This window comes from Lissotriton helveticus, chromosome 10, assembly GCF_964261635.1.
Source record: "Lissotriton helveticus chromosome 10, aLisHel1.1, whole genome shotgun sequence".
NCBI classification, from domain to species: domain Eukaryota; kingdom Metazoa; phylum Chordata; class Amphibia; order Caudata; family Salamandridae; genus Lissotriton; species Lissotriton helveticus.
This window is the reverse complement of record NC_136071.1, coordinates 200,305,143-200,770,261: the sequence shown is the minus strand read 5'-3', so window position 1 is coordinate 200,770,261 and position 465,119 is coordinate 200,305,143. Positions and strand designations below refer to the sequence as shown.

General features: G+C 46.2%; 2 protein-coding genes across 4 annotated transcripts; one reads left to right on the top strand and one right to left on the bottom strand.

The window, feature by feature from the left end:
• Nucleotides 1-109,202: 109,202 nt before the first annotated feature.
• On the bottom strand, nucleotides 109,203-274,887 carry LOC144786143 (transmembrane protein 180-like). Of its 3 annotated transcripts, none has more exons than XM_078665127.1 (8): nucleotides 274,183-274,306; nucleotides 229,133-229,264; nucleotides 228,787-228,961; nucleotides 207,964-208,701; nucleotides 182,693-182,847; nucleotides 171,820-171,903; nucleotides 139,693-139,836; nucleotides 109,203-110,886 (listed from the first exon to the last, which is right to left on the bottom strand). In XM_078665127.1, exons 3-8 carry the CDS (start codon nucleotides 228,934-228,936, stop codon nucleotides 110,757-110,759), a joined length of 1,401 nt encoding a protein of 466 aa, XP_078521253.1. In that variant the 5' UTR covers nucleotides 228,937-228,961; nucleotides 229,133-229,264; nucleotides 274,183-274,306; the 3' UTR covers nucleotides 109,203-110,756. The 3 variants fall into 3 exon arrangements, with proteins under 3 accessions (XP_078521253.1, XP_078521254.1, XP_078521252.1); XM_078665128.1 differs by lacking the exon at nucleotides 274,183-274,306 and adding an exon at nucleotides 274,738-274,887 and having other exon boundaries at nucleotides 109,458-110,886; XM_078665126.1 differs by having other exon boundaries at nucleotides 109,458-110,886; nucleotides 274,162-274,258.
• A 104-nt stretch (nucleotides 274,888-274,991) lies between these two features.
• CDR2 (cerebellar degeneration related protein 2) lies at nucleotides 274,992-408,637 on the top strand. Its single transcript, XM_078665129.1, has 5 exons — nucleotides 274,992-275,297; nucleotides 294,169-294,281; nucleotides 347,083-347,231; nucleotides 377,876-378,040; nucleotides 405,946-408,637. Exons 1-5 carry the CDS (start codon nucleotides 275,207-275,209, stop codon nucleotides 406,805-406,807), a joined length of 1,380 nt encoding a protein of 459 aa, XP_078521255.1. The 5' UTR covers nucleotides 274,992-275,206; the 3' UTR covers nucleotides 406,808-408,637.
• The last annotated feature ends 56,482 nt before the right edge of the window (nucleotides 408,638-465,119 follow it).

The window sequence follows — 465,119 nt, the reverse complement described above, 5'->3', positions numbered from 1 at the left end:
TAAAAAACAGAGGGACATTACATTACATAGTAGGCCGGCTGTAAGGAAGCAAACCAAAGAAAAAAATACAGCATGAGAAATATATATGCAGTGCAGCGGAAGGGGAGAGAACAATAAAAAGAAAAAGGTGAGAATGACATATTCCGGTCACCCACTATCCTTAAATGTCCAGAGAGAGAGGGGACAACTCGGATATAGAAGTCTAGGTTAGTTGACGTTGGTCAGGAAAGTATTTGTTTAGGAGATGGAGTTTCAGGTCCCTTTTGAAACAGGAGAAGGAGGGATTGCATCTGAGGACTCCAGGGAGAGCGTTCCATATCCTGGGAGCGTTGCCAGAAAACGATCGGTATTGGGTGGTTTTCTTTTTCAGTTTCGGAGGAATAAGAAGGAGTGTGTTGTAAATAAGTAATAAGCAAGTTATTATATATTAAAAGCTATAATTTATTGGAGCATAAACAGCAGTCTACCTAACGCTTGCTGGCTAGGCACAAACTGACTCTAGCAGGATTCCAGATGAGTCAGAGCCATCTAAATTCTATAATACACATTAGGAGCGTAGATAACAAGAACCATAGAGTTCAATAAAATAAAGTAAGTCATTTACAACACATCTTCCCTCATTAATACAGAAAAGAAAACGTAAGAATAATAAAGTCATTAGACAAAGAAACAACAAATTAATCACAACAATAATCATTCAATTACAAAGGTGGTCTACGGTACCTTGAATGTCTGACATCACCAGGATTGGGCACAGTATTAGAAGTGGAAAAATTGGAAGTAATGTTAGAAGAACTACAACATTGGGAGTCTGTAGCATCACCACCTCCATTACTCTGCCCGAGAGCTGGAAATGAATGAGAAACAGTGGAATCTTCCATTGAAGCAAACATATAACCACTATTCCTACCATTGATAACATTTTTTCCAAAAGACAAATTAGAAGAAGAATCGTTATCTTTCTTTTTTTTCTGATACAAAGCCACTCTCCTTAAATTCCACTTTTCGCCATTAGTTAAAGTAACATAATGAGGAAAAACATTTTTTACAGTGAAGGGGCCTCTAAATTTGGATAAACCTCTAGTGAATCTACCTGGTCTCACCTTCACTAGGTCACCCTCTTCAATTTTTGAAGAACAAAACTGTGGGCTGGTAATACCATTAAAATGCTCATCATTAAATAACATACCTTTCAGCCACGAGGGTGTTCATTTGGTACTTGGAACTCTGCCACGCATGATTTCAAAAGGGGATTTGCATTTAAAACCATGAGTCGAGGTACGATATGCGTATACCATTTCTTGTACCAAATCATTAACTGGAGTACCTTGAGTGATGGCCATTTGAATAGTGCCTTTCACAAGTCTGTTTAAGCGCTCACAAAGGCCATTTCCCTGTGCATTATAGAGAGAGGTTCTATGATGTGTAATACCAAAATTATTCAAAAAAGAACACATAGAATGAGAAACCAACTGTGTGCCATTGTCAGTGACAATAACACTAGGAGAACCCTCTTGTTGGAACAATGACTTTAAATGCTTAATAGTAGTTTCAGTGGTAATATCTCTCAAAAATTCTACAGAAAGCCATTTGCTAAATAAATCAATGGAGACTATGGCAAATCGATGAGACAGCGGCAATTCCTCCATAGGGCCAATGAAGTCAATACATAAGGTGTGCCAAGGTAAGTCAGGATGAAGTAATTTCCCCAAGCTAGAACCAACGGCAACCTTCAACCTTTTCTCGCTCTCTTTACAATATGAACAAGACTCAACCCAAGAGGAAACCTGAGAGTCCAAACCAGGTGTCATGCCCCAACGTCCCTCCAACACTGTAGCTTTAAAAGGAGAATATATAAGACGCGCAGAACAACAGAACGCCGCTTTACGTTCTTGCGTCTAGCTCCTTCCGTTTTTGGGTTCCGTCCCAACTTGCCTTGCCTGACTTCCGGTTTCTACGATCCTGGTTAACGTCTGTTTGGTATCCTGCCTTCCTTGTGAAGGGTTTTGCTCACGGCTTTCATCTGTGCCGTACTGGCTGCATCAGCATTTGAAGCAACGTCTTTTCATCCTGACGTCCTCTGTCCTGTGTGTGGCCGTATTCCGAACTATTGTCCCACTGTCCCCCTGTCCTTGTACTCCGCCCGGCGGCCGGGACTTTTCTCCGCCTTCCGGCTGGGTACAGCCTCCCATTCTTCTTTGCAGTTCCCAAGTGCCCGCCCGGTGGCCTGGTCTACTCTCCGTCATCCGGCTGGGCGCCTTCTTGACCCCCTTAGAGAGACAGAATCCTTACCCCCCCCCCCATTTCTCTGTTGCTTCGCCCGGCGGCCGGGATACTCTCCGCCATCCGGCTGGGCACTGCCCATTAGTGTTTTATTGTATTCCTCACTTAGTGCTGGCTTCATTTGTGCACTTCTTCATTCTTCTTTTTCCCCTGGACCATATTTACGTTATTTTTTGGGGCTCTTGCGTGGATCATAGGCTGGTGTATATTCAGACCTCCTCTACACAGAATCACAGTAATAGCGCTGTGTGCTGCCTTTCATTATTATTTGGTGGTTACTTTGTGTGCATACCTGATTGTATTTATTGTCTAACAGATATTGATGCAAGGTACATGGTAGTGGCTCTACGACTCGTATCCATATATACAGAAGAAGTGGAGGTTCTCCCAGTGTACTCCGAAGATATACAGAGTGAGGATTACACCTTAAACGCTAGCATTTACCAGTATAGATTGGGAAAGAGTTATTTACTACCTTTTGTTTTCTTTGTAATAGAAAAACGTGAACATCACTCTGCCCTTCTTATATGTTCCACAGTCCAGACAAACAGAGGTGCCTACCTGAGGTCAAGCATTAGGTAGTGGTCTTATATGTATCATAGACGTGGTACACATATATGTTATGGTTAGCAGCAATAGATTATAACACATTCCTTCTTTTTCAGCCTACCTGATGTCAAGCCTCCAGTCTGAAGTTCACAGCCAAGCTCTATTGTCTTCCCCCAACCTTTCCTTGTTTTGTTTCCCTGTTTTCCCCTGGCGAGCCATTCGATACTCTAGTGTTTGATAGAGTTGGAAGGCCGTAGGGGAAGGCTGAGGACTACTCTCCGGATTCCTGACACTCCTGCAGAACCTGCTTGGAAATCATTACAGAACGTAAAGCCCACGTGGTGTGTTCTGCCCGAGCGTCATGGATCTGGAAGCGGTCTCCCTAGCAGACATAGCTAGTATGTTGGGGAATTTGCAGGTAGAAACACAAGCTTTGATTTCCAGGGTAGATACCTTGCAGTGACAGCAAACCGCAGGGGCTACGGGTGGAGGGCCATCAGTTGTACAGGTCACTACCCCTACCTCCATTCCCCTAGCACCCCCTGAAAGGTATGCTGGAGACGCAGCTCGATGCGCCGCCTTCCTTAGCCAGTGCCAGTTACATTTTTCTTGTAAAGCTAATTGCTTTCCATCTGATCAGGCTAAAGTAGCATTTGTTATATCGTATTTAAGTGGTTCAGCTGCTGATTAGGCCATACCTTTGGTAGACAGAGACGACCCACTATTGCATAGTTACACAGCATTTAAGAGGGAATTCCATAAACTGTTTGACAGGCATATGTATACCCATTCCTCTAATACCTAGTTGTTAAGCCTTAAACAGGGGAATCAAGATCTCGTTGCTTATATAACATCATTCCGCAGATTGGTGGTTGAATCCAACTGGCCTGAAGAGAAACGCAGCACATTATTCTACAGGGGTTTGAGAGACGATCTAAAAGATGCCCTCTCACATATAGTTGCCCTACCTACATCCTGTACACACCTTATTGATTTAGTAGTTAAAATAGAACACCGGATACAAGAAAGGAAAAAAGAGAAAGGCAAGTTCGAAGCCAGATTTGTCCCTATGAAGGAGAAAAAGAGTACAGCAGAGAAGACTAGCGATGATAGTGAGCTCATGCAGATAGGCATAGTAAGAGGTCCGCTGACGCCCGAAGAGCGACAGAGAAGAAGAACGCTTAGACTCTGCGTGTATTGCGGTAAAGCAGGACACTTTCTAAAGGAATGTCCAATCAAACCCACACAATCAAAGTACTCGGGGAAACTAGGAAGCCTGGGATCTTGTGAGACGAGGATCCCAGGTAGGTCTGGCCTTACAGTCTCTTCCTCAGATTATACCACCACCCCCCGCTAATCATTTATATGTGTCTGCATACCTGACTCATGAAAAAACCGGACTTCACGTATTAGTAATGATAGATTCTGGTGCCTCTGGGAACTATATGGATGTGGAGTGGGAAAAAGAAAATATGATACCCTGTGAAAAGAAAGAGATAGTTAGTAAGGTTACCACAATAGACGGCAGCTCTCTTATCTCTGGACCTATGACACATCGCACCATACAAATGCACATGAAGATAGAACCCGACCATCAGGAAGATATAACGTTTGATTTAATCTGTTCTCCTCAATTTCCGGTGCTCCTGGGTATTCCTTGGTTGAGGTCCCATAACCCTGACATAAATTGGGAGACATCTACTATAACGTTTCCCCCTGTTAATCGTCCACAGCCCTTAGGGGCAGCAGTTGATGAGGTACCCATCTGCATTGAAAAAAGTGATATCAGCTCAGACTTGCCATCTTGTTATTATGATTTGCAGTCCGTTTTTGATGCTAAAGAAGCCGAAGTCCTTCCACCCCATAGGGTCTACAACTGCCGTATTGATCTTGAGACAGGGGCAAGGATAACATGTAGTAGAGTCTATGCTCTTACAGAAAAAGAGAATGTGTATCTGAGAGACTATCTAGATCTCATGCTTGAGAAAGGCTTTATTCAGCCTTCTCGCTCCCCTGCTTCTTCATCTCTGTTTTTCATACCAAAAAGAGAAGGAGGACTCCGCTGTTGCATCGACTACAGAAAGCTAAACGATGTCACTATAAAAAACCGTTATCCTCTGCCTCTTATCGCCTCCCTCCTTGACAGAGTACGCAATGCCCAATTCTTCACCAAGTTGGACTTGCGGGGGGCCTATCATCTTGTGCGTGTCAAGGAGGGAGACGAGTGGAAAACTGCTTTCTGTACCAAGTTTGGACTTTTTGAGTACCTTGTAATGCCCTTTGGGCTTTGTAATGCCCCTGCGGCGTTTCAGTTTTTTATAAACGAAGTGCTAAAGGACATGCTTGACGTATATGTGATAGCATATATAGACGATCTACTGATTTTTTCCCCTTCAATGACAGAACATATACATCATGTACGTAACGTGTTGGAAAGTTTCCTGGAGAACCGCTTGTATTGCAAACTAGATAAGTGCACGTTCCATACTCAAGAGGTCCCCTTTTTGGGTTATGTTGTATCTCCTTGGGGCCTCCGCATGGATCCCTCTAAGGTGGATGCCGTTCTCTCTTGGCCTGCTCCTCGAAACGTAAAAGAAATCCAGAGTTTCCTAGGTCTGGCCAATTTTTACAGGCGATTTATTCAGAACTTCTCAGCCCTGGTGGCGCCCATTACGGCCTTGTTAAATAAGGGGGTCCTGTTCTCTTGGTCTACGGAGGCCGATTGTTCCTTTCGGCTGCTTCAAGAGGCCTTTACCAGTGCCCCCGTTTTGCATCATCCGGATCCAACCCTACCCTTTGTGGTGGAGGTGGACGCCTCCCAAGTGGCAGTGGGAGGTGTTCTGTCTCAGGCGAATCCTGTGTCAGGAGAGTATCACCCAGTAGCCTACTATTCACTTAAATTCACCCCTGCTGAATATAATTATGCCGTGGGAGATAAAGAGCTCCTAGCAATCAAAAAGGCATTTGAGGAGTGGAGGCAATACCTACTGGGCGCTAGATATCCTGCGGTAGTATATACAGACCACCGTAACCTACAATATATCAAGTCAGCTAAAGCTCTGTCCATGAGACAATTACGCTGGTCCCAATTCTTCAGCGAATTCGACTTTTCCGTCCAATACAGACCAGGGAAAAGAAACGGCAAGGCGGATGCCCTATCCCGACTGGGTTTCGAACACCCTACAGAACGCATAGAACAGACCTATATCATTCCCATAGCAAACATCATAGGGGGGATTCTAACTGAAGAGGATTTCGTGAATCAGGTTAAGAACAGTCAGGCCACGGTAGACATGCAATCTGTAGTAGGTTCCCAGGAAACCTCTATTAAAGAAGGTTATGTTTGTGTACAGGGGGGAGTGGTATTGCCCTCTCGTGAGTTGCAAGAACAGGTCATGAAGTGGTATCATACGCATCCCGTGGCAGGTCATCCAGGGATCAAGAAAACAACCAAAGCTGTACGTGACCGTTTCTGGTGGCCTACTATGCTAAAAGACATAGAATCGTTTGTCAAAACATGTCTTGTGTGTGCGCAGAGCAAAGTATCTCACCTAAACCCAGTGGGCTTACTCATGCGTTTAGCTTCCCCGCCAGGCCCTTGGCATACCGTATCTCTTGATTTTATAGTGGAGTTGCCACTCACTAAGCTGAAAAATAATACCCTGTTAGTAGTGGTAGACCTATTCACGAAAATGACTCACTTTGTGCCGTTGGGGGGTTTGCCTACAGCTGTTGATTTGGCATCTGTGTTCATGCAACAGATAGTCCGCCTCCATGGTTTCCCTTCCGTCTTGGTTTCCGATAGAGGGGCCCAATTTATATCGCGTTTCTGGAGATGTTTATGTTCTTTGCTCCAGATAGATGTTAGATTGTCCTCTAGTCACCACCCTCAGTCAGATGGGCAGACGGAGAGAGTCAATCAATGCTTTGAACAGTACATAAGGAATCAGGTTTTGCAGTCCCGAGTAGACTGGGACGAATTTGTGTGGTTAGCGGAGATATCATACAACAACAGCCCACACACCTCTATTGAGGCCACCCTTTTCTTTTGTTCTTATGGTTATCACCCTAAGTTGTTGCCTTCAGGAATCCCTACGGACAGTCCAACTCCTGCAGCAACAGATAGGGTAGAGAGACTACAGAGGGTACACAAGAATACATTAGACAGTCTAGAAATGGCGAAGGTGAGATACACGGAAGGGGCAAACTTACACAGGAGGTTAGAACCCATATACACACCAGGGGATGAAGTGTGGCTCTCCACGAGATACATTGCGCTAGGTGGTCCACGCAAGTTCAACCCCAAATATATAGGTCCCTATAAAGTGATAAAGATGATTAATCCAGTGGCCATGAAATTGGAATTGCCCCCTTCATTCAAAATTCACCCGGTATTCCATGTTTCACTGCTTAAGCCGGTTGAACCTGGTACTAGACTGCCTAAGAAACCCGCTCCTATAACCATTCAAGATACTGAGGAATATGAGGTTGAGGCTATACTGGACTCCCGTAGAGTGGGGAAGAACCTCCAGTACTTGATTCATTGGAAGGGTTATGGAGTTGAAGAGCGCACATGGGAACCAGCTACTAATGTTCATGCACCTCGGCTGGTATGTGTGTATCATCTGAAATATCCTGACAAGCCCAAACCCGGAGGGGTGCATTGTGGGGGGAGTGTGCTGTCATGCCCCAACGTCCCTCCAACTCTGTAGCTTTAAAAGGAGAATATTTAAGACGCGCAGAACAACAGAACGCCGCTTTACGTTCTTGCGTCTAGCTCCTTCCGTTTTTGGGTTCCGTCCCAACTTGCCTTGCCTGACTTCCGGTTTCTACGATCCTGGTTAACGTCTGTTTGGTATCCTGCCTTCCTTGTGAAGGGTTTTGCTCACGGCTTTCATCTCTGCCGTACTGGCTGCATCAGCATTTGAAGCGACGTCTTTTCATCCTGACGTCCTCTGTCCTGTGTGTGGCCGTATTCCGAACTATTGTCCCACTGTCCCCCTGTCCTTGTACTCCGCCCGGCGGCCGGGACTTTTCTCCGCCTTCCGGCTGGGTACAGCCTCCCATTCTTCTTTGCAGTTCCCAAGTGCCCGCCCGGTGGCCTGGTCTACTCTCCGTCATCCGGCTGGGCGCCTTCTTGACCCCCTTAGAGAGACAGAATCCTTACCCCCCCCCATTTCCCTGTTGCTTCGCCCGGCGGCCGAGATACTCTCCGCCATCCGGCTGGGCACTGCCCATTAGTGTTTTATTGTATTCCTCACTTAGTGCTGGCTTCATTTGTGCACTTCTTCATTCTTCTTTTTCCCCTGGACCATATTTACGTTATTTTTTTGAGGCTCTTGCGTGGATCATAGGCTGGTGTATTTTCAGACCTCCTCTACACAGAATCACGGTAACAGCGCTGTGCGCTGCCTGTCATTATTATTTGGTGGTTACTTTGTGTGCATACCTGATTGTATTTATTGTCTAACAGATATTGATGCAAGGTACATGGTAGTGGCTCTACGACTCGTATCCATATATACAGAAGAAGTGGAGGTTCTCCCAGTGTACTCCGAAGATATACAGAGTGAGGATTACACCTTAAACGCTAGCATTTACCAGTATAGATTGGGAAAGAGTTATTTACTACCTTTTGTTTTCTTTGTAATAGAAAAACGTGAACATCACTCTGCCCTTCTTATATGTTCCACCGTCCAGACAAACAGAGGTGCCTACCTGAGGTCAAGCATTAGGTCGTGGTCTTATATGTATCATAGACGTGGTACACATATATGTTATGGTTAGCAGCAATAGATTATAACACATTCCTTCTTTTTCAGCCTACCTGATGTCAAGCCTCCAGTCTGAAGTTCACAGCCAAGCTCTATTGTCTTCCCCCAACCTTTCCTTGTTTTGTTTCCCTGTTTTCCCCTGGCGAGCCATTCGATACTCTAGTGTTTGATAGAGTCGGAAGGCCGTAGGGGAAGGCTGAGGACTACTCTCCAGATTCCTGACGCTCCTGCAGAACCTGCTTGGAAATCATTACACCAGGCCACCAAAAATTGACCCTTAACCTCTGTTGCGTTAATGTTTGGCCCAAATGGCCTTCATGTGCCAAGCCTACTAACTTAGGTCTCAAGATTGAAGGTGGAATACATTTTTTCCACGCATCAAAACATTGTCATTACATAACGAAAGTTCATCAATTACTTTAAAAAATGGCCTAACATTAATGCTAACACAACTTTCACGCCTGGGACCAACCCTTATTAACTGAATAACTTCTTTTAACACACTATCATTAGACATGGCATTCATCCATTCATCCTTTGAAAAAGAACCTTCACCCGAATGAAGAATGTCATCAATCCAAGCAATATTACCATCGAGATTTTCTAAACAAAAACTCGTATTGTTAGTTTCCTGAGTATTAACAGAAAGCCTAGACAAACAATCTGCTTGAAAATTCCTCCAACCTTGTAAATGAGAAATCTCAAAATGATACTCCTGTAATTTAGCAGCTAATCTAGCAAGTCTAGGAGAACCACCAGTAGCACCACCGGGTGAGAAAATGCGGACAAATGGTTTGTGATCAGTCTTTAAATTGAATTTAGTACCCCACAGGTAAGTACGGAAGTAGTGCGTACCCCATGCTGCAGCCAAGGCCTCTTTTTCGATGACTGAATAATTTTTTTCTGATACAAACAAAGTGCGTGAGGCAAAGGCAATGGGGCGATCACCCTCCTTGTGCTTCTGAAGAAGAACAGCTCCTATACCAGTGGCACTAGCGTCGACCAACAATGTCGAAATTTTGCTAGTATCAAAAGGTGCAAGAATATTGGCATTACAGATGTCTTTTTTTATGTTGTTGAAGCAATTCTCATGTTCCATACACCAATTAAATTTACAACCTTTTTTCAGTAGCTCTCTCATGGGTATAGTTTTTTCTGAAAATTTCTCTACAAATCTTGAATAGTATTCAATCAAACCCTATACGTTTTGTCTCCAGGACTAGGAGCAAAACGTATAGCTTCCAAAAGATCCCTTTTTGGTTTAACACCGTCAGCTGATATTTCGTGACCCAAATATTCTATATTCTGCACAAGAAAAGAACACTTTTCTTTACGTAAAGTGAGTCCAGTGTCCCAGACCCTGTGCAAAACATCCTTGAGTACACTATTGTGACTAGCGACAGTGTCACCAAAAAGTAAGATGTCGTTTTGAAAGAAGACTACGTTATGTATACCTCTAAAAATCTCACTTACCATCCTTTGAAACAAACTGGCTGCCGAAATTCGTCCGAAGGGAAGCCGTGTGAATTGAAATATTCCCTCAGTGGTCACAAAAGCAGTGAGTTCCTTAAAAGCTTCATGCAGTCTTACCTGGTGATACACACTCTTCAGGTCAAGCTTAGAAAAGAACTTAGCCCCCTGAAGAGTAGATACCATTTCACCAATGTTGGGCAAAGGAAAAGTGTCCGCAATCACACACTTGTTCAAAGACCTGAGGTCAACACAAAACCTCAATTTGCCATCAGATTTCTTCGAAATCACTACCGGAGAAACCCACGCAGAGGCTTCTACCGGCTCAATCACACCACTCTGCAACATTTCGTTTATCAATGTTTTTACCTTATCCCTAATGGACAAAGGAATCCTCCTTAATTTGTGTTGAACGGGGACACTATTCTTTCTCAATTTGATGAAGTGAGAATACCCTTTTAGTTCACCTAGTTCATTTTTAAACACAGACTTGAACTCCTCAAGGATATTATCAACACTCTCATCCTCAATTACCATAACTTGGTTTTTTGCTCTGGGATTGATAATGATATACAGATCGTATTGATGTACCCAACCCAAGAAGTGGAGAAGTGTGGCTCACTGGTTAGAGGAGGCAGACCTGGAAGCAGAGGTCAGCCCGGGACCAGGGTTCAATTCCCGGCTCGGCGGGGTCTTGAGTCCTAAAATGTCCATGGACTTGACAATTCTCGCTCCGGTGCCTACTCAATTCACGGGTTCACACTCTGCGACTCTGGTCAATAGCTTGCTTAATCTCCACAACGGCCCCTCGCGGCGGGATGCCTGGCTTTCACCTTGCGGATACCCTGCCGGGGTTATCTCACAGGGGAATACCAGGACGGGTTCCCTAAGCAAGCGCTTAGAAACCGCTTGGTGATTTGCGCTATATAAATTCCTGTACATTTACATTTACATTTACAAAATGGGTGGGCCATCCACTGAAACATAAACGCGACCAAAAGTAGACCTCTTCTCAAAGACAATATCAGAGTCAAAATAGCCAATAATGTCAATTTTTTCTTCTTGGAAACCAGTAGGAGAGATGTCGGTATGAGCAAGTTCTTTGTCCTTCCATATACTACTAAACAAATCTTGTGGTATGATAGTATATCGAGATCCAGTGTCTACCATCAAGTACACCTCATGTCTATCGATATAGAAAAGAGTCTGTTCTGACGTCTCTCTTCTCCTACAATGCCAACATCATTGACGACCAAGAGTTTGTCTCTTTCTCTACTATTTTCACATATATGGTCTTCCACAACAGCCACTCTTTGTTTGTTTTTAGCTCTGCACATCTTTGAGAAATGACCTACACGGCCACATTTGAGACACTCTTTGTTTGCAGCAAAACAAAACCTTGCTTCAGAGGAGTGACTATAGCTCCCACATCTTGAACATTGTTTGCTGCTAGGAATGTTCCTTCTTTGCAAAAATGTTGTTTTATTCTTAACAACAGCAATGGATTCTTCCTCACAATGCTCACACTCCGGATTCTTTTTTTTTCTGAAACTTCAGAGACATCTTGTGATGAGTTTTTCCTATGAGAGTCAATAACCCTCATGCAATTTTCAGATTCCTCTATTACTTTTGCCAAGTCGATAGCCGCTTTCAACGAAGGATTCTTGGCCGCCCACAGCCTCTCTTGTATCTTTTTATAAGCACACGGTACCATAAGCTGATCTCTTATGAGCTCGTCATTCATGGCTTCAAATTTACATTTAATGGATAACTCCCTTAGGCGTGCTACAAAGTCATCTACAGATTCAGCTTCCCTTTGGTGTTGTGTGTAAAACTTGTAAAAGTTCATTACAAGATTCTCCTCCTTTGAGAATCTTACCTCGAGTCTGGCAATGGCTTCTTTATACTCATCGGGCATAGCTTGCCCATTTGCTTGTAGAGCTATAGGCAAGAATCTAAAAACTCTCTGACCTTCTTTGCCAAGAGAGCTGAGAAGGATAGCTTTTTTTCCGCTTAGCGGAACATTCTTACCCATCTAAAGCCTCCAGGTAGTTATCAAATATAATGAGTCAATCCTCCCATGGTATTTGTGGATTACCAACTTCAGTTAGAAATGGGGGTGGTAAAATCACATTGACTGGAACATTGACTTGTTGAGCCATAATAACATGAAAATGTTATCACACACAAAATATAAATAGATGTATAGATGATGATGCAAAAATAACAGTTCTTATGTGACAAAATCTGAACAGAATGTAATGTAAATGTAAATGTATGTATACTTGTAAAGCGCACTATCACCTTTCAGGCATCCTGGCGCTGTATACTGCTGTGGAACCCTTCCTGGCTTTCCCTGTGAGATGCCCCCTAACTGGGCACCCACAATGTGAAGCCAGGCATCCTAGCGCTTTCAAGGCCGTTGTGGAGATTAAGCAAGCTATTGCCCAGAGTTGCAGAGTGGGACCCATGATTAGAGTAGGCACCGAGGCGAGAATTATCGAATCCGTGGACATTGAGCCCAAGACCCTGCCCAAGAATTGCCTTGCACAACAGCTTGCTTTTCCTTTTTTTTTTTTTCCAAAAAAGCTGCAAGAATGTTTTATCTTAATCAAAAGTTACATACCTCATAGAAAGGAAATAAATCGGAGTCTCAGGATTGGCTTCTTAAATAATGAAGCCAAATACGAAGCTTTGAGGAAATTCAGGCAAAACGAACTGTGTTATTGATTTAAAATGGCCGCAACTCAAAACGAGGCTTGGTGGGCTGAAACTGAGGCTTGGAACGCACCACATCGCGTAACTATGACGCGCGACTCCGTTGAATGCGCAGCATTGAAGAAAGCCTCTCGCGCTGAACCACACAGAGCAGGGATGAGCGCACACAGAATGCGAGGCTGGATTTAAAAGCCGCGGGCTACTCACAGTCCGTTGAAAGCATAGCGATGCAATTTAGGTGCCAAGCAATTTCCTCCGTATTGAAGAAATGACTTCTTCACCTTCTAAGACATCCAAAATCCTTTTGCACGTAGTGGGATCTCTAGCGAAGGTAACTGCTGCTTGTCACGAGAAATCTTCGTTCAAAGATCCTTCTCCGCTCCCTGGACTCAGCGCGTCCTGTAATACCTTCTGGCCAGCAGGTATTGTCGCCAAATTGTTGTAAATAAGTAATAAGCAAGTTATTATATATTAAAAGCTATAATTTATTGGAGCACAAACAGCAGTCTACCTATATTGGAGCACAAACAGCAGTCTACCTAACACTTGCTGGCCAGGCACAAACTGACTCTAGCAGGATTCCAGATGAGTCAGAGCCATCTAAATTCTAAAATACACATTAGGAGCATAGATAACAAGAACCATAGAGTTCAATAAAATAAAGTAAGTCATTTACAACAGAGTGAATTGGAGCTTCTCAGCGTTCTGGATTGACCTGCTCTTACCAGTTTGTTATTTAGGTAGTTTGGGGCAGGAGAGTGAAGGGTTTTGTGTATGATGCAGGCCAGCTTATAGATACATCTCCCTTCCATGGGAAGCCAATTGAAGCAGTTGAGAGCTGGAGTGATGTGTTCAAATCTTTTAACTGCAGATACGAGTTGAGCGGACATGTTCAGCACTGCCCTTAGAGGGGCTAGGTGATCTTTTGGAGTCCCTGTAAGGATGGCGTTCCCGTAGTCGATTTGAGAGAGAACTAGGGATTGGACTACTGTCTTGAGGTCATCGTGGGGTAGTAAAGGTTTCAATTTCTTGAGGTGTTTTAGAGAGAAAAGAGCACTTTTTGCAGAGTTTTTGATGTGGGCCTCCATTGCTAAGTTCTTGTCAAGGGTGATGCCTAGAGACTTAACTGAGTTGGATAGGGTAAGGGGGCAGTTTAGGGCAACCAGATTCTTGAGCCACTCTTGGATTGGACGATGGTTACTTTTTGGAGAGAATAGGATTAGTTCAGTTTTTGGGTTGAGCTTTAAGTGGTTAACGTAGAACCAAGTTTGGATCTCGGTTAGGGTGGTATTGAGGAGTTGGATGTCGCTGGGAGACTAGATTCTGAAATAGATTTGGGTGTCGTCCGCGTAAAGGTGGTAATTCACTCCAGCTTTTTTCAATATGATTGTGAGGGGCTCCATGAAGAGATTGAAGAAGGACAGGGAGATGATCGAGCCTTGTGGGACCCCAAGTGTGACTTTTGTTGGCTTTGAGAGACAGGAGTTGATTTAAATTTGTTTTGAGCGGTGTTGAAGGAAGGAGGTGAACCATTTTAGTACTGTGCCAATAATGCCGGAACGCTTCGACAGGGTCTCCAGAAGGGCTGGATGGTTTACTGTGTCAAATGCCGCAGATAGGTCAATAAGGATGAGTAGGTAGGCATCACCTTCGTCTAGGGCCTAGTGAATGTCGTCAGAGACGTTGAGCATAGCTGTTTCCGTGCGACAGCCTTTTCTAAATCCAGATTGAAAGGCTTTGAGGAGGTTGAACTCATCAATCTGTTTATTGAGTTGGTGGAGAACACATTCCTCCAATGTTTTTGCAAGGAATGGGAGGTTAGAGATAGGTCTGAGGTTGTTAAGATCATTAGGGAAAGCCCCAGGTTTCTTGAGAATGAGCGTGATTTATCCTAGTTGAAGGGAGTCTGGGACACAGCCTGAGGTGAGAGAGGCGTTGATGATTTTTGTCCAGAAAGGGGAAATGGTGTGGTTGAGTTCTTTTATAATTGTGGATGGGAGGGGGTCCATAGTGTGGGAGGAAGGTTTTAGATTAGAAATTATATTGAAGACCTCGCTTACCGACATTAGCTCAAAGTCGGACCAATGCACATTGTTTTTTAGCTGGAGGTAGGTCTGATTGTCCTTGTTAAGAACTCTTTCCGAGTGATCAAGGGTGGTAGAAGGGGGGCAGGTTAAGTGGGGAAGGAGGGTTAGCAGTTTGTAAGAAGGATTGATCAATTTTAGAGACTTTATTAGTGAAGAAGGTGGCAATTTCTTCACATCGCTCATTGGTGGCTTCGATTTCTTGAGAGGGAAAACTATGGGCGTGACACAATGTCACTATATTCCATGAATAATGAAAGAAGCACAAGCATGTAAAACAGTATAACGTGTATCTACATATTGAATAAATATACTCCATCAACATATTGTATGAATCGAGGTAGGATAATCTCCTCCACCTTGTCTTAGAATTGAGAATTCTTGTTTTGATAGAAAGCACGTTTTATTCTGTGTCTGTACCGAAGACTCAGATTATGCTTGTTCAAAGCTTATCCAACACCACTGATGTCACATTAACAATGGGTTTATAATAAAAGTGCTTAAACATTGAAACTGAAGAAGGTGTAAGCTTTTAATACCATGGCTGCCCTGGCAGAAGGTACTGCAAAGACCTGATCATCAATACCAGCGTCTCCCATCACCCATATGACCCATCTAGCCAGGGTCACTGATTAAATTAGTGTATAAGCTTTTAGCAATGCAATTAATAATTGGCCATTGAGATCAGAATACTACAGACATATGCAGACATACTACATTCTTTGTACTCCTTCAAGTTCTGCCAACACATAATTTATTATTATGTGGAAATGCAACGTGTTCTATGCATCTTGAAAAAGCCTTTCTTCATCTATTAATAGAAAATTACACCCCTTCTGGAGAATATACTCTAACTGCTAGATTCAAAGTCTTGAATAACTGTTTCCGCAATAATTTATGATTATCTGACCAACGCTCAAACAATCTCAGCACCACATTCACATCCCATAGATTTCCATATTTGGGTTTAGGCAGATTTGACACTCTCATCCCTTTAAGCAACTTACTAACAAGAGCACACATTCAGGCCAGACAATTATTTATCAGCATACGCCTACCCTGTCAAAATTGTAAGTGGAAAATTATTTACCAATCTGTAAGGTAGTCCTTATGCCTTCTGGGATAAGAAATTGAATACCAATCAAACAATCAATCAGGATGTATAAAGCGCAGCTAATTACCAATAGGGTATCCAGGCGTTTGCAGGTTCGGAGACTTATTTGAACAGACAGTCTTGAGGGCCATTAGGAGTTCCGGAAGTGAGGTGATGGTCCAGAGTGACGTGAGCAGGCTTTTACAGGTCTTGGCAGCGATGTGGGAGAAGAAGCATCCTCCACTTCTGCTTCGTTGATGCGTGGAGGATGGGCAAGTGAGAGGGAGGCAGAGTGTAGTCTTCTTGACGGTTAGTCAAAGTTCAGGCAGTGGTTAATGTAGGCAGGTCATTGGTTGTGTAGAGCCTTGTGTGCTTGGGTCAGCAGCTTGAATTGGCATCTCAGTGGTGTTGCCTAAGGAGGGATGTGATGTGGATTAATCTGGGATGGCCAAGGATGAGTCTGGCTACAGCGTCCTCTATGGTTTGAAGTCTCTGTAGGATGTGTGTGGCTATTCCTAGGTAACAAACAGGGGAGACTGCTCTGATCTGTGATTTCATGGTGAGCTTGTCAATGATGATTCTGAGGTTTCTGGTATGGTTGGAGGGAGTGGGTACTGGTCGTATATCTGATGGCCACCAGGAGCCATTCCACATGTTGCTGCTGCTCTAAAATATCCGTACAACCATCTTGTATGTGTTCAGCTGCACACAGTTGTTCTTCATTTAGTCTGTGATGCTTGTCATGCATCTGTGGAAGTTGGCTCTGGTGGTGTGGGGGGCGTCGGTGAGTGCGAGGATGAGTTGGGTGTCGTGTAGGAAATTGCGTTGAGACCGTGGGATCTGATGACATTGACCAGTGGGGTAATAGAGGTATTGAAGAGCATCGGGTTGAGGGATGAGCCCTGGGGGACACCACTGTTGATTTCCTTGGGTTTGAAGGCGAAAGGTGGGAGGTGGATCCTCTGGGTTCTTCCGATGAGGAAGGAGGTGATCAATCTGAGCGCATCCCCTTGGATGCCTTTATAGCGGAGTCTTTTAATCAGTGTGTGATGGGATACAGTGTTGAAGGCTGCTGAGAGGTTGAGGAGGATCAGAACTGCTGTTTATCCTCAGTCGCAGGGGGCTCAGATGTCATCTGTAGCTGCGATCAGGGTGGTTTCGGTTCTGGGATTGCTGCGGAAGCCTCATTGGGAGGCTAGCTCTGCTCCACCTCCATATTGCTGTTAATGTGCCTCCATTGGATCCAGATCCTGTTCTAGGAATCAACACTCCAATGCTTTCCATACAGAAGTATATCACTTGGGTGTTGAAGGTGCCAAGGCTTACTTGATGTATCTTGCAGCGTATCCCAAAGTCCCTGGGATTTGCCATTGTTGCCGGAATATTTCCAGGCCTCAAGACTCAGCTACCCTGCATCACCACGGGGTGTAACTCATCCAGAGGACACTTCAGATTCTGCGGTAACTTGGTTGAAGTGATCAGAAAATCCCAAGTCATATCCAGGAAGACAGAAAATCATGGTTGTACCCTCCAAATCTGGGTGACTACTACTAGGTTCTCTAGCCAACTCCTCGCTTGTGCTGCCACTCGCAGTATCATCATAAGTGGGGGAAATGCATAGATTCAAATCTGTGGGCCAGTCCTGTAGAAAAGCATCCTTCCCCAATGCGTCCTAATTCCAGCTGAAGAATTCTTCCAGTTGCCTGTTCAGTCTGGATGCAAATAGGTTCATCCTGCAATGACCCAGAGTGCTATGGATTGAGAGAAACATCTACAGATGTAGTTCCAGTGACTGGTGTCCATCAGGAATCTGGAATTCTAATTTCCTATCATGTTGGTTTGCCCTGGAATGTATTCTGCAATCGTAAAGATCCTGTGGTTCAGGCAGAACTGGCAAACGTTTTTGGCTATCTCCGCTAACATCCTAGAATTGGTACTGCCCGATTTGTTTATCTATCTGACAACTGAAATATTGCAGGATACAACAGTTGAACTGTTGAACTAACAATTAAACTCTCGTAGATTCAAAACTAGTCTGTGCCCCCACCCCCTGCCCTTTTTCTGGATCAAGATAATGGTTCTGCAAAAGCCTCTGTGATGAAGAAAGGAGGGAGATATCGCCTAATTCTGCAAAAGCTTCTTGTATTTCTGTGTCCATAAAGCTTGCTTCTTGTTGGGAAAAAGACAGCTGGAACCCATCTTTGGAACGGGGTCTGGTCAAAATAAATCTGAATCGCTGAATGGTCTCTAACACCCAGGCATCCCAAGTCAAGTCCCTCCAATTGTGAACAAAGAAAACTCATTGTGTTCCCCAGAATTGCTTGTGACACCAGAAGCAGTCTTACCTGTATAACTGGTGTTCGAGGCTGGCAGGAAGTTCCCTCTATAGTCACCTCTAGCATATCTGCCTTGCTGGTACTGTCTTCTGGTGGGAAAGAAGGCTTTGCCTCTGGACCCTTCTTTGCAGCTATCTCTCTTGCGGAAGGTATATCCTTTGTGGGTGCCCTGATAGTGCAGACAGCTTGGCAAACGTCCTCGGTTTTGCCCAGGTTTTTAATTTTCATCAGTACCGATTTCTGTCTCACTGCTTAGATAGCACAATTAGCATTACCTCAGAGATACACAGAGGGCTCTGGAAGCACCTTGTCAGTATGTCTGGATCAACTGTCACTCTTGTCTCTTTGGTTTCCAGTGCCATCTCCAGAATCTTTGCCAGGGACCCAATATCCAGCAGTTTGTCTTGGAATGTGCGCAATGCCCGGTCTATTCCCTTATTCCTGTCCTTCTCATACTTGTTTTTACAAAAGTAATTCTGCTGGGATAAATGTTAGGGGTGTGGGCCACTTTGCCTGGCAAATCTAGCATGAGGAATTCTGCTCTCAGACTGTTACGCACCCCCTTATTGAACTTTTGCAACCAGGCTTGGGGGTATTCAGTTACAGCAGGGGCTGTTATCCAGTCTGTTCACCTTGAGGTCATTGTAGGAGAGTAGGGTCTGCTATCCTATGGTCACCCCAAATTTTTGCTTTTTGCTTCACTGGTTTATGACTTAATGTGGCTGTGGGCCTGCTAATCAGACCCACAGCCTGCTGTTCTCTCTCTAAATTGTTACCCATGTACTTTAGGTGCATAACGAAATTGGAACTGGTTCACCTTATTGGCCCCTGTAACAGTGTACCCAGGTACCCAGGGCATAGGTGCTTCCAAGGCCTACCAGGGGCTGCAGCATGTATTGTGCCACCCCTGGCCTGGCCTCCATATTTGACACAACTGGCTGATCACTCAGCTGGGGTAAGTCGGTGTAACCACCCCTTACTTAGGTGTAGTATGCCTATACCTAACCTAAAATGGACACATATGTTCCTATCAGCCACTCCTATGGAAGGCCTCATCAATCCTGGAGGCAGAGTGCTTGGAAATATGTGAGATGGTGCTCAGGCATGAGCTGAGCCTGTCTGCAGCTTTCGGAACCATGTCCTTTAGCTGTTTCATGATATTGCCATACCATATACTCTTAAGTGCATTATGAACCTCGCGGTTAAATGCTATCTTGGGTTTGGCTTTATCAAAACATGTCGAGTAAGGTGTCATACGAATTGGAATACTACCCCCTCGCCAGTTCTGGCGACGGGGGTAGCATTCCACCCTTCTAGAGGGGTACGACATGTACCTAGCCTGAACCCCTGTTAAAGTTAAACAGAGCCTTAGCATCCCAAAATGGATGCTGCCACCACAGACACAAGTCTGACCTCCTGCTGCTGGGAGTCCTTCCAGCGAGGGCAGCTTGGACAAAGGGTTTCCTGCCTGGGGAGGTGCTAGCACCACTCCAGACAGGATTTTGTGTATTGGGTAGGACAGGGCTGAATAGAATCAGACATGCCTGGGGCACACAAGGTGTCCCTGTGCATAGGCCAGTTCAAACCGGTGCTGGGGCCCCAGTCCTGGCACGAAACTGGACAAAGGAAAGGGGGTGTAACCACCCCCCTTCCTGGTTCCACCCAGAGGAGGGACCTAGTAGGTGATCCGGCCCCCCAGATTCGAATAAGAGTGGGAGCTGTGTCCTGAGACTTCAGATCATCCTGAATCAACTTGAAATACAGAAGAAGACTGGACTTCGACATTCTGCTGCACAGAAGACGGAAGAGAATCTCCCTTGTGGCCAAGGAGTGACCACCCTGTGAACACAGGCACCAACCAGCAACTCGACGTCTGCTTTGCCGCTGCCTCCCGCCGGAGCCCGAGCCCAGAGCCTGACAAGACCCAGACTCCCAGACTTCTCACCGCCCGATCCACAGTCCCTGCAAGGAAGGGACCCCTGGAGGCACCGAGAGACGTGGGACCGGACATCTTGGAAGACCCCCGAAATGCTGACTGCGCAGCATCAGAGGCACCCTCGACGCTGTGCTTTGGGGTTTGAGAAGCCCTAACCTCGAGCAGCCCTTGCACCAAAGATCAGCCCCCCAGCATCTCCACGATCTGCGTGGGGCCCTTTTGCACCGTGCCACTCGATGCGCCATCCCGGTCACTTGCCACGTGGCTAGCGGCCATCTTGGCGACAAAACCTACAACTTTTACTGCGGGTCTGGTTGCTCCAGACTTGCCCTTGCTCCTGTAAAAAGGAGTACCTGCTCTGACCTTGCTGGTCCGAGTAACAAGCCTTTTTCGATTCCTGCGTGGCTTGCACTAGCCAAGGCCTGTTTGCTCCAATCAAGTTGCCGACACCGCCAACAGCGAGAAGCCTGCGTGGGACAGCTCTTGACCGACTCCTGGACGTCTTCGACCCCTCGTGTCCACGTGGCTGAAGAGAGAAGCTACACGACATCACCTGTTTGCGCCCAACATTGCCTGGTTCCACTCTGGTTCCACGGTAGTCACTGGCTAGTGACTTTGAACATTGTCCCCTCTGCTTTCAGGTCTTCACCTCTTCAGATCCACCCTTGGATCCACCGGAACTCTTCACATCGAGTCGCCTGCAGCATCTTCAGCTCCAAGCACCATCGACCTGCGTGACGAAACCCGACACTACTTCGACCCTATGCACCCGCTTCCTGTGGGTGAGGTAACTCAGCTCCGCCAGTGTTCCCACACTGGTACACACCTCTAGTGTCTGTGTCTCAAGTTTCATCCTTCTAGGTCACTCGGAAGGTTCCTTTTTAACTAACTTTGTAACTTTTACGCACCATTGACATTGCATTGGTAAAGCGTGCACTTTCCGCACTGCACCCGAGTCCCGCGGGCCTTTCCCGACTTCTTCACTGCTAGTCCCGAACAGCTCCAGCGATTCCCCAGGCCTCTTCACTTTCCCCATAGTGGTTCTTATACCACTATTTTAGTATATGGTTTAGGTGGCCCCTAGGGCTCATCCATAATTGTGCAACTTTTGTGTATTTAAACTGTGTTTTGTTTTAACGCATTTGCTTCTGTGCTCATAAAGAGTATCAGGGATATTTGTAGTAATAAATCTATATATATTTTCAATATATATCTGTGTGGTGTCCTTTCATTTGGTATTCAAGGGATTGTGTATGGTAAAACAGCTTGCTTCACATGCCTTTACAGAGTTTAGCCTAAGACTGCTTAGTCCATGCTACCCCTAGGATAGCTTGTCTATAAGGTTGACTTTACAACCTGCACCATAAGGGTTGCTTGGCATGGTACAAGGTGATCACTAGAACTAGTGAGCATCATATACCAGGCCAACTTCTCACATTGGTGAGCAGCGGATTGGGATTTGAGCTTGCTGTTGTTTTACCATTACAATCTTTGAAAATATCATTTGAAAGATCATACAGGTACCTGATAGGTACACTAAAACAAGACTAGATATACTTAAGTTCTACTGAACTTAGTTGTTGTAGAGGATAGGGAGTAGCACACCCTGACTACAACTACTAGATAGGTTTTGTAGGAAAACACAAGTGTAGGTAGATTGCAACACATCCACCACACTAGAGCAATGTCTGGAGCAGAGGGATCCACTGGAACCACCTCTGTTGAGAGTGACCCTCCAAGGGCACCATCCAAATTTGCTATCTTTCCATTTAAGGAACTGAGGCAACTGTGTTCCATGAGAGGAATCAAAACAGGTCCTACTCCTACAGCAGGACACCTCAGAGAGCTATTAGACCAGTCTGAAGCTCTAAAGAACTCCAAGCCAGGCACCTCAGGGACTGGTGAGGAAGTTTCTCCTTCTGAAGATGATACCCCTGATGCCCCTGCCCCTGTCATCCAGATAGATGATGAAGACCAGACCCCTGGGAATTCTCAGCCTGAGGAAGAAAAGGGAGAGGAGGTAGAAGAAAGTGATTCTGATAATGATAGAGATAGCCAGGTGTTAGTCAGCAGGCTTAACCAGGCTAACTTAAGCTTATTTGGGACTGAAGGTGGGTCCAACCCATTCAGACCCCCAAATGGACTTAACCAGGAGCATAGGAGGAGGAGGAATCACTCAGGTGAGTCCAATACTTCCCATGTTTCTAAGGGTTCTCATGGTAACTCCAGAAGGGAGTTCACTAGCCCTCAGAGAAGGGAACATGAGGCCAAAATGAGAGAGGCTGAACTTAGGATCCAGAGACAAGAATTAGAAGTTGCCCTGGCCAAAGAGAAACTTGCTAGAGCAAGGCAGCCTAGGGAGAGTGGATTAGATTCCACTGGTGGCAGCACTATCCCTAAGGATAAAGACAGGTCCTATGACAATAGAAACCTGAGTAAGATTGTGCCCCCCTACAAAGTTGGGGATGATATCCACAAGTGGATGACTGCACTTGAGAGAGCTTGCAAAGTACAGCAGGTCCCTCAGGAGCAATGGGCAGCAATCTTGTGGCTCTCTTTTGAAGGTAGAGGCCGAGACAGACTCCTCACAGTTAGTGATGGGGATTCTAGAAACTACCTGGTCCTGAAGAGTGCTCTGATTGATGGGTTAGGCTTAACCACTGAACAGTACAGGTTAATGTTCAGAGACACCCAGAAGACACAGACTCAGGACTGGTCTGAATTTGTTGAATGTGCCACTAAGGCTCTGGAGGGCTGGTTGCTAGGAAGTAAGGTTACAGACTATGAAGGATTGTATAATTTGCTTATGAGAGAACAGATTGTAAATAACTGTCAGAACCAGCAGTTGCATCAACATTTGGTTGACTCAGATCTAACCTCTCCCCAAGAATTGGGAAAGAGGGCAGACAAATGGGTTAGAACCAGAGTTAAGCAAAAGAACCAGAACCAGAACCAGGGTGGTGACCAAAAGAAAACAGACCAGAAAGGTGGGGAGCAGAAAACTAAAGACCAGAAGTCTTCAACAGGGCCCCAAACTAATACTGAGGGTGGGTCCCAACCTTCCAAGAAGAAGAAGAAAGAAGGTCAAAGAAAACCCTGGTGTAGCTTTTGCAAAAACACCACTCACTGGACAAGTGATTGTAAAAAGGGTGGAGCCACCAACACAGCAGCCCCTAAGGCACCTGCACCCACTAGTACAGTTGGCAGTGTTGGACCACAGACTAAGGGGGTAGTGGGTATCACCTTGGGAACTGATGGAGATTCTGACCTAGTCAGAGTCCCCACACAGGCTGTTCTGATCTGTGATGGGGAGATTGATTTCTCCCCTACTGTCAGTCCCAATAATTTGGGCAAGTACAGACAGACACCTTTAATTAATGAAAAAGTGGCTCAAGCATACAGGGACACATGTGCCAGTGTCACTATGGTGACACCTAGCTTTGTGGACTCTGGACAATACATACCAGGTGATAATTACCTGGTGACCAATGCCAGCAATGTCACTACTACACATAGTGTGGCAATTGTTAACTTTTCCTGGGGAGGGGTAACTGGCCTAAAAAGAGTTGTGGTTAGTGCTGATCTCCCAGTAGAATGTTTGTTGGGCAATGACCTGGAGAGCTCTCTATGGTCAGAAGTTGAGTACAGGACTCATGCAGAGATGTTAGGGATATCATCACATGTCCTTGCTGTGACCAGGTCACAGGCCAAAAAGTGCCTCTCTGAACCTCAGGTCTTGGATCCTGGAACAATGGACCAAGTACCTCCCAAGACAAGGAACAGGAGGGCAAAGGCTATGCCTTCCCAAATGCCTACAAGTGAGGATCAGCCTTCACAGGAAGATGATTCTGAGACCCCTGAAGGAACTGTCCCTATAGAGCTTGAACCTGATCAGGTTGAGTTTCTGGGGACAGGGGGACCTTCTAGGGCAGACTTGGGGCAGGCTCAGTTATCCTGTCCTTCTCTGGAACCCCTCAGACAGCAGGCTGCTGCTGAGGCTGCTGGGAATGCTCAAGGTACCCATAAGGTTTATTGGATGATGGGCTCCTTTATTCAGAGGGTAGAGACCCCAAGCCTGGTACAACCAGGAGGTTAGTCATACCTCTGCAATTTAGGGGCTTCCTTCTTACCTTGGCACACGATATTCCCTTAGCAGGACACCTAGGCCAGAACAAAACATGGGACAGACTTGTCTGTCACTTTCACTGGCCTCACATGTCAGAAGATACAAAGGAGTTTTGTCGCTCCTGTGTAACCTGCCAAGCAAGTGGCAAAGCAGGTGGTACCACAAAGGCCCCCCTAATACCACTACCTGTGGTGGGGGTACCCTTTGAAAGAGTGGGGATTGACATTGTTGGTCCAATGGATCCCCCTACAGCATCTGGGCACAGATTCATACTGGTGGTGGTGGACCATGCCACCAGGTACCCAGAAGCAATTCCACTTAGGACCACAACAGCTCCTGTTGTGGCCAGGGCCTTACTTGGAGTTTTCTCCAGAGTGGGGTTTCCTAAGGAGGTAGTATCTGATAGAGGTGCAAACTTCATGTCAGGTTACTTGACAGCTATGTGGAAGGAGTGTGGTGTTAACTATAAGTTCACCACCCCCTATCATCCACAATGCAATGGGCTTGTTGAGAGATTCAACAAGACCCTCAAGGGCATGATCAAAGGATTACCTGAGAAGCTCAGGCGAAGATGGGATATCCTTCTGCCCTGCCTTCTGTTTGCTTACAGAGAGGTCCCACAAAAAGGAGTTGGCCTCAGCCCCTTTGAATTGTTGTTTGGACATCCTGTAAGAGGACCCCTATGTCTGGTGAGGGAAGGATGGGAGTTACCTCTCAAAAAGCCCAAGCAAGACATAGTGGACTATGTACTTGGTCTCCGCTCCAGGATGGCTGAGTATATGGAGAAGGCCTCCAAAAACCTTGAGGCTAGCCAGGCCTTACAGAAAGCCTGGCATGACCAAAAGGCTGTCCTGACTGAGTACCAGCCTGGACAGAAGGTATGGGTGTTGGAGCCAGTGGCCCCAGCAGCACTCCAAGACAGATGGTCTGGACCCCATACAATCATGGAGAAAAAGGGAGAGGTTACCTACTTGGTGGACCTTGGAACTCCCAGGAGCCCCCACAGGGTGCTCCATGTTAACAGGCTGAAAGCATATGTTGACAGGGCAGACATGGGCTTGCTCATGGCTACAGATGAGGGGCAGGAGGAAGAGAGTGACCCTCTCCCAGACCTGCTGACTCAGAACCCTGAGGATGGCTCAGTTGATGGTGTGGCCTTAGATGGCAGCCTCACTGAACATCAGCAACATGACTGTAGACAGGTTTTGCAGTCATATCGACATATGTTCTCCCTGACACCCAGTCAGACTAACTGGTGTACCCATGTGGTGGACACTGGTGATAGTCTTCCTGTAAAGAACAAAATTTACAGGCAGCCTGACCATGTCAGAGACTGTATCAAGGCTGAGGTGCAAAAGATGCTGGAGTTAGGTGTCATTGAGCCTTCAGAGAGCCCCTGGGCTAGCCCAGTGGTTCTGGTCCCCAAACCTCACACCAAAGAGGGAAAGAGAGAGATGAGGTTCTGTGTGGACTACAGAGGACTCAATGCTGTCACCAGGACAGATGCACACCCAATTCCAAGGGCAGATGAGCTCATAGACAAATTGGCTTCTGCCAAGTTTCTGAGCACATTTGACTTGACAGCTGGCTACTGGCAAATCAGGTTAGCTGAGGAGTCTAAAGCCAAGACAGCATTTTCTACCCCCAGTGGGCATTACCAGTTTGTGGTGATGCCCTTTGGTTTGAGAAATGCACCTGCCACCTTCCAAAGGTTGGTGAATCAAGTCCTTACTGGGTTGGATGACTTTTGTGCAGCATATCTGGATGATATTGCTGTCTTCAGCTCCACCTGGGAGGACCACCTGGTCCACCTGAAGGAAGTGCTAGAGGCTCTGCAAAAGGCAGGCCTCACTATCAAGGCAACCAAGTGCCAGATAGGGCAGAGTAAGGTTGTGTACTTGGGCCACCTTGTGGGTGGAGGCCAAGTTCAACCACTGGAGAGTAAGATTCAGACCATAAAGGACTGGACTCCTCCAACTACCCAGACTCAGGTCAGAGCTTTCTTGGGCCTGACTGGGTACTACAGGAAGTTTGTTAAGAACTATGGGTCCATTGTGACTCCTCTTAATGATCTGACATCCAAGAAGATGCCCAAAAAGGTTCAGTGGACAGAATACTGTCAAAAGGCATTTGATGACCTGAAGAAGGCCATGTGCTCTGCACCTATCCTGAAGAGTCCTGACTACTCAAGAGAGTTTATTGTCCAAACAGATGCTTCTGAGTTGGGAGTGGGAGCTGTGCTTTCACAACTTAATGTAGATGGTCAAGACCAGCCCATTGCTTTCATTAGCAGAAGGCTGACCCCCAGAGAGAAACGTTGGTCAGCCATTGAGAGGGAGGCCTTTGCTGTGGTGTGGGCCCTGAAGAAGTTGAGACCATACTTGTTTGGCACTCACTTCAAGATTCAGACTGACCATAAGCCCCTCTTATGGCTTAATCAGATGAAGGGTGAAAACCCCAAACTGCTCAGGTGGTCCATTTCCCTACAGGGGATGGACTTTACAGTGGAGCACCGCCCAGGGACTGACCATGGTAATGCAGATGGTCTCTCCAGGTACTTCCACTTAGAACATGAAGACACAACTGGTCAAGGTTAGTCTAATGTCCCTGCGTTTGGGGGGAGGTTGTGTAGGAGAGTAGGGTCTGCTATCCTATGGTCACCCCAGATTTTTGCTTTTTGCTTCACTGGTTTATGACTTAATGTGGCTGTGGGCCTGCTAATCAGACCCACAGCCTGCTGTTCTCTCTCTAAATTGTTACCCATGTACTTTAGGTGCATAACGAAATTGGAACTGGTTCACCTTATTGGCCCCTGTAACAGTGTACCCGGGTACCCAGGGCATAGGTGCTTCCAAGGCCTACCAGGGGCTGCAGCATGTATTGTGCCACCCCTGGTCTGGCCTCCATATTTGACACAACTGGCTGATCACTCAGCTGGGGTAAGTCGGTGTAACCACCCCTTACTTAGGTGTAGTATGCCTATACCTAACCTAAAATGGACACATATGTTCCTATCAGCCACTCCTATGGAAGGCCTCATCAATCCTGGAGGCAGAGTGCTTGGAAATATGTGAGATGGTGCTCTGGCATGAGCTGAGCCTGTCTGCAGCTTTCGGAACCATGTCCTTTAGCTGTTTCATGATATTGCCATACCATATACTCTTAAGTGCATTATGAACCTCGCGGTTAAATGCTATCTTGGGTTTGGCTTTATCAAAACATGTCGAGTAAGGTGTCATACGAATTGGAATACTACCCCCTCGCCAGTTTTGGCGACGGGGGTAGCATTCCACCCTTCTAGAGGGGCACGACATGTACCTAGCCTGAACCCCGGTTAAAGTTAAACAGAGCCTTAGCATCCCAAAATGGATGCTGCCACCACAGACACAAGTCTGACCTCCTGCTGCTGGGAGTCCTTCCAGCGAGGGCAGCTTGGACAAAGGGTTTCCTGCCTGGGGAGGTGCTAGCACCACTCCAGACAGGATTTTGTGTATTGGGTAGGACAGGGCTGAATAGAATCAGACATGCCTGGGGCACACAAGGTGTCCCTGTGCATAGGCCAGTTCAAACCGGTGCTGGGGCTTTCCAGCCCCAGTCCTGGCGCGAAACTGGACAAAGGAAAGGGGGTGTAACCACCCCCCTTCCTGGTTCCACCCAGAGGAGGGACCTAGTAGGTGATCCGGCCCCCCAGATTCGAATAAGAGTGGGAGCTGTGTCCTGAGACTTCAGATCATCCTGAATCAACTTGAAATACAGAAGAAGACTGGACTTCGACATTCTGCTGCACAGAAGACGGAAGAGAATCTCCCTTGTGGCCAAGGAGTGACCACCCTGTGAACACAGGCACCAACCAGCAACTCGACGTCTGCTTTGCTGCCGCCTCCCGCCGGAGCCCGAGCCCAGAGCCTGACAAGACCCAGACTCCCAGACTCCCAGACTTCTCACCGCCCGATCCACAGTCCCTGCAAGGAAGGGACCCGTGGAGGCACCGAGAGACGTGGGACCGGACATCTTGGAAGACCCCCGAAACGCTGACTGCGCAGCATCAGAGGCACCCTCGACGCTGTGCTTTGGGGTTTGAGAAGCCCTAACCTCGAGCAGCCCTTGCACCAAAGATCAGCCCCCCAGCATCTCCACGATCTGCGTGGGGCCCTTTTGCACCGTGCCACTTGACGCGCCATCCCGGTCACTTGCCACGTGGCTAGCGGCCATCTTGGCGACAAAACCTACAACTTTTACTGCGGGTCTGGTTGCTCAAGACTTGCCCTTGCTCCTGTAAAAAGGAGTACCTGCTCTGACCTTGCTGGTCCGAGTAACAAGCCTTTTTCGATTCCTGTGTGGCTTGCACTAGCCAAGGCCTGTTTGCTCCAATCAAGTTGCCGACACCGCCAACAGCGAGAAGCCTGCGTGGGACAGCTCGTGACCGACTCCTGGACGTCTTCGACCCCTCGTGTCCACGTGGCTGCAGAGAGAAGCTACACGACATCACCTGTTTGCGCCCGACATTGCCTGGTTCCACTCTGGTTCCACGGTAGTCACTGGCTAGTGACTTTGAACATTGTCCCCTCTGCTTTCAGGTCTTCACCTCTTCAGATCCACCCTTGGATCCACCGGAACTCTTCACATTGAGTCGCCTGCAGCATCTTCAGCTCCAAGCACCATCGACCTGCGTGACGAAACCCGACACTACTTCGACCCTATGCACCCGCTTCCTGTGGGTGAGGTAACTCAGCTCCGCCGGTGTTCCCACACTGGTACACACCTCTAGTGTCTGTGTCTCAAGTTTCATCCTTCTAGGTCACTCGGAAGGTTCCTTTTTAACTAACTTTGTAACTTTTAGCACCATTGACATTGCATTGGTAAAGCGTGCACTTTCCGCACTGCACCCGAGTTCCGCGGCCTTTCCCGACTTCTTCACTGCTAGTCCCGAACAGCTCCAGCGATTCCCCAGGCCCTAGGCCTCTTCACTTTCCCCATAGTGGTTCTTATACCACTATTTTAGTATATGGTTTAGGTGGCCCCTAGGGCTCATCCATAATTGTGCAACTTTTGTGTATTTAAACTGTGTTTTGTTTTAACGCATTTGCTTCTGTGCTCATAAAGAGTATCAGGGATATTTGTAGTAATAAATCTATATATATTTTCAATATATATCTGTGTGGTGTCCTTTCATTTGGTATTCAAGGGATTGTGTATGGTAAAACAGCTTGCTTCACATGCCTTTACAGAGTTTAGCCTAAGACTGCTTAGTCCATGCTACCCCTAGGATAGCTTGTCTATAAGGTTGACTTTACAACCTGCACCATAAGGGTTGCTTGGCATGGTACAAGGTGATCACTAGAACTAGTGAGCATCATATACCAGGCCAACTTCTCACATTGGTGAGCAGCGGATTGGGATTTGAGCTTGCTGTTGTTTTACCATTACAATCTTTGAAAATATCATTTGAAAGATCATACAGGTACCTGATAGGTACACTAAAACAAGACTAGATATACTTAAGTTCTACTGAACTTAGTTGTTGTAGAGGATAGGGAGTAGCACACCCTGACTACAACTACTAGATAAGTTTTGTAGGAAAACACAAGTGTAGGTAGATTGCAACACATCCACCACACTAGAGCAATGTCTGGAGCAGAGGGATCCACTGGAACCACCTCTGTTGAGAGTGACCCTCCAAGGGCACCATCCAAATTTGCTATCTTTCCATTTAAGGAACTGAGGCAACTGTGTTCCATGAGAGGAATCAAAACAGGTCCTACTCCTACAGCAGGACACCTCAGAGAGCTATTAGACCAGTCTGAAGCTCTAAAGAACTCCAAGCCAGGCACCTCAGGGACTGGTGAGGAAGTTTCTCCTTCTGAAGATGATACCCCTGATGCCCCTGCCCCTGTCATCCAGATAGATGAGGAAGACCAGACCCCTGGGAATTCTCAGCCTGAGGAAGAAGAGGGAGAGGAGGTAGAAGAAAGTGGTTCTGATAATGATAGAGATAGCCAGGTGTTAGTCAGCAGGCTTAACCAGGCTAACTTAAGCTTATTTGGGACTGAAGGTGGGTCCAACCCATTCAGACCCCCAAATGGACTTAACCAGGAGCATAGGAGGAGGAGGAATCACTCAGGTGAGTCCAATACTTCCCATGTTTCTAAGGGTTCTCATGGTAACTCCAGAAGGGAGTTCACTAGCCCTCAGAGAAGGGAACATGAGGCCAAAATGAGAGAGGCTGAACTTAGGATCCAGAGACAAGAATTAGAAGTTGCCCTGGCCAAAGAGAAACTTGCTAGAGAAAGGCAGCCTAGAGAGAGTGGATTAGATTCCACTGGTGGCAGCACTATCCCTAAGGATAAAGACAGGTCCTATGACAATAGAAACCTGAGTAAGATTGTGCCCCCCTACAAAGTTGGGGATGATATCCACAAGTGGATGACTTCACGTGAGAGAGCTTGCAAAGTACAGCAGGTCCCTCAGGGGCAATGGGCAGCAATCTTGTGGCTCTCCTTTGAAGGTAGAGGCCGAGACAGACTCCTCACAGTTAGTGATGGGGATTCTAGAAACTACCTGGTCCTGAAGAGTGCTCTGATTGATGGGTTAGGCTTAACCACTGAACAGTACAGGTTAATGTTCAGAGACACCCAGAAGACACAGACTCAGGACTGGTCTGAATTTGTTGAATGTGCCACTAAGGCTCTGGAGGGCTGGTTGCTGGGAAGTAAGGTTACAGACTATGAAGGATTGTATAATTTGCTTATGAGAGAACAGATTTTAAATAACTGTCAGAACCAGCAGTTGCATCAACATTTGGTTGACTCAGATCTAACCTCTCCCCAAGAATTGGGAAAGAGGGCAGACAAATGGGTTAGAACCAGAGTTAAGCAAAATAACCAGAACCAGAACCAGGGTGGTGACCAAAAGAAAACAGACCAGAAAGGTGGGGAGCAGAAAACTAAAGACCAGAAGTCTTCAACAGGGCCCCAAACTAATACTGAGGGTGGGTCCCAACCTTCCAAGAAGAAGAAGAAAGAAGGTCAAAGAAAACCCTGGTGTAGCTTTTGCAAACAAGCATTGGAAATGCAATAGGTCTCGCAGCATTAGAGTTAGTGCTTTTAGAATTGTTTATGGGTTTTTTGTTGTAAATCTTTAGCATTTTTATTTCTTGTAGCCAATGCTAAAGAATTACAAATCAAAAAAGCCATAAACAATTGTAAAAGCTTTAACTAAAAATCCTCTGAGACCTATTGCACTGTGTGAGGGTGAGGTGTTGAGGGTGAGTGAGGGTGAGGGTGAGTGAGGGGTTGAGGGTGAGTGAGGGGTTGAGGGTGAGTGAGAGTGAGTGAGGGTGAGGTGAGTGAGGGTGATTGTGAGTTAGGGTGAGGTGTTGAGGGTGGGTGAGGAATGGTTTCCCTTGACGTAAAGTAAGGATTAACCGCGCTTCTCAAGAAGCCCCTATCTACGCAGAAGACCAACATAGTTTGCGCTCTTGTATATTTTACTTTGTTAGCCTCTGCCTCTTTGCATGTAGATTTGGAAATAAGACAGGTGGTGGACGGTACTGAATGTCTGCTTCACAAGTTAAAAGGACAAGGCAAGATGGTGATGCTGAAAAAAACTGGAGGACGAAGTATCCACTATGGAGGGAAACATTAACTTTTCTCCCCGATCGTGCACTACTAATGATACATAAGAGGACTTCATGAGTGACATTAAAAACAAATCTTGTTCAGTGGAGTGCAGGTTGTTCTAATTTTACATGCAATATTGCTGTGACCAGCGAAACGTGTTGCAATCCTGAAACATCTACAGTGGTGGTTAAACCTGTGTGCGTCTGTGCTAGGGAAAGTTTGGGGGAGGGGGCGAAGGAAGTTGGGAGTGGTGGGTGATGAAAGACAAGCAGAAGTGCGACCTGCCAAGAGGAACGGGTAGGAGAAAGTGTAGAAAATGCAAAGTAAGCACCGTAAGGGTGGGCACATTTCACAGATCGCATGCATGAGTAGCTGCTTTCTGTATTTGACCCTCCTAAATGCAGTTACTTTCGACACGACACGTCTGATGATGCTTTTTATTTTGTATGGAAAAAATAAAAATGTTATTTTCTATACCTGTGGCACCCTTAATCTGAGGCCTGCCAGTCTGTCAAATTCCAAGCTGCGCCTGTGCTAAAGGGGACTTTGCTTAATGGCGTACGTTATCCAGTTTCACAGATCAGCCAGAATGGGGCCTTATTTAGAGGACTCAAACCTCAAAAAGGTAACAAGCTCTCGGCATTGCTGTGGGGGAGGCGGGGGAGCGGAGCGCATTCCTTTGAAGTGTGATGATATGGGGGGGGGGCAGGGGAGAGGAGCGGCCACATCAATGGAGAGCTGATGAAGTGCTAGGATTCCCCACGGCCAGACTGACTTTTGCGTGGCGCGCAGCGTACTTGGGAACACAGCGACATATAGCATGGGACAGAATAGCAGCGTGAGAGGGACAGAAATGCATATTTTTAGCGCACAGCATGGGCGGGGGCAGTATGTGACAGAGGCAGAGCGTGGGCAGAGTGGGACGCAGCAAGAATGTGGGGTCAGAGGGGCACATAGTATGGACGGGGGTGGGGGATCAGAGGCAATATGTGAAAGGAGCAGAGCGTGCCATGGGGCGGACAGAGTGGTGCACAGCATGGACGGTGTTGGGGGAACGGAGAAGGCAGCATGTGACTGAGAGGCAGAGCGTGGGCAGGAGACAGCGTGGCGCGCAGAGTACTTGGGTTGAGAGGGACACTTAGCATGGGGCAGACTATCAGTGCGAGAAGGGCAGAAATGTTGATTTTTAGCGCACAGCATGGGCGGGGGGCAGTATGTGACAGAGGCAGAGCGTGGAATGTTTTTAAGACAAACTTAAAGAGAGGGCTAAGCGTCCCAGCAGACCGCGCCCTAATTTAAGCTCGGACAATTTTATAGAAGCAGCCGAGGGCAAGAGACTGCCCGCTGGTAAAAAAAACAAGCCTTTCACCGTAACACGGCGGGCAGGGGAGGGGGCGGAGAGGGGAGAGGTGCGAGGTGCGACACGGCAGGCAGGCAGGGGAGGAGAGTAGGAGGAGGAGGGGGGAGGAGAGTAGGGGAGGCACGGCCTAGCGGCCGTGCAATCAAGTAGTGAGGGGGCGGAGCTGGGGGAGGCTGTGAGAGAGAGTAGGCAAGGCAGGCGGCTGGGGGCATGTGCACGCGCATTTAAGCTCAATGCGCATGCGCATTGAGCTTAAATTTCTCGTGCACTGCAAGGAATCGCCACGATTCCTTGCAGTGTGGATAAAGAGCGGATAAGTGCCAATACTCTCGCCTTGCTCGATGCGCATGCGCATCGACAGGCGAGACCTAAAACACCACTCACTGGACAAGTGATTGTAAAAAGGGTGGAGCCACCAACACTGCAGCCCCTAAGGCACCTGCACCCACTAGTACAGTTGGCAGTGTTGGACCACAGACTAAGGGGGTAGTGGGTATCACCTTGGGAACTGATGGAGATTCTGACCTAGTCAGAGTCCCCACACAGGCTGTTCTGATCTGTGATGGGGAGATTGATTTCTCCCCTACTGTCAGTCCCAATAATTTGGGCAAGTACAGACAGACACCTTTAATTAATGAAAAAGTGGCTCAAGCATACAGGGACACATGTGCCAGTGTCACTATGGTGACACCTAGCTTTGTGGACCCTGGACAATACATACCAGGTGATAATTACCTGGTGACCAATGCCAGCAATGTCACTACTACACATAGTGTGGCAATTGTTAACTTTTCCTGGGGAGGGGTAACTGGCCTAAAAAGAGTTGTGGTTAGTGCTGATCTCCCAGTAGAATGTTTGTTGGGCAATGACCTGGAGAGCTCTCTATGGTCAGAAGTTGAGTACAGGACTCATGCAGAGATGTTAGGGATATCATCACATGTCCTTGCTGTGACCAGGCCACAGGCCAAAAAGTGCCTCTCTGAACCTCAGGTCTTGGATCCTGGAACAATGGACCAAGTACCTCCCAAGACAAGGAACAGGAGGGCAAAGGCTATGCCTTCCCAAATGCCTACAAGTGAGGATCAGCCTTCACAGGAAGATGATTCTGAGACCCCTGAAGGAACTGTCCCTATAGAGCTTGAACCTGATCAGGTTGAGTTTCTGGGGACAGGGGGACCTTCTAGGGCAGACTTGGGGCAGGCTCAGTTATCCTGTCCTTCTCTGGAACCCCTCAGACAGCAGGCTGCTGCTGAGGCTGCTGGGAATGCTCAAGGTACCCATAAGGTTTATTGGGATGATGGGCTCCTTTATTCAGAGGGTAGAGACCCCAAGCCTGGTACAACCAGGAGGTTGGTCATACCTCTGCAATTTAGGGGCTTCCTTCTTACCTTGGCACACGATATTCCCTTAGCAGGACACCTAGGCCAGAACAAAACATGGGACAGACTTGTCTGTCACTTTCACTGGCCTCACATGTCAGAAGATACAAAGGAGTTTTGTCGCTCCTGTGTAACCTGCCAAGCAAGTGGCAAAGCAGGTGGTACCACAAAGGCCCCCCTAATACCACTACCTGTGGTGGGGGTACCCTTTGAAAGAGTGGGGATTGACATTGTTGGTCCAATGGATCCCCCTACAGCATCTGGGCACAGATTCATACTGGTGGTGGTGGACCATGCCACCAGGTACCCAGAAGCAATTCCACTTAGGACCACAACAGCTCCTGTTGTGGCCAGGGCCTTACTTGGAGTTTTCTCCAGAGTGGGGTTTCCTAAGGAGGTAGTATCTGATAGAGGTGCAAACTTCATGTCAGGTTACTTGACAGCTATGTGGAAGGAGTGTGGTGTTAACTATAAGTTCACCACCCCCTATCATCCACAATGCAATGGGCTTGTTGAGAGATTCAACAAGACCCTCAAGGGCATGATCAAAGGATTACCTGAGAAGCTCAGGCGAAGATGGGATATCCTTCTGCCCTGCCTTCTGTTTGCTTACAGAGAGGTCCCACAAAAAGGAGTTGGCTTCAGCCCCTTTGAATTGTTGTTTGGACATCCTGTAAGAGGACCCCTATGTCTGGTGAGGGAAGGATGGGAGTTACCTCTCAAAAAGCCCAAGCAAGACATAGTGGACTATGTACTTGGTCTCCGCTCCAGGATGGCTGAGTATATGGAGAAAGCCTCCAAAAACCTTGAGGCTAGCCAGGCCTTACAGAAAGCCTGGCATGACCAAAAGGCTGTCCTGACTGAGTACCAGCCTGGACAGAAGGTATGGGTGTTGGAGCCAGTGGCCCCAGCAGCACTCCAAGACAGATGGTCTAGACCCCATACAATCATGGAGAAAAAGGGAGAGGTTACCTACTTGGTGGACCTTGGAACTCCCAGGAGCCCCCACAGGGTGCTCCATGTTAACAGGCTGAAAGCATATGTTGACAGGGCAGACATGGGCTTGCTCATGGCTACAGATGAGGGGCAGGAGGAAGAGAGTGACCCTCTCCCAGACCTGCTGACTCAGAACCCTGAGGATGGCTCAGTTGATGGTGTGGCCTTAGATGGCAGCCTCACTGAACATCAGCAACATGACTGTAGACAGGTTTTGTAGTCATATCGACATATGTTCTCCCTGACACCCAGTCAGACTAACTGGTGTACCCATGTGGTGGACACTGGTGATAGTCTTCCTGTAAAGAACAACATTTACAGGCAGCCTGACCATGTCAGAGACTGTATCAAGGCTGAGGTGCAAAAGATGCTGGAGTTAGGTGTCATTGAGCCTTCAGAGAGCCCCTGGGCTAGCCCAGTGGTTCTGGTCCCCAAACCTCACACCAAAGATGGAAAGAGAGAGATGAGGTTCTGTGTGGACTACAGAGGACTCAATGCTGTCACCAGGACAGATGCACACCCAATTCCAAGGGCAGATGAGCTCATAGACAAATTGGCTTCTGCCAAGTTTCTGAGCTCATTTGACTTGACAGCTGGCTACTGGCAAATCAGGTTAGCTGAGGAGTCTAAAGCCAAGACAGCATTTTCTACCCCCAGTGGGCATTACCAGTTTGTGGTGATGCCCTTTGGTTTGAGAAATGCACCTGCCACCTTCCAAAGGTTGGTGAATCAAGTCCTTACTGGGTTGGATGACTTTTGTGCAGCATATCTGGATGATATTGCTGTCTTCAGCTCCACCTGGGAGGACCACCTGGTCCACCTGAAGGAAGTGCTAGAGGCTCTGCAAAAGGCAGGCCTCACTATCAAGGCAACCAAGTGCCAGATAGGGCAGAGTAAGGTTGTGTACTTGGGCCACCTTGTGGGTGGAGGCCAAGTTCAACCACTGGAGAGTAAGATTCAGACCATAAAGGACTGGACTCCTCCAACTACCCAGACTCAGGTCAGAGCTTTCTTGGGCCTGACTGGGTACTACAGGAAGTTTGTTAAGAACTATGGGTCCATTGTGACTCCTCTTAATGATCTGACATCCAAGAAGATGCCCAAAAAGGTTCAGTGGACAGAATACTGTCAAAAGGCATTTGATGACCTGAAGAAGGCCATGTGCTCTGCACCTATCCTGAAGAGTCCTGACTACTCAAGAGAGTTTATTGTCCAAACAGATGCTTCTGAGTTGGGAGTGGGAGCTGTGCTTTCACAACTTAATGTAGATGGTCAAGACCAGCCCATTGCTTTCATTAGCAGAAGGCTGACCCCCAGAGAGAAACGTTGGTCAGCCATTGAGAGGGAGGCCTTTGCTGTGGTGTGGGCCCTGAAGAAGTTGAGACCATACTTGTTTGGCACTCACTTCAAGATTCAGACCGACCATAAGCCCCTCTTATGGCTTAATCAGATGAAGGGTGAAAACCCCAAACTGCTCAGGTGGTCCATTTCCCTACAGGGGATGGACTTTACAGTGGAGCACCGCCCAGGGACTGACCATGGTAATGCAGATGGTCTCTCCAGGTACTTCCACTTAGAACATGAAGACACAACTGGTCAAGGTTAGTCTAATGTCCCTGCGTTTGGGGGGGGGGGTTGTGTAGGAGAGTAGGGTCTGCTATCCTATGGTCACCTCAAATTTTTGCTTTTTGCTTCACTGGTTTATGACTTAATGTGGCTGTGGGCCTGCTAATCAGACCCACAGCCTGCTGTTCTCTCTCTAAATTGTTACCCATGTACTTTAGGTGCATAACGAAATTGGAACTGGTTCACCTTATTGGCCCCTGTAACAGTGTACCCAGGTACCCAGGGCATAGGTGCTTCCAAGGCCTACCAGGGGCTGCAGCATGTATTGTGCCACCCCTGGCCTGGCCTCCATATTTGACACAACTGGCTGATCACTCAGCTGGGGTAAGTCGGTGTAACCACCCCTTACTTAGGTGTAGTATGCCTATACCTAACCTAAAATGGACACATATGTTCCTATCAGCCACTCCTATGGAAGGCCTCATCTGTCACGGACCAACGATTCCTCAGGATCGATGAGATGCTAGAAAGGGGTCCACCTCCAGCTGTCCCCGTGCTCCGACTCAACAGAGGTACAGAGCACCGTGGTCAGCAGGTGAGGGAAAAAATAAGAGAAGCCGGGGCGGGAACCGTCATGGAAAGGTAAATCTGCAAAAGCACAAGAGAACAAACATTAGAGGTGTTCTCGACCTTTTCCCCCACACTTCTCTACCACCCGTGAGACAGTTGCCCACCTGATACGTCTCAGATGCCGCTAGTCCCTTCTCTCTTCTATTCAAGGATATGAGATGACGTCTCTCACTTCTTGTGGATAGGTGTCTGCAATGATATAGACAACATAAACAACATTCCAAGAACTCCTCTGGGATAGCCCACAATGTAACTCCTGTCACTATGAAAACCACATACATACCCTATGTTCTCGCCCCGTAGCTGAAAGGAACTCCTAGGGTACCCACTTGGAAGAATCAGCAAGTAAACCCCTAAAGAAAACTAAATAAAGAAACCAAGGAAACCTCCGTTATGGCCACGGAGTTTCAGCAGATAATTCACTGTTATACAGATGCAGTTGTAAGTCTTACCAGCAACAGCAATGCCAGCCGCTACCTGGCGGGTGTTCCAACGTTCAAGCAACCCAGTGTGTCCTCCGGATAAGAGAGGGGGAAATCCAGCGTCTCTCTACCGGGGCTTAGGTGTGTGTGACTCGAGAGGGGGCAATCCAGCGTCTCTCCGAGTTCACAAGAAACAAAGGCGTTTGCACCGCGAGGGGGGGAAATCCAGCGTCCCTCGCAATACAAAAGGGTTTTACCCTATGCCAGCAGAAGCAGAGGAAACCCGCGTCTCCGCTCTGTGCAACCAGGCACCCAACAAAGTACTAACACAAACCTCCACTGCTGTTGAGCCGGCTCAGGACGAATACCGACTAGGCACAACAGCGAGGTGAACAGAAGTCTAAATCAGCGTTCAAAGAATGGCACCAAGGAACAGACTTCCACTGCTTCGCTCTACCAAACGAACAATAGACAAAATCACGTGCACCGCCCCCAGCGTCTCACACAGTTTTGTAGCCTCTCCCCTTTCCTGGCGCCCCTAAGGATTCTGGGAGATGTAGTCCTCAAATTGGGCAGGCACCCGTCAGACCCTGACATCATCAATCCTGGAGGCAGAGTGCTTGGAAATATGTGAGATGGTGCTCTGGCATGAGCTGAGCCTGTCTGCAGCTTTCGGAACCATGTCCTTTAGCTGTTTCATGATATTGCCATACCATATACTCTTAAGTGCATTATGAACCTCGCGGTTACATGCTATCTTGGGTTTGGCTTTATCAAAACATGTCGAGTAAGGTGTCATACGAATTGGAATACTACCCCCTCGCCAGTTTTGGCGACGGGGGTAGCATTCCACCCTTCTAGAGGGGCACGACATGTACCTAGCCTGAACCCCGGTTAAAGTTAAACAGAGCCTTAGCATCCCAAAATGGATGCTGCCACCACAGACACAAGTCTGACCTCCTGCTGCTGGGAGTCCTTCCAGCGAGGGCAGCTTGGACAAAGGGTTTCCTGCCTGGGGAGGTGCTAGCACCACTCCAGACAGGATTTTGTGTATTGGGTAGGACAGGGCTGAATAGAATCAGACATGCCTGGGGCACACAAGGTGTCCCTGTGCATAGGCCAGTTCAAACCGGTGCTGGGGCTTTCCAGCCCCAGTCCTGGCGCGAAACTGGACAAAGGAAAAGGGGTGTAACCACCCCCCTTCCTGGTTCCAACCAGAGGAGGGACCTAGTAGGTGATCCGGCCCCCCAGATTCGAATAAGAGTGGGAGCTGTGTCCTGAGACTTCAGATCATCCTGAATCAACTTGAAATACAGAAGAAGACTGGACTTCGACATTCTGCTGCACAGAAGACGGAAGAGAATCTCCCTTGTGGCCAAGGAGTGACCACCCTGTGAACACAGGCACCAACCAGCAACTCGACGTCTGCTTTGCCGCCGCCTCCCGCCGGAGCCCGAGCCCAGAGCCTGACAAGACCCAGACTCCCAGACTTCTCACCGCCCGATCCACAGTCCCTGCAAGGAAGGGACCCGTGGAGGCACCGAGAGACGTGGGACCGGACATCTTGGAAGACCCCCGAAACGCTGACTGCGCAGCATCAGAGGCACCCTCGACGCTGTGCTTTGGGGTTTGAGAAGCCCTAACCTCAAGCAGCCCTTGCACCAAAGATCAGCCCCCCAGCATCTCTACGATCTGCGTGGGGCCCTTTTGCACCGTGCCACTCGACGCGCCATCCCGGTCACTTGCCACGTGGCTAGCGGCCATCTTGGCGACAAAACCTACAACTTTTACTGCGGGTCTGATTGCTCCAGACTTGCCCTTGCTCCTGTAAAAAGGAGTACCTGCTCTGACCTTGCTGGTCCGAGTAACAAGCCTTTTTCGATTCCTGTGTGGCTTGCACTAGCCAAGGCCTGTTTGCTCCAATTAAGTTGCCGACACCGCCAACAGCGAGAAGCCTGCGTGAGACAGCTCGTGACCGACTCCTGGACGTCTTCGACCCCTCGTGTCCACGTGGCTGCAGAGAGAAGCTACACGACATCACCTGTTTGCGCCCGACATTGCCTGGTTCCACTCTGGTTCCACGGTAGTCACTGGCTAGTGACTTTGAACATTGTCCCCTCTGCTTTCAGGTCTTCACCTCTTCAGATCCACCCTTGGATCCACCGTAACTCTTCACATCGAGTCGCCTGCAGCATCTTCAGCTCCAAGCACCATCGACCTGCGTGACGAAACCCGACACTACTTCGACCCTATGCACCCGCTTCCTGTGGGTGAGGTAACTCAGCTCCGCCGGTGTTCCCACACTGGTACACACCTCTAGTGTCTGTGTCTCAAGTTTCATCCTTCTAGGTCACTCGGAAGGTTCCTTTTTAACTAACTTTGTAACTTTTACGCACCATTGACATTGCATTGGTAAAGCGTGCACTTTCCGCACTGCACCCGAGTCCCGCGGGCCTTTCCCGACTTCTTCACTGCTAGTCCCGAACAGCTCCAGCGATTCCCCAGGCCCTAGGCCTCTTCACTTTCCCCATAGTGGTTCTTATACCACTATTTTAGTATATGGTTTAGGTGGCCCCTAGGGCTCATCCATAATTGTGCAACTTTTGTGTATTTAAACTGTGTTTTGTTTTAACGCATTTGCTTCTGTGCTCATAAAGAGTATCAGGGATATTTGTAGTAATAAATCTATATATATTTTCAATATATATCTGTGTGGTGTCCTTTCATTTGGTATTCAAGGGATTGTGTATGGTAAAACAGCTTGCTTCACATGCCTTTACAGAGTTTAGCCTAAGACTGCTTAGTCCATGCTACCCCTAGGATAGCTTGTCTATAAGGTTGACTTTACAACCTGCACCATAAGGGTTGCTTGGCATGGTACAAGGTGATCACTAGAACTAGTGAGCATCATATACCAGGCCAACTTCTCACAGTCATCCATATCAAAAGATAGTGGGTTTGGTGGAAGTCAGTGGGATAAAATCAGAGGAACTGGAGCTGCTGGTCTCCTGCATTTCTGTCTATTGGCCTTGCCTTGAACAGAATGACTGAATTGATTAGTATCCATATCTGTGCCTATGGCAAATTGGGCAGGCTCAAGGCTTTCATGGGGATATTAGCAGCCACACAGTATCCATGGTCACCCAGGTAATCCTGGGAACGTCTTGTCAGTACATCCACATGAGGCCATGAATTTGACTTGGCTTCAGCCTTTTGATGCTTTCTCGATCTTGCTAGCCCAGAGTTAAAGCCAGAAGGCTAGTCATACCCTTGACATTTAACATATTGTTGTAGTTGCTTCTTGATGGATTTAAGCGCAGGGGCAAATATTTATTGACTGACTGCTGGACAGAGTGATCTAAAGTTTCTATTATGTCATCCTCCAAACAATATTCCTGCACATCATCAGGATGGCAGGGTTCATATTCAGCTGAGTCCAAAGACTCTTATTCAGTCATCTTGAACTCTTAAGCTGCAGGAGGGAAGCCAAGTTAACCCCAAAGTGGCAGTACAGGGGAGCTTCCCCAATAACCACTGTAAGTAGGAATGACTTCAGGGTAAGCCTGTAATTGAATTATTTCTGCCCCAACCCACACTGTAGGAGATGGTCATCAGCGGAGAGCTTTGTGATAGATTTGCAAGTGTGTATTCGGCTCAAAAACTGTCACAATGCGTCCTGTGGCAAGCTCTGTTTATTACAGCCTAGAGATGGCATGTCTGCCATCTTGTAGAGCAATCCTGCTATGTAAGGAGTGGGTGGGGCCTTGAAGGGGGTGGGGGTTCGTCCCGAGAAGTAACTAGGAGGCACTTTTGAACCCCACCCCCAAACCCCTCCTCCCCCAAAAAAAGCTTGCTGAGGCTGGTGCCAATGTCTTTGGGTGTTTGCACACCCCTTAATAGATGCTGGCAATTCAAAGCCCCAGAAAATGAGTTGGAAAACCACTATTTACAGTGATTTTCAACTCATTTTCCCTGCCACCGTGCGATATCGGCTCCTCACTGGGAGATTGTGTGATGGGAGCCGATATTGTGTGTCCCACGGTGGCACCATGTGACTTGGCAAGTATGAAATGGGCAGCAGCCTCCAGTGCATTTGAATTACGCAGCTGCTGAGCGCTTTATCCAAGCACTGGTGACATGAAGATATATAGAGGACTGTGCTTGTGATGCTCAATCAGGCTATGAGCACAGTTCTCACCCCATTCGAATCCTAGACCCTATTGTTAAAGCCAAGCAAGCTGCCCAGACGCAACGACGCCAGGAGACTCTGGGAGATGATCAGAGTCCCTGCAGCAACCACCTGAAAAAGGAATGAGATAAGAATAAGGAAAGGCGCATTTCCTACTCAAGCCCATATTCAGAGATGCCATTCATTGGGTGAACAAAGCAAAACCAAAGGGGATGATGGACGGAGTGTTGAACATTGCAAGCACTCACCCCCAGTCAACTGATCTGGGTTTAATCCATCATCATTCTTTAGCTCACTCCGCCACCCCAGTTCAGACATGGCCATATGCAAATCCGTCTGACCCAGCCATGTCTTCCCTGGACCGGAAACAAGCATCCTGGGACCGGTTTCTGGCTAATCAGCCGTCATCAGCCAGGCAGGATTGAATCCAGTGGCAAAGTGAGCAAGGGACCCATGTCTGGGCATACCCTGCCAAGACATGGCTTGGCAGTTCGGGCTGGACTGTTCCCATGAGGCACAGGGTCAGACTGATTTGCATATGACCATGTCTGAACTGGGGTGGCGGAGTGAGCTAAAGAATGATGATGGATTAAACCCAGATCAGTTGACTGGGGGTGAGTGCCTGCAATGTTAAACACTTTGTCCATCACCCCCTTTGGTTTTGCTTTGTTCGCTTTAAGTTGGCAGGGTATGCCCAGACGTGGGTCCCTTGATCACTTTGCCACTGGATTCAAGCTAGCCTGGCTGATGACGGCTGATTAGCCAGGAACCGGTCCCAGGATGTTGTTTCCTGTCCAGGGAAGACATGGCTTGGCAGTTCTGGCTGGACTGTTCCCATGAGGCACAGGGTCAGACTGATTTGCATATGGCCATGTCTGAACTGGGGTGGCGGAGTGAGCTAAAGAATGATGATGGATTAAACCCAGATCAGTTGACTGGGAGTGAGTGCTTGCAATGTTCAACACTCCGTCCATCATCCCTTTTGGTTTTGATTCATTGGGTGGCAGCACATCTGGCCTGATGGAAAAAACATTGTCTAACTGCTAAATAAGGGATTAAAACATACGTTTTAGTAAAAAACACCAGAATGACGCATCTCACAATAAAGCAGCACAGTTACAGAAAAAACATACACTAAATAGATTAATAAACATCAGCAATGTATTTAAAACTGGGAGCACTTATCTTGACTGCCAGGCAGCAAAGAAAGAGACAGGAAGATGGTGTCTCCCAAGTTTTGAGGATTTGGAAGGGCAGTGATTGGTGGGAAGGGAATAATGTGTTATTGATGCTCATGGGCTTTAAAAATTCTTTATTTGTAGTTCTCTATTGAACTTTTATTGCCTCCTGTTCATATCAGCAGAGAAAGAGAAGCCTAATCTGAGCCTCCGGTGCTGACATTATTAGTGTTGGGGTGAAACTTAGTGGCATTTGTTATTGTGACTGTTTTTCTTTGTACTTGAAAAGGGTTGTTTTGTAATGCTTGTACACCCAAAAGTTACTTTGTAATATGTGTTTGTTGCTTTTAGCTTTGGCAGTATTTTGCATGGAACAAAGGGCACCCTCAATCCCATACTGTTTGAGGAGCAGGGTGTCTCACTGTCTCTTTTTGCCTCCCAGCTCAAGCATTGCAGCAGACTGAAGCTGCCCTTAGGGAGGATGTACAGAAAGTAGGACCCCCTAACTTCTCTAGCTCCTGATTGCATGAAGATCCATCAGGTTGTTTATGTCTTAAATTTAGCATTTAGCACTGTCAGGGAGCGTGGCTGCAGCAGTGCACACATACACAACCAGAACCCATGACCCTGTTCCAGGGTAGGCCGCTCCCTATGCAGCACAGCACCACCTGTATGCTAGTGCCCCAGCCCGCCGCTGCTGTGAGTTCGCTGCTGCTGCTGACCTTATTGTGACTGCTTTTATCTGCTGCTGTATATTCTGTGCGCATTTTTTGTTGTGCCTGCATTTTTCATTGGCTGCTGTTTTCTATTTTTGCCTGTATTCTTACCATTTTTTGATTTCATTTCTTCCTCCTAACCTCTTACAGTACACTGTTTACTTTATCGTTGCAATCGTCTTCCCGCCGTTTTTTCCCCGCCCCCCTTCGTACCCATTCGCCGCCCCGCTCCAGCCTCCCAGCTGCTTCTCCCTCCCACCTCCCCTTATATGGCATCCACTGCGCGGCAGTGAGAGTGACCCTTGACCCTGTTCCAGGGTAGGCCGCTCCCTACGCCACACAGCACCACCTGTAAGCTCATGCCCCAGCCCGCCGCTGCTGTGAGTTTGCCGCCGCTGCTGATCTTGTTGTGACTGCTTTTATCTGCTGCTGTATATTGTGTGCCCATTTTCTGTTGTGTCTGCATTTTTCATTGGCTGCTGTTTTCTATTTCTGCCTGTATTCTCGCCATTTTTTGATTTTTTCCTCCTAACCCCTTTCACTGTTTACTTTTTCATTGCAATCGTCTTCCGGACGTTTTTCCCCCACCGCTGCCTCCCCTGCAGCCCCCCCTCCATGCCCATTCGCCGCCCTGCTCCCGCCTCCCAGCTGCTCCTCCCTCCCACCTCCCCTTATATGGCAGCCGCTGCGCGGCCACGCAGCTGGCGCGCTGAAGGCGCACCTAAGGCAAGCCTGTCTGCGCCCATCCGTGCCTGGACCGCGCCCAGCGCCAGAACCTCTGGCCCCCGCGAGCGCCACAACGCCCGACTCCGCTACGATGCCAGCACACCTGCTACCGGGCCACCCCGAAGCGCTCCCAAGGACCCTTCACCTGCCAGAACTGCAGCTTCACCAGCATCCGCTCCGCCAAACCACCGCCCAGCAAAGAACCAAACTACCTCAGATGCATCCATCTCAACACCCGCCCCGCCCGCAAACACGCTGTTGAACTCTGGGACCTACTCGACTCTACCTCCCCAGACGTCACCTTCCTGACGGAGATCTAGCTGAACCCCATCTCAGCACCCGACATCGCCATAGCCATCCTGGAAGGCTACAAGATCACCCGCAGGGATCGCACCAACGGAGTAGGAGGATGAATCGCCATCGTCCAAAGGAACACCCTCAGAGTCTCGACCAACACCGATGACACCCTCAGCAACGCCGAACACCTGCACTTCCAGATCCACACCGACCCCAACACCACCTTCAGAGGAACCCTCGTCTACAGACCCCCCCGGACCCCGATTACAGTTCAGCCACTCCTTCACCGACTTCGTCAGCACACACGCCCTCGCCTCCACGGACTACATCCTCCTCTGTGACCTGAACTTCCACCTCGAGAACAACAATGATACCAACTCCACCACCCTGATCGACAACCTTGCCAACCTCTGACTCAAACAACTCATCACAACACCCATCCACGCCGCCGGCCACACGCTCAACCCCATCTTCTCTGCAAGCCCCCACGTCTCCTTCAACCACACCACCAAACTCCACTGGACCGACCATCGCTGCATTCACTTCACCTTCAGGAAGCCCACCACGCACCACCGCACCCAACAGATGCCTCGCCGCTGCTGGAACAAAGTCATCGATGACCAGCTAACCAGTACCCTCGCCCAGAGCCCACCTGCCGACCCCGCTGCAGCCGCCCGCAACCTCAGACAATGGATCCACGACTGCGCCAACACCCCCACCCCGCTCAAGAAACCCCCAACAGTCACACCAGCAAGAAAGCCAGTTGGTTCACCGAAGACCTCCAGGCCTCCAAACGAGCATGCCAAAAACTGGAGAAGAACTGGCTCCGCGAACGAACACCGGACAGCTACTCAGCCCACAAGAACGCCACTTGCAGACACCATCACATCATCAGATCCGCCAAAAGGGCCTCATTCAAAGACTACCTAGACAACAACGCACACACCAGCAAAGAGCTCTTCAACATCGTGAAGGAACTCTCCAACCCCAGCTCCAACACCAACGACATCCCACCCTCGCAAGACCTGTGCGTCTCGCCGGCCACCTTCTTCCACCGCAAGATCGCCGACATCCACGACGGCTTCAACACCACGACCGCCCGACAACCACTAAGACCTCCACCGCCTCGACCACCACCCGCACCACCACCTGCTCTCCTGGACCAACACCAACGACGACGAAACCTGCAAGATCATGAACACCATCCACTCCAGATCACCGTCAGACCCATGTCCACAGCACATCTTCAACAAAGCCAGCACAGCCATCGCACCCCATCTTCAGAAAGTATTTGAAATCTCCTTTGAGACGGCATCCTTCCCGGAAAGCTGGAAGCACGCCGAGATCAACACCTTACTCAAGAAACCCAAGGTGGACCCCAAGGACCTCGAGAACTTCCAGCCCATCTCCCTGCTCCCTTTCCCGGCGAAGGTAATGGAGAAAACCGTCAACAAACAACTGATCCACTACCTCAAGGAGAACAGCTTCCTGGACCCGTCCCAGTCCAGGTTCCAAAGCAACCACAGCACCGAAACCGCCCTTATAGCCACCACCGATGACATCAGGACCCTGCTGGATAACAAAGAAACAGCGGCCCTAATCCTCCTGGACCTGTCAGCCGCCTTCAACACCGTCTGCCACCGCACACTATGAACACCCCTCCACGACCCCAGGATGCAAGAGAAGGCCCTGGACTGGACCACCTCCTTCCTCTCCAGCAGAACACAGAGCGTCTGCCTCCCCCCCTTCTGCTCCAAGGCCACCGAGATCATCTGCAGCGTACCCCAGGGTTCATCCCTCAGCCCAACTCTGTTTAACATCTACATGGCACCTCTCGCCCACGTCGTCAACATCATCTCCTAAGCCGATGACACCCAGCTGATCCTCTCCCTCACCAAAGACCCCGACATCGCCAAAACAAACCTACATGAAGGAATGAAGGACGTCGACGAATGGATGAGGAACAGCCGGCTGAAGCTGAACTCTGACAAAACGGAGGTCCTTATCCTCGGATCCGCCCCTTCGGCCTGGGACGACTCCTGGTGGCCGACCACACTGGGAACAGCCCCAACACCCACCGACCACGCACGCAACCTAGGGGTCATCCTCGACTCCACCCTCTCCATGACCAAGCTGGTCAACGCCGTCTCCTCCTCCTGCTTCAACACCCTCAGCATGCTCCGCAGGATCTGCAAGTGGATCCCCACCACAACGAGAAGAACGGTCACCCAGGCCCTTGTCAGCAGCAGGTTGGACTACGGAAATGCACTCTACGCAGGAGCCTCGGCCACACTCCTGAGACGGCTGCAACGCATCCAGAACGCCTCCGCACGTCTGATCCTCGACATCCCCCGCCGCAGCCACATCACACTCCACCTGAGAGACCTGCACTGGCTCCCCGTCAACAAGAGGATAATCTTCAAGCTCCTCACCCATGCACACAAAGCACTCCACAACACCGGACCAGCGTACCTCAACAGATGACTCAGTTTCTACACCCCCGCCTTAAGACCCTCACGGGTAAGTAGTGTGCTTTACAAATGCTATGATTGATTGATTGATTGATTGAACTGCGGCTGCTGGCTGCAGCGCAGCAGGCGTTTTTTCTCAATTGTTTAAATTGCATAAGGGGTGGGTGTAAAATGTGCTAGTGTCAGAGTTTTGGTGAGGCAAGGTTCTTGTGGGAGGCATGCGCTCTACCAGCAGTGCTGCTGATGGCTCTACCACATAAGTGTATAAAGAACGGGGATTGATTTTGTTAAGGGCACAAGAGGTTGGAATCTATAAACAATATTCATACAATGATACCTCTGTGACCATCAATTTGCATACTTTATATTGGGCCTAGGATTCACTTTATTGCCTAAGCCAGTTTTCAAAAGATCAACACGGTGCTTTACTTCATTTTACAACTATTGTAGACAGACATGAATTGCATTTCTATCTTTATGTAGCAATGGTCTACACAACACATGAAATCTTAGATTTGTACTTTTTCAAACTGTGCTTTACTTCATATCTTCCAGAATGATTAAAAAACAATTGTACTCATCATTACGCATTGCTTTTCTTGATTTCGTACAACTTGTCCTGTACATTCAATTCTAAAAAAATTGTCCATTAACAACAAACCAAAACCAGTGCAAAACATAAATCACAACTTTTTGTTTGACATGAACTCGTCGATTCAATAAGTCCCACTTAGTTTTACTATCTTATCGGGATAAGATGAAGTCCTATTATCCTCGAAAGTCTTTGATTGAGTGGTCCTAAAGTGTATGTGCTCAGAGTGATTTAACGCTCTTCTGTTGTTTAGACCATCTTTTGTTTGCTAAACATTCTATACATTTTCCTCTTTACACTTTTGAATATTAATCCTCTGAAACACGTGCAAAAAAACTGTGAGTAGTGTTGGTGGTGACGCGTTTCGACCTTCGTGCAGGGGACCGTGATGGTTTCAAGGAAGGTCTTCCTCAGGGCTGGGGCTGTGAGTGTAGGACTTGGTGATCTAATTGGATGGGATGGAGATGTCTTGTAGTCCTGTTCGTCACGGCAGGTCAGGAGTTGTCTCTTATATTGTTTTCATGTAACTTCTCGAATCTGACGGCAGGCACTAGGTTTTCGGAACACTCTTCGTGCAAGATGCACCTCCGGTCTTTTTTTTAAATATTCATCGGCCTAATATAAAGTATGCAAATTGATGGTCACAGAGGTATCATTGTATGAATAAAGATGGCTCTACCACAGCATGCCCTTTGCCCATGATTAAAAAAAAAAATTAGTAATCTATATTTGTATTCCACTTCAACAAAATACTCACCGGGGAGGTGAGCTGCGGGCTCCTCATGACTTGTCCCCATCAACCAGCCTACACCAAGAAGCAGTTTCTGTGGTCCATCAGCCAGGTGAAGGTTGTGCCTGAATCCCATTACAAAGTGTTGTAAAGAGCTGGTCTTCATTTTGCACTGCAGGGATTGCAGGATTTGGAGCAGAAATACCACTTCATGCAAACTTTGGAGGAACTTGATTCACACATCTGAGACACTCCCTAAAACAGGCACGCTGTTCTGTCATATCACACAGACACAAGACAATGAGAGGTTTCTTGCAATACGTCTAACCACTGGCAATCGCTTGGGGTAGCATTTTCAACACATCTTTCTTGTCCCCACCATGGAACCTCAGTTTTGGATCCAGCCATATGTAAACCAGCCATGAGCGTGCTCCAATAGGAACAATCCAATCCAAACTGCCTGGTCAGGTCCTCTCTGAACTGGAACACAAGCATCCCAAGGCCGGTTTCAGCCTGACTGAGGCTCATCAGTCAGTGTGGCTTCTTTTCAGTGGCACAGTGAGCACAGGCCCACATCTGGGCACACCTTTGCCACTTAGGTGGTAGATCAAACACACACAAAGTGAGGTGGTATGGTAAAAGAAAGATGGGATGGAATGCTACCTAGATCGATTGTCTGTGGTTAGACTTATTGCTAGCTTTCCTCCCATAACCCTGTGTGTATTTGCACCGTTCTGTTATAAGCAGTCTGGGCACACATGCTTTGCTGGGCATTACCAAAACAAGACATTTAACTAGTTTAGCTTCTGATATAGATGTTCCTGGAAGATAATGTGACCTGGATGTATCATGTCTGAATTATATTGTCCTACAGAACAAGTTTCATAGAAATCATAGTTTAATATTGTTAAACCTGAATCATCCAGGTGTTAAAATCCTCAGTGTTAAAGAGATTTTTCAAATTATTTCTATTGGTTTCTTGGCCATGTTCATCCTCACAATAGTACCAGCTGACACACACTCCCATGCATAAGTTTCTTCATGTAATCCTTCCAAAACGGTATCAGGTATCAGATCATTTTGTTGGGATTCGTTACACTTCCCAGACATGTTTAAGCACTGTTGTAACCACACCTGAAAAAAAGCTTAATTTTGTTAATCTTCTTAACTCTCTTCTATCCACTTCCACCCAACACAAGTAAGTTCTGTTTACCTACAGATTTATTTTGAAAACGTTATACTCTGCAACTTGCTGGTGCTAAAGTACATCATATGCTTAAGTGATGCAAAGTTTGCAAAGGATTTCCAGCCAAAATGGCACATTTTTGCCTATCCTACCAACTAGTCCTGCAATTCAATGAGCATGTCAGCTACAGTTCACATTCCTTAAGGTTTTTGGGGGTTATGGCCAAGATATATTTTTATGCCCCCCAATTTTGAGCACCTTTTGATTTATTACCCATTTTAGCTGATTCAAGCCATCATAATGCAAAGCAATACTGAATTTCAGAAATGGGGGAATGCAAAAACAGCTGAAATCTCCAGCTGCCTCGCATCTGCCTGCCAACCACATTGTAGCCGAAGAAACATTGAACAATCATTGATAAAGCTATTACCCCCCCCGCCCGTGGATCTTGATTTCTTTTGACGTCCAGCACCATGTGACTCGAGGTTCAGTGTTCAACCAGGCTGTCCCTCCCATTGCAGGTAGGACAGAGTAAGGATAACTAAGTGGGTGTATAGAGACTAGTGCATAATAATAAAGTCAGATATATGCGATAGCGCATAGAAAGTTTAGCCTTGGTTGCCAGATATTCATAGTCACATATAAATCACCTTCACTACTGGCATTTTTGCTGCAACAGTAAAAATCAAGGCACTGCTCAAAGGATTTTTACAATTCCATTGGGTGAAATTTGATTATTATCTCCTTATTTCTCTTTTCCCTGCCTTTTCCTTTATCCTTTTTCTATGTGTGTACTTATTTGGCTGGACAGTTACCTCAAGCTCTGCTGAGTAAGAAGAATAGGAGGGGATGGGACACAAGAGAAGAAGAGAGAGGTGAAGGCGAGATACGAGAAAGATAGAGATAGAAGTAATGTAGAGAGAAAGGTGAAATAGGTAGAGATGCAAGATTAAGAGAGAAAAGTGATGCAGAGAGAAGGAACGAAACAGAGAGGAAGGACGTGGTTGGTAGAGAAAGAGATCAGAGAGATTGTTAAGGTTTTAGCTTGAGAGAGCTAGAAAGAAGGGAATATAGACAGAGAAAGATGAGTGGCATATACCAAAGAATTAGGTAGAGAGAGGGAGGTAAGGTGGAAAGAGAGGTGTCTTTCGGGGGTGGGGAGGCAGAGACAGGTACAAGTGGACAGGTAAAAAGTCCTGAGGTGGTGAGAGACTTAGAGCCACAAGGTGGAGAGAGCTTTAGGAGAGAGGGGGCGAGAAGAGGTATAAAGACGGGTCAGGTAAATGGTAATGAAGAAAGAGGTGGATGGTATAAATAGATGAGGTAGAGTGCAAAAAGAGGAGAAGCAAAGAGACAGAGAAGAAGTAAAGAAAGAAAGCCCGCGTAGAGTAATCATGAGTCTGATGTATTTTTCTATTTTTACTAACGGATTGTTTTAATGAACTGGTAATTTTATTATATCATGTGAATTATACTTGTGCTTTCTATCCTGTACTGTGCTTTTATGGTTTTTACTGTATAAAAACCGGAATAAAGCAGTTTTTGATTTGATTTGATTTGCCTGATCGTATTCTTCATAATTTTTTTAATCCTAGGGTAACATCTACATAGTTTGCCTTTGTTAATATTGTCCTTCATAGACATTACATAAAAAAGCATAACTGTGCAAAAAAAGGAATAGTATCCTCCCAGTTGTTCTTGTCCTTAATATCTAAAACCATTGCTTTTACCATTAAAGCGACTTCCCTAACACTATATTGGAATAGGAACATTGTTTAAAGAGCTGAATAGCGGGTGGCATTTCATAGGCTGAAGCTTTTTCTAATGTGCCACCAAATGGTTGCCGTATATCTGACAAGCCTTTACAAAAACTGTAGGGAGAGCTAGGAGCTCAAATAATTCTACAGATCTCCTAAGAAAAATCAGACCTTGAACTGCCAAAAGAGCATCTGTTATATATCTTATTTTCTATTTATTGACATTTAATTCTTTGGACAACTAGTTTCTCTGATAAATCTATCCTATCTTGATAAATTTACTGAGCTTGGTTATATGCAATCTCAGATGAGTTTAGTAAAGCTTCAGCTTACGGTCATTACAGAAAGTTGGTAGGGTCCTCCGGCCCCTCCCCCCCATCCTTATTTACTGAATCTTAAAGATGTTACCTCAGGAAAGCCTATCTTTTGCCAATGAGATTGGAATTATTTGTGACCCCATACATGAAAGGGAAACATAAGTGCTTATCACGAGGAAAACATTATTTTGTGAGAACCATAGTCTTAATACTGTCTCTCACATACTCTTGCATGCCATGTATGTTTGTCTTTAAGGACAAAGATGGTCATTTAGACCCTGGTGGGGATCTCTTTGCCATCTGTACCTCTGTTGGTACGCAGTAGCACAGAAGGCAGAGCACTAGGCCAAGCAGGCGCCATGATGTTTTGGCCATGACGTATTTAGGTTTTTCCGCACACGGAGTCATTTTGTTGTTTCCTGTTGGGCAGCAACAGGATTTTCCTGCATCAGGTTAGGTATGTTCCACATGCTTCTTGCATGATTCTAAGACTTACCTCCATTGAGGCTTGGTATGCTTCTACTTCGTCATGAAGGGGCAAGATGTCCTTCTCCTGGGGTGCCGCTGTGCTGGTGGCCCAGACGCAATGACTGCTACGAGAGAAACCTATTTTTTTGCAGTAAAAGACCTGTTGTGATTTACTAATGAACAGGCAGATGCAGTAATTGGATTTGCCGTAGAGAAAGGTTTTGGATTCAATGCCTGTTCTGGGGGAATATTTTTGAAAGTTATCTCTGAAGACATCTGTGATAATCCTTTCATAAGGTGGATTAATATCGCCATGCAGTGATGAGCCTTAGGACCCTCCACATTCTCTTTTAATTATGAATGGTCTGAGTATACATGGATGACAGTTGTATCCAGGTTGCTCCTTCTTTATTCACTCACCCAGTTCTGAAGAACACCCGGTGGCCATTTCCTATGTGCCGGGTCGAAACGTCAACATTCCATAATTAATCCTGGATTGAATAGATGATTCCCATGGTGGCAATTGTTTCCCAATAACTGTGCCGTCATTAGATGAAATAGATTGAATTCATGTACTTATTTGTCAAACAGGCTTCCATATGAAGAAATATGGTTTAAGAAATGGGTCCATACCCCCTTCTTTTTCTTCACTCTAAATTTTCACAAGTACATCCGCTGAGCACCCATTCTATCACAAAATCTTTTTTTTAGAGCTGAGTTAATATTTGGATGAAAATTGTATGATTACTGTTATTACAAAAATGTAACTAAAAATGAATTGGAATGTAATACACAGGTGTGTCCAAATTTCTTTGATTTAAACTGTTTTTCTGCCTAGACCCAATATCTGGGGACTGATTCGAAGGGGTTTTTGCATACATTGTTTGAAGATATTAAATAATTTAGCCATCCTTGAGCATAGAAATCTTTTTGTTTTTTTTCTGATCGGACCACTGTTGTCTGTATGCCATGACTGTGGAATGTATAACGTTACAATGCATACCTTTACAACACAGTTTTTACATCGCAACATTCTTTACAACGCACTCCATTACATCGCATGACACTACATCGCATTTTTAGAAACTACCTTTACAACGCATTCCATTACATCGCATTATACCTTTACAACGCATACCTTTACAACGCATACCATTACAACGCATTCCATTACATTGCATTTAAGGTAAGTATTGAATAGTATAGGGGTAAAAATTACTATTCTAACTCCAGGGGGTGCAACAGTAGGGTAAGTGTTGGATAGTGTAGGGGTAAAAATTACTATTCTAACTCCAGGGTGTGCAACAGTAGGGTAAGTGTTGGATAGTGTAGGGGTAAAAATTACTATTCTAACTCCAGGGTGTGCAACAGTAGGGTAAGTGTTGGATAGTGTAGGGGTAAAAATTACTATTCTAACTCCAGGGTGTGCAACAGTAGGGTAAGTTTTGGCTAGTGTAGGGGTACTGTGTGTTGTAATGGTATGCATTGTAATGCCTGTGTTGTAGTGACATGCGATGTAGTGTCATGCGTTGTAATGGTATGCGTTGTAAGGCCTGCGTTGTAGTGACATGCGCTGTAAAGGATGTTGCGATGTAATGACTGCTTTGTAAGTGTAGTGCGATGTACTGGTTGCGTTGTAAAGGATGTTTTCCATGACTGTGTGGGAATACCCCCTGAGTTGGTGTAGCGATGTGCTGCAGTGAGATAGATACATGAACAGATGTGCCAGATGCTGGCACCTGTGGTGTGGGTCAGGCCTCTCCACTTCACTCCACTAGCGGTACAGGTGATTGCCTTCCAGAGTGACTACATGAGAAAAGGGAGTATGTGCAGATAGTGTCATGAAGGGGAGAGGAGGTTCATGTGTGTCCTGGGTTGCTGGAATCATGATCTGCGATGCGGGTCAGAAGACTTGTAGAATCTGTATCCAGAGAAAGTCCAGGTGAGAAGAAAAATAATGCAGAGTGGAATCTGCACTGCCAGCCTTATATGTGGCATTGTGTTTGAAGTCCATCACCATCATTTAGGGGCTGTGAAGGCTGCAGTGCTCCTCTGCTTTATTCTGCCTCTTTCAACTGATGAGAGCATGGCATGAAGGACGCAAGGATGTCCATAGGATAGCCATGAACCTTAGTGCTAGAAGGGGTATGTGGGTCAGGGCATTGCTCCATAGGTGATGCCCGAGGAGAATTAATGTGACAGCTTCAGTAATGGACACTGATGCTATATGGGGGAATGAAGACACACACAAAGGACCCACGTGGATGGAAGAAAATTGTGACTGGGCCTACAGGGAGACACAAAAAGGGCACACAGACACTGAAAATGAGATTGTGTGGCGAGGGCATTGCAACTTGCCAGGGGTCTATTCAATTGCTACTCCATACAGGCACTGTGGCACTCCACTGGTAGTTCACGCTTGGGTGTCCCCTTGAGGCTGTCGGGCTTTGCCAAGTTTATCGAATCGTCTCAGTACATTTCAACAGACAAAGAAGGGGCCCATGCATTGACCACATTGGAAATGTATGTGTTTCAGGGAATAATTGGTAGTAGTTGGGTGTAACAGCATTCAGGGTTGTTGTGTTTGCTATCCTTTCAGAATGGAATTTATGCCACATCAATTTCCATGTATCACGTGTGCACAATGTCTGTGTAAAACTCTGGGTATATCCAGTCTGCATGTGTACTCATGTTGGTAATCCACATATATCTCTCCCCTTTGTGTAGTACGTACATTTCCACACATATGACATAAATAGTTGCATATGTACACATATCGTGTGCATCTGTAAACGAGTTTTGCCCAAACACACACAGGGTCCCGATTTACAAATCAAGATGTGCAAATTGTACAACAACTGGTTTGCATACTGGGATGCAATATGCGATGTATACACTGATCGCATCAGAAATTGTGCATTCTTAAATGGTCTCAAAATGCCCTTCCCAATAAAATGAAACAGGCATGTCACTATTTGTGACACCCTATGATTGGGTGAGAATGTAGGAATGATGGTGTTGCAAGGGAAAATGACTGTTGATTAAAAACACGCTTAGCAGAAGTCTAGAAAGAGAAGGAAGAAATAAGATAGGGTAAAGGTTTGACAAAGAGGCTCATTTTAAAATATGCTGATAGTTGGGCCTTTCTAAATTAGTGAGAAAAAATGCAAAAAGAGAGAGAGGCAGATTATGGAAGGAATTTATAAAATGGTGCAGAAATAGATGAAAGAAAAGACTAAGGGATGAGGGAAAGGGTCAGAAGAGACAGCTGTAAGCTTTGCTTAGGCCAACAGCAAGTACAAGAAGCTGGATAAATAAGGAAAGGAGACCATAGAGGTAATCATTTTACTGAATTGACCAGCCCTACACCTTGTTGGCTTAATAGCATAAATTAGTTATTCAGATGTTTTGAGCTGTGGGACGCTGCTTTTAATGTAAATATCAGTGTGCTTGAGTCTCTGTTACACACTGTGTGCAAATGAATATGTCTTTGTGTTACATGTTTGACTGGTCTTAACCAGTTTTTCATTTATAGGCTTGTGCAACAATGTGTTGCATGATTTTCGATAAGTCTGTACTGTGCCAACAGCAGAGGGCGCTCCTTCTCACACCTGGCAGCCAAGGCTTGGAACAACCTCCCCCTGCACCTCAGGATCGTACGGTCACTCCAACAATTCAGAAGAGAACGAAAAACCTGTTTGTTTGAATAAACAACCTCGACGGAGCAGCGAACAGAATCTGTGCCTCAAGACACTCATGGGCGATTTGCCACCCTCTATTAATGACTGATTAATTGCTTGCTATAAGAAATACTGGGCCAGATGTACGACGCTGGCATTTTGCGACTCGCACATGACGTCGCTTTGCAACTCGCAATTTGCGACTCACAAAATACAATGTACAACAGTGTCAGAGACACTGTTAGCGATTCCCAATGGGGTTGCAAATTGCATGCCCCATCAATATTCATGAGGCAAGCGCAATTTGCGAACCCATTGGGAATGGCGAGCACTCACATGGATGGTGGCCTGCTGGGGTCAGCAGACCACCATGGTGGGACTGCTTTTTCAATAAAGCAGTGTTTTTTTTTCAAATGCAGCCCATTTAAAACAGGATGCAATTAAAAATGAAAAATGAAACTTTAGGGGAAGGGGTGCCCTGGGGACCCTTTCTCGTTTGCGAGTGGTTTACCACCTACTTGAATTAGGAGGTAAACTGAGTGTTTTGCTGCCGCAAATGTGGTAGCAAAACAATAGTACATGGCAGTGAGTCTCGCTATTAGGAAGGGACGCCCCTTCCTAATAGCAAGAGTCGCAAACGCTACTTTGCGAGTCAGTGACTTGCAAAATAGCGTTTGTACATACCATTATCCTTTTTTGCAGTCGTAAACGGGTCGATCTCCCATTTGAGAGCGTGAAAAAGGGTCGTACATCTTGCCCACTATCAGCTGTACATTTAAGGCCGGTATGGATTTTTTTCTTTCCTTGAAAGGATCACCTAATACACTGAACCTACTGGGCACAAGAAACTGAAGATATATGTCTAATTTCTTACATGTATACCTGAGCTTTCTGTATAATTTTACCTCAAAAATCAGTTATGTAAGAGACATTTTACTAACTGAAAGACAATTATTGTTTGCCTCACTACAGAACGTGTGTCCTTTTCAAAAGGTCATCATTGATGACCAGCATTTTAATATACCCGAAGTTTATCTTGGCAGTGGCATGCGAGATCTGAGCAGTAGATGCTAAGTTTCTGGGAATGGAGGCTGACATTTAGTAGCAGGACAACCCCTCCTTTTAACTTCTCTAGAATAAGACCTTTTGTAAAAGCAATATTTACTGTTAAGGACGTAGCTTCATATATTTCGCTAATTGTGCTAACAATTGTGAATACATTTTATACCTGCTTAAAGCACACTATAGCCTTAGCATTATTGTACATTTACACATTTTATAAATGCACTGCCACTTTTTGTTCTGTGTTGTAGACTGCACATTTAGTCTGTCTGTTCTTGTATTCGTAGCCTCGTTTCTACATATTTAATGAAGTCAGACTTTACTTAGCTTGTTGTATCGCTTCTTAAAGGTTTTCTTGAATTCTTCCCACCAGAAGAGCCTGGTACCTGCTCGTTAGATTCTAGCTGTAGTTTTAGTGTCATCATGTTTCCTTTCCTTCGTGGATTGCATTGAGAAAACGTGTATAAATGTAGAGCGAAATATATAGAATTTAGCATTACATGCTCCAACTGATCAAATGGTAGATGGAAATGCTGAATTGCACTTAAAATATTTGTGATGCTTGCTGGCTATTTTTGCATTAAACACTTGTGAAAATTCCCTGCAGTGTCTTATTTCTTTCACACCGTGTTGGTAGTAAGAGGATCAATGTTGTACATGTGTGTGGCAGTAACTCAAACGTTTGAACTATTTTCTTAACTAGTTTGAAATCTATACACATATTTTACATGTTATTAATACATTCGGTAGGATAGAAACAGTCTAGGTAGCTTCAACGTTTATGATGAAGAAGAGATATTTTCAAGCATAGAATTAGTTGGGTGACGTGCAAGTAATACTTCTTTCTCAGTTTGACTGTACAATGTAGTATGTCTTATTGGGAATGGTGGAGTCGATTTGCTGAGCTAGTGGTCTTGATTTCTACATCAGCTTTCCAAAATGTTGCCTGTTTGTAGTAGATTATGGCGCCCCCTTGTGAACAAGCACTCTATGTCTTTTTGGAGGAACAGTTTTTTTGGGGTGTTGTGGGCTAAGAGGTCTAATATTTTAATGAAATAATTGTTGTATTTTGTAAAGAACTGTGGACCAAAAGGTTTTTTAAAATTTGTATTTATATTTTTGTAACATTACAGCAGGAAGTCAAACCCATTGCATTGGTCACGTTCAGTCAAGTGCACAAACATCCATGAAATCTTTAACAGAGCGGTCAGGAATTAAGTCTGGTAACAGGTAATATATCTAGAGTCTTATTGTACTATACAGTTCTATATGAGGCCATTAAAAAGACAATGTATTGCACTACGTCACCGGATAAATTATCGACAAAGATTCGCTAGCAGCATTTGAACTTCCCTCTCTTGCTAACAGATATTGTCTCAAGGAATCCCAGATGTCTGAATGTAACAAACGTGACAGGTATCCCATCCACCGATTTACAATTCTACTATATCCTATGGACAGGATATCCGTCAGATTTGTGACAAAGTGACCCATCCGCCAAGATTGTAATCAGGCCCAGTGTGTTACACCAAACAAAATCATTCACCCAGTCCTCACTTCTGGGTGGTCTGGCTCTAGCCCAACAGATCACCACCCATCTTTTCACTCTCAGCAGCGCTAATGCCATGAACTTCCTATGTGTTTTACTAAAAGGGGTTTTGCTGTTTTTTCAATACCATCACAAATCTTCCAGAGAGGACATATATGATGTTTCTATACGTAAATTTCTTTCTTGTCATTTGCATTCATTCTCTTGAGGGTTTCATTGGTGGGCTATCACATTTCAGCATTGCATGGTCTATCACAGGAAAGCAGTTTTTTGGTGAGGAATGAAGCAAGGTGACAGCAGTGGTTCTTAACCTGTGGTCCAGGGACCCCTGAGGGTCCCAACGCCTACTCAGGTGGTCCGCGACTGCATGGAAAATTTAATAATATTAACAGATTAATGAGGAACATACTAATAAAGAAGCAAAATGTCAAATTGAAAATGTTAAACCTTTCTCTAAATGTGAAGGAATTTGAAATTAGTGGATAAAAATTAAGTTGATAGGATTAAATATTTTATTTAATTGGCAAACAAATATTACAAAACCCTTTTTAATTTTAATAGGAAGGTTGGAGCTTTTCTAAATTCAATTGAGTCTACCCATCACCCATGCTACAGCCTGTTTTATGCACTTGCACTTCTCCCACAAAAAGTCTCAGAATACCAACTTCTTTTTATAGTACAACTTCAAATTCTTTCACATTTATAGAACATTTGAAAAAATGTACTTTTTACATTTTGATTTTATATTGATATACACTTTATTAATCTGTTAACATTAATTTCTAAACAATTGAGGAACCTCTGGGTAGGCATCAAGGACCCCCTGGAGTCCCCGGGCGACAGGTTAAGAACCCCTGTTTTAGTTAATTAAAATTGTATGTTTCGAAAACACCCAGTATCTTATTATGATGAATTGACACATAAACCTAAATAATAATAATGTTTAAAAAAAATAGCTACATAATTGTGTACATTGGCTATAAATGAGTCAGTTTAAAATTTGCCAGATTTAAAAGGTTTCAGAAAACATTATCTTAAGAAAGTTGTGTCGCAAAAACGTCTGACATAACTTAGTGGACTTTGTCAAGTTCATTGAGGAGGCAGGTAAAGCCATGAATAAGGATTTGTTTACTACTGTCAGACCCCGTTAGGGGATGCACAGGGAACACAGGAAATACTGGGCCCTAACTCTGAGGATTGTGATCATTTGCCACCCGTGTCCTAAGGAACGTCCTACTATGGCTCTGCAAACTGTGTCAAGTACAACCCTTTCTGCACTTGGTCCTTGGGGTAGTGAGGGTGAACAGTCACAGACTTCTCAAGTATGTAGGGAGGGTGGCATGCAAATTCAACAGTAAGGCACTGCCCAGCCCACTGTTTGTCTTTATGGTAAAGAGAGTGCTTTTAAGCTAACAGCAGAAGTAAACTGTACAGTTCAATGAACACGACATACAAGGTTACAACCTGCCACATTGTATCATGAGGGGCTGCAACCTTTTCCCTTTCTGGTAATCTTCCTCTTTTCTTACTAGGGTTAAGATTCCCACTACTACCCTCTGGACCCTTCTACTCCTACTGCTACTTGGTGCAGGGTAAATTACTCAACTCAGTAGGTGTGAGCTGAGTACTTTTTAAGGAGCTTGTTTTTAAAAAACACAAACAAATAGCTAGTGGGTTTTATAATCTTTTTGTGCGGGGAATATCACCGCTGGGGGCACCAGGGGAAGTGAGGGTTTGGGCTGTGTGCGTGCTGCCGTACTCTAGTCTTTCTTGCCCGGCCTGCCTCAAATGGAGGTTGTGGGGCGGACGCGCCGCTGGCGCACCTAAGGCAAGCCCGTTTGCACCCGTCCGTGCCCATTGAGGACCAGGGGCCAGGGATGCTGCCCCTTGCTCTCAAGGTAGGATACAATACACCCTAAGCCGTGGAGAAGTGTGGCTCACTGGTTAGAGGAGGCAGACCTGGAAGCAGAGGTCAGCCCGTGAACAGGGTTCAATTCCCGGCTCGGCGGGGTCTTGAGTCCTAAAATGTCCATGGACTCGACAATTCTCGCTCCGGTGCCTACTCGATTCACGGGTTCACACTCTGCGACTCTGGGCAATAGCTTGCTTAATCTCCACAACGGCCCCTCGCGGCGGGATGCCTGGCTTTCACCTTGCGGATACCCTGCCGGGGTTATCTCACTGGGGAATACCAGGACGAGTTCCCTAAGCAAGCGCTTAGAAACCGCTTGGTGATTTGCGCTATATAAATTCCTGTACATTTACATTTACATCTACGTGCGCTCTGCAGCTCACCTGCACACACTGTGTGAACCCCAGTCAGGGACTCTGGGTGTGACCGAACTGCGGATGGTCCCTGCCGCTGGGCTATAACCAGGGGCACACTGACAGCTCTCCAACTCCGTCACGGGGTTGGTCTGGCCTGATTAAGTGTCGCTCTCAATTCATGCATAAATATGAGATTTTATATCTTCTCACTGCCTAGATGTGTTATTTCTCACCGAAACCTGGTTGTCAGAGGACTCTGGACCTGATGTTATCCAGGCGCTACCCACTGACTTACGTATTGCAAGGCTGGATAGCCAGGACAACAGCAGGGGGGTGGCTAGCAATTATCTATAGGGAGTCGCTGGACTGTCGCACTGCATTGTTAGAGATCGCTAACTGTGAGAGCATGTTCTTTTCACTAACACTACTGACCACCTTTTCCCACTCTGGAATTCTCATTTATAGGCCCCCAGGTCCTTTTATGCCTGTTCTTCAAGCTATGCCAGGGGTGGTGGCAGAGGTAGCTTTAGATAAAGCCATTTTCACTGTACTGGGTGATTTTAACCTACATGTAAATGATATAAAAGATAGTGCCTCTAAAACCCTCTTACAAGATATGGCCTCATTACAGCTTATACAGCTGGTGGACGGCCCCACACACGGCCATACCATTGATCTGGGTTCAGTAACATTAAGGCACTCCAGTTTCAGATCCCTCTCCCCCTAATCTGGTCAGACCACTTTACGATTCCCTTTAGGCTAACCAAATACCCCCCTCAATTCCATTTCTCAATCTAAATGAAGAAGGGTGGCAACAGGCCTTGGAAACCTTATCACCAGGCCTTTCACAGGAAGTTCAATCGATGGATCACTGACTCACTCGATAAAAGTTCTCCGAAGTAGATTGAGAAAAGTGGCAAATCGGACGCATACATCCCTTATGTTCAATGCCCACTTTCTGTTTCTGAAACAAGCATTTGTAATGCAATAGGTCACGCATTTGCGAGAGTTTGAGCTATTTGCATTGTAAATGACCACGCCTTTTTATTGATTTGTTTACCTGCAAGCGGGTCGAAAACATGCACTTTGTACTTTGCACTTTGCAGGTTTTCTTAACACATAAATAAAAGGTATTGTCATTTACAATGTCATATTGCATTGTAAATGCTTTTCACAATGTGGCTTATGCTATAAACTATCCTTTCTGTGCCTTCCCTCTCATGCCTTTTTCTATCATTCTCTCCTTTCCGCCATTCCTCCCTGAACCTCCCTTCCTGCATTACAGTTTAAACTGCGATGTAGTTAATGCAGCTATACATACTCTTCTTGGCATTTGGATCTTTCAAAGAAACAACAAGCTGCAGCTCGTGAATAAATAATTCATGGTCCTGGAAAGCACTTTTGAGTGTGACATCGCAAATATCGTCATGGATAATGGTTCTCATGACTGGCTAGGCTGAGGGAGTAATGCTCCTGGAAATACAGTAACGCTGGTGAAAATCACAAGTGGCTCTTCCTACGGGGAAATGAAAGAATAACTGGGACTAATACTGTTACATTCAAGTTGCAGGTGCCTGGTGCCAAGGCTGGACTGGCCGTGTCAGGCACCGGGCGTTTCCCCGGTGGGCCGCTAGAGTGGGGCATGGTTTTGGGCCACTGGGGGGCGTTTTTGTTAAATGGGGGTCGGCAATATCATCCCCTGTAACAAAATCGGACGAAACCGGCCCCATCAAACAGCTCAGGTGGCCTGGCCGAGCATTTTGCCAGGGCCGGTTTCGGTTCCTAGTCCGGCCCTGCCTGGTGCACAGAATGGCTGCTATTGTGAAGCACAGTAAAACTGTATGGTCGGGCGTCAGCACGAAATGCACTCTATTATGTCACCAATTTTCTTATTAACATAGTAGTCCTGACACCTCCATAGAAGAAAGTCTGCTGTGTATGGCGATAGCTTAGAGTTGTGTAGCAGCCACAAAGAGTGGGCATGGCGAATTGGTCCTGCAGGAAAAATAACCTCAGACCATGGAGGCTACGGACAGGTGTGGGGTTAGGGTTATGCGCATGGGATTGCAGTGTAAGGGGAAGAAAAAGATAAAGTGGACAGTGGGAGAAAATACAAGTTCAGAGGCAGTGACAATCGAGGGGTATTAGATTCATAACTAGATGAGGTTCTAACCGTGGGCTGCACTTGAGAACGTAAACTGAGGTTGGAGAGATAGCCAGTGACAGATATTGACATGCTAAGGAGGCCGGAAGGATGACCTATTAGAGGGACAGGGTGGCTAAGAGATGAAAAGATCTGAAGGAAGGTGGAACCTTGGTGCCATGATGCTTAAAAAGCAAGCGGTTGCAGGGCAGCATGTCCCCATGCTATAGGAGAAAGTGATTTAAGAAAGCAGTGCTCACAGACTATAAATAAAACACACTGAGGAACTACACATTTAACAGTGAGTGTCCTCATGGGAGGTAACAACTGAAGCGAGGGAGATACTAAGGAGAGACTAATAAGCCTATTAACCAATGAAAAGCCACCATCTACAAAGGACAGTGATAGGAGCCAATTACAAAGATGGGTGGAATATGGGTTAAGCTGCTAGTCCATGCCTGAATACAGCATGCCTCGTAGAGCAGCGCATGTGCTGCCCAGGCTCGACCTAAATAGAATGCAAACATATGGAGAGAAAATGGAGAAAGTCTTTTGATGATTCTAGTAAAGTGAACCATTGGAAAGTTATCAGGTTATACCACTAGGAAATTAAAAAGGCTCAAGCCATCTTTTTTTTACACCAAAATTGCTTACTCCTCTAACTCCCCCAAATAAATCTTTAGGATCCTAAAAGACATTACGATACGACCTACAGCATGTCCCAAGGAAAATGCCTTTGTCAAGCATAGTAATGATCTGGCTCACTACTTTCAGGGAAAAATAGTGGACATCTACTCCTCTTTCCCGGTGAAGACTGACTCCCTTTTCTCTGATAAGATCGACACAAGGGACCACTCTCTCAATATATCTCCACCTGTGTCGACAGTGGGCCAGCTCTCATTGGCCTAACGGCTTGGGCGCTCGACCTCGGACCTGGGGATCTGGGTTCGAGTATCGGTAACGTTGCCAAAAACATCCTGTGATTCTGGGCAAATTACTTAATCTCCCTGTGCCTAGCAAAAATGAATGTGTGTACTCATGTAACGTAACTGGTGCTATGTAAAGCGCTCTGATACCCAATTCGGGTCAAGTTCGCGCTGCATAAAACTCTTCCAAAAAAAAAAAACTTACAGGAGGACGTGGTTAGAGAGCTGTTAATTATGGTAAAACCAGGCTTCCTCTTGGACCCTGCCCCACATCATATCCTTCAAAAAGGAGCAGATTGCTTTGATCCTGTGCTGACAAAGCTGTTAACCTCTCTGTCTTAAATGGGCAGGTCCTGCAGCCTTGGACACATGCTATAGTTAGACCACCTTTGAAGAAGCCCTCCCTTGACACTGTCTGTCTGAACAACTGTAGGCCCATCTTTTTACTCCCAGGAGTGGTTGAGGTCTTGGAAAAACAGTTAATAAAATTCTCTCTGCCTTCCTGGAATCACAGTCAGTGCTCCACCCAACCCAGATGGGGTTCCAACCACAACACAGCACTGAGTGTGCTCTGTTGGCGGTGGTTGAAGAACTAAGAAACATTCTAGACCAGGGCAGCTCTCCAGCCATAATCCTTCTTGATCTAAGTGCCACCTTCGACACCGTTAACCATGTAATTCTCACTTAGTCTCCAAAGTAGATGTCAAGGGCAGAGCTCTGGAATGGCTCTCTTCCTTTCTGAAGGATAGAACCAATCAAGTTCTAGACTAATCATACTATTCTAATATTCTTCCCCTCAGTTCTGGAGTGCCTCAGGGTTCTTCCCTGAGTCCTACTCTGTTTAGCCTATATGTGCTCTCTCTTACCAATCTTGTGCAAATGTTTGGACTGTCATTGGTGCCCTATGCCGATGACACCTAGCTGGTCATGTCTATTTCACCAGACCAGACATCCAATCATCTATCCCTTACCTCGTGCCTCTAATCAGTAGCCAGTTGGATGTCCAGCTGTAAATTAAAACTCAATAAGGACAGGGCAGAAGTTATAGTGTTGGACAATAACCCTCGGGGCAGTCTCCCGAGGCCCATTCCAGATTGTCTAAGTAAGCTACCAACCCCCACAGGCCCAATAAAGCGCCTGGGTGTTTGGCTGGACCCCAAACATCTGATGGAACACCAGGCTAGAAAAACCTCTTGAAGCTGCTATAGCATCCTGAGATTACAGAGGAAAGTTCTTAAGCCCCTCCCTTTCTCAGCCAGGAGACCAATTGGCCAGGCTCTGGTACTAGTGCGTCTGGACTACGGCAATGCCTTATACATTGGCTCACCATCTTATGTGGTCAAAAGGTTGTAAACTGTGAGGAACGTGGCAGCTTGACTGCTCACAGACGCACCCAGATACCAAAACCCTCAAGGATATCCACCCGCTTCTGCTGGAGCGCAGGGTGCAGTTGAAATCCTCATGCATCATTCACAGGGCGATAAACAGCAGGGCCCCCCAACTGCTATGCTCATTGGCCTCTCCCTATGTACCCAATAGGCTTCTCAGATCAGTCTCTGCCCACTTACTCAAAGTCCCCAGGATTCGGAGATCATGCTGGGGTGGAAGCTCCACATGTTTCCTGGCATCCAAGCTCTGGAATTTTCTTCCCCTGCAGTTACGTCATCTGGACCAAGAACTCTTGTTCCGTAAAACCTTAAAGACAGGGCTATTCAAGGAATAGTGTCATCCCTGGGCCATTATATGGTAGCTGCGAAAGCGCTGGGAAGCCTACGGATAGCCACACGCTTTTAAAAAATACAGAATAGAATAAGTCTAGGCAGGATTAGGCTTGGGTGCAGTTAGTTGAAATATTCTCACTGGTTTCAATAAGCAGCTCAGTTCAATAGTTTATTTTTTCTTTATTACCAAAATAACAGTCCCTAGTATGGGAGGGTGGATCGATCCGCGGACCTTTGTATCTCAAGTCCCCATGGTTTACCTGCAAGAATTCGATCTAGTATCTGGTGTGTGGCGGATATGGCCGCACTGTCCCTCCTTCACAGCATTGATTCTTGGATATGGGACCACATTTGTGACCTATTCTGACAATCGCAAGATGGTCTCGGGAAGGAGGGTTTTTACGGCAGCACCCAGCTTAGAAGCTATGGCTCTCGAAGACGGCTACTGGCAGGGGCTCTGTGAGGGAAGTTGCGAGCTCTTTGACGAATTGTCTGATGGTGATACATTGGGCAGGAATGATCCCAATGGCGATCAGGCTCGCAACTTGGCAGTGATGCTGGTGTTCTCTCTTCATCAGAAGTCGCATCGCCAAGATGATTGAACCTGCAGATAGTTACTCGGTGATATTCATCTGGCAAAACCTTGGCACAGTGCACTCTAGGGACTGTGGAGAGACGTCAGGGGGACCTTTTATCAGCATTGGGTCTCTAATGGTACACTCTCTTGGGTTATTCACTTTCTCTGGGTTTTGCCTTCCTAGGAACACACACTGGCCTCTCCTATTAGACAGACTTTTCTCCTGTAGGTCCAGGCACACCCCTTCCTCCTCTCAGCCGGACGACAGGCTTCTAGTTTCTTCAGACAGACCATCAACTCCTACAAAAGAAAAGATTGATTTCAGGTGATGTCTAATCATCTGTGGGAGACTGGTTGGCAGGCAGTTACACAGCAACTACTCTATGGTGCACTCTCTGTCCTGCTCAAGAACTTAGGACTGGAACAAAATGCATCGGTTTGGATCCTATTTTGTACACATTTTCCAGACAGGTGATGTGAAGCCTCTGTCTCAAGCTTCTGAATTGGTTTGGGTAACTTGTCTTTCAAGTATCCTTTTCAGGCTGCTCTCGAAACACAGGCTTTGTGTAAAGTGATGCTTCTCACGGCAGGAAGTACTTGGGTTGGCTTTAAACAGGAGCACTCACAACATGGACACAATGAGCTAAGAGTTCCCTGCACCTAGCTATCATCCACCTTCATGAAGCAGTAATTAGAGACAGACGAAAAGGCAGGAATGGTCTTGAAACACCCTCACAGTGAACAACAGAAACTGCATTCCCACCCTTCACTACCGCCATCAACCATTGCTCAGCAACAACTAATCAACAGGCTCTTGCTAATAAAGTCTTTATGAAATTTCTATCTAAGGTAGCCCTGTCTCCATACTCCTCACTTCATTGTGTGAATCCCTGTCCTCCGGCAGCAAGAACGCAGGTAACATACTTCACCTATTTGAGAAAGCCATCCTCTGGGCTTCCAAAATGGACCCCACTGCCTTCAGTACTCAGACTCACACATGGGCAAAGTACTGTTACCACTCAGGTCTTAGGCTCACTGTACACTAGATGGCAGCACAGCCTTTTCGGTTTCATGTAACATTACAACTTTACGCGAGAGGAGTCAGTAGGCCACACACTCTCACAGGCACAGATAAAAAGTCTGGTTACACTAAAGGTTCGCAAAACACAGTAATGCTGCCACCACCGTTTTATGTTGCCACCCATGGCAGGGACAGTAGTTCTATGAGGACACGTTTGCTGCGCCCCTACAGGTCACAGGATTGGTTCTAGATCTTGAATTGTCAGAGACTGGCCTGAGAATCTGCATACAAGTTATATTTGCATGATGCTACAGCCAACATAAAAGTCGGGATACCAGGTTCACATGCAATCAGGAAAAAAAGAACAGGTACATGCATGTATACCAATACTGAGAACATTATTTCCCAAACAGCTAAACAACAAGACGAAAATACTGAGAGGATGATTCCAGGAAGTGGTAGTCTTTGAAGAGAAAGGTTGCACTCAGTACCTGCTGTGCGGCTAAATCAAATGATATGCCATATTTATTAATTGCAATTTTTATAGCAAGTTCCAGGCAGAAGACATGTTAGAGCACTTTACGGAGAGGTAAAAAGGCTTGAATCATCTGCAGATAACAAGCAAACATTAGATCAGCATTGTACATTAATGAGCTGTTGTTTCACTGCAGTTTTAACAAAATAGCAGTCTCAAGGCAGACATACAGACAAACCAGGAAGAGAATTGCGACCCGGCTCACTTGCTTTCATATAGGCAATCAGTCACTAGCGAAATCAAGACATTTGAACATAACAGCAATATTGTAGATTAATCAAGCCTTTTTAATGCCTCAAAGGAAGGCTTGGTATGGAACAAGAAAAATTGGAGTTCGACATTTTAGGAGCACTCCCTGCAAATGACTGAGCAAGGACATTTTTTATCATGAAAGCTGCCATTTCTATTCGAAACGAATCAGAGCCCCAACAGGAGTGTCTTCTAACCAGAAAGTCATTGCATGAGCAATGTATTTTGGGGCACCAAAGTGAACAAGTTTATGGGTATTTTCAAATTAGACTGTATTACCACAGTTCCCAAAGGAAGTGCTTTCAAGATCATGATGACTGGTGTGGTTGAAATGTCTGACGTCTAAGCCCAACATTGCTTCAACAAGAGAGTTATTTTAGAGAGAGGTGAATCTGGTGTATACTTGTAAGCAGACCATTTCTATTCTAGTTTTGGCAGAACCAGGGATTGCAACTCCATTTTGAAGTCTGAATTGAAGAAGCTGGGTTTTACTACTATAAAAAGTGTGAATTGATCACGCTTGGAGTTTATGTTGTTATGTTATGCTGATTTGTAGAGCGCACTATCGTTCAGGAGGGTATCCTAGTGCTGAAAAGGTGTGAGCCTATCCAAACCTAGGGCCTAGTGGAACTACTTGAAAAGCCATGTCTTCAACTTCTTGTGAAATTGAAGAAGTGAGAAGGAGGTACATATGTGTACCACGCTGTAGAAGCGATGTAGCAGAACGCTCGACTGCTGCATCTGGTTTTCCGTATACATGCAATGTGTGCAAGTATGAGTCCAGATGAACGAAGGTGCCTGGAAGGTTAGTGAGGGCAGATGCGATTGTTGCGGTATGGTGGGCCAGTATTATGTAGTGCCTCAAAATGGAGGGTGAGTCGTTTGAAATGTGCTTTTATGTGTATGGGTAGCTAGTGAAGCTCCTTCAGGTGTGTTGGGATGTGACCATGTAAGTGCCTATCTTGGATGAGCCTGAAGCCCAGCGATTTGCTGCTTTCAATAATGCAGTTTTTGCTGCAACACACTGAATGAGTCTGGTCATGACTGCACCATGATAGAGTTCCAAGGGCCGGCCGGGTGAGGAATCGGGAATAAGATGGAATTTGTTTTTTTGGGAGTTTAGTTTTAGATGATCAACTGATATCCAAATTTCAATTTCTATAAGAATCAGATGGATTTGGGAGATTGAACCCGTGGAGGAGACTTTGAGGCATATTCAAAAATTCGTAGCACGGAGCTGCGCCACACTCCGGCATTTTCAAAACGCAGGGATGCGCCGTATTCCCAAGAATACAGTGCACCGCTGTGTTTCCCCCTAGCACTGGTGCAAAAAAAGCTGCCTACAGCCAGAGCAGGCACCCTGCCGGCATGTTGCAAGGGTGCCAGCGCTGCAGGGACGATTGTTTATGTGCAGGAAGGGACACCGTCCTGCACATAAACAATCATTTGTTTATGATTGCGGTGGCGCAAACTTTATTTGCGCCACCAGAGTGTCAAAAAAGTGACGCTGTGGTGGCGCTGAGGGCTTGTAAATATGCTTTTTTGGCTTGAAGCTCAGTATCATCGCCATTAACACAATAAGAAAGGTATATGAAAAGTGGTCAACAAGTGGTGAACAAAGAGAGCTATAATAGAACCTTGAGCAATATAGAAAGCAGAGGAACTCTATTAGAGGGGAGTAGGCTCACATTCAAGTTTATAAATTGGTAGTAGTTGTCTAAGCAAAATGTTGATGATCTTATGGCAGTGTGATTTATTTCCATTCACTCCTTAAGGATTGTCAGAACCCCTGTCAGAGGGCCACAGGGCTCGCAGGGGGCTACTGGGAGAAACCGTGGGGGTTGAGGTATTTTACACCTGTTGTCCCGGGGCCCGGCTTACTATGGATTCTAAGTAACTGGTCCAAGTACCCCTTTTTGCTTTTGACTCCCAGGATTGCGTGGTCCAAGCAGTACAAGGCACCCTCCGGGGGGCATGTGTGGATACAGCATAGTGAACACAGCCTCACAACTCAAAATACACATAACAGGAGCAATACACCATTATCCAGCCCAAATACTCACTTTTGTTTTAGAAAACAGAAGTATTTTATTTTTTTACCACTAACCAACCCAAAGGAAAAGTATGACATTCAAAAATAACTAATCAATCCCCCTCGAGGTCGGGCTCTAGTGCTTCTATGGCGATTCCCTGTCTAACACCCTTCTACCGTTATCTATAGCGGTTATTTCCCATTCACTATTAGTAACACCCAGGGTATGACACACAAGCAGTCTGAGTCTAAAGAACTCACTTTGACTCTCAGTTAAATTAACCGTGTTCCAGCTCCTCAGCGCTACTAGCAGCAAGTTCTCCTGGGGTCGACAGAAGCGCTCAGAGTTCCTGCTTGCGCCACGTCTATGGGTGCTCTCAGCGGCAGCAACTGAGTTGGCCACAAGCAGCCCTGGTGGCAGCACTCAACAGGTGCAGAGTGGGTCCCCGGGGGACTTGGCGTGAGCCCCCCGGGAAAATTTGTGCGATGGAACAATCCACCTAGCGCGATTGGTCAGGGGGAGGGAAGGTGGAGGGCTTATGGGTGACGCGGGGAGTTGGGCGGGAATGACGCAGTATTCTGAAAAACAATGGTTCGGGATTGTACAGTATCTGGATTATCAATTGACAAGTTGTTGGAAAAGTTTTTGGTTTTAAAGTCATTTATGGGAAATGTTTGGGGAAATGTAACAATGTGTTTTCTTTCTGTAGCAATAAATGCAAAGAATTGGATATTCTGTTTTTGACTGTCTTAAATAAAAGTGACCTTTTTTTGCTAGTAAAAGATAAGTGTGGATTATTCTTATTGCGCGATCTGTTACTTGCAGTAACACTCCTGAAGCGACTGGAGGCTCTTTGTGGCTCCTCTTGCAGGGTAAGTATTCGGTTGGCCTCTTGATGGAGGGTGGCTTTGACGATCCTGTCTGGGGTCTCGCGTCTAGGTGATGGTGCGTAGGTGCTTCCACAGCCCTCTCACTTCTCCGGCGTGGGGAGAAAAAGTCCCAGTCCTTAGTGCTCCTGGTGACCCCCTGTGGCATACGTTGTAACCGCAGTCACAGTCCACGGGCTCCAGCCTGATCAACACTGTAGTATTTTCCACAGCGGCACCTTCTGGCATACTGAGTCACCGCTTCGCTACTGAACAAGGCTACAGCTCTTTCTGCACGACCGTCTTTTCCCTCAGCAGTCCCTGCTGGCATACGGGGCGCAGCCTCACAATTACACAGGGTTCTGGCTAGATCAGCACAGCACGGCACACAGCTAAATTCATAGCAGCCCTCTCCTGGCATACGGAGGTCGCCAACTTTGTCCTACACATGGACAACAGTTCGATCGGTGCCACAGCCGTTTCCTCACACAGTTCCTCATTGGACTTTGCTCACTCCAACACTCACCTCTACTACACAGGCACACTGGTATTGGCAAGCAGGTAGGCACTAGTGCTCCAAGCTCCAGGGCAGGTGGTCTTGGATCTCCTCGGTGACGTACCCTCACCCACCAGGGAGATTAGCAGGCATTCACCATCAGTCCTGGGCTCAGGCAGAAGTCTTGCAGAGCTATCCCACCTCACACAGCCAATCTGACTGCTTGGCAGATTACATTTTTGGGGGTCTCAAATCCCCTTTTTATAGTCCATTTATAGTTTTATAGTCTATTTCCAGACACCAAATGTGATATAGGGTCTGAGTCTGAAGTTTTATATTGGGGTTCTGCTTCTCTTGAAGTGTTCACTCCTCTGCTCCCTCTTCCTCTACAAAGCAGAAGTGTCTCCAAAACTGATAGCCACACATCACAGGCCATTGGAGTGACTAAAGTTCCAACCTGGATATTAGCCTCAGTGATATGTGCATTAAAAGGTTAACCCAGGGCCATGGGCTACACCTTCAGCCAACACTGATTTTTATCCAGTCATTCTTTACCAGTTATTACAGTAGGAGCTTCATAATCCCAAGTATTATTACGTAAATATCTGGGACTTTTTGATGAGTCACACATTAGGCCACAATTTACTTATTTCAGAAGTTTTGTAAAGCGCTGGTTTGTGTTGACAGCTATGTGACTGGGTGGTGCCCTTAGAGGTGGTGGCAGGTCCTGTTCTGTTAGGCTCTTCACTGTTGGCTTAGTTGGTATTGTATTTTTTCAGAGGAAGGCCATTTATCTAAGGCCCCATTGGGCAACGGCATATATCAGTAAGCTACCACGAGGGTAGGGTCTGCTATGGCCCCAACATACTCACAGATATAAATAAATTACCAATCAAGATGGAAGGAAATTGAACTGAAAGAATGAGTTCCATCATTGTACTGAAAGAAATCATGCCAGTGTGCTGAAAGAATGAGATTTTGCTGATTGCAAGAGTAATAAAAGATTTAGACTCCTGCAAGTCGAGTGTAAAGCAGACCTTTTTGGCATTGTCCCCTCCTTTTGGGAGGCCACACCCTGTACTCACTGCCAGTCATCACTCAACCAATTAGTGGATTTGTAAAGCACAACTAATCACCAAGGAGGGTATCCATGCGCAGAGGAAGAGTCAGCTGCAGAGAGGTCAGTTGAACATCCAGGTCTTGAATGCCTTCCTGAATTCCAGAAGTAGAGGTTCGAATGTACAGAGGGAGGCCGTTCCAGGATTTTGCCATGAGGTAGGAAAAGGAACGTCCTCCACTGTTGTTCTGGCAAATGCGAGAGGGGTGGGAGCGAGGGACAGGAATGTGGATCACAGGTGTCTGGAGGGCTGGTGAAAGTTCATGCAGCGGTTGATGTAGGCTGGACCATGGTTGTGCTCGGCCTTGTAGGTGTGGATCAACATCTTGAATTGGAATCTCTGTGTGGGGAGCTAGTTGATTTTCCTGAGTTGAGAGGTGATGAGGTTCCATTTGGGGAGGTTGAGGATGATGAGTCTGACCGTGGAGTTCTCTCTTCAGGAGGTGGATGGTGATTCCTGCTTAGAGTGTGTTGTCGTAATCCAGACCACTGGTGATTAGGGTCTGGCTGATGGTGTATCTGGTGTTGATGGGGAGCCACTTGAAGATCTTCCATAGCATGCGAAGTGTGAGGAAGCAGTTGTGAAAGACTGTTGATATGGGAAATAATGGTAGCTTGCTGTTGGTGGCTGCAATCAAGGCAGTTTCAATGCTGTGGTTGGAGCAGAATATTGACTGGGAGGTGCTGAGAAGATGGTTGTTCTCCAGATGTTGCATGAGTTGGTGATTGATGGCCTTTTCAAGGACTTTGATGGGAAAAGGGCGCAGGGAAATGGGTCTGTGGTTTTTGAAGCCACTGGGGTCGGCAGTAGATTTCTGGAGGAGTTTTACTTCTGCATGTTGCTATCCTTTGGGGAAAGTGGCCAAGATGAGAGAAGTGTTAAAGAGGGTAGTGAGCTCTCTGATGATGTTGCTTCTGAAGTTGAAGACGTGGTACGAACAGGGGTCCATGGGTGCTCTGGAGTAGACCGAGTTCATGATGGCTGTGGTGTCTTATGGGGTGAGCTGGTCCTAGTTGATGTGGAAGTGGTCTGGGGTAGCTTCTGTGGGTGCGTGGTGAATGGTGTGGGCTGAGGTTCGAAGTTTTTGTAGATAGTGGAAATCGTGTTGGGGAAGAACTCTGCCAGTTTGTCGCAAAGTTCTTGTGATGAGGTGATGCTGTTTTCAGAGGTGATGGGGTTGCAGGACTCTCTGACGATGTTGAAGAGTTTTTTGCTGTGGTTGGTGCTAGCTTCAATGTGGTCCACAAGGGCATTCTTTTTTAGTTTCTCTCAGTAGCCTGTGGTAGTGGTTGAGGGCCATCTTGAAGGTGGTTCTGTATGCAGTATCCTTGCTGGTGCGCCATTTCCTTTCAAGTTCCTTACAATTGCATTTTTATGGCTCTCAGATCTTTGTTGTACCATCTGGCCTGTTTGGTGGATCTCCTGTGTCTACTGGGCCTCACAGGGGAAACTTTGTTGGAGCAGTCTGTGATCCAGGTGGTGAAGTTTCTGACAGCCTGGTCCAGGTTGATAGCTGTTTCCGGGTGGAAAGTGTTGTGGGCATTGGAATCATTGGCTCTCTGATACTGTGCTCCAGTTGCAGTGGGGTGCACTGGGAAGCTTTGGGGCGGGGGCTGGGGATGCTGAAGTGGATGATTGAGTGCTCTGTCCAAATGAGCTTGAAGATGTGGCTGCAGTTGACTCTGTTCCTTGAAGTGAAGATAGGGTCAAGCATGTGTCCTGCGATGTGAGTTCGGCTGGTAACCAGTTGGGTGAGTGCGAAGTTGTTCATGCTTTCAAGAAGGTTGGTGGTGTTTGCGTCATTGAAGTTGTTGCATTAGAAGTTGAGGTCTCAGATAAAGATGTAGTCTGGAGTCTATGGCGAATGGGGCTAAGAAGCACGGGATAGTGTTAAAAAAGCTGGGGCGCGGGCCTGGATGTCTGTTTGTGAGGTATGCCTCTGATGGTGGATTTCTGTTTGGAGTTTGAAGTTGAGGTGTTCCATGATTGGGGTGGCGTTATCTTTGGTGGAGGTGCAGTGGGTGGCCTCTCAGTGCATGATTGCTATTAGGCCTCCATGTTTGGTGACCCAGTCCCAGCGATGTTGAGAGCAGATGCTGGGGTGAGCCAGATTTCGGGGAGGAAGATGACATCGGGGGCGAAGCTGGTGATGATTTTGGTGGTGTGTCGCAGAGTGATCATGTATTGAGGAGGAGGAGGCAGTCGAGTTGTCCCGGTGCGGGGGCACTGTTTGGTCGGCGGGGTGGTGGTCGCAATGACGGGAGATCTGCTGCTGCAGGAGTGTGGGCAGAAGAAAGGTCCTACAGTGGTACAAGGCTCTATGTGGCAGCAGATGTTGTTGCGAATTACAGTGTTCAGGGCTCAAAGTTCGGTGGAGGTGTAGCTGTGGGGGTTGCAGATCCAGGGTTCCTGGTACTGGACGTGCTCTAGGCGTGCAGAGGCGCAGACGGGTTTGCCTTTGGCATGCCAGCATCGTGTCTGCACTGCGGCCTACATTAAGTAGGTCCTGGGAGGAGAGAGGGATACTGGGTGGCATGGGGGTAGGGCTGGTGGGAGGCAGGAAGGCAAAGAAGAAAACCAAAGCAGAAAGCCAAAGTGAGGAGAAATAAGGTCAATAAAGTACTAAAAGTGGGCAGAAAACGGCAAACGAAGGCATATAAGGCAAAAGAAGGAATAAAGAAAGCAGGCAGAAAAAGAACACAGAGGTAAGTAAGGTAAAGAAAGGAATGAAGAAGGCTGGCAAAGAAAGGAATAAGGAAAGCAGACGGACAAAGGACACAGAAAGGAATAGGAGAGCTGGTAGAAAAGAGAACAGAAAGGTTAAAGAGAGTGAAGCAGAGTCAAGGTCCATAGAGGGTCATAGCAGAATCTTGGGAACCAAGGAAGGTCAGCTGCTTAGTGGTGGCGAGTGGAGCTGGTCAGGGACTGGTCATAAGACTCTGTGAGGAAGAGCATCTCTGGACGGAGTCTTTAATTTAGGTTTCTATGGTTTTGTATTTGTTGACCGGTAAGAGAGATTATCCTACAGAATGAGGAAAGATGACTGTACCACTGTAGCTGTAGCAGCCCCCCCCCCCTTCATAGAAAACTAGCGTAATTGTTCCAATTCATAAATTCACTTTTAGATACAACAGCAAAACGTATGGGACGGCATCTCTTATCCAGGCTGGAGGCCTGGGCACTGGATAAGGAAATACTAATGCAACCCCAATATGGGTTAAGGCGAGGCAAAGGTACAGTGGATCAGTGCGTTAACCTTTCACTGATTACGGATAAGTATGCCATGGCTAAGGGTGGGAAAATCTATCTTGCCTTTATGGATCTTTCAGCAGCATTTGACTGTGTTCCACATCCTAAGCTCTGGCATACTATGGAAGGGATGGGGATTGATCAGCCCCTAATTGATTTCATCCGGCAGCTTTATACTGACGCGTCTGCATCAGTCAAATATGGAAAAATGGGGAATGCACTCGACCATTTAAAATCTTGAGGGGGGTCAGACAGGGCTGTGTTCTTGCACCGTTCCTTTTTTCCATCCATTTTTTTTCCAGAGTTTTTATAGCGCGAACTTGACCCGAATCAGGTATCAGAGCGCCTTACATAGCACCAGTTGCATTACATGAGGACAAATCTATATGAATTGTGTGGAGAAGGCCCTGCTCAGTGCAACCCCAGACCTCCCCGTATCTGGTTCTACTCATCTGTCAATTTTGGCTAATGCCGACGATGCGGTTCTGATCGCAAGAACAGAAAGAGGGCTCCAACATCTCATCACTGCCTATGTGGCCTTCACGAGTACTTTAGACTTGAAGGTCAACCAGACTAAGTCATTTGTAATTATAGCGGGGGCTCGCGGTAAATCGCCTTATCTTTACATGGAAACAGGGAAAATAGAGGTGGTTGAGTCCTTACCTAGGGGTACTATTTGATAATAAACAAACATGGTTTCGGCTAAGTAAGGGGAGGGCCCTGGGAATGGAAAGGAGCCAAGCGGCAATAAAAGCATTCATATCTAGTATGGGTGGGAAACCATTAGCCGCTATCAAACATATTTACCACGCTGAAACCAAGTCCGCTGCCACTTTGGGGCTGGTGTCTGGGGCATGGCCCATGTAGATCGACTCCAATCTATTGAAAATACTTTTTAAAATCATTGTTGTCTCTTCCACAATCCTGCACAGATTACATACTACACATTGAGTTGGGCTTATCCTTTATCACAGACGCAATCAGACTAGCCACTATCTTGCTGTGGCATTCCATCTGGCGCAGGGACACAGTATCCTTAACCCAAAATGTAATAAGGGACTGCCTAAGACTAGAAAATTATAAAAAGATCAGATGGGTAAACTACGTCGAACTAGAACTGAACGCGATGGGGATGACAGATCTGTTCAAGGACCCAACAGTCTTTAGACTGACTTCACGACAAAGGCTAGTGGATACATTCATATTAAAGGCCAATATAACCGTAGGGAGAAGAACTACAGTAAAATGTCAGTCCTCACCTTTCAGTTAGTCCCTTCCATCTTAGAGGGAGGATACCTCTATCTAGAGGATGTTCCAATACTACAACATAAATTCATACTATTGCAATTTCGCCTAAATGTGATACCTTTGATGCTAGGGTTCCCAGCGAAAAGGTTTAAACATTCAGAGCTGTCCCTCTGATAGGAAAGTTTCTTCAAACCCACCTCCATTTAATATTATTCTGTGGATTTTACCAGAGAGAAAAGAAAGAATACATCATACCAATTCTAAAGCCCCACAATTTCAATCAATGACGGCTGGCATTGTATTTTTTAAAATCACTTCCCGACCCTCTAGTTTGTTTTGCTGTAGCGTCATTTTTATGGGCCTGTGTGAAAACAAGGAAGTCTCTGGGACTTTAACTGGCCTTGGTGTTTAACATTTTAGATTCTTTTTACTTTGTAACTATAATTTATTTTAACTTGGCATCTGTGAATGTACACATTGAATTCTATAATGAATGTATTATCTTTTTAATAATTTTTTGTATTCCTGGAACTAATGAAATGTCACAGCATACTGGTCATGGGTGTCACTCTAAGATTTTATCTGTTATTTCTTTGTACTTTTATGATCTTATTTGATAATGATCAAATAAAGTTTTCTGACTGTACCACTCTTGGGCATGCATTGTTCCTCGACTAAGGTTTACGGAGAGTATAGATGACTACCAAACACTTAAGTCTTCCTGTAAAGCAGGTCTGAGTTAAAATGTATCAACGCATGTGTGGATGATTCTGAGGTTAAACCTTGTAATTATTTACTAACCATGACTAATACAAACCGTGAGCATTGTTGCCAAAAGGGAGTTAACACAAGCGTACAATATTGTGTTTGATTTCAAGTGCAAGCACTCCTTGGATGAGTCACTGCATGAACCTTGTATTCCGAGGTGTACAACATGACCCTTAATTGCACCTAGCTCCCTGGAGTGCATGGTCTTGAGGGTATTTGGCACCCTAAGTGGATATATATGAGGTGTTGAGAAGTTCAGATCACTCATGTAGGTATGCACCCTGGAGAGAGTTTATAATTATATAAGGAATAAAGTACCCCCTGCTGTACATTATAAGGATATTGCAAGTCACTGAGGAGTTCCATTATAAGGTTTTGGAATGCCAAGGTGACATGCAATATCCTTATCATGTAAGCCAGGGGGTACTTTACCCCTTATAATACATGGTCACAACATCACATTTCCCACAAACCACTACAACCTTGGAGCGTAGCTCCTTCGTATGGAAGAGTGAGCATGTTTGCAAACATGAAGAATAAAAATAAAATGTCTAGAGCAAAATTAAACACATCGAAACTCTGTTATTTGTTGTAAACAGATATTAGAAACAGTTCAATACAAGTCAGTATTATTTTTTAGTTTTGTTTTAAAAAAAAAGCTGAACTAGTTTGGAATGTGTAGAAACATGCAGAAAGAGCCCAACTGTTCACTAACTATCTAAGGTGTGCAAAAGAATAAACATTTTTTTCTCTGTTGACAATGTAAGCTAAAAAATAGAGCAGAGGAAAGAAAATCAACGTTCCGTTTTCATTACTTTAAACAGCTACTTCAATTATGCTCCCTGAACTGACCTGCCTTTCACCTCGGCTGCTGGCTTACGGCATTGTGATGTCAGAACTCGAATGTAATATCTTATAACCGTCGAGTTCTGATGTCTTTTCTTTATAATCAGCAGCTGGGCGCATCATAAATCGCCAATCATAAAAGAATTAGAGACTGCATTTATACAGGGATTACAGAATCCCATGTATTATAATGGAAACTATGGGGCTTATTCTGATGTCGGTAACAGGCCCACCGGCATCTAGAGTAGCGGTCCGACCGCCGGATACTGATCCGACAGTCAGAGCCATTGGGCGGAGGGACCGTCCGCTGCTTTCCAGACAGGCTCAAGGAGTCCGTCCGTGCAGCAGTCGGACCGTAAACCCTACAATAGGGGCGGTGCCTACTCACCGCCGTAGGGATTACAATGCCCATTTCCCGCTGCCTTTTCATGGCGGTCCAATAGCCATGAAATGGCAGACAGAAAGTGACTTTGGGACCCCCTAGCTGTGCCCACGTCCCCCCGGGGCCTCAGCTTTGGGGCCTGGGGGGCACATGTGGTTGTCCGCTCCCCACACATCCATGCGCAGTGTGCCAGGCACCACGTGGTGCCGGACACAAGGTGCATGGATGTGTAAAATATGCCTTTTCCATTGCAGCTTGTGCTGCTGCCCTTTTTCAGGCCGTAACACAAGCTGCAATTGGAAAAGGCATATTTCCGACCGGCGTACTACTTGTCGCATTGCATTGCATTGTAACTGCCCACTACTAGTCCGGCGTTTCAACTTCCACTGCGATATCGGTCAGATGCTTGTCCAACCGGCATCGTAATGAGCCCCTATGTTTTGAGTAATGTATCCCGGATTTGCTGGCCTGTTTCCTCCCGTTGCTGCTGGGACTGCGTTGCCCATCTTCCTTTGCACCGGGAAAGTGCATTAAACACCGCCGGCAGCCCGAGGCGCGGGCCGCGCTCGGGCCGCGTCTGGGCAAAGCCCGGGCCATGGGCAGGCCTGTCCACGCCCGTCTGGAGCCTTGAGGAGGCTGGGCCACCCCTCTAGCGTCCAGCTCCAGAGAGATCTTCAGCCACTTGGACATCGTGAGAGGAGCGTTATAATTCCAAATGGGCAAGAGGAAGACAAGTGAACCTCGGGGGAGTGTTGTGAATACTCTTGATGCTTTTTTAGTAAGGACAGCAAGTGTCCCGTCACATGAACTTGAGCTCACAGAACGCAGACTATCACTAGAAGGAGCAAGAGGGCGCACCTCCTCAGCTCCCTCTCCTCCAGCAGCTGCGACTGTGTCTTTGTCTGGGTTAGAACTGCACAACATGACACCCTGTGGGCCTCAATCCCATGCAGATTAACTCTCACATTTTACTTTGGATGTACTAGCTAACTCACCTCCCATAGAAGAGTCTAATAGTGAAATGGCAGCTAAAAGGAAAAAATGTGGGAAGAAAACGAGTGTTCATCCACCCAAAAATGTACATCTGAGAAAAGCCTTGGGTAGGAATAAAGAAGCCTTTGGTTTGTCCCACCCTCTAGCTGCTAACTTGACCACAGTGACATTGAATGAGGAAGGGTGGAGTAGACTGGAGAACGTTGTCTTCCTCCTCTAACAGTCTCTATTACATATGCTCACTAAAATAGAGGAATACATAGGTCTGCTTGGTTCAATGGATACTTCAGGTGGCGGAACGACACCAACAACTCTCGGAATCCTAAAACTCCCAAAAGGCCCAACATCTGTAGGTGCGTCAACTAGTGGTCCCACCTGTATGGACTTAGAACAGCCACTTCCACCTGTGCCTATTCTTCCAGCTGTTATGGTCAAGCAGATCGCTCGAGGGAACACGGGGGATAAATCAGTCAGAGAGATTATCTCCCCTTACCTCCCATATGGCTGAGAGGGCCCCAGCTTATTGGGGGGGGGGGGGGGTCGAGCCAAATAAGGGAGATATAAGAACTAATAGAGCTCAGTCTCGGCAGCTCTACCCTTGACCTTGATTCTAGCAAATGTCCCAGGAGTGAGAGAGGATCAGACGGAATCTACGCAACAAGTAATGGATAAGTCACTTTATTGGCTGAACAAATATGGAGATTTGGGTCTAGAAACGCATGTGGGTCTAGCCAATACCATTATAATGACACGAAGAGTGGACTGGGTTGGCCCCACACGCAAAAGCTTAGCAGGAGACTGCGTTGTGGTGAACTTTAACAACTGCCAAACGGTGAGCCTTCTGAAACATCGATTATGTGTCACCCCAAGTTCTAGCACCCAGATTATAGTTCTACCTCGTGATTTCTTTTATGCACGACTTGCCCCAGGGGGACCCGACCAACGTACATCTGTATATGGGAATTATAGATTAGATCAAAGGACTTCCCTGCTAAATACATCTCACCAAATCAGATGGGGAACTTCCAACTGGGAAACAGAGAATAGATTCGCTCCCCTAGAGGGGCTTGCAAGTTGCGATTGACTGCCTATAATGAACCCATTAACCCAAACCCCAGAAGCCCCTGTGAATATAACCATCAAGGAGCTAGGTGGTGTAACAGTTATGGGAGGGATTAGGGTTGAGGCTGAAAAATGGTTAAAACTTGCCTCATGGAACGTTGCGGGTATTAAGGGGAAGGTGGGTAATATGCAGTGGTGCGATGCTTGACAAAAATATGACATAATATGTATGTAGGAGACCTGGGCTGTCGATCAGATTTGCATAGCTGGGTATCGCTTCTTTCAAGCAGAGGCAGTGCCTGCACCTGCACATCGAGCCAGGGGCAATTTGTTAACACTAATATCGAATACCCTGTCAATAACTTTAAAGGTATTTTTTAATGTAACCTCATTTTTTCACTTTTTGTTGTTTAAAGGTCCATGAGGTCAGGACTGGCTATTGATAAACCTTTATAATAATAACTTCGGACCGAATATGCACTAGGTGGTGACCCAACTGGAGCTTTAGCTTGATGAAGTGGGATGGGATTCAAAGAGAATTTCGCTATTGAGTGGATGGGTGATTTTAACGCACATTCATGTAAATATTCTACCTCCCCAGTTTGCGGCATGGAGGATATGGAAGGGCCCCCAGTAATTCATTTTGCACATAATGAATATGGCCAGACATTGAATAGGTTCCAGGCCATTAGAAACCTTGAGATAAGAAACAGACAGAATGAACATGATGGGGAGTTCGTAACAACCTTCATACGCAATGAACATGAGCCAACTATTGATTACATTGTGACTTCTGATATCCGAGATGGGAAACTGATTCAGGTAGAATCAGTTTTTACCTTTTAGTGATCATGCTATCCTTTCTTTTTCTGTAGCATTAGGCTCCTTTCGTGAGATATCAACTAAAATAATGAGGACACCGGCCCTAGAAAGAAAGAACGGTTACCAACTAAAATGGTCTACCGTAGACAAGGTAAGCGTAACCCAGGGAACAATAACAGAAAATCTGAACTGTGTACAAAATTGCTTGGATATAAACTTATCTGCAGAACATATCATCCAGGATTTCTCAAAATTATTAGAGGCTGCAAATAAGGCCTTATTCCGTAAAAGGTCTTCAAGCAAGTCATCGGTGGGGCATTGCTTTGATCATGCATGTTCCCAAGCCCTAAAAACCCTCCATGAATCCGTGAAAGAAGTACCCAGAAACCAAGAGAAAATAACATTCTTATGAAAGATACATAAAGATTCTAGGAAGCAGAGAAAAAAAGAATTAAGAGAAGAGGCCTGGGAACAACTTGAAAAGGCTGCCATAACCAACAATAGCAGGGATTTCTGGAGGGTGGTAAACAAACCTTATTTTAAGGATGCCACTGACCCAACCCTAGAATCCCATGAGGGTGAGGATGCCTGGGTGGCTCTTTTTGAGAAATCTTTTGGGTCAGGGATAACCCAGATGGTGGAACATCCCCCAGTCCCTCTTCCTCACACTGATTTTCTTGTATTTACCCTTGATGAAATAATTAAAGGGCTGGATAGGTGCAGCAGGGCGAAGGCACCAGGCTCTGACGGGATCCCCATAAACCTATTTCTTGAAGACCATGTCCCATGGGCACCCGTATTACAGAATGTCTTTAATGCCATTGCCAAAGATGGCCCTTTTGCATCATGGGGTACTAGTGTTATCGTTCCTATTTTTAGGTCTCGCCTGAGCCAGCACATGCGCTGCTCTGGCAAGACATTTAGTGAGTGGGCTTTTTCAAAGTGCTACTACTTTTGCTGGCCTCAAGCTTGCAGTTACGAGCGCGAGCATGCGCGAAGCCGCCATCTGGCTTTTCTCGCGGAACCCTTACTGCGCTCCTTGCTCTGCCCCTCCCCAACCACAAAGTGCGTCTCCATAATCACTTTCGCTTTTACAGCTGCGTTACTTTTTTTAAAAAGCACTATGCATTCAGAGGTGAACAGACCAGTGTTTTACAAGCAGAAAACGAAAATTACAAGTTTCATAAGACAAAGAGATCTTAAAAAATCTCAGGCATGGCTGAAAGTATCACATTTAACATGGGTTCTCTTATCAGCTTTGTGTCCAGCGAGTGCAAACCAAAGTTGGATTGTCTTCTCTGTGTCGTATGTGGCTGCACAAGAGGACATCTAAACACTACGTCCCCAATAACACTCCCTGCACCCTCCCAATGTCAGCTTTGTGGGTCCACAGGAAGCTTGCGGACAATCATGGTCACAATAACTGTCATGTGGCATCTGTCTCTCTGCTCATCGAACTCAGGACACAATACACACGACTCCAGCACTTCATCTTCACTACGGAGAGAGTCACCCCCTGTCCTCGCCTCAGCCTGATTGGAAATGTAGTCTCCATCTAACCTTTCCAGGCACTGGTAGCTATTGGCCGCAGTTGAAGTTGGTTGTTGAGACTTGAGATGAGCACTTAATAGACGATCATGGCAGCCATCTTGTAATGGTTAACTTTTTACTTATAATAGAAAAAACATACACATGATTTCTAAAGAAGCATGTCTAAATGCATTTTAAATATTAATTCTTGAAACTAGATATAGCAGGAAGACTGTCGTGTCAATCAGTGAACAATTTTACGTAAATCAAACATGCCTTTGCAGCCCCTCCATTCCGCCATTCAAGAGCATTTAGACGTGTCCTTTAGATGACAGACACACTTCTTAGACACCTTTGATCGCGATCAGTCTATATACTTATTCCAATTGCACTCCTCGACCTAAGCACCTCTTCCTCCTTATAGGGATAGAACAGGGACTCAAATTGCCCGACCATGACCTATATCCTATTTTGCCTCAAATGTTTTGTAATTGTTAGTGGCGTGGCGTAAAATGATATACCACCTCCCCCCTCTGAATGTCATGAGGGGCCACCTGATTCTCCCATATATCACAGATAGTTGCCTTGTGCTGGCAGTGTCTCCCCCACCCCACCCCAACCCAGGCTTGGGGGTCCCTGAAGTTTTTGTTCCGACCACCAACCTCCCCCCCCCCCGACCCCCACCCTGCATCGCAGGGTCTGGGTTACGCCCCTGCTGAAGTTGTGTAGTCTAATCGTAAAAGTCATCCATAGACCTCACCTGCTTTGAAAGATACTTTTTATTTTTTTTAAATCTTTGTAGTTTTATATAGCACGAACAGGACGCGACGGTAGTGGAGTATTTTTCATGAGCACCAGTTATTTTACACAAGGACACACTCACAGGCTTCGACACCACCAATACCGCTAATACCACCTCCACCAATATCACCACCACCAATAGCACCATCAATACCACAACCAATACCACCACCACAATACCACCACCACCAATTCAACCAATACCACCACCACCAGTTCAGCCAATACCACCACCAATAGCACCACCACCAACAATACCACCACTACCAATACCACCAATACCACCACCAACAATACCACCACTAATCCCACCACATCCACTCCCACATCACCACCAATACCCCACCACCAATCACAATACCACCAATATGGCCACCACCAATACCAGTACCACCACCTGTACCAGTACCACTACCAATACCAGTACCAGTACCAGTACCAGTACCACCACAACTGCCACCACCACAGCGCCTCTCGCTCACTAGTAATAGCAGGGACACTGTATGAGGCCAGAGCTACAGCTGAGACCATCCCTCTCTCCCTCCATGCCTGCCATAAAGCACAGCCCAACCTGCACCAGGAGGTTAAGCCAGGGCCTTACTACAGCAGGAGTGTTTTTATTAGGCCAGAGATAGCAATGGTATTACGCAATGCCACACTGCACACTGAAATCACAGAGAGGGCAGGAAATACCACCACCAATCCAATATCACCACCAATCCAATACCACCACCAATCCAATACCGCCACCACCAATCCAATCCAATACCACCAATACCACAACCACCTATTCCTCCAATGTCACCACTAATACCACCACCACCAATGCCACACCACCAATACCACCACTACCACCAATGCCACCACAAATACCACCACCAATACCACGCCAATACCACAACCACCAATGCCACCACTAATAATACCACCAATAATACCACCAATACCACCACCAAGACCACCACCATCAATCCACCACCCCCAATACCACCACCACCACCACTAATGCAACGACCACCAATACCAATACCACAACTAATACCACCACCACCAATATCACTACTGTTGTATAACTCCTATATATCCCTATATCGTGTTAAGTTAGCATAGGTACGTTTGAGATTTAAACGCCATTTTTCCTTTCTTGCAACTTCTGCACACGACCCTCATTTGTTGACTTAGCTTTCAACCTAGTAGTTTGCCGTGGTGAATGTGAGAATAATATGTTATTGCTCTGATATCTGCTTTGTTTAATAAAACATGTCTGCACGGAGAGTGCTGAAGTTTCAGGAGCAACACGATATGGAATTGTTATGAGGTCTGATCTCCACGCCTTCATAGTCATAACACAAGTGCAGCCTTTGCCAACTTGGGCTTGAGGCGGGATTGATATTGCTTTGCACGAGAATTGTTAACACACTTGATGCGGTGCACATGCAGAGAGAGCTGGTGTATGCTGATGTGATTCCTTCATGCTAGGACACTAAGGTATGGGCCCGCCCTAAAACAACCCAAAGAGACCTTCTTAGCTAATAATATAATATATGTGTTAGGGAGGGTGAGATATAAGTGTTGTTAACTCTTATTCATTACAGCATGTTAACATGCTGTCACCATTCGCTTTTTATGTCTTAGTAACTATGCTGATAATTTTGCTACTGATAATAAGTATACTTGTATTATCAAAGATACTGCGCCTGAGAAGACGGCATTAGTAAATAAACATTTCAAATGCACATGTGTCTTCTTTACTCCATGTTCTGGTTTGTAATGATAATATAACGAAAGAGTGTTCATGAGTCCCACGTACCCTGAGGTACTGTAAGTTCATGTTCTGGTTTGTCTAAACATTGGGTGTTTGATATGTCCAATGAGACACTGTAGCTAGCTCGGTAAGGGGTGAGTTGGTTGCTAAGGTAAGTTTTGGGACATCCTAATTTGCCGAGGTTCCACTCCTCTGTGCACAGTTCTGTGTGAGTACAGAAACCCTGCAACATGGCGCCCAACGGTTTCGGTGGTCTTATATCATGACACTCGAGTAGTTTATCGTTCATGCCTTAACCCCTTCACGTCCGTTTCCGGAAAACGGGGTGTCGGTGAAACCTACCTATTTTTTGAAATAGGTCTTTATTCAAGCTTGATTCTTACCTAAACGGTTTCTTTGAATTACTACCCAGTTGTGCTACAAAGTATTCTTTGTGTTTTCTTGTTTCCAATTCTGTAATGGCGGCAGCGGTGGCTATTGCGCAGCATAGTCGCGTAGCGGTACGCAATCATCTTCAGACGTACCAAGTCCCAGTAGATGGGATGGCTGTGATTTTCGTGGTAAGTGCAGATCCGGCGTTTCCTTACGAGTTGTTTTACTCTTGGGTTACGTTTCCGGCTGTGGACGCTAATTCTGGTTTGTACCACTCCTACACCGCCTCGGATGTCCCGGCTGAATATACGCCATACAGGGCATTGGAAATACCTATTGATCATTGGCAGCATCGAGTTTGGTTTGATGGCGCCCTCCCCCACTCTTTGTCCCGTGCGAGGTTAGGTCCACTCTCAATTCCAGGTACTAATTGGCCTGCGCTGGGTGGCTTTACCCCGCACCCGAATCACGGGGCTTGTACCCTGGCAGAAATTCGCAGGCTGCATGTAGTTTCCATTTCCGTGATTCGTGCTTTAGTGCAATACATCGGTCGGCATCTTCCTGGTGGTCCCCAGGGGGGTGCGGCCGCTCCCATGGAACGAGGCGGAATGCGTCTCAATCCTGTTATGGTAAATTCGGTTTTTGGTGCGCGTCCTGTTGACAACGATGACTTCCCATTCTGGCTAGCAGAGAAGTTTGATCAACTGGAAGCGGTTTTTCCGAATTCCACTCCTGCTGATAAACATAGAATGTTGACGATTACTCTCCCGAAGGATATTACTCCTGAACTTGCTGACTGTGACAGCTGGGGAAAAACATTTGCGGCAGTTTATACAAGGTGCTTCGGCACCCCGTCTATGACTGCCCTGCCTGAAATCGTTCGACGTGTTCAGAATGATCACGGTCCAGAGGCAGCGGTTGAATTGGGTATGCGCCTGTGTGGTTCTTTTGAGATTGTAAGTGATCTCATTCTCTCCAATGTGAAAGGAGATGCAGTTAACTTTCAGGTGTCGAATGCTTTGGCTGCTCTGCCCGATGCCGACAAACCCCGCCAGTTAGCAAAGATTGTGGTGGCCGCTTATAAAACGATTGGCCGCACAAGTAAAGGTCTGAAATATTTTCCAGTGAAGGAGAAAAAACAACCACAGGGGCAATCTGCAGTGACAGATGCCCAGCCAAAGTCCAAGAAACAAAATTGGCCTAAAAAACAGACACAGGGGAAGCAGACAATGCAGACTCAGGGTTCTTTTCCTGCAATACAAGCTCCTGCGCCACCCGAAAAAGTTTATGATTTGCGCGACCGCGCGATGATTAAATCACCTGATCGTTTTCAGGGTTCTGATCAACGCTCTCCTCGTTCCTTTCAGGACACATCGGCCCCGAAAACCGGTGGAGGAGGAGGGGGTGGACGTGGACGTGGTGGCCAACAAGGACGTGGTCAGTCCCACCAGACGGACGGCGCAGTGAAGCAGGAGGATTCTACGCCTAGGCGTCCGCAGTTTGCGAAAAAGAAAGTCGCAGCCTTAACAGCGCATCGATATGCCACAGATAGTGAGAACGCGGCTTCGGAATCTGACGTGGGCTCTGACCTTGCTGGACAGCGCGGCGGAGATAACCATAGTCAGAGAGGCGCTGCGTCCACTACTGAGGGTGACAGCGACTGATGTCTACGTTGTGATAGAAACAGCGGATACGAGACTTGCTCCCCCTGAAAGACTATATGAAATTGTCCTGTTAATTGAAGGTGACATACAGCGTACCGTTAAAGGTGTATTTTGGGAGAATCTGTCTTCTACATATGATATTTTACTTTCGGAGGCTGACTGGCCCCCACCTTTTGTGCTCGCGGCGCCGCGAGGGGAGGAGGTAATCCTACCCAGTTTCGCGAACACTGTCTCGAAAGAGCATGCGCAGCATTTTGCAGAAGAGTGGGCTCGGGCTCTCGCGCCGGCTCTGTACCGTAACCAATGTGGTTGGGATAAATTGTCGCCTTGCCACGAAATTCCGTTGCGGTCTCAGCCGCAGCCTCAACCTCAATATCCCATTCGGCGTGAAGCAAAATCTTCCGTCGCGGAAATCCTTGAACAATTGGAATATCAGGGAGTTATTGAAACGTGTGTGTCACCGATGAATAATCCCCTTTTTACTGTGAATAAACCTGACGGATCATATCGTTTGGTTTTGGATTACCGGCATTTGAACTCGCATTGCCGTAACTGTGCAGTACAGAATACCCACGGCTCTGCCCTAGTGGATAGTCTCGTGCGTAAGCGTTTCAAGACAACGCTTGACATATCCAATGGTTTTTATGCCCACAGATTGGACAGCTTTAGCTCCCAATGGACCAGTTTTACAAGCGCTGGAGTCCAAAAGCAATTCCGGCGTCTTCCAATGGGCTACAAGAATAGTCCTGGTGTATTTACCGCTCGAATTGTCTCTATTCTAGAGGCACTCGACCTTGATGCTTTTTCGTATGTGGATGACATATATCTCACAGACGACGATATTTGGGAGCATCTGTGTCGTGTAAATTCTCTTGTTTGCAACTTCGCAGACATGGGTTACAAATTCAACTTTGCAAAATCGCACATTGCTGAACATACAGTGTTGTTTTTGGGCTATGAGCTCAACAATGAAGGTAGAGGTTTGGCTCCTCACTTCTTAGAGAAGTGCGCACAATTACGCGCTCCAACAACACTGAAAAAATTACAGTCTTTACTGGGCTTTTTGAATTTCGGCAGAACTTACATTCCGGAATATGCCCAGCGTATCAAGCCTTTGTATGCTTTGATCCAACCAACTTTCTCAAAATCATGCTGGCTGCCTGAGCATTCAGCCATTTTGCAATCCTTGCAGGCTGATCTGCTCGCTTCTAAATATTTACTGACTCGTGATAACCACACCAACCTGGTAATAAGAATAATTCCTGGGACGGTGGGTTTCACTTACCTCACTTTTAATGAAGGTGACACAGTACCTATTGCTTACAAGTCACACTTGTACACCTCGGCTGAGATGCGGTTTCCCACCATAGAAAAGGTTTTAACTGCTGTACAGATGGCTATTCTAAAGGAACGAGCTCTGTCACAGGGGAAACGCATGCTAGTGGTAACACCCTGTCCTCATTTGGAGGCAGTCACGAAAGCCAGTGTACCAAATTCGAAAGCTTTGCACCCTCGGTGGATTCAGTGGGCTGCGTCATTGTCATCCTCGGATGTCATGTTTATTTTTGACGCTTCCTTACGGTCGCAGGAGTTCTTGCAGTATGAATTCGTTCACCCTGCTCCTCTGGCGATGCGGCCTTTGGAGGACTTCCATTGCATCATTTACACTGATGGGTCGGCGCAGGTTGCGCATGGCTCTAAACATGCCTACGTTTCCGCATGCGCCATTGTGGTCGGTGCTATGTTGAATGATGAGTTCATTTCCAGGGAGGTACACACGTTGCCCCTGGGCGATTGCACCGCACAATTGGCAGAGCTTCGTGCTCTCTTACTAGCTTTGGAGTACGCAGATCCAAGTGTTACTACTCTAATTGTAAGTGATTCTTACTACTGTGTCCAGTCTTACAATGAAAACTTGTTCTTTTGGATTCAAAATGATTTTCATGATTCCAAGGGTAGCACAATAAAACATAAAATGATCTGGGTTCGAGTGGCAGAGCTTAAGGCTATGTTGCCACTCGTTTATGTGATTCATACTCTCGGTCATCAGCGCGTGGGAGTTCACGCTTTTGGCAACTCGCTTGCTGATGAAGCAGCGAAATCAGCAGTATCTACATACTTAGTTGCAGCAGTTACTAGGTCTAAAACCATGATTGATAGCGACATCTTGGCAGCGATTGCTGCCTCTGAGAAGGGAAGTAAACATCCTTCGGGATTCCCTTCGAAGTATAAATACCACTTAAGTCCCGAAAAGGTTCCTTTTGTGACAATTCCTGATGTTGGGGAACGGCTGATTCCCAACTCGGATCGCAGAACAGACTTGATTACAGCGGCTCATGAAGGTGTGGCGTCTGCGCATGCGGGCGTCTCAGCCACTGTAACGCAACTACAACAACGTTTCTGGTGGCGGGGACTGTACAAACAGACGCGTGATTATGTCCTTCTTTGTGACATATGCCAGCAGATTAAGCCTTCAACTGCTACGCGTCCGCCACAGACTCAGTTGTACATTTCTAATAAACCGCTAGGCTGTGTTTATTTAGATCACTGCGGTCCATTTTCATCTGATACTGCGTATAAATACATCTTAGTAGCAGTTGACTCATGCACACGCTTTGTTTGGGTATGGCCACATCGCAGCGCTGATTCCCGGACTGTCATCAGAGATTTGCGTATCTTTATAGGGATTTTTGCCTGTGGTACCTTCCATTCGGATCAGGGTCCGGCTTTCGCCTCTAAGGCGTATAAGGATGCCATGACTTCGATGGGGGTCCAAGTCAAGTTTTCGTCACCCTACAGACCCGAGGGTAATAGTGTAGTTGAACGAATGAACCGTGATTTAAAGCAATCTTTGACAGCCCGAGTTATAGGCACTGGCAGAAATTGGCTGGCTCACCTCTATGGCGTGCAGCGTGCTCTTAATAATCTCCCTAGAAGGTCTCTGGGTGGGCGGACCCCATACGAAATGCTCTTTGGCATCAAGATGTTCGTCCCTGACCTTGACGGTCTAGACTCGGTGGTTCGCGCCACTTCCTTTGACGCAGATGAACATTGCAATGTTTTACAGAATCTACAAAAGACGAGAGACACTCTTGCAAAGGAACATTTGCCCTCCACATCGGATGATGCGTTGCAGATCCCGGTAGTTGGCTGGCTACCCCAAGTTGGAGAACTGGTTCGAGAGAAGATCGACAACAAGAAAGAGTTTGGTCCCTCCTATCGAGCTCCGGTCCCAGTGCTTGGAGTGAAGGGCACAAGAACAGTCATTTTACCACCACTTCCAGGTCGTAAGGAAAACAGGTTTATTTCTATTGACAATGTCAAGATACACAGAGTGGCCGATTCTTCTTAGCATGACACCGGCTGTTTCCTGTCCTTCCATTGTGAGACATTCAATTATGCCCACTGCTTCTAATAATGAACCTGAGGTGGCAATCGAATTACCTGCTGTTTCCAGTCCATTATTGAATAATTTACCAGGAACTAACCTTGATGAGACAGACTATACATACCCCACTGATTTGTCCATGCCTGACCTGCAAGCTCGTTTAGCCACGGAATCCAGATTTTCATTTGACTCTGCTTCCCTTGCCTCGAAAAAACCCTCTAAAATTGCATTATATGCTAGCCTGTTTAAAAAACATTTTTTGATACCTCCTTGGATATACATTTGGCTGGTCCTTTTTTCAGTTTACCTTTTTATGTCAATTGGTTTTGTCTTTTATTTTTTTCGGATTATGAATGGACACTATGTCGAGGAGAGAACTTGCATTACTCATTTGAATGGAACTTTGGCCCCACTTTCCTCTTCACATTCTACACACAGATTAAAAAGAGACTTGACTTTGGTTAACATCACAGCGTGGCCTGTTCTGGATGGAATCGCGTGGGATGCAGTTCGTTTTCAGATACATGGTCCAACGGAAGTCGTTAATGTACCTAATGTACTGAGAGTTAATATGGGGGATGTGGTGAAACAAAACATTCGTTCTGATGATTGGGATGTTAATGCTGTGGAAAGTTTGTTTTCTGATTTGAAATATTATGCTGCTTTTGATGCTGAGGATTTATATTTAGAATCTGCTAATTATGGTGAATTGTTCTGTTACCAACATTATGGCAATCACTTCTTACACAAGACATCTTCCCGAAGGGATGCGGTTAATTTTACTCAATGGGAACATTGCCCAGCACCAACACAAGGGAGTTCAGAAACGTTTCTTAAAAAGTATACTTATTTCACTGACTTTAATCAGTCCAATCCCGAGTCCTTTTATTTTAAATTTCACAAACAGCAACTGTCCAAGGTTCGACTTACAAATACAAAATTGTTATATTCAAAGGCCTTCCTGGATCAATTAGTTACTGGAGGGTATGAGTTATGGAAGGATACCATAGACCTTAAATCAGTTTGGGGCTCAAGGGCCTGGCAGGTACAAGGCACTGAGGCTTTGCACCGTGCATGTCTCATCCCAAATCATATGTGGTTTTTAAATGAAACCATTTCCCAGACCACATGCTTTGGATTGGCTACATCTAAAAGGTTGAACACCCCGTCTTTCCCGGAGTTGGAGGAATATGAGAATTGGAGTAATTTTACTAAATTGTCCATCAGAGAAATACAGGCTCTGCTTCTGAATTCCTCCTTTAACATTTCCAGTATGAATCCCAAAGGTTGGCTGCTTTGGCACCGTAGTGCTGATTCTTGCCAAAAAAGATTTTTAAATATAACTGACGGTTTTAAGACTGTTAGATCTGATCCCCGTTTTGATTTGAGTCATACTGTCACCTCTTACTCTGTTGGCAAGTTGTGTCAAGCTTGGCTGAAACATTCAACTTTACCTGCGGTTAAGTATCACCTTTCCAAACTGAATGCAGACGTGGATTTGAATGATTTCATTAAGGGCCCAGCTAGTGGCAGGTCGAAAAGGTGGTTATATGGTGTTTACAATGAAATTTGGAAACTCTCACAGATTGAGGCTGCTTCACGCCTTAGGGCTATTGATCAGGCGAATCTTGAGAAAGTGCTTGCAGTTGTTGACAATAGCATTAACGTGCTTTCCTCTAGAATTTACACATTAGATAATATTGTGTCGTCTGTTGTTGATATTGTACATGATGAAGTATCTGTATTATACCATGGTCAAAATCAATTACGTTCGATCATGCAGTTTGCATGGACACTTCAGACTCTGAAAATGGGTAAAGTTCCCTGGGGATACATGAACGTTTCTTCTTTATTTGCACCGTTTAATTTGACAGACAAACAACGCTTGCTTTCAATGCGTGATGCTTCCTTTTCTATGCTACATATTGAAAGGTTGGAATCTTTACCTTTTTCTGTGGCAGAATCCACTGCTGCTACGTGGCTTATCCACGGTTTAATAACACTGCCTTTTGCTTTATATAAGTTTTCAAATTGTATGAAATATGTGCCAATAGGTCGTTTTGAACCCTTAGGTAGCGGTTTTCTTCATGAGGTCTGGTCACTCCCATACACATACAGATGTTTCAAGGATGACCAAGAGGTTTATCTAACAGGGGATGAGTGTACTGAGACTCCAGATCATTCTTTAATGTGCAGACACATACAGTTACACGGTTCATGTAACAAGGACCGCCCGAATATGGCTTGCGTTTTACAGGGCACGCCAGTTCCTGCTATCATCCCCACGTTTAAATTGTTAGAGAATGGTAGTTATTTAATGCTCAATAATGAAAACTGTTGTGGTTTAATTAAAGGTATAGCTTTCATAGTAACAGTTAGTGAGCGAGTTATTTGCTGCAGAAATGTTCTTTATCCTCCCACACGTGAACATAGGGAGTCTTCCATTTGGCCACAGATACCGACCTTGGGAGCAGAATTCAGCGGCATGGCTAGAATAAGAGCTCTATTGTCCCAGAAAGAGGTGGCCTTGAGCTCGGCCCGTGAAACTTTCGTGCTTCACATTGCTAACACCCGCACGGAGGTTCAGGCTCTTTTAAACACTGATTTGCCCTTGCATTTCGGAGCCATGGTCCGTTCTATCTTTAACGCATCCTCCACAACGGGCCTAGCACATTTTTTTAAAGTTGTTAGCGGTGGTCTCGTGACTTCCTTTGAGAAGATTTTTGGAGTCATCCCTGCTTTCTTCCATTCTATTTTTTCATCCTTATTTGGAGGGTTCCCGTTTTTACTTGCTTTAGCGGCTGGCGCATTGGTGGTTTTCTGCCTTTTTAAATATGGATGCCCTTCCTGTGCAAGTCCACGCACAGCTACTACTGACGCGGTTTCGCAACCGCATGCTTGATTATTATGGCACACTGCCGTTGGCGACTCTAAGCACGGCTTTTGGATTATCTTTTCGGTTCTCCTATTTCACCTGTGTCCAGCCTGTATTTCGCTGCCTGACCTGTGATTTCCTTTGGGCCATTGATTTGTGTCTCTGCGGACCAATATCTGCTGACGTCGATTTTGATCAACTGATGAGTCCTATCATTGCTCACGAGTTGGTTTGTTCTGACGAAAGGATTATGGCCTTGGCGGTGGCACATGGACTAATGGGTCCCTGGGATGTGTTGTCGGCAGCGCAAAGTTTCTTGGAACGAAGTTTTCTTGAAAACCCACCGAGCTGTCCTCTGATGGTTATAGAGGATCCGGTGCTGGAAGATCACGTATGTTCCTTTCATCTTTTAAATTGGATGGCTGAACTGTTTTCGGATGAGGACAGTGACTTCCTCCTGGAGGCTGTTGCAGCTTACTTTTCATATACAGTCTTATCATAGACACTGCCTCAAATTGGCATGCTGATTGATAGCATTTCCTTGATTTTATTGACTTTTGGTCAAGACATTTTATATTTGCTTGCCTATTGGCTTGAGCCACATTATATTTGTGGGCTATTTTTTAGCATTAGTTTTTATTATTGAATTTTTATTCATGCTCGTTTATAAATGGATTCTGCTCTCATGTGATGGCACTTCTGTTACCTTATTTAGTCCGTTCTCGGATCATGGGGGGGTGTTGTATAACTCCTATATATCCCTATATCGTGTTAAGTTAGCATAGGTACGTTTGAGATTTAAACGCCATTTTTCCTTTCTTGCAACTTCTGCACACGACCCTCATTTGTTGACTTAGCTTTCAACCTAGTAGTTTGCCGTGGTGAATGTGAGAATAATATGTTATTGCTCTGATATCTGCTTTGTTTAATAAAACATGTCTGCACGGAGAGTGCTGAAGTTTCAGGAGCAACACGATATGGAATTGTTATGAGGTCTGATCTCCACGCCTTCATAGTCATAACACAAGTGCAGCCTTTGCCAACTTGGGCTTGAGGCGGGATTGATATTGCTTTGCACGAGAATTGTTAACACACTTGATGCGGTGCACATGCAGAGAGAGCTGGTGTATGCTGATGTGATTCCTTCATGCTAGGACACTAAGGTATGGGCCCGCCCTAAAACAACCCAAAGAGACCTTCTTAGCTAATAATATAATATATGTGTTAGGGAGGGTGAGATATAAGTGTTGTTAACTCTTATTCATTACAGCATGTTAACATGCTGTCACCATTCGCTTTTTATGTCTTAGTAACTATGCTGATAATTTTGCTACTGATAATAAGTATACTTGTATTATCAAAGATACTGCGCCTGAGAAGACGGCATTAGTAAATAAACATTTCAAATGCACATGTGTCTTCTTTACTCCATGTTCTGGTTTGTAATGATAATATAACGAAAGAGTGTTCATGAGTCCCACGTACCCTGAGGTACTGTAAGTTCATGTTCTGGTTTGTCTAAACATTGGGTGTTTGATATGTCCAATGAGACACTGTAGCTAGCTCGGTAAGGGGTGAGTTGGTTGCTAAGGTAAGTTTTGGGACATCCTAATTTGCCGAGGTTCCACTCCTCTGTGCACAGTTCTGTGTGAGTACAGAAACCCTGCAACACTACCACCAATATCACCACCACCACCAATATCAATACCACCACCACCAATACCACCCATACCAATACCACGTCAATACCACCAATACCACTGCCAATACCACCGCCAATACCACCACCACCACGAATACTACCACCACCACCAATAGCACCACCACTACCAACACCACCAATACCACCACCAGCAATATCACCACCACCACCAATACCAGAATCAATACCAGCACCACCAATACTAGTACCACCACCAATACCACAAGCAATCCAACACCAACGCCGATACCAATACCACCACCAATACCAATACAACCACCACCAATACCAATACATCCACCACCAATATCACCAGCACCATTACCAGCACCACCACCGCCAATACTAGTACCACCAATACCAATACTACCACCAATACCAACACCACCTATACCAGTACCACCAATACCAGTACTACCACCAATACCAGTACCACGAGCAATACCAGTACCACCACCACCACCACCACCAATAACTGTACCACCACCACCAATACCTGTACCACCACCACCAATACCAGTACCACTACCACCGCCACCACCAATACCGCCAATACCACCACCATCAATACCGCTAATACCACCACCGCCAATACCACCACCACCAATATCACCACCACCAATATCATCAATACCACAACCAATACCACCACCACCAATACCACCACCAATCCAATAACACCACCAATAACACCACCACCAATCCAATCCCACCACCACCAATTCAACCAATACCACCACCAGTTCCACCAGTTCCACCAATACCACCACCAATCCCACCACTACCAATCCCACCACCAATACCAATACCACCACCTCCAATACCACCACTAATCCCACCACCACCACTCCCACTACCATCGTCAATAACACCACCACCGCCAACACCACCACCAATTACAATACCACCAATACCAGTACCACCACAACTGCCACCACCACAGCGCCTCTCGCTCACTAGTAGTAGCAGGCACACTGTACGAGGCCAGAGCTACAGCAGAGACCTTCCCTCCATGCCTGCCATAAAGCACAGCCCATCCTGCACCAGGAGGTGAAGCCAGGGCCTTACTACAGCAGGAGTGTTTTTATTAGGCCAGAGATAGCAATGGTATTACGCAATGCCACACTGCAATCACGGAGAGGGCAGGAAATACCATCACAAATCCAATACCACCACCACCACTATCAATGCAATACCGCCACCACCAATACCACAACCACCTATTCCACCAATGTCACCACTAATACGACCACCATCACCACCAATACGACCACCACAAATACCACCACCAATACCACCACCAATGCCACCAACAATACCACCACGACCACCGCCACGAATACCACCAATACAACAATCACCAATTCCACCAATGCCACCACTACCACCACCATCAATACCACCAATACTACCACCAATACCACCACCACCACCAATCCACCACCCCAACACCACCATCAATACCACCACCACTAATGCAACCACCACCAATACCACCAATACAACAACTAATACCACCACCACTACCACCTATACCAATACCACCACCACCCATACCGCCACCAATAATACCACCACCAATACTACGTTAATACCACAAATACCACAGCCAATACCACCACCACCAATAGCACCACCACCACCAATACCAGCATCACCAATACTAGTACCACCACCACCAATACGAGCACCACCAATCCAACACCAACACCACCGCCAATACCAATACTACCGCCAATACCAATACAACCACCACCAATACCAATACAACCACCACCAATACCACCACCACCCATACCACCACCAATAATACCACCACCAATACTACGTTAATACCACCAATACCACAGCCAATACCACCACCAATACCACCACCACCAATACTACCACCACCACCAATAGCACCAACACCACCGCCAATACCACCACCAATACCACAACCAATACCACCGCCAATACCAATACAACCATCACCAATACCAATACAACCACCAATATCACCAGCACCATTACCAGCACCACCACCACCAATACTAGTACCACTAATACCAATACCACCTATACCAGTACCACCAATACCAATACTACCATCAATACCAACACCACCAATACCAGTACCACCACCACCACCAATAACTGTACCACCACCACCAATACCAGTACCACAACCACCACCAATACCACCACCAATATTACCACCACCTCAGCGCCTCTCTCTCACCTGTAATAGCAGGGGCACTGTACGAGGCCAGAGCAGCAGCACAGACCATCCCTCCCTCCATGCCTGCCATAAAGCACAAAGCGGTACAAAAGGGGGTGGTGATGGACGGAGCATCTGATCCAATCAAACACTCACACCCAGTCAAGAGATCTGGGTTTAATCCATCACCGTTCTTTAGCCCACTCTGCCACCCCAGTTCAGACATGGTCATATGCAAATCAGTCTGACCCTGTGCCTCATGGGAACAGTCCAGCCCGAACTGCCAAGCCATGCCTTCCCTGGACCGGAAACAAGCTTCCTAGGACCGGTTTCTGGCATTACAGCCGTCTTCAGCCAGGCTTGCTTGAATCCAGTGGCAAAGTGAGCAAGGTACTCACGACTGAGCATACCCTGCCAACTTATGGCAAACAAAGCGGTACAAAAGGGGGTGGTGATGGACGGAGCATCTGAACCAATCAAACACTCACACCCAGTTAAGAGATCTGGGTTTAATCCATCACCGTTCTTTAGCCCACTCTGCCACCCCAGTTCAGACATGGCCATATGCAAATCAGTCTGACCCTGTGCCTCATGGGAACAGTCCAGCCCGAACTGCCAAGCCATGCCTTCCCTGGACCGGAAACAAGCTTCCTAGGACCGGTTTCTGGCATTACAGCCGTCTTCAGCCAGGCTTGCTTGAATCCAGTGGCAAAGTGAGCAAGGGACTAACGTCTGAGCATACCCTGCCAACTTATGGCGAACAAAGCGGTACAAAAGGGGGTGGTGATGGACGGAGCATCTGAACAAATCAAACACTCACACCCAGTCAAGAGATCTGGGTTTAATCCATCACTGTTCTTTAGTCCACTCTGCCACCCCAGTTCAGACATGGCCATATGCAAATCAGTCTGACCCTGTGCCTCATGGGAACAGTCCAGCCCGAACTGCCAAGCCATGCCTTCCCTGGACCGGAAACAAGCTTCCTAGGACTGGTTTCTGGCATTACAGCCGTCTTCAGCCAGGCTTGCTTGAATCCAGTGGCAAAGTGAGCAAGGGACTCACGTCTGAGCATACCCTGCCAACTTATGGCGAACAAAGCGGTACAAAAGGGGGTGGTGATGGACGGAGCCTCTGAACCAATCAAACACTCACACCCAGTCAACAGATCTGGGTTTAATCCATCACCATTCTTTAGCCCACTCTGCCACCCCAGTTCAGACATTGCCATATGCAAATCAGTCTGACCCTGTGCCTCATGGGAACAGTCCAGCCCGAACTGCCAAGCCATGCCTTCCCTGGACCGGAAACAAGCTTCCTAGGACCCGTTTCTGGCATTACAGCTGTCTTCAGCCAGGCTTGCTTGAATCCAGTGGCAAAGTGAGCAAGGGACTAACGTCTGAGCATAGTTTGCCAACTTATGGCGAACAAAGCGGTGCAAAAGGGGGTGGTGATGGACGGAGCATCTGAACTAATGCTTGTTATAATTGTAGTTTAGTGTACCTAGAACTCTTGATACTGCAGCAGTTGTGTGACACATGGAGTCCATTCAGCATCACTGACGAGCAATACACATTGCTCAGTTACAGCAATAAGTCATCCTTTGTTTTGCATATCGTATCAGCAGCTTCCCCACCTTCAACCAAGCTATCATAACAGAATGAGGACCCTGACATCAGTTTTATGGTAGAAGCTAGTAAATTGTGGTCGTTCTTGAAAAACTACTGCTCAGATTGTCAACTTGCTGCTTTGTTTATCAATGATAGAAACATTTCACACTCAGCTGCCCGAATATGGGGCTTTTGTCATAGCTCTGTCCTATCACTTTTTAGAGTGACTACATGATCTCATAAACCAAAATGGAGACAAGTTCCTTTCCTATTCAGAAGATACTCTGATAATAGAAAATATTCAGAGTTCATTCATAGAGGCTCTGTAAGGGAGGAGAGGGGCAAGAAAAGGACAGAGCTTGTGGGGTAGTCAGTGAAAGGAGGATGAATGTGTGGATGGAGAAGCAAGAGTACTCTACTGTACCACCAGGAGCCTATGCAGGACCAATTAAAGAGGACTGGATGCAACCAGAAGATTACTATGGCCTTGAAGCCAAGCCCTAAGAAGGATAGCAGCTGAATGTTATTGTCAACTATGCTGAATAGAGGACAAAGGTAAAAAATTCTGATTGAAGAATGGTGATTGTGGCGAGGTATGCTGAAGAAGTAAAAGCTGTGTGTGTGGTCTCTTTAAAGCATCTCATGAGAAACCCTGATTGGATGGGACGGCAGAGAGTGGTGTGGTAGGGTGTAAGCATCCTAAATACAAAAAGACAGCTGAAGGCAGGAAATTATTTACTTAAAGTATAGAGCTCATCAGTCAATCCTTTTAAAGAGATTGATTCTATCCTTCACTCGTAAGAAAATATACTCCAAAATTCCTTACCTCTCATTTCAATAAAGTTGCAAGAATACACCTAACCATGTCTATGAAAAACTGCTATCCCCTAATATTTAACTTTCTCCCAAATATGCTTGCATTTGGCTAGGAAACAATAAAAAGTAAACGTATTAATTTAATTTTGTGACATTTTTATTTCAAATATAATGAATATAAATTCCCTTGTATTGAAAAAAGCAAATTACAAAAGCCCCGGCATTCTTTTTAAATTGCACCTTGTTACAATATGAAAACCACATGTGACATTTACATCTTTTTCCCCCTCTAATTTCTAATTCTAAAAACATGTGCAGTATTTGGAGATAGGTACACACACTCAAAAACATTTTCATATGTATACGAAAACAATGCACTCTGAGTAGAATTATCACATTGATCTAGTATCTTTGTGCACTTCAGTGCCATTTGTCAAGAATGAAAATCTGCAATGGTGATGCATTGAAGTCGGCTCAGATTTAATACAAATCTGTCACCCTATTTATACATAAAAAAAGTAAGAGCCAAGCCTTTTTACTTAATGAAATATTATTGTTCAAGTTATGCAGTATAAACCACTTCATTCTAAGATTCCTGTGGTTTACGGCAATATTTCTTACATTAAATAGATTCTTGTACTGTGGCACTTGTACGCCATGTAATAGCTTAGGTCCCTATTTAAAGATGAGAGGCCCATGGCTCAGGAACAGCATAGCAGTCAGGTTGTGGTGCAGTTTCTCTACTACTGCTTGTTGAGCATCTGATTTTTTGGAAAAGAGATAGTCTAGGGTAGGTCAATAGCGGGGTGAGCAAATAAGTGTGACTGAATATAAAATAAGAGCAGCTAGAGATAAATGAGTTATGCGCGGTACCTAACAGTAACCCATAAAATATCTGGCTGCAGTGATGTTATATCATGATATACAGCTTTCTAGAGAGCTCCCTCACCCGGGAGGATATGTGTCTAGCCACACCTAGAGCCTAGTAGGACTACTCGAAAAGCCAGGTATTAGCTTCTGGCAGAATTCAAGAAGTGAGAACGGGGCTCTTATTTGTAGTAGTGGGACATTACACGTTTTAGGAGTGATACAGGAGAAGGCCAGACCACCAGATCTGGTTTTCCGTATGAGTAGGATGTGTAAAAAGGAGGCCATAGGACCAGAGGTGTGTGGAAGGTTTGATGCAATTGTAGAGGTATGCTGGGCCAGGGTTATGTAGTGCCTTGAAAGTATGGGTAAGGAATTTGAATTGTGTTAGTTTGTAAATGGGGAGCCAGTGGAGCTGCTTTAGGTGTGACATGATGTGAGTGCAGCATGAGAGGCTGAGAATGATCCTGGCTGCCAAGTTCTGAAAGATTTGCAGCCTCCTGGTGAGTTTTTCATTCATCCTGGCATGGACGGTTTTCCTGAAGTCTAGCTTGCTTGCGGCTAAGGGGTGCGTTGCAAGTTTGCGGGAGCTGATTGGGAGCCATTTGAAAATCTTCCTCAGCACAGTCAGGTCTGGGCCAATGATAGGTTGAGACTGGTGGCTCGAGAGGTCTATTTGAGTAAATCTTTGAAGTGGCTATACTGAACTTAAGTGCTAGGAGTAGCAGACTAGACAGTAAAAGCTCAGTCAGCATTACTCAATGATATGTGGCCACAGAAGAAAAGAATGGTGTGAAATATCCCTTCCAATGTTTGGTTTGGGGAATAGATCGTTCTGTGAGGTGTCTATGGGGCTGATTTACATGTTATCGGAAACGGTACTCCATCACAATGGTGCTAGAGCACACTTTCTGCCAACCTAATGGCCCATTCAACCAATTTAAATGTGGGTGACCCTTTGGTATCATAATGGCGGACACCACTATGTCTCTGTCGTGGTTACACCCCTCAGACGGCCCAATGGAGTAAGGGCCATCAGAGATGGACCTTTATGTCCACCCACCTAATTGAGATGGGCAGTTTTCACAACTCCTTCCATCAAGGAAAGACCTGTGCAGTGAAAACTGGTAAATGCCTCCCTCACCATGAGAGATAACTCTCATTGCGAGGGGGCATTGTTATTTTTTTAATTTTATTTTTTTATTTTCCAGTTCAAAGTATTTAATTGAATACAAAAAGATACAATCAATTGACTTTGCGATACAAGTAAAAGATATGCTGTAATACAATCATTACAAACAGACAATATACAATTCCATATGGGTGTTATGAGATTTCCTACTTCTACAACTGTAGCGGTACAACGGAATACAAAAATATAAAAGAAAAAAGGGATATGAGACCACTAAGGGCCCAGGACTGCATTCAAGATGAATGTATGGATGAAATCTACACCATAGAGTAGGAAGTAGGATCAGATAAAAAGAGGGTTACACATACCATAGAGTGCCCACGCTGTAGGATGTGAGTTATGGAATGTGTGTATCATCATGAAGTATAGCCTACATTATAATGAGAGCCATTAGCGGGGAGCTATGAACCTGAAGCTGAGGGGAGGAAAGTGTGTGAGGGGAAGGGATGAGTGAGCTATTCAAGAGAGTACTGCAATAAACACGGGTTAACCCAAGAAGTCACTGGGACCTGGGCGGAAGGTTGATATAGACAAAATGGTCCCAGCTAAATACACAATTACCTCAACTATAACATCAATAAATTATATACACGAATATTCATAACAACATTGTTTTTAATCACAACGTGTATCGTAAATTCATTCATGAGAAAATACACAGAATATATAGAATATACAATGCCCCTGAAGGTAGAAAAAGGGAAGGGTAGTGTTGGGATGGTGAAAGTAAAGAAAATCACAGTGAGTCACTAAGACCTAAATACAACAAAAATATTGCTAAATTAACACAATGGAACAAGTAATTCGTCAATTAATTGGACAATCATGCCTCAGATAAAATCACAAATGATAATTCAGGGAAGAGGCTGAACACAAGAGGGAGTGTCGACGTTTCGACCCAAGTTGATGCAGGCGTGGTGTGGACCTTGCTAGAGGGTCTTCATCAGGACGGGGGTTGTAGAAAATGGGGCAGTGATTCTTAAGATGGTATTAGGATGCAGTAATTTGGATTTGATCGCAGAGTCTTTGGAGTGAGGGTATTTAAGTTTGTAAATATCGATGACAACACCTGTTCACAAGTCACTGTATAGCGTTGTGGTCATGTTCCGGAAAATCGTGGTTGGATACAGGATCTGCCAAACGCAGGAATCCAGCAGAAAAGGAGAATTCGGCTGTGAATGTTGATAAGTTAGTCACCGTTGGTTATAGAATCGTGGTAATCTGGATTCATTAGTAATACCAAATCTGGTGAGGGCAGGGTTACCACGCAGCGTGGAAACTAGAATATAACTGTGGATGAAAGACCAACGGCCGATGTATTGTTCTGCGGCTCGTAACGTGTTCTGGTCAGATACCGGAATCGTGTGAACCACCCGTGGGATCCTCAATGACGCTAAACATCCTATGTCCGATGTTTAGCGTCATTAAGGATCCCACGAGTGGTTCACACGATTCCGGTATCTGACCAGAACACGTTACGAGCCGCAGAACAATACATCGGCCGTTGGTCTTTCATCCACAGTTATATTCTAGTTTCCACGCTGCGTGGTAACACTGCCCTCACCAGATTTGGTATTACTAATGAATCCCGATTACCACGATTCTATAACCAACGGTGACTAACTTATCAACATTCACAGCCGAATTCTCCTTTTCTGCTGGATTCCTGCGTTTGGCAGATCCTGTATCCAACCACGATTTTCCGGAACATGACCACAACGCTATACCGTGACTTGTGAACAGGTGTTGTCATCGATATTTACGAACTTAAATACCCTCACTCCAAAGACTCTGCGATCAAATCCAAATGACTGCATCCTAATACCATCTTAAGAATCACTGCCCCATTTTCTACAACCCCCGTCCTGATGAAGACCCTCTAGCAAGGTCCACGCCTGCATCAACTTGGGTCGAAACGTCGACACTCCCTCTTGTGTTCAGCCTCTTCCCTGAATTATCATTTGTGATTTTATCGGAGGCATGATTGTCCAATTAATTGACGAATTACTTGTTCCATTGTGTTAATTTAGCAATATTTTTGTTGTATTTAGGTCTTAGTGACTCACTGTGATTTTCTTTACTTTCACCATCCCAACACTACCCTTCCCTTTTTCTACCTTCAGGGGAATTGTATATTCTATATATTCTGTGTATTTTCTCATGAATGAATTTACGATACACGTTGTGATTAAAAACAATGTTGTTATGAATATTCGTGTATATAATTTATTGATGTTATAGTTGAGTTAATTGTCTATTCAAGAGAGTAGACATGGGCCTAGCCTGACCCTTACGGGTGTAAATGAGGGCAAGTATTTCAACAGTAGTGTTCTTCCCAAAGAATCTATCTGAAGAGCGCCAGACTGCACTGGAGATTTGGTGGGAGGATTGCATAGAGTGTGCCCCTCTGAAATATGAAACCCATGCCCACCAAGTATGACATGGTTTAGTTTATAAAAATGTTTTAAAAAAATGTTTCAATGTAACTTAAAAAAACAACAGCAAAAAAACGTACTTAGTCGTACAGCTCCGTCATGTCTGACAGAGCCATACGTAGAAGTTACAATACACTGGCATGAACCCTCATCAAATACCCGCTAGCCTGAAGGACCTTTAAAAAAATGTGGTTGTTGGGACCTTTGCCAGGGCAAGTGAATAATTTACTCCATCGCCCTGGTGGAGGACGGCCCAACCACCTAGTTTTAAATATGATCCTAAGTCTCCAAATTGTGCAGAGGCAGCAATAAAGGTGTGTACTGTGTGGTGCTGGTGTGGAGTTCCCCCACGCTGGAGTGTCCAAACATACTTCCTCTCCTTTATATAAAGGAAACCCTTTAATTCTCTAACTGCCAATTTCAACATATCAGTGCTCTGTCCATACTGTCTGCTTTCTGCTCTCAGCCTTGAAGCTGTGGTTCAGAGCCCTCCTGGCTGAGGACCCCTCCTCTCTTCATTACTGCTGCCTGCATTCAACATCCAGTCCCGGCCTTCAGTTCAGCCAACTACAGTGTTCTTTGTTTAACACATTTAGATGCAATCCAGTAGGGTTCTTTTGGTTCCTTCCGTGACAGTTTTTTCTTGTACATCTCTCTACTGCACCTACCTAGGTTCATTCTGCATGAAATACAAACATATAAATATACATATATTTTGCATTTTATTTTCTACGATTCTGATTTCCTCAAGGCAGGAATACAGTGCCCACAGCTTTATCCCTGCAATGTCTGCCCATCCCAAGAGTTATCGATATTGGGTACATCACGGACTCTGAGTGGGTGAGTTACCGAGATAACAGATGAAACCCTTGGGAAACCCTGAGAAATAAAGTATGTTCCTGGGAACCAGTAATTCATTGTGCTGTTAAATCTCATCTCAATATTTAGCTTCTTTCAGCAGCCACAATTTCCAAGTGAAACACCAAAATCTGAACAGGGGTAAACTCCGAAATGGGAACCAATTAGGGAACATTTAACAATGAAAACGTACAAAAAGAAAACTGAATCTTTTATGTGCTTTTGGCGTATTATGGCAGGAATCAAATGCATGAATCTGCAATCATAGTGGAACAACTCCCCCTGATTCCGGGGTTACATATAGGGGACATTCTGGTGACTAATAAGTGTGAGATTGCCAGTTTTGGAGTCCAGCAAATAAATAGAAAAAAAAAAAAATTATATATATATATATATATATATATATATATATACACACACATAAATATATATATATATATATAATTTTTTTTTTCCTTTTCCTGTTAAGTATTATACCTTATTTACACTTTGCAGCTTCTAAGTCTTTTTTTCTGTTTACTCACTTCTGAAGTGTCATACTTGCAGCTGGGAAAGCTATAATTAAAATAGACATTCAATTAAAAAAAGTGTAGTCTTTATATAACAAATAAAGAACTCTGAGGGTTATCGCGCTATTAAAGACTAGGGGGCTGATTAGGATTTTGGTGGTGGAGCGGTGGAGTCCTGCATTCCAACCGCCGGATTACAACTAGGGCAGTCGGACCACCATTGTACCACCGCAACCGCCCGGGATCTGAGATCCCTGGTGGTGGTGCAACATTCTGAGGGCCGCAATATGCATGGTGGTGCTCTGAGGCACCGCCAAGCATATTGAGACTTTCCTCTCCACCAGCGGTCTCATGGAGGTTCTTCCTCAATGAAACTGCTGGCGGAGAGAAAAGAAAGAGCCCCCTCCTGCCTGTGTGGACGGGGTGCATGCAGGGGAGACATGTTATGCCCCCCTGTAGGTTTGCAGCTCCAGTTCCTGCAAGGCAAGGAATGCACGACATGGTGCATTCCATACTGTGCATGAACGTGTACTGGTGGTCCCGCAGTGGTGCAGTTTAAGGCTCACTGTCAGCCTTTCAGCTGCACTGCTGTGGGACCGCCACGCTGCCCGACAAACCACAAAAATACTTGTAATCTGGTGAACGGGCGGCTGTGAGTTTTGGCAGTTCTGGAGCATGGCAGTGGAGTGCCTCCCGCTCCCGCATCACCAAAACTCTTAATCAGGCCCTAGGTTTCGTTGTTTATTCATTTTACCTGTCATTCTTAATTAAAATAGGGACAACTAGGATTAAACATAAGGAGTTCCAGCCCTGGTGTTGGCAAGCGTTATCCTGAGTAAAAATAAGACTGGGTTTCTCCAGCCAAATCGAAAATATGTCATAAAGGGCTAGAGATGGTACCACCTGATATGAAAAGGTAAATTGGTTATTTCTTTAAATTAGTTCAAATGAACACGAGGGAGGTAAAATACTACACTCGTACATGGCAAAATTTAAGAAGAGTAAAGTGAGAGATAAAAAAATAATAATAAGGCGAATTAATTGCTCCCACGGACTCCAATTGAAAAAGAGGCAATTTCAGGTGGAAGACAGCCAAAATAAAGACATTTTTGGCTTAAAAAATCACGAGTCTCCCGTCTGAATTGGATCTATCGGTATGTATGCACACTTTAAAACCTTCTTAGTGTCATTAATGAAATTTCACATCAAATTGGAAAATCATAAATTGTGTTTCCAAGGCAAAATCGGTATAATGGGATGTATGAAACCATAAATTTAAGACCAGTGAACTGTACACAGGAGTGTGCTTTGAGCACGCATGCAAAAGCTTGGACAGATAGCTTGGTTGACCAGCTTAACACCCAAGGACGGAAGTAAATTTAAACTACGCAAGCTGCGTGTTAAGGGAACCCAAGCCAATAAACAATTTGCAATACTACGTTTCTATTACCCAAATATTTTTAAGCCCAATTGACTATTCCATATTATATAGGATATGCAGAGTTTGCAAACTCTAGCCATAGTACGCTTATGCAGCAAAGGTGGCTGAAATTTAGGCACATATTTACACACTTGTCTTAAATACGAGTGAAGGGTGTACTACCACTAAACAGCACGTTATATCACAAGGCAAAAATACTGCATCAAGTGATTCAACCTAACCACTACATTACAAGATATGTCTAGGTAAATAGATGTGGAGATGAGAACATTAATTATATGCTTACGTTGACAACATAGAGGTAGGCTTAGAAGAGGATGCAATATTACTCTAGGTCGATATTATTGACTTTGAATCAAACAACTGTTGGCAACAGTGACAAAGCAAAGGCGCCATGGTCCTAATGCAGGCAAGGTAAATGGGTCCTTCCCCCTGATTTGGTAGTATGTGGAGTGCAATGGGCCCACCACACCCCAGAGAGCCAGTGCCAGGGCATCTGCTTCATTACTGATAGCTATACCCCTGGGCGAAGTGAATGTATGCTGTAGCATTCTAACATGGAGCAGCATGGGTCTCTCGATTCACAATAACGGCAGTGTTTCTGACTTAGGCACTCAGCAGCACAATAAAAGTTTATAAAACACAGTATCAACATTACAATATAAAACAAGAAGACCCCAGACTGTATATTAAGCACCTAAAGCATAATCTAGAATAATGAACCACATAGGATAAATCGTTCTGACCTCCAAGAACCAGAGACACTTTGGCATCACTTACGTTGTCAAACTTGGGTTGTTCCTCGGTCATTAACTAGCATTCGATATGATTATGAAAAATTGTAGTCTTGAAATTGTAATTTTTTTCTTTATATTAACAATGTGCAAAGATCGCTTTAGAAATCAGTGGAGTTCTGTACATGGCAGGTAGGCATTGGGAAGAAATATACAATGGTATATGAATCAAGTGGAACTATCTAGAGGTTGTCCACAAGGATGGATGAGAAAGGAGACGGGAGTGAGGGAGGCCTTGGGTGTGTCCTAGGCACTAGCGGTTAGAATTTGTAGTATGCGCCCCATGTTGTGAGAACTGTAGGGTGCTAGCTGGATTGAGGGTTTTAGATGCTAATTGTGCTCCTTGAAGCAACGAGTTTTGAGCTCCTTCTTGGAAGGACACACCTCCTACTACCAGGTTCATCCACTCTGCAATTTATAAACACTGGGGATTAAAACAAGTTTTCAAGGGATTTCAGTAGTGTGAAGGTTGTTGCTTTGAACCAGTTTCTAGCAGTATCATAGTACCACTGCCACTTCTACTCTTAACTTTCCTCACAAAAGTTGCCAACAAACACAGTGGAATAACAAACATTGCAAATGTATCTTAAGCTTGATGAAAATTTGTTTCACATTTGGTTCAGTGAAAACTCCAATACTTTGATATTCCATAGCACAAAAATGTTAAATTCCATATTTGCAAAAAAACATAAAAAGATATTGCTGCAAAGATCTCTGGGTTAAGAGTTAAAGCTGCTCATAGTTTGGGGAGTACCATTATATGTAGCACGGAGAGATCTAAATCCAGACTTATAACGAAACCATTAATTAACAACCCAACTCCATCACAACACCCCCCTATACTGTCGCCTTCCACCCATAGCCCCATTCATTTCTACAAGTATTCAAATAAAAGAGTAAACTTAAAGCACATCGCACCAACTTATGTGTCAATTCTGCTGAGTACAATCATAAAAAGTGACAACAAAGGACACTGGGCCCATCTTGTCTGTCTGTCTATGATTTGTTTACAAAGATACATTGCACTGTAATATGCGGATGTGCGGACAAAGGACGCTCAAATTGAGCACAGGTGATTTAATTTAGTGTTACTTGTGCGCTCTAATTTTTATTGTGGAAAAAGACAGGGTGTTGTGACTAATCATGGACTTTAACATAAGAGCTGCTGTACTGCCCCACAGTTACATTTTACAAAGTCACACAATAAAGCTTGCATGTCCATTTTTGTCAACTCAATTTACTTTTGTTCTGTTTTAATAAAGTTTTGGAACAGCAAACATCCGTCACTTGTCTTTGGGAGGAAGCGTCAGCCTTGCGGATAAAGTCCTTGGCGACGAGGTTCTGCTTGTTTTTGAGAGTCAGTGGGTAGAAACAGTGTGGCTATCTCGAATGGAGTAAGGTGTCCATGTTATGATCTGCAGAACTGCAATGCACAAGGGGACCAGGCAAATCAGAGAGAACATGGCTCCATGGAGACCTAAAAACAAGCTGGAAAGATAAATTAACTTTAAATAAGGCTTGTAGCATTCAACAATGTATGGTATACAGTATAAGACACACTATATATGTGTGTATGATTTTATGTATATATTTTCGTTGCTTTATGCATATGAGACATGTATATATTGGTTTTTTTTCACCGAAAAATACAAAGATTAAAATGACATTATAGGTAGGTGAAAATGTCAGTTAAAAAAACATTTAACAAAATAAACACTGATATTAACTGGTAATAGCATACTGAGCTAACAATACCTTGCATCCTTGCCATGCCCTGATTATGAACTCACATATTACATCACCCATGACATGTTCAATTACATCATTGATAACCAATATCAAATGAGAGTCTTGATGAAATCAGTGATGCCATTATAGATTACATCATCCAATGCTTCGGACACAAAGTTCAAAGTTCAAAATTTTATTATGTTTTGGAACTCCGAAGAGGTCCACATAAAAAGATCATACTGTAAATTATACATACATAAACAAATAAAAACAGCAAATTATCAAGAAAAAACAGAATAATCAATACAACCCAATTAATAATATCCTCTAGTAAATATCTAAGAAACATTGAAGAAGTTAAAAATACAACAAACAAAACATTTCATTAGGAGGATTATGTAAGGCAATTAAAAAAGAGTTGACTGTGTGAATATTCAGTTTTAAACAAATATGTCTTAACCATTTACTACGAAAAGGGCAAAGTGCAGGACATATAAAAAGAACATGAATAAAGTCCTGAGTAGACACATTACAAAAATTACAAATTGATGAACATTGATACCACTTAGCCTTAAGTTTATTGAGCGGGAGTAAATCATACCTCAAAAGCAACCAAAAACGCCGTATAGCATGAGGGAGATTCCAAGATACATATGGTTGCTTACATTTTAATACATAAGTGTCAGTGAATGGAGATATTCCCTTTTTTGCAAGGATAGACTCTTTATCCAGCCTAAAACTAAGATCCCAAGAGGCCTGTTTCAGAAGTGATTTTAACTGTAAGGCAGACAGGGTAAAAAGAGTATTCTCCTCCAATTGTAGGAGCATAACAGCCCTTCTAAAATTCTTCACAATGGAGGAGAAATCTCCAAAAGTGCCCAACAATTCGGACTTCATTAGATGTCTTAAGGTCCCCACTTCCCCTCTAGCCAAATTTGCTACCCAACGCACTAACCCTGCCAGACCCTGCACCCAGCTACTCCGGATTCCATATTCAAGTCGTAGAGATGCCACTGTAAAGGAGGTATTAATAGAGGCCAGGAACCGAAGGATTTTCCCTTCTGTGGTGTGTAGAAAACCCCATTGACCTATATCTAATATCTCAATCCCATACAAAAGGGATGATGGGATTTTTGCCCTAAAGACCTCTAACATATGAGGAAAATGTCTTCTTCCTGTGGCTGTATACAAGGCACTCAAGCTTTTGCCTTGAGAAAGGGCCTTCCGAGAGTTATTATCAATATGGGCCTTGTCACGGAGATTAGCGGAGATTATTTTCCCAAGAAAGACATAGGACTTAACCACCTCAAGCCTCTGACCTCCTACAGACCAACCAAAATTCTCATATTTTGTTTTTTTCCTTCCGGAGATACACATAATTTGACTTTTAGCTATGTTTATCTTTAGATGGTGAATCTCAGAAAAAACATATAAAGCCTGCAGACGATTATTTAACCCATTCGGGGTTAAATCTACTATGAGAATATCTTCTGCATATAACAAACAGGAAATTGGGGATCCCCCCAATATAGGCGCAATACCAACACAAGCAGATAGAGATGCAGGAAGATCAGAGATATATAAAGAAAAAAGCAAGGGTGCCAACAGACATCCCTGCTTTAATCCATTAACGGAGGGAATAATACTGGAAAGCCCCCTTTCCCCCCCTAGAAGAACCTGGCACCATGTATCTAAATGAAGTGCCTTCACCAGATCTAATAGGAGGGGAGGCATTCCTAAAGCGGCTAATTTTCTCCACAGTAACGACCGATCAACTTTGTCAAATGCCGTGGAGAAATCTATGAAAGCCGCATAGACTCTTCCTCCACGGGTCCTTACATATTTATCAGAGATTATCTGTAGTGCAGTAAAGTTGTCCAAAGTGCCATGTTCTTTACGAAAACCTGTCTGATTTAAAGGCAAAATATGGTTCCTCTCAACCCAATCGTTAATGGAATGTAGGAGACATTTGGAGAAGACTTTTCCAATTGAATCAAGAAGGGCAATTTGCCGATAATTCTTAGGGTCTTTCCTATCACCCTTCTTGAACAATGGCACCAATATGCTCCCTTTCCAAGACGATGGGACAGATTTATTCAGGAAACAAAACTTAAATATAGAAAATAAGATTTTACTCCAGGAAACTGGATCCTGCTTCAGGACAGATATGGGAAGCTCATCTGGCCCCATCGCCCCTGATAGACGAAGATCTTTTATCGCTATTTCTATAGTTCTCTCAGATGGAAAATCTATTGAAAGATCGCTATCAGGATTGGATAGCAGAATCTCAGGCATTGGGTCATTGCTAGCGTATAAATTTAAAATGTAAGAAATCCAAATTTGCTCCGGTATAGGAATGGGACGGGAAGTGGCTCTGGTTCCACAACCTTCTCCAATTATTGACCAGAAGAGTCTGACATGCCCTTTTACGGCGGCCTCACGCAATTTAATCCAAAACAAATCTTCTCTCTCTTTTTTCATTTGTATCTTAGCCCTTCGTCTCCTTCTTTTCAAAAGAGTTATTTTCCGAGATCTTTCGGAAGATCCTGATAAATATTGTTCCCTCACCAGTCTGTTTATTTCCTTATTTAAAACGATAATTGATCTAGGGGGTAAGAACCTTTTTTTAATAGGGTTGGAATTTCTAGCGACTGACGTGACCTCCTTCAGGAAACCTTCAAAGGAGGACAACTCAGCCCCTGACCAATTAAGGAGATTTTTTTGAGTTCTCTCCAAGACCTGATCTAGACCCCTCATGGCCTTAGAATTCCAATGACACCTTCCAGTTTTAACATCAAAATTCACCTGATCACCATTAAAAGACCAGGGATTAGCAGGAGGCGGAGATATATCGAGGCTTAGAGAAAGAATCTTATGATCGCTATAAGCAGACTGAAAGACCACTAGATCCTTTAAGAGAGAAAAGATGCAATAGTCAACGATTATATAATCTATAATAGATTCACCATGAGTGGATATATGCGTGAAGGATGCAGGAGTATCAGAGGGAAGTCTTCCATTAACTACGATTCCCTCGGTTTCAGATAATTCCTGCAGGAGCAGTTTCCCTCTCTTATTAGTTCTGATTTTTCCTGGAAAGAGAGCTTGAGGGATCTGAAAGCTTTCTTCTTTAGGTTTATTTCTAAATAAATCCAAGCTTAGATTGGAAACTTTGCAGTTCAAATCGCCTAGTAAAATTACATGAGGGGACGGGATTTGATCCTTAATTTGCTTAATATAGGCACAAACTAGTTTTAACACTTCATTAAAGCAATCATCAGGGGGGATATAGGCATTTATTAATACCAGGGGGTGTTTCTTTTCCATATTATCGAAACCAAATAGTGTCACCGCCTGAAAAAGGTTACTTGGATCTAAGTGGTGTGCATAATTCCACTTAATTTGGTTAGATAATAAACATGCGATTCCACCTTTAGCATGACCCCTCTTGGTGGCCCAGCCCCTCCCTCTAGAACAATATAATCCCTCCCCACAGTTATGTCATTCACACACCATGTTTCTTGAATGCAAATCACATTAGCACCCAAGAAATGTAAATATTGCATTTTTTCCGGGCAATTATTGAAACCAGCAGCATTCCAAGAAATAATCTTTACACTATTGCTAATGATGAGAGAATAATTTAGGATTGTCCGAAGTTTTACCTGATAAAACGCCGGGTAACCAATTCCAATGCTGACTGTCTACTACTTTATCTCCAAAAGGTGATAAAGAGGAAGGGGTTATATGTGTTACTAGGCGTTTAGATTTAGAGAGGGAGATCTTTAAATCCTCAAAGGTAAATGGAAGACCAGCTTGTCTCGAGCCTAAACACCTCTGATCAAATGCATCGACTCTGCCGGGAGGAAAAAAGGGCATCACATCAATCCCTCGGCTCTGAAAACTCTCTGCCTGCTTCAGGATCAGGTTCACAACGAGTTTAGAGTAAAACCTTACCCTGGTATAGGAGGTTGTCTCAGCCTTCAAAATTAATACCAAATCGATATCACTGGTTTGGATTAGTTTCAAACTCTCCAACTCTTTGAAGCACTTGAGCAACCAAGATCTATTCATTATTAACTCAGAATCAAAGAGCGGGAAAAAATCCAACGACAGTGTATCAGTGATATCCTCCATTACGGATCCCGGGAATTTATTAAGGCATACTGCCTTATTTATTGATGTCAAAAAAGGAGGGGCAACTGGATTAAGAGTAGATATAGGTTCAGAAATATTTTTCACTATCTTCACCAACGGAAAAGTGATTGTGGACTTCCCTAGTCCGATAGAAGGGCTATCAAGGTTGTGTATCATGGGATTGGAAATGATATCTTCAGACTCAACAGATGAAGGAAGAACAACATCACTTAAAATATTAGAGCCCTGCTTACAATTATCAACATCAGTCCCGGCCGTAGCTGGAGAAGAAATATTATCGTCCTTCGTAACATATTGCTCTAAAACCTCATCAAAAATTATTTGTCTCTGTCTCTTTTTTTTGATTCGACGTAAAGGTTTCCTTTTTTTTCCTCTACATTTTTTTGGCTTTTTTTCTATTTCCTTTTCCCCATTATCATTATTCTCTTGGACGAAGATAGGAAAAAATTCTTTGACAGGATTGACAACGACTGCTTCGTCATTATCCTCAACAATTTCAAGAGCCTGATTCACAATACAGTTATGAGCAATGGAATTAGGGGCAAATTGAGTCCCAATCGATGTAACCTCGTTTCTGCTGATAGCAGACGGAGGATTCTTAACTAAGTTACAGGGTGAATCCATTAGCTCCAATCCTGATAACACATCTCTTTCAGATGTAGGCCCTAGCAGATCCTCCTGGGGAACTTTACCCGGCAGCTTTACCATGGAATTGTTTAATAGGGCCTTTAATATCTGGGTTACTGAGTCTAGAACACAATCATTACTGCCCACAAATTTACCCAAAAGCAGTAATATAGAGGATAACAAGTTTTCCAAAGCAATCAGGGACTCAGAAATAGTCAAGATTTTCTGGGCGATGGAAAATAGAAGGTTGGATACCAGATATATCCAACTCAGGGGTTTGTGAGATGTTATGTTGTGAGGACATGTCTTGGGAAGAAATTGAGGGAGAACTAGAATAAAGCCGAAGACCCGAAGGAGTAGCACCAAGCGGAGTTTTCGAGCCCTCAAATACTTTCAATAATCCATCCCTAGGGTAACGCACACCAAGTTCCAAATCAATATCCAATGGTTGGGAGTCTTCATTTACTGCCTCCCTATCCGAGTGTTCTCCTAATAATTCTTGAGACAGATTAGCCTCACGAATGATTAGAGTATTTAAATGTTGTACACTTTCGGTTTTAGGCGAGGGGCATTTTGTGTTAGGAGAAACTTTAAAGATTTTCACATTAGTTTCTGCACAGGGCTGCGAAATCATACCTAATTTATTTTCAATTAGTGAACCCTCCAGGACCTGCTTAGGGGCCCCTCCTGGAGAAATCACTCCTTCCATCTCATGGGGATTGATTTTATCTTTCGATTTCTCCCACAATTGGAATAACTGATTCTGACCCTTTAAGTGTAGATTTTGAATCTCCTTATTTCTTAGCGGATTAGACCTAGTTTTTGCACAGGATCTTCCGGTCAGAAGCCTACCTGAACGAAGTTTTTTAGCAGTCATAATGGAGATTATGAAAATAATAAAATATCGACTGTACTCAATAATACACAAATATTACAACAGATATAAGCAGATATATCCAAAATTCGAAGGCCCATATACGACGGACCGGGCTTACCAACAAATGAATATAGACATCAGTATAACAAATGAAAAAGAATGGGCCCAGCCCTGCCTACATCGGCCTCAGAGGGCCTAAGAGGGCCCGCCCTTTGCCCGGGCTTCATCCCGCTTACGCGGGAAATAAACTGATAATGTACGAAATTAGCTCAGGGCGTGTCACCAGGGAGAGCGGGCCAGGTGAAAACTATCGGCCTCGCAGGGACTCCTGGGTGACCGAGTCCCTGCCTGCACGCTCGCAGCCCTGGTGTAGACACTCACCCCCGCAGAGACAGACAATGAAGCGGGGACCCGCGAAGCGGGTCCGGCAAACTGTTAAAGTATGCTCCAGGCAAATCCAGGTAAGGAAATGTTCGGTACACAATGTTCTCAATATCACAAGTAGACAACGTGGAAACAGCCGCAGTCAAGGGGAGATAGAATAAATATGCAGTTATGTAAACAGAGGGCGTGTCACCAGGGAGAGCGGGCCAGGTGAAAACTATCGGCCTCGCAGGGACTCCTGGGTGACCGAGTCCCTGCCTGCACGCTCGCAGCCCTGGAGAAGACACTCACCCCCGCCGAGACAGCCAATGAACTGTTAAAGTATGCTCCAGGCAAATCCAAGTAAGGAAATGTTCGGTACACAATGCTCTCAATATCACAAGTAGACAACGTGTAGTGTTGAGCTCGCTCGCTCACTACACTCACGCGCCACGCTCGCTCGCAATATTGAACTGCCAGCGACTTTTACGCCCCACTTCTTTCAAATGTCACCAGCTGCCACTGGTGAGGGCTGTTGGAGGCTGTTGGAGGCTGATGCAGGCAGGGCAGGTAAGTATAAGTGAGGGCTGTTGAAGGCTGATGCAGGCGGCGGGTAGATATAGTCGGTCTCTTTGGGTCTTTTCGCTGAGGAATCACTGCTGCAGCAATCACAGCTGTCAGTCAGTCACAGCCACGGCAAAGGTAGGGCTGGGAGCCGAAAAAACTGTATAGATACTGCTCCCACTCCAAATTAGAATTACGGGAGAACAGGGAACCCACGGGGGGTAAGGGGGAGTGGGGGCGTTGGTAGTGGACACCTCCCCCAATGCAAGGAGGGCAGTGGCTCACCTCCGAACGCCCGACCAGCTCCAATTGCAGCCGCCGCCACCGGTGTTTGCTCTCTCCTCTCCTCTCTCCTACTCCATGGGCTCGTGTGACTCGTTTCCCGGCTGCCATTCTCCGCCGCACAAGCCTTTCCCTTTCCCTTGCTTGCGGCGGTGATGACGGTGGTACAGTTTACAATTGCGGCTGGGTAGTGGCGAGGAGAGATGTTCTCACTTGCTCCCTGCTTCCCACTCGCACTGCACCTCCGCTCCTCGACTCTCGTGACTCCTCCTCCTCCTTGACTCTCGCGACTCTCTCGTAAAAGGTGTTTAGTGAGCTACATCTAGAGCAAATTTGCCATAGTTTCTGTACTACTAATAAATATATGCATTTGCAACATGCTTGACCTCCTAATAGGACTTGTGATGTGGGCTTTTTGTGAAGAGTTGTGCACAGGACAAAAGCTGAGCTATCAATTTTTCCTGGGGCAGGCCTCAAAAATCATAGAAATGTTACTAGACCTGCAGGTCTAGTGACTTAAATAATCTACTCGACCTAATTATAATCCTTTTGACCCTTAAACTGGTTTCAAATGATGTGATTCTGGGCAAATATTTTATTCACTGAGCCACCATTTTCCTCTTTATCACATATGAAAGCACCTTCAAATACGCCAGTTCAGCATGTTTGCTGAACCAAAAACAATTTTGTTTGATTTAATAGACTACAATATTACTCCATATATGATAAAAATGAAGCCACATATAGGATACACTTGACCGCTGACTTGCCTCTTAGTTCATTAACTACATTGTAATCAGAACAGGGGCAGGAATGTTTGCCAAATCATATTTAAAAGCTATCACTTTTAATAAATACATACATAAAGCACATTATTTGCAATCAGCAGATGGTCCATTGAAACATTTCCCTCTGACATGTGGTTTTACTGATACAACTATATAGTGTACTAGCGGCCCGTCCCGACGTTGTCCGGGAAGAAAAAATAAAGCCAGCAATGCTTAGAATATGATAAATAAAATTTATTTCAGAACTCCATGGTATACCAAATTTCTTGTTTCATGAGAATCTGGAAGTAGAATATATTGATTATCGACATTGCCGGACCTAGAGAGTGCGACATATAACTGTCCATGAGTGAAGCAGTCCTCTCGTAAGTCTATTCCTATAACTTTGTATGTTTGACCTTGTGATTTGTTTATGGTGGAAGCAAAAGCAATGTTAATAGGGAATTGTAACCGCTTAAATTGAAATGGTGGATCAGTAGGGATCATGGGTATTTGGAGAATATGGTCTAACTGTCCAGCAGCAGGGCCTGTGAGAATAGTTGTCTCAATGAGATATGGTAAAAGAGTTTTAACTTGGAGGCGCGTACCATTGCAGAGATTAGGTGGATGTAGGTTTCTTAATAACATGATAGGAACACCGACTTTAATTTTGAGTGTATGAGGTGGCAGTCCGTAAGGGTTAAGTGAGTTGAGGAATTCCTGTGGATAATGCATGGCGTCTTGCGTATCTAATACAGTATAAATGGAATTATATATTTTGGTTTCACCCGGGAATAGTTGTAGGATGTGTTCATTGAAATGCTGTACAGCAGAGTTTCTGGGCGCAACTATAGACCTTTCGCAAATCCATGTGTAATCTTTGAATAGAAGATGCTGAATGTCTGGGTAAACATGTTGTATGAGTTCATGTAAGGTACAGAGAGGCTTACCCAAGTTAATAATGTTGATAATGCCATTTGTGTCATGTATTTCTCCATTACCCACTTGTAGTAGAAGATTGGCAAAAAGTGGATCACCACCTCCTAAATATGTCCTCATGTTAGTGTGTAAGGTTATAGATTGTACAGAGCTCCATAGGTGTGATGCTTTTAAGCATGCTTTAGTATATCTGCACGCATTCCTCTAGGCACCACAGGAAGAGTTTGGCGAAAGTCACCAGCAAAAACAAATGTAACACCTCCCATTATGTTTTTTCGAATATCTTTCAGAGTTCTGTCAACTGCCTCTATATGTGAGCGGTGTGTCATAGTACATTCGTCCCACATGATAAGAGACACATTTTGAAGCAGTGTCCCTAAAGGTCAGTTTTTTTTAATAGAAAATATAGAATCCTTCTCAAGGGAAACAGTTAAAGGTAGTTTAAAAGTCGAATGTGCGGTTTTACCAGCAGTTAGCAAAGTGGCAGCACTACCAGAAGAAGCAACAGCAAGAGCCATTTTCCCTGAAGACCTAACTTTGGCAAGTATGAGGTTTATTAGGTATGTTTTCCCTATCCCACCGGGGGCATCCATGAACAATAGTTTGCCTTGGTTCTTCTCAACACTCTCAACTATCGTGTTGTAGGCGAGTAGTTGATCGGGAACTAAGTTCGGCAAGTGTTGAGCAAGGTAGTCATGTAGGGCATGTATATTATGCCCCTTAGCTTTATTGTGGTATCCAGTTTTGTTCGTCCTGACCGCTGGCGGCAGGCTGAAATCTTGTAAGGACTTCTCGCTTAATAGATATAGTGCGTCTTCAATTTCTATTAGTCCCTGGTTAATGATTTCATTAGTGATTGGCATACAGTTATTATGAGAGTTTAGACGCATAGTGTGTAGTATATCTTCACATAGATCCTTTTTAAATTCTTCCCATAAAACCATAGGATCAGATGGTTGACAAAAGAGCAAAATAGTCACAAACAATTCCCTGAGTTTTGAGGGAGAATCTGAAAGTGTGGCATCAGCGAACGTATGCTTCCAATGTTCGTCATCTTCAATAAGACCTAGTTGTTTACAGGCCGCCTGATAGGTTGGCAATAGCTGCCCGTGAACAGTCAATAGACTCTGAAAATCAGTAGGCCCACGAACATGTTGTAAAAGAATCCTTAAATGGAAGGATTCAGATTGGTTTGGGTGAATACTGTACATCCTACCCAGAGCAGAGTCTTTCCTAACCCCAGGGTGACCTACTACCTCCTGGCTGCGCTTCCGACGTGTAAAGGTTGAATGAGCCCATGTGTAGTACTGTGGAACCTCGTGGTATAGCAAGGTTTGAGCACAAGTGTCATACCCACATAAGTGGAAGAACGCGGTAAGGGTTGTTGCAGGTGGTGTTTGTGCAATGTGCCTAATGTTAGCTTCATTAAAATATACTCGTTGTCCATTTGGTAGATGTACGGCCAAATGTGTGACAGTGGGATGCCTTTCATGAATGCGAAACTCAAGAAGCGTCCACACGGCCTCGGATGTGCTCTTTGGTTTAAATACGTTTAATTTCAGGCCATTCCGGATTGCAGGTGAAGGTGATAAACAAATCTGGTCTCCCATACTGCCTGACGTATGTCGTGGCATCCTGTGTCTTTTCATGCATGTACCTGGGTGAGCTAGTGAATGTAGATGGCAATATAACGTGTTGTCCAATATCTAGTGCACAGACGTGCTGATCTTGATTAATCGCATCCTTTAAATGGATGTAGTTATCTGCGCGTAGTTGTGTTTGATTACGACGAATAAGATACAGTCTTTCAGTAATCATTTTTGCCATCATATCCACAATGTATTGATTAAATAGATTGCGGAACCAATGCAATGTATTGAAAGTGCCGGATCTAACCAGGAGGGTATAGGCATAGTACTGCATGCATGTGACTGTTTTCTGAGTAAGCAAATTAATTTGGGGTATATTTAGACAATACCCATCCTCCCCTCTTGTGAATAGAATGGGGTATTGTAAAGGATCATAGGATCATGCAATTCAGAGACTCTACGTAAGAGTCCGTCCCGAGTATGTAATATGATGTCGCGTGGCCCTTTGTTCTCATTTACTAAAGGAACAGCAACCTCGTCCGTGGTCGGTGCATTATACCTCCCTTGATGTGTATTTGGTGGACGTAGATCTGCGTGGATAATGAGATGCAAGTCTTCCTTCTGCCTATCCATCTCATAGTTGTACATTAGGGACTGAATGTAAGTGTTATGTGTGTGTAATGTGTCCTGGAGTAGTTGAATAAGCTGTATGTTTAAATTTGGCAGCATGTGTGAGCGTGCATCTAGTTGATTTTGTTGAGATAGGAAATATATTTGCAGAAATTGTGTAGGTTTGCCTTGCTGCGGAAGTAGACTGCCAATTAAGTGGTAATACTGGCCATGGATCTTAAAGGTAGGTATATAATTTCCTTCCCTCACTTCATTACCCCCAAAGGATGTCAGTTGGAAGAGAGTATTGTAACGGCGTGATTTATTTAAGAAATGATTTGAAAGCGGGTGAGTCCCATTGAGTAGTTGTGTCATGAGTATTGGCGGATCATCAATGTTGCTTATATGTACTTTTCCTGTGGAGCAGCAAAGTCCTTGCGGTTCAGCCTTCCATTTAAGTGTGTTGCATTTCTTACAGATATTGTTCATGTTTCCTATGTTGATATCTGTATGGTTGATGTAGTCGCAAAGTGGGTTGTATTGGAATGCAGATCTTACTGTGTTCCAATGCTAGGGTGTTGTTTTACAGTGAATAGTTGTTGCTGTTGGTGACATTGTACTGGTGTCCCTGTAATACAGCTGATTACATTGATGTCTTGTGTGTTGTGCACGGCAAGCAAAGTTGCAGGTCTGTCTGTTAGCAGGTTGTGTGAGTGAGCCTCTGTTTCACTTGATGTTGGGATGCGTGCATTCCTGTTAGCAAGGCGGTGAGAACGGCGCAGAGTTTGTTCCCTGCAAACAGCAGACGTCGATGGTGCAGAAGTTAAATCTACCACTTGCTCATTGTGGGTTTGGCTTTTTTGTATGCGTTGTATCTTTTGTGCCCGTGCCTTCGAATTGTCCTGGATAGTTGTGATTTCCTCTTCACCATGTTTTGAATGTCCCCAGAGTAGTAGTGTAAAAGTGAACAATAATGTATGGCAGAGTGGTATTATGTCTTCGAAGTTGTGTGTAAGGGAGTGTAATGATTCAGAGGCGAGGCATGAAGTAGCACAATGGTCTTACATCTATGGTCACCTATTGTGTGTCCTTTGGTATAGTTACAGCACTTTCCTTGTGTTAGTTGTTCGGAGTAGCTGTGCGACACACATTAGATAGTCTAAATAGTCTCCCCCTTTGTGGGCAATCCAAACCTCTTGTAAGTGGGTTCCTGTGTGAATCTTGAATCCGAAGCTGGCTTGGAGTGACTGTGTACATACAACCCCGAAACCTTCATGAGGGCCCAAAATAAGTCAGTTTTAGCGGCTGCAATATCTAAGGCTTTTAATAATAATAATAATAATAATAATACAGCATTTTGTAAAGCGCGAACAGCTACCTCACAAGGAGGTGTCCCGGCGCTAGCAGAACACAGTTGACCTGAGGGTAAGAAGTGGGAAAGTTAGCGGGGTTGAGAGAAGAGCCAGGTCTTTAGCAACTTCTTAAAGCAAGGTTCGGAGGGGGCTTGCTGGATTGCTGGGGGTAGGGTGTTCCATAATGTTGTGACATTTGCCGAGAAAGTTCGACCTCCTAATCGAGCCCTTCTCGTTCGTGGGACAACCAGTTGAGCGCGGCCGTTGGAACGCAGCGCGCGGGCTTGGGAGTATCTCGGGAGACGAATTTTCAGGTACTCCGGGCAGGTACCAAACAGAGATCTGTAAGCCAGCGTGAGTGCCTTAAATTTGATTCTGCTGGCAACTGGAAGCCAGTGCAGTGATTGCAAGTGCGGAGAGACTGACTGCTTGAAAGGGATACGCAGCAGCAGTCTCGCAGCCGCATTTTGGACCCCCTGAAGTTTGTGAGTCAGGTATTTTGGTAGGCCCAGATATAGTCCGTTGGCGTAATCCAGCCTGGATGTAACAGTGGCATGGATTACAGTTTTCCGGCAACTCTCCGGGAGGAGCCTCAGGATCTTACGGAGGTTCCTCAGCTTACTCAGGCAACAACCGGCAACTTGTTGAATATGCGAGGTAAAGGACAGGCTATCGTCCCACCTCACTCCAAGATTTTTTGCCGAGCGGTTGGGTAAGGGGGCTTGGCCCATCTCGGTTGGCCACCACAGTTCTGATGGGGGAGGAGGGCCTTTACCAAAGAAGATCACTTCAGTCTTATTGGCATTTAATTTTAGTTTGTTCGTATTCATCCAACAGGCTATATCTTGGAGACATCCCCTAAAGTTCGAGAAAGATTCCTGCGATACCTCTGAATACGGAAATACCAACTGGGTGTCATCGGCATAAGAAATTGCCTTGACACCCCAGTTGGCAATCAACGTAAAGAGAGGAGCGAGGTAGATGTTGAACAAAAGAGGGCTGAGTGCCGACCCTTGCGGGACTCCACAGCCGAGGACTCTAGGTGCTGAAGAGACAGTCCCCAGTGCCACCTTCTGTGTTCTCTGGGACAGATACGAGCGTATCCACGCCATTGCTTTGTCACGGATGCCTATCTCGGTCAGTCGCATCAGTAGTCTGGTGTGGTCCACCGTGTCGAAGGCGGCCGATAGATCCAGGAGTACCAGCATCGCTGAGTCTCCTGCATCCATCGACCACCTTACTGACTCTGCTACCTCAATTAGCGCCGTCTCCGTGCTGAAGCCGGGGCGAAAGCCTGACTGTGTTTCATGAAGTATCTTATTTGCTTCAACGAATTGACTCAGCTGGCGCTGTATTACTTTCTCAAACATTTTTCCGGGAGCGGCTAACAGTGAGATTGGGCAAAGATTACTGAGGTCTTCTGGATCCCCATTAGGTTTCTTTTTCAGTGGAAGGAGAGTTGCATGTTTCCAGCTGTTCGGGAATACTCCCGAAGCTGTGGATGAGTTCCAGATTTGTTGTATTGTAGGGGCTACAAAGTCCGCTATGGAGCCCCATAGTTTGGCTGGACATGGGTCGTCCGGAGAGCCGGATTTGCATCTAGCAAGTTCTTGTCTCACCGTACTTAGGGGTATGGTCTTAAATTGAGTAAGGGTTTCACCCATCACATTTTTAATCGCTAGGTCCGATTTCACCGTTTTTATTTCTGGCCCAAAGGATTCGTAAACTTTTTTGATTTTTTGGTCGAAGAACTCAGAGATGTTTTCACATAAAGTAACTGACGGAGGGACCTCCCTCTCGATGCATTTGGGTTTAAAAAAGGACTGTACCACCTTAAAGATCTGTTTACTTGACTGTTCTGCCTTATAAATAGAGTCCGCATAAAATTGTTTTTTTGTTTTCCTGATAGCTTTCTGCAGTTTTTTGGCTGCTTCCTTGTATTTGGCTTTTACTGCCAGCCCGTAGTTTGCTCTCCATTGTCTTTCCAGCCTTTTACAGGCTGCTTTCTCTTTTTTGAGATCCTGCGAGAACCAGGGGGCGGAGGGGGAATCTCTCTTTGATAATGCACGTGAGGCCGGAGCAATGGAAGAAACCATATTCCCGACCCACTCATTAAGGAGTTGAGCGTCTGTATTCGCGTCGGCAGTGAGAGGTGGGGTGTTCTGAGCCAGAACAGGGCCCATTATATCGGGGATAAGTTTTTTCTATTGCCTCTTCAAGAAATAGCATTTACTTGGAGCCGGACTATCATATGCCAGGTTCATTGTGAATGGGACCAGTGAGTGGTCTGACCAAGTCAGTGGTAGTGGTGTCTCAGGCTGCACATCCTTAATATTAGAAAAGATGAGATCGAGCATGTGGCCCGCTGTATGTGTGGGGCCATCATTGATCAGCCTAAGCTTGGCCGTGTTTTATGTAGATCTGAGCAGCTCTGCAGCAGTACAATTTGTTTTGTCCATATGAATGTTAAAATCTCCTACCACAATAAATTGAGGGTGGAGGAGGGAGCACTGAACAATCGTATCCAGCAGAGCGAGTAAATTGGGATCCTCACCGCTTGGAGGGCGATAAATCACTAATCCTGCTAACGATAGCAGTGGGATCACCTGAAAACAGAAGTGAAGGACCTCAATTCCCTGAATTATGGTAGGGGCAGAGGATGTCAGTATTAGCTGCTCTTTAAAAATAATGGCTACACCACCACCTCTTTTTGCACCTGGGCGGTTGGCGAGACATATTTTAAATCCTAGAGGGACTGCTATCGCAATGGCGGTCATGTTATCCTCCTTGATCCAGGTTTCTGTTAAAAACAGAACGTCCCACTCCTGCTCTTCTAGTAGTAACCATACATCGTCTGCGTGTTTAACTAGGGATCTGCAGTTCAGCAGGCCCGCTCTGAGGCCTTTCTGAAATATTGGTTTGGGTTTGGGGCGCCTCACAGTGTCTCTAGGGCCAAGAGAGACCCCACAGGTCCTACAAGTATGGGGGGGCGCGAAGGTCTAAGGGTCTATCTCGTGAGTGCAACACTCAGATGTGGAATTTAAAGCCCTTAAGTCCTCACCTGACCACACAATCCTTCCTCTATGTACTCCTTTCTCAACAGCATGTCTGGTCCCGGTCGCGGTCTGGTCGCGGACGGGCGCAGACGGGCTTGCCTTAGGCGCGCCTTCGGCGTGCAAACGGCGCGCCCGCTGCGCTCGTCCGCTGCGCTTCCGGTGCATGCACATACTAAATAGGAGACAGAGAAAGGGGCGTGGCCTGACAGGTGGTGGGCGTGGCCTGCGTGACCCAGGGGGGGGGGCGTCAACACCAGGAAGTGTCCCGCGTCAGCGATCCCGCAGCTGCGCGGGAAAGCCCAGGGGAGAGAGGTAGGTTTGTTGGAAATCACAAATTACACTCAAATAGGTAAAAATTGTCTTTAAAAACACAGAGTTAAAAATTGTCTTTAAAAACACAGAGTTATACAATTTTAAAAATAGCGAGGATCGACTCTCCCGGCTTCCGCCTCAGGAGGTCAGCAAGTTCAGGGCTTTTGGGTTATTAGCTCGAACATCATGTATTTGTAGAGAAGAGTAACACGTTTAATTGAGCAAATGTCGAAATTTTTGTTTTCCTGTGTAGTGGATGCTTTTCCACACGCTAATGCTGGGTGCCCCTTGCCGCAGAACATGTTCGTCTGGTTCTCAAGGCAGTGTAAGGAATCGCCACAGCGAGCTTTGCGTGTGCATCCGCTGATGTCGGATGTCCGCTCCCCTGGACGCACAGTGTCCACAAACGGCACCGCGATGGTGTGCGTGTGGCAATGGCTAATGGCCCCCAGCCGCCGACGAAATTTCCGAAAACCCGCTTGTGTGCCTGCTCAGAGGAAGTTCCTCTCCAGTGCCGCAGAAGGTGAGCGTGTGATCAGCGTTTGTGCCAGAGAAGTTGAGCATGTGTTTGTCTGCTCCCAAACGTGTGAGTGTACTAACGCCCCGAGCAGACGCACCCGAGTCGCCTTGGCTTATTGAAGGTGAGCGTCTGTTTGTCTTCTCCAAAAGCAACAGAGCGTGTGTTTGTCTGCTCCCAAACGGAGAGTGTGCAAACGCCCCCTAGCCGTCCTGGCTTATCGGAGGGTGAGCGTCTGCCTGTCCTCTCCCAAAGAAACAGTGTGCAAATGCCCCAGAGCAGTTCAGGCTAATCCTAAAGTGAGCGTTCTCCCAACTCGACAGTGTGCAAACCCCCCAAAGCCGTCCTGGCTTATCGGAGGGTGAGTGTCTGCGTGTCCTCTCCCAAAGACACAGTGTGCAAATGCCCCAGAGCAGTTCAGGCTAATCCTAAAGTGAGCGTTCTCCCAACTCGACAGTGTGCAAACGCCCCAAAGCCGTCCTGGCTTGCACAAACCGGCCGTGCGCCTTGTTCGTTAGACGCACTCCCCAAACACGGCGTGGTGAACAGAGTCGCTACGGCGTCTCAGAATGCACACGCCCACAACAATGCTGAATGGCACGCACACCTCACAACGTGCTAGAATGCTATTCTCACAGTGATAAAAAGCTAATCTCTGGCTACCACAACGTGCTCGAACGCTATTCTCACGGTGATAAAGCGCTAATCTCTGGCTGCCACAACGTGCTCGAACGCTATTCTCACAGTGATAAAACGCTAATCTCTGGCTGCCACAACGTGCTCGAATGCTATTCTCAAGGTGATAAAATGCTAATCTCTGGCTACAGCCGTCTCCATGCAGGCTGCAGCCGTCTCTAGGCGTTACAATGCAGAATGCTCAACACACACGCCCACCCACACGCCCGTCTTCGCGGAACGCACACGCCCACCTCAGAGCTGGCGCTACTTTCAACTGACTACTTTGTCAAACAACGGGCTTTGTCCCTTCTAAAGTATATGTTGCACTTCGGTATAGCCTATGTCCATCAGCCTAGCCTGACCTTTCCAATGCTGTATGCAGTGTTCAGGTTGGCGCAGTGGATCCGGAGCTTACCCGCCTCAACGGTTTGGTCTCTCTCTTTATATTATTAGGATGGATGGATAATGTTTGGAAATAGAGTTTCTGCAAATATTTGCCATTTGCACATCACCAAGTAAAGTGTTCAGATTTGTTTTCCTCCTGTTTAAATCTTTATTTGCATCACACTTTCGAATACAAAAAAAATTATTTCGTAATTCTAATTTGTCTTGAAATTAATGTACTATTCATTTACAGGCTGTTAAAATGTTGTTTGCTAGAAAAAAACTGACATCTTACAGCCTTTTGTTTCACAATGTTTGTCAGACAACTCACTTAAAAACCTCTAACTGTACTAAGAGAAAGAAATGTAAACATAATTTTTCAGGATAAGAAACTATTAGTAAAAAAAGACAAACTGGAATTTAGTTGACCTCTGTAAGCAAATGTGCCAAGAAAGAAACAAGATTTAAAGGTGTCTTTATTACTCATCCACTTTCTGAATAAACAGAACACATGTTCTTTTCAGCTTAAGTTCACTCCATGGAGGAGTAGATGCTAAAAATATCTCAACCTGATAAAATCTGACTTGCCATGGTGAGTGGGGCAGTAGATTTGTCTAGGCCTTTAGGATCATGTTGTATACACTCCAGGAAACAGAGGGTTACTTTAAAAAAAAAAGGTTTTTGAGGGGTGCTATTTTTCATGCAGCCCCTCCACAACAATTTTGTAACACCCTGGTGGTGCCCCTGCCCAGATTAGGGGACCAAATCATAGAACAATATGCAAAGTAGCCAATAAAGGGCATTATGGGGCGCTCCCTACTAGCCAGCCAATCAAAACTTTTGATTTTTTAAAATTTCAGCCAACAGTTTTAATATCTATACATTTTTAACTTAATGTCTCAAAAATTACTAAACAGAATTGCTCCAAATCACAAAAAACAAATTTTGTAGGTAAAGCTGTAGCTTTCTTCCACATTTGGTGCAATGCTGTTCAGCTGTTTGAGCTGTAGCGCTGTTCAAAATTCCCTATGGAAATTGCCTCGGGAAAATGCGTGTTGAGACACCCCTTTTTTCTTCGCCCCGCATGATGGATCACCCTGAACCTTTCCAGGAAGGATTTGAGATGGATGAACTTTTGTACTGGAGAGTTTCATGAAGATTATTCAAATGTTGCCAAAGGTATTAGCAAAACAAAAAACACTCCTCCTATGGAAAATCTGTCATAACTATAACTACACAGCGGCGACCGCCAATTATAAAACATATGATTTTACACCAAATAAATCTAAAAATGTCAGGTTACTATTTAAAGGGCCAGGACCATGTCAAAAGTTGTGAAGAAATATTTGCTTCCAGTGTGTAAGTGAATTTATGATCTATTTTTACAGTGAATTATACCAGTGAGCAAGTTTGCTACACAAGAAGAGCAAGCACACTTTGAGCACCAAAACCCTCTTTTCATTTGCTGCTCCAAGCTGAAGCTAAACTGTTTACCTGAGCATCTCACAGTCCCACCTCAGCATGCAAATCTCAATTTTCATGCCAGTCACACTTTGCCGTGAAAATTACTATTTGCATAGCGAAGTGGCGCGGTTCTAAGAAGTGAACACAAAACAGCCCAACTCCAGCTTTAAGTAGCAAGCAAAATTTGGTTGATTTTGGTTCACAAAATATGCATTGCAATGTAGTGCAAAATGGATTGCAAATTCAATGAACAGGTGTACGTATTGCATGCGTTTTGGTCCCAAGTCTCAATCTTTTTAAAGATATATTATGAATTGTTAATTTGTTTAATTGTGTATGTTGTATAGCTTCGTTTAGTGGAAAGCATGAATTGGCAGAATAAATATATTTGATTGACTGGCCTCACTTCTCTTGTTAGTTACATGGACCTTTGCAAACTGGTTTGTTTAATTCGTGATTTATTTTAAGTAGTTACACCAGAATGCCAGTAGAGGGCAGCGTAACTACACCTTTGCTAAAACTGGAATAAAAATGTGGTTCGGTGAATTACATACTAGCTTCAAAATCACCGTCCATAAATGACTTCCGAGCTTATATACTCTGTTGCTTGTATAAACATAAATTGTCAACAGCAAGAAGACATAAAGGCATATATAGATCGCAAACATTTAACAATATGGAGCCCGAATCAAAGAAAAATGTTGAAAGTCTTATCGCTGGCTACCTCATGGAGTACGCATGAAAAGCGTGCAAATCGTAGATTTCTGCGGGTGGTGCCCCTCCTGTGCCATGAGCAGGTTTTAATCATTTATAGGTGTACTGGAGAAAGCCCCTGTCTTAACATCAGGACTTTCAAATGTCTCTGTTCAATGCCAGAGTATGTCATCTAGTTCAGAAATGTTCCTTTAATTCTATTTAATTTAGTCCTGGGGCCGTATTATGGAACGCGCCCCAGGGGTGCAACACACGTGTGACTACTTGGTGCCAAAACGCCCCGGGGACACTTTGGTATTACAGAAGGGGCCGCAGACACTTGTGTAATACAGATAGCGAAATTATAACTCCAACACTATCACCAGAGGGTGTTCCCTCATTTGAGGTAATCCCTTTGCCTCTGCTCGTGTGCCGTATTAAGGATGTGGGCGCAGAGACAAAGAAGCTGTCAGGTGGCGCACTGTACAGATGGGTGCCGCCTGCACAGTGAAACGCTGGAAGCCTCCCCATATTTCACTTGAAGGCTCTGCCTCCAGGGCAGTGCGAGTTCAGTTAATAGGGCCACGTTCCCTTTTAGCGCCTGGCACACCTGTTTTAATGTGTGCCGTGGCGCAAACAGGGAAAAAGCGCCCTATGTGTAATAGGGCCCCTGGTATTAGAACGGGTTAAACAGGACTGCAAATGCCAGCATGAAACTAAAATAAAAGAACCTGGATGCAGGGATGGCCTTTGCTCAGATAGCACCCTGGAAGAAACCCCGTCTGTGACCCCTCCCACTCGTCCTCTTTAATTGTCTATGCTTTGACAATTTAATGGTAATAGGAAGAAGGTGGTGAGGCAAGATTAAGGAGCTCCATTAAAAGAAAAAAAACATCAACAAGCAGAAAAGGACGCCAGCAGTCTTCAGAAAAAACGTGTAATCACTTTTCTAAAGACCTAAGTTGAAGGGAGACTGCTGTATGGAGCTCCCGCGCCCCTCTGGCGGTAGGCGCCCTGGGCGTGGGCCCAGCTTGCACATGCTTAAGGTTGCCTCTGACTGGGAGAGCTACTCAGGCATACAGCTGGTTCATTTGAGAGCTCTGCAACATTCCTGCTCATGAAATATGGGGTTTTCCTTTCCCCACTTGGAAACACACTTGCACTGTTCTTTTTGAGGAGTAGAGATGTGTATTTCTGAGAAGGAAATGGCCTTGCAAAATGTTACAAAATATGTACAACTGTTTAGACTTTGTGGGTTTTTCAAGTATGGCCACTGATAATCCCCACCATGGCGGAGGAGTGTCGCTCACACCTTCCAGCAGCTGAACAAATGAAAAATTAAATGATGATAAACTCGTTTATTATCGTTTTATTGTTCTCTCTGCACCGAGGCTTGGGGGCGGGGCCAGGGTGGTGACAGGCTGGAGGGAGAGTGTTGGGCACCGCCTTCAGTGCGCATGTGGCAAACCCACAAGCGCAGAGAAGCTCTCTCAGACCCCAGCTGCATTGCACAGGCCCCAGTCTGTGTGGGAGCCAGATCATCAGCGCTCAGGCCAATCCCGGCGCTGCTTTCAGCAGCATGAAAGCAGTGTCAGGACTGGCCGGTGTGCACTCTGGGAGCCTGTGCATGGACAAGCGATGAGGCGAGAAGGTAAGTGTTTTTTTTTTTTTAAGAAATGTGTCTCCCCCACCACCCCCGTTCCCCACCTTCCCCGGCCCCGCTACTCTGTCAACTCGCCGGCCGCTACCGCACTCAAGTTGATCCTAGGTGTGCAGAATGCCTTGTTATATGGGGGCAGCATAATTACTTTACACGCCAGATCTCCAAGTGAATTTAAAGCCTTTCTCTGTTCATATGGAGATCGGTGACTCTCACTGCAGTTTCAAGCTAAACTGGGGTCAGTGCAATGAGGCAAAAGGTGCCAATTATGGGCTGAGGCCGCACACCCTGCTGGTTATTCTCCCGTAGCTATTTTTTTGTGTCAGGGAAGCTTGCATTGCTGTTCACGTGTGCCCCTTGTCTCTGAGAAAGGAAACATGCTTCTGTCAATCCTGATGTGTCATTTGGACTATGCTGCACCCTCTATTGTAGGTTAGTGAGGGCTGGTGAACGCCTGCTCGGTATTAAACCCCAAAACAAATTGCAAATATTAATGGGGCATGCACTGCAGGATGAAAGGAGGGACCAACGCAGGGCACAAGAGAATACAGTGTAGGCTGCAAAGTGGCTCATGCAGTTAAAGTGAAACAGCACTGGGTTCAAGTGTGGGAGAAGCAAAGAGTCCAAAGCAGTGCAGCATGTCAGTGGGAGAAGAAGCGCCAAAGTGTCCAAAGCAGTGCAACATGTCAGTGGGAGAAGAAACGCCAAAGTGTCCAAAGCAGTGCAACATGTCAGTGGGAGAAGAAGCAATAAAAGTGTCCAAAGCAGTGCAGTGTCTCAGTGGGAGAAGAAGCAATAAAAGTGTCGAAAGCAGTGCAACATGTCAGTGGGAGAAGAAGCAATAAAACTGTCCAAAGCAGTGCAGTGTTTCAGTGGGAGAAGAAGCAATAGAAGTGTCCAAAGCAGTGCAACATGTCAGTGGGAGAAGAAGCGCCAAAGTGCCCTTAGCAGTGCTGCGTGTCAGTGGGAGGAGAAGCAATAAAAGTGTCCAAAGCAGTGCAACATGTCAGTGGGAGAAGAAGCGCCAAAGTGCCCTTAGCAGTGCTGCGTGTCAGTGGGAGGAGAAGCAATAAAAGTGTCCAAAGCAGTGTAACATGTCAGTGGGAGAAGAAGCGCCAAAGTGTCCAAAGCAGTGCAACATGTCAGTGGGAGAAGAAACGCCAAAGTGCCCTCAGCTGTGCTGCGTGTCAGAGGGAGAAGAAGCAATAAGTGTCCAAAGCAGTGCAACATGTCAGTGGGAGAAGAAGCGCCAAAGTGCCCTTAGCAGTGCTGCGTGTCAGTGGGAGAAGAAGCAATAAAAGTGTCCAAAGCAGTGCAACATGTCAGTGGGAGAAGAAGCGCCAAAATGTCCAAAGCAGTGCAACATGTCCATGGGAGAAGAAGCGCCAAAGTGTCCAAAGCAGTGCAACATGTCAGTGGGAGAAGAAGCAATAAGTGTCCAAAGCAGTGCAGTGTCTCAGTGGGAGAAGAAGCATGTATTCATTCTTCTAACTGTGAAAATAAAGGCAACGTAACTGAATTCAAGAACTATCAAGACTCCCGTCTACATATGTTTAATTAATGCCATGATTTAAAAGATTATATTGTACTTGACACTTGAATTGCTTTAGATATTATTGTGCCCCTTGATACTATCTTTACGATTAGAAGAGAAATTCTTTTTCTCTGAAATTTGACCGCTCAGTAGTTGGGTCAAGTGTGCGCACCTTTGTGCTATAATCAGATTTTGAGGCCTTATTTACTGGTGCAGCTCATATAGGCCACACTACTGTTCCGTTACCTTTTGGGCATATTAGAGGCTTTACAGACATAGGGCCATACGTAGAGTTTGGCGGACAGAGGCTCTGTCACAAACGTGGTGGCCATCCCGCCGCCCAAATGACAAGTGCCATTGGCTTTACTGCACTTATAATACAGCAGGCGGTACAACCACCACATGTGTCTTGTTCGCCAAACTCTAAACAATGCCCGTAGTCTGACTACAATATGAAATGGAATACAAGGGGTTTTACAATGTGCAAGTACATTCATATGATGGGGAGGAGCTACAATTATCCACTGTGCATCTGTGGAGTAAGCAACAATGTCCAATGTAACCCAAACTTTTACTGTTTTCTTGTAACAATTGTTGTATTGGTTCATGTACTCTCTGTAATTTAACTTTTCAATTTTACTGTTTTACATTGGTGTTATTTGCATAATTACTTTTCTATTCTGAACATTTCTAGTTGCTTGCATTTCTGTGGTTGGTTTTTCTTCAATAAAACTTATTTAACAAAAAAAATCAAGAACAGTTAAAAGGCACAAGCTACAGCTTAGTTATTTGTAGGTACAGGTGTGAGGGCAAGACAATGTAGTCCTTAAAGTACAGATTAGGTGGTGACTGATTACGTAGAACACAGCCTTCTTAAACAGATCAGTACACTTCCCTACAACGCAAATGTGGAAACAGATGCAGCATTTTTGAAGCTCCGGAGATGTGTGGCTGACCCTTCCTCCCTAATCTTTAGCCCCCCCCCCGCCCCACAAACGTCCCAAGGCAGTTCAAACCAGTCCATGCATGTACACACATGTACGTTTGCAATACAATTGTAGCAGTGAGAGTCACACTGCTAAATTACACCCTTCTTGGAAGATTTTATTAAAAATACTTGCATGTATTTATTTGGGCCAGATTAACTTTTGAAGGTGTAGCACAGTTGTGCTACAAGTTCAGTTGCTTTAATGTTAGGCAATGGGCAAATGTTTCAAGCAGTGTTATGGTAAGGATGTCTGAGGTCCCAAGCATGGCATATTTTGGGACTATTTGTTAGAGCAAATCGTAATTTGTTTTTTTTTACCGATTTTCTATTAATTGAGGCCCGAATGATTGCAATAATATTGAACTATACCATAAACTTTCAGAAACAGTGTCACGCAAAAACAGCTGTAATAGGTCTTGCCTGACACCCCAAAAACCGTTAGGATGACACTGGATAGAGAAAAGTCACAGGAAGAGAGGGAAACAGACAAAGGGGCCGATTATGATGGCGGACGGACCTGAGTCCGTCCGCCACCATAGAGAAGGAGGGACCGTCCGCAGGGGCAGCGGCGGTCCCTCCGTGCAAATTAGGATGTGACCGCCACCCTGGCGGTCACATCCTGTATTTTTATCATTGCGGCGGGTGCTGCTTGAAGCAGCACCCGCCGCAATGATAAAAAAGTAAGTTGTGCATTTGCATGCACAAAGCGGCAGGCACCTCGCGGTGTACCCATGTGCACCCCCCACCTCCCCCTTCACCCCTGGGGGCCCGCAACGGGCCCCCAAACACAAATCCGTATGCCTTTACACGGCGGAAATGCCGCCCTGTAAAGGCATCTTTCCGCAGACATCCTAATATGGCTGGCGGTGTCTGATAGACACCGCCAGCCATGTTAATGCTTTTCCGCCGCGGGCGGAATCCGCCCGCGGCGGAAAAGCGTCGGACAGATAGTAAGACCCACCAGCCATCCTAATATGGCGGTGGGTCTTTCAAGGCTCCCCGGCGGATTTCCCGCATCCTCCGGGCCGGCGGTGGCTTCCGCCGGCCCGGTGGATGCGGGAAATCCGCAATCGCAATAGGCCCCAAAGTGCGAGAGGAGCACATCACTCACCTTACGTAATGCTCTTCCTGGCGGGTACTCGGTCTATCTCACCTTAAGAATATCCCCAAGCGCCAGAATGGATCAGGAAGATTTAAACAGCATTGCTCCCTCCCTCCAATTGGTGGTCACCTGAGTTGACTTTGCACCATTCTGGAAGTGACGATGGAGCCGCATAAAGCCACCATGATCATCAATGTCAGTTTCTTTCTGAACTCTCTCCGCACCCTCGGAAACAGAGCCCAAAAATAATGAGGGGCAGGGAGTGGCGGCTGGTGACATTTGAAAATGGTGAGGCTAAAAAGTTGGGTATGTGTGTTGCCACAAGCGTGCAAAGCGCACAAGCCCAGGGAACAGAAAAGGTATCTGAGGGGGTTCTTCACCAGAGAAGATTTTGTAAAAAACAGTGGCAAATTGTACATTTCAATGTAAATTTGAGGAAGAGAGAAGGTTTATAAAGCAATTGCAATCGATTAGTGTTGACATATTTCAACACATCAAAAACATAAGTACACTGAAACTATGGAAATGTCACAGGTAGGTAATCTGAAGACTTGACAGCTATAAATAAACAGTAAGACTGTCAGATCACCACCATAGCGCAGACCCTCCGCCCTGTGGCAAACAACTAAAACACTCTAAGCTTGCCAGAATCAATCATCCACATTTAGGAGGGACAGATTAGATCTCGAGGAAAACACAAGGGTTAATGTATAGTATTAAAAGTGGCCTCGAATGGAGCAAGGTTAATTCCCATGCAGGCTGCGGGTACTGAAGAAATGCGATAGCTCTGAAAAATGAAACACTGATTAGGTGAAAGAAAGCAGCATGTACACCAGGAACCGAGGAGCAGCATATGACCGAAGCTCAGCAAGCTTTGCCTGTCATCATACCTGAGTGGGCAATGGCATGACAGCACACGAGGAGAACATCACATTACGGAGGGACTCGGGAGAAAGCTATTCAAGTCTCGGCGCCAGCTCTATTTGGCTAGCTGGTTAGCTGCCTGCAGCGCAACCTGAAGTCTTTGGTAATGGGGCCATTTCGGCGCCCTCAATATATTAGTGCCAACACACAGTGCAGTGCTCCGGCCAATTGTATACCAGGACTCGTGTACACATACAAGTAAACACACACATGCCCACACTCACACACACACAAACACACACACGTGACCACACCAAAGCATTTTTCACAGAGCACCGTCACCGATCGTGGAAAACAAAGTCCTTGCCTGGGTACGACCCGTTCCAGTTCCGTTTTATTTTGGTAATCCTCAAAGGAAATTGGAGAGAAGAGAACAATGTTCTCCATTTCCAGCGAATGATTGTAAGCAAACACTGGATGCAGCAAGACAGGCAAGGGCCTGGCGTCGCAAACTATATTGGTGTACAAAAGTATGTTTAACTCCTGTTGGCGCCAAACACTGTTTTTGTCTTTCTAATGAAAATTGCAGACAAAAAGTGTATTTCGCGCCGGTGAGTGTTAAACATACTTTTTTGGGCATATGCTCCCTGGAGATTAAACATTACATTTCCGTGGTTAGCTGTAGTCTTTAGCAATGGGGAATTCGATGAATATAGACGATAACGTGTGCTGAAGCTGAAAACATAGTATTATTTGCCACACGGGTCACCGTCACCAACACACTAATTTAATTTAACATACCTTTTGCGGGAAACTGAAATCAGCACTTTTCAAATGTGTGCGATGACGGTAGCATTATCAACCAATGCCTGCGACCTTTCTCTCTTCATGCTGCGCCTGCATCTGCTGGAAAAGGCCTCGTCGTGGCACAGGCACTAGCGCGCCAGGCGCAGTGACGTGCCAACAACAGTGTAGAGCAGTGAAATGCCCAATCCACTGTATGGCTTCGCATACGCATGGTGTGATTGGCCTTACAGTGCGGCACTGAGCAGCCACCACCACTCACCAGCGCCGGCACCATCTGTAGTCTGCACAGTGACTCTCAGCCAATCCTGGTGCAGCATTAGCAGTGCTAATGCGCCAGGATTGGCTAAGAGCAGGGTTATTGCCTGCCCATAATGAGACCCGGGGCCCGGGTCCCTGCCAGTCTCTGAGTCTCAAATTTACAGAGGACAGAAGTAGTACTGCGTGTGCGCATGCGCGGGCCAGTACTAAAAATGAATAGGCCTGAAATTGACATGCGCACACTGCTGTAGCTGCTGGCTATTTATGCATTCTGCTGCGCTGTCACTCACTGCCACAGCCCGCCCCCACACCCTTCCGTGGCGCGATGTCCGGTTCTGTCGGGCTTGTCCCGGCAGAGCTCTCTTTGAGAGGCGAGTCACGAGTTCGCTCTCAGAAATATTTAATTTTAAAATCAAATGCGAGTGTGTCTGAGCAGCATGACGGTCGTCCACATGGCTAGTGGGGCAACGCCCCAACGCCCCCAAATGGACGCACCGCCACTGGGGGCAGGCCTCTAATTTGGGACCTCTTTAGATGGAAAAATACATCATTGCACAGAACGGGAGGAAGAAGGGCGGGGAGGAACCAGCAGTTAAATAGAGTATCCACCAGAAAAAGTGTTACCGAAGGTAAGTAACTTGCTCTTCTAATGGATATTTCTAACTGCAGATTCGTAATCTTTCTAACGGATACCAGATCAGTAACTCCCAAAATGGTTGGCTCTGATCGGAGTCAGAACCAAAACGTTGTTGGAGCGCTGTGGTGCTGCTCCAAGGCAAAAGCATGATTCAGTCACACTCGGTTTGGAGTGAGACCAAGGCGTTGGTATGACTTCAGGACACAACCTCTGTTGGGCTTAGAGGTATTTGGCTCTGAATCAGAAAGGATTATTGGAAAGGGCCAGTACTAAAAATGCCCTCCAGCATCAGCGGCATCAGGCCGGCATCAATGTTAAAGGGACCAGAGTGGATTTTGGTGCTGGATTGGAAGTTGGCTCCGGCATCGGAGCAAATCCTAAGAGGGGCTTAGGATGCCCTGACAGCAGACCACCAGTGGTGACCCAACTGAATGCCTCTTTATAGGAATCAATCTGTTGTGATGTAACCAAAGGCCCCAGAAGCTCAGGGTGCACTGGAATCATTGGTGGATTTGTCTTCTCTATAATGGACCAGGAAAAAGACCGAGAGGCACCCCGATGTCCGTGAAACTTCTCAGGCTGAGAATGGCAGGACTAGGATGAATTCTGTTGAACCTTCTTGTGCTTCGACGTACCCAAACACTTTCACGGCGACCAAGACTTGGTGGTGTGAATGGCCTCGAAATCAGGGACAGACCTGCACCCTAGACTTCGAGCGTGACCATGAATTTAATGATTTCTTTTAGTGTTCAGCGACATACAACTTCGATAAACAATCGGAATTGCTTTTGGATTCATAAGGGCACATTCCTTGCATGACTTGGAGTTGTACCTCAAACATCAGAAAGACGCCTCTTGGGTGTCTGTCACAAACATCTATTTTCAACAATCCCAATGAGGCTTAAACCCTGCAGTGTTTGGAGGGGCAATATTGCACTTGGGGGAAAAAAGAGGACTTTGGCTCAAAAACTGAAGAGAAAAAATATAGGAGCAAGTTTCTGATCCACATATGAAGAGGCGGAAAGAAAGGAATTTACGTCAATGTATGGGGGGTACTTCGTCACTTCTGGGGCCAAGTGAAGTCGACGCTGAGCTACACAGCGCCACCTACCAGTGCACTGGAGTAATGCTGTATAAACCTTCCAGATCCAGGCTGACTCCTAGGCATAGTCTAAAGTTGAAGAATCTGCAGTTAGCAATCTCCATCAGCAAGAGAAATAGAGGTGAGATAAAGAGTATGATCACTATCCCAGAGGGTACTTGGTAGGTTAGGACCAATAACAACTGGCCACTTTGAAGCCTTAAAATGCACCTGGTTTAATTTAAAAAATACTGGTGGTGCAACTGCAAGTGATGCAGAAAAACAAAGAAAAGCATTACTAATGCAAAATTGAAGGAAACTGAAATGAATTAAACATGGCAGCTAGCATTAAAGTGTGACAAGTTTTAGTATTCAGGTAGAAACTCTTGCTGCACCCTTACCTTGGGTCGGGCTGGATACCGTTGGTGTTTAGATTGTCGTATCCAAATTGATTTAATATTGTGACAACAAGCATCGGGGCCAGAGACTGAGCTGGTTTGGTGAACAGAGCGTTGGTTCCAAAAACCATTGATGAGAGAGGGGACCTAAAAAAAGGTACAAAAGACATTGTTTTTTTACAAAGCAGATTCAAAGTATACTACAAGAAAAGAGCTTGGAAATGAAACCCCAAAATAATAATATTGAGCTACCTTTATACACCTGCTAGCTGACTCAAGGTATGCCGATGGACCTTTAATAACATTCTGGACCAATCTCCTGCTCCCAGCTGAAGCCATGATCCAAACACAAGGAGATGATGGACGGAGCGCTGAAACGTTTCAGACACTCACCCCCAGTCACAGATCTGGGTTGAATCAATCATCGTTCTTTAGCTCACTTTGCCACCCCAGTTCAGACCCAGCCATATGCAAATCAGTCTTGACCCTGTGCCTCATGGGAACTATCCGCGAACAAAGCGATACAAAAGGGGATGATGGACGGAGCGTTTGAGCAAATCAAACACTCACCCCCAGTCAACTGATCTGGGTTTAATCCATCACCATTCTTTAGCCCACTCAGCCACCCCATTTCAGACATGACCATATGCAAATCAGTCTGACCCTGTGCCTCATGGGAACAGTCCAGCCCGAACTGCCAAGCCATGTCTTCCATGGACCGGAAACAAGCATCCTGGGACCGGTTTCGGATTCATAATCCTCATCAGCCAGGCTATCTTGAATCCAGTGGCCAAGTGAGCAAGGGACTCACGTCTGAGCAAGACGGCTGGAATGCCAGAAACCGGTCCCCGGAAGCTTGTTTCCGGTCCAGGGAAGACATGGCTTGGCAGTTCGGGAACTGCCAATTAAACCCAGATCTTTTGACTGGGTGTGAGTGTTAGATTGATTCAGATGCTCCGTCCATCACCACCCCCTTTTGTACCGCTTTTGGCCGCCATAAGTGTGGCAGGGTATGCTCAGACGTGAGTCCCTTGCTCACTTTGCCACTGGATTCAAGCAAGCCGGGCTGAAGACGGCTGGAATGCCAGAAACCGGTCCCCGGAAGCTTGTTTCCGGTCCAGGGAAGACATGGCTTGGCAGTTCGGGCTGGACTGTTCCCACGAGGCACGGGGTCAGACTCATTTGCATATAGCCATGTCTGAACTGGGGTGGCAGAGTGGGCTAAAGAACGGTGATGGATTAAACCCAGATCTTTTGACTGGGTGCGAGTGTGTGATTGATTCAGATGCTCCGTCCATCACCACCCCCTTTTGTAACGCGTCATGGGAACTATCCAGCCCGAACTGCCAAGCCATGATCCAAAGCCGGCCCTCTTATACCAGCTATCTCACTCAACAGTACAAGTGGACCCTGTTTTTTACATTTAACAAAAAGCACAAAGTTTTGCTGCTATATAAAGCAAATAAACAAAATACTTCTCATGTAAAAATGCACTTTTCTGATTTAACCCCTTGGCAGCGTCAGTAATTCAACCGCGGCGCTGGGGGGGTGGGCTCACGCGGCGCTGCCATGCTTGTGACCGAAACACTCCGTCACGAGCCACGGCCGGGCTGTGCTTAGGACGGAGTGGTTCCGTCACGACTCCGCCCACTCACGAATTCGCCCGCACAGGCGGGTAATCAGTGCCGCGTGGGCGGAGCGGCCGGGGCATGACGGAACCACTCCGTCATGAGCACAAGCCACCCGTGGCTCGTGAAGGAGTGGTTCCGTCACAAGCATTGAAGGGGTTAATCTACATTTAGTTTTGTGTCTGAAATACCGATGAAGCTAGTATTTGTCAGCACGTTCTAATATGAGATATACAAGGCCTCCATGCGAATGCCCTAGGATTCTACCCACCAGGGGACAGCCTCACTTTTGTTCCTGAAATGGTTATTGGGTGTGCTGTTTCAATGGAGGGAATAGGCTCAGAGGACCGGGTGGCTTCAGAGGGTGCTTCATCGTTCCGTCAAGGACACCTCCGGCCTTGTGTCAGTTTCACCTTTAGGTCACCATCATTCACTGCCCTATCCATATCCCTGCACCTTCACTACCAGAACCACGAGGCTGGGGAGAATTCCAGACAGGGCAAAGAGACTGAACATGTTTTTTCGGGGTGGGGAGACAGGAGGAGCCGCAGAACTTTGGAAAAGGCTACTAACAAAGCATATCAAGAGCATGTGATCACCACAAAACGTGGTCTTCTTCACCTGCAAGCGGAATTCTACATGGTAACTTCGCCCCACGCTCCTCTCTCGGTTTTAGCCATACTGAGGGTACCAGCAACTCCAAAAGTGAGGTGTTACCTAGTTTCGAAGGTAGGACCATGAAATGGAAGTTAACACAAATAGTACCTAGACTTGATCCCAGTATTAGAGGTGGGTGTTGATAATGTAAAGATGCATTTATGGTGAATGCATAGAAATAACAGAATAACCGCCGTTCAATCAACACTGATGGAAAATATGTAACTGAAAAAGATCTTCTTTACTAAAGCTCTACCAAGTGGAATTCTCAACCTCATAAGAAAACATAATGTGTGCTGCCCTCCTTAATGTTCATTAAATGCACCTTCTTAGATACCTGACATCCACATCTGTCTGATGGCTCTGTATGTCTCTTTTCGTTTCCGCATCTTTGTTTGTTGTTTCACTACTTTATGCTATGGAATATTACGGTTTAATTGTGGAATGGGTACAAGTATAGGTAGCAGAAAATGAGTCCACATCAGAATGTATGGTTTGGCGCTGAATAACAAAGGCTGCTTTCAATCAACTAGTAGTTTTCTCATTCTGTCGCGTGGAAGTTACTTCACCAGCCATCCCTGCTGTGCCTCTGCAAACTTCCTGTCTCACTGCCAGTCGCCTAAAGACCCTTTTGAGTCAAAAGTCCTAGGCGAGCCACATCACTTCAAGTAAATACCTTGCATTTGTGGCATTCTCCAATCCAAGGCCTCACTTCTCTACCCCTGGTATGCACTGCCACCAATTCCATGTTGCTTCCACCACGAAAATATGTCCGCCCTGCGATCGTCCACCCCCTTACAAAATATGTGAGCCCAAGGAGCAGCACCCAGCCTGGGAGTTCAAGATGAGCCATCCATCCATCACTCACTCACTCACTCACTCACTCCTGTTAGTTGTACAGGAATTTATATAGCGCAAATCACCAAGCGGTTTCTAAGCGGTTTCTAACCGTTCCACCCTAAATAGACAGAGATTAGATTGCCCCACTGCAGACTGCAGAGTGGAGCATCCGTTTAAATGGCTACTTGCAACATTTCTTAACTAGGAAATTGTCAGACTTGATAGGCTTAGGGTGGTCTTCCCCTAACTGTTTTCCTGCCTCTCTCCATATTTCTGACCTTGGTTTGGTTGGCTTTGGGACTCTGCACACTTTTCTACTGCTAAACAGTGCTAAAGTGCTTGAGCTCTCTCCCCTAAATAAGGTAATATTGTTTCATCCCCAATTGACATATTTAATTTACTTATAAGTCCATAGTAAAGTGCACAACATGTTCCCTGGGGCTGTAAATTAAATGCAACTAGTGCGCCTGCAGCACCGACTGTGCCACCCACATAAGTAGCCCCTTAACAATGTCTCCAGCCTGTCCTTGCAGGGCCTGTGTGTGCAGTGTACTGCCGCTTGGATTTGGCATTTAAAACTACTTGCCAAGCCTGAAAACTCCCATTTTATTACACATAAGTTACCTCTAAGGTAGGCCCTAGGTAGCCCTAAAGACAGGGTGCTGTGATAGTAAAAGGTAGGACCTATACTTTTATGTTTTGCATGACCTGGTAGGGATAAACGGCTAAATTCGTTTTTCACTACTGTGAGGCCTACTCCTCTCCTAGGTTAACATGGGGAATTCCTAAATTTAAGCTGTGATTCCTGATCAGAAAGGAGTAGTTGCATCATGTTTTATATCTTTGGAATGGTTATGATAAACTCTCTTTACTCGTAAAGTTGGATTTAACATAATTTTAGAAAAACACTTTTTGAAAGTGGGCAGTTCCCTGCTTATAGCTCTGTGTTCCTTGCAGCCTGCCTCCAATACACACCTGGCGTGGGTGGCAGCTGCACTTTGTGCATTCCTTCTAAACAGCCACAAACACAGGAAGGCTAGGTGTGTCCGAGTACCCATCTACATACTTCTGCATTCTGATGGTCATCCTGGGTAGGAAGGGAGGGAAGGGCCGACAAAGACTTCAATAGGTAGTGACTTGACCCTACACAAAGGTCGGATGACCCCCTACTGATGGCATGGAGCCGGGGCTGGGAAGAAAGGACATGTGTACATTTCTCAGACCTTTCTTTGAAGTCTCCCCCATTTGAAAGGCACATCTGGGTAGTAGTACTGGGTTTCTGACCCTACCAAGGCAGTACACTTCTGGACCTGTGACAACTCCACCAGGAAGAAGAGTTGTGGTGGTGCTGCTACGCTGCCGGACCGCTGCTTTGCTGAACTCTGCCTTGCTGTGTTCTTGCCGTGTTGAGCCGCCCTGCTGCCTGCTGTTCGGGCAACTGGATGAGATGGACTGGACCCACATCATTTGAACCCAGACTGACTCTAAGCGCTTGCTGGCTTGCCACCTGTACCCCAAGTCTCAGGGATATCAAAGACTTGAAACACATGCATCTGGACTCTATAATCTGCATCTGATTTAGCACCACTCTGCTGAAGTGAGGGTCGGAACCAACGTACTCTTGCCGTTACGTGTAGTGGACTCGGCGCATTGCCGCAGCTACATAGAAGACCTCTAAGCATCTCCTCTACAGCGTGATCTACGTTGCCTCGTATCGAGGACATTGTCCAGATCAAAGGTACTTTTGTTCAGTGGACACAAGGAGGTCCCTACTGCCAGCCCGCGCTCCCTCACAGTAAGCCCGAACTCTTCATTTTGTCCTGGCCTAGTGTTTTTGGTCTTGTTTTATTTATAAAGTCATACTTTATTTTTCTAAAATGTTGTGGAGTTTTCACTGTTTTACTACTTATGTGTTGCACAAATACTTTACACATTGCCTCTTAAGTGAAGTCTGACTGCTCCGTGCCAAGCTACCAGAGGGTGAGCACAGGATAATTTAGTTTGCATAGTGACTTAGCCTGACTAGGATTGTGGGTCCTGCTAGGACTGGATGTATATTCTAGCAACCAGAACCCCCATTTCTAACAGAAATCCAATGCAGTCTGGGCTCTTCTAGGAACTTGTCAATACACACAGGAACAAGAAGACACATTTGTTGGTCAGCAGGAATAGGGCACAAGAAGATATCCATTTTTAAGATTTCCCTTTGGGCTTCACTTAGAACTAAAAGCAGTGAAATGTGATTCCCAGAAGGGATCCCTACAATTTGGAGATATGTACCAAGAATTCGGTTACAGAGGGAGGAAAGGATGTTGGCTATAACTACGCTGTGCTTCGACAAGCAACAATCATTGACAGAAACTGTCCTGGTGTGGGCCTGCCCTTGATGTGAGATCATGGAAGGAAGCAGAAGACTAGCTAGTGGTTAACCAAGTGGGAGTTCTGGAGAGTTCTAACAAAGGAAATAAACAAATAAACCATAGCTGCCAGGTTTTAAGACTGCTTATGTGTGACATACTCACAGTTTCAGTCTGGTTATGTGTGAAATTTGAATTCCTTAAGTGTGACACTTAGAGTGATACCAAATAGATAACTGGGACCCTAATAGAGAACAACAGTTACATCCTGCAATGGAAGCTCAGTCTTGAACAAGAAAAGGGCTTACACCTTCTCAAGAGGGCTTCAAGAGGCAGAATAGACTGTTTTGTTAGACATAAGATTGTGGGGCAGATTTGTGAATTTAAAAATCCGGACCATAATGGAGCAATCATAACGCTCTCCATTTAACATTTAGGGAGTGGCTGCTCAAAAATAGGGGTATGGTCCTGTACATCAATCTTCTATCAAATGTGATCTTGACTGGAGCTTCCATTACGGAGTCAAGGAGAGAGGCGGAATTTTTTTGCATCTGTAAAAAAGGTGACAGGAGCAACACTTCTAACTACAGGCCTATCAGTCTGCTGGACACCCTGCAGAAGGTGTTCTGTAGGCAGGTCTTGAGAAAGCTCCAGCAACGGAGTATTGAGGTTAAGATTCAATGGCCCTTCCAGGCTGGTTTTAATGCTAAATTTAGTATAATAGACCATGTTTTTAAACTGGCCCTTATCCTGTGGAAATATATAAAGTTAAATACAGAACATTTCCACATGGCTTTTGTAGACTTGAGGAACGCTTTTCATCATATCCCTAGGGAAAAACTTTGGGACTCCCTCAAGTTGATGGGGGTTCCCAACTGATTACTATATATTATAGCAAGGTTTCACGGGCATAACTTCACCCAAGTGAAATGGAACAAGTAGAGCAAGTTAACAGGCAGAATTTTCATTAAGCGAGGAGTACGTCAAAGTTGAGTCCACAATCCCACACTCTTTTTGTTAAATATTAATGATGCATTCAGCAATCTATCTGGTTGCACTTATGATGCTCCCAAACATAATGGTACACCTATCCCAGGGCTACTTTTCACAGATGATAAACTTGCCTGTGGCTTCAAAATCTGTTGAACAGGTTGCAAGCCTTCTGTGATACAAGGGGTTTGGAGATTAAAATCCAAAAGGTGAAGTTTATGGCAATTAGACCCCATAAGTCCTTTCACAGCAATATGAGATTTGGGGATATTGTTGTCGAAGAAGTCGATAATTTCGAATATCTGGGAAATAGGGTCGACAAAGCTCTAACCTCATCTCCACATATTGAGAAATGTAGTGCAAATATTATCCACAGAGCTTTAGCTATTTTGAAATTGTATAGAACTACAACAGCTAAATAAGTGTATCCAGCACTAGAGGTCTAAAGGGCAACAGCTCAATTGGCTGCCCTTTATTGGCGAAGAAATATGGTGCACGGGTAATACCCAAGAGCTCAATATTAGGGAAAATCACTGTTAGATCCCTACTAAATCTACCACAGAGGACTTCAGTCCTTCCATTCTAATGTATTTCTTAAACAAACAGGCAATCTAGCAACTCTTCGAACATTACTATATTGGGCCTGGTTTGGACAACATCAGAGTTGGAATTGTTTAGGAATGGACTAAAGGAGATCTTAACTAAGGTTAGTTTAGGATCACAAACTCCATTGGTTATGCCATATCAAGTCTTGGTTTGTGCTCTGGGGCTGGAAAGAATGTGGTCTGACTCTGCCTCCATAAATCAAGCAGCAAGACTTCCTAATAAAGTCTTACTGGCTCTATGCTATGGAAAAATTGCAAATGAATACACAAACTGGTATTCTAGCAGACACATTTTTGGATATAAAATAAGCTCCATCTTATGAAGCGTATTTAGATTAAATTGTTACTGACAGGGCTAAAACGCTATATATTAAGTTCTGATATGGAACATTACTTAACAGCTGAACTTGAAAGAGGGGCAGTAGAAAGGCTAGCAATGTACTGTGCAAGGCATGTGGTATTGAGAAGGAAAATATTGAACAGGTCTTGTTCTTCTGTCCTAGTTATTCAACTGAAAGAAGGAAATGGATACGCCCGCTTTGTTACAATGTGGGGTTTTGACACTATGAACTAGCCTTACGTGTGCTTCGGTCTGACACAAACACTAAGTTTTAATTTGTAAATTTTTATTTTCAGTGGGATACATCGGAAACTATTGGGGCAACCGTTTTAATTGATAAATTGTATTTTTATATAAAGCTGCTGATATACTGCATATTTTGCACACTGTACATAATTGTTACAGGAACCGGATGTTTTATGAATTGTATTTTTTAAATGTTTTATGGGGGAATTACGCCACAATAAACATTTTGAAACGAAAACTAATAGTAAAATACGTGTAGTGACATACATTTCACAAATTAGCCTGTATTGTGGTATAAAAACTGCCTCAACACTGCCCAGGGCTTCTAAAGTGCTTTTGCAAGGTCTGTAACTTGCATCAATTTGCTACCAGGACCACCTAGTAAACATATTTGGCACATTGATAACCAATTAATACATTTTTAGGGTCATTACTATAGTGCAATAAACTTCCATGTTATGCCAAGAAGATATTTCAGGTCAATTAAGCATAATTTTAAACCATAACACTCCTTTAAAGACAGTACGTGGTAACCTCGGACACCAAAAACAACAAACTGCAACAGGTTCCAAAGTAGTCAATGTTTTAACATGGAAAATAAACAAAAGAATAGGGCTACTCACTGGTTATCTCCCTCTGAATGCCTTTTGGGATTCAGCAGCTTTGGTATACAGACAAACAAAAACAACAGCCCTTCCTTCCCGCTTTCCACCTTCTCAGCTGCATGGTGTAGTTTCCACCCTCAGACAATGCCACCCGACTAGCCTCACACCTGACGGGATTGGATAAGCGGTACAAAAGGGGGTGGTGATGGACGGAGCATCTGAACCAATCAAACACTCACACCCAGTCAACAGATCCTGGGTTTAATCCATCACCGTTCTTTAGCCCACTCTGCCACCCCAGTTCAGACATGGCCATATGCAAATCAGTCTGACCCTGTGCCTCATGGGAACAGTCGAGCCCGAACTGCCAAGCCATGCCTTCCCTGGACCGGAAACAAGCTTCCTAGGACCGGTTTCTGGCATTTCAGCCGTCTTCAGCCAGGCTTTGCTTGAATCCAGTGGCAAAGTGAGCAAGGGACTCACGCCTGAGCATACCCTGCCAACTTATGGCGAACAAAGCGGTACAAAAGGGGGTGGTGATGGACGGAGCATGTGAACCAATCAAACACTCACACCCAGTCAAGATATCTGGGTATAATCCATCATCGTTCTTTAGCCCACTCTGGCACCCCAGTTCAGACATGGCCATATGCAAATCAGTCTGAATCCAGTGGCAAAGTGAGCAAGGGACTCACGCCTGAGCATACCCTGCCAACTTATGGCGAACAAAGCGGTTCAGGGAAGGCATGGCTTGGCAGTTCGGGCTCGACTGTTCCCATGAGGCACAGGGTCAGACTGATTTGCATATGGCCATGTCTGAACTGGGGTGGCAGAGTGGGCTAAAGAACGGTGATGGATTAAACCCAGATCTGTTGACTGGGTGTGAGTGTTTGAATGGGTCAGATGTTCCGTCCATCACCACCCCCTTTTGTACTGCTTTGTTCGCCATACACTGAATAAGGTGATTCAAATCGCCCATGACAAGGGACAGTTCGTGAAATTGGCCATCTTCACTTTTCTGAGAAGCTATCGTCAAACACCCCACACCACGACGGGCGTAGCCCCAGCACATCTTCTCATGTGCCGAGTAGTCACAGACTCGATACCTCACCACCCCCAGTGGCGGCCAGAGACACCCGATGAGAGTCAAATCGATGCCAGACGTAACAAGGCGCGTGCCCAAGTCAATCATCGGCAGAGAGCCGAAATTCCCCAGCTCATCCGAGGGGATGTAGTATTGCTCAAGAATCTCATCACCAGTGGCAAAGTTCGGCTGCCATATGAAAAGGACCCGTGGACGGTAGTCAGCGTCAAAGGAACCCGGGTTATTTTGCCACTCGAAGAAGAGAGACTGTAACCCGCAATGCGTCCCATTTCAAGAAGTATCAGTCCGAGGGATCTGCGTCATTCCCAACCCAGTTTGAGAATGGACCTAACTCCCCGTCACCGGAAGACGTCAACTCAAGTGGCTCAATGGACATGTTTTCCCCAGATGATGGTCGGGGATCACCTGACCCCGTATCAACTCAGTGTGAAGGTGCATTGGGTGGAGAGCTGGAGAGTAGTTGCAGTCACCCAGAGCCCAGGCCAGGCAAAACCACACCTGACGCCAGAGTCCAGGCGACCCAGAGCCAGGGCCTGTCGCACTACCGACTGCGGGGAAACCCAGCGCCATCCTGCCGACTGAGGGACCATTTCACGTAAGACTGTTCTTAAATGCGCCTGTCGAACATTGTGTTAAGTTAAAATTAATAAGCTAGGAGTTGAGCAGAGGCGCTACCTGCTAATGTTGCTTTGATGTTTGTTGGGGAGGAATGTTGTGTTCCGCCTAAGCCGTAACAGGCGTACAACGTAATGGTCACGTGACCTAAGTTTAATAAAAGGGTCCCAGACGCACGTACGCCAGAAGGGCTACGGCGGCGACACCAGTAGCAACGCAAACTGGCTCAGCGTGATTATTTAAGGCCCCCAAGTGTGTCCCTGATTGCCCCCGAGTGTGTCGGAGCTTGCCCTGGTCCGGGGCCGGCTCACGCCATAACAAGGGCTACAGAGGGCAAAGCCAGTTGAGTAGCGACCAAGTCATTGATCTTGGGCTGTAGCCTCTTTCTGGGGGACGATAGGTATTAAACCCATGACTGATCGTCAATGCCTAAACCAGGAAGCAGAAGGAACCCTTGTGGTCTTTTATCCACATGTGATCTGTTGAAGGTTGTGACTGTACCTCCATGATGTCTTAGGAGATTATGCTAATGGGCTAGAGGAGCCCTCAGTGTTCGCATAAATCTCTCCACTTGGCCATCTGGGTGTGATTCTGCAATGATGAATGCCGAGATTGCTCAAATAGGTGGCTAGCTCTTGCCCTTGAAAGGGAGGTCCGTTGTCAGTCCTCAGCTCACGTATGAGACCGCGAGCGGCCATGATTTTTTCAAGCTTGGGGATCACCTCCGTGGCACTTGGTGCTGATATGTTTTCCACCTCTGGATATTTGGAGTGATCATCAATGGCCACAAACGTGTGGCGGCCATCAGGAAGGCTGCCAAAATCCAGACTGACGCAGGACCACCGAGATTTCGGCCTTGGTTCCGTGATGATCGGAGCCGGTCGGGTGTTTCCCCCGTCACTTGGTAGGAAGGGCATGATCGGAGGGTGGCCTCAATCAGCTCGTCCATTAGCGGGAACCACACCTTGGTTCTAAGTCGTGACTTGGTCTTAACCATGCCTTAGTGTCCAACTTGAGCAAGCTGAACAACTTAAGCGGTTAATGACGTGGGGTTCACCAGCCGATGTCCTCTTAGCAGGCACCCCGTGGAATCTTCGGTGAACTCGTCTCTGACGTGGTATAGGCTGTCCATAATACGCTGCGCCTCGATGGTTAGGATCTTCTAGTCTTCTTTGGCATTGTGCCAGTTGCCACTTTGCAGAGTAGGCAGTTGTCATTACTCGTGGCTTCTTGCAGACTCCCATGGAGATGAACAGAGGGCATGAACGAGCGGTGATGCACCAGACATACTCTTCGGTATCGGCAGCCTCTTCCATCTCCTCGATTGTAGCTGCTCGGGGATGTCGCGACAGGTAGTCGGCGGGGTTCCGAGAGCCCGGCTGGTATTGTACTTTACAATTTTGGAGCTGCAACATCCATTTCTCAATCCGAGGCGGTGGCTTTGTGGAGGTCCCCGAGAACAGAGCGACAAGTGGCTTGTGATCAGTCGCCACCACGAAGGGCTTACCATAGACATACAGGTGAAAATGACGGCACCCCCAATGGATGGCAATGGCCTCTTTCTTGATTTGGGAGTATTTCTGCTCCGTCTCAGTGAGGGACCGGCTGGCACAAACGCCACGGGGGCCCAATCCTCATCTCGGTGTCGTCTTTGCAGCAGCACAGCCCCTAGTCCCATGAGACCAGCATCCACTGCCACCAATGTCAGCTTCCTTGGATCGAAGAAGGCAAGCGTGGTGGCCTCTGAGAGTGCCTCCTTCCATGAACGCTTTGTTTTGCTCAGGGCCCCATTTCCAGGGTGTGGAATCTTTGGTGAGCTCCCTCAATGGTAGGGTCAGGATGGCAAGATCACGGATGAACCTCCCATAGTAGTTCACCATACCGAGGAAGCTCCGGACTTTGGTGACGTTGGTGGGGGCGACAGCGTCTTTGATGTCTCTCGCTTTTTCAGGGTCAGGGTTGACTCCGTCGGTGGAGAACATGTATCCAAAGAACTGTAACTTCCGTTTTAAGAATTAGCATTTCTCCCGGTGAAGGGTGAGTCCCGCATCTCGCAGGTGCCGAAGCACTTGAGTTAGGCGATTGTTATGCTCTGGGATGGTCTTTACGTGTATCATAATGTCGTCGCTGACGTTGATCACGCCAGGGATGTCTGTGATGAGTTCCTGTATGATATTCTGGAATACTTCAGCCGCATTGGATACCCCAAAGCTCAGCCTAGTATATCTCCGGAGCCCCACATGCGTTGAGAAGGTTGTGATGTTGCGGGATGCTTCATCTAGCACAAGCTGGTGGTAGCCGGACGTAGATCTAACTTGGAAAACCAGCAAGCTTCGGCCATCTCCCCTATGAGGTCATCTATGGTGGGAGTGATGTGGCGCTCCCTCTTGATAGCGGTGTTGGGCAGCCGCATGTCCACACAGATCCTCACCGCGCCAGGCTGTTTGGGCTTCCGTGTGACCACAATTGGAGAGACCCAGGGAGTGGGACCGGTCGCTTATTCTATTATGCCAGCAGCCTCCAGCTTCTTGAGCTCCTCCTCAACCAGGAGCTGCAGGTGGAAAGCTATCCGCCGATGTCGCAGCGCCACCGGCTGGTCCGTGGGGCCAATATGGACATGGACCTCTTTGCCCCTAAAATTCCAGATTCCTTTGAAGACTTCCGAGAATTCTGTTGGAAGGTGCTGGATAGACTCCTGGTGTACCCCGAAGGCAAACTTCACCACGCCTAGATCTTCCGCGGCTCGGCACCCTAGCAGCATACCTTGTCCGTCTTTGGTGACAAAGACGTTAGTGGTGATGGACTGGGCACCATGAGATATGGACGTTCTGAACTTGCCTCGTATCTTCAGGGGTGTGATTTGACCGTAGGCGAACACGGTGATTGCTGATGGATAAAGCACAGGCGTTGGGTTCATGGTTTGGTGGAGGGCAGAGGCCATGATATTGATGGTAGCACCAGGGTCAACTACCGTCATGACGTCTTGGGGGCCCACACGAATGCTACGCTGGGGTAGGCGTCGCACCTTCTGAGTTGTGGTACCAATCATGTGCACTTTGTGCACTACCCGCTCTTCCTCCTCGTCATCGTCCATGTCGCTTTGCCCTCTGTCTCCTTCTGGCAGGGCATTGACCACTTTCCTGGGCTTGCGGTATTTCTTAGACCTGCAGACTTTCTCAAAGTGGTTAAATCATCCGCACCCCGAGCATCTCTTGCCTTTTGCGGGACACTCAGCCGCCTGATGGGGTGGCCCTCTGCAGTATCCACAGGCTTTAGGTTGTCCTGAGGTTGACGTTCCGGGACCCTTCTTGGCCCATCTCGTCGGAGGCTTTGTCGTTACGGCATTTACAGGCGCCTGGAGGGCTGCTTCCATGTGTGCGGCCGGTGCTTTTGACAGTTCTTTGGTGCTCCCCAGGGTCAGTATGTTGGCGAGGGACTTCCCAGACTCTTCAGACGCGCAGCCCTGAATCACTTGTCCCCTGATCTCCTCCGTTACGTCTGCAAATCCGCACATGGACGCCAGGTTCTTGAGACGGGCGTGATAGGTATCCAGCGATTCTTCGAGTAGTTGTCGCGCCTGCCTGAATATAAACCTTTCATAGTCTTGGTTGGCCATCGGTTCGAAATGACAATTGAGCTCATTTATCAGCGTATGGTGATTCTTAGGCGTAACCTCTACCAGAGTCTTAGCGATATTGTGGATGTCCTTGCCTCCCAGATGGAGTAACATGGCTCTTTTTTGGTCCTTGTGGACTTTTGTGGCCTCGAAGAATATGAGTAGGCGGTCCACCCAGTCTTTCCATTTTGATGCAAGTGATAAGGGCGACCCCTCCATTATAAAGGGCTCTATTGGGGGTATCGTGGACATGATTGGCGCCTTGATGGGTGTGTCTGCTATCTCTGAAAGCTCCACCGCCGCCCCGCTGACTATCCTTAATCACCGCCGCGCTAGGGTGTCAGCCGTCCAGGGGTTGGAGGTGATTGCTCCCTGCGGTGTATGTATAATGACTGTCCTCTCTGCCTCCGGTGTTGTATTGTCTGGGGTATTTATTATTTTTTTTTTTTAGAGCTTGTTGTCTGTATTGGCTGTGTCAGTGCTTGTTGACTGTCCAGGCTGTCGGGACTCGCAGTCCTCTGGCTGGCTGGTTGTTAGGGCCTTTGCACCTCTTGAAGGCACAGGGGGGATGATGCCTCTGAGGTGGATTTCTCCACTCACCCACTGTACTCCACCAGGCCTGTGATGTAGGCCTTCCTCTTCCTCCCCCACTCTCTGTGGTGAGGGCCTCTGACCCCAGCAGGAGACACTACCACTCCTGGCTGGGCCTGGGCAGGGGGGGGGGCGGCAGTAGGGTCTTCTCCAGCCTCGCCTCAGGCAGAGGCCAGCAAAGGGCACTCGCCCGCGCCTCCAGGGGTGTGGGGCCACGTGGCCTGCAGGCCGGGACCGGGCAGGTGGCAGGCCGCGGGGGCGGGGTGTCGTCGCGCGCCTCACCTCGCGGGCCCGCGATGAACCGGCAGGGACTCCGCAGCACTCCCGCCAATCTCCAGGTGCTCCGATTGAGCCGCCGCTGTCAGGGGGCACAGCACGCCGCACTCCGGGGCACGAGCTGCGCGAGCCGAAAGCAGTGCTCGCGGCCACCACACCGCAGCGCCACACACGGCGAGGGCACGCCCACCCTTGTCGCCAGATGTTATGTCGTGAGCCGGCCCCCGACCAGGGCAAGCTCCGACACACACTGGGGCAATCAGGGACACACCTGGGGGCCTTAAATAATCATGCTGAGCCAGTTTGCGTTACTACTGATCTCGCCGCCGTAGCCCTACAGGCGTACGTGCATGCAGGACCCTTTTTATTAAACTTAGGTCACTTGACCTTTACGTCGTACGCCTGTTACGGCACAGGCGGAACACAACAGCCCTGTCCCTGGCTGCAAGGTGATGCATATAGGGCAGACGTAGGCACCCACTTTCACAGTGATAATCACGATTTATGCAACAAAAGCTTTCTTTCAACAATCATTAATATGGTAGTTTATTTATTATTCTTAATATTTTCTTTACAGAGAGTTTGTTGTTGGTAACATGGGTTAGAGAATAGCCTATTATAGTATAAGAGCAGTACTTATGTAGAACGAATTTTATTACTGAAAAATGCACTATGTGAATAAGCCTCTACGAGCACATACCTTCACTTTTCTTACTTTGTGTGCCGTGCCGCACTAGTGTGATTCATGCCAGAAGTATGGATTACAATTTGCTTTGTATTCTCATTTCTTTCTTTTTGTTTTCCCTTATACGGTTTCTCATTTCTCTCATTCTTACTGATTGTTTTAACACACATTCAGCCTTAAAAAAAGCCCTACCTCCGACCTCCAGTATGCGAAACACATATTTGCAGTTTTTACGACTGTTTTTATCAAGAATAAAACCCAAGTTACTGACAACAATCTATCCCTAAAAAAATATTATGAATAATAAATGAACCAACATATAAATAATCGAGTGTTGAAAAAATACTTTGTTGAGCAAAATGTTGTGATTATCACTTTGAAAATCGATGCCCACAGGCTACCTCCTATGCATCAGTAGTTCTAGACGGGTTAGACGGTCTTAACCATGGTTTACAGAAGGCTTTAGGCACCAATGAATTAACCTTTTACAAACAGCTGATACAGAGTAGAACCTAAGAAATTGGGTCCCTCTACCTTCCTTGAATTCACTTACTCTCCACCTTTAATTTGACACAGATCTCATGTATTTATTATTGCTTTTCCTCTCATTATGTTTGACACATGGCAGAGTTTCTAAACAGTTGCGCAAATAGAGAGAACCAAGTACTACAGGTATTTCACACAGCTGGTCCTGGGACGTACGGTCCACGAAAATCTAACCCCTCTTCGTCAGAACCACATTTCAGTCAATAGAAAAACCACCCCAAAAATCTCCAAGTGACAGGAAGTTCCTACTCAGAAAAAATATTTTGAGGCCGGAGAATCCGACGAGCCAATATTCCATTTTACCCGCCTGTAGATACAAAAGACCCAGCAGAGAAATGCATTTAGAGAAGAAAAAAAAACATGATCTGACAGCTTATCGACTTTGCTGAAAGGAAATTTGGAAATTACAAAACAGGTTTGGATAAATTAACACAAAGAACTGAAGAAACCAACTGGGGTGATATGACCAAAAATAATTACAAGAAACCTAACATGGTCATTGACAAATTCAAGGAAGACATTATTAGACACAAAAAGCAGAAATTCTGGAGGGATCGGCTGGACTACCACCTAGGCCGATATCTACATTTTCTAAAAAAGCTAACAATCATTCTAAAACCATATCACAGGAACAATGTACAAACTCTTTACCATCTTTCTATCCCACCTTGCAATGCCATTGACCTTTTTTGAGCAACAATAAATGAATTGTAACTCTACACTAGTAGCTACAACAAAGAACAATTTAAGATCAAACAATGGATGAACTGAAACAGAAAATATGTAGTATATATTATAAAGTGTCCTTGCGAGTAGATATACACTCGAATACGATACATTCACCTAACATCAGAATTCAGAAACGGTATAGGAATACATATAAAGATCCCAGGATACCGCTTTTTGAACACTTTTCTAATCAACAAAAATGTCCACTTTTTTTTTGATCAGCAGACATCCAAACTCTCTAGCGGGGGCAACTGCGTATTGAAACTGCGTAAACGGGAAAGAGAATAGTCCTTACTCTTGGACTCAATGTGACACCATCTAAATAAAGAAGCTCAAAATACACTACTAGTTGTACTAATAACCCAACCCCGATTTCCTATCTACAGCATAAGACCCGTCACCCTTTTAGATCCCTGATTTGACATTGTAGTCCATACTACGACCGTCAACTCTTCTCCATGCCAGGATGCACACAATTACTACTGCAAAGCAAGGATGAGACTCATACCTTCTGGTATGTTGATGATCTTGTATTTGTAGGCACATCAAATTGGACCTTTACCTCGTGCTCACAATTCTATTGAAACAATAGTGTTATAGTATGTTTGCATGTCACATGCTATTGAATGTTTTCTGTATATGTCAGTTTGAAGTAAAACTGATGCCACCTCTGTAGTTTGAATCATCATGTTCAAATCTTCCTGTAACCAAGCACCAGTTATAACAGGATTGTAAGTACTGCAGGGAAAATATGACTTTCTAGGGCTCTTTAGTCATTATTATCTTACTTAAATTACCTGATTCCTTTTTCTAAGTCCTTAGGGTCTAATCTTCTTGCTTACTGGGTCCAGAGGGACGACACATACAGCATATATACTTATGTTCTCTCTTAACTAGTCCCTCAAGTCATGCCCACTTCTAACACCCTCTTACCAAGATGATGAAGTAACAAGACAAGCTTTTCTTGACTTCATACAATTAAGTAGAATGACATAGCCTTTTCGATAGGATGCACGTTGGCTGCGTTTCTATATATGTCTCTTGTTGGACTTGGCCCTTCTGGCAGGTTCACCCCTGAACTTTTTGCTTTTTGTATGTGACCTGGGGATGGTGATTCTTGGTTTCTGCGCACTTTCACTGTGTCCCAGTGGAAAGTGCGTGCGCACTCTGAGTGCGTGTGGTGAAATAGGCCTGCCCTCCCTTAGGAATGCATGGGGAATGTATGTGTCCCTGGTAGTTCCTGATGCGTGGGGTGTGCAGGCTCGAGTCTGGTATGTGCGGACTCGTGTGATTGAATGCTGCGCAATGATGCGTGCAGCGTGTTTGTGTCTAATAGTGGAGAAGTGTGGCTCACTGGTTAGAGGCGGCAGATCCGTAAGCAGAGAACGGCCCGGGACCAGGGTTCGATTCCCGACGCGGCAGGGTCGTGGACCAGGGTCAGCGGACTCGATAATTCTCGCCTCGGTGCCTACTCTAGTCAGAAACCACACTCGGCAACTCTGGGCATCAGCTTGCCTCATCTTCACAACGGCCCCCCCAGACTGCCGGGGATGCTTGGTCGCACCTTAGAGATACCCATCAGGGACCATCTCTCAGGGTGAGCCAGGACGGGTTCCCCAGCGGTCGAAGCGTGGAGATACTCCTCCGGGAGTTGATTCCTAGCGCTATATAAACCCACAATTAATTAATATAGAAGTGCCACTTCTAGAAGTGTGCCGGTCTGTGCAGTGAATGTGCTGGCTTGTGATTGGCTGGAGCTGGCTGGGGTGCCAGGCTCCCTGAGTCATGATGGGTCTGCCCCGGTGGTGAGTGTTGAGATTAGCATGTGTGATGTGAGGGAGTGGTGCACCTGGGACCTGAATAGGGCTGGGCTTTCCCCACACAATGCTGGCTCCGCCCCCTGTGGTGCGACTGATAACCATAGCCTAACTAGTGAATAGGAAGGGTGGCTGAGCACATCAAGAGTGCTCCAAAACCAGCTGCGACTGGTTTCTCTCCCACCCTGCACCCAGACAAAGGTTTTCACTGTATAAAAAGGGGCTGTGTCCCCCTCCTTGAATCCTTTCCAGAGAGGGGCTGCTGCTGCTGTGTGCCAGGAGGACCGCCACTGGGGATTGCCTCCCTGCCTAGGAGGACCCTGTGAGCTGGCTCTGGGCCCAGCCTTGCCCCCCCTCGTACTGAAGGACTTTGTGCTGGACTCTGGTGCCATTAGCGCTGGGGAGTGCTTTGCTTTTACTCCTTTTATCCCCTAGCGCTTGGGAGCGCTTTCTTGTTTCTCTAGCAGGAGCCCACCCTGCATTTGGCCTGTATTTTTATTATTTGTCGAGGCAGGTGCCCACCCTGCTTATATGTGGCCATTTTTGTTTATCTAGCAGGTGGCCAGGCCGCGGTAGATTTAAATTAAGGAGGGAGCCTACCCCTCGTTGTAGCCCCGAGATCCCCGCCGCCAGCCCGGAGAGCGATTAGGAGGCGCTGTCCCGCCTCCATACCCCAGGGCCACGCTGCGATTGGCCGCAGCCGCGACCTGGAAGTACTTGCTGCCCAAACCGGAAGTCAGATAAGCTGCGGTGGGACGTGGCCAGGCCAGCAACAACCAGGAAGCGGACGGGAGCCCACCCCGCGCTCCTGTGGCCGGAAGAAGTCTGCCGGATCCTGGCCGGGGCTCCCGAGGACGAGGGAGAGCCCCGGACCGCCTGCTTGTGAGGCAGGATTGAGAGGGAGCCTTGGAGGCTCCAAGGAGACCGCGAGGTAGGAGAGCCCCGAGGAGCGGGAGCTCTCCAGTCCCAGCCGCCGCGAGACCCGGTGAGTGGCTGCGAAGGAGAAGGGGGGCGTCGGGGCACATTGCCGGTGCCCGCCCCTCCCCTCCAGTGCGGGGGCATTTTTGTCTATTTCAAGCCTGTCAAGGCTCCACGATCTTGGGGGCATTTTGGTATTTAGAGTCCCCCGAGCGGGACTCCCAACGCAGAAGGCAGCATTTATCTTGAAAAGCCCGTGGGGGCCCGCGCAGTTTCCTTGTCCCCTAGAGCGGCCCCGGTTGACAGAGGGCCACTCCAACAACGAGTGGGGCATTGGTGCAGAGCCCACGAGGCTCTAGGGGGCATATTTGTTTTACGAGCCCTGAGAGGCTCGAGTGCCGCATTGATTTCCAGTCCCCAGAGGGGGGACTCCAACGACAACTCTTGTTGTTCAAGAGCCCACGAGGCTCGTGAGGGCCCACATTTGTTGCAGAGCCCCGAGGCTCCTGGGGGCATTGAGGTATTTGTCTTGAGCCTGAAAGGCTCCACAGTCACGGGGGCATATTTGTTTACAGGCTTCCTGCTACAACTGCCCAGCACTTAGTGGGCAGCTGCTCCGTTTAGGCCCCTGACATTTGGGACAGTCACTGGTTGTGGCCTAAGGTGATTTCTGCGCAATTGTGTTCTTTGCTGCACCTCTGAATGTGTTTTTAATGCGTCATGTGCTTTTCCTTACACCGCTGAATGTATGTTTATGCATCATGTGTCTTCTTCCCTACACCTCTGAATGTTGTGATGCATCATGTGTAATGTGTTCATGCCTATACCCCTAAATGTATAGTGATACTTAGGTGGTTGTTCCTTCTAGTATAGGTGTAATAGTGAGGTCCTGGTTCCCTGCGTGACATTCTCCTAAGGTGGTTAGGGTTGCGTAGGTGGTACTTACCTGTTACCAGTGGTTACTGGTTGTGTGCTTTATTTTCTATTTGGTTCTACAATTGTTCTATGTGTAAAGGGTTGTCCCTACAGAGTGCTAATCCTACCAAGTGCTAGTTCTAAAAGTGTTTCTTCCTGACAGTGGCACCCGTGGCCCTGTCCCATGCGCCTAATCCCCTGTAAATTCTGCCCGTGCCTATGGCACATTCTAAATTGTGTATTTATTATCTAATGTGTTTTGTACAATACAAAGGCTATTTTTTATAGAACCTTGTGTGGAGTTTCCTTTGTGGTGGGCCTTGGGTGTTGTTGCTGGGGGTGCGTGCGCAAACACTTAACTTACATTGCCTCCGAGTTTAGCCTTACTGCTCGTGTCACGTTACCAAGGGGGTGAGCAGGGGTTATCTTGGCGTGTAACTCCCTTGCCCTGACTTAGAGTGGTGGTCTCTGACTGACTTTGGCGCAAGCCTTGGCCAGCCAGAGATCCCATTTCTAACATCTCTTGACATGATGGTAATCATTACTATGACCAAAACACCCATGATCAGAATATCCTCCGTAATTACCGTTACGGATTAACTTTTACTACACAGATTGGAGACTCATACCATCTTTGCACCTGGTAGCTCATGATCCAAGAGCAGCCTTACTGCTTAATTCAACTCCTACCAACATGGCAGCACACTAAGCACATGATATAGGCGCAATGACCACGTAGTGTGCTCTCAAACAAAAACTGAATAAAGACGCCAGTCTCATTACAGTGTTTTCATACTACATGTTCATTTGCACTCTGGACAGCTTAGAGACGGACAACATACAGACCATTGGGTAAGCTACTCAGTCTGCAAAGGCTCTGTGCCTCTTCACATCATTCAAGGCAGATTCTTACTACAAGATTGTTTATTATTTAAGGAGATATCATAGCTGGCTGCTCTATTGAGTTGTATTAAGTACAACCCTCTGGACTTGTTCCTCCCATTCACTCCATTTTCCAAAGTACTTACCAGCATTGACTGGTAAGTATATACCAGCGGTATATACTGAATATATAACAGAAAGACTGTTATTGCCAATTATCTCCCAAACACAGAAGACAATTAAAACACAAACCACTGCCCTAGAATCCAACTTAAAGCTTGCAATCTATAATTCTTAAAAGTAGGCCGAGTCTGTAAATGGTTACTATGCCTTTTTGTTTTTATCCTTGAAAAAGCCCAAATCTTGAAAAAGCCACCAGCCTAACAGTGATGGCTTGCTGAAAAAATATTTGGTTGCATATATTCTTGTGATTATCACTTTGAAAGTAGGTGGCCACATTCGACCTTAAATCCATCAGTAGTTTCAGGCAGCACAGAGGGCTTTAACCGTGGTTGAAAGAATGTTTTAGGCACCACTTAATGTATCTTTTATAATTAAGTTAGCAAATAAGGTGTAGGAATTTGTTCAATTTGACTTTACTGATGTAACAGTGAAGTGATTTGGCAACATATCCAATGACAAATATCCTATCCTGAATTATGTTCCATTGTAAAATAATCACTGGTACCAAATTAGCCCTGAAAAGACAGTGTAGAGATATAGATGAGGGTTTACACATGGCCTTCTGGTGGGCTTGGAAGCCATGCCAGGCAGGCCAAGGAGAAGGGGCAGAATCAATGCTACTGAAAGATCAGTGGTAGACTGTGTCAGTATTGGCAAAAGTGCCCCCTTTGAGTGACAATCCTCTATAGTGATTCATGGGATGAAGGCACCTATCAAAGTTGTTGAACACCCACAAACCTCCAACTTTTTTTAGATCATCGCAAATCTTTGGCAGGCAGTTGCCAACCCTGAAAATGGTCAGAGATTTACTGATGTCAATGGCAGCAGTCAATATTTTTTCATGGTTGAAAAGGTGAAGGAACACTTCTGAATTTTGTATTAGTAGTAGAAGGGTTTTTTGGGAGAAAAATATGTGCACAGTTGAGAAACTAAAGGTTTTACCATGCAAATTCATTTTGTACAACATTTCTGCATGCTGACATTTCAGGTGTATATTTCTAGGAGTATCAACAATACTCACGGACTCGGTAGAATACTCCTGATTATGTTCAAAAGTTTAAAAAAGTCTAAAAGTCATTAACAAAAAGATTTTATTTTTATTTTTAAGAATTGGGCACTTTCTTATCAATTTCTAGAGGAAGATGGGGGAGTTATTCGCGCACCTAACAACTCCTTATCTACTCTAATAATTGCCAACACATAATCTGAATGCTCTTTTCAACAGGACTCCACTTGTACAGAGGCTGTACCACAATGTTTGGTACATGTAATGCATTTCAGCTAACCTACTAACAAGAGGAATAGGGTGGTTGTACAGAACGTGCCCTAAATTGTATTTTACAAGATCTTCGCCTTTCAAGCATTTTTACCATGATTTCATGTTGATTTGACAAAACAATTTCTCATCACCAATCATCACCCAATCTGTGTGCTGCGGTATCCCGGTGTGCCATCAAATCTACCCAGGGGTGTTGTGACCAGTTGCGCACCAAGCACACAGTTTGGAAACCACTGCGTTAGATAACTCACAAATGTCATGCATTCTGAGTGGTTCTGGAGTTTTGTTCAGGACATCCCCTTGTGGAGTTGGTTTGGCCTGATTTCGACATTCCTTTTGGATCGTTGCTTTTGATCTCAGCAATCGGGGACTAGAATCACCCAACGGCGCTACAGCAAACGGAACCTCTCATATATAGCTCCTTCAATTATCATCCCACCTTGCAGGGCCAGTGCTGTCTCTTTTGTACCAGGGGCCATGCGAGGACATCAGCCAGAGATATTTATTTATTTTGTAATGGAACCTGCCGGATCCCTTCTCTCGACAGCAAACGGTGTTTTGTCCCAAGTTGCTGGCTCATTATGCTGTAGCCTCCCTCAACCAGTTCCAAGATGGCGTCAGGGAGCCGCTGAGAGTGAGGAGGGGGAGAAGAAGTACAGCAAATAGGAGTAGTATGGAGCAGGGAAGTCTCCCCACCCCGGTGTAGGACAGTGCGCAGGCCGCCTTCGATGTATAAGTGCGTGTGATCCTGGCCCTCCTTTTCTTCCCAATGTCTGTGTTGGAGCTCACCCCCCATTCCCGGTGTGTGAACTGCCCCTCCCCTGTGTTACATCACTGACTCCCCCTGTATATGTGCACTCTGGCTGCCCCTTCCCTTGGATCTTCATTATTATGGTGCTAGCACGATGGGTGAGAAGCTAGAACTGAAGCTCAAGTTCCCAGTGGGAGCCTAGCCCTCGCTCTACCCCTATCCACTGCCAGTCTATGGGAGTACCAGCAGTAGTCAAGCGTGACTGTTGAGAGTTTGAGGGTGCAGCCTTTGGAGGGAGGGAGACACAAGAAGTGATATGATGAGCAACTTGAATCAGGAGGGGCGTGGCTAGCAGCCGATGAAGAAGGTCGCAGCCTAGCGAGGCTCCCGACCCTCTGCCCGGCGATCCGCAATTAATCCTTTCTAAGACCCGGGATCCCCACGCAAATCGGGCGGATCCCGAGTACTGCACCCGGGCCTGCTCCAGTGCGAAGCTCGAGCTGGTGGAGCTGCTGCAGCGGCCGCCGCGCGCTGCGGAGAGCCCGGGCCACCGTCACACAAGATGGCGGCTCCCAAATAGCCGGGCGCTGAGCGATCCCAGGGGCTCCTTCCCCGGCGCCTGACTGCACTGAGTGAGGCCGGCGGGCCCCTACTGCACGGACCGGAACCTTCAGGACAGCTGCCGACCCCCGCCTGCGGCGCGACTGGAGGAAAAGAGCTGCCAGCAGAGAGACCCGGCGAGACCCCGCCCCACCCGGAGCACCAAAATCCACGTCCCGGCTTTGGGGCCTGCGGTCCCGGCGGGGACGGCCCAGCCGAACACGGAGGGGGTCTCGGAGGAGGACGTGGTGACGGGAGGCGGCTGGCCATTGGAATCCCGCCGGCCCGACTGCTGGGACTGAGCGGGGACGGCAGAGCACCGCAACTGCAGGACGTGAGGATCGGAGCCCCGGCTACGGGTCTTGCCCTGTTGAGGCCTGCGGCCCCATCACCATCGCAGGCCGCTTCCTCGGGCGGCATTGACGGGGTCCGGACCGCGGGGAGGGACCAGCCGGCGCTCTGCTGATCCGCCGGGCCCGTCGCGGTGCCCTGGGTGGCGGCGACCCTGCGGGGGCCCAGCCCCATCGAGCACCTGAACCTGAGCTCCCCTGCATGACTCGAGGGGCGGCTGGGGCCCTGACTGCCAGCCTGGGAGGCGAGTTTCCCCTGTCACTGACCCTGGCTGAGAGGCGCAGTTCCCTGCGCGTTATACCGGACGCTGGGAGCTCGTCGACTACCGCCGCATGCTACTGGGCCTGTGCTGCGCCTGAGGCGGACATCGTGATACTGCCTTGTGCGGGGACGCACGGCGACCTTCACGGGAGTGCCGGGGGACCCAACTAGCCAGCTGACCTGCATGGGGCGCGCACCCCGAGGAGAGAGACCGGCTTGTGGGCGCGCCACTACTATCCACCAGGGCCCAGATTTAGGCGAGGAGCCCGGCTGCTCCCATTGCAGCGGTCCCGGAGTTGCAGTTGGGGCCCAGGAGGAAGTCTTTTCAGTCCCCCAGTTGACACACGGGGGTCAGTCCGGTGCGGGAGGAGATTACCACCGCTGCATATCCCTGAGACTCAGCTCGACGACGCAGGTGAGACATGGGAAAGCCCAGAGGCCCCAAAGGGGACGGGAGTCTTGCCTCAGAAACGCCCGAAGATCCCACGCAGCCTGCATCGGACCTACAACAAATGCAGGACAGGATCCTGGAGGCAATAGCCGCTACGAAAGATGCCTTGCACCACGACATTGCGCAGGTGTCGGCTGGGCTGGGGCTCCTGCGCGCTGACCACGCGAAACTAACGGACAGAGTCAAGGAAGCGGAGGCCACCCTAAAGGACGTTGTACCAGCACAGAAGTCGATGGATGGGAAGCTCACGGAGGCGCTGGACCGGATTCATACCCTGGAAAGGAGAGCCGAAGACGCTGAAAATCGCAGTCGGCGGAACAACGTGCGCCTCCCAGAAAAAAAAGAAGGAACGGACATGGTAAGCTACCTGCATGAATGGCTGCAATCAGTGGTGGCCCCGGAGGGCCTGTCCCCCTTCTTCACTCTGGAGCGGGCGCACCGAGTGCCGTCGAGACCTCCGAAGCCGGGACTCCCGCCTCGCCCAGTGGTCATAAAACTGCTACATTACAAGGACAGGGACTGGCTGTTGCAGCGAGCCAGGGAAGCGGGTCCGTTCCAGGTCGACAACAGTAAAGTGACGCTATTCCCGGACTACACGTTCGAAACTCAAAAACTACGCGCCTCCTTCCTCTCTATCAAAAAAGAGCTCCGCGCGGAAGGCATACAATACTCGCTGCTGTTCCCGGCCAGACTCCGAGTAGTAGTGGACGAGAACACCCTGTTCTTCCCGACGTCAGCAGAAGCATGGACCTGGTGGGACACCCACAAAGCCGGCACGGATGGGGCTCGGTTTCGGGCTGAAGAGGAGTGCCAGGAACATTCACTCAGGCGATCGAGACGACACCGAGGGCGCGGAAAGGGCCCCAATCGGCCGACGGACTTTCAAACAGCGGATGAACGTAGAGCAGCACTGCAGGCGGTGAAGGAGGTATCGGGGTCAGCACTGCCCCAATCGGAGAAGGACTCGGGCTCGGAGGGCCAGGGTACGGGCTCGGACACTGAACTTTCAGAGCTGGGAGGAGCCAGAGGCCCGAAGGTCACGCCACAGACATCGGGAGAAATCATCGAGAGCTGAACCTTCGATAAGGTACCTGGTTGAGTTGCGGGGGCTTACTGCAGCTACTGAGAACTTTGGAGCAGACCGCTGTAAGACTGAAGTGTTATGGGACTTGCGGTGTATTGTAGGGCGGGGGGTTAGGAGACAGCACCTACAGGCTCCAGGGCTAGCGTGCGCACCCCGAGGCCCATAAGGCCAACGTAGCATTGACTACGTATTAGAGAAGTTGTGAGCACGTTGCTCAATTGTTTGGATGGGTGCGACTCTTTTGAAGTTAAGTCCCGTTCTGGGGGAGGGGGGGCCTGGAGAGGTTGGGGAGACTCTAGGAGCAGCTTGGGGAGGGGGGGTCGGGGGACGATTGGGGAAGGGTGGGTTCGGGGTCCAATCTGTGGTCAGGATGCAAACCACTAGAGGTCCACTTTACCTCCAATGGGACAATGGCTAATGTGGGTCCGTTGAAATGTGTGTCCTGGAATGTGCGGGGCTTAAATACAATGGCGAGAAGACACAAAATCCACTCGTACCTGGTTCGCAGAGGGGTGCATATAGCATTCCATTTAACCAAAAAAGAGGGAATTGCGCTCCAGCGGAGGTGGAGGGGCCACTTATTCTATACTGCGTACTCTGCGTTTGCTAAGGGAGTGCTAATTTGGGTTAGAGCGGGAATCCCCCTCCAGGTGACTAGGCACACAGAGGACCCGGACGGGAGGTATGTGGCAGTTGAGGGACTACTTGGAGGTCGACACATAGTGCTCTGTAGCATTTACGCACCGAATGTGGAGCAAGCAACATACTTTACAAGACTCTCCAGGGTGCTAGCCAGCTACTTCACAGGTCCTGTGCTGATGGGAGGGGACTTCAACTCCATAGAGGATGTTACCCTAGATAGGTCGCACCCACCGCTTCGCACTTCCCCTGCACACCGGTTGGCGAAATGCAGGTCCGAATGGCAGAGTACATGGGACCTAACCGACTGCTGGCGCGCACAGCACCCCACTGAGCGGGATTACTCCTTCTACTCTAGTCTGCACGACTTACACGTGCGCCTAGATTCCTTTCTGTGCTCCCCTGCGGTACTTACTGCGGTGGCCCGGACCGAATACTTAGCACGTACGTTGTCTGACCACAATCCGCTCCTCCTGACGCTGGATTGGATGACTGAACCTCCTAAAATCCCATCATGGCGACTGCGGCCGTACACACTGGATGACCCGCCCTTCCGTGCCGAGCTGGGAGAACGGATCACCCAATATTTTGTGGAGAACGAGGGCACCGCCTCGTCCAGAGCTGCAGAGTGGGATGCATTTAAAATAGTAGTGAGAGGACATTGCATTGGGAAGTACGCGGGAGTACGCAAGACATTGGTAGAAGACCTAGAAAAGGCTGAGCGCACACTACGTGAAGCGGAACTGGACCGACCTAATCACCTGAATTACAGGAGACAGTAAGTGGGGCGCGGGAAGCGGTAGCAGTTGAGGTGGAGCGCCTTCGTAGCTTCGATTATAGGACATACTTAACGAAGACTCTTGCTGAAGGAGACAAAACTGGAACTCTCATGGCCTGGTTGGCAAACCCCAATAGGAATAGTCAACCGATTCTGGCCTTACAGGGAAGTGGGGGTCACACCCATACTGCACAATCCGCAATACTAGACTGTTACAGATCCTACTACGAGAGATTGTATAGGACTGAGCTCAGTGACCACACTGAAGCGCTGGACGCCTTTCTGAGCGACCTGCAGCTCCCGCACCTAGAGCAAGAACAAGCTGACGCCCTGGGAAGCCCAATAGACTTGGCCGAAATAAGGGGAGCAGTGAGGCGAATGGCGCGTAATAAAACACCGGGGATGGATGGGTTGCCCATTGAGTTCTACGGGAGATACTTAGACCAACTAGCCCCGAGACTCCAGGTGATTTATAACGAGGCCAAGGAGGTGGGCAGACTCCCCCGATCGATGAGCGAGGCCATAATGATCCCTTTATTGAAACCACGTAGAGAGAGCACAGACCCTGCATCCTATAGGCCATTATCTATGCTAACGACCGACTACAAAATATTGAGTACGGTGCTGGCCACCAGGCTCCTAACCCATATGCAAGATTTGGTCCATAAAGACCAATCTGGTTTTATTCCCACAAGAAACACTACACACAACATTCGTAGACTACTTAGGCTGGTGGACACTCCGCCCCCTGGGGCGAGATCCCCCTTGGTGTTGGCGGTCGACATAGAGAAGGCCTTTGACAGCCTAGAATGAAACTACCTATATAGAGTGATGCAAGGATTTGGCCTAGGAGAGGGATACATACGATGGACGAAGGTGCTCTACTCCTCAGCGAGGGCAAGGGTAAGGGTCGGAGCGTTAGTGTCGGACCAATACAAAGTGACTCGGGGAACCAGACAAGGGTGTGCACTTTCTCCCCTGCTATTTGCGCTTGCGGTGGAGCCTCTTGCGGCTAAGGCTAGGAAGGGAGATTATTACAACGGGCTTGTCCACAGAGGAGAACTCCATTACATCTCCTTATATGCGGATGACCTCCTCCTCTTTTTGGACAATGCGGAAGAGGCTGTGGAGGGTGCCGAGAGGCTACTAGAGCGCTTTGGCAATATATCGGGGCTGCGGGTTAATTGGTCAAAAACCTGTCTCTTCCCACTACGGAGGGGGGAGGAAAGCCCTTCACTCCGCCAGACCCTTCGCTGGGAACCCCATTGCCTGAGCTACCTAGGGGTGCACATCTACCACGAACCGGCGGACCTCCTAGACGGTAACGTAGGCCGCTGCATCCGTGCCTTGAGGAGTTGTATGTCCTTCTGGGCCACTCTGCCCCTTTCGACGGCTGGCCGAGTTGCACTTCTGAAAATGGTGGCTCTGCCGCGACCTTTAAACAATTGAAATCGATGCTGGCGTCCTTTTTATGGGGAACGGGCAGACGCAGGATAGCACTGGCGACGCTAACCCGCCCTAAAGATGAGGGGGGCCTAGCTGTCCCGGATTTTGAGCTCTACTACTTGGCAGCTCAGTTGCAATTCTTCACGCAGGAAGTAGCGAGAGTGTATCGCGGCCCGGAGCAGGGGAGGGAGAACGGCACGCCCCGCCATGTCCTGGCATATATCACTCTGCAACAAAAACTACTTCTACGGGGGCTCTCCCAGGAGGAACGGACCCTTCGGTTGTGCTGGAACCGCTCGCAAAAGCGAACCGGACCCGGTCACCCTTATGCTCCCGAGATCCCACTGGGCATGGTGACGGCGCTCCCGCATGGCGGCGACTGGTCGGGACTGCATCGCTGGGAGGAGGCAGGGTTGCAAATGATGGGCGACCTCTATGAGGACGGGGTGTTGTCCCCATACCAGGCCTTGCAAGAGCGGTACGATCTTCCGAGGGGGGACTACCTACTGCATGCGGCGGTGGTGAGAGCCATACAGGCACACTAGGGGGGGGGGCCCTGATAGAGCCTGTAACAGCGCTGGCGTGCCAATATACCATGATGGCGGCGGGAACATTTAAAGCCGTTACGTGCCTCTATCGCAGAATGCACACGGAAACCCTACTGCCACTTACACCACTTAAGAATAAATGGGAAGCGGACCTGCACTTAGACATCCCAGACACGACATGGTCACAGCTGGTGCGGAGAGCCAGAAAGAGCACTAGGAACGCGCGCTTTCAATTGATACACCTCTATATCCTCCACAGAGCTTACCTCACCCCGGGTAAAATCACAGCGTACTTTCACGTAGCAGACGCGGCATGCCCTAGATGCAATCACATAGGAGCTGACCTAGTCCATATGTTACGGGGTTGTCCCTGTTTGCAAGAATATTGGACGGAAATTGAAGAGACCCTGAACGCAGTCACAGAAAGGGAATTGCATTATGACAGCGCAGTCACTATTTTACATTGGTTCCCTCACACGAAGAAGAACAAACTGTCGAGTAAATTTATAGACATGGGCTTACTCATAGCGAAGAGAGAGCTGACCAGGGGGTGGAAATCAAAGATGGGGCCGACACATAGGAGGTGGCTGAATGAATTCCTGAAATGGGCGACTGCGGAGAGCACGATACGTTACCAAATGGCTCGCCGTAGTTCAGATGACAAGGCGCAAGAAGCAACGATGGCGTGGGAAATACTAGTGCAGGCACTAAGGGATAGCGCAATAGAAGAGGAAGGAGAGGGGGAGACCCAAGACGTGACAACCCCAGCAGTGCTTGTCACGTCCGCAGCGCTTCCACAGGACGCACACACGCAGTAACACGCATTAGCTCCGTAGTCCCACGATTTAGGCACACATGATTGCACCGAGCACAGACGCAGACACCGGGAGGGGAGGGGGGGGGGTCAATGTTAGGGGTTCCCACAGTAGACCAAGTGCATCTTTGTTGGACCATCAGTGCGACACAACACATTAAACGATTAAAAGCAGAGGGTAGAGAACCTTGAATGTTGACAGTGGTGACGGGCTCGGCCCGCAGAGAGTACTGTATTGCGAATTGATGCCGCCCTGCCTCCTGGATGAGGGCTGAATGGCTGTGTCCAACACAACTGGAAAGCACTCTATGAACGGTAACTCTGTACTGTATGATACTCAATATGGCACTGTATGTTATACATAACCCTGCAATAAAAATTGTTTTATTAAAAAAAAATTAGCAACTTGAATCAGCAAGTCCAGGTTTGTGGGTTGAGTGAAGGAAAAACGGTGCTGTTTGGGCAGGAGCGGCACGGACGAGGGAACTGGGAATTCTGGGTACTTTTCAAAGGGAGACTAGACTTCAGTTGCCTAGATTGCTGGAGTTTGAGGGATGCACTTTATGGGGAGTCGATTCATGATGAAAAGAGGTGCTTTGTTCACTGAGGCAGGAAGGGTCCTGGGAAGAGACTGAGGTGGGGGTAATATGGTGCATTTTTGTATAGCTTTATGGGGAGGCATTGTTGAGGTGGACAGCTGTAGTTTAGTTGGAAAGAGGGTGTAAATATGGGACTCCTGTTCTAGTGGGCTGACATTTCTTTTTAAAAGACTTGGACCACCACTGAATACTTACAGCTATGCTATTAAAAGTGCACATTTATTCAAAGCAAGCGGCACACTGCATCTGAAATTCAAATGTACGTTTTTTCCCTCCCCGGGGGTTGTCTGTTAGCTCTTCTAGCAGGGTGCTGGAGGCTGGAAGATGACAGTTGCTTGTTTGATTTTAAAGAAACAGCATCAGTTTGGCCGAGAGACAATTTAAAAAAAATGAAAATCGTTAAAACAAATTCCATATGCAGAACCCCAGTGCTGAAGAGTATTGTTTCTGACTTAACCAATTAAAATGTTTAATTAAACAACTTTAATATTTTTCTTTTGTTACATTTATGTTTATAATACCTTCATCGGCTTCATCTCAATTATTTTCAGGGAGGAAAATGGAAGTACTCCCAAGGCAGGGGTACATCCCCCGCACCCTGCAAAAAAAAGTAACATAATGGGGAGCCCCGGACAACAGCCAATAGGTCAAGGGAGCTGAGGGTCGAAAAAGTTTGGGAACCACTGATCTATCCCTTTATATGGGTTATTGTTCCTGGGATCCATTTGGGCACAAGTTACACTATAAAGTCACCAAAAGAAAAATCAGCTCAATTAAGTAAAAGGGAAGAGCAGTGTGAATGCACAATCATACCAAATCCACAACTGAAAGTATGCTACAAGTTTTTCTGAATAATATTACCAGTATCACCACTTAAACGTTTTACAACTTTGGTAAACATTTCAGAATGGGATCTCTGTAAGGTAAAAAAAATGTAAACAGGCTTTGCTTATCAAGAAGCAAATGTTGCCCTCTTTGATACCGCACAGTGGTCGGTTATCAATCTTTCACCTCATTGTACCATATTGTACAATTATCGAAATGCAAGCAACAAGTAAAAGATCAAGCACACATGGTAGCACCACATGGTCCAAGAATATCATCGGTAATTAAGAAGACAATTTTAAAAATGAACATTTGTAAACTATTCATTTTGATTGAATCTGTCAATTTTGTGTGTCCATTGGAGTAGATAATTCAATAAAGAAAGCATGGAAGTAGTGACCTAAAAACAAATACCAGGAACAGTTAACTTTTGGTTTACAATATGATGTGATCACTTAAATCATTAAAGCCCTGGAACAAAGGGCATCATTTTGCACAAGCAGCACATATATCCACCAATTCTCACATTAATGAAAGAAGTAAGAGACTGTACTGTACCTCCGTTTGTATTTTGCCAAATCAGCATCCACAATATCTGCCAGTGGGAGATTAAATAAACTGAAGGCAGCATGTACAATCACCCTAAAATAGAAATGCAGATCATTAAAACTTTTTTAAAATGTCTCTCTTTAAAGAAAACATGATAAACCTTAGCAAAGAAAGTCTGAACTTTGTTATCAGAATCAAGGTGTTTATTCATCGCTATAGAATCAGTTGTCATGTTAGTTTTCTGTGGAACATCATTTATGATAAACCACTTCAAAAAGGAAGAAAAAAAGCACAAATATATATACACTTGTCCATCAGAGGAGAATGGAGCAAACAGATTTCGAACTGAAGAAAATAATGATAAGAAGCAGTGTGTTTGGGTATTGAATATTTGTCGATCTGGACGAATGGCTGCATTGCAGAATTCTGTACCAGGAGACCATGGTTCAAATCCTGGCCAAACTGTGTGACTTTGGCAAACCACTTTATGTTCTTGTGCTTCAGGCCTCTTGTGAAGCTGCTAATTTCGTACATTGTCCTATTTTTCACATTAACATTTCTGCCGTGACCTTTTGCAATTATTTGCGTGCACAACAATGTTGGATTTGTTTCCTTGAAACTACTTTGTTTACACATCTAGCTTTGCACAACATTATCACAATGCCACGAACATAATGTACAAGGCCCTTCTACGCACTATGTACAAATGTAATTTCTATCTTCACCCACGGGGCAACAGGGCTATCTAGATATACATAACATCACTAATCCATACGCACATCGCAAGGCTGCTTTCTATTATAAATAAAGAGCATCCCATGAGATTAGCAGAAGAGGCACTTCAGCTAACACCAAGGGTCCCTGCATACTGAGACTTCACCATGCAGTAGTCTGACATCTCGTGAAGGATGTCCAGTTTGTGACCAAGCCCCATCCAGGTAATGGGGTTGGATTGTCCCTTGGGGAGAATCTTGGCTCTACACCGACACACACTCTAGGTACACTTACAGTAGGGTTTGCATAGTAGAAGTACGCCTGATTACTGCCTTGTTTGTATGCCTGCATATATACACGGTTCAAGCACCATGGTAGAGCTGTACCTACTATTTACTCTTATGGTGCTTGTAATCACTTTCATCTACTGATTATTGCAGCACATGTATTCTATACAAGAATAACGTTGGTTCAATAAATATATTGAAAACGTCCCACTGTGTATTCTGTGTATTTCTCTGAGCACTAGTGAGTGCGAGTGACTGAGCGAAAGGATCTGATCTGTTTTCACGATCGCTGAGGGATCAGGGTGGTCATGTTCAGTGGTTGCCAGGAGCCATTCACTCCCTGGTAAGGTTAGTGGGGCTTGTCGTGGCACAGTGAGCTAGCTGATCTCTAGGCCAACATATCCTGCGGGGGTGCTCCGAATCAGTCTAGGCACCTCACCCAAAGTTTATGTAGTCCAACAAACGCGCAGGTCCTATGGATTAGTGGGAACTACACGACAATATAATTCCTTTCTTTTTATTCAATCTACACGGAGCATTAGTCTCATCAGTAGATGGGGCTACATATTTCAGACTGCCACAGCCTTTAACTGATAAATATGCAATAGAAAGCTTGTGTTATCGTTTTCAAGCTATGAGAGTGTAAAATTAAATAGAGTGTATGGGCCATGATGGAGAACATACAGATTTACAGGAAAACATACTTATCATTCTACTCTAACTTCAAATAAGAACTCTAGACTCCTTAAAAGTAGGGGAGGGCAATTCACCAATGCTTCAGAGCCTTATATTGCAGGCTTTTGAATGATAAACACAAATACCACAACATCACATACTGGGTCACTGACAGAATGGAAGGAGGCTTCAGAGGTTTAGCATATCTTTACAAACTATACAACACAAGTACAAATCAATTATAATCATCACTAAGACAATGAAGTCTTCTTTCTAGATAGCTTACTTATTGGAAACCTGAAGAGAAGGTGGCTTAAAGAAGTCCATGTAACTTCAACTGATAGAATAAGCAGTAGCTTAGTCTCAATCTTTGTCTGGAAGTCCAAGTCATTGTTTAAAATACATAACATTGATACAGGTTGACAAGATATGAACCTTTACTTGTGCAAATACAAATTCAGTGAAATGCACATTTTCCACACAATTACAAAGCAGTATTTGGTCTACCGCATTATTTGATGCTTCATCCAAAAGATACTTAATGGATATGTACATATGTTCACTTTTCATAAGTAAATTATGTGCACATCCCAATTACAAATAGATGCACTCCTTGCTTTGTGTTCAGGCACTAAATAGCTGACATTCGGTCAAACAGGAAATGAAAAGCAGCCATGGAAAAGGTTATAATATCTGTCTGTGAGAAATTGGGTTTTTGGTTGAGTGGGTTGATAATCCTGCTCAGGCAAAGGAGAGAAGCCAGGCCAGGCAGCAAGATGGCCGCTCTATAGAAATGCTCTGCGGCCAAAAACAGAACCCGTCATTTATCCTCATCCAGTGAGTTCATCCAGGATACTTAAGCCCCTGTATTCCTGGCCCAGATCGCAGGAAACCTCTATGGGCCTACTGTGGGTCCTGGCGGGGCGGGAGGTGATGTCTAATCCAAATGTGGTCTGGAAGCATTTGAGTGCCGCGGGCTGCTGTGTCGGAAGTGGCTGCGAGCTTCCTAGGCCGTGCCGTGGAGGGTGCACAGCCGAGATTCATTGCTGCTGAGAGGAGGTGAGACCCTGGCAATGCCTACCCCCGAGACCCTCTGGTCTAAAGCACCGAGCTGGCGCAAAGTACGGAGACGGCGATGCCTGCCAACAGAAATGCGGGAGGAGCCGCTGCTGATCCTTGGCGGCAACAGCCGGGCCCAGTGTGATCGGAGTCGGCCCGGGGGCAAAGCCCCGGGGATGTGACCGTAACCTGACATTCTATTGACCTCATCGGAGGTGTAGACCAGGTCCCAGGGACCTACTGAACGGGTGACCAACTTTGACTTTCCCGCTGTCCGCGCCCACTTGTGGTTGCGGCAGGGGTGCCTTCTGCAGCGGCACTTATGCAGGAGCGCCAGCGGCATTCACAGAGGGACATTAAATTGACAGGCACAGCTTGCGTTTATGTCTTGTCTGCTCATCGTAAATGCCTGCTGGAGTGCCCTAGTGCAGACGCCTGACTGAATGTTACCTAGCCACAGACAGGGACATCTAACACATTGCGGTGGTAACTGCCTTCTTGATTTTGTATCCCCTGCTGGGCGGCGCCGCTGCTGTCCTGGAGGTGCTCACTGCACCGGTGCGGAGTCACTGGGCCCACACATGGTGCTACTTTGTGTAATCCCCGGAGGCCCGGGCTTTCCTAATGAGCTAGGCCCTAGCTGCTAGGGCCCTAACTAGCCCTTGTGTTATTGATTGGGGCAAAAATAGTGCTAGCGTCTGCCCGATACTCTCTGCGCTGAGGCCCGCCTGAGTTGCTGTAAATTGGTGGCTACCCCATGAGAGCTGTACAGTGTTGAGCTGCCTGCTTGTGCCCTCCAGCTTCGACTTTCCTCCGGGGAGAGGCAGGGCTATACTCATGGATTGCAAATGGATGTAGGGTTTTTAAACAGGAGGCTGTATTGCTGTGTTGCTGTATTAGGACCTTTGGACCAAATGAGGTCAGTTCATTATTTATTATTGATAAACATTTAGGAATCAGTCAATGCTTTATTAAAATGGTGAAAAATATCTATAAGTAACTGCTAATCTGTATGTACAAAAATCATTTTATTTCATACCCTATTAAGTTAGCATGAGGTGCCAGAGTTACTCACTCTTACTACCTTTATCAACTTATGCACTTTACAAATGGATCATCTTGTTAACACAATATGTTCAAGGTTCCTTTGGGTTGGGAGAAAACACTGTGGACCAATATATCGAGGAGTATTTTAACTTCTGCAATAACGATAATATGACTTATGCCCACTTACTTGATTTAATATCTAACTTTTTTTATGATGTTTGAGTTTGCCACTAATGTGGATGTCCTCATTTACGATGTAGCGAAGCATTCAGCTAATGAGCTTCTTCTTTCAAATAAATTGCTATATTTAAGGATTTAAACCACCCTTTCAGTAGGAAGTTTGCCTGGTCTAATTGACATGTTTTCTGTGGCTAAAGTAGGCTTGAAACTAGAAATCTTAAGTAAGATAGAATTGTAATATTTATCTAAGATTAATGCTATAAAACTCATTATTTACATTCAATATTATTTCATAGTGCTTCAGACGCAATAAAAAAGCAAGGCTTGGCAATGCAAAGGGGTTAGTTTTTAAAGTGATATAGCAAGGCACTGTAATGTTTTACAATTAGAGAGCAACAGAAGGTAAATGGTTATGCTGTTTTGAAGGCGTGGCTAGGCCCGATTAGGACCATGAGCCTCACTGTGACGGAAAGGTCGTTTGTGCGGTAGTATGAAACAAAGATACATGTAGCTGGATGGACTTATGTTGAAGACAGCAAATAAAAGTTGGCATCAGGGCTTCAAATTTAAGATGAATAATGACTAACTTCGGAACTGTAACTTGCTAACGTGGTCTTTATAAATCATAGCCCTGTAGTAGGTGTTATTACTGCCTTATTTGATGTGAATTGTTGTATCAGCCCCTTAAGGGCTACTGACTGGCTTGTCCAGGCTAGGATTGGATATATTCACATGTAGATTACAAATGGACCCCGTCAATAATTACCATTTTCGTAAGCCATATGAAAGGGAAAAACTGAGAGCGAAGAAGTGGTTTTGACGATTGATAGCTGCCTCTTTCGGCATCACTTACAAAAGCAGGAAGCACATTTTCAGCCCTCACCTGAAGTGACTGATGCATATGCGGAGTAGCAGTAGAGGTTGCGACTACAGGAGAGGGGAGTGAGGTAAGTGGTCATGCTTGAGGGGAAAAGACGTGCTGCTTTAACACAATGAACCAATTCCTGGGCTGAAGGCAGAATCAGTGGCCTTTGAATACTTTAGCTGAATGTTGCTTCACATGAACTGGGACTATTGACATAAATGACTGTCTCTAAAGCACAAGTTACTTACCTTTGGTAATGCATTATCTGGTGGAGACAGGATCTAGCTGCAGATTCCTTACTTTAGAAACCTTCCCAGACACGAGACTGGATCCATATTTTTTTCCCCATAGCACATCTGCACATTGGCAGAGGGATTCATGTGACTCCGTATCAACGTCATCCACCGGATATGATGTAGACGAGTCCATAAAACTCCCCCGCGGACGTGCCGACCGCAGTTTCTTCCATGACTGTTTTCTGCACCCAAAACATGTAGACACATCTAGAAACTGCCTATTGAAACAGAATGCTAAAATAAAAAAAAAACACTTGTGTCAAATAACCAATGAGTTCTTTTTTTCGGGGGGGGGGGGGCAGGGGGGGGGGGGGGGGAGGTGACTGACCAAAATAAAATCTTTGAGACATAAGATGACTCAGAGTGGGGAGGACGGGAGGGTCGTTAAGGAAACTGTGGCTAGATCCTGTCTCTACCAGATAATGCATAGAGATAATTACTGAAGGTAAGTAACTGTTCATCTGATAGAGATATTTAGCTGCAGATTCCTTAATTTAGAATTAAATGCCAAAGCCATACCATCCCCGGAAGAGGGTTTGCAAACTGAGACAATGAAAAGTCTTACTATAACAAACCCCGTCCAGAACAAAAGAAAAAGACCAGACATTTACAATAATGTTGGTGAGCAATAACATACTCTACCACATAAACACCAGCTGAAGGAACCACAGGTAAGTAAAGACACAATACATTTAAACCATTGGAATTAAATACCCAAGTTAGTATGACAAATCTAGGTCTGAAATCTGGGTCAGAAGCCAACCAACAATATGAGCATAAAACGATTCGCACCCCTAACGGGATCTGTACCATTATTCGCACCTCACTGTGGACAGTACCACACTAACAAAAGTTATACAAATATTAAAAGCATGGGGATAACATTACTCCTGATAATAAGACAATGTCCCGAAATGACCGTATGAACATAAACCCATTTGGTTATTTATTCAACCCTGAACCACGTGTTCGAACCTGTGGAACACAGAGCTGCAGGCCAAGCCACTGCCATATTAAGTCCCATTCAAGCCGGGACAGCCCTGCAAACCACACAGATAAAAATCCATCTCCCGTGGAGAAAACACAACAAATGTTCGTATCAAAAAGAAGTTGAAGACAACAAAAGCAGCTATAGGCATAGTAGCAGTCTCGCCATAGGAAAAATAATTGGAGATGATAGAAATACCTCTAAACTATCATAATAAATATATATATATATATATATATATATATATATATATATATATATATATATATATATATATATATATATGAAAACTCCAACTTGCCGCGATGGTGCTTCTCCGCACCAGCAGGTACTCAGACTACGAGAATAAGCCAGAGTCAGTCTTCCGTTGTAATTTTAAATATTTATTTCGGTGCAAGCCATCAGACGCGTTTCGGACTTCACGTCCTTGCTCACTGATGGGGAGTGTGAGAACTAACCGCCATTTAACCGGAGACCACATACAAATTACGCGCCCATTCTGTAAAAGGTAAGCATAAACAAAGGACTACATTTACTTCGATAGTCCCTGTTTGATACATTTCTGTGGGCGCCATTTTGGCACAGTGTTGTTATCATTGCAAATAAAGCATATATGTTCATTGACACATTATATATATGTAATTATAATATCCTAGTTACGTGGTACATTGATTAACCTCCATATAAGAAAATACATTTACTGTAAAATACATGTCAATCATTTTTGACTTTTTATCTGTACAAATACTCGACGGATACTTGATCTAATATATTGATAGGTTATCAATGTGACTAAACTGTGCATCCAGATCAAAGTGTTTTAGTGGCTCCTTAGCGGTGCTCTAACGAGAGTGTGTATGGCTAAAACAGGTATACACTGTAAAAATAATGAGTGTGCCTGAAATTAAGTGCTGAATCTATGAAAAACATAGATGTGAATAGTGCATAAGTGAATATAAACAATATAATCATGATAACATATTCTTAAATCTGCCATGCAATGAATGTTGCATAAATCATGTCAATCAAATCAATTCAACAGATATATCGCTACCAATACTTCAGTATAATTTGTAAACATCATTGACCATCATGGTATGATAACAGAGATTCCACCTAATCATGATAACAGTTATGGCACAAATAGAAAATCTAGTACTGTGACCGCTTTATACCCCTCATATATTCTTGAAACTAGACATTACTTATATCATGTAAACCCTATAGAAAGTTATGGAGATCTTCCCCCATATTCAAGCCTCCCGGGCTTTTACTGTTAAGGAGCACAATATATTTTGACTCAAGTTGTCTAAGACGTTTCTCATTGTCGCCTCCCCTTTTGTTTGGGATGACAGCATCAATGACAAAATATCTAATATGACTGGGGTTTTGGCTATGAACACTCTTGAAATGCCGACCTACGGGGTAACTAAGGTCGGCATTCACAATTGCTCTCAAATGTTGAAGTATACGTTGGTGAACGGGTAATTTGGTGCTACCTACATAGGTTAGTTCACATCTGCAAATGAGCACATAGACGGCCAGTTCTGTGCGACATGTGTAGTGACCTTTCAGGGTGATAGGATTAGTGTCGAATGGCGTAGGGTGAGTTTTAACATTCACCCCAAACTTGCAGGCTCGACAACTACTACAACGGTAAAACCCCCTGCGGGGGGATAACCAATTGTCTCCTTTGGTCAATTCTGGGCTATTGCTTACCAGATCATTGCGCATACTGTATGCTCGTCTGTAAGTAACTGTGGGTGTTCTAGGCATGATGTCTCTCAGTACATGATCTGTAAGAATGATGGGCCATTCTTTTTTGATCAAATGTGTGATTTGGCGGGCTTGTCGGCTGTAGCCTGTTATAAGCCGTATAGTGTTTCCATTTTTCTCATCCTTGGTTTTGGAGTTTTGTAGCCTATCTGGTTTGAGTAAATCTGACCTATCTAAGCGATTAGCTTTTGTCATACTCACTTCCAATTTTTTGGCACTGTAACCCCTTGCTAGCAATCTATCTTTGCAGTCTTGTTGGTGTTTGTCTCTCATTTCTAAGGAACTGCAGGACCGGTGAATGCGTAAGAATTCCCCATATGGAATAGCTGTGATCGTATGATGGGGATGGAAACTTTTAGCGTGCAGGATAGTGTTACCTGCTGTGCTTTTTCTGAACAGGCTTGTGTTAATTTTGTTATCTAAGATGTTTACCTGTACATCCAAAAAAGTTGCTTCACTCAGGCTGATATTGGCTGTAAACTTTAAATTCAGCTGGTTATTATTAATGTCCTCTACAAATTGCTCAGCTGCTTGTATGGAACCCCGCCAAATGATAAAAACATCGTCTATATATCTCCAATATTTTATGATGTTGTGTTCCCAATATATAGCATGATGGACCTTGAGCACATGTTCCTCCCACCACCCCACGTGGAGCCCCGCGTAGGTAGGGAAAAAACATGCGCCCATAGCCACCCCCTTAATTGCTTATAGATGACATTGTTAAATGAAAAGATATTGTTGTTAAGGCATTTATCAATCATACTAATAAGCATTTTGTTATGTTGGTAAGTTTCTATAGGGCGTTGATCTAGATAATGTTTAACGGCTCTTAATCCATCAACATGTGCAATGCTGGTGTAGAGCGTGGCTATGTCCATTGTCAAAAGTAGGAGATCATTTGTCCACACCATTTGATTTAGAAGGTGGAGGAATTCTGTTGTGTCCTTGATGTATGCTGGTAAAGAAACTGCTATATATATATTTTTTTTTTCTTCAGAAAATAAACAAAGGTTACAGGGACGTTATAGTTAGGAAATGGAATTAAAAAAAACTGCAGTATGTCTGAGGAAACAACTAATTTTGAATAACTGGATCTCTACTGAACACCAAACAAAAATGATCAGATATTTCTACTCACCTTAATGTACTGACTGACTTATAACCATTGTACAGTAAAAAGAGCCATAGTAATATGAAATGGTTCTGATTGTCATGCGTTTGCTTATTTATTTTGACCTGCTGAAGTAGCGTTTTACTACAGTTGATGTCCATTCTCCTACATTTGTACATGTGAGTGAATGGAATGATCGTTATGAATGTGCTTCATTGTTATGTATGAATGAATGTAGCCCAGTTTGGTCTATGTAATATTAGCAGATGCATACACTAGCACTTCTGTTTCTTTTTATAAGATCACTGCTACTTTTAAAATTACGGTTTAATAAATTATGGTAAGTTATTTGGGATATTAAATATTGTTTATTTGTGTAACATAGAATAAGTAATTTAAATGTTTTATCAATAATACTAAAGCAATGAATATATGAGATGAAGGCCTAGTCCAATTTATGGAGTAGTATAAGCCTGATTAAAGAATCGAGGACTTTCATCCAAATTACACATGAAAATAATCAGAAGAAAACCGAGGTGTTGGATTCCATCTTTCCTCAATGGGGAGCCAGAATATAGATTAGGAGCTACAAAAACGCCAGAAGCATCAAACTCTCCTCAAAATCAGACTTGTGTATGCACTCTCAAGGAATGCATAACGAAAGTTGGAATGCAACCTTAGGTACTGAAGTAAACAAATACAGTGTGCAAACGAGGATTTAAGGTACTCTGTAAAGTTGGCATAACTGGGTCCATCCAGCAGCCCACACCCCATTGTGGTCGGCCTGAACTTGTGACTTTGTCCCGGTCCGGTGCAACCAGATATCCACAGTTTGGCGGTATACGCCTTTTGGGGACATTTTCGCAAAAAATGTTAAAATTCAATATCTTCGTGGGAAAAATAAGTATAAGCAACATTTACTGTTTTTAGCTCTCACAATCGCCAAGCGAGATATCGCACAAATGTGGAAAGGGACATCTCCCCCGACACTAGGCAAATGGAAGACCGAACTGGACAGATGTATGGGGACGGAAATAGCAGTATTTCTAGCTTGTGGCTGCGCCATTAAACAAAGGTAAATTTGGACCTGATGGGCGACGTGGAACAGAGCTGCCCCCCCTGCCACCCTCGGACCCCATAGTCCCTATGCTCACAGACCGGGCTATCCTGCACTGTATGATAATGGCTCACCCTGTTCGTATGTCAATATTGTCTTGAGATCTAGTACTGTGTGCAGCTTATTTAAGTTGTACCACCTGCATGTTTGGCAGGTATTGGAAAATTATCAAAATGTCAGAAATTTAGCGATGTCCAGCACCCTTCACCCCCCCCCCCCCCTTTACAGGTCATTGTAGGGCTGTTGCCCAACTTTCAAGTGAATAACCAAATAAAATCTGTTGTTAAAAAAAATTTCAATATCTTCGGTTCTACTAATTGGATTTTTGTCATTTTGCTCTTGTTTTATTTATTAAAAGTCACTTTCTTTTTCTAATACTGTTGTGGGCTCCTTTTGTGGTGTGTTGACATTGTGTTACTGTTTTATGTGTTACACAAATATTACACATTGCCTCAGAGTTAAGCCTGACTGCTCTGTGCCAAGCTACCAGGAGGTAGGGCACAGGTTAATTTGGGGTTTGCTTGTGCCTTACACTGACAAGGATTGTGGTTGATGCGTGACCAGGGCTAACACCCCAGTCAACCAACAACCCAGTTTCTTACAGCCAGGAGTATGAAGTGCTATGTAAATGCAAATACAATACGAAATGTAATGCAGTACTTGACCAATAAGTATACATGTGCATAAATATAGAGTACATAGCCCTGTCTGAAATATTGTGATAGTTAAGACAGAATTAGTTAATAGCGAGCACATTTACTTACATGTTTGCTGTGAGGAACAGAGCCAGTAAGTAGCAGTGATGCGGCCCTAGAAAATACATGATGCAGGCAGCTATTGCCTCAATGTAAAAAGAGAACCGGATGACCTTGTAGTAACCAAACTTCCTTAGCAGGGAATGACTGCTAAGGACAAGCATCTGAGGAAGAAAACGAAATCAACACTACAGTAAGCACAGGCACGGACTATACACATGTTCATAGCACATACATAAAAATGCTGATCTTGTTAATACACTAAAACTACATCTCCATGTTGTTTCTGTAAACGATTTTTTTAGACTGGGCCTTACTAATCTACATTAGACCTTTTGAATCCTAAGTCAAAGTCAGAATAAAAATACAAACACATATATACACAGATACAACAACTAAAACCCACCACTCAGAAGAATTCCCTTGTTTTTGAGTGTCCTAAAAAAAACATCTCACACAACCTAGTTTTCAATTCTATCAAGCTAACTAACACTGAAACTACCATTCTGTGAGTTCCTTCTCTTAACTATGCTTCCTAAATATATTTTCATTTGGTTAAATCGCGTATTTTTTTATGCATTGTATTTGTTTAGAAATGCGTGATCTTAATTATTACTTTAGATAACACACCACAATTATCCCTTAAGTGTTACTTCAGGGAGCAGGGCCAAGGTACTTGACGTGCATATTTGAGGACCATATCTGACCTCTGCAATGGAACAGTGGCTTCTGCATACTTCAGGTACCTGTCACAGGTCAGCTTGGAGACGGGGCACTGTTACTCAATAGACAAGGCTTCTGGCCATGGCCTTAGCCTCTCCTTCCTAATCTCCTTTCTTTGCTCCCCCTCTCTTTAACCTTCAAGTGCATGGTCCAAGCCTTATTGCTTGAAGCAAGTCCTCAGCTTGAAATGAGAATCTTGCATACACTGCTTGCTGGTGGATAGAACTACTGAAGAAGAATCTCACTGTGGGTCTAGAATCCAAAGAGTCCTACTGCGGCCACTATCTGCCTCTCTAGGCATTAACACAACCAATAAGGATGATTTAAGTGAACCTCTGAAGCACGGTTTATTCTGAGCAGTGCTGGGAAGTTGTTATAAAATAAGAGCCATAGGGTTGTCCTTGTAACCCTCGGGTGAACGGAACTGTACTAGTAAATGAAATTATATGCAAGGAGCTAATTAATAAAATATTTGAATCTAAAGTTGCCTGCTTGCGGATACCGGTGCATCACTACCTGTCAATAGTTGAGTTGGCTCTAAAGAATAAATGTACAGCTGGGCCATATAATAAAAAAGATACATTGATCATTTGTCACAATTAATTATTACAAATGTCAAATACATAGTTTGCATGCCAAACTACTCATAAACCTAGAACATTGTCCTTGAGCTTTTTATGTAAATCATCGGTTAGCTTCATTGATACAGATATCAAAGTGGAGGCAAGTATAGTCTTTATGGCAGTCCATACCATTTACTGCAATATTTCTTTTTCAATGCAATTTCCTTGGGGTTTTGCATTTACTTAACAAACAGTCAGTGACACCCAAAAACATGTTGGCCCTTGTGTGCAGTTATGTAGACTTTCTCACAACAGAATAAGGACCTTAAGCATGCGCCGCTGCAAATGATATATATATCTGACTTGGTTCCCAAATTGTGGGAGAAATCTGACTTTAATGAAGTGATTTCTCTTGCAACCTGTCCAGGATTGGGTCAGGGAGTTCGTAGTAGCAACCAGCCCACTCAAACTGCATAAATATATCCATGAAATGTTATTTATATGGGGGGAGCTTCCTCTCAGTTCAATAAAGAGCCATTGTGTTAGTCATGGTTCAGGGGTTCATGTCTGAGAGACCGGAATGTAGAGAGGCCTCATGGCCAGTGCGGTAAAAGGAGACCATCAATTTAGTTTTAGGTCAAAGTGCATAGAAATAGAAGGTCACAACCCAGTGTTTGATCGTCATCTTTATTAGAACGCAAGAAAACCATGCTGACAAAGTTTCGACCCGGAGTAGGAAATGGATCAGAAATAGTTATAATCTGCTACAATCACCTCTGTTGGTTGAAACCACTTGCAAAGCAATATGCTCGTTGCTGTCACTGTGAATCTTGTAAAGGATCTCAAATTCATTATAATAATGATAAATTGATCATTTGTATACTTTAGTTACTTCTTTCAAATTATACATCTCTTTCACGTTATTCACAACATGACTAGAAATCTCATCTGCGCTCCTGCTCCTAGTGTTTGTAGCGCTTCCATTCCGTTTCCTAATTCCCACTAGAGTTGTGCTGTTATTTTGCCAATATCTGGCCTTATCTGGTAAGAGAAGCTTTCGTACGTTAAGACTTTTTCTTTAAGAGCTTGGATTAGAATTAGCTCTTGCACTGAATAGGTTAAAAAGTTGACTAGTACTCTCCTAGGAGATCTTCAAACTGGCTGGGATCCCTATGAATTCTCTGAATTTGCAACTCAAGAAAGATTGATATCATGTCTGTCCTGCAGGATTCCTCTCATTAGTAGTTCAATTATGAATCTCTTTAAGTCATTAGACTCCTCTCCTTCCGGAATATTAAAAAATCTCAAATTGTTTCGTCTTGAGTGATTTTTCAACCTTTTGACGTCTTTGTTAAGCAGTCTATTTTGTTGTTTTGCTTACCCAATCTTCTGAATGTTTAACTGTAGTCCTAGGTTGGCTATTTCAAAGTTCTCTTCCAACACTCGTGTTCGCTCTGCAAGATCATCTTGTTTACCCTCCAAAGTGTGACAAAAATCCCTGAATTTTCTTCTGATTATTTTCAGATGTGTTGAATTTTCTCATAATCTCAGCCTTGAGACCCAAATGAATATCCTCAAGGAGGCCTCAGACTTGTCAAACTTATTGGACTTATCAGACTTATTACTCACTCAAAGCCTCAGCATATACTCTTTCCAATAAGCAGGCCGAAATGTTTTGGAAATATCTAGGGCTATGTAATTAACAGAGAGAAAAACGGAGGTAATGTCATAGAGGAATTTGGAGATTATTCAGAACTCTAAGAAACAGATCACATATCTAACTATTGAAATAAAATGTAATCTAAAGGGCCTACCCACTAAAAACCTGAACAAGGGTAGAGGAGATGTTGAGAAGCTTTTGAGAAAATTAGATAATTTACCACTAAAGACTTACGGGAGGGTTAATCTGATAAAAATGATGATTCTGCATAATTTGACATTCCTTTTTAATAGCAAACCGTTAGCATTCCTGAAAAATCAAATCAGCAAGATACAAGGTAAAGTAAGTAGTTTTGTCAGGGCATACAAGGGCATTGGATTATCATGGAAAAAACACAGAAAGAAGCTTGCTGTGGGAGGTCTGGCGCTACTGGACTTTCCGATATACTGCTATGCATTACAGTTTAAGAATAATTGGATGTTAGCCACTAAGCCAGATAATTTGTCTATAGGGATATTATATGCAGCAATGTTGATGTTTAGGAAAGTACAATTACGCACCTGTACCTTGCCCGTAAGGACAAGGGGGCTATGGACACAATTATGATGTGGGGGCTCCTCCTCAATAATGTTGAAGATGAGGCTGAATCTAGATCGGGGGATGGCTCAGATGATGAGGTGTGATTGGCCCGCTATGCCTATGTAAAACTGATGAGACAGCCAAGTGAGATATCAATGCATTATTTAACCATTTACCTGGCTTGAGGACTTGGACCTGTTGTGATACTGTCCCCTTCCCAGACATTTCTCAGCTACTTCTGTTCTGCCATGTGTCCTACTGAACTGCCATAATACGGAACTATGGTATTCTTGCATATGTATGCTTTAGATCATGCACTGCTTGTTTTGTTGTACTTCTTTGCTAAAACCAATAAAACAATGTATTTGAGAAAATGAATATAAGATTAAAGATGCTAATGGCAGCTCTAAAAATGTAAGTTTACTTACTTACTACTCATATTTTGCTCCAATCTTGGACTCTTCCAAAATTCCAGAATGCTTGAAGGATCAACTTAACAGATCTCTTAGATAAGCAGCATTTAATAATTGGGATACTTAAGAGATGGAACAAGTTTGACAGACCGGGAGACAATTTCACCACTAACAAGTGGAGAACTGTCCAGATTTAAGTACCACCAGTTACAGTCATGGTGGTCCTCACTAAAATGGACTGGAGAGGACAATGGAGTATGTGAAGGTCTGATTAAAGTCAGGGTTAAGCCGAAGAAAGAAGTCACTCTTTGGTATTAGGAGATCCTTCAAATTGGAGATAACAAAAGTCCAGAATCATATCTAACCTGAGAAGATGACTTGCTAGAGATGGAGAGAAAGAAATGATGGCAAGTATGTTTGAATACGCTTTATTCTACAGTGAAATTGGCTGCAATAAAGTGGGATCACTCTTTTGCTCTCCATAGGGTTTATTGGACTCTACAGAAGCTATCCAAGTTTGTACATGAGGTACCGAGATGCCCGCAGTGTAAAGTACTAAGGGTGATGACAAAAGCATGGTAATAGACTTGCCGGAACTATTGCCATTCTGGAAGGATGCAAGTAAGATTATAAAAGAAGGTACTAGGCGTAAAATCAAGGTAAACCGGCATCTAGTATTATTTGGAAAGGACCCAAATATTAAGTATAGTGCACAATGATAGTCAGACAGTATTTTAAAGGTACTTCTGGTGAGAAGAGATGTATGTAGAAAATGGAGGTCATCAGATCTCCAATCTTTTGCAGAGTGGATCAAGTATGTTAATTACATCAGTCAATTGGATATAGCATGTGATCCAAATTGTTTAGAAAAAGTTTTAGGAAGGACAATGTTTAGTGGCAATCTGGTCTGATGAGTCCTATCATTACACCTCATTTACTGCACTAAGTGGTTGGTGCCAGAAAAATAATTAAGCCAGTTTCTTTTTGTAGAAGGAAATATGTAACGAGAAACTGATGGTGGAATGAGAACTAAAACAAGTTTAGAAATATAGATAGTGAAACATTTGTTAAAAATATCTAAAACTGACTGAGATCAGCATGATTCAGAGGAATACATTCTTTGCTGGTCCAAAGACTACTATGATCTTTTTGTTCGGTCATCTGGCTACCTCTGACATGAGAAGGGCTGTGGTTTCTTGGGAGGAATATTCGGATAGGTTGGATGATCCATACCAAACTTAAACCCTTCTAAAAACTGGTAATATCAGGCAATTCCTCTGCAGCCCCGTGCTTCTTGGTGCAGGTGATGTGTCTTTTCTGAGGAGCTCCGAAGCTGCAGTGCGAGGTCCTGCGTCATCGTCGAGGTTCCTGTCAACGAGAGGTTGGCAAAACAAGGGCCTGCGTCAGCGATGCATCGTGCAGCAATGGTGCAGATGAAGCTGCGAGGCTGCAAAGTGAAGTCCTTGTGGCAGGAAGTCCAGGCAGCAGAGGCGATGGATCGGTTCTGCTCTGGGTTGCGCCGCACAGCAGATGGGATGCGTCAATTCTGCTGGATCCACAGATGGGTAGGCAGAGCACATTCAGACCCACTTCCAAGGGTCCACTAATGGGGTGGTGCCACTTGGCAGGGTAGAACTCAGGATTGCAGGGTCCAGGTGCTGGATTCAAGGTTGGTAAAGCATTCTGTCCCTGAGGCTCTAGTCAGGAGGCAAGCTTTAGCTATTGTAGTCACTCTAGAATCCTGGGTTCAACAGATGTAGTTCCAATCGTTGTCACCCAGACAAGAAGCCAGCAGTTAGCAGTCCGCAGGTCAGCACAGCAGGGCAGCAGTCCTTCAGAGCACCAGTCCAGCAGTTTTTCTTTGTTCGCCCTAAGTTGGCAGGGTATGCTCAGACGTGAGTCCCTTGCTCACTTTGCCACTGGAGTCAAGCAAGCCCGGCTGAAGACGGCTGTAATGCCAGAAACAGGTCCTGGGAAGCTTGATTCCGGTCCAGGGAAGACATGGCTTGGCAGTCCGGGCTGGACTGTTCCCATGAGCCACAGGGTCAGACTGATTTGCATATGGCCATGTCTGAACTGGGGTGGCGGAGTGAGCTAAAGAATGGTGATGGATTAAACCCAGATCAGTTGACTGGGGGTGAGTGTTTGTATTGTCAACGCTACGTCCATCACCACCTTTGGTTTTTCTTTGCATGTCCAATAGCAGCATTTTATTTACAGACCCTGGGTACATGTAGTGCCACTTTACTAGGTACTTATTAGTAAATTAAATATGCCAGTTGGCTTTAAGCTAATTCCACCACGTTTCAGGAAGAGAGCACAAGCAATGTAACACTGGTTAGAAGTGGTAAAGTGGGCAGAGTCCTAACACCAACAAAAACAAGATCAGCAAAAATAGGAGTGGTGACATTCTCCAGGTGGGACTACGCAACTCCTCGCAACCAAGATTCAAGGTACACTTGCTCAGTGGGCTTAACTGGGTTCATCGTGGTCAGCCTGAAATTGTGACATTGCCCTAGGCTAGCGCGACCAGATATTCATAGTTTGAGATTTGTGCTTTTGTGCGCTATTTTTAACGTAAACCTTTAAAATTGCATATCTCCGGTTCTACTGTTTGGATCTTTTTTGTTTGGTCTTAAATTATCTATCAAAATGTAGTCTATGTTTCTAAATTGGTGTGGGAATTTTCTTCTGTTGTGTTTCACTTTGTTACTGTTAGAAGTCCTGCATAACAATTTCACACATTGCCTCGAAGTTAAGCCTGACTGCTCTATGCCTAGATACCAGGGAGTTGAGCACAGGTTAATTTGGGGTTTGCTTGTGACTTCACCCTGATCAGGACTGTCGTTTCTGCTTGCTTAGATTTCTACCCTTCCACCCCACCAGTAACCCAAATTCTTACATTGAGCATGTCCTCATTTACTAAACATGTGCTTTAAAGAGAGCAACTATTGATTATGCAGTGCACATTTTTGTCTGATTAGAAATATCTGTGTTTCTGGTATTCCATCGACAAGTTTTCTTTTGTTTATATAGAATTGGTTAAAAGCGGTCAGCAACAAAATAAACACATTTCAATCAGGTGGACGGTACTAAAATCTTGGCAGACACTAAAATTCTTTGCTCTTGAGATGTGATCCTCTGAGATGATTAAACTCCATAAAACGCTTAATTATCAAAGTAGCTGCACACATATATCAAATAAAGCTGCAAGGGTTACAGCGTGTTCATTATTCTTTTAACAAGAGATATAAGGCAAGTGATTGTTTAACTTCGCTGCACAAGGACAGACGTGACGTACTTTTATAGATTTTATTTTTTATACTTTAAGTTGTGTTTTTATAGGCACATCCCAATCAGTACCAATAGAATGTCACACTATCAGATGTGATTCATTAAATGAAGTTGCTGGTTCCTTGACTAGGAAATAGAATATGGTTTCTACCTGCCCTGTATTTCCAGATTTAATCTGTTTTGGCACGTTTTATACCCAGGGACTTGTTTGTTCATTTTATGCTATCATTATAAGACTCTCCAGGAACTCAATGTGCTCCAAAACAGAGCTCATGTGAGATGCTATCACTCCCAACTGACTCCTCCACTGAAGGGATCAGAAATATAGGCCTATTCTTAAAGAATGTCATTTATGCCATGGCCATGTTTGGTACTACATTATATAAATTAATTTTCATAATTTCAGCAACTGATTATTTTAAAGGAGGATGAAAGCGTGTTTGCAGTTTGGAACATGGCATCTCATACATATCCACTTTGTAATTCCATAATTCCAAAGTCTTTCATTTTTTGTGAGCTCTGGGACAACTCAGCTAAAGAAGATTGGATTGTAAGTGTCTGACCCTCCCCCCCCCCTCCCCAACCTCCATACGACCAGCAAATTAAAAAAACCAGCAGTGGTGCCTCGTAAACTCCCTTAATGGACCCCAATGCCATTTATAGGTCTCACTTAGGCAGCGCTTGCGCTGTCTCTCTGAGTCATGCTGTATTCAGAATATGGGCGTTAAGCTCCGCTCATCTTCCGTCCCCGTATTTAATTGGCTCCTATGACTATCTTTTGGAATGCTTCTTTTTTGTTGCTTAATTTCTTTAGTAGTCGCTCCTTTTCGACTGTTGTAACCTCCCATGATGACTGCCCATGTTACATGTGATCTTACTCTGTAGTTTTATCTTCAGTTTCTGAGCACTCTTTTGTTAATTACTTCTTCGTCGTAGCTGGCATTGCAGGCAAGACAGCTATGCACTTCCCTGATCGCACTTCCCTGACGTGTTCTTGTAATTTTAGTTGAGTTTTTTTTGTTTCGGTTGCATTATTGTGCGCTGCTCCATAAAAGAGAGTGCAAGGCAACATTCTATTTTTTTTTGCAGCGCAGCCTGCCATGCTTGATCTTTAACAATGGTGGCTACGTGTCTTAACTTTTGTTGCATGCGGCTCGCCCAACTCAATGCTTGTGGCTCTATGGCGACTAGCGTGAGCTCTGTATTGAATCACAGCACCAAATAATTCAATACTGCTGCACCATTCACCACAGTGAGAGGACATCAGCGTCCTGATGCAGGTTTGGAAGGAACATAGCAGCCAGGACACCACCAAAGTAAACACAACTGCCCATCTCCTGGCAAACCAGCCCCAGCTTGCGCATTAGACACCGAGCATTGGTGCACTGCTGTAGGTTGCTGTTCTATGGGCAAAATAAAAGTCTGGCCCGGCAGGGAGCAGGTAAGAGGCAGCCAGAGCACAGGAAACACTGGGGAAGTTCAAGGGCAGTACAGTAGAGGGAGGACAGGTTAACACTCATAGTAGCTGGCCGTGCACAGCCAATGCTTGTGGCTCTACGGTGCCTAGGGTGAGTTCTGTATTAAGTCAGAGCATCAAATTGTTCAAAACTGCTGCCCCCTTCACCACAGCAAAAGAACACCAGCGTCTCAGGGAGGCTACACACGCTGATATTGGGAAGGAACATAGTTCCAAAAGCATGCAATCCGGAGGCGGTTGCAAGAGCATAGTAGTGCTTTCCTCTTCAGAGAAGTGGCACATCCCAGTTGCACCCAAAGTCTAATATTACTTAATAGCTGTTATTCATTGTTTATGTTCAGTCGTATCAGTATCATAGGATTGCTTCCCCCACTCTTAAAAGTGTTTCAACTGATTTTCTTGATAATGAAAATAACATATTCCTGTATGCGTGCTCGGATGGTTCTCAGCGCAGGACGTTTCAGGAGTCGCTCCCAACACTTTGCAGACAGCTGAACTGTTACGCACTCCCTGCCCGTCCTCCTACCATCCCCCTTTTCCTCTCTCACCAGCTGCTTAAACTAATTGCCATTCAAGCAGGAGGAGCTGCAAGCATTCCTACCTCTTCTAAACGTTGTAAGTAGCTTTCCCACGCACTAGCAAACACGCTTTTATTAAATCAGCACTTGCTCCTGACTCCCATTCCTGCACAGCATTTCTACATTCACACGCTCGCAGTTGCAGCCCTTTCCCTTGCTTTATTTTTTATTTATTTTTTAACCCAGAGTACCTCCCGAATATCGTCAGTATATCAAGGAGGCTAATAAGCGATGCATTTGGGGAAGTAATGTAGAGAAGAATATCATCCGCGTATAGGGATATTTTATCCTCCCACCCCAACGACCACCTAGTTCCTCGAATGACTGGGACTTGCCCGATCCAGGCCGATAATGGCTCCATAGCTAACGCAAAGAGGAGTGGTGACAGAGGGCATCCCTGACGGGTGACCTGCTCAGTTGGAAATCTGGAGATGTGCGGTTGTTTACTACCACTCGGGCCCTCGGGTCGGAGTATAGGAGGCGAATCCATACCGTGAACTCTGGGCCAAGCCCTAGCTTGTCAAGGACCGCGAATAAGTAAGGCCATTCGACCATGTCGAACGCCATGGCAGTGTCTAATGATACCACCGCAGCAGGATCCAATATGGTGTGAGCCCTGCTGAGCACACCGTGCAACCGGCACAAATTAAGGGCGGTATTACGCCGGGGCATAAAGCCTGATTTGGTCAGGGTGCACTAAGGTGTTGCCAGCAATTTTGCCAGGACCTTGGGCTCTACGTTTAGGAGAGAGATTGGCCTGTAAGAGGCACAGTTGGTCCTAGGTTTGTCTTCTTTATGTATTACTACTATATTAGCCACCCTTTAATCATAGGGGAGCATTCCCTTCTCTCTACTGTCCAGTAACATTGCACGGAAATATGGGGCAAGTTTATTTGATCTCAATTTATATAGTTAAATTGGAATACCGTTGGGCCCTGTTGCCTTCCCTGAGTTCACACCCCTAATTGCCTGTGCCACCTCCTCGTCCATTACCGGGGATTCCAGGTATTTCCTGTTGTCGTCGGAGAGCTTGGCAAACCTAATATCTCCGAGTAGAACACTGTTCTCTCTTTCAGTGAATCTGCCAGTTGTGCTACATACTGTGTTGTATGGTCCGCAAACTTATCCGCTATTCCCTGTGGGTCAGTTATCAAATCGGAGTCACCTCCCAGTATTTCGGGCACTAATCGTGACGCCCACTCCCTCCTGTCCAGCCATGCTATTAGCTTCCCAGCCTGGTCTCTGTGCTCATACATTCTACTCTGGGCCTCTCTACTCTGCGGCTATTAAACTCGTCTTGTCTCAATTTGAGGATGTGTATCTTGTCGGGGGTTACTGCTTGGGCTAGCTCTCCTTCTGCCTTCACTACCTCTTCCTCCGCTTTTTCCAGATCTGCCTGCTTTTCCTTCTTCTTCCCTGCTATCAGTGAGAGGGCTTCTCCCCGGATGACTGTTTTGTAAGCCTCCCACAGGGTTCTGGGCAGAATCGACTGTGCCCTCATTGTGCAGAAAGTAATCATCAGAGGCCTTAACAAGTTTCTTACGAATGATTGGGTCTTTCAAGTACCATGAGTTGATCGGTGCTACCCGTCCCACACTCGTGTAATCAAGTACTAATTGCAGCTACACCGGGGAGTGATCCGATATGCCCCGCCCCAGATGACGTGCCTCCCGGATTGTATGAGCCTGTAACGCAGGGACGAGGATGTAGTCAATGCGAGAAAGGCTACCGTGGGAGCTTGAAACATGGGTGTATTGCGTTTTTGCTGGGTTGTAAGTCCGCCACCCATCTACCTACCCCATTGTTTCTGTGAAGTTCTGTAGCCATCTTTGCGCGGGTCTGATGTCCCGCGGTGGACATCGGTCCAGCTCCCCAGACAACATTGAGTTGAAGTCCCCACCTATTATCAGAGGGCCTATTGGGGATGAGAGAAAAATGGTGCCAATATCTTTGAATGTGTCCATCTGTAGGCCTGGCGGGACATAGATCGATACTAACGTAGCAGTCTTACCTTCCCACTGGCCCGAAGACCCCAATGTATCTACCTCGTGCATCAGCCCAAATGGCCTGTATTGTGAAGGGGAATGAATTTCTGAGCAATATGCCAACTCCTCACGTCCCCGTGGTGAATCTCGCGTGTGCTACCAGCTTATAAACTCCTCTATGCAAAGCCATACACTTATTCTCAACCAGGTGTGTTTTCTGTAGAAGAATGGCGTCTGGGACGTGTCGTCTAAGCAATTGGCTGACCGTGCCCCGCTTGATCTAGTCGCCCAGACCATTCACATTCCAACTGAGACTCCTATCTCTTGTCTAGGGCTCATCCCTATTTCTCCTGTGGAGTCGCTTTAGCTCTGGTTTACTCTTTGATGATGTCGAATAACTCAACTCTACATACAATACAAAACGCAAGCATATCTCTTTAGATCTCCCCCCCCCAACTCCCAACTCCCCCTGTCCTGCTACCCTGCCCCCTAGGCTTAGAACTGCCCAGTCTGAGCACGCAGAGTGCCTGTCGCCCCTATAAGTGAACTAAATGAAGAAAAAGAGGGGGAAAAATCAACTCTCCATCCCCCATCCCCGGCAGTTTACAGATTATGGATCTCGAACATGGAAATATCCCAGGCGCACTGCAGACATCGTACGTCGACTCCAACACTCTTGGCCCCCGTCCCCAATGAATTCTATTAGGGTCTGACAACCCCCCCCCCCCCCCCCCCCCCCCCCAGATCTCACCCTCGGTCCTGTGTGTCTGGATCACCTTCTCTTTCTCCGTCTCCGGCTTTATTTCTAGTTCGGCTATCTAGCCAGTCGGAAGCCACTTCTGGGTTATCAAAGAACCAGGCTCGACCCTCTGCCTCTACTCGGAGTCGGGCAGGAAACATCATCGCATACCGGAGTCCTTTTTCCCTGAGTCTCTTCTTAATGTTCAAGAAAGTTGGATGTTGCCTTTGGACCAGTTGGGTAAAGTCAGGAAAGAACGTGAGCTCTGCGTTTACATACCGGAGGGGGGTCGCGGTCCTGGCATGTTGGAGGATTGCATCTCTGTCCCGGAAGTTAAGGACTCGCGCTATCAGGGGGCGAGGAAGCGATCCAGGCCTGGCCCGTCCCCCCAGAACCCTGTGTGCTCTCTCGATAGTGAAGAACTTGCCTAGGCCCTTGGGTCGAACGTAAGTATGAGGTCTTCTACAAACAGATCAGGAGCCGACCCCTCCGCTTTTTCAGGCACCCCAAGAATGCAAATATTATTTCGCCGTGTGAGGCCTTCATAATCATCCAGTTTGCGCTTGGCCATTTCACGGAAGGACTTGAGAGCCTGCATCTCGTTCTGAAGTTGGGAAACATCATCCGTGAGACTGGCTGTCTTGATCCTCTCGCTTATTTTTGTGAGGTCTGTCCTGATTAGATTAACATCAATTGCAATGGTGCCCATTTTGTGTTCCAGGGACTCCTTGATCCCAGTAATGGCGGTCATGACGTCCTGAAGAGTCAGCTCTGTGGCGGCTCCCTCAAGGTCCTCTACAGGCTTTGGCGTGCTACTTGGGTTTGTCGGTGACCCTCTGGGTAGTGTGCATCGATCAAGCTTGTTGGATTGGGTAAGTTCAGCAGACTTGGGACCCCTGGCCGAAGCCCTCTCTGAGTCATGTCTCCCTGCCATCTTACAAGGCTCACACAGTGTGGTTGGCTCGATGGCCGCCGCGCCTGGTAGTGCAGATGAGGCAAGGTGTCAGTTGTCTGTTCGCACCTCACGGGGCCGCCGTACCGCACACTGAGGAAGGTGCTTGCCCTCGTCTAGGGAATCCTCCACCCCCTGAGAGGTGCTCTTAGCCTGCCGAGGAAATCAAGAAGCAGTCTACAGTATATGTCAGGGAGAGGGCCGAGACCACGGAAAACATACCACTCCTTTAACTGTTGCCACTACACAGCACTCCTCTCCCAATGTTGTCCCCTCAGCTAATGAAGCAGTGGAGTACAGTAGCTCAAGCCAGGTCAACAGTGCTCACAGTCCGTGTTTTATTTGCCAATACTGTATCTTGGGCAGGCAGAGTCACTCCCCCAGCTCCGCACCTTGTTGCTGCAGCTCCCCAAGAGTCTCGGCGAGATCTCTCCGCCCGATCCCGACAGCGGTATCTGAATGCAAGCTGCTGCGGGTGACACACGGGCCGATCCTAGCATGATGTCTCAAGGGCCCCAGGAGGTCACAGTACCCGGGCGCAGCTCTGCATGGCCCGCACTCACACCGCCAGCCACCGATGGGCCCGGGTCACGGAGGCTGCGACAAACCGCAGCGCGGTCTCCACTCACCGCCGGAGCCCGCCGCAAGCAATTACAGATGCGCCCTCACTCCTACACTTCTTTCGCCGACCGGCGATCTCCGGTCCGTGGCAACCGCCCCACCTGCTGACACAGTGCTGGCTCCGATGCCTACTACAGCTCCTGGCTTCCAGGGCGCGAGCAGGCCCAAATTGTCAGGACCCGTTTCTCGGGGTCAGAAGCAGCGCCGAAGTCCGGGAAACCACGGGCAAGTACCGCTTGCCCTCCGCATACGGAATCTCTCGTTAGAGAGCAGGACGACTGGCAGGAGAGGAGCCGGGGAAAGGGATATGACAGAGCTGTAGATTTACTCAGCCATCTTGCTCCGAAGCTAGGTCACGCCCCCTCCCCTTGCTTTATTTATCAGGGTTTAAAGCCAAATGGAGAAGGAGTTCCACCTCCGGCCCTTTTCTGTTGTGGCCACTGCTCAGTACCTGCCCTCCAGACCCGACCTTCAGCCTCTTGACAGACTGGGGTCATAACAGCGCAAAGAGGCTCTGCAAAGAGGCTCTGCCAACTCTAAACCAAAAACCATAACTAAAAAGCGTTCTCATTTGCAACATCAATAGCTCTATCTTTCCCCAACGTGAGACCGATTGCATTCCCCAACGTGAGACCGATTGCATTGCAAATGCTTGTTTGGGATTGCTAACATGTCCAAAAAGAAAGATATTTAGTGGTCCATCTAATTTCACAAAATTAGCATTTTTAGATGTGCTTCCCTTTCAATACGGAAAACATTGCAACAGGACTGCTTTGAATTATTGATTACATATGTAACTGTACTTATTTAAACTAAAATGTTTGTCATTTTTTTAAAAAACACATGACCCTCGAAGACATTACTGAGAGTGTGCCTAAAGCTTTCTTGGGCGTGGACGGACTAAGAAAGAAACCCTTCAACTTGTGATAACTATCAGTCGCCAGTATGTGAGGATTGCGGTTCGGAACAGAGCTGGGGAAGTAAATTTCGTGCAGTCATAAATTTGCTTCCTAAACCGGAAGTACCTGTTCAAGTCAGAAGGCTTGGGGCCAGAGAGGTGTACTGGTCTGATGCTTGACATTAAGTCGAACAGGAAACTCCTCTAATTCTTTGCTATTGAAAGGTGGGCCATTGTCAGAATTGAGAATAGCAGGGATGCCCCACGAGGCAAAGATTACATCAAACCGGTCAATGACTTTGTCATGGGTCGTTGATGGCACGTCTTCGACCACAGGAAAACGTGTACATTCATCAATGAAGATCAAGAGATGATGTCTATTTCTTACCGGCCCAAAGAAGCCAATTGCAACTTTCCCCCAGGTATGCGCAGGAAGGTCCGTCATTGTCAATGGATGCTGCATCACCATGGGGGATAAACAGTAACAAAGGCGGCACACTTTCAGCTCCTTCTCAACTCGTTCTTCAGGCGAGGGAGCCACACTTGGTCTCCTAGGGCTCTTTTGGTGGCTACAACGCCACAGTTTCATTCATGGGCAAGTTCAATGATTTGCTGTCACAGGCTCTCAGGTAAGAAGCATATCGAGCATCTCAGTACAATACCTTCTTGGGTGACGGATAGCTCATCTTGTACATTTAATTTTTGAAATTCAACACCATCAGCAAAGGGTCAAACACTTTTTTCCAAGATTGCTTTGTAATGATGTCTTTGAGGAGGATCATGTCCTTATCTGCGTTCACAGCAGCAATAATTTGTTCAATGAATAGGGCTGCTGGCGTGTTGGACATCACAATGAATTTGAGATACTCTTCAGCTGCTTCGGCCGGTGAAACGTGGCGATTCAGTGGCACTCGTGAAAAGTCGTCTGCAGGGTTTTGATCTTTTCCCAGCTTGTGTACAATCACATAGTCGTACTCTTGTAGTCGCTACTCGCGCCTCTCAATACAAGAGGGCATCTTAGCTTTCGGGTTTCCAGAGATAGTGAGCAAGCTTGGTGGTCTGTGATGATAGTAAAGCACTTCCCATATAAAAACAAATGTTTTGAGGCCCATACTACAGCCAGACTCTCCTTCTCCGGCTGAGAGTAGGCATGTTCTGTTTCAGACAGGCTTCTACTGCTATAGGATACAAAGTGTCTCTGGGCATTCGGATTAAAACGGTGATGAGCAAACACTGCCCCCCACCCCACCGGGCTCGCATCTACTGTGATCTCAGTATGAAACTTGGCGTCAAAATAGGCCATTTCAGTTGCATTCTCAATCGCATGTTTTATGTCTTTCAAACTTTGGTCGCATTAAGGAGACCACCGGAATGAGGCATTTTGCTTTCTTAAGTCTCTCAACGGGGCACTCACCATAGCAAAGTCATGAATGTATCTTGAGCAATAACTGGCCATGCCTAAGGAGGATCGTAGCATAGTTACATCTTGTGGGGGGCAAGTAGTTGACAATGCTTTCCACACTCTAAAATTACAGGTGTCCATACTTGAATTCATCTGCTGAAAAATCTGTCAATGGCATTGTGTAAAATTGGAACAATGAAAGGGTTGCAGAGTAAGCCGGATCCCGTTTCCCATTCTCCACTTGACTCCCAGCTAACGCAATGGAGAAGCACATTATACTCCATCAGCCACGCAACATCCTTTGTATTCTCCCTCCTACACTCCCCAGCCCCTCACCCGCACAAAACTCCTGCAGATATTTACCAACTGCTCTGAGGAGGTGGTAAATATCTGGGTTAAATACCACAGAATAGTGAATACTACGAGAATGCTGCCTCGTAATTACGGGTAACATGCAGTTAGTTACTCCTCACTGGGGTCGGAGCTAACCGGCTCGCAAGATAGCCGAGCAGTAAACGGAGCTCCTCTAAGCCACCAATACTATCTGTAATTATCCTGGCATCTTACCGACTGCTGAACCTTGAACTACACTGACTGTGTTGTGGAGGCGCTGCTGCATTGACACCTACCGCTGCTGGCCTGGAAAGCGGTGCTGAGACGCCATAATCCATGCAGAGAGGTAGGGAACTGCGCTGCCTGCCCTTGAGGGCTACTGCGGAATGAGGTGGGCTGCCCAGAGACAGCTCAGTAGCGGGGGCGCCCTAGGACCCCCGGCCGACGCTGGCCATCGGGTGGGAGACGCTGCTGAACGAGGCGCTGGTGTTGGTGCTGGCTGGGGCTTCCGTGGCCCGTGAGCGAATTGCGCTGGTCTCCTCATTGCCTGAGCTGGGATATGGCCATGACCAGTAGTAGAGGCGCGGTGAGTTGGCCAGACGTTGTGGAGAGGCCTGCTCTCGACCCAGCGCCTTTCCTGGCGGCGTGAGGCACAGACTGTCGGAGGGAGAGAGGGGATTGCCCCGGCCTGAGCTTCCCGTTAAGGCGATCCACTGTGGCTGGCGGGAGCGGCATGCAGTCGGGTGCTGCAATAAGAGAGACCTAGAAACCGCCTACAAGAGACAAGCTACTTTTTCATGGCACCGCATTTCACCTGTGTCACTGCTTACAATTAAGCCTGCATCCACGCTACTGATGGGCAGGACGGCACCTAAGTGAGCTCTGGCCATAAAGGTATGAGGCACCTCGCCTGCTACAGCTGAGCACCCTGGATAGGAGGCAGGTATTTTGTTAAGTCCTTGGGGGAAGCTCTTTTTTCTCACCCACCTCACAATGGCCTTCCGTGCTGGGAGACATTATTTTGGAGACTATTTCTGTTCCCTCACATTTGTAAAGTACGTTTTTTCCCCGAATATTATCCTGAGCGGAGAGATGCTGTTCCCATGACTGATTGAAGGGGGAGGTAGGTCCTAACATTTTTAGGACCATAGCTGGGTGCTGGCTGTCATAATGGCTACCTCCTGGCAAGCAGGTATGACGTTGAAGCACTTTTATCTACTATTCGCAGAGTGTAATGTTGATTTCTTTGAGGCATCTAACTTGCTAACCGATGTGTAAAAGAGATCCTGGGGGAGATTGTTATTGTGTGTCTCAAAAACCTGTATGCTTGATACTCAGAGACTAATAAGTAATTGTTATATGCGGGGTGGAATTCTGAAACCAGGTCTATGAACGAAGGTATGCTTAAAAGCTAAGATTCTCGATGGCTGTAATTCTCACTCAGCTATGGTGAAGTGAGTGTTGGTGGAGAGGCAACATCTGCCCCTGTGTGTGCTCCACCTGATGGCATTATGCCATTCTTGTTTGGGTATCTGAGGGGGGGTTATTTCGTTCACGCCCAGTTGGGGATGACGCAAAGTAGGGGGCGAGGGGGGGAGTTCACCTTGTTGTTTTTTTAACCACAGAGAGTGTATTGTCCATTAACTTGGTTATAGACACGATAAACTGTTGTCCAGGCTAGACGGGATCAAGACAGACATGTACACCTTTGATATTTGGATACCTAAAGGATGGCCCAGGGTGAATGTAACAAGGTGAGATACCGGACATGGAATGTCAGAGGACTTAATAATTACTGCATGGTGCGTAATGTTATTGCATATCCCAGACGGCATTCCATAGATATTGCTTTGGTACAGGAAGCACATTTTCCTGTAGATAGTAAGATCCTCACGCAGAGCGTGTTACAGGGACCCTTCCATGCAGCTGGCTTTTCGACGAACATCAGAGGGGTACTTACATGGATCAACCCGAAATCAAGAATTAAATTAGACCCGGTTATAGCAGACACAGAGGGGCGTTATACTATCTCTAGGTGTAGGGGGAAAGGCCTAGACTTGCTAGCGATTAATGTGTATGGGCCAAATTATGATAATCCACAGTTTTATCAAATTCTATTAACATGTCCCTGCATAGATACTGCACTACCGCTGATAGTGGGAGGTGAATTTAATTGTGTCCTAGACCCAACACTGGACTGTTCGGGAGGTCCTATTAGCGCACTTCGGCCTCAGCAAAATCCATCGCAGATGCAATGGTGCGTCTGGATTTGGTTGAAGTCTGGCGCACTTGTTCTCCGGGGCAGGGGTCGGGTTACACACATTACTCTGCTCCACATGAGCTCCACACGAGAATAGACTATTGGCTACTTGCAAGGGCGTTATACCCAGCGGTTAGGGAATACACGGTACACCCCCAAACCCTATCAGACCATGCACAAATACTACTAGTGCAACTCAGCTCACAGAAGAGACATGTCCCGTTCACATGGAGGTTATTCACTGCTCGATAGCGCATTTAAAACGGACATATCCGAAGCTATAGAAGACTTTTTTACAAACAATATTGGGTCAGCACCTAGGTTTTCCACAGTCTGGGAAACTTTCAAAGTTTATATAAGAGGCATTATAATTTCTAAATACTCGTGGGTGCTGCGCGCCATCAGAGGTGGACTTGATCGTCTGGAAAAATGCCGGATTGACCTAGAATTGGGATTGCAGCACGGAGGGGCAGCTAATAGTGTTTAAGAGTTAAAAAAAGACATTGGAGGAGAACCAGGAAGCGGCCGACAGTGAAGTTTAACTTATGGGTAAATATGCTGTGGCTAGAATCTATGGGAAGGGGGAGCGCCCGGGGGCTACGCTGACAGCACTGCTGCGCCATAGGAGAGAGTCCTCTGCAATCACTGCAATTCAGACGGATGAGGGGGAGTCGTTGATCGATCCCAAAAGTATAGCAAACCTTTTTGGCCAATATTATACGGAATTAAAACTGTCTCAGGCGAATATAGATGAAAGCAATGTTCTGGACTACCTTGAGCACATAAAGTTGCCTTGGCTCACGAATGAGCACCGTGAATATCTGATGAGACCGCTGGAGGCTTGGGAAATTCAAGAGGCCCTAAAAAGTATGCACTCGGTGGCTTTTTACAAAGAGTTCAGGGATTCATTAGTCCCTCATTTGGTAACACTATTTGAAGACATTAGCGAATCAGGAGAGTAGCCCCCATCAATTAGAGAGGCTCTGATAATTACTATTCTGAAACCTGGTAAGCCTCCGGACGAGTGCTCCTCGTTCAGCCCACTGTTGCTATTGAATGTAGATGCCAAAATATATGCTAAGATCCTAGCCAATTGCCTCACACCGCTAGTTCAGAAATTGGCCAACACGGAGCAGGCAGGATTTGTCCCGGGACATAATCTAACATACAATCTGCGCACTTTCTTCGGGGCAGTACAACATGTTCATCCGGAGATTAAAACTGCTGCAGTTTTCCTAGACGCAGAAAAATCGTTTGACTTTGTAGAAAGGGCGTGCATGGGTCACTGTTGAGGAGGATGCGTCTTGGCGAAATATTTATTAAACTGGTGGCTGTTTTGTATACCTCTCCTTCTGTAAGAATAAGGATTGGGATATGGTCACTGCTCCTGTCAAAATATCTAGAGGCACCAGGCAAGGTTGCCCACTATCTCCTCTCCTATATGCTGTAGTTGCGGAACCCCTTGCCTGTGCATTCAGGGAATACCATGGGACTGGGAGGAATCCGATTTCCTAATTACAATTTAATAATATCATCGTACGCGGATGACACTTTCTCTACATTAGAAATCCAGAGACTAATTTGTCTCATGTGCTTAGAGAAGTAGTCTGTTTTGGGGAGCTTTCTGGATTAAAAATAAATTGGAATAAGTCCATCATATTCCCATTGACCAAACGCACTTCTCCCTTTGAATTGGATTCCCCACTGACTTGGTCTACTGACCCGGTACGCTACTTGGTTATACAGATCCATACATACTCGGATTTAATATTCAGGGAAAACTATGGTAGGGCAGTCACTAAACCCGAGGAGGATGTGGACCGTTGGGCACGTCTTCCTATCTCTTTACTTGGGCGAATATCGCTGATGATGATGGTGGTCCTCCCAAGGTTCCTGTTTTAAAATATACCCTTGGTCCTTCCAGTACACTTTTTTAAATCTATTACCTCAATATTGACGAAACTGGCATCGATGGGAAAGCAGCTACGGGTTCAGTGGAAGGTCCTTACCCTTCCCTACAATCTAGGTGCACTGGGAGCCCCGGATATCGACCTTTATTATAGAGTAGCACAAAGCTTGCATGCATACCATTGGATACCTCAGCAATTTGACCCTCCTCATCTGCACATAGAGAGGATGGTTGTGGCCCTAGCTAATCTCCCCTCCTGCTTATTCAGTGCTCCTGATTGCCGAACTGGAGTCTTGGAATCAATTAATGCCACTGTGCATGCGTGGCATGATCTGATGAAGAGTCAGGCGAGCACTATATTATATTCTCCAATTACTCCAATGGAGTGGTGCGGTTGGCTGCCTCCGAGTGGGGACCGGGCAATGGTTAAGGCATTAAAGACTATCAATAGGATTAAAGTTGGTGACAATTCCTGGAGGGCAGTATGCATAAGTGGGCTGACATTGAGGTTGTAAGTCAGGAGGTCACACTATAAGTGCAAATTCAATTTCATAGGATGCAACACGCCATGCGAGAGCTCCTAGGAGACGATATGGCAGAGTCACTGGAAGTAGCTCCCTTCACATTGATGTTAAAATCGGGGTCCCCTTACAGGCTGCTACCTAGCACTTACAGAACAGTAAAAAACTATTCCAAAAACCTTTACACTAAGTCGCGGTTAGAGTGGCAAACTGACTTGGATATGATCATAGACGACGACACCTGGAGATATTGCTGTGAGGCGATGCAGCGGGTCTCCTTGGACGGACGTCATAGGCTAATCCACTTTAAATACTTACAAAGGGTCTATTACACACCATCCTGTTTGCATAGATATAGACTGTGTGAAACAGCGAAGTGTGACAGGTGTAGAGTGACTCCAGCAGATTTTTGACATGTGGCCTGGTTATGTCCAGTGGTTGCTAAATACTGGAGACTGATATTTCAGGAACTGAGTGATATTGTAGAAATATCAATTTCCCCAGACCCTCTGCTCGCCCTACTAGGCTATTCAAAGTAAATGAAGAAGGAGATTCGACGTCTGATAGAGATGGGATTACTGATTGAAAAGAGTAGCATCGCTGGGCGCGTGGTCCGCCTCCTACTCTAGTGGAGTGGTCCCGCGATATGCTCTATTGTAACACACAAATGGAATTGTATAGCGAACTGCTTCCTCCCCAGAGTCGTCCTAAGAATGTTTGGGGATTGTATCAAACGTATATAGCAGGGAAAGCCCTGCACACCTCTGAATAGATAGCTGACACTAATTGGAGAAACATGTGTAGGGAATACTGACGAGAAACTAAGCGTAGGTGAAAGAGCTGCTCACTGCGTACTATAAAGAATATGAATATCTTAGGAATGTAATGTATGCGTGACAATACCTCTTCCTTGTCTCACCTGTTTTTAGCATGCTCGCACCTTGCTGACCACAGAAGGGGGTTGGGACTGGGTTCTTCAGCTGACATTTCACTAGTATGGTGAATACTGACTTCTGGGTCAAGTCCTATGCCTGGAGACTAATAAAGTCAATAATTAGATACGGATGTCAATGTATGTGCAACACTTGGACATGTTTAATGTAAATATTCACGGACGCCGAAGCAGTTTTTTCTTTTATGATTATATTTTTCTTTCCTTATGCTATGCTTCTATAATATATATTAAGTTTTGTACTTCCTATGTTACAGAGCTGAAGAAGCATGTAATGTTTGTATAACATGTCAAAAACTTTAATAAATGCAATAAAAAAAGTTTGTTACTCCTCATTCCATAGGGTTTAATTTACAATTGCAGGAATCTGAAGGAGGAATTCTTGCCATTAACTGTAATCCCGGAGGTGAGGAAGCTCTGCATGGAATGCCGTAATACTCGTAACAGTGACCAATAGGAACTAGGCAAACAGCTAATATACAAACAAAGGGTCCAGTTGAAAAAATTATATGGATCTGTCTGATAGAGTAATGTATTGCATTAGGATTAGTCCTACATTTGTAACCGAATTCTTTGATAAAATGCCATCAATCTTGGTTCTGTAAATCAGAAATAGGAATTTACTTTCACAAAGAGAATTTTTCATCACACATAAGAAATATTAAAATCTACACTATGCTTCAGGAATCAGGGCCCGCTGAAGCATTGCCAGTTTGTATTTTGTTAAAAGAAGGGGAACAAAGAACTTAATTTATCGGTATTTACGAGTGTTCCTCAGAGTAATCGCTGCTTTTGAGAAATATAAAGAAAGGGCAATGAAGCGTGAAAAAGTAGATTAATGTGAGATTGCAAAATGGCTGCAGATCTAACAATAAGGGCTCTCACACATAAATGCATCAGACAGGAGACCTGTTCTAAGACCATTCTGAAAATTAGGCACTGCTAGAAGCGAGTCCTTTTTTGGACAAGAAGAAGATAGATTTAAACGCAACCAAGTTTAATAATTAATTAATATAAGTAACAAATATATGGAAAGTAACTTATGTTCTATCAGATAGTAAGAGGATAGTAGCCTGAACATTCTACATGTCCAATCTGAGGTCAGCAATCCCCATTTTGCAATGATCTCCACCCTTGCTTACCAGCTAAATGTCTTAAGTGAACCAAAACTGGGACCTCTAGGATTTTACCTAGTTATTGACTAGCTCCTTCATGTCGTTGCACGTTCTTTTCTCAAAATCTCTTTCCTTAACCACATCCTCCCGGTCTGAAACTCACTCAGATTTTTAACATGATCTCAACCGGAGTGGGTTCCGTGTTTGAGCAGGCGTGTACTCACTACATGCTATCTACATGTGGTGTCTCGGCAAAAACATGTAGCATATACCTTTCAATGAAAAACATTACTTGGAAAATGTATCTCAACGAAACAGATCCATCCTGTCCATATGGATTCTATGGATCAGAAACTTTACATCCCTCTTCATTCTCTCTCTATGGAGCCAACCTTCTGGCTAAACATTCTTCTGGAATAATGTACCAGAATGTTCTTTAATCTTGCCAAAAGAATAGAACAGATGGTTCATATATACTTACAGAGGGCTTCAAAGATAGTCTACAAAACTCACAGAATCTTGGCTTTGAGGAAGCTCACTCCCTCCTTTCGCAGCAGGAAATCTGGCCTCGGGGCAGATGTCAATGTCTCACAACTGCCATCTGAATTAGTCTGTGGAACTACCACGGATGTGCCCTAGGTCAGGATCGGTTAGTCTAGCCTCAGCCTCTGAATATTCATATTAGATTGTTAGATAAACATCTCTTTCAAACTAACAAGACAACTTGTTATGAAAGCTGTTAATAACAAACAAAGTTCAGGCCAAATACACAGTTGAGGTATGTTAACATTGTCACAAGACCAGGGGCTGTATTATGCAAAGTGCCCCGTGGGTGTAACGGGCGTTTGCACCCACTTTGCGCACCATGGGGCACTTTGGTATTACAGAAGGGGCAGCGGGCTTCTGGGGCAGTGCCCCATTCAAATGAGGGAATCCCTTTGACCCTGAGCCAGCGACATATTACAGACGTGGGCGCAGAGGCAAAGAACTCTCAGGAGGCGCAGTGACAGTGCGCTAATTTAAAGATGGTGTATTGTCAGTGCGCCCACTGATGGCAGCAATTCGGAGGGGGAAATGGGGTCCCATGGACCCACCAGACATCCCCTTGCAGGTGGGTGAAGTCACTGAATGCACCCGCTTGCAAGGTGATCTCTAATCCCCCTTCAAAGTGGAGGCGGGTTACCGCCTGCACTGTGAAAAGACAGAGCAGCTTCAAAGCAGCTGCTCAGTTTTTCGCATGAATGTGCTGCCCCCAGGGCAGCACAAGTTTGCGGCTGCCCTGGGGGATGCAAATTCATCATAATATGGCACATTCTCCATCATTGTGCTGGGCATACCATTTAAAAGGTGCGCCAAACGCAATGAAGGAAAATGCGCCACATTTATAATGCGGCCCCTGAAGGGCTCTGAAAATAGAGAAACATGTCTTGCAATACTCTTCTATGCTTAAGGGCCTGCAGACCCAGTGGTAGGAGGGAAAGCAAATGCCTAATCTGTAAGGCTCAAGGTCCTGAACTTGCAAAAAACATATGAATAAGTGTAAAGTATCTGCAATTGAGAACAACAGTCTTTTTTAAGAGTTTTCAGGTGGGTTAAATAAGCTGAAATATTTACAACGTGTGCATTATGGTATAGTGGCTAAACTGACAATGCATGCTACTTCAATGAAGTTGCATGTGATGTGTTTGTACACCCAGGTTCCAGAAGCACCGTTTCTGAACACATTAATAAACAGTACTAGACTGATCAGAGTAGTCATTGCTAGTCTCCACTGATAGGTGGCCACACAACTCCGGTTTGTTTACATGTCTGGGCCATGCCTGTAACCCGCTCACGCAAAAACAATCTAACAGTATGGAGACCATAAGCAAACATATGCACAACTGTTTATGATCATCACCCATGTGTTAACTCTGCCTCCCAAATGTGTTTTGGTTGTGCTGTTGCCCTTTCTAACTGAAAAGGGTATTTCAGTGCATTCTCTTTGGTTGGTGAAGGGTGGGTCTGCTTCTTTCCTTTCCATGCCCACCCTGCATCTAAGGGGTTAGACTGATGTTGGCCTTTGGTTCACTTTTTATGACCTACTGTTCATGATAACACTGTATTGCCAGGTCGCCTGTTTTTAGTGATATATCACTATGATAGTAACGTTTTTTGGGTTTAAGATTAATCTCTTGCTTTGCGCCTCTTATTGTCAATAGGCTCCCTGTTGTCAAACATGCATCAATTAATATTTATTCAAATTCTGAACTGTACACTGCAATATATAAATAAATTATGACTGGAAATGAAGCTAGCATACATACCTGAGGGCAGATAAAGCCAGCACCGTACATGAAACTTCTTACAAACGAGGGCAGGGCTTCCTTAGGGATGAGGTTATCTGCAAAGATCATCATGAAGTTGCTGCAGAATGTCAGATGGAAGACTTGGAAGAAGTTCATGATCACAAACAAAATAAAGTTTTTTTGGGTCAGGATTTGTTTCGTCAGGGACAACACTGAGGACCAGGAGGACTGGGAGTCCATAGAAGAACCTGAGTCTGTACTTTCGGTCAACTTTTCCCTTTGCTCGTATTGGCTAAATCCATACACTCCAGTGTAGCACATGCAGGCCGTCGATAGCACTGCGAGGCCAATGGTGAAGGTTTGGAAGTACAAAAAGTTTTCCATATTATTGGACACAAGTCCACAGAATAAGATACTGGTTGATCCAATTAATGATGCTACCTGGTTATAGGTAATCAGCTGCAGTCGGTTCTCATGCTTGGTTGAAATTTCTGCAAACAATGCGCACTGTGCCAGCAAAACAAACGTCAACATACCATCAAAGGCACATAGGGCAACGACAAGGTGAACACCACTCAGCCAATCGCCTTCTTGGTAGGTCTTCCATGGGAACCAGGGAAGCAGAAAGGCTAGCGCATAAAATGGAGCACCATATAAAATGGAGTATCGTCGTTTTGAGAAACATGGCACTTTGGAGTTGTCTTGAATATAGCCAAAAAGAGGGTCATTTAAGGCATTCCATATCATATAAATTACCTAGAACGAGAAACACGTGTCATGACAAAATGGATGGCAAATTGGGAAAGCTCAGGGACATTCACGAATTTAGTAAAAACAAGCATTAAACAATCGGAAAACAAGACTGTATGCATGCGCATATTCAGTGTAGAATGAACTAAGTTACATAAGAAATAGGAAATCTCACAAAGAATATTGGACCAACAAAGAGGTGCTCAGAGGAGTTGTGGTGGGCTTTGTGCAGTCACTCAAATTTAAGAGAACAAGTGAGTAAAGTGCGCCGAAAAACTGCCTCATGCAGTAAGCTGTAAGAGGGCTGAAGTAAAATTCAAATGACAAATTACCAGACCACAGCATGAAGTCCACTGACCAAAAGCCACTCTGTCTGTACATTATGTATGAGAGTTTTCAGAAAAACTATTGTCTGGCCGACAGCTAAAGTTCTCTCAAAGACCAGACCTAAAAGCAATGAATGGTCTTTTAGACACAATACTATAAAATATGTTCTGTAGAAATCATTGTTTAGCCTCCTTTCTAGGTATGGTGGAAACCCACATCTTTTTATTTTACTAAAATGATATGTACAATGTACTTACTTAGATGGACTTTGGCCAGCTCTCTGCATATATTGGCTTGGTCTGTTAATCACATTTTGATTCCAGCCACTATAGCCTACAGCATGGAGCAATGGGTCACATCACTTCAGCCATTGGCTGACCTCACTGTGAGCGAAGGGAATGTGCTGTTTCGTAAAGAGCATATTCATCAACAACATAGTTCCCTTCAGTACCACAGACTACTATGGCAATATGTGCTATTTGAGACAAAAAAAGTTGTGGCTTTTAGCCAATGTTGGTTTTAGACTTATGAGGGCTCAGCAGCTTTCCCAACAATAACGTTTTGGACAAACAAAACAAGACAAACATTGACAAGCCTAAAGGTGATCAGTCAATGCCAGAAAAATTGACTTTGCCAATGCTTGTTAAACTTACTTGGGGTAGACCACACTGAACCGAGTCCCAGGTGAAATTCCCATTATGCAGGCGTAGTCTCAAGTAATTCTGGTACGTTTTGCTTGATACACGAAATTCCCAATATTACGCTATTAACCCACATCATTTATAACAAACATTTAGCACAATCCCTAGGAACAACCCAAACGACCTGAACGTTAAAGGCAGATGTATGTGGCGTTTTGGTTTTTCCTTTTTTTTTGTTGTTTAAAATATTTTATTGTACAAAAGCAGAGGTAGTATTTAGCAAACAGTCATGAGTTACAATCTTGCCATAGAACATGTACATTACAGCAGTGCACCACAATCACGAGTACAAGGGGGGATTAGGTCTGGTCATTCCCATGTCTGCTGAGGGGGAAGTACACAGTTCGCCTCTATAAATATTCCATCGTCCCCATTTCTTATCCCAAACACCAGGACATCCCCATATCTTGTAGACCGTTTTCCCGGACAACATGCACACATCCATAGCGGCCACCCACTTAATCAGGAGCAGTTTAGATGGTGAGCCCCATTGCATAGCTATTTCACGTTTCAGTAAGAGAAAACCCAGAGCCGGCCATTGTTGTTCTATTGCAGTTAGGTCTGCGGGGTCCCATACATTGAGGAGTTCACATTTGGGGGTCAGATGGACAGGTTTTCCTATTTCATCAGTCATTTTCTGAGTGGCGCGTTTCCAGAGGTCTTGAATCACCGGGCATTCCCACAGAATGTGGTAGAAGGTACCAGTTTGACCACAGTTACGGAGACAGAGGTCAGATGAGCGTCTACCAATTCTGGCCAGAAGAGGAGCGGACATGTATGTTCTGTGCAATATCTTTAATTGTATAAGTCTGGATCTGTGATTGATAGCGGATTCGCGCGGGGACATCAATGCCGCCTGCCATTCGGCCTCATCTAAGATTCCGATGTCGTTCTGCCATTTATCTCGTAAAAGGTGGAAAGTGTTCGCCATGTTATTACATAATTTACGGTAGGTGTAGGATATCGCTTTGGCCTGAAGGGGTTCTGACAGGAGTCTGTCTTCGAGGGGCGAGGATTGTGGGAGAGAAGAAAGGTCCGGGACGTTGGCAAGTATGGCATGTTTAATTTGGAGGTATCGGAAAGCCTCAGAATGGGTCAAGTCATATGTCTTCTGGAGCTCTTCAAATGTCAGCAATTTGCCCTTGCGAAGCATGTCACCTATGGTGGATATGCCAATTGTGTCCCATTTATCGAAGCCTTGATAGTGACATAGGGTGCCGAGCTTATGTGAAGTCCAAAGTGGGGTGGACAATGTGAGGGTGTTAGTCCATCCGAGTCGCTTGTTCGCACGGTGCCAGATTGTTATTGTGTGGGACATCGGGCCTATATACCGGGCACGGGAGTGTTTGCCATATAGAGCCTCGAGGTAGCCCCCGCGGCCTGTCTGGCACCTCTCTAGGTGAAAAGCAGGGTTCGTGGGTGAACCATAAATCCATGAGTTAGTGGCAACCAATTGAGTAGCCCAGTAGTAAAGTCGAACATTGGGAAGGGCAATACCTCCATCCTACCATCCCTGTGTAAGTGAAATGTGAGCAATGCGGGGAGAACCGCTGTCCCATAGGAGGTGGCGAAGGTCTCTTTCGAGCGAGTTGAAATAGGAGTCGGCCATGGGAAATGGACAATTTTGTAGGGCATAGAGAAATCGAGGGAGTGCTAGCATTTTGAATAGGGCCGCTCTACCTGGGAGAGAGAGGGGGAGTGTTCTCCAATGAGAGATGTCGTTATGAAGTCTTTGAAGTGGGCCTTTTAGGTTGCGGTCATGAAATATTTTCGGGTCTGGAGTGATAAAAATTCCCAGATATTTAAATCCGTCCCGGGCGATTTCAATTGAGTAGCTTCGTGGGAGGGGAGGCCGTGTAAAACGTAAAGTATAGATTTGGACCAAATAATGGAGAAGCCCGAGTATTTGCCAAAGTTAGTGATACCATGTAGCAGGCTGTTAAGGGAACACTTGGGGGAGGAGACGTAGACGAGGATGTCGTCTGCGTATAGCGAGATCTTGTCGATCGTATCAGCATTCCATCGGAGGCCGCGGATGGAATTGTCAGTTCTGATCCAATGAGCCAGAGGTTCAAGGGTAAGTGCGAACAACAACGGGGACAGAGGGCACCCCTGTCTTGTACCTCTGTGTAGGGGAAATCGCCTGGATGTATGTCCATTGACATAAACTTGACCCCAGAGATCAGTGTATAGTAGTTGGATCCACTGAATGAATTTGGGACCAAATCCATATCGGAGTAGTACCTTGAAGAGGTACGACCATTCGATAGAATCAAAGGCAAGCGTAGCGTCAAGGGAGAGGATGGCTGCGTCTTCCTGAAGATGTGGTATCCTGTTCATAACGTTGTGAACCCGTCGGAGGTTAAGCGCTGTATTGCGGCCTGGCAAGAAGCCCGACTGATCCTCATGTATCAAGGCGGGGAGGACTGTCATAAGTCTGGTAGCAAGGAGTTTCGCTAGGACTTTCACTTTGGCGTTGATAAGAGAGATTGGTCGGTAGGAGCTGCAGTCATTAGCCGGTTTGTTGGGCTTACGAATGACCACAATTGATGCCAACCGCTGGTCCAACGGTAGGCATCCGGCATCGCGGCTCTCCTCAAACATTGCTTTGAGGTGTGGGAGGATCTCGCCCGCCATGCCCTTCAGGAACTCGACAGGGACACCGCTAGGGCCCATAGCTTTACCTGATTGGATGGAAAACAAGGCATTGCCAACCTCCTCCGCCGTGAGGTCTGCCTCCAATTTCTGTACTTCAGGCTCGGAGAGAATGGGAAGTCTCATCTCGGCCAGGAGTAGTTTATATTCTTTAGCGCTGTAGTGAGCTCTGGCTGTGTAGACACCTTCTAGGTGGGTGGCAAAGGCCTCGGCTATATCACCCGGATCCGTGACGGTAGAGTGGTCTGGCAGGGACAGCTCTGGGATCCAACGAGATCCCTGCTCACGTTTTTCGAGCCATGCCAGCATTTTACCTGCCCTGTCCCCCAGTTCGTAAACGCGATGACGTGTCTTCAAGAGCTTGGCTTGCGCCTTCTCAAGGGCCAATGCTTTGTATTCTAGTTGTTTCGCGCGGAGGCGAGTCGCCGATTCGTCTGTGGGGCTGGCATTGTGGAGGGATTCCAGGTTGGTCAGGTCTGTTTCTACCTGTAGTAGGTGTTCACTGTGTTTGTGGATGTAGCCAGTTTTTAGAGCTAGCGCCTTACCCTTAAGTACTGCCTTGTATGCCTCCCATATAGTTATGGCCGATGTCACAGAGCCCACATTTTCCGCGAAGTAGTATTCTATATGCTCTAGCAGGCAGTCTTTTATGTCAGGGATTTTTAAGAGCCAGGGCGTTATGATTATGGGGCCGCGTGCCCTCTGGCGGTAGTGTGTGAACTTCACAGTGAGTGGGGAGTGGTCGGAGATTCCTCTAGGGAGCCCTTCTGGGTGGCGAAAAAACTCAGTGGTAGGAGAGAACAGGTAGTCTATATGAGAGCTGCTGTTGTGGGCGTTGGAGTAGTGAGTAAAGTAAGAAGTAGTCGAGTGGGACAGGAGCCACAGGTCTTCGAGCCCCATTGTCTGTGTGAAGTCAAATAGGTCGGAGCCCGGCTTGTGTGAAGTACGCTGGGGGTGCCGATCTTGGGCATCATTCATCGTCATATTGAAATCACCCCCGATAAGCAAGGGTCCTTGTGGGAGGTCTAACATTATGCGCTGTAGGGCCTGCAGAGCAGCTGTGACTAAGGTCGGAGGGATGTAGACTGAAACGACATTCAACGGTTTGCCTTCCCAGGTGGCCAATAGTACAGCGAAGCGACCCATGGGGTCAGCCCACGTTTTCGTACATGTCAGCGCCACATTCCTCCGAACCAGGATTCTGGTCCCTCTGGAACCAGAGGTGAAGCCTGCGTGTACGAGCAGTTTATAGCCTCCCTGGTGTAGTGCTTGGCACGCGTTGCCCATTAAGTGCGTTTCTTGGAGGAGAACCAGGTCTGGAGTGTGGCGTTTGAGATATTGCATGACTATCCCTCTTTTTATTATGTTGCCTAGGCCGTTAACATTCCACGTCATGATGGAGAGGGACGTCGTCAGTGGGGGTGTCATGGTGGCTTAAAGAACAGAGATTGTGCACGGATCAATGGCTTTTGGGGCATCAAGTGTATCTTGTAGGAAATGACGGTCAAGGAGGGGCCTGTGGTGGAGTACCCGAGAGGCCTAGTATACCCAGACATTGAGCAATGGGTGTTCTGTAGAAGCATATGGTGTCGTGTAGCTGGGCTCGTGTCTGAGAAGTCGCAATAGATGTTATGCGAGGGTGTGTTTCGCTGTGTAACATGCTCCACGGTCAAGAATTCTCTGCAGTGTGTGAACAGAAACAAAAACAGAAACCATACCAGTTTCTTCGTCAACTCCCCAACAACTCCCGTCCCTCCCAAATTCTCCCCCCTTACCATTCCCCCCTCCCTGCCCCCCTGCCAGCGGACTTGAAACTATCCACTCCCCAACTAGGCAGAGGGCCTGTCGCCCTCCCGAACATGGATGAGGTGCGTGGAGAGCCGTGGGTGCCCCCGCTAGCTATTGACAGGATGATATCGTCTAATGCGGTTATAAACAACTTAAATCAGTGATAGCATTCACATAGTAGAAATTATTAACAAGTAGGCCCAGGTCGGCCCCACGCCGAGGGCCCCGTCTATATCAGTTCAGGCAAGGGACAGCGTCTTGAGGCGCCACACGGTGTACACAGACACTATGTGACAACTAACATGGGAAGGATGGTCAGAGTCTGTGGCATTTCTCACCCTCCTCGGGTATAACGTTCATCACCTCTTCATGTTTCGATGAGTAGCCTCTAGGGCCGAAATTCACCCCCCCCGTAAAGGTACTAGGTAAGTAAGTCTGTCATACCTCAGAGTAGTCTGCTAGAACAGTGTTGTTTACAGGTCATTTGAAGACAACAGTTAGAGCAACACGTACAAGTATAAAAACCCAGCAAAAGGATATATAGGAGTCTAGGCATGCTGCAGAGTATGAGGTGGACTGTTATCCGGAGTGGAAGGTCAGCGAGATGCAGGGTTTGGTTTATAGCGGTGATCCGGAGGAACATCCTGAAGGCCGAAGCAGCGAGGAGGTCACTTCCGTGGAGACAGGATATGGTGGCTGAGAGCTGCCCTGCCGAACTTGGATAGTCCCAGCAGCACAGGTGTCGTGACGGACCAATGAAAGGGCGGTTCCCCACTTAAGAGGCCAGCATGGAGCCCCATGGCGAGTAGGAGCAACATCACAAACGGTATGGAGTCAGTCGGTTCAAAGGAATAGTGCTCCAGTTGTTCGATCAGACTTAAACTTATGGGTCACTGCTCGCCTTGCGTAATGTCCGCGAACAGGTCTTGACTTTCAGGTGGCCCCACATCGTCAGAGCGATCTGCAGATTTCCTGCGCCGGTTTTGGGTGGTCGCCGACTGACGCCATCCTTCAAGCCAGTTCCACACTTCAGCAGGAGACTCAAAAAACCAGGTCTTGCCATCTGATTCAATGCGGAGCTTCACGGGAAACAGCATGGAGTTCTTAATGGATTGTGCACGGAGTGCCTTCTTCACTTCCAGGAAGCTGCGTCGACGAGCCTGTACTTTCATAGTGAAGTCCGGGACGATCGTGATCTGTGCATTGTCAATTCGTAAAGGCGGTCCCGTCCGTGCCTTCTGGAGGATGACATCTCGGTCACGGAAATTGAATACACGGGCAACGATAGGGCAGGGTGTAGCGCCCGGCTTCGGTCTGCCCCCTGGGACCCGATGAGCCCTTTCTATGGAGAAATAATTGGAGAGTTGCTTCGGTTGAAGGTGTTGCAGGACCAGTTTTTCCACAAAGAGATCAGCGGCCGGCTCCTCAAGGTGCTCCGGAACACCCAGGATGCGGAGATTGTTGCGTTGTGCGCGTCCTTCGTAATCATCAAGGAGCATCTTCATTTGGTGCTGTTTCTGAAGTTGAGTTACCTGTTGTTGCAGTGTGGAGGTATCGTCAACAAGTGCCAGGGTCTTGATTTCTATGTCTTTCACTTTGGAGTCCATTTTTTTTTTTTTTTTTTTTTTTTTCTTTTTTGTCCTCATCTCACCCTTGGCAAATACAATCGAACACTGGCAACCCTAATCCATCCTGGGCGCCCAGGGCTGAAGTTCTTGCTTTGTCTGGAGCCATCCCGGCTGCCCCTTTATTCCAGGGCCAGGTGTAATCATAGGACATTCTCAGGATTTTGAACCAGCCTCATTTCTACGCCCCAGTCTATCAGTCTATCAGGGGTTGCCAGACAATGCTATTGGTGTTATGTAGCATTCTAGATTCCAAATGTGCCATTCTTAATACAGCCCGGAGCCAATTTTCATATAGGGGGGGACTAGCATCTTTCCACAACTTGCAGATTTCTCTACGTGCAATGTGTATAAGAGTAAAGAATAGAGCAACCTGTGTCCCCCTAAATCTGCTAATGAGGTCCATGTCCAGACCAACCAAGACCCTTACAGCGTTCAGTCTCAATGTCACCTTAAAAATACTCTCCAAAGCCTTCTCCACAGTACCCCAGAAATTACACAGAATAGAACATTCATAAAAGACGTGGATATCATCCGCCTCTAACATACCACATCTGGGGCACAAGGGGGATGGGCTAACAAACTTTGCAATTTTCTTTGGCGTATAGTAAAGCCTATTTACAACATAGAAGTGATTCTTCTTAAGAGCGGCAGACCTAACATATTTATACAGATATTGGAGAGATGTATCATAAAGGGTGTCCGAGACAGCATCCAAACTAGACATGCTCCAAACAAGATGTAATGAGGGTGCCTGTAATTCATCTACCTCCATCAGTTTCCTGTACCATAGTCCCACTTCCCTTTTCCTAAAACCTGAGGATTGGAGAGCAAACTCAATGTCCCAGTTACCGCCAATGTTCTCTTTCTCAGCGGAAAACCAGGAACAGAGTTGGATATATTTAAACCTAGAAAAGGAGTCCCCGATTTTTGATCTCAAGACCTCCCAGGGTAGTACTCCCTCTGATGTTACCAGGTCTGACCAGGTTGTTATTCCTGCTCTCCTAACAGGAAGGGACAGAATATCCTGGAGACAAGATGGTGTGCCGGGGGAATCCCATATTGGGGCAAAATCTGAATAGTATTTTATACCCCAACTATCTTTTACTCTACTCCAAAGCAATAGGGCAGATTTTAAAACCTTGAGGCGTACCTTTTTGTAGAACCTCGGTGCGCCGAATTTATACAAAAACCCAGGCCCACCTCCCTCTTGGTCTACCATCGTATTGAGGATCTGTCCCCAATTGGAAACGTCAGGGGTAGTGAGGAGGCTTCGAATATTTTTTAGTTGGAAAGCAAAGGCGTACCATAGGATATCAGGAAGCGCAAGTCCCCCCTTTAACAGCCTTCTTTTCAATTTTTTCCATGATATCCTTGCATTCTTATTTGCCCAAATAAACCTGCCAATCTTTCCCTGAATTTTATCCAAGATTTTATTAGAAAAGGTCAGGGGTATCATATTAAACAGGTATGTCAACAGATTTACGCGTCCATATATTGTTAGCGGAAGCTTTTGCCATCTCAGAAAGAGCTGGTCAATGTCCTTAGTGACCCTTTTTATATTAATCTTCACTATGTTATTGAGATCGGCTGTTATTAATATACCCAAGTACTTAAACTGGCTGCTTCGTGCTCCCTCCCATTCATCGACTCCCCAGCACATTATCTCTGTCTTTGAGTTATTAATTAAATAGCCGGAGTGTCGACCAAATTTTGCCATGATCTCCTCCACTCTCGGGAATACCTCTATCGGGTTACTGGTGTAGACCATCAAGTCATCCGCATACAATGCCAACTGGCAGCTAAATTCCTCTATTCTGAAAGGTGTAATTTGTTCGTCTGTCCTCAGTGCCTGTGCCAACGGCTCCATATAGAGATCGAACAGGAGGGGCGAGATGGGACACCCCTGCCTGGTTCCCCTACCGATATTGAAGCGTGGTGTCAAAGAACCATTCGATAAAATCGCAGCCGAGGCACCCTCATAGCATCCTCTCAGTGCCTGGATAAAAATTGCTCCGAACCCCATCATGCTGAGAACATCCCAGAGAAATCGCCAATTGACACGGTCGAAGGCTTTCGCGGCGTCATATGCTGCCACCGCGAGCGGCTCCGACCGTGCCTCTGCAAGATCGATACTGCCAATAAGCTGTAGGGATAATTCTTGGATAAATCTACCAGGTATAAATCCCTTCTGGTCAGGGTTGATAAGTGATGGAGCCAACTTGGCCAGTCTCCCTGCCAAAACGCTGGTAAAGATCTTATAGTCAGCGTTTAGCAGGGAGATTGGCCGGTAAGAGATTTCTATGTCTTTCACTTTGGAGTCCATTTTACGAAGGTCTGCACGCAACAGTGTCACTTCTATGTTTACCGAGTCAATGCGGGTCTCTAATGAGGAGCGGACCCCCGCGATTGCTTCCATGACATCGTCCAAGGTGGGGGGGGGGCCTCGCCTGAGGAGGGGGAGTCGCTGTTTTGAGAGCAGCCTCTGGGGTAGTGTCTTTGGGTTCCCCCTTGGAGCCCCATGATAGCTTGTTGATTTGCCTTTGGTTGGAAGGCCGATTTCCCTTACTGGAGGCCATCATGAGGCGCAGGTCCTGCAGGGGGTCGTTAAGGCGCAAATCTGCAAGGCGCACTTGTCGGGAGGGGAAGTCTCTCGCTTATTATCTGGGGGGAAGCGTACCCAGTGTCTCCTGAGATCTCAGTTCCGGGAGAGGCCGTGAATCCACTGGGCCTGGGGGGGGGGCAAGAATAAGTAGCTGTCTACTGGTGAGGAACGGTGGTCGGGCAAAACCACTCACAGTTGTGCCGTCTTCACCATCAAAGCAGGATGCAGAATAGTAATCAGTTCACACCCGGGCAGTATTAATAGTCTTAATGGAATTAATCACCACAGCGTGGGGGCCTTTCTCCTGCTGGGCGTCTCCAGCAGTGAGGGTGGGCACGGGGAACAAGTGCACCAGATCAGAGCGCAGATGGAGAGGCAAGTGCTTTGCAATGCGCGCCTAGATGGGGCCCAGAGTGGTGGGTCATGGCGTCATTGCGAGTCCCAATGGTTCCATAGAGTCCCACACGTTTCAGCCAGTCGAAGCAGGTCGGGGGGAAAGGTGGGCCGGATGGCGAGGCCGTAGGCGCGGTCGCTCCGCATCAGGGGGAGAAACAGCATCAGCAGTTGCAGTACGGCGGTCCCCGGCGGTAGGCCCAAAGCCGGGGACTCGTCTAGGTGTTGGCGCAGAGCGGGTGGGGGAGGACGTTATTCACTGCACCGCGCCTCACCCGTGGGGGCTAACAAGGCGTGGGTGTGCAGCAAAGGTGGGGAATCGCCTCCCCGAGACTCGGCGGGGCAGTTCACTGAAGTTCAGGATCTTCCGGTGTGTGGGGCGGCCCCGGAGAGTAGCGCAAGCCGTGAGATGGTTGCGGCCGCCATCTTGGGCCGAGGAAGGTTCGATCGTCGGGATCTGGTTGCGGCAGTTAGTGCGACCCAGCGGGCATCAGGGACCAGGCGGGAGCACCCAGAGAGGCAGCGATGTATCCTTAGTCGACCCTGGGCATTATGGAGGCACTAGCGCAGGATCGAAGGCAGGTAAGCAGCGAGGGCCGAGGAGCCGCCTTAGAGTGCGACCATTCCCCTCGCTGCAAGCCACGCCCCCTCCTTTTTTTTTAACCGCATAATATGCCCTTGTGTCTAAAATGAACAACAGGACACATTTCGCACTAAGATATAGAGTCAAATGCTGGTGTGGTGAGGAGGCTGGTGTGGGGTGCCTCCATGGTGTCGCACTGACCTTGGGCCCTGGGACGTTGCCTACTCTGCCCATGTCTAGAACCGGCACTGTCTGATGGAGGTAATAGGCTATAGATGTGCCATGTCTGTGGATGAGGTACAAAAGGGGGTGGTGCAAAAGGGGGTGGATGAGGGCAGATTCTCTGGCTATATTGACTACTGAAAGAAGCTTGTGGGGTCGAAAATAGAGGCATGAGTCAGTGCCCGTCCACTTTCTGTTCATTACCATGGCTTTAAATTGAATTTGAATAAGTGTTTTTATGAGCTTTGATCTTAAACAGCACTTTGGATACATATCACATGCAGATATACCCAACTGTCACAGCTGGTACACATTTTATTAGTTAAATATTTACTAATGGATTGTACATTTGCTCTCTTTCTAACAAGCAGTACAACATGTTCTATGTAGACTAGAAGAACAAGTTACTAACCTTAGGAAACACTTTTTTTCTGGGGGATACTCTCATGGCAGATTATTCCCTTTGGAATACCCTTAGGTGTCAGACAGGATCCAGAGACATTTTCCAGCAGTACTCCCTCGCACCAGTAGGTTGCGCTATTTGCTGTATCTGCGTACCACCACCCCAGGAGTGACATAGTGGAGCAGACTATCAGTGCTACCCCTGTGTGCCATTTTCTTTAATCTTTCTCCTTCCATGACCTAGGATGCCTACGCAAATAGTCGTTGACAGTGTGCTGATCACTAACTCTGGACCTTCTGAAATGTGAAAAGTCCACTCCACAGAACCGGAAGGAGAGTGGGCAATGAGGAATCTGCGTTTAGATAGAGTATCCTCCAGAAAGAGTTTTAGAGAGGGCAAGTAACTTCTTGTTCTTATCGATACTTCTGATCACAGATTACACACCTTACAAATAGATACCATAGCAGTACCTCCCAAAGGTGGAGGGTCTGGGGAATGGACTCAAACCAGAAAGCCATGCAGGACCTAGCAGGGAAACTGGCTCGGACTGTCAAGGGAGTAGTGTTTTGTGAAGATGTGCACCGATAACCATGTTGCAGCCTAACCACACATCCTCAGCAGGTACCCCTCTTGCCAGTGCAGTCGAAGTGTCCTTGGTTCTAGTGTAATGAGGTTGCGGGCCCTCTGGGGTTCCTTTTTGGCAGTGTACAGCAGATTTTCACCTTGGCTGGGACCTTATCTGCACCACAATTCCTTTCTTTGCTTCAGAAAACCCTACATAGATCTAGTCATTCACACCATGGTCATTTATGTGGTCGATCTAAAAAATCAGAGCTCTTTTAGGGCTGAGCCAATTGAGCCTCGCCTTCACTTTTGATCGCTAAGGCAAAGAGAAAAAGATTGGCCGAGTGATGGACAAGGGAGTCACAACCTTTAGTAGAATGGCGCATGGGTCCTCAGCACTAATTTGTCCAGGAAGAATGTGGTGTCCAAGGGTGGTACTTAAAGCACATGCAGTTAACCGACGTGCCGACAATGAGGAAAAGAAGCAGCTGTGTAATGACTAGAAGGGTGTGCCAATGAGGAATATTAAAACTAAATTTAAATCCCATTGGAGCACAACAAATCGCTTTGGGGAAAACATACAAGTTAAACCTTTTATAAAACGGGTCACATCCAGCAATTTGAATATAGATTGTTGGTCAAGTAACACAAAAAGCCAATAGAACAGACAAAAAACCCTTTAATGTGCCCACCGTAAGTTCCTGCTGCGCCAATGAAAGAACAAACAAAAAACATATGAAACTTTGGCTGGCAGAGAATTGGTGAATCTGGTAACGCAATAGGCCATCGTTTCTCCCAGCGCCTTGCATACATGGACTTCCTGGAGGTGCGTCTATCTGCAAGGTTAACATAAACAACTTTGCAGGGATAAAAGTGGGATGCAAAAAGTGATGGGGGAGGGGTGTCTTTAAAAAGGCATGCTCACTGGCATTTTGTAAATCCAAATAAATACAAGCAAGTATAGTGTCGTGAGTGGAAAGTAAATGATCCCCCTCTTCGGCATCAGTGTCATGACGGACATTAGGTATGTGCTGAAATGCCTCAGAACCAGATCCGAAGGCAATCAATAAATAGCCTTTGGGAGGGCTGGTGTTGTGGAAAAGGCCTAGAAGTGGGGTCAATGCTGAATAATGATTGGTTGCACGTTTCTAATTTCATATTAACCCCTTCGGCGCGGCCGCGATTCTGCGCCTGTGCGGCACTTTTATTGAGTGCGCAGGTTCATGACGGCCCCCCAGCCATCATCAGCACACGAGCACCGTGATGCATGACGGCCAGGGGCCGTCATCAGCATGGAAGGGGTTAAGCCACAGGCCTGAAAAGCGATACAATTGTATCGCTTTGTTCACCCTAAATTGGCAGGGTATGCTCAGACGTGAGTCCCTTGCACTTAGCCACTGGATTCAAGCTAGCCTGGCTGATGACGGCTGAAATGCCAGAAACCAATCCCAGGATGCTTGTTTCCGGTCCAGGGAAGACATGGCTTTGGCAGTTCGGGCTGGACTGTTCCCATGAGGCACAGGGTCAGACTGATTTGCATATGGCCATGTCTGACCTGGGGTGGCGGAGTGAGCTAAAGAATGGTGATGGATTAAACCCAGATCAGTTGACTGGGGGTGAGTGTTTGTTTTGCTCAAACGCTCTGTCCATCATCCCCTTTTGTATCGCACAGGCCTGAAAAGGGCACAATTTAGCTTGGGGACAGAAACTGGCATCGGCAACAGATCGCGCCGGCTTCATGGGTATTGGAGGTGGCACGGGAGAGATGGCAAGGACCTTGGTGCCGGTGTAGAAATCTGGAAAGGCATTGGTATGAGTGATCAGAATACAAAGACGGGTGTACCCTAGAATAGCATTGGATAGGGAGCGTTTCCTTCAGAATAATAAGTATTTACATTACAAATGCAATCACGCCAGTAAGAATATTAGAGAACTGGAAGTTCTTGTTTGGCGACCTAGATAAATGCATTTGAGCTTGAAAGAGAACGTCAGAGAGCACGGGTTGTTTATCTCTCATGTGTGGCAAACTAATTAATAGGTGTCACAGAACAAGAATGTATTGTTTCCATGCGCACTTGTAGTCAGTGGATTTATATGGTATGCCTAATGCCTGGCTAATCTAATACGTCTAAAGCTTATTTCAATCCTTGACGGAATTCTTTGCTGTTATGAAAACATGTAAGTAGAAACCTGGGTAATTCCTGATATCAAGTCCCTGGGAAACGTTTTAGCAGGTCTCCTAACCTTAATTTGAAATATTTTAAAACTGACCAGATTAAAAACACTCTTTGACTACACAATTACTGATACGGACAGGGTGTGATTCAAGCAGTTAAACGCTCAGTTGGTCAAAAGTTGAAATTCCACGAGGGACGACTCATCTTCCATTATTCCGAGCCCATAAATCGGATTATTCATACAAATTGAGTGAATAGTACAGCTTCCATGCAAGGATAACCAACAACTGTGTCTGCGTTATGTTTGAGGTTATATATCAGCCCACTGGAGACAATGATAAGAAGGCCAAGTTATTTCCCAGTCATAATCTGGTAATTCTGCAGTGACTTGTGAATGAAAAAGATCGGATTAGATTTAGTATGTATAACTTTGTAAGGTCAGTAATTAACCAACAATTGTATCCAGAGGCATCCCAGTTCTTCCCCCTCGATCAGATAGGTTAACCCCCAAGCACATCTAGTGACTGATACTGGCATCAAGTTTAGAAACTGAGGAAGAAAATGCAAGAACACTGAGGCATGGCATTTAATGCAAGATATGAACAAAAGCGATATAGGATGATAGAAGGGGGACATTATATTATATGATGGAAACATTTTACACTGGAAGAAAGCATAACAAGCAGTAACTACAGGCATCAACCAGCAAGGGGGTGGGGACAAACAGAGTAAATACATTTTAAAAAAAAAGTCCTGGACAGACACAGGAGAAGAACAGTACTTAGAAAATAATATTATGCTGGAGCCAGTGTAGATTTTGTGTGGTAAATTTAGAGACAGCAAATGAGCAGACTAGATTGGCAGCACTGTCCTGATCTGCCTTAACATGTTACTGTTTCTATGAGGTACCTACAGGACAACATATAAAACCACCACCGTAAAATGATCCAATGATCAAATCTGTAACTAACAAATTACGCCAGCCCCCCCCCCTCTTGATGGTGTAGCATCACAAAGCAGCAAATGATTATCATTGACAAGCTGATTATCAAGGCTTGATCCGTTCCTGTATCAGACTGTGCAGAAGGCCAATTATTGGGCAAATAATCCAGCACTGTTCAGACAGGCATCAACATCCATAATTGTAAAATAATCAGGGAAATATACATTTAATGAATTCTAAAAACACCCTTTAAATTAAAAAGTAGAAGGTGTATGGATTCTTTTTACTTCTTAACGGAGGCTCACTTTTTGTGCCAGTGCTCACTTCCCTAGGAAATAAAGATTCTTTCTTACTGTGCATTTTCTCCCTCCACTAGCAGATTATTTCAGGTGCTATCACTAGCATCAGGATATATCTGCTTTATTTTGTTTGAGGAAAAAACACAATCTACCCACAAACAAATTTGCTGGTCATACAACGGCTTATTTAAAATTCTTCTGCAGAATCGAATAACACTGTTTAAGATGCTCACATTACATTATCTATCCGCATAATCATTTTCCCTGTCCAGAAGGTTTATCCTTCATTTACTTCAATTGTCTTATTTGGTGGTCCGGCTTGATATTGGGTGTTTTTAAACAATATAGACATCAAGTTTTCACTTGCGTTAACAACATTCCACAGATTCAAGATCTGCGATTAATATAATCTGCACTAAATAGGGCAGGTGTACCATATTTGTCACACCGTATCATGTCATTATGCCTTGACTTGATCGGCTATGGAAATTTCTTTGCTGACTTTGCTTACTTTCACGCTAATGCGGATTACTTGAAAAAATGTGTTTGTAAGGGAAGTAAACTCCTCGCATTTTACCTCTGGGTACAATTATTAGCAACACATTTACTCCTACTTATTTTTAGATGTTTTTGTCGTGAACCGTGATCCTTGCTCCCTATAGACACTACTCCTTCATGCAATTTCTTTGTAAAGGAGACACCCAGGAATAAGGACTTCTATTGCTTCAGTGCTTGGTTATGTTTTTTTCTCTTAAGCAAACATGCAGATGGAGTATGGAAAATGTGGAGCATGTGGCTAATAAAAAATACTGAATTTTACTGGAAAAAGCAAGTAAGGAACTAAGAATAGTGTTATTACGTCGCCTGACTGGACAGTTAACACCCATATAGTAGTATGCTTTTTTGAAGCACAATTTTCATGATTGTTTTTAGAGTTTCTTTCAACTACTTCCTACATGTGTGGGAATCTGTTGTCAAGAGGTAAACAAGTCTCTGCAAATCTCAAGCTAAGTGATGGACTCTAGGCTTGCTGGGTGACAAAAGAAGGAGCTCACATTGAGAACTCTGAGGGGATGAAACAAAGCAAAGGTGAAGAGAAACTAACTGCGGGAATAATCAAGTCTGAAACTTTTAGTGAGAGAACTTAGCAGAGAATTTAAAGCAATGCGTTCCTGAGGGTAGAATGCAGTGATACGGATTCTCAAAGCATGAAATGTCCCATTAGGCTGTGACATAAAAGAGAATGTAAACTTGAATCTAAAAAGGCCTCGATCATAGTGTTCATGAATATTCTAGGGGGTATAATCAAGACAGAATTGCCTGCCACAAAAGTAATTTATCTCACGCTGACATTCTGATTGGCTGGTGGAGAGAAACAGCATCTCTGGCTTCAAAGTTAAAGAAAGAAGGCCTTTACTGCCAGTTCCCATTTCCTCTCCCTCTCCCCAAAGCTGCAGTGGTTTCTTGTCTATACCAATTGTGCCCTTTGCCCATGCCACACCACTGGATGCCCAGTACAAAAGACAGATGACACCTGGCTCGTTTTTCTTTAGTCCACCAAGCCTTTACCTTCTGCCTTCATCTACCTAATCCTGAACTTCTACTATTCCCCTCCTGCATCCACAACCCCAAAAGACCTTTCTTCTTCTATCTGGTAACATAATTTATTAACAGCTCACCCCTATAGCTAATAATCAGATCTTTTTTCCTAACAATCTACTAAGCATACCCATTCCAATAAAAACTGTTCCACTATCCTCACAAGCAGCTCAACAAACCGTCCTCTGTGTCCTTCTCACATATTCTGCTGTAATACTGATAAGAGCAATTATCAGTTTCCACCTTTCCTTCTTGGAGTTCCCCCCTTCCTCGAAATCACATTTTCTGCTGTCATCCATACAAGAGGGACCATCAAGTTCTCTATTTCTTCTTGATGATGTGCCACACCTTCCTTTCTCCCATACAAAAAATTCTCCTGTATCAGGAAACGAGAAATCTTTAGACAAGAACAGATTTCAGATCCCTGACCTTGTATCGGACTCCCGCCCATACCTCATCATCAAGTAAACTTGGTTAGGACCTGATGCAGCACCCACATTACATGAAGCCATCCCTCTGGGAAACCGAACTCTTTTCAGAAATGGCCCAACCCAAAAGCTGAAGATGGATTAGTCGTCCTAATTAAGATCCCTGTCATGAACTATTCCACAAGTAGCTTGATCAAGAGTAAGTGCCTGCACAAGCCTGAAGGTGTCGTCTTGTAGCATTCATATCATCACTCCTGAAGCATATGCCAATTTCAGCATTATCCACACCCTCCCGCCCATTCGGTAGACCTGTTAGTGGACAAAGGCACAAAGTGTTGGACAATGAGCGACAGTAGCAACTACTTCAGGTGAGAAGGAGAACCTTGACAGCAAGACAGTTGTACACCATACCCTGTTTTCTAACGCAGATGATGGATTTAGCTATAGTATTGTGTTAAGCCTAACTGTAATGCTTGATAGCTACAGGATCTCTCCAGTCAGATCACAATGTAATGCATTAAGTATTCTGAATATGGTTAATACCATAAATCAAAGTAATGGAGCCTATGTATCAGACTCTAAATAAAAGTTGTATGTCTTTTACCTCATAGTATAGCACAGCTGGACAAGAGATTTGTTGTCTGCTAGGACATATGCTATCTGAAGTAGATATTCTGACCCATACCATCCTCAAAGAGGATGCCTTGACTATTCAGCTTCAAAGTTCAAAGCCTAAAGTGAGCTCCAGTAGTACCAGAGTCCTGTGTTCCATGGGCAGGGGCAAATGTGGTCACCCTAGGATTGGCTAACTATCCTGGAGTCGTCCAACCTCAAAGAACTGGACGGACAGAGAGAGGGGTGTGCGGAAAGACACATGGGCTGAGAAGGCTGGGAAATCTGGGTCAACAAAGCTCTGATACTGCAACACAGTGCATCTGTATGATGATGCAGAACAGGCAAAGAGATATGGGAAACACAACAAGATGATGGACGGAGTGCTGGAATGTATATTACGGGCACATTAAGGGACAGGTCACATCAAAAAGACGGCTTAAATGAAGCACGGCTACGAGGATCACGAAACAGGGGAAAAAGAGGTTGGGGAAACCAAGTCCTCTCTAAAATTGGGCTATTCTTACATATTAGAGAACAGAAGCAAATCTCTGATGAGCTGCCCGGAGAGCTAAAGCATCTGGTTCCCAGACAGAGAGTAAAGTGAGGACAGGTGAGACTCCATTCAAGAAAGTAGGGGACGAAACAGGAGTGAGTCATTACTAAAAGAACTATGTCCAAGACACCAAGACCCCAAACGCAATCAAACGATTTCCAATCAATGCACTGCATGTGCTCTGACACACAACCATCTATGCCATACAAGACTGCTCATCCAAACAGAGCATCCCTGAGGTTCCTAACGTATCAAACAACCATGCCACCGCTAACACAGTTTAGGTGGAGTGTGTTGCGACCCTCCAGATGCTCAGCTGTAAAGTCCTGCAGGGAAAATCCCAGGACATAGTTAACTCTCACACACATTGGTTAGATGCATGGTTCTAGGATTCTCCCCACGCTCCTTAAAATTCCGCCATAGAAAAATCTGTCATAATATAGTAAAATATTAAATAATATAATTTTACGAGATGTAACTATACAGGCATAGTGGGCAAATATATTCACTTATTCATGGTGTCGGAGAAAGCATCATAGCTGAGGCAGCAGCAGAGTCTGTGTGAAGATCAAACTTGGGAGGAAGGAAATGGATTATGGGAACTAGGTGCTGCTTCATACAAATAAGACAGCATTCTGGGATTAGCTGTTTGTTATTATTAAATAAAAATAATAACTCAAATCTATTTTATAGTTTCACAATAAGACGGCCCTAGTCTTTAAATATTTGAACTACCGAGCTAGACGACAACTGCAAAAGTCAAATCCTTCTTCACATTCTATTCAGTACCATGCCACTGTACACCAAGTTCAATCATGTCAGAACTCTTCCTATCAGGACTTCATGCCTGCTATCGCAAATAGTACCACAAACATGTCGTCCATGTTCCCGGACTGGAAGTCCTAGGTTATGCTGGATCCTAAAGCAAGCATTTTGCAGCCATCTACAGATCAATACAGTTGCAATGAAGCAGAGCCTTTGGTTGGGTGAAAAGACAATATGTCTGTCCAAAAGACACTTTCAATTTATCTTGGTGCATTAAACAGTAAAATGGAGAGTGCTTCCAAGTGGTGGTTTTCTTCAGATGATGGGACATGTGTATGAAACATAAACATAATTATGATAGCTCACTACTTAATATTGTTATTGCAGCTCACTATATAGGTCCTGATTACAAGTTGGCCGGAGGAGTAGGTGCTATTTTTTTTTATACTGAGCAAATCTGATGCCTCGAGATTCAAAATTTAGCTGGAACAATAAATAGCAGCTTTGGGGAAATATCAAGCGGGTTTTGGAGTGTACTGCATAAAAATCCACCGGCTAGGGCAACTACCATCCTGTTTTCCTCTGTTAAATTCCGTCCGGTTTGACCAGATGAAACTGAATTAAGGCTGAGGAATTGAATGCACCTGGTAATTGCCGGGTGTGGTACATACATCCCAACTGGAATTTCTGACCTCTGCACAACAGGTGTTTGCGCATGGGTCGGAAAGCACCAATTAATGTGGAATCAAGGCCTTAGATTGTACTTCGAATGTCATTAGGGTCCTGTAAGAGAGCCCTATTCCTGGATCAGTGGCATATTCTATGAAGAATTTAGTTAACACTCACCTGGGCTTGATGAAATGATCCTTCAGAAATCTTGTACTGATTTAAAAATAGCTTCACATAATAAAAATTGAAGACACTGTTCATCATTCCAGCGCCTAAGGTTGTCATGGAATAGGCCAGGGCATTATGATGGATTCCAAACGTCTTCATTTTTCAAAGGTTGGTTCTGTTCCTCCTAGTTTATAAAGAAGAAGGAAGTAAACTGAGTGCTTCTCATATGTGAATATTAATAGATGAAGAGAATACTGTGGTTGACAAATGAAAGAGATGCAGCTAATATCGGATACTACAAGTCACTGCTGAGTGGCAACCAGGCTCAGAACTACTTGCTTATTTACAAACTGACCTGTGAGATTGGAGAAATGGGACTAGTCAGAGAGAGTTATTTGTCAGAGAGAGTCATTTGTCAGAGAGAGTCATTTGTCAACGCAGCTGGCTTTACAAAGGTCTTGACAATTTGAAGGCTGGTCAAGTTTAGCTGAAACACATAAACCAAATGGAGAATTTAAAACAAATATAACAATAGTATTTATTCAGAAAACAGAATCCACAATGCCCTCTCATCAGGACACTTGAGCACGAAGGTAGGTCATGCGTGTCATTGCTTATGCATGTGTTATCAATTTCAGGTTTACTGTTGATGGCAAAGCTATTCAACGTCAAAATACATAAATAACATTAAATAAAACATCTCATTAAGCAACATACATAAAACCCGACACGTAAGTAAGAATATTACAACAGACAAAAGACAGACCAGGTAATGTCTTTATATGTAACTCATTTTCATGTTCGTAGGCGGCTTGGTTATATCGAATGATTTTTTTTTAACAGAATTTTATTAATTTTGATATCAACATCACAGTAAAGTTTCATCTTTTGGGTCGCAGCAGTCATTACTAGTTAGCTCATGTAGTTTTCATTTCCATTACATGAAAGTGGCCTGCTGCCATAGTTTCAGGAGTTGTGGCTGTAAGTTTAACTCCCACCCCACCCCCGCGAGTCAAAGTTGTACTAATGTATGTGTGGTTCACAAGAGTAGTATATAAATCAGCTAGGCTAGGTGTGCTTAAGGGGCAGCTGAGCAGTAAGGTATTGCCATAGCCCACTGACCCCGATTGTGGAGGGGGTGCGTGGGTGTCTACACAAATGTGAGTACTTTTCATATAGATGGAATGAATTCTGGGTCCTCAGGCGGAGGCTCCCTCTGGGGTCTCAGAAACAGGGTGTTTTACTTTGTGTAATGGGGCTTCCCAGGATCAAGCCATCTCTGTGCTTCTCAGTCCCCTATTAGCTTCTCTTAAGAGTATCTAAATTTACCTCAGGAACCTCAGCGGCATGTGCAAGATGTGGTTTGATGGCAGCCTCAGATATCCATATGTTTTTTGAGTGTCCCCGTATAACACCTTATTGGGAGGCCATAGGTAAGACTCTCACGGCATCATTAGGTACCCCAATTAGTATAGATTTACCATTAGCGATCTTTGGAGTTCTGAGGACAACTAAAAACATAGCTAGAAACCTGGTCTTCTACACGATCCTTTTAGCAAGAAGAGAGATCTGCAGGAGATGGAAGGATTCCATCCCCCCTTCCCACGGGGACTGGCTGACATCAACGCTACAGACTGCACGCATAGATCTAGCCAGATCAGGAAACCAATGCAAAAGGACCTTTTGGCATTCGATTGTATGGTCTCAATAAAGACCCAGGGTTTTTTTTTTTGTTTTTTTTTCCCCCGGGTCCAATGATTATACTACTATGGTGCCAACTCAATCGTATCCGGTCATATCCCGGCCATGGCCCAGCAGTAGGCCTCCCCACTGGTAGCCTAAAAGAATTTCAAGCTGAGACAGTTGCGGGATCTGTGGCTCTCCTCTCGAATGAAATGATTCCTTCCAGTTACTATACTGTGTAAACTTGTCTGATGCTTATTCTAAATGGCTTTCAAAAACCATGGTGGATATGAGGACTAAAAAAAAAAAAAAAAAAAAAAAAGGAGTATCCGTCCCTCACATTCTGCCCATTGGTTATATCGATTGATAAGGAATGCATGAACTTTTTCGGAATTTTGTACATAATGATTGTTTGCTGTATATGCAATTGCCTGTATATACATGTTCATCTCCAGAGCTCTTGTAATATTTTCACAACAAATTAAGAGTGAAAGAATTACAGACACATACATATATTTAGTTGGCAACATTAATAAATCATGTTGTCAATGAGATGTAACGGAGTCACATTTCCACTGTGAATTAATGCCTCTATTGTGACAAATTTCCATTGGTTTACAATTCATCCCTACCATTGACCTCATTTACGTTTGTTCCTGTCAGACCAGCCCGTCAGGCACTGCTGGCTGACATATAGGCCAGATCGACGCTGCCTGGTGCTAAACCTCGTTAATAGACATGTCTTGGAAGTTGGCGGTGGCACCACAGACTCTCTATCTGGACAAAAGAATTGTTAAAAAAGGCTGAGGCGGAGAAGCCAGTCCTATCCACACACCTTACACAGACAAAACAAGACCTACTGCCTTGGATGAGCTGCTTTTTGCATCGGAAGTACCCAGCTTCAGAATAGGACATCCAAATAATCAAAATAAGTAACCATCTGCAAATACTCATTACAATGCTTAGCCTCATAGAGACATGGTAGTTAGGGCGTACAATTAATATCTTGGTGTCCTCACTCCTGGTGCCTTTCCGTCTGTAGAGTACTTCAATGCAAAGCTCCAGAAGAGTTTTGCTGTAGGTCTCTGGACTATATGTATTACTTAGCATACTTGGTCTCCAGACCGTCGGCTTCCAGACCATCAGGATTCTTGGCACTTGGGGCTCAATAAGTAGATCTAGATCCACAGGAGGAATATCACCAGCCTTGGGACTAGCCAGGAAGCTGGCTTGCCTTGCTCTGCTCAGCTTGTTCTATTTAGAAAACATTAGCACAAGGAAAATGTTTGCTCCTTTACTTCATTCGGGCAGATCTTGCCCTTCCAAAACTCCTATAAGGTTCAGTAGGCCCTACTGGTGGGATGTTAAAGCCACCAAGGCTCCAGTTTAATCATTTCTTTAATGTGGCACACTTGAACTTTTACTAGAGTAACTCAGCCAAACTTTGAGAGATTTAGTTTCAGGTCTATAATGGCACATTCCTAGCTGCCTTATAGGAGGCACCGTCCTTAACTTCCTGTCAGGGGCTATTACAGCCCTCTAGTTCCCTCCCCTGCTACTTCTAAGCAAAGTCCATCTGGTGTGAGAAGCGCGAAAGTAAGCATTCATCATACTGTTTGATTATCGTACCACCTCCTAGATTAAATATAACTTAAGGGATCCTCAGTTTGACGTCTCAGTCACTAAAGAACAAGTTACTTACCTTCGGTAACGCTTTTTCTGGTAGATACAATATCTGCCTGTGGATTCCTCACCTTGTGAATATCCCCTTGCGTCAGCAACATTCGGAAATTCTTTTCGTAGCCTCGCGCCGACGTGGACTTGGACGTCATAGAGACACAGCATCGCACGCGACTCCGCTGACGTCACCGACACCTATAATAGGCCCACGCCGGCGTGATGACATCAGTTCCGCCCTTTTTTCCGTGCCATCGAGGCACACGGACGGACCAATGACAGTAGAAATGTACACAGTATACACAGTACACAATAGTCAAGGTAAAACACACAGTGTAAAGCAAATGCAGGAAAGCAATTGAAACATTACCTTGACAACAAAATAAATAAATATTACATTACAGTAACTCTGGTATAGAAGAGTGGACAACGGGGAGGCGGGTGGGTCAGTGAGGAATCCTCTGGCAGATATTGTATCTACCAGAAAAAGCGTTACCGAAGGTAAGTAACTTGTTCTTCTGATAGATACATCTGCCGTGTGGATTCCTCACCTTGTGAATAGAGTCCCACAGCAGTCCCCACTCCCGGAGGAGGGTGCCCACTCTTCTAAACCAGGAAATCCTGGAGGACAGAACGCGCGAAGTGGCCGTCCCTCCTCACCTCGGAATCCAAGCAGTAATGCTTCGCGAAAGTGTGGAGGGAAGACCAAGTCGCGGCTCTGCAAATATCCTCTACAGGAACACTTCTGGCCAATGCCGAGGTTGAAGACTTAGCTCTTGTAGAATGAGCCCTTATACCCTCTGGTGGTTCCTTATCGGCCAAAGAGTAGCAGATCTTTATACACAATACGATCCATCTTGACAAGGTTCTCTTGTGGACAGCTCTTCCTCTCTTGCAGCCAGCAAACCCAACGAAGAGCTGATCATCCAAACGACAGTCTTTAGTTCTGTCCAAGTAAAAAGACACCGCCCTCTTAGGGTCCAGACGGTGTAACCTCTCCTCTTCCTTGGAAGGGTGTTGGGGAGGATAAAAAGTAGGGAGGGTAATGGATTGACCAAGGTGGAAAGGAGTAACCACCTTAGGAAGAAAAGCAGCCCTGGTCCTAAGAACCATTCGATCAACATGAATGGTCAAGAAAGGGGGCTTGGAACTAAGAGCCTGAAGCTCACTTACCCTCCTTGCAGAGGTTATTGCAACGAGGAAGACTGTCTTAAGAGTCAAAAGCCTCAAAGGACATTTGTGAAGAGGCTCAAAGTGAGCACCCATCAGAAAGGTCAAGACAAGATTTAAGTCCCACTGAGGCACAATAAAAGGAGTAGGAGGGAACTTATTTGTGAGGCCCTTCAAAAACCTTAAAACTACAGGAGACTTGAAAAGAGAAGGTTGGTCAGGCAAACAGAGAAATGCCGACAACGCAGAAAGATAACCCTTAACTGTGGCAACAGCAAGCCCTTGCTGCGCCAGAGAAAGGGCAAACTGGAGAACATCAGACAAATGGGCACTCAAAGGGTCAATAGTATTCCCTCCACACCAAGTGACAAATTTCGACCATCTATAAGAATAGATGGACTTAGTGGAGTCACGCCTGGCCGACAAGATGACATCCACCACATCAGGCGCGAGAGAAAAGGAATTCAGGTTGCCCCGTTCAATCTCCAGGCATGAAGGTGCAATGTCTGGAGGTGGGGGTGTAGAACCTGCCCCTCCATCTGAGAGAGGAGGTCTGCCCTGAGAGGGAGACGGAGCGGCGGGTGAGAGGAGAGGTGGAGAAGATCTGTATACCACACCCTTCTTGGCCAGTTTGAGGCGACCAATATGACTTGGGCTTGGTCTTGGCGAATCTTCCTCAGAACCCGAGGAATCAAAGGTATGGGAGGAAACACGTAAAGGAGTTGATTTCCCCAACTCAACTGAAACGCGTCCCCCAAGGCTCCTTGCATCGGATACTGGAGACTGCAGAAAGACAGGCAGTGAGCATTCTCGCGAGTGGCGAACAGGTCCACCCGAGGAGTCCCCCACATCTGAAAGATGTCGTGAACAACCTCCGGGTGAAGCCTCCACTCGTGGTCGGCAGAGAACTGCCGACTGAGACTGTCTGCACGAACGTTCAGAACCCCGGCCAGATGATTTGCAATCAGACAAATCTGATGGTCCTGAACCCAGGACCAGAGACGCAGAGCTTCTCTGCAGAGACACTGCGACCCCACTCCTCCCTGTTTGTTGATGTACCACATCGCGGTCGTGTTGTCCGTCAGGACCTGGACCGACTGACCGCGAAGGGAAGAGAGGAAGGCCTTGAGCGCCAAACGAATCGCCCTCAATTCTAGAAGGTTGATGTGAAGCAACCTTTCCTCTGGAGACCAAAGACCCTTGACCTCCAGATCCCCCAGATGAGCACCCCACCCTAGAGTGGACGCATCCGTTATCACTGTGGCCACCGATGGAGGTAGTTGGAAAGGCTTCCCTTGAGACAGATTGCCTTCCACGCCCCACCAAGATAGATCCGCCGCAGCTTCTCTGGAGATCCTCACCGACTCCCTGAGATCTCCGTTGTGCTGATACCACTGCCTGCGGAGGCACCACTGGAGTGCCCTCATGTGCCAGCGTGCATGGTTGACCAACAGAATGCATGAAGCCATCAGACCAAGCAGGCGAAGGACCTTCAGGACTGGAACGACCGCTCCATTGCAAAATAAAGGAATCATTTCCTGTATGTCGCGAATCCTTTGAGGGAGTGGGAATGCACGACATACAGTTGTGTCCAGTACAGCACCTATGAACAGGTTGCGCTGGGAGGGCACCAGGTGAGACTTGGGTACATTTATCGAAAAACCCAACCTGTACAACAACTGGGTTGTCTCTCGCAGATGATGGAGCACTCTCTCTGACGACTCTGCTTTGATCAGCCAGTTGTCTAAATAAGGGAATACTGGAATCCCTGATCTTCTGAGATGCGCCGCCACCACTGCCATCACCTTGGTGAAGACTCGAGGCGCAGTAGTAAGTCCAAACAGAAGGACCGCAAACTGATAGTGCTGCGATCCCACCGTAAAACGGAGATACTTCCTGTGCGACTTCAGGATTGGGATGTGAAAGTACGCATCCTGCAAGTCGAGTGACACCATCCAGTCTTCTTCTAGCAGCGCTTGAAGAACCTGAGCAAGGGTGAGCATCTTGAATTTCTCCTGTTTCAGAAAGAGATTCAAGATCCTGAGATCCAGGATTGGACGAAGTCTGCCATCCTTCTTGGAAATCAGGAAATACCTGGAGTAGCATCCCTGACCCCTTTCCTGCTCTGGGACCACCTCTATCGCACCCTTTATTAACAGAGTCTGCACTTCCTCCTGTAGAAGCAACAGGTGTTCCTCGGTGCAAAAACCTTGGCAAGGCGGGTAATTGGGAGGGAATTCCCGAAAGGGAAGGGCAAACCCATTTTCTACAAGATTGAGAACCCAAAGATCTGATGTAACCGATTCCCAATCCTGTAGAAAATGGGTAAGCCGACCCCCCACCGGACCCACATGATCCTGAATGGCGGATCTAGGACTGCTTTTCTGGGGCAGGAGGGTTGGAGGAAGTGGAGGAGGAAGAGGCTTGACGCCCACGAGGACGTGCTCTCTGCTTTCCCCTGTAAGATCTGTACATGGAATTTTGCTGCTGCTGCTGTTGTTGCTGCTGCTGCTGACCTTGTCGGTAATTCCGAAAGGAAGAGCGATCAAAACCCCTGAATCTCTTGTTGGTCGAAGAGCCCCTTATCTGAAGACCTAAAGGCTTAGCAGTTGCCCTACTGTCCTTAAATCTCTCAAGGGCTGCATCAGCCTTCTTCCCAAAGAGGCCAGACCCATCAAAGGGAAGATCCAATAAAGTTGCCTGAACATCCGCCGAAAAGTCCGAGGATTTTAACCAAGCAGACCTTCTAGTAGCGACAGCAGTGCCCATGATGCGCGCCACAGAGTCCGCAGTGTCCAGACCACTTTGTATAACTTGGCAAGCTGCTGCCTGTGCGTCTGAGATCACCTCCTCAAAGTCCTTCCTGTTGGCATCAGGAACCTTAGGAGTAAGAACACGCAAAGAATCCATAAGGGCATGCACATATCTCCCCATCAGACAAGTGGCATTTGTTGACTTTAATGCCATACTTGCAGAGGAGAAGGTCTTTTTAGCAACCTGATCTTGTTTCTTTGCCTCCTTTTCACATGGAATCTGGGGAAAGGCACTTACATTCTTCTTAGAACATGCAGCTTGAATGACCAGGCTCTCCGGCGAAGGATGAGAGGTAAAAAAAGCAGGGTCCTCAGGAGCAACCCTGTACCTCCTGGCCACACTCTTAGAAACCGCAGGAGCTGACAATGGTTTCTTCCATACCTCCAAAATGGGCTCTGTCAAGGCATCATTAAATGGAAGTAAAGGTTCCACTACTGAATTTGGAGAATGTAAGACCTCAGTTAGAATATTGGACTTAAATTCCACAGTCGGCAAAGTTAATTGAAGGAGATCAGAAGCCTTCCTCAAAACTAAATGATAAGGTTGAACATCCTTAGAAGGCGTACCAGAGCCTGAGGGCAACTCCCACTCTGGAGAGAAATCCAGGCTTCCTGTGTCAGCCAACTCCTCAAAACAATCCTCATCCAATTCACCTTCCTCCATATCAGAATGTGAATCCAAGTACCTTCGTTCCTCCAAAAGGCGTTGAGCCTCCCTCCTGGATCTCTCCTTCACACGTTTTGCAACCGGATCCACCATCGGCTCCGACGGATTCGGGATCGACGTCGGTATTGAACCCGATGGTTCAGTGGGATGTACCCGAGGATGACTTGGAGCGGGGGACGTCGGAATCGGAATCGATGGTCTCGGCGGAGCCGGAAACTGCCAAGGCGGCGCCGGAGCCGGCATATAAGGCATAAACGGAGCCGGAGGATAGGAGTGAGGAACTCCTAAATTGAAAGCCAGAGGACCCATGGGACCCGAAGGTGCACCAGAGGGGTACCATGCCCTTGAGAAGACGCCATACATAGCGTTCAGAAACGCCGATGGGTCCTGGCCTGGTGTTGGAAAGGGCGGCTGAAAACCTTCAGGCTGATCTTGAGGAGTGTTCGGATTCGGCTCTTCGACAGGCGCGGAATCCACATCCTCCTGAACCTCTTCCTCTTCTCGGGCCGGGGACGGCGCCGGAGACGGATTCTGAGCCGGAGTCGGAGACTGCACCCGCGACTCCGAAGGTGAGGCCTCACCTTCAGGTTCAGAGATATCAAGAGTAACCACCTTAGAATGTACCTTCTTCGGTGATCTCGACCTCGACCCTGACTCCTTACCGGAACGACGTCGGGACTGTCTCCTCTTCCTACGCTTCTTCTTCGATTTCGGAGCATGATCTGAAATCGACCTCGAGGATGATCCTTCACGAGATCCAGACCTCGACTTCGTCCTCGACCTTCGAGAACGAGATCTCGACGATTTCTCTTTCCCAGCTTTCAGTCTTGCCACCAGGCGTTTTGCTTCTCTCTCCCTCAGGGCCTTCGGGTTCATCTTCCGACATGAAGAACAACCATCTACATCATGGTCAGAACTCAAACACCAGATGCAGTCATTGTGCGGGTCGGTAATAGACATCATTTTACCACACTCCCTGCAGGGTTTGAAGCCGGTCTTCTTCGAAGACATCGTCAAAGAAACTGGATACAGAGAAGTAGACAAAGGCAACAAAGTACCAGTTGGCTACTGAGATTCCCGATAACCGTTAGCGTCGACGACGCGGAAAAAAGGGAACTGATGTCATCACGCCGGCGTGGGCCTATTATAGGCGTCGGTGACGTCAGCGGAGTCGCGTGCGATGCCGTGTCTCTATGACGTCCAAGTCCACGTCAGCGCGAGGCTACGAAAAGAATTTCCGAATGTTGCTGACGCAAGGGGATATTCACAAGGTGAGGAATCCACACGGCAGATGTATCTATCAGAAATCCCAGGCATTGTAATCAATATGTAGACGTGCAGGTTCAGATCTACATTAAACTAGCATTTTTTGTAGCATCATTTAGAAACAAATTTTTATCAGACTAAATTTAAATTCATGAGTTTCATATACAATAACATTTTACCTTCAAATCTGATTTTGAATGTGTAGGACACTATATGTTTATCAAATTCTAAGGTTATCAGACACACTTCGATGTAGGAAGCTGGATGACCAAGTGATGCTGTGGCTCAAAATAATGACAGAAAAAGCACATGGAGAAAAATGAACAGTTCTCTTCTAGTCTTTTCTAAAATCAACAAAATGCACGAGGAACACCTATGTGTTTTAAATAAAACATGACCATCATGTAAAAAAGTCTGCCCCTTTTAACTTTTACCTTTGTGATTTGTTCTAGTTCCTTCACCCTTTCTTCCGTCTATCCTTTCATCTATTCACCCCTTCACTTTTCCATCCACACATTTAACCATACTTTCTTACATTCATTCATCTTTTCACCCTTTCATAAATCCAGCCACTCATCCTTCCACTCATCCATCTTTTCTGTAACTTTTATCTATTCTTCCATCCTTTCACCTATTCTTTGTTTCACCCTTCCTTATATCTTCTCATGGTATCTTTCACCTTTTATTCTTCCATCTATTCGCCTTTTTCGTCCTCCCAATCCTTCTTTTAACTTTTTCTACACATCTATTTTTCTCTCTCATCAGTACTCTTTTAGGTACTGCTACGGCCAATTTTAAGTGTATTGGAGATCTCATGTTACGAACACTTTAAAAATGTACATGTAAGAAGTAATACAGAGAGAATGGGGCTTACAACAGCCATTGCCTTTAATGTGCTTTTCATGGTTTGCCATTACTTGAATGGGCTCTCCAATAAGGCCATGGCATTTCAGGTACTGTTACATTGAACCATTTGTGTCCTCATTAGAGATGGTGCTCAAATAGTCCTTTTGTTGGCCCATAGAAGCAACATGATGTGTAGGTATGGTTTTTTGTTTAGTAAGCAAATCCTGCCTTTATGGTTGACGTGGAATATTCGTTAATAAGCCTTGCAAGTTCATTTTTTTTATTATGCGGTCTTGATAACATGTTATTGTTAGAAATGGGATTTCTGGTTGGCTAGGGCATGCGCCTAAGCCAGGCAGAAACCGCCACTCTAGTCAGGGCAAGGGAAGTACACGCTGAAGATAACCCCTTCTCACCCCCGTGGTAGCTTGGTACGAGCAGTCAGGCTTATCCCAGAGGCAATATGTAAAGTTTTCGCGCAACACACTCCCACAGCAACACCATACTAGGCACACCACAAAAGTAACTTACCACAAGGTTATATAAAAATAGCCTTTGTATTATGCATAAAACACATTAGTACGCAATCACATATATACACCTGGCACTAGGTATGACTGAACAGGGGATTATATACATTACAGGGCCAATCGGGCCACTATCATATCACAACTCACAGGTAGTGAAAACAAAACAACCAGTACCTTCTGGCTATAGGGCATTTAGTCAACCACATTAGGCATTAGCATCAGCATGTCACCATACCCCCATTCAGAGGGCACACATTACCACAATAGCATAAAATATTGTGCATACATATCAAGGCATGTCCGACAGTCCACTTCTGCAGCTATTCGCCATCTCCATTGGTTAAGGGTTGAAAGCAGGATCAAATTTAAAGCTCTTTGTATAGCCTATAAGGCCATTCACCGGATTGGACCGAAGTTTTTAAAAGAAGCTTTCCAGATGTACATTCCCAAAAAGAATCTAAGATCAGCGGCCAGCCATCTTTTGACTGTCCCCCGGACAAGAACGGCTACTTGGGGTGACAGACGATTTTTGGTAACAGTTCCCGTGCTTTGGAATTCTCTTCCTTTGCACATTAAAATTGCTCCCACCCTTATTAATTTCCGCAAATCACTGAAGACTTGGCTTTTCAATCAATGAGAACGTGCTTTGACTAGTGTTGTAATCCTGAGTATTTGCTGCGCCTAGACACCTCAGGGTATTAGTTGCGCACTAAAAGTCTCATAAATAAATAAATGACCTAGGGTAGCATTTTATGCAAACATCATAATTCCCTACGGCCCACCTTAGGCCTGAACGTCACTGTACCCTAGACAACAATATCTCCGAGAGCCTATTGTTATACCTCCTTACAGTAAAGATGATCAGTAACTACTGGTAAGATCACTTGCCGGCATAACGCATTGTGCCTGCACATAATCAGTAGTGCACCACTATAAGAATTTGCACTAGTATACACCTTAAAGAAATCACTATCACTGTGATCATCTCTGTGCTAAGCACATTACAGTCCTTCTCCGGTGATAGGTAATACCACTAATCAACAATCAAATGTGCAACCGCCCCCAGTGTTGCGGCGTCGCTACCGAGAACAAGACAGAGGGGCTCAGTCAGGGGGAGCAATTCATGCCCCCGTAACTCCTCTACTATCAGTCAGTCAGTCAAAAATACTTTATTCGGTTCATATCAAAAACCATAAAAGTATGCTACATAATTCATCAGAGTCAAGACATTAAATTTAAGAAAAAATACGAGACATTGATTTACAATCCATTCACAACGATTTCATATATGTATAAAAAAACATGCATTATAACTATTGATAAAAAGAGTAAAACCAGCACAAAGGACAATTTAAAAAGAAATGAAGCGCTTAGTCCTAGGTCCTAAGTATACCACTATGTACAATGCGACCAGTTAATTTTCCTCCTCAATCTCAGTGCTATTGTCAAAAAATTTGCAATGTTAAAAATCTCCCATGTACTTGACAACAGCTGTAAATATAAAAGGGCAGGTTTAACTTGTCTAAAGCCCTTATCTTTAATGAGGGGAAAAATTAACTTTTTACGGATAGGGCATAAATGCTTACAAAAAAAGATAAAGTGCATAGTGTCTTTGATAGAGAATCCGTCACAAGAACAAATCTCCAATTCCGACTCCTTAGTCCAACCTGGACGTTCTGTGAGGAGAAGGTGGAATTTGTTCAATCTAAACTTGGTCAATAAAAATCGATGATTCATATTGTTGACGATTCTCAAATAAGGTTCTATACCTCTGGTGGTTATTAACAATTGATGAGCCCTTACAGTTGGTTTACATCCTCTACTATCAAAACAATGTCCCCCAAAAGCTCTATAACGAGGACGTGGCCCACTGAAGTGGTTCCACTATTTGTCCGTGCCCTCCGTAGGCCCAAACTCACCAGGGCCTCTCTTCCAGCCAACTCACCACGGGACGGCCCTCAACACATGGTGCACTCCGGTCATCCGGTGCTCGTTGCCTTCCTGCCACCAAGGGGGTGAGCAGGGGTTATCTTCAGCGTGTAACTCCCTTACCCTGACTAGAGTGGTGGTTTCTTCCTGGCTTAGGAGCATACCCTAGCCAACCAGAAATCCCATTTCTAACAGTTATTGACTTACAGTGATTTTGAGTTCACAAAGAAAAAACATGCACCCACATGAGCTCTTTTACAGCAGTACCGAAAATACTGGCCTGTTCTTAAAATTGTCTTCTAAGCAATATTTGTCTAGCTACCTCATTTAAGTTCACCACTTACAATGACTCCTATTTCTAATACTCCTCTTTAAGGGTACATCTTAACTCTGTCAATGGAATTTGTTAAACAAAGGGATCCTACTCCTAGCTTCCACATTGTTGCCATCCAAGAAGTTGCCTACTATATTATTGCCTTTCATGTATTTATTTTACAGACATGACTATATCTTAATTACTGGACTATGGTGTTCTGCTTAGCAAGCACATCTTGTCTTTACGGCAAACTAAGGCTATTCACTAATCACACTTGCAAGTTCATTTGTTTTACTTTGCTGTCTTGATAATATGTTATTGGATCTACAGCTTTTTTGTTCATAACGTAAAGACATGCACTCACATAAGCTTTCTTACAGCTGCAACCATTGTCAAAAGTATCTACTAAGCAATATTTTGCAAGTTATTCCTTTTAGGTTCACCACTTATAATGCAAACGATATCTTTGGACTCCTTTTTAGAAAACTCCTCTTTAAGGGTGCAGCTTAACTCTGCTAATGGAATCGGTTCAACAAAGGAACCCTACACCCAGCTTCAATATTGATGTAGCTGAATAAGCTACGTCTTTGTAGTATTGTCTTCCTGAAAGCAAGCAACACACAAGGTCGTCTAACAATTACCAAACACTTCCTGTAACAGAAAGCCAGAGCTATTAGTCGTGCCATTGTCTGTTTAGCAAAATCAAGATCATGTATCTTTGCTAAAGCTAGTCGTTCTTAATAGGTCTGGGCGAAATTTTAATTACGCCGGAGTAATTTCAGTAATTGTGCGTTACTCTTGTGACTGAAAATTACACGATTATGCATGCTTGCATAATTCCGAGTAATCTGGGGCAAACATGCTTACTAATAAGAGCACAGGAACAGAACGCAAGCAGCTGCTGCTGTTCATGTTCTATTGCATTTAGTGCTGTTTTCTTAGCTCAGATGCACCCTGTGGTACATTTTGGACACGATCGTGCATTTTTTGCTTAGAAAATATCGCTAAATGCTGGGTTGTGCTCCTGTATTTCTGCATAATCTTGCGTTATTTTACTATCATTTTTGTGAGTTACACCCATCCTTAACTGTTCTTCATGCTTTCTTTCTCCATGTGTCCCTTCTGTATTTCCCCTCTAATTTCAGGGTCTTTTTTTCGGTTTCCTTTACCATGTTTGTCAGCCCACGGCTTGCACCCCTCGGTCTTGGCATTCTCCAAAGGTGTTTTCTATGAGCATTTTGTCCGCAGAACCGCATGCAGAAGAGGTCTAAAGACAACTAATTAACTATTTTTTATTTCAAAGAAATTTTATTGAGATTTTTGTATAATCCAAACATAAGAAAATACAAAAAAGTATAATTTGCACGAGCAACATAGGAGAACATGAGTGCGAAAGAAAATCGATAAGGTAGGATTGTGAGGAATCAAAAACATTGTAAGTAGCAAAGCGATGTCATTATACAGAATTAAGGCACTGCCAGTGAGATATACATTCAATATAGATATTTCAACCATGAAATCACTAAATATTTCAATGGGAAAATATTTGAAGATAATGGCTTATTTTTGGGGGGCGTATGTCAGCTCTTTGAGGATTCGCAAGAGAAATGATGGGTATGTGTGCACTTTGTGGAAAATACAGCAAAGGGCCACATTACGGATATTTGACGGACAAGCGGAGGCAGAGATAGGGTGAAAATGGGAGTGGGGTCTTATTGAGGTTTACTATTGGCGAAATAGGAGTCGAGAATTCCCCACAAACATCAAGATCTATGTTGTGGTGTCCATGGGGTAAATTGCAGTGCAATGTTGTCCACACCGCTCACATGCAGTCGAGCTCAACCATAACTTGAAGGAAGTGGGAGCAGTGTTTGTCCAATTGGTAAGACTGGACCTGAAGGCAGCCGTTAGTAGAAGATCTCGTAGTAAGGCATCATTGGGGGAGCTCAGTTGAGGATCTAAAAATCCCACAATGATGGAATAAAACTTGTGTTTAATCCCACGTCGTGAGAAATTTAAATATTCTGTCCCAAAATGCAGAAGCAGCACTGCAATGTAAGATCAGGTGAGGGAAGTCATCCTTTTCTTTATTACAGTTCAAGCAAATAGAGTCGTCTTTTAGGCGAGAGGGGGGTCCAAAAATTGTATGTAGGAGCCAAAATGTGGTCTGGGAGAGAGCTTGTATTATTTTGTGGGAAAGGACCGATTTCCATATCTATCTCCAGTACTCTTGTGATATGAATTTATGTTCGTCCCATTTGTTCAGTGTGGCTAGGGTTAGTCATGTGGAGAGCGGTTGTAAGAGTTTGGAGTATCTTGAGACCTGGTGTTCAGATCTGTTGGCCACGCTGATCACCCTAGGTAGGGAGGGGTCTTGGAAAGACAGTTTGGCTTTAGATATGCAGGCTTGAAGTTTAAGGAAATCTGAGAAATACAAATTTTCAAAATTGTATTGGTTTTGAAGATCTTTGAAAGTACGTGGGCAATTTTTGGGGCCTAATTGCATCCAAAAATGGATGCCTTTGGAGGACCAAGATTTCCAATGTAATGGGACACCAATCTTAAATATTGTGTTATTCCAAAGAGACATCAGGTTAGAGGACTTTACTGGGGACTAGAGGCGAATACCTAGTTTTAGTAGGCTCAGTTTAGTGTTTTGAAATATTTGTTTGGTTGGTAAGGATAGTTTAATTTTGGTGGATAAAAAAGCATGATGGGGTGAGACTCTTCCAAGATTTTTGTCTTTTACTAGTAGCCAGGCGAGGGTGTAATCAACATGCAAAAAGAACAGTTGATGGACAGAATGCAGAACAATGTCATACATTCACCCCAGTACAGAGATCTGGGCCTAAATCCAACGTTTGTTTTCTCACCATGCCATTCCAGTTGGAACCCAGCCATATGCAAATCAGTCTTGACCCTGTGCCTCATGGGAACAGTCCAGCCAAAACTGCCAAGCCAGGTCCTCCTTGGGCTGGAAACAAGCATCCTAGGACCGGTTTCGGGCTTCCAGCCATCAGCCAGGATAGCTAGACTCCAGTGGCATGGAGAGTACGGGATCCACGTCTAGGCATACCCGCCCCACTCGGGGTGAAAAATGCAAAAAGAACAGTTGATAGACAGATTGCAGAACAATGTCATACATTCACCCCAGTACAAAGATCTGGGCCTAAATCCATAGTTTATTTGCTCATCATTCCATTCCAGTTGGAACCCAGCCATATGCAAATCATTCTCGACTCTGTGCCTCATGGGGACAGTCCAGCTGAACCGGTAGGTCGAGTAACTTGAATAATCTAATCAACCTAACTGCAATGTACTTCACCCGCAAACTGGTCTCAAATTGTGCGATCTTTGGTAAATATGTTATTTTACAGATCCCCTTTTCTTCATTCTCGCATATGAGTGGACCTTCAAATATGTGAGTTCAGCATTTTTGCTGTTCAATACAAAACTCTTTTGTTTGATTAAATAGACTAAACGTTTGCTCAATGTGTAATAAGAATCTAGCCCACTTACAGGGTACACATAATCACTGACTTAGCGCTCAGTTGACTAATAACATTGCCATCAGGGTAGGGTTAGAGGAGTGTTTCTCAGTTAATGTTTAAACACTCACTTTTAATAAATATATTACTAAAGTAGGATGTGATAGTGCACTATCATTTACAGACCGTACTTTTCCAAGAAATAGCCAAAAACCTTCCCACTATCTTGCAGCTTCACCGATACAAGTATGTAGTGCATTAACAACAATCTGAAAATTGGGTTTCAGAAAACAGATCTATCATTTTTACATCACCAAGTAAAGTGTTCCGACTTGCTTTTCATCCAATTAAAATAATTTTTCTCATCACACAAAAGTGCAAAAATTGGCCTACACAACTACTGAAATATATTTTGAAATGTTTGTAAAGTTGACTTATTAGCTATTTAAATGTGTGTTAGGATAAACCCAATACCCTACAGCTTTTCATTTCACACTTCATACTGAGGGTCAGACAGTTCACTTTACAAAGTCCTGGAACTCTGCAGTCAGAGAAGGAAAGGTAATGTAAACTGACTTCTGACCTCTGACTCTTAACACAGAGCGAATGTGACAATATAATAACAAGATTCAAAGACATATTTTTTACTCCTTCACTTTCTGACTGGACAGAACACCCGTTCTTTGCCAACTGGTCAGAACGGGTGAATAGGTCCTAAATGTAGCTCGACCTGATAAAATCTGACTAGCCACAGCTGGAGGGCGAGTAGCTTTTTTTTAGGCCTGGATCAAGTAGTAAAGAGAACAACATGGGCCTTGCTTTGCCCACGATCACATCATTTGAAACCAGTTTATGGGTCAAGAGCATTACAAATAGTTCAAGTAGATTATTTAAGTCACTAGACCTGCACATCTAGTAACATTTTTATGATTTTTCGAGGCCTGAGAAAAAGGCATGTTCAGACAACAAGCTCTCAACAAGTTATGGTTGAGCATTTCGCTTGTGATACTAAAAGTAATTAAATTATCATAATAGGAGTATGCCTGATCAAGCTACAGCATGCCTGTTATTTATAAAATGCAAATGTAAAGAAGTAACAAAAAAGTGTTCTTGTGGATAATGTTGAAAGGGACAACCATCTGCCTAGAAACTAAACTCACTAGCAGTGACTAAGGATTTTGTGTGGAAATATTCGACCATGATTTATTTTCCTGGCACAATTATTAATTTACCACATAATCCACTTTCTGCTGCATAATTTCATATTCCAATAAAAGTGTGTTTTATCCGGTCACCATTTACCTTTCTACTGTACTTTGGCACTAAAGAAGTACCTTCGTGACATAACTGGTATAACTATAATGGTCATAAAAAGGTTTTGATTTGCCTCGGTTCACAGTGGTCTGGCGGGTACATGGAATGCAAGGGAGTGGTTCAGATATGCTGGTCCTGCGTTGTGGAGAGCTTTGTAGGCATGTGTGAGGAGCTTGAAGGGGATTCTCTTGTTTATTGAGAGCCAGTTGAGCAGTCAGAGGTGTTGTTTTGTGGCTAGGGCAGGGGATGTCGAGGACCAGTCTGGCAGTAGATTTTTGACGTTCTGTAGTTTCCGGAGCTGTTTCTGGGTGATGCTGGCATCAAGTGCATTGGCGTAGTCATGTCTGCTGGTGAGGAGTGTGTGAGTGACCGTCTGTCTGGATTCTGTGGGGGTTCGCAAAATAAAAGGGGTTCCATTTTAAAAGAAACGTGTATGTTTTTGTTCATATATATGTTTTATAAAGACTGTTTTAATCTGGAAGGTAGAGAGGACAGTACTACTGAAAGAGTTTTTTACTGCAATTAAATAGTGAATAATATTTTGAATAGTTTGACCCACTTATGTTGAATATATATAATTTTCTTTGTAAAGAAACGTCTTTATTTTATAAAGCACTGAGATAATTTTCCATAAATATATATGCATGTTGACAGTGCCACATTACCTAGACCTTATTTTCACATAATGTGCTGCATAATTACCTTTCAATCACATAATATGCAATATAATTTAATGTCCAACGAAGAGTGGAACTTGGTGTTCCTCTTTTTTTCCGTCGCTCTGTTATGCCTGCTTTAAAGCAGAAGTGAAGTTTGTCCTTTAAATGGTTTTCATTTTGAAGGGGTTTTCATTTTGAAGGGGCTGTCATTTCCAGACTGTGAGCTGGAGCTGGAAAGGAGCATGGCAGTAAATTTCATGGTAGACATGCTGCTGCTGATATACTTGAGTTGAATATGTTCCCTGCGAGATGTGGAGGAAATGCATGAGTGCAGTTACCATACATGTGTTTGAGAACATGTATATAGTGCACAATGTCAGTCTTCTAGAGAAGAATCTTTTTTTGTTTGTGAGATGGTGGATTACAAAAGGAATATGACACATCTATGGCCATAAGAAAAAATGGGATGTTTGTTTCTTCTGTTTCCCGTGACAAAACTAGCTTGAGGATGTAATTTATTTAGCTTGATTGCATTTTAGATATACTTCATGGAGAGTGGTAATATGTGGTTCTGATTTTATTTCCTTAATTGCAAAACAGTGTTGGAGCGGTTAGGATTCGGTTTTCTTCTGGACTGTCCCTGAGCTAGAGGACAGTTCTGTGAGCTAGCGGACAGTTCTGTGCAGATAAACGACTGCTGTAACATGAAGTGGATTGAGGGAGTTTTGTATACAAATGCAGGTGCATGGTTCTCTGAATGATTCATAGGAGGCCCTGTTGGTATGGAATGAGCGAGTGTACCCTGTCACAAAATGTAGTAGAAGGACCCCAGTTTTGGTATTGCAAAGGTGGGGCAGAGGAGGACCCACCCTTAAACAAAAGACAAAAGTGTTGTACACATGTGTCGGATGATGCAGAAATTGAGAAAAAGTAGTAACGCTTTTGCGTGCAGAAGCCTGGGAAGTACCCGTGGTGTGAGAAATTGAGGAAGGGTAGTACCCTGTTGCGTGAGGAAGCATGGGGGAGTACAGTGGTGTACGAAATTAGGGAAGTGTAGTAGCCTGTAGCATTAGGTTGCATGTGCAAGTACCCTATGGTGCACAAAAGTATGGGGGAGAAGAGTACCCTGTCATAAAAGGAAATGTGGAGAAGTTTAGTACCCCTTGTGTTGTGGCAAGAAGCCAAAAGTTCTGCTGGAATGTGCTCTGCAACTGGTTGTCACGTCAATTTTCAAAAGGTGTGTAGTACTGGAGGCAGAGTACATCAGTGTGAGTAATAATGTGTTGTTGCCTTTTTATTGTGTTTTTATTTCACCCTCATGTGGTTTGGGAGCACTTGTCATTTTGGGAAATGGGAGGATTTGACAAGTGTGTGATACTGGATACAGAGTACATTGGTGATTATCTTGTTGTTGCTTCTCTTTGCGTATCATGCGTATAGTTGGGAGCACCTGACTTGGTTTCAGGAATAAAGCTGTAGGATGAGAGTTCTTCCTTACCTTGGCATCTTAGGACGTTGGTCTTCTATATACATGTGCAGTGGTGTTTGAAGCAGATTGCTGGATGCACAGTTTTTTTTTTTATTGAGTCAATTTTCAGTGTATGGGTATTGGGCGCTGTCATCATTGTGTATTGGAAACGTGCTGTCTGATGTTTGTGCAGCTTCCACCGGACATGGTGTTGGGTGCAGATTTAGGTTGTTTCTTCCATGTGGCATGTAGTTGTGCTGGTTTGTCCAGCTAGTGTGACAGTGATGGGCATGGGGGAGTGCCCGTTTGTGTATGTTTGTGAGAGAGTGTGATGGATTGTGATTGTACTTGGTTTTCCTATGGAAGATGGAGATGATGTGAGAGTTTGCCTTGTGGTTTCTGCATGTTTGTTGCATTCATTTGACTTTTGACCGGTGTGTAAGCAAAGAGGATGTTGTAGTGAAGTGCTTGTCTGCTTTGTCCTGTGTGTAAGGACTGAAGGTAATAAAGTGAACGGATGTGTCTGTGAATGCCTGGGCAGCGTTGGTATGTTGTAGAATGTTGAGGGTGGATGCTGTGAAAATGTGATGATCGTGAAATGTGAGTGTCTGTGTACTGTATGAAGTGGGGTAATTAATAACAGTTGGAGGAAGAATGAAGCCTTAGCATGACCTACCTGCTGTGATTGATACCAAAGGGCCTGACATGGAATAAAGAGCTTAAATCATGACGGAAAAAGAACTCTGATGTTGAGCAAGGGATCAACATTGTTGAAGATCTTTCATCCAAGACAGAGAAATAATTCAAAACGTCCCAATCATCTATGAAAACCCTTCGCAAAGAGGTGTTGGACATAGAAGGCAGAAACCACAGAGGAAATGTGTGTATCTTTTGCATCCCGGAAGGAACAGAAGACTCTCCAGACTCATGCATCACCTTCTTGGAAAATTGGCTACCATAAGCCGCCGGCATATCCTTTGCCAAAGATTTTGAACGTCTGCAAATCTCTCTGCTTCCAACACACTGAGATGATCCTCAGATATATAAAAAACAGGTGTGAAAGACAGATCAGTGACTTATCTGTAGGCGGGCAGGGAATCTGGAATAAGTGGAGCAGAACAATCAAACACAAGTATGAGTCGCATATAGGACGGTTCAGAGAAATATATAAAACTCCAAATAAATAAATTAATTAATTAGTGTTTTCTTTTGTTAGAGTTGGAAAATTGGGCGTCCATTTCATGGTCTTGCTCGTCTATGACGGTTGTAAGGTCTTTAGCATCGAGGAAAATATGATGTTTGCCATCCACAAGAAATCTGAATCTTGCTGGACTGGCAAATGAGTATTGTACATTCAGGTTTTTCGGGGCCGAAGAGCTAAGAATCCTTTCCTAGTGTCAACTGTTGATATTAGGTAATCCTACAAAATATATATTGTAAGGCCATTCCACAGGATATGATTAAGCATATATTTGAGGATCAGCTCAGTGTGTTTGAAGCAGATAGGTTTGCAAACAATCAGCCTTGTTGTCGATTTATTCACAGGCTTGAACAAGGAATGGAATGCACAAGTTCAAAGTCTTTGGCAAAGGATATGCCAGTGGGTTATGGTAGCCTTTTTTTTAAAGAAGGTGATGCATGAGCCTGGAGAGTCTTCTGATCCCTCCGGGATGCAAAATATACACAAATTTCCTGAATGGTTTCTGCCTTCTAAGTCCAATACTTCTTTGCAAAGCGTTTTCATAGTGGATTGGAGCTTTTTAAATTATTTCGCTGTCTTGGATGAAAGATCTACCACAATGCTGATCCTTTGATCAGCATCAGGGTTCTTTTTCTGTGATAATGTAAGCTCTTTATTCCAGGTTAGGCCCTTAGGTTTCAATCACAGCAGGTAGGTCCTGCTAAGGCTTCATTCTCCCTCCAACTGTAATTAATTACCCCACTTCAAATAGTACACAGACACTCACATTTCACGATCATCAAATTTTCACAGCATCCACCCTCAACATTCTACGGCATGCCAACTCTGCCCAGGCATACACAGACACATCATGTCTCTTTATTATCTTCAATCCTTACACACAGGACAAAGCAGACATGCAGCTTCACTACATCATCCTCTTTGCTTACACACTAGTTTAAAAGTCCAACGAATGCAACAAACACGCAGAAACCACAAGACAAACTCTCACATCATCTCCATCTTCCACAGGCAAACCAAGGACATTACAATCCATCACACTCTCTCACAAACATACACAAAAGTGTACTCCACCATGTCCAACACATTCACACTAGCTGGCCAAACCAACACAACCACATGCCACATGCCACATTGAAGATAACCCCTAAATCTGCACCCAGCACCATGTCCGGTAGAAGCTGCACAAACATCAGACAGCACGTCTCCAATACACAATGATGACAGCCCCTAGTACCCATAGACTGAAAAGTATTGAGTCAATAAAAATAAAACTGTGGTCTCCAGCAATCTGCTCCAAATACCACTTCACATGGGTATAACAGACCATCGTCATAAGATGCCAAGGTAAGGAAGTGCTCACATCCTACAGCTGTATTCCTGAAACCAAGTCAGATACTCACAACTATACGCAACAATGAGGATACGCAAAGAGAAGCAACAACAAGACAATCATCAATGTATTCTGTATCCAGTACCACACACTTGTCAAATCTTCCAATTTGTACAAAATGACAAGTGCTCCCAAACCACATGCAAGTGAAACAAAAACACAATAAAAAGGCAACATCACATTATATCTCACACTGATGTACTCCACCTCAAGTACTACACACCTGTTAAAACTGACATGACACTGCGGTCACAGAGCTCACTCCAGAGGTACTTATGGCTTCTTGACACGACACAAGGGCTACTACACTTCTCCACATTTCCTCTTAAGACAGGGTACTGCTCTGCTCTACTTTTGTGCACCATAGGGTACTTTCACATGTAACCTAATGCGACAAGCTACTACACTTCCCTAATTTCGTACACCACTGTACTCCCCGAGGCTTCCTTGCGCAACAGGACACTACCCTTCCTCAATTTCTCACACCACAGGTACTTCCCAGGCTTCCGCACGCAAAAGGTTACTACTTTTTCTCAATTTCTGCATCATGCGACACATTTCTCTGGGGTACTTGTACTACATTTTGTGACAGGGTACACTCGCTCATTCCATACCAAGAGGGCCTCCTATGAATCATACAGAGAACCACGCACCTGCATTTGTATACAAAACTCCCTCAATCCACTTCGTGTTACAGCAGTCGTTTATCTGCACAGAACTGTCCTCTAGCTCAGGGACAGTCCAGAACAAAACAGACTCCTAACCCCTCCATCACAGTTTTGCAATTAAGGAAATAAAATCATAAGCACCATATCACCACTCTCCACATTTTTTCTTATGGTCCATAGATGTATCATATTCCTTTTGTAATCCACCATCACACAAAAAAGATTCTTCTCTAGAAAACTGACTTTGTGCACTATATACATGTTTTCAAACACATGTACGGTAAATGCACTCATGCATTTCCTCCGCATCTCGCAGAGAACATATTCAACTCGAGCATATCAGCAGTAGCATGTCTACCATAAAGTTTACCACCATGCGCCTTGCCAACACTAGCTCACCATATGGAAATGACAGCCCCTTCAAAACGAAAAACAATTTAAAGGACAAACATCACTTCTGCTTTAAAGCAGTCATAACAGAGCCACAGAAAAAAAGAGGAACCCCAAGTTCCATTCATCGTTGTACAATGAATGAATGATGCACCGGGAAAAAGCTAATTATATTAAATTATATTGCGTAGCATGTGCCTGAAAGGTAATTATGCAGCAAATTCTGTGAAAATAAGGTCTACTTAACGTGGCACTGTTAACATGCATATATATTTATGGAAAATGATCTCACTGCTTTATGAAATTAAGACTTTTTTTACAAAGAAGATAATATATACTGAACATACAGGAGTCAAACTATTCAAAATATCATTCACTATTTAATTGAAGTTAACAAAATGCTTTCAGTGGTACTGTCTTCTCTACCTTCCAGATTAAAACAGTCTTTTTAAAACATATATATGAACACAAACATACACGTTTCTTTTAAAATAGGACCCCTTTTATTCTGCGAACCCCCACGGAATACAGAAAGAAAGTCGCTCACGCACTCATGACCAGCAGACTTGACTACGGCAATGTATTCTACGCCACCATCACTCAGAAATCGCTCCAGAAACTACAGAACGTCCAATACACTGCAGCCAGAATGGTCCTAAACATCCCCTGCCGCAGCCACATAACACCTCTGACTACTCCACTGGCTCCCAATCAACAAGATAATCACCTTCAAGCTCCTCACACATGCCTACAAAGCTCTCCATGACGCAGAACCAGCATATCTGAACCACCGCCTTGCATTCCATGTACCCCCCAGACAACTTCGCTTCGCCCATCTTGCCATGGCCTCCATTCCACGGATCCACAAGACGAGAACCAGAAGAAGATCCTTCTCCTACATTGCTGCCAAGACCTGGAACACCCTGCCCCTCCACCTCATGCAATGCCCATTGATGACCCACTTCAGGATGGACCTCAAGACCGGACTCTTCGATTGAACCTCCACGCCTAGATGGGTCAGTATCGCCCCCATCCCCTCCTCAAACGCCTTAGGACCCTCACCGGTGAGTAGCCACATTTATTCTGTAGTCTCAAGGTAATGAAATCACTTCTATCCAACAAGAAATAATCCACGAAACAACCTATTACATTACATATTTATTATGTTGTTGTCTCATTGTGAGGCACTTTTAAAGTTTCAGGACACTGGTTCTTCCAAAATGTTTCATACTTGTGTTTGAGGATTACACCCTTGAAGTAACTATTACTTTGAAAACGCCTCCCCTCACAATCCCCTTTCACCACATACAAAGTATATGAAGGATAGGGTGTGATATAAACAGCAGTTTAAGCTAATGTTTCATACTCAGTATTCATCATGAGGAGGTTGCCAACTATGATAAGGCCAGCTTAAGCCACATTTCTCTTTCAGAACCGTTTTAAAACTCTTGGAATAATTGGCTGCATACAGGGCGCACTTTTCATTGATGAAACTAACCCATAATTCACACAAATCAGTCAATTTTCAAGTGAAAGGCTCAGTGTTTTAAAGCTGAAGTGCTTGTTTAGGGGTAGAGTTACTTTTAGTATCTCCAACTTGCCACTGTTAAATTTGACCTAATATTTCAAATTGTGTATCTATTTCCTGTAAGAGAAGGGACAGAAACTCTTTAGAATTGGACCGAGCAAGAAAAAAACATCCCTAAAGTGAATTACAGTATAGTCTCCCTTGGTGTAGGTACTCCCTTTGATATCTTCCTTGTGTCTAATTACTTGAGCAAGGCGAGAGTGCTAGCACGAACAGGAGAGGAGAGGATTTGGTTTCACTTTCAACGATAGTGATTCAAAATTGAACCCATCAACACTCACTCATATTCTAGGGCTGTCATACTGTGCTTCTACTGCTCTGAAGAAGTTGGAACCAAAGCTGTATCTTTGTAAGAACTCTGCTAACAGAGCTCACTAGGCCCGGTCATATTCTTTTTTCTGCATCTAGAAACTAGAATCGAGGCAGCTCTTGACCATTAATTAATATCAATTAGGTAAAAAACTCCCAAACACTGCCACCCTCTGTCTTCCCATTACAAATCCTGACTGGTCCAGATGTGTAAACTTAAGAAGATGTTGCTTGATGTATGGGGTCACAATTTTAGACTAAAGTTTTGCATTAATATTTCAACACATCTATTGTTGTATATCCCATACGTAGAGATAGGTTCTTAGACTCCAAAAGAGTGTGTTGCCCTTCCCTTCAACATGCAAAAATTGAATAACTCACAATGAAAGTTTATAAAGACTAGAAGAGTAGGCATTGGGTCAGCAGCTTTATTACACTTCAGTCCTTTCATTGCTCCTCTAAAGATTCTCCCTACCCAAACCAGACAACTTGGGCAATGCAATGTTTTTAGGTAAGATCCATCATCACCCAGAGGCACACCACCTTCCATGAGTAGTGTTTATATTAACATCTCTGGAATGCCTTGTTTTGTCATTCTCTTTGAACCTATGTTCACCCATATCTTTTTTAGTACCACGACTTTCAATTTAAACACAAGAAGTGTGTCTGTTTTTTTTGTTGTTAAAATGGTTGTTTGATCACAAGGAGTGAAAATTCTGAGTGGTTGACAAAATCGACTCCAGCTGACCGCCAGTGACTGAGTTTGTGATAGTCTTTCCTGAAGCTTGAGAGTTTGTATGCTCACTCCATCTTCTTTAGCTATGTTTCTAGCTTCCTCTAGGTTGCCATTCTTATCTGTTTTAGGTGGGTTTACTAATGATGGAATATCAAATGTGTTGCTATTTTGAGAGAAGTCCCTATTGACCATTTCCTCTTTGACTAATTTGTCAATCCGAAGAAATGAGAAATGACTGCTAAATTCGAGATCTTTGCTCCTTTATAACAAGAGCTACATCAAATATATTTGTGGCATGATCTGAGAAAGTTATAGGTCCTAACTCCACCATTTTGACCAGAGTTTTTGAATTTCCATCTGAAAAAACATAGTCTATCCTAATCTAATGTATGAAGCATGAGAATGGGAATACAATGTAAAGTCCTTGACCCTACAGTGCATCTCTATCCAGCAGTAAATTAGGACAGTTTCAGCTACAATCCTAGGAGGCCTCTTTCAAGAGCTATACCCATCAGTAAAGAAATATTCTAAATGTCATGTCTCAATAAAGAATTTAAACCTTCTAAACAAACAACCTTTCCCAGGGAAAAATATGCAATCTTAGGTAGCAAACCTTTGAGGAATCTTTTATGTCCTCTATTGGTGCTTTAAATTATACATATAATTCGAAAATCAGAGAAACCCTTCAGCATTAAGAACCTTCTCTCAGTGTCCATTACCTGACCTACATCAGTGGAGGGGAAATTCTCTCATAACAAAATCATTAACCCCCTCGCTTTTTAATTAACACATAAAGGAAACTGAATCAGGAGGCCTTAGATCGCAAACTCTGCGCAGCCACTTAGAATTAGTGTGTTTCTTGGATAAGAACTATATCAGCGTTTACGCCCTCGGCATATGTTTTAAAGTCAGACTCTTTTATCCAGGTTTAAAGGTGCCAATCCTTAGGTGAGAACTGATGTGTAACTATACTGTTGGGCTAATCCACACCTAAAAACTATTAATCCGCACCTAAAAACTATCAGCTTCAGAAATGAATTATAACTCTGCCTTAATCCCCACACTTCCTTCCTACATCCCCAATCCCAGTAAACACATAAACAAGAACAGATGCATTGCTCCGATACACTTCCACCGAAATCCACCTCCCGAAAACCAACATAAGCCTTATAAGCATCAACGGTAGAGAAGGTAAGCAGAAGATCTCAATAAAGATACTAGACACCCAGAAAACAATACTCTTCTTTTAATTACTCAAAAAATCATCTGGTGTTCACTGCGCCCTCTATCTGATGGCACCTTTCCTCCCTTTGTCTAAACCCGTTGTGTTGATTGCACACTTTCATACATTTGTTGGGCCCAGAAGTGGAGCAAAAACCATGTTTGAAATTACCAGAATCTTTTCCTTCATAGTACGCATTCTGTAGATTTTACTTTCCCAAGAGAAGAGAAGGACAAAGAGTAAGTCAATTTGTATCTGATGTACTTAGTAAATACTCTCATACAGGTTCTGTATTTTGGAGTCTGTGATGTGAATTACATGACTGACCTCCTGATAGATGTGAAGTGCTTGTTCCTTCAAAGTGATGAAGTACAAATCCCTAGCTGTGTTACATATATTTTCTTTCACCTGAAACAAATGGAACTTTATTTCAGTATCCCTAGAATCTACAGCTTTCCATGGTCTCCATGGGTCTGCTTTGCACTCTGCTTCTATGATTATGCCGTGAGCATATGCATTTGGTTTCAGATGGGCATAGCTGATGAACATATCTCCCAAGGCCTGGACCAAACATACCCTGAACCGCGTCAGTAATACATAATTTACTCCTAGCCGAATTTCTAAATCTTCGCACTTGTCAAGAGCGCTGGCAAGGACTTCCGTAAGCTGTTCAATGATACATTTATTGTGTAACACATCGAGGCATTGTGCTTGCACTGCCTCCTCCTTATCGTCCACTCTTTGACCTAGGGACATAAGCTCCATTTCAAGCTTTCTTGTGGCTTTGCCAATTTCAGAAGCCACAGATTGACTATCAGGGGATATCTTCACTTCTAATGCAATAACATTTTATGGCAGCACATCTGAAGAAGAAATATCACACATTGCATTATATCTGTAGATCTGCTCTGTATGGTGATATAAAAGAGCTCCGAAATACATAACAAAAAATCGAAAACTCAGCCTCTATAACACAACGGCAAATAAGAATTAGGGGTGCAGGAGGAGCGTGAGAATAAAGGTATGCGGGGAAAAACAAACGCAAAACAAAGCATATGTATCTCTTCTTTTTTTATCAATGGGTATTAGCATCATTAAGCAGGTAAACATAAGCCCTAATACAGACCAAGAGTCAGATCTCTCTGGGTCCATGGGAGCCTTCTCTAATTTTCCAGCTTCCAAAAAGTCTCGAGCTGCGCTCAGCTGAGTAAGGGAAAAAATATTTCTTTTGTAAGACACCCAAAGTTGTGCTTACAACAATGTCAACGCTTTGGTAGATAGGCAAAGATTTTTTAATTTTTTAACTACTTGTAATTCTGGTTTGTTATTAAGCGTAGATCCTCTGAGCTCCGGAAAGATCATGATTTTACATGATGTGACTTGGAAGTTAAATACAGAAGGAGATTTGTTGTTTAGTTTACCTTTGTATACATACAGTGGCAAGGGTGAGGATGATGAATGTGAGAAAGCAGTAGTGGCATTTAAGTATGTTTACTTTATTAACTGACTCGTTTAGAGCTCGTCTAAAACAAACAATACAGTATAGAAAAGATTAACAATACAGTAAGGAAAAAACAAATAAAACCTTATGCTGCATCAATACAAAATCTAAAATAAATTCAGAAAAATGTTAATTATTTAAATAACAGGCTTAATCATTTGGAGGAGACAGCATGAAATTAAACTTATTAAGTACATGTATCTATAGTTAAAAACAATGGACAAACATTTTCGTAGTACTGAGCTTAATGCTGGAGATACAAAGTGCATGGTTAGGGCCTTGAATACCTCTTTGACAAAATGGCAAGTACATTGTTTCTTCAAGGCCCTATTCGGGACTGATTTGTACAATTTTTAAATTGCACAGTAATCACCTTCCAGTAGAAAACGTAGAAGTGGGACTGACCTTTTTAAGGCAATGCACAATTGGACAAGACTGAAGCAAATGAAAAGAAAAACAGATTTCACAGCATGGTTAAATATTAGAACAAAGGCACCTTGATTATTAATAGTACCTACATTTCTTGCTTCAAAAACTCTTTTAATGATACTTGTTGTGCATGAATTGGGTGGTAAAACATTTGGATAACCATTGATAGCACCAAGACGTATATGCTTGATAGCCCAAATTCTGAGCATATTCTTGTACTGGAATGGGGTCAATGAAGCAAAACATATAAACGATCATACCTGTGCATTTATTACCAAAACACCAAGAGCTGTGGGCTGTGTTCTAACACATAGATTAATGTGGGCTTTATTTAGATTGCATATATTTCCAACAAATATTTAAACTGCAATGCAACCTACAGTGATAAAATAAAATAATATATGTTTTGTTTGAGCCATAGCCTTACCCCTATTGTTAACATATCTGTTGCTCAAGTCATAGGAAAAGACACTGTAAAGATAAGTTTTCTATCTCAAGGTCATCCTTTCCTAATACCCAGTAACACCTTACACATTTTCTTACCCAGAAAAACTTAGCTGAGTTAAATTTAGCTGTAAACCTATTTGGGTTGAATTGAAAAGGACAATATCAACTGCTTACAATAAGGCCTGGGCGGTAAATTCCGTTCTGCTTGCGGAATTTGGGTAATTTCGCGTTCCATGGAGAACGCGGGATTGCCAAAAATTCTGCGATCCACTGCTTTGCGGAATATTTTGCTTCCTCGCGCTTTCAAAATGCGTGTTCGCGCGATATTTCCCCCACGAGCACGCAAACAGGAAAAAAGCATCGCGAACGAGCAGAACAAGAAATTTTGCATGTTCGCGGAACTCTGCGTGCTCACTGATATATTTTATTGTTTCACGGAGCTCTTCGTAGCTCGACCGCAAATTCCGCCCACCTGTACTTACAATAACATATGTGATATATGAGAGTTTAGTTTTGGTGGAGACTATCATAATTCATAAATTCTTCTGGGAAAACATGTATGTACAAAGAAAACAGTAAAGGTGCAAGAGGCAACCTTCTTTTAGCTAGTTTGAGTTTTTATCAGTGTAAGACCTTTGCTTTTTCCCATCAATAATCTGTAACCACACAGAAGTAGGAAGTGCAACTTGGAGAAGGGACAATGCTGCCAGCTTTCTCCACAGCGTGGCCCCGTTAATGCGTCGAATGCTATGAAGAAGAATATATAAGCAGTTTAAATTGTGCGTCTCCTAAAGACTATGTATTGTTAATGATAGTTTGAAATGCAGCCATATTATCTGTTACAGAACAATTTTATCTGAAACCGAATTGCTCACAGGGAATGATTTAATTCTCAAAAGCCCAAATCTGCATGTGCTTTAATATACTAGTGGCAAAAATCCACCCTACACTTCCACCAACAGAGTTTACCCATAATTACTTGCGGTTTTCAACAGCCCTTCTTCTACATTGGCATACTAATGCTTCCTACCCATGAACCAGAGATAGAACAGGTTTCATAGCCATAAGAATGGCATCAAAGTACAGGTTTTTTTACGCTATCACTGGGCTCATTACCCCAAATATCTAGCAGTATTCATGTAACTAACAATATCATGAGGTGTCACGGGAGAAACTATCTTAGAAGACTGAAGTACATACAATGTGGTATGATGGCGATCAGAGATTACATTTGTATTCATTACATATAACTCACAGATGTTATCAAACCAGACCTTTGGTAGAATAGAGATTGCAGACGTGTTAACCTTTGACCCACATGTCAGGGCTATAATAAAACATCTTGTATTTCTTTCCTGAGCTGTTCGATTCAAATAATACCTGTATAAGTCCTCCTGCTTTTTTCCCCACATTGTTCGAGGTCTCATACACTCCTTTGAATGACCTGCTGAATTCTGTGTAAACCGCTTATTGTAAGGCAAGGTCCTTTTTTGCAGGTTCACTGTCACTTTTTCCCAGACCTTTTTCTAGACTTGGAACAGGTTTACTGACACACTGAGATCCAGCCCTCAGTGTATGTGCTCTGACTCCTAAAGTATACGTGCAATTGGCTAATACTTCTTTAGCAAATGTAACTTACCGCTAGGTGTCTAGTATATAGGTCTCTGTGTACCCAGGGCCTTTAAGTTTAATGGCACTAATGGACTGCAGTGATTGTGCCACCACTACAGGGAGAAAATGAAAACAAGACTCTAGGCCTGCCACTGCGGCCTAGTGAAAACGTTTCTAAGCATGCCACTGCAGCCTAGTGTAGCAGTTTTAAAACTGCAAGTTTGACCTGGCAAAATAACTCCTTTTCCAGACCTAAACCTTCCTTTCTAATAAATATAAGTCACCCCTAAGGTAAGCTCTTAGTGCATCATATGGCAGGATGCATGGAATTTTCAAAATTGGACCTGTGTGCTTACGTTTTACACGTACTGGCAGTGACAAATCTTCGTTTTTTCACTGTGGCTACGGCTGGCTCTGCCACAGAAAACTTTACGTCATAACACGTTATAATGTGTAACTTCAGCATGGGAATAGCTAGACCAAAGTTCAAGGACTCAAAATGTTTAAATGACTGTTCTGGAAATGCCACATTTAGAAAATTGGCATAATCCTGCCTATAGCCCTTTCTGATATAATCACTGCCACCTGGCAGACTGCTGGAAGGAGTAAACTGCTTTCAGAAAAAGAAACAAAAGGGCCTTGGCTGGGAAGAGGTGTGACCTCCTTCTGAAAGGATGGGCTGCAGGATGTGACAACCAACTGTACAAGCTTAAATCAGGAGTGGCCTTGTTACAAGTATCCTATGAGATTTCTATTTGAGCAGACGGGATAACCGTCACCATTGTGACGGAGTAACCCGTCTACCAAGATCTAAATCAAGCCCCAAGTCTGCAGGTAAAATTTTCACCTAGACGAACCTGGTTCCCTTATCCGACCCATGATCCATCATGGTCGGCCTTAACGTTTGACTTTGACTTGGTCTAGCATTACCCAATACCTGTGGTTGGTGCTTTGCACTTTTCGGAGCTAGAAACCTCTAAAACTAAAAACAAAAATCATATCTACTGTTCCCTTAATCCGATTTTTGTTGCCTTGGTGTCTATTAGTTTATTAGCATTTTTTTTAAAATAAATTACAGTGGGATTTTTATTGTGTTTTCAACGTATTAACTGTTTTGGTACTGGTAAATGCTTTACACTAGTTTCCTTTGAGTTAAGCCTCGCTGCTCTATGCCACAGCTACCCAGGGCCGAGCTACGGTTTAAATTAATCTAACTGGGCCCGATACAGAATAGTGACATTATTACAGAGAGAGGTCTCACAACCAAACCAGCTAATAAGCTGCTTTCTCACACTTATGAATAGGTTTATTCCAGCTGATATGTTTGAATCTTGGAAATCTTTTAAAGTTGTAATTTTTCCCTTTGGAGATTTACCGTTTTGTTCCATTGCCTTTACTTTTTTCTGAACACAAGATTCAAACTCAGGAACTAACATTTATGGCAGCAGAGGATGAGTTTGTACACACATTATAAATTTGCTAAAATAATCTTTTTAAGGGCGATCCAACATAATAGCCACATGATGTTTTGATGTCATCTTTAGAGATGCCAATACCTACAGTGCCATCTGGGATCCTCTGAAGTGAAAGATCTAAACTAACTTTCAACACCACATGACCCATAAGAGTTTAATTTAAATATGAACTTCAGTATACATGTCAAATGTCTCAGTGGTGGAAACTAAATAATTATATATGGAGCTTGTGTGTTTGGTTTTGATGGTCATATGAGCAGGTATATTAGGTTCCACACAACTGTTAATTACCAAGCCACCAATTGCCCTTAGGTTTTAAAGTATTAGCCCTTCACGTTTGTCTGCCCTATGATTATGAGGGAATCATGTTTCAGGAATATTTCAGGTATTATCTTCTAAGTCTAGGTTTCTATATTTCTATATATCTGTACAGCTAAATTAGAGAGCTTTGTATTAAATTCACCTACAATTAATACCCGCCGAACCTGCTCCTTCAAATGTATGTTATTTATGAAATAAATAACATAGTCATATTTTTAACCGGGAGGAATATAAACATTGAAAAGTCGGAGGGAGCTAATCTGGGCCTATATAGCTTCTAAAATAAAATTAAGTCCCAATACATTGCACGTCATTACAGGAGTGGGGAATAATGTCATAATTCCAATCATACTGTATAGAAACAAGTATTGTTATGCTTCCACTGGAATGACCTAGACGTTTGGCATAAGTATTAATAACATTAAAAAATTATTCCGAAGTTATCAATTTTCCAGGTTTTATGGAAGCAGATAATAGTTGCAATCAGCATTGTTAAGGAACACATTTTTGAATAGGTAATCATATTTGATTCCAAGAGAGGATAGAACATGTGTAGCTAAGTTATTGGTCTGATTTGGTTAGATATTTTATTTCTATTCAGAGTTCCAGACAGTCAAGACCAAGATTACTCTTTACTCTTAATAACAGAATAAAGTTCTGGCTACTGAAGGACATTAAGGGCCTGGTTACGATGTCTGTTGGAGTTGCCTCCGACTGACATTGCTGAGGTTTAGGAACCGACTGACCTCAGGTCCGCGGATCCAACCGCATTATTTTGATGTGACCGCACACGGAAAACACCTGCAGCACAAGCTTCCATTGAGAAATGGGAGTTTGTGAACATCCCTCCACCGTGCAGGGATGTTCATGGGGGCACCATAGTTGCCCATCAAGCACAGATGCGGAAGGCCGGGAGGGAAGGGGGACCTGCCAGGGGCCCCCAATGTTGCTTTCTGACAGCCTTTCCATGTCAGAAACCGACATCATAATCCCCAACGACTGAAACGCCATCCTTAAGGGACTATGAGGCCTTTCCGACTGACCAACGAGCTCCATGAGCCCGTCGGATTGTGTTGGTTGGTCCCTACGACCGCACGCATCGTAATGAGTCAGAGCTGGCGGTTGCGGTCCGAACCGCATCGTAGTCAGGCCCTAACTGTTATACCTTTAGCACTGACTTGCACCACTACTGACCGGTCATCATTCTGTGTTAATGTATAAAATGTATCAGAACATAAATTGTACCCAGCAGTTAGATGGAAGTTATTTTCTCTAAAAGATTATTTAATACAAATAGTGTGACATCCCTGCCAAGTTTATGAGGCCCATGCGTGATGTAATCTATTTTTTTTCCTACAAATTCTGGGACTTGTATCTTGTTTATGGCATTATAAAACATGACTAGAAGTCCCAGAATTTAAAGAAAAATATGGTTTGGAGCAGCACATCCGCATGGACCTGCCAAATGTGGCAGCTATTGTTAGCGTAGACCTCACATCACACATGTTTTATGAAAAAAAGAGCTTGTTTAGGATTATTGATTGGGGTCAACTTAAACCGAAATTCTGCTCTTACTCTAGACAAATCATATTCTATAAAAATAACCAGTTTAATATCTGCTGTAGACAAGGAATGAAATAACCAATGTATAGACAACAGATTGAGTATTCTATACATATTTACAGGCCAATCTTAATCTGGACAAAGATCTACAAAATCAATAGATAAGGAATAAGTATAGTATTATGATCATCTTGTGGCAACATTGAAAGTAGATCATGCACACCAATGTTACTGATGTCAGAGGACACAGTTTTTAATTGATCTGATAGAAAATGTTGACATTTAAATAGCTTTTTAGTTATTCTACGCTTCATTTTTCATTTTCTTGCTTTCAATATCACTTAATTATTGTATTTAACTCTCCTTTTCTCCTCCTCCAATTGGGCTAATGAATGTTGTCATGTCTTCTAAGATTGTATATAAAGCATCGAAAAGCAGAGGAGATGGTTTGGGTTCTAAAGGAAAATCCTCTAGCAGTACTTGACCATCTAGGTCTATCCTTCGTAAAGAATATATTTAGTCAACAGATTTTTCCTTTGTTTCCCATTTCTCTTGAATGTTGTTTTTTCTGCTGCAGATGCCACGTTCCTTCGAGTAATGTTTCCTTTGCTGTTAAATTCAATTCTGGAGTAATTAACCACAGGGACAGTCTGAGCACAATGTCTTTAGGTCACATCTGACTAATTAGGGGAACTAGTTAAGGATACTAATAATGCAAATTAAAACTTCAAAATATGGTCGGAACTAAAAGTCTTTTTTTTAAATGTAATACAAAACTCTATGCATTACTTGAAGCGTTTCTCAATATCGAATCTAGTCTCGTGTAAGATGGCTAGACACATCCAAACGAACTTCTGGAGCACTGGATGGGTCGTTTTCAAAACTATAACCATCACTCTATGTACCATTAAAAGGACCTAATGACTCTTTGCTATCTTTCAGAGTTACTAGAGATTCAAGTAAGTCTAAATAGATATCCAGTATTGTAAAATCCATGGAATTGAGGCTAGGGGATTTTTTGCCAGATATATTGGCTTATGTGGGTGAACTATCGGGAAGATGGTGCATAATTGCAGCTGTGCAGAGGCTTTAGTTGTTCCACTGTACAGGTATCAATATTATGCTCCTTTATACTAATGTGGAAACAGTAAGCTAACTTCTCAAAAGCACAAGACAAGTGTTTTTGTCATTGTCCGGGTTTTGTGGAGAGGATTGGACAAGGCAAAACCTACTGCATTTGAAAATACTTATCTTACTTAGATGTGGTTTGCTGTTTGGTGAACTTTGTAAAAATGTGCTTTTTACATACTGGCCTTGGGATATTTTACTTGCAAATAATGCGGTTGCCTATGGGATAGGAACACCTTGTTTGCTCTAGTATTTCAACAAAGTATTTCTAAAGCAAAGTTACTGATATCATTTATATTTAAACTTGTCTATTAATAAATGTACAAAGTCATACAGTGTAGCCCAGACCCTATCGTCAACGAAGTATCCAAGTCAGAAGCATAAGACAAATCACATAATTCAATGAAACCCATCAAAGAAGAATTGCTCACAGTCAAATTCACTGACGTGCTTGTAGAAACAAAGGGAGAAAAGAGGACGGCAGAGATGCAAGTGTTTCATAGGTGCTGCCACCCTCTCTCCCGGATTAGACCTCACCTGGGTATGCCATTTATGAAATTAGCATCTGTGTTCAACTAACTGCAGATGGATTGAAAGAAGTGTCAAACATGTTTAATACAGCCCAGCTCAGAGTTTAAGCCTGCCAGAGACACTCCAGCTTATTTTGAATGGGAAAGGTAATGTTTTCCTTAAACCTCCAGTCGAAGGTGGACAACTTTCCCTGGTCACTTCGCAGGACACATTGTGCATGTGGTGATCCCTTGCATGTGCAGTTACATTTAAAAACGTATGTTTTAGAACGGAGAGGATTATGAGCCATAGAGCACCTTTGAAGAGTCAAGTTTACAAAATAGATAAGACCTGAACCATCAATGGGAAACAGCTGTATTCACCATGGATACAGTCCAGAAACCACGTAGTATTTATACTAGATAGGTGGTCCTACAACCAGAGGAAACAGGGCACTACTAAGCAGTAGAAGAAAAAAGATTGTTCCTTTGAGTTCGAAGTTACAACCACAATCACTCACAGGTTCACTTAAAATCGTAACTCACCATACATCAGTTATACCTATGGAATGAGACCTCCCACCATGAACTTCTTTCTCCGTCCCTATTGTGTCCAAAACCTGGAGTATTCAGTGTTAGAAAATGTATGGTAAAAAACTGCATAGATATTATCTCAGGGCAGTATGGGTATACAATACATCCTCTCCTTGTCTATTCACTAAAATATCATATGTCTTGTAAAGTAATAGCCTTTGAAACAAGCAGTACTGTATTACCATCAGGTCTTCGCCTTCGTGAAATTGTTTGATCTTGTGCAAAATCATACTCGCCCTATGCCTTTGTCACTCAATCTAACCATGTGTGTGACCCGTGGAGAAAGCTTAACGAATGAAATAAGCACAAAATGCATGATTTTCATTCACACATTCAGGGGTGAATAACTGCAGATCTTCACATTCCCTATTAGAATCTCTAAAGGTGACTTGTCCCAGAAGCTGCATTGTACCGATCCGCTCATGTGCTCAAGCAACACTCTTTGCCCACAGACAGGCATCTCTCTCACAGCTCATTGACGGGTGAAAAAGTGAGATGTGGACAAGGCCAGGTAGCTCCAGGAGTTCTGTCAGGCATCTAGCTGTGAGCAGAAAAATGTTGGGCATTTTGTATCCCTCACCAACTGAGTCCAGGCAAAGGACAGGCCCCAAAACGTAGGACAAACCTGCAAAAATGAATATGACTGGCCATCCTACTTCGACCGGAGTCTTATGATTAACCCCATGGAGGCTATTATCCCAACATCTCATTTCTGATATACTTTAGAGATTTGTTCCTTGCCAATGTGCTCAAGTCAGGGAATACAACAGTAACCTCACATCGCCTGCCTCACATTACGCACAAGTTTTTTAATCACCTTACACAAGTCTGGTTCCTTAAGTCTTTAGTTTTGACCACTTCCCCGAGTGTCTTGTTGTGGCGAGTGTCTGCTTTTTGGCAATACAAAGGAAACATGGTTGTCTTTCTAATCAGTCTGTAATCAACCTCCTTTGGCAACCCAAACAGCACCTTCACACCCCTCCATTTTGTATATCAGATCTTCAGGCATGAACGCCACTGGGACTCGCAACGTTCTCAAACTCGGACTTCTATAGAAGAAGCCCAGATTATAAATTCTCTCCTCAAGCCGTACAAAACACTTAACCCACACTGTTGAAATGTGAACCCTTCTTGTATCCTTCTTTACGCATCATCCTCTTGAACCTCCAATGTCTGCACTGCATGATCTATAGCCTACATTGTTTGCTCCATTCCCCAAAATATGCCAAAAGTCATGGTCCACCACAGACAGGTCATAATCATCCAGGGTGCCCAACGACCTTTTGCCAGCATAGAACTCTTACTCCGTTTAATGGGCCAATCCTCCTGGGAGGGTGGCTCCAAGAAGCACCACATATTGTGGAGATCACATCACATGATGAAACACCCTTAGCACAACTCCAACTCGATCACCCACCCACAACTCAACTTCTAGCCCCAGGGGTTTTGGTCGTGGTGGTGATTTCATTGAGCCAGAGTGTGGGTATACCACATACAATCCTCCAATTGGGTCAGAAACATTGACAGATTGAGACCACCAGAATCTCAGATCTCCGTTTATAGCGAGATATGGCTCATATTGCAGGTCTTGGAGGAAGGGAGGGGGCCGCATGATGATCCATTGCTGTGGCTGGGAGACCGACTGTCATAATAGATACTCCAAGGTCCTATTCAAAGAGCATGGACTGAAGTGATCACTCAGCCATCAGGGCTCGAGCAGGTTCTCTCAACAACTGAGCCATCTTTAGACCTAGCCAGCCATGCCCCCTACTGCCATTATTTATTAGAGTAGAGTTCTGAATGGAAAATCTAACAATTCACTTTATTACATTGATGTTTGAATCATTCAAACTGAGTGCTGAGTAATCTACTGTTTGCACACCCACTGGGCATATTAGTTGCAGAAGAGCTGTTTATGTATGAAAATGTAAATAGAACTTCCCGTGATTCCCCATCTGTTCTTCAAAGTTTCAGACAGGTCAGGCCATTATAAAACGACTGATGGGCCACCGTCACTTTGTTTACGCCGGCCCGCCCCCGCTATTGCTGGCCCGTCCAAATATTGCTGGGACCATACAAGTCAGTATTGATGGAGTGAGGTTTGTAAAATTACACCCTCATGAAATGAGGTACCTCCATAATAATGTATTAACTGCATGGACTAACCAACCTTGAACACACACATGGGGCAAAAGCATTTTAACTAATATATTAAACCATGATGTCATGAGCATGTATTAACTGTTTATGCTGTGGAAAATCGTACTGGTGCATGTTTATGCTATGTTGTACATTGCACATTTTGCTTGTTGTGCATGAATAACAGAAAAGCTGCTTTGCATTATTAGCTTTCGCTAGGTAATAACTAATACAGGGTAATAGTATGGAGGGAGGTAAACATAATTGGTTTTATTTCATGAATTATTATTCTTGTGTGTCTATTTACTTTAGTACGAGATTGGGGCCCCATGAAAATGGCCACTTGTCCGAGCCTGCATGTGTACACATGAGTGGAGAGCTCTGCCTGCTCCCGAACTACCAGCTGATGTAATCTGTATGAAGGCCATGTTGACCTGTGTCCTATTGTTTATATGCCAAGATGCAATAGCGACTGTGGGAACTGCCACCGCTATGTGCAATTTGAATGTAAAGCGGATGTCGTAATATTAAAATGTTGCAGAATGTATTACAATTAATATTAGTAGTATATGAATGTGTTTATTCTTAAAACTTCTTTTGTTAAAACCAGTATGGGATGGATTTGCGATGAGAACCTGATGAGGAGACTAACATGACCTGTGTCAACCAATCACTGGCCGAGTTTCTGCTGACACTGCAACATTGTAAGATAGTGAGCTAGGAATTAAGGTATACTTGATATCCCAAATTGTGGGTGTGGCGGCAGATCATCGAGAGAGAGAGAGAGAGAGACTGAGACAGAGAGAGAGAGAGAGATATCGAGACCCAGAGATCTTGGGAAAGCGGACTAGCGCCACGTCAAAGAGCACCTTAGGTACGATAACGTTGTGGAGTGCTGGGGAGGAGACTGCATCTGAGGAGAACTAGATCAAAGGTAGATAGATTGGGGATTATTGTTTGCCAGTTATTTGCAAGACTTAAACTGCACCTGTCCTGTTAACTTTGTCCTCCGAGCCTATCTCTGGGGACCCCTGACACAACATCTGCCAAGGAAGTGGTTTCCTGATTCTTTGGTGGGTAACACCCTCCTTAAACGCTTAAACTCTGCAATATATTTCTGCAAAGTAATTTTGCTGAACGTTCTTTCCCTTACCCTTATTGTCGCTTTGATGTTGAGGCAAATGATTAATTTTGATTATATTGCTTGATACATTGTTTTCCTATAAGTGGTCTTGTGTGTGTACTGGTAATCTGAAATGAGCATTTAATTTAATAAGATAATATTTTTAACCGGATAAATGACCTTGTGGTTATTTAAATAAAGTATTAAACTGTTTAGTTAATCATAGTCACTATCAACTCGTCAACTAATGGTCCATCGACCAGAAGACAGTTGAAATTAAGAATAGTCAGGAATATTTTTAAAAACGTGTCATTAATGTGAAGTATAGAACTGTACATATACAACAACTGACAAAATAACCCCCCCCCCCCATTGTATACCAGACATGGGCATACCTTTTACTTTTGAAGAGTGATGTTCAACCACCCCTTTTTCTCTGGAAATGCCCCGTTTTTAGAGTGTTTATCCTGAGTCCTACACCCAGCTGGTAGAGGACTTAAAATGTCCTACTTTCTGCTCCTCATAGACGTCAAGCTTGAGATCCCATTGGGATTGGCCACATGGGAGGAACGCACAAAAGAGGATGTCATGCACACTGCGGCTTTATGAATAGGATTGTCCTGAAAAAGTGTAATAAGGAGGAAAGCGAGCACCTACAGCAAATGAGCTAAACCTCAGTAGACTGGTTCAAGGCTGTGTCCCAAAATATACATATAGGAATTTCACATAAGTTGATAACAAAATCCTGCCCAACTATTATCTGTAGTGCACTTATGGGCAAATTGCACACAGCGTGTTATTTACACATAGCAATGGGTGCATGTGCATTTGCAAATACGCCCAACTTGGAATACCATTTCAGATGCAATCAACAGTTGATATAGAATTAGCCCTGCTGTCGTAATTAGGTCAAAGTGTCGTATGAAGTGATAACAGCGTTCATCACACTACTTTGGAAGGTACGTTTTGCAGAGTGGACCTATCCAAATCAATGAAAATGAAACATTGTTAGGGGACAAGGAATATTTTCAAGTCAGTGATCTCACTGAAGTCTATGACAGGTATTTCACTTGTTCAGAGGATAAACAGAGGTTTAAAAAGTGTGACACTGAGGCCCGGCTGCAGGATTCTGGATTTGGGAGGGTCATGAAGAAGCACTGGTGGGCCATGAAGAAGAATAATGTTGCCCTGTATTTCCCAGGTACCAGAGTCCTGGCTCAGGGCCTAATTTGTATACTTTACTAATTTTACTCTGGATTTCTGGGAATTTGTACTTAATCAATCAATCAAGGTATTTGTAAAGCGCGCTACATACCCGTGAGGGTCTCAAGGCGCGGGGGGGGGGGGAGTAGGGGAGCTGCTACTGGTCGAAGCGCCAGGTCTTTTGAGAAGTCTTCTGAAGGCCAGTAGGTCTTGGGTCTGTCGTAGGTTGGTGGAGAGGGTGTTCCAGGTTTTGGCGGCGAGGTGGGAGAAGGATCTGCCGCCGCCGGCTGTTGTACAGATGCGGGGGGACTGTGGCGAGGGCGAGGCCGGCTGAGCGGAGGTTGCGGGTGGGGGTGTGGAAGCTGAGTCGTCTGTTCAGGTAGGCTGGGCCGGCGTTGTGGGAGGCTTTGTGTGCGTGGGTGAGGAGTTTGAAGGCTATCCTCTTCTTGACGGGGAGCCAGTGTAGGTCTCTCAGGTGGGGTGTGATGTGGCTGCGGCGGGGGATGTCGAGGATCAGCCGTGCCGTGGCATTCTGGATGCGTTGCAGCTGTCTCAGGAGCTTGGTTGTCATTCCTGCGTAGAGGGCATTTCCGTAGTCCAGTCTGCTGGTGACGAGGGACTGGGTGACAGTTTTTCTCGTTTCGGTGGGGATACACTTGATGATCCTGCGGAGCATTCGGAGGGTGTTGAAGCAGGATGAGGAGACAGCGTTGACCTGCTTGGTCATGGAGAGGGTGGAGTCGAGGAGGACCCCGAGGTTGCGTGCATGGTCAGTAGGTGTCGGGGCTGATCCCAGCGATGTTGGCCACCAGGAGTCATCCCAGTTTGAGGGGGTGGAGCAGAGGATGAGGATCTCCGTCTTGTCAGAGTTCAGCTTCAGCCTGCTGTCCTTCATCCATTTGGTGATGGCCTTCATTCCTCTGTGGAGGTTGGCTTTGGTGGTGAGAGGGTCTTTGGTGAGGGAGATGATCAGCTGGGTGTCGTCAATGTAGGAGATGATGTTGAGGTTGTGCTGTCGGGCGACGTGGGCAAGCGGTGCCATGTAGATATTGAACAACGTCGGGCTGAGTGAGGAGCCTTGTGTTACGCCGCAGATGATCTCGGTGGCCTTGGAGCGAAAGGGTGGGAGGCGGACGCTCTGGGTTCTCCCGGAGAGGAAGGGTGTGGTCCAGTCCAGTGCCTTCTCTTGGATTCCAGCGTCGCAAAGGCGTGCTCTTAGAGCAAGGTGGCAGATCGTGTTGAAGGCGGCTGACAGGTCCTGGAGGATGAGGGCTGCTGTTTCTCCGTTGTCCAGCAGGGTCCTGATGTTGTCGGTGGCAGTGATGAGGGCGGTTTCAGTGCGGTGGTTGTTGCGGAAACCGGACTGGGACGGGTCCAGGATGTTATTGTCCTCGAGGTAGCGGGTCAGTTATTTGTTGACAATTTTCTCTGTGACCTTCGCCGGGAACGGGAGCAGGGAGATAGGACGGAAGTTCTTGAGGTCCTTGGGTTTCTTAAGTAAGGCGTTGTTCTCGGCGTGCTTCCAGCTCTCCGGGAAGGTTGCTGTCTCGAAGGAGATGTTGATCGCTCTTCGGAGATGGGGAGCGATGACTGTGCTGGCTTTGTTGAAGACGTGGTGTGGGCATGGGTCGGACGGGCATTCGGAGTGGACGGAGTTCATGATCTTGATGGTGTCATCGTCGCTGACGTTGGACCAGGAGATCAGGCGGCTGGTGCGGGTGATGGTCGTGGTGGGAGACTGGGTGGTAGGCGGGGGGGGTCGAGGCGTTGAAGCTGTCATGGATGTCGGTGATCTTGGGGTTGAAGAAGGAGGCCAGCGAGTCGCATAGGCCCTGCGATGGGGGAATGTTGGTGGTGTTGGCGCTGGGGTTGGAGAGTTCCTTCACGATGCTGAAGAGCTCTTTGCTGTTGTGTGCGTTGTTGTCCTGGCGGTCCTTGAATGTGGTCCTCTTGGCGGTTCTGATGAGTTGATGGTGTCTGTGGGTGGCGTTCTTGTGGACTGTGTAGCTGTCTGGGGATCGTTCGAGGAGCCCGTTCTTCTCCAGTTTCCGGCATGTGCGCTTAAGGACTTCATTCCTTCTGCTTTCTACATCCCAGTCTCCTTTCTGTCTGCTTCAGCCTCCACATTATCTTGCTTTCCTCCCCACCTCACCCTCTGCTTCTTCCCGCCTCCCCCTCTTATTGCTTTACCTCAACCTCCTATCTCCACTTCATCCTCCTTAATCCCTCATTCTTCACACATTACACCCTCCATTTTTTCAGCAACCTCTTAATGTGTGTCAACCTCCTCTATCGCTTCACCTGACCTTTGTGTCTTCATTTCACACTTCTCTCTCCACCTCGCTGCCTGCCTCATTCCCTCGGTCTTTCTGACTTACCCTACTTCTTATTTTCACCTCATCACCCTCTATTCCTTTCTTCCATCCCTCTGCCTTACCCATCTCCCTCTCCAGGTAACTCTCCTCCCCATTATCAATCAACTTTCTTATGAAGCGCGACTACAAACCTGTGAGGGTCTCAGGGTGCTGAGTGGGAGGAAGGAGATGTGCGGTTTAGTAAAGAGCCAAGTATTGCTGTCCTTTCTAAAATTGCAGCACAGTGGTGATTGCCTGAGGTGCAGAGGCAGGGAGTTACAGGTCTTTTCAGCGAGGTAGAAGAGGGATCTTGCTCCAGCTGTGATCTTGCCGATCTGTGGGATGGTGGCCAGGGCCAGTTAGGCGGAGCAGAAACGTCCGCTCCCCTCTCTTCTATCTTTCCCTCTTGCCACCTCGCTCACTACCTCCCCAATGACTTGGTCCACCTCACCCTCTTCAGTCAGACTCACCTTCACTGCTGGTGAATATGTGGTAAAAAAATGTCTGTATGTAAAGGAAACTTGCATTTCTACCGCGCAAGTAGGTGTGTGTCCTGTGTGGGTGAGCAGTGGGGTGTAATCGGTCTGTGCAGCCCTGTGCCCTTTTCATGTTCTTCACTGGTAGTTGTCAACATTTTGAACAGTTTCAGCACCAAGCGACGGATTATAAGGAATGAGCTACAAAGGGACAGTTAGGCTCTAAGTAACCTTTATAAGTTGTGGGCAGTGCCTACTGCTTTACATGAACCCCAAGAGAGTGTAATAACAATTGGAAGAGAAAAAAATTTGGCAACCTGCGCAGAACTGACCAAAAATCAAATGTGGGCCTGTTCCACCCACACCTGCTCTCTGTATGAAGAGGACAGTTTCCAAGGTTGATACCTGGGATTCTCATTTTGTGGCTAGTTTCTCGACCAAAATGTGGCTGTCAGTTTCTTGAGCATAGTGTAGTTTAAGAGTAATCACTTGGGAAATGTATAGCTCATTTGAGTGCCTCAAAACTGAACTGTCTAGCTACCCTTGTAGCTGGCATGTTCCTACCTCTATCCCGGTGTCTTCCTCGCTCACTAGTCTCTCCTATCCCCATCACACTTGCTTTCTCCATCACTCTCGCTGCCCATCACTCGCCTCTCCGGTCTTCCTTTAGTAGTGCCCCTCACCTCCAGTCTGGTCTCCCTCCTTCTCTGGCCCCTCCCCATCACTTATCATGTACTCATATCACCGTTCTCTCCTACCGCCTCCCTTTCTCATCATTCACATTCACTCTTTCCTGGGCAAGATAATAAGTTAAACAATTCGACAGCAAACCCACGTGACTCATTGCCAAAAAGAACGTCTTAATACCACTGGAAGCAAAGTAAATTAAACTATTATCCTAATTATGTTCACATTGTAATTAATGTCCTTATAATTCATCAAACAGGCAAGAGCGTAACTGCTCAGTCAAATTATTTTTCAGGATAAGCAGCTGAGCAAAGGAGGGCGCTGATAATCAACAGTTACAGTATGCAGCAAAACAGTGCCAGAGGAGGCGTTGGAAATTATATCAGACGCGCTATACAAACAGCGTTTACATAAAAGGTGAGCAGAAGTGAGTGAAGCACAGCACGAACAAAAAGCGCGCAGCAGCAGAGAACATTCATAAGAAGCGGTACTTGTGCAATAGAGGGTCTCACTCTCGGCATCTCCAGCCTCCCATTCGCTGCATCCTGTTGACACCTGACAGGTGCCGGTCGAACCCGGTAGTGGGCGTGATCTGTTGCTATGAAACTGCCAGAGTGAAAGCAGTTAGAAGTAATCGGAGATCTGGAGTTACGGTAGCGGCCATGTTGGATGGAGAGTTTGCCAAAACACAGACTGGCCAATTTCACCAGCTAGGATGACGACATTGATTACATGATCAGTCTTGAGAATGGGGCGCTAGTCTAAGTAAAACCTACAGATTTAGTAATGTCAATATGGAATTTCCACCGGATCATGTTTATATATATACAATATAAAATAATACCTAGGAGAGAGGATGTGACGTTACAACCAGAGCGGCCGTCTTTGCAACTGAGAAACCGGGTTCTAATCTCGGCGTCAGTTTAACATCCGGTGATCCTGGGCAAATCACTTAATCTCTCCATAGTTTACCGTCCATGTGTAATGTAAATACTGCTCATTTAAAGCGCTCTAATACCTTCGGGTGCAGTGCGCGCTATATAAAATTGCAACAACAAAAAACACACCTTGTCAAACTTCTTGTGCGTTCACCGGTATTAGAATAGAGTAGACGTTTGTATGCCTTTCATCTCTACACAACGTGGACGGTATTCCCCTGCCTTTTCTGGCAGCTCGTAATTTGCTCCCAGCAGTTTTGGAATCTTGCGCTCACCTTTAAATCACTAGTTAACTACACCTAATATGGCTGCTATCCATATTATGCGGCCTAGTGTTTGCACAGGACGACGGAAGCTTTGCACGTGCATGATATGGGCGGCTTGCTCAGTTGTGGTTTGAATCCTCCTGTAGTAACTGCCACGTAGCGCGAGGAGCGGGGCTCGGGTATCTCCGGACGGGCTCGGCCGGCTTGGAGCGGCGCTGGGCGAGGCAGCAGCCTGGGATTGGCTGGCTAGGGAGCTGGCCGGGGTTAGGGAGTGCTGCTTGTGAGTGCCGCTGTCAGTGAGCCTGGGCTACCTCTCAAGACTGAGCGCACGGATGGCAGGAGTGCTCACCGGTACCGTGATGGAGTTGGAGTTTGACATGAGGGAGGACGAACCTTGGTACGACCAACGGGACCTGCATCAGGGTGAGTGTCAGCTTCAGCTCGCCGGGTGAGTGCAAGCTTCAGCTCTCCATGTGTGCGGACGTATGGGGAGGATGAGGTAAATGGGGTCTGAGTCATTTCCATGAAAGATGAAGAAAGAATCAGGACGCAGAGCCAGGGAGGGGTCTGAGGTCCCATTCCTTCTACCAGAGTGGGCTCGTTAAGACGAAATGTTCTCAGCTTTTAAAGAAATATGCATGGAATGCATAGTAACTGATCATGTATGTGTGGCAACACATTCACATTCTCCACGTGTGTATAGATCTTCCATACGAAAGCTAATGTTGAAAGGGAGGCAAGGGTTGACCAACATGTTAACATAAAAGTCGTGCTTACTATTAGCGAGTTGAGGTCCTTCGATTGCCTTGCGCCCTTATCCCTTGGAACTTTAGCCTCAACTCAAGCTGCTGTTATAACTTGATAAAGGTTGACATGCGATGGTAGAAATGGAAAATTGTTTGTAATTTATATGTATGCGCATGTATTTTTTTCCCCATCTAGCATACTAATGCCATTGGCGTGCCCTTGTGATGTTATGGATTCTCATGGATGTGCGCATAGTTATTGACGCCTGAATATTATGCTTGCAGGGGTGTTGCCTGAGGTCTGCTTATGTGAAACAGGACGGTATATACTTTCACAATATCAATGCTTGTCTCCTTGTCCCTCTACCTGTCTCCTTAACCCACTTTGTGTTGTCCCGGTGTCCTAACATTTTCCTCCTCCTGTCATTGGGCTTTTGTATATGTTTGAGAAAGTAATAGTTCTTGCCCTAGTGCTTTGGAATGCACGAATCAAATTTTGCCTATAAATATGTCAGCGTTTGGCAATATACTTTCAAATAGCCTCCTGTAAATCACAAATAGTTAGTTAAAATCATGATGTTTGCCAAACATTGGTGAAGGATTTCATATTTTTAAAAACCCATTTTATAAGTTTGTATTACTTTTTAGCATTGCTTCTCTATAGAACGTTCCAAATATGAAACGTAGCACAAGGCTTCTAGTTTTTCAAACAGCCTGGAGATTAAGTTTTAATTAGTGACGTCCTTTTTAAAAAAGAATTCTGAAGACATCGTCCATACTGGACAAAGTCATATCATACCATGCTGTTTTTGGCACTTGGATAATACAGTTTGAAAATATTTACTTCAAGATTATTTTCCCTGATTACTTGGAGCAGACACAGGGTTGAAGAGTGAATTGGGCAATGTTAACCGTGTGTGTTTCAGACTGAAACAGGCCAACAGCCACCTTAAATACATAGCTTGTAAGAGGTCTTGCCTTACTATCTCTAGTAAAGCAAACACGCATATTAACCCTTTTTAAGTTTAGCCCGAATCCAACAGCAAAATTATTCTTATGAAGTATACGCTCATGCTTACCATTGGACTCTGGCTTAATGGTGGTCCAAAGTTTAGAGAACTCTCAAATATGAACTGTGCACTTGTCTGAGGTATTTGATTTATGGCAGGTGTTGTGTCCAATTATTTAAAGATTTTCTTCTGTATTAATTTAGTTATGGAAATATTATTCTCATTAAATTCTTTCGATTACTTTGAGGTGTTGCACTTTTTTTTAAAGAATTGTTCAGTAATTAATTTGTCTCTTTTTTCTTTCCGTTGTAGTTAGTGATTCTTTGTAATGTTTGTATAGGATGGGCAGTCAGTCAGTTTTTAATTGTGCCTGTATGGTGTGTTTTTATATAAACCGAATAAAAGGATTTTGATTGACTGACTAGGCAGTCTAATAAACTGCTGTAAGCACACATATGGACTTTAAAAAAAAATGTCAGATATACGAGGCTCCAACGGCTCATTTGGATTAACTTGTGTTTTTAAAATGGCAAAACTAATTGAGACATTTTTCAAAAAGGATTTTAAATTAGTTCTGTATTTACGTATAACTCAAGTATGCACGGAATGTACAAGCTATTGCAAATGCTTTTTTTGGAAACTGTCCAGATAGGACAAGTAATGTGGTTAAACATGCTGCTGCTAGGAAATTCTAATTGGGTTATAGCTTGTTACATGTGTGATTTTTAAACAAAACTTTAAATGATTCTTTAATGCATTTAGGAAAAATGTTTTGTGAGTTCCCCATACACCCTTAATTCTAGTTGAAACTTTATTTTCCAATGTGTGTTCTTCTGCATTTTCACGAATAGTTAACGTTCTTCCCCTTATCCACGTTTAGTTGACTGCTGTAGAGGTTATGGTGTTCACTTACCATACAAATTTACCTTTGTTGTAAATTTGATGCCACTAATGTACAGTCATAGGTCTGATTGTACATTGGTTGTGACAAATACACAGTTGTTTGGGTTCAGTACATGCTTTCTGCCTACTGTGGTATAAAGTGTTGTGTAAGCCTGTCTGAGTTCAAGCTTATTTGACACGATGTAAATGTTCACAATAGGAGACAAGGTACAGTTCCAGACGTCAAGGGTTACGAAGTTTTGTTCTAAAAAGTACTGTGATATGTCAGTTTAAGTTGTTAAAAAAATGTGTTTCCCAGTGTGCCGCAACTCTCACGCTAATCCTTTTTGGTTAAAAAGTTTACTATTCCCCTGCCAAAAAAAGCTGCATTGATATTTCTCACTGCATGAAAATGAAGCCTGTGAGAAGGGGTTTATCTCTGCCATTATGTGGGATCTTTGTTTGGGTGCTATGTACCTTCCCCGCTTACCTGTCTTGCTGCTCAGCCAGTGTGGATAAAATGAAATGAAAATGCGTTTTGTAAAGCGCGAATAGCTGCCCGGAGGCGTCCAAGCGCTGTGACTAAAAAGGTGTTCTTACAGTTGGGCGGATGACACAGAGGTTGAAAGGGACCTATTTATTGAACAAAACATTTTTCAAGTGTTTCCTGAAGGAAGTTAGATCTGGATTGGACCTTAAGTGGAGGGGTAAAATATTCCACAGCCTGGCAACATTCAGGGTGAAGGAACGGCCTCACAATCTGGTCCGTTTAACCTTGGGCACGACAGCAAGAAACGCGTTGGCGGAACGTAGCTGTCTGCCGGGGAGGTAGTGGGTGATTAAAGGACGATTGATTTCTGGACCAATAGTGGAATGAATAGTGGAATGTTGGTATGTGTGATGTAATATAGAATGTGATGGATGCCTGGTGGACGGATGTCAGTTGAGAGATTGGGCTGAGCAGCAAGGGAGCTGCTCCTGGTGGGGCTTTCTATATTCCAGTACTTAAGACCTGATCCTTCTGTAATCCTGTACTGAAGATCTAATAAACCTACTTAATCATCATACCTTGGCTACATCTATAATTATTACACATTGTCAAAAGATCATGGACTTTAAAAGTATGGATGAGGTCGGCTTTTCAACTCTTGTTGTCAACCATGGTGTAACACAAGCCCTTCAGCCCTTGGGGGCCACCAACCCTTCAGGGTCCCCAAACACTTCAGGGGGGCCTCCATTCAGCCCAAAGTCAATGACTATCTAGGAGTCCCGGAGGGACTTTTTATTCAACGCCACAGTTTGACAGTTGCTTTTAAAGCACGTGTAAAAATATGATGCTTTTTTCAGTCTTGTGTACTTCGCGATAATATAGTAACGATGTATAGTGTAATTTCTTTTAATAGCCGACCTGAGGCATATTGCTTACTCGCAGAAGTTTGTCTTCCAACAACTACGCACTTAAATGTTTAGTTGTTGTTTTTAACTAAGAAGCTCTCCCGATTTTAAGAACTGAGGTGTAGTGAGCTTCGCTGATTTTGCCCAGGTTCAAACAATGAGGTCGATTCGGGCACCAGGGTTTGATTTTATAGGTCAGACAGCAGTCATCAATTTAGTCCCCTGACCAGATCACGTCCAAATTAGAAGTGTTTAACCAAACGACAATCACACTTCTCAACAGAATAAAACTTTTGAAAGCTCAGTAATGCTGGGAAAGAGCCATTATTCGGGCTTCATGCTTAACCCCTATTTTCCTTATAATTCAGGGACACCTCTTCAAAGAAATAAGAGCTGATGAAACGCTTATGAGTATGTTACTTATTATTCTTTTTTTAAATATCCTAGGGTTTGTTTAGTGCCAGTATGCACATTGTGCATAAAGTGTGCCTACTTTACAATTTGCTAATTCTATTGAAGCATTTAAAGCAGCGTTTTGTCTGCCAGTTTTGTTTATTCATTATACTGATAGAAGATGTTTAGCTAGTGTTCCAGCGGTTCCAATTTTGGCAGATACGCCAAAGTAAGGTAAAAGATTTGACCAGGATTCCACTTTATGGTTCAGTGGCACACTTGGGATTAGCATCAAGATAAGAGACCAGCTTTATTGAACTCCAGCAGGTCGCAGGCTTAAACCTCAGTGCATTTATCTCCATGGTTAATGCTTCTAGGGTCGATATCACATTTGGCAACCCAGTCACTAAATCACTTTCCTTCCCAGGCTAAGGATTGACCTACTAATTGTGAATACAGAAGAGTTCTTCAAGAGGTTGATACTTTTACAAGAATGACAGTGCAGGATAAAAGCCAGTGTGCCACATTTAATGTGCCAATTCTGTGTATTATCAAGTATTGTTTGTAGTTTTACCTACGGGAATGAACACTTGAGTTTTGCTCTTGAGTTTGAATTCAGGGGGCTATCGGAAGCACAAACCCAATCAATTGCATCTTTAATGACACGGTACAATGATATTTGATACAATTCGGAGTAATTTGGGGTAGAGCACCCAGGAACGTTTCAAGTTAACCTTTTCCACAACCCTTTCTATACTTGAAGTGAAGGGTGTGCAGAACCTCTCCCCTAAATATTCAATATAATAAAACAAGGCTTCCCGGATGTACCCCCATACTACACTCTCCGGCCAGAACTGCTAAGAATAACCAGGCCCATAATCCCATCTATTTCTCTCTCTAAATTAGTTTTCTTTATTTCGGAGTAATAAGTAGTTCTTGTGGTATTGATAACCTGACGGGCTGCTTGCAATTCTCTGATACTGGGCAGGCTGTATATTGCCCCCAACATTCAGATCGCTAAGTAGGGTTTGTGCAACCCGTTTAAAGTTCATGAAACAATAGCAAAAGTTTTCAACCTGGTTAGTTTTTTTGAAAGCTTAAACTAGTGACATTAGGATGAACTAGTATATTCGTAGTCACATCTAAGTCTTACAATGAGCATGTCCTGAATTTCCTGACGGGTGGAAGTAAGAGAAGCCAGGTCTCTCAATGTGGTTTGTAATGGCTCTCTGTGCTGTTGGGCCGTTTGCTTATTTTCTTCTAAGGCCAACTGCTGATTTCTCTGTCCTTTGGCTAATTGCTGTTTCATCAACTCAATAGTGAGCGGTAGAGACATAATGGAAGAGCAATTTCACTTCTGACATTGTTGCAGTTGTAGTCTGCATTGCTTCTTCATTCCCTAGTGCCATATGTTTTGACCATGTTCTCTCTTGTCTTCTCCTTTAAACCTCCTTCCTTAAGTCATTCCAGCGCAGCTTCTGGAGTCCGCTTCAGGCATCAGTTCCTGAAAATAGTATTGTTTTTTTCTTGCTCTTCTCACCACCCTTCTTCTTAGTTTGGGGAATCTGAGACTGCAGATTGAAGTGTGCTTCTACGGCTCTGTCGCTCTTTCCAGGGATTTACTCCAATTCAGTTTTTGTATATATTGTTTATGGGTAGAATATTCTATAAGGAATGCCATTTACCTGGGAAATTCCTCCGTGCTTTCTGTCCACACACTTGATGCATAAGACTCTCCAAAAGAAGTCTAATAACTTTGAGATGATCCTCATGGCCCCACTCTAGCTAAGGCAGTTTTTTTGCAAGATTTGATTCTGCCCTTCACCAATCAACTTTGTATTTGATATTGAAGCGCAATCAGTGATATCTATATGCTTCCAATACAATGAATACCTTCCATTTTGCACTAGCCGTAAGAGACTTGACTGCTGTGATATGGCTTCGTTTGGACTGCATTTGGCTGTTTCACATTGGCAGGTGTAACAAGCTACTCTTTTGGTTACTATTTTTATTACACACACATGGGTTTCAGTTACACCGTGGAGTTGGGGTGTAAGAATCTCTGTTAGACAGTAGTATTAATCTATCTGGTGATCTTTTTAACTTTACGCAAAAGAAAAGTAGAATGACAGAAGAAAAATGTTCCATATGTTCACTCTAAGAAGTTATATTAATAATCTTATACTATTCCCAGATAATTAAGTGCAATTGCATCTTCTAATTTTATATGGACATTTTGAAGCTTGTGTTAGGGCAAGTTTCATTGTGGTCTGTAGAGCATGCTCTGTGGGATGTGTTTAAACAGTCAAGCATCATGTGGGGGTATTCTAATGACCGCTATGAATAATGAATTTGCAACACATGATTGAAAATAACCTTTTTTTTAATTGAAACTTTTATTTTATTGTTTGCTGTTTTCTAAAAGGCACAGACAGATACAAGTTCCATCTATTCAGAAAATGCTTAATTGTGTGAAAACAAAGCCCACTTTATTTTTCTTTAAAATATTCTCCCAAGGCCTGCTTATCCTCCCATTTTTGTCAAGCAAGACATAATCTTGTGTGCTCAGAGATGAGGTTGTCACCCTTTTGAGCTCCCTTACATCTAATGCTTCTGTCTACTAGGAAAAAAACATTTTGCACAAAACAATTCTCAGTGGTGTTAGTGCCTTGTTTTGCTTTTATTCATTTATCTTCTAAAGGTGTAAGGGCAGCTAGCCAAATCGATTGACATAATAAGGACTTTTAACTTCTTCCGGATGGATTAACAGCTTTGTCTGCTTGCAAACACTACTCTGCTCAGCTCAAGAAAAATGAACACTGCATTTCCTCTGAATATAAGATCACTTGTCTTGGACACCACCTGTAAACGTAATTCTTCACTTGGAATCCCTCATTTCAATAATTCTAATACCTTGATGTGTGTAGACAACTTCTAAGCCTCTAGTAGGTAGTCCAAGCTCTGCATGTGCTCCCATTTCATATAAAAAGGAATTGGTCCCGCTGATGACTGTGATCTCACTTGTTCTCGGAGTGATGGGAAGACTGGGCTCTAAAAATTCACTACTTTAACATTTACCGCCTTACCATTGTCTTTCTGCCATGACATCTTTTTCTTTTTTTTGTGATAATTGTGAACTTCTAGGAATCTTTCCTTTGTAATATCTATGCCAGCGGCACCCTCACTCACTTTCTTAATCCTGATGGTAATACCTTGAGTTTCTTTCATATGTTCTCGAGCATAGATTCCCCCCTGTTGTCTATTGTAGGAACTTTTATCTTACACTTTTGAGAATGTTCTTGAGTTCCTTAAAAAGCATGAAGCAACATGAATTCCTTGTGCCCAAAAGTCTCCCTCTCTTTCAATTGCCAGTGTAATTATTTTAGTCCCTTTACTTCCATGCACGAGGTCGAAGGTGCTGACAAAAGTACTACCCTTTCAAGTGGAGTGTTTTTGATCATCATTCAGTGCAATGCACACATCGGGAATGATAAATGGTGTTGCACACTATTAAAATTTTCTTATTGAACTAAATAGAATTATACCTGCACAGACAAACTTGAATGACTTCAAAAGTCACGCAATGTACTATCAAGGCAAGTTACATTAATCCTTCCCAGTGGACTGCCGGCTCCCTCTCTCCTCGGGAGAATTCACATTCCTGGTAAATTCTGAACAGAAGGCATGCTTTAATAGCAGTCCAAAGAACTGACTGGGTTTCAGAGGTTGTCATGACCCCCTTATTTTATAAAGGTCAAGGTAGCATGCCAATGGATTTATTGACGATCTGAAAAGGTGGATGGCTCCTTGACAAACGCCACTAAATTCTAGGATTATTTTTTTATGGTCTGGCTTGATGACGTAGCTGTCGCCAGACAATTATGCAACAATCACTAGAGAGGGACGTTGGTTCCGCCTAAATGTTGGGAGCCAGGATTACATGTTTGCATTAAGCAGAAGTTTCATATTTTCACAGCTTTGATCGTTTTAGCTGCCTGAGCTTGAACTTTCAGGGTCAAGTGCATGACTTTGCAACACTATTAAAGTGTATTAGATAACTAGATAATGTATAGTTTTTTTCTCTGACAGTAGCACAGATGGAAGGAGGGCAGTTATTTCCCTAGAGGAATATTTAGGTTTGACTTGAATGTGCAAATGTCACCTTACCTTTTAACCTTAATCAATGTTATTCTACATTTAGGTGCTTCCACACACATACATATCCATTTATATGCTATTTACTCATAATGCTTCACATTACCATACACCATTCCTTTAAAGGCAGGCCTATTAGCATTGCCAGTGCTCGTCTTTCTTAGTTCCTTGCATAATTTACCAAAAATACTTTCTGGCTGATTGTAAATTAGTTTGCCAAGTTAAATTTTTGGAACCAGGTGTTTTTGGGTTGCATCTATGCTTCTAAAATCATTGTTGGTCTCCATTGAACCTGGTTATCATTTAATGTGGATGTGATTCAGGTTTGCCCTCTCTGAGGTATGGACACAGCAACAAATGATATGGTGTCTAACAGAGAGGAATAAAAAACAAATGCATATGACCAGCCGTTGTAGACTCCACACCTACATCGAAACCTACTGTGCATCTCTTTTTAAAAATTCACACCTTCCAGTCCCACCTGGCGGCCTGTCGGTGTCCGTCGAATCTATGTTTACCGGGGCTTTTGCAGTGTTCAACGGAATTAGTTTTAAATGGTCTTTCTAGGCAAAGACCTATTCAGAAGACACTGCCTGGAGCTCTGTGGCGACGGCCCATTTGGCCTATTCGCTTAGGAAAGCAAAATGCCTTGCACGAAGGAAGAGTTGTTGTTCTTCTCAAACCAGCTATTGCCCTCTTTTTACACTACTTTGTAAGGCCATAAATTATCCTTTGGGTGACTTTCAGAACCTCCAACTTCCATGGGCTGCCAATATGTAGTGCTAGCAGCAGGCACTTTTAAAGCAGTGACGTGTCTTTATCGGAGCACAACGCTGGAATCCTTACTCCCCCTGACTGTCCTGAAGCACAAATGGGAAACTGATATCAGGAAAGACATCCCAGATAAGGCGTGGGGGAAAACAGTGGAGAGAGCCTGGAAGAGCACAAGAAATACAAGGTTTCAGCTAGTATATTTCCATATCCTACATAGAGCTTATCTCACCCCAGCAAAACTACACGCATACTTCCCGGACCAATCGCCTGCCTGAGATGTAACGCAGATGGTGCGGATTTTAAACATATGTTATGGGGTTGCCCGTTTCTAGACAGTTACTGGGAGGAGATAGCGACCGTATTATCAGCCCTCACGGTCAGAGACCTAGATCCAACCATGGCTTATTGTATCTTGCAATGGTTTCCCCACACGTCCAAAAGCAAAATTACTAGTAAATGTATTGATCTGGGTCTGCTCTTGGCAAAACGAAACATTACCACCCATTGGAAGGCAAAGCAGGGCCCTAGCACGGCAAAGTGGAAGGCAGAATTCCTAAAGTTGGCGGAATGTGAGGGATCGGTTAGGTTACAAATAGCGAAGAGAACTGAGTAAAAAGGTCCTGGACCGGGCGAGTGCTTGGCAAGCGCTCGTAGTGACGCTTAAATCGCCAGACGAAGGGGATGACCACTTGTAGACAACCCTGAGGCAGATATGGACTAACACATAAGCAGCTCTAAGATTCCACTGATCTGAGGTCTCACGCATAGCAGAGGAGCACACCAAGCATGCTAGGAAACTCCCAGGGACCTTAGCCTCTCATACAACTTATTCGCTCCACGAGATATCGGATGCAATGGCTTATTACACCCTGCACTTAAATGACACACCTGGGGGGGTGGGAGGGGAGGGAAGGGAAGGGTGGAGGGCTAGTTAGAGTTGGGAACTGTTACTGGTTGTAAATAACTGACGTTATGTAGTGCCTTACTAGTTGATTTGGATATCTTACGGTATTAAGTGATGCCATACATAACCTGATGTGCACTGTGATTTTGCTACATGTCAGGGGTATGTTAACAAAACCCTTCTTTGATTGTTTGGAAAAGCAATAAAAAATAAATTAAAAAATCATAATAAATTATCCTTTGGTTAGTATGATACACAATATGCTAGTGCAAAAGACACGATCGGGTTTTCCTTGTATACTTGCTGCAGTTGCAAAACGCAGACATATCAGTTTACTGGCAATAACAGCCGTGATTACACATAGACACTGAATTCGACCTTTAAGCGCAGTTGCAACATAAGATCCGTTAATCTCGCTTCCTGCGGGCTATGGAAGCTTTTATGAACAGGTCCTCTTTTAACACAATTTGGTGCTAGTGACCGGTTTCATGATGGTAATACTTAGGAAATGTTACAATATAAACATAAATCTACTTTAGTACTTGGCACATCTCTACAAGTGATTAGAGTACGGATGGCCATAAGGCGCAATAAATGTGGCTTTGAGTTACTTACAATGCCCCTCCCACAATAATGATAATACATTGCATATAACACTACCCAAATGCGTATAGGGTGTATGCCAAGCTGCTTTGTTACTATGCAGCAGTTACAAAGGTATGTGACCATATCCTGGGCTTAAAGGGTTAAATCTGTGAAGTGAGGAAAAACAGACATTTATAAGGAGTGAGTGAAAGTGTGTTTATTAGCACGCTTGTTTCAAAGCAAATAACATGTTTTATTTGGCCTCGTGTGAATCATCTGCATGGCATCACAACTGATGCTTAATAAGTCTGCTCTGGAAAGATGCATTCCTTCGTCTGGCCTGCGGTCAGTAGAACCTCTGATCTGGAGGTTATAACCAGAAGTCTGCAGTAGATGCATTAATCACATGAGCTGCTCTAACAGCTCGTTTAGGGCGTTTTTGCCATTGCACCATCCGAAAGCTATTATTCCTTCATTACTTGACCTCGGGACTCCATCACTTGCGGCCTTATGTGCTTCTGGGTGGGTGCCCTGGTGCCCACCCGGAGCACCCACCAAACCCTACTTTGGGGGCGGTGGGAGGAGCCCTAGCCTGCTCCCTTCAAGCACCCATTCTGAGTACTGGGGGAGCCAGCATTGATCCTGCCAGACAGGAGCAATCTGAGTTTTCCTGCCTGCATGAGCGCGAACAGGGAAACAAAAGTCTATTCCCGCCAGATGATAGCAAACTTGCTTTCCTTACCTGTGTTTCTGTGGGCAGACAAACTATTGTGTCCCAACATTGGGCTCCCTGCCCCCCCGGGGGTTGGGTCCTCTGGGAACTCTTAAGGCAAAGGTGGGCAAGATTTCCTACCCTGCCCTCTTTATATCCGCTTTTTACATTTCACCTCGGGACAGGGGACTAAGAATGAACTCCAACTTGTTTAAAATGGATGTCTTCTCTCCCCTCACCCTTCCTCTGTCTGTCGCCGTGCACGTCTGTTCCGCAGAGCACAGTCACCCATTAAGAAATGTGCGTATTTGGTAAGTTCCACTAGATGGCTGCCGAGCCCAGGACCAAAAACGCAGCTGCCCCCCCTTGCAAAGACAGGTCAATTTGTAATGGATAATTTTGATGTCTCCACAATACGTTTTGAGCCCTTGACTATTGCAGGTACTTGGCACACCCACACAAGTGAGGTACCATTTTTATCGGGAGACCTGGGTGGTAATCCCACAATTTTCCCACACAGAAATGTGAGAGAATTTTTTTTCCCTAGCTAAATCTGAGGTTTGCAGGGGATTCTGGGCAGGAAAACGTTGGGGGGGATCCACTCAAGTCACACCTCCCTGGACTACCCCGGGTGTCTAGTTATCAGAAATATCTGCTATCGGTTGGTTTCCCTAGATGGCCGCCAAGCCCGGGACAAAAACGCAGGTGACTCCCTCGCAAAACAAGGTCTTGTAATCAATAATTATGTCTTCACAGTATGATTTAGGTCATTTCCTGCTGCAGGTACTAGGCCTACCCACACAAATGTAAGATAATGTGTTTAAGAAGAAGTCATTTTGAAACATGTCCTCTAGTTTACATGCTTGTAAGCGTACCCACAATTTGGGAGAGGTGCAATTAACCACTGATTCCTGACTCTATATTTTGTTCCCTTTCGGCAATATGTAAGATTCCTTGGTACCTATTTTTCACAGTCTATATTTTACCAAATGAATTGCTGTATACCCGGTACACAATGAAAAAACATTGCAAGACACAGCTCAGTTATTGTCTCTGGGTACCTCAGGGTCTTGGTGAACCTTCAAGACCTATACATGCCTGCAACCAGGAGGGTAACTGTATATTGCGTTGAAACATCTGCCATACTTTGAGAAAAAAAAACAACTTTCTTGTTCCATTTTGTTGTGAGGGGGGAAAAAAAATCAAAATTAGTTCGTAGGCACTTTAAATAGAATCTCAATGTTGTCGGGGTGAGAAGTCTTAGAATCAATAACATGGATAACCAAGAGGAGCGCATTATACCGTACATCATAGCGGCCAGTAAACATTGGGGTAAGCACTCGTTTTATCGATCGGCATTGCCCCCCCCCCCCCCTCTCCGACTTTCAATTTAGCTTCACTCCCGCTGGTTGCAGTATCACTCCGCTCAGTCCCTCCCTTCCCTGATACAAGAGCAGAGCTGCACAATTCTCTCCATTCTGTGAGGTCTGCCTGTAACCCCTCATGTTTGTGTTTTAATTTCACATGTGTTTCCTCAGCTAGTGCCCATTCCCCGACATCTCTAAGCCATGTTGCTATATCTGGCCTTCTCTGCCCCATCCAATTTATGGCTACTCTGCGTCTAGCCAGGACCAACATCAGCTGACCGGAGTTTATATGGTATTTTCCCATTTTTGTGGGTTTGCGTATGTAGGTAAGCCGCCATTGAAGTGGCTTATCTCTTTTAGGAAGACCTGTGGTTGTGTGCACCTTCCCAGCCACCATTGTCCAGAACTGTCTCCGCTCAGGGCACGCCCACGTAGGGTATAAAATCTACTATACTTAAAAGAAGTTACAGGTGAAAACGTTGGCACAAATGGCTGTACTTTCCAACTAAATTTCAATGTTTTTATTTCAATTGTTAGTTTCTATAGAAAAACCTTGAAGGATCTACAAATATGTCCCCTCGCGGAATTTAGAATTTTATCTACTTTTCAGAAATGTATAGTTCCTCGGGATCCACATATCCTGCATACCTTTTGAATCCTCAAGATGTTGGAGGAAAAGGACACATATTTGGCCTTGATTACCTTCGGTGGACAAAAAGTTACAGGGTTCCTAAGCACGAAGTACCTCCAATAGCTTTTAAAAAAAAAAGGGCCTAGCAGTGAAGGGGTTAAGCATAATAGAAAGGTGCGTCATTGCCCAACTCTGATTTGCTTATGGTTGCTCGTCTTCTTACTGGCACAGGTGAGCTAAGCGGCTATGCAAACGCTGCCCCACATGTTACCAATTCTTTAAAATATTTCCTCATGTATTTCCATCACATTTTTTTCCTCCATTTTTAAACTGTGACCAACACACGTCGCTTACTTTTGCTAAGGTTCTTAGACATGGTGCACGCAGAGATAGTATTCGTCAAGCACAAGGCATTAGGAAGCCTTTATTTACACCATAATTTTCTCTTGAATGTGGCAGCGGTGCCACTAGAGGAATGCGACGTGGGTGAGATTCTTATGTTAGTCATAGATGAACTCTGTTTGTATTGCTTCATTTATATCAATAGTCTTCAACATTTTTTTATAATAAGAGCTACTCATGCTCGGTGAAAGCCACCCGAGCTGCTGTTATTTTTAGAGTTTTAATACTGGCTACATCAATGAAGTGCCCATCACATGCAACTTTAACAGCAGTGTTTACCTCTGCGCATGAGGCACGGTTGGTAGCGGTAATGTAAAACATTTTTAAAAAGCCTGTTCAGTGTGGAATGCCACTTCATGGGTAATGCATAACTGCCATAGCTGCATCGCCCCTGGCACCAAGTTATTAGTAATACATCACCCCAAATACCACCTCATAAGTACTGAAAAAATACACATTTTCATCTTAAATCCACACTTCAATTTTTGTATGCATACATTTATTTAACCTAGCAAAAACTTCCAATTTATTAGGTAGGGCTGTACACAGGGATGGCTACTTACAGGTAGCTGGAGAGAGCTACCAATAGCTCAAAAGCTACTCGTTGAAGCCTGGTTAATATTTTGTTAACTCAAACAACATTTCATATTTAAATGCACTCCTAAAACTAAAAACAATCTAATGCTGCATGTAAGTCAAACATTTCCAGTGTCCTGGACTCTTTCCTTATACCACGCATATGGTATCCCACCCTTCCCGACCCATGATACCTCCCATATTTTTATCGTCCCGTAATAATGTTTGAGATCTGTGGCCAAGGGATATATTTTTGCCGAAGAGACAGTTCTCGAACTCCCTGCTTCAGTCCCTTAGATAGAAACACTTTCAGCACTGCAGATCTGTGAAAGGTATTGACATTTTGCACGGGAGTGCAGAAATAGCACATCACTTCCCAAATAGGTGACAGATTGGAGCATGCATCAATTTCCAACAGGCAATGTAATTCGCTGTTGGCACTATCGAAGACAAAAACAAACGTTGGCAATAACTTCGGCCTTAACTTTATATCTTATTTTCACCTGCAACTTTTAATTGAAAGCTATTGAGCTGGACATTAAATACTTATGAACATAATGGGAGTTTGAATAATCAAAGCATGCCTCACCCAACCCCCTGCCCCCACCCCACTCTGCCCACCAGATTTGCAAAAGGCACTCTGGTCATTTCAACTCTGTGGTTTTGGCAACAGGCACATTCAGTTTAATAAGTTCTAGGATGCCAGTTACTTGTTTCTGTGCACGTAACTGGAGAGTAGCATCCATCCTACTTTCTAAGAGTCTTGCTCGGTCGTGTAAGATGCTCATATTCACACTGCCAGATTACTACAAGACACTGCTCTTATGTTGATGCAGGTCTTGGTCTTATTTATGTTGATATTATCTTGACTTAGCTGACAGAAGAGTTACATGTCCTAAGAAATGTATGCATCATATAATTTGGTATTAAGAGGCCCAGTGTGACCTGTGACCAGAAATGTCTTGGCTGTGAATAACTCCATCACATTCGGAGAGTGTCACCCTCACCCCGACGGTCAATTCAGGTTCATTTATTTTAGTCTTGCTGTTGTGTAATACCATTGACATATAAGTTTGTACAGAATTCCATAACCATATATGGATTCTGTCTTTTGCTATACCTTTTCTCTGGTCCTTCACTTGGTCCTCTTAACTAGATACATTTCTCACTATTTATTGTTTCCCTCTGTCTAGCAGGAGTAAGTATTTTTACATTTCTTACAGACAATTGAAGTCTGATTCAGGGAGCATTCGCATCCATGTCTGTTAAGCTTCTGGATGCCCATCTAAATGCATTACCCGGTCTCCTATTTAGCGAATCTCATGCTTTCCCTGACTAACACCTTCCAGGAAGACATTGATATTGACTGGGTTAACAACAACGGCAGATCTTTTAAATCCCTGGAACCTTTCTTTGAGTTATGCAGTCTCCATCCACATTCCAAATGTTCACCCTCCACGGATAAAAAGCCTTTACCTCATCATTGCCAGCCCATTGCATGTTGAATGCTCACTATTGGTGGAAATCAATTAGTTCAACCACCTCCCAATTCCATTCCAACTCTGTATCCCTCAGTCATAAGCTCCAGCACGAAAAGTCTGAAAGTGCCCAGTTAAAAACCCATCGTATGCAGCTGTTGAAGAGCACCTCATGCTCCAATGTTTGCTCTGCACACCAAACAGCAGAAACATGCTTAACACAACAAGCAGAGCTGATACTGTTCTCACTCAAATTCAAAAGTTTTGATCCTGAACTTTGTAAGGAATGTTGAAGGAAAATCTGTTTAACAAGCGCCAACAAGCAAGTTGACAAAGCAGTATGGGTTTAATGCATTAAGAAAGCTGGAGAAATCTGCCATATCTAAAAGACACTGGAATCTGATGTCCCAAGTACAACTTAAAAAAAAAAAACGCCCCATCTGTACCCTAAAACCGCAACAGAAAAGGTTGCAAGTTCTTCATTTGCGTAAGCAGCAAACAAGATAACATCAGCAGATGTAGCATGAGGTACGTATGGACCTCACTTCGCATAAATGACAGGGAGTTTCTGTTCTTCGAATTTAAATGACATTAAAGATACATTTGTCTAACTGCACAGCACGTGCATTATATCTTGGTCAATGCTGATTGGGCCAAGCTTATCTGACCCTTTGCATGTGGTTTCTTTCGCCAAGCCATCTAGCCGTTTTAATGTGAAGTGTGGTTTTCAGCAGGAGCGGGCATGTGTGTCCTCCTATCCTGATGCAGGATGCACATCTAGTGTTCCATCCTGTGTTCGTGCTTAATCAAGAGGTATTTGTATGCTTGCAGCACATCTAGAAAGGAAACCGTCTCTAATGTTGTTGGCGCACCTCTGCTCGTCTTTCTAGCAGATGGGATGTTGATGACCTATTTCTGTAACATCTGTGCTAGTCACTGATTTTCTGTCCGGGGTCCTGAGTCTGCAGGAAGATATGATCTAATTTTTGTGCAGCAGGTCAACAAGCTAACCACAAGACATTTCCTCACCTTTAACATGCAATGTCACCTTTGTATTTATGCTGAACACATTGTTTTTCATCACATCGCTGCTGTGCACTGGTCTATCACTTATAGGGGCCTAAAACTATCTCTGTCCTTTAAGTCTGCATGGGGATCTCCGGCTTTAGATCTGTGTGGCTCTTTAAATAATGCATCTCATTCTTTCCTGTATCATTCCCCCCTCTAGTTGATTTTTCAACTGCCTTTCCTAACCTCCCGTCTTCTAGGGAGATTACCTCGTACTCACTACTCTGTATCCGGAACTAATGTTAAGATTCTTTTTTCGATCCTGATACTTCACTGCCCATGATACCTCATCTATATAGAATCTCAAAAGCAGTTAACTTCCACCTGCAGCCCCCAAAGAAAATGAAACCTGTTAGGACACCTTCAAATTCGGACATACTGCAGACTCACTGATAATATTGAGTCTGGACTTTGGCAATACACTCCTGTTGGGTGTCCCACAAGTCCTCCCTCAGTCCATTAAAACCCACCTTCTATGCCACTGCATAACATGTTTCCTCATTGAAACAGTACAGTCAACCATTCCGTCTCCGTTCCCCAGTCCTCTCTGTAGATTACATTGCCTTACTGCTGAGGCAAGAGCTATGTTCAAACTGGGAAGTATTACACTGCCCTACACCTTAAAAGACTCTCTTATCTCAAGCCCCTACCCAAACTCTTGTAGCAAAAATGGTTTATAAAGTAAGACTATCTCAAAAGACTTTGATTTAGAACCTCCCTTCCTTAACACCATTTTTTTCAGGGACAGCCACCACCTCCTGAAACTCTCTTCCAGGCAACCTCAAATAATTGAAACCCAGCTTGTTGCCCCCTCTGTCAACAGACTCTCCTATTCAGACTTTCCAACATGTACCCTTTTTCTATTGTACCAGCAGGTTTATTCTGCTGGTTTGTCTTATATTCTTAAATTAATGATTTCTTTGATGTTGCATGTCATAGCTTTTAATTTGTACAGATTGTACAGAATGTGAAGAGGTTGTAATGGACTGAACCAGTATATGGCATGGAACATTGCTGGGTATGTCCCACATCAAGAAAAAAAAAAATTCAAGCCAATGAGAACAGGGGTGTCTTAAGCAGCCCTGCAGATCATAAAGTAGAATTGCTTATGCCAGAATCTAAGGTTGTGCCAGCCTTTAAGACCTGACGATATTCACAGATTTGCGTTGCTATAATTTTAAATATTTTTGTTAACAGACGGCTGCCTGTTGCTAAGGAAAGGTAAAGAGCTAATATGTATTTTGCTCAAAGAAACCCTTATCGATAGATGCTACCAAATTTAAGCCTGAGTCTCCCACTTCAGATGTTTTTTTGTTCCAAAGAAGCATTTCAACCCCCAGTATACAAAAATAGCCTCCTTTAAAATACTATTGCTCAGTAGTGGTAGAGTACATTCAGTGGATTGTCTCCTTTGTAAACCGTGGAAGAAGGTAAAACTTGGAGGGAGGGGGTCATTTGTATTAAGAGGAGTAGCTCAGTTCTATGATCAAAGTGTCTGGCCTGCTATCCAATGTGCTGTAATCATAGCACTAAAATAAAAGTACTGCATGATGCATAGCCCCAACTACTGTGAGTGATGATTCGGTATTACCAGGCTTCTATTTTCAGTGCAGAATAATATGGAGTCTGCATCTGACTTGAGTAAATGTGTGACAGAAAGAGCAAAGCATACAAAAATTGCAAATGAATAAGTGCAGCAGTCTCGCAGTTGAGTGTTGGGGTGAAAAGCTCCAGGGATCTACCAAACTGACATGTCACCAGACCAAGCAGCTTCCATCTTCCGGTCAGCAGTGAGGCTCTGATCGTCTAGTCTACCATCCCACCACGCTGCCTTTTTGTACTTTTGGAAATGAGAAGAAAGAACAATAATTCCCACAGATTTGGTCACAGCATTTCCTGTGCTTGCCTTATTAGGGAAGCATGGGGCGCAAACTCGGTGTTAGTGTGTCTGCTAACTTTCCCATGTAGAATAGGTGGTGGAGCTTCAAATATGGCACTAGCCTGGCCTCCTCCTCTTGCTTGGTATTAAACCAGAAGAGTGACTCATGTAACAAGTGGAACTTCCTTTAAAAGAAAATATTTGTTAACAAATAGTGCTGCAGTCTATTATCACTGTTTGTATCATGATTTACTTTATTTCGTTGCTGTGTTTTATCGATGGTTGTAGGAGAATAGTCATGCATCATATCCTCAGTAGTACAACTTTCTTGCTTCAGATCTCCAGCTTGCTGCTGAGCTTGGGAAGACGTTGTTGGATCGGAACACTGAATTGGAAGAATCTCTTCAGCAGATGTTCAGTACTAACCAGGAACAGCTTCAGGAAATTGAGGTACAGCAAAATGTCTGTGTAGACTACCTGTCACTTGAGTTTTGTTTGTTTCGTTTTTGACTGTTACTTTGTTCTGCTCTCTCAATTTGGGCTACGACCGTCAGTGACTGTAGTAGTATGTGGCATGCAATTCAGGGCTGAAAGCTAGCTTCCAGTCTTGCCTCGGTCAACCTTCTCAACAAAGATTCAGGTCTCGATCTACCATGTTCTGTTGCATTGCTGACTTCTTGAAGGAGTGGACCTCTGCCTGGCTATTTAATAATAATCTCAGACTGATGATCTCAAATGCTGGATACAAATTGTAATCTCGAATGAGATTTATCATTAAGAAATCCATGTAATATTAACCCTAGTTACCGCAGCCACATAGCCATTTTTGAATGATGTACTTTTTTAGTGCATGCAATTAAATGGACAATTTGGTGACGAAATACACCACACTTGTCTCTGGGAACAACAGGTAATACACTTTGACATTGAAAGAGATGGTGTGAAAGATTGTGTAACCTTAAGTTTACACACTTGCCCTGGACGCCACACTCCAGCTGTCTGTTTTGATTTCTTTAGTGGGCAGCCTCATCCCCACAGCTGCATGTATAGTTTAGGTGCATAGGCAACATCTAAAAAACTTGGTCTTTGAGTGATCGGGCTCGAAGCAGTGGCAATATTTTATAGATTGATGGCTGGTCACTAGTTGCTGCTGCTTTGCTGCCTGTGGGCACTTGGCTTTCCTAAGATCTCAGTTGTTGTACCTGATAGGCGTACGCCAGAATCTTTGAAGAGGCTCAGAGTCCTGGCTGCACAGTAACTAAAAAGGAAGGACCACTGACCTGAGAAATTAACATATTTCTAAGCAGTCCTGTGCCTTAGAACAGTCTGATAAGACGATGAGTCATAAAAGTACATTCGTGCCTGGCTTGGCTTGTAATGATATCAGAAGCGTTGCTGACGTGTCATTCTGAACAGATTGTTAGCTATTTAAATCAAAACAGGCTTTTCTCTAATTCCATTTCTCAACTGTCCACATTAACTACAATTTCTCGTGTGTGGTCATGCTGATTTTCTTCCCACTTGAAAAACAGTAAGAGAAGCCCGGTGTGCATTGCCTAGATACCTATAAATATCTAATCTGGCTGAATACCGTTGTAGATCGGTTCTCATTTGGGGGCCAACAATAGACTAATGATCAAATAGCTAGCTGAAAATTTGGATTTGGAAGGGATTCCACTCCGATTGCTCCGCTATCTCACGATTTGTGAAAAACATGGTCCATGGGTGTCATTTAGGAGCGTGAGAAGAGCAGTACATCAGACCACACGTAACCAGTTTGAAGAGACCTAGAAAAAAACGATTCTTTCCAGTGTTTCTAATACAGACAAATAGACAACGGGTAGGTGTAGGTAGGTAGGTAGGTAAGCCATACTTAAGCAGTGAATGATGGCGGTGGCGATGATGATTGTGGTTCTGAACGTGCTCTTGCCAGTATAGCTTTACACTGCTGTAAGTTGCACTTATTTTCATATCGAGTCAAGGTTATTCTTTTTATTGTGTTCCAAAGAATGAAATGCTCAGTTGATTCACTTGGATGCAGCCTTTTACTTGTGATGTTTTTTTAAAATCTTGATATGTTAGTTTATTAATTGTGACGTTTGTTTTGTTGTGTAACTTATGGATGTTTGTCACATCCGAATAAAGTCATTGAACTGAACTGAACTGAAAGAAATGCTCAGTTGATTCACATGGGTGCAGCCCTTCACCTGGGAGTGGCACAGAGGTTTCTGAATTATTAGCATTAATTTGCTGGTAAGTCTACTCGTCCACAGGTATAAAAGCATGTCTATTGGTGCCTCCTGTAGCTTAGTTTGTTTCAGAAATCTTTCTCCAGTTTTTTAGTCATTGTTATTAGTTTTTAGATTTCAACAATTTAGATCTTGTGTACAAAATTCCCATGTTGATGTCAGCAGTGACAGTACGAGGCATATGACCACAGGATCCCTAAACATGCCCCTTGTAACTATATTTGGTACAGAGGCTTATACCAAAGTGTGTATACATATGTATATGTGTGTATATATATGTATGTGTATGTATATATGTATATATATATATATATATATATATATATATATATATATACATATACATATACATATACATATACATATACACTACGCTGAGCGAGCTTTATTCGTTTATAGCAGTGTAACACATCATTCTTTTTCAACAGTATGCAGTCTATTTCCAGCAATGGTTTGTTTACTGACGAATTTACAGTGGCACCTCATCATCCTTATTGGCCTTGAAAGGCTAGCCATTAGTTTGCCCCATTTTTTGGCTATTGGATACTTTCTCAAACCCCTGTTTTGTTCCCTGTGTAGTGTCATACCTTCACTTAAGACCACCCTTAAACCACTCTCCCTACGTTTGCACCATCTGTCCAGCAACAGGGCCTTCCTACGTAGAGTACCAGCTCTTGCCAAAAGCAGGTTTACTTTTAGGCATTTTGATACTGCAATACTTGTTTTTCAGCATTGAAATAATCCCAGTAAACATTACTGAGCGCTAAGAATGTCAGAATGATTTGTTATCTTTGAGGGCTCTCCAGTGACTCTTCTCCAGAACTTCCTAAAACTAGGGCATTCCCACATCCTGTCTACGAATGCCGCTTCACATCTCAAACCATCATAGACTGCCCCAGATATATTTTTACAATCTTATATGTGGTTATATATAGTACCTATGAATGAAGTTGAAGTAGACCTATTTGAATGTACTATTGCAGGATGCGTTATGTTGGTCATTTGGGGCCCTCTGCAATTCTTTTAGTTACATACCTCTTAAGCTTGTGTTTTTTTCGTATATCCAGTAAAGTTAGTGTGTTTATTTAAAATCATACAAGTTACATAAACACAAATGTCACAATAAGAACACTGTAATAAAAACCCTTAAAAATTCACGTTCCCTATGTGGTAACTTATTTTGCAGATGTGATTAAAAAGTTGTGCTGTATGAACCTGCTGCTTTGCACACACAGCACGCGCTGTGATTCTGATGACAATTATTCATGCGCACCTTGTGCCGGTGGGTTTGCCCACATAGTGCGCACTGCTTATATCCAAAGGACGTCAAGTGAACCGACCAAATGAGTACAACATCATTAAAGCAGGTTCTGAAATTAAGTATCCAACATTAGTTGTACATCTGGCCATATGCTCTAATATTTTGGGTGTCTGAAGACACGTCGAACTTTCGTATTTCAAATGTGATCTAATTGTGATGCATCGGGGGATTGGATTGTTTGAACTTATAAAGAATATCTGTTTCAAGTTGATAGAAAGTTCTATTCAATATCAGCTAGAACTTCCGTAAACCATCAGTCAAAATGTAGTCTTATCATAGTTAGGGCATTTGCTGTCTGTCTGTGCAGTTACAACCTTTCATCTACTTGTATAGTCGTACAAGCATATCAGTGGTGTTACTGATGTCACTGGTATTGTAAACATTAGTGTACAAATTGTTTGGCATCTGAGATGTCTCGAATTCATGGTTCATCCGCTAAAGTTAGATCTGTTTTTACACTCTTTTTGTTTGGGCAAAACTCTTCAAAGCTTGTCAGTGTACAATATTCATATGGTAGAGAGAGACTTCACTGTATTACTACATCTGTTACATACAAAATGAAGGCCATATGTTATGAACGTTTTTTGCAAAGAAATTTCTTTACTGATCCACTGCAGCGCGTAACTCTTTCCCACCTTGTTCTCCTTGAAGGAAGAGGAAGTGGCCTCATTGTGAAACAAAGCTTTTAGTACATAGCCTGGGAACAGGGGGGTATCTGTATCCTTGTTTATCTCAGAAAAGGGATTTAATTGATTGTTAGACAATTCCTGTTAATTCTGTAGAAAGTTACATTAAACGGTCAGCCCTTTACGTACGGTGAACATTGTGCAAAAACTCCCCAAAAAACTGGCATCAGTAGAAATATCCTTAGATTTGACAGACACTCTTTATTCTTCAAAAATTTTACTTTATCCGATAAAACGATGTAACTGATGAAAAGGCATGTTTACATCATTAAAGAAATCACACTGTATTGGGGATTTTTTTTTAATTTTGTAATAATTTAGGAATATTTGAAATGCAATAACCGTTTTTGTATTTGTGTTCTTCCCAAATTAATGCTGTTAAACCTACAGGCAGGAGACCCCACCCCCGAACTATAGAACCTATTATTTGGCTGTATTTAATACTATATAAGTAAGAATGTACTTTAATAACCCAGCAAAATGTAATTCTACCAAATTCAGTAGAATCAGCAACAGGGTTGTGATTCTAACTATGTTGCCTAGGCAAGTGTAGGGCATCCCTTCAACAGTCTAGGAGCTTCTCTACTGTGTACGGGACGTCTACGTCAGGCATAAGCGTAGACTAGGCCCAGGTGCAGTTCACTAGGTCTCTACTCATGAGGGGTATTTCATAGTTAAATTAAACAGTTTGTACTGAAGAGGATTATTTAGATAAGTCAATGGTCCCGCAGTAGTTCAGGGTTCTGCACGTGTAGCTAAGTTGTTCTTGTGTATGAAGCCCCCTTACCTGCTTAGGTTGTGCTTGTGTGACGCTACTGTGCATTCTCCAGGCTATGCTTTCTTCAGCAGCTCCATTGACACAGGACTGCAGCTACAGCTTTGCTCCTGACTCAACCCCCAGTGGTTCAGCAATACTGCAGGCATCTTCAGCAGGCACCTGTCCTGGCAGATGTGGCCTCTGGTTTGGGATCTGACCGGTGCCTATTTTGGGCAATTGTGACCTTTAGGACAGGATCAAAATGGGTGTTCGTTTAGCAGGTGCAGTCTCTGGCACGGATTGAGCATCTCATCAGCTGTGCCAGTACCGCCACTGGATTCAATTAAAGTTGTGCAGCACCATCAGGCCATTGAGGATTGCAAGGGTGCTGGCCAGCACCCATGCAACACCCTCAGACGTCTTTGTCAGGCTTGAATTCTATACGCAGTCCACTTTGTGGGGATATGATGGGAGAGACTGAGACCCCTCAGCACATGGGTCAGCTCCAGCTTTGCTTCCAAGAGCAGTCAGCATTTTTAGGTGTCCTGCACACCAGAAATACAGCTGGGTTCTCCTCCTGGACAGTCTCCTCCTGGAGGGCCAGGCACTTTCCATCCCTCTCTGAGACGGCAGGCAGCTTCTTGGCACTATGTAGACTTTCAGCTTTTCCTGAACACTTTGCAGACTTCAGATGATGTCCCATCAACGCTGGGAGTCTGTCTGTAATTCAGATAACAGCCATTGTCACACAGTAACTCTTCGGGTACCCTGTGGAGCACTCCCTTAAGGGAAGTTCAAGAAGAACTTGGGACTGGAACAAAGTGCAGTGGTGTGGGTCACACTTATATGCATGTTTTCCAGGGGAAGTAGATCCACTGTCTAAGGAGTTAGAATCGGTTTGTGTACCGATGTAATTATGTCATTTTTTGGGCTGTTCTAAAGACACCGCATTTGTGCAAGATGCTGGATCTCGCAGCAGGCAGTACAATGAAGGGCCCCGTTAATGGCTTTTATGAGGCTGCCCAAACCAGTATTTGGGGACAAGAAATGAACAGACCCTGCTTAGAAACGTTCTCATCTTGCACAGCCAAAATTACAGTCCTAGTCCTCACCCCAGCCTGTGCTCAGGAAGACCTAATTTGCAGCAGTTTGGTATAAAGGTCCTTATTGAATTTCTAAAGGTTGCCCTGTCTCAATTCTCACTTACTTCAGTGCCTGCATCCACCCTCCAGCCACAGGAATGCTGTCAATACACTTCCACTGATTGGGGAAGTTGCATCACCCTTCAACTTGTGGCATACTATACCAGCAGCCATCACAGAACGAATCTCACTGGTTCGATTGCTCACACCAGGACTTCCTCTGCCATACATGTACTACAATCTCACTGCACATACTTGCGCCTGACATGCATGTGGACTTTCCATGCAAGATTCAAGAGTTTGTATAAAAATGGAACATTACATGAGTGGGATTAGTAGACACTCCTCTCTCCCCTTAGCACAGAAAAAAGGTCTAGTCAAACTACTGACTCTCAAAAACTCCGTTTTCTGCCATGAAGGCTTTACATGATTCACTCAGGGCGTGGGCAGTAGTCCTGCACCCATTCTGAAGTCACGCTATATGCGCCACTCCAGTTCACAGAACCGGTTCTGGACCACCTATTACCAGGGACAGGCCTAGGTCTCTGTGCACACCCTAGATTCGTGAGATTCCAGGGGCAAATTAAAAAGTTGTGACATCGGTTCACATACAGTTGGATACTCGAAGCACGGAGACATACCCATTCACCATGAAAGGGACATTCTTAGCTCATGACAGTAGTCTCACCTGGTCCTCCCTCATGCTCGCTTTCCGCTATGAACAAACATTGGACAAGGCAATTGGTTTGGTCTTTGCTTTGATTGCAATGTTTTTTTGTAGAAATGGGCAATACACTTGTAATAAACGTGTAATAGTAAAATAAACAAGCATTGGAAATGCAATAGGTCTCGCAGCATTAGAGTTAGTGCATTTAGAATTGTTTATGGGTTTTTTGTTGTAAATCTTTTGCATTTTTATTTTTTTTTGCCAATGCTAAAGAATTACAAATCAAAAAAGCAATAAACAATTGTAAAAGCTGTAACTAAAAATCCTACGAGACCTATTGCACTGTGTGAGGGTGAGGTGTTGAGGGTGAGTGAGGGTGGGGATGAGTGAGGAGTTGAGGGTGAGTGAGGTGTTGAGGGTGAGTGAGGTGTTGAGGGTGAGTGAGAGTGAGAGTGAGTGAGGGTGAGGGTGAGGGAGGGTTATTGCGAGTTAGGATGAGGGGTTGAGGGTGGGTGATGGTGAGGGTGAGGTGTTGAGGGTGAGTGAGGATGAGTGAGGGTGAGTGAGGAGTTGAGGGTGAGTGAGTGAGGGTGAGTGAGGGTGAGTGAGGGTGACTGAGTGTAAGTGAGTGTAAGTGAGTGTGAGTGAGGGTGAGTGAGGGTGAGTGAGAGTGAGTGAGGGTGAGGTGTTGAGGGTGAGTTGTTGAGGTTGAGGTTTTGAAGGTGAGGTGTTGAGGGTGAGGTGTTGAGGGTGAGGTGTTGAGGGTGAGGTGTTGAGGGTGATTGAGTGTGAGTTAGTGAGGGTGAGGTGTTGAGTGTTAGTGATGGTGAGGTGTTGAGGGTGAGTGAGGGTGAGGGTGAGTGAGGGGGAGGGGGAGGCGTTGAGGATGAGTGACGTGTTTAGGGTGAAGTGTTGAGGGTGTGGGGGAGGAATTGAGGGTGAGGGAGGGTGAGTGTGGGTGAATTGTTGAGGGTGAGTGATTGAGGGTGAGGTGTTGAGGCTGATGTTTTGTGGGTGAGTGAGGGTGAGATGTTGATGGTGAGTGAAGGTGAGGTGTTGGGTGAGGCGTTGAGGGTCATTGAAGTTGAGGGTGGTTGAGTGAGGATGAGTGAGAATGAGGGTGAGTGAGGAGTTGAGGGTGAGTGAGGGTGAGGTGTTGAGGGTGAGTGAGGGTGAGTGAGTGTGTGATGTTGAGGGTGATTGAGGATGAGTGAGAGTGAGGGTGAGTGAGGATTTGAGGGTGAGGCGTTGAGGGTGAGGTGTTGCTGGTGAGTGAGGGTGAGAGTGATTGAGTGTGAGTGAGTGTCAGTGAGGGTGAGGTAGCGTCTTACTGATTGCCCGTGAAAAGCCCAATTATCTTCTTATATGTGAAAAAGAATGAAATGCGATAGGTACATTTTACAAAAAAAATTGTGAGCTTATGTGTTGTATTTATTGTTATAAAATAGCACTCGCTCGGTAGGGAGGCTACTTCAGAGCTGATAAAAACAGAATTATACATTTAATAAACTGTCATTTTTTGTCCTGTGTGTTTAAGCGTAGTTGAGACATTGACAGCACGAGTCTGAAATATAAATGAAAACAACGCAGCAGGACCCGGCGCCTTTTCATCCCTAAAAGTATTTACCATTTGAGGAAGGACAAGGCGCGAACCCGAAATGCATCGAGGGGTGTGATGTACAAGTTGCCTATCTAGAATGTGAACGATTGTCCGATAAAGTATTTCAATCAATCATGCAATAGAAGTATAGAAAATTATTTTCAGCAAAGAAAAGACAAATGCACCAGTTTACGTTGGGATGACTGAATGCCAGCCACGGATACAAGAAAATTTATCAGGGATTCCAGGCTGCAATCGCGTAGAGTGTTAGGGGGTGTGAGGGGGGGAGGATGAGTGAAGTTATTTGCGTAAGAGAGTGTGTGAGTGTGTTAGTGTGAGGGTGAGTAAGTGTGTGTGAGGCTGAAGGTGTGTGATGGTGTATGAGGGAGATGTTGTTTTAGCGTTACTGAGCGTGTGTGAAAGAGTGTGATAGTTTTGTTGTGTGAGGGTGATGTTAAGAGTGTGTGTATATGTTAATAATAATTAAGTAATGTGTTGTTTGTAACTAAAGGTGTCCCCTTTGTATTACTTCAGTCTTATGTGTATATTAGTATGTAATTTTAAATGTGTATGTATTGTACTAACTATGTGTATGTTTTGTAACATGTTTGTGTAGTCTCGTTTTTTTTTTTTTTTTAAAATGGCCGACGTATAGCGTCACGTCGACGTCTGCTATGTTTAGCGGTCTAGTTTATTTTTGAGTTGTGTGTGTTTTTTGTTTACGTATTTTTCTAGCCAATCGGAGCGCGACGTTTTTGACGTAGCGTTCCGATTTGCATACGTCAACCGTTGAATTCCCCATTGATCGAGAATGTTGGTGTGCGGAAGGCGTGTTCTTGTCCCGGTGGTGTTGCTGCGTCGTTTGACAGGTAAGAATGTATTCCTAAGTTTATTTTAATGTAATGTAATGTAGTATATATACTATGTAAAATTTAAATACTTGCTAAATTTATTTAATTCACTCGTAATATTTGTAAATGTTTGTAATGTAACATAAAGTAGTGTTTTTTATTGGCGATGTGTAATGCATATGTTTTGTTAAACTGTAATGTAATGTATTAATGTCCTTTTTTTGGTAATTTGACATACAAAAGGGGTTTGTTTCATTTCGAAGTGGTAAATGTGTTGTAATATATTGATGTAAGTTGTTTTTTTATTATTTTTTTGTGTGATGCTGAAGTAGTCGGATAATTTGTTATTGACGTACTTGAAGTATGAAATGAAACTTTGTGTCTTTGCTGACTGTAGTATTTTTAGCAATGTATGAACGACATGTACAGTGAACTAATGTATTTTTCGTTAGATTTTTGTGACTGACTCTTTCTATGTTCGTAATATGTTTTATTGTATTTGAACTAATTCCGTCTGGATAAATGCTATTGTGTTAAGCGTTTCTTTTTTTGTGTAAATCTCGACTATTGTATTCAATGCGTCCCATTTTCCGGATGAATCGTTCTTGTTTATTTCCCTCTGAAAAATTTGATTGTTTCTGAATTTTTGTTTATTTCGTCATATTTGCTTTATATTAGACGGAATTCCGTGAGAAGAAGTGCTATTGTTGTATGCGTCCGGTTTTTTGTGTAACTGTTGACTACTGTCTTTAAACCGTCCCATTCTCCGGATGAATAGTGCTTGTTTATTGCCCGGCGAAAAAGTTGCCTGTTTCACTTGTGTCTTTGTATCTCCTCGTCCTCGCTTCCTGCCACATATTTGTATTTGTTTCCTTTGTGTAATATTGTTGTAATATCGTACAAATTAAATTTACTTTTTGGCCCGAAGACTGATTAACATCCTTGCATCCTTTTAGGTCAATGATGTTAAGTTTTTTTTGTGTCTAACGTATCTGATGCTATACTCCGTCGACCCCCTTGTTTTCCGTCCTGAAATTTCTTTGTGTAAGAAAATGGCCTAACATTCCTCAAATTGCAGAGTGGGTGAATGCTGCAGAGTGGGTGAATGCTGCAGAGTGGGTGAATGCTGCAGAGTGGGTGTATGCTGCAGAGTGGGTGTATGCTGCAGAGTGGGTGTATGCTGCAGAGTGGGTGTATGCTGCAGAGTGGGTGAATGCTGCAGAGTGGGTGAATGCTGCAGAGTGGGTGAATGCTGCAGAGTGGGTGAATGCTGCAGAGTGGGTGAATGCTGCAGAGTGGGTGAATGCTGCAGAGTGGGTGAATGCTGCAGAGTGGGTGAATGCTGCAGAGTGGGTGAATGCTGCAGAGTGGGTGAATGCTGCAGAGTGGGTGAATGCTGCAGAGTGGGTGAATGCTGCAGAGTGGGTGAATGCTGCAGAGTGGGTGAATGCTGCAGAGTGGGTGAATGCTGCAGAGTGGGTGAATGCTGCAGAGTGGGTGAATGCTGCAGAGTGGGTGAATGCTGCAGAGTGGGTGAATGCTGCAGAGTGGGTGAATGCTGCAGAGTGGGTGAATGCTGCAGAGTGGGTGAATGCTGCAGAGTGGGTGAATGCTGCAGAGTGGGTGAATGCTGCAGAGTGGGTGAATGCTGCAGAGTGGGTGAATGCTGCAGATTGGGTGAATGCTGTCTATTGGGTGAATGCTGTCTATTGGGTGAATGCTGTCTATTGGGTGAATGCTGTCTATTGGGTGAATGCTGTCTATTGGGTGAATGCTGTAGATTGGGTGAATGCTGTAGATTGGGTGAATGATGGAGATTGGGTGAATGATGGAGATTGGGTGAATGATGGTGAGTGGGTGAATGATGCAGAGTTTCTGAAAGATGGATAGTGTGTGAATGATGCAGAGTTTCTGAAAGATGGATAGTGTGTGAATGATGCAGAGTTTCTGAAAGATGGATAGTGTGTGAATGATGGATAGAGTGTGAATGATGGAGAGGCAGAGTGCTGTTGCGTTTTTGAGTGTTAGTGTGTGTAACTGAGGGTGAGTCGTTGAGGGTGAGTGAGGGTGATGTTGAGTGAAGGTGAGGGTGAGGTGTTGAATGGTATTGAGGGTGAGGGTGAGGTGTTAAGGGTGAGTGAGTGTGACTTGTTGAGGATGAGTGAGGGTGAGTGAGGTGTTAAGAGTGAGGTGTTAAGGATGAGATGTTGAGGGTGAGTGATGGTGATGTTGAGTGTAGATGAGGGTGATGTGTTGAGTGTGAGTGAGGGTGAGTGATGGTGAGGGTGAGTGAGGGTGTGGAATTGTGGGTGAGGTGATAAGGGTGAAGTTAGTGAGGGTGAGGTGTTGAGGGTGAGGGTCTGAGGGTATGCTGTGCTGTACCTGCTCCGTGTGTGAGGGAAGCTTGCACTGTTGCCGCCTGTGCTGTACCTGATGTATGTGTGATGAAAGCTTGCACTGCTGCTGTCGGTGCTGTACCTGTTCCATGTGTAAGGGAAGCTTGCACTGCTGTTGGCTGTGCTGTACCTGCTCCGTGTTTGAGTGAAGCTTGCATTGCCGTTGCCTGTGCAGTACCTGCTCCGTGTGTGATGGAAGCTTGCACTGCAGCTGCCTGTGCTGTACCTGATGTATGTGTGAGGGAAGCTTGCACTGCTGCTGTCGGTGCTGTACCTGTTCCATGTGTAAGGGAAGCTTGCACTGCTGTTGCCTGTGCTGTACCTGCTCCGTGTTTGAGTGAAGCTTGCATTGCCGTTGCCTGTGCTATACCTGCTCCGTGTGTGATGGAAGCTTGCACTGCAGCTGCCTGTGCTGTACCTGATGTATGTGTGAGGGAAGCTTGCACTGCTGCTGTCGGTGCTGTACCTGTTCCATGTGTAAGGGAAGCTTGCACTGCTGTTGCCTGTGCTGTACCTGCTCCGTGTTTGAGTGAAGCTTGCATTGCCGTTGCCTGTGCTATACCTGCTCCGTGTGTGATGGAAGCTTGCACTGCTGCTGTCGGTGCTGTACCTGTTGCATGTGTAAGGGAAGCTTGCACTGCTGCCGCCTGTGCTGTACCTGATCTATGTGTGAGGGAAGCTTGCACTGCTGCTGCCTGTGCTGTACCTGCTCTGTGTGTGAGGGAAGCTTGTACTGCTGCCGCCTGTGCTGTACCTGATCTATGTGTGAGGGAAGCTTGCACTGCTGCTGTCGGTGCTGTACCTGTTCCATGTGTAAGGGAAGTTTGCACTGCTGTTGCCTGTGCTGTACCTGCTCCTTGTTTTCGAGTGAAGCTTGCACTGCTGCCGCCTGTGCTGTACCTGATCTATGTGTGAGGGAAGCTTGCACTGCTGCTGTCGGTGCTGTACCTGTTCCATGTGTAAGGGAAGCTTGCACTGCTGTTGGCTGTGCTGTACCTGCTCCGTGTTTGAGTGAAGCTTGCATTGCCGTTGCCTGTGCTATACCTGCTCCGTGTGTGATGGAAGCTTGCACTGCTGCTGTCAGTGCTGTACCTGTTGCATGTGTAAGAGAAGCTTGCACTGCTGCCGCCTGTGCTGTACCTGATCTATGTGTGAGGGAAGCTTGCACTGCTGCTGCCTGTGCTGTACCTGCTCTGTGTGTGAGGGAAGCTTGCACTGCTGCCGGCTGTGCTGTACCTGATGTATGTGTGAGGGAAGATTGCACTGCAGCTCTCGGTGCTGTACCTGTTCCATGTGTAAGGGAATGCTGTTGCCTGTGCTGTACCTGCTCCGTGTTTGAGTGAAGCTTGCATTGCCGTTGCCTGTGCTGGAGCAGCTCCGTGTGTGATGGAAGATTGTGAGATCTGGCATAACGGAAGGATTGGTAGTGCGTGCACAGTTTTTTTTTTTGTTTGTTTATTGTTGTAGTGAAAAGTTTTATGTATGCACTGTGTATGTTCTCTTTGTGTGTTTTCTTTTTTATATTTTCTTTATTTCAGGGAATGAGCTGCTACGATGGACAGGTAATGACAAATTAATTTGCATAATATTAAAGCGTGTCTTTGTGACTTTTATACTTTTGTTTATTGATTTGCTTATTGTAAAGCTAATGTAATTATTTTATTAGGTCTCTCTGCTCGCATGTACTTTCTGCCTGGCTTCTTGCATTTGATTTTTATTTTATCATTGGCTGCTATTTCGGTGTATTTGTTGCCATGGATTGTGTTCCGTTTTGCCGTACGTGTTTTTTGGTCGCACTTGGCTTGTGTATACGTTTCTAAAATTATGTAGTGTATGTAAATAAAAGTTTTTGTTTTTCTGTTCTAGTAAAGGGTATTACGCAATGTATTCCCTTTACGTTTGTTACGTAAGGGATGTTAGCGTTCTATTTTTTAATTGATGGTGATGTAATTATGAGCGTTACGTAATTTTTAGCCAATCGCAGCTCTACGTTGTGTGACGTAGCGTTGCATTTGACATGCGTCAACGGGGCTTTTTCCAAATTGATGTGAATGTTCGTGCGGTAAAGGTGTGTTATTCCTCCGTGTTTGTTGCTGCGTCGTCTGACTGGTAAGATGTACATTTATTAAAAGTGAGTACATGAATTTGAATGTATTAATACGTGTGTGTATATACGTATTATTAATAATGTTTTATTAGGATGTATGAGTGTTTTATTTGTATTGCGCCATGTGTATTATCGAGTTTTGAGTTACAATATTCCTTAGTACTGTTCTAAAAGATATATGTTTGAAAAATATAGTTTTTTCGAAATGTTACATAAAGCAATGTTTATGTTTGTATGTGTTATGTCTTTGAAATTGCGTCCCTTGTTATTTCTCGCTCACTTTCCTTGTGTTTTGAATTTTTCTTGATCTTTATGCGAATGTTGGCTCGTGTTTAAGTAGATTCTTTGGGATGCATTGAGTAATCTTTGCTAGTGTCTTCCTGGTATGTAGTTTCAGTAGTTCCGTTTCGCCTGAGGTGGCACTGTGATGTTTATTTTCCCTCTGACTTAGCTTTTGCTTGTGTCATTTGTACCGGTATGTGACTTGTTTCGCCGCTATTCATTTTTTTTGTTAGTTGCTTGTTGTAGTTAAAAGTATAATGTATGCACTGTGTATGTTCTCTTTGTTGTGTTTTTTTTTATATTTTCTACATTTCAGGGAATGAGCTGCTACGATCGACAGGTAATGACAATTTTATTTGCATATTATGAAAAAGTGCCTTTGTGAGTTCTTATACTTTTGTTTATGCCTTTCCTTTTATTGATGTTAATGTAATTATTGTATTTGGTTTTGCTTTGCTCGTACGTATTTTCTGTCTGGCTCCTCTCATTAGAGTGTGTTTAGTATTTTATCAATGGCTGCTATTTAGTTTTATTCTTTGGCATGGATTGAGTTTCGTTTTGGCGTACGTGTTTTTCGGTCGCACTTTCCTTGTGTGTAGTAATTTTCTCTTGCACGGCATCCCTTATGTCCATTTCTGCAGCAATAGCACATTATTAACATTCTGCAACCCCACACTACAATTGAGCGACATGAGATCATCACTCATTGCCAGTAGAGCCGTATTTAGAACTCCCCCAGTCTCATTTAGACATAGAACTGCAGTACTGTACAGCACCAAAGCATGCTTGTATAGCTGTAATTCTGTGTGCAACGTACAAAAAGTTGTTCTAAAGCGTGCACTTCAGGCTGGTGGTGTGTGTGACTGTTGAAAGCGTGGATTGATGGCTGTTTGTGTGGGTGTATGCATGGTGAAAGGATGCACTGATGACTGTTGTGTGTGTACGCCTTGTGAATGTGTCCATTGCTAGCTATTAGTGTGTGTGCCTGTTAAAAGCGCACATGTTTGGATTGTATGTCGTTTGTCTGCTGAGTAATGCTGTAGTGGTAATGATTGGTGCCGTGGGTGAGTGGCATTGCGTGGGTGAGTGGCGTTGCGTGGGTGAGTGGCGTTGCGTGGCTGAGTGGCGTTGCGTGGCTGAGTGGCGTTGCGTGGGTGAGTGGCGTTGCGTGGGTGAGTGGCGTTGCGTGGCTGAGTGGCGTTGCGTGGCTGAGTGGCGTTGCGTGGCTGAGTGGCGTTGCGTGGCAGAGTGGCAGTGAGTGGCTGAGTGGCGTTGCATGTGTGCGTGGCGTTGCGTGTGTGAGTGGCGTGCATGAGTGGCGTTGCGTGGGTGAGTGGCGTTGCGTGGGTGAGTGGCGTTGCGTGGCTGAGTGGCGTTGCGTGGGTGAGTGGCGTTGCGTGGCTGAGTGGCGTTGCGTGGCTGAGTGGCGTTGCGTGCGTGAGTGGCGTTGCGTGCCTGAGTGGCGTTGCGTGGCTGAGTGAAACAGGCAGAAACGTAAATGGAGAGGGGGGTGAGAGTTAAAAGAGAGAGTGAAACAGGCAGAAACGTGGAGAGTTAAAAAAAAAAAGCAAATGAATCTAAGCTGCGAGATGTGGCATAACAGAAGGATTGGTACTGCGTGCACCGCTGCTTGGGGTATCTGCGAGATTTGTGTAAGTAAATGGAGAGGGGGGTGAGAGTTGGAAGAGAGAGTGAAACAGGCAGAAACGTGGGGAGTTAAAAGAAAGAGGGAATGAATCTAAGCTGCGAGATGTGGCATAACAGAAGGATTGGTACTGCGTGCACCGCTGCTTGGGGTATCTGCGAGATATGTGTAAGTAAATGGAGAGGGGGGTGAGAGTTAAAAGAGAGAGTGAAACAGGAAGAAACGTGGAGAGTTAAAAGAAAGAGCGAATGAATCTAAGCTGCGAGATGTGGCATAACAGAAGGATTGGTACTGCGTGCACCGCTGCTTGGGGTATCTGCGAGATTTGTGTAAGTAAATGGAGAGGGGGGTGAGAGTTAAAAGAGAGAGTGAAACAGGCAGAAACGTGGAGAGTTAAAAGAAAGAGCGAAAGAATCTAAGCTGCGAGATGTGGCATAACAGAAGGATTGGTACTGCGTGCACCGCTGCTTGGGGTATCTGCGAGATTTGTGTAAGTAAATGGAGAGGGGGGTGAGAGTTGGAAGAGAGAGTGAAACAGGCAGAAACGTGAATCTAAGCTGCGAGACGGAGAGGGAGGGAGAGAGGAGGAAAAAGAGAGGGGGAGTGAGACAGAGGGAGGAACACAGTTAGAGTGAGACAGAGGAAGACAGGAGAGAGGGAGGGGGAGCTATAGATGTAGGGAGAGCGCGAGAGAAAGAGAGCGATAAAATTATGTGTATGCCGGGAGGGCTCAGTGCACGAAGCCTTCGGCTGCAGGGTCCTGTGATTAACTTCATGGTCAGTTTTATGTTGTTGCTGTCCCTCCAAGCGCAATGCCGCTGCCAGCAATACCAGCATCAAAGAAAACAAGACGGAGGGAAGAGAGGGGAGAGGGGAGAGGGGAGGGGGGAGGAGAAATGCGACACGGCGGGAAGGGGCAGGCAGGATGACTCAGGGGAGGGGGCGGAGCGGGGCAGAGCGGCATGTGGGTGTGAACAAGCCGGGCCTTTGAAGTGAAGCTAAGTTTCACTTCAAAGGTGTCGGAGGAATGCGGGCGGCTGTGCACGCGCTTTTAAGCTCAATGCACATGCGCATTGAGCTTAAAAGTCACGGGCACTGCAAGGAATCGCCACGATTCCTTGAAAGTTAGATAAAGTCTGGATGAGCCCCTATAGTCTCGCTTGCTCGATGCGCATGCGCATCGACAGGCGAGACCTAAAAAGCTACAATCTAAACGTGCAGTACATGGGTTTGATAACAAAAATGAACTGTAGCAAAAATAAATAAAAACACTGGAAATACAAGGAGAAATTAAATGAATAGACGTTCTATCCCTGGCACATAAGTGAACTACTGTTTAGACAGAGGTGCAGAAGCAATATGCATCAATAATACTCAAGAGAGCTAATGGCCGGATTTAGATATATGTTGTAAGATGTGGTGGTGGAAGCAAACTGTCAATGACACTTGAACACACTAGTGGATAAAGAGGAATGACCAACAGGTGTCTTATGAATTTTTGGGAAAAGATTAGGTTAATTTGGACAGGCCACACAAACAGAAAAACACGAATCCACATAAAATAAGGCAGCACTATGCTAGTCATAAAACATGTTAATTACAAACCAGCAATAATCGCCTGGGCACCGAAGTGCATCTATTTAGTTGAATGTGCACATATAAGCAGCCAAACCACCATCTCTCAGTAGAAGAAAGGCAGCTGCTGGACTCGCTGCCCCATGCTGAATGTCATGGGGAGTTGATGCAAAATGTCACTGTCCAGACCTTAAAGGAAAGCTATGAAAATGTAGAGCAAGGGTGACCGATTTAAGATAATAGGCAGATGGTATGCAAGGGAAACAAGCATTTGCAATGCAATAGGTCTCGCATTAGGAAAGTTTGAGCTATTGGTATTGTAAATGACAATTTTTCTATTAATGTGATGGTTTTGAAAATAGCGAAATTAATAGCTTTGGCATTTACAATGCCAATAGTTTTAACTTTCGCAAATGTGACACCTATAGCATTTGTAATGCAATATGTGTTGTATTTACGCAACTTAGATGTATTGATATTACAAATAACAATGGCTTTTAATTTTTTTAATCATTAATACTTAAAAGTTATTGTAATTTATAATGTCAATAGCTTTTGTAAATAACTTTTGTGAAGATTATGTACATTGTATTTTATTGTGACAAAAATCCAAGAACAGAAGTGAAATATTAACATCTTTTTGTGAGATTTGTAATAAAGCTTGAAACATTGAGAGAACATATTTGAACCAGGTGTTGTTGGATGGTTGACAGATTGATACTGTGGTGGCGCTGAGTGATGTGGTGGCTATGAGTAATGCTGTGGCGTTCAGTGATGCTGTGGTAGCATATAGTGATGTTGTGGTGCCCCTGAGCGATGCTGTGGTGGTGCTGAGTGATGCTGTGGAGATGCAATAGATAGATAGAGTGAGTGCGATAGATAGAGGGAGGGTGATAGATAGATAGACAGAGTGAGGGCGATCGATAGAGTGATGGCGATACAGTGAGTGCGATAGATAGAGTGATGGCGATAGATAGACAGAAAGTGTCTTTATGTTGCATTGAGTAGAGAGTAAGTATGTGGCATGTAATTATGTGGCACTGAGTGGTATTGTGTGGAGTGTGTGTTGCATTCAGAAAAGTGTAATTATGTGGTGTATAATTATGTGGCACTGTGGTATTATGTGGAGTGTATTTATGTTGCTTTGAGTAGAGTGTAATTATGTTGCGTGTAATTATGTGGCACTGAGTGGTATTATGAGGAGTGTATGTTGCATTGAGTACAGGGTAATGATGTAACATATAATTATGTGGCACTGAGTGGTATTGTGTGGAGTGTGTGTTGCATTCAGTAGAGTGTAATTATGTGGTGTGTAATTATGTGGCACTGAGTGGGATTTGGAGTGTATGTTCCATTGTAGAGTGTGTGAGGGTGCAGAGTGTGTGAGGGTGCAGAGTGTGTGTGAGGGTGCAGAGTGTGTGAGGGTGCAGAGTGTGTGAGGGTGCAGAGTGTGTGAGGGTGCAGAGTGTGAGGGTGCGGAGTGTGTGAGGGTGCGGAGTGTGAGGGTGCGGAGTGTGTGAGGGTGCGGAGTGTGTGAGGGTGCGGAGTGTGTGAGGGTGCGGAGTGTGTGAGGGTGCGGAGTGTGTGAGGGTGCGGTGTGTGTGAGGGTGCAGTGTGTGTGAGGGTGCAGAGTGTAGGTGGCTTCTAATTTTGCACAAAAAATATATTAAAAAAGCAGTGTTGTGGTAGGGGGGGCGTTAGCAACAATGTGCTCCAGACGAAGTGCCAACAAATGTTGCATACACCGGCCCTAGTGCACGAGTGCATGCTTAGACAGCCACTTGCGCCTGCCGCAGTACATCCTCTTACTCTTGGGATGATCAAAAACCTGCATTTCCTGAAATGTGCCCGTGAAATAAAAAAGCATTCGTTATTTCAGATTGTAAAAACATTGTTGTGCTTATACTTTCTTAGGCTGTTGATTGTAGGCTTATAACTGCATTGAATACTATATTATCACTTTTTAGAAATATTGTGTGTGTCCACTGTTTGCCAAATAACAACAAGCATTGGCAAATGATGAGGGACGTGTGCCTAGATTGAGTGACCACATGAGGAGGAGGAGGAAAGAGGGAGGAATAGGAGAAGAGGGAGCAGCGGCCGGATGTGGTGTAACAGCCAAAGCAGCTGACCATGAAGCTGGGGAACCATGTTCGAATCTCGGCGTTGGCTCAAGCATCCTGTGATTGTGTGTAAATCACTAAATCTCCCTGTACCTGAAAAAGGAATGTGTCCATCTGTAATGTAACTGGTGATCATATAAAGCGTTCTGATCCCTTCGGGTCGAGTTGGTGCTATATAACACTGCAAAGAAATATCATTTTAAATAAGCCGTGTGGTGAGCGGTATGAGGGGGTGGCTTGGTGGGGGTGGCACAGGGATATTAAGTGGCGGCAAAGGCACCAAAACAACTGTGTTGGCTGAGGGGTCAGCACGAGGATATTGTGGTGGCAGAAGCTTAATAAACACAGAAGCAAAGAGCATGGTAATTGAAACTGCAGCTGTAAGCCTTTCATGAAGCCAGTGCAGGAAGTAAACAGTCCACTGAGCAGCGGTCAGGCTTGGTATAATGGCCAGAGCAACCTACCTTTAAGATGGAGAACCAGGTTCGAGTATCGGCTCAGGCATCCTGTGATTGGTGCAAATCATTTAATCTCCCCATGCCTGAATATGTAATGTGTCCATCTGTAATACTGTTTATGTAAAGCGCTCTGATCACTTCGGGTCCAGTTTACGCTTTATAATTTTGCACAAAAAAATATCTACAAAAACAGTATTGTAGGAGCTGTCGGGGGGGCCACACGAGGAGATTAAGTGGCGACAAAGGTGTAACAAGCTGCCAGACGCCCATGTGCTAGGAGGGGGAGGGCTTTTAAATGAAGTGGGATAAAGCGCTCTGATCCCTTCAGGTCGAGTTGGTGCTATATAACACTGCAAAGAAATATAATTCTTTTAATAAGCAGTGTGGTGAGCGGTATGAGGGGGTGGCTCTTGTGGCATGCGTTTTTCAATGTGGGTATTTAATTGTGGCATGCGTTTTTCACTGTGGGTATTTCGGGCTGTTTTATAGTTTAATGTGGCTCTGTGGAGTGGTGGAAGAGACTTAAGGCATTTGTGGCGGTGGCGGCGCACAGGAAGGAAGACTCGTCAAAGATAAAGATCGAAATGCAGAGGCCCATGAAAGGAAGGGGGCGGAGAGGAGCCGGCTGGCGCACGAAGTGGCTCACTGATGCATGGTGGCAAATGGAAGCATGTGCACAACACAGACGAAAATGTCAAAAAAAGAAATACCATAGAACAAGGAGCCCTAATTGTAATGCCTCGGTCCAGGACACACATACACTATACACCAACCACATGTCAAAGTTATTGTGATGTCACATCCTGTGATGTAATTGTGTCAAGAAACATGTATATATCACCCTTATGACAAAGGGCCTGTAATGTCACAGCTGCCACCCCTAGATTTTGGTGAACTGACGTCCACGTTCATGTGTCAAGTGCGCAGGCTCCAAGGGCCTCTAATGGACTATGGTCTCACTATACTTTGGCATGTCAGACTCCTATACCTATAGTTAAAGGCTACTTTCTCAGTACTGGGTCTGGGTGGGCTTCCTGACCACATATGTAAAGCATTCGATGTGGATCAGTCTGACGTGTACTGCGTCTGTTCCAACGCTCGGATTTTGCCTCCAGCTCACATGTATTGTTATTGCTTCAAGTTTTTATTAAGCACCAAAATTCTGCTATATCCAACTAATACAAAAAGATGTGTTGTGCAGTGTGCTGTCTTCTCTCCCCACACATACATTTATGTAACAGAGTCCGCTGAGTCAGTGCACAATGACAAATTCATGTAACGGAACAGGGCGCTAAGGTGATTTGCCCAGATTCACAGGATGTTTGAGCAAAAAAACAAAACCGTTTGAAGCGCTAACATTCGGCTCTAAATGCAAGTGCAAGAACAAGTGTCTTGGTGTTTAGAAACGAGAGCCGGTTCGGCACACCGTCACAAATAAAGCACTGCTTGCTCCCCCGAAAGAGGCCCTCGGGTGCTTGGATCAGTGAGGCTTGTGCTATGAACTCTTTCGGTAGCAGGTGTGCTGCTTTCCGTCTGCCTTATGCGTGCACTGAGGAACAAGACGATCCGCACTGTGATCACCGCTTGACATCTGAGATGTCTCCTCCGTCTGTGGGATGCAAGGACTACTTCCGCACAGTGAGACCGACAACTACTGGCTGGGACGCCCAGGGGGTGTAAGGACCTTGTCAAACTGGCCAGGGCTGTCTGTGAGGTACGCAGGCCTCGACGGAGTGAAGGCAATGCCAGGGCCCGGCACTCAGTAGAGAGTGCTGATCAGACTAACATAAACTGGCCGTGGTTTGCACGCGGAAGCAGATATTGTCAACCACGGCGAAAACTGCCTGCAGATGGCAGAGTAGTAAAGGGATGGGGGAAGCATAAACAGGAGGGAGGGGGAAAAGCGAGACACGGCCTGGCGGCCGTGAGAAGTGTGAAGTAGGGGGCGGGGGAGTGGATGCCTGAAGTGAAGCTGCTGGCGGCACCACGCCGGGGAAGCAACAGATGGCTGGCTTTGATGTGGTGATGCAATGGAGAAGCCTGTGGGGAAATGCGCGTGCTTGTGTGCCTGTCTTCACGTGAACTGTTGGATATCGCCTGAAATTCTCCAATGGTTAGAAAACTTTTTGGGCCACTAGAATTCTCCCCTATTTCCATTCCTGCGGAATGTCATAGGCTCGACCTAAAAAGCAGCCTAGAATGGCATTGAGCAGATGGTGACCCAGCCAGAAGGAGCATGGAGGGCAAGTAGGAGAACTGAGCAGAACAATAAACGGGGGTTGCTGAGAAAGTGTACAAATAAAAGTGTAAGACCGTGATGCAGATAAGGTAAAGCACACAGAAGGGACAGGGTGAGCATGAGAGGAGGGATTGTTGGAGTGTTAAGATCTGAATATTCTAGGCATTCCCACAGTTTAACAATGAAGAAAAGGAGTACATGGTAGTAGCCATATGTGCATGGAGAAATGAAACTATTCAAATGAGTTTGACACTAAACCATTCCTTGATCATTATGCCATGACAACTTGCAAAAGGCAATATCCAACATCTTTTCTGGACTGTATACACGTTTTTGGGTAGGGCACATTAAGAACTAGGTTCAATTACTAAAAAAAACTAGACATGGGATATGAACATTATATATACATAGTGCATAGGAAAAAGTAGATCCAGTTTTGTGGTGTTGTCCAACACTTAAAGCAAAATATTTGTCTAACTGTTACCCTAATGTAGTGGGAAATGGGGTGATTAGGGGGCGCTGAATCTAAGAAGGTCAGTTTTCAGTTGTGAACATTTAGTGTAGCACTATTATAAGCTATGTGTGTTTGTAACAATGGATGTAAGCACACTCGCAGTTACTTGCACCTTAAAGAAAACCATTATTAATGTGAACAGGAAACATGCACTATATAACAGGGGAGGAGTTAAGGGTGTAAAATAAATTCTGTCCCTCCGAATTAATTTCAGAAAACCCGATAATAAATACTGAGCCCACATAATGCGCTTGGCAACGTGCAGGAATATCGTCAACCTTTTTACACGCTTTAGATTGCCCAACTCTAAATATGGAGTGTGTTTTGCAGTTATTTTTAAACGGTACAAGCTAGACCCGAAGGATCACATTGCATGAGAACCAGTGAAATTACACCAGGCCAGATTATTATTTTTTTAGACACGATGAGATTGAGTGAGTTGCTCAGAATCACAGGATATTTAGTCAACGTCGAGACTCAAACATGGATACCAAGTATTAATTTGCTTATGAGTGACATTTCCATGATTACTGTGAATTCACAAGTTACTTTTGTTTCTTGTGTGCGATACTTTGAGTGGCCCCTAATTACGATCTGCCTTTAACGAAATAGCCCTAGATATTTCAACCTACGAATCGCAAATGGAGGAACTATCCCCAGCAGTAGCAGGAATTACTCCAGCTGTAAAATTGTGCCCTTGCCCGGAATTAACCAGGTCATAATGAAGCCTTTCTCGGAACCAGGACTGCCAAACCTACAAATTCTACTGGCCCTTAGCAACACCCTGCATACATGACAACATTTTGAGATTTACATGGAGAATTATTTTAATATCATTTACTTGTGTTGGGTTATGGATGTTTAGGAGAGAAAAGCTAAAATACATGTTTTAACTTTAAAAAGAAACCAATCCGGTGCCTCCCACCACCACCAAAGGGGGATTTCAAGGTTTGCCTGTCTTACTCTCTTCACAGCTTCTGTGGTGCCCCATCCAGCCCTCCAGCAGTGCTCTCTCGTTCCTTGGACTTCCCCCTAAGCTCTGGCAGCTATTCCCGTACCCAGATTCCTTTAGTACTTCCTCACGCCAGTCGTACTGCTGAAGCACTCGTTCCCTTCACACCTGCAGTGCTCCCTACCTGTAGAAATACTCTCCCCCTCTCTGCCTCCTTTCAGATGCGTGCAGCACTCCCTCAAGGTTTCTGTAGTGAGTGCTTTCTCCTCTCAGGCTTGTACGCCACTTCCACCCTCTAGGCTCCAGCAGTTGTCCCTCAGACCAAGCTATTGCACACCCTCCAACTAAGCTACTCCGAGAGCTCAAGTTTCCCAGTTCCATGTGCGAGTAGCTCCTGACCAGGATTTGTCAATGTATTTTAGGATTTGTAGTTCTAGTAATACCATTATCAAATCAATCAGAGCTACAGATTTCAGAATAGAAAGGAAAAAAACCTGGGTTGAATGCGCTTCATGCCCTCGGATTTGGCAGTATTGCCAGAGAGCTCCATTTCTTTTGCACCAACTTGTGATAGTCCTGATGTTCTAGTTAACAAAATAAGAGTTTGCAGTTCCGGCATGCAAAGGAGTTGTCAGTTAAAAAGCCACATTGATTGAGGTGAGGTGCCAGCATATAAAATCACTCCGACTTTATAGAGTGCCCTCTAAGTGTTACAGTTGAGTGGGATGAGGACACCTTGCTCACTGACAGGGCTGCCGTTGACATGCACCCTTTGTAGAATACAAGCTGCGCCCATCAAAAGTGCGTCAGGTGGCTAGAAGCACATCTCTATTCTACTTAACTATTTTACACTGTACGCACCACTCTCACACCCCACCCCAAGAAGCTTCACTGGCTCCCAAATTCACAAGTGCATTCAATTCAAACTTCTCACGCACACATACAAAACCCTACACAACACACGGCCACATTTACTGAACAGTGGCATACACTTTCACCAACCTACCAGACACAGATGCTCTGCCTCACTTCCACACACTTTCCCTGAATCCGCAAAAAACAAAACTCCTACATCGCACCCAAGTCATAGAACGACCTTCCTCAACACATCAGAGCCACCTTCTCACTACTACAGTTCCGCAGGACGCTGAAGACCTGGTTCCTCATATAAGCTCCTTGGGGACCTCACACCTGCCCAAGTGCCTCAATGCCTTCCCAGGTGTATAGTGCACTATGCAAATAAACATAACATATCATCTACAGCTATCATTAACAGACAAACGTTAGAGTAACTTGTCATATCTGCGAATCAGACTCGTAAAGATAAATGAAGTTAAATTTGATATCCCTTAACAGTTGATTCCCTCAGCACTCATCTCCCTTAATGGCTGTTTTCAATAAATGGTGCTCCAGCTGAGCTGGAGTCAACAGATCATAATGCTGGGGTCAGATGATCCCCTGGCATTTCTGAGCTCCGTGTGATGGGACTCTAACTTGACGCACTGTCAGTTTAGCACTTTCCTGGTGGTCCCAACCCATCCCCTCTGCCTGACCATTGATGGACAGCCTAAAGAACTAACTGCAGCGTAGTCCCTTAAGCCCTACTCGTACCACTATCAGGCTGCCACTGCTTAGAGGGGAGTATTAACCGCATAAAAGTCCCTTATAAATCTGTAGGGAAAGGCACAATCATGTAGAACAAAGGAGGATGTGGGGCCGACCCAGCCATTGGATGCAGCCTTGCATCTATGACCACCACCTCTCTTCACCCTGGGCAGACTGTGAATTAGAGAGGTGTATCCTGTTTAGCACACTGTAGCGCTGGCAAATTATTTTACACACAGGCTGAGTGAACATAATGGAATGGTGTTGACTGACATAAGAGGAACTCTGAATAGCGTGACGTCCAGTTCTTGTGCGGGAATGCAGGTCAATTCGCTATTTGCATTAGTGTAACCCGAGATGAGTGCGGGTTGGCAGAGCTGCTTGAACCTGATTTCCTAGTTCCAAGGTAGGCTGCTCTAGCCGGAATGCCACATCCTCTCCCAAGAATATTGAATAGCAAAGGAAAGCAAGCAACGTAATATCTGATAGAGACTTCTAGCCACAGATTCGGTACCTTAGAATATTCCCCAAGCGTCTGACTGGATCCGAACATTTTTGGGCAGCTACTTGCGCGCTACTAGGGAGTGTAGATCGTCTCTGCAAGGCGTCGTCATGCAATACTCATAAAGGCGCCATTCTAGTGCATTGACCTCCGTTCCTAGATCCAGACTAGCTCCCCTCAGTCTTCTTTTTTTTTTCTTCTTACTTTTTCAACCGTTTTGTCTAATTCACCCAGTGTGCCTTTTTTTCACTGCCTTTGGAACAGGTCAGAAGAAACCAAATAGTTTCAGACCCTGTGTTGACTGCCACAGTCAAATGCCTGTGACAGATCCCCACTTGGTGCGACTGTGATCTCCGGAATGGGACCACGGCTCCAAGACCTACATGGATTGCACGAGAATGAGTTCGAAGGCCATCCGTGAAGCTTCTGGTCGCTGGTCATGCATCTCCAGCTCAAAGCTGGAGCGACCCACGCCCAATTTACAGAGTTTTGAGGCCACAAGCCTCATTATTGGGCAGCTGCAGCACTCTGGGTTTGGAGGGACTTCAACTGGGGCTCTGCCAGCTGGTCCGCCCTCTTGGCCAGTCGGGCCCTCAGGATCACTTGCTGCATCCAGCCGCGTCTTCGTAACCTCCTCCGAGGACTGTTCCAGTGGTGCTGTCTTGGTGTCAAACCCATTGTGATTCCTGACTCTCTGATATGGAGCTGGACCAGCATCGCACAATGTCTGTTCCGGCACCGACCAGGCCCACATGGCCTGAATTGGAGACTGAGCCCTATTTACCAGAAGGGCCCTCTGAGGATGACTATGGTTATTCCAACCTCTAGCAGAGTCCATTACCGACTACAACTGGTATGAGGACCAGGCTGCTGCCAGTGGTCTGGACACCTAACCAGTCCCGAGTCTCCTGTCTCCTCCTGCTGTGGCTGTGGAGGAAGGGGATTCCTTGCTATGATGGGCAGGGGAACAAATGAGGTCCTGGACCTTTACCTGTCAACTGTTGAGATAAAGATCAATGTCTTGAAAGGTGCTTTAATGAGGAGCGTCTACGGCTGAACCCTTGCTCCCCTTCAATTAAGCCCTCACTGATTTTCTGCTCGGGGCCTCGGCCACCAAGGCATGTACAAGCACTCCTTTGCATAAGACTATCTCCCGCCACCATCGCCCTGGTACCCAGCATCCCTCTCCTGTGAGTCTGATGGTCCAGGCTTCTACCTCTAAGATCAAACCCGGGGTGTTCCCTACCACACCACCAAATAGGGAATACAAGAGGCTGGATACCTTTGTGTTAGACCTGTCAGCCCTTTGGGTGGTCCCTCCTTATTTTTCTCCCTTTGTGCCTCTCATTTTTTTTTGTGTCCACTGTATTTTCTGTGTGTTAGCTTAAAAACTCTGGGCGCACCATCATTACTGATTAATGGTGAGGCGCAGGTGCTCCTTTTTAAAATGGGAGAAATACGGGTGCTCTCTCCCAAAATGTTGGCCTGTCCAGATTTACCTCACAGCCTTGGGCCATAGGGTAACATGAGGGGTTCCAGAACCTTCTGGTCCACTCTAGTCACTCTTTCCCCAGGCTATATAAGGCGGAATGTAGGACGGCCATTTTGTGTGGTAGTGACCAAGCGGGAGTTCAGGCTGTGGAGTGAGGAGGTTGGCGCACTGAGGGGGTTTGATTGCCTCCAGGGGCTGCTACCCCTTCTTGTTGATGCTTCCCCCGCCTCTTGACCTGACCCTGCGGGGACTCTTCATCTGAAACCAGTGTGGGGAGAAGTAACAGAACTCTTCCGCCCCTGTTTGACCATCGAGATCGCCAGGTTTCTGAGGGACCTCAGATTGCCTGTTTTAGAGGTGGTGAGTGGAATCCCCTGAAGATTCCTGCGCGGCTGCTTCCCCCATACTAAGAAGGGAAGTGGGTTAAAGGTGTTCTTAGGATCTCCGCAGTAATTGCCCCCACTTCACAAAAGGACTGTTAGTGGCAGACCCACGTGTGGAAACCTAATACGAAAACTTCCCCCCTGGGTCCTCGCCGTTGCTAAAGTGGAAAACCCTACAACGTAATCTCCACTGGAGGCTAAGTGCCCCTCGCGTTTTTTGCGCACTGCTCTTTCCCGCCATAAAGTGGAATAATTAGAAAGGAAAGACCTGCCTTTGTTCGGGCCCCCGAAACTGCCGCTGCTGTGCAGCTGCCCCATGTGATTTCCGCAGAGAACTGGTGAGGCTCTGGTCCAGCCTTCGGCGCTTCAGGGGGAGAAGTCAAGGGGCGGGCCCAGCATCCCCTGAGCTTCAACCCAGCTGGTTCCTGTCAGGCCGGCGTGGAGGAAAGGAGGCGGGGAAGTGTTGTGAGGTTGCTAGGCAGCCGCAGCCTCTCCCGTGTCAGCTGCGTAGTGAGTGCCGCGGCTACCCCGTCAGGAAGGAAAAAGGGAGCCCTGTGTCGGCTGGAGGGAGAGCGCCTGATACCCCGTTCACTTCCCGCAACCCATTTTAACCTTGAGTGGCCGGGGTAGGTGACAGCGGAATCACCGGCCACTCCTCACTCAATTAGCGGTAAGATCCCTGGAGTTGGGTGGGGCCTCAGGTGACAGGAGTGCCTCTACTGACTTCGTTACATAAGTGGGGCCAAAGTTTGATTAACGCTTGAGGCGGTCGGGCCTGCTGGAAGGAGCAATGAAGGTGCAGGGTGGGGAGGGGGAATTGCGACTGGCTGAGCCCAATTCAAGTGGAAAGAAATCCTACAAACGGTGTTGTTCCTCACAGAGCCCAGCAAGTGTGGAACTTGAAAGAGATGGGAAATAATTTGGCAGGAGGTGGAAGCTAATGACTTAGTCAAACCTTAAAGTTAAAAGCTATTTGTTGTAATACGACTGCCTGCCTAATCTTAATGCTTCTGGATGTTTACTTTAATGGAGCAATTGTCTGCCTAACCTTCTTTTAATAGAATTCACTGTTGTTGGTAAAATGATATGATTGCTCGCCTATATTTCATTTAATGAATTTTACTGCTCAACTTCTCTAAACTGCTAAGGGACTTCGTGATTTGAAATATGGAGTAGAATTTTTAAACTCATTACCATTGCTGAGAGATTTACCTTAACTGAATGGAATGTTATGCTCCTATTGGAACAAATAATCAAATGTGAAAGTGCTTACTGTGTTAAGTTACACACACTGCTGAAATATATAGCCAATTTAAGTACTTTGATAAAGTACTTCTATTTTTTATAAGACGGTGTGGTGTCATTTTTGGTGGAGGTGCATTGGGGTGCTGTGTTGAGTGTGGCGAAAGTACGACAAGATGGCTTGAAGTTAGGCCTTCCCACTTTGTGCCAGGCTACCCTACCAGGGCCGGTGATTCCGGGTCCAACATATTGGTGGCAGTGGTCGGATTAGGACTTGTGCTTGCGTTCACTTGACAGCGGCCCAGTGTGCACCACGCATCCTACACCTGATTTTTCGGAAAGAGGATTTTCTCTTCCACCAGGCTTGCACTGGGGTCAGTGAACACAGCATACTTATTGTACCTATATTCCTATACTATATGGATACAATTGCACAAGTTCTACCAGTGGTCTTGGATGAGGCCAGAGCCACACTCTCTCAAGCTGTTGCAGACAGGAGAGATGCAGCAAAGTTCACAATCTGACGTGGATTGGATACAACCATCTTGCTTGACTGAGTCATTGTTTCGACGGTGGCTCTTCATTGTCATGCCTTGCTGAGGACAGCTGGCTTTTCGGGGGATGTCCAGGCATCCCTATGGACATGACCTTTGACAGCACTCACCTTTTTGGTGATAAGGCAGATTCAGCTCTTCAACGCTTCAAGGATAGTATGGTCACCTCTAGGTCGTTGGGGCTCAACATGGGCCTGCGATAGCTGCAGTCTGCCTTCCGTGGCTATCAGTTGTGCCTCCTCCCAAGCCTCTACGGCTACCGGGCATCTCAGTCCTTTCATGGCTGCAGACGTGGCTCCTATATGCCTCGTGGGAACAAAGAGCAGAGGTCGATCCAGTCCACTGCACCACCACCAGCCTAAAAACCCCTGTAACCTGACCTCACTTCATCACAGGCACCCCGTTGGTGGCAGGGTTCGGTGCTAGCTGCTTCAATGTCGGGAAATCACTTTGGTAAACTGGGAGGGGCTACTTCCTACCTTTCTAACAGAACCCGCCGCCTTTGCCACCATCCCTGAACTGGCTGGTGGTGGTGGTTGGGGGGGGGGGGGCGGCAGCTTTTGCTGTTGCGACAGGAAGTACAGGCTCAAGGCTGAATGGAGGCATCATGAGTTTGCCGAGGGCAGAAGTAGGGTGTGGTTGCTATTCCAGCCACTTTCTGGTGCAGAACATGGATGTAGTCGTCTGTCCTATTGTAGACGTATGCCCTCTCCGCTACTTCCTGTTGAAAGGAAATTTCAAGATGCTATGGTAGTCTTCCCTCAAACCCGGAGCCTGGATGACAGCGCTAGACTTGCAAGACTTCTACTTCTCACTTGCCCACAAGGGTTACAGGCGGTTCACAGGAGGCCAATATTCTTATCAGTTCACTATGCTCCCCATTAGCCTTACCAGCGCCCCTCTGGTGTTTATTAAGGTGATGGCAGTGGTTGCAGCATACCTGCCGAGGTCAGGGGTACCAGCCTTACCCTATCTTGATGCCTGTTAATTGCAGGATCACAACGGCAGTCATCTCCTACCTCCAGACTAAGTCGTTCACTATCAATGTGCTGAAGTCCCACCTGACTTCCCCATAGACACTCTTTCATCAGAGCTGTCCTGGATTCAGTGCGGTTTCTGATAGATACATCTGCCAGTGGATTCCTCACCTTGTGAATATCCCCTTGCGTCAGCAATATTCGGAAATTCTTTTTGTAGCTTCGTGCCGTCGTGGACGTGGACGACGTCCTAGAGGCACGGCATCGCACGCGACTCCGCTGACGTCACCGACACTACAATAGGCCCACGCCGGCGTGATGACGTCAGTTCCCTTTTTACCGCGGCGTCGACGCTAACGGTTTCGGGGAATCTCTGTAGCCTCAGTAACTTTGTAGCTATTTTCTTCACTTTTCTGTTTCTTTGTGTCCTTCACGATGTCGACAAAAAAGACCGGTTTCAAGCCTTGCAGAGAGTGTGGGAAAATGATGTCAATTACGGACCGGCACGAAGATTGCATCTGGTGTCTAAGTTCAGATCATGATGTTGATGGACGTTCTTCATGTCGGAAGATGAACCCAAAGGCTCTGCGAGAGAGAGAGACCAAACTTCTGGTGGCGAAGCTGAGAGGGTAAAAGTCTTCGAGGTCTCGTTCGAGAAGGGCGAGGTCGAGATCGGCGTTGAGATCAAGACCTCGAGCGGAGTAGTCTTCGAAGTCATCATCAGATCATGCTTCGAAGTCAAGGAAGAAGCATAAGAAAGAAGACATGAGTCCCGACGTCACTCCGGTAGGGATTTGGACTCTAGGTCGAAGTCACCCAAGAAGGTACGTTCAAAGGTGGTTCCTCCGGAGGAAGACTTGGATCCGGAAGGTGAGGCGTCGCCTTCGGAGTCGCAGGTTCCGGCTCCGTCTCAATCTCCGGCGCCGTCCCCAGCCCGTGAGGATGAGGAAGAAGTTCCGGTGGGTGAGAATTCTGCGCCTGTGGAAGAGCCGAACTCGGAACCACCTCAAGGCCAGCCCGAGGGTCTTCAGCCACCATTTCCGGCCCCGGGCCAAGACCCATCAGCGTTTTTGAACGCTATGTGTGGTGTATTTTCAAGGGCTTGGTACCCCTCTGGTGCGCCTTCGGGTCCCATGGGTCCACTAGCCTTCAATTTAGGAGTTCCACACTAATTACTACAGGGTCTGAGAATCTGACTACTTAAGGCCCTGTCTGAGTACACACACAAGCCCGTACCAAGTCAGGTGATGCAACAGTGCTGACATGGTAAAGGTTCAACCTGAGGGCATTCATTCGCTCTTGTAATCTACAAAGCAGCGGTAAGACTGCGGATACGATGCGCTGAGACGTGCCGATAAATGTAGTGATTTGGCACTTCTAGAAAGAGTGCATTTCCATCTTCGGCCCCAAGTTCTCAATGAGTTCTGCCCAGAGGAGGGGATATCTCGTCTTCTATACTGCCAGTACCCTACTCCACAAGGATATGCCATGCACCTTGCCACCGTCAGGACCAACTATCCATTAGTCACTACAAGAACTCGGGCCACCTTTGTTAGCCCGCCCAAACCTACATTTCAACGATAGGCTCTCTAAGCACGGCGCAGTGCCAGTGTGACTCACACCCTGTCTGATGCACTACATTCAAGCAAAGATGGAGGTTTCATTGTACTTATGCTCTGTCTGTATTGAACATAGCGCACTGTAGCCCACCATGCTGAGAAACCCAAATGCTTGTAAGTTAAAACTCCACTGACTTTGGCAATCGGAAGTTAAAGCGGACAGCAGCTATAGCAGTGCCTGGGGGGTGGGGGGAATCACCAAGGGACTTCCTGTGTATTAGCCCGGCGCAAGAACGTACTTCACCGTCTGGTATGATAACCGATTGATAACTTCAGCTTTAAAAATACACCCCAATACACTCAGCGTGTTCTTGCTGCTTGCAGGGCTTACTTCGGTTTGAACCAAGGGACACCTATTTGCATCCTTTTTATCTTGCCATGGCAGCTATTTTAACTTACAGTACAATAATGTCTAGCGCACGGTCACTAGGATGGAATATTTAGATTGTTTTTAAATATGCTCCCAGTAGCATTTCCTCCACACACAAAGGCACACACATACGTGACATCCTTCATGTTTTATGCACAATGATGCTCCTTTAGCCTGAGAAAGGATGTCCGATAGGCACAGAGCAGCTTCCTAACTCGTGAATTTTAACACTTCAGCTCCATCCATTTGTGCAGACGAGAGAACACGGCAAGTCACTAGTGCCGGGTTAGATGGGATCTAAGGTTGCATTATTCACCTGGCTTTCTTTTATTCACAAAGAGTTTCCTCGGAGACAAGCTTTAAAAAGAAAAAACGCCTGTTTCGCAGCTTTCTAGAAATACAATTAGAAGCCGGATGTGGCAAAGAGAAGGCTGTAACAAGCCGCGAGTGGTGCGCGCGCGCGCTTGTGTGAGGGAGCAGGCCATCTGTTTTGCATTATGGCGCACGGGTCTGGGCACGGTAATGCAAAACAGATGTCTGCCGTGCGGGTAACAGACACCAATAGGCCGTGGGCGGAGCAAAGGCAGGACATGCGCCCGCCTTTGCCCAATTGCGTGCGGTCTTTGTTTGAAAGACGCACGCAACGCCCAATAGCCTGCAACAATAACAAAACCACCCGCAGGAGCGTGTGGTCAGCTTTCTGAATCCCCTACATGAGGTCTTGCGCTGCGCAACAGTGCTGCACACTGCAACGCTAGGTGCCAGATCTAAAAACTGGTCAGGTAGTCTCTATGGAGAACATGTCAAATGTCAACCATACTGAATTGGGCAATTTCATTAAAATGGAAATAGGAGTTGAGGTGCAGTTTCTTCCTTCAACACAAAGCACCACAAATTATGCTATCATGTGCACCAGCTTTATCCACAATTTTGCTGCATCACACAAATGCTCTAGAAGGCTTCTGTACAAAGTGATGGTGTTGTCACAGACCCTATGCAGCACTTAACAAAAATGCATTTATTTCCTCTGACCACCACAGCGAAAAAGGCAGCGAGATGAGAGAACCAACCGATAGCAGTCTGACGAGAAGCCAGGCACAAACAAAAAAGTAGGAACGCAAAGAAGCACTGGCAAACCCCAAAAATAATTTAAAAAGTTATTGAGCAAAGCACTGGAGTTGAAAGTAACTTTTTGGTGGTGGGGGGGAAGAGTATGCTCACAGGCAAAATGCTGTCTCTCAGTGAGGGATGTCAATAGCTGAAGTGGACAAATCCATTGCCCCAAGCTGAATGTGGTGGATGGAAGCAAAGAAGGAATGATAACCCTCTTCACCCATTTGTCTGTTCAGTTGACAGTAACCCCCTATTTGTATGTGTGTTTATGTTTTTTAAACAATACTCTGGTGGGACAACTTAAGCTGTCTGAAAGGCCAGACCTAAAAATGGGCAACTACAACAACCAACCTTATTTTTTTTTTTTTTTAATGCCCTCCCTTTTTTTAGGTCTCGCTGGCGTTGCAGCGCGAAGCGCTGCCGCCTACGAGACTTATAGCCGCCTTCCTCCCTGCCAAGGGAGTCAGAGCTGTGCACGAGCCGCTACAGACCTGGGCATTGCAAATGCTTGTTCTTATTTTCAGTTTCAGTTTTTCAAGTCATTGTAGTAGCCCTGGTGCTTTTTTTTGGGGGGGGGGGGGGGGGGGCGAAAGTTGGCAATCTCCTCTGTCTTCCGGTCATAAGCTTCAAATGCTGGCATGGTGAACTCGGTGTTGCATGCTAAATTGAAGCAACATTAACATCATTTGTTTGTTGAGTCCGAAACTGAAATATGAAATGGTGTTTAAAAACAATTAGTATAATCTTGGTCATTCATGTTGACACCAAAGTCGAAATGAAAGCTTTTTTTTAACTATGATTGGCTGAACATATCGAAGTGAGTGGGAATCAATATGAACTGAATTCCACTAATTTTAAACATTACTATCGTTCCATGACTGCTTACAGTGAATTTCATTAACAATATTTTTAAGCAGTTAAAGCATACCCTTTATTCTGCAGCTGTGCCTAATATTCGTGAAAATTATTATTTTACTTTTGTCTCTGATGAGCTGTGAAACATCTAAACTGCATACACTCTGTTGCCAATGCTTTTTTGTTACAATTTGACTACAGGAGATACGTGTTCTGATTATTTGTGATACAGATCCCTTCTCTGTCAATGGGCATACGCTGAGAATAGATTTACCCGGACAAACATACCTGTAAACAAAGCAGTCTCGAAAATGCAAAAATGTGAAAACGTTTAATTTTATCTTGCGGTAGAAGACAGGAAGGTGTGCAGCTAAATCGTACAGTTGCCAAGTGTACATATTGTGTAACCATTCTTAAAATACTAGTGTTTTTTTTGTTTAGGTCTGGCCTAGCGACATTTGAAACTTTTTTGCCAACATCATGCTCGCAAAAAATGTTTATTTAAAAATACATACCGGGCTGCCGGTCATTTTACTTCTGTCAACCGCAGTGTAAGGCATGGGGCAATGAATGGTTCAACCCACTTGAGTCATTGCCTGATCAAATGTGCATAGCTGCCTGAAATGAGGTACAAAAGCCCTGCACCGGGACTGCTGGGTCAATTCATTTCTATATTTTTTTTAATGTAATATTTGTTTACATATTGCATGTGTTTGTAATCTATAGGAAGCATTTCATGCTTGTCAAGGCCAGACATTTTGGCTTTATCAGTGCTTGTCTGAGTATGTTGTTAATTTTCCTTGCATATCTTTACACTTAGCTTAGAGGAGGCACCAGATACTTTTGGAAAAACTTGATGCTCTTTTGGAAATGGTGAACTATTGAGTTTTGCACCAATTTAATCCATAACACATTTGTTTAAGCAGTAGGTTTTTAAAAAACTATTCCGCCTTGTTCCACTCATTCTCTAAACAGCCTGGTTCTGTGGAGGTATTTAGGTCTCGCCTAGACAATCCATGTGCTGTCTCTTCGAGAACCTTTTGTTTTCCATCAGTGGATTTGGGTATACCCATTCTATGGCTTAACCTGTTCGATGCTCATGACAAGGTCAGCTCGTCATGCAGTACACTGGAGCTGTGCTTATGACGAGCTGACCTTGTCATGAACAATGTAAAATCGGAAGAGTCAGCACCCAGCGGGAATTCCCTTAGCACCCAAGGTGTTAATTGTCACTCATTTGCTTGTTTCTTATTCATCAACTGTCTTAGGCTTCCTTCCCCTTTGTGTGTGTGTCCCTTGTATGGTGCATGGATGCATTAATTCTCTCCTTCCACTGCTCATTTTTTAAGCAGTACTATTTTCTTTGGATTTAAGAACTCTGCAACAGTGTGCCCTTTTCATCTGGCTCCTTCGTGTACTTCTCCCCTGTCCCTGTTGCACTGCTCACAGTATGCTTGCCCCTATCTGCCCTCCCTCTCTCCCTCCTTCCGTTACCCATGTTGGCTTGCCCCTACTCCACGTGCCTCTTAACTTCTATTGTCTGTTATCCTACCCCTCCCTCTTTCTTTTGTTGGCCCCCCCACCCACCATAGGTCTCGCATTACTGAAAGTTTGAATTATTGGCATTGCATGATTTGAAACGCCAATAGCTCAAACATTTAGTAATGCGAGCGTTTGTTACACGTGGGCACAGTAGGTCTACTAAACCATACTGACCACCTTTCAAAGTTGTGCCGTACAGGTGAGGCATGTTAAAGAGGAAAACAGACAGAAATATTGGGCATTACCCATATCCCCTTCAGGCAAAAAGAGCGTGATCATTACGGCTGCTAGTCATAAGCATTGTCAAAGCCAGTAGATCAGGCTTGCATTTTGAGTCCTAATCTAAAAGCTTAAAGAAAAGTCTTCTGTAGCGATAAGGGGATTGCTTTCTGTACACAATACTCGCATTGGATAAAGACTATTATGCATGATAATGAAAAATTTCCTAGCTAACGTAACGGAAAGTTTCAATTCTATTAAGGACTCGGAGGCGAGGATCATGCTTCTGAAAATGGACAATGTCTTGGCAGTTCGTTACATGAACCATTTGGGGGGCACCAGGTCGAAATCTCTATCAGAATTGGCTTTGATTTTACAGGCTTTACCAGGGCAATTCCTCTGGTAATGTTTTACCTATCATTCGCAGGGTCCGACATTCACAAGCAGGACGCCTGAAGACATGGAATGGGCTGCCTTCGCACTCCAAAAGTGGAAGAGTGGAAACTAACAATGGACTATGTATTCGACTGAGATGCCCTGTTTGGTCACTGTCTCCCTTTCACTGATTGAATGTTATCATGTGTTGTTTTTCTTGACTACTTTCCCTTTGGTGCAATGGAAAGACTGCCGGATCCAGCTTCCATTGACTGAAATCTCTGAAGTGGTGTGATTGGAAGTCCGTTTCCAAGTTGTCTCGACCCGGTAGATACTCCGCAGTGACCGAGACATGGCTGTCTAGGCAATACTGCCGAAAACTTGCCGCCAAATCCGATAGAGCTTTCGACCTGGTGCGCCCCCCCCACCACATCCACCCCCACACCCCAAAATGGTTCACATAACAAACCGCCGAGACAGTACAGTTTTGTGTGCGCCTGAAAATGGACAATGAGTCTCTCGTCCAGCATAATCCTCGCCTCCGGTCCTGACATAGATTCCAGTGCCTCTTGAGATGTAAATTAGTCCCTCAGGTATTGCAGTGTGAGCACTCCATATGAGATGGAGTGATATAAAAGCTAGGATACAAAGACGCCTCTGCCCTTTCCACTCAGGTTAGTCCCCATGATTAATAAGCCAGGTTTAACAAAGTGTGCACAATTGTAGTAACTCAAACCCTCTGGTATCGGATTCCATACAGAGCCCTGGAATCCAGAACCTCTCGGATAAGAACCACTGATGGCTTTTCTTATCTAGATTTCTGCCCAAGAAAGTAAAAGCATAAGAACCTTGAATATAGAATATCTAAGATCAAGGTATAAAAGGCATTCTTGTTTCCGTGTTTGGGTCCATTCGAGGCAGAAAATCCTCGAGAAAAATTAAATTTTAAGTGTGCTCAGACTGTTTACAATGACAATCGATAAATGCATTCAATATAGGCAGTGGGTAAAGAATTGATCATTTTTCGACATATGATCGAAGGGTATTTTAAAACCATTGAGCACACTGAGCTATTTTATCATTTGTGGTTTTGCATTAAGATGGGTTTTACTACTTTCATTTTGATTGAGCCAGTGGCAGCTGAAACCGCTCTATGGACATCTCAAATACTAGCATGAATTTATTTTTTGACTGGAAAAAGATTAAGCCCTTTGCATTGGCAGTGTTTTGCACTGGAATCTATCTACCTTAGATCTCTGCGTTTTGCAGCATGATCGCCACTACTGCGGACTGCAGTATTTTTACCCCCTGCTGCACTGTAAAACAGACACTTTTAAATAGAATTTTCCTGAAATCCTACAGACATTTGCAAGGTGAAAATGGTCAGCTGGTGCCACTCATTGTGAGGATCTGGATGCAACCGTAAACCCACCAATGGCAGCTGCCCCAGCCCCCTCTCCGCTCCCCCAGAGCCAACAAGCAAAAAACAAACTAAAGCATTACATTGCTAGTTGTCTAGCCGAACATTGCGCTTGGAGGTCTGTGGCATTGAGATCCGATGAGCGGCACATTGTGATAGGAATGTGTATGTGCCGGAACCATGCAAGTGGTAAGCAGTTGCCGCCCGGACACTCCAAGCTGGGATGCCTGAGCCTCAGCCCTCGGTGCATCACAGCCAGCGAGAAGAACCATGCATGCAAGCTTAAATGCCGCATGCCACCCCAGAGATGAGAGTTAAAAAAAGAAAGGCGCGCAGCCGCCATGAATATCGAGCTCGGTGTGCTGCGCTGCATAAAAAATGTATATATAAAAAAAAAATGATTTGGACAAGCTGCGCTGTAAGAAAGCTGCAGCTCCGCCTTAGGTGCTGCATAAACAAATATAATTTTTAAAAAAACAAAAAGGATTTGTGCTAGTCACGCCATAAGAAAGTTGTGCAGCCGCGATTATGGAAGCTCCAACGAGGCATACCAGTGTGCTTTTAAAATGGAAAATAGTACTCACAAACGGTAAACAACAGATCCTGATTAACAACACATGTAACGGGGGCAGTCCTTATGGGAGGGTACAACAGAAGAAAAGGCGGTACTGAGGAGGGACTAGAAAAGAGATTAACCATAGAAACAAAAGCATTTGGAAAAGATAGTCAAAGGAGCCTATTAAAAAAATCTGCGGAGCTTAATGCCCATTTACTGAGTAAATCCTGTCTCAAAGAGACAGCGCATGCGCTGCCTAGGCGAGACTTAAAAAGAAAGAGCTGTAATGCATACACCACTGGCGGTGTCATAGCGTTGTTTCCCTCCAGTCCCTCTGTTGTCCGTGTGGCTTCCTAGAAGCACTGACTGCGTCATAGCACTTTTATTTATTTAACTTTCAGCTATGCTGCAGAACAACTGCACTGCTGTACACCATGCCTAAAGAAACCTTCACAAAGCCAATCCCTCGTATAGGCGAGATCTATTGCTTTTTAGAATTGGACAAGTGTGAGAGAATATGATATTCAAGTAAAATGAAAATTCCCTTATGCGCACAACAGTGAAAGCTGGTAAACCTTTCTGTTGCACTGATAGTAACTGCTGATATAGCAGGTATTCTTTTAAAGAAATGCATTTTGTAGACTTGTGACACAGGCTAGAAACTAAAGAGATACGGTTTATCTTCAGATAAAGTTGCTGACTGGTGTTTGAAATGTTCCACTGATAATGTTTTATTGTGCCAATATTTGCTTTCATGACTGAATAACAGATGTAAGGAACTCTGATTATACGAGTTTACCACGGGGTGATTAGCTGTAGATGTAATTTCAATCTCATGATACATTCTTGCTGTGTCTTGATTGAATAGGTTGTGCGCTGGCAAACTGTGGAAGTTGTCTCAAGGGCTGTATTACGGAAGGAAAAGCAGGAAGTGGTTATGAGGAAGCAAACAGCAGTGGTTTGCTTTCTGGAGAGTTTTTACTGTTTGCTTGTCTCAAGCTACTTTGGGGATAATAGAAAAGGGACAAAACAGTTGAAACCGCATAATTACCTGCATTGTGGTATTGGTAGACTTCGAGATAACAAGCATTGGCCATGCCAATTAGTCTCGCCATATTATTGTTTTATGAAAATATGATTGTAATAATACATAATCGTGATCTATTGTTTTAAGTAAACGACCGACTGCTTTAGTAATTAGCTGTAGCGTAAAACAAAAACATCTGGTTGCACAGGCACGTAGCAATGATAATGCGGTCCGACAAAGGCAAGGGGGCTGTAGGTAGAACGAAAACAAAAACATTGCCTCACAAGAAACGCAAAGTCGTTATTGCAGAGGCACGGAGTAATATTAATGTGGTGTGATAAGCGCGCGGAAGCTACAGCTAAAAAAAGTTGCCTCGAGCGAAATCCAAAAGTAAAGCAAGCTTCTCTTCAAGTCTGCTAGCTGGGTCCAAAACTGAAAATAATATTGGCAAACACACAGCAGTCTACAATAACTCCATTGGCACATAGTAAATGTAATCTGGAAAAAGATGGAAATACTGTAAGCAACTGCTAATAAAAACTTTAGAAGGCATACGATAAGCAGGGACTGCAACCTTGTACATTTTATAAATATGAAACGTTTAACTAAATATGTAGATCGAAAAAATGTGTAATCGGCAATAATATTTAAAAGCAAGTAGTATAAATTCTATATTTTAGAATGCCAATTAATGCCCTATCTGGTAAAGTGCGATTATGAAAATCTAGTCTTAGATATTACGCGTCCTCAAACACCATGATGCTATTTAAACAAGCAGCACATTTTCAACTGTCCCGAGTAATATGCAACTAACAGCTATTGACAAAGCCAATAGTCTTGGCTTGTTGTTGATGTAATGTTATTTGTTGTATTATATATGTTGTATTATATATGTGGATGTTATAACAGAAGCAGCAAAATACCAGTGGTGTGGCACAGTATGCTAGGCACAGATTTTTAGTTTACTTGTTTTAAGCCACGTCCTTTATTAGATTGACCACGCCCCTTTGAGAGACCTCCTCCCAGTTTCTTCATTTTACTTTAAGCCCTGTATATAAGTTTCGAGAGCTTTCTTTAACAACAGTATACTAGAATTAGAGCAGAAAGCAAATGTTGCAGAGAATTATATGCCTTTGCTGCTACAATTGAAAAACTTCTGTCCCCCAGACAAAAAGAAGATTTATAATTGGGTATTCATGTTTTTGCCATAGCTTTGTAGCTCACGCCAACGTTGTAAAAGGCATTTACTTGCATTCCTAAATCTACGGCTACACACACGGAACAATGATTAACATTGCAGCAATCTGACGACAAAAAAACACAGCATCAACATATTATTTCACAACAGAACCCACTCAACCAATCCGAAAGCAGAATCCGGTGTTTAATTGAATGCTTGAGATCAAGGTTTGAATTCATCCGCATATGACAAGGACCCACTAGGGCAATACAACGAAATGCAAATTTGTGCAACTTGCAATATTATACCACTTGTGTTTAGAATTACCAACTTTGTGTTTTCCACCTTTCCTACTGGTTGACAATAGTGCTTAGACCGGTCACTTAATGCCAAACAATTAAAAATTTGCAAACATTCGTGACAAGAATTTTCAATTCTATTAAGGACACGGAGGCGAGGATTATGCTTTCTCGATTTCTTTACTACAAACAGCAGCCAATAGGAACACAGTAAAGAAACGAAAAACTACAAATCCCATGAGCACTTAGGCAACCATAGAGAGCATATCCCTATATAAACAACCATAGAGGGCAAGACTTCCTCTTTCTTTGTCCAGGAAAAAATAAATCAATAAAGAGTCAATTCACGTGGAACCGAAGAACAGCCCGGAGGAAACATCCGAAGGGAGCAGGAGACGACCAGCACGAGACATCCCAAGGAACCAAGGAGCAGGAGACTGGAGCAGGCAAAACTCCACAGATCCAGAATCCGAAAGGCTGGAACCAAGGCAGGAGAGAATTGCAGAATCTCCCTTCTGGTCAGAACCTAAAAGAAAATCAGAGCCGTAATACGCCATCCCAATACCATGGAAGGTAAAATACAAAGGGAAGGGAAAATGTACAAGAAAACATGTCACAAAGCCATAGCAATGAGAATATACATGAAAAATGCATAAAAAATACATTTGGGTGGGATAATCCTCGCCTCCGTGTCCTTAATAGAATTGAAAATTCTTGTCACAAATGTTTGCAAATTTTTAATTCTATGGCAGGACAGGAGGCTCAGATTATGCTTGTTTAAAGCTGAGCCACCACAACAGAAGCAATGTCCACAATGGGTTTGAAATAAAACGTTTTAAACACAGTATCGGAAGACCAATCAGCGGCCTTCATAATGTCCGTCAAACTCACACCAACAGTAAAAGCCTTAGAGGCCATGGCACCCCGAGTGGAATGGGCTCTGAAAATGGAGATATCAATTCCAGCCTCAGACATAAGCCAACACACTCAACGGGCCAGGGTAGCCGGCGCCACAGGCTTAAAAGGCTTCTGCAAAGCAATCGGCAACTGACCAGACAAATCCTGACAAAAAGGAGCAGTACTTACCTCATAATCCTTTATGCATTGGACAACACATAACTGTGGATTCTAGGGAAAAGCCGGATATGTCACAGAAGACATATTACATTTGGTGCGCCGGGAAATTGTAAAAGTGACCCCGTCCGGAGAAAACGAACGCCCCACGAGTTCTAACGCTCGCACATCAGAAATGCGTTTACAAGACACCAAACAAAGTAACATCGTCAACTTTGCTGAAAGTTGCTTACGAGACAAGGAAGAGTTGGGAGGCCAAGCCTCCAGAAAACGCAACACAATGGAGACATCCCAAAGAGCAACATACTTTGGACAAGGCGGTTTAACCAGCCGAATGCCCCGAAGCAATTTTGAAATCAAGGGATGCTCCCCAACAGGCTTCCCGTCAACAAAATCGTGGCCCGCAGAAACAGCGGAACGAAAGGAATTGACTGTCCTATAAGCAGAACCAGAAGAAGCTATGGAAGCAAGAAAATTAACAACTAAAGTAACATCCGCTGAAGCGGGATCCAAGTTCCGTTCAGAACACCAACCACACCATCGACGCCAAGCTGATGCATAACGCTTGTGCGTGTTGGGGGCCCAAGCTTCCCCGATAAATCGTGTAGCGTCTCCAGATAAGCCAGGGACTTTCCAGCGTTCCCCGAAATGCGCCACGCAACCAGCCGGAGTTGACCGGATAGAATCAGAGGATGCGGGTTGAGCAGAGGATCCAACAACAAGTTCCACTTCCGTGAATGCAGGAACGGCGTCGAGCAACTCATCTCCAGAAGATCCGGAAACCACACCTGAGCCCTCCAAAGAGGAGCTATCAGAATGACCTCCAACTGGAAGTGCTTTGTTCGAGCCAAGACTCGCGGAACCATCGCGAACGGGGGAAACGCATAGCAAAGATGAGGGGGCCAAGTCTGTAGAAAGGCATCTCCGGATCCGGACGCCAGCTGTAAAATCTGGGCAACTGAGCATTGAGGCGAGAGGCGAAGAGATCGATCCAAGGCCGACCCCAGAGGCGAGACAGGTTCCGAAACACTCGGGGATTAAGCCGCCAATCGCTGAAATCCAGAAGATGGCGAGAGTTCCGATCGGCCACCTGATTCTGGCGACCCGGGAGATACTCTGCAATAAGAGTGATCTTCTTCTGAAGGCAGAAGTGCCAGAAGTCCTTCGCAATTTCTGCCAAGAGCTTCGACCTCGTCCCTCCTAGTTTGTTCACATACCGCACCGCAGAGATGTTGTCCATGCGGAGCAGTATGCAACAGCTGGTGGCCTGAGGAGCAAGACTGCGGATCGCAAATGATCCCGCCAGAAGCTCCAGACAATTGATGTGAAGACTCAATTCGTTTTTTGACCAACGGCCGCCCGTTGTCATCGACCCGCACCGGGCTCCCCAGCCCCAAAGACTCGCATCCGATTCCAGCACCACATCCGGAGTCGAGCCGAACAGGGCTTTCCCGTTCCAAGCCTCCATGTGGTCAAGCCACCACACCATCTCCGACTTCGCGTCTGGGGACAGAGGAACAAGATCGGAATAGCGAAGACCCTTCTGCAAGTGTCTGATCTTGAGACGTTGCAGGGCCCGATAGTGCAAGGGACCCGGAAAGATCGCCTGAATGGACGAAGCCAACAGTCCGAGCGATTGATCGTAAGGACACACTCTGTTTGGACAACAGTAACGTCAACTCCCTCCTGATAGACCTGATTTTCTGGGAGGGCAAGAGCAGTTGACAAGAGACCGAGTCGACTAGGAAACCCAGGAACTCGATCGACTGAGAGGGATGTAAAAGAGATTTTTGAGGATTCACTAGAAGTCCTAGAGACTGCAAGAGATCGACCGTCCACGCTAAGTGGGTCTGCAGTTGGACAGGACACTGAGCCATCAACAAAATGTCGTCTAGATACACGATCAGACGCACCCCGCGTGCCCTCAGCGATTCCATGACTGGTCTCAGAAGCTTCGTGAAGCACCACGGAGCGGACGAGAGACCGAACGGAAGAACCATGTACTCGAACCACGTCCCTAACCACTGGAATTGGAGGAAACGGCGATGAGGCGGAAAGATGGGGACGGACAAGTAAGCGTCCTTCAAATCCAGACGAACCATCCAGTCGCCTTTGTGAAGGAGATCCCTGAGAAGATGGATGGCCTCCATCTTGAAGTGGCGATAGACCACTCCGTTGTTGAACTCCTTGAGGTTGAACACCAGGCGAGAACCTCCCCCTTTCTTCTCCACCAGGAACACACCAGGAACACATTGCTGACGAACCCCTGAGGATGCAGAGAAGTCCGCACAATGGCTCCCTTCACCAGAAGGGACTCGATGTCTGTGGAGATGACGGCCTGATCTCGTTGGGAAAAAACAAGGGGAGAAGGGACGAGAGTTTGATGGGGAGGATGGTAAAACTCTATGTGATAACCTTGAACTGTCTGTAACACCCAAGCATCGCTGGAGATTGTACGCCAATTGGGAAGGAAAAATTGCACTCTGCCCCCCAGGACAACTGTATCGTAAGGAATTAGGCTCACCTGCGATTGCGAAATCCTGACGTCCTCCCTGTTGTCCGCCATAACCGCCTTTAGAGGCCTGCCCACGGCCTTTGCGGGAGGGGTAGAAATTGGATTTGGAACCGGAATAGGAAGAATGCTGACCTCCTCCTTCCTGGGACTGATTGCCGCGTTGCTGGCCTGAACCACGGCCGAACGAACGTCCCTGGGAGCGTCCGGCCCTGCCAAAAACCGGGCGGAACGCCCTGCGGAGAGAAGATTGCGCCTTATCCAGGCCACTGAACGTAGAGACGAACTTCGTCAGCTCCTTGAGGAACGGCTGACCAAAGAGAAGGCCCTGGGCAAGGGATCCTGACTCTGAAGAAGCCAGTTCCGTCAAACGTGGGTCCATTTTAAGAAGAATGGAACGGCGACGCTCCGTGGAAAGAGCACAATTCGCATTTCCCAACTGGCAAATAGCCCGCTGGGCCCAACCAATCAGCTCGTCCGGGTCGATGCCAGAAGCAGACCCCTGAGCCTGGTAACCTAAGTCCAGAATTTTAGTGAGCGGGCCAAGTAGATCCAACAATTTATCTTGGCACAGACGCCAGGATCTATCAATGCCCTTCTTGGGGTCTTTCGTGAATTTCTTAAGGTAGGTAAGGATAGTGGGATCTACTTCAGGAGTCTCAGAGTTTGTCTGCCAGATCCGGGCGAGGACACTCGGAGCGAAGACGAGAACGCACCTCCTGATCAAAAGAGTCCCGAATGTGGGCCTGGACGTAATCTGCGACCTCAGGAGCAGGGAGCCAGGACTTCGAATTCGGATGGACAATGTCCGCAGGCTCAAAGGTAAGCACCGGTGGATGCGCAGATGCGTCAACAAAATGCTCCTTCCTAGACTTCTTAGCAGGAGGACCAGAGGGACCAGAAGAGGAGGACGAGGAAGAGGTATCATCAGTATCCGGGGTAGAGGGTACAGCCTTCCTAGAACCACTGGAGCTAGACAAAGATTTAGCCAACTTCACAAAATCCGATTTGTGAGGATTCCCTGGGGATTTGGAAGAGAGCTTGGCAGACGTAGAAGAAGGAATCCAACCTTGTTGCTGCGCATAGTCAGTCAGATGACGCTTCAACGGCCCAATGGCACGGACCAGCGCGGAATTTACAGAGTGTTGCACCCCTTGGTCAAGTGCATCGACTAAATTATATTCAAAGGAGCCCTCAGGCTCCACGTCGTAACAGTAGTCGTCCTCCTCTTCATAACCAGCCATGGTAAATATATTGAGGCTGAAAGGAGAGGTAGACAAAGGCCCACACAGACAGAAGGAACCGGACACAGAAGTGACCCAGTCAGGGGGAGTGACAACCCCTCAGCAAGCCAAATATGGAGAGGCACACGCTCCCCAGAAGAACTGGTAAAATGTGGAGGGACAGGCTTGCACCAAAGCCACTCTAGGCAATGCCTCTATTTATTATACAACCCCAACCCTGAAGAGGAAAGGGTGTCAATCGGGAACACTCCGGCAGGCAGTGGGCACAGGCTGAGAAGAACGCCGCCTCTAGTGTGTCAGAAATCCGTGAGGCACACGGAAAGTAAACAAAGGGCCGTCGCGCATGCGCAGACGCCCGCCTGCAATACGGAAATAGAGCGACGCGCGACTGTAGCGAGCGACCGCTCGAGTCCCCAGTCCCACTCCACAGGCGACTCGGGCACAAAGCGCCCGAGCACAAAGCGCCCGAGCACAACGAGAGGCGAACCCGCGCTCTCACAGCACTGATGGTGAAACGAGAAGCCGAAATAAACACAGCGCAGCAGCGGCAAGGCAGACGCCGAAGGCGGCGAAATTAGAAAACGCTGCAAGCAGTCCAGCGCAAGGAGCGCGCACAAGGCAAGCACAAAGCAAGCAATATAAGAAGTACAATAGTCAAATACAATGAAGGAAAAATGACTTAACTGGCTGCGAAGCAGCAAAGAAAGAGGAAGTCTTGCCCTCTATGGTTGTTTATATAGGGATATGCTCTCTATGGTTGCCTAAGTGCTCATGGGATTTGTAGTTTTTCGTTTCTTTACTGTGTTCCTATTGGCTGCTGTTTGTAGTAAAGAAATCGAGAAAGCATAATCTGAGCCTCCTGTCCTGCCATAGAATTTCTCCCTCCATGGCTGTTTCCCTGTTGCAGAGATGGGCGAGCCTCATTAGAACACTTTCAAAGTTGGCTGCAGTGCGCACAGACCGCACACAGCAGAAATTGTTTACTTTTGACGTGGCTCGAATAAACACTGATCACAATAGCAAATAAAAATCCCATTAAAACACCTGTGTCCGCTACCAGTTTTCCAAACAACAAAGCCCGCCGATATCTATGTTTTGAACATTTTATTTGAAGTAGATTCGGGAAACCACTACTTTGATATATTAGTGAAAAGATGGTGGCACTTTTGAATAACTGATTTGACGCATCTTCTCACTCAAACTCCAGGCGGAACGAAATTAAGAATAACGGTGGACAGCTGTGCAAAATAAATGTTCTATTTTACCAAGCACAGTGCATGCTGTGCTGCGTGATAACTATAAAAAGGCTATTTATAAATACGCTGCTATTAACCTGGCTCAGCTGAGGTGGTGGTCATATCTTAGAGTCGATTGAAATTCGGTAGCAAATGAGAAAGAACTACTGAGGCTATTCTGTGCGCGACTCGCCTGATGGGATAACATGGTTTGATTAATGTTTATTTCTAGGAAGCAGACACACGGCAACTACAGACAGCAATAAAGTACAATGAAGCTGCTGTTTGCCTACCGTATAAAACTGACATTTTCGCAATAGCGCAAATGTACTTTTGTGCAGTCCTCCCTGGAGTTCCCAAACGTCAATCCATATAGTTTTGCTGCGTTTGCTCAGTGTGCCACCGCTGGTTTATCCACCTCTTGCTTGCAAGCCTCACTGCGACTGCTAGTGGGGAGAGAAAACATAAACCGCAATCATGGAGGCATAGCTGCCAAGGTTTGAGATTTCCATGTTTACATTCTCCCCAGCTCCTAAATGGGCATCTCTGGTCGTTATGCTACGTCTTCTCCCTGGTTTCTGAAAATGTGATCTCAAAAAATCTCCGCCCATACACGCACAACCGTGTACAACAGGCACTATTGTGTTTCTTTGCCACAGGTCCTGGTTGAGATGCCCCTGCTAACATCACATATTCACTGTAATGTATGCCTGTCTACCACTGCCCTTTAGTTTTCGTTGACTAGGGGCGGGAAAGGACAATAGAGAGGGCAATAATGGCATAGGAGTTGGCAGTAATGAGGCATCAGAGGGGGCATTAACAGGGAGATAGAGCAGGCAATAATGGCATAAGGCAGGAGAATAAATAGCACACGGAATAGCTTAATTACAGGGCAATAAATAAGGAAAAGATGCTACTTTAGAAAGTGTAATAATACTGCATCAGAGAGCATTAAGAGGGCATCGGGGAGGGGGTTAACATGGCATCAGAAAGGACAATGGTTGGGCCTCAGAGGTGTTAATAACAAAGCATTATGGGAAGGAATAACTGCAAATTAAATAAAACTATAACCGGGCATCCGAGAGAATAAAAGTGGTGCTTCAGATTGGGTAATAGGGCATCTGAAAGGGAAGAAGAGCGAATCGGAGGGGCTATAATGTGATGAGGGGAGAATAACAAGGCATCAAAAGAGGACAATGATAAGGCGTCAGCGAGGATAACTAGACACGACAATATGGCAGGGCAATAACCAGGTGCTGGATACAACAACGGGGCATTATAGAGGGAAATGAAGCCTCAAGACCTGAAATTTCATGATACCTACTTGGGACACAGCCTGGACGCAGATGTGCTTGTGTGCCCAGAGGCTGAAGACAGGTGGCGATTCTAGGCAGCAATTTACTCTGCCTGCTGGCTGTGGCACTGCAGGCAGGTTGAGCTCAGACGAGGCTCCAATTCCGGGACCATTAGCCACCCGGCCCGCAGTCTCCACACACACATGCTGTTGTGAAAGTTCAGTGCGGGCCGCCGAGTGATATTGTCCTGGCGGCCGCTTGGCGCTGAAATCCCTGGGTCAGTTCTCCGAATAGGTTGCATTCGGTACTAGGTAGGGATAAAAATAATAACACCGCTGTCTGAGTGTGGCGGTGCCAACTGCCTGCTGCAGCTCTGGGAGCTGCGCCATTACTGAATTTGTGGCGTAGCCCCAAACCACACATATCTAAGCCGGACGTATTTAAATCTTTGGGAAATCTCATACCATATCAAATAAAAACATAAGCTTTAGGCTCTTACTGCAATTGTGACTCCACTGTTGGGACACTGGTGTCTTGTGAGCTGCTTTGACGCCGTTCTCCCAGCCACATGCGGGACTCCCTGCTTCCGGGCTTCAGGCCACTCCCCCAACCATGCACAGCCGCCTGACTTCTGACTCTGGTTGCTGCAGTGTTTGCCACAAAGAAAGAATACTGTTTTTCTCCCTGCAGTTACATTTCAGCATTTTGAACTTTCTCCTCCTCTCCGCTATTGTTTTCTTTCCGCCAGCTGACTGCAAATAGTCTAACTAAACAAGGAGGGTCCACTTCATTGCCTCCTTCCAGCAAGGAGAACGAGGCAACAATGACGTAAACAGCACGGACAAAAAAAAAAGGGGGGCGGGAACAGCTACTGAATCCCTCCCCTCCAGGACTCCGTGACCTGCCTCGTGGTTGCCATAGCAACGTTTCTGGAAATCGGCTTGCGACACCAGAAGTCAGGTCACGGAGTCCTGAAAAGGAGGGAGTGTAGCAGACAAATGCTCAAAACAGGGGCGTTGTCCAATGGCAGGCCTCCGTTTCGCGAGGCCAGCCAATGGCAGAAGGGGCGTGGTTTCATGCCCCTTCTTGTTTACAAGAACTCTCGCCTGCAGCAGCGCATGTGCTGCAACGCAGGCTTCGACCTAAAAACGAGCTGTGGAACATGAAGTTGAAATCTGACTAAGGGTCCAAAACCAGTTTGGAATTTTAACCCGTGTATAGAGTTTAATGCTACTTAGCATTGTAAAGCCATGCAGCGGTATTTGCATGTGCGCCAGGTTTTAGCTTCCTATTTAGCCATTTGCTCCGAGATACAAGAATAATAGGCAGAGCCTATTTTTTAGGCCGCGTCTGAGCCAGCGTGCATGCGCCGCTCTGTGAGGCTTCTTTTAATCACTTTAAACTTCTATATGTGGGTCTGACTCCCCCCTATGCATTGGGTTGGCTGTTGCCTTTGTCAGTTTGTTATTGTAGTCTGCAAATGGCTAAAGGCGGGCGCATGTCACACCTTTTCTAAATGTTCACTCCCATGGCGTTTTGCTTTCAGGAGCGAGCAGTGGCGTGCAGGCTGGCAGCTGCATTCCTCCTGGGTCAGGTTACAAAGAACGCGTGCTTTTGCTTGTTTGTTTAATTGTGTTTAGAGCTGGCTCCCCTGTGACTTGTGCTCTGCAGCCCGTGGTGACCAGACGTGGGGCGCTCCTTGGTCAGTGATTAATCCCTAATTACCATGGTTTGAAGTGATAAATGAGCATGCGGCTCACCTGAGCGCACGTCGCTGCGCTCGCAGAGTTGAAATCGTGCGCCGCCGTCCCCTCTCCCAGACATGGGCCAGGCCCACAAAGTGCAGGTCACTCGGACAGGGCAGTGCATTAGCCAGCCTCCACTGTGAGGCTCCGCCACATCGTTGAGCTCGCAGAGTTGAAATCCCGCGCCGCTGTCCCCTCCCGCTCCCGCAGACACGGGCCAGGCCCAAAAAGTGCAGGTCACTCGGACGAGGCAGTGCATTAGTGGTCCTCCGCTGTAAGGCTCGCCAGCAAGTGTGAGCATTAAGACTTCAGCTGTCAGGCCTCTGGGAAATTAATAAGGCCTGACTGTTTTGGAGTGTAAGGTCACCGGCAGAGCTTGCTCCTGTATAACATTTCTGTTTTTTGTTGTATCTAACAAGGTTTTCAACAAAAGAAACGAGTCTTTTGTGCTGCTTTGAGATTCATCGCGGGCCAGGCAGCCGGAGCTGAGGACTGACTGTTGAATTTTTACAGAAGCAAACATTGCAGCAAGGAAACGCTTCCCAGCTGTAGGAAGGTTATTTACACAAGTTCTGCACTTGCGTTTTTACAGTTATTTGATCGCATTTGTAGTCTCTGCTTCTTTGGGGCATGCAGAGTAACAAAAGAACCGCCAGCCCCAAGCTTTAAAAGAGCATTCACAGGGGGCAGGAAATGAAATTGCCGATAGAAAACGTGTTAAAGTCTTATTCAAATTTGCTTTGCGTGCATTTTTTCAAGGCAGTCTCTGCAGACACCTGTGCAGAAATGCACACTATTGGTTTTCCTCTATAAATACACCTCGAGTCCTAGTCTAAATCATTAGATGTAGCTTGCCCTCCTGTTGAAGAGAAAACACTGCAGTAGATCTCGGGCCATCCTAATGTTTTACACAGCGATAAAGTCCGCGTATGTATTTTAGACTACAAGGACAAGCACTGACATGGGCTGTAGTTCATGAGTTCAAGGGTTTGCAAGAACCGTGCACATTGTGAACCGGACTTGTTCATTTCCAATCTTGACTTCCAGCTGTAGACCATGGGAGCTGTCGTGGAGGTGTGGTATGGGAAGGATTCACAGTTCCCTTCATGACGCCGAGGCATTAGGGTTATAGTCTGGCATCGGTTTTTACAAAACCATGCATTCCGGCGAGCCGTAGTCTCGATAAGCTGCAATTTATAACTTCAGTACGGCTAATAATAGCTGAGCTTCTACGTTTCTTAGGTCCGCGCGCATATAGCACATTGGCTCAAGATTTTTGCTTTACAAGCAAAAACCTAGACTTAATTAGCTACTCCTACCTGGGATTTATGTAATAATACATTTTAAAAGGTAAGGCCTGCACGATGCAAGTTGGTCCCTGGTGGTGTCACTAATAAGTTTTGTGATTTCACACAACAGGAGCTCTGGTAAAAGGGCGCTCATGCAACATTTTAGTGGAAAATGCAAGTTCAATCGATCCTCTGCAAAAAAACAGAACGTGTATTTAACATGGCCAAAGGTGTGTTGGGACAGAAGGAGAGATCACAAAAGGTTTGGATTTTCCCAGCCGGTCCAGCATGTGTGGTCTCGCTGTGCCTATCAGACGAAGCCTTCTGGTTGCACGAACATTGAAGCTCAGGCGTAGTTTGCTGAATGGTTTACCTGAGATTTCCCAACATAGAAAGCTGTACCTATGCATCAATCAGAGCCTAAGAACTTCTTGGAGTTTCCTGTTGTTCAAATGGGTATAATTTCAGAAATTTCTATATTTCCTTTGCCTTCATTGCTTGATTTTGCTTGTGACAGTGTCACTCTTAGTCATTGAAAATTCATTAATAATTACACTGGAATTATGAAAATGTCACGTATCAATCTGAAACCTTGGCTAGGTCCATTCCAATCACTAATTTACTGCAACAAGGCCCCTAACACCATACTGCAGCAGGTATACAATCCGCAAACGACACATCAAAACCTCGCTGCACTTCTGCCAGACCTCTCGTTCCGCATCAGAGCATCACTGCATGTTGCTGCACTTGACTGATGGTTCTTTCACTGCAATGCTGCCAGGGCGTGCTCACTATACAGATGTCCCTTTACACTGCAAAACATCCCCCAAAGGACAATTGAAACTGCTGTGTAAGCGGCCATGCATGAGTGCAAAAAGAGGTTTTTTTGGTCGACCCTGGGCAGCGCATGCGTTGGGCTGCTCTGCGAGACATGCTGTATTAGAGTATGGACTTGAAACCCTGCCCACATTTGTCACTGGCTGGTGTCATTGTCCTTTGTAAATGCTAGTTTTAGATGTATAAATAGGCCTGCTAGTCCCTCCTTAGTACCGCCTTGTCTTCATTTGTAACCTCGTATGTGGACTGGCCCTTTTACTTCTGTTACACAGTAGGTCTTATTTAGTCTGTGAGCACTATTTTCTTTAATGAGTTTCTCCTACTGCAGGCACCACATGCCCTCCTGCAACATTCAGTGTGCCATGCACGCTTTCACTTTCAAAGAAGCAGCCAGGGACAATGGCTGCTTCTTTGAAATGCAATAAGTCTCGCATTTACAAGAGTTTGAGCTGTTGGCATTGTAAATTGCAATTCCTTTAATTTATGTGTTATCAAGACCGGTCGATAAAATGCATTGCTGTTTGCAATGTCAATAGCTTAAACTCTAGCAAATGCGAGACCTATTGCATTGCAAATGCTTGTTTAACCTGCTAGTGCAACTGTTTTAATCACTACCGTGCAGCTAGTCGTAAATCCTGAAGTAAACATGCAAGCAGACTTTTCTTTCAGATAGCACTAGTTTTTTTGTGGTTTTTTTTGCATTTTTTCTTATTGCAATCATGTTGTACCTTGAGTGATATTTGAAGGAGGCCTTTTTGTCTTTTTTCTTAATTGTTAAAGCCTATGGGCGCAGGTTGTTGGGTTGCTGGACCGCTGTAACTCTGTATTAACATTTTACATTTAATCTGGTTGTAAAAGAACTGTCCTGAAGTAGGTAACTAGCATTCTTTAAACAATCAATTTTATATACACCCTTGAGATTCAGACATCACCTGTTTTCGTGATATATAAAAATAGCAGACAACTAAAAGTTCATGTTGCCCTGACTAATTCTTAGACTGCTAGGTGTGTCTCATTTTGTGATGAAAATTAGACTGATGCAACCGTGGAAACCATACCAATGTATATTTGGTTTTCTTTCCAATAGCTTTGCCTTACATGTTCAGTTATGTCTTTCACCTCACAGTACCTTGCAAAGCAGTTGGATCTCTTGCGTCAGTCGAATGATCAACATGCAAAAGTCTATGAGCAGCTGGATGTTACAGCAAGAGACCTGGAGGAAAATAATAAAAAGCTTGTTTCAGAGAACCGAGCAGGACAACAAAAGATCCGTAGGTAAGAATAGTTCACCTTGAGCGTTCTCTTTACCCCAGGAACAAATCCCTTTGACTGTTCTCATGCCTCTAAGACCTTGTGAAATGTTGGGAATGTATCAGCCTCCGCCACAAACTAGGTAGGGCCCGAGATGATAAATGCCTGCGAAACTGTGGTCCGAAGAGTACCTTCCTACATACATTGTGTGGGAATGCCCTAAACTTAAAGAACTCGCTGAAATGAACTGGGGAGGGGTTTATTAGGTTTAATCTGTTATTTGTAGCCTAGTCGGGATTTTACAAAACAAACTTCAAAACTAAATAAAAGCAAGTCACTAAAGTACACAGAAGTAAATGGCACTACCACCAGAGTTATAAAAGTAATGTGCAAAATTTATTTGTAGCCTCCCAAATGGGTTACATTCTAAAACATAATACAAAACGATTACAATACCACCTAGAGTGGTAGCACAGTATATAAAAACAGTCAAAATGTAAAAAAAGGTTGACGCGGCGTTTCGGTGCTAATCAATCTTGACACCTTCATCAGGACATTAAGGACATTTGACTCCGTATCTGTATCTTATGTTGATATAGCTTATCAATTGCTTTCCAACTCGATGTCCACTTCTCGAATAGTTATCACCGTTGTTTTTAAAGTTCTTGAAGATAGAACACAATGTTTTATATCTGCACGGAGGGGCCACCGTTGTCAATAGAAGTGACTTATTTTTTCGATAATTTTTTTCCTTTATTTGGGTAATTTCTCCTTGTGACCAATTTTATCTTAGTTAGGTCTATAGGTACGGTTGAGTTAATCATATCGGAACGAAGGAAACAGCACGGAGGAGCAGGGAGGCCGATTCTAAATCATAAGAGACCGAATTTCCTGTTCATGAGAAACAACTGCAGGGTCGGTGAAGATTGATTAACTCAACCGTACCTATAGACCTAACTAAGATAAAATTGGTCACAAGGAGAAATTACCCAAATAAAGGAAAAAAATTATGGAAAAAAGAAGTCACTTCTATTGACAACGGTGGCCCCTCCGTGCAGATATAAAACATTGGGTTCAGGACCATCAGATTTGTCTGGTGGCAAATCATCTGGCCGGAGTTCTGAACGTTCGTGCAGACAGTCTCAGTCGACAGTTCTCTGCCGACCACGAGTGGAGGCTTCACCCGGAGGTTGTTCACGACATCTTTCGGATGTGGGGGACTCCTCGGGTGGATCTATTCGCCACTCGCGAGAATGCTCACTGCCTTTCGTTCTGCAGTCTCCAGTATCCGATGCAAGGAGCATTGGGGGACGCGTTTCAGCTGAGTTGGGGAGATCAACTCCTTTACGCGTTTCCTCCCATACCTTTGATTCCTCGGGTTCTGAGGAAGATTCGTCAAGACCGGGCCCAAGTCATATTGGTCGCCCCGGATTGGCCAAGAAGGGTGTGGTACTCAGACCTTCTCCGCCTCTCCTCTCACCCGCCGCTCCGTCTCCCTCACAGGGCAGACCTCCTCTCTCAGATGGAGGGGCAGGTTTTACACCCCCACCTCCAAACATTACACCTTCATGCCTGGAGATTGAACGGGGCAACTTGAGTTCTTTTTCTCTCCCTCACGAGGTGGTGGATGTCATTCTTTCTGCCAGGCGTGACACCACTAAGTCCATTTACTCCTATAGGTGGTCAAAATTTGTTTCTTGGTGCAGGGAGAGAGATGTTGACCCTTTGAAGGCTCATTTGTCTAATATTTTACAATTTGCCCTTTATCTGGCGCAGCAAGGTTTGGCTGTGGCCACGGTCAAGGGGTATCTTTCTGCCTTATCGGCATTTCTATGTTTGCCGGATCAGCCATCTCTCTTTAAATCTCCGGTGGTTTTGAGATTCTTGAGGGGTCTCATAAATGTTCCCTCCTACTCCTTTTGTTGTTCCTCATTGGGATTTGAATCTTGTGCTGACCTTCTTAATGGGTTCTCCCTTCGAGCCCTTGCATAAGTGTCCATTGAGGCTTCTCTCTTTTAAAACGATCTTCCTCGTTGCAATCACCTCGGCAAGGAGGGTAAGTGAGCTTCAAGCTCTAAGTTCCAAACCCCCATTCCTGACCATTCATGCTGAAAGGATGGTTCTCAGGACCAGGGCTGCTTTTCTGCCTAAGGTGGTGACTCCTTTCCATCTTGGGCAGTCCATTACCCTTCCTACCTTCTATCCTCCCCCTCACCCGTCTAAGGAGGAAGAGAGACTGCACCGTCTGGACCCTAAGAGGGCGGTGTCGTTCTATCTGGACAGGACTAAAGACTTCCGGATGGATGACCAGCTGTTTGTTGGTTTTGCTGGCTGCAAGAAGGGCAGAACGGTGCACAAGCGCACACTTTCCAGGTGGATAATCCTGTGCATCAAGATCTGCTACTCTCTTGCTGGTAAGGACCCTCCTGAGGGTATTAGAGCACATTCTACTAGAGCAAAGTCTGCAACATCTGCTTTGTCTAGGGGTGTACCTGTTGAGGATATTTGCAAGGCCGCGACTTGGGCCTCCCTCCACACTTTCGCGAAGCATTACTGCTTGGATACCGAGGTGAGGAGGGATGGCCACTTCGCGCGCTCTGTCCTCCAAGACTTCCTGGTGTAGCAGAGTGGGCACCCTCCTCCGGGAGTGGGGACTGCTGTGGGAATCTATTCACAAGGTGAGGAATCCACACGGCAGATGTATCTATCAGAAGAACAAGTTACTTACCTTCGGTAACGCTTTTTCTGGTAGATACTATATCTGCCTATGGATTCCTCACTGACCCACCCGCCTCCCCGTTGTCCACTCTGCTATACCTGGTCTTTCTGTATATATGTTTATACTATTGATTTAGTTCTATGTGTACTGTGTACATTGTATATTTGCATATTTGCTGTCGTTGGTCCGTCCGTGTGCCTCGAAGGCACGGAAAAAAGGGCGGAACTGACGTCATCACGCCGGCGTGGGCCTGATATGGGGTCGGTGACGTCAGACGGAGTCGCGCGCGATGCCGTGCTCCTGTGACGTCGCCCACGTCGGCGTACTACAAAGAAAATTTCCGAACGTTGCTGGCGCAAGGGGGATATTCACAAGGTGAGGAATCCACAGGCAGATATAGTATCTACCAGAAAAAGCGTTACCGAAGGTAAGTAACTTGTTCATTACTTTTATAACTCTGGTGGTAGTGCCATTTACTTCTGTGTACTTTAGTGACTTGCTTTTATTTAGTTTTGAAGTTTGTTTTGTAAAATCCCGACTAGGCTACAAATAACATAGATTAAACCTAATAAACCCCTCCCCAGTTCATTTCAGCGATCCTAGTCTGCTACAATTACAACAGGGACTTCCACATTTTTGAGACTGAATATCCCCCTCCCTGATATATACGACCGGGGAACCTCCTTTTCTTTGAGGCTAAACTTAAAGAATACAGGGTAGAGGTGGTATAATAACTAGAGGACACAAAAGGAGTATTGAGGAGCAGTATTGATGTGAAAGTAATACTGGGAATATGGGGGACTCCGATGTAACGCCGCACAAGCAAACACGCATTAACCTTGGTCTTTTAATTGCAAAGAGGGAAATCTTCCAGAATTGGGGTAGTACAATGCACCCGCGAATACAAGACTGCATGAGGTGAATGGATATGTGTCTGGTAAAGGAAAAAATTATCTTCAAGGGAAGGGATGCCCAAAAATACTTGAAAAGGTAGGAGGATCGTCTATAGAAAACTAGAGGTGCTGATTAGTATTTTGGGGTAATACAAAGACACTGTCGGCTCATGTAGTAACAGTAATGATGAAAGTAGCAGCTACACCACTTATCTTTTATGGGTTCCAGAGTAGCACGCTACTCAACAAAATTTCACCGAAGGAGTGTATGACAAAGAAGGCATATGTTGCCTCCAAGGTACTGCATGGTGGTACCTTCCAGCCAGCACCTACTTTTGAATCTTGAATGGATCAGGCTGGAGGAATGTTTTAAATAGTGTCTAAATTGCAAATTCTCATGAACTGTGAGCCTGAACTCCTCGAGGTAAGAAGTCCATGAGGTAGTATTTCAGCTGTGCGCATTTAGGTGGTCTATGATTAAGGGGAAATTCGGGCGTGATGGGATTTATGAAAAAGAAACTGCTTTGGATTGCTGCACACTTACTAAATGCAGATTCTATCCTATTAAAATCTGCTAATGTGTGCACAATATATTCATGTTAATGGAGTTGAATCATGGACTCTGGCAAGAGATACTTGAGGTAAGTGGTGAAGTAGAGAGGTTCCAGGAACCTATCTCATATTTACTGGTTCCCTGCAACAGTTTAAAATTTCAGGATCAGAAGGAGCACACTGAAAAGAAAGAGAACTACCCCAGGAAATGTGACTACATTGCGTGGCATAGGGAACTACTTCTGTAATTATCTCTGATCATAGCACTCTTTCATATCTTAACACCACAACAGACATGCTGTTGGAAAGGGGACAAAAAAAAGTTAGACTAGTCTATACTATCATTCATTAATCAAGAAATACAGATGTACATTTTATACGGATAGAATCGAAAGTGCTAATAACTCCCACAAAGAAATGTCCACCATATTGAAGTCTCTCAAAACACACGAAGAGAGAAGTGACAAAACTGCTTCTGCAGAGAGCTATAATAAGGTGGCAGAATTGTTTGCCAACAAAGTGACAAAAATCTATGACACCTTCCCAGTAGAAGTGCGACAGGGTACTAGCTCAGCCTGTGGAATGTAAATGTATTGCGACTTATATAGCGCACGTATCACCCGAAGGTATCAAGGCGCTTGCTTAGGGAACCCGTCCTGGTATTCCCCTGTGAGATACCCCGGCAGGGTATCCACAAGGTGAAAGCCAGGCATCCCGCCACGAGGGGCCGTAGTGGAGATTAAGCAAGCTATTGCCCAGAGTCGCAGAGTGTGACCCCGTGAGTCGAGTAGGCACCGGAGAGAGAATTGTCGAGTCCGTGGAATTTTTGAGCCCGAGACCCGCCGAGGCGGGGAATCGAACCCTGGTCCACGGCCGATCTCAGCTTCCGGGTCTGCCGCCTCTAACCACTGAGCCACGCTTCTCCACAGAGGAAGTCGGACAAACTTTGCAGGAGTAACTCTGGATGAATCTAAGATCCAGGAAATGGAAGAACTCCAAGGCATAGCAAAAGGAATAAAATCTGGCTCCCCTTTAGGACTGTCACGACCAGAGATAGTAATGGAGGGAGCGGACTCGATTATGCCATATATTGCGGAGCTCATTTAATGTTCCATTCAGACTGGTATGGTCCCCACCAAATAGAAACCATTGTTGGAGCACACAGTATTAAAAAAGCTACGCCTTATTTCACTATTACAGTTTGTGGCCAAGATCGCAGAGTAAATAACTAATAAACAACTGGTAGACCACATCAATATGAATGATCTATTGCACCCATCTCAGTCAGGTTTTAGAATGGCACACTCCACGGAGTCGGCACTACTTATGGCCACTAAAACTCTGAGAAAATATGCAGACGAAGGACAAACGGCTGCACTGATCCTGCTGTATCTCGGTGCGGCGTTTGATACAGTTTCATATAAGTTGCTTCTCCTAAAACTAGAGGCGTGTGGCATCAGGCGAAGCGCTCGGAGGTGGATGACATTGTTGTGCAACTTGGAAGCTCCGTTCGGAGAGAAACAGACACATCTATCAGAGTATTCCCCTGCTCAATTCTGTGCCCCACTCTTTTTAACCTCTATGTGGGACCACTGGCTGAACGAGTGGAGAAACAGAAGGTGTTGATCGTTTCCTACGCGGATGATACACAGCTAGTTGTACTGCTGTGTCAAGATGAGGATCAGGCAGCAATCCGCTTCTCCAAATGTTTAGAAGCGGTGGCAGACTGGATGTCGAACCATTGCCTCAAGTTAAACTGGAATAAGACCGAGGTACTGGTTGTAGGCAAGGCGCTAACGATATGGTCGTCCGCGTGGTGGCCTGAATCACAGGACCAACTACCTACCCCAAAAGCAGAAGTGAAAAAATCTCGGAATCTGGTTTGAGTCAGAGTTCACATTTGACAATCCGATTCGAACGGTAGCAGGGAAATGCAATGGGTCCACTAAAATCCTGAGGAAAGTCCTTAACTTGTTGCCAGCTAATGCCAGGAAAACCATAGTACATGCGGTAATAACTTCCCAATTGGATTATGGGAATGTACTATATCTTGGAGCTACAAAAAAAGGACTATCCAAATTACAGAGGGTACAGAATGCGGCGGTTCGACTGGTACTTAGTCTTCCACGAAGAGCTAACATGAAGAAAGCCCTGGCAGTACTACACTGGCTGCCAGTGGAAAAGAGTCATGTTTAAGGCAATGTGCCATTGTCACCGCATTCTATTAACCCCTTGGGCGCGGCCGGAATTTCACCACGGTGTGGCAAAATTCCACGTGTGCGCAGATCGGATGGCTCCCGGCGGCGTGCATGCAAGGGGTTAATTACGGCCCAAGGTACCTGCTACCACTACTAACCCAATACATCCCAGGGCTGAGTTTAAGATCTATGGGGAAGGCAATGGTGACAGTACCGAGAATATTTAGAGCAAGAATGGGGGCACTCTCCTTCAGGTACCTTGCAGCAAAAATCTGGAACACCCTGCCAATTGCTCTAAGAACAGAGCCATGCGAAAGTAGATTTCATAGACCGCTAAAGACCTGGCTGTTCGCAAAAACTGAATAGGTGTAATTTGACTGGTCATTCAACGTGCAGTCGCATCTTTCAGAGCCTATGTCTTAGCGCGGGGACAAACTGATGGTGTAACCATGCGCTCTACAAATTAATAAATACATAAATACAGCTCCTGTGTAGCGACAAAACAATACCAGATCTCTCTGGTAGTACTTTTTGTGTGTTGGACTGCATGGGTGTTAACTTCTCCGGTGTAACATGCAGTAAGTACTCTGTGTTCCGCTTTAACATGGAGGTAGTTAGTGTTCTTCAGTTCAGATGCCTGCTGGAGTAAAGCACTTGCTTGAGCTCGCCTGTCTGTTTCCGCACACGTGGGTGCCTTTTGATGTCCTCTATGTGAGCTGTGTAGTGTACAAGATCAAACCTATACAAACTGAAATGCCAAGTAGGATATTCACCCATATTAAATCATGCCTTTTTTTGCGCAGAGGTATGTTAGATGAGCTGCATGCTACTCCTGTTTAAAACGTTTCTTTTCTTCACCAGGTAAACCATTGAGTATTTGACCCATCTTTCTTTTTGTTATAAATCTTTTTATTATTTTAAAACAAGGAAAAAGGAATAGACATATTCGGTGCCACACATACATACATTGATGATAGGGTGAACTGGTACGATAGCAGGATAGACGTGGAGCAACAGAAGAATCCCTGAGAGGCCCGTGCTATTGAGTACAAAATAAGATTTGCAACAGTACAATCGATAAACAGTTTAAATGCGGACCCTCGAAACCCTCCCACCCATAAAATAAAAACAGCAGGAGAATCATGGCAACCGGACACTAGAATTTGAGGAACAAAATCAGGATATTTCGTCAATATTGCTAATAAAGGAAAAACTAAAAAGGAATTGAAAAAACGTAGAAACCATATGAGCGATAACAGAAAGAAAACAATAAACCCATCCCCCCACCCTGCACCCCTGAAAACGGCTATTGCCTAACCCCCAGTAGCAGTGTGTCTGTCGCCCCAACTAACTAGGTTCTAAAAGTAGAAAAGAGAAACAGTGGGGGAGGGCATTTCCGTATGAGCTCCCAGTCCCCCCCCCCCCCCCCCCCCCCCCCCACCACCAGAGACTAGCACCCCCTAAGATGAAAAATCAATAATATCTAAAATCACAAAGAATAAAGTAGGGGGAGCCGTGATGCACCGCCCAACCTCCGGTGGGACCAACCGCCACTAATTTTACATCCATTGAGGGCGTAATACCAACTACAGTCAATCACTCTCAGCCCTGGCTTTTTCGAACCACTATGTGAACCTCTCCCGGTGGGACCCTTACTTCGACAGGAGAAGCAAAGTGAAAAAAGAGTCTGACTAAATGCAGTACAAAACAATTCAAAGTCAGCAAGTTCTCCAGGACTTCAACAGCACAGGAACACTCATTCATGGAAGGATAGTCCCAACGTAGTTTCCTCCAAGATTGTACAGTCACTGAAGAGGGAAAGGATGGGACAGAAGTCCAAGAATAAGCACCCACAGGATTCTCCGGGAGGGGTACGCAAACCGATTCTCTCAAAGTCCGCGATAATGGTGGATATGGCAATATGTTCAAAACGCTGGGTTCAGGATTTTCCAGGAGACCATCTGAGGGCTGCAGCTCCTCTTGTCGCACGGGGTCCTCGTTCAGAATCAAGATATTTGTCGTTGAAATCGTAGCTTGCGGCAATACCTGAGATGTAACAGGGTCCGGTTCCACGCAATCCATCTCCAATAAGCCCGTCATTATTTTGTTAATCAGGGCATCCACATGTGAATGGAATGCCCCGATGGCTGCCAATACCGTATTCAGCGACGGCTCACGCTCCGTCCGGTCCATTTCTCCACGCTCAACACCGATCACGTTCACTTCCCCCGGGGAGCCCGGTTTCTCCGGGGGGGAACAGGCAGGAGCGGAGCGGACGGCGTTGGAGGGCGACTGATCGGTTTCTGCGGCAACAATATGTATCTCGCTTCCGTGAGCGAAGACCCAGACCCACCGAACCCCGTCATGACCCCACCGGGACCGCGGGTCAGGGACCTCCACCCCCAGCCACAGTCGTGCCACGTCACTCCTCCCTCGGCGTTGATCAGGCTAGATGAGCGCCGTCGAGATCGGGCAAAGAAAAAACCTCCACTGCGGTAGACCGGACCCTGATTGGATCTCACGGCCGATGTTGTTCAACTATGACATGGCCAGATAAAAACTCGAGGCCCCAGCTCTCCTGCTGGATTAGGCCGCAAACTTCAACTCGACGCAACTCCGTCACCCAAGCAAATTAAGTTTTCAGAATTGCTCCATCTGAGTGCGCATCGGTTCATCCACACGGAGGTCGGGCGTTAAATCAGGATTATCGACAGGATCATCTGGCAGGATATGGAGGTCGGCGGAGCCGGGAGCCTAAACGGCCATCTTGGTTGCTAGCGTAGCTCCTCCCCCATTTGACCCATCTTTAATCTTGATCTTATATGCTTTGTGCATACGCTTGTTATTTTTTGTGATCTATCTGTCCTCAAGTGCTGGAAGTTGCATTGGCAAACAAGAAAATGGCATATTAAAATCCTTTCCATTCTTCATAATGGCTACGTAAGACCCCATATGTGATCACTATTAGGGTTGTGCAAAATTCAGGTAATTTGCATAGTTATGGGAAATTTTGGTAAAATGACACAATTATGCAAAAATCAAATATGGTATTTGGGCTATCTTTCGCAAGGAATGTGTTTTCACAATCTGAGGAAAGGGCGCATTTTGCTCGTAATGAATGGGACAGGTAACACAAGTGGTGTGAACAAAATCTGCTCAGTCGTTTGTGCATTATTCACAGTAAAATTATAGCGCGAAAGCACAGGAGCAAAGCATTTACCCAACGTGGCATGATAAAGTTATTTTCATGAATTTAAATAAGACATACCTTGAAATTTCTGAACTGATGCATGATTACACAGGCATAACCGAAATTTTACCCAGGCCTGATCACAATCCCTGCTCGGAAGGAGGTTTCCAAAATAATATATGGACAGACATGGTTATGAAGGCATGTCAGTAAGTCTGAGTAGACGTGTTCCAAGACACAACAACGATCGAGCAGTGCTGGAATCGAAAACAAAGAATACTGATCACATGGGTCTATGGTATTGATCCCCTGTGCATAATCTATAACCTGTAGTTGACTGCCGTCACATTCATTCATCCATCTATTCATTTTTTAAACCTCGGCACTCTCTAATGTGAGGTTAAGAAATGTGTAGTTGTACTTTTGTACAGCGAGATCTGTAATGATCAAAGTCTGTTTGTTGCTGTGCAGATGACAATGAAGAACTCCATGTAGGGCGTGAAGCTTCAAGTACAAATGCACACAATATAGAACACAATAAAGGCCTCTAAGGCAAAGTGACGTGTTGGTATCTTCATTAAATTCATAAATATCCCATTCTCCTCCCCAATAGAGTCATCAGATTGGGAGAAGGTCCTACTGCCAAGGTGAAGCATCCTGGGAATTCAGTGACTCTTTTGCATGAAATTGTCAATGCAGCGTTTATTTTAGCTCTTTTAAAAACGTATGATATTAAAAAAAAGACTGGAGGAGCAATGCAGGTTTCTCCTTTGTTGGTAGTTTTAATAAAGTTAACACATCAAAAACAGAGTAAAAAAAAAAAATGTTGCCTGTAGGTAGGCATTTTCTTTCTCGCTTTGGTCCTGAAGAAGCACCAGGGATCTCCTCCAGAGACCATCAAGTGCGGGAAACATGTCGGGGGCGTGGCTTGAAGCGAGATGAGAGAAGACGTGCACGGGTAGAGCTCCTGTCTGAGCTCCCCTCTCCCGGGCCGCTTCTCCGGAATAATTATCCCTATCGGCCGCAGGCTACTGGCGGACCTGCACAAGACCCTCGCCCACCCGCGGACCGGCTGCGGAGCGGATCGGATGCCGGGATCCGCGGCGGGACACACCGAGCGGCGGTAGCCGGCACTGACGCGGCACCCCCTGGGATCCCTCACTACGCAAGGCTGAGGCTCGGACGCCGGAACTAGGCCTGACCTCACGGCCTGTGTGCGACCAGACCGGACCTGGTGGAACCCGCAAGCGGTGACAGTGGGAGCACCTGTGCCGCTGCCTGGGCACCATCGCACCGCTGAGCCCTCCCTTCCAGCGCCCCCGCCAGCGGCTGAGGTGGGGAGCCGGGGGAGACTGAAGACCTGGGCGAGGCCGTCGCCTGAGGAGCTGAGCGCGGAGGCGCCGCATCGGGCGAAGAGCGACGCGGCCGCATCGGCGGCCCCCCTGGGGATAGTGCCTGGCTACACTGGGGTGATATTAAGACACTGCCGGTGAGTGCCGGAGAAGGGGCGAGATCCACACGTGAACGGCGCCCCCCCCCCCCTTTACGCAGCTAACACGGCCGAGCACATCCTGAAAGGGCCCACGCGACCTGGGGCCCGGGGCTGTGAGATTACCCCCCCCCCTTCCACCTCTGCTGAATCACATCTGCTGCAGTGCTTTCCTCCTGAGGCGCGGAGAGGGTGCTGGGCTTTAACCGCGATCACCACCAGGCTACAACGGTGACTTCCGGTGTGCCCTGACACGGGGGACTGCCCGTACCACGCAATCTATACGAGGCACTGCTGTGTACCCCCATCTTCAACACCAGAACCAGGCCAAAGCAGCCAGCAATTGATACGGTGGCCTGGGACACGAGAGGAACTGAGGCAGTCCAGGAGTTTCCTGCTAGAATTCCGCCATCACGAGATGACGTTGTGAGGGGCGGATGCCCTTGATGCCCCCACCCTTGCAAAGATACTGCGCCGAGAGGCGCCCGGAGGAGCGGATTTAGCGGCGGCCCAGTGGAAGCATCGGGAGGCGGCCTGGGGCCCCCCACCCCCAGAGGGTAGGCACTACTCTGCGATCTGAGGCCCTAACGCTGCCTGCAGCCCTGCGAATTGCTGCGACGATTCGGCTGCCACACGCTGGAACACCCGCCCACCACTGCCCGTGTCAGGGGGGTGCCCATTAACGACTGCTCTGCCTGGCTAAGCGCCCTATTGCTATCGGCTGCTGTTGAACCTGCTGCTTGGACCCTCTTGTGGCTACGCCGCGACACCCTCGCCGCCGGCCCCGCTCATCGGCCCGGCTACGGGTGCCTGCTGAGGCCTGGGAGGGCTACGCTACTGCGACGCTACACAAGCTTGGTAGTGATTACAACTGTCCCCCCTCCCGGGACTGTTGAGAACCGCTGGCTTCCAGGTAAATTGCACAATTACCTAACGAAGAGAAACCCGGGACAATCCCGCTGGCGTGCAGGCCCAGCACAATTGCCATACCTGGCCCATGTCTGGAGGAGTGAAGACACGGACCGGAACCGGAGGCACGATACCGAAGGGGAAACTCTCCAAAACGGCGTCCAAGATGGATGCGGAACTGGTGACCTCCAATCGATCATGTGCTGGCTGTTATGGAACGACTAGAGGAATCAATGCAGCAGACACGTACCTCCCTTGAGACAAAGATAGACAGCGTAGCGATCGACCTGACTCATCTCAAAGCCGACCACAAGAAACTTCAAGATCGCACTATGACATTGGAGGGGGCGATGGCGACGCTGGAACCCACAGTGACCCAAGCGGACAAGCACATCCGAGAGCTGCTCAATAGAGTGAAATTTTTAGAAGAACACGCGGAGGATGCGGAAGGGAGGGCACGGAGGAACAACATTCGACTTGTGGGCATCACGGAGAAATGGGAAGGGATGGACCCTACTCGGCGAGTAGAGGAGTGGTTACGCGAACTGCTGCCTGAGGACACACTGTCGCCTTACTTTGTGGTAGAACGTGCTCACCGGGTGCCCACAAGGCCCCTTCCCCCTGGCTCTAACCCCAGACCTCTCATCTTCCGTGTCCTGAACTACAGAGACCGCGACACGATCCTACGAGAAGCCAGGAAGCTCGGTGACATTCAAATAGACAACGCCACATTGATGTTTTTCCCGATTACACTATACAAGTACACTATACATTCCTTCCTGGCTGTGAAGAGAAGGCTGCGACAGGCGAATCTTAAATACTCATTACTCTTCCCTGCAAGACTGAGGGTGGTGGCGCAGGACAAAACACATTTTTTCACCAGCCCTGAAGAGGTGGAGGCCTGGCTGGATGGGGGAGTGTCTGAGACGCCTAGAAAGGCACATGGAACCACGACGTCCTCGCGCTTGCGTGGACCGAGACGACGACGCTGGCGCAGAACACCCACCCGTGCCCAGGACACGCCACACCGCTCCCCGCCCGCGAATCTGATCCTGCAGGAACAACAAGATGCGCTCCGCAGGGTTACAGAGATCAGCAGCTCTCCGGCTCCGTCCTCTGCTCCGAATACCAGCCCGACCGCTCTTCCAAGCGACGATTAGGCAATCTACGGCCTACCGGACTCCCAACACTCTGCAGGCATCCCTGATGTTACACCGCAAACAGTGGACCTTCTTGGCTGACGGGGCCCAGAAAAAACTTGCTCCCTCGTGATACGGGGCAGATATGCCTGCGCAACTATCCCCAGACTCCCCTCAGGTGAACGACCTGCAGAATATCTAACGCAGGGATCCCCCTGCCCTGAGGAGTCGAGACTTATCAGGACGCAGTGAGTAACATTTTCTTATATACACATGAACCTGTCTGCCACACTGATGGATTCGACCCCTAGGCTACCGCCATAGACCTACCAGCGGCCCCTGTGCTGGACTTGCCAGCGGCGAGGACCCTGTGAGAACTCTTCTCCACATTCTCTGGCACAGGAGGGCAGTACCTGGACTGCACTGGGCGGGCGAACTGAGGGGCCTGCCAGTCACACACGGCCGCTCCTTGCCGGCCCGGGAGAGGTGATACCTCTTTTCAACAATAAGACTGACACACGGACTTTTGTTGCATAAGCCACTTATCTCCCCATAGAACTGTATAGTTTACTATAGCTCACTTGAGCGTCTGGACGGCGACATGTTGTGCAGCCGACCTTTTGGTATTATTTACTGTGTTACTCTTATTTGGTTTATTCAGTTCCCCTCCTTTCCCACCATTTTATTTCGAGGGGAATTATGGCATAATGTATTAGCAGCTACGAATAACCTGAAGGCGGAGATGGAATTGAAAGACTGGCGGGGATCCGGGGCTGGGGGGATGGGCCCTAGCGCATAGGGGCAAGAAACTCATGGACAAAGATTATGGCTGAAATTCGGATATGTACCTGGAATGTTAGAGGCATGCACACACCGACTAGGCTATACCAGATATACTCATATTTAAAACGCCATAGGATACATGTAGCGCTGCTTCAAGAGACACACCTGAACAGAACAGAGGCACGAGCCCTACATCGCAGATGGCGCGGGCAGCTTTATGCCACAGATTAATCTTCATACGCGCGCGGCACGCTGATATGGGTTCGCCCTGGGACCCCTTGGAAAGCCACGGATACACACATAGACCCCGAGGGTAGATTTGTGGCGGCGCAGGACAGATTGGATGGGCAACAAGTGGTATTGACCTCCCTCTACTCACCCAACACTGACCAGGGCGTTTTCTTGGCGCGCCTCTCGTTGACAATGGCGACCTGGCATGCAGTCCCTTGGATACTGGGGGGCGACTACAATTGTGTATTGGACACGTCACTAGACCGCTCTCTCCCACCACCACCGGGTGCGCCAACACACGGAGCCATGAAGGCACTGACTGGATGGGCTACACAATGGGACCTACATGATGCATGGCAATCGCACAACCCTACAACACGAGTGTATTCTTATTACTCGGGTGCACATAACCTACACGTACGCTTGGACAGATTTATGGTGTCTGCAGAACTTCTCCCAATTGTTACGGACACAAGGTACATGGGGCGCACGCACTCAGACCACAACCCGCACTTCTTAGCTATAGCCTGGGAGCGCCCACACCCGCCCATCCCCACGTGGCGACTCCAACCGGCGCTGCTACTGGACGCGGCTTTTCGCGACTCCCTTCTCGCACAAACTGCCCAATACTTGAAGAGAACTCTGGCACAGCATCCTCTCCCCAGGTTGAATGGGATGCCTTCAAAGTTGTGATACGGGGCCATTGCTTAGGAACACAGGGGCACATGAGGCGTCAACTGGAGGGTGACGTAACGCGACTGGAGACGGATCTGCTTAACCAAGAACGGGAAGCGGTAGGTGGCACTGACGACCCGCTAACGGAGGCACGTGAGGAACATATGCGCCTCCTGGAGAGGCTGCGAAACCTCAACTACGCTGCACACTCGGCGCGAACGCATCACCTGAGCGACAGGCCCGGCAAACTATTGGCTTAGTTGATTTCACAAGAAGACCGAATTGCTCCAGCAGCGGCGTTGCATGTTGACGGGAAGGGACTGGTATACTCACAACGCCAAATCCATGAGGCGTTCGCATCCCACTATGATGCCCTTTATCGCTCCTGACTACGCGACCCCCGCCCCGATGTGCTGGAATACCTATCCCCCCTCTAGATGTCGCAACTTACTGTTGCTTAACAGGACGATCTGGGAGCCTTGCTCACGCCGGAGGAGCTACGTGATGCCATATTCAACCTATCTAACGGTAAATCCCCTGGCCCGGATGGCCTACCGGCCGATTTTTATAAGGCTGGCTCAGACATCCTCATTCCGGAACTTCTAAAAATTTACACCGCGGCTGCGGAAGACTCCTCCCTTCCTCCTACTCTAAACGAAGCCAATCTGATCTCCATCCCTAAACCCGGCAGAGATACCACACGAGTGGGCTCTTATCGCCCCCTAGCCCTTCTGAATACAGATTATAAAATACTGGCCTCCACTCTAGCACAAAGGCTGGCCCCTTTGGTTCCCCACCTGGTGCACCATGACCAGAATGGCTTTGTACCAGCGCGCCACACCTCATACAACATCCACCGACTGTTCCGGATGCAGGAATATGCGATCCAGCGTTGGCCACGAGCGGGGTGCCTGGTACTAGACCTTGAGAAGGCATTCGACTCGGTTGAGTGGCCATATCTGACGGCTGTGATGGAAAAGTACCACCTGGGTGATGTCTACGAAACTATGGTCAACTTGCTATACTGCGGACACACGGTCCGAGTCCGCACCGGTCAATTACTATCTGGCGCCATCCGTGTGCGGAGGGGTACCAGACAGGGTTGCCCCCTGTCACCCCTGCTGTTTTCGTTGGCCATGGAGCCCCTGGCCACAATCCTTAGGGACCGGGGACGGGAATGGGGTATCCCGATGGACTGCATGTAGTCTCGCTGTACGCGGACGACCTGCTATTATATGTCAAAGACCTGACTGCAGTACCGGACTCCCTTACGGACATTTTCCAAACCTTCGAAAGCATGTCGGGACTGCGGGTCAATTGGTCTAAATCGGGGCCTATTCTTTTAGTCCAGACACGCCTGAAAGTGACATCCACATCGGCGGAGAGAGGCTACAATGGTACCCCACCACGTTTCGGTATCTGGGAATTTATATTTACCGGGCCCCGGCAGACATCCTAGAGGGAAACTTGCTACGGGCGATTGCCTCCATCCGTGCCCAAATTGGTTTCTGGAAGTCCCTACCCCTGAATGTGCCTAGCCGAGTGGCGCTGACCAAGATGATTGTCCTGCCGAGACTCCTATATTACTTCGCCAACATCCCGACATATGTGCCTACCAAAATATTTCGGGAACTGGAGGTCCTGATCCGTGGCCTAATCTGGAATACAGGCCGACCCCGAGTGGCGCTGACCAAACTGTACATGACTACTGAATCGGGAGGCCTGGGGGTCCCCAACATAGAACTATACTACCTAGCAGTGCAACTGCAATGGGTATCAGGATGGCTCTGTGGCAAGAATCTGCGGGACACTGCCTCGGACACAACTATCTGCACCCAGACGCAAATGTACACACTCTTTCACCCCATGACTCGCACCCCCTGTCCTTCACAAATACATCTGGTGGTGGCCTGGCGGTGGCATGGCGATGCTATTTGCGTTGCCTACGGCTCACCCGCGCCACGAAGCCATATGCCCCGATACTCCAGCTCTTAGGCACTCCTGGAACGGCAGGGACGCTGACGGAGGCCCATTTGACTAGCTGGACACGCGCGGGGGTGGAAACACTGGGCGATCTCTATACAGATGGCGCACTGCTCTCTTTTGTGGATCTCGCCGCCAGCACGGATCTCCCCGCTGGGCAGTTTCTACTACACGCATCCCTTACCCACGCACTGACTGCCTCCTGGGGCGTTGTGTCGGAGGAATTGCTGATGCACCATTTCATGCAGTACTTGCATGTCATGGGCAACGGTTCCAACATTGGCTAACGCGGGCCCTACTATTGCACACGCAGCCCTCCACACAGCCACTCCGAGAGAAATGGGTGACCGACAGAGGAAGGATTGGACTGACAAAGAGTGGGCGATGATACTAGCTGGGCCGATTTAATATCCCACGCAACCCCCGTTTCAAACTTATCCAATTCTACATTTTACACCGGGCCTACCTCACCCCTGACAAGATAAACAGATTCTTCTGATAGATACATCTGCCGTGTGGATTCCTCACCTTGTGAATACCCCCTTGCGTCAGCAACATTCGGAAATTCTTTTTTCGTAGCCTCGCGCCGACGTGGACTCCTGACGTCATAGAGACACGACCTCGCTCGCGACTCCGCTGACGTCACCGACGCCTATAATAGGCCCACGCCGGCGTGATGACATCAGTTCCCTTTTTTCCGCGTCGTCGACGCTAACGGTTATCGGGAATCTCTGTAGCCAACAGATACTTTGTTGTCTTTATTATTAACATTTTCTGCGTCTCTGTATCCTGTCTCTTCGACAATGTCTTCAAAAAAGACCGGCTTCAAGCCCTGCAGAGAATGCGGCAAAATGATGTCCATTACCGACCCACACAGCGACTGCATCTGGTGCTTGAGCTCGGACCATGATGTGGAGGACTGCTCTTCGTGTAAGAAAATGAACCCGAAGGCCCTGAGAGAGAGAGAGGCGAAGCTCCTGGTGGCTAAAATGAAAGCTGGAAAAGGAAAATCGTCGAAGTCTCGTTCTCGAAGGGCGAGGTCGAAGTCGAGATCGAGGTCCAGGTCTAGATCTAGAGGAAGGTCGTCTTCGAAGTCGGCTTCGGACCATGTTTCGAAGAAGAGGAAACATAAGAAGAGGAGACATGAGTCCCGACGTCGTTCTGGTAAGGAGTCGGGGTCGAGGTCGAGGTCACCGAAGGTTCGTTCGAAGGTGGTGACCATTGAAGTTTCGGATCCAGAACCTGAAGGTGAGGCTTCCCCTTCTGAGTCACGGGCGCCGTCTCCGGCTCCGTCTCCGACTCCGAATCCGGCTCCGAATCCATCTCCGGCGCCGTCCCCGGTCCGAGATGAGGAGGAGCCTCATGAGGATGAGGGTTCCGAGCCCTTAAGTGAGCCGAATCCGAACGCTCCTCGAGACAGGCCTGAAGGTTTTCATCCACCATTTCCTGCCCCAGGCCAGGACCCTTCTGCGTTTCTCAACGCGATGTATGGAGTCTTTTCGAGGTCATGGTACCCCTCTGGTGCACCTTCGGGTCCCATGGGTCCTTTGGCGTTTAACTTAGGAGTCCCTCACTCCTACCCTCCGGCTCCGTTTATGCCTTACATGCCGGCTCCGACGCCGCCGTGGCATTTTCCGGCTCCACCGAAGCCGTCGACGCCGGTTCCGGCTTCGCCAGCTCCGGGTCGACCTAGAGCACATCCCTCTGAACCTGCGGATTCGATCCCGACGTCGATTCCGAATCCGTCGGAGCCGATGGTGGATCCGAGGGCAAAACGGGTCAAGATGAGATCCAGAAGAGAGGCTCAGCGCCTTCTGGAGGAAAGGAGGTTTTTGGACTCACAATCTGATCTCGAGGAGGGTGAGTTGGATGAAGATACTTTTGAAGATTTGGCAGAAGCAGGAAGCCTGGATTTCTCTCCAGAGTGGGAGTTACCATCAGGTTCTAGTACTCCTTCTAAGGACATTCAACCCTATCATTTGATTATGAGAAAGGCTGCCAGTCTGCTTAAGTTGACTTTGCCTACAGCAGAATTCAAATCTAATATTCTGACTGAAGTGTTCCATTCTCCGAGTTCAGTGGTGGAACCTCTTCTTCCTTTCAATGAGGCTCTAACAGAGCCCATTCTGGAGGTGTGGAAAAAACCTTTGTCTGCTCCAGCTGTCTCTAAAAGTGTAGCCAGAAGATACAGGGTTGCCCCTGATGATCCTGCCTTTTTAACCTCTCACCCTTCACCGGAGAGTTTGATCATTCAGGCTGCATGCTCCAAAAAGAACATTAGTGCTTTCCCTCAGGTTCCTTTTGAGAAGGAAGCAAAGAAGCAGGATCAGGTGGCAAAGAAGTCCTTCTCCTCTGCCAGTATGGCATTGAAGTCATCAAATGCCACTTGCTTGATGGGGAGATATTTACACGCTCTGATGGACTCTTTACATGTTCTGGTTCCAAAAGTTCCTGATGACAGCAGGAAGGATTTTGAGGAAGTCATCTCTGACGCTCAGGCAGCGGCTCGCCAGGTCATTCAGAGCGGTTTGGATACTGTAGACTCTGTGGCGCGCATTATGGGCACTGCTGTCGCTACTAGGAGGTCTGCCTGGTTGAAATCCTCTGACTTTTCGGCTGATGTTCAGGCGACATTATTAGATCTTCCTTTCGATGGTTCAGGCCTTTTTGGGAAGAAGGCTGATGCGGCCCTTGAGAGGTTTAAAGATTGCAAGGCGACTGCTAAATCCCTGGGTCTCCAAATGAGAGGTTCTTCAACTGGCAGAAGATTCAGAGGTTTTGGCTGTCCTGCCTTTCGGAATTCCCGGCAAGGCCAGCAGCAGCAGCAGCAACAACAGCAGCAGCAAAACTCCTTATACAGGTCCTACAGGGGAAAGCAAAGAGTGCGTCCTCGTGGACGTCAGATCTCTTCCTCCTCCACTTCCTCCAACCCTCCTGCCCCTGAGAAGCAGCCCTAGATCCGACATTCAGGATCATGTGGGTCCGGTTGGGGGCCGGCTTACCCATTTTCTACAGGATTGGGAATCGGTTACGTCAGATCTTTGGGTTCTCAATCTTGTAGAAAATGGGTATGCCCTTCCCTTTCGGGAATTCCCTCCCAATTTCCCTCCTTGCCAAGGGTATTGCTCCGAGGAGCATCTGTCTCTTCTGCAAGAGGAAGTTTTAACTCTGATAAGAAAGGGTGCGATAGAGGTGGTCCCAGAGCAGGAAAGGGGTCAGGGATGCTACTCCCGGTATTTCCTGATTCCGAAGAAGGATGGCAGGCTTCGTCCAATCCTGGATCTCAGGATCTTGAATCTCTATCTGAAACAGGAGAAATTCAAGATGCTCACCCTTGCTCAGGTTCTTCAAGCGCTGCAAGAAGAAGACTGGATGGTGTCACTCGACTTGCAGGATGCTTACTTTCACATCCCAATCCTGAAGTCGCACAGGAGGTATCTCCGTTTTACGGTGGGATCGCAGCACTACCAGTTTGCGGTCCTTCCGTTTGGACTTACTACTGCGCCTCGAGTCTTCACCAAGGTGATGGCAGTGGTGGCGGCACATCTCAGAAGGTCAGGGATTCCGGTATTCCCTTATTTAGACGACTGGCTGATCAAAGCGGAGTCGTCAGAGAGAGTGCTCCATCATTTGCGGGAGACAACCCAGTTGTTGTACAGGTTGGGTTTTTCAATAAATGTACCCAAGTCTCACCTGGTGCCCTCCCAGCGCAACCTGTTCATAGGTGCGGTACTGGACACAACCGTATGTCGTGCATTCCCTCCCCCTCAAAGGATTCGCGACATACGGGAGATGATTCCTTTGTTTTACAATGGAGCGGTCGTTCCAGTCCTGAAGGTCCTTCGCCTGCTCGGTCTGATGGCTTCATGCATTCTGTTGGTCAACCATGCACGCTGGCACATGAGGGCGCTCCAGTGGTGTCTCCGCAGGCAGTGGTATCAGCACAGCGGAGACCTCAGGGAGTCAGTGAGGATCTCCAGAGAAGCTGCAGCGGATCTGTCTTGGTGGGGCGTGGAAGGCAATCTGTCCCAAGGAAAGCCTTTTCAACTTCCCCCATCGGTGGCCACGGTGATAACGGATGCATCCACTCTCGGGTGGGGTGCTCATCTGGGGGATCTGGAGGTCAAAGGCCTTTGGTCTCCAGAGGAAAGGTTGCTTCACATCAACCTTCTAGAATTGCGGGCGATACGTTTGGCGCTCAAGGCCTTCCTCCCTTCCCTTCGCAGTCAGTCTGTTCAAGTCCTGACGGACAACACGACTGCGATGTGGTACATCAACAAGCAGGGAGGAGTAGGGTCGCAGTGTCTCTGCAGAGAGGCTCTGCGTCTCTGGTCCTGGGTTCAGGACCATCAGATTTGTCTGATGGCAAATCATCTGGCCGGTGTTCTGAACGTTCGTGCAGACAGTCTCAGTCGGCAGTTCTCTGCCGACCACGAGTGGAGGCTGCACCCGGAGGTGGTTCACGACATCTTTCAGATGTGGGGGACTCCTCGGGTGGACCTGTTTGCCACTCGCGAGAATGCGCACTGCCTGTCGTTCTGCAGTCTCCAGTATCCGATGCAAGGAGCCTTGGGGGACGCGTTTCAGTTGAGTTGGAAAGATCAACTCCTTTACGCGTTTCCCCCCATACCCTTGATTCCTCGGGTTCTGAGGAAGATTCGCCAAGACCGGGCCCAAGTCATATTGGTCGCTCCGGATTGGCCAAGAAGGGTGTGGTATACAGATCTACTCCACCTCTCCTCTCACCCGCCGCTCCGTCTCCCTCTCAGGGCAGACCTCCTCTCTCTGATGGAGGGGCAGGTTTTACACCCCCACCTCCAGACATTGCACCTTCATGCCTGGAGATTGAGCGGGGCAACCTGAATTCCTTTTCCCTCCCGCCTGACGTTGTGGATGTCATCTTGTCAGCCAGGCGTGACTCCACTAAGTCCATCTATTCTTATAGATGGGCGAAATTTGTCACGTGGTGTGGGGAAAGGTCTGTTGATCCTTTGAGGGCCCATTTGTCTAATGTTCTACAATTTGCTCTTTCTTTGGCGCGGCAGGGTCTGGCGGTTGCCACGGTAAAGGGTTACCTGTCGGCGCTGTCGGCTTTTCTCTGCTTGCCTGACCAGTCCTCTCTTTTTAAGTCTCCTGTGGTCTTAAGGTTTTTGAAGGGTCTTACTAATATGTTCCCTCCTTCACCTTTCATTGTGCCTCAGTGGGATTTAAATCTTGTATTGACCTTTTTGATGGGGGCTCCCTTTGAGCCTCTCCACAAATGTCCCATGAGGCTTCTTACCCTTAAGACAGTCTTCTTGGTGGCAATAACCTCGGCAAGGAGGGTTAGTGAGCTTCAAGCTCTTAGCTCCAAGCCCCCATTCCTGACCATTCATGTTGATAGAATGGTTCTTAGGACCAGGGCTGCTTTTCTGCCTAAGGTGGTAACTCCCTTCCATCTAGGACAGTCCATTACCCTACCTACCTTCTATCCTCCCCCTCACCCTTCCAAGGAGGAGGAGAGACTGCACCGTCTGGACCCTAAGAGGGCGGTGTCCTTTTACTTGGACAGATCCAAGGACTTTCGCTTGGAGGACCAGCTCTTCGTTGGATTTGCTGGCTGCAAGAAAGGAAGGGCGGTCCATAAAAGGACTTTATCGAGATGGATCGTCCTCTGCATAAAGATCTGCTACTCTTTGGCCGGTAAGGAACCACCAGAGGGTATAAGGGCTCATTCAACTAGAGCTAAGTCTTCAACCTCAGCATTGGCTAGAGGTGTGCCTGTGGAGGATATTTGTAGGGCGGCGACTTGGTCTTCCCTCCACACTTTCGCGAAGCATTACTGCTTGGATTCCGAAGTGAGGAGGGACGGCCATTTTGCGCGCTCTGTCCTTCAGGATTTCCTGGTTTAGAAGAGTGGACACCCTCCTCCGGGAGTGGGGACTGCTGTGGGACTCTATTCACAAGGTGAGGAATCCACACGGCAGATGTATCTATCAGAAGAACAAGTTACTTACCTTCGGTAACGCTTTTTCTGGTAGATACTATATCTGCCTGTGGATTCCTCACCGACCCACCCGCCTCCCCGTTGTCCACTCTTCTATGCCAGAGTTACTGTAGTGTAATATATATATATATGTTATTGTCAAGGAAATGTTTCAGTTGCTTTCCTGCTTTTGCTTAACACTGTGTGTTTTGCCTTGAGTACTGTGTACTGTGTATACTTGTATATTTCTACTGTCATTGGTCCGTCCGTGTGCCTCGATGGCACGGAAAAAAGGGCGGAACTGATGTCATCACGCCGGCGTGGGCCTATTATAGGCGTCGGTGACGTCAGCGGAGTCGCGAGCGAGGTCGTGTCTCTATGACGTCAGGAGTCCACGTCGGCGCGAGGCTACGAAAAAAGAATTTCCGAATGTTGCTGACGCAAGGGGGTATGTCTACGAAACTATGGTCAACTTGCTATACTGCGGACACACGGTCCGAGTCCGCACCGGTCAATTACTATCTGGCGCCATCCGTGTGCGGAGGGGTACCAGACAGGGTTGCCCCCTGTCACCCCTGCTGTTTTCGTTGGCCATGGAGCCCCTGGCCACAATCCTTAGGGACCGGGGACGGGAATGGGGTATCCCGATGGACTGCATGTAGTCTCGCTGTACGCGGACGACCTGCTATTATATGTCAAAGACCTGACTGCAGTACCGGACTCCCTTACGGACATTTTCCAAACCTTCGAAAGCATGTCGGGACTGCGGGTCAATTGGTCTAAATCGGGGCCTATTCTTTTAGTCCAGACACGCCTGAAAGTGACATCCACATCGGCGGAGAGAGGCTACAATGGTACCCCACCACGTTTCGGTATCTGGGAATTTATATTTACCGGGCCCCGGCAGACATCCTAGAGGGAAACTTGCTACGGGCGATTGCCTCCATCCGTGCCCAAATTGGTTTCTGGAAGTCCCTACCCCTGAATGTGCCTAGCCGAGTGGCGCTGACCAAGATGATTGTCCTGCCGAGACTCCTATATTACTTCGCCAACATCCCGACATATGTGCCTACCAAAATATTTCGGGAACTGGAGGTCCTGATCCGTGGCCTAATCTGGAATACAGGCCGACCCCGAGTGGCGCTGACCAAACTGTACATGACTACTGAATCGGGAGGCCTGGGGGTCCCCAACATAGAACTATACTACCTAGCAGTGCAACTGCAATGGGTATCAGGATGGCTCTGTGGCAAGAATCTGCGGGACACTGCCTCGGACACAACTATCTGCACCCAGACGCAAATGTACACACTCTTTCACCCCATGACTCGCACCCCCTGTCCTTCACAAATACATCTGGTGGTGGCCTGGCGGTGGCATGGCGATGCTATTTGCGTTGCCTACGGCTCACCCGCGCCACGAAGCCATATGCCCCGATACTCCAGCTCTTAGGCACTCCTGGAACGGCAGGGACGCTGACGGAGGCCCATTTGACTAGCTGGACACGCGCGGGGGTGGAAACACTGGGCGATCTCTATACAGATGGCGCACTGCTCTCTTTTGTGGATCTCGCCGCCAGCACGGATCTCCCCGCTGGGCAGTTTCTACTACACGCATCCCTTACCCACGCACTGACTGCCTCCTGGGGCGTTGTGTCGGAGGAATTGCTGATGCACCATTTCATGCAGTACTTGCATGTCATGGGCAACGGTTCCAACATTGGCTAACGCGGGCCCTACTATTGCACACGCAGCCCTCCACACAGCCACTCCGAGAGAAATGGGTGACCGACAGAGGAAGGATTGGACTGACAAAGAGTGGGCGATGATACTAGCTGGGCCGATTTAATATCCCACGCAACCCCCGTTTCAAACTTATCCAATTCTACATTTTACACCGGGCCTACCTCACCCCTGACAAGATAAACAGATTCTTCTCAACCACTGACACTGCCTGCCAAAGATGCTCTTTGATAGGGACGGATCTCCTGCACATGCTCTGGCACTGCCCTATCATACAGACATACTGGGATGAGGTCACGACACTACTCACGCGGTGCACTGATGAACAAATACCGAAGACGTGGGAAGCTTGTATTTTGGGGCTTTACAAGCGCACGAAGCTCAACAAGGTACAAACAAGATTCTGGGACATGGGCCTCATCACAGCTAAACGCTTACTCGCCAAACATTGGAAGGCCAGCGCCACCCCTCCCTCCCTCCCCCCCTCCACCCGACATTGGCACACATCCTTCATTAATTGGACACGGGCGGAGGGCACAGTGCTCCTCCGGGAGGAAACAGCTGGACTTCGAAAATTCCCCATCGCACAGCTCTGGGGCGATCTCCTTGCATCCTTCCAACAAGCCTGTCAGGAGCAGGGAATAACTTGAGCAACTCTATATAACACCACACTGTTTTCATGCAAACGTTCCCACCCGTTAGCGGTACACGACCCACTACAGTCGACAGACTGCCATGCCTGACACGCCACATGGTGCTTCCCACATGACTGTTCCAAACCATGTCTTTTTTTTTTTTTTTTTTTAGAGAACAATCCCTCAAAGCTATAAACTGGGGATATCACGCATACGCCTCCACCCGGACCTCCCCCGCGCTTCAGTAATCGCTCCGCCATGCCCCGCCCCAGGGTTGATGACCCTTCGCCGGATCTGCTACCACCCCCTTTCCTAACATGCCATAGGACATACGCACTCTTTCCCCTCCCTTCCCTATTTCTTTCATTGTTGCGTTGATGTTTGTTATTGCTTATTAACCGGTCACGTTTTCTGACCAAGTCCGATATTGTTACTGACGGAATTGGCTTACATACTGTGACACGTCGCAGAATGCTACATTTATATATATATATATATATATATATATATATATATATATATATATATATATATATATATATAGGCACATTACACCTTAGTTGCCACGGCAGGCTACAGCGCACCATGCACGTAGGATGCGGACCATGCTCGGAACGACTGCCATCCGACACAGAGTGAATTTATCCTCATACGAACCCCCACCTCTAGCATCCATATATGGACCATGAACACTAGAGGGCTCAACCCACCCTGGGCCAACAATCGCCTGGGACCCCACTGACACGGTCGCAACCTGATGTCGTCAACCACAAGTGCCTACTACCTTGCATTAGTGAGCTATACTACTGAACACCTGCCCACGACGAGATGGCATCGCACACACAAACACTTTAGGGCCTCTAATCTGAGCCCACACCCTACCTGGGAGCTGTTGTCACCTTTTTGATCGAATTATAATGTGGGCTTAACTTACAGCTCATATGATGCAGATGCTAATAATGCGATGATATGTTTCAGCTGAGAACCATAATAAACACACAAAAACTACAGGCCAGATAGCCATTATACAGCATGTTTAATGTTACATTCATGTTTTTCTTTCTTCTCTTGGGCTACGCCGCCGGACCCCAGGGTTGCCGGCTGAAAGGCTGTGTTAACTTATCAATGGCTTTCTTGAATATCATTTATTTTTCTTTTCAACTGCTGTTCCTGCAGATTGCAGGCGATGTGACATGTACGATTGTACTTCCGTATGCTTTAAACAATAAAGGTCTTAAAATATAAAAAAAAAAAAGGGAGCGGGAAACATGTCCACCTAAGTAATATAAAACTTTATGTACAGACATATATGTCATAGCTGCTTAGGGTCATTATAACCCTTCAGCAGCCACAACCGTTTTTTTTTTACTCCTGCCCGAGGACTTAATTCATTACATTGACATAGCACTGATATCCTCTAGTCATTTTTAGACTCAATCAAATCGAGCTTTATTCGACTAATAGTGAAATAATCATAAAAGCGTATACAGAAAAAATAAATAAATAAAAGAAACAAGCCCTATAAAAATACATTCACAACGAAAAACTAGATGTACATCAGCATATACTGATTAGTCATTCAATTCTCGGGTTTAAAACCACAATTTACTTGGTCATAGACTTTCTACAAGTGGAAACCATTTAAAACCTAACATATAAAGATACAAACACTGTAAACATTAGGTGGACTGCAGCATAAATTGACTTATCTTTGTTTCCAGGTTTAAAACCATGTATCACATGAGCATAGACTTTCTACAGGTGAAAACCGACTTTAGAAATGTAGATATAGATACAATTGGGAGTTCGTCCCCAAGCGATTGCATGACCAAAAAAGTAGGGCGGCATAATCGATGACCTCAGGATTTAAGAACCGGGAGAATCCATCTCTTTCTCTGAACTTGATAAAATTTACAAAAAATAGATGACTCTGCACTGCTTTAATTCAATAAAAATTGTTATAAAAAAAATAAAAATTTACAAAAAAATAAAACTTGCATGGTGGTCTGTGCTGAGGACTCATCGCATGGACATTTGATTAACACTCTGGGCCAGTCGTTTCTGGCTAGAAAGCTGAGAGATCTGTGGATAATGCCCAGGCTGAAGCAGGTAAGCAAGAATCTATCGTAATCCGAGGTGGCCAGTTTCAGATAGGGCTGCATCTTAGGAGTGATCAGGATATGTTGATGGGCAATGACAGAGATTTTGGATATCTCTGTATTAAATCTAAGATTTTCTAAATAGTGAAAACAACTTCGTTTAAATTCTTTCTTGTCTAAGTTGGCTAAAGTACAAGGGTCGTCAAAATATTCCTGATGGCCCATTCTGTGCAAAAAGTCTGACATATTTCAGCCTACCAATATGAGAAACTCCATCCAGCCCACAACAATCTGTAATAATTTGCCGGTTTAAGACAGTCTGCTCGGTAGTCCAGACTCGATACCAGAGAAGAATTGGTTGAGTACGGATTACCTCCGTTAAATACGGCAAACCACTCACTCGCCACTTCATGAGCACTACCCTGCACTCATCATACGGTGCATAATCAAAACATCTCAGTAAAAGTGCCCCTTCTGGGGACCCGTAGGGCATTGCAGCGCCAGCCCAACTACGAGCAATCGCCCTATGATGAAGCATGACATCCCTTGGGATGTGTGAGGGCAACAAGTAAAAGTCACTTTTACTTCCCTTCCTATTCCCTAGACCGATATCTTCTTTCAGCATTTAGGAACAGTGACCCTTTGTTTTGGTTTATACATTACTTGGGAGCAAGGACACTGGACCTTTTATTAACTCCTTGCCGTCCATTCCTCCCAAACCCCCCCCCCCCTTTCTTTAGAGTAAGAATCTGACCAGGTTAACCCACGCTGTGAGCACCAAGTCTGTCCCCAAAGCGTGGGTTGTGTATGTGTTATATATCCATACCGTGTTTTGGAGGCAACCCACGCTACTTCAAGTGGTGGGAAGGACACACTTCTTTGAAGGGATTGCAAGCAGCAGTGGCGACTTACTCACCAGGGGGGCATTTTGACAAAGGAAAGTAAACCCCCGAAACGCGTTAATGCCCATGGTGTTAATTGAAAATAAAGGATTGAACGGACCTCGAGTGCTGCCTCAAGTCTTCTTCCTGTGGGGGAGACGTCTGTGGAAACATATGGCGTGGTTAGCGACGCGACTTGAAGTGTTGCTGCGCGCTAAGGCTGGCACCCCCCGCAAGTGTTAAGGGGGTCGCTACATGGAAGATCCCCTGACTGCCCCGCACGAAATCTGGAGTGGACACGGCTGCGGATGCGCAGTCCATACTTTATGGGACTACACCCTTACTTTAACGGTGTTCTCGGCGCCACGACGGATGGAAGTGCATGGGAGGGGGAGAGGACCGTGATTGACTTTTTAAATGCCCCGAAAACTAGCTACACTCCCTGCCTGCTCACACAACCCATCGGTCACTCACCAAATAAACGCACCGATGGATGGGATCGCCGCCAGCCTGGGAATGATGTTGCATGCTGGGAAATGTGGTTCACCTGCGAACACAGAGGCGACTCCATACCGTGTTTTGGAGGCAACCCACGCTACTTCAAGTGGTGGGAAGGACACACTTCTTTGATGAAGGGATTGCAAGCAGCAGTGGCGACTTACTCACCAGGGGGGCATTTTGACAAAGGAAAGTAAACCCCCGAAACGCGTTAATGCCCATGGTGTTAATTGAAAATAAAGGATTGAACGGACCTCGAGTGCTGCCTCAAGTCTTCTTCCTGTGGGGGAGACGTCTGTGGAAACATATGGCGTGGTTAGCGACGCGACTTGGAGTGTTGCTGCGCGCTAAGGCTGGCACCCCCCGCAAGTGTTAAGGGGGTCGCTACATGGAAGATCCGCTGACTGCCCCGCACGAAATCTGGAGTGGACACGGCTGCGGATGCGCAGTCCATACTTTATGGGACTACACCCTTACTTTAACGGTGTTCTCGGCGCCACGACGGATGGAAGTGCATGGGAGGGGGAGAGGACCGTGATTGACTTTTTAAATGCCCCGAAAACTAGCTACACTCCCTGCCTGCTCACACAACCCATCGGTCACTCACCAAATAAACGCACCGATGGATGGGATCGCCGCCAGCCTGGGAATGATGTTGCATGCTGGGAAATGTGGTTCACCTGCGAACACAGAGGCGACTCCATACCGTGTTTTGGAGGCAACCCACGCTACTTCAAGTGGTGGGAAGGACACACTTCTTTGATGAAGGGATTGCAAGCAGCAGTGGCGACTTACTCACCAGGGGGGCATTTTGACAAAGGAAAGTAAACCCCCGAAACGCGTTAATGCCCATGGTGTTAATTGAAAATAAAGGATTGAACGGACCTCGAGTGCTGCCTCAAGTCTTCTTCCTGTGGGGGAGACGTCTGTGGAAATATATATATATATATATATTATATATATATTTTATTTATATATATATATATATATATATATATATATATATATATATATATATATATATATATATATATATACACTAGCAGCTCGTCCCAACGTTGTCTGGGAGCAATTAGGCTTCAGGCCCGACGTTGTCCGTGGATCCCCTGGAGCCTTCCTCCATATATTGCAGTATTATACCTCTGTTTACTTTGTATGCTTTTGTAACCTGCACACGTCACTTTTTTCTCCTGTAATGCACCGTTTGCTACGCTAATGCACCGTTTGCTAGCTCTTGCATTTTTTTGGCTCACGATTGTCATTGCCGCTCCTGCACACGTTGCTTTTTTCTCCTGTAATGCACCGTTTGCTACGCTAATGCACCGCTTGCTAGCTCTTGTATTTTTTATGGCTCACGATTGTCATTGCCGCTCCGCTCCTTCCAGCCTGTCCGCCGCTCCTCTTCCGCTCCTGCACGCCGCTCCTCCCCGCACTCCTGATGTCACCACGCAGGTCGCGGCCGGCGCTGCTTGCAAGGGACTACTTTTTTTTTATTGTCAAATTTTTTTAAATAACGTATATTTTTTTTATTTATATAGCCTATGTCCATCTGCACACCCTGAGGATTCCAACGATGTATCGGGTGTGTGGATTGGCGCTGTGGTTCCCGAGTTTACCAGCCTCAAAGTTCTTCCTTTATAATAGTAGTATAGATATATATGTCACACTTTTCTAACATTTTTATTTTTGAGTCCTATTTCTGGTCTGCCTGCAGCTGCAGTTAATTCCCACTTAATTGTGAAGGAGCCGCCTTGAAAGTAATGTTTTTTTATAGAATCATGCCTCTTGCCACTCTGTGAACCCTCTTTACATTGCACCCACCATGGGTGCCTAACATTATGGCTTATGTTTGGGATAATAATATGTAACTATATTCCCGTAAACAATGACTACTTCTATAAAAAAGCAAAATATTCGTACAATGTGTAGCTAATTGCTTTTCACAGTGATTCTGATTGATGGTGGGGCCTGATGAGCACAGCAGGGGGTATTGAAGAATGTGTTCCTATATAAGTGGAGACCAACGAATTATTATTCCTTAAGTTAATTATAACACATTTTTTTGTATTCTGACTTGTAATTTTTAGCCTCACAGAGATGATAGAAAGCTTACAAGCACAGGTAGAGGACCTTCAAAGGCAAGTGGAAGAACTAAAAAAAGTGGGACGAAAATGCAGGAGTCGTGAAAGATTTGAGCAGTCAAGATCATTGCACAGCATCTCGTGTTTGAAGGAGCTTTACGACCTTCGCCAGTAAGGAACTGAATTTCTCTGTGAATTTAATTGCAAATATGAATCTGACTTTATCAAACAGCATGTAGAGTTTACAACAGTAATGAAGTGCTGGAATCTGTGTTATCTTGTATTGCCATCACTGGAGAGTGTGTTATATGACTTTTTTCAAAGAAAAGAAAGCAGTTGTTTAGTACATTCTATTAATAGACAGTCATAACTATTTCAAACCCAATTCAAGGATTTATTTGATTGCCCAACATTGAACTACTAGATCACCTTTTATTTGTTTGACAGTACACCAGAGGTTTATTTGGAAAAGGCCTCACTTTAAGGCTAGATGGGGGTGTTCCTAAATATCAGAATTAGCAAACAGACTCCTTTCTCTGGGTTTTTGTTTCCATGCAGGCGGGTGAGGATAGGGGTTTCTTGTGTGATATCTGGATAATATTGTCTTGCAGTTAGGATGTGCCTCCGAGGTGGGGATTGCTCTGTTGGGTGTATCAAAATCACACCTCTCCCTGCCGTGTCTCTGCTGGTACTGGCCTCTCCTTCATGCTCCGTGGGGGTGGTGAAGCTTGGCCCAGGTGAGCGGCCCAGACACTCCACACCACTGGAATCAAGCTAGCCGGGCTGATGAGAGGTGTTACCTCGAAACCGGGCCGGTCCTCGGATGCTTGTTTCCGTTCTGGGAAGGACATGGCTTTTGTAGTTCGGACTGGACTGTTCCCATGGGGCAACAGGGTCAGCGCTGATTTGCATATCGCCATTGTCTAACCCAGGGTGCTGTGGAGTGGAAAAACGATGGATTTGGGCCCAGATCTTTTGACTGGGGTGAATGTGTGACATTGATCCACATTCTGTCCATCATTGTTGTGTTTGCAGTTACCGCTCTAAGTGTACTGGGGATGCTCAGACGTGAGTCCCAGACACTCCACACCACTGGAATCAAGCTAGCCGGGCTGATGAGAGGTGTTACCTCGAAACCGGGCCGGTCCTCGGATGCTTGTTTCCGTTCTGGGAAGGACATGGCTTTTGTAGTTCGGACTGGACTGTTCCCATGGGGCAACAGGGTCAGCGCTGATTTGCATATCGCCATTGTCTAACCCAGGGTGGTGTGGAGTGGAAAAACGATGGATTTGGGCCCAGATCTTTTGACTGGGGTGAATGTGTGACATTGATCCACATTCTGTCCATCATTGTTGTGTTTGCAGGTGAGCGGTGGCAGCATCGAGTTGCGGGGCCTAGGCGGGTAGCTCACCGCATTGCCAGTGTGTCAGCCAGGAGAGATTGCCATGTGCTGCAGATCTTTTGACTGGGTGTGAGTGTTTGATTGGTTCAGATGCTCCGTCCATCACCACCCCCTTTTATACCGCTTTGGCCGCCATAAGTGTGGCAGGGTATGCTCAGACGTGAGTCCCTTGCTCACTTAGTGGAGAAGTGTGGCTCAGGGGTTAGAGGCGGCAGACCCGGAAACTGAGATCGGTCCTGGACCAGGGTTCAATTCCCCGCCCCGGCGGGTCTTGGGCTAAAAATTCCACGGACTCGATAATTCTCGCCCCGGTGCCTCCTCGATTCACGGGTTCACACTCTGCGACTCTGGGCAACAGCTTGCTTAATCTCCACAACGGCCCCTCGCGGCGGGATGCCTGACTTTCACCTTGTGGATACCCTGCTATCTCACAGGGGAATATCAGGAAGGGTTCCCTAAGCAAGCGCCGGGAAACCCACTGCTGGTAGCTGTGCGCTATATAAGCTCAACTACAACTACATTGCCACTGGATTCAAGCAAGCCGGGCTGAAGACGGCTCGAATGCCAGAAACCGGTCCTCGGAAGCTTGTTTCCGGTCCAGGGAAGAAATGGCTTGGCAGTTCGGGCTGGACTGTTCCCATGAGGCACAGGGTCAGACTGATTTACATATAGCCAAGTCTGAACTGGGGTGGCAGAGTGGGCTAAAGAACGGTGATGGATTAAACCCAGATCTTTTGATTGGGTGTGAGTGTTTGATTGGTTCAGATGCTCCGTCCATTACCACCCCCTTTTGTACCGCTTTTGGCCACCATAAGTGTGGCAGGGTATGCTCAGACGTGAGTCCCTTGCTCACTTTGCCACTGGATTCAAGCAAGCCGGGCTGAAAACAGCTGCAATGCCAGAAACCGGTCCTCGGAAGCTTGTTTCCGGTCCAGGGAAGGCATGGCTTGGCAGTTCGGGCTGGACTGTTCCCATGAGGCACAGGGTCAGACTGATTTACATATAGCCAAGTCTGAACTGGCGTGGCAGAGTGGGCTAAAGAACGGTGATGGATTAAACCCAGATCTTTTGATTGGGTGTGAGTGTTTGATTGGTTCAGATGCTCCGTCCATTACCACCCCCTTTTGTACCGCTTTTGGCCACCATAAGTGTGGCAGGGTATGCTCAGACGTGAGTCCCTTGCTCACTTTGCCACTGGATTCAAGCAAGCCGGGCTGAAAACAGCTGCAATGCCAGAAACCGGTCCTCGGAAGCTTGTTTCCGGTCCAGGGAAGGCATGGCTTGGCAGTTCGGGCTGGACTGTTCCCATGAGGCACAGGGTCAGACTGATTTACATATAGCCAAGTCTGAACTGGGGTGGCAGAGTGGGCTAAAGAACGGTGATGGATTAAACCCAGATCTTTTGATTGGGTGTGAGTGTTTGATTGGTTCAGATGCTCCGTCCATTACCACCCCCTTTTGTACCGCTTTTGGCCACCATAAGTGTGGCAGGGTATGCTCAGACGTGAGTCCCTTGCTCACTTTGCCACTGGATTCAAGCAAGCCGGGCTGAAGACTGCTGCAATGCCAGAAACCGGTCCTCGGAAGCTTGTTTCCGGTCCAGGGAAATCATGGCTTGGCAGTTCGGGCTGGACTGTTCCGTGTCTGACATCAGATCAAAAATTCTGTCCGCTACCACAACGGCCAGAGACCTCGACATCATCACTAAAAAGGAATTTGAATACCTCAACAATCCACACCCTAGGACACCCGTCCTCTACGTCCTCCCGAAAATACACAAGGACACCGCTAATCCACCAGGACGCCCCATCGTGTCAGGGTGTGGGTCTATATTGGAACCACTTGCAAAATACATAGATGCCATCATTAAGGAATTTGTGCCCTCCACCGACACCTATATACGGGATACAATGGACCTCATCACCACCATTGAAGATAAGACCGTTGACATGTCCACCCAACTGATGGCTAGTATGGACATAGAATCACTTTACACCAACATCCCCCACCGCGAAGGCCTTGAAGTCATCAAAAACCTGCTTCTTTCCAGACCTCAACCTACCAAGATCCCTACTGACTTCATTATGGACTTACTACGTATTGCACTCCAAAACAATTACTTCCTGTACAGAGACACTTATTACCTACAGATCAAGGGTGTCTCCATGGGCGCTTGTTTTGCCCCCAATTTCGCCATCCTGTTTGTCCACGACATGGAAAAATCACTCATCCTCAACCCAATCAACCCTTACCGACCACAGATTGATCTGTGGCGTCGGTATATAGACGATATTCTCCTCATCTGGAACGGATCCATGGACTCTCTCCAACCTTTTGTCGAGCGGCTTAACAACGCACAGGAACATCTCAAATTCATGAGCGAGTGCAAGACCAATGATCTAACTTTCCTTGACGTGACGATCCACGCAGAAGATGGTACCCTGGGCACATCACTTTATCGTAAGCCCACGGAACGCAACACTTTGTTACACTACTCTAGCTACCACCCGAGGGGCCTGCGCGACGGACTACCCTATGGGCAATTCTTGCGGATGCGCCGCATCTGCAAATGGCGCAAAGACTATTTCAGGGAGGCTGACATATTGGTCAACAAGCTTATACACAGGGGATACCCACGACGCCTAGTGACAAAAGCCAAGAAACGCGCTTGGTATAACCACCGCAAACATCTTTTGACCCCCAACAACAGGAAGACGCTGACCAGGATCCCATTCGTATCTACTTTCAGCCCCGACAGCAACAGGATCAGTAGAATAATCAAGAAGAATTGGCCTCTTCTACGCTCCCAGGAACAGTTTCACGAACCTCCCTTGTTCTCCTATCAACGTGGAAGTAACATCGTCAACCATCTAGTTCACGCAATCACCTGGCCTAGCCAACCCCTGGACAAACACACCATAACAGCCGCCTGGGGCCTGGAACCTGTCATCGGCCACTACAAGTGCCAATCAAGCAGTGTATGTGACCTTACCACCAACACGAAAGAGTTCATCTATAACGGCCACACCCACAAACTAATCCATCATTCCAACTGCAAGACTCAAAATGTGATCTATGCCATCCGCTGCCCCTGTGACCTCATCTGCATCGGCCAGACCACCCAAAGGATAAAGCAACGGATCATCCAGCATAAAAGCAGAATTAACTGCAAAATCCTGATTGCCCCATTGGTAACACACTTCCTGGATAAACAACACCTTGATACAGACTTGAGGTGGACGGTCATTGAAAAACCTTCACTGCCAATCAGAGGCAGGAACATGGCCTCCTTGTTGAACAGAGCAGAATGCAAATGGATATCCCGCGTTGACTCTTGTCAACCATGGGCTCAACACACTCTATGAAAGGAACAGCACCATCACCGTTTAGCACTATGAACTTGCCTAGCCTATGCTATTCCTGAAACGTACAGCACTGTTTTTTTGGCGAACCACTGCCCTGGTATTGCTTAGACTCCGCCACACTAACTGTAACCCCGGACCATCTGTGGGATAACCTACAAATAGACCCCCTGCCTTTAACCCATTCGTATCCACAGATATCCATTCCATGCTCCCACTATTCTGTTTGAGTCTGTTCTATCTGTAAATTACCAGCCTGGTTTTTGCACCCCATTACCAATGCAGAATTGTTTTAACCTTATTAGTTGTCAATATTGTATTGCTCACTCTGCTGATACAGTACTAGCCGGGTCGGCCCATTCACTCGGTTTGATTAGGACTTACCTGAATATCAACTGCCTGTCTAAATTTTAGCTAGCAATGTACTTAATGTTGTCAACAATTGTACTGTTCACCCTTTTGATACAGCACTCGCCGGGTTAGCCCACTCACTCGATTGTACATTAACTGTCTGGTCTAATAATTGTTGCTAGCAATGTACGGAATGTTGTCAACAATGCACTGTTCTCCCTGTTAATACAACACTCGCCGGGTTGGCCCACTCACTCGATTCTAACTGCCATGTTTAATCTTGGCTAGCCTTGCACCATATGTTGTGTGGACATAGGACTTGCACTAGTTGCTCGTATTCTCTGTTTGTTCCCTGCCGAGCTCAGTCTTTTAACTTCTCTCAACAAAGTTTTTCACAATCATTTCCGTTGCCCCAGCAACGCATCGACACGACGCGCCCAGCCCGCTCCTGGCCCTCCCACATCCTCCCTGCTACGCTACCCCGCCTCCCCTGCAACCCAATCAGAGCTGATATACAACGCGGAACCCCTTCCGGGTCCACGGCACTGCTCTCCTTCACTGCGAGCCTGCTGACCATACCGAGCTTTCAGTGCTCGGAGCCGCTTTGATTCATTCAGGTACGTGCTCGCACCTAATCTCTTACGCTCGTTTGTTCATCTGTGTAGGCGGGCATCTGCTAACCTTGATGTCCGTTTCCTCCCCACAGGCGCTCTCCTGTCCAACCAGCCCCCGCCCTTGTTTCACTCGTTCCAGGTAATTCATTGAACATGTGTTCTTTCTGCAATTTCTTCACCCCCGGGGCATGACTTCGATTGTCTACCTTTTCCTTCAGAACCTGCATCTACTACCCCCACTTATGGACCCACGAGACCCACGGCTTGCCCCTAAGTATGTGGTGCTTTCTTGTTTACACACCGACCCGCCCCTGTTAACCTCCTCCTAATCACCTCTCGCTTTCCTTATAGCACGGATGGGACTCGCTGCAATCCGGGCCACCTCCTTGACTACCCAGCAGCCGCCCTATCGACTCCAGGTAATTCTCTCCCCCTAGTCACGGGGACACCCCAGCACCCATCCCCCCCTGCAACTCCCTTCCCACGGCTCACTTGCACTTACCTGCAGGCACGCCCTGATACCCTCTTTCCTGTATTGACCACAGGCCCACACTCTCTATCCTCCGTTTCAGTCCCCTACTTTCACGCTCGACCCATGATGCGCACACCTATCGGCGTAGTGACAGATCCCGCTGACACCCATCATGTGGACTCCTGTCCCCCCTGGTTCACACCTCCCTCCCCCACGTATGGCACCTTCTTAAGGCAACCTTATCTCCAGCATGGATGATTCCCTCCCCAGCCTCCTAGTCCAACCACCGCCCCAGCCTCCCCCCACACCACCCCCCTCTTCTCCCCTTTTGCCCTCCCTGACCTGATTCTTTCTCCCCGCAGCACTTCCCGAACCCGACATCCCTGTCCTGAAGACGATCCCGACTCACGGGGATCGAAACGCCGTCGACATCACAGCTCAACTCTATGGCGCATCTAAGGTTCTTGGCTCCTGAAAAATTTTGTAATCATGACTAAAGTGACTAAAACTAAGTCTTGTTGAGCCAACACTGTATATTTCTTTGTCACATTGCGCCGTTCACGCTGTTCACGATCAGCACTTGCATCCTCACCTTGCACCAATTGTATACATCACTACTCACCAAGTGCCCTCTGGTTGTCACATGATTTCCTCTGTACAGTGCTGCCTAACTGTATTCTCATGTGAAACGCCCTTTTTTGAACTGGTGAATTACAAGTTCTGAGACCATATGAGCCTCCTTGTTTCTTTCTTATGTAATGCTGGATGCATACGTCCCTGAACTGTCTTAAATTGATACCTGTTGGGAATTGTTTCTTATACACTGATTCTCCCAGGTCACAGCTGACCGGTAAAAGGTCAGGCTATGTAGGTTGTTACAGCTGGTGATTATAGTATTGCCAATCTTCTACTAAGGAGTGCCCCTTGCTGTCTGCCAATCAAAGCAAGCTGGCCTCTTTGCATAAGTGCTACAGTGTTTATGGCAACCTTAGCTTGTGGCGCTGTCCAAGTGGTCCTCTGTTGGCATTTTTCTTGACTAGGAATGTTTGTAATAGCGGTCAAAAGTGGGAGCAGGACTCGGGAGTGTTTGCTGCACAGGGGGTCCCGTGGCAGTGCGTTCCGACCAGCAGTTCCAATTCTCAGTGAGAGCAGGAACACACACATGCAGGGCTTACTCCCTCCTGAAGCTGACACCACATGGGGTCGAGGTGCAGGGGAGCGAAGAGCAGGATTACGGCAGCGGAATGCAACGAGTTACACTCCCACCATCTGGATGCACATCCACATTCACCCAGATGCAGTCTCAACCACGGAGCATGACAGGAGCTGTACGTGGTGGCCGTTTAGTTGATTCTTTGAACCTTTTCATGTTGTTTTTCTCCTACATTTTCATGAACAGTCGCAATATCTAACAATTTGTCCACCAGCATATAACCAGTATTGGATTTTGTGCATACTAGAACCCAGATTAAAGTGGATTAATTTATCAAAAGGTTTGTATTCTGTTGTGGTTGCTATTTTATTGCTTTGTGGTATTTGCAACATCTTATTTGAACATAGTGTAATGAATCACCCTTGCACATGAACTTCCCTTTTGCAGTGGGCAAATGATTGAATGCAACCTTCAGCAAAACTATCACCTGTATTTGCTCAATTGCCATTTCGCCATTGATGAAATTCACTCTTTTATCCATCAAGAGTTCTGCAGGGACATGTATATGAGTCTTGGTGACTGTTATGTTATGAAAAATTATACCGCGCACAGCTACTCAAGTGCCCCGGCTCTAGAGACGAATGGCAACAACTTATAAACCTAAACAGACTGTGTGAAAAGCCAGGTTTTAATGTCTTTTTAAAAGCAGGAAAGTCCCAAATTCGGCGCAGGTCCCTCAGGAGCTTGTTACAGTTGAACGGCCCCAGGTAAGAAAAGGATCTGCCGCCAGTTCTAAGCCGGCAGATACGAGGGACGTTTGCCAAATGTGCTGAAGATGAGCCCACTATGCGAGCAGAGATGTTGTCATAAATCTCTCTCCAAGGTAGCCCGCTCCTGAACCATGCAAGGCCTAATGCATTAAGGCCATGGACTTAAATTGTATCCTCTTTTTCACCACTGGGAGACAGTGCAGGGACATAAACTGAGCGGTCATGTGAGACCTCTGGTTGGGGGGGGGGGGGTGTATGGAGAGTGAGGGGGTGGAGAGTTTCAGTAGGAGCCTGGCTGCCGAATTCTGTACCACCTGAAGATGTTAAAAAAAAATAAAAAAAAAACTTTTAAAGCGCAACGTATACCCAGAGTTTTCTTGGCGCTAGTCAGAGTGCAGAGCAAGTGCATAAGGAGAAGCTACTGATTAAAAAGCCAGGTTTTTAGGCATTTCCTGAAGTGTAGAAGGGAGGGGGCTGATCTGATGTGCAAAGGGAGGAGATTTCATTGTTTGGATGCTTCTACCATGAAGCTGCTTCCTCAACATTTATATTTTTTATATCTGAAAGAGACACGTTAGTGATAGATTCCTTACCTTAGGATATTCCCCTGGCGTCCGTCTGGATCCGGAAAGTACCCCTGCGTGCCAGTAGGTGGCGTTGTGCGGCTCCCCGTCCGTCACTGGTGTCGTAAGCGCCGGGATGACGTCAAGGAGACTACTTGGGCACCACCCATGCACGCTGACGTCCGTTCTTTCTTTTTCCACGCCGAAACGTAGAACCGGATTGAGCACGTACCTCGGTCATTTTTTGACCACTTTTTTTTTTAGACTTTTGTCTCCTTCTCTTGTCTACTGGTGCAAGTAGGGATGCCTGGCTTTAAGTCTTGTGGGTCGTGCTGCCGAAATATGTCGGTGGTGGACCCCCACGATGTCTGCTCCTACTGCCTGGAGACCGACCTGGACTCCCGGGACTGCCGTGCCATGGCCCCGAAGGCCTTGCGGGAGTGGCGCCGGAAGTTGCTGGAGGTCCGGCACTCCTTTCACCGCCTCTCCGGGTCTAGGGGCCGTGCGCGGGACTGGAGCCGCCGCTCCTCGGGCTTTAAGTCTTCACCGTCCTATTCCGGTAAGCGACGCTTTAAGAAAAAGTCAAAGAAGCGTGTTCCCTCTCGAGGGGGACAGGGGCTCCACCCCTGCGGCTCCTCTGGAGCCTGGGATTCCCGCAGCCTACCCACTATACCAGGGTCCGTTGGCAACTCTCTTGCATTTGTTCGGCTTTCTTGCTGCCATGGACCGCCTGTTTAGGCCTCGGGCTCCCACCGATGTGCCTGCGGGCCCAGCCGTCCCGTGATCAGATCCGGTTGGCCCGGTGGCACCGCCTCTGGCGCCAGCCCCGGAGCCACTGGATCCAGCGCCCTCGGCTCCGGCCCCACAAGGTGCAGCGCTGCTGGCTCAGACCCCGGCGCTGCCCATGGCCCCGGCCCCAGCGCCGTCCCTGGCTCCGCCACAGGCGCCACACTGGGTGCCATTTATCCCGCCCCTGCCCCGGTTCTCGGACCATTTAGTTCCGACCTTGGATGCGCATTGATTCAGCTCCGGTTCGGCCGCGGCCGGCTCCCTCTACTCGGGAGCAGGATGAGGATTGGGACAGCTCCGAGGACCCCCTTGCGTGGCAGTGTAACTCTGAACAGGATTGGGTGGATGACCTTCAAGATGCGTGTGAATGTGATGTGTCTTCTGACCCGGGGTTTGCCTCCCCTCAGCCTACTAGGGAGGAAGGCGCTTCCTACACTATGGTGCTGCGTCGGGCTGGGAGGCTCTCCATCTCGCCCTCCCTACGGAGGCCCTTAAGATCAACCTCCTTACGGAGGTACTCCAGACGTCGTCTACGTCATGGGAACTGCTGCTCCCTTTCAATGAGGCCCTTACTGAAGTCCTCTTGGGCACTTGGTTGTGGCCGGCCTCGGGGGCACCGGTGGATAAGAACGTCGCTAGGCGTCATCGCCCGGTGCCTGGTGATCCTGCCTTCTTGACCACTCACCCCACGCCTGACAGCCTGGTCATTCAGGCCTTGACGTCAGAGTGCCTTTCCCACGGCTCCGCCTGATAAGGACTCTAAGAAGCTGGACCAATATGGCAAGAGGTTGTTCTCCTCTGCCAGCTTGGGGTTGCGGTCACTTAATACTGCCTGCTTATTGGGCCATTACTCCCACGCAGTGTGGGATTCGGTAGCAGAGGTCCTGCCTCAGTGTTCTGAGGGGGTCCAGGTTGTACTTTCCCAAGCAATAGCGGAGGGCAAGGATGCGGGGAAGCTTGCCATCAGGTGTGGTCTGGACACAGCTGATTCCTTGGGCAGGGCGATTTCCACGACTGTGGCATTGCGGCGCCATGCCTGGTTACGGTCTACCGGGTTCTCGCTTGATGTCCAGAGCTCGCTCATGGACATGCCCTTTGATGGCTCCCGCCTCTTTGGCGACAAGGCTGACAATGCCCTGGAGCGTTTTAAAGACTCGCGGGCCATGGCCAAGTCTTTGGGTTTTCCCACGAAGAGCCCTGCCACGCCTGGGTTTCGTTCCTTTCGTGGCCAGGATAAAGGTGCCCAGGCACGATCCTCCACGAAGCCTGTGCAGAACCAGCCTCAACGTGGTCGCGGACGTGACTTCCGCAGGGGCGGGTCTGGTAACCAGCGGGTGGGTCAGTCCACCTGCAACCCCGCTGCTTCCACCTCTAAGCCTTCCTAATCCGAGCTTCAGGGAGCACCCCACGCCGGTAGGGGGCACGGTCCGTCACCAGCTCCACCACTAGCGTGAAATCACATCGGACAAGTGGGTGCTGTAGATAATCTGCCAAGGTTACTCGCTTCCCTTTCTGTCCTCCCCTCCAGTAATGCCACCGTGGTACCACCGCATATCGGGGGATCATTTGGCTCTTCTCTGTCAGGAAGTCTCGGCCCTCTTGGCCAAAGGAGCCATCGAGTACATTCCCGATCAGGAAGTAGGGAGTGATTGTTATTCCCACTACTTTCTGGTCCCCAAGAAGGACAAAGGGGGCCTGCGCCCCATCTTGGACCTCCGGGACGTCAACCGCTTCCTCCGGAAGGAGAAGCTCAAGATGTTCATGTCCTGACTGCCCTGGACCCTGGAGACTGGATGGTAGCGTTGGACTTGCAGGACGCATATTTTCATATCCCTGTCCTGCCGGCCCACCTGCGTTACCTGCGGTTCGCGGTAGGCCACGAGCACTTTAAGTTTACCGTGCTCCCCTTCAGCCTTACCAGCGCACCTCGGGTGTTTACGAAAGTGATGGCGGTGGTCACAGCTCATCTTCGCAGGTCTTCGGTATCTGTCTTCCACTACCTTGTTGACTGCCTATTCATTCATTGATCCAAAAATAGGGTATTATTTATTTATTTACCACATAATGGCGCCCGAACAGGGACTTGCCCTTTCCCCACGCGTCGGTGAAGCCACGCCGACCCCCTGACCCTCTGCAGTCGTGACGGAACCATACCGTGCACCTGGCAGATATTTCTGCTTCAAGTATCCCTCAGGCCCACGGAGGAGACGGAGGAGGCGGTCCAGCATCCGAACGAGACGGTGGAGGAACGCGGCGAGTCCCGACCAGAGCCCAAGCCGAGAGTCCAAGGTCCGAGGTATCCGGAGGTCCACCCGTAACTGAAGTCCGAAGTCCGAAGTTCGTCGTCGTCGTCCAGTCCCGTCCGAGGCCTTCCGTTCCGTGCTGCCCGGTGAGTACCATTGCTGGGGTAGTGTCTAGACAGGGTCAGTCTAAATTGACTCTGGTCCGTGGGTTGGTGGTACCCAAGCCCACAAACGAAGTGTTCACCTAGGTGGATACGGGTCTTGATGTGTTCCTTTATGGGACCGGTATGTTCCGTACTGTTACAGCAGTGCATCCAGTAACTCTAGTCTGTTCCGTTCTCGAGAATTCTGTTCTGTTTCTGTTTTCAGTATTTTCAGGTAGTATTCTGTTCGAACTGTTATTTATAATGTTGTTTAATGTATTTCCAATGTCGTGGTATGCCTGAATTGTTTTCCCAATTGTTATTGTTTTTCGTGTATTGTATTGTGTTCCGATTCAAGTTTAGAATGCCGCTCTTTTCCAAGTTACGTCAGTTAAAAACTAGAAAGGGTCTGCTGGAAGCAGCAGTTCCTGTTCCGCCTAGGGACAGTCCAGGTCACTTTATGTATCAGAAACATGGCATAAGCGCCATATTGTATCTAGATTTATGGGTAGAGTATACCAAACAGTTAGAAGAAAAGTATAGATGGCCCGTATCGGGTACATGGGATGCCGAATGTATCATGCGAGTAGAAGAAGTATTATGGAAAAAGAAAGCCAGACAGTCACAGAAAGATGCCATCGAGTTATGGCGTAAGGAAGCGCATAGAAGAACGGAAAAGGAAGTCAGAAAGTCAGAGTTAAGTAGAGAATCCCAAGAACGAGCCCAAGAAAGAGAATTGATCGAGATAGGTGAACAAGTCAAAACCGAACAGTCAGACAGACAGAGGCATGCCCTTATTAAGGGTATGTATCCTCTCCTTGCCGAAGGCTTGCCAAAAGCGACCCCAGAGGCATCCAGTAATTTCCCGCCACCATTGGTTCCGACCAAGCTACGTCACAAACCGACCGCAGCTGATATTTTTATTTCGTCCTATTTGGACGACACAGTTCCAGAATATGCAAATCCTGTTCACGCTCCGCTAGTCCCTGTAAATCAGGCACTTCCCGTTCCTCCAGACACCGGAGTACCTGTTACGGTACCCCCGGGTCAGCCTGCCATACAAGTTCAGCCCACGTTACAATTACCGACCCTGCAAGCACGAAGAATGTCAGTCGACGATTCTAGTCTAGGGGCCGGAGGAGGAGGTCCTCCTCAAACCCCGCCGCCACACAAGCGTTTATCAGCACTCGAATTACATGCTCAAGCATCACAGCGTACTCCTAAAAGTAATAAGTCTGTTACAGAAATCAGGCAAGCCCTTGCCGAATGTGTTTATGACGCAGTCCCAGGCGAGTATAAGATGGTTTTATATTCCGTACGCGTAAGAAGGGTGACCGAGTATCTAGTCACCTTACCGAATATGAAAGAAGATCTAGACAGAATATATCGTTTCATCCGTACAGGGGATGATCCAGAAAGTATTGGCGAGATTATGTCTCAAAGGAAAGCCGAGATTCAGCTCATGATATTAAAGTTCCTGATCAATTGTTTAATAAGAGAACAAGATTACCCGTCTAAAGATCCCGCCGAAATGAGAATCCTGACAAGGTGGAGTGATAATATAGCCGAGGGTAAGCACAAGACCATTAGTGCCATGGAAAGTATGTACAAGAAAATTCGTAAAGAAATAATAAGGTTACACGAACAGCGTAAAGCAGCACAAGTAAGCGAGAAAGAAAGTATCTCTGATCCTGAAGAGGAAGACGAGAATCCCGCCAGAATAGCGTATGTAGGGAAATCCAGATTTCCAGATCGCCATTTACGTCCAGAACCCAAGTCTATTTTTCATCATCCAGCACCAGAACGAGAGCCTTGTTCTCTAGAACAAGTATTTCAAACTACCGATCACATTCTGAAATCACGAGTCGGTTATAGCGAGTTAAGCACCATGCATGAACAAGAACTAGCCCGATCAGCAGTCCGATGGATTACTGATTCTACCACTTTTCCAGACGAAATAGTGGCACAAGTGTTTCTGAAACTGCCCCCAGCCGAGCAACGACTGGTGGGTATGTATATGATCCAGCACCTCATTACTCTGTATGAGGGTCAACACTCTGATCCAGGCCCATTACACGATATCCTGAACGAGTTACTCCAGTATAGATGGAGAGGTCTAGGTACCGATTTAATTAGTGTTATTCTAGAACAGCGCCACAAGTATAGAACGTTCCTGAACCCGCATTTTGTTCATGTCTCACCCCCAGAACGTAAACCATTCTACATAGACAGACAGAATCCGCTACGAGAAGTCCACCCAGTCCAAGGGACGGGTGGCGAAATGCAACGAGTGTTTGTATACACTCCGATTTCAAAGATGGAACTCCTCGAAATGAAAAAGCTAATTCCCTGTCATGACAAAGATCCAGCAGGGTTCCATAGAGAATTAAAAGACATGCTCCGTATGGGAGAATACACGTACCCAGATATCATTAAAATGTTAAAGGTTCTGCTACCCGCAGGGGTGTATGAAAAGTTAAAGGAAAAAGAATGGGAGGTGGGAGAGAAAAAGATCGATTGGACAGCTCTAGAAGCTGAAGACAAGGCACGAGTACCAGGTACCGGTCTTGGAGATAAATGTAAAGAATTACCAGAATTATTGATTCAAGTTTTACCCAGATTATTGACAACTAGAAAAGAAGACTGGGATGCCATCTCAGCCTGTAAACAGAAACAAGATGAAGACATTAGTGATTTTTATTCTAGATTTGAGAAATGTTTCAGTATTAATAGTGGTCTCAAGACAAGTAGTGAGTCATACCCTCATCTTTTCGTTACCAAATTAGTCGAGAATTCAAGTCCACAAATTAAAAACCGAGTTTTGAAAGTCGAAAGCACCTGGCAAGCAAATACTCCGTCCCAGATGCTCCAGATGCTCCAGTATCACCAGAATAGAATCAGAGAAGAGCAAGAACACGAAAGAAAACGTATGAAAAACACGAAAATGAAAGTGCTAGTTGCACAATCTATTCCTCAAGACAGTCAGAAGAGAGGTCCGATTCAGGCCAGTCATCCTGCGGCTCCCGTTAAAGGGAACTGCAATTATTGTAAACAGCCAGGTCATTTTATAAACGAGTGTGCAGTTCTGAAACACAACATAGCTACTGGTAAGACTAAAGAAAGACCACGTCCGCCTAGACAAGAACTAGTTTCACAGACTCCTCAGCCACAGAATGCACAACAGACAGTTACAGTACCGCAGCCTATTGCTGCAACACAGCACGTTACATCGCAGATGTACCAGTATGCACAGTCCGAGTATCCAGAGTACCAGTCATATTCATGAAACAGCCTAGAGAGGGAGGTAGGCTTGCCTCTCATCGAGATACCTGTAGACCAAGAAGGTCCCTATGTTCATAGTCAAGTATTAGGGAAAGACAGAAAGTTTTTGATCGATACAGGGGCAAGTAGGACCACAATTAGTCACGCCGAAGTTCCAGGGGCTCCGCTCTCAGGCTCAAGAAATGTTTCCCTTGGATTTTCAGGAAAACCCATAGTTAATGAGATATCTAAGCCAGTTACTCTAGAAGTAGGTCCATTGTCCCGTACTACTGATCTGTTACTTACTAAGGCATGTCCAGAAAATCTGTTAGGTATTAAGACACTGAAAGAGTTAGGTGCAGTTATTTGTTGTTCCCCAGAGGGAATACGTCTGTTCCTACGTGACTTTAAGGGTCACTATGTATTACGAGATTTTGATTCAAGATTGTCTAATGTTCCGCAGCATTTATGGGCGCAAGGTCCAACTGATGTAGGTTACATGCAAATCACACCCTATCGTGTGACTCTCAAACCAGGTGTAGTGTTACCACGAATCAGACAGTACAGATTGCCATCTGAGGCTGTAGCAGCCTTATCCAAAATTATTGACGAGCTCATGGCTCAAGGAGTAGTTGTAGAAACTGACTCCAATGTATGCAATTCTCCGATCATTCCAGTCATGAAACGTACTGATCCAAATGCACCCCCAGTATATCGATTAGTGATTGATTTACGAGAGCTTAACAAATGTATAATTCCTCAGTACCCAGTTGTTCCAGACATTTCTTCCCTGTTAACAGCCATTGATTCCGAAGCCATGTTTTTCACTGTTATTGACCTCAAGAATGCATTTTTTAGTGTTCCAATTCATCCAGACAGCCAGTTTCTTTTCGGATTTTGTTTAAATGGAAGGAGCTATATGTTTACACGCGCTCCTCAAGGTTTCACAGAAAGCCCTAGTATTTACAGTCAAGCACTCAAGAGACAACTAGACAACATTCACATGCCAGCTGACACTGCCCTGCTCCAGTATGTCGATGATCTACTGATCACAGCCCGTTCTGAACGTGACTGCGAGCGTGCATCCCTTACAGTCCTGTATTTTCTAGCCGAGATGGGGCACAAGGTGTCACCTTCAAAGCTTCAATTCTGTGTCCAGCAAGTGGTATACTTAGGACACTTGCTGTCCAAGAGGGGTAGGCAGTTGACACCCGACCGTATCCAGTTAATAGCGAGTCTTCCCCAGCCCAGAACCCAGAAGGAGGTACGTGCCTTTATCGGCCTTACTTCTTATTGTAGACAATGGATTCCCCAGTATGCATTTCTAGCCAAGCCACTGATACAGTTAACGACACAGGAGGCAGCCGTATCGACTGTCCTCCCTTGGACATCTGACCATACACTTAGTTTCAACGAGTTAAAGAAAGCCCTATGTCAAGCTCCAGTTCTAGCTACACCGAACTACAGTAAGCCTTTTACACTTTTCGTTACAGAACGCGAAGGTACAGCATTATCTGTTCTCACACAAGATCAAGCAGGTCAATACAAGCCCTGTGCTTATTTTTCGAGCACATTAGATCCAGTCGCCCAGGCGTTGCCTGTGTGCCTCAAGTCAGTTGCAGCCACAGCACTAGCTATCAGACAAAGTGATTCCATAGTTTTAGGACATTCCCTGACAGTACAAGTTCCACATTCAGTAGAAGTTCTTTTAAACCGAACACAAACCCAGCACTTGACCATTGCACGTTTAACAGGTTATGAACTGACACTGTTCCAGCCACACATAGAAATTAGACGCTGCAACGTCCTGAATCCTGCTACACTGTTACCATCAGTTAGTTCAAATCCAGACACACATGATTGTGTGGAAGTAGTTAACATTACGACAAAGCCAAGACAAGACCTGACAGACATTCCGTTACCAGATCCTGACCTGACACTTTATGTGGATGGTTCATGTATGAGAACTAGTACAGGAGAACTAGTCGCCGCGTATGCAGTGACTACTGACACTGAAGTTATTGAAACACATCGTATTGATACTCTGTCCGCTCGAGCAGCAGAGCTAGTCGCTCTGACACAAGCCTGTATACATGCCAAAAACCTGAAAGTTAATGTTTACACAGATTCACGTTACGCATTCGGAGTTGTACACGACTTCGGAGTGCTCTGGCAGGAGAGAGGTTTTATGACTTCTCATGGAACCAAGATTCAGCATGGTCTCCTTATTCAAGCTCTGTTAGATGCCATACATTTACCGACATCTATTGCTATCATGAAGTGCAAAGCACATACGAAAGTTACTGACATTATTTCCCAAGGTAATGATCTAGCAGACCGCACAGCCAAGCTTACAGCACAGACTCCAGACATTCCAGTAAACAAAACACATATTCCAGATCTGATTACATGCATGACAGTTAAGGACCCTACTCAAGATGTCATAGATATTCAGTTACATGCTACTCCCGATGAAATCAAGAAATGGTCTGTACAAGGAGGGGTCCAGACAGATCAAGGATGGTTAACGAAGGGTAGAGCCACATGGTTTCTCCCCGATTCTATGGTTCAAGTTATTATCAATACCGCACATAGTCCAGCACATTTAGGAGAAAAAGCTATGTTAGACAGTATCCAGAACATTTGGTTCAACAAGCATTTACGAGCTGCAGCCAAGCAGAAAGTCCGTACCTGTATGATATGTTGTCAGTTTAATCCAGGTAAAAGTGTCCCGGTGGAACAAGGTGGTTTCCAGCCCCCTGACCACCCTTTTGAGGTCCTCCAGATGGATTATATTCAAATGGAGCGATGTCGAGGTTTCAAGTATGTCCTTGTAGTTGTATGCGCTTTGTCCAGGTGGACAGAAGCATATCCAGTCCCAGATTACACAGCCGCGACCACTGCCAAGCAGCTGGTTCGTGAATTTTTCCCTAGATACGGACTCCCTAGAGTCGTATATTCTGATAACGGTCAGCCATTCTCATCCGAACTCATGAGACACGTTTCCCTGTTGTTAGGGTACCAGTGGAAGTTCCATTGTGTACGCCATCCAGAAGCAGCTGGACTAGTCGAAAGACATAATCAGACTCTGAAAATCCGTATAGCAAAAGTCTGTAAAGACAAGGGTGTAGACTGGTTAGTAGCTTTGCCAGTCGCTCTGTTTTACATGCGTATGGTCGCACATTCCAGATCAGGTCTGTCCCCGTATGAGGTCGTTTTCGGCCGCCCCCCTAACATGTGGGGTACTCCTAGACCCCGAAGTATTACCGATGTTTCATGTAATATGCTGACAGATTACCTAGCTTCCTTGATGTCTGCCCTCAACTCATGTCGTTCACAGGTTGCCGCCGCATTTCCAGACAATACCGAGGTGGCACCGCACGAGATCGTTCCAGGATCCTTGGTGATGGTCCGCAATTTTGACAGATCAAGTCCGCTGGAACCACGTTGGAAAGAGCCACGTCAGGTCCTCTTGACCACCCGAACTGCCGTCAAGCTAGAAGGCAGGAAGGGGTGGGTTCACCTCTCTCATGTAAAACTTTTCAAAGGACCAAAGCCAGACTTCAAAGACATTGCCAAGAACATTTCCCAGGATTCGAAGGATTGCCAGAACATTGTTTTAAAGGACTGTCCCGCACCAGACTTTATTACAACCCCTCCCTTGTTAGAGAAAACTCCGCAACAGGAGTATAAGTTAAAGCTCAGGTCTAATAAGTCAGCCAGTTTGATTGTATAAGTCCTCCCCTAGGTGAAACGGTTAGACTGTTTCTGACATGTATAAAATAGACCCCCATAGTGAGAGAGTCAGTCGAAGTTCACTACAATGTATCGTTTTTCTGAGTTTCATATTATTCATCAGCATAATGATTTCCTGCACCAGTTATGCTTTCTATCTGTGTTTTCCAGTTCCTCATGTAAATATGTCTGCTCATGCTACAGTAGAGCACACGTTTAGTGATCTGCCTCCTCACGAATATTCATACCGCCTCGCCATGCGTAATAACACATTCATCCGTATGTTACATTATTCACACCAGACCAGCAATGCCACTAATTGTTGGGTGTGTGGTCGACTCCCCCCTTTCCAGACACCGAAGGGAGTTCTGCCACTGTTTCCTTATCCATTTTCACACAATGGTTCGTGTGGAGCATGGTCCACGCTAACGTCATCCTCAACAGATATGTCTTTTCTTAACAGTACATGTTTCCCAGACAAGCAAGGTTTCCCCCACAGAACAGGTTTAGATCTAGAAAATGAAGTATATAATTTAGGAAATTATTCGTCGAATTTCATGGTTCTGAATGTTCAGTCTGATACTACTCCAGACTCACCCGCTATTTCAGTACTACCAGTCAAAGGCGAATTATGTGTCCGTAGTTATGGTTCTGTACATATAGGTCATAGTGAATGTACTACTGTTATCCAGTATAGTGACAGTAGGAAATCTATTTTTATAGCTTCACGTCATTCTTATTTTGTTTGTGGTCAAACTGCATATGTCCGTCTGCCCCTCGATTGGGAGGGAACCTGTTACATTGCCTTCCTACTGCCACCTGTTTTTCTAGCCCCACCTGATTATCATAGGAATTCTTTCTTAGTACACACTAGACACAAGAGAAATCTCCCGATTGTCGATTATACTGAAACCGCCGCAGAGCAATTCATTGATATAGATAAAGGTGTTTTCCCTTATTTAGGTACAGTTGTAAATAGTAAGCTTATTCGTAGGTTAACAAGAACCCTTGAAGCTGTAGTAGATGAGACTGCCTCCGCTCTAGGTAACTTAACTGAAGAACAATCCTTTATGAGAATTGTCGTTTTACAGAATCGTCTCGTCCTTGACGTCATACTGGCCGATAGGGGCGGGGCCTGTAGAATTCTCGGATCCAGTTGTTGTATTTTCATTCCAAATAACGCGCCGTCTGTTTATTCAGCTATAACCAGACTCCATAAAATTGCCCATCTGTTACATCAAGATCCAGGCACCTGGACATGGTCCGGTTGGTTCTGGAACATAATTTCCGCATGGGGATGGAAAGTCCTGTCCTTCCTAGGTATTGCAGTAGCGATCATATTTAGCTGCTGCCTCTGTATACAATGTGGCCCTGCGATTTGCAGCATGTGTGCTACCTCTTGTATTCCTAGTCCCAAGCCCCGTTCTAAATCCCGTTCCAAGACAATTCGAGACGAGCAAATGGTACTGTATGAAATGATAGACGGTATCATGAATATTGATGTTTCCTGATGGAAACGTAGTGACAAGGAGGGAATGTGGAAAAGTAAATTTTGCCATGTTCTGTGTCCCTACGCCTCATCCATCATATGTTATGTATGCATGACCAATATGCATATGTTATTCCCCATTTCTGATTGAAGACGCAATTACAGTTGTGTCCACCTCTGATATGCTATTTCCCAGTCCTCGTGAATACTACGAATATCAGGCCTATGTAAAGTAATGTTGCCACGTTTCTCAGTGTGCACGTTATTCAATTATAAAGTCCCCGTTTCTAGGCCTCAAAAAGGGCCCGGACCACAGATTCAGCTCCTGTCTCCTGAAAGCCTCGCTGAGGAGCGATACAGCCCCCACCTGTATCCTCGACCTTTCACTTACTTCCTGCCTCGCAGTGCCCGGTGCAGCCCGGCTCTGCCTCTGAGTCTGCCAAAAGTATGTTATAGTTCCAGCTATCAGTTCAGTCCTCCTCCTCTGCATTCCTAAGCTACTGAACTGCATCAATAGTTTCCGTCATTGTCTAGCCTTCTCGGCTCCACGTTAGAGAAATACTGTATTTAATGGTCATTTAATATCCTTCACGCACTACATGTAGAATAATGCATGGTCCAGTCTTAGAATCAGGTTAGCCTCTCCCCTCATGACTTCTAGTTCATATCAACATGTTCCCTAAACATTAGATACCAGATAGGGTTTAGGTACATGTCGCTCCGACCCTCCAGACTTCAGTCTCTGCTCCTAGCACAGAGTTCGTAGCCCCCAGCTTCTCCTAGTAATACGTCATTGCTAGTTTTCGCGCACCATTAGGTTAGAGGTCCCGGCTCCTTAGGTAGCCCCCTCCTATGTGTCCGCCCATCCATGACATATTCTGTTACGTTTTGCATCACATGTCTAAGTAAACTCCCAGTTACACCTCTTTTTACTGTTATCTCTCGCGACTGCTACACGTCACGCCTTCTACTCCACCCACTGTTACGCCTACTGCAATGTAATGCTATGTGTTTGCGCTATGTATATATGCCTGTGTTATGTTATTAAATGTTAGCGCGCTCATCCCAGACCTAGCCCCGGCAGCTGCCGGGCCTCTTTTCCCCTGCTGGGCCCCAGTTGTCTTGCTGGGCCCTATTGTCCTATTCCTATGCAGGTTGTCCTGATCCTGTCCTTATGCTGTAATAAACCTGCAGAAACTCCTACTACCTCGAATCTTGACTCTTATTTATTGAGCTATCTGTTATGCTATAAGTCTAGTCAAAAATAGGGTATTATTTATTTATTTACCACACCAGGCAGTAGTCACCCACCTCCAGACTACGGCCGACCTCCTCCATTTGCTGGGGCTCTCCATCAACGTGACGAAGTCGCATCGGAGTCCCTCTCTGAAGCTCCCTTTCATGGGAGAGGTTCTGGATTCGATGCTGTTTCAGATTTATCCTCCCTGAGCAGCGAGTCCGGGATACTCCGGCTATGATTCCGCTCTTTCAGCCTCTATCCCGGGTTTGTCAGGATGGCCCTCCAGCTTCGGGGCCTGATGGCCTCCTGCATCTTGCTGGTGACACATGCCAGATGGCATATGCGGGCTCTGCAGTGGGACCTGAAGTTCCAGTGGGCACAGCATAAGGGCAACCTGTCCAATCACGTCCACATCTAGGAGGGTGCTGCACGACAGTTGCAGTGGTGGCGCACGAATCGCGATTGGGTCAGTGGCAGATCCCTCTCCCTTCCCCAACTGGAGCACACAGTGGTGATGGATGCGTCCCTCCTGGGATGGTGAGGCCACATGGGAGAGGCGGAGATCGGAGGCCTCTGGTCTCCGGCGGAGTCCCGGCTCCTTATCAACCTTCTGGAGCTGTGGGCGATCCGGCTTGCACTGAAGGCATTCCTTCCCTCTGTTCGGGGAAGTGTAGTGCAGGTGTTCACGGACAACACCACCGCCATGTGGTATTGCAACAAACAGGGCGGGGTGGGGTCTTGTGCCCTATGTCAGGAGGCTCTGCGCCTCTGGACATGGCTGGAACATCAGGGCATTACCTTGGTGGTTCAACACTTGGCAGGTTCTCTGAACGCCAGGGCGGACAAACCCAGCCGCCGGTGCATGGTGGATCATGAGTGGCGTCTGAACTCGGACGTGACGCAAGGTCTTTTTCTGTGATGGGGAGAGCCTTGGTTAGATCTATTTGCCACCAAAGAGAACGCGCAATGTCATCGGTTCTGCATGTTGGAATTTCCAAGGCAGCACTCGCTCGGAGACCCTTTTCGTCTCGAGTGGAGCTGCGGTCTATTGTACGCTTTTCCGCCTATACAACTTCTGCCCAGAGTGCTGAAGATCAGGCGCGACTGGGCCTAACTTATTCTTGTGGCTCCGGACTGGGCTAGAAGAGTATGATATCCCAAGGTACTCAGTATGAGCATCGATCCTCCGATCCGTCTGCCTCTTCGGGAGAATCTTCTGTCGCAGCAGCAGGGGACGGTCCTCCACTCAAACCTGTCCAACCTCCACCTCCATGCGTAGAGATTGAGCGGCGACAGTTGACTGCTTTCGACCTTCCTCCCGAACTCTGTAATGTCATTCTGGCAGCCAGGCGTCCCTCCACTAAAATGGTATACACCTGTCGATGGAACAAACTTGTGGCGTGGTGCACGGCAAAGGCTGTGGATCCCCTTTCGGACCCTCTTTCTGAGGTTCTTCTGTTTCTATTTTCTTTGGCCCAGCAGGGCTCTGCTCTGGGCACTATCAAAGGCTATCTTTCTGCCATTTCTGCCTTCCTGAGGCTCCCTGATCAGCCTTCGCTTTTTAAGTCCCCGGTTGTTAACCGCTTTCTCAAAGGCATTACGCACATATTTCCTTCCGTGCCTTTCATAATGCCTCAATGGGACTTAAATCTTGTCTTGACTTTTCTGATGTGCGCTCCCTTTGAGCCTCTTCATAACTGTCCTTTACGTCTTCTTACTCTAAAGACTACTTTCCTGGTTTCTATCACCTCTGCCAGAAGAGTGAGTGACCTCCAGGCCCTTTCTTCCAAACCTCCTTTCGTTTCTGTTCATCCGGACAAGGTGGTTATAAGGACCCGTCCTTCTTTTCTGCCAAAGGTTGTCACGCCCTTCTACATCGGGCAGACCATCACTTTGCCTACCTTCTTTCCGCCTCCGCATCCTTCAAGGGAAGAGGAGAGGCTCCACCATCTGAACCCAAAACGTGCGCTAGCATTCTATCGGCAGCGTACACAGCAGTTCCGGGTGGATGATCAGCTTTTTTTTGGCTACGTGGGCGCCAAAAAAGGTCGGGCTGTGCCCAATGGACCATCTCCAAGTCGGTCGTTTTGTGCATCAAAGCATGTTACTCCTTGGCCAAGAAGGATCCTCCTGTGGGGCTGTGTGCCCATTCAACCAGGGCAACGGCAGCCACCACTGCCTTGGGACGTGGCGTTCCCCTGCAGGAAATTTGTCAGGCAGCTACGTGGGCCTCGCTGCACACGTTTACCAAGCACTACTGCCTTGACAGTTAGGTCCGGAGAGACTTCTTCTTTGGCCGTTCTGTGCTCCGTGACTTTCTGGTTTAATCTTGTTCGCAGACCCACCACCGGGGTTGGTATTGCTGGGGTATCTGTTCTAAGGTAAGGAATCTTTCACTAACGTGTCTCTTTCAGATGCACAAGTTACTACTTGTGTAACGATATATCTGTAAGAGACATTAGTTAGTGATAGATTCCTTACCGCCCCACCCATCCTCCCTGTTCTGCGAGCTGATTGCTAGGGTTAAGGTCATCCCCTTTTATGCACCAATGGTCAGTATCTTGCATGGGTCTGCGTTTCGTCGCGGAAAGTTTGTGTACAGAAGGGACGTCAGCGCGCATGGGTGGTGCCTTAGTAGTCTCCGTGACGTCATCCCGGTGCTTACGATGCCACCTACTGGCGAGCAGGGGAACTGCTAAGCAGAAAACTTTCCAGATCCAGACTGACGCCTGGGGAATATTCTAAGGTAAGGAATCTATCCCTAACTAATGTCTCTTACAGATACATCCTTACGCAAGTAGTACCTTATGCATCTAACGGTGTTTATTTTGAAGGATCCCAATGATCTTATGTGCAGATTAACACAAGCATTTCACGCTATTTCTGCAGAGCTGCAGGCTTCAGAACTGAGCTGTGCGACTGCTGTTGGATATCCGTCCTGGTTTGCTTCAAAGCACTGTGCAGCGTATGACCGGCGTACCTAAGCGCACTGTTTGTTTCCTAAGTTCCTGTTTTACTTTGCTCCTGCCCCCTTCCCGCTGTGTTCACTATGCTCCCGCCCCCTTCCTGCCGTGTTCACCATGCGCATGCCCCCTCCCGTTGTATTTTCAGTTGCAGTTTTCTACTTTGCTCCTGCCCTCCTTCCCGTCGTGTTCACTATGCTCCTGCCCCCTTCCCGCCGTGTTCACCAAGCTCCCACCCTCCTCCCATTGTCTGCATTTCCTTTGCTCTATCAGCCACCCCACACCGTGACTCTGATCGCTATTTCTGCAGGGCGGCAGAGCACCCAGGATAATATGCTGCATGACTAAATACTTATAAGGTCCCAAAGGCGAGACCTATTAGCTATGCAAATGCTTGTTTTAGTAGCACATCCACCTCATTTCAAACAACCCAAACTTCACCCACTGAGGCAGACGTGCTGTGCTCCCTACTCGACCTACAGGCCACCACAGCTCCGATTTCATAGCACCAGGGTGAAGGAATGTATTGTATTGTATACTGGGGAGGAGAGGGTCCCCTTTGAATCTGAATCTGAAAAATACCAATGCTGGAGGAGAGGAGCTATAGGAATGCAAATTATTGTCCATCGTATGTTGTTGCATAGATCCACAAGTTTGTATCGGAATACCAAGCAGCTTATTTTATTTCAAAGTTAGCAGGAAGCAGGCTCGTCTTTCATTAAACCAGTTGCATAGGGCTGCTTGCACCATTACAGTCATGTGCCCAGACATTAGTGTTTGGTGAATGTGTGTCTGCTAATCCACATAGCTTTTCAGCAGATGTCTGAAAGTGGCACTTCTGCATCAAATGCAGCTGTCTCCAGCATGTCTTGGGTGGAATGTTCCTTCATTCTACATCGAAGGGGCCCTTTGCATTTTTGTGGCAAAACGTAATGCAGGCCTAGAGCTAGAGGGCAATATCCTTCTTGTATAGAAGACTACCACTGACCGAACAGGCAAGGGAGATGAATAGTTTGTTAGATGGATGTCTTTGGTTCTGTACGTTTAAAATGCAATGCACCTGCATACTTGCAGCAATTCTCGGGTCCTCTCTGATGTTGTAGGGTTTGGGAAGAAAGATCAATGAATAAACATTCGTTCAAATGACAAAGGGCACATGAAGTTTGTGAATCGGTGGAATTCAGACCCATTTGACAGTTAAATCTATCCACGTTTTGGTTGTATGAATGCTTCCATCTGATGATCTCTTGTTCCTACATTCCCCATTTTTTGGTTTTATATTTCTCACTGCTATGGCATCCAAGGGGGAATCCCTCTCAAAGCATGAAGAGGCACGGTTATTAACCGCAAAAAAATCACCATTGACTCTTGAGAGACTGAGCTCTATTAAATCTGTGTAGTACTACCATATTTGTTACTTCCCAAGTACCGTGCACTCATTACTTTCTGCTGGCATTGGAATGATGCCCAGAATGGGACCCAATTATGGCTGTTCTTGCCCAGCAGTGCAAGAGTGGAATTCAACTACAGCCACTATGGCACCAAGCGGGTTGATTTTCTGTTTATTTATACTGAAAAGTTTGATGTAGCGCGAACATGACACTCGCGGGTATCAGAGCGCTTTACAAATGATAAAGAGCAGACACATATAGAACCAATAATGTCATAATCTAGAACCATACAGGATAAATCAACACCCCAGATGAGTACGGTGAACCTCAATGTTAAGACGAATAGTTTTTTTTTTAAATCGCTTAACTGGCAAGTAGTAGTAATAATGTTATAATCTAGATCAGTACAAGATCGGGCAACGCCCCAGATGAGGACGGTCTCACCTCGGTATTAAAACAGATAGATCAAAAAGACAATAGCATAACAAGCGAGCAGTAGTTGTGAATATAGTTGACAAGTCATCATATGCTCGGAGAGAGGAGATACTTGGCCCTAGGACACAAATGTGTTTATAAATAATAGTTTAACTTCTTTCTTGAACGATGTAGTTGAAGGATTCAGTTTTATTTCGGGGGAGGGAGTTCCAAATTCTCGGTGCAATGCCAGAGAAGGCTCTGTTGTAGGTTTTCTTTTTGAAGTCTCTGTGGTTTCAGCAGTAAAGTCCTGGAGCTTCTAGAGGATCTGAAGCCTCCAAAAGGTTCAAGCTTCTGATCGAGATAGCTTGGGGTACTGAAGGGTAGAGCTTTGTGAGTTATGGATAAAAATTTTTAGTTCAATTCTTGCTTCGTAGGGGAGCCAACTGAGGAATTTCTAATGGGGGGAGGGGAGGTTTAAGGGCTTGGTGCAATAAGCCCACAATATATTGACTGCATTGAGGGGGTGGCCTTTTTTAGAAAGATATTGCTGGAAGGGAGATGAAAGTAGAAGAGCTACATTAGAACTATCCGTACACGTTTGTACCGCAGCAGATGTGTTGTTTTTATCCTGTTCAGTGTGCCATAGAATTACTGTGTACATATATATGTGGACATGAGGGTTAATGAAGACCCATTTGTGCTTCCATTATATCACAAATGTTGATTCATATGATTAGGTCAACTCGCATTTATGATCTATTTCGAATAGATGTGGTCTGCCCTTTTGTCCATAAATGTACAAAAAGCCATCCTAGGGCAGGTCGAGCTGGGTACAAGCAGAGCTGTAACCGCTGCAGTGGTCATGTCACTAGTGGATGGGTGGGCTGCAAGGGAATAATGCGAGCTGTCTGAAAACCGGGGTACTGCCTCATTATGCCCCATTTCCACAACAATCTTCTGCTGCACTTGAGAAACACCAACAATGGTTCCAAGCTCTACTCTCTTGGAGTGCCTGGTCTGTCCTGGCCCTCTCCAGCACTGGTAGGTGCTAAACCCAATCAGTGCCTGAAAGGGAATTCTAGAGTAGATGTCTACTTTGGTTAGGTTGTTGTTTATAATCTGTTTGGCTAGAAACCTGGCATTGGCCTGTGTTACCCACTGTGGCAGATGCTGTGTTCCCACCAAGTGGAGAGATGTGGAAGAAACGTGGCGTGCATAGCGGATCTACACATATAATTCATAAGTTGGTCTACATAGCCAAAGCTCTTCCTCCGCTCTCCGTTTCAGGTCTGAAGTTTTCTCTGGAACAGTGGCAGACTGAAAGGGCATTGGTAAGGTGTGCTGTATGGTACATGGTCATCTCACTGCTAAAGTTGTATGCATATGTTTGTCCTCTTGTCATTCACCCAAGGGTTGGTAATGATGAACTCCAAGAAATTTGGGTTTACCCTAGTAACTAGGAGTTACGCCTTTCGTTTTTTTGCGTCAATATTGTTGCATACCTAACTAGAATTCAGTCTAAAGTGCTCTAGGGACAAATAGTAAATTGTCTTTATTGTGATAGTACCTGACAGAAAAAAATGTTAACAAGTATAGATTTTTATTTTATAATGGTAAAAAACGTTTTTTCTACTTTGAACAGCATTTTATTTACACGTTTTAAACAAATGGTACACATATAATCACAATATTCACATGCGGTTTCTTTATTTCCGTAGGTATTTTGTTTACGATCATGTATTTGCAGAAAAAATTACTTCACTTCCAAGTCAGCCAAGCCCTTTGGAAGATGAAAATGATAACCTGAAAAAGACGTTAAAGCAGTTGAAGACTCAACTGGGCCTGGAAAGAAAAAAGAGGGAAACTATTGAAGAGGAGTACAATCTCATGATTGGAGAAAACTCAGAACTTGAGCAAAGGCTTTGTGACTCTGAATTATACAGAGCTCGAGCAAGGGAGCTTGAATCCGAAGTGGCAGAAATGAGGCAGATCTGCAAATCGGAGAACATGTTCATGAGTGCCATCGAGGAAATGGTTCCCGAATCCTTTGTTTCGTTTAGGGAACCTTCAGAAAATGAGGACAACCTATTGACTTCAGAGGAGTTGGGTATAACCGAGCTGGATAAAGAGATTATAAGAAGTGAGCAGTTTATTGGCAGCATCACAGCAGAAGAAATTGTGAATGATCATGAAGAGACCTGTGCTAGGAGGGCTGAGGCTGTGAAACAGAGGGGAATATCACTGCTCAATGAAGTGGATGCTCAGTATAGTGCGCTCAAGGTTAAATATGAGGAGCTCCTTCAAAGGCGTCACATCTGTGAAGATTCCTTAAGCCACAAAGCTGTGCAGACTTCCAGGTGGACTACCAAAGACAGCATTGCGGGCGCCCCCCAGCCCGATGATCTTACAACGAGCAGTCATGAGTCAAAGTCTGTGCTAGTTGGGTCACCCTTCAGCACACAACCCGAATACAAAGCTCTCTTTCAACAAATTTTCAACGGCATCAACAAAACAAAGGAAGAAATCCGAGAACAGAGAAAAAAATTCAAATATTTTTCTCCCCAACCTTCTGTCCCCTGAAGTAATTAGATACTCGCACAAATCAACTTTTCTTTTCAGATTAAGTGTTTTCTGTTGCCAGCTTAAAAAAAAGTGGGTAGTGTGTTGTTGAAGTATCATTGACATGGTCCCATGATGTGACATAAAGGACAAAATGTTATGTATATGTGTTCTGCCTCAAATGTGCAATATCTGCTTTACTGTTTGGCAAGTAAGTCTTTGGGTAAGAATTCACTGCTACAACGGCCAGCAAATAACATTCGTATATTTGACAGATTGAAATGAACAACTTCAATATGAAACTGGATTTTCACTGTGGAGCATCATTGTAACTTAAAAAAAAAAAAACCTAAAAAAGAAGAGGACATCTGCATCCAGTAGGGATGTTTGCGGGATTATGCGGTGTCCATCTACAATTCTCTTAATTCATACAAGAAACTAAGATGGTGCGTACTTTTTCAGCATTGTACTCTTTGCCCATTTTATGCTTAGTTGGCCAAATGGACATGGGGAAAATGTACCTAATCGGCAATAAATAATACATTTCCATAGCATAGGCCGCTGTTAAGAAGATATAATACGATGCATCTTTCCAGTTTTCGCTTCATGATTTGGCACACTGTTAATCTTACTTCATCCGTTTTGTTAAATTACTGAAGATGGACTGTGTTCAGCCACCCTTTGTAATTCGTGCATTTTGATGTTAGCCAACAATGGTTGCCTAATTTTTCACAGGCGGTTTGATATTTCATTGCCTGTCGTGAAAACCTTGCTAAATAGGAACAGAAGGTGGTGCATTATTTTAGAATTTGTCAAAGATTTTTTTTTATAAGCATTGTTCCCTTTCGAGTGAGAAGCGCACCATGGTTGGAACATTTTGGTTTCTTTGTTTTATACCTGCTGTATTGGAAATGGCACTACTACCTCACTTGGATGTAATTCATGCTTGTGTAGACGTTTCATCAATGGAAAGATTAGTTCACTAACACACGTTATCTAGCAGTAGCTGGGTTTAAAGATACCACTCGGGTTCAAGACCTTTTCACTGTAATGTAGGGTGACTGAGAGCACACAAAACTTGAGTAGGCACTAGGAAAATGGGATTTTACGCATAGAAGTGTAATACTTTCTGAAAAAAGGTTTTCATTTGAAATGTGATTGCAACCAGTTCTGTAAATATGGAGTGCACTTTAATGAAGAAAGGTTTACACGTCAGTCCCTTAGCAAGATTACATCACTGTACTAGACAAAGGTACTGAACAAATTAGGAACTAAATCTGAGACGTTTAGCTGTACCAGGGTTGTGTAACTTCAGAGGTAAGGAGTGCCTTTGTATGTATGAAAAGTGCAAGTGAGCTACCGAGATGAGGTGCCCATATCAACTGTGGAAGATACTTTACTGATATAATGGACTATAGTGCATTGTTGAAGATTTATTTACTAATCTAATGGACTTTAGTGCATGCACTCATTTTATGGGTTGCTCTGCGCGTTATGCTAGGCACCTTAGTAAATAGTACCTGCCTGCATTTTTGTTAGGTAGAAGACAATTTATAGCGGTCGTTTTGGTTTCTCATGAGCAGTATTGATAGGGAATCCAAAGGACACATGTAGATAGACTAAATCTATTTAGAAATAATTCCTTTATTATTTAAAGAGATCAAATTACTTTAAATATTATGAGAGTTTATATATGTAAATATACATAGCGGTTGTGCTATGTGAAGCACAAGGTTTGTCAGAAAACAGCACATTTGCTTCTGCATAGTCAAATATGTACATTCTGGTAACATTTTCTTGTAACTGTTCGAGAAATGTTTTCTTACTGTAAAAATATATTTTCTCCACTTGCCTTTGTCTTGCAGTACATTTTCTGTTGTGTGCATGGTATCGTGAACATTGTAAATCAGTATGTAATATGTAATATGTAATATGCATTCATATTTTATTATTTATCTGTATCTGGTAGTAATTCTGCTTTGCAGAACACACATTCATACTTCCGTGCTATCAGCCTGATTAGCTGAGATAATTTAATTGGCTTCTCCTGTGTTATTTACAAATTCCTGTATTGTTTGGGAAGGTGGCTAGCATGAGATCAGGTTCATGGCACCTTGCTTTACAGCATTAGTACCCAATGCTCACGCTTCTCCCTTTTAATAGAGCTTTATCCATGTTAATTGCCTGCTACTTAGTTACAGCCCTGAACTAATGATGGTGACCCGTAATCCATGGGAAGAGCTATTAACACCAGTTAATGCCTGACCGCCTACACCCAAAAGGCTATTGGCTCTCACCCATCGAACAAAAATGTGTGTTTTCCACACAGGGTTCTAATTCGGATGAAAATCTTTAATAGTGAGGCGTGGCATTATGCCTTAACAACATGCCAGAAAATAGATATGAGGACCTGAAGGCATGCATCTCAGTACTAATGGCTAACCTAACAGACATCCTCTATATCACTGGTGAGGCTTCCTCGTTGGCACCAGTATTGGTGATCTGGAAAACCCCAGGGCGACTCATTTGAAGAGGGTTTCTGATGCTGGATGGCAGCTTAGAGGTGAGTATGAGTGAGTCCCTCACTGTGGCCTGCATACCCAACATTTTTGATGATATTTTGATAGCAAGTGAGCATCTGCTTTTGGGGCAATGCTCATCCCACTGAGCTCTTGAACTAAAGCCGACACGGCTGGGTGACTGATTTCAGTTGGTGAATTCTAAGGTGTGCAGAGCTCCTGCTCCTTACTCAGTTTGGACATTTTGCCGCCCACACTGCTCTGCTTAAATGAACCACCAGCAGGTGGGAAAATGTAAGAAGCTGGAGGTGAGGTATCAGAGCACCCTTATCAGCCAGCAAAACCAATGTATTGCAGTTTTAGCTGTTACGAACAAACTAAAGGGATTTCATTCAAGACAAAAAAAATAAAATAAAAATAACCTAAGACGTACAACCGAAGACTGTAAAATGTGAGTCCTAATGTGCAGCAACCGTTCAACAAGAACCCTGCCAACCGTTTTCACATTTTCTTCTCTACCATCTATAGTATGGCTTTAAAAACCATTGTGGAGCAACTTCAGGCTCCCATAAACGAAACTGGATTTTAAAATTCATATACAACTTTGAAGACACATATCTGAAAGAAACAGTTAGTTATAGATTCCTTACCTTGGAATTACCCCCAGGTAACAGACTGGATCCAGAAAGTTTTTCGTTAGCAGTACCCCTTCGCGTCGAAAGGTGGTGTTGGTCGGCTCCATGTTAGTCGTTGGCATCGTCATCACCCGGATGACGTCGTGGTAGCTACTTAGACGCCGCCCTCGCACGCTGACATCAGTTCTTTCTTTTTACATGCCAGCCAGCTCAGATCCGGAGAGAGCGGTACCTCCAGTCACTTTTTGACTGACTTTTTTGCTGACTTTTGTCAACGTCGATTTTGAGTCTTCGATTCCTGGTGCTATTCAGGAATGCCCGGTTTCAAGGCTTGCGGCTCCTGCAGCCGACTGATGTCGGGGACTGATCTGCATGGTGTGTGGCTGTTTTGCCTTTAGTGCAACCACAATCCCAAATCGTGCTCCAACTGCCGGACCATGAATACGAAGTCTTTGTGGGAGCGGTCCCGAAAGCTTCTCGAGGCCTGGCAGTCTGCTCCACGCCGTCCGATGTCCCGGTCGCAGAGCCCACACCACCACCAGTCTTCTTCAAAGTCGTCGCTCTTCGACTACTCCCCATCAGTCGGCCGATGCAACGGGGGGATGCTGGTGGTGCCACTCCTGCAGCTCCACGTGCGGAGCCCCAACGGTCGACTCTGAGTTTCCCTCCCTTCCCGCGATCCCTGCCCAGCTTTGTATATTTTACGAAGCAATGCTTGCCATCTTTGGGCACCCGACCCCGCCGGCGCGCCTTCGGGCCCCGTGGACTCGGCTGGGGGCTCTGGGCCTTCAAAGCCAGCGGCTTTGGCCTCGGCACCACAGGGCCTCCTTAGATCCAGGCCTGGAAATGGATCTGCGCCGGTTACACCTCCGGCGCCGATTGAAGTGGCACCACGTCTACAGCTGATGCCGGTTATGTCCCCAGCCGTTGTCGACCAACGCACCGACTGGTACTGTTGTGCTCCTGTTCTACCCTGGCTCTTTGAGACCAGATAGTCAGCCAGAGGAGGGTGAGGAGGACTGGAAGGGGTCTGGAGACCCTTTGACTGACCAGCTAGGTTATGAACCGGACTGGGGAGAGGAACTGGGGGAAGCCAGTGGTCTGGATACCTCTCCAGACCTTGGCATGTTGTCGCCTCCTACCGTGGCTACAGAGGAGGCAGCATCTTACGCCATGGTGTTACGTTGGGTGGCAGAGGCTCTCAACCTCGAGCTACATACGGTGGCAGTCAGGACTAACCTCCTGACAGAGGTGCTTCAACCGGCAGTGATCTCTTCGGAGCCCCTTCTACCGTTTAATGAAGCCCTCCCTGACATCCTTTTGGGCACCTTGTCCAGGCCCAACACAGGGGCTCCTGTGGATAGGATGATTGCCCGACGCCACCGCCCAGCTCCGGGCAACCCCACTTTCCTCTCCCAACACCCCACCCCTGAGGGCTTGGTGGTCGGTAAACATTGCATGTTTGTTGGGCCGTTACACCCACTCTGTGTGGGATACGGTGGCGCAAGTGCTGCCTCAGTTCCTGGGGGAAGCCCAGGCCGTAGTTCCCCGTGCAGTTGCAGAGGGGAGAGATGCAGCAAAATTTACCATTTGCTGTGGACTGGATACCACCGACTCGCTAGGCAGGACGATTTCCACGTCTGGAGTCCTTCGACACTACGCCTGGCTGAGAGAGACTGGCTTTTCTGGGGATGTCCAAGCTACCCTTATGGACATGCCCTTTGATGGCCGATACTCCCTACCCTTCAAAACTACCACCACCCCCTCCCCCCCCCCCTTTAAGCCATGCCACCTCAGTACCATCGCATGTCGTTTATCATCTGCCCCGTCTCCAACAGGAAGTTATTGCTCTCTTGGTCAAGCCATCAAGTGAGTACCTGCCCCAGAAGTAGATTGTGATTGCTACTCCCACTACTTTCTGGTGCCTTAGAAGGACAAAGACCTGCATCTTATCTTGGATCTCAGGAACGTCAACAGCTTCCTCTGGAAGTAGAACTTCAAAATGTTGACGTTAGCTCAGTTCCGGTCTGCCCTTGACCCTGGACGCTGGATGGTAGTGTTGGACTTGCAGGATACCTATTTTTCCGTTCTGCCGGCCCACCGACGTTACCTACAGTTTACTGTGCTCCCCTTTGGCCTTACCAGCGCCCCTCGGGTGTTCACGAAAGTGATGATGGTGGTCGCAGCTCATCTGCGCACATCCGGTGCTCCAGTCTTCCCCTATCTTGACGACTGGCAGTTGAAGGCGGACTCGCCCCATGCAGTCGTTTTCCCACCTCCAGACTTTGGCTCCTGAACTCGCTGGGGTTCTCCATCAACGTGCCTTAGTCGCACCTGACTCCATCTCAGAAGCTCCTCTTCGTCGGAGCGGTTCTGGACACGACGCAGTTTCGGGTCTATCCTCCTGAAAAGCGAGTCCGGTATATTCGGGCTATGATTCCGATCTGTCCGCCTCTATCCCGGGTTTTGGTCAGGATACCCCTCCGGCTACTGGGCCTGATGCTCTACGGCATCCTGTTGGCAGTCTATGCCAGATGGCATATGCGGGCTCTGCAGTGGACCTGAAGTTCCAGTGCGATACCAAAGGGGATGACGGACGGAGCGTTGGAGCAAATCAAACACTCACCCGATTCAGCTGACCTGTGTTTTATCCATCATCATTCTTTAGCTCACTCCACCTCCCCAGTTCAGACATGGCCTTATGCAAATCAGACTGACCCTGTGCCTCATGGGAGCAGTCCAGCCCGAACTGCCAAGCCATGTCTTCCCTGGACCGGAAACAAGCATCGTGGGACCGGTTTCTGGCTAATCAGCAGTCATCAGCCAGGCTAGCTTGAATCCAGTGGCAAAGTGAGCAAGGGACCCACGTGTGGGCATACCCTGCCAACTTAGGGCGATCAAAGCGGTAACAAAAGGGATGATGGCCTGTGGGCACAACATCAGAGGAACCTGTCCTATTGCGTCCAGATCTCGGAGGGCACTGCATACCAATTGCAGTGGTGGTTAACGAACCAGGATTGGGTCGACGGCAGATCCCTCTCCCTTCCTCAACCAGAGTTCACGGTGGTGACCGATGCATCCCTTCTGGGATGGGGCATCCACATGGGGAGGCGAAGATCAGAGGCCTCTGGTCTCTGGCGGAGTCCGGGCTCCACATCAACCTTTTGGAGCTTCGGACGATTTGTCTTGCCCTCAAAGCATTCCTTCCCTCTGTCCGGGGAAGAGTAGTGCAGGTGTTCATGGACAACACCACCACCATGTGGTACAGCAACGAACGGGGGGTGGGGTTGTGGACCCTATGTCAGGAGGCTCTTCGTCGCTGGACATGGATGGAACATCAGGGTATATCCCTGGTGGTTCAACACCTGCCAGGTTCGCTGAATGCCAGGACGGACAAACTCAGCCATAGGTGCATGATGGATCACAAATGGTGTCTTCACTCTGAGGTGGTGCAAGGTCTTTTTCAACAGTGGGGAGAGCCTTGGTTAAATCTATTTGCCACCGAAAAGAAAGCGCAATGTCAGTAATTCTGCCCGTTGGAATTTCCAAGGCGGCACTCGCTCCTCAGCGCTTTTTGTCGCGAGTGGAGTTTGTCTTCTATACGCCTTTCCGCCTATACCACTTCTGCCCAGAGTGCTGAAGAAGATCAAGCGCGACCGGGCCCAAGTCATTCTTGTGGCTCTGGATTGGGCACAAGGAGTCTGGTATCCCGATCTATTGCCCATGGCCATCGATCCTCTGATCCAACTGCCTCTTCTGGGGGATCTTCTGTCGCAGCAGCAGGGGACGGTCCTGCACCCAAACCTGTCCAGCCTCCACCTCCTTGCGTGAAGATTGAGCGGCGACAGTTGACGGCTTTCAGCCTTCCTCCTGAAGTCTGTAATGTTATCTGGGCAGGCAGGTGTCCCTCCACTAAGACCGTATACGCCGGCAGATGGAACAAATTTGTGGCATGGTGCACAGCAAAGGCTGTGGATTCCCTTTCCGCCACTCTTTCTGAGGTTCTCTTGTTCCTCCTTTCTTTGGCTCAGCAGGGCTCTGCTCTGGGCACTCTAAAGGGCTACCTGCTGGCCATTTCACCCTGTCTTAGGCTTCCTTATCAGCCTTCTCTAGTCAAGCCCCCTGTTGTAAATCGCTTCCTTAAGGGCATTACACCGCTTTTTCCTCCTGTTCCCTTCGTAATGCACCAGTGGGACTTGAACTTGGCTTCCTTCCTTCCTTCTTTTTCCCTTCTTTTTCCCTTCTTTTTCCCATCCTTCCAAAGAAGAGAGGCTTCACTGTCTGGATCAATACGTGCGCTACCCTTTTACTTGGATCGCACAAAACAATTCCAGGTGGATGACCAGCTCTTTGTTGGCTACGTGGGCGCCAAATAAGGTTGGGCACAAACAGACCATTTCTAGATGGGTTCTTTTGTGCATCAAAGCTTGTTATTTCTTGGCAAAGAAGGAGCCTCCAGTGGGGTTGCATGCTCATTCCACCAGGGCGACGGCAGCTACCACTGCTTTGGGATGTGGAGTCCCCCTTAATGGCAACTGTCAGGCAGCTACGTGGGGATCGCTGCACACGTTCACTAGAAACTACTGCCTGGACAGCCAGGTCCGGAGAGATGGCTTCTTTGGCCATTCTGTTCTCTAGGACTTTCTGGTGTGAACTGAGTTTGCAGACCCACCTCTGGGGGTTGATATTGCTGGGGTATCTATTCTAAGGGAAGGAATCGATAACCACCTGTTTCTTTCAGATGAACAAGTTACTTACCTTTGGTGACTATATATCTGTAAGAAACGTAGGTTAGTTATAGATTCCTTACCGCCCCACCCATCCTCCCTGTTCTGGGAACTGACTTCTAGGGATAAGGACTTCCTTTCATGGCCCTAGTTTTGTGCACCAGTGGTCAGTGTGTTGCATGGCTCTGCGCTCCTGGCGTGGAAAGTAGTGTACAGAACTGACGTTAGCGCGAGGGCGGTGTCTAAGTAACTATCGCGACGTCATCCCGGTCACCACGATGCCAACGACTAATGCGGAGCCAACCGACAGCACCTCTCGACGTGCAGGGGTACTGCTGACAAAAAAAATTCCGGATCCAGTCTGACGCCTGGGGGTAATTCTAAGGTAAGGAATCTATAGCTAACCTGTGTTTCTTACAGATATATTGTTACCGATGGTAAGTAACTTGTTCATTAATGTCCTGTCTAATGAAAAAACCCGCAACCCCCATCCATTCTTACCCAACACCTCTGATCCTCCTCTGTAGTTGAGATTGAAGTCCCCCATGAACTGTTCAAACCTGCATATTTTAACAGGTTGTCTTTCCAATTTGCCTGTCTACTAACCCCTTTCTCATGCCCAGCTAGAACATTGAATGCCCTTAGGCTAGTTATTTCACAATTTCTCCCTCTAAGTATTGGATCACATGTTCCCAGATGTCCAATCCTTATCCTGCATCTTTTACACAATTTTTACTATTCCCAATACAACCCAAATCCTTTGCAACAACAACTAAATTAGAATTAGAATTGTGAAATTAGTGAATGTGAAATTGTTCTGTAATTTTTTTTTTTTAGACTATTTTGAGTTCATGGCAGCAACATTAAATCACAACCCCTCTCCTCCAAGAGTGTTCACATTTCCACTTAAAATCCACAAGTGTACCATTACAAACGTAGAGCTTGAGTGGGCATAATATAACATCTGCAGCCCTGACCTGAACCACTGTGTTCATATTTTCCAAGTGAATGTTGCCCCAGTATTGGAACTTTCATAGATTCCCCTGCTTTTTATCATTCCCCGTCGTCAGCTTGGGAGCCTCGGTAAATAGAAAATACCATAGCAGTATGCACAAAAGAGAAAGTAAGCCCTAGGCCTCATCTCATTTTGTAGCCAATCTACCTCTTTTTGTAAAAGAGACCAAAAACTTGCAACAACCAATCAGATCAGCCTCACCCCATAGAACCCTCCTGAGAGCGCCACAGAGCCTTAGATTTTCTATCGCATGTTGTGCTAAGGGAGTCTACACTGAGCTCTGCTCAGTTTTCTCTTTAACTTTGTTTTTTTCTTCATTCAATCGCTCTTCAGGATGTCAGAAAAGAAAGCTTTGTTTAGAGCATGTGCTACCTGCTCAAAGAAAAGGCTATATATTGAAGATAAGCATAAAGACTGCATTTGTTGCTTATACCCGGATCACAAGGCCACTGATTGCAAAATCTGCAGGACCTTCTCCACCAAGACTCTGAGAGACGGGGAAGGAAGACTTCTGACTTGGCTACAGTAGATGAAGTCACGGAAAGAGGTTCTTTCTAGTGATAGTGAAGATTCCTCCTCAGCATAATCTTTGAGGTGGTCTACAAAAAGGGGTAGGTCATCCCCTTCTAGATCTGCTGAACCCCCTGCTAAGGCCTCTCGAAAGACCTCTGAAAGGTCTGAAAGGCTTAGTCCCAAAAGAAATCTCCTCACCAAGGTGCAAAGGAGAAGGAGGGACTGGTTCCTGAGGTGTTATCTGGTAAGAAGGCAAGCCAAGGTCCTTCTACTACTCCTTCACCATCTGAAAAACAGAAGATCTTCAAGTACACCTCAGGAGGCAAAAGGGGAGAAGAAAATCCGTCGACGACCGTTTCCTCCGGTACGTCGACGCCAAAGATCCAGCTGGTTTCAATTTCAGCTCCGTCGACGGGCCCGTCGTGGAGAGCTTCGCTGACGACGTCGACGATACATCCTATCTCTGTTTCGTCGACGAAATTGAAAACCTCGACGGTGATGATGCCAGCGATGGTGTTGACGACATAGATGACTATGACAATGGCGACGATGATTCTGACGTCGACCTTGTTGACGGTACCATCGACGATCAGCCCACCGTGGACGACCATTCCATCGTCGACTAAGGTTCTTTCTCCGACGAGGCTTCCCTCGTCGACGATCCAAAAAGTTAAAATTTCTATAAAGAAAAGACTGATGACTCCGGAGATGACATCACCCCGTAGGGTGACACCTTTAACTCCAGCTCTTCTTCTGGAGGAGGAATATTCTGACGAGGATGAAAGTCCATATGGAGATGCTTATAGTCCATCTCAACTCCAGGTGAAGTACCAGGACTCTGATTCGGATAATTATTACTTGGGTCAGCATCATCCAGAGGCACAATTCATTCCTCGTAGTACACCTCAGGAAACATCTCAACAAGGCATGGTGGCCATGCCGTCTTCACTAATAAATTACCTACAGCTGATGTTGGATTACAAAAAGAGGTTCCCATCTCAAACCTCGGAAACTATGCAACCTTCCCCGCCACCATCTCCGCAGCCTCCTTCTACTTTTGTGGCATCAGCATCTCAAAGGAATAAAGGACAACCTTTGTTAGAAGGGCATGAGGTAGTTACAGTACAGGATGATGACGACTCTTTGGATGAGGACCTGAATGTGGAACATGTCCAAAATCCTGACGCAGAATGGGACGATTATGTTATCCCAGATCCGGCTTCACCATCTCCGGACCCTGTGGATTCGCCCCCAGCGGACATAGGGGGTTTCCATAATCTTATGGAAAGAGCATCGAAAAGATTTGGCCTTCCTGTTCCTGTGGTGCAATCAGACTGTTTCCTCTATGATTTTAAGGAGCCTTACAAAAAATCTGTCCGTTCCATACCCATAGTGGAGCATGTTTAGAGTGAAGGCAAGAAGGTCATGCAGTCTCCAGCTACTGTGATTATGATTCTGCCGCGTCTGGAGGAAAAATATAAAGCTCCGGAGGACAGTGCTGCCTGTCTTATTGGTCAACCTAGACCGGACTCTGTTATTTCTCAGGCGGCCCAAAGAAAATCAAGAAACCCGCCGGCACCCCTGACTGCGCCGCCGGACAAGGAGGGCAGGTGCCTGGACAATGTGGGCAAGAGGTTTTCCTCTATGTCTAGCCTCCTCGTTAGAGCCTCTAACGCACTAGCAATTTTGTGACGATATGATTGCCAAATGTGGTGCAATCTTTCTCCTTTTATTGATCAGCTTCCAGAGAGTACCAAAGTGGAAGCGAGAAAAATCCTAGAGGAAGGTGAACGATCTTCATCGGAAATGATAGATTGTGCAATGGATATTGCTACAACGGCTTTTCGCGCCTTAGCAGGTTCAACGGTCCTAAGGCGTCAAGGTTGGATGAGATGTACCTGGTTTCGCCCTGAGGTGCAGAATAAAATTCTGGATCTGCCCTTCAAAGGAGATATGCTGGCAAGCCTATAGATGACGCTTTACAGGATATAAAGGATACAGAGACGGCAAGGTCTTTGGGCGCTCTTCAATATAGAAAGGTTCCTTTCCTGGGTGCAAGAGGAATAGGTTTCTCTACGTATAGTGGAGGTTATCAACAACGCTACTCTCATTCAAGCCTCGGTACTCTCAAAGACAAAATCAATCTGCGTCTTTCTCTCGCCAGTCTTCAAGAGGTAAACCGGGACGTCAGGAGAGAGATACCTCTAAACATCAATAGCGGCTTCCTGGCTCTGCCTACTGCTCCTCCCCCCCCACCCCCCCCCCCCCTCCACCTTGTAACATCAGTAGGAGGCAGGATAACACATTTTCTCAATTGTTGGAAGATCATAACAGATCAGTGGGTCCTAAATATAGTTCAATTTGGCCATACACTGGAATTTCAAGACCTCCCACCTTCCAGAGCCCCTCGCGCCACAGAATCAAAACATCTGCTCCTCCTCCGTCTCGAATGTTGTCAAATGCTCGCCAAGTGAGCGATAGAGCAAGTGCCACTCTCTCAAAGAGGAAAAGGATTCTATTCCAGATTTTTCCTAATTCGCAAAACGGAGGAGAAATGGTGCCCAATCTCTGAGGGAGCTCAACACCTGTCTCATAAAACTCTCCTTTCGAATGGTCTCTCTTCAAGACATCTTGCGTCTTCTAAATCCGGTGGATTACATGGCGACTTTGGATCTCCAGGACTCATATTTCCACATTCCGATCCACCCCGCTCACAGAAAATATTTACGCTTCACAGTAGCCAAGAGCCACTTTCAATTCAAAGTTCTATCTTTCGGGCTCAGATCCGCTCCACGGATATTCACAAAGGTATTGGCCCGGGTAGCAGTATTCCTCAGGAAACAATCTCTAGAAGTGTTCCCATACCTAGACGATTGGTTGATAAAAGCCCCATATTCTCAAGCAACGACAAAGGCAGTCGAAAGCTGCATCCCACTTTTCAATCATTTGGGTCTGCATCTCAACAAAGACAAATCGGTCTTTCTTCCATCCAGAAGGGTCAAATTCCTGGGTGCCATTCTGGATACAAGAAGCTGCAAAGCGTTTCCTTCGGAGGAAAGACAAAATGAAGCTAATCCTCTCCGCCAGCCAACTACAAAAGAGACGGTCCCTGTCAGTCCGTCTATACAAATCTTTCCTAGGATCGATCTCATCTTGCATACCATTGGTTCCGCATTGCAGACTGCGAATGCGTCCCTTGCAAGAACAGCTAGACTTACAATGGCGCCAGGTGGAAGGCTCTTTCGAGGACAAGATAAAGGTCACTCCTCTCATGAGGAAAGCAGCAGTTTGGTGGGCTGTCAAGGAAAATATCTCGAGGTCTCTCTTTGAGGATGGCTTCAGCCCCTCTGATTCTAACCACAGATGCCTCATTGGAAGGCTTTGGCGCTGTTCTACATGACCTCCAGGTGAGCAGTCACTGGAACCCAGGAGAGCACCGTCTCCATATCAATCTCTTGGAACTCGGAGCGATTCGCTTAGCCTTGCAAGCTTTCCTGCCGAGGGTTCAAGGTGCAACCGTGCTGGTCAGATGGACAACACAACGGCCATGCATTACATAAACAAGCAAGGAGGCACGAGGTCTCATCTTCTCTGGAAAGAGGCCCAAGAAATATGGGAATGGGCGATTCTCCACAGAGTCGTCCTTTCAGCGGAGCATCTACCGGGCACTCTCAACACAACAGCAGACACCTTAAGTCGTCTGAAATCGGCCTGTCACGAGTGGGAGTTGGATCAAGATATTCTAGACGAGGTTTTTCAACGTTGGGGCACTCCAACCATAGACCTGTTCGCGACTCCAGAGAACAGGAAATGCCGACTCTCTGCAAGCAGGGATCACCATTGAGGGTCTCTGGGGAATGCTCTTTCGATGTCTTGGTCAGGCGCATTCTTTTATGCCTTTGCTCCAATTCCCCTGATCCCGCGGCTTCTCAGGAAACTAAAGATGGAACCTTGCAGGATGATCTTAATAGCGCCAGCGTGGCCTCGCTAATTCTGATTCACGGAGCTTCTCATGCTTTCTCAGGACCATCCATTTCACCTATGTCCAATTCTATCTCTATTAATAATGTCCCAGGGACAAGTGGTACATCCAGATCCGAGCTCTCTCCATTTGAAAGCTTGACTCCTGAGCACAGAGAATTACGGAAGCTTAAATATCCCTCAGGACTGTAGGGAGATTTTAACTCAAGCTTGTGCACCAAGTACAAATAAGACCTATTGGAAGCGCTTCTGCCTGTGGTGTCACCGTGAACGCATCCATCCGTTCTCTTCGGCTCCTCATCAAATACTGCCTTACATTCTGTCGCTGGCAAGGTCAGACCTTTCCCACTCTTCCATCCAAGTACATTTGGCGGCTATTTCAAGATTCAGAAGAACAGCTTCTGGTCCTTCTCTCTGGTCTGATATAATTATCAAGCAATTCCTGAAAGGTTTTTTCAGGGTCTTCCCACCAGTACGACCTCCTCCTTGGGCTTGGAATCTCAATCTGGTCTGGCTCACCTCATGAGACCTCCGTTCGAGCCAATCCACAGGGTTGACTTAAAATTTTTGTCTTGGAAATAAGCTCTCCTTTTAGCCCTCACTTCAGTTAGGAGGGTAGGTGAGTTGCAAGCTCTCCATTTTAGGTTTAAAGTATTTTTATTGAAGCAGGGCGGGGTAGGACACAAAGGGGCAAGGAACAGGTAAACCACAGGAACCGCACAGCAACGCGCATCATACAGCAAGTACAACAATGCAATTACAATTTCGCAAGAGGTTCCATCCTACTCGGGAGCATAGCTCTTGCACCTGTGGTCACGTACAAAGAACAAGGGGGGGGGGTGAGAAAGGGAGGGAGGGACGGGAAGGGAGGGAGGAAAGAAAATCAGGGGGGGGGACAAAGAGAGAATGAAAGAGAAAAGGAAAAGAAAAGAAAGGATGGGAGGGGAAAGGGGGAAAGAAAAACGGAGGGGCGAAGGAAGGAGAAGCGACCCCGCTCCAAAAATCCACCCAACCAAACAGAACCCCCAACTACTTAACCCCAGCCCACCCCCTGTACTGTGCCATTAGCTACAGTCTCCTGCTGTTTGCAGCTCTCCAAGAATCCCCGCTATACAGTACCGGCCCCACCCAAGCAAGCAGGCGGGTCCGGCGGCGGCGGCGGCAGCCTTAACAACCTAAGATATCTAGGGCAAGTGATCTCCCGAAACTCAGAACATAACAGGCTATGAAAGGGCTCCCACAGTTCCTCAAAGGTATCAGTATCTCCCAGGGCTACTAAGGACATCTTCTCCATTCCAAGGACATACCATAACCTGTGCAGCCAGCCAACCATAGAGGGAAGAGTGGTAGTGCGCCAGTGTATGAGGATAGTCTGCACCGCTGACCCCAGTGCAATCGCGATCTGTCTGCCTCTCCTAGATCTAAGGGGATACATCAGCCCGTTCGGCAACCCTAGCAGAACATAGGCAGGGAATCTAGGCAGTTCTATCCCAAAGCAAGTGTCTACCTCGCCCAAAACCTCTTCCCAATAAGGAGCCAGCAGGGGACATTCCCATAGTATGTGTGTTAGTGTACCAGTATTGCCACAGTTGCGCCAGCACGTCCCTGGTATTGCCCTATCCATCTCGTGCAGTTTCTCCGGAGTACGGTACCAGTAGGTCGAGATTTTAGTGAAGGTTTCCGTGAGACCCGTGTGATAGGCCGAGTGACGTGCGCGGAAGGAGATGTGATCCCAATCTTTATGGCTCAACACGCGCCCGAGCTCCCGCTCCCAACGTTCCCGACCAGGGCTGTGAACATGAAAGGAGGGGGGCTGCAGCATTTTATACAGGTCTGAGATCAGTTTAGCGTCCGACGTGCGAGTAGTTAACCAGCGCTCATACGCCGTGATTTCCCGGTGTGCCGCGTCGCGCACTTGGGGCTGTAATGCCCAGTGGCGCACCTGCATGTATCGCATGCGCTCCGTTTCCGGGAGGCCATAATCCCTCCTCAGGTCCGGGAAGGGGACAACTCCCTCAGGGCAGTACAAGTGATACAAAGCGCAGCAGCGGGCCACCCGCCAGCGCTCATAAGCACCCTGCTCCATCCCGGGACCGAAGTCCGGGTTGCCAATGAACGGCGTAAAGGGAGAGGGAAAGGTGGTAAGCTCGCATCTGGCAGCCACCGAGTCCCACGTCCGGAGCGGGACCCGCGTCACCAGAGACGCATAGAGATTGGGGGGTCGATGGGCCCGCCTCAAGAATGGTACTTCCTGCAGCGTCCGACCCGCCACTGCCTGATCCTGGAACAGCCAATGTTTATCAGACTCCCACCGGCTCCATTCCACTAGATAGCGGAGCTGAGCAGCCTGGAAATATTTCCGCAAGTCCGGTATCCCCAACCCCCCGGATTCCGGTGACAGCATAGCGATGCTTCTCTTGATCCTCGGCCTGCGGCCCTGCCATACAAACCGCGCAATGGCAGTCTGCATCTCCGCAAGCCACCCCGTGGGGGGCTGGAGCGGCAACGCTCTGAAGAGGTAAAGCACCTGAGGCAGGAGGGTCATCTTCACCGCGGCCACCCTACCCAGTAACGACAGCGTGCCCTTATCCCACCGACACAATTCCTCCCTGATCTTCGCGCCCAGAGCCGCGTAATTGGCCGTGACCATCTCCGGGAGGGAGGGCGCCAACAGGATCCCCAAGTACGGGATCCGGTCCCTTGACCAACTCAGAGGGTAAAACCTCTGTAGGTCCGCTCTAGTAGCGTTAGTAAGCGAGATGTCAAGGGCAGCCGACTTCCCTAGGTTCACCTTGAAGCCCGCCACGACGGCGAATAAGTTCAGTTCCTCCACACAGGCCGGCAGCGATCTCCGCGGGTCATCCAGCGTTAGAATGACATCATCCGCGTACAGGCTAATCGCATGATGAAATCCACCCATCCGGACACCGACAATGTCGGGGTTCTGCCTGACCCTCTGGGCAAATGGCTCCATGTACAGGGCAAAGAGCAAAGGGGAAAGTGGGCACCCCTGTCTCGTACCCCGCTCAATGGGGAAGGGTCGAGAGCTGCCGCCGTTCACCCGGACAACCGCAGAGGGGAACCGGTAACAATTGAAGATCAGACTACGGAACTTCTCTCCAATCCCGAATTTGCTCAGGACCTTCTCTAGGTAGGGCCAGTGCACCCTGTCGAAAGCCTTCTCCGCGTCTATGGACAGGAGCATCCGCTCCCCAGGGACTCCGGAAGCCTTCTCGATGATGTGTGTCACCCTCTTTGTGTTATCTACTGTCTGCCGACCGGGCACGAAGCCCGCTTGGTCCGAGTCAACCATGCCCGGGAGGTGCAGCGCCAGACGTGCAGCTAATATGCTAGTGAACACTTTCAAATCTGTGTTCAGCAGTGAAATGGGACGGTAGGACCCACAGGCGGTCCTGTCCTTACCCGGCTTCGGAATCACGGAAACCGTGGCCTGGAGAAATTCGGAGGGGATGGCCCCCGGCTCTGCGAAGGAATTGAAGAGGCGGGTCAGTAGAGGCGCCAGTTCCTGACAGAAGGTTTTATAAAACAGCGGGATAAAGCCATCCGGGCCCGGGGCCTTGCCCAATTTGAGCCGGGATATCGCCGTGATCACCTCCTCGATACGGATGTCCCGCTCCAGATACCGAGCCTGATCCGGTGTCAACGACGGGAGCGGGACCGAGTCCAGATAGTCCACCTCTGCCTGGGCCGAAGGGGCCTCCCCGGTGTAGAGGTCAGTATAAAAGCCGCGAAAAACGTCTGCTATTTGCTCATCAGCCGTGACGATACCTCCGGTTGGGTCCACCAGTTCCTTCACCCGGTGCTGCTGGTGTTGCACCCTAAGTTTGTTAGCCAGGAGCCGCCCACACCGATCGCCCCCAGTGTAATATTTGTGTTTCAGGCGAAGCATCGCATACTCCGCCCGGTCCGTGTCAAGGGCCGCCAGGAGTTTCCGTGCCGCCTTCAGCTGCCTCCACACCCTGGGGGCCCCCGTCCTATGATGAACCAGCTCCAGCTCCCTCACCTGCCGGGTGAGCTCATCTCTCTTGAGCTGCCGGTCCCTATTCTCGGCCGAGGAAATCGCGATAAATTCGCCTCGGAGCACCGCCTTCAGTGCCGCCCACTGTGTCGCACGAGAAGTATCCCCGTTATCATTCACGGTTTGAAAATCCAAAATGGCCGCCCTGATCTGATCCACCACCGACCGCCTGTGCAAGAGCGTGTCCCGGAGCCGCCAGACCCCTCTCGGCCGGACCACCGGTGGCAGAGTGAAAGCGCCCTCCACCGGAGCGTGGTCAGAAAGAGAGAGGACCCCCATGTCCACATTCGAAGCCAAAAGGAGCATTGGGCCCGACACAAGGAGATGATCTAATCGCGCATAAGATCTATGGGCATGTGAGAAGTAAGAATACGCGCGGGTGTTGGGGTGGAGGTGGTGCCACATGTCACGCAGGTCCAGCTCCTCGAGTCGAGTACGAATCGAGCCCGAAAGCTCACCCAACTGGTGGCGCCGCTGCACAGACCTGTCCACTGCCGCGTCAAAAACCAGGTTCAAATCACCCCCCAACACTATGTGCCTATCAGAGGTGGATGCCACGTCCTCCAAAGCCCTGTGCAAGAATTGGTCCTGATGATCATTGGGACAGTAGATGGTGCCAACAGTCAGTGCTAAGCCCCCCACCTTGATCTGGTATACCAGAAGTCTCCCTTTCTGTTCTGCTACCTTGCACACGACCTCCCCCCTGAACCCCCTAGAAAACAAGATCGCCACCCCTGCCGTCTTGGAGGCGCTAGAGGAGAACAGCTGCGTGGGGAACTTAGGGGTACGCATCCTCGTGCAGTCCTTAGCCAGCAAATGGGTCTCCTGCAACAAGCAGATATCCGCCTGAGAGCTTTCCAACAGGGATAACACTGCCCGCCTCTTAACCGGATTATTCAGCCCCTTTACATTGAGAGTAAGCACTTTAAGAGCCATCAAGGGAGGGGAGCAATGAAGCACATATCAAGAAGCAAAGCCCCGCTGGCAAACACAGAAGGCACATACGAGGCCTCAAAACAGAACAACTTTGAACCATCCGCTGGCACAGTACAGTCCCCGAACCCCAACACCCCACAACTAGAAAACCCCCCCCTGCCCCCCCACAACCAGATCCACACCACCCCCCGCAACTGGTCCCCCCTCTAGGCCCCAGAATCAAAACCTCTGCCCGCCCGCCCCAACCCCATTCCCCACTTCTCAAACTTTCCAGAAAAAACATTGTCCCAGTCCGGCCCGAAACGGGCAAGGCCGTGGTAAATCAGTTTAGTGGACGTCCAGCCACCACCTCCAGCACTCGCCATGCCTCCCAGCCCACCCCCCGGATCCCCGCACCTGCAAAAGGAAGAAGCTAGAGTAGACTCCCCCCGGAGTGAGTTCAGGCCGTCAGGGCCACTTCGTCGGTCGCCGCCACTCTGGAGGCCTCCTGAACGGCGGCCGCCATGTCCGCCCGGATCGTGGGCGAGCCCGGATGCTCCGACGGATGAGAGGTCCCCCCTCCAGCTCGCTGCCATCCGTCACGAGTGCTTCGCCTCCGCCGCGGAGCCGGGGTATCCGTATCCGATGCTGTGAGGCCCAACACCGCGCAGACATCCTGGAGGGACCGGAGCCGATGCAAAACACCGTTCCATCGAAATATCAGACTGAAAGGGTGCCCCCAAGAGTACTGTGTCCCGTGCTCCCGAAGGAAGTCAGTGGCGATCTTGAACGATTTTCTCTTCTGCAGCGTGACTGTGGATAAGTCCTGAAACAGGGTCACAGGGTGGTCCCGAAATCAGAAAGATTGCTGCCCTCGCGCTTCTCGGAGGATCCGCTCCTTCAGGGGAAAGTCCGGGAGGAAGGCCAGAATGTCCGGGGCGGGCGCCGTAGCCCTGCGGGGGCGACCCACCCGATGTGCTCGGTCTATGCGGATCCGAAAGTCCTCCGACTCTCCCAGGATCGCACGAAAGAGGGCCACCAGGTATGCAGTCACGTCCTCACCCTCCTCTCCGGACGGCACGCCGCGGACCCGTATGTTGTTCCGCCTGGATCGATTTTCAAGGTCCTCGGCGTGGGCCTGTAACTCAATCTGTTGCTCCCGCAGTAGCAGGACCTCCTGCTGCAGATGGGAGATCTCCTCATCCCTGGAGTGACCCGCTTCCTCCACTGCGTTCACACGGTCCCCCAGGGAGTCCATCTCTCTCCTTACTTCACGGACCTCCCCGGCCACCTCACGCTTGAGCGTTTGAAAGTCCTCCCGAAGGGAGCTAAAGAGCGACTCGAGAAATGATCTCGTCACCGGGGGTTCTCCACCATCTGCTCCCCTGGTCGGGGCCGGGGAGGTCGTGGCGGTCTGGGCTCCTCCGCTGCGCAGGGTTCCACGGCCCAGCATGTCCGGCAAGGTTCGTTCGCCCCGTCTCTGTCCTCTAGCATTCGACATTTCAGCTGAGTAGAGGACGGTGAGGCCTACTGTCCAGCAAAGCGCCACACAAAGAGCACCAGGGAAGCCGAGCTGCCCAGCCGGGATCACAAAATGGCCGCCCTGTAATGTCGAGGGGCCAACGCCCAAGATGGAGATCCCCTCACCGCGTCTGATCCGAGGACCAGAAATCCGGCCAGTGGGCGGAGCCACGGTGCGGTGGTCACCGGGACCCGCAGCTTCAGGGGGAAATCCGCCCCGTGAGTCCCGCTCCCCCGCTCCACACAGACAACTGGCCGGAGCGGCCTCTCCCAGCGGGCCTCCTCAGTCCACGGGCTGGCGTAGCGAGGCAATGCCGACTCCGCCCCCGCTCTACACCCTCGCTCTGCTCCACTCCGCACAACCGCCGTCGGACAACTCCTAGCCGTTCACGAAGCCGCTGCTAACTCCCACTCCGACAGCTCATGCACCTCTGCGGGCTTCACACACGGGAGGTCGGGTGCTCCGTCATGCTCCGAGGGTCGGGAGACTCGCGGCTTCCGGTGCGCACACGGGCCATGCAGCGGGCATCAACCCGGGCCTCCCCGGGCAGAATCTCACCTCCGACGGCGCAAACCGGGCTCAGCAGTCGCTCCACACCTTCACCGTGGGCACCAGGCTCAGTCGCCGCGCAATCCGGGGGGGGATCAGCAGTTACCAGCGGTGCAGGAACTCAGGGGTCCGGGAGCTCTCGGCAAGTGCGACCTCTCAGCCCGCCATCTTGGCCACGCCCCCCAAGCTCTCCATTTTAGAACCTTTTCTACAGTTCAAAAAGGACACTTTGTTTTTAAGGACCAATCCGAAGTTTATTCCAAAGGTCCCTTTGGATTTCCATTTAAATGAAACAGTGGTTATAAAGTCTTTCTTCCCTCGAACCACGTCTCCTGCAGAACGGTCTCTACATTCCTTGGATGTCCAGAGATGTCTCAAATTTTATCTTGAACGCACGAAGGATTTTAGAAAATCTTCTCAACTCTTTGTGGCTTTCAGTGCCCCTCGGAAAGGACTTCCTAGCTCAAAACAAGGAATCTCACTCTGGATATCAAGTGCAATTCATTATTGCCACCAAGCAGCTGAACAAACCGCTGGAGAGACATGTAAGAGCTCACTCCACAAGATCAGTTTCATCTTCAGCAGCTCTCTTCTCTGGAGTTCCTATAAAAGACATTTGTAGGGTGGCTACATGGAGCAGTGCTCATACATTCACGGAGCATTACTGCCTGAACTCTTTCTTGAGGAGCGAAGCGGCAGTTGGTCAAGCAGTACTGAGGAATCTATTCCAATAAGAGGTGAGCGTTCCCTTCTATCCCTCCTTCCTATAATTGCACATTGTGTATCCCATATTTTTCCATTGTATTGTTACAAGGTATTTGATTGTCATATTAGGAGATTTATACAGAGATATGTTACTACTCATGTAACAAAATGTGCTTTGGTGATTTACTGCTAGCTACTCTGATACAAAGCATGGGAATCTATGAAAGTTCCAATACTGGGGCAAGAAAACAAGTTACTTACCTGTAACTTTGGTTCCCCAATATTGGTAACTTTCATAGATTCCCATGCGCCCACCCTCCTCCCCTGGGAAAGCTCAGCCTTCAGCAAAGGTGGTTTCTGTTACACAAATGCTGCGAAAGTCTGAGGCTCTCTCAGGAGGGTTTTAGGGGGTGAGGCTGATCTGATTGGTTGTTGCAAGTTTTTGTCTCTTTTACAAAAAGAGGTAGATAGGCTACAAAATGAGATGAGGCCTATACCTTACTCTCTCTTTTGCACATACTGCTATGGTATTTTATATACAAAGCATGGGAATCTATGAAAGTTACCAATACTGGGGAACCAAAGTTACAGGTAAGTAACTTATTTTCTTCACGTTCGTAGAGGTGCAAGAGTTTGGTCACTTTGCTCTCCCAGGCCTTCGTTGACATTCACTTGCGGGTCAGTCATTATCTCTAAAGTCTCTCCATGGTCCCCAGATCTTCTCTTATTCCTGTGGGCAGCCCCGTGTCTTGTAGACAGTTTTTTTTTTTTTGGCCTGAATGCACCATTCCCTGTTAAGCATCCATTGCTGTACCAGTGATAGCCTCTCGCTACCCCACAGTCTGATTATGTCTCTGCTGGCCACCATCAGTGCAACTTTAGAAAACAATTGGGTATATTTTGGCAGCATCACCTCTCTCCAAATTCCCAAAGTACCTGGGCATTCAGGACCAATTCAAAGTTCAGGGCATTTGAGAGATGGCACCCAGTGCCCGACTAGAACCATTGTAGGCGTGGGTATGACCACAGTGTATGTAAGAGCATACCCTCCTCCTGGCATCCCCTCAGGCATTTGCTATTATCTAGCTTTCCTATAGGGTATAATCCGGTTTGGGTATATGTTTGAAGATTTTTAGATGTACCAGTCTGAAGCCCGCCCTAATGGCCAACTCTGTCAAGTAGTGACATGCTTCGGCCCAATTCGAATCTTCCATGCATCCCAGATTCAACTCCCACCTCTCTCTGAGGTCACTAATAGGGCCTTTACGGTGGACTAGGAGGGTGCAATATATTTGTGATACTTCATGGGCATGTAGGGGCGGCAACAGCACCCTGTACTCGAGTGGGAACTCCTCAGGCAACTATGGCAATTGGCTGGAGTATTTATTTCTTTGAGAGTCTGGAAGTTTGTACTGTTTCTATAGGTTCAACCCATGAGACATCCAGATGTTGCCCAAGCACCTGATCCCTATTAGATTCCACTGCATAAAATCATCTAGTTTTTAAACTCTGCAAGGCCGTCTGCATCCCATAGGGAAGTTTCCATAGTCTGTCCCCCATGCCTCCACATTTCACACGTTGCATTCTTCAATATTTTTATAACTATGGTTGCAGGGCTATGCGTCATGCTCTACATAGCTCACTTACGTAGCCTCCTTCCGGCATCGCTCTCCTCTCTGCCAGCTGCAACGGCTCAGACTGGTCCGCAAGTGCCCAATCATTTATAAGCGGTAGCTCTGTCACCCAGTAGTAGACTCTCGAGTCTGGCAGCACGATGCCCCCCAATTGTTACTAGTGGACTCCTCAGTGTGCCCCCATCCCACGATAAAGAGTGGGTGACTGCATTAACTGCTGTGAAAAATGATTCTTGGACCTTGAATAATGTATTCAGCAGCATATCTACCATGTTATAGGGTGCTGCCCTCCTCAACATTCAATCAATCCGAAATTTATAGAACGCGCTACTCACCCGTTAGGGTCTCAAGGTGCTGGGGGAAAGGGGCGCTGCTACTGCTCGAAGAGCCAGGTCTTGAGGTGCTTCCTGAAGCTGAGGTGGTCCTGGTTCAGTCATAGGTGAGTGGGGAGGGCGTTCCAGGTCTTTGCTGCTAGGTAGGAGAAGGATCTTCCTCCGGCGGTGGGTCTGCGAATCCGTGGGATGATGGCGAGGGTGAGGTTGGTGGAGCGGAGCTGGCGGGTGGGTGTGTAGAACGTGAGTCGGCTGTTGAGGTATTCTGGGCCCTTATGCTGGAGTGCTTTGTGTGTGTGGGTGAGCAGTCTGAAAGTGATCCTTTTGCTGACGGGGAGCCAGTGGAAATTTTTCAGGTGGGTTGAGATGTGGCTATGGCGGGGAATGTTGAGGATGAGTCGTGTGGAGGCGTTTTGTATGTGCTGGAGACGGTTCTGGAGTTTGCCGATTGTTCCTGCGTAGAGGGCGTTTCCGTAGTCCAGTCGGCTGGTGACGAGGGCCTGGGTGACTGTTCTTCTGGTTTCGGTGGGGGTCCATCGGAAGATCTTCCGGAGCATGCGCAGGGTGTTGAAGCAGGAGGATGTGACGGCTTTGACTTGTTTGGTCATTGTGAGCGAGGAGTCCAGGATGAAACCCAGGTTGAGTGCATGGTCCGCGGGTGTCGGTGCGGTGCCCAACGCCGAGGGCCACCAGCAGTTGTCCAAGGCCGAGGGGGTTTGTCCTAGGATCAGGACCTCCGTCTTATCCGAGTTGAGTTTGAGACGGCTGTGCTTCATCCAGTCTGCTACCTCTTTCATTCCTTCCTGGAAGTTTGATTTGGCGGTGGCTGGATCTTTGGTGAGGGAGAGTATCAGCTGGGTATCATCGGCGTAGGAGATGATGTTGTGTTTTCGTGCGATGGTGGCGAGGGGGCTCATGCAGATATTGAAGAGTGTTGGGCTGAGTGAGGATCCTTGGGGTACTCCGCAGATGAGTTTGGTTGCTGCAGAGCGGAAAGGGGGGAGGCGGACTCTCTGGGTTCTGCCGGTGAGGAATGAGGAGATTCATTCCAGGGCCTTCCCCTGGATACCTGTGTTGTTGAGGCGGTGTACTAGGGTGCGGTGGCATACGGTGTCGAAGGCTGCAGAGAGGTCCAGGAGGATGAGGGCTTCTGTTTCTCCGTCGTCCATCATGTTTCTGATGTCGTCTATGGCTGCGATGAGGGCGGTCTCCATGCTGTGGTTTGCTCGTAATCCGGACTGGGAAGGGTCAAGCAAGTTGTCCTCGAGGAACGCGGTCAGCTGTTTGTTGACGGTCTTCTCGATGACTTTGGCCGGGAAGGGGAGGAGTGAGATGGGCCGGAAGTTCTTGAGGTCCCTGGGGTCTGCGGTGGGTTTTTTCAGGAGGGTGTTGATCTCAGCGTGCTTCCAGCTCTCAGGGAAGGTAGCTGATGAGAAGGAGCTGTTTATGACGTTCAGTAGGTGGGGTGCGATGATGGTGTCGGCCTTGTTGAAGATGTGATGGGGGCATGGGTCGGAGGGAGAGCCGGAGTGGATGGTGTTCATGATGTGGATGGTGTCTTCATTGTTGATGGGGGTCCAGGAGTTGATGGTAGTGGTGGGGGTCGTTGGGCTGGTGTCCGGCGGTGGGGGTTGGGGTCCGAAGCTGTCGTGTATGTCTGCAATCTTGCGGTGGAAGAATGGCGAGGGCGTTGCAGAGGTCTTGCGAAGGGGTGATGTTGTTGTTGTTGCTGGCGTCCGGGTTCGAGAACTCTTTGACGATGCTGAATAGTTCCTTGCTGTTGTGTGTGTTGTTGTCTAGTCGTTCCTTGAGCGATGTCCTCTTGGTGTTCCGGATCTGCTGATGGTATTCGCGGGTGGCGGATTTGAGGGTTGTCATGTATTTCGTAGTACGTTCTTTGCGCCAGTTCTTTTTGAGAGTTCGGCAGGCTTTCTTTGTGGCTTTGAGAGTGTCCGTGAACCAGTAGGGTTTTCTGGTGGTGGTCTTGCTGTGGGTGTTCTTGAGTGGAGCGAGGTCGTCGGCGCAGTTGGTGATCCAATGTGCAAGGTTGAGCGCTGCAATGTTGGTGTCGGGAATGTTGGTGTCGGCAGGTGGGTTCTGGCTCAGTGAAGTGGTGAGTTGGTCCATGGTGATTTTGCTCCAGCATCTGAGCAGGGGATCGGAATGTACGCAGCTGTGGTTGGTCCAGTATAGTCCTGTGGCGTGGTTGAAGGCGATGTGGTTGCTGACTGAGAAGATGGCGTTGAGGGTGTGTCCGGCGAGGTGAGTGGGGAGTCCACTAGTTGCTTGAGTCCGAGGTTGTCGAGCAGTGTGGCGGTGGTGCTGTCGTCGTTATTTTCTAGGTGAAATTTCAGGTCTCCTAGGAGGATGTAGTCTGGTGAGGTCGGCGATGGTTTCGCTGAATTGTGTGCGTGGTCCTGGTGGTCTGTAGATGAGCGTTCCTCTGAGGGTGGTCTGGGGGTCGGTGTGGATCTGCAAGTAAAGGTGTTCGGCGGCGGTGTCTTTGGTGTTGGTCGTGATGCTGATGGTGTTCCTGTAGATGATGGCGATCCCTCCTCCTGATTTGTTGATGCGGTCCCTCCGGGTGATTTTGTAGCCGTCCGGGATGGCTATGGCGATGACGGGGGCCAAGGAGGCGTTCATCCAGGTTTCCGTGAGGAAGGCGATGTCCGGTGCTGTTGAGTCGAGGAGGTCCCAGAGGTCGATGGCGTGCTTGTGTACGGAGCGGGTGTTGAGGAGGATGCACTTGAGGTGGTTGTTGCTGCTTGGTTTGGCGGGTGTGGAGCGGTTTTGGAGGCCGGTGAATTTGCAGGCTTGACAGGTGAAGGGTCCATGGGTCCGCTTGGGGGTGGCTTGATAGCATGCGGGCGGTCGTCCGGTGTTTAATGCGTTGAGGGTGGCGGGGTTGTATCTCAGTCGGTTGGTCTGGGTTCGGCGAGGTCCAGGGGTTCTGGCGCTGAGCGCGGTCTAGGCGTAGACGGGCTTGCGTTCGCGTGCTCTCTGCCATAAATGGCCAAGTGGGAGGGAGGAGCAGCTGGAAGGTGGGAGCGGGGCGGCGAATGGGAAGGGGGAGCAGGTACAGTAAGGGAAAAGGGGCGGGCCACAGGGGAGCAGTGGCGGTGAGTGGGGGGGGGGTGCACAGAGCGGGAAAACGGTCCCGAGAAGGGCGGCGAGGGAGCAAAAAAAACACAACAGCAATATCAATAACACAGTGACAATCACGGCACAGAATACAATAAGCACACAAATACTCAGCTGCAGGACCAGCGGCGAACTCGCGGCAGCAGTGGAGAGGACCTGGGCACACTCACGGGGGGGCCGCGCAGTGCGTGGAGCGACCGGCCCTGAGCAGGGTCAAAGGTCACCCATTGATAGAGGGAGTTTCCTCCACTGCCCCACATCTGCTTTGTATTAGTCAAGGACACGCTATAAGTTGCAGTACTGGAATTCCCTGAGCTCCGTTGTATAAATCCCCAAGTATTTGAACCCATGCGCCGACCAGTCCAGGGGGCACTCCCCATCTCGAAAGGCTTCTCCACATGTGGGGGACTGCGCTACCGACTTGTGGCAGTTGATATATGATTGTTATATGAGAGGTCAGCTGCTGAGGTTCATGCACAACCAGATCTGATCCAATTGTCTTCAGGGCAGCAACCTGTCCGGGGATTACACCCAAAAACCACCAAATTCTGAGATTTAATTGTAAGCGGGACAGGTTGTGCCAAATATATGTACTTGAGTTCCTCCAGATATGTTATGAATTTTTCTTAGTTTTGTATTTATTTCTAGCCAAATGAGAAAAAACAGAGAGCAGTTGATGCGTGTTTCACCTGTATGGCTGGCACGCCATGGGCTTTTTCAAGGCAATAATCTTAAGAATATGTTCAATGTTTGTCCTAGCAAAGTTTACGAACGGGTTGACAAGCTGCAAACAGGAAGGTTTCTGTGGCCTGATGCTGGTGATCTCAGTTGATATGTACTCCGGCATACTTTGCGAATATATTGAGTATGTCAAGGATTTGTGGAATAGAGTTTTCCGGGTCTGCCAGGTACAATAACCTGTCACCTGCATATAGTGAGAGTCTATCCTTCCAGCCCGGAGTCCTAGCATAGGCCTCACACTAGAGCATCTTTCCTCACCCATTCTGCCAGTGGTTCAACTACTAGGGTGAAGAGGAGGGGAGATAGTCGGCATCCCTGTTGTTTTCCTCGTCCCAGCCCAAATTACAGTGAGACCATACCATTAACTTGCACCCTAGCTGTGGGGTCGACTTCACAGAAGCTGTATCCAATACCTGAATTCCTTTCTAAATACCATCTTCTTGAGGATTGCCAGCAAGTATGGCCATTCTAGCGAGTCAAATACCAGTGTTGCGTCCAGTGACAGGAGCACTACTGGTTCTTTCAGCTTACCCCTATTGCCTAGTACTCTGTAAATGCATCAGAGGTTGTGTTGGCAGAACCTTATGGGGCATGACGACCGATTGATGAGACCTTGTACCCTACAAGGGTCTTAAATGGGAGGGGTAGCTTCGGAGAAAAAGTATGCACTCTCAATTGCCAGATCAGTAGTGTTGATGTGGTTTAGGCGAGGTATACAACTTCTTGTACATGCACACTTTAAACAGTCAGTGGATCTTTCAGAAAGTATTCGCTATAGAACGCATCATGTTTTTATCCTCTGTCCGGCATGGAGTGAAAGTACACAGCTTGGTAATAGCAAGAAAAGTTTGACTACCCAAGCCTACTACTTTGAGTTTAAAGACACCCTGTTGCACCCCCGGTTAATACAGATCGTGTTATCTTTTTTTAATCTTCATTATTTGTGTGTAGAGGAAGTGTTAATTAGTCTTTATTTTGGTAAATTGCTTGTACCACTTTAGCTCAGTTACTAATTTTGGTAAAGAAGAGCATTGATCTATCGCCGTCATAACAATGTCATCCGCAAACAGTCAGTTTAAAGTGCTTTCTCCTTAATTTGATTACTTTGATTTTTGGACTCTCGTGTATCCACTGGACAAGAGGCTTCAGTGCCAGTTTGAATAAAAGAGTGCAGACAACCTGTCTGATACCATGCCATATGTTCAAGTCCCTTAAGCAGTGCTCATTTAGGCTAGTTTACGTTGAGTGGTGTTGGTGAAACCCAACAAAGAACATTTCTGCCTGAACCTGTAAACTATGTGTCCTCTACAAAGACTCAGCTGACTCTCTAAGTTCGTTATCAGCATCCAATGAGGCTATAATAGTGCTGTTATTTCTCTGACTATCCAATGAGGTGTGGCATTTTTATGTAATCCATGGCTTGAGTCACCCTGCCAAGAATAATGGACACTTGGACAAGCTAATAGTCTTTTGGATAGCAGAGTGCAAAAACAATCCTGCATTTGACTGTGGATTTAAAGTCAAGTTAATGTTAGTGGCTGACACTGTTAAATTCCTACAAGAATTATTATCTGTCTTTTTCCTGATGGCATGCCTGAACCACATAATGACATGCATTGAGGTAAGTGTATGTCCGGTTATGTGACATTTCTAGAGAAGCATAGGTATTATAGTCGACGGAGCCAAACATTTAACCTTTTCTGTTAACACCTCAGTAAATGTGTTTCTTGAAGGAAACAGCTCTCCACTTTTGAGCTTGCTCAGTCACCTTACTAGAGCCCTAGATAGCTATGTGGTCTAATGTCTCCTAAATGGATCCACTTTTACTTGTCTGGGGTGGTGCATTGGGAGTGGCCTGTGTTTGTTAAAACAGCTGTCCTTGGCCCACCTAAAGTTAGTGCATTTGCACAGATGAATTGTTTGTGACAATGGTGACACTTGCTATACTGCTGCTCCCCATATTGAGGGTGAGTGTGCTGGAAGCATTACATTCTATGAAGACCATGATTCGTGGATGGGGAGTACTGATCGCTGCGAGTGCTGTGGTAATTTATTGCGGTCTCCTTAACACTATTCAGCGATGGAAGTTACCAACTGTGATGCGGGCCTGCTCTTTAGAGGTAGGATCTACCCTTCACCCAATTAACACTGATGGCAGTTCTGGCCTACCTGGGGGGTGGGGAACATGTAAGCTCTGCTGAGAGATTGAGTTGCCTGAAGTGCAGGAGTAGTCCCTACCTCTTGAACAGAGTGGAGAAGAGAGACTTTGGCTGATTGATAGGAGGAATTTCTCATACCTTACTCTGCTGCAACCAGGAAGAATCAGAAGCAGTGATGACCCTTTGGAAGAGGCAAAGCTTGCACTGCTGAGAAGACTTTGCTGTGGTCCATCATTGCACTTCACACACAGACTTTGCCAAAAGAACCATGAAAATTGAGGCAGTATTGAGATGGTGCACCAGAAGCTGGTAGGATGCCTGGAGGTATAACAAAGAGGAAAGATAATGTGTAGCACGGTGAGGTTGGTTCACCAATTACTAGAATTGAAAAAGGAATGCTTTAGAACGATCTGCAAAACGTTTTATTTTTAGAGTGCAATTTGCGAGGACATGATCTGCCATTGGTTGCTGTGGTAAGCAGGCTTCTGCTGTATGTGGGTGTCGCGTCAATAGGTTTGGGTGTTGCAGTTGCATTGTTATATCTCTGGGCACTGAGGCCACGTTATGCTAGAAATTGTAGGTCCTGCTGTTGAGCAGAACTTACTTCTCCCTTGCTCACAAGGCTGTGTGTTTAAATCCTTAAATATCCTGCACCAACTTATTCAATTTGTCCACAGATGATACATAGAAGTGGGCGAACTGCACCTGCACAAGAGGCATCCAGCTTTGTCTCAGGAGCATGGTGGATGTGGAGATCAGTCTCAAGTGCTCTGGCCTCTCCGGAGCCTGTAGTTTGCTAGGAGGCAAGCGTGGAGGCTCTTGGGGACCCTTAAACATTCTGATCCAGTAGTCAAGATGGTGATGAGACAGAACATGTAAAGTGCTAGAATTAGGAGCAGGACGGAAGAACTAACCTCTCATACTAGATGAGTGTTTAAACTTTGTCCCAGCTATGGGTGGTCATTGCATTTGTCCAACATTGCAAGGGGACAGTGCTGTTGATTAGTCTAACTCACACTGCCACCCAATGTATGGGGGGCTCAAACGTGGGATCTGCAGACTGATTAATGGTATCAAGTATGAGGCAGTCATTGACTGGAAACTCAGTGTAGTATGGTGTCCACTTGGTGATCTGTGCCTTTTTTTTTTTATCACTTCTGAAACCCATATATGGCCATTACACTGCACTACTGTTTGATGGTATAACTCTTTGATAAAGTGATTTAAAAAAATAGTCTGTGCCTATGCTGTGCAGCACTGCATTTGTGGACTAGTATGGTTGTAGGACACAGGCGTAATTTAATGCTGCATTCTATTTGTTTTAAAAAACAAAGTGATGGATGAAATGCTTGAATTAAACTCATCCACTGGCGATCACTTGTAGCCGCATCTCTTCTATTGTTTTTTTGTCCACCATGCCACCTCAGTTTGGACCCAGCCATATGCAAATCAGCCTTGACCCTGCTCCAACCGGCACAGACTAGCCAGAAGTGCCAGGCCAGGTCTTCACTCAACCGGTAAACAAACTCAGGACCAGTTTCACACTTATTATGGAATCATCAGCCAGGTATAGCTTGATTCCAGTGGCACAGACAGTGAGCATGGCTCCCACATCTGGGCAAACCTGTCACACTTAAGACATCAAAAAGCAAAGTGGTGCATGGAATGCTGGTGGGTGAAAAATGATCGATTGGCATGCAGCCTGAGAGCTTACCAGTGGCTTGGATTAATTCAAGCATTCCATCCATCATCTTGTTGCTGCAGTTGATACCCTAAGTGCAAGGGGTATGAGCATATGTGGGGTCCTGTGCTCCTTGGTATCAAGCTATACCTGGCTGATGAGCCCTTATCAGGGTGAAAAACGGGTCCTAGGTTGCTTGTATTCTGGTGCAGTTTGGGATAGACTGTTCCACAAAGAGCAGGGACAAGGCTGAGCTGCATATGACTTAGTGGAAGCTGAGATGGGGGGGGGGGGAGGGGGAGAATTTATTCAAGCATTCAATCCATCTTGTTGCTGCATTTTATTTGTAGGCACATATTTCAACAAAAGAAAAGTGGGTTATGTAGTGAAGCTGGTTAGGCTTCACTATGTAATCTCATAATGCCCGCTAGAGGTCCTTTGGATTAACACTAATAAATCCCTAGCTCATTCTTAGTAGTATGGCACAGAGCAGTCAGCTTTACTAGAGCAACATGTGTTAAGCATTTCAGGGTGCCAAAATAGACAATAGGTAATTTATACTACGACAATCAGATAAATATAATCAAAAGTATGGATTTTTATTGGAAAAATAAATCCGGGCATTTCACTCTTACAAACGTTAACATTGTGGTCAATGGGAAATCACACTTTGAAACGAGTGGGTGGTAAGGTGATGCAGGTCCCAGGACCACGGTCTGACAGTCAGTTGAATTGTCCTGCTGTCCTTGGCGCTGAACACGGGAGTTGTGGGTGCTGGTTTTGCTGCTTGGACGGCGCTGGTGAGGGAAAAGGGTACACAAGTTTCACAATTGGGCCACTGGGGTGTCGGATTGAAGATGCAGCATCCTTCCATCAAGCACAGCTTGAATAAAGGTAGTGGTAACCGGGCTGGCCCCCAACAAGCCTTAGTCACAGCAAACCCAGCCTCGAATTAATTTGTTGTCAAAGGCAAACACTAGCCACCTTGAACTTGCTGGCAGTCAGGACTACGTTTCCCACAATGCACTAGACCATTTACTTTTGGGCAGGCCCCATGGCTAGTGATTCTTTGGTTCCAGGATTGTGTTTTACCTGTGGAATGCAGGGGACTAGTGCCCAGTGCTTAATTTGTAAAATAAGAAGTGCAAGTGCTTAAATGTTTTTGTAGGAGGCCACCACCCTCATTCCTGGCTCCACCATTGTGTGATATGTACCTCATAATGCAGCCTAAAAAATGACTGATGGAGCAACATAGGCTAATATTTCAAAGGCAAGAGAGATTTTTGTGCAGCGCGCATCCTGAACTCATCTTTTTAGGTCTCGCCTGTCGATGCGCATGCGCATCGAGCTTGCGAGACTATGGGGGCTTATCCACTCTTTATCCAACTTGCAAGGAATCGTGGCGATTCCTTGCAGTGCACGAGAAATTGAAGCTCAATGCGCATGCGCAATGAGCTTCAAAGCGCGTGCACAAGCCCCCAGCCGCCTGCATTGCCTGCTCTCTCTGTCACAGCCTCCCCCAGCTCCGCCTCCTCACTTTTTGATTGCACGGCCGTTAGGCCGTGCCTCCCCTACTCTACTCCCCCCTCCTTCTCCACTCCCCCTCACGAGTGTCACGACGCACCTCCGGATCCGCCCCCTCCCCATTTTCTCTGCCTGCCATGTCGCGTCGCATTACTCCTCCCCCCTCCCCCCAGCCGCCTGCCTTGCCTACTCTCCCGCCCCCTCACTTCTTGATTGCACGGCTGCTAGGCCGTGCCTCCCCTACTCTCCTCCTCCTACTCTCCTCCCCCCTCCCCTTATCTGGCCTTCCCTCCGTCTGTTCCCTCTCCCCGCTCCGCCCCCTCCCCTGCCCGCAGTCTGTTCGAGACAAGACGAGAATTGAATTCCCTCTCAATAGGTAGGATATTTTACATTATACACCACTACCTGTAAACAAATGTGACAGAAAGGTAAAATAAAGTCACGTTCCAATTAGGAAAAACATTAGCTGTAGCTGGAGCTCGAGTCAAGGATACCCGTGTTGTACGGCATTCTTTTAGTCTGTATCATTCTTTAATCTGCTCTGCCTGTAAACGGTATATTGACAAACTAATGTAACCAAAAAGCTTGTGCTCAGTTAGTTCGTTGTGTATCAACACGTATAATGGGTGTCGGGAGAACACACCTAATGGGTCTGTCTTGAGAGTCGTCCCAAAAGCGATTCAGTTGTCGTCAGCTTCAAATGTTTTCCTCTGGATTCAATCGGTGTTTTAGATTTTTGGATCTGTATAAGTTTCATTATGTTTTTAACAGTTACATTTTACTTCACCGGAGTCTCGAGTTTATATTAAATTAAACCTCGGGGCCCTGTCCACTTATATTCCGTCCATACAGGGCTAGGTGAGCAGTGTCTTAAGCTGTGCGCAGGTGCAAAAGAGTAAAGTATATTTGCGCGCTTGTCTGAAAGAGTAGTTCATCACAGTGTAGCCTCCTCCCTCGAATCACGCTGTGCGCATGCGATCAGTATTTCATGTTGCGCATGCCTATGGGATACACGCATGGTACCTTGATGAAGCTTTTTTTCAGGGAATTGTGTTCATAGTTGGGGTTTCTGGGTGAACCCCAACTCACCCTCACTCACCCTCAACCCCTCACCCTCAACATCAACCCCTCACTCACCCTCACTCACCTTCACCCACCCTCACCCTCACTCACCCTCACTCCCTCACCCTCACTCACCCTCAACCCCTCACTCACCCTCACTCACCCTCACTCACCCTCACCCACCCTCACCCACCCTCACCGTCACTCACCCTCAACCCCTCACCCTCACACAGTGCAATAGGTCTCGGAGCATTTGAGTTAGAGCTTTTAGAAATGTTTATGGCTTTTTTTTTGTAATTCTTTAGCATTGGCTACAGGAAACAAAAATGCTAAAGATTTACAAAAAAAAAACATAAACAATTCTAAAAGCACTAACTCTAATGCTGCGAGACCTATTGCATTTCCAATGCTTGTTTTAAGGTGCTCTCAAAGTGAAAATGAACAAAAAGGCGATTTGCTTGGTAAAATGACATATTTGCCTATGATCACACCATTTTGTTCAGCATGAAAGACGGGATTGACCCAAGATACTTAACTTTCACACTCTGCAATTCATCAATTATATTTAGATGTGTATTTCTATCTGGCATAAAAGGTTAACACTTCATCCTTTATCCTTGGGCATAAGATTAGTGCAGGAATGACAAGCAGAATACACAGTTTTACATAGTGCGACCCCTGACGTTGACAGACAGAGGAGCACTTCACAACAGGTAGACACAGACTAAGTTACACTTTTCCCAGGCACAGCCAGGTTTGCCGTAATTCAAAGGGTGCTGCTGAGCCCAGTTTTTCAAACCTGCTTCCCTAGGTCTCTTCCTTTCCATCGCCTCACATGCAAGCTCCTTGGACTTTCAGCAGATCACCCACCTCTATTGCAAGCGCACACAACAATTAATAGCAAGGGCCCCTACACCGACAATGGTCTCCATCTTTGCCTAAGATCACATAATTTGGTTTAGCAGAAAATTGGGGTTCATCCCCATAATGATTCTCCTATTTTGCCCTGTGCAATTCAGCCGTAATGATTGGTTGGGCATACCTTTCTGACTTCATGGGTTCACGCTTTGTCCTTAATTCATGGTGGATGAGATGAACAAGTTACTTACCTTCAGTACCGATATATCTGTAAGAGACATATATTTATTTATTTATTTTAAAATTTCTAGAGCGCACAAATACCTTACGGTGTCTCGGCGCTAGAGTTTGCAGATTACGAGGGTTCCGGTGACATCTTACTGATTAAAGAGCCATGTCTTAAGATGTTTTCGAAATGAGAGTAGAGAAGAATGGTCTTTATCAGTTATAGATTCCTTACCTTCGAATTACCCACAGGTGTCAGACTGGATCAGGAGAATTTTTCTTCAGCAGTACCCCTGCGTATTGGTAGGTGGTGTAGGTCGACTCCGCATTCGTCGTTGGCATCGTGATCGTCGGGAGGATGTTGTGGTATCTACTTAGACGCCACCCCTGCGTGCTGACGTCAGTTCTTTACACGACATTCCACGCCAGAAGCGCAGAGCCATGCAAGCCACTGGTGCACAAAACTAGTGCCCTGAAAGGGAGTCCCTGCCTCTAGACGTCAGTTCGGAGAACGGGGAGGATGGGTGGGGCAGTAAGGAATCTATAACTAATATATAACTTTTACAGAAATATTGTTACTGAAGGTAAGTAACTTGTTCATCTGAAAGAGACTAATAGTAATAGATTCCTTACCTTAGAATAGATACGCCAGCAATACCAACCCTGGAGTAAGGTCTGCGAACTGTTCACACCAGAAAATCCCGGAGAACAGAACGGACCAAAAAAGCAGTCTCTCCAGACTGGACTATCCAGGCAGTAATGCTTAGTGAACATGTGCAATGATGCCCCCATGGCTGCCTGACAGATGTCACATCCCAAAGCTGTAGTGACTGCCGTCACCCTGGTGGAATGGGAGCACAGTCCTACCGGAGCCTCCTTTTTCACCAAGGAGTAGCAGATCTTAATGCAAGGAACGACCCATCGAAAGATAGTCTGTTTTCGCACAGTCCAACCTTTCTTGGCGTCCACTTAGCCAACAAAGAGTTAATCATCCAACCAGAATTGTTTTGTGCGATCCAAATAAAAGGATAATGCACGCTTTGGATCTAGATGATGGAGTCTCTCCTCCTTGGAAGGATACGGGGGCAGGAAGAAGGTGGGCAAAGTGATGGTCTGTCCTGCTATATGGAAAGAGGTAACCACTTTGGGAAGAAAAGAATGTCTAGTTTGGAGGAAAACCTTGTCTGGATGAACAGCAAGGAAAGGAGGTTTAGAAGAATGGGCCTGAAGCTCACTCACCCTGTGAGCAGAGGTGATGGCAACCAGAAAAGCAGTATTTAAGGTCAAGAGTCTGAGAGGACAATTATGTAGTGGCTCGAAAGGAGCACACATAAGATAAGTTAAGACCAGATTCAAGACCCACTGGGGCATTACAAAAGGAATAGGAGGAAAGAGGTGAGCAATACCCTTAAGAAATCTATTTACAATAGGGGACTTGAAAAGGGAAGGCGAAGAAAGGCCGAAAGATAACCTTTAAGGGTGCCCAGAGCAGAGCCCTGTTGGACTAAAGAATGAAGGAAGAGGAGAACCTCTGAAAAAAGGGCAGAAAGGGGATCCACAACCTTTACTGTGCACCGTGCCACAAATTTGTTCCATCTACATGCTTATACCTTTGTAGTGGAGGGACGCCTGGCTGCCAAGATTACATTATAGACTTTGGGAGGAAGGTCGAAAGCTGTCAACTGTCGCCACTCAATCTCCACGCAAGGAGGTGGAGACTGAACAGGTTTGGATGGAAGACCCTCCCCTGCTGATGCAACAGAAGATCCTCCTGAAGAGGTAGTCTGATCGGAAGATCGATGACCATGTTCAAAAGTTCGGGATACCAGACTCTCCGTGCCCAATCCAGAGCCACAAGAATGACTTGGGCCTGGTTGTGCTTGACCTTCTTCAGCACTCTGGGCATAAGTGGTATAGGCAGAAAGGCATGTAGAAAACCGCAATTCCACTCGTGACGAAAAGAGTCACTGAGCGAGTGCCGACTTGGAAATTCCAACATGCAGAACAGCTAACATTGTGCATTCTCTTCAGTGGTGAACAGATCTAACCAAGGCGCTCCCCACTGCTGAATGAGAACTTGCACCACCTCTGAGTGAAGACTCCATTCGTGATCCACCATGCACCGGCGGCTGAGTTTGTCCACCCTGGCATTCAGGGAACCTGACAAGTTTTGAACCACCAGGGACATGCCCTGATGTTTCAGCCGGATCCACGATCCCACCCCCGTTTGTTGCAATACCACATGGTGGTGGTGTTGTTGTTCGTGAACACCTGCACTACTCTTCTTTTGACAGAAGTAAGGAATGCTTTCAGTGCAAGACAAATCGCCCAGAGCTCCAGAAGGTTGATGTGGAGCCTGGACTCCGCAGGAGACCAGAGGCTTCTGAACGCCACCCCATCCCAAAAGTGACGCATCTATCTGAAAGAGACACGTTAGTGATAGATTCCTTACCTTAGAATATCCCCAGGCGTCAGACTAGATCCAGAAACTTTTGCATAGCAATACCCCTGCATCGTCCGCGGCTCTGCGTCCGTCGTTAGCGCCGGATTGACGTCGCCGGAGTACTTAGACGCCGCCCTCGCGCGCTGACGTCATTTCTTCTTTTTTCCACGCCAGCTAGCGCAGATCCGGGGAAGCTCTACCCCTTAGTCATTTTTTTACTAAACTTTTTTGATCTTTTGATCTGGTTTTTCTCGAGTTGCTCGACTCCTACGGTGCCGGTAGGGATGCCCGGGTTCAAACCCTGTTCCAAGTGCAGCCGACTGATGTCGGGTTACCAATCCCCATCGCCGGTGTCTTCAGTGTCTAGGCCTCGACCACGATGACCGCACCTGCTCCGACTGCCGGGCCCTGACGTCTAAGGCTAGGCGGGAGTGGTCCCGCAAGCGGCTTGAGCTCCGGCAGTCGGCCCCGCGCTGTTCAAGGTCCTGGTCCCACAGGAGGTCGAGGGGCCGGTCGCAGGGTTGGAGCCCTCGTAGCTCCGAGAGTCGGCATCGGTCTTCGGGATCAAGGTCCTCAGGTAAGAGGCATGAGAGGTCGGAAAGGCGTCATCGCTCTTACGACCCACCCCGACGCTCACACGACGCGGCCGGGGTTTCGGGTGACACCACCCACACGGCTCCGACGGAGTCACAGGCGTCGCAATCTGCCCCATACCTGCCGATCCCTGGGCACGATGCGACGCCAGAGGAGATCGAGCGGTACCTCATGGCCATGAGGTCCCTCCCTCCTCCGCCGGGCTCCGTGGCGCCTCCAGGCCCAGCGGTCCCGGCTGGAGGGCCTAGCGGGTCGGGTGCTTCGGCTCTGACGCCGTCGGGTGCTTCGGCCTCGTCGCCGCCGGTTCCGGATGCGGGTCGTCGCCTACGGGCGACGCCGTCCCCGATCCTACCCTTGATTCGGTTCCAGAGCGCCGCCGCTGGGTGCCGCTCCCGACGTCATTTGGAGACTTTTACTTCCACGAACCGGCCCCATCCTTTGAACCTGAATTTCAGGTGATAGTTGACGAGGGGGATTGGGAGTGCCAGTCTCAAATGGACTGGACATGTGAGCTTGGGGCTGGACACTTCGCCAGATACTGGTTTTGTCTCGCCTCCTACCGTGGCTACGGAGGAGGGGGGCTGCCTACAGTGTAGTATTGACACTGACGAAGGCATTGGGCCTGAAGCTCCCCGTCGCGACCGCGAGGACTAACCTCCTCACTGAGGTCCTTAAACAGCAGGCGGGCACAGCTGAGCCTCTGCTGCCGTTTAATGAGGCCTTATGTGATGTTCTTGTGGGCACTTGGTCCAAGCCCGCCACAGGTCAGCCTGTGGATAGGAACGTGGCCAGACGCTACCACCCGGCTCCGGGCGACCCTTGCTTCTTGTCCACCCACCCCACCCCACCCCCGAGACCTTGGTTATCCAGGCCTCTACTTCCCAGACCGCATTCCCGACGGTTCCGCTCGATCGGGAATCCAAGAGGTGCGAGCAATTCGATAAGAAGGTGTTCTCGTCCCTGAGTTTGGGACTGCAGTCAGTCATTACCGCATGCCTCTTGGGCCGCTACACCCACACTCTGTGGGACACGGTCGCGGACGTGCTGCCACAATGTCCAGAGGAGGTCCGGGCTAAACTCGCCCAAGCCCTTGCGGAGGGTCGAGATGCAGCGCGCTATTCCATCCGGTGTGGGCTGGATACCACGGACTCACTGGTCAGAGCGATGGCAACGACGGTGGCGGTTCGACGCCACGCCTGGTTGAGGGCCGCCAACTTTTCGGCTGATGTCCAGGCCACCCTTCTGGACATGCCGTTTGATGGCCATCGCCTCTTTGGCGACAAGGCAGACCATGCGCTTGAGCGTTTTAAGGACTCCAGGGCTACGGCCAAGTCCTTGGGCCTCTCGGCCCACGCCTGCAAACGGGTGCCTTTCGCGGCCAAGGAAGGAGCGCTCCCACACGTGCTGCCAGCCACGCACCGCAGGCTACTACACAGCTCGGTGGTGGCCGTGGAAACCACCGTGGTGGCGGTCGGGGACAACAGCGAGGCCAGGCCACACCCCCCTGCAGCATCCGCATCAAAACCCTCCTAGTCCGTGCTTTCAGGCCCATGTAACGCCAGTGGGGGACAGGCTTCGCCATCACCACCACCACTATCGCACTGTCACGTCGGACATGTGGGTGCTGCAAATCGTCTGAAAGGGCTACTCCCTCCCCTTTGAGGCGACCCCTCCAGCCATGCCACCGCAATACCACCGCGTGTCGGGGGATCACTTGCAACTTCTGCAAGAGGAAGTTACGACCCTCTTGGCCAAGGGGACCATCGAGCGCGTTCCTGGGCCGGAAGTAGGGTGTGGTTGTTACTCCCACTACTTTCTGGTACCCAAGAAGGGCAAAGGGCCCTATCTTGGTCATACGGAACATCAACAGCTTCCTCCGGAAGGAGAAGTTCAAGATGCTGACATTGGCTCCGGTCTTAGCTGCCCTGGACCCAGGAGACTGGATGGTAGCGTTGGACTTGCAGGACGTTTATTTCCAAATCCCCGTCCTGCCGGCCCACCGGCGTTACCTGCGGTTTACGGTAGGCCACGAGCACTTTCAGTTTACCGTGCTCCCCTTCGGTCTTGCAAGCGCCCCACGGGTGTTCACGAAAGTGATGGCGGTGGCCGCAGCTCATCTACGCAGGGTAGGGGTTTCAGTCGTTGAAGGCGGGCTCGCCCCAGACAGTCGTCCGCCACCTCCAGACTACGGTCGACCTCCTGCACCTGCTGGGGTTCTCCATCAATGTGCCGAAGTAACACCTGTGTCCCTCTCAGAAGCTCCTCTTCATCGGAGCAGTTCTAGACTCGGCGCAGTTTCGGGTTTATCCTCCCGAACAGCGGGTTTAGGATATTCAGGCTCTGATTCCGATCTTTCAGCCTTTATCCTGAGTCTCGGTTAGGTTGACGCTGCGGCTTCTGGGGCTGATGGCCTCCTGCATCCTTCTGGTGCATCACGCCCGGTGGCGGATGCAGGCTCTGCAGTGGGACCTGAAGTTTCAGTGGGCCCAGCATCAGGGCAACTTGTCCGACCATGTCTTGATCTCAGAGGGCACTGCAAGACAGTTGCAGTGGTGGCTCACGGACCCCGATTGGATCAGTGGCAGATCCCTCTCCCTACCCCAACCAGAGCACGTAGTTGTGACGGACGCGTCCCTCCAGGGCTGAGGGGGGGCCACATAGGAGAGGGGGAGATCAGAGGCCTCTGGTCTCCGGCGGAGTCCCAGCTCCACATCAACCTTCTGGAGCTGCTGGCGATCCGACTTGCACTGAAGGCATTTCTCCTCTCTGTCCGGGGGAGTGTAGTGCAGGTGTTCACAGACAACACCACCGCCATGTGGTACTTCAACAAACAGGGCGGGTGGGGTCGTGGACCCTATGCCAGGAGGCTCTGCGCCTCTGGGTGTGGCTGGAACATCAGGGCGCAACCCTGGTGGTTCAACACCTGGCAGGTTCTCCGAACGCCAGGGCAGACAAACTCAGCCGTTGGTGCATGATGGATCACGAATGGGGTCTGAACTTGGACGTGGCGCAAGGCCTCTTTCAGCAGTGGGGATAACCTTGGTTAGATCTATTCGCCACAGAAGAGAACGCGCAATGTCATCAGTTCTGCGTGTTGGAATTTCCAAGGCGGCACTCGCTTGGAGACGCTTTTCGCCGCGAGTGGAGTTGCGGTCTATTGTACGCCTTTCTGCCTATAACCACTTCTGCCCAGAGTGCTGAAGTAGATCGGGCGCGACCGGGCCCAGGTTATCCTTGTGGCTCCGGACTGGGCACGAAGATATTGGTATCCAGAGCTACTCAGCATGTCTGTTGATTCCCCCGATTCGTCTGCCCCTTCAGGAGGTCCTTCTGTCGCAGCAGCAGGGGACGGTCCTCCACCCAAACCTGTCCAGTCTCCACCTCCATGCTTGGAGATTGAGCGGCGACAGTTGAGGCCATTTGACTTGCCTCCTGAAGTCTGTAATGTCATTCTGGCAGCCAGGCGTCCCTCCACAAAGTCGGTTTACGCCTGCAGGTGGAACAGGTTTGTGGCATGGTGCACAGCAAAGGCTGTGGATCCACTCTCTGCCCCCCTTTCTGAGGTTCTCCTCTTCCTTCTTTCTCTTGCCCAGCAGGACTCTGCTCTGGGCACTATCAAGGGCTACCTTTCTGCCCTTTCCGCCTTCTTGAGGCTACCTGATCAGCCATCCTTGTTCAAGTCCCCTATTGTAAATAGGTTCTTGAAGGGCATCACTCACATGTTCCCTCCTGTTCCATTTGTGATGCCTCAGTGGGACTTGAACCTTGTACTTACTTTTCTGATGTGCGCTCCATTTGAGCCACTTCATAACGGTCCTCTCCGCCTTCTTACTTTGAAGACTGCTTTCCTGGTTGCCATCACCTCTAACAGGAGAGTGAGTGAGCTCCAGGCTCTTTCTTCCACACGCCAGTTCCGGGTGGATGACCAACTCTTTGTTGGTTACGTGGGCACTAAGAAAGGACGGGCGGTGCACAAGCGGACCATCTCTCGGTGGATCATACTGTGCATCCAAGCGTGTTACTCCTTGGCTAAAAAGGAACCTCCTGTTGGGCTGAGGGCCCACTCCACTCGGGCCACGGTGACCACTACTGCCCTGGGCCGAGGAGTCCCCTTGCAGGACATTTGTCAGGCAGCCACGTGGGCCTCGCTGCACACGTTTGCAAGACACTACTGGACTACCTGGACAGTCAAGTCCGGAGGGATGGCTTCTTTGGCCGTTCCGTCCTCCAGGACTTTCTAGTGGATTATTGGTTCGCAGACCCACCACCGGGGTTGGTATTGCTGGGGTATCTATTCTAAGGTAAGGAATCTATCACTAACGTGTCTCTTTCAAATGCACAAGTTACTACTTGTGTAGCGATATATCTGTAAGAGACATTAGTTAGTGATAGATTCCTTCCCGACCCACCCATCCTCCCCGTTCTGCGAACCGATATCTAGGGTTAAGGTCATCCCCTTTCAGGGCCCTAGTTTCATGGCACCAGTGTTGGTTCTATCATGGTTCTGCATATCTGGCGCGGAAAAGCTGAGTATAAGAACTGACGTCCCGCGCGAGGGCGGCGTCTAAGTACTCCGGTGACATCATTCCGGCACCAACGACGCTGACGACGGACGCGGAGCCGCGTCCGACGCCTACCAACGCGCAGGGGTATTGCTAGGCAAAAGTTTCCGGATCCAGTCTGACGCCTGGAGATATTCTAAGGTAAGGAATCTATCACTAACTAATGTCTCTTACAGATATATCGTTACACAAGTAGTAACTTGTGCGTCACTACTGTGAAGTCTGGTTGGGGAAGGGAGAGGGATCTGCCATTGACCCAAGCCTGGCTCGTTAGCCACCACTGCAATTGGCTTGCAGTGCCCTCCGAGATCTGTACGGCATCGGAAAGATTCCCCTGATGCTGTACCCACTGGATCTTCAGGTCCCACTGCAGAGCCCGCATATGCCATCTGGCATGATCCACCAGTAGGATGCAGAAGGACATGCGGCCCAGCAGCCTCAAGGTCAATCTCACCGAAACCTGGGATAGAGGCGGAAACATTGGTATCATAGCCCAAATATCCCAGACTCGCTGCTCGGAGGATAAGCCCAAAACTGTGCTGTATCCAGAACTGCTCCGATAAAAAGGAGCTTCTGAGAAGGAATATGGTACGACTTCGGCACGTTGAAGTGAATCCCCGCGAATGCAGGAGGACCACCGTAGTCTGGAGGTGGGAGACGACAGCCTGGGATAAGCCTGCCTTCAACAGCCAGTCATCAAGATAGGGGGAAGACTGAAACCCCTGATCTGTGCAGATGAGATGTGACCACCACCATCACCTTTGTGAACACCTATGGGTTAATGGTAAGGCCAAAGGGGAGCCCAGTGAACTGAAAGTGCTCGTGGCCTACTGTGAACCGAAGGTATCGTCTGTGGGCCTGCAGGATGAGCGTCCTGCAAGTCCAACGTCACCAGCCAGTCTCCTGGGATGAGTGCAGACATAACTTGGTCTAGGGTGAGCATTTTGACTTCTCCCTCTGGAGGAAAAAGTTGAGGGCCCATAGGTCTAACAGAGCTCGTGGGGTTTCTACTCTAGAATGTATGTTCTGTGGCAGTATAATTGCTGCCGTGACCTGAAGGACTTTATATCAAATAAACCTGGCTCCTACCTTCCTGGTGGTGTCTTAATTTTAGTGGCGACGAGTTGGTCTGGCGCCTTCAGTTTCCCCTCATGTGGCGCATCCGGAGCTGTGCCACACTGTCCTGCTATTTGGATTTCCTCCTGCAGTGTTGTCCAGTTCTGGTTATCCTTGCTTTATGGGTCCTCTTCACTGTGCCTCGGTGTGTTTTCCTGCCTGCGCTGCACGGGAGTGTATTTTCCCTGCGGCTATCAGATATTTTGGGAGGATTTGGCTATTTGCCTAAAGCCACTGTGTGACGGCCGTTTGAGCTTCAGTTAGTGTCCTCGCAGTGCTAAGAAGGTTTGCGCACCATTGCCTGGACACGGCTTCCCGTGGTGTGGAGATGCCCTTAAGGCTATGACGTCAGACGCTTGTGGATACGTCTGATGTGTCAGTGGCCATCTTGGATTGGGCCTTTTAAACGCGGCACTGCTCGGTATCAGTCATTCGGGGCCACGTTGGAATTTACGAGCGGTGCTTCCGGTGATGCGCACACCACTTCCCTTCCCGTTTTGGATTTTGTGTTCAATTTGTGTTTCACCTTTGCGTATCCGATGATGCGCACACCATTTATTCCTTTTCCAGTACTGGTGTCACAGTGCAGTTACAATGCTGCGCATCCAGTGATGTGCACAGCGTGGTTCCTCTGTTTCAGTGATGTACACAACCCAATATATTTTTCGGTGATGCGCTCACCCTTTTGTCCACATTCCCGAGCTGTACTCAGTTTGTGCATCACAAAAGAAAATCTCCTTCATGCAAGATTAGTGTTAATGGAATTGGCCTTAGTTTTCTTGCAGATTCTGGTTCTCCTTTTACCCCTATCAATCTGAAGGATTTCAGTAAAATAGATGGTGTCCAATTGCAACAGTCCAAGATCAAAATCTTTCCTTTGGTGGGTAAAAGAGTGGAAGTGTTAGGAAAGTTTTTGTCGAATCCAGTCTTTGGTGCCAATCTGGCTACGGGGACTGTTTGTAGTAAAGGATGGGGCAAACCTGTTGGGGTGGGATGAACAGGGCGCTCTCAACATTATACTGGATCCCAATCATCCTGATATGGTGGTTTCCCATAGTGCACTCAATCAATTTTACAATGTGCTTCCTCCTGATTCTTCCAGTGCTCACACAGTTGCTTAATAATCTAATGAGAAGTGGGTACATATCTATCCTGAGGTGTTTATGAGTGAGCTTGGTAAACTTAAGGATTTTCAGCATCGCATCATGCTCAAGGAAGGTGCTAAGGCTGTAGCTCATAAAGTGCACAAGGTACCCTTGAGTCTCCGAAATGAACTCAAGTGTGAATTGGAATGACTGTGTACAGCGGGGGTTATTGAAGGTTCTGAATGGTTGGCCCCCATTGTTTTAGCGCGCAAATCCGACAAATCCCTGAGAAGGTGTGTTGACTTGAGAGACCCCTACCAAACATCAATGAGATGCTGGCTACTTTGGAGGGTGCCAGGTTTTTTACTTCCGTAGATATTTCCTCAGCGTATCACCAAAATTAAACTGTGCAGGGAATCAAGGCACCTTACATCCTTTTTCCCACCAGAGGGGGCTTATCTTTACATACGTATGCCTTTTGGGCTTGCCTCGGCTTCAGCAGTGTTCCAGCGATCGATGAACAACTTGTTCAAGGACATTGCTGGAGTCATATTTTTTCAGGATGACATTCCGATTTATGGGAAACTGAGTCAGAACACGATGAGAGGGTTAAGCATGTCAAGCATAATTAGAGCTAGCAGTTTAAGATTGAGAGTTGACAAATGCACATTTCTTCAAGAGGGTGTGGATTACCTTGGTCATCATATTTCACACAAGGGAGTTGAACCAAAACTAAAGATCATTGAAGCCATTCAGAGCACACCCACACCTGTGAACAAGGACCAGCTCCGTTCTTATTTAGGGTTGGTGAAGTACTACTCCAAATTTGTTAGAAACTTTTCCAGCAAAACTGCGTAATTTGTTAAAGAAGGTTAAATATGTGTGGGATGACGACTGCAATAACAATTTTGAGTCGATTAAACAAGAAATTGCACACGCTTGTCCCCTTAAACCTTTTAACATTAATGATCTGTGCATCATATCTACTGATGCAAGCAATGTTGGCTTAGGGGCAGTTCTTATGCAAAATAGAGGTGATGGTCGTGAAGAGACTATAGCTTTTGCTTCAAGAACGTTAAGGGGTGCTGAAAGCACTTACTCGACCATTGAAAAGGAAGCCCTAGCCATGTGGTGAGGTGTTCAGCCCTTCATGAATTTTTTATGGGGTAACAAATTTATTTTGAGGGTGGATCATAAGCCCTTAGTTGATCTTTCTACCACTAAAGGCGTAGGCAGGGCAACGCCACGCATTTCTAAATGTTACGAAAGACAGGGTTGACCTATATAAGTCACTGGGACCTGGGTAATTGAGCGTTATAGACAGAGTGGTCCCAGACTGGGAAAGGGGAAAAAAGAAATTTACAACGAATAATGGCACATTTATATGTACATACATGAGACAACAAATGATGTACAAAGTTTTAATTCACCATGTACTCAGGACCATATTAAATGGCTATACATTCGGAAAAATACATTTTGTGAAAATTATTATAGATAAGTGCCATACGTAAGAGGGGGGGGGAAGAGGGTGAAATATAGGTGTGGATATACAAACAATCTTAGATGGAAAAAGAGGAGAAAAACAATATATACAATTATTTTAAAGTTCCCAAAAGAAATTTCTGGATGATCTCCTGATCCCAGGGTCATACACAATGTATAAATCAGTACAATAGACTTTATGAAAACCATGCTCCTGATACAGCTGTATGCAACATGCTAGCGGTAGAAGCTGGTGAAGTAAGGTAGAAGTCTACGTTTCGACCCAAAGTAAAATGCAGGGAAGGTGCCCCTTGCAGCGAGGGTCTTCTTCAGGACAGAGAGGTGGGGAAGGGCAATCCTCCTAAGGGTAAGGAAAGAAACTTCAATCAGAAAGGGAGAGGTCTCGATAGAGATCACTCACTCAACATTGTGGGTACACCACATAGCAACATTTTTTTTTTTTTTTTTTTATAAAAAGGGAAAATTCACATACCAGAGAACAGAGAATTATGCAACAGGACGGTAAACACCTCAGTGGAATAAGTCCATATACAATTTGAAACACAGTTATGGGCTAATAGCCATGTCAGCCAAGCAAAAACCTTATCGGTATCCTAGGGAAGGTTAAAGCCGGATACTCCTCATCTATACTCAAACACGTCAGTCCGTGATTTATGCATATTAGTTACCTTAAAAATAAGGAACCAGAAATCTATATATTGATGAACGATGTCCCCAAATGATGTGGATGCTCACTGAAGGGAGAAACCAACATTTTTAATACATTCTAAGAATGACATGGGGAGTAAAAGTTATCTTGGTTTCATCCCAAATGTGAAAGATGACAGCTTACCTATCCGTTCGTAATTCAAAAAGGGAGGGGGGGGGGGGGAGAGCGGTGGTGTGTGGATTGGAGATTGAGGCTTCCGTCCGAATATTAGTCACGACGTCTTAAACGGGCATTCCTAAAAGATACAGTGTACTTATTGGAAAACAAGTATCAAAAAATAGCCAGATTATAAAGAAACCACAGCGTCAGTGACCAAGCTCACCTGCCCATGAATGTGAATGACGCAAAACAGGTTGCTCAATCGCAGAGAGTCTCAAAGATAATTGTGAAAAGACTGCCTCTTGGGTCCAATAATCTAAAAGGACGAGAGTCGGGAAAAACTAACTGTGATATCATGATGTTAACTAACAAACTTACAGAGAAAAGAGCGGGGGGGGGAAAGTTTTCCCAGGAAAACGTCCTTACCTAATCTCGTTAAGAGTACCAGAGGTAATAAAGGCAGTTCCGCTATTCATACAGTGGGTTCAAACAGCCACTAGCTCTCGGGTCACGATATCTAAGGGACTGAAGTAAAAGGGAGACGAGGTTACAACTGAGTCAGAAAAGGCAAAGGATACTCTGTGTATTTAATGTCAGGTTGAGGATCTTACCCATCAACATGTCGAGGTGCATTTTGTACAATGGCAAAGGCGGCACAGACAGTTCCGCTTATGGTGAAAAAAGTTCCAACGACTTGAAACTCTCAGGTCCGGATATCTAAGGGGCGAGATTCGGGAGGAACACGGTTACCACTGAGTGGAAGCAGGCTACTCCGTGTTAAAATGTTATTCTCTAAGACATGTCCTTACCTAATAACAAGTCCCCGTGCAGTCCAACATCTCCATGGTGTAATCCCGAAGCACACCAGCACACCAATAACGCGAAAGGCTATTCGTGCATACAGTCCAACAGGGAGCTAAACAACGTCACTAAGGGTGCGTGGCTTCGTCCCGGTGCGAGAAAAGTGAAAAGAGACTATAGGGTGCTTGGTAGCTAGGCAACCACTTGTCTCTTATACAAGAAGAGTTTGATGATGCGTCTCAATTTCATAGGTATTCTGCAACAAATACTGGAGCACTCCTCAGCCAGAAAAATAAACGTTAGCGCTCATGGAAATACGTGGACATCAGGGGGTTTCATCTCTTACACCCACGAAACCACTGAGAAAATTAATAGTAAAAATATAGAAGAAAGGTTAAAAAAGCCTGTGTTACTTCAGTGGGATATTGAATTATAATGCATATTCGGTCAAAAATACACGACGTATACCTACCAAAACATGGTGGTAAACACCTCCAACTGCAGATATTTGCTGACTTGCAACCTGTCATATGCATTAACAACAACAAAGCCATGTTCACATATCACGCGGGCCTATAACAGAAGATTATGGGATCACGTACCTGCCAACAAGGTGGCAAAAGTGCAGGCCCGAATAGTAGGTATAGAATACAGTAGGAATGAGTGGCATTTCTAAATGGCAGTACAGATTGCATGAGTTTTGTTACTGTCTTGAATATGTGGCTGGTGCTAAGAACCATGTAGCTGATTGCTTGTCCAGGTTACCCCTTTCATGTGACGAGGATGTGTTGGCGTATGATGATATGTAAATGGTTTGTGCAGTCTGCTCTTAGGAGAACATTGTTGGTGGGGCACTTTCTGAACAAGAGTGGCTGGATGGTACATCTAATGATGCTGAAGTCATGAAGGTCATCGACCTCTTAGCCGGAGCGTGGTCCAGCAACAAAGATTGTCCCTCTGAGTTAGTTCCCTACAAAAGGTTTAGTGAAGAGTTAGACGTGGTTGATGGGGTGTTGGGGTGGTGAGGTGGATTGTTGGTAGTTCCTATGTTTATGCGCAAAAGGATTTTGGATTTGGCACATGAAGGTCATCCAGGAATTCGAACCATGAAACGCAGGGTCAGACAAGATTTTTGGTGGCCTGGATTAGATAAAGATGTTGAGCACTATGGTGATGACTGTTGTGCTTGTATTATGAGCGACAAATCCCAAGTGACTCATCCTTCTCTGGTTGAACCAGTGGTGGTGAATAACACTCCATGGTCTAAATTGGCCTTTGATATTGCGGGTCCTTTTGGGCTCATTGGGAGCTCTCCCAAATATGCCTTGGTTCTTATTGACTACATGTCAAAAAGGCCTGAGGTCATATTTGTGGATAATGTGAACTCTCTGTCCATTATAAATTTTGTTTAAGATGTATTTCTCAGAGAGGGTTTTCCTGAAGAATTGGTGTCGGACAATGGAACCCAGTTGGTTTCCAATGAAATGCAGGATTTTTTCAACGTCATTGGTGTGAGGCCTATTCTCACGTCTCTTTATCACCCCCGCAGCAAACGTTTTGTTGAGCGTTTCAACCGTGTCATTAAAGAACACTTGCAGCAGGCCTTAGTCAATAGTTTGCATTGGCGGCGAGCTGTCCGCGACATGCTGTGGGATGAAAGGACTACACCACATGTTATCACTGGCCTTGCTCTCTTTACCTTACTACGAGGGACAGTTGCAGGTTCCAAACTGAACAAAGAATGGATGCCCAGGAGAGAGGTGGACAAGAAGAAGTTGGCAGATGTGGTAGATATCAGGGCTGTCGCTCAGGCTAAGTATAACACAAGGTCTGGAGTTTGTAGTTCTTTGTCTGTGAAGGTGGGTGAGAATCAAGGGGTCTGGTTTCATTTGCAAAGGCGAGTCTCGCTTTTCAGCTCCCAAAAGAGTGTCTGCGGTGAGAGATCACACGGTGGTGTTGGAGGATGGGAAAGTTTGGAATAAGAGTGTTGTTTCCCCAAATTCAAGGACTGGTTGAGAGATCTCACTTATTGCCAAGAGCAAACCAATATATAGGCTGAATTACTACCCCACCCCCGTTCACGTCCCCGAGACATCTGGGACCCGTTCACTAGGTATTTGCTTAGAGTAAAGGCAACAGACACGACAGTTGAGGACGCACCATCGCAAAGTACACACCGCACTGAGAATGATAGGCCGCAGGATCAGTAGGTCGATTACGGCTGCGAATGTGGTAACGATTAGTTTATTACTCACGCCCATAAACCATGTTCTATGCAGGACACTATGTGGTTATATTCTCACAATGCACTGTGATGCTGTAAATATGGATTATTACTGTAATGTCTACTGCACTTTGTAATGGCGATATTGTCATACTGAAAAATACCAATAAAGTTAACAAAAATAAAGTTGTTGCCATGGTACCGGAGTCCATGCTTGGTTACGTCAGCAAGACATTTGGTGTTCATTCCTCCTCTGTGGTTGTGCCCACAGGTGTTCACGGGAGGGAGCGTGTTCATTCTAGCTGTGTTCCTGCTAGGAGTGTATCCACGATATTAAAATTTGTTCCTTCCAAGTTTTAAGATTACAAAATGTTGTAATGTTTTACCTTACTGACATGCTCTAATTTATTATGTATTTTTTCTATTCTATGCTTGCATTTTTTTTGTTTCTGTTCTTCATGCTTTTCTTTATTGTTGTGAAGGAAGGGGGTTGTGCTGGGGGTTGTGCTGGGATCTGGCTGGAATGTGGGGGTTGGAGCTCGTGTGGGTTCTACTCTAGAAGAATGAGTTACTTACCTTCGTTAACCATGTATCTGGTAGAGACACAGTCTAGCCACAGATTCCTTAACTTAGAATATTCCCCAGGCGTCAGACTGGATCCGGAAAAAACCTTTTCCCCATCAGTACCTCCGCACGCCGGGTGTCGGCACCATCTGGCTCCGTCCTGACGTCATCCACAGAAGTGACGTCAATGGAGCCATATAGGCGCCCCGGTGAGCTGACGTCAGTTTTCTTGTAGGACACTTTTCCGCACCACAACGCGGAGCCACTAAAAAACAGTGAGAGTATAGGAACAGTGTGCAAAAAAGAGAACAAAAGACTGTAAAATAAGAAGAACAAGAGATCATAAAAGGATGAAAACCCGCACTATGTGAAAAGGGTACTCAACACTTGAAGGAACCATGCAAAAAGAGCACTCAAGACATGAAGGAAGAAAAGGGGACGAAGCAGCCCCCCATGACCAGAAACAGCCCTGCCCAGACAAAGAGCCATGCCCCTCTGAAGAGGCAATGGCATCAGAAATCAAGGGCATGTAAAATGAATAACCGTGCGCAACCACAGAAAGGCTGCGCATGACAGTCAGTAGCCACATGGCAGAACTCCAAAGTACAAGAAGAGCACAACATGTGTCATGGTGAGAGTACCAAAAGTGAGTAACAACAGAGTATGTGCACCACGCTCCCACCAATGACCTACGAAGATGATCATAGACAAATAAAACCTTAACCCAAGTTTATGAGCATAAACAAAAGGGGCCCCAAGGCAATGGAGGGGAAAGAAAATATGGAAGGAACATGGGATCTCCACGCCAGAAACCCCTGGGCAGGAGATCAGTAAAAGCATGCCACCTATCCACCCAAATAGAAAAAGGGGTGGAGAAGCAATGCGCTAGAACAGAGCGACATACCTTGCCCCAGAGGCAGGAGAGCCAGAGCATCCCTCAAGAAGGCCAAGGCCACATGTGAGGAGGCCGGTGGGCAGAACCCCACCTGAAAAGCCATCGAAGAAACAGGGAGGGTGGGTGGGAGTTAAGGAATCTGCTGCTAGACTGTGTCTCTACCAGATACTTTGTTACCAAAGGTAAGTAACTCGTTCATCTGATCGAGACATCTAGCCGCAGATTCCTTAACTTAGAATAGATACCAAAGCCATAACCCATTGGAGGGGGGACTGAGACTGAAAAACCCACCAAGTTCCAAGAGAAAGAATTCGTCAATAACATTGACCAAAACACAGTGGGGACAGCAAATGCCAGCATGGCCGACACCAGACTCATGAAGCTCCGCAGGAAGCTATGAGAAGGGGAGGCAAAGGCACCACAATCCTGCAGAGGACAGATGAGAAGATAGCCGTCCAGGCAGAAGAAAATAAGGAAAAAAATCACAGAACCAAGAAGGTCAGTGTACGATGGAAGAACGTGTAAAAACTCCTGGAAAAAGAAGTGCAAGGTAACACCAGAACCCACGGAGTCGCAATAAACACCGTCCCAAGGAGGGACGAGACAGTAGGTCAGCGTCAGAGCAAACAAACGAAGCACACATGACAGAGGATGCCAAGAAAGGAAGGTGAGGGACCAACATCACCATGCCTAGATATACAGTACTGTGGCCACCAGAAGAAACATACATGTGGATGACATGATACACACAAGGAGACAGTGGGTACCATGAACCCTACACCACACCTATGTAAGAACTCCAGGACTGAGGCATCAAGAAGTAAAAGACTCCACCGCAGGAGCCAACAGCACCAGTGCAGAGTGGGTCACAGCAATGGCAAGAGACCCAAAAGCGACCGCATCCCGTCAACGAGGAAGGAACCCTGGCCTCCCGTGAGACAAACAGGATTACCGACCATACACTTCACGAGGAAGAGTGAAAATACACAGACAGAAGGTAGACCGAAAAGAAGCCATAATGCTGAAGCCATAATGCGGTCAGTATCGACAGAGAACCACAACCAGCAAAAAATCTGGAGTGGAACATAGACCGCTAGACCATAGCGAGTCATAAACAGCAGCAGCAGCCCAGCGGCTGAAGCTGCTAATCCTCAGCGGGGCAAGCAACAAAGGGACCGGAGTCCCTGTCAGGGGAGAGCAGATGGAAAGAGAAAACTAGGCAACGCATAACAGTCACGTAACTAGGGGACAGTCCTTATAGACAAAAAACTCCACCGGGCTCGAGCCATGAGACAAGACACAAACGCATCCCCACAACAGGGATGGACCCGAACAGAACGTAGCCAAGACAGAGGTGCAAGGAACACCGTGGACACCCTGTGACAGCGAACACATCAGGCGTGTATACAGAACACGTATAAACTGTTCCGGAACAGAACGACAAACCCCCAAGAGGCAGAGGCCGACAGGCAGAAAGAGCACAGCAAAGCCAAAAGAACACGCCAGGCATAGCAGAAGGTAGAAGAGGGCTACGGTCCAACCTGTAGAGGAGAAACCCGTCAGGCTTAGCAGCGGGGGCGACCCACCAGTCGAAAGACCTGGGCGAACCAGGAAACCCACAGCAGAGAGAGAAAAAAAGCAGGCTGCAGAACCCCGGAAGCCTTAGAAACTAACCGTGGCAGTAGCTATACAATAGCCAACAAGTACCCCAAATGGGGTATGGCACATCCCTACAAGCAAAGGACACCTCTTGAGACAAGGTCTTAGGCAGACGACTCAAAAAGTAAAAGTAAAAACTGCTGGGAAGCTGTAGACAAGGAAAGGGAAGACTGGAAACAGCCGCACAGTCCAGGTAATGAAGACTTGAACCCAAAGAATGGCACTTACCAAACAAAGCTATGACAAGACTGCAACCAAACGGAAGTCCACACAAGGACTAGAAAACACAGAACTCACAGAAACTCAGACATGAGACATCGAACCGCCGAGTCTGCATGTTCGTCGAACAAGGAGGCCCCCATCAAAGGGCAAATCCCTAAGACGCTCCTGGACATTGGCAGGAAAACAGCCAACACGAAGCCAGGCATGGTGAAGCAGAGCAACGGACCGGGCCATAGCACGACCCATGGTGTCCATGGCCGATTGGATGGAAAAATGCGCCATTTCCTGGCTGTCACGAATGAACCGATCCAGGTCAGACCGAGGACCCTCCAGGAGAGAGGGGAGGAGGCGCTCGACCGAGTCCCATAGAGGAGCAGTGGCCTGTGCAAACACGCAAGACGTTTTCAAGGATCGAAGGCCTGCACTAGTGGAAGCAATCATATATCGACCGCCAGGGCCAACTGGACGCTTTTTGGAGTCCATTAGCCATGCCATAGCACCCATTGTAACTAGATATAGTCAATGTCTGGTCCTCGGGGACTTTAATATACATCTAGATCTAAAGGAAGACCCCGAGACCAAGAAGCTGTATGAATCCTTGGATATCTTCAGCTTGACTTTATATGCGATGTCTCCCACTCATGAAAAGGGTCGCATTTTGGACCAGATCTTTTCAACCTGTAATATTGTACTAGATAATCCCCTCCCTATTGTGTGGTCAGACCACTATATGCTCACTTTTGGGCTTAAAAAGGATCTGAGTAGGGTACAGTCTCATTGCATACCACAAGCTAAAGAATATAGATCTTATAAGCAGATGACGCCTGACTCTTTGGTGGAAATACTGAACCGCCATCCTATTCCTGTGAAGGGCTCCCCAGATGAGGGGACAGACACGCTTTGGAAAGCTGGCTCCAGAACTGGGTGCTACATCTTGCCCCACCTCATATGCGTATCTCCGTACAGGAAAACTTCGGCTCCCTGGTTTACGGACGCTTTAAGAAAAAGTAAAAAGGGGTGTAAATCCCTTGAACACTTATGGAGAAAAAGATTCGACCCTATAAATAAAAACACATCAAAACAGGCACTCAAAGAGCATTATGCAAAAGTCCGGGATGAGAAATAAAGCTTTCTGGCCAATAAAATTGATCAAGCCAGAAATAGAAGTCGAGAATTGTTTAAAATTGTGAAGGATTTTGCTTCCCCCAATGTTACCAAGAGCCCTTTTACACCCACTCTTGAATGGACGAATCAGGTTTCAAAATTCTTCTTCGATAAAATTAAGTCCATACAAGATTCCTTTGTCACACCTACCTGTATGAGTCACGATGCGGTGTCAGACGCGGAAGGTCATTCTAGGGAATAAATACTTTTGGATTTCCCCCCTATGACGTTGGATACTTCACTTGCCATCATGAAGGCGCTTAAGTCTGGGTCGCCATCAGACCCATGTCCTGCGAAAATAGTGGCATCTGTAGCGGAGGTTTTGAATCCTGCTGTGAATCAAGTCCTTAATCTGTCCCTGGCAGAAGGTAGGGACCCAGTGAGGTGGAAACAGGGCAAAATGTTCCCTCTTTTGAAGAAACCCTCAGCGGACCCTACAGTGGTAAGCAATTATAGGCCCATAACACTGCTTCCTTTTTTTGCCAAAGCATTGGAAAAGTATGTGAATGTGGTCATCTCTGATTTTATCGAGACCTCCAATGCTCTTCATCCCAGTCAATCGGGTTTTAGAGCCAATTACAGTACCGAAACGGCCTTACTGGAGGTTACTGAAACTATTAAAGCCACCTTTGATAGAGGAGGCAAGGCAGTTTTGATACTGCTGGACCACTCAGCGGCTTTTGATACCGTGCCCCATGGGCGACTCTTACAGAGACTGAGGGAATGTGGTATCGGGGGCACGGTTTTCAGGTGGTCCTCCTCTTACTTGGAAGAGCCTCAGCAAACTGTGTGCCCCCCCCCCTTTTTACTGCAGATATTCCTCCGATGAATGTGGGAGTGCCTCAGGGCTCAGTTTTGAGCTCAACCTTATTTAATATCTATATGGCACCATTGGCACCCCTTGCAGAACAATATGGGGCAAAAGTTATAACTTATGCTGACGACTCTCAATTGTTGTTCACGTATGAAAAGGATGAACCGTTTAATGAAAATTCTATCCATTTATGTTTTACTAAGAAATTTGATTGGTTTCGACAAAATCAATTATCGTGTTATTCCGCTAAAACTGAAATAATCTTCTTCGGACATACCCCAGGTGATGAATGGCGGAATTGGTGGCCTCAGAATCAATCGCCCCCTGCTTGTCCAGTTACCACAGTTAAAAATCTGGGAATCTTGCTTGATTCAGATCTTTCCATGAAGTCGCAGGTGCAATCCTTGGCTGGCATGTGCTTTGGAATGATGAGAAACTTTCTACCTCTGCTCCCTTTGTCCCATAGGAAAACTGTGGTCCAAGCCCGGATTGTGTCCAGGCTGGATTATGCGAATGCTCTTTACCTGGGAATTCCTATCTATTGGGCCGCCTACAGGTTGTTCAACATGCGGCCGCCAGAGCTATTTCTCTAGAAGGGCCAAGGGCCCATATGACGATTCATCTAAAAGCTCTACACTGGCTTCCAGTAAAGAATAGGATACATTTTAAGTCTCTGGTGTTGGCCTTTAAGGCCCTACATAACAGTGGGGCTCAGTACATTAGAAAGAGGATTACACCTTATAGTGCTGCTAGGACTCTGAGATCATCCACACAACACCTGCTACCAAATTTTTTTCGGACTAGGAAGGGGGGCCGATCTTTTCAGGTGGTAGTGGGAAGACTATGGAACTCTCTCTCCCCCTCGCGTTCATACAAGAACAGGCGTTTCTCAGTTTCAGGCGCCAACTTAAGACCTGGTTGTTTAATCAGTAAATGTAGACCTTAGGACTAGATTGCACACCTTCTCTCTTTCAAGGGGGCCCTTTCAGCGCCGGGACACTCCTTGGAGTAGCCGTGCACTTTATAAATCCCCCAAATACATGGTGGCCACATGACTTCAACCAGCGAGACTCCCAAGTGGGAGGGAGTAACGGGGGAGCGGCAGAAGGCAACGAGGCCAAGCTGCCTGAAGCACCAGCCCCCTGAGCAATAGGATGAAGGGACAAACAGACAGGATCATCTGGAGCTGGGCATTGTCGATGCACAATAGCACGATCCACTGGGTACCCCAAAGAGAGCCTCGCCCAAGCTCCCAGAGGAGTTGTATAACAACTCACCAAAAGGCAACAAGAACTCTATGTCCATGCTGCCCTGGTGGAGGAACTCCAGCAAGAGATCAGAGGGCAAAGAGACGGAGGGAGGGGGGTGTGCAGTTGTAAGATGTCTGTAGCCCTGCGAACCGCCCTCGCAAACTCCGCACTAGCCACAGTGGCCAGTCAAGGTGGCGACAACAGGTCATCCACCAGGGATGGCATGACGCTAATCCTGCCACCAAAACACGGTGGCTGTACAGCCCTAGGGCAGCCAAGGCCCTGCCAGTATAGAGGAGCCTGGTCCGGGGGACAGTGAAACAATCCAGAGGTTGGAACCAACAGGAGCCTCCTCAGTACTGTCCTCCCCACCCTCCACCAACTGAGGTATGGTCAGGGAGGGCACCGGCATCTAAAGTTCCCAAAGAAGACTTGTCTGTCTGGCAGGGGACCAGCATCGACACAACCACTGGCGAACAGCTTAGAGATGGCGACAACTCACCATCGAGAGCCCCGAAGGAGCCTCGACCGACGTCGACGCGACCTCCACTGAGGTGGAAACCTGCAGCGAGGAATGGAGGCGACTGAGGGGCGAGAGCGGAGTTGCAGCTGCAACCGGCGTCAACGCAGAGAGCCGCACAGGGCTGTGCGAAGACGACCTGGAAGGCTTGGATGTGCGAGGAAGAAGCCCAGACAACTCAGCGACTACGGAATCTGAGTTGGGGTGCTCAACCGGCACCGAGGACTAACCCGCCGGCGAAGCCCCGATCTGAGCCCCTAACCCCTCAATGGGGCCAGAAGGCGCGCCAGGGAGAGGGGGTGAACCAAAGATCGACAGCAAGACATGAGAATAGGCCTTCATCTGGGCCCTAGTCGCCCCAGCACCAGGAAAAGGCAAGTAGGTGGGGATCGACTCCTCAGGATCCGTGTCCGGTAGAGACCGGGAGCAGCAGGCCCCGCTGTCGCATGAGGTCGGCGTCCGTGACTTTTTTTATGCTTACCTGTGGCAGGAGAATGACGTCCGCAGGAACGACTCCACGACCGGTCCCGAAACGTTCCCCCAGCAATAGAAGGAGACAGGCAACGTGGGGGCTCCGAACGGGACATCCAGGCGGCCAGCAACTTCATGAGGCGCTCCAGAAAGGACTTTGGCTTCAGCCAGCGGCAGGCATCGCACTCCTCGGAGTCGTGGTGTTCGCCCAAGCACCACAAGGATCACAGGTGGATCCGTCGCAGACATCTGCAGCGAACAGAACAGGAGTTACACATTTTGAAGCCCATAGGCATCACACACTGTTCTCAGAAACCAAAAGGCGTTAAAAAAGGCCTAAAAATCAAAAACAGGCGAGAGGGAACCACTTCTCCGGATACGAGTTGGGATGCGGAAAATAAGAAAACTGACGTCAGCACGCCGGGGAATAGGGGGCCTACATGGCTCCATTAACGTCAGCACGGTGCCGTCCCCCGGCGTGCAGAGGTACTGCTGGGGAAAAAGGGTTTTTCGGAGCCAGTCTGACGCCTGGGGAATATTCTAAGTTAAGGAATCTGCAGCTCGCTATCTCTCTCAGATTGTATGTTCCGTGGCAGTGCAGTTGCTGCTGGGACCTGAAGGACGTTAGACCGAATAAACCTGGTTCCTACCTTTGTGGTGGTGTCTTCATTTCACTCTCTCGTCTGCAACTGCTTGAGAGAGAACGACCTGGGCCTCCTCCGGGCACTGAGGCATCACCTGTGCATTCGTAACCCAGATAGTATGGGAGTATCAGCCAAGAGGCATGCGATATTCTTACCACAACGCCAAGCTGGAGGAAGAGAACATCTTTCCCAAAACGGTCCAGCTTCTTGGATTCCCTATCTGGGAAAGCAGAAGGGAATGCGCCGTTTGATGAAGAGCCTTGGACTACCAAGCTCTCAGGGAAGGGTTGTTGGGTCAGAAATGCTGGGTCGTCCGGAGCGGGTGGTGGCGGGCAATCATCCTATTCACAGGATCCCCTGTACTGTGCGTGGACCAAGTGTCCAGAAGGATGTCCGTGCGGGCTTTGTAGAATGGCAAAAGTGGTTGAAAAAAGGAAAGTGCAGGCTGAAGCACCTCTGTCAGGAGGTTAGTCCTGACTGCCACTGTAGGGAGTTCGAAGCAGAGGACCTCAGC

Bases quoted from the DNA above. Each gene is read 5' to 3' on its own strand.
- CDR2 (XM_078665129.1), top strand. From the start codon at position 275,207: ATGGCAGGAGTGCTCACCGGTACCGTGATGGAGTTGGAGTTTGACATG. The intron at 275,298-294,168 runs GTGAGTGTCAGC...TTCTTGCTTCAG, and splicing joins CCAACGGGACCTGCATCAGG to ATCTCCAGCTTGCTGCTGAG. The intron at 294,282-347,082 runs GTACAGCAAAAT...TTCACCTCACAG, and splicing joins AACAGCTTCAGGAAATTGAG to TACCTTGCAAAGCAGTTGGA.
- LOC144786143 (XM_078665128.1), bottom strand. From the start codon at position 228,936: ATGAAGACGTTTGGAATCCATCATAATGCCCTGGCCTATTCCATGACA. The intron at 182,848-207,963 runs GTATGTATGCTA...TTTCTTCCTCAG, and splicing joins CTGGCTTTATCTGCCCTCAG to ATGCTTGTCCTTAGCAGTCA. The intron at 171,904-182,692 runs GTAAGTAAATGT...TTTCTATTTTAG, and splicing joins CTGTTCCTCACAGCAAACAT to GGTGATTGTACATGCTGCCT.